Here is a 566,149-nt window from a genome sequence, read left to right on the forward strand (position 1 = left end):
TCTCTAAGGGTACTTGCCCTCCTGCTTAGTCATAAAAGGAAAGTCCACCCCTTCCAGAGCTTAATCAGAAATCCAAACAGAAGCACAAAACCCAGTTCTCCCTCCTCAGCCTGGTGCTGGCCACAACCCTTCCAGCAAGGGTCTGTCCTGTTCCACAGCCACCTGCAGCTGTTCTCCTGGGTTCAGCTTCCCACCTTCCTAGGCTACAGTCAGTCACTTTGTCCCCATCTTGTTGGCAGGAGTAGCTGCACCACCTCATAAAGCGGCAGCATAGGAGGAAAACCCACCTCCACCCTCTACTATGTGTTCCTGACCCTGAGACTCATAACAATTGGGCTACCTACCTCATAAATCAAATGGTGCTGTCTTTCTATCCAGGAGCTCTTCCTATGCATCCAATCTAATCCTCCTCATGGCCCCTTTCCTGGCTGGCCTTCTGCTTTTTAATGAAACACTCACTCCCAAGTCTGCCCTCCTTATAGTCTCCCTCCTGACTGACCACAGGCTGCCTTTTTATCTCTCAGCACACCTGGTTTAATCACATGCTTTCTCCTTGTTATGTGACATGTATACTCATTCCTTCCACCTAGGGAGGTGGTCTAAACATGGCACAGGTGTAGCGGAGTTCCCATCCCTTTGAAGGGCCAGCCAACCCTCTGACAGGTTCATGTGAACATTGTTTTCCAGTTTGCTCACATGGGTTTTGCATTGCGGTTTGAGCAAAACCCCTAACTGCAAAGCAACTAGTTTCACTTCACTCCAAGCCAAACACTCCAGGCTGAGTCAGAACTCATCCCAACAGAACTCCGCTTCCTGAAAAGCATGAAAGCGTTCTGCAAACCTGGAGGAAGTTTTGGATTCGCTTTTGTAGTGTCTATGAAAGGCCCAGTGAATGACACTGTGGGAAAAGCCAGCTGGGAAATTTTCAGCACAACTGGTTTTTGTCAGAAAATGCCAATTTTTGATACCTAAACTCTTTGCAGTAATGTACTGGCTTTGATGAGACTTTTGTTGGGAAGGAGTTCTTAGGTCCACAATAGAATTTCTGGACAAAATCAGAGAGACCAGAATAGCTTGCTTAGGACTCTGACCTGTGATGTGCGTGACTCAGGTTCAAGGCTGACCTGAATCAGGCAGAGCAGGGACTTGAATGTGGCTCTTTCACACCCCACATCAGTGCTCTAACCACCAGGTTATTGGCTGTTCAGGGGTGCTCTCTCCCCTCCCTCAACAGGTCTCAGTTTCATCCCAGTGCAGGACAGGAAAACCATTTCCTACCCAGCTCTAACTGGGGCCTGGTTTTGAAAACTAAATGGTCATGTGGAGGCTTGAAATGAAACCTCTGCGGTCCATAGGCACGATATCTACCAGGTGAGCTGAACATCCCCTCCCCTTAGCTACACCTGTGAGAACTGAGCAAAGCTCATTCAGCCAGACATTGCTGTCACAGTGCATCATGCTGGGAGACATGCAGACCCGTTCTGTTTCATTACTACGCATCTCTACACGTGTCCATAGTGCTTCAGATTACAAATTGATTTCTTCAGGTGGGCTTCTTTCCGGGACAGACATTTTAAAATATTTTAAAAGGAACATATAGGGCGGAAACTAGATTGGATTCAGGCTTCTAGTCTATTGGACCAGCACCTGAGACTAGGGCTGAAATCCTGGCCCCATTGAAGTCAAGGGAAGTTTTGTCATTGACTTTAACAGGGGCAGTATTTTACCCTAGTTGTCACTGTAACCCACTGTTAAGTGTATGTTATGCAGCGCTCCCTGTGGCTGAGCCACATGCGCTATGAATCTACTACAGCTGTGGGTAGGGGATTTAGTCCTGTAGCTTAAGCTGCACAGAGAGCCTGAAAGCAAGTCTATACAGCAGCAAGCTGGGATGTAAATCTACAGCGCAAAGCACACCATCTGTGTGTACTCTGCTGCTGAGCGCCGGGAGTTCCCCAGGGCCAGGGGTAATTCCAGGCGATAAGAGTTATTAATAACATCAGGAATTCGGAGTCATTTCCAGCTGTGGCACGGATATGCTGTGTGACCTCAAGCAAGTCACTGAACCTTTCTGCCTCGGTTTCCTTATCTGTAAAATGAGTCTAGCCACACACATGGGGCTTTGCGGGGTTTAACTGATGTTTGTAAAGTATGTTGAGATCTTTGGGTGAAAAGAACTACATAGTGGAAGATACATATTATCATGCAGTAATTATAATGGCTAATATTCCTCCTGTGCTGGGTGTGCATTGTCCCAGTGACTGTAGCTGCAGGTGGAATGCTCGCTGTGCAGAACTGCTTTTCATCGTCACTGCTGAGGCAAACCGTGTCACTGCAGCGGCCACTCACTCTCCTCTGGCAACTTCTTTCAGGAGAGCAACAAATAAGGAGCGTGGGAAGCATGGAAAGACCAATGCATTGATCCTCCAGGACTCAAAAAATCCTGTTGTGCTTGCTTGTTCTTCTCACTAACCTTGGCCTCTTTGTAGTTGTGACCTCTCGACTACAAAGCTGATGTTTTCCTCAATGGTATTTCAGCATCGACCAGGGGCCTGAACAGAGGAGCCAGAACACAGCTCTCTTTGTTCAAATAATTGTTTTAATATATGTAAATGGGGGGCATAAGGGAAAGGGAATTAAATGTTTATGAGTTGAGCCCTTATGCTACCATCAGCAGGTATCTACCTTTCCTTTGATTGACAGAAGATTGTGTGTGTACTCTGCAATCAGGCACATGTTTTTTCTGGATCAATGGATCATATTCTTTGATCTTCTATAACAGCCTCTCATCAGGGAGAAATTCAACTACCTGAAAATATAGCCGTTAAGTCTGACATTTTGGAGGGCCGTGACTTACTTTCCTCTTTCCAGGAGTCTGAAGATTTTGGGGATATCATGAATCTTTGTAGGGTTTCTGACCAAAACTAATTTCATAGTCATACTACTTTGCACTTTACCTTTTGCTTAGTGCTATGCAGACATAGATCCTTACACTCTAAATAGACTTCAGTAGACACACAAAGTAGGAGGCCAAACGGGGAGAGAGAAAGTCAGTGACTTGTTCAAGGTCACGCAGCAAGTAGGAAGAGCTCCGATTAGAACTCAAGTGATTTGAAATCCAGTCCAGTGTCCTATCTACTGGAGAACGCTGCCTCCCCTTGCTGTTGTGTCTTGGGGTACCTGGAATGGTGCTGACATCAGAAGGGCAGAGTTAGAAAAGAGTCCAGATAGCGTAAAGGAAGGCAGGTGGCTAGTGAACACCATGTGGGTACTCAGGCCTATCGAGAGTGTGTGTGTGTGGTAAAGGGTGAGAAGGCCTCCTTTACCTCCTTCTTCCCTTGTAGTGGTGCAACACCTGCTTCTGACACTGAGAGCCGGCATTACAAGCTACGATGTTCTTCAGGGGACTGGATTCTGCAAGGTGCTCAGCATTCGGACCCTGATCCATGTAAGCACGTCCTTAACTTTAAGCACATGCGTAGCCCCATTGATTTGGTCAACAAACAGCAAACTCAAGGTCTGACTGACGGACATGAAGAAGTTTACACACCCGTGAGAAAGGCGCCTCTGAGAAAAGCTGTGGGCTTTCCCTGTCATTGCATTTGAGACCGAGGTTCAAAGTCTATTGTGATACACCCCCATGACAAAAAACAGATGAGTGGGACCATGGAAAGAAAAAGCATGCAAGGCCAGGTGCAACTCAGATGCACTTTACCCGTGAGTGCCACATGCCCCACTTTATTTGGTGAGCTTTGCATGTGGTAGCAAAGAATTACAGGGCTAGAGGATTAGTAAAAAGGAAGCAAAACACGTTCTTAGAAAGGAGAGGAGTATGATCAAAAAGCTGAGCACACGGAGCATTGTACAAAGCATTTCTCTTGGATTTTTGATCTTGTTCCTTTTGATCACATTCTCTGTCTCCTCCCCTAACTTCTTTGTTCAGTTATTGGGCATGTAATAACTTTCCCTCTTCTCTCCCCACAACGCAAAGAAAGAAATGTGAGTGGATGTGAGGCTAGAAATTTTCAAAGGAGCTCAGTTCCATGTAGGCACCTAACCATGGGCCAAACTTTAAAAAGGTCTCAGCACCAACTGTGAAGACTCAGCTCCCAATGGCACCCAAGAGATCTGGGTCCTTTTCTTGGCTCTGCCATACACTTCCTGGGTCAACTTGGGCAAGTCACTTGATGTCAGTTTCCTTGTATGTAAAATAGAGCTAATTATATTTTCCTGCCTCATAGAAAAACAGGTGGCAGTGTCTGTAAGTATAGAAGTGTTCATTAGTGTTTGTAAAGTGCTTTGAGATCTGCAGATGGAAGGTGTTATGAGTGCAACTACAATGATCATTTAACAGTAACAGAATAGTCGTGTAGTGGTTAGAGCAGAATCCTGGGAAGCAGACTTTCTTGTTTCTACTGCTGATTCTATAACTGACCTGCTGGGTGACAGTGCGCAAGTACTTCACCTCTCTGGGCCTATTTCTTCTCCCACCCTTGGTCTTTCTGTTTAGATTTTTAAGCTCTTTGGGACTGTCCATTATTACTTGTTTGTACAGTATAGCACGATGGGGCCCTGATCTCTTTTGGGGGCTTCCAGGTGCCACTGTAACATGAATAAACAATGATGCCTTTTCTCTTCTTGACAAGATATAGGAATTGGAAGGCTAGTTGTAAAAAACCTACAAAGCTGAGATGAGTAGACCTTCACCGAGCAGAGACCCAGGACATAAGACTAATTATTAGGCTTGTCTAGTAATGTAAGTTGCAATGCTTATAAGCAAAAATAGTTAGAGGTGGCTTGTCAAACAAAGAAATTGCTCAACTCCTGCATAGTTTGTGTCTCTTGTTCAAATTTCAGGGGAGAGGGGTTAATAGGCTGGGTGGAGTACAGAATAAAATCTGTCCTTGATTATTTTTTTTTTAAGTATTGCTTCAAAGTAAGCTGTAATGAATGAGAAAATACAGGGCAAACCCTGCTTCATAGCAGCTGCAGAAAATATTTTGCTTACATTAAAACAGCCACCCACTTCAGGCAGTGATCTCAATCTCTACATTTATCTGAGTGCCTGGGAAAGTAGCTCACAAAGAAAATGTAATATCCATATTTTTAACCTCAATGTAGAGTCATATGGAAAGGGCGATTTACTCTGCTGGGGAGGATGATGACTGACATAACCTAGAGCTCTTCCAATGTGATGACAACCCTCTTGAAATACAGCTTTCTGATTGGCCCTCAGGGAGGAGTCACCCATGAGCAGATTAAATAGGTAGCTGCAGTATGATATATGCAAATCGCCACCCCCACTATCTTTTACTTCCCATGTTGCACAGTTGTGTGATACAGCCAATTTAAGGTTCCAGAACTGTAGGCAAGACCCAAAGACATAATAATTTTCAAGGGGCAGATATAACTTTTAGGTGCTGGTATTAGAGATGAGCAAGAGTTGCAAAACTGAGATTATGATCCAACATTTCCTGCAGTTTAGAGGTGTTTGGGGATGCAGAGTTTTATTGTAGCTAGCTTACAGGCCCTTATCCAATCCTCACTGAATTCAATGCAAAGTCTCCATGTGCTTCACCAAGTGTTAGATCAGGCCCCTAATCCTTAAAATGCAGATATGGTTTAAAAAAAATTGTCAGTGAAAGGGGCACCTTCTTATTTCACAGATCTGACCCCTGTTTCTGCTTGTACTATTCTGACCAAGACAAGTCCTAACACCTCTTATTTCTGATATTACTGCAGAAAGAAAGCAGCTTTGAAAGTGTGAGATCGACCATTTTCTGCTGATGCATTATTAACAGAGTTGTTAATGAAGTCCCAGTTGCAGAATCTTTCTTGATGTTGATGATGGATGAGCATGAAATAACCCATCTTGGCTCTCAGATCCCAGGCTGAGTTTTCAGAGGCTAGCAGTTAGAAAAACCATCTTTTTACCTGTAAAGTGAGCTTGTTTGAAAGGGAGGCTTTGAGAAGCAAACAGAACTTCATGATTCCCCCAGTGTTATCCAAACATTTCTGAATTTTTAGGCTCTCCTTATATTTCATCCCTTAATACCTTAATTAAACTCTCCAGAATGCACTGTAGAAAACAATAAGGACTGGGAAGGCTGATGTTCTAGATGATCTAATAGGTCTTTCTGTTATTTTTCCATCACTGTATTTCTGTTGTCCTTTCCTTAGAGGTTCACAGAGTGACAATATTGTTCTATCAACACTTATCTAATAACAAAAGAGTCTAGATCATTTTAAGTTTCTTTTTACATATTCTGGCTGGATTATGGCAATCCTCTCCATGCCGATCGTCTCTTAATTATGAAGTTATACCATGAGAAAGCTGCTGCCACTCCACATTTCCTTTCTCTTGCACTTATTGCTAGGTCTTACCTTACTCTACAAGAGTTGCAATTCAGACTGTCTCATTCAATTATCTTCCTGACTTGGCTCCCCTTAAAGATGGAACTGATAGAACCTTCCTTTTTGGCAGCCCAGCAATGGGTTCAGAGACTCCAGAAAGGTGTGTCAGTATCTATTTGCTAACTGGGGTGCAGCGCTGGCTGCCGCCTATTTTTTGACCTTTATGGAAGTATTTTTCTTTTTCCTCTTCCTCCACTGTTTCCTCCTTCATCTTTGAGTGCTCAGATTTAGGACATGACAATGGGCCTTCTTGCTGCTATGCACGTTCTTTGGATTTTGGTATGTAGGGGTTGGTTCTGCTTTTCTCCAAGGTTTTTTTATTATTATTACTGTATGGTGCTTGAGTTACACTGTCGAGAGTTGGAGGAACAGCAGCAGAAGTTAGAGCAGCCTGCTGCTTCAGCACTGCACTAGAACCACACAGACTTGCAAAGCTTGCCTGAGAGCATGGGTGTAAGGGCAGTCAATGTAACCATTAACTTTCTTTTTCTTTCTTTTCCTTGATGTTTTACCCCACAGCTGTTGCTGAACATTTCAATTACTTTATGTCGAGAAAAACCTACCTGCTGAGTATCCAAGGAGCCAGTTAGTCCTAAAATTCCATTGATGACCGTGGAATATCAGTGAATAATTCAGCACATCAGATGCAGGCCAAAAATAGCCAGCAACAAAAAGATTAATGGTGTTACCAAATCCCATGCTTTAACTGCAAGTCTTCTTGTGTTTGGGGTGGGGTTTTTCTTTTTTCCTTACAACCCCAATACACCTCTACCCCAATATAACGCGACCCGATATAACACGAATTTGGATATAACGCCGTAAAGCAGTGCTCCGGGGGGGCGGGGCTTCGCGCTCCGGCGGATCAATGCAAGTTCGATATAAGGCGGTTTCACCTATAACGCAATAAGATTTTTTGGCTCCCGAGGACAGCGCTATATCGGGGTAGAGGTGTACCTCCATTCATGAGAATAGGAGAATCTCAGCTTTCATTAAAAAAAATGGTTTTTGCCCTTATGGTTGCACAGAAAAGCTTGAGAATGAAGACCAAATGTAACTTGAAAGCTCAGAAAACAAAAGACAAATAAAATGAACCCAAAATGTACTTTTAAATGATTTTAAAGCCAATCGTACGTTTTTTTTCTGGGGCCTGACATGATTTTTAAACATTTATCTAATTTACTCCTGTAATTACTGTCCCTAAATTCCAGCCCTTTGGATGAAAAGATGGAAAAGAAGCCAATCAAGCATCCAGCTCTTTTTATAGCTTCTTGATTAGTTTGGAAGGAGCACTGGGCCACATAATACTGAGCCCCTTACCCACTTTGAAACTCAACACATCACCTCTTGGCCTAGCCTCATTGTGAAGTGCCATCTGGCTGCTCTGTGACCCAGATCATTTATTTTAATGGGTACTGACACCACACCACCTCAGCACTTGGCACACTTGCAATATATGAGGCGTAACTTTTGCTGTCAAAAACTTTGTAGTGTAGACAAGGCCATAATCTGAACATAGAAAGCAAATTTTAGGCACTCAATTTTGAAAATCTTGTGTGCTGTAAATGAATCCCAACACACCACACCCACACAGGTTTGCTGTGTGATCACACTCCAGATATTTGAAGGGATCCCACGTTAGCTCAGAAACACATTACAAAGTTAAAAATAATATCCTGGGGAGCTGCTGAGTGCTTTCGAAAAAACAGGATACTTATTTAGGTGCTTAAATAGGGATACAGAAACCCAAATGTAAACACTTATTTATGAACATCTTGGCCTGTGTCTTTTGGGTAAACCTGCTAAAAAGGCTATTGAGCTGTTTCTAAGCAGAAGAGCTCAGAGCTTGAACAAACCTTTCATTTTTGTTAAGCGACGAAGAAAAGAATTATACAATGGTAAACCTGTGAAACCAACTTCACAGTACAATACTTGATGCACTTCACAGCAGCAATTGATTTTTAAAGGTGGCAGAATTGTGTATATTTTAGATCTTTACTCTCTTTCCCCCGCTCCTTTCTTACTGCAAAATATATTTCCAGGAATCCTCCTCTGAAGAACCTGTGGCAAAGTGGCTTTCATTTCCTCTTGAAGTTACAGAATAAAACAATTGTAACTAACACATGCTCGTTCTTTGTAAACCATTCATGGTTCCATTTCAAGGAAAACAGCATGTCATGTAGTCTGCCAGTTGGGGGGGGGCTTTTTTCTGTATAAAACTTACTCAGATATAAACAATCACTTTCTCCCTTGAGCAAACCCTGTGGCCAATTAGGACGTCACAGTTCAGAAAGAAGTCACAGCTGCTGCTGGAATTTGAGACTGGAGCCCAGCTGCCATATTTACCTCTGATTTAACTTTGTTAACTTCTGTGGAGTTATATCAGGGATGTATTTAGCCCCAGACTTCCAATTTCCCAGGTGAGTCATAAAAAAGAATGATGGCTTATGAGTATAACCTAAACCGATCTATGTTGTGTCTTCCAAGAAGTTCTACAGACAGGTACTTGATTTAATGCAAGGGCATTGTCTAGCAGCAACTTTCTGTTGTGCAGAAGCTAGGGGACACAGAGGAGTCCTGCAATGAGAGCTAAGGAAGGATACATGAAGGCAAGTTGCAAAAATCAGGTGTGGCTAACACTGAGAAATACCTGTGTAACACAGAACACCCACTCCAACTTAAATGTGCTAACACGTGTGTACCTCTATCCAGGGCCTGTGCTACCATTAAGGCAAGCTAGGCGGTTGCCTAGGGTGCCAAGATTTGGAGGCGCCAAAAAGCGGTGCCCCCAATTTTTTTTTTACAGCATTCCTACGCCCCCTCCCTGAGCGCGCAGTCGCCACTCCACTTCTCCCGCCTCCCAGGCTTGCAGCGCCAATCAGCTGTTTGGCGCCGCAAGCCTGGGAGGGGAGGAGAATTAGAGTGGGAGCGGCATGCTCAGGGAGGAGGAGGAGCAGAGGTGAGCTGGGGTAGGGAGCTGCCGCAGGGGTGCCTCAGGGCGGGGGGGGGGGAGCTGCCGCAGGGCTCCCTACCCCAGCTTACCTCTGCTACGCCCCCTCCCCGAGCACGCCGTCGCTGCTCCACTTCTCCTGCCTCCCAGGCTTGCAGCACCAATCAGCTGTTTGGCGCCGCAAGCCTGGGAGGGGAGGAGAATTAGAGCGGGGGTGGCGTGCTCAGGGAGGAGGCAGAGCAGAGGTGAGCTGGGGTGGGGAGCTGCCACACGGCTCCCCAGTGGGGGAGCTGCCGCGGAGGGGGCACCTCAGGGCGGGGGGGGGGGGAGGGGAGCTGCCTCAGGGCTGGGGGGGGGGGGGGGCGCAAGGTGGAAGTTTCGCCTGGGGCGCGAAACTTCCTTGTACCGGCCCTGCCTCTATCACTGCCTTCTATTAGATCAGATGTCAGACCTGCTCAAGCAGTCAACAGTTTCCTGCAGTCCTGCTCTGTAATTGCTGGCCTGGGAAAGGGAAGTTATGGTACAATAGTGATACTATAGTTATTGTTGAAAAGGCTGCAATCTGTCAGAATTTTTTTTTCCCCATTATACAAACCAAGGATATTAAATGGAAGAAGCTATATAATTGCAATGTTAGGATTGAGATGTATGTACAAATGTCAGGAAAGAAAGTAAGAGGTCCCAGTAACTTGACCATAGTAGTGCACTACCTTTACAGAGAGAGTGAGATGGAAATAAGAGACATCAAGATTGCACCATATACAGGAAATAGAGTTAAGGTAGCTGCTAGAACCTTCACTGTAAATTTGCAGAATTTCATGTCTTCAAAAGACCAGTCATAATTTTATATCAATGACTTAAAATAATTTAAGCCCAGTGATTGCTAATGGAGAATCTAGTGTAGTTCAAGATAGAGACCTACATTTTTGGATCTTGAATTCTATTCTCTATTGTGAAGGACTGTGACTAGCTAATGCCCATAGTGTTTATAGCACAAATTGTTACACTATGAGTTCTACCAGGAATATTCTTTCTTTCTGACATCTGACTTTGAGGATGTGCTACCTTCTTAGGAATAAGAGACAAAGAAAACCACAGTAAAATGGAAATGAAGCTTTTTACCTGATACTGTAGCAGTACGTTCACTCTGCAGCAGGGAATGGAAAATGTCTGCTTTAAAAGTGCAGCTTCCTCCCTCTCCCAGATTTAAAGGGCTGACTACCAGAACAGCATGCTGGGAAGCGATTCTATAAAAGAATGAAACCATAATGAAGGCTAGCTAATCATGAAGAAGAGGTGAAATTCCTACCTTTTGGGGGGGGTTAGATGGGCTGGGAGGAAAAAGACGACAAGAGGTTATCAGTGCTGTCACCTGCTGTATTTGAGATACTTGAGTCCTTTTGTTTTCTTATTATTAGGGCTGTCAAGCAATTAAAAAAATTAATCACACGATTAATCACGCTGTTAAACAATAATAGAATATCATTTAAATATTTTTGCACATTTTCTACATTTTCAGATATATTGATTTCAATTACAACACAGAATACAAAGTGTTCAGTGCTCACTTTATTTTTGATTACAAATATTTGCACTGTAAAAAACAAAATACAGAACTGTCACATCTTATGCGGGGGTTAGGTTCTAAAGCCAGAGCGTAAGGCGAAAATCGCATATAGTCAAAACCCCAGACCAGCAGTGAGCTGAGCTGGGCCGGCGGCCGGAACCCCAGACCAGCTCAGCCTGCCGCTGGTCTGGGGTTCTGTCCGCCGGCTCCTGCCAGCTGGGGACACGGCCCCGCTCAGCCCGCTGCCAGCCCGGGGTTCCGTCCATCGGGCTGAGCAGGACCGGCAGCCGGGACCCCGGCTTGCAAGGGGCCGGCGACCGGAACCCCAGACCGGCGGCAGGCTAAGCGGCTCAGCCACATGACGGTCTGGAGTTCCGGCCGCCGGCTCCTGCCACCTGGGGTCCCAGCTTGCAAGGGGCCAGCGGCCGGAATCCCAGACCGGCGACGGACTAAGCGGCTCAGCCAGCTGATGGTCTGGAGCTCCTTGCAAGCCGGGGTCCCGGCCGCTGGCCCCGCTCAGCCTGATGGATGGAACCCCGGGCCGGCAGCGGACTGAGCAGGGCCACATCCCCTGGCTGGCAGGAGCCGGCAGACGGAACCCCAACCACGCATAGTTGAATTTGCGTAAGTTAAATGCGCGTATGATGCGACTCCACTGTAAATAGTATTTTTCAATTCACCAAATACAAGTACTGTAGTACAATCTCTTTATCATGAAAGTTGAACTTACAAATGTATAATTATGTACAAAAAACCTGCATTCAAAAATAAACAATGTAAAACTTTAGAGCCTACAAGTCTAATCAGTCCTACTTCTTCAGCCAATTGCTCAGATAAACAAGTTTGTTAACATTTGCAGAAGATAATGCTGCCCACTTTTTGTTTACAATGTCATTTGAAAGTGAGAACAGGCATTTGCATGGCACTGCTCAGGGCCGGCTCCAGGCACCAGCCTGGCAAGCAGGTGCTTGGGGTGGCCGCTCCGGAGAGGGGCGGCATGTCCAGCTATTCGGTGGCAATTCGGCGGACGGTCCCTCACTCCCGCTCGGAGCGAAGGACCTCCCACCGAATTGCCGGCGCAGATCGCGATCGTGATCGCGGCTTTTCTTTTTTTTTTTGGCTGCTTGGGGTGGCCAAAACCCTGGAGCTGGCCCTGGCACTGCTGTAGCTATGTCGCAAGATATTTATGTGCCAGATGCACTAAAGATTCGTATGTCCCTTCATGCTTCAACTGCCATTCCAGGGGACATGCGTCCATGCTGATAACGGGTTCTGCTTGATAACCATCCAAAGCAGTGTAGAGCGACGCATGTTCATTTTCTTCATCATGAGTCAGATGCCACCAGCAGAAGGTTGATTTTCTTTTTTGGTGGTTTGGGTTCTGTAGTTTCCGCATCAGAGTGTTGCTCTTTTAAGACTTCTGAAAGCATGCTCCACACCTCATCCCTCTCAGATTTTGGAAGGCACTTCAGATTCTTAAATCTTGGGTCGATTGCTGTAGCTATCTTTAGAAATTTCACATTGGTATCTTCTTTGCATTTTGTCAAATTTGCAGTGAAAGTGTTCTAAAACAAACAAAATGTGCTGGGTCATCATCCGAGACTGCTATAACGTGAAATATATGGCAGAATGCTGGTAAAACAGACCAGGAGACATACAATTAGCCCCCGAGGAGTTCAGTCACAAATTTAATTAAAGCATTAATTTTTAACAAGCGTCATCAGCATGGAAGCATGTCCTCTGGAATGATGGCCAAAGCATGCAGAGGCTTATGAATCTTTAGTGCATCTGGCACATAAATATCTTGCGACGCCAGCTGCAACAGTGCCATGTGAATGCCTGTTCTCACTTTCAGGTGACATTGTAATTGAGAAGTGGGCAGCATTATCTCCTGTAAATGTAAACAAATTTATTTCTCTTAGCGATTGGCTGAACAAGAAGTAGGACTGAGTGGACTTGTAGGCGCTAAAGTTGTACATTGTTTTTGTTTTTGAGTGCAGTTATGTAATAAAAAGCCTATATTTGTAAGTTGCACTTTCATGATAAAAAGATTGCACTACAGTACTTGTATGTGGTAAATTGAAAAATACTATTTCTTTTGTTTATCATTTTTACAGCACAAATATTTGTAATAAAAATAATATAAAGTGAGCACTGTACACTTTGTATTCTGTGTTGTAACTGAAATAGATATATTTGAAAATGTAGAAAAACATCTAAAATATTTAATAAATTTCAGTTGGCATTCTAATGTTTAACAGTGCAATTAATCGCGATTAATTTTTTTAATCGTGATTCATTTTTTTGAGTTAATCGTGTGAGTTAACTGCGATTAATCGACAACCCTACTTACTATATCAAGTTTCTATAGTAAACGTAGAGGTTTCTGTGGGCATCAGCTGTTTCTTATGCTTATAGTTTACGACCACTGTATCCCATTGACATGTAGGCACTTAATTGTTGAAAACCAGAGCTGAGCATACTAGGATCAAAACTTATGTTCTTACAATGTCTGTTGTACTATTAATAATGTTCATTAGCCTGACTCCTAACACAGTTATTTTAAAATCCATGATGCATAGGTATCAGATACGTTATCTCCACTTTACACCTGGGTAAACAATGAGGTGACTCAGCCAGATCAGTAGGAGATGGAATAATAAGTGCTGCATTCAGAGAATCCAAATTAAAACCATTGCACCAAGAAAGATAGATTTTAGACCTTAATTTACTGAGGGAGGGAATGCTGGCCAGGATAGTAGGATTATCTCCCTAGAGCTTTTTAAAAAGTTCCATAAAGAGGGGGTCTGATGGCACTTACACTGTTCTATTGGGATACAGGCTTTTCCATGAGCATTGCCAGCACAGACCAAATGAGCACATTATGTGCGTCATTAACCCCCGTCTTCCCAAGGATCCTGTGTAAGAGGAGTGCTTGAACAAAAAGTGAAATGCTGCTTCTGATGGAAAGAGCAAAGAGCCAAGTTTGCTATTAGTGACTGTTACTATTCATCCGGCTAAACAGCATCTGACATTTGGTCTTGGTGGGTCTCAAGTTTCCATCTAGGAAGATGTGGGCTGACTCCTCAGCAGCCAATCTTGGTTGGAGTTTGCAGATTATGTTGCACGCGGAGAGCCGAGGCATGCAGGCATTGCAAATGACATGGCAAGCCACTACATTGTGGGAATGTAACGAAAGCCTCAACGGGGATGACCTCAGCTGCACCAGCTGTGTGGCACCACTTCTCATTCCTCCTGCACCTTTCTAGTATGTTGCTTTATTGTACAGCTGTGAATTGTCCTTCTGTGTTCACTTTGCTTCTTTTTGGTTTCATTATGTAAGTGGGGGAACGGTCCTGCTATTATGGGGATCTTTCCTGGCTTATACACTACCCCAGTGGAATTGGCTAGTGAAAGGATCTGAGTCCTCACTCCCACTCCCTTCACCCAGAGACCTGCCTGACCTCAAGGACTCCCCTTCCACTCTCCTGTGCGGCAGAGTCATTGTCACCCCGACAAGGCTGGGCCCAGGATTCCTGGGGGGCTCGACCCTCAATCTTGTCATGGTCACTTAAGGCAGGGGTTAGGGTGTCCCCACTCCAGGGTGCTCTCTCTGCACTGGACACTTCCCTGACCCACTGATCATTATACAGTTCAAAGCAAATACAATTTATCAAACAGCAACTAATTAAAAAAATGACGAAATGGGAAAGGTTAAAGGAAAACACAGAACGCAGCTCTGTGGGCACAGGGAAACCACAAACAGCGTCCCTGGAATGTAAGGGAAGTTCACAGTCTGCTCCTCACATGTCCCAGGCCTCCCTCTCAGGCGCTGGATGTGCTGCAGGGGGTGGGACACTTGCTCTGGCGGTGACCACATGCCCATAGGCTCTAGGTGGCAGGACCCTTCTTCTCAGCCTCGCCCCCCTTCTCCTCATCGGGATTACGATCCCCCTCCAAGTCCAGCCTGCAAGGCCTCGTGGCTGGTGGCGTCTCCCTGCGCTGGGCCCTCTGCCCAGGTTCCCCCCTTGCCTTCCCCACCTGCTCATCGCACCCGGCTCCAGACTGCTCCGGCCCCAACTCCACTCTGCCTCATCAATGCTGCAGCTCTGCCTCCAGCTCAGCTCCCTGGGCTCCTTCTGTGGTTCGCTCGGACTGGTGCGGCTCTGCTCCCAGCTCAACTTGGGCTCCTGCTCTCTCCTTAGCGTGGCCTGCTCTGGCCCAGGCAGCTCCAGCTCACCCAGAGGACAGGACCCCTGGGGTCCTGACTCCCTCCTTGGCCTGCCTGTCCTGTCAATCAGGCTGACCTGGAGTGTTGGCCTCTCCCCATTGGCCCTAAGTCAGTCTCAGGGTCTTGATTTCTCATCAGCCCTTCCGCTTTCTTTTGGTACTGGGAGAAGGCCAACCAAAAGACTCCACTGAGTTTCAGTAAGAGGGCAATAGTCCCCTTACACTTGTTTTATCTAGCTTTGAGAACTGCTTTTTCCCTGTTGCAACAAAGAGAACAGGAAGATGTTTTATGAGAGAACAGTGTCAGATTTCCCCTCCCCAAACCTCTAAAATGGAGCTTGGTGCAATGCACCCAACATTCTAATTCGCAGTCCTGTTTGTAAACAATCATCTAAACAGATTCTAGATGGATGGGAATTAAAAGCCATACTAAAAGCAGCTGGTTTGCTGAGCTAGCAAAGAAACATTGCAGGGAGTCTGAGTTCAAATCTTCAACATGGACACTTATTCCCTGAGCTGATCAAGGCCTCACTTACTTGGGTGACCAGATGTCCTTATTTTATAGAGACAGCCCTGATTTTGGGGTCTTTTTCTTATATAGGCTCCTATTACCCCCCACCCCTTATCCTGATTTTTCACATTTGCTGTCTGGTCACCCTATTTTACTCAGAATGTCACAGTTAAATACAAGATCATAGAATATCAGGGTTGGAAGAGACCTCAGGAGGTCATCTAGTCCAACCCCCTGCTCAAAGCAGAACTAATCCCCAGACAGATTTTTACCCCAGTTCCCTAAATGGCCCCCTCAAGGATTGAACTCACAACCCTGGGTTTAGCAGGCCAATGCTCAAACCACTGAGCTACCCCCCCCAAGATGTTTAGCATAAGTAGTTAACACATATTTCAAGGGACCATTAAAGGGTGAAGTGGCCCATTAACACCTCTCCAGTCACAGGGCACAAAGGAGCAGGGAGGGAGCAGTTGGGCAGGGGAGTTATTAGTGGGCTATAGATTGTTGTAATTAGGGTGACCAGATGTCCTGATTTTATAGGGACAGTCCCGATTTTTGGGTCTTTTTCTTATATAGGGTCCTATTACCCTCCAACCCTTGTCCCGATTTTTCACACTTGCTGTCTGGTCACCCTAGTTGTAATAGGCCTTATTACAACAAGTAAATTGAGTAAGGGCTCGTCTTCACGTACAGCGCTATAGCAGTGCAGCTGCACCACTTTAACGCTTTATTGAGGACGCTCCTACACCGACAGAAGAGCTTCTCCTGTCAGCGCAGTTAATTCACCTCCCCAAGAGGTGGTAGCTATGTCAGCGAGAGAAGCTCTCCCATCGACATAGCACTGTCTACACAGGGGGTTAGGTCGGTATAACTATGTTGTTCAGGTGTGTGGATTTTTCACACCCCTGAGCAATGCCGTTATACTGATATAGGTCTGTAGTGTACACCTGGTCTAATCTGCCCAGACCTGAAGAAGAGCTCCGTGTAAACTTGAAAGCTTGACTCTCTCACCAAGAGACGTGGGTCCAATAAAAGATATTACCTCATCCACCTTGTCTCTCTAATATCCTGGGACCCACAGAGCTACAACCCTGCAGCCAGTCAAAATAAGTCAGGTTCATTCTTTGTTACTAAAATAAGTTGCTTAAATACCACTATTTATATTGAGAACAGAGAACTAAAATACTCCCTGCCATGAGAATGATCAGGAGCAGCATAACATAGCAGGAATTTTGACAAATTAAAAGTTCACCTGTTTAGTTTGCAGCCAAGTATTTGTGAACCTTGCCTGTAATCTTAATGATCAGTCTCTTTTAATTCATTACACTGCTGCCTCAAAAGTACCTGTTGTAGTTGCTAGAAACAGCGTACATTTCCTGGGACTATTACTGAGTGGAATTTGAATATGTGGAATTGACTGTGCAGCTTATTTGAAAACTGATCCTAGAGCCTCAAGCCCACTCAATAAAATGACTCATTGAATCACCCTCCAGCAGTGACCGACTCCTTCAGAAATCTATACTTGGGGCACAATCCAGAGCCCACTGAAACTCCCTTTGACTTCAGTAAGATTTTGATAAGGCCTTCAGACTGTTTTTACAGATAAAGGGCAGTCTATGTTCTAATGATTCCATGGCCCCATCTACAGACCATTTTCCAAACAGCACAATATGGGCACTCAGAACATCTCAATCCTAACTGGGGAGAGAACTCAGGTCTCTTCACCAAATCTTACTGAAGAAGAATCTTGTACTTTTTTACATCTTTCCCGCACCAGTGTCTTCTTAAAGTTTCTCTTGGGTGCCCTCATTTGCTCATACCAGTTGGTTTCCAAATGACAGCTTCATGTGGGCATTTGTATGTTAGCATACAGAGTATGTACCCCAAATATGTCCAGCGCTTCCTTCTGATTCTGGTGGAAATGAGCTGTTGGTTGGTAGTCTCTTGGCTCTCTTGTTGGTGATGATGTCTTTCCAGCCAATTCCCAGAACCTTTCATAGGGTCTTATTTTTGAAGGCGTCTAGTTTTCTGCCTAGCGTTTTGGTAGATCTCCAGCTCCCACAGTCATAAATTAGCACCAAGATTACATTTGAATTGAAAAATCTGTTTTGTTCTGGTGCTGATTTCCATATGTTGCTGAGTTCAGTAAATGCTGTGGATACCTTTCCTATCCTTGATGTCGCTTCCTTCTTGAGGCCTCCATTGGCTAATATGCTGCAGCCCAGGTAGAGGAACTGCTCTACTTTCTTGATATGTTTGCCTTCTAATGTGATGTTACTGCTTGATGTCTAAGTTTCAAGGATGTTTGTTTTCACACAACTGATTTTGAGCCATGGCTGGCCTGCTTTTTTTTGCCAAGGTGTCTGTCTTTGTAACTTTTCGGGGGGGGGGGGGGGGTCATTCAGTAACACAATATCATCAGCAAAGTTTAGGCTTTGTAGGCATTTGCCATCTACCCATGCTATACTGGTCTTTGTGTTGCTAATACGTTTCTTCATTATACAGTCTATGGCTATGCCAAACAACAGTGGCGATAAAATGCAGCTCTGTTTGACACCAGTGTCCACATTGAACTGCTCTGTGTTCTGATTGTTCACCCTTATACAGCATTTTGCATCTCTGTACATGACCCGGATGATGTTGATGACTTTAGCTGGAATTTCATAGGACTGAAGACTATTCCACAATGTATGTCTGTGCAGGCTGTTAAGTGCCTTTTGAAAAAAATCAATGAAACTGATGATTGGGGAGCTTGCCATTCTATGCACTCTCCTATGATGGTCCGTACTGTGAATATCTCAACTACATACGATCTCTTGGCCCTGAATCCAGCCTGTTCATCCCTAAGCTTTGCAGGAACCGCTTCTGTCGCTCTGTGTAGTATCACTCCGCAGAAGGCTTCCCTGAAACAGAGAATAATGTAACTCCTCTCCAGTTGTTACAGTCGGTAAGGTCACCCCTTTTTGGGTATTCTGACAATGAATCCATGGTTCCATTGGTCAGGAGGGATCTCTTTTTCCCAAACTTCATTGAACAGCTCCGTCAATTTTATTAGGATGGTGGTATGTATCAAGTACTTTTAGCATTTCTGCTGTAATTTGATCACCTCCCACCACTTTGTTATTTTTCAGCTTACTGACTGACATTCTGTACTGCTGACATCTCTTTTGGATGAAGATTAATGTCCGGTTGATCAGGTTCACGTTTCATCAAAATCTGGTGCTCAGGTAGGACTTATTTGAAATGCTCTACCCAGCTGCTTTTCTGTTCTACCTCAGTTGTGAACATTTTTCTATCTCTGTGTTTTGTTGGCCCATGCCCTGTTTTGAAATTTCCACATAGGGTTTTAGTCACTTTGTAAACGGCTCTGTGGTCTTCTATCATAGCAGCAGCTTCAGCTGCTGGGTCTTCAACATATGTTTGCTTATTTTTCCTTGAGTTGCTTTTCATTGCTTTGTCTGCTTTCTTATACTCACAGACTCTGAGGCCAGAAAGGACCATCATGATCATCTAGTCCAGGTTGTTTCAGGCACCGCCCCCAACAGCTCCCATTGGCCGGGAATGGGGAACTGCGGCCAATGGGAGCTGCTGGGGGCGGTGCATGAAGCAACAGCCACACACACCTCTCCTTCCCCAGGTTCCGTCGGCTTCCCGGAGCAGCGCGGGGGCAGGGCAGGCAGGCAGGCAGGGAGCCTGCCCTGCCCCCGGTGCGCTTCGGGCCGGAGCCGCTCTAGGTAAATGCTGGGGGAGGGCGGGGGGGGGGGGGGCGCGTGTTTGAGACCCCTGATCTAGTCTGCCTTTCTGCACATTGCAGGCCACAGAACCTTGCCCACCTATTCCTGCAATAGGCCCACAACCTCTGGCTGTATTACTGAAGTCCTCAATCCTTGATTTGAAGACTTCAAACTACTGACAATCCTCTGTGACACAGAGGTCCATTTGTGGTTCATTACGCCAAAGTGCTTTACAATAGTTAGCTAATGGTACAAACAATATTTGGAAAGATCATTAAGTGGTCCGCCGAGACCCTCAGCGATTTTCAAGTGGTCTGTGGAAAAATAAATTAGACCACAAAAACAATCAAGGTACCACACTTTATTTTCATTTACTTCCTATTACTTATAGGAGGAGGAGGAAGGAAAAAAAAGAATGAAAAACGGGGGTGGGGGAGGAGATAAGAGAGAATGTTCTTTTTCTTGGCTGGGTCCCAAGGACGGGCTCCAAAAATGAAGCTGAGCACAGGGCGCCCCTAACCCTAAATCCGCCACTGCTATTTACATACAAATCAGCAGGGGGGTGGGAAGTGCACAGGAAGGGAAGAACAGCTTGAGGTCATCCTGAGTCTTGGGAAAAAAACAGTGCATCTGGGAAGATATAGGGAAAGAGAAGATGCCATCTTGGCTTCCCTCACTGGATAGACATAAGGGGCCAGAGCTTTTGCAAGCTGAGAAAAGCTGAGTCTTTTAACCCAGGGGGTTGGGAGTCTCTTGGAATGGAAGATTGGTAAGGACTTTGAACAAAGACTATAGCACTGGGTTGTAGTCATTAGAAAGCATATTTTTGCTTTTGTTTGTTTATAACCCTTTCTAACTTTAATCTTTGTACTTGACATCACTTAACCTATGTCCTTTTGTTAATAAACTTGTTTTATATTTATAATAAACCAACTCAGTGCTGTGCTTGAAGGGAAGGTGTATTTACCACAGTTAAGTTAATAAGCTGTGATGTGCTTTTGTCTCTTTAAAGAAGCAAATGAACCTTATTATTTCTCTGAATGTTCCAGGAGAGGGCTGGACACTTCAGGGCACATGTTTTTTGGGTAAATTCAGGGCTGGGAAGTGTTTGGAGTCACCTTACCAGTTGTTAACCAAGGCTGGTGGAGACCAGTGAAAATCTGTGGTATTGCAGGTAGGCTCCTCGACCCACAGCGTTGGACCAGAGCTGCTCAATACATAGACATAGAATGCATGCTTGTTGCTGACTTTGAGCATCACAGGCAGAGAGCTACAGTATCAAAAGCTTCTAAAGCCCTTAAGGGTTACAGCGTAAGAGGTGACAATTCTTCACTGATCTGGATTGCACCCCAGAACGTGACATCCTCCTTTGCCTTTTCCAAGAGTTTGTTGGTCTGCATTCAGGAGTTTTCCTTTGAGTATGTTTTTTTCCTCAATGACTTTCTTGGACTACCCAGTTCTTGCTCTGTCTATGCTGATGTCCAACTGTGACTGCTGCATCTTGAATCCCGTTGTCTCTGAGCACTACCCGGAGTCCTTCAGGTCCAGTCTGTGTCTCACATTCATGTGCCTCTGACAGTGCCTCAAATGCATTCCTGAAATCAGGTTGGAATTTCTCACATTACTCTATTGTTTTCAGTTTCATACTGTTGATTTTCTTTATTGCTTTTGGTTTAAAATTGAGCTTTCTCAAGTTTAATTTAATCGATCCATAGATTCTAAGGACAGAAGGGATGATTGTGGTCACCTAGTTTGACCTCCTGTATTGTACAAGCCATAGACCTTCCCCAAAATAATTCCTAGACCATATCTTTTTTTAAAAAAAAATCCAATCTTGATTTTAAAATGGTCAGTGAAGGAGAATCCACCACAACCCTTGGTAAATTGTTCCAATGCTTAATACGCTCACTGTTAAAAATGTATGCCTTATTTCCAGTTTGAATTTGTCTAGCTTTAACTCCCAAACATTAGATGGTGCTATACCTTTGTCTGCTAAACTGAAGAGCCCATTATTAAATATTTGTTCCCCAGGTAAGCATTTATGGATTGTAATCAATTCACTCCTTAATCTTCTCTTTGTTAAACTAAACAGATTAAGCTTTATGAGCTAATCACTACAAGACATGTATCAAAGGGGTAGCCGTGTTAGTCTGGATCTATAAAAGCAGCAAAGAGTCCTGTGGCACCTTATAGACTAACAGACGTATTGGAGCACGAGCTTTCGTGGGTGAATAAGAAGAAGTGGGTATTCACCCACGAAAGCTCATGCTCCAATACGTCTGTTAGTCTATAAGGTGCCCCAGGACTCTTTGCTACTACAAGACATGTTTTCTAATCCTTTAATCATTCCCTGAACACACTTCAATTTATCAGCATCCGTCTTGAATTGTGAGCACCTGTACTAGACACGGTATTCCAACAGCGGTCTCATCAGTGCCAAATACAGAGGTAAAATAACACTTCTACTCCTACTCAAGATTCCCCTGTTTACGCATCCCAGGATCACATTAGCTCTTTTGGCCACAGAGTCACTCTAGGAGCTCATGTTCAGAGGATTATCCACTACAACCCCCAAATCTTATTCAGAGTCACTGCTCCCCATGATAGAGTCCCCTATCCTATAAGTATGGCCTACATTTTTGTTCCCAAATATATACATTTATATTTAAACTTATTAAAATGCATATTGTATGCTTGTGTTCAATTTATCAAGCGATCCAGATAGCTCTGAATCAGTACTTGTCTTCTTTATTTAGCTCTACCCCAATTTTTGTGTCATCTGCAAACTTTATCAGTGATGATTTTATGTCTTCTTCCAGGTCATTGATAAAGATGTTAAATAGAGTAGAGACAAGAACCAATCCCTGAGGGACCTCACTGAAAACACCTGCTCAATGACGATTCCCCATTTGAGATCTATCAGTTAGCCAGTTTTTAATCCATTTAGTGTGTTCCATGTTAATTTTATATCATTCTAATTTTTTTAATTAAATGTTGTGCAGCACAGTATCAAGTTAGCTTGACAGGATGTATTTTCCATAAACCCATGTTGATTTGCATTAATTACATTACCCTACTTTAACTCTTTCCTAATCAAGTCCCATCTCAGCTGCTACATTATCTTGCTCAGGATTGATATCAGGCTGACACGCCTATAATTACCTGGACATCCTGTTTACCCTTTTAAAAAATTGGCATAACATTAGCTTTCTTCCAGTCCTCTGGAACTTCCCCAGTGCTCCCTTACTGAAAATCAACATTAACACTCCAGAGAGCTCTTCAGCCAGCTCTTTTAAAACTCTTGGATGCAAGTAATTTGCATCTGCTGATTTTAAAAAAGTCTAACTTTAGTAACTTCTGTTTAACATCCGCCAGAGATACTAGTGAAATGAAAAGAGTGTTACCATAACTATATGATGAGACTGCATAATCGTTTTTTTCCCCAAATACAGAGCAGAAATATTTATTGAACACTTCTGCCTTTTCTGCATTATTACTGATAATTCTATCATTTCAGTTTAGCTATACAAAGATTGTGGTTGCTGCTAACATCTACTGCTTGATGTTAATGCAGATTTGGCCAGTCTGATTTTTCGTTTTCCCATCTGATGAATTCCATGCTTCTCTGTGTATGTTTTTGTGAGGCAACAGGGTACTTGCAAGAAATAGGTCAGACACCACACACAATTCAATGAGTCTCTTCCTCACTGGCTTGTTCCATTCCTTGTTTAATGCTAAAGTAGGGATGTGACAAAGTTGCTTGTTACACAGAATGAATCTTGTGTAAGTATTCTGTCAATCGCATTTTGGAGACAACTGTAGAACTTTATCCTCATCATTATGTTCCTCTGTCAGAGTGTAGCACTGTACGCTTGACATCTTTAGGAATCTGGCTTGGATTCTGGCCTATATGATGCATTGGTTAATAGGCTCCCAGTTGATGAGTGGTTTTTCTGCACAAGCTTTCATAATGAGAACTACTCCTAAGTATTTGTTGGCACTACAACCTGAGTAAATGAGATTTTCCCTCCCTCTTGCTTGAAGCACTTATCTGCACCTATTGATCTGATCTCACTTATGCCCAAGATTTCAAATCTATAATAGTCCTCCTGGCATGTTAGATCTTTGAAGTCGGAAACATTGTTCTCATGTTCCAATAACCAACTCTGAAGTGTATTCTCACCAAAATAATGGGGCAATATGCCCATGTCTGTGCATCCCAGAGCAGGAACAATGGCTAAAACCAGATGGGAGGAGGGTGTAGAGAAAAATACATATTGGGCCTAATTCGGCATCCATTTCTCATCCAAAATTCTCTGACTTCACTGAACTAGGCAACTTTTGTTATCTTCAGTGAGTGTTTCGGTACACAGAAAAGGGAAACAAAGTTTTGAATCTAACTCAGAATGTGCTACTTTGTGTCTTTCAGAGGAGAGAGAATTCCACCGTTGAGGGGAACGCTCTGACATCTGTCTTCTAAGATGGTTAGCATAGGATGGTTAGCAGTTCTAACCCTACCAATCTCAATGATCACAATGGGATGTAAGGCAAAGGGTGGCCCCCTTCCATATGTATGTAAACAAACAAACAAAAAACCTCTTCAGTCTAAAATTACGAGGAGTGTCACATGCAGCATGACCCTTAGAAGAGCTAGGAGGAAGACACATTGCTGAAGCACTGACTGATTGCCATTTTAACTTTCAGTTAAACCTTGCATACTGTATTAACTTGGCAATAAATTCCACTGATGATGTGGGACTCATTTCCTTAGAGCTGAGATGCGGTGCATCAGCTTGTGTTTAGAAATCTCTCTCTCTCTCTCTCTCTCTCTCTCTCTCTCTCTCTCTCACACACACACACACACACACACACACACACACGCACACAACAGCAAACTGCAGCCACTGGGAGCTGCAGGCAGCCGTGCGAATGTAAACAAACTGTCTGGTGGCCCACCAGTGGATTACCCTGATGGGCCACGTGCGGCCTGCGGGCCGCAGGTTGCCCACCACTGGGTTAGAAAGAACAGTCTTTCAGTCTTTAGAGCAGTCAATCAGACACTTTCCACCTCCACTGCCCCTTTTGGGCCATTTCAGCTGGAGGTCAAATAGATCAGCACCTTTAGCAGCCCAAAATTCACTTAGAAAATGTAAAACTAGTAAAGAAAACAGCAAGTAGATAACACAGCATTATTTAGGAAGAGCTGGTAGTCTGCAAATAACAACATTCAGTTATTATCACTAACACATCATTTGACCTCTGAGGAATCCAGTCCAGATTTTCCATTCCAAAACAACAGTGAAGAGAAGAGGGGAAGGCTCAGTTGCAAATTCTCCAGGTTGTTTCCAGCTGGTAGTTTAGGCAAGATTAATTTCAGGTGCAGGATCCTAGCAGGGGCTATTAAAATCCAGACTTTAATTAACACTAAATCAATATTATATAGAGCCAGTGATGGCTTAAAAAGCAGTTACTGCCAGACTAATTGAGTCTCACGCTGACCTGAATTGAGCTGGCTGCTCATGTGGTCTAGACTTAAGAGAAGGAATAAAAATTCCCTATTGGCGAAACAATGGGCTGCCCAAATACATTTGTCAGAGACCACTGAAGAGGCTTACTGCCTTGTTGGCAAATGCAAGTGGGGCACAGGCATCGTGCCAACATAACCTCCTGTTACCTCATACTGGATTCAGATTGCAAGTTTCTGCAGCAATTTTGTTGCGTGGAAGAGTCTTGTGGGTCTCAGCTGTCTGCTGTTGTCAAGGTGAATGAAACAGCTGTGCCAAACACACAGTAAGAGTCTGGAATAATAAATGCGCACAGAGCCCTTTCCATCAGCACATACTGTATCCCAGCCCAGGGCATCTGCTACGATTCTCTTTGATCAATGAGCTACATGGCCATTAAATGCCTGCGCTAGCTTTGCTGAAGCTTGACCTTGTTGCAGAGGTGCTGGCAGCGTTTCCATGTGACACTGTACATGACAGGTTTGAAAGTCAGGTGCTGGGTCATGCCACAGAGTCTCCTGACTGCCTGTCTATTATTGGCCCCTGCTAACAATAGACTCCCATCTACTAGCATTCCTTGAAATCTAATTGCTTAAGACTAACATGGGGAGTGGACATTGTACGTGTCCTGACCGATTGCCTGACAAATCTGATGCTTTGAATTGATGATATCCAGATCATGCAAATGAAAGACAGGATTGGGAGAGGGTGGGAAATACCGTTTAGATCTAGATTACGAACAGTTATTTTGTGGGTGAGGACACTGACAAGATTTCAGATTTTGGGCAAATTTGAATTCAGGTCCAAGTGTCTCAATTGTAGATTATGAGCCAGCAGGCTGGATTGTTCTGGGACGACTACTGGCTTTATTGTGGCCAAAAATGCAAAAGTCACATTTTAGTTTTAAAAAGCAGCATGTGCTACTTGAATGTGTTATTTTCATGGGAAGTATTTAAAATATCTAATATTTACTTTACAACAAAATTGTTTCATATCATTAAGCAATATTTAACTAATTGTTTAAAACCATTTAAAAACTCATGTTCCACTCCTGTTCTGTTCATGAGTCTGGGCCTGAGCCAAAGGCCATTGAACTAATTGGCTGTATACTAATTTCAATGGGGTTTGGATGAGGGCCCAGGAAAAGATATTTGGTCTAGGCATTCGAGCAGAGGATTGGGACTCCAGCCTCTGGAATTCTGTGACTGGCTCTGCACTGTCTTGCTCTGTGAACTTGGACAAACCACTTAACACAGGTTCTGCCTCAGTTTTTTGGGAGTGTAGGGGTGTGGGGTTAAGCAGAGATTCATTTCTGTGGAGCTGAAGCTCAAGATCTATTAACCAAGATCAATATTTTCCTCTCAGGCCAATACACCTTAACAGTCAGGTCAACACAATTCAATAGCTGCGTATTATACCCATTTACAGCATAAGTGCAAAGTAGCATTACAGGGAGAAGGTTTTTCTTTTTTCATGAGTGAAACTGAGCACCATGCTGTAGCAGGAATTCATCTGCCCTCCATCCAGTTACCAAAGGAGTCCAGAGTGGCAGCGAACAAAAAAAATATCACTTCTGAGTCATCTGCAGACGCTGTCCCTTTCTAATGCATCTTGCTTTCCACATTGTCCTTAATCTAGCTACAAGCATGCAGTGTCTTCTACAGCTGGCTCTAGAACTTGTGACTGAAAGTCAGCCTGGATCCCATCAAACCACATCGCAGCCTCCACAGGATTGTGGACTCTACACCCCCTTGAAGCTTTGCTTCCACTGAGTGTCCCTGAGAATTGGGGATGGGAGGGACTGTTCTCACAGGGTCTGCAGCTAGCACTGATGGATCATTCCAGCAGTGACTCAGAGAGAGTTATGACCTACCAGCAGGGCCGATGCTACCATTTAGGCAAACTAGGCAGTTGCCTAGGGCGCCAAGATTTGGTGGCACCAAAAAGCAGTGCCCCCAATTTTTTTTACATCGTTCCTACACCCCCTCCCTGAGTGCGCGGTCGCAGCTCCACTTCTCCCGCCTCCCAGGCTTGCAGCGCCAATCAGCTGTTTGGCGCCGCAAGCCTGGGAGGGGAGGGGAGGAGAATTAGAGCAGGGGCGGTGTGCTCGGGGAAGAGGCGGAGCAGAGGTGAGCTGGGGTGGGGAGCTGCCACACGGCTCCCAGGGGAGGGGAGCTGCCGTGGGGGGGGGGGGGGCGCCTCAGGGCGGAGGGGGGGCGCAAGGTGGAAGTTTCGCCTAGGGTTATGGATGTCTGAGGAGCAGTTTGCTCACAAGCCAGGAGGGCAGAGGGAGGGGGAACATTCCTAGTAGTTTCACAGAAAGATCCCTCATGGGTACAAGCCCTAATGCTAATCCCCATCTATCTCATGTGCCATGCTGGAATCAGTGACATTCCCTCTCACTCCTCCAGGGCACTGAGTCACTATCACATTCCCCACAATTAAATAGCAGGTTATTTACACTGGAATGACACAGGTGGTAGCACATGCTGCTAGTCCTTTGCGTTTGATTAGCACTAAAATCACTGTGAAGCTTCTAGTTTTAGGACTGTGATTATTTCTTCCTATTGCACCCAGCCTCCCACAGCACTGCTTGTTATTGCAGCAGAATGGGCAGGACAGCGGAAGCAATCTCATTGATTGAGGCACAGACCAACCCCTGCAATTATGAGACAATAACAACAACAACTGAAGGGCTGGATATAGCACTAACATGGTTCTTTAACTGAAATGGTGATGGGTGCTAGTTCAGGAGTGGAGTTTCACACCCTGCACCTGAGCCCGCCCAGTGTAAATGAAAATGCAAAGCAAAAAGGGACAAGCAGGACAGGTGACAAAGGGGAACCTGATTAGGGTAGTGGTAGTTGGTGACTCTCTTCTGAGGGGGACGGAGGCACCAATCTGCCGCCCTGACATGGCATCCCGGGAGATATGCTGCCTGCCAGGGGCCTGTATCCAAGATGTTACTGAAGGATTGCTGAGGATCATCCAGCCCGCTGACTACTACCCCATGCTTCTCATCCATGTGGACAGTAATGATACTGCAAGGTATGACCCGCACCAGATCAGAAGTGACTACAGGGCTCTGGGAGTAAGGGCAAAGGAGTGGGGAGCGCAGGTGATATTCTCTTCGATCCTTCCAGTCAAGGGTAGGGGCCCAAGCAGAGACAGATGCATCCTGGAGGTGAATGCCTGGCTGCGAGGATGGAGTCACCAGGAGGGCTTCAGCTTCCGTGACCATGGGATGCTGTTCCAGGAAGAAGGGCTGCTAAGCCGAGATGGGGTCCACCTATTGAGGGAAGGGAAAGAGCATATTTGGATACAGACTGGCTAACCTAGTGATCATGTCACCTGAACTGGAATCCATCTTAAACCTGGTGCTTGTCCATTTAGAAGGAGGGGTGGGGATCCAGAGAGACAAAAGATTCCTGCCTTGTGCCAAAGCTATAAAAAGGGGTGGAACAGAACAAAGGGGGCTGTCAGTCATGAGAAATCTCCTAGTTACCACCTGAGCTGGAGCTAACAAGGACTGTACCAGGGGAAAGGATTGGGCCCAGACTAAGAAGGAGTCTGGTCTGTGGAAGAAGCTTACTGAAACATCTCTGAGGGTGATATTTACCTGTATTCAGTTTCTTAAATGTATTAGGCTTAGATTTGTGTGTTTTGTTTTATTTTGCTTGCTAACTTACTTTGTTCTGTCTGTTATTACTTGAAACCACTTAAATCCTACTTTTATACTTAATAAAATCCCTTTTGTTTATTAATTAACCCAGAGTAAGTGATTAATACCCGGGGGAGCAAACAGCTGTGCATATCTCTCTATCAGTGTTATAGAGGGCGGACAATTTATGAGTTTACCCTGTATAAGCTTTATACAGAATAAAACAGATTTATTTGGGGTTTGGATCCCATTGGGAGCTGGGTGTGTGGGTGCTGGAGACAGGAGTACTTGCTGAGCTATTTTCAGTTAAGTCTGCAGCTTTGGGGGCGTGGTTCAGACCCTGGGTCTGTGTTGCAGCAGGCTAGTGTGTCTGGTTCAACAAGGCAGGGTTCTGGAGTCCCAAGCCATCAGAGAAAACGGGCTCAGAGGTAGTTTCAGCACATCAGGTGACAGTCCCAAGGTGGTCTCTGTGACCGAACCCGTCACAAATACATGTGACTGGAATATTGGTATAGAAGGGTACAGCTTGCTCAGGAACGACAGGCAGGGGGCAAAGGGAGGAGGTGTTGCCTTATGTATTAAAAATGTATACACTTGGACTGAGGTTGAGATGGAAATAGGAGACAGACTTGTTGAAAGTCTCTGGGTAAAGATAAAGGAATAAAGGTGATGTCATGGTAGGGGTCTATTACAGACCACCTAACCAGGAAGAAGAGGTGTCTGAGGCTTTTTAAAAAAAACTAACAAAATCATCCAAAGCACAGGACTTGGTAGTGATGGGGGACTTCAACTACTCAGACATCTGTTGGGAAAATAACACACCGGGCACAGATTATCCAACAAGTTCTTGGATAAATTCCCTCTAAGCTGCGTGGCCGTGCAGCTGCCTATTAAGCCCCGCACAGGGGCTCAGGGACGTGGCGGGGAGAGGCGCCCCTCCCCGCCAGCCCCAGCGTAGACCTGCCCCGGACTTGCCACAGCTGGGGGAGAGGAGCCCTCCCTCAGCCCGGCCCAGGCCCACCAGAGCTTCCGGGGAGAGGAACCCCTCCCTTGGCCCAGCCCAGCCCCGCTGGAGCTGCCGCGGCTGGGGAGAAGCGCCTCTCCTCCCAAGCTGCTGCAGCGAGAGGGGCTGGGGCGAGTCCTCTCTCCCCACTGCAGCCCCGGGGCAGCCTGCACCCCGCAACCCAAACCCCTCATCCCCGGCCCCACCCCAGAGCCCAACCCCCTACAGCCCAACCCTCTGCCCCAGCCCTGAGCCTCCTCACACACCCCAAACTCCTCATCCCTGGCCCTACCCCAGAGCCCGCACCCCAACCCTCTGCCCCAGCCCCAGGCTTCCTGCTTATGATGTACTTAAAAAAAACTTTTGCTATTACATTTTGAGTCTTTGTTCTTTAAATTCTTTTTTGGCCTTCCTAATTATATTTTTACACTTCATTTGCCAGAGTTTATACTCCTTTCTATTTTCCTCATTAGGATTTAACTTCCACTTTTTAAAAGGTGCCTTTTTGCCTCTCTCTGCTTCTTTTACTTTGTTGTTTAGCCACAGTGGCTCTTTTATGGTTCTCTTACGATGTTTTTTTAATTTGGGGGATACTTTTAAGTCGAGCCTCTATTATGGGTGCTTTAAAAAGTTTCTATGCAGCTTGCAGGGATTTTACTTTTGGTGCTGTACTTTTTAATTTCTGTTTAACTAACCCCCTCATTTTTGTGTAGCTCCCCTTTCTGAAATTAAATGCTACAGTGTTTGGCCACTGTGGTGTTTTCCCCACCACAAGGATGTTAAAATTAATTATATTATGGTCACTATTACCAAGCGGTCCAGCTATATTCACCTCTTGGACCTAATCCTGTGCTCCATTTAGGATTAAATCAAGAATTGCCTCTCCTCTTGTGGGTTCCAGGACTAGCTGCTCCAAGAAGCAGTCATATAAGGTGTCAAGAAACTTTATCTCTGCATCCCGTCCTGAGGTGATATGTACCTAGTCAATATGGGGATAGCTGAAATCCCCCATTATTATTTTTTATTTTAATAGCCTCTCTAATCTCCCTGAGCATTTCACAGTCACTATCACCATCCTGGTCAGGTGGTCTGTAATATATCCCTACTGCTATATTCTTATTATCCAAGCATGGAATTACTATCCATAGAAATTCTATGGTACAGTTTGGTTCATTTAAGATTTTTATTTCATTTGATTCTTCGCTTTCTTTCACATATAGTGCCACTCCCCTACCAACACAACCTGTTTCTGTGATTCCAATTATATCAATATCCTCATTTAATACAAGGCACTCTAGTTCACCCATCTTATTATTTAGACTTCTAACGTTTGTATATAAGCATTTTAAAAACTTTTCACTTTTTAAGCTGTCTGCCATTACATGATGTAATTGAATGAGACTTTTTTTCTTTTGACTGTTTCTCATCAGATCCTACCTGTATTTTACCATCTTCCATCCTCTCCTGCTTATTAGGACATAGGGAATCTCCACTTATAGATCCTCCCCTAAGGGATGTCCGAACCATGTGCTCCTCCACACCTGTTGGCTTTTCCCCTGCCCTTAGTTTAAAAACTGCTCTATGACCTTTTTAATTTTAAGTGCCAGCAATCTGGTTCCATTTTGGTTTAGATGGAGCCCATCCTTCCTGTATAGGCTCCCCCTTTCCCAAAAGTTTCCCCAGTTCCTAATAAATCTAAACCCCTCCTACCTACACCATCATCTCATCCATGCATTGACACCTTGCAGTTCTGCCTGTCTAACTGGCCCTGTGCATGGAACTGGAAGCATTTCAGAGAATGCTACCATGGAGGTCCTGGACTTCAATCTCTTCAATCTAATAGGGAAAGAACAAGTTAAAAATTACTTAGACAAGTTAGATGTCTTCAAGTCACCAGGGCCTGATGAAATGCATCCTTGAATACTCAAGGAACTGACTAAGGAGATATCTGAGCCATTAGCAATTAGCTTTGAAAAGTCATGGAAGATAGGAGAGATTCCAGAAGACTGCAAAAGCGCAAATATAGTGCCAATCTATAAAAAGGGTAATAAGGACAACCCGGGGAATTACAGACCAGTCTGCTTAACTTTTGTAACCGGAAAGATAATGGAGCAAATAATTAAGCAATCAATTTTCAAACATTTAGAAGATAATAGGGTGATAAGTAGCAGTCATCATGGATTTGTCAAGAACAAATCATGTCAAACCAACCTGATAGCTTTCTTTGACAGAGTAACAAGCCTTGTGGATGGGGGGGAAAGTGGTAGATGTGGTATATCTTGACTTTAGTAAAGTTTTTGATACTGTCTCATATGACCGTCTCATAAACAAATTAGGGAAATGCAACCTAGATGGAGCTACTATAAGGTGGGTGCATAACTGGTTGGAAAACCATTCCCAGAGAGTCATTATCAGTAGTTCACAGTCATGCAGGAAGGGCATAATGAGTGGGGTCCTGCAGTGATCAGTTCTGGGTCCGATTCTGTTCAATATCTTCATCAACGATTTAGATAATGGCATAGAGAGTACACTTATAAAGTTTGCGGATGATACCAAGCTGGGGGGGGTGGGGGTGGGAGGGTTGCAAGTGATTAAAATTCAAAATTATCTGGACAAACTGGAAAATTGTCTGAAGTAAATAGGATGAAATTCAATAAGGACAAATGCAAAGTACTCCACTTAGGAAGGAACAATCAGTTGCAAACATACAAAATGGCAAATGTCTGCCTAGGAAGGAATACTGAGGAAAGGGATCTGGGGGTCATAGTGGACCATGAGCTAAATATTAGTCAACAGTGTAACACTGTTGCAAAAAAAGCTAACATAATTCTAGGATGTATTAGCAGGAGTGTTGTAAGCAAGACATGAGAAGAAATTCTTCTGCTCTACTCCACTCTGATTAGGCCTCAACTGGAGTATTGTGTCCAGTTCTGGTCGCCACATTTCAGGAAAGATGTGGACAAATTGGAGAAAGTCCAGAGAAGAGCAACAGAAATGATTAAAGGTCTAGAAAACATGACCTATGAGGGAAGATTGAAAAAACTGGGTTTGTTTAGTGTGTGGAAGAGACGACAGAGGGGACATGATAGCAGTTTTCAGGTATCTAAAAGGGTGTCATAAGGAGGAGGGAGAAAACTTGTTCACCTTAGCCTCTGAGGATAGAACAAGAAGCAATGGGCTTAAACTGCAGCAAGGGAGGTCTAGGTTGGACATTAGGAAAAACTTCTTAATTGTTAGGGTGGTTAAGCACTGGAATAAATTGCCTAGGGAATTTGCAGACTCTCCATCCTTGAAGATTTTTAAGAGCAGGTTAGACAAGCACCTGTCAGGGATGGTCTAGAATAGATAATATTTAGTCCTGCCTTGAGTGCAGGGGACTGGACTAGATGGCCTCTCGAGGTCCTTTTCCAGTCCTATGATTCTAACAAGAGCCCTGTTGTGTCACTACCATGTTATGGCAGCCTTGTAGCAGGAGTAGGTTCCAAGAATGGATAGCACAGCTAAGCACTTCTTCTGCACTCACGGCCCACCACCTTTCCTCTGAACCTGCATATAGCATTGAATAACTGGCCATGTACATTACGGAGAGGGGATTGACATGACGCTGAAGAATCAGGTAATGGCTATTTGCTGGAAGTAGAGTACCGGACTTAATCACTGTGACAGGCACAGTTTTGACATTTCCTATTGCTTGTCATCTTTAAACCCTAAGCTCTGATATGATTTTCAGCTGATTTCCCTTCTTCTGCAACAGGATCCACAAGTCAAACAAAAGGTTGTGTGGCATGGCGATTTAACTAAGAAAGAGGGAAATAGACTATTAGGCACAATTTACCTGCTGAACCTGTAGTGCTAGATGAACTCACTCCTGCAGAGCTGGGACCAATGGCACATGTACGGGGAGGATAACAAGGAACACCAGTTGGATGGTCATCTGCCAAAATGATCATCTCAATCAACCCCAGCTAAGAAATTTTTAGGAGCAGGAAAAGACGGTGTTGCCCTTTTCTTCAGCTTTAACCTATCCCATAATCCCGCTCCTCTCTAAACAACACTGAATCTCTTGAACGTTTAGGCAATGCCATCTAATACCGTTAGAGCAGGGGACTGGAAAACAGGGTTCCTGCATCCTATTCATACTTCTACCATTGACTCACTATGAATCTTTGGCCCCGTCATTTCAATCATCTGCACCGGCAGTTTATTCTAGATACTCATGATTTTATCATGAGTTGGCAACTGTGTCTTATGATATTTGTATTTTTCTTGATGCTCCACATCCCTGAGTCATGTGATTGTGGGACTCTGAGCTTTCATTACAAACACAAACACCCCCTCCACGCCCCAATTTCTAGCACTGGTTGTGCAGAGAAGCGTGAAGACATGACAGGCGTGCACCCTGAAGGCTCAGCAACCAGAAGCAAATAGTCTAATATTTGTTAATGATCTTATGGTGTTTGGGGTCCAACTCATGATTTTTGAATGCTTAGTGTTGACAATATTGTATACATTTACCACCCCCCTGCTATCAGTTCTATCTTTGTTGTTTAGATTATGGCACTTAGTTTTTGAAGCTTTTTCTGGACTTCATCAATACGCCTTCAAGATCTGGAAAGTGTCTATAATGAAACCACTGTTAGGAGAGAAGAACTATAGAGTGTAAAAATATTCTTATACAGAAACCATCCCAAGATCTTATGCAGCTCTCTTCTGAAGTTACTTGTACCAGGGCCAAACATTCATAGAGAGTGATTGAGAGCTTTTCCTGGCCTCATAAGTACAGTTGTACTAGACAAAATGGGTGGAATGATAACACACGTACGCCTGACACAGGAAAAATACTTGTTTGGACTTGGTACCTTGGTGCTAAAGAACATTTTATCCTTGTAACGTTATGAGCCTGGAAATGCTGCCAAGGTCAGGATCATACAAGGTAAAGCTGCCTTGGTGGGCTTTACTGTATACATATATATTTTTTTCCACAATCCATTTACAGATTAATTTGGGACAGAAATCAGTAACATCTTTAAAAAGCCTGTTTTGTGTGACATAAATGAACAAATATTTATTTGATGGTAAGCAGCAAAGAAACAAAGAATCTAGGAGGGTTTTTTTTTTTTAAACGTAGATTTACCGGGTGAAATTTTCAAAAGGGCCTAGATGACTTAGGAGCCTAAGCCCCATTTTCAAAAGAGACTGAGACTTGGTCTTCTAAGTGCCTAAGTCACTTCTGAAAATGGGACTTAAGCTCCTAAGTCATTTTTCAAAAATGTACCCCCATCTTATTACTTCACCTCTCACTAAGAAATACATATGACATTCCATATTTCGTGTTATCTATTACACAGTGTAAGGGGTCGGACTCACCCCTGCGGCGCATCCTGCTGGTCGTCTGGGGAATCAGCTCAATCCAGCCTCCGGAGCGCCCTCTGCAGGCTGGTGATCCGCCTTGTCCTCTGCTGGCTCCTGTGTCCCTCCCAGGACCCCAGTGCCCCTTACTTTGGGTGCTGCCCCCTGGCAGTACCCACACACGCTGGGTCTCCCCTCCCAGGGGAACCCCCACCCACTAACCCCACCTCGCCTCAGGATAAGGCCACTGCCAGTCACCAACTAGCCCCCGCTCCCTGGGGCAGACTGCAGTATAGGCCACTCATCATCAGCAAGATTGGGTTTGGACCTGCTGTCTTGGCCTAACCTGGGCTGCCCTCTGCAACCCCTAGTACCCCTAAGCCTTCTCCTAGGCTGCAGCCTGGGGCTTTCCAGGCTGGAGCTCCCCAGCTCCTCAGCCTTTCCCCAGCCCTGCTCCACTCACGTACCCTGTGTCTAGCTCCCTGCAGCCAGGCCCTTCTCTCTCTAAGTGCAGAGAGAGAATCTGTCTGAGTTCCTGGCTCCCTGCCTTTATAGGGCCAGCTGAGTCTGTTTGGGGCATGGCCCCAGCTGCAGCCACTTCCCCCAAATCAGCTCAGCCTTCCCTGCCCCAGCCTTCTCCCAGGGCTGTTTCAGGCCCTTTCAGGCAGGAGCAGGTGTCCACCCCGCTACACACAGGTAGCAAGAAAAATAACCAGGTATGCAATTCAAACCTGCATGTGTTCCAGTGTGTTCGTTGATCTCAGGTCAGTTGCTACTGAACATGTCACCAAATCAGTAAAAGCATCATCACAACTGACACCCTTGTAAGCAACAGCAGCAGAGGGAAACTGCACCTCCATCATTAGACCTCCCTGCCCCCATTGGTGTAGTCCCACAAGGATCAAGTCTCTCTCCGATCCTAATCAACATCTACATGCAGCCACTATGTGGATTGGTCAGCACAGCTGCCAACTTTCACGTGGTAAATAAGCACCCTGACTTTCACAATAAGCAGGGCCGGCTCCAGGGTTTTGGCCGCCCCAAGCAGCCAAACAAAACAAAAAACAAAAAACAAAAAAGCCGCGATCGCGATCTGCAGCGGCAATTCGGCGGGAGGTCCTTCGCTCCGAGCAGGAGTGAGGGACCGTCCGCCGAATTGCCACCGAACAGCTGGACGTGCCGCCCCTCTCTGAAGTGGCCGCCCCAAGCACCTGCTTGGTAAGCTGGTGCCTGGAACCGGCCCTGACAATAAGCCAAAAATCAAGCTAATCCCATTTCAAAACAAGGCCAACACAAGCCAATCCCTAAGAACCCCAACACTCTATGTGACTAGATCCCCCGGCGTGCAGTCTGGGACTGTGGTGGGCCCACTGTGCACCCCTGACTCTCTCCCCCCCTTGTCCCTGCTTGCTGGCAGCAGATCAAAAAAAAGAAGCTACAAGCCAAACAAGCAACAAGCTACAAGCCAAAAACTAGCCAACAAGCAATTCACAAGCCAATTAAGCCAAAAACAAGCCCAATTTCTGAGTTTTTTTCACGGGTTTGGCATGTCTGCTGGATTCAAGTGCCATGAAGTCAAGTGTCAGTATGGTGATGACACATGGCTCTACTTAGCCAACACCACATACAGTCGTACCACTTGGATGAGAGCATCTCATGGACAAACATCAACTGGTTGAAGCTGAACCTGAGCAAGACAGAGGTGATGCCGATGGCCAGAGCATTTTGAAGAATTTGCAGCCACAGTGCAGTCACCTTTTGTTGAAGTCATGCACCCAGAATTGGTCAAGTCAGTCTATAGTTTAGGAATATGCCTGTAGTCTTCACTGACGCAAAACTTTCACATATAAAGCATTACTCCCAGATGCTTCTATTATCTCCAATTGACTAGGAGACTCCAGTCCATACTGGAAGACGATGACCTGACCTTGGTTATTTGTTATATCACCTCTTAGCTGGCCTACACCAGTGCAATCCACCTTCGGAAAATCTAACTACTGCAGAACACAGCAGCACGTTTCACATTCTGGGGTGCAATCCAGACCAGGGAGCGGGTATGTCACCACCTGCCCTGCAACCTGGGTGCCTCACAATGCTTTGCTCTTGTAGTGCCCAACCTGAGATGCTCACAAATAGCCGACTAGCATGCAGGCCACACCTTGAGTGTCTGTGGATAGCCACAGCCCCGGTCCAGCAGCTCTGACCCAACAGCCTGTCAGCAACACTCCAGTCACACACTGGCTTCCACCAGCCTTGCAGGGTGACCTCACCACACTCCCAGTCCCAAATTTCCCCCAAAACATGTGTTCTGCACTGCCCAGCCATCTCCTGACAGTTCAGATATTAAAGGTCTGTTGCCGCTGTAAAGGATCAATAGTCAACAGTGTGCTACTTTAACTCAAGTTACCAAACAGTTCAGTTTAAACACAGCCCTGGATTGGTTTAGATTAAAGGATAAAACAAGTTTATCAGCAAAAGAAGATAGGGTTTTAAGTAAATTGAAGTAGCAAGTCAAAGTCAGAAATGGTTCTAATAGAAATAAAGACAAAACACTTTCTAGTAGCTAAAGTTTAACAGGCTAGACGTGGTTCAAGACATGGTTCCTTACCACATGTTCCCAGTAATATGGCTGACCAAAATTTGCAGATCAGGATCTCCCCCAAAGTCAAAGGGCTGGTTCCTTTGTCTTTGCAGGTGAAAGAGAGATAGACAGCTTGGGGATTTCAGACCCTTTCTTTTATAGTCCAGTTAACCTTTGAAGTGGATTCTTCTGAGCAAAGCAAAGATTATTCTAACAGTAAAAAAGGTGACATGGAGTCTGGTGGTGAAGGAGGCTCCTTGCTTCTCCTGCCAGCTCTTTTCCCTGCTGTCTTGAGGATCCTGTTTACTGCTTAGATGTAAATTGAGGTAAACACATATTTCTTCAAAACCACACAGGCAGAAGTATCCTGAATGAATATGTGCTAAGAACATCATACAGGGGGATTTCATAACTTTAGATATAATAGTGTTATATACATTTCACCATGATATTATTGACCAGCAAGTTATTCATTTTCAAATGATACCTCACAAGGCATATTTTGTACAAAGATTATTACAATAGTGGATAGGACATCTCTTCAGCAACATCGCCTATTGAAAACACATCAACACTGTCCTCCTCTCCCTACACTGGCTTCCCATAGGTGTCCCTCAAGACTTGAAAACCAGAAATCAAATAAAAATAACCCAACAATTATAGTTTTTAAATCTCGTTAATGTGGGGTGGGGGCGAGGGACGGGACTGATTCTTGACTTTCTAATGTCTGCAGTTGGCAAACACTGCAATTTTGTCAAAAAAAAAAAAAAAAAAAAAAAAAAAAAAAAAAAAAAAAAACCACAGACCCCCTTCGTCACCCTCTTGCTTCACACTCCCCTTCAGTCAGCACTCTCTCCCCTTCAGTCAACCACCCAATCCCTTCACTCTCCCTAAATACTCAGTTTCCTGTCTCATTTCCACCTTCCCCCCCCCACTTCCTTCCTTCACCTTTTCATTTTCCTGGCCTCCTCATGATAACTAAAGGCCTACCACTGTTCCTGAGGGAAGCCTGGCTTCAGTCCCCTTGGAAACATGGGACACGGTGGCCAGCTTTCCTAGGGTAACCTCCCTTTTATCTACAAAGGTGAAAGGGACATAGCAGTTATTTCACTGAGTGGAGTCTCTGGCTTCAGTCCCGGTGGCAGCAGTGGGACATTACTGCCATTTTGGATAAGAGCATATACTTCCTGAGACTCAAGGCAGAAATCCAAGAGGACCCTTTTAAAGCCTTGTGCAAGACACATGATGAAATTGAGAGTGCTGGCAACACCGCAGAGGTATTGTGAGATTTGCCTAAACTTGTGTGTTTAGTGAGCTTTGAGATCCTCTGTTCAGGATGCTATACACATGCAAAGCTTAATTACTAGGCCTTTAATCAGATTGTGTAACACAGAGCTCCTAGTAGATATTCCAGAAATAGGTGCCCTCACCTCTACAGACGTTGCTGCTCCACAGGCAGTGTTTCTCCACAATGTGTCTATGTATTGATGAAGGCAAGTGTTTAATTAACAGTTTACTTTTTGGACTTGAGGATACTAGCTTTTCATGCTCTGTAGGAACAAACATATGATCTGTCCTCTCCTCCTTCTGCTCTCAACCCCCACCTACTGGACAAGTTTTTTAGAGAAGACTACAACAGACTGTAGGAGGAGCAATATTACTAACTTGAGCCCAATCCTGTAAAGTGCTGACTACCGTCAAATGCACTTGAAGTCAATGAGAGTTGAGGCTCTGGCTCCTTGGCCCATGAAAAAGAGGTGTCGGCATAATGCTGCATTTTCATTGAAAAAGCAGTAAGAATGAGAGATGGGCCCAAATAACCCAAATCCTGAGGAAATTCAGCACAGAACCTGGCTCTATCTTAGGCTACGTCTTCACTACAGGGGGGGGGGGGTCGATTTAAGATAAGCAAATTCAGCTACGCGAATAGCGTAGCTGAATTCGACGTATCGCAGCCGACTTACCCCACTGTAGGGACGGTGGCAAAATCGACCTCTGCGGCTTCCCGTCGACGGCGCTTACTCCCACCTCCGCTGGTGGAGTAAGAGCGTCGATTCGGGGATCGATTGTCGCGTCCCGACGGGACGCGATAAATCGATCCCCGAGAGGTCGATTTCTACCCGCCGATTCAGGCGGGTAGCGTAGACCCAGCCTCAAATGAAAAGCAAAGCTACTATATGCAGGGCAGACACAACATCAGAACAGTAAGCTCTGTAACAGGTTTAAAATAGGCCACCTTGTGGCAGCAAGCGTTATCATGTCTTTACATTATTCAGTAGAGCCAGCACATCTGTCCTGCTGAGCTGGGAAGCAGAACTTAAGCATGCTCCAGCTGCTGTGTAGACATACCCCAGAGCTCCCAGCCCATCCCAGGACTGTACACTCTCCTCGGCAGATGCTCCTGGCCGGGCTTGGGATGGCTCTGGAGTGCAGCTTTGGGGGAAGATGCCGAGAAAGAGCAGGAAAGAGAATCTAGGCAACTCCAGGGACCTGGATGGATCCTAAGACCATGGGTGCAGCATCCACTTAGCCGCCACGCAAGGGGTGCAGCCTGGCCAGCGCTTCAGTCGCCAACACTCCAGAGACACGGTAGAGATTCACTACAGGACACACAGCAACCCAGCCCAGGACACTTCCCCTCCCCATCTCCTTTCTGTCCCCAATTCCCCTCCATCCCCCTCTGCCTTCCCTGGCCCACCCATGGCCACATCCCTGGGACAAAACACAGACACCCCCCACACATGCGGGTGTAGGGAAGTTCAGTCTGGACTTGTCCCAGGGACAGGTCATTGCTCATCTACCCTACGCTGGGGCCCACCCAAATTTCCACTCTAGCTACGCCCCTGAAATATAGTATAAAGACCATACACTTCAAACATCATCCACCAAAACCAACAATCCTTAATGTCAGCTATGTCCTATGTAATCCGAATTTCCCTGGAAGCAAGACAACCTGGGTTCAAAAGTGACTTCCAGTTTCCTACATATGTTAATTGAGTCGTACAGACAAGCTGTGGAGCTGATGTGCTCTGGCAGGGAGAAAGAGTACAGTAAAGGCTATGGTGTTGGCTATTTTAGTACTTCCTGCTGATCTAGCTGGAGCAGCATTTGCTACAGAGGCAGTCAGTTGCCTCACCTGCTCTCCCTAAATGACTCGTGACATAGGGACAGTCTTACAGGACAAAGGTAAACAGTGGGCCATTGTAACGCATATAACACCTGAGTTGTGTGCAGCAGACTCCTATTGAAAGAGTTATAGACGTATGTCAATTGCCATTGAAGGTTCAGATTGATACAACAGTCACCAGTTAGATCCTCATCCGAAATACAGGGATGGGAAACAACATCTCAAATAACAGTTCGACTTTTTAAATGTTGAGCACTGAATGATATTGGCAAGGTTATGACCCAAATAAGTCATCTAAACTTATTACACTGATGCACCTTTCTTGGACGAAAAACAAAAATCAATAGGACAAATTCAGTATCATTTTTATTGTTTTATTATGAGGCACAGTGGAGATTTCACATTTTTTCCCTAGTTCTTTCAATATGGCAAGTACAAAATGCACACAGTATTCTCCAATACTTGCTTTACATAGAAACAATCTTCAAACAGACAAAAAGACAGCCACATTTTCTGGCAATGCAGCAGGAACACAGATTTTCAAAGATGTTTATCTTAGACAACAGAACTGATTGAAAAAATAATCAAAGCCCATATTGGCATGACTTTGGCACTCTCACCGTAAAGCAGGTTTGGCGGATATTTGACAGTCAGACCTAATTTCCTGAAGAGTTAAGGGGGAATGAGACACACATTTTATTCAACTGGAAAGAGTGTGAAGAAATATTTCAGAAGAGAGAGGTTATAGTGGCTTTACATTTAGTTTAATTACAAAGACATAATCAAAAAAAAAAAATCAATCAAGTTATTTTGTTCAGAAATTGGACTTCGCGGCCTTTCCTTCATCTTGCAGGATGGTCACCAGATGAAGCTAGACAGCGGTGCTCTGTATTTGTACTAGGTATTATCTTTTTATTATTCCTTTATTTGGTGAGCATGTAACAGTCGGAAATAGTTGTGAGACATGCACTGAAGTCTCCAATTTCTCTTAGGCTGTATTCTCAATAACGAGAGCAATACCTTGTCCACCTCCAATACACGCTGACCCAACTGCGTATTTGCCACCACGACGCCTATACAGAAACAGGAACAGTGAAAACAGAAATTGTCTCCCTGATTTACTACAAAAAGAAGTTAGTCAAAATGCGTTGGGAAACAACTATCAAGAGTTTTCAGATGCACAATTAAAGAGAGGGTGTTTTGGAACATTACAAATATATATAAAATTTTAAGCAAAAGCATAAAGAGTGAAATGTTTCTTCAATGGAATTCAGACCTATTGATCTGGGGCATTCTAAAGGATAGTATGATGGAGTTGTTCTTTGGAGTTCAGGATACGAAAGAGAAAAGTAATTGGAAATCTCGGGTTTCAATGTAGTTTAAGTGGCATGGATGGAACATCATTTTATAGTTAAGTAAATTTCTAAAAGCACAGCAGCATTGCACTGCAAGTTGCACATTAGCGGAGGTTTGCTTTATTACCGAATATTGATAAAGTACTGCAGAAGTATGAATACAAATAGAAAGACATGGTCTCTGCCCTCAAGACATTCAAAACCATGAGGAAACTGTTCACGTTAAGAGTGCAGAAAGATCACTCTTGAGGAGACCAATGCAGGAAGAATTTGTGGAAGCAGGTTTGAAGGAGAGGGAAAGCAGTGGAGGAACAAGACGTGAGAGTTTTCAAGGTAGGTGTGTGTGTGTGTGTGTGTGTGTGTGTGTGTGTGTGTGTGTGTGTGTGTGTGTGTGTGTGTGTGTGTGTGTGTGTGTGTGTGTGTGTGTGTGTGTGTGTGTGTGTGTGTGTGTGTGTGTGTGTGTGTGACTATAAGACAACAGGGAGCAAACAGTGACAAATAAAAGGCCTAGTTCAATGCCCACTGAAGTGTAGGGAGTCTTTGTATTGACTTCAGTGGGTTTAGGATCAGACCTAAAGGGAGCAGAGACGATTGGAATGAGAGTAGGAGGAAACAAGAGTGGAGTTGCGGAACCCTGAAGTTAAGGACAACGATGTGAAGTGATGCAGTGAGAGACGGGAAGCCAGTGAAGGGATTCTAGAAGGGTGTTGAATGGCAGGAGACGAAGAGGCTTTTACAGCTATACAGTGTCCAGCCACAACCCCTTGTACTTGCATCAGCTTTGCAAACAGTGTTGCGTGTTTTATCAAGAGCTTCAGCTACATACACACCTTAATTCATGAACCAGATGAGCAGTGATCCTTGACCCTGATGCTCCCAGGGGATGACCTAGAGCAATGGCACCTCCGTTGACATTGGTTTTTTCAGGGTCTAGGCCCAAAACTTTTTCAACTGCCAAATACTGAGGAGCAAAAGCCTCATTGACCTGAAAACAGCAGAGACACAATCAAAATGTAGATGCTTGACTTTCCATCAGAATTCACATTTTTAAGGATCTCTTTGCAATTGTAAGTTGAAGATTTTAATTTTTTTAAATAGAACATGGAGCACAGGTCTATGACAAAGCAACAGTGTAAGATTCCCCTTCTCATTCCACCAAGAGACCTCAAACCAGACCTGCAGTAACTATCTCCAGTGAGTAAGTGGACAGTTCAGTCTTCAAAGCCAATCAATCCACAGCTTCTTTTAAACACAAAAAATAAAAAAGCCAGCGGCAATATGGATATCTGCCTTTTAGGATTGGACCAGGGCCACTAACGTGTTTCCCATATAGCAGTAGACAGCTATCAGAAGGTAACCACTTTTAGTCACTACTGACCAAGGGCTGCATTTAAAAATCAGTACCTTAGCATCTCTGTTGCCTAAGAGAGCATGTCACTCCTAGACAAGTTATAGACTACAGGATGTTTTTTAATAAAGGAATTTTAAGCTCCTGAAAACAGGAGTTTAGAGGAAGCACTGAAAGAAACTTAGTTAAATGGCCAATAGCAGTCATTGCAACAGCCACATTCTAGGCTTTCCTTTCAGTCCATCATACAGCGAAGGAGAACCTTCTAGATTAAACGCATCTCATTAGATTATTAATCTTAGGGTTACCATCCGTCCGTATTTCCCCGGACATGTCCGGCTTTTGCATCTCTAAATAGCCGTCCGGGAGGAACTGGTAACAAGGTTAAAATGTCCGGGGTTTTTTCTCCCTCGCCTCCCTCCCTCCCATGCAGAGTGCAGCTGCTGATTCGGTGGCTGGGCCGATTGAGCTGCTCCCATTGGCCTCCAGCAGCCAGAGCCCTCCCCTGCTCCCCCCTCCCTCTGTCCGCAGCCCTGTGTAACACACAAACCGACACACCGGGCAGCGTGTTTTGCAAACACATGGAGCCAGAATGGTAAGGGGAGTCCGGGGGGGGGGCAGTCAGGGAGCAGGGGAGTGTTGGATGGGTCCCCGGCCTCCACCTGCCACCCCCCCCATGCATTTCCCCCTGTGGGCCCCCCCAGGGCCGGCTCTAGGCACCAGCAAAGCAAGCAGGTGCTTGGGGCAGCAAATTTGCAGGGGGACAAGAATCCAGCATGGGAGCTGAGAAACAACAGGGAGCCCTGGGAGCTGTAGTTCCTTGGTTAGCTCCCTGCCTATAGAGCCAGCCCTGGAGCAGGGAAAGAACTACATTTCCCAGCATTCCCTCGGCCGCAATTAACAGGAAAGGGAAGGAGTGTGGAACTGAAACCTCATGCTGCAGCTTGCTGTAAATGGTAGGGACAGAGCCAGCTCTAGGTTTTTTGCCGCCCCCCCACCCCAGCCCTGGCTCCCCCTGCACCCCCGTGTTGGCCCAGCCCTGGACTCTCCCCTGCCCACACCCCCTGCTGTCCCAGCTCTGGCCCCCACCTGCACCCCCCTGCTGCCCCAGCCCTGGGCTCTCCCCCCACCCGCATCTCCTGCCGCCCCAGCCCTGGGCTCTTCTCCCCCCCCTGCATCCGCACTCCCTGCTGCCCCAGCTCTGGCCCCCACCCCCCCCTCCTGCCGCCCCAGCCTGGGCTCTTTCCCCCCCTCCCCCCCGCACCTTCTGCCGCCCCAGCCCTGGTCTCTCCCCCAAAGAAAGAATTGGGTGGACTAAATGGACAGTGCACCTCTCTATCTGAAGCCTAGCAAGGCAGGTACGTGGATCCCACTAGAATTTAAAATGAAAAGTAAGGGAGGGGAGGCTCTACTAGACTGGGCAGCTTTAGATACAGTACCAGGCACATAGGAGGATTTACACTTCTGAGCCATGGAAGCAGAAATTGACTTTTCTTTTCCAGATTTAGCTAATATTCAGAAAGGGAATCCAGCACCTGCCTTCCAGATTTGAACACCCTCAAAATTCAGGAGTGCTCAAGCTCAATTTGGGCAGCTGTTACTTCATTTCTCCCAAATCAAATATACTGATCCACTGTAACTTGCTGTCGAAAAAGTAGAATAAATTGAGCAAGAAATGCTTCCCAGTGGTTATTAGGACTGGAATTGCTATTTTCAACAGCCATTGCTTTTTTTTATTATTATTATTATTATTATTTTAAGTTTTAGTTTTATTTGTTTAAAAGGAAGACAGTGATATTGCATTGGCAAATTCCCCATAGAAACAAAGAATGGAACAAAAGAATAATACAGGCACCTCAACTTTTCCTCATTTATGTAGGACAGTCTTATAATATGCATCCAGATAGCCTTCAATCACACAAGCTGAAAATTGTTCCACTTTAGTGCAGTTCTGTAACCATATGGGAACCAATCCGGTCTGTGTTCTGTGCACATCCAAAATTCCTGCTGAATGACCCGCCCTGGGAGCGAGTTACCAGTGACCCAGGGCTGGGGCGGCAGGAGGGTGCAGTGGGGGGGGGGAGGGGTCAACCAAAAATGTTTTTTGCTTGGGGCAGCAAAAAACCTAGAGCCGGCCCTGCCCCCTCCCCCGCCTCTTCCTTGCCTGCTTGTACTGCCAGAGCCAGAGGCAACTGCTGTCTGCTGCCCCCGGGTCCTAGCGTCCCCCATCCACTAATGGGAAGACAGGCTGCCCTTACCCTGCCCTTCCAATGCCCCAAACCCCTCAGCCCCAGCCCTCATCCCCCTGCACCCTAATCCTCTGCCCCAGCCCTGAGCCCCCTCCTGCATCATGAACCCCTCATCCTCAGCCCCAACCCTCACCCCCCCGCATCCTAATCCTCTGCCCCAGCCCTGAGCCCCCTCCTGCATCATGAACCCCTCATCCTCAGACCCACAGCCCTCACCTCTGCATCCCCTCCTATCTCCAAACTCCCTCCCAAACCCCCTCCCCCCTTCCCACACACCCCCTCCTGCCCTCAAACTCCCTCCCAAAGCCTGCACCCCCTCCCTTTGCACTGCCTCCCACCCCCAAACTCTATCCAAGAGCCTGCACCCCTCACCCCCTCCTGCACACCCACCCCCTGCCCCAGCCCGGAGCCTGCACCCAGCACCCCTCCTGCACCCTAATCCCCAGCCCAGGACCTGCACCCCAGACCTCCTCCCCCCACCCATCCCCCTTCCCAGAGCCTTAGGCAGGTGGGGGGGGGGTTTCTGGGCACCACCAAAAGTTCTACAACCCTGCCACCCATGCGAGTGGATAAGGGTCGGGACAGTCAGGGGACAAGAAGCAGGGGGGGTTGGGGTTCTGAGGGGGGCAGTCAGGGAGTGGGAAGTGGGAGGGAGTGGATGGGGGCGGGGCTCCCCCCCGTGTCCTCTTTTTTGAATGTGGAAATATGGTAACCCTAATTAACCTACTGCTCCTAATTAGATATAACCTTTCTGTCCACACTGCTCTCCTTACCTCTACCAGATCCATGTCTTTCAGGGAGAGTCCTGATTTCTTCAGGGCCTCAGTAATGGCAGGCACAGGGCCTATTTCAAAATTATACAGACATGAGTAGCTGAAGAATTTTACAATAAGCATTTAAACTATATTGTACATGGGATAGGCTCATCAAGCCCCACCCTGTGAGCCTGAGGGTGCTCATCGGGTTTCCCAACCTACTGTGGGCCCCTAGTAAGCATTTGGTGGTTTGTGACACCCTAACCAAGCGTCTTATTAAGCAATTTGAGGGCTCCAAAGCACAAGAACCCTTAGGAGTGGCTAGTTGGGAACTTCTTCAACCCACTATCCCACAAGCTTAAGAAGCCTCATTACTGCCTTCCTCTACATCCACCCACTCCTTCAGGCTCTTACTCAACACACCATACAGCTCTCTAGCCAAAATGGGGCCTGCCAGCTTCTTGCCAATCCAAATGAGGCCTAACACTACCTGCAGTCTTCAGGAGCTCCACGAGGCAGCTGCAAATGCCCCTGATCTTCTCCCCCAAACCAGTTCTTCTCTCCAGATGTACAAAGTACATTAATAAAGACAGACTTTTTGAACTGTGGTGAACATGTGTCTAGTTGTGTGTGTCACAAACTGGGGGTCCCCTCACTGCATTTGTGGTAGAAAAATTGTTGCTCAGGAGATGCAGGTCTAAGCTATAAAGTTTGAGGTCAGGGAGAGCGACTTTCTGGTGGATATTACAGGGGGCGATGGTTTAAAAAAAAAAAAAAAAAAATCACCCTTCTAATGAAACTCAGCTACAACCTAATCTAACTGAATACACTGGGGGAAATTAATCCAAAACACAGAGGGACACAATCCAGAGAGATACTTGAAAAACATAAATGTTAAGGGAGAATTTGGACTACTAGTGAAAAGCAAATTAGATAGGAGTTTGCAATGTGAAGAGGAGAGGAGACAAATTATTTTGTATACAACACTGGGATGACCTCCCTTAGAATAGTTTGAGGATTTCAATACTAGAAAGATGTTGGCAACTCAAAGATAAAAGAATATTATTAAAAGCAACAAAAATGAGTAAGGGACTGGAGAGAGAGGTAAGTAAAGAATAACTAAGGCCCTTTCTTTTTGGCTTTTACCAGTTTTTAACAAAAATATTCCCTGATTTTACAAAAGCTATTATGCAGTATTTACCAACTTTCACCTGAATTTTGGACCATCCAACTGCATGAAAATACTGGTTATGTTAAGAAAGTCTAACACACTACATTAGGTAGACTCATTTATTAACATAAACACTTCTTAGTGTAAATGCAAGGCTGTTAAGTAAGACAATGTAGTGGAAAACATACACACACGAATGTGTGTGTATATGTGTACACCTTGTTGATGTACAGTTCATGAAATAAATGACAGCATAAAACTTCTCTTATTTTCAATACTCACAGTCTCTATTTGTTGCTTTTTTAGGTCTACCCGTCCCCCAGTATTAACCCAATTATTTACCAAAAAAACAAAGTTAATTTTTGTACCTATTTTCATTTGTTTAATTTTTGTAATAAAACCCACTGATACATTTCCACAAAATATTAAATAAAGTAAAAACCAAAGCCAGGCCTGGACAATAAACCGAATAAAGGGCCTGATTCAAAGCCCACTGAAGTCAATGGAAAGATTTGGACTTTGGACCAGGGCCTATGCGAGGATTTTGCTCGTGCATATGTGTGTAGGAGTGTTGGACATATCACCACACACCTGATAATATACACAGTGAGTGCCAAGGAAGGAAATATTTGTTAGTCCTCTAATGGGAAAAATGGGATGAAACCAAGCATGGGAAATTACGTTAAATATCTCGAGCAATATCCTAGCTAGCTGCCAAACAGGCTCCCAGGAGAATTGGGAGAAGCTCTATTTACTTGAGTCACTGAACACTAGCCTGGGAAAAGCAGGGCAGAGAGTACTGTAGGGAACAACAGAATGTGCGGGGGTATTCACCTCCCATATTGAAATACTTTATGTTGTGTCGTTTTCTGAGATGGGGCTCCAACGAGCGAATCCCTTTTCTGACAGAGCTCCTCCTACCCCTAATGGTCAAGGCCCAGCACTGCAGATGTCATTCTTTAAGCCAGAGATCAGTGCCACTCTGCAGTCAGATATAGGAGAGACTTGACAGCAGTCTACCCTATAATAAACAACTCACATAAACTGTTCCTCCATTGCCATCAGGCTCAGTACAAAGCCCCCACAGAACTCCCAACACAAGAATACTTTCATATTTTTTCATGCTACCAAAAGTTTTGCTTCACTGCAACTTACCAATGCCCATGATGTTGGGGTCACATCCAGATGCATGATAGGCTACTATTCTAGCCAGTGGAGTGAGGCTGTGCTTTTTAAGTGCCGCTTCACTGGCTATGACAAGTGCCCCAGCTCCATCACATACTCCCTTGTAATACAAAAGGAAAACATTCTCAATGCACTAATTGCACAATCATTTTATGCCAGAGATATTCATGTAAGAGGAACTTGATGGCAATTGTTTATTACACACATTAAATACACAATTCTATTCTTAAAGGTCAGTTTGTTCTAAATAATCAAATTCTTTTCTTATTTTGTGGCATTTGAAAATTAATACTAGACATTGAGATTTTATATATTTCAGTGTTTTAAAGAAAGTAAAATAGATTCTCTGCCCTGTAAATCTATTTCAGATACTTTAAAAGTCAATATGTGGACTGGGGTCATCATTAACATTTAATAATTTTTCAGGGCTGTTAAGGGTGCATGACACTTTACAAACACTTGTACCATGTTTTCCCATCTGTGCTGTGTGTTATGCAGGAGGTCAGACTACCTGATTGCAGTTGTCCTTCCAGCCTTAACAAATCTACTAGTCTAGAAGATTTATGCCAAAAGATAGGGTACCTAATGTCACGCTGCTAAGCCCATAGGCTGCTCTAAGTTACATCAGCACTTGGTTTGGCCTACAGATGACCCAATGATCAGGGTCCTCCACAAAGCACAGCTCAGCTGAAGCCAGAGATCTAGCCCATGACTCCTAAATAATTTAAAATGCTCATTGTCCATAAAGGAAAGAACAGCAGCTAGTCCCAGCAGGGTTCCACACAATCAGTGCAAAGTCAAATCTGCAGCAATACTGATTCAAGGCAGATGAGAAAGTGTGGCTGTCTTGTTAAGTGTGATGGTACCAGCATAATGCTGGCAGCAGTGGCTACTCTACTGCATTGCGTTTCTAGAAGAGAGAAGGCAACTGAAGACTCATTCATTGTAGGGGTGTTGACAAAGCCACCCAGGCCCAAGCTTTGTACTGCAATTTGAGTTGCAGAATCAGAATTATTTTTTGCAGAAGCCACCCTTGGCAGCCCAGTAACATCTCTGCAAGCGAGAAGTACGGTGAAGAAAGACTATGAGAATCCTTGGCATCTACCGACATATAACCCTTCTCAGATCAAAATTCTAACTCCTTATAGTCCACGAGCTCACCGAAGCATTCCCAGCAGTGACGGTCCCATCTTTCTTGAAGATGGGAGGGAGCTTTCCCAGCTGTTCTATGGTGGTTTGGGGTCTAGGATGCTCATCCTGTTCCATAGCCTGTTTCCCTTTCTTTGTTTTTACTTCAATTGGCGCCATCTCAGCATTGAAGTAACCAGCATCCTGAGCTGGAATAGCAGAAAGAAATGACAAGAATTATAATTAAACAGCAGCAGGTGACTGATCAGTGCCGGCAAACATGTATTTTCATTTGTAATCAACTTTACACTTGTCTATGTAGGTATTTAGAGACTTTTTTTCAGACTTTATTTATTCTATTTAAATTGATTTTTTTTAAAATTGGGCAAAAGAATGCAAACAAACAGTTTTAATTTTTTACAGTGAAGAGTCACCCAGTTTTAAATTTGAGTGTTTCAGGCTTAAATAGTGATTCTGAAGTTTACAGTTAAATTTGAACAGTACTGAGTGGATATGCACTAGCATTTACATCTCCAATGTACATTCTGTCCTGCTGTTGGTTCTACATCTGTATGGCTTGTCAGAGAGTTCAAAAGTTGCACAGTTCACTGAGACAAGAAGGGAGAAACACGTTGGGCCAGATCTTCAGCTGGTGTATACCAGTGTAGCTTCTTTAAAACTAACGCCAGTTTACACCATCTGAGGACCTAGCCCCTTAACGTCAGCAGTATCAGCGTGGTGCAGAATGTACGTTAAACAATACCCCAGACAATAAAAAGACAACCCTTCAGATTCAACTCCAAGACATTTACATTTGAGGAAGGTCTGAAATAGTCTTATCTGATTTAATCCTAAAGCTACTGTCCCTGTTACTCCTGGGGGAATTCTGTGCCACTGCACAATGCAGAATTAATGTTCTGCGCAGAATTTCATTTTTCCCTGCAGAATTGGTGCCGCCACTAGGGGCCGCTGGACCCAACAGAGCCCAAGCTCTCCAGCTTGCAAATACAGGACACTTGCTGCCCCCCGGGGGGGAGGGGGGAGAAGAGGGGGAGAGAAAAGAGAGAAGAAGGAGGGAGAAAAAGGACTGGAGGGTTCTGGGCAGCTGCGGTTCGTCCTGAAGAAAGGAGGCAGCATTCAGGAAACTCCATACAAGCCTGGGACCCAGCATCAGGCTGTTTCTCTTTCTCTCTCTCTCTGGATTCCTGGGCTTTAGGGGATGTGGGTGTCTGGGCTGGGGGGTGCCCCATGGCTGGGCTCTGGGGGTAAGGGATGCGGATGTCTATACAGTCCCTAACACCTCATTCAGTAAATTAAAAATAAAATCACCTTATAGAGGACTAGTTTGACTACTATGCAAAGAAGATTGGTGTGGATTATGGTATTATAGCTAGAAAAAAACAAAACTTGACTGATCAGGCAAAGTAAGTTATCCTTGAGAATTGGTAGAAATTTTTCCCAAGAAAAGTACATGACCTGGTCACGTACTTATGTCCTATACTGAAAGGCTTCAAAATGAGCCATTTCAGTCTGCTAGGTATACAAATTCTTTTATAAACAAATTTAGAAATACCAATATACCCAGTAGACGGGATATAGAACTGCCTGAGACAGATTTGCCCTCAATATCCTGACAAATCCAGAGGATCCTTTTCATATTTCAGATACATGATACTTGAGTTACACATTTTTTGGATTTTTTGTTTTTAAATTTCTGTACTCTATTGATCCTGCAAAAAGTTATTCATCTGATAAACTTTACTGTCTTAAGTGGCACTTCTCAAATGAGTACAGTTACTTACGTGCATGAGTCCTTACAGATCAGGTCCTAAAATTATTATTATCATCATCATTAGGGCTGTCAAGCGATTAAAACAATTAACTGTGATTAATTGCACGATAAAAAAAATTAATCATGATTAATCATGTGATTAATCGCACTGTTAAACTATAACACAATACCATTTAATTAAATATTTTGGGATATTTTCTACATTTTCAAATATATTGATTTTAATTACACAGAATACAAAGTGTATATAGTGCTCACTTTATTTTTATTACAAATATTTGCACTGTAAAAAACAAAAGAAATAGTATTTTTCAATTTACCTAACACAAGTACTGTAGTGCAATCTCTATCATGAAAGTTGAACTTACAAATGTAGAATTATGTACAAAGAATAACTGCATTCAAAAATAAAACAAAGTCCACTCAGTCCTACTTCTTGTTCAGCCAATCTCTCAAACAAGTTTGTTTACATTTGCAGGAGATAATGCTGTCTGCTTCTTGTTTACAATGTCACCTGAAAGCGAGAACAGGCATTAGCATGGCACTGCTGTAGCCGGCGTCGCAAGGTTAGCGCATCTGGCATGTAAATAAGATTCATATGTCCCTTCATGCTTGAACCAGCATTCCAGAGGACATGCATCCATGCTGATGACGGTTTCTGCTCAATAACGATCCAAAGCAGTGCAGACCGACGTATGTTCGTTTTCATCATCTGAGTCAGATGCCACCAGCAGAAGGTTGATTTTCTTTTTTGGTGGTACAGGTTCTGTAGTTTCCGCATCAGAGTGTTGCTCTTTTAAGACTTCTGAAAGCATGCTCCCTACCTCGTCCCTCTCAGATTTTGGAAGGCACTTCAGATTCTTAAACCTTGGGTTGAGTGCTTTAGCTACGTTTAGAAATCTCACATTAGTACTTTGCGTTTTGTCAAATCTGCAGTGAAAGTGTTCTTAAAAAGAACATGTGCTGGGTCATCATCTGAGACTGCTATAACATGAAATATATAGCAGAATGCAGGTAAAACAGAGCAGGAGATGTACAATTCTCTCCCAAGTAGTTCAGTCACAAATTTAACTAACACATTTTTTTAAATGAGCGTCATCAGTATGGAAGCATGTCCTCTGGAATGGTGGCTGAAGCATGAAGGGGCATATGAATGTTTAGCATATCTAGCATGTAAATACCTTGCAATATGGGCTATAACAGCGCCATGCAAACACCGGTTCTCACTTTCCGGTGACGTTGTAAATAAAAAGCGGGCAGCATTAGCTCCTGTAAATGTAAACAAACTTGTCTGTCTGAGTGATTGGCTGAACAAGGACTGAGTGGACCTGTAGGCTCTAAAGTTTTACACTGTTACATAACTGCACTCAAAAAACAAACAAAAATCTACATTTGTAAGTTGCACTTTCATGATAAAGAGACTGCACTACAGTACTTGTATGAGGTGAATGGAAAAATATTATTTCTTTTGTTTATAATTTTTACAGTGCAAATATTTGTAATAAAAAATAATATAAAAAGTGAGCACTGTACACTTTGTATCCCATCTTGTAATTGAAAACAATATATTTGAAAACGTAGAAAAACATCCAAAAATATTTAATACATTTCAATTGGTAGTCTATTGTTTAACAGTGCGATTAATCGTGATTAATTTTTTTTAATCACCATTAATTTTTTTTTTAGTCAATTGGGTGAGTTTACGGAGATTAATTGACAGCCCTAATTACTATTTTAGAATAGACACATTCCTTGTACAGTCATAACTTCTTCCCCTGGCATTCTTATGGCCTCTGGGAGACAAACTCACTATTTGCAGTACATGTGTGGGCTTTAATAATTTTCCCAAAGACAAACCTCTTTGCACCGAGTGTTTTCAAACCGCTCTCTTTCTCTCATTTATATTCAAAGTAAAATAAGTTTTGTTTGGATGAATAATGGCAATTAATTTTTTAAACTACGGAATCATTTCCAGAAAGTAGTTGCTTTATTGTCTTGTTTTCCTTTTTAAAAAAAAATATGCTGGCCCAGTGGAACAGGAGCACGTGCAGAACGTAACTGAGCTCTTGGGCTTTGTGGGTTCAATCACTGGGAAGAATATTGGCTTCCTTCCTTACAGCAAAGCATTGGTACAGTTACCAGCAATATATCTGTACCACCACCAGCAAATAGGCTATCTTTTCATCAGGCAACACTAAGGGAGCTATTTGGTAACATGGGAGAGATAATAGTACTTTAGGGAAAGATAACGATGCTTTGTATTTCTAAAAGCACTTTCTAACCAAGGATCTAACAGCACTTTATAAATCACTGAGTTATGCCTCACAACACCCCCTGCAAAGTGGGCAATTCTGATTTTACAGATTGAGAAACCGAGGCAAAGGGGATGTTAAGTGCCTTGGCCAAGGTCACAGAGCAGGTCAGTGGCACAGCCAGGACTAGAGATCAGAATTATTTCCTGACTGCCAGTCCTGTGCTTTAACCTCTATGCTCCATGAAAGCACTAATTAAAAACAGGTAATGGGTTTATAGCAGCAGACGGAGGATCATTTGTAACGATGCAAAATCTGCTGAAAAACGAATGTTAACAGGACAGAGTCAACTTAAGATAAATGAAAACAATATAATGTCTACCTGGAAATCTTTGACCTATTGGTGTTACAAGTAGCTACTAAAACAACTAATTGAAAGAGATTACAGGATTAAAAAAGTTTTTCTTCTGTGGACATTTGATAGCATTTTGTGTACACCATCAGTGCAGTCCCAATCATGCAATGGGATCTGCTAGAATAGGCTTGAGAACTTGACTCTAGCAACTTCCATTGGTGTTTCAGAATCATAGTTACTCTCGTTTGTGCAGGTTTTTCCACTCAGGGCTGGTACACACTAGCTCTTACTTCGGTGTAACTTAAATTGCTCAGGCGTATGGAAAAGTCACTCCCCCAGCGACGCAAGTTACACCGACCTAAGTGCAGGCGTGGACAGCGCTATGTCAACGAGAGAAGCTGTCCTGCCGACAAAGCTACCGCCATTCATGGTAGTAGAGTAATTATGCCGACGGGAGAGCATCTGCACTAGCAGCGCTATAGCGATGTAGCTACATCGGTACAGCTGCGCCGCTGTAGTAATTCTAGTGTAGACTAGCCCTCAGCAACAGAGGAATAAGGCACTTTTTAAAAAAAAAAAAAAAAAAAAAGGAAAAAAATGTTAAATTAAACACACAAAAATTGCCAGAGGAACTTGGGGGCAGGTGTACAACCTGAAACTACTTTAAATTGGTGCTTTACAGTTTGACTGGATTTGAAGTTGATGATGTCCATTAAACTTTTAATTCTCAAAGTTTACTGACCAGCTTTCCATCTCTGCTGTGTTTTCATTGCATATCGGTCACAGTCCTCTCTCGAGATGTTATATTTTGCAGCCAGATTTTCAGCTGTAATTGCCATTGGGGTATTAATGTGCTGGTCCGTTAGGCTTGCCCACAAAGAGTCTTCCATCTGACAGAAACATTATTAAAGGGAAAGTCTGATGCAGAATCAATATTACAGTATTAGTACTTCAACAAGATATTCACCAGTGCTTTAGAAGTTATCCTTTAAAAAAAAAAATATCTTGGTCACTAAGTATGTTTTAAAACTTTATCCAAAACAGGTGCATGTGAAAAGTACTGTGTAATTGGCTACAAGAACTATAGCAGAACTGAAGTGACAATGTACACAAAGAAAACTGGTGAGATCAACAATGCCACAGAGCAAAAAGCTTCATGTGCAGTTCTACCATCAAAAGGGATTTGGGAATAATAGCTGTGTGTGTCTTTCAACAATTTCCAATCAAATATTCTCAAGTAAACTGCCAACCCTTCAAATACTCAGCCGGGGCTCGGCTGATATGTCTTCACTGCAGAGTTATCTTGAGTTATCTACACACCAGTTTCATCTCTGGAGTGAGAGTAGCCACACTACAAAACAATACTTCAGTTGCTGTATTCACTTAAGTGTGATTCTCACTCATGTGTGCCATTAAGACTTCTGGGAACACATCTCATAGTTCTTAGGGCTGCACTAATCTGCACTCTATGAATTCTTTATCAGAGAAGTGTGTGAGAACTCATCTGTCCTTTCTGGATCCAAGGAGGGAATCGCGGGAATGCAATGGAAGACTATCAGAAAAGGTTTTCAATTGTGTTCACTATTTTGAAGCAATAGATCAACTAAACTTAATTCTGAAAGTTTAGGAGTTAATGGATGATGTTTAATTCAGTATAGGTATTAAAAAATAGTTCTGGAATAGTTAGAAAGCTGGCAGTCTTAACAAAAGCTTAGCTGGATCAGACTGACTGTTTTGAGAAAACTGTTGTACATTAGATAAAACGCCTCAACATCTGAGTCTGAACCTAATCCACATTAGTTTTGGTTACAAAATTATGGGTCCAGTATTTTCTACTGCTCTGTGAATGAGACTTAATTAAAAAAAAAAAAAAAAAAAAAAAAAAAAATCATCACATTATCAGACCTTGAGATCTGTTCCGAATTTGGTTCCAAATCGAATGTTTCGGACGATGTATGGAGCCTGGCTCATGCTTTCTGATCCACCACAAAGAACCACTTCTGACTCGTTAAGGCAAATTTCCTATTAAAATAATACAGATGCATCATGTGTAGGTTTTATGGTATTTTATTTTCACAGACAACAGCAATTGCTTCAGTAACATACCTTGCCAATTAGAAAACTAGGTGCATAACTTAAGAAATAATTCATGCTTATGCTGTACTAATTTTCTGACAAGAATCTTCAAAAAGGTGACGCCTTACCAGGTGTCACCCACCTTCTGCATGGAGACCTGCTAGGTTTCAAAGTCCTTCAAAGCCTTTCAGCAGGGTCTGTCCCTCTTGTTTAGTCTCATGTCAGTTCCATTACGATCCTCTACAGTACGCTGCCCACTTAATACAATTCTTAAGACTAATGAAACAGCACAATTCTCCGGTCAGTGAGGTACTATTACACCAATTTTATAGAAAGGAGGGTGTGGTGGAGAAAGAGCAAGTGTGAGAGAGAGATCAAAGCCAAAGTTTTCAGAAGTGGCCTCTCAGTTTGGGTGCTTAGCCTGAAACATACTGGACTTAATTTTTCAGAGATGCTGAGCATCGGAAGGTGCCACTGACTTCAGAGTTGTGGGCACGCAGTACTTCTACAAAAATAAAACAAATAAAGTCAGGCCTTATGATTCTTTTGTGGGGTCCCAAAAACACTGGCAGCTGTTGAAAACATGCCCAAGTGACATGCCTAAAAATCACACAGCAAGTGAATGGCACAGCCAGAAACAGAACCAAGGTGTCCTGATTCCTAGTCCCTTGCTCTGACCATCAGGACACACACTGGCTCCTCAAACATTTTGCTACACTGATTTTTAATTGAAGAGGAATATTTTTAAATCTACAGTGGAATCTCAGAGTTACGAACACCAGAGTTACGAACTGACCAGTCAACCACACCTCATTTGGACCTGGAAGTTTGCAATCAGACAGCAGCAGAGACAAGAAAAGAAAATACAGTAAAGTACTGTGTTAAATGTAAACTAGTAAAAAAAAATAATAAAAAAAGATATAACAAGGCAAGGACTTTCTGTGCTTGTTTCATTTAAATCAAGATGGTTAAAAGCAGCATTTTTCTTCTGCATAATAAAATTTCAAAGCTGTATTAAGTCAATGTTCAGTTGTAAACTTTTGGAAGAACCATCATAACGTTTTGTTCAAGTTACAAACAACTTCCGTTCCCAAGGTGTTCGTAACTCTGAGGTTCTACTGTATTACATAGTGAGCAGAGTTGAAACTATTTTTATATTAATTCAGTATAGACTATTATTAGCCAAACATCAAAAAAGTGTATTACCGGGATTGTATTTTAAATTGTGCAGCACCTTTCTGGCAGGGAAGGGAAGCACCTTGTAAAACAATGTTTGTGCAAGTCTTGTAAAAGTAATTGTGGTAGAGGTTTTTTTGTGGTAAATAATGGACACCTTCGTAAAAAACTCCATGAAAGTAAGAAAGTTTGGACGTCACCTTATAATTATAACCTTACTCTCTGCATTCAAACTAATAAATACTCTTGGGTGTGTCTATACTAGAAAGATACATCATGGACCTCAATCAGAATAGATAACCTCAATGTATCTTTCTAGTACAAAGCCAAAAGAGTGTGTTATGACCTGTTTCAAGAATTATAACCTCAACTTTAAAATTTTCTTAATCTTGAGGAATTTGTTTTTGTGGCAGAATTTTTTCAAACTGACATTTATTTTTTAGCTGTATGATTACTCAAGCTTGCATAAAACACTGTTTAATTTTATAAGGTGCCTCTCTTCCTTAAACATCACTCTGCACAAACAAAATAAAATCATGATATGAAATGTTTCATCCTTGGATAAAGGAAGGATAAACTGTCTTGTGTGACCAGTAAAACATAATTTCACTGCTAAAATAGTGGAAGCCAAGGTAGACCGTACCAGCTTCTTGAACTGAGAGGTGTACATCAAGGTAGCTCACCTCAATGTATTTTTCTAGTGCAGAGAAAACCACAGTGGGTACAGTGAAAGGTCCGCTTCTTGACTGTGACAACATGCAAACTGTTACAAAAACAGCTGTTTTTGTTATAGGAATGGAAAGGAGGTGGACTGCTGTTGTTAAAAAAAAAGCGTTACATATATGGTGAACTTCATATGTGAATCCCTATCAGAGCACGCACTGAACAACTGTCTGTCTAATTAGAAACTTTTGGAGAAGAGGCAGATTGTCTAGTGGTTATAAAAAGAGGAAGAGAAGTCAGGAGATCTGAGTGCTATTCACCAGTGCTGTTCCATTAAACATATTGTGACTTGCAAAGTCATTAACTTCTATTTCCATTAGGCTCCCTTGCTTTAAAATGAGGATACTATTATTAAATTGTTTTTGTGAAGTGCTTCGAGATCCTTGGAGGACAGACATTTTAGAAATACAAGTCACTGCTGTCACAGTTCCAGGGTAACTGCACCTTTGACCCCTTTGTAGTATCCCCACTCGGGTATCACGCCTCTAGCCATCACCTCTTTCGTGTTAAAGAACATGTGTTCTTCTCCCTCTTGCCTGGGAATTTAAGCTGCAGTTTCCTCCTTCAATTCACTGTGATCACCTTAAGAAGCTTGAGTTCCGTATTTGCTGTCCTGCTCTATCCCAAGGGCTACGACTGAATTTACCAGTGACCAACCAACCTTCATACAGCAAAGTAGTCATTTGAAACAAAAGCATTACAGAGAAAATGTATCTTGAAAGCAACAAACAGCTTATATGCATGCCTTACCAGGTGTCACCCACCTTCCGCATGGAGACCTGCTAGGTTTCAAACTCCTTCAAAGCCTTTCAGCAGGGTCTGTCCCTCTTGTTTAGTCTCATGTCAGTTCCATTATGATCCTCTACAGTAGGCTGCCCACTTAATACAATTCTTAGTTCTTTGTTTGCTGGGCCTCTTGAACCCAATATTCCTCAGGAGGTGGTACTTTTACCCAATTGTTTACCAGTCTAGGGATTTACATTAGTTACCCCTCAGTGATTTTAGTTCCCGCTAGTTCACTCATGTTAGGTGGACTTCCCCATAGTCATTGCATTGCTTGTCTTGTTTCAAGAAAAAAGTTAACTGTGTCACACCCAACGGGTAACAATACAAGGTGAAAGGGGAAATCGAGTCATTCTCGTTCATAAAAACATATCAGAAGTTTCTCAGTTCTCCACGCTGCTAGCTATTTCAGCTATCCAAGTGGGTACATCAGCAGAAAGTGTGAGAGCTAAAAAATACTCAAACTTCTGAAGCCCAACCTGCTTCTATTGACTCAAGTGGGTGCAGGATCAGGCTCCATGACGAAGAGAACAGAGTGCATCTGCAACACAGCTGAGCTTTATTGAGGTCAGCTGACTTGGGCTCGTGAGGCTAAAAATTGCAGTGTAGACATTTGGGCTTGGGCTGGAGCCTAGACTCTGGGACCCTCCTGCCCCTCGTGAGGTCCTAGAGCTTGGGCTTCACCCCAAGCCTGAACGTCTATACAGCAACTTTACAGCACTGCAGCCTGAGCCCCGTAAGCCTGAGTCAGCTGACCGGGGCCAGCCACAGGTCTTTAAGAGCTGTTTAAGTACCCTTAATTTTGTAAAAGTTGCTGCTTTCTCGTCCCCCATCCCCTTCTCAACTACCCCTAATGAATTTTTTTTTTTTTTTTTTTTACACTAATTACATGAATGTCTTTAGAAGGTTGAACTCTTGTATGCAACACCAGAGCTCCATGGGAAATCCCTATAAATATGGAAAGTTAAGCAAACACATTTGATTTTCAGTTCCAAGGCACTCCAACATTTATTGCAAATGCACCTTTAAATTCCTCCTTAAGAAACATGTTTATTGAGATGCTCACAAGAGATCACTTACTGATAACAGCCGAACACCATCACGGTATTCAGCAGAGAGCCATTCTTCAGCTAATTCAAACCCCCAGCACTTGTTTCAGAACACATCCCCTCTCTCACTACAGCAGTTTGTTAAAAGCTATGAATAATATATCATTGTAGCTCATATACAGAGAACAAGTATTGTACCTGACATCCATTGGCGATGGACTGGAAACCAGAACCACAGAGTCTGTTGACAGTAAGGGCAGGAACCGGGATAGGAACTCCCACACGCAAACCAACATGCCTTGCAATATAAATAGCATCTGAGGAGCTCTGTAAAGTGAAAAAAACAGCAGCATTTGTAAACCGCTAATTTACTTGGACAACAACTGTTTCAATCAGCTCAGAATAGGATACCTAATACCTCAGGTAAATGTTAGTTCTGGAGGACCCGATTCCTTGACAATTATAAGCCACAGGAAGCATTTATATGGTTTCAAGAAATCTCTTCCCAAAGTATCTCCTGAAGGCAGGTTTCTGAACGTATTTCAAAGAGAGATCCTTTCCCACCAGAGCTACACATCAGCCTGAAAATGGTACTGCAGCTGAAAAGTTTCAAGTGAGGTATCGGGGGTAATAGTAACTAATTCCCTCCACTAACTGATGATAACCACACACTCAGTAGGGTGCCTGCTGACAAAAGCACCAAATCCTGATTAGTGACCATCAATAACTTTAACTGGAGTTGCAGGTACTAAGAATGCATCAGAAACAGGCCCAGAAAAAGTGAGTAATGAGAAAAAAAGAGCATCTATGTTCAGCAAGAAGGTAAATGTATTGATTTATATTTGCTTTGTGTGAGAGTAAAGACAACTGATAGGATTTTTTAAAAAGCCCTAACCCATTTGTATAGTAAAATCTCATTTCCTAAGGAGGTTTTTAAATATGAGTGAGTTACCAGCCATTGCCCCACTGCTGTTTGATGATCAAAACACCTGTACATAGACTAGTAACATTTAGGGCCAAACCCACAATAACTTCCATCAGAACAAAGAGATCTATTAGTGCAGGGGTCGGCAACCTTTGGCACCCAGCCCGTCAGGGTAAAGCTGCTGGCGGGCTGGGCCGGTTTGTTTATGTGGAGCGTCCGCAGGCATGGAGCCCCTCAGCTCCCACTGGCTACGGTTTGCCGTTCCCAGCCAATGGGAGCTGTGGGAAGCAGTGGCTAGCATGGCCACATTTTGATTCAAGACAGACATTTGTCTCTTGTGGGGAAAAAAGAAAGCTTGATTTTGGCAAGACTACCATTACCACTGTGATTTTATTAGCATGGCACTGTTCTTTGTATAAAAAACAGCCTGAAATTTGGATGCACTGATTTATCTATGATTCTATCTAGACCATGCTTATAAAATGGGATGAAACCAAACAAAACTGTTCAGCTGCTAACTGTAGAGGACAAAACACGAGTATCAAAGGGTAAAATGTATATATGGTTGGCAGTTATTAATGGGAGAAGAACAAAGCAAAGTTTATTTATACTTCATGACCATTCTCTGGTCTCGGCACTCTTGGAAAAAACAGTCACTGGCCAGGCACAATATTTTTAACACTGAGGGTAATTAACTACTGGAACAAATTACCCACGGTTGTGATGCATTCTCCATCACTGGCAATTTTACAATCAAGATTGGACGTTTTTCCTAAAAGACATGCTCTAAGAATTTTTTCAAAGAACTTCTATGTTATAAAGGAGGTTAGAGACTTATACAGGAGACTAGACAGTTGTTCCTTCTGTCCCTGGAATCTATAGGTTGAAGATGAAAAAGATCCTAATAATGCTTAGTCAGCCTGTCCAAAACAAAGCTAGTGACCTAGCATGTGGGTAAGTACAGACTACTGCATTGTAAGCAATTGTGCCTTGAGACGGTAAGCTCTTTGGGGCAAGGGCTTGTTTGTTGTTTCATCGACCCATCCAGGCCACTAACTTGCCTGGTGCAATCTATAAGATATTACATTTATTTTGCATTTCTTTAGAGAATTTCTAGGGTTCTCAGGTATTATAAGCCCCAATCAGTTACATGGTCTCCAGCAAAACAGCAATGAACTAAAACCCAAAGAAAACAATGTTTGTTCAGTTCTAACTCTGAAGTCATGGACTACTAAGAAGAGCAGTATACCTAGGGGCTTGAAATTCAATGAGAATACAAACTGTTTTTTTAATCAGATTGTATTTCACAGAAAGACGGGTTTACCCAGTTTAAATTATCCTGGTCCCAACAAGGTCAATGGAAGCATGGTCAGCCCCTTAAACATAAAAGAGAATCACTTTATTATTAATACTTTGGATTTCCAGCCCCTTGATTTATTTTTTGGCTCATTCAACAACAACCAATTGAACAACAGATGCAGTTATATGTAGAAATGCATTAGGGAAAGGTGTTCAGCAAGTAACTAGGTAGCAGCAATTATTCCCTCCTACCAACCTGCATGACATTACCGACAATGACACTGTCAATGATCTCAGGGGAGACTTTGCCAGCAGACAGTGCAGCGCGTGTAGCACATTCAGTCAGATCAGTGGCTGTGAAGTCCTTGAGCAGACCTCCATAAGTCCCAAAAGGTGTTCGCTTGGCTGAAACAATGAACACACCTAGAACACAAACAAGAAAAATCCATAGGTTTAAATTAGGAAGAGGATGGACAAGATTCATTTGATTTTCTTGAGTGAGATATGGATCAAATCTGTGAGGAAGAGAATGGACATTGAATAAAGAGATGTTTCAGGTAAATAGCAGAGGTGGATTACATCAGTGGTTCTCAACTTTTTTCCATTTGTGGACGCCTAAAAATTTCAAATGGAGATGCAGATGCCATGGGTCCGAGGACCTCACCCAGAGGGTCAGTAAGATTATCAGTAACGGTATAGTGCTGTAAATTTACATTGGGCTTTATAAACAAAGAAAATATGGTCCCTCCCTAACCTGAGCACCTTACAATCCAAGATACACCAGACACAGCCTGGAAAAATATTTTAGAGAAGGAGGCATGTGTGAAATGAATAGTCAGGAGGAGAAGCTAAGAAGGATTCCATGAATAAGTGTTTTTTAAAGAGGAATTTAGAGGAAAATAAGGGAGCTTGAATGTGCAATAGACAGAAATTGTCATATCAGATCAGTCCAGTGCTCCATCTAGTTTAACGTCCTATTTCTGACAATGGTCAGTACCAGATACTTCAGAATGTACAAGAAAGCCCAAAATGGACAACTATAGAATAATCTGCCTATTGGGGAAATTTCTTTTTAGTTGCCATCAGTAAATTGTTGGCTTAGACCAGGAAGCAGAGAAGGCAGCCTCTAAGATGAAGCAAATTATTTTAAATCACCTCATTTTTTTAAATTTAGAGGCTTTTACTTTAAAAAAAAAAAAAAAAAAAGCAATTCCCTCATCTAAACATGGTTTCCGAGGAAAAAAAATTCACATTAAACCTCAGCTGATTGCATGTGCATGCATCTCATACAAACCCACACACAGTGAAGAGAAATAGCCTAACTTTAATTTTCTATATCACAAATGGAACATACATTGATAAGATGTAAAAACTCTCTGCATCTAGGTGAAAAGTGACTAGGAGCAAGCCACGAACTTTTACCCATAGCTACTTCCTCAATTTCTCGTCTGGTGAAGGGTGCCTAAGGTATCTAAACATATTGCCACACTTGCCATAAAGTATCTAAACTTATTGTAAGAAACTTTAAGAGGATGTATAAAGATGTCGTAGCGTGGAAAAATGACAGTGATTGTTCCTTAGGCCAGTATTTATCCTCATGAATATGTCAAAGCCTTCTTCCAGAGACGTGCGTCATCTGTTACCCTGAAATGGAAAACTACCTTCTGTTTCTCCCACTCTTTTTATATTTTTGGAGCCTACAATGCTTGTGATTGTAATGATGGCTATTGTAAAAGAACTGCCACTTTAAGGGAACTTTCTGAACTGACCAAAGTTCAAGCTTGCCCACTTCGATGAGGATTGGATGTATTGTTGGAAACGGAGACATCTGATATCCCTGATTTGCTTGGAAGAACTTCTGGGAGGTGCCATAAGGCAGAGCATGCTAGAATTTCAACAGTCAAGACAGACATTAGTTGGGATTCCAAAAGGTGAAATCAAAGGAGCTAGAGACCTAAGTATCTTGGCAGAATTGACAAAGATTTTTAGGCACCTAACTTCCATTGATTTCAGTGGGGAAATAGACACCTAAATGCCTATGTGAATCCCACCCATTGTGTTCTTTTGGGCCCCCATGACACTTCTGCTTTTCAGGACCAGCCTTATGGAAGGAGATAACACAGACTATGACAGGCCACGTCAGCCTGTCCAGCCTAAATGCTTGGAAGACCCTACCAGTTTGTGGTACTGACCAGCGATGCCATATGAGCATCAGTAAAAGTTCATGTTGGCAAAGGTTCCAACAATAATTCTCTAAACAAGTCCTGCTTAAAAAATTACAGTATTTAACTGTTTCCTTGGTTTAGTGAGAAGTGTCAGCAAAACCAAGAACTGAGAGCTGTTGTTTACTATTGAATTACAAATAATGTATTCTGCCCTGAGCACTGGGGGGAAGCAAATCGGATAGACATTTAAAATTCAGGAACTTCAGGAAGGAGACTCAGTTTACTTTAAGGCCCGAGAGGTAAACTAGCTTGGTTTTGATTTTAAAATTTCAACCAATTCAGTTGATTTCTTTACCACAGGCAAGGTCCTATAAGGGGGGTTTGGAATTAAAGGACAACTGCACTCTTAGGGTCCTGGGGTTAGGATTTATAAGAATTGACTATGTGCTGTACTGACCTCATGATTTGATTACTGGCAGTAATAATTTGACATAACTAATTGGCAATTTAATTCAGCATCATTATTAACTCACTGATTGGATTCCAGTTGTGCCCTTGATTTGATAACTGTACGTTTACATTTTAGTTAGTTTAGTAAGAGCTTATAGTAGTTGGCCTTAGTGATATGTTTATTTGAACTTAATTTTGCTAGTTTATTAATTTTAATAAAACTGTACAAAAAAAGTACACAGCCATTTTTTCTATCAAATTAGCAACTTGGGCCAGAATCCTTGAGAACTAATGTAAATTAGTCAAATTACTCAAGAGCCTACTTGACTCTCTAAATTAAACCTTGTCTCTCACGCATACCCTCCCTCCACACCAAACACAATCCACTTTCTACAGCTGGTAGAATGTGGCTGATACAATCTGAACTTTCAGAATTTTGTGATGAGCAAAGTGAGGTCAATCATCATCAAAACAGGACAGACTGATTGGCCTCAGTCATCTTTCACTGCTCAGGACTTCTTTATGCATTTTGTTGAGAGGTAAAAGAAACACCCTCTGATTTATTGCTTTCCCTCATGGACATTACGAAACATCTGAAGTCATTACTATTTTCTGGGAGAGGAAACTAGAAAACAGCAGACTGACCTAAAATGTATAGAATAACCGTGGATTACTGACATCCCCACCGAGCAGTCTCAAACACAAAAGCCCCATACATATCTTTGCACAGAAGGACTCCTTATCCAAACCCCATGTTATGAATAGAAATGATGGAAAGTTAAGGAACCATAAGAACACTTGGAAAAATCTTGTGCCAACACAGGAGAATGAGGATGCTGAATTAATAGGGTGACTATACATCCTGTCTTGGCCGGGACAGTCCCTTTATTAAGCCCTGTCCTGGCCGTCCTGATTTTTTTGGCAAAAGCGGGCATTTGCCCCATTTGCTCTTGCCAAGTGATCAACTAGCATCAACTATGTTCTGATTCAGCAGAGCCCACTACAGACTGATCCCACTCAGTAGGAATAACATATTGAGGAGGATAGCATTTCACAACTGAAATCCTGCGCTACAGTTACGCTGTTAGCCAGGCTGTAGTGAGCCCATATTGGTTGACCGGGAGGTGGGCGGGTTCACCCGCCCACTGCTAAAGGCCCCTCCCCCAACTTAGCGGGAGGGACCACTGGACCCAGAACCAAGTAATTCCGTGGGACAACTAATAAAAAAACAGGAAGTGAGGTGACAATCAAAGGTTCAAAATCAGTAAACCAAATGGGGACACCGAGCAAAGAACCCCGGACAGCGCCCACTGCTCCTCAAAGGAGGCAAGGGAGCCAGCGGACGCTGCCCAGTGGAACTCCGCTCGGAGACGTGAAACCAAAAAGGTACGAAAGTAGGCCTCACAGTCGCAGAGCACCCCCTCGGCCAACATCTTCTCCCTGGTATTATAGATGGTAAGCTTGGCTAGAGCCAGGAAGAGGTTGACGAGGAGGTCCCGCGACTTCGTGGGGCCACGAATAGGGTGAGCATAAATAAACAAGTGAGGGGAAAAATGCAGCCAGAACCTCAACAAGAGGTTCTGGAGGAGCCGGAACAGGGGCTGCAGCCTGGCGCACTCAAGGTAGGCATGCGCCAGGGTCTCCCGTATGCCACAAAATGGGCAGGCTTCGGGAATGGGGGTGAACCTCGCTAAGTACACGCCCGTGCCCACGGCTCCGTGAAGGAGCCGCCAACCAACATCCCCGGCGGGTCGTGGAACCAAGGTGGAATAAAGACTGGCCCACCGGGGTTTCTCACTCTCCACAGGTATCAAATAGTCCCGCCACTTGGTGTCGGGGCGGGACACGAGGGTGAGAAAATGCAACGTGTGGAGCACGAGCGTGTACAGGTGGTCTCTGGGCGCGGTTCGAAACCGGACCGGCTGCAGAGCATGCAGCTGGCTCGGATTATGGGATCGTGGGAGCTGGGGGGGCTCACGGAGCAGGGGCCCAATAAAAAGATCCGGAGGGCCCGGGGTGAGGGGTGGGCGGGGAACGCCCTCCCGCAGGGCCCGCCACAAAAAGCTGATAGCGGGAGGTGACAGTGCAGCGCCTACCTCCTGGAGCACACGCAGAGGGGTCGTGAGGGTGGAGAGCCCCATGCGCCGACCAAGCGCACGGGGATCCACCCAGTCCCCTCCGGCATAGTCCAGGAGGTCTCCGACCCTAGTGATTCCCGCCAGGATCAACCTCCGGCTCACCGAGGGTGACTCCGCCACCTGCACACGGAGAGCAGGATTGTGTAGCAGGGGCTCCGCGAGGAGATCTGCGCCCTCGGTGGCCACAGTGGACCTGGTCGCCGAAAAAAGCTTCCATGTCCGGAGAATGTCCTGGTAGAAGACCGGCAGCTCCGAGAGGTCACGCGGAAGACCTCTCGGGTGAAGAAAAAGGAGCTGCCGGTCGTAGCGGAGCCCTCGAAGGCGGCGGAGGAAGGCGTGCGCCAACGTGCTCCATGCCGGACTACCCGCACCATAAAGGAGCCTCTGCAGGGCCTGGAGGCGGAAGACATGGACCTGGCTACGAAGGCAGATCAGGCCCTGTCCCCCCTCCTCCAGGGGAAGACTCAAAACCCCCGCAGAGACCCAGTGCAGTCCCGGCCAGAAAAACTCCAGGGCTAACCTCTGGAGTCTGGCCAGGATCCCCGGGGCCGGGCTCAGGGTGTTGAGCCGGTGCCAGAGCATGGACAGGACGAGCTGGTTCAGCACCAGCGCCCTCCCTCGCAGGGAGAGACACCGGAGCAGTCCTGTCCATCTCCGCAGCCGCTCACCCACCCTGGCCTCCAAATCCTGCCAGTTCTCCGGCGGAGAAGGATGCGTGGCGGAAAGGTAAACGCCAAGATAAAGCAGCGGACCCGCGCTCCACCGGATGGCTTGAAGCGCGGGTGGGAGGGAGCTCGCCCGCCACCCGTCCCCGACCACCAGGCCAGAGCTCTTGACCCAGTTGACCCTGGCGGAGGAGGCCGCCGAATAAACGCCCTGGCAGGCCTCCACCCGCTCCAGATCCTCCGGGTCCTGGACCACGAGGAGCACGTCGTCGGCGTACGCCGACAGGACCAGCCGCATCTCCGGCTCCCGGAGCACCAACCCCGCCAACCTCCGACGGAGGAGGCAGAGGAAGGGCTCGATCGCCAGAGCGTACAGCTGGCCCGAGAGGGGGCACCCCTGCCGCACTCCTCGCCCGAAGCTGACCGGCTCGGTCAGGGTCCAGTTGAGCCTGACCAGACACTCCGCCTCGGCGTACAGCACCTGGAGAAAAGTCACAAACAGGGGCCCGAAGCCGAACGCCCGCAGGGTGCCCAGGAGATACCCGTGGTCCATCCTGTCGAACGCCTTCTCCTGGTCCAGGGACAGGAGGGCGAACGACAGACCATCCCTACGCCCCAGCTCTAACAGGTCCCGGACCAAGTACAAGTTATTAAAGATACTACGGCCCGGGACGGTGTAGGTCTGGTCAGGATGGACCACGTCCGCCAGCACGGACCCCAGCCGCAGCGAGATGGCTTTCGCTACGACCTTATAGTCCGTGCTGAGGAGCGAGAGGGGACGCCAATTCCGTAAATCGCGAAGGTCCCCCTTCTTCGGCAACAGGGCGAGCACAGCTCGCCGGCACGAGAGAGGGAGGACCCCGCCCTGCAAGGACTCGGCCCAGACGGTAACGAGGTCCGGGCCGAGGACATCCCAGAACACGCGGTAGAATTCCACGGTCAGCCCATCCATGCCCGGCGACTTATTAGTGGGCATGAGCTGGAGGGCTGCCGAGAACTCGGCTAGGGAGAGAGGCAACTCCAGCCGGTCTCGGTCGCCCGCGCTGACCGTCGGGAGTTCGGTCCAGAGCACCTTGCGGGCCTCAGCGTCGGTCGGATCCGGGGAGAAAAAGAGCGGCGTAGAAGGCCCTGGCCCTGCCACGCATCTCCTCCGGATCCGTGAGGGGGGAGCCGTCCTCCGCCAGGAGGCAGGTGACATGCTTTTTGGCCCCCCTCCTTTTCTCCAGGGCGTAGAAGAAGCGGGAGCCACGATCCATCTCCCGAAGGAGACGGATGCGGGATCGAACAAACGCGCCCCGGGCTCGGTGATCTTCCAGGGCCCGGAGCTCCTCCCGCTTCTCCCGGTACGCCGCGCAGAGGGATGGATCCTCGGGGCCGGAGGCCAGACACCTCTCTAACTCCAAGACCTCCCGCTCCAACTGCCCTATCAGCGCACCCCTTCGCCGGCTGGCGCCCCGGGTGTAGTTCCGGCAGAAGAGCCGCGCACGGACCTTCCCCACGTCCCACCACCGCCGCGCCGAGGGAAAGGCGCGCCGCTGCTCCCGCCAAGCTATCCAGAACACCCGGAAGGAAGCCACGAAGCCCACGTCCTCCAGCAAACTATTATTAAAATGCCAATAGGCCGGCCCCGGCCGCTCAGAACTGAGAGAGGCCGTCACGGTCACCAAATGGTGATCCGAGAACGGGGCCGGCCGGACGCTGGAGGCGTGGGCCTGGGCCAGATGAAAGCGGGACAGATAGATTCGGTCCAACCGGGAGTGACGCGACCGGTCGTCCTCCACCCGGACATAGGTGAAGGTGGTATCATCGTCCGGGTGGTGTTCGCGCCAGACGTCCACCAGGGAGTGATGGTCTACAATCTCCCTGAGGACGCCCGCGGCCGCCTGGGAAGTCTCAATCCCGGAGCGATCTTGGTCCTCGAGGGTGGTATTAAAGTCCCCTCCCAGGACCAGGCACTCGCTAGAATCCAGAGTGCCGAGGAAGGCCGCCGCCTGCTTAAAAAAAGGCACGCGCTCCGGGCCCTTGTTCGGGGCATAAACGTTGACCAAATTCAAAACCAGCCCCTCCACGCGGGCCCGGACGTGCAGCAGGCGGCCCGGCACGACCTCGGTGACCCCCAGCACCTCAGGCCGCAGCCCCGGGGAGAACAGGGTGGCCACCCCAGCCGAGTGGGCGCTAAGGTGGCTAAAATAAACCCCGTCACCCCACTCCAGCCGCCAGCTAGCCTCGACAGCTGGGGCCGCGTGGGTCTCCTGCAGGAAAATCACAGAGTACCCCCCCTCACGAAGGAAGGAGAGCACCTGGCTCCTGCGAAAACCCACCCTACAGCCCCGGGCGTTCAACGAAGCAAACGTGGTGACCGTCATGCTGAGGGCTGGGGCAGATCCTCACTGGCAGAGGGATCGACAGCCTCCAGCGGGCCTCGCAAGATTCCATGCTCGACCCCGAAGGCCAACAAGGAGTCGCGGAATCTGCGGGCCCGCCGGTAGGCCGCGAAGTCCCGCCGATCGGACCCTCGCCCCTCCCCCAAAAGCGCCCTCACGGCCTGAAGAACGAGATGGAAGTCCCCCCAGCGCCGAAGGGCCATCGGCACCTTACCCTGGGAACCACGGAAATCTGATAAAAAGAGGCGCAGCTCATCCCGCAGCGCGGAGGGGGAGGCAGCGGCCGAGCCGCCGCCGACCTCCGGCAGGGCCCCGGAAGGGTCCTCGCGGACGGACAAACAAGGGGCCGAGCCCCGGCGCTGCTGTGCCGGGCTGCTCGTCCCCAGTCCCGGCAGAGGAGAGGGCGGTTGAGAAAACAACACAGCCCCCACAGTGGCGGGAAGGGGAAAAACAAAAGCTGCTCCCCGAGGGTCGTCCGTAGGCAACGGAAACGCGACAACCCCGGGGGTAGCAGGGGGACCCGAGGTGGCAGGAGAAGACACCTCGGGAACAAAAACAGGGCTAGGGACCGAAACGGGCTCCCCCTCTCCCGCTGCCAAACCAACGGGGGCAGCAGGGACAGGGGAAGCTTCAGGGGCAGGTAAGGTGGAAGGGGCGGGATTGGAGGCAGAAACCGGCCGCTCAGCAACAGCCGTCGCCCCAAGGGGCACGGCGGCTGTGCACAAAACGGTAGGCGTGGCCGGGCCGGCAGGTAGGGCAGGTAAGTTGGAAAGGGCGGGATCGGGGGCAAGAACCGGCTGCGTAGCAACAGCCGTCGCCCCTAGGGGCTCGGCGGCTGTGCACGAGACGGTACTCACGGCCGGGCTGGCAGGTAGGGCCAAGGGTTCCCCCAAAACCAATCCGGGGGTGGCAGAACCGGGAGTAGGAGGGGGAGGCGGGATTAATTCAGCACCCGGATCGGGGCCCGCCGATGGAAAAGTGTCCTCCCCCTGGGTAACCGGGGTCAGACCTAGGGCCTCGATCTCATCAAAAAAGGAGGCGAAAGCTGTCCCCCCGGCCCCGGCGACCTCCTCGCCAGTCACAGGGACGAAAGCCGCCCCGGCATCGGCGGTGGCGGCGGGAGGCACGGACGAAGCAAGGACCGGGGGAACCGCTACCGAAGCCACCTCAGGTGGAGGCTCGACGATAGGGACAGGAGGTTCCCCAGCCACTGCCACGGCATCTACGGTCTCCATGGCCAGCGCCTCCTGCTGTGCACCGTCCGGGGGCGCGGTAACAGAACCAGCAACCTCGGCCCCCCGCAACATCTTTCGGGGGGTCAGCTCTCCCTCCTCATCGGAGGGGAGGGAGAGAGTCCGCAATCTGCGGGCGCTGCGCTTCCCCCGGACGGTCACCCAGCTCCCTGAGGTGGAAGAGGAGGTGGAGGGCTGGTCAGCAGGGGCGGGGTCGGAGAGCAAGGGTAACAATTCGGCTCGGGGTGGCAGGGGCAAAGGGCCACCAGGGAGAGGGGAAACCTCCCCCTGGGGCGGGCCCCGCCCCGCGGCTGGCAAAAGCCGTCCCGCTCGCTCCTCCACAAGCCTCGCCGATCCAGGGTCAGCGACGGCAAGGCCCGCCCGCTCGGTCGACTCCGCGGCCAGAGCGGGAGTCACGGCAAAAGGAGGAGGAGCGGCGGTAGCAGCAGTGGCCGAACCGCTAGGATCGTCGGCGACGATAGGGCCGGCACCCGCTCGGGCCCCGGGGGTTTCGGACGCCCTACCAGAGCGGGCCAGGGGACAGTCTCTCCGGACATGCCCCGGCGCTCGGCAGAGGAAGCACCGGGCCTCCCCCGTCGAATAGTGCACCCGATAGTGGGCCCCGCGGTAGGGCACCAGGAAGGACCCTTCGAGCACCGCTCCGGCACCCGCCGCCGGCGGCAGCTGGAGCTGGACCTGCCGGCGGAAAGACAGGATGTGACGGAGGGTGGGGTCTTTACAGCCCAACGAGAGAGGGTTTAAAATAGAAATGGGCTTCCCCATGGCGGAGAGGGCAGGCAACAGGGCGGCGTTGGGGAGGTAGGGCGGAACGGAGGTCAAGACCACCCGTACGCCCAGGTCCTCCAAGGGTTCCAAAGGAACAAACACACCTCCCACCGCCAGGCCTCTTTCCACCGCCTCCTGCGCGGCGGCCTCCGATGCCAGGAAGAACACGGCCTTCCCATACATTTTGGAAGCCGCCACGATGGCCGTGGGCCCCACCACCCTCGCCAACGCCCGCACGTAGGTCTCGATATGGGGCGAGGCAGGCACAAGGTGGCAGCGGATGCCATGCCTCCTAGTTAGCGAGGGGAAGGGGCCCAGGTCGCCAGAGATGGGTCCGGAGGCAGCGGTCGGGGCGGAAGGTGCAGCGGTACGCGGAGGGGCGGCGGCCACCTGGGCGTACGCTCTGTGGGCTCGAGAGGCAGCGCTCTCAGAGCCGGTGAAAGGGACGGCAGGAGAGGGAGGGGCCGCGGCCGATGTCGAGGCCGTGGCGGGGATCGCAGCCCCGCCCGCAGGAGGCTTGGTCCCACGGGCGGGGCCCTTGCCCTTCTTCCTCCCCTGGCCCTTCCTGCCGGTGGAAGAGGCAGCCGTGGCAGCGGCGTTGTCTAGGGCAGGGCCGGCCAAGGGGCCGGTCACCGGGGCGGGCGGGGGCAACAGGGCAGAGGAAGAGAGCGGGGCAGGGGCAAGAACACGGGCAGGGGCAGGGGTGGTGGCGGGGGGAGGGGCAGGAGCAGAGTCCCCCGCCATAACAACCTTCAGCTGCAAACGGGGCGGGGAAAAAGGGGAAGAGGAGGGGGGAGGGGCCTAACCACACCCTCCTAGAAAGCTACAGAGAGGGGAGGAGGGCGCCTCTGGGAGAATGCCGGCTCCTCCGGCTACACTGTTGGGGGGGGGGGGAAAACTATAACAACAACATAAGGGGGCAAAAACAATGCAAAAGGGGGGGGGCGCAACAAAACAGGGACACGAGCGCGCGCGGGGGGAAAGGGGGGGGGGAAAAACAGAGCAGCGGCCCAGGAATATAAACAAATTCCCAGCCAACTGCAAAAACTTCAGCCAGCTGCAATTCAAGGACAAGGCCGAGAACACAGCCAGCAGGCTAGAAACCGTGGGGGGGGGGAATGGGGGAAGGGGAGGGGGGGAAGGAGCACCAAAAGAACAAACCGAAGGGGCCGAAAAAAGGGGGGGGGCGGGATAAACGGGGGGCTACAGGGAGGGGATCCCCCCAACTAAACGCAGCGGGGGGGGGGGAAAGGTGCACCCACAGCGCTCGTGAAGCGGAGGTCCTGCCGCTCACTGCTGTAAACAAACAGTCCCGGACGGTGGAAGAGGGCGGGGGGGGCAAACAGCCCCGCCGAGGGACGAAGAGCAGGTCCAGGCGACACGCGGGACGGTGGAGGGGTTGTCGGCGGTGGGGGTGGTGGCAGAGGGGGAGCAGATGGACGAAGGGGGGGGGGCACCGCGCCCCTCCCCGCGCTCCCTGCAATACAGGGGACGGGACAGAAGGATCCCAAGTCGACCTCAGAGTTTCTTGGCACGCAATGGCTCCCACTCCGAGGAATTACGAGCGGGAGGCTCAGTACCGTCCACACTCCACAGTCCGCTCCAGGGGACAGGACAAAAGGATCTCGAGCCGACCTCAGAGCGTCCTAGCACACGATGGCTTCCACTCCGAGGAATTACGAGCGAGAGGCTCAGTTCCGTCCACCCTCCGAACGCGACTGGAGGCAGCACCACCCCAGGAGCAAAGATGGCAAAGTCACTCAACAAAACACAGTTCTTAAGCAATCCCCTCCACAATCTCCCGAATCAGGAACCTAGTCTCCTCCGACTCCGCGACGGAGGCAGCGGCTCCCACACAGGAACAGCAGTGAGCGTCAGGCGTCCGGCCAGGCAAACAGGCAGGCAGGCAGGCAAACAAGCAAGCCAGCAAGCAGGTGGGCCCCCAGATGGTGTCGGTGTTGGTGTTGGGGGGGCCGGTGCTTCTCCCTCCGGAGGCGAGGGGGGGGGCAGGCCGGCAAGGCCCCCCCCTCCGCACTCACTCACTCACGCAGCAGCAGCAGCAGCAGCAGCAACAGCAGGAGAGGGCCAGGGAGGGAAGGAGGGAGAAGAGAGAGGAGCTCTAGCACCAGGCGACCGATCCCTCCCTGTAGTGAGCCGGTGCGGCTCCCCGCCGCCCCGGAGGGGGAAGAGACCATCCGAAGGCCGGAGTGGGCGGAGCTAGGGAGCTCAGAGCCCGCCCCCCCAGAGGGTCAGGCAGCGATCCGGAAGTATAAAGGCTCGCCCTCAGAGCTCAGGAAGGCCCCAGCCGCTGGAGAGACCAGACGTCTCCAGCCTAGCTTGTGGGAAAACTCCACGGCCCAGGGCAGCCACCAGGAGCGGCCGGGCCTGCCCTGCGCCCACTATCCGGAAGAGCCGCCGGGCCTGCCCTGCGCCCGCTATCCGGAGGAGCCGCCGGGCCTGTCGATCAATTCCTGCCCTGACGAACCCATGGTCCTGGATCCCCCCAGAGGCCGACACCAGGACCCAGGTAGGCCCCGAGGGGGAGTGTGGAAGTAGCCCGGGGGCAGCCGACACCAGTCTGGCTGCAGCACTGCCAGAGCCTATGTCAGTGTGTTGTGGCCAGGATCCCCACTGACTAAGCAACGGGTCTTCTGCTGCTGCTAGGGCCCCGGGCTGGGACGCAGTGGAGTGGGAGGGCCTGCGTCCCCCCTGCCACCCAACCCGTGGGTGGCAGTCTCCCCCTCTCCCAGGCCTTTTGAGGCTTGGGGCCTACTGTTGTTGCTCAGCCCTGACTGAGGGCTTGAGCTCCTGACTCAGCGTTTGTTGCCCCACCCTGACCTAGGGCCCGGGCTTAATACTTGGTACTTGTTTGTTGCTCAGCCCTGACTGAGGGCCTGAGCTCCTGACTTTGCATTATTGCCCGCCCTGAGCAGGGCCGGGCTTACCGTGTTCTTCCAGTCGCAGCAAGAGCTGCCGAGGGAGACCCCACGGCCGGACGAATTTCTCTAGCTCACCGGTGTGTAGTGAGCTGGTGTGGCTCCCCGCCGCCCCGGAGAGGGTCGAGCCCCGGCAAACTCTTGTACGCAGGCATAAAGCTAAACCATAATAATAATACTTATTTGTACTCTGGCTGAACCTAGGGGCCTACTCATGGAACAGAGCGGAGCACCAATACTAAACACTACACCAGGGTTTCTCAAACAGGGGTCGCCGCTTGTGTAGGGAAAGCCCCTGGCGGGCCGGTGTGAGCCCCGTCCGCAGGTCCGGCCGATCCCGGCTCCCACTGGCCGCGGATCGCTGCTCCGGGCCAATGGGAGCTGCTGGAAGCGGCGCGGGCCGAGGGACTTACTGATCGCCGCTTCCAGCAGCTCCCATTGGCCCGGAGCTGCGATCCGCGGCCAGTGGGAGCCGGGATCGGCCGGACCTGCGGACGGGGCTCACACCGGCCCGCCAGGGGCTTTCCCTACACAAGTGGCGACCCCTGTTTGGGAAATCCTGCACTACACAAACACATTTAAAAAAACAAAACAAAAAACAAAAAAAAAAACACATTTCCTATCCCGAAGAGCTTATAATGTAAGTAAATAAGCAATGAGTTTTTTTATCTCAAGCTCATATACAATCTACCCTTAGCTGAGAACATCCATTGCTATTAACAGATGTGTTAAAACAGGGGTTCTCAATCTTTTTTGCTGGGACCTCCTTTAAAAGTATTTCAGGCCGTGATGACCTTTCCAAAAAAAAAAAAAAGTGACAACCCCTCCATACCATGCCATGTTTACTTCAGTGCTGCTGCTGGCAGTGGCACTGCCTTCAGAGCTGGGTGCCTGGCCAGCAGCCGCCGCTCTCGTGACCCCCAATAGTCTTGCAAACCCTCTTTTGGGTTGCGACCCCCACCCCCCCGTTTGAGAAATGCTAAAGTGTTACGCTTTTACCTTAAACAATTACACAGGTTCAGTCAGGAAGTGAGATTCAGAAGATAGGGTGTACCATCAAATTCTTGGGGCAACACCCTGATGAGCAGCAGGGCCCTTCAACTCAGCTGTTGGCAAGCGGAAGAATGCTGGGATTTTTACTACAGTGCTGGCCCTGGATCATGATATAGGGCTTTAATGACAGCTTTGGTCAGTGGGCTTTTCCAAGTCCTGGATTTATCAGTACCAAAGAGACTGATCAAAGAGTTAGTGAATGTAGAGGTCTTAACATTACCAAAATATCTTGTTCAAAGACAAGCAATGCTTTAACCCTTCCCCCAGTTTTCTTCTCTGGACGGCAAAGTGGTAACAAATAAGGCCAGCACAATTCACCTTTGCCTTATATGAATCTACTTCCAAAGGTTAATTAACATAGAAAGCAAGAGTACTTGTGGCACACAAGTACTCCTGTTCTTTTTGCGGATACAGACTAACACGGCTGCTACTCTGAAACCTACCATAGAAAGATGTTTAATGATACAGCTGTGAACGTGATAAATTCAAGCTCTGGAGCTAATATGGCACACTGTATTTCCTCTCCATCCCTTTAAAAAAACAAAACAAAAACAAAAAACCCAGTCGTAATGTAAAAATATACCCAAATCCATGGAGAGCCAAAATGTTATTGCTTCCCATGGTTTTCAGAGTTGACTGGCTAGCTGGGATGGGGTGTCAGAGCACTTGAAACTGGTGACCCAGAGCACACTCTTTAAAAAGTTTCCAGTATATTTTCAACATGCTCCAAGACTATGGACTTAAAGCACTGCCTTTTTGGGCTAGCCGGGCAAAGCCCTCTTGTTCATCTTCAACTGTTTTCTAACCAAAGGTTTATTCTCCCTGAACCTTTAAACAAACAAAGGTGTAATGAAAACAAGGCATTTTAGATCAGAGTGTCTAGGAATCACTTAGTGAATTAAATCAGCCAGCTATATATTGATTTCAGACAGACTGAAGTTTTAAATTTTGTCTGAGATTTCTACATTCCAGGACACTGGAGGCTAAGTGTATTAGTGAAATGATGGCCCAGTTTTCTGAGATGCCAATGCATATAGTATTTAATAGACCCCCATGCTAGTTAATTAGACAGAACAACGCAGGCTTTGAAGAAGGCACTTTTTGAGCCAGAGATATGAGATTAGGGCAAGGCGCGGTGGGGGAAGAGATAGCAAATAAAAATCCATTACTATATGTCAGTGAAAAGAAAATTGCGTATCCCTTTTTGCTGGCAGGGGAATCGAGAGACTGTTAGAAGAACATACATACATGATTGTAAATATATAAAAGTATGCAAACACACACCCTTTCAACTTTTTGAATCTCAACATCCCTCCTTATTGTCTGACTCCCATAATTTCCTGCAACAGTGAACATGTAAATTGATAAAAACCTAAAAACAAGCTTAAAAATAAACATGAATCTTAACCGCTGAAATGATAAACAAAATAAAAAACGAGTGCTATGAAACTTAGGTACAGTTGTGCTGGCAGCGATTTGCACCACAGATCAAACGCCGCCCGCAGCGAAGAGCCCCTGAACACAGAGACCTCGCCCTGCAGGGATCAGACACGCGACCCTTTATGTCGTGGCAACCAGGGGGAGGGGGAGCGCCCTATAGCGCGGCGCAGACGGGAGGCTGGGACGTGACAGCCAGACACGCGGCGTGAGCGGGCTGCTGCCAGGGGCGCACGGGAGAGCAGGGCCTGGCTGAAGCGGAACAGTTTTGGGGCGAGCACCTTACCTCTGAGCAGAGCCATGGCCGCGCTGCTGCTGAGGCCGGAGGTCCCCTGCTGTCTGCTCCGCAGCCCAACCAGCGGGCGTGGGGTGGGAAGCTACTACCCAGGGGCCCGCCCCTTATCCGGCCGCCTCGCACGTCGCCGCCCATCGGGAAAAGCACATTCGGCGCAAGCCGCGTTATGGCCCCGGCGTTGTGAGGGCGGGGATCGTCGTTGTTAACGCGAAGGCCTCGCGCCAGAGGCGGGTTCCCGTAGGGCAGCAGCCCCTCCCCCACTTTCCCTATGGCGCTGGGGGCCGGTGGAATCGGCGCCCGCGGAAGTAAAGCGGAGCGGGCTGGAGGGGGGAAGCCGGGGAAGAGGTGGGCGGGGAGCCTGGCCTGGCCTGGCGGTGACTTCAATGCGGCCCCGAGTGGGGAGCGTGCGGAGGGACCGGCCTGGTCCCGGGCAGTCCAGCGGGAGAGATGGACGCTGCGTCCGTAGCAGGCGGCCAGAGCCAGGCCTGGGCCGAAGCAGAGCCAAGGGGGAGCGCAGCGCCGCGCCCCTGGGGCAGCTCCAGACTCTTCCTGTCCCTCATTGCTGCTGTCTCGTGTTATGGACCCCCGTGCCCAGGGCCCCCGTGCTCACTGCCGCCTGCCCAGTGTCTTCTCTTCCTGCCCCTCTACACCCCTCCTTCTCCTTTCCCCCCTTTCCTTTGGGTGCAACATACACAGTCCAGTCCCCTGCCTGGGCGGCCCTCAAACCCAACCCAATCCTAGTATTCTCCCCTCTCCTCCCCCCCCACACACCCCTCCCGCGTGCGCGCACACACCATCCCTTGCACATTGGGGATGCTCCTGTAATGGCAGCCCCCCACTCCCTAGGGAGGAGACCAGCTGCAGGCGTCCTGGGAGCGCTGGGGAAACGGAGCTGGTCAGGCCCGCTGATCTCCTGGGGTCTGCGAGTTTGTCAATCGATCCCACTGCCTTTTCTATCAGGGGTACCCCTGACCCCAACATGGAAACTCCATGAAAACTTGTGATTTCGTCCCCCGTTGCTCCTATTACTCAGCACACCACCCCCTTGGGAAGAGGCTTTTGTTCTTCAAAGCTAGAAATAGACAGGTAAATGTTTTAAAATACACATAGGTATGACATCATATTGTGGTGGTTTTAAAATGAAGTTTTTATTGTGTAGAAGTCCCTGTTAGAAGATTTCAGTGGTGTGAGAGATAATTAGGCTTGTCGGAATTAGATTCTTATTTTTTCATAATTTTGATGGATAATATCAGTGTTTGTTTATTGTTAAGCGTTCTTTATTTTTATTGCTTTAAATTTTCTCAATAGATCAAAATTACAGGTTTTAAGAATTTCTCCAACCCCCTTATTTACACAATTTAAATTTTCACAGTTGCAGGAAGTTATGGGGGGGAATCAGACAATAATTATTTAATTACGTAGACTACATTTTAAAAAGTTAAAGCTTTATATCTGTTAAAACACAAATTGTCAACATCACATATCCGAATATGCAAAGTAAATATCCTTAAATCAAATTGAGTTCTCAAGCAGCATTTTTTACTTTGTCTATCTGTAAATTTAGATGATCATAGATGGAAATATTTTAATTGTTTTGTGCTCATACAGTGAAATTGACATTCACCAACATTTACTGATAAAAATCTAATCCTAGTTCTAATGTGACTGGGAGAATGACCGGTGGGAACATCTTGCATGAAGATGGCAGGAAAGAAAAAGTGTGGAGCTCACTAAGCCCTGGTCTGTGATGATTAGCCCACTGCGCAATCTGAGTTCTGCAGAACTACATGATGAGATTTGTGCTGAGAAAGGCAGCTGAGACCAGAACAACAACATATGTCCTGATTCTGAAGCTGGAGCCACATGGGTGGCCCCTGCACAGAACCTCATTGGTGTCTTTTGCAGGATCAAGATTTATACAGATGATTTCTAATACACATTACAATAATATTTTAGGACACCTCTGTAATGAATCTGTGCTTAGAGAATAAAGTAAGGGATCGGGAATCAGCAGTTCTTGGGTTCTGTTTCTGGCTCTACCATTGACTTTCTCTGTGACCTTGATCACATCACAAGATCTATGTCTCAGTTTCCCTATCTGTAAAATGGGACTTATGATACTTACAGTAGAAGTTCAGAGTTACAAACACCAGAGGTGGATGAATTGACCAGTCAACCACACACTTCAATTGGAACTGGAAGTACACAATCAGGTAACAACAGAGACAACTAAATACATAAATAAGCAAGTACAGTATGACGTTAAACAAACTACTAAAAAAAAGGGAAAATAAAAAAAAAGATTTGACAAAGTAAAGAAACTGTTTCTGTGCTTGTTACATTTAAATTAGGATGGTTAAAATAAGCGTTTTTCTTCTGCATAGTAAAGTTTCAAAGCTGTGTTAAGTCAAGGTTCAGTTCTAAACTTTTGAAAGAAGAGTAACGTTTTGTTCATAGTTATGAACAACCTCCATTCCCAAGGTGTTCGTAACTCTTGAGTCTACTGTACCCACTCTGTGGCATATAGAGAGGTCTGTAAAATGCTTTGAGATGATTGGGTGAAAGGTGCAAATGATGAGGCTATTTACAAACAATTTAAACTGCATCCCTTTTGAGATAGTTATAATATGATGGGCAGTAATTTCCGGATTCTCCATTCTATACAATTTTGTTGCTGAGATAGAGAGTGGATTAAAAGTTTGTGTGTGTGGATCAAGGCTCTGCATCAGTAGTGTGACATTTTGGGGATTCCCCAGACCAGTAAGGGATTTTGTCACTGCCTGTCTTATAACTTTGGGTGCCTAAATGCTGTGCTGCTATGGCTCAGAGCGCTTGACACCAGTAGCCAGCCTACAAGCATGAAGGTATCAACCCTGGCTTCCATCCACCTAGTTACTCCTTGCAGCGTGACCCCACTAGCCCTTCTGGTCCCAAGTCCCCCCCAAATTCACCTCCCTGAATTTTTAACTACCAGTTAGACTTTTCCCCTCTGGTTCGTCACCTCCAAAAAGGAGTGAAACCTGCCCTCAATTATCAGTTCACTTTGACACACACAGTTTGCACAACCCTGTCTGGGATAAAAGTAAACAAAAAGTTTATTTAATAGAAAAATCATAAATTCAAAGATGAAATAGTAAAGAAAAACAAACACACACACAGGTTACACAGAAGATAAATAAAGATGCAATCTCAGACTTTGCACTTTAATATTAGCTAAGTTCCCTTTTCTAAAACAAGTTATCTGTTGCCTCTGAACAGTTTTCCAGCATGCCCTCTGTCCTAGAGGGGATCCAGTGTTCCACATACAACAGCAGCCTGCTTAGATGTTGTTCCTTGTAGCTCTTCCAGATAACCTTCACTTCAAACCCCTTCCCTTTAAACAGCCTACAGGGTTTGCAGGGCTTTTCCCCCCCCCTCTCAGGCTACATCTACAATGCAGCACTTATGGCTGCGCCACTGTAACACTTGTGGAGATGCTCTAAGCCAACCGTCAGTTTAATAACTCCTGCCTCTGCAAGAGATGGTAGCTATGTCGGGGAGAAGCTCTCCCCCTGACATAGCGCTGTCTATACCAGCACTTAGGTCGGTATAATTTATGTTGCTCAGCGGTGTGGATTATTTATATCCCTGAGCAACATAAATTATACTGAAGTAATCTGTAGTGTGGACAGGGTCTTAGACTATGGTAATTCATGGTTATGCAGAGCGGCAGCAACACTCTCCTTCTTTAGGGTATGTATCCACTTAAAATGCTACAGTGTGATGCTACATATGCTGATGGGAGGGGTTCTCCTGTCAGCATAGTTAATTCACCTCCCTGCGAGGTGGTAGCTAGGTTGATGAAAGAATTCTTCCATGGACCTAGTGTGGTCTACATAGGGAGATAGGGCAGTATAGCTAAATCTCTCTGGGGTATAGATTTTTCACACCCCTGAGAGAGGGAGCTATACCAATATAAATTCCTAGTTTAGACCAGCCCTTAATTTTCCAAGACTTGGGTTTTCTTTTCATTTTCCCTCTTTCCATTAACTAATGGCCCACCATTGTCTTTCCCTAAGTTGTACAATGCTAGGTGCTTACAGTTAGTTTTATGTAAACAACTAGCCTGAAAGGTGACACTCTCTGCCTGTTTACTTCACCCTCCTGTTGTGAAGTGATGCTGTAATTGCATCCTAGTTACATTTACAGTGTTCTACACATATATACATACATGCATGCATTCATAACCAGCCTGTATGTACATATCTCCTAATGATCATCAAGTTTAGAACATTACAAGCTTTCATAAAAGACCTTACTTCATATATTTCCATTGTATGTATCTAAGGTATCCAAGGGTGCTGAGGGAGTTGGCTGATGTGATTGCAGAGCCATTTTGAAGCACTTGGAGGAGAGGAAGGTGATCAGGAACAGTCAATATGGATTCACCAAGGGCAAGTCATGCCTGACCAACCTGATTGCCTTCTATAATGAGATAACTGGCACTGTGGATATGGGGGAAAAGGTGGATGTCCTGCACTTAGGAAGGAAGAATCCCATGCACCACTACAGGCTGGGGACCAACTGGCTAAGCAGCAGTTCTGCAGAAAATGACCTGGAGATTACAGTGGACAAGAAGGTGGATATGAGTCAGCAGTGTGCCCTTGTTGCCAAGAAGGTCAATAGCATATTAGGCTGTATTAGTAGAAGCATTGCCAGCAGATCGAGGGAAGTGATTATTCCCCTCTACTCTGCACTGGTGAGGCCACACCTGGATTATTGCATCCAGTTTTGGTCCCCCCACTACAGAAGGGATGTGGACAAATTGGAGAGTCCAGCGGAGGACAATGAAAATGATTAGGGGGCTGGGGCACATGACTTACGAGGAGAGGCTGAGGGAACTGGGGTTATTTAGTCTACAGAAGAGAAGAGTGAGGGGAGATTTGATAACCGCCTTCAACTACCTGAAGGGGGGTTCCAAAGAGGATGGAGCTCGGCTGTTCTCAGTGGTTGCAGATGACCGAACAAGGAGCAATGGTCTCAAATTGCAGTTGCGGACGTCTAGGTTGGATATTAGGAAACACTGTTTCACTAGGGGGGTGGTGAAGCACTGGAATGGGTTAGCTAGGGAGGTGGTGGAATCTCCATCCTTAGAAGTTTTTAAGGCCCGGCTTGACAAAGTCCTGGATGGGATGATTTAGTGGGTGTTGGTCCTGTTTTGAGCAGGGGGTTGGACTAGATGACCTCCTGAGGTCCCTTCCAACCCTAATATTCTATGGAACCAGTTAATTCAATTGCTTATTCTTTGGGGTTCAGACCCTCTGTTCTCCTCTTGGTATGTCTTGACCCTGATATTCATACATATAAGCTTCACCTCTGTCCCCTCTTTTCTGGACAGAGTGTCGGCTATCTCCAGCCCATCAATATGTTTAATCTCCATATCATACTGCAAAGCTATGCTCCAGCATAGCAATCTGGAGTTCCTTTCGTTCTATGTAGCTATACCAGTAGTGTGTGGTCTGTTAATACCCTGAACCACCTATTGAACAGGTAGGTTCTGAGGGCTCTGAGGGCTTGTCTACACCTGAAATGCTACAGCAGCACTACAGCTGTGCTGCTGCAGCGCTTCAGTGCAGATACTACCTACGCTGTTGGCGTAGGTAATCCACCTCCCTGAGTGGCTGTGGCTAGGTCAATGGAAGAATTATTTGGTCAATCTAATCATGTCTAGGTGGGGACTTCAATCGGCTTCACTATGCCACTCAGGGCTGTGGATTTTTCACACCCGGGAGTGATAGTTATGCCAATCTAATTTTCTAGCATAGACCAGAACTGAGTTATTTCACAGCCCATAACACTCCTTATCTATTATGGTGGTTCAGTGGGAGACAGTTTTTTTGCTCAGCAATGCAATGGGGTGTTTCTTGTTGTCCTCCCCAGTCTGCATTAGTATAGCTGTGAGACCTTTGTTGAATGCATCAATGCACATTTTAAACATTTTCTTAAAATCTGGACTGGCCAAAATGAGTGTCTTTGATAAAATTTGTTTAACTGTATCAAAACCCTTTTGACAGGAGTCTGACCAAACCACTTTTTCTGGTTTTGTTTCTGGCAAAGGCTCATGATAGGAGCAACAGTGTCACTGAAACCTCCTACAGCTTTTCGATAATAGTTAACCAGACCTATAAAAGATTGAATCTGTTTCCTAGTTTTGAGGACAAGGCAATTCACAATAGCTTTCTGCTTTCAGGGGATATGGGTCGACTTGGCCTCTGCCCATCTAATGATGCAGGTAAGGGATCTTTGCTGCCTCTACTGTATATTTTGACACCTTGACTATGCGGCCTGCCTCCCTCCCTGAAGCTTTTCAATATCTTCCCCACATATGTTTTGTATTCCTCCTAGGTATTGCTCAATATACCAATATTGTCTCTGTAGCTGAGAGCAGTGTCCTGGAATCCATATAGTACCTGATTAACCACCCTCTGGAATGTGGCTCCTGCTTTAATTCATCCGGAGGATAGTACCTTAAACTCAAATAGTCCAAGATTAGTAATGAATGGAGACTTTTTTTGTGCCTCTCTTTCCAAGAGAATTTGCCAGTTGTCCCTTGGTTAAATCTAAAATAGTTAAATGTTTAGTTCTGCTACATTTATCTAACATATTATCCACATGAGGCATAGGGCAAGAATCTGGGACTGTAACCACATTCAGGGCTTGTGTACGCTTAAAATGCTGCAGTGGTGCAGCTCCCCTGCTGTAGTGCTTCAGTGAAGACACTCCCTCCTACGCTGACCTAGTGCACCTCCCTGAGAGTCAGTAGCTAGGTTGATGGGAAAATTCTCCCGTTGACCTAGCGCTGTCTACACCAGAGTTAGATTGGTTTAACTGTGTCACTCGGCTATGGATTTTTCACACTGCTGCGCAATGTAGTTATACCAACCTAATGTCCTGGTGTAGACCAGGCCTAAATTTTCTGTAATCCACATAAAACCATACTGTATGGTTGTTCTTTGAGACTAGAACAACTGGGGAAGCCCAGGGGCTGTCTGAAGTCAGATCTACACTAGGATATTACACCAGCATAGCTATGTCCCTCCGGGGTGTGAAAAATCCACACCCGAGAGAGAGGTAGCTATGCCAACCTAACTCCTGGAGTAGACAGCGCTCGGTGGATAGAAGAATTCTTCTGTCGACCTATACGCTGCCTCTCAGGGAGGTGGATTACCTACACGGACAGGAGAAACCCTACTGCGGAAGTAGGTAGTGTCTACAGTGAAGCACTACAGGGGTGCAGCTGTTCCACTGCAACGTTTCAAGTGCAGACAAGCCCTAAGTCCAGGAGAGGTGATACTTTGTGGTCCTCATCTGCATAGCATGCATACTATAGCCACTGTTACTGTAAACTTTCAATCTGTTAATCTATACAATCTGGAGAAAGCCCTGGCCATAGGCTTTCTGTACCTGGAAAGTGACTTCATTTAGTCTCTCTATCATCTCAAAGGGGCCTTTCCATGAGTTCTGCATTGTATGCATTTTTACAGGGGCTAATACCAGAATGAAATCACCTATAGCAAAGGCTCTTTCACATGCCTTTTTGTCATACCATACTTTTTGTGCAGCTCATCTCTTATCAAGATTATGCTGTACCATCTCCATGATGGATTTCAGTTCTGCCCTGAATTGAGATACAAATTCAGTTGCTGGTTCCCCTTCTGAGTCAAAGTTACCTTCCCATGAATCTCTGACCAGGTCTAGGTGGCCTCTGTCCTTCCTTTCATACAGGAGGTCAAATGGAGAGAATCCTATTGATTCCTGGAGTACTCCTCTGTAAGCAAACAACAGTAGGCAAGGCAGTAGCATGTCCCAGTCCCTTGCCTTCTTATCTACATACATTGTCAGCATGGATTTAAGTGTCCCATTAAATCTTTCAACTAATCCATTTATTTCTGGGTGATCTAGGACAGACTTTAGTAGTTTTAACCCACACCTTTTTCATAACTCAGAGAATAAGTGGGACATGAAATTTGGCCCATAATCTGACTATTTCTTTTAGGAAACCCACCCTACTAAATATTGAAAGGAGTGCAGTTGCTACTGTTTCTGCCTCTGTGTTAGCCAGGTCTACTGCCTCTGTGTAGCTGGTAGCAAACTACAATATACTTTTTTTTACCATTTTTGGATGGCTTAGGAAGTGGACCAGTAATGTCTATGGCAAGTGGAATGCTTCTCCAATTACAGGCATTGGTTGCAATGGGGCTTTGCGGAGACTATGTATAGTCTTTTTCTGCTTTTGGCACAAGTCACAGGACTTTCAATAGTCCTTTTTGTGCAGGTTTACACCAGGCCAGTAAAAGTGTCCTTTTTACTCCTAGATGTCCAGCAAATGGACAGTGGACAGTCATGGGCTAAAAGTAGTAATGCTGCCCTGTGCTTTTTGGGCACTAGGAGTTGTTTGTAGGGCTCCCAGGGCCTCTTGTTCTTTCCCACTGGGGTTTCTGTAAATATTCTACCTTTTTCCATAAAAGCCTCCGTCATTATCCTTTACAGGGGTATTGCTATGAACATCCACTTTTCACGTGGGTGGACCCCACCCCTTTCCCTTCCACTTCCCCCTGAGGCCCCACCCCCTGGCCAGGCCAGCGTGGAACCCAGCCAGGAAGCCTGGGCAGTTGTGGGGGGGAAGCTGCGGCAGACCCTCCACCTGCCCAGGGTGTGTGTGGAGGGCTGAGAGCAGCCCCTGGCCTGTGTCCCTGCCCCTCGGGCTCCCCGGCTGGCTGAGGGCAGGTGGAGGATCTGCGACTCCACAGCTGCCCGCATGGCTCTCCCCAACCTGGCTCCGGCCAGCTGCAGTCTGGCCACGGTAAGAGCCGTGTGGGCAGCTGTGAGGAGCCATGGAGTCACGGACCCTCCACCTGCCCTCGGCCAGGCGGAGAGCCCGGGGGGGGGGCAGGCAGGGGTGAGGACAGGCTTCCCAACCCCGCTCCAGCTTCCAGCTTGGCCGAGGGCGGGACCTCGGGAGGTCGGGCGCCCTTGGTTAGAGATTGTTGTAAAAAGCCATAAATTGAATGTCTTTATTTTAGTGTTTAGCAAAGTTATAAATTTAAGCTGCTCGGCTTGTCTTTTGAAGGTGTTGTGCAGATTTCCTTTGAGAATAAGGACTGAGAGGTCATATACTGAATGATCATTTTGTGAAAAGTGTTTGTCTACAGTGATATGCTGTTTTTGTCTTTTATCATTTTTCTGAGCGTTCATTGGAGAGCATAATGATTGTTTGGTTTCACCCACATAGTTGATATTTGGGCATTTAGTACAGTGGGGTGAGGTACATCGCATGCTGTGATAGGATCCAGGGGGGTTTCTTTTCAGTTTCTATGGTCCACCATTGTCTTTCCCTAGGTAGTGCAATGCTAGATCCTTACAGTTAGTTGTATGCAAACAACTAGCGTGGGAGTTGACCCTCCTTGCCTGATTACTTGACCACTTATTGCGAGGTGATGCTGTAGTTGCAGCCTAGTTACACTTACAATGTTCTATACATATATACATCTATACCCATAACCTGTCTACAATATCTCCTCATGACCATCAAGTTCAGAACATTACAAACTTTCATAAAAGACCTTGCTTCAAATATATTTATACACAATATCATTGTATATAGCCAGTTGATTCAATTGCTTATTATTTGGGGTTCAGACCCCCTGTTCTCCCCTGTGGGTATCTGGATCCTGATTATCAAAGGTAGTCAAAGGCTGGAAGCAATAGAGGGCTTCAGCAGGTGTGATTATAGGTGGTGGCAAGCACTCAGGCTCCAGGTGGCTTCAGACCCACAGCCATAATTACTAGTGATGGTAGCAGGTGCCACAGGGACAAGATGTACCCCCAGTCCCAGGATATGGCATGATCTGAGGGAAGAGGGATACAGTGGCTTATGTAATTCCAACATTTAATGGTCCTGTTGCTGCCTGTTAAACATAAGGGCTGGAGCATGAGGTGAGGATGAGGAGTGAATGAAGTAGTCACAATATTGCCAACTTCAGGAGATCAAAAATCATGAGATTGGCCCCAAAATCATGACATTAAAAAAAAAAGATTATATTGTGTTTTTTAGATCAGTCTCTTGATTTTTGAACTCCCCCTGCCCATCCCCAGCGTGTGTGCATGTGACAGTTAGTGTTGCCCATTCTCCCACATGTACTGGATAAGGTGATTTTTTGCCCCGCGGCAGAAACTCTCACTCCCATAACTGTCCGTCTCCTGCCTAGCGATTAATCCTGTCTCCCAGTCCCTGCGTCAGATTTCTCCCCACCCAACCCCCCTCAACTCAGCCCCCCCTTAGTTCAGTCCCCAGCCCCCTTCCCCCCCCCGTCAGTTCACCCCCCATACCTCATCGACCTCCACTGCCCTCAGTTCACCCTCCCAGCGCTCACTCCACCTGCATCAATATAGCCCCCTCACCCTCCTCACTTCAGCCCCCAGCCTTATCTCTACTCCTTAGGGTTCCTCACCCTCCCCAGGCCTTGAGGGGTGCAGTGGGGTTCCATCTCCCACTTCCCAGGCTAGCAGAGAAGCAGCCACCTGGGAATGACAGCTGGAGCGCTGGCCGCACCTGGGGTGGCTGACAGGGTTTTCTAAATAAAATTAAGCCTCACTTTTAGAACTCTCAAATGTCAGGGTTTTTCCCCCAGTTGATTCAATTGCTTATTTGCGGGTTGGCCTCCCCACTTCTATGAAGTTTCTCTGCCCTGCTGGGATGTAGCTATGAGGTCTCTTGTTAGCTTAATAGCTTTGTTTATCTGGTATGTAACTGAATTCACATCGTCTTTCAAAGTACTTTGGAATAAATTGCCTAGGGAGGTTGTGGAATCTCCATCTCTGGATAAGAGTAGGTTAGATAAATGTCTATCAGGGATGGTCTAGACAGTATTTGGTCCTGCCATGCGGGCAGGGGACTGGACTCGATGACCTCTCGAGGTCCCTTCCAGTCCTAGAATCTATGAATCTATAACTGCTAGTGGAGAAACCTCATTGCTTTGTTTGAGGGTGGGGGGGTAACTCCTGTTTGACTGGAAACACATTTGTGTGGTGGCTGAAAAAAAATCCTGACATTTGAGATTTCTATTGTGTGATCACGAGAGAGGCTTAATTTTAATGAGAAATCACAACTCTCACGATCAGTTCGTGAGAGCTGGCATATCTGGAGTCAGAGCAGGGAGAAATCTGATATACAGACCACTAAAGGCTGAGGTACAGACATGAGCTAATGATTGGACTGGGTGGGAAGGTTAGCTTGGGGTGTGTGTGGAAAAGCTGGACTGTAAGGCTGTGAAGAGAAACACAATCCATGGGAGTAGTCATCTGACCTGTGGGGAGAGAGCAAGCTTGTCTGGGGATCCACAAAATTCAAGTGTTCTGATAAGACCTGGTGTGAGCAGGCTCAGATGCTTTGGTGCTTTAAATGATGGGGGCAACTGGTGGCTCATTTAGGGTGGGGCTCTTTATGTTGCCAATACAGTGGGACTTTTAACAGGTACGCAATGGTGGAAAAGCTTTGGAGACTCTCACAAGAGGGGGCTTTTTTGCATAGAGCTTCTCCCCAAAGGACAAGTATGAAACGTGCTCATAGGGGAAGTTTTCTTTGTAATGCTATGAGATTGGTTTATGCCCTGAAACAAGGTTTATTTTCCTTCCAAATGTTTATACTACCTACCCTAACTCTGGATGTTTTAGTAACCATATAATCCCCATGCATGCAGATTGCTTTTTCCAGGAACTAGAGCTGGGCATGAACCTACATCTCAGCTCCATATATTTCTGAACTTCTGGGTAAATTCAGATCAGTAGCCTAACTTAGCAGCTGACCTGAGTCTCTATTCTGGACAAAGCCCCAAATTCTGGGAGAGCTTGGATTTAAAGTTCAGATTCATGATCTATCTTGATGAGGAACAATAATCCGAGCTGGGCAGTGTGCATAGGAAATGAATGTGGAACATGCTAAAAAATGACATTGCGTCTTTGGCCTTTGAAGATGCAGATAGGCACCTACTGGGATTTTTAAGAACACTTAAGCAAATTAGTGGCCTAACTTCCGTTCATTTCAATGGAATGTAGGCACATATCTACATCTTTAGGCACCTTTGAAAATCTGGTCCTAAATTCATACACACTGTAGTTGGGTACATAGAATCATAGAATCATAGAATATCAGGGTTGGAAGGGACCTCAAGAGGTCATCTAGTCCAACCCCCTGCTCAAAGCAGGACCAATTCCCAACTAAATCATCCCAGCCAGGGCTTTGTCAAGCCGGGCCTTAAAAACCTCCAAGGAAGGAGACTCCACCACCTCCCTAGGTAACGCATTCCAGTGCTTCACCACCCTCCTAGTGAAATAGTGTTTCCTAATATCCAACCTGGACCTCCCCCACTGCAACTTGAGACCATTGCTCCTTGTTCTGTCATCTGCCACCACTGAGAACAGCCGAGCTCCATCCTCTTTGGAACCCCCCTTCAGGTAGTTGAAGGCTGCTATCAAATCCCCCCTCATTCTTCTCTTCTGGAGACTAAACAATCCCAGTTCCCTCAGCCTCTCCTCATAAGTCATGTGCGCCAGACCCCTAATCATTTTTGTTGCCCTCCGCTGGACTCTTTCCAATTTTTCCACATCCTTCTTGTAGTGTGGGGCCCAAAATTGGACACAGTATTCCAGATGAGGCCTCACCAATGTCGAATAAAGGGGAACGATCACGTTCCTCGATCTGCTGGCAATGCCCCTACTTATACAGCCCAAAATGCCGTTAGCCTTCTTGGCAACAAGAGCACACTGTTGACTCATATCCAGCTTCTCGTCCACTGTGACCCCTAGGTCCTTTTCTGCAGAACTGCTACCTAGCCATTCGGTCCCTAGTCTGTAGCAGTGCATGGGATTCTTCCGTCCTAAGTGCAGGACTCTGCACTTATCCTTGTTGAACCTCATCAGGTTTTTTTTGGCCCAATCCTCTAATTTGTCTAGGTCCCTCTGTATCCGATCCCTACCCTCTAGTGTATCTACCACGCCTCCTAGTTTAGTGTCATCTGCAAACTTGCTGAGAGTGCAGTCCACACCATCCTCCAGATCATTAATAAAGATATTAAACAAAACCGGCCCCAGGACCGACCCTTGGGGCACTCCGCTTGAAACCGGCTGCCAACTAGACATGGAGCCATTGATCACTACCCGTTGAGCCCGACGATCTAGCCAGCTTTCTATCCACCTTACAGTCCATTCATCCAGCCCATATTTCTTTAACTTGGCGGCAAGAATACTGTGGGAGACTGTATCAAAAGCTTTGCTAAAGTCAAGGAATAACACATCCACTGCTTTCCCCTCATCCACAGAGCCAGTTATCTCATCATAGAAGGCAATTAGGTTAGTCAGGCACGACTTCCCTTTGGTGAATCCATGCTGACTGTTCCTGATCACTTTCCTCTCCTCTAAGTGTTTTATAATTGATTCCTTGAGGACCTGTTCCATGATTTTTCCAGGGACTGAGGTGAGGCTGACTGGCCTGTAGTTCCCCGGATCCTCCTTCTTCCCTTTTTTAAAGATGGGCACTACATTAGCCTTTTTCCAGTCATCCGGGACCTCCCCCGATCGCCATGAGTTTTCAAAAATAATGGCTAATGGCTCTGCAATCTCATCCGCCAACTCCTTTAGCACCCTCGGATGCAGCGCATCCGGCCCCATGGACTTGTGCACGTCCAGTTTTTCTAAATAGTCCCGAACCACTTCTTTCTCCACATAGGGCTGGTCACCTTCTCCCCATATTGTGCTGCCCAGTGCAGCAGTCTGGGAGCTGACCTTGTTCGTGAAGACAGAGGCAAAAAAAGCATTGAGTACATTAGCTTTTTCCACATCCTTGGTCACTAGGTTGCCTCCCTCATTCAGTAAGGGGCCCACACTTTCCTTGACTTTCTTCTTGTTGCTAACATACCTGAAGAAACCTTTCTTGTTACTCTTAACATCTCTTGCTAGCTGCAACTCCAAGTGTGATTTGGCCTTCCTGATTTCATTCCTGCATGCCTGAGCAATAGTTTTATACTCCTCCCTGGTCATTTGTCCAATCTTCCACTTCTTGTAAGCTTCTTTTTTGCGTTTAAGATCAGCAAGGATTTCACTGTTTAGCCAAGCTGGTCGCCTGCCATATTTACTATTCTTTCTACACATTGGGATGGTTTGTTCCTGCAACCGCAATAAGGATTCTTTAAAATACAGCCAGCTCTCCTGGACCCCTTTGCCCTTCATGTTATTCTCCCAGGGGATCCTGCCCATCTGTTCCCTGAGGGAGTCAAAGTCTGCTTTTCTGAAGTCCAGGGTCCGTATTCTGCTGCTCTCCTTTCTTCCTTGTGTCAGGATCCTGAACTCGACCATCTCATGGTCACTGCCTCCCAGGTTCCCATCCACTTTTGCTTCCCCTACTAATTCTTCCCTGTTTGTGAGCAGCAGGTCAAGAAAAGCTCTGCCCCTAGTTGGTTCCTCCAGCACTTGCACCAGGAAATTGTCCCCTACACTTTCCAAAAACTTCCTGGATTGTCTGTGCACCGCTGTATTGCTCTCCCAGCAGATATCAGGGTGATTAAAGTCTCCCATGAGAACCAGGGCCTGCGATCTAGCAACTTCTGCTAGTTGCCAGAAGAAAGCCTCATCCACCTCATCCCCCTGGTCTGGTGGTCTATAGCAGACTCCAACCACGACATCACCCTTGTTGCTCACACTTCTCAACTTTATCCAGAGACTCTCAGGTTTTTCTGCAGTTTCATACCGGAGCTCTGAGCAGTCATACTCCTCTCTTACATACAACGCAACTCCCCCACCTTTTCTGCCCTGCCTGTCCTTCCTGAACAGTTTATATCCATCCATGACAGTACTCCAGTCATGTGAGTTATCCCACCAAGTCTCTGTTATTCCAATCGCATCATAGTTCCCTGATTGTGCCAGGACTTCCAGTTCTCCCTGCTTGTTTCCCAGGCTTCTTGCATTTGTGTATAGGCACTTAAGATAACTCATCGATCGTCCCTCTTTCTCAGCATGAGACAGGAGTCCTCCCCTCTTGCGCTCTCCTGCTTGTGCTTCCTCCCAGGATCCCATTTCCCCACTTACCTCAGGGCTTTGGTCTCCTTCCCCCGGTGAACCTAGTTTAAAGCCCTCCTCACTAGGTTAGCCAGCCTGCTGGCGAAGATGCTCTTCCCTCTCTTCGTTAGGTGGAGCCCGTCTCTGCCTAGCACTCCTCCTTCTTGGAACACCATCCCATGGTCGAAGAATCCAAAGCCTTCTCTCCGACACCACCTGCGTAGCCATTCATTGACTTCCACGATTCGACGGTCTCTACCCAGGCCTTACATCTTACATCACTACAGAAGAGAAAAAAAGTATTTACTCTCTTTGAGCCAGATCCTATCCATATTCTCCTTTAGTGTAAAAGGTCCTACATGAAGAACCACCACTGTGATTCCATGGCTCATGGGTTTTAGGTCTTGGACAAGAGAGAGATCATGGCTTGTGACTTCATAGAACACTGGCCATGTCCCAGTGCCTATGAATGGGAAGTGTAGGGCAACAGCTGCTATTATAGCCTATTGCTACCAAGACAACTATGCAGCATCTGTTTGCAGATTGGACAGGGTGTTTTCCTCTCAACTCTTGCAAAAGAGCCCCCGTGTAAAGCAGGTTTCTTTAGGCTTTCTGCAGCAATTTGGAGGCTAGATCAAACTAGGACTTGGGCCCAGTGGCAAATCATTGCTCCAAATTTGTATAGAGGATGACAGTTATAGCAGGAATGATTCTGAACACAGGGGCAAATGAGAATTTTGTTTAACTCCTTATATACCTCTACCCCGATATAACACGAATTTGGATATAACGCGGTAAAGCAGTGCTCCGGGGGTGGGGTGGGGCTGCGCACTCCGGTGGATCAAAGCAAGTTCGATATAACGTGGTTTCACCTATAATGCAGTAAGATTTTTTGGCTCCCGAGGACAGCGTTATATTGAGGTAGAGGTGTACCTCAAATGGCCTGAATAATTTTTTAAGAATAAGGGATCCTCAGAGTTTAATTAAAAATAATAATATTTTAGCTGATCAAGTACTTTGCCAATATGGTTCAGAGTGCCATTCTTGTCATGTGCAAATGGGAAAGAGCTCCTTTTTCTTGCACTCCTTTCAAGAAGGATTTTGTCTGATAAACTGAGTAATTCGCTGTTTGAAAAGCAAATACAATAATCTGGCGGGTACAAAGATTAGGTAAACAGCACCACTTGTAATGGCTATATCCCTCCCAAGGGGTTCCTGCTTTAAAGGTCCAAAGTCGATGATTATAGTGTCTGCTCTCTGTGTTATCCATAAGCCTAATAAGACTGCTAGTTTGCGGTACTAATGCCTATTTTTTCTAAGGAATATTTGTAGAATTTCAGTAAGGAGTGTGGTGGGTTTAATACTTATTGCAGTTTAACAGACATTTTCAAGAGCGGACATAGTAAGATCTGCTTTCCAGAGATCAAAGTTAGTAGTGGAATGGCTCTTGAAAACTGTCAGGGGCTTCCCAAGTGAGAATACTGTTGCAAAATATGCAGGTATGTATTTCCATGTGTTCTAGTCAAGACTGGAAATCATTTTCAGTTGTCATGGCCCGGTGTTCCCGAAGTTCTAATAATAGAGTATTATTTATTATACACATTGTCTCAGACACTCTCCCATTCATGATCTCTATGGCAGCCACATCAATTGGTTATATAAGAGTCATATCAGGAAAGTACTGATGCATTTTTCAGCTGTCTTTAGAGCAACATGTGTTTTGTCCCTTTTGGGGAAAAAACATTTCTTTGCTCATCATTTCATCTCCCTCTCTCATTGGTATAGTTTCTGTCAGATCAACACAGGGAGATGTGACAGCACTATTTGATCAGGCACTCTCTTTAGACCATCTGCAAAGCTCCACAGACCATAGTTTAGGAACCTCTGATCTAGTCCCTCCCCCTTTCACTTCATCTAGTCCAGTGGTTCTCAAACTTTTGTGCTGGTGACCTCTTTCACATAGCAAGCCTCCAAGTGTGACACCCCCCCCCCAATATATAAAAAGTGTTTTTAATTTATAACACCATTATAGATGCTGGAGGCAAAGCAGGGTTTGGGGTGGAGGCTGACAGCTCGTGACCCCCCATGTAATAACCTTGCGACCCCCTGTGGGATCCCGACCCCCAGTTTGAGAACCCCGGATCGAGTCTGTCCAGTACCTGTATTGTTAAATTTGCTCTTATGCATGCACACAGAGTAATTCCACCTGGGAATGTATTTTCCTTCGAGTAGTGTCCCTAGTGGTGCTCCACTATAGGTGTGCGCACGCCCCTGTGCTGTCGATCAGAGAATTTCAATAGCAGTCCATCCTGCCAGCACACACGCGGCTCCTCTGCTGCCACGAGTCTAGCCAGCATGCGCAGGCATATCTCCCTCAGTTCCTTCTCAGCCACCCTAGGCTAGAGACCAAGCGTTCACAGAACGTTAACTCCTGATAGTTTTGCAATCTTTTTTCTTCTTTGAAGCCCCTTTCTTTTAGTACTCATTTGTTTTTAGTTGGCTATGCCGAAAAAAAGAATAAAGAAAAGAAAACAACAATAAGGTCTCGCTACCACCCCCACACTGGATAAGTCACAAGGATATGCTTGGCTCCCCAGGCTTCAAAAAGTGTCTTAGCTGCAAAGATTCCATCCCAGTAACGGACGGACACTAGCAGTGTATTCACTGCCTTAGGGAGAAGCACACTGTACAAAAGTGTGGTTGGTGCCAGCAGCTAAAACCCACGTCGAGGAAGGACAGAGTTAATGCCAAAAGTCCTGCTCATGGAGTCAGCCCTTCAACCTCCAGAGTCCTGGAGTGAGATATCCGTGCAAACGTATACGTCGAGGCAGGTGATTCTAAGGAAACAAGCCAGTCACTAAAGACCGGTAACAAGAGGTCTGTGAATCCCCGTAGCAAGGTCTTGTTAAAGATAAAAATGGAAAAAGTAAATACCATTCTCATTGCCCCCACCTGGCCCAATCAGACATGGTACCCTTACCTGTCTCAGCTGGCCTTGTGTTCACCAGTGACCCTACCAATCGGTCCCTACCTCCTGTCACAAAACAAGGGTTGCACCCTTCACTACAATCCATGGGTCCTGCATCGCAAAGTGTGGCTTCTTCATGGTTCCAGCACATAGAGGCATCCTGCTTGGAGGTGGTACAGGAGGTACTATTGCACAGTAGGAAGGGTGCTACTTGTCACACCTACCTACAGAAAATGAAAGATTCCAGATATGGTGCCAACCCAAGGATATCACCCCTAATTCAGCCACCTTACTGGTGATCCTCGACTATCTGTTATCCCTAAAGAAATCGGGTCTATCTATTAGCTCGCTGAAGGTTAACTTGACAGCAATTGTAGCCAGAAGGTAGAAGGCTACTCAGTCTTCTCTCACCCAGCTATGAAGAGGTTTCTAAAACGTATAGCAAACCTTTTCCCACAACCCCGGGCCCCACTCTGCAGTGGGACCTCAACCTAATGTTAAAGGGCCTGACTAGACCACCATTTGAACCCATGGCCACTTGCTTGTTAACTCACCTTTCCAGGAAGACAGCGTTCCTCATTGCCATCACTTCTGCCAGAAGGATAGGGGAGATAGCAGCTTTGAGGTACATCCCCCTTTTACGGCCTTCTTCCTGGAGAAGGTCACACTCAGACTGCACCCGAAGTTCACTCTGAAAATAACTTCTGCATTTCACATGAATCAACTCATTCAACTCCCAACATCCTATCCAAAACCTCATACAGATAACAGAGAGGCCATCCTCCATACGCTTGATGTGAGGAGAGCTTTGGCCTTCTACTCAGGACAAAAGCCTTCCAAAAATCTCTGAGGCTCTTCCTTTCAGTTGTGTAAAGGTCAAAAGATGCAGTGATCTCAGCTCAGAGGCTCTTCAAGGGGGTCTTTGACTGTATTAAACTCTGCTACCAATTATGGGGGGGTAGTACCCCCATCTTCAGTACTCACGCATTCCACAAAGTTGGTCTTCTCATCAAATGTCTTCACTAAGGGTATCCCCATATCAGAGGTATGCAGAGCAACTACATGGGCATCCGCAAATACCTTCCCAGAATACTATGCCATTCTGAGTGATTTGGCTTCAGACGCCCAATTCGGGGCCTCTGTACTATCATTTGTATCAGACTCGACTCTGAAGTCCCAGCCTCCAGCAGTGGGCACTGCTCAGGAGTCACCTACATTGGAGCTCCAATAGGGACACTACTACTCGAAGAAGAAGTTACTCACCTTGTGTAGTAACCATGTTCTTCGAGATGTGTCCCCCTGTGGGTGCTCCACAACCCTCCCTCCTGCCCTCTACTTCGGAGTTCCACTTGTTGACTCTACAGTAGAGAAGGTACTGAGGGAGAAATGCCCGCACATGCTGGCTAGCCTCATGGCAGGTGGGGAGTGGTGCATGTGCAGGCAGGACGGACTGCACAAGGTGAGTAACTTCTTGCTTCTTAATTATACTAGGCCAAATTCTGCTCTCACTTACACCTGTGCTATCTAATTGGGCCTATCACCACAAAGGATAGAAATGACTGAGTACACAAATGGCTCATGTTACCTGTCCAGCCAAATTTCTGATAGGAACAATGTTCTGAAGAGAAGAAGGAGGTTGAGTTTTGTGGTTAAAAGTGCAGGGCTGAGAGTCATGAGCCTGGATTCTATTCCCAGCACTGACTTGAGTTTCTTGGGCAAGTCTCAATCTCTCTGTGCTTCATTTGCTCCCTCGGTTAAAGATGATGATGATACTTTACAGGGAAGTACTGAGGCTCAGTGCCAGGCAGTTCTTAACATGTTTGTTAGTAGTGTACAGTACTCAAACCCTATTGAAGTCACTTCCATTAATTTCATTGGGCTTTGGAGCAGACCCTTAGATGCCCATAATCCTAAGTAAAAGCTTTCAGGATTGATCATTTTAATGTTTGTAAAGTGCTTTGCGATTAAGATGGAAGCTATTGTTGAAATGCAAAATAATATTACATTTTCAGTTTTGTCCAAAAGGTCACAATTTAATTTATTCAAAAGTATTTATTTCACAAATTTTTATCCACAGCTGAATATTACAGTAACTATTACAAGCATTTTCCTATAAACAAAGGTGTAGTTTACAGATTTGTTCAAAATGGAAAAATATTTTATCAGCAGTAGTATTTCATCTACATTCAGGGTTCACCCCCTGAATAGCATTCAAACTCCTTCAGAACAGCTGCACCTTCTGCTTGTTAAGGTAATGAGACTTCACACACAAAAAATAGGACTTGGACTGTAGCACATTTTTGGACAGAGTTTGATTGTTTAAATTTCAGTTTCGTTTCAAGATCTATTTTCTGACATTTGCAGTTTTTAAAAAATAAATTCTATAATTTTGAAGGGAAAAATATTTTCCAAATTGTTTCACTTTAACATTTACTCTTCTATAATTTCAGAAAGAAAATAATTTTCAGTTATGGTTGTACTTTATGTAATTCAGTAAGGTTGGAAGAGAAGGTTTATGGTGGTTCATGCAATATACTTTAATTATATTGGCACATTTAAGTGCAGTTAGGAAATGTTAATTCTGCAACACTGTCCGCAACGATTTTAATCTGACAAGAATAAATTTACATAGTCAGATAATAGGCTGAGTGGGAAAGAAATATGACCTATTATTACAAGTGTTTTATCATTAATGTCACTTAAACCTTTTGCAATTCACTTGGGCTGTACAAATTGAGGGTGAAATCTTGTGAACTCTTACACATGTGAGTAATTTTACTCATGTGATCAGTCAGATTGGGTTTGATTCTCCACTATTATTATTGGTCTTACAGCTAATAGAGTGGAGAATCAGGTCTATTGACTACAATGGGACTACTCACAAAGTTATTTATGTGTATGGTTGCAGGATCTAGGTATACAATCTTGCTATCCTTGCTCACGTGAGAAATTCTCACTTATGATTACTTCCAGTGGATTCCATGATGTAATTGAATGAGGATTTTTTTTGCACAGGCAAGGGTTGCACAATTCAGTTTTGAGCTTTGATGGCTGATGTTCCTTTCCCCAAGCTCTTAGTGTAAGTTTACAGTAGCTGTGAAAGATCAACAGGAGCGGCTACAAAAATACAATTGAAAAGAAACTGAAGCCAGTTTCAAACTAAAATAAAACTTTTGGAAGTTATGTCCTGGATGTTGTGGAAGTGTCTTGAACATGGACTACACAGCACAGAATGCATGCATGAAGTCAAGTTTATGGTTATAGTCAGTGTTGATTATTTTTATATTACATATAGTATATATTTCCTTGGAGATTAGGGGGCTAGTCCCAATCATACCCATAGAAATACAATGCATGGAAAAAAATGCGATGAGATTAAAAACATTTTTGCAAACCTTCTCAGTGTAATGTAATGCTTTATAAGAGAACTTCTGAATCTACGGACTTTATGATATGACATTAAAATTTTCCCACAGTTTAACACTTTTTTCAGAGAAACATTGAGAAGTCAGTTATCTTAGTAACAGCTAAAGGCACACAGTGGGAAAGTGCTCGTCTTAGTCATCAATATTAAAAACAAATCTGAAAAGCAAAGTTTTCCAAAAGCTGTGCTTTTACATTTAACATTTTTGTATTTTTTTAATGTAAAGACATTGCAGATTTTTGAGGGAAAAAGGCCTATTTGAGCATGATAATACAACTGAATTAAACCAGATATTTTAAAAATTGCTAACAGAAAAGATCATGTACATTAAAGATATTTTCTGCAGAATCCTTTTCCAAATGCAGCTTAGTGGATAAGTTTAATTATTACACATCAAAACATTAAATACCCAGTTCCTATCTATTTCAATACTAATGGTTTGTAAGAGATTCTTTTTATAATACATATAAATTAAGTTCCTTACAGCTCCCAGTGAAATACCATTATCCCTTTGAAGAACATTAACCACATTTTACACCTGTGATTAGTAACAAGACCATTGTGGAAGAGGATTCTGCAGCTCTCTTTAATTTAGTCTGATTAATAAGCATTAAGTTTGGTGAATCCTGTTGGAATCGTACAGTGAATAATTCACAACATTAGAGAGAGGTAGAGACCCGAAGAGCCTGAGAGGAAACTGCCGGCATAAGATGAGTTGTGAGGATAGCATCTGTGTAACCATCTCACCGGACTAAGTTTTGCTTTAGATTATTTTTCTTTAGTGTGAAGATGGGTTCACAGCAGGAGAAACATAGGATTTAATTGAAAAATAAAATGCAGTGAAAAATTTAACATATGCTTTGAAGAAATATTGTAGAGGAAGAGGTAGCTATAATAAAAAATACTACTTTAGACAGGCATTTGACACTGAGAAGAGCAAGAAAGCGGGTTTTCTGAGCTGCAGCCAACATGTAGTGTGATTGAGACTGTAAATGGGAGGAAAATGAAGGCATTACTGAATACATACAATGGATGCAAATGATCAAGGAGTGTAGTTTGGAGGTAGTGCTGGTATTGTGCAGGCAATAAATGTTCTGCTATTCTCTATTATGGGCACTGGTTCTAGGAAAAGATTCCTCCTTCATTGTGAATTGGCTTAATTATATCCTTCACTGGTAATAGCTATGCTAAACCAGAGTCTTTTGTTTGAGCGCATGTACTTTTACTGTAGACATAGTCCAATATAACTCTTACTAGCACTCATTTCTTTAACATTTGCTTTTTATAGCAATATACATATACAGGACTATTATAGTATGTGTATATACATAGATTATATACATAATGTCTAAATCAAGACACACTCCTTGTCTAAAAGGTGACCATGGTATGTTGTGTTTGGGGCGTAGTGTATGTTTAAGAGATTCTCATGTTCTGGGATAATTGGATACCTAATCATAAATTTGCTATTTGGAGATTTACAGCAACTAAAAATAGTCTGAAAAATGCAGATAGGTTTTTCTAAAAAGCACTTTGTCATCATGGAACTGCCGAGAAATCAAGATTTTCTTAGGCAGGACCATTATGGAGGTGAAAAGGCCTACATGTTCATGATTTGCAAAAGATTGGGCCTTTGCAAGTGACAAATATCCCCATTGCATTTTGCAGCCTGGAAAGTTAGAACTGCAAAAGTGTTGTGACCTTAAAACTGCAAAGGTCATAATTTGCAAACATGCCCCATCACAAATTAATACAATCACTGCTGTTATATGGCACTGTCTACCTTTAGATGCCATTTTCTTCTAGCGAGGATAGCATTTCCTATGACTACTGGGAATTAAATAGATTCTGGCAAGTACTGAGAATGATCAATAAATGCTTTGGGAATAGCAGACCCATTTTAATTCCTGAATAGTGAGGAAGAGGGAACTTTTTATATTAATAAGGATTTCAAAAAATCCTATTGGATTACAATTCAAGTGATTTTATCTGATAACTTCTTGTATTTGACAGGTTTTAATTCATTATTCTGATAGGAATTTAAGATTATTGTTGACATCTGGGTTCTGTTAAAAAGTGCTTTGGGTTATCAAAATACTAGTTGTAGGATTTTTGAGTAGGGCCATGTCTACACTTACAAGCTTACAGCGGCACAGCTGTATCAATACAGCTATGCCGCTGTAAGAGCACTTATTTAGCTGTGTTATGCCAACAGGAGAGAGTTCTCCTGTCAATATAATAAAACCAGCTCAGTGAGCGGCGGTAGCTATGTCAGCGGGAGAGCGTCTCCTGCCAACATAGCGCCGTGCACACGAGTGCTTGTGCCGGCAAAATTTATGTCGCTCAGGGAGGTCTTTTTTTCACACCCTTCAGCGACAAAAGTTTTGCCGACATAAGTGCTAGTATAGACATGGACATAGTCATTCAATTACTTACCCATTCTCTTTTGCTTTAAAACACTGTGAATTAAATTATTGCTAGTATTCCTTTTGTTAGCTTAGGCCCTGAAGCTGCACCACTGATCAATAGAAGTATTGCTATTGAATTCAATGGGTAAAATTCTGACCCTGTCTAAGTCAATTGGAGTTTTTCCACTGACTTAAGTAGGGCTAGGATTTCACACACTGTGAGCAGGATCAGGAACTTCATTTAACTAGATTGGATTTACATGTGTTATCCATACATATGAAAAATGCCATAAGTTATAGAATGGTGTAGGCAGAGCCATCCCTTGGGTATGGCTAATCGGGGCGACCGCCCCTGCCCCGCGCTTCCATAAAATCGTGAGGAGGCGGGTAGGGAGGTGAGGCAGGAGGGTAAGCAGGGTGAGAGGGCAAATGGGGAGGTGAGCGGCAGGCAGGAAGGGGATGAGGAAGCAGGCGCGCGGGCAGACAGCGAGGAGGAGAGCAGCGGGCGGGCGTGGGGGGGGGGGTAATGAGGCGAGCAGCAGCCACTGGCAGCCCCCCTACCAGAACCTCCCCCTCCCCCCAGCACCTGCCCCTGCTTCTCAGCGCCTACCATGGATCAGTTATTTCACTGCATCAGGAAGTGCTGGGGGGGAGGGGAGAGGAGCGAAACTGGGCGGGGAAGAGGCAGGGCAGGAATAGGCGGTACCTTGGGGGAAGGAGTGGAGTGGGGGCGGAGCCAGAGGGAGCACCCCTTGACAGATTAGAAACTCGGCGCCTATGTCCTGGGCCCGAAACCCCCCTAGGGACGTCCATGGGTGTAGGTATAATTTTGTTACATGGATTCTGGTACTGGCTAGATCAGCCCATGGAAACAGCTACTGCCCTCCATAATTATGTAAGGTATTAAAAACCTGTAGAGCAGTGGTGACTTTCAGGAAGTCAGAATTCCTGACAAATGAAATCCACCTTGGTGAAAACAAGCATAGTTTTCAGTCTGTCACCTTAACCTGTGTGATGAACACTTATTTGCACATTTTGCAACTTACATTCCTGAACTGACTATTGTGATACAGTGACTAGCAACAGGAACAAATGTGAAATTGTATCTCTGCATAGAAATGCATTAATATGTACAAACCACCTTATCAATGCCATCGTTTTTCTGAAGACAGTGTTTTGACTTTGATTTTTATCTGGAGTTTCTTCATAGCCCCTTATGAAGACCAAATTAACCATCTCCCACTTGCCCAGTGTTTGCTGTTCATATCTGTTGGAGACTCTGCTATGGGCTTTGCGCTATTTCAACATGAAATCAAGCAGTAAAAAAATTCTGTATTTCAAGAATTCTTATTTTGAGCTGCAAGTTACCAAAAAAAAAAAAAAATCACATACAAGATCAGTTTCTTACTATAGTATAAAGTTTAACACTAACTGATTACTGTGTATTGGTTCTTCCATAATCTTGTTTGGTCCACATTAAAAATATCTTTCTTTTTTTTTTTTGCTTGAATTCTCTGGCGAAGGGGGACCAGTTTGAAGACATTTTCTTCAGACTTCATTGAGAAATTCCAAGTTGAGAGAAGCAGGGATGTGAATAGAGTCCATGGTTATGGAGGATGGGCTGAACGGAAACAAAACTGGGAACATATATTTGTAGTCTAACAGCAGCTGTGGAGGGTCATTTCGCTCTTGCAGATTTGCCTATGAGGTTTGTGTGGAAAAAATAAAAGGTTAGTGTGTTTTTCATCTCCATCATTGCTTTATTTATTTGCATTTGCAACGCTTAACACAATAAAAGGTCTGAAGAGAGAGAGTTTGTATAGGATCTAAGGATACAGGAAAAATGTGCTCCAGTTTCATCCCAAGAGGAAAAACTTATTTCTTGAGCACAGCATGCTGGACAAATATAAAAGATGGAGTGATCCCTGCCCCAATCAGCATACAGTATGAAATTAGGAATATCAAATATAAAGTTTCAAACACGTCTCTATGAATATTGATTGTGTGTAACTGGAGCCTGACCAAATGGAATTTCTGAATGATGTAGGATACAGGATTTAGAGAGATGACAAACCAACACTTTTTATGATTAGAGGAGTGGAAATAAAGATACACCAAGTAATTGAAATGTTATCAACATAAACTTAAATCCTGGCAGGTGCTAGGCATAGCACTGTGGCCAATCAAAAGAGCATGGGCAGAAATATGTTCCCTATCCTGGTTTGTCTAGACCCGCTCTGGCAGGCACCAGAGAGGAACATTCCAGAGTTGGGAGTTATGGGGGTGGGGTATTGAATGTATGATCCTGTACGCAGTCCCTACAAAAATTTTTGCTGCTGCTTTTCCAGTATGTTTTTGTGCTTCCTTGGGGACAGTTATGCCACTTCCCCTACACTGGCCAGATTTTGCCCCATTCTCTTTTCTGTCATCAGAAGTCAGCACTGGCTATACAGAATTTTGTTATCCACCCAGTATTTCTTTTCCAATAATTCCTCCCATTTTCTCCTCCATTGTGTTTTGCAGTGATCTTCCTTCAAAGCAGTGAACAGACCTTCCCCCCGGAGATGCATCCATGATGCTGCATAAGTAGCCAGGAAGTTTGCAGCAGAGCAACACAAGTTGTAACTTGTCACAAAGTGATGGAAAGTGCTGCCCATTCAACTTCAGTAGTGAGTGTGTGGACCTGGACACTGAATATGACTCTCTTATGTAACAGCACACACTACCAGCAACATGCTTGTCCTTTTATCTAGTACATCAGCAGGACTGAGAAAAATGTTAAACACTAGCTATTATTTTCCTGCTTTCTCTTTTTGACATTCAGGATGCCATGGCACTCTTCAGAAGAGCAGGACATTTTCCTAGTCACCTGGTAAAAATTTCCCCGCTCTCCACTAATGTACAGCGTGCTGGGTGGGAGTTGATTGCTGTCTTCCATCTCACAAGTGGCTGCATTTCAGTGATGTCCTAGATTCCTGTATCCTACTAGCCTTACTTGCAATTTTTATTTTTATGTTTTGTGTGTGTGTGTGTGTGTGTGTGTGTGTGTGTGTGTGTGTGTGTGGTGAATAGTAAACCAAACGTTGCAAATTTGACATGAAATTGCTGAATAGTTTCAGCCAAAATCTTTGTTTTCAGGATTGAGATGCCATTCACAAAATGGCTGGAGGATGAGACAGTGGTAGTGCATGCCTTGTAAAGGTTAGCTCAGTGCACTCACCTAAGATATGAAATAGGAGTCAGGTTCAATTGCCCCCTCTATCTGATCTGAAGAAGGGATTTAAACTTGGATCTCACATACAGCAGAAAAAGTTCCCTTACTCCTGGGGCTATTGGACAGTCTGTAGTGGGTCTTTCTCAGTCTCTCCTGTTGAAGTGGTTCCACTTTGTATAAATAATTAGTCATTGGAGGTTGGGACAAAGATAGAGAGTGAGAATGACTATGCAGCCAAGTGGTTAGGGCACTCTTCTGCAATGTGGGGCACCCAAGTTCAAATCACTTCTCCATATCAGGATTAGGAGGGAACTGAATGTCTCTCCCCCACATCCCAGGAGAGTGCCCTAACTATTAGGTTAATGCTTCTAAGGAAGGTGGCACCATCACCCCTACTTCCTCCTTTTAAAGACATCTAGAAACAAAATGTTTCCTTTGACCCAAAACAGACTTTTTCAATTCACCAAAGTCTTTTGGAGTTTCCAAATTCAAGCAGACCCAAATTTATTTTGTTTGTTTTTTGGAACTGCCGGTGAACTGATAAATAATTATTCGCCCAGCTCTACTGATAAGGGCCATGTAAGTACCTACATAGAAGTGAACAGAGCTCAGGTTATAATTTATTAAATGAATTGGGATCCTTTATAATGAAGGGTTCTACGTGCATGTAAAGAATTATTACTAATTTTTCAGTACACCTCTACCCCGATATAACACGAATTTGGATATAACGCGGTAAAGCAGTGCTCCGGGGGCGCGGGGCTGCGCACTCCGGTGGATCAAAGCAAGTTCGATATAATGCGGTTTCACCTATAACGTGGTAAGATTTTTTGGCTCCTGAGGACACCATTATATCGGGGTAGAGGTGTATATTAAAGCAGAATAAAAATGCTTTCTGGCTTTGATGGAGGTTCCTGGTATCTTTTCAAGATCATAAAATATGTAAATTCAAAGAAAGCAAAGTTGAGAGCATCTTGTATCATACACTGATTTAAGCATCATTTCCTTCTGTTCTTTTGCTACTGTACACTGTGGAACATTTGATTTATTAGAAATGAATTGTGAGGTAAACTGAACTCAAAATTGGATAATACAATTTTTATAGCATATCTGACTAGAAAATGGAAATCTTATCAGAGAAAGCAGCATGAGGAGGCAAAAGCAGCTATTTTGCGTAAATGTGTTTTTACCCAGAACATTAAGACACCCCCCCCTCCCCCCCCAAAAGGTCCATATTGCAGATGTCACTTACAATACAATATTTTTCTTGTTTCCTGTTGGGTAATTTTAGAGATACCCTCAATCTTGTTTTGTCTTTGTTTTACAATAAAAAAGTAAGTGTGAGTGAATTTGAATAACTTGATGTTATGCCCTGTTATGTGCATGTACAACTAATATGAAACCTATTAAAGTAATATACTAAAATTAAACAAAAACCCGATGAGTAATTCTAAGGATTAGATACCAGTAATCCCCATTCTAGCTATCTGTTAAATGTAAAGTTACTTTGTGTATTGAATCTAAATTAATTTAACTTCACATTTGTATACTGCCTAGCCTTTTGTGGTCAGGAACAATCCCATGACGCAAAGGTAGAAGTGCTGACCATTACATTCTGGCCAGTTCTGATTAGGCAGCATATATTTATCACTCATGACCTGCCTCTTGTTATTTCAGTTGGATATAGTATGCGTCTTTCCCTTTTAAACTGTTATGTGATGTTCTGGTGTTAAACAGTGTTGAAGGACTGACACATCCCTCCCCAGAGAAGGCTGCGTTTCAGTGGTGGGTAGTGAGAGTAGTTGTTAATGTGCTGTGAGGCATTCTTCAGGAAGAGAAGTTTTGTAGAACAGTAGATATTACTATTTAAGGACGTATACGTGAAGGCTTCAATAGGCTGACAGTGTCCCTTTAACAATCAGAGAACCTTTGATTACAAGCACTGAACCTTCATAATCATGTGTTAAAAGCAGAGAGGGAAGTGAGATGGAACATTAATGCTAAATCGATACCATTTTCTCTTTGGATTTTCACAGTTGCTGATCTTTCACTGTTGGTGTTTGTCTCCATTTTATGGCCATTTAACTTACCTGAATGTTTCGTATGAAGGCTACTGTCACACGTTCTTCAAACTCATTAACAGGAGTATAGAGATTTAATATTTTTACAATCTGTTGGAAACAAAACAACAGGGTTTTAGATGGCCAGCAGCAGCTGAACTTCTCAATGGCATGAAGCGCTGCTACCCAGTTTCTTGATGTTGTCACTTTTGAGAATTTTGCATCAGTCTCCATATAGGAGACAGCTAAGGCATGTAAATTGAGGAACGCTGGGGGTGCTTCTTCATGCCATTAGAGAAGGCTGTGAACTAACCATCTTAACTTAGTGTAAATACTTAGAATCTCAAGGAAGCTGAACAGAACTGAATGAAGAGTAATAGGAAAACTTGTACGTAGAAAATAGATGAGTGTCTACAACATTAATCTTTGAATGTCATTAAACCACCTGTGGGCGAGCAACCTGAGTAATGGCGCAAGCATATTTCGAATTTCTTGTGCTCCCTTGTTCTCTTCCTGGTGCATGTTATGTCCTCAGGTATCTGTCAAGTCCATCTTTTAGAACAGTACTTGCCAACTGGTGGGTTTGTGATGGGGACACCTGAAAGGTTGCACCACATGGGCATTAGGATCCAGGAAGACTCTGGATAGGCAACTTGCTCCCTCCTTCATGCTCCTGCTGCCACTTCGGCCACACCCTTTCTGGTTTTAGCCCAATCCTGCTGCAGCTCCTCATCCATGGCCCTCAACCCCCTCTACCCACCCACCCATTCCACTCAGCTGCTGTGGAGGACAAGTGTTAATTCCAAAGGCTGCACAGACGGTGGTGGAGGGAGAATTAGAACACCCAGCACCCCACACTACTCCTCGCTTCCACTGTTTGTCAGATAAAAGGGTGTACAATTGAATATTGAAGATTAATGACCTGCTCCACTGAAGTCTACAGGAGTTTTGCCATTGATTTAAATGGAAGCCTGATCAGACCCAATGAGCAACTGGTACACTGAAGTAGCAGTTCTCAACCTTTTGTCACCTCAAAATCTACTCATGAATTCTTCCTCTGAGCACAATTTTTTAGGATAGAGTGGGCCTTGATAAGAAGCTGCTTGTGGATGCTGGGTCACAAAGACAGAACCACTGATTTATACTTTAAGCTCCTCAGGGTAGGACTCTGGCTTTCATGGTCTACGGACGTCCCTAGCAAAAACAGTGGCACGTTCTATATAATATGATTCTAGTATTGTCATTCTGAATGTCTGAGTCAGTGTGAAGCAATGCAAACAGTTGCAAGCATGGTTGAGAACTCTTGTTGTTCAGAATATTACCAGGCTAAATCATCACTGGGATTTACAGTCTGATTTTTACGTTCTCAGCCATTTTGACTTAACTAATTACACCCATGTGACAGCAAGGCATGCATCTATACCGTGCCACGAGTCCTAGACCATTGTGATATCAGAGGTTACTCAACCAATTGCCATCCTTATTCTACAGCTAGTTTGCATACAAGTGTTTCATTGTATGAGGGAGACTGCACAGATGATGGATTACGGCCCAATTGCCACACCTATATGACAGCACAAGCTTTCAGCTACTAGGACTGAAAAACAATGACATCATCTGAAAGCTCAGCTATAGATGTCAGTCCCTAAAAGAATATTCCATGTTGTAGCATGTGTCTTGACATCTACACGCTGCAGTGAAAGAGACTGGCCTGTACACAGAAGGGATGACATGGGAGATCTCACCTTTTCTCTCTCCCGTTCTGTAATGAGGGGTCCCAGAGGCATAGATTTCTGCTCTACTCCTCTTTCCTTCCCTTCCCATTAAATACACTTCTTTGTAACGTTCTTGTGAAGTCTGGTCCAAAAGAAACTCAGAGCTTTTATTCTGGAGGCCTGTAACACTTACTGGCAAATGGTTTGTTCATTATCTGCCAAAGGCAAAGCTGGAAGGCAGCCCACAGGCCAACAGTAAATCAATTTTGAGGCACCACTGCTACAGATTTGTAGAGGATTCTTGTTATTACGTGAGACATCCCCAACTGCTCAAAATAGCAGGATGGTTTTCTTACAGTTTTACAGAATACCTGTTGCATTTAAAAGAAGTATCACTCACTATTCAGCAGAACTGTTAGTTATGAGGACCGCCCCACAAGTGTTTTCTCCCATTGTAGCTGCCTGAGTTGTGTATGTTTCTGAAGCAGGTGGGATGGTCCGATCTAAAGCTGGAAGCGGTGGAGGTGGCATCACCATCCAGGGAAGTCACAGCTGGGCCCTGAAGCCACTACTAAAGGAGGAAGAGGAATTTGAAGTGGGGGCGGCTGACAGAGATGTGTGTCTCATGGATCCTGATCCTACCCTGCACAGCAAATGTAGAGATTACCTGTCAGGAGAGTTAGAGAGCTTGGCAGCTAGTTTCTTGGCAGCAGTAGCAGCTGGGAGGGCAGGATGTGACCAGAAAATTACTCAAAAAGGGTATGTCCTACCCAGCATGTGACACTTGAGGAGTACCATGTCCTAAAGCATCCTTACTGCTGTAATGCATGGGAAAGAATTCGCACCTGTTTCATAGCAAACATGTCCTCCAGTCCCTTACCTGCTGTGTAGAGAGGGATGTACATAAGGAACAGATAGCCTCAGCATCTTCTGAAGTTTTCTTTTTGAGCTGAAGCAGTTGTGCTGCCTGGATCAGGGGTTCCACTGTCTCTGCTGCTCCACTCTGTTGCAAATTCTTCCCACGCAACCATTCCTCCAGCTGGCTTATGTTATACCTGGCCCCACACAAGTAAGATGTCAGTTGAAAGTTTCCTTCTGAGGGCTCATTTACTAGTTTAAGAAACATTGCATTGCTGGAATGAGTGGAGTTTTTGATGCAGATGTGTGATACGTACCGATTAAGTGGTCTCGAGAACCAGTACAAACTCCTGGACTCCACAAAACCACAGGAGAATATTAATAAAGTTACAGGCTAGATTTTATTTAGCTGTGTAAAGGTAGAAGGGCACAAGCAGCTAGATTTTCAAAGGTATTTAGGTGGCTGGTGTGGTTTTGAAAAGTACCTAAAAGCAAGTTAGGCACCTAACTTCCATTGATCTCAATGTGAGTTAGTTACTTAACCTGCTTAAGTGCTTTTGAAAAATCCCACTAGGAGTCTAAATACCGTTGAAACTCTGACCCGAGGTGCCTCCCCCAAACTCCTGTGCCCAAGCACAGTCCTAGTCTTTCTGATCTCAGCATGCAAGCAAAATATCATTAGGAGTTTGTTTTTAAATCATCATTAATGTTTATCACAAAAAGCAGTTGAAGGTTTGTGCCATGGCAGGTAAATTTTCATTGCTATTTTGTACGGTTGCACTAAATGGAATTCCCATAATCACAGCAAATTAAATACCTATTAAGATAGATACTAGGCACCTGGATCTGATTCTGTAATCAGATCCACGTGGACAGACCCTTGTGCCTGCATGGAGCCCATCTGAAGTCAACAGGGATATACGCACAGGCTCACAGGTCTGTCTGCATGAACCTAATAGCCTCAGATATTACTATGGTGGGCACGTTAGAAATGTCTGTGATACTGCAGTACAGATGGGTACTGCAATGAGCATTTAAATCAGAAACACAAAGCAAACAATCTGTTGCAGTTATTATGCAATTGGAATTCACTTTATATTCTGCTCCTTCCTTCCTGCTTTTATTCCTGGACTTTTGTGGTTTCTGATGCATTCCCTGTTTTATTTCACACAGCTTTGCTGATCCCATAAAATTCCCTCCTTATTTCTGCTGGAATATTTAGTCTACTACCTTCCCCACTGTACAAATTAACAAGTTGCCTGTACATAAGCAGGTGCCTTCCCATCACTGTCTCAGCCAGTGTCCTACCTGAGCTGCATACCAGTGCTCCACGAACAGACATCTTTTCTCAGCAGGAGGTTGTTCAGTGTTACTGCATTGATCATGTAGAAGAGCTGCTTGAAGACTTGCTGAATAATCTCCGGGTCCAAGCCCTGGTCACACATGATGCTGTGAAACGTATTCAGTTGGCGAATGACTGCGTCTAAGCTGTAAGAGTTGTCACCATCTACCATGCTGGATGATCGGTTCCTGTAGCCCATTGGCTTCACGCCTGACAGACCCTGGATGCTCTCACTTTCCAACATTGCAGACACTGGGGGGAAAATTTCAGAAAGGAATGGGGACAAGGCCTACATTTCCCTATAAGTCACCAGGAATGATTTGTTAGATTACCTGTAATCTGTGGTTAATTTTATATAATTGCTAATATGCTACATTCTACAAAACAAGACAATATTATGGCCTAACGGTATGACAAAACGACTGGGATCCAGGAACTCTCAGGTTCTAATCCCAGCTCTGCCACAGATTCCTTCTGTGGCTTGGGGAGAGTCATTAACTTCTGTAAATGGGGATAACTTTAACTTACTGTACTTACTTCGGTGGCATACTTCAGTTGGGAAGATTAATTAGTTAATAGCTATAAAGTAATTTGAAGATGAAAAGTCCTAGGAATTAATGTTAAGGAGAAGAACTCACTTAACATACTGTGAAAATTCAAATACCTCTGCCCAGAGCGATAATAAACTCTCCTTTTAGTCCCAACCTGTAGCCTTAATCAAGTCTACATTTAAAGTGATTAAGTGGCTGGGAAAGAAGATTAAAAGAAATAAATCTGTATCCATTGGCTAAGTAACGATTAATGGAGGGATATGACACGTCTCTCCAAGGAGCAGAAGGCTGCACACGCTGAGATGGTACAGCCCGGTACAAGCAGGTATAGGTATGAGGGGTGTGGTAACAGTTTTAGAGGAACATAGTGTAAACATTTCCTAACAGTCTCCCAAGGGAAGTGGTGGAAATCTAGCTAGAGAATATATATTGTTGAAGGGAGCAGTCCGTCGCTGGCAGGAAGATGGACAAAGTGACTGAGATTTTTGGTCCTACAGTTGCACACAAACTTCATATCCATGTCAGTGCCTGGAATGGAGGACTGTGGGATTAGAAACAATGTTATAGTGCCACTTCTTGGCACTACCAGCTCCCCAAAAGGAGGAGGAAGACAGACGATTCCATCACTGGGAAAAATCCCATTGACTTTCCCTTCAGTTCAAGCACTGTCTCATTCATGAACTTTATAAATAAAGCCACCAACCATAGTGGCCTTCTCCAGAGCACTAGGGATATATTTCTTAAACTGTTATCTGTTTTATGCCACCACATGCTTTCGTTTGGGTGAGGAGAAGTGTTGCTAACACAGAGCAAAGGTCTCCTATACACCTTCACATAATATAAATACCCCAAACATACCTATCATTGGTTGCAACATGCCTTCTGCTATCTTAAAGAGCTGCTGATAGATCTGAATGGAGAGGTCACTTAAAACCTGCCGGTACTCCGTGAGGTCAAAGTTCTTAAGACAGTGCTCATTCTGCTTAGCGGTATTTTGTGTCATAAAACCCTAAAAACAAAACAAAAAAAGAGAGAGACCAACCCCCCCCGTTCTGTTATTCCGCCTAATAACAGTCCACTGACATCACTGCAAAAAGGCCTGTAAAAGTAAATGAAAGTGTAATGTTTCTAGAATGCTACCTACTGTAGATTTTGGTCTTAACAGTTGAAAAAAAGATCAAGATTCAAAAATCACCTACGATTATTCAACAGCTTATTCATAAGTTATTAGAATTTTTTAAAATGAAATATCATTAAGTAATCAGCTTCATTTTAATTTCAGCAAGGGGAAAGGAATTCCAGTTAATTAAAAGATAAAACATGTTTCCCATTGAATTGAAAATGACTGTTTCAGTTCCCTATTAAACACTAGGCTACCCATTTGTTATATCATGAGCACATACTTATTCAGAGCCACCAGGAGCCACATATTTTAATCTTCAAGTTAAAACTTCTTTGTAAGAACGGAAATATTTGCATGATAATAAAATATTTTGACCTCTTGGTTAACTTATGAATTATACACTAAAAAACCTTATTTTTTGCAGGTGTCTCCCAAAGTTTTCAGCTCTGCTTTTAATAAACAACTTGAGAATTCCCCTGCAGAACTGGAATTAATTTGCAAACTGGACACCATCAAATTAGGCCTGAATAAAGACTGGGAGTAGATGGGTCATTACAAAACCTAATTTCCCCCATACTAATTTCCCCTACTGTTACTCACACCTTCTTGTCAACTGTTTGAAATGGGCCACTCTCATTACCACTACAAAAGTGATGTTTCCTCCCTTGGTATCCTACTGTTAATTGAGTTATCTCGTTAGACTGACCTCCCTCTTGGTAAGGCAACTCCCATCTTTTCATGTGCTGTGTATTTATACCTGCTACTGTATTTTCCACTCCATGCATCTGATGAAGTGGGTTCTAGCCCACGAAAGCTTATGCCCAAATAAATGTGTTAGTCTCTAAGGTGCCACAAGGACTCCTCGTTGTTTTTGTTAAATGCAGTACTGCTACAGAGACAGCAGAGGGCATACAGAAGCACAAACCACTGTTACTGACCAAGCCTTACCCATACAATTCCTTTCATACTATATACAAATTATTGGCTATGCAGTGTCTCCCACATTAGAATCTACAGAAACTTGACAGATAATTTGATTCCAAGGAAATGTTGGGCCTAAACAAATATTCTTGCCTGTATCCTTTGAAGCGTGACGGCTGGCTATGTTTAACACAAATCGAGAGTGAATTAGAAGGAAACTACACAAGCATCTCTATGTTCCAAATTTTGGTACCATAGTATATGGCTGTACCTAAAGTAGTGTCAACATCCCAGTGGACAGGTACCACATAAATATTTTTTATATTACCAGAACTGCGATAATCTGATTTGACCACAGATTATCAAAGTTGATTGACACTAAACTGAACAGGTGTGAAAACTGTGAAACTGTATCAAGAAGACTGGTATAAGAGATTACCTCCTCCCTGAAGAAACTTTATGTTATGATTAGTAGTTTTTGATCTTGTGCACCTCAGAAGTTCAGAACTAATTGAGCACAATTTAAGAAAAAGCAATAACTTTCAGAAAAAAAGATTTAAACCCATTTTTTTCTGTTTAAAAATCATCTTAATGAAGGGTTCAATCCTGCAAACTGACTGCATTGAAGTCAAGGGGAGGGCTCTCAGTATTGGACCCAAGAGAAGATTTTTTCAATCACAGAACAGCTAATTGTGAGTTTGACCTTTGAACATTGCTAGAACGAGAGGGAAAAGTTTTAAACTAAGGATCTGATATTCCACTGAAACATGTTTTACACCAGTATTCCTCTACAAACTTCACAGGAGCCACTCCTGAGTGACACCAGAGTCAGTGAGCAGAGACTCGGGCGCTTGTTGTAAGAATCTCTCAAAGCTTTTTACCATTTCAGCATGATTATTGATAGTTTAACATCCTAGTTTGACCCCAGGTATGGGGTGCCTGGAGATGAGCACTTAAGTGGAATGAACAAGAGATTTCAAAACTGGGTGAACGTTTTTCTGCAGCTCTGTTCTTTACATAAATGTCTCACCGTATCCCCGCTGTACTGCTTTAGACAATGTAAGAGGCGACAGGTGTTAGCCAACCAAAATGACGTCATCTGAAAATCATCATTGTGTTTCTGTGAAGAGCAAAATTAACATGTGAGATTACTCTTTGGCATTTGAAGCTGGTCTATTCGGACAAGGTGGTTGTCCTAATAGCAGAACTATAACCCTGTGTACAACACATGCAATGAATGGCATGCTATTTTCATTCCTGCATGAAATCTCTCTGTTACCATGGCTGCTACTAAATTCTGCTCTTAATTAGAACAGTGTAACTCCAGAGTAATTCCATTTGAGTCACTGAAGTTGCTCTGAATTTGCAACAGTGCAGCACAAAGCAGAACGTGGCCCATATAGTAAGATTAGCTAATCAAATCACATGCTTCAAGGCATAAACAAATCACCTGCATGGATTAGGAAGGATTCTCCACCAACACGTATGACACTGTTCATTTGGTTAGATGCATTGTGTTAGTTTGTTTTGCCATTCTCTGAAGCATGAGATATAGGCCACTGACAGAAACAGGACACTGGATGTGATGGTCTAATAGCTATGTGAGACATCAAAAGATGTGGCATTTAGCATAAGTTTAACCTGTATCGCTACTGTATTATATCTGACATGCCCTAGGGCCTCACTCTGAGTGCGGAGCATTCTGTTTAACCAAGAACTTCCTTAACCTACAAAAGCCGAGAGGCACCACTGTGTGGCCTAGTGGACTGAACACGTGCACAGTCACCAATAATTTTAAATTCCAATCCTACTTTGACAATGATGCACTCGCTGCCATCAGGCAAATCACAACCTCTCTGTGCCTCTGTTTTCCCATGTACAAAATGGAATAAAACCACCTCCCTTACGAGGCAGGCGAAATAGCAATTCATGTTAGTACAGCAATTTGGAAATGAAAAGCATGACAGAAGTACTCAGTATAATTCAGAATTCCATTTTTGTAGTTCTTTACTGTAGTGCAGCTAAACCCTGGAAGATTCTTTGGCTAAGAACTGAACGTTAATTAGGATGAGATGGCCCTGCTTGTGCTGGATCTTTAATGATTCATCCCACTGCAGAAATTTCATTCTTTGTCTTTGCTTGAAATGAAGCAGGGACTAGTTGAAAGAGATTGGGAGAAACGGTTATAAATCAGAGTCTATTTTGGGCGGGAGTGTCGTGGACATTAAAGCGATATGTGACCAGCACATTAGGTTATAGCACAGGTACATAAAAGAGCCAGCCTCCCCTATTCTCAATTCAGGTGATTTAAGAAGCAAAAGCCAGAAGGGAAGTAAAACAATGAGTTAGCAGGTCAGGAAGCCAAAAAAGAGACTAGTAGCAGAATTAGTTGTGTTCTATGGATGGTTCACTCACTGAGCATCTCTCCTATGTGTAGAAAAGTAATTTACATCTAAGGGCTGGTCTACACTGGGGTGGGGGGTGGGGGTGGGGGAGGGGTCGAGGTAAGGTACGCAACTTCAGCTACGGGAATAGCGTAGCTGAAGTCGACGTATCTTATTTCGACTTACCTCCTGTCCTCACAGCGCGGGATCGACGGCCGCGGCTCCCTCGTTGACTCCGCTACTGCTGCTTGCCCTGGTGGAGTTCCAGAGTCGACAGGAGCGCATTCGGGGATCGATATATCGCGTCTAGATGCGCCGTGATATATCGATCCCCGATAGATCGATCGCTGGATGTACCCTAACTCTTCGATGATTTTTAAAACCCACATGTACCGGGACAGTTTTATTATCTATATTTAGTTGACTTTAAAAGAAAATCCCAGAGTAAAACAAACAGCAATAATCAATGGTAATATCATCATGTCAATATTATACTCGGGGCATGAGTTTGTTGAATATTTGCATGATTGCCATCTGAATCTATAAAATGAGACATCTTTAGGTACCTATTTCAACCTCAGAACTAGAGTGTTACATCACATGCAGCCTCAGAGCTCATTTTAATACAAAGAAGACATACCTTTAATACTTTCTTAATGCCGTTTATGGTGGAGGTGAGTAAGGAGTGCACTTTCTGGTCGTCATTGATGTAATCTGCATGCCTGATGCACATGTAGAGGATGTAAGCAGGAAGACATGGAACTGTGGCAGAAACTGTCTGCGGTTTGAGATCTAGAAGTGGAACAAAACAAAAGGGAGTCTTCTTACAACCTAACTTTTGTTAGCTGAGCAGGAGAATCAGAAACAGTAGAGATGTGTGGAAACCAACATCTCACACATCTGGGAAAGATCAGTTCTGAACGTTGCAACTTAAGCTCATCTCTGAGAAATTCCTGAACTTCTTGAAAATGCTTCATACGAGCTGCCCCGCTATCGTGTACCGAAACCACTCCAGAAATACCATCTACTAAATCTACTCTTCATCAACATGCTGAATCAGGATAGCGCGTGGTAGAATTTACTAAATATTTAATGTGAAAGCAGGGATTGCCCGAAGAGGAGGAACTTTAAAAGTTACTGCTGTGATCTGGTACCATTCTTCATTTACTTTTTGTAGAGTTTCATTATACGCGGGTGTGATAACAGAAATCATAAACACTAATGCGTAGTGTGGCAAGTGTGACAAAAACCTGAGTATTGGATGGTGGTGCATGTGCCAGCAGTGGCTCCAACCAAAGCCTTCAGCATAAGTAGCGCTCAAGAAGCTGCATATTGCAGAGACTTCAGAATGGCTTAGATGACAAAATGTTTCTGTTCCATAGGCCTACAAGAGGCTGAAGGTCTGTATTGTAATATCCCTTTTCCATGTGTCAACCCATCATGGTGTAAGGTTGACAATTATTGCCCACTTAAGGAATTACAGCTTCATTTTAGCATTTTCAATGCATTGTCATCCTTGAGTAAGAATTATATCTAAGGACAACAAAAGAATGAGACAAATTGGAGGTGAATTTGTCACTGGTGTAACTCCATTGAAGTCAATGAATTTCCTATGAAGGCATGAATTCTGTCCATACCGTTTTAGAACACTAAACAGCACTGAATTGAAAGCACACTACTAAGTGGGAAGGGGAAACACGAGGACGGCTGCTTATATGAGAGAGTTGGATAAAGGAGGTTCTTGATCTGACCAAAGCACTGACTACTCTTGTTTTTCATTCTCTCTTTCGGGGCTCAATGCTGCAAGGTTCTGAGCATCTCGCGCAGGGGCCTCTGGACACTCACAGTTCTAAGCAAACACACATGGTGCTGGGCTTCACCTAGAAATAGTTCCAGATTTCTGGGCCAGGGGAATCTCAAGTCATGTGTCACAGATGCTGGTTACTATTTGTTGGAAGACGATCAGAAGTGTGGCTAATTACCAGTCCCTCAGGGGTTTGCTGGGCAGTTTGAAGGGATTATTCCCAACACTGAAATCAACATGATTTAAAAAAACAAAAACAAAAACCCTCCAAAACCCTTTGTTTTTATAAAATTCTTGAAACAGTTTGAGAGATTTCCCCTGGCACTGTCCGTGCCGCCCGTTCTCAAACATAATGGAACTCTTCACAAGTGAGGAGCAGCATTTATGTGCCGCCAAACCCATTTCTAATATGCTACTATTTACATGGTACCAAAAGTGTGCTAGATGTGTGAAGATATGGGGCACAGCACTGAAGAGGTTCAAACAGGGGCTACCAACTCCAGGACACCAGATTTACTTCACTGATTTGGAGAAAAAAATCCTCTCTTCTGAAACAATCACTTTTCCTTGAGTCTGTATTATCCTCTAATTTTTGGATTCATAAAATGAAAGTCACAGGTTCCCTTTACAAATTATATTGAGAAGCTTCAAATTTGTAAATTCAAAGTGGGAGGAACCTCCATCCTTATCCTTACCCTCCCCCTGCTTACAAGGACATGCACACATAAGATACCAACATAAAACAGAAGCTATTAATATAGAATATAAACCCAAGCGAGGACTCAAGGTTGGTTTATTTACTGCTTACCCTGTGCTATATCTGTGCACATCAGAAATAACTGTGCTCATTTACTCTAACAAAATACTAAATGAATGAAACATTCCAGCACTTGCTTTCCAGGAATGATTGGAGAATCAGGTACAGAACCCCATTGCTATTAACCTGAAAACAAATTTTTAAGTCTGAAAAAAGAAAGTTATAATCAGTAAAACACACATTCCATTATTTTCTTTGTAATTATGGACTTCAGACAATTTAATCTAAGGGGAAAAAAAGTCAAAGCTAGCTGAGAATTTATGCCCTATTCAATAAAGCACTTAAACACGAGTTTAAATCCATTCTTATTCTGCAAAGCACTTAAGCACATTTTTAAATAGTTTGCTGAATCAAGGTCTTAGCTAGGTAGCTGAGTACCACATGCCTTTAATATGCTCAATTTAGAGAGGTTTTACAAATATCAAACTATGTTATACCTTGAAATAAAGCAAACAAACTCATTTGAATGGTTAAATACACACACACACACACACACACACACACACACACACATTATATATATATCTATATCTCCTGGAGTGATACAAAAATAAATTGGGTTAGTATTTCATATTTTAATGGTTTAGAGGGAAATGGAAAGAGCGGCAAATAAGGTCCTAACCTGTAATGAGGTTTCGGATGAGAAGTGGCTCATCTTCCTTGTAATATTCCAACATTCCCTGGAAATCTTTTTCCTTCCGTTGGACAGTGACCTGCCTGGTAAGCTCATGTCGCCTCCTCTCTGTCTGTGCTGTAGCTTGGATCGCTGTGACGAGAAAGAGACAACTTTGAAGACGGCTGAATGAATCACCGAGCGCGGTACTTCCATGATAACTATGCATTACAGGTCTGATCCAAAGTCTGTTGAAGTCCTTTGTGTCTTTCTTTTGACTTTAACGGCCTTTGGATCACCCCTGTGTGAATGTGTGACATGAGTTTGTTATAATATTAGCTGCTTTAGATAGACAGATAAAGGACCAGAACCATAACTTGAACTCCTCATTCGGGCAGAACTCTCACTGACAAAGTAAAGGGTGCAAGATAAGGCCTAAAAAACCTACAAACATTAGTTCCTTTAATAAATGTAAGATTCACTGGACAATATTCAGAAGATGGTGACCTTACTGGAATCTTATGAACGTATTACTAACACTAACAAAAGCCAGGCTTTGGGAAAATATGCGTAAGCAACATATCTTGTCGCAGAATGCACAGCAAAATTAAAAACTACCGTGTCACGCTGCTGAGTATTGTACCTACATACAATTTTAATCAAATGGAAAATTATGAAGGCCTAATGCAAGTAATGGTAAATGTCAGTCGGATGCATGTAAATTACAGTGACAAAAGCCACCTGCACCAGCTGTGGTGCTGTGAAATTCCCTGTTTATTCAGCTTAATTTCACTTAATGTCTAGTTTTCTGAAATCAGTTCATAAAATCAGAGCACCATAGTTTATCACTATATCCAGTGAGGAAGAGAAATAGTTTCTATGCCATATAGATATCTTGTCCCCATATTATTTTCTCATCAAACTTGGGGCATTTTTCAACAACCTTTCTAAATATCTTTAATCCCCGTATCAGCCACAGAACAGAATTACTTAAGAGTAGGTGGAGTTTCCTTTTGAAACACTATGTCGGCCACAATATACACTGCATTAAAAGAGCAAGGGCCACTTAGAGTCATTAAAAGGACCGTTTCAAATCCCACAGCATGTACCAAATATGTCAGGTAAATGCCTTCTAGTAAGAGCTGAACATCCATTCTCGCCTCAATTCTGTGGATGATTTATCAAGTTTAAGATGATCCACATCAACAAATTAAGGGAGATGGCAAGATCCAGGATCTTTGGAAGAGGTTGACCATACAGGGACTGACATAATTTGGGAAATAATTTCCCAGTTATCTCCTCCCTTTGGTTTAGGACCATACATTGAGGATAGATGAGGTGACTGACTGAAGTTTTTTTTTATCATAACGGTAACTGAGACTAAGGTTCAAAAGTGCCCTAAGCATAGCTTGGGGTGGGGTGGGGGAGGTTAAAAACGTGGGACCCAATTCTGTTCTTTCACACCAGGCCAGATCTCAGTCCATTGAACTCAATGACTTCACCCATACAGTAAGGTGGAATGACAGAGAATTTGGCCATTGGAGCTGAAGCAGAAGTTCTTGTGCACATCCATCTGAAGAGCAATGCATACATTTCACCTGTGTCCAGCTGTTCCACTATAGAAAGCTGCTGGGCTCATCCCCTGCCCAGAGTATCGTACCAAAATAGAATACAGAAGAATTACAATTGGAGAGGTCACAGAGACTCACTGGGCAACAGAGAGCTTTGTGGCAGCTGCAGAACAGAGACTCCATTTGTTATGCCTATTATACGCACGCCAAGAAGTTTGACTCCTCCCTCTTGCTCTGAAGCCAGGCCTCCTCCATGAGGAATGAAGCTTTGAGAAAGAAAACTTACACGATGACCTGCATTGAACTCCTAAATTACTTGGAGAAGAAACTAGTGACTAGTTTGTAGGATGACAAAGAAAAAAGATGAGGAGTATCTGACAAAAGTGTTAACTTTTAATTACATTTAGTAAAGAGAGACATAATTCTGAACGAGAACAAAGAAGAAAGAGCCTAAAAAAAGTCTATGACGATGGCTCTAGGCAAATACTTTTGTGACGGTCATAGCACTAACTCCAAATCCCAAATGTTGCTATGGAATATGGGGGCTGGTATCTGGTCCTGAATGCCTGCATGCCTTTTGAGGCTAGGCCTGCATACATAGGAAAGAATGTCATTGAAACACGTAGCTGAACGGGCAGTGTAATAGTAATGAAGAAAGTGCCTTAAGAATACTGAACAAAGGTCCCAAAGAAGGGGCTGGGGGACGAATAGGAAGCAAACTCATTGTTAGACATCTGAAATATGGAAGATGAACTACAGAAGAGGATGGTGCTATTTCCTAGTTATGCTTCAATACTATAGAAAACCTGCATACCAATAAGAGGATAATCCAAGGAATCCCATCCTGAGAGGTGAAAGAAGGATGGCCAAGGAAATCTAAGCTACATGTAATGGCTTGTCTAGATGAACACCTAGTGTGTGGAGTATAAATCTACCGTGCACCAGCAAGCTGCGCACTAACTGTCCATGTGGACCCTCCTACTGCACACTATAAATTCCCTAGTGTTCTTTGACATACTCCCGCTTCAAAGTAGAGTATGTCACAGCACACTAGGGAACTTCTAGTGGGCAGCAGCAAGGTCCACATGGACAGTTAGTGTACAGCACACTGTAGATTTACACCACAGTTTGCTGCACACTCACTGTTCATCTAGACAAGCCCCTAGAGTGCTATAGGGGAAGAATAAGGATTAAATGGATAGACCACCCTAGGGGATTCTTGAGGCCTAAAGAAATGCACCTCCAGGTGCATGTTTAAAAAGTCCAGTATAACAGCAGCAATGTGATGGGTTGTGATCTTTAAACTCCTTGTTCCATAGTCTCTAGGGCTGCAAGTTCAATGGGTCAGGAATCCTCAGGAGAAAAAAAGAATAAGGGCATCAGGATGAAGGGATTCAACCTGCTAGACGCATTTAGAAGCTTGTGGAGGCCTGGAGAGCTCTTCTCTCTCTCAGTTGAGGCAAGGGGTCTAACTGTTATACAACCAATAGGCCTAAATTGACATTTCTTCGGACATGAGCATTCAGGGCATTACTGTGACCTGGCATACACTGGAGAAGAGAAAAGGACCCAAATCAAGGCCAGGTCCTAAGATTTCCTTATTTCCAACAAAGTCACTTGTTTTGCCTGGCTCTGTTGAAGTCACTAGAGTTACACCAGGGATGAATCTGTCCCCAAGACAATTTAAAAAAAGGAGACATACCAAATGCTCAAGCGACAAATGTTCAGAACTTGGAATCTGAGATATGTCCAAAAACGCTTAGGTGCAAGACAAGTAAGTGCTCACTTAAAATGGGTACTGGTGAAAACAAACTTTGATTGCCTCAAGCAGCTATCCATTTTGCAGGTGCATGTTTTACATTCAAGCACAACTAAGGTGCCAAGTTATGATTATATGACCATGAGGGTAACACCTCCAAGAAAACAGACCACAAACACACTGAATGCAGGAACGTCAAGGCCCAGATACCGTTAGGAACAGTGAAGTGAGAGTCATGCACATTGTTTCTATAGGAGAGAACTAACAGGCATGTATTGGAAGTGGGAGGAAAAGCTTCTGAGAATGACATGCAGTGATCCTTAGGGGTGTCCATGGGACACCTACAGGGTCAGCGCTTCCATTTAGGCGACCTAGGCGGATTTGGGGGGGGCGGCAATTCGGCGGCGGGGGGAGGGGTCCTTCCGCGCTCCGGGTCTTCGGCGGCAATTCTGCGGCGGGTCCTTCACTCGCTCCGGGACCCGCCGACGAAGTGCCCTGAAGACCGGGAGCGCGGAAGGACCCCCCCACCTCGCCCCGCCACAGAATTGCCGACGACGACCGGGAGCGCGGAAGGACCCCCTAGGGCGCCAAAAACCCTGGCGCCGCTCCTGGACACCTACATGCTTCTCTGTGGTGTTGGAGGTGGAAACATAAAGCCACAGAACAAAACCCAGAGACCTAGACTGAGCCTAGAGTAACAGAATTCCATTTCCCCAAAGAAGGTAACAAAACCAGAATTACCTTCAAAATCCTGGACCTTCTTCATGTAAATCTTTAGCTGTTTCTTCAGCTTCTTCTCATTCTTTTCTAGTTTTTCTAGTAACTCTTTGAGATCCTGAAAATTAGGAAAAAGGGTATTTAAAAAATTGCCCCACTGGCTGATCAGGACCCAGCCCTCTTGGATACAAAGACACTGAGAAGTACATATATGCTGTATTGAAGCATGTTAAAAGGTGTGTGCAAATGCAACACTCTGCAAAGCTTCCCGGAGGATAGCGGTTTACTTCTCTCCATTGATAGATATTTGTACTATGATCTGGATCCCTGAAAACGTGCAGCACTTCAGGGTCAATTTCTGCAGCACAGATAAGAAAACATCTGCCTTTCAGACTTGTCATGTCCACTGCCACCTGCAGAATTCCTGTGGCCAGGAATCAGCCAGTCACCAGGGAGCTTGGAAGAACAGGGTCAGAATGGCACCTGTACACCCCTACCTGCAGAAAGCTTGTTTATTCCGAGGTACTGAAAGGTTAAAAAAATTAGCCCATCTATGCACATCCAGTGTTTAAAAAAAACGTATTGATTTGTCTTTGCAGAGGCCATTTCAGTCAGTGTCAGACCAATCAATCATGTAACCTGAGCTGCTTCTTTTCATGGAAAAGTAGAGAAAGCCTGCTGTCAAGTTTCTCCTGCACACCGGTGAGAGAGAGGGAGAAAATGGCAGCTTTCAAACAGTTTCCCGCATGATGTTATTTTAAAGAACATCTTTCTTCTCTCCCTAGCAGCGACCTTCTGATCCAGAATTTATGGCGTGAGGCCCTGATGCTGTGAACTTCTGAGCTCCCTCAATTCCCAATGAATCTAGTGGGACTGAGAATGCTCAGCCTCTTGCATGTTCAGGCCCTCAATGACTGCTTTTGAAAAAGTCTTTTAAAATAATGTTGCCATGGTATTTAAAGCATGACTCTGCTCCAAACAGTGATTCCAAAAAAACGGCAGGAGGGAGTCCCCTGTTCATGGCCTTTCAGTGACTCCCATAAAAAACCTACTCAGTTTACAAGTAGACAGATTATTTTTCCTAAGGCCTGGGCTACATACATTTTTTGTGCTGGTTTAATTATCTCAGGGTGTATGCAATTATTTTGGTTAAAAAAAGTCATAATGGTACAATCCCTAGTCTGGATGCAGTTTTATATCAGTAGAAAGGTGCTTTACAGCTGATTCTCCTTCCCATACAGGATTAGCTATAATGACATGCGGCACCTTTATACCGACATAATTGCATCTATACTAGTGAGGATGTAGTTTCAGCTGTACCAGTATAGTTAGAGCAGTACATCTTGTGTGTGTAGACAAGCCTGTAAACTCACCCTAGAACCTGAGAATCCCACCTCATGTACCACTGCCAGAAACAAAGCGTTTGCAGGCCAAATTAGGCCTTCAGTTATACATGTGCTGCCTCTCACACATATAATAGGTCAGAATTTCACCCTGCAACTAGAACTTTATCATAATTTTTTTTTCTTTTTTGATGATTGGTGAGCGAGGCGAGAATCCAGTTCCCTCTCCTACAGTTGTGCTGACTCTGGTGGTAGCAGGAGTAAACAGTAGTAAAACTTATATTTGTCATTAAAATCAGCATATGTGATTGTGAACACCCAAAGGGCACAGAAGTATTGAGTAAGGAGGTGCCTAGTCTCACTTCAGAGTAGGTCTGCACTTCACGTGCTTTTTGGAAAAGAAACTCGTCTACATCTGATTCTTCTTCCTAACCTCCGTATAGGGAGTCAACACTACAAAATGAAGTCGACCTAAGTTATGTTGACGTACAGCCACTGCAGTAATTACATTGCTTTTTTCATGTCCACACTATGCTCCTTGTGTTGGCGGTGCACGTCCTCCCCAGGAGCACTTGCACCGATTTAATTGTCAGGGTGGGGAATTGTGGGATGGCTTCTGAAAGGCAGCAACATAGAATCATAGAATATCAGGGTTGGAAGGGACCTCAGGAGGTCATTTAGTCCAACCTCCTGCTCAAAGCAGGACCAATCCCCCAACAGATTTTTACCCCAGTTCCCTAAATGGCCCCCTCAAGGATTGAACTCACAACCCTGGGTTTAGCAGGCCAATGCTCAAACCACTGAGCTATCCCTCCCCCACAATGCAATGATATAAGCAATGCAGTGCCTACACTGACACTGCATCGACCTAGCTACATCAGCCTAAGCGCTTCACTTCTGACAGTGGTGGAGTTATTAAGTTGGTGTAGCGGGCAAATTACATCGTCAGGAGCGACATTTTAGTATAGACACTTACAGAACTAAGTCCATGAAAGCTGCCTTACGTCAACCTAACTCTGTAGTGTAGACTGGGCCTTGGGCTTTGTTATTCTACATCCTATATCCCCATGATATACTGCTGGTCATCCCCTCCCTTTGATGGCTATGTAAAGAGTTAATCACCCACTAAATGACTGATAGGCTCATGGTGCTGGGTTAGGATGGGCTGTTTTGTTTTCAAAGCATAAGCATAAATGCTATATATTAATCATTTGGCTGGATCCTGCTCCCATTCAAGTCAATGGCATCAGTGCCACTGACTTCAATGGAACAGGATAAGGGCTAAGCTTTTCTCCTTTATCTCTAGGGTTTGCTGCTGCTACCGTCATTGCAGGCAAGAGATGCACCTCTGCCAAGGGATTAAAGTTGAACGCCTCACACAGCGAGCAAGAGATTTTTGTTTTGCTGTATGACATACTTTTCCCTAACACAGAGGATTAAGAATGAGTTAACAGTTGCCCCCCAAATTGGTCTCATGGGGTCTCCTCTCTGAATGACTGTTTAACATCAGCTGAAGAGGAAATCATTCTTTCATCTGTCTACATGTTCACATAAATAAGCCCACATCTCCTGTTCCTGACTCCTCCTGGAAGTATTATGCAGTAGGTAATGATTTATAGTTTATCACCTCAGGGCTTTATTTCCTGGCTGCCATTCATATGTAAATGATTCTGACTCGTCTGTTTGAACATGATAAAGTTCTCCAAACAGACTGTCTTGAGTGAGGCAGCAGCATCTACCCACCCACACGGGCTCAGGAAATGCCAATGCTTATAAATAAGGCTACGCTTTTGGCACACAAATTTTTAATAAATTTCACAGCACAGGTGTGCAAAAGAATGAAAAGTCACAGAAAGGTCACCAAATAATGTAGTTTTTGCTACATTACCATATAGAAGACTATTGGGGGTGCTAAAGGTGAGGCACTGTGGGGAAGAGAAGATTTGGCAAGCAAGCCCACCCTGCATTCACCCTGCAGCAGCAGGTCCTAACACATGGGACGGGACCCGATTCCCTGCTCTGGGTGTTGCACATGGAGATGCAGTGCCTCTCAGGTATGACCCATCCACCCTTCCATAGATGGAGATGGTGGGGCGGATGGGCCAAACCCAAATGGTGCTGTGACCCAGTGCACCAGGTCACCATGCCACTCAGTTTGGGGGCCTAATCAAATGTGTTTTTACAGCCATTTCCAAGATGTTACAGACTTTATTCAAATTCATGATTTCTGTGAAAAAACCGTAGCACTACTTATAAATAACGTTAATAGATTCAGAGGTTTAAGGCCAGAATGGACAACTATGATCATCTAGTCTGATTTCCTGCATAAGACGGACCATAACATTTCAGCCATTATTCCTGCTAGTGGAGGGAGTTATTCTTCCCTACTATGTATATTAAAGCGCACAGGGCCAGACTGTGGCCTTAAGCCATTTTGCTTATGTCTAGAGAATGGCACGTCACTGGGTATATCACGAAATATGATCTTTTACACCATGCAGCATGAGTTCTCCTACTCACCATCCAACCCTTATAAACCAGTGGTTCAGTGTTCTACAGCAATTGCCCACTATGTTGTTGGAGCACCACTGGGAGTGCTTGGGACCACTAGTGCATATAGCTTATGTGAAGGCAGCTCTGCTGGCTGGCTGGTTGTGTTCATATATAAGGGTGGGTGTGTTGGGAGTACTTCCCATCTCACCTCTATCAACCACTGATCTGTTTTAACAACATAGGTCATGAAGGACAGTGGTTTTACACGGTCTCTTACCAGATTTTCATTTGTGAGACGTGTGATTTCTTGCTGGATGCCAAATTCCACCTGGGCCTCTGGTGGTAGCTGTAGGGTCTGGAAAAATGCCTGCTGCTGTTTCTCCATCTCTTCTCTCAGGGTTTCCATCTGGGTTTTCAGCGTTTCCACCTCCTCTTCATGCTCTCTCCTCTGATCCTGAAGCTGGGCTTCCAGGAGCCTGATAAGAGGAGGAGTGAAGGGACCGTTATGATAATCTATTCTGATCTTCTGTATTACACCGGCCAAAGTACCCCAGTAACTTCTGCATCAAGCCCATGACTTTTGTTTGAGCTCTAGCATATCTTTCAGAAAGACACCCAGTCGTGGTTTAGATTCAAGTGATGGGAAAATGCTACGAAGATTCGTGTAGTTTTGTGGGAAGGGAGACAATTTGGTGCTATGGCCCTGGTCCACCACTCACTGAAGTTAACTGAAGGACTCCCATTCACTTGAGTGGGAACTGGATCAAGCTCTCAGTGTGCTACATGAAAGTTACCGCTGCTTTGTAGGAGAAGTGTAAGGTGTTTAGTTACTGTACTGTACATCCTTTGCTGAGAAACCCAAATATCTAAAAATACTTTAAAATAACTAGATAAAAAACAGCCAAGTATGAATTAGTTAAGACTTAAGCCTAGATTTAAACAAACACCAGTGATTTCAGGTGTTTCCATTTTTAGATGCCCAATCTGAAACATCTTAAAGCAGCTTGATTTTCAGACAGTGGATGCGAAGCAGTTTCAGGAAATCAAGCCGCTTTAAGTTGGCTTCAGCTTTGCACCCAAACACTGAGATGCCCCAAACCACTAGTCACGTCTGAAGATGTAGGCGTAGCTTTATAACCTTTGCAGTGGAAAATATCACACTGACTCAGATACGGCAGAAAGACTGCAAGACGTTTCCATTTTCCATTTATTTTTTATTCTTTTCTAAGTCATCTTGAAGAATAACAAGTTAAATAAACCCCTTAGAAAGTGCATCAAAGGAAAATTGAAACTGTGGCTTGGGGGGGGGGGGGAGGGGGTCCTTTAATCACAAAAGGAGAAGAATTCCATGTGGATGCACAGCATGTAGTTCTGTGCCGCAATAAATTAAAGCACAAGCCGTACTTTCGGTAAAATGGACCATATGAGCCATTTTTGCGCATTTCTCTCTCCTTTTCCTCCCACACACCTTCCTAATTCAAATGGAAGAACAATTCATCATGTAAAGGTTACTGCCCTCCTGAATGCGGCTGCACTGCTGGGTGTACTGATAAACAATGTTTGGCAAGTTAATTTATTTTTAAGGGTACCAATTATAGTATGCCAAATGGAAATCTCTCCCTTAGTGCTTTTAAGTATTCCAATAGGATCTAAACAAGATTACAAATGCTAGCAAAGTGGTTGCAGCAAGACTGAATGGTTTGAACAAGAGACTGAAAGTTACAAAGTCCAAAGATTTAGCTCTGTCTCTGCCACTGATTTCCTGTGTGGTCTTCAGCAAGGTACTTAAGCACATGCATGAAGTCTGGCACATGAGTCATCCCACTAAAGTCAAGAGAACTATGCTTGTGCTTAAATGTAGGCACGTGCTTATGTACTTTGCTGAATCAGGGCCTTAATTAGGGCAGGTCAAAAAGGTTTTCTATCTAAATTGTGCTTCAACAGAAAACTTGGTTTTCAACAAGCCAAAGTTTTTTTGTTTTTTTGTGTGTGTGCAAAATGTCTGCTTTCCATGGAAAATGTTGTCTTTTTGATTTTCAGCTGAAAACTTTTCAGTTGTTCTGTTCAGCGGAGTCCAACCTCCTCCCCATTTTCTGCATTTGTAGGCGCGCACACACACTTTATATCTGTCAGATGGAGATAATAATGAACCTGACCTCAATGACATATTGTCAGATGTTAATATTGTGTTGGGCTTGGAAGGTGCAAAACCTTCCACTATGCAGAAAAGTACAAGTATTTTCATGATGCAGTTTCATATGGGATCAGGTCAGTTCTGAACCAAACACACAGACAAATATGGTCCTCTTGTAATTGCTGTTCTGAGGAATGTAGGCAGCCAATCATCCCTGTCATATTTTTCATATTATTCTCGAAAGAGCTGCTGCCCACCCTCTGATTGCTTTAAAATTGACACTACATTTTAATAAATATTACTACTACTTTCCCCCTGATAGTGCTTTTCATCAGATGATTGCACTTTACAAACACTGATGGAGAGGCTCACAGCACCTCTCTGTAAGGCAGTTAAGTATTATCATCCTTGTATTACAAAAGGATAAAGTGAGATGGTAGAAAGATTAGCATGTAATTATCAGAAGTTCTGAGCACTCCAAATAGTATCAGAATTGGGAATAGGCTACTGGGAATTGGGACTCCTAGATTCTACTTTAACCATTATTCATCCTCCTAAAAGGTGATTAGTTTGGAGAGGTTATTACAGATACACTGTCCTTGCACGGTGGACACTGAAATTGCAGGAATCACCTACAATGCTTCCCTCTGATATATTCATCCACAAAACAGGAGTGCATTGGAATGAGTGTCGGAGGTAGTAATAATTCTCCTTCTGGCACACTTCTAGACATTGGATTAAGTGGAAAAGGAGTAATCCAGGTGAATTTGAGAATGCAAAGAGGACAAAGAAAACTACATTTAAAAGGGACTTAGCATCCTTTCTTATACGTTCATGAACAGAGCACTTTAATACACTTTTACATAAGGAGAAGTGCAGTCAGAGCTAAAGGGACTATAATTATGACACTTGGGGCGAAACCCTGACTCCACTGAATTCAGTGGAAGTTATGCCATTGACTTCAGCGGAGCCAGGAGTTCATTCATAAAATACCATTGTTCCTCCCCACCAAATATAAATATCTCTAAAGCACATTCAGCCTAATCCAAAAAGGGGCTGAGCACTTGCAGTACCCACGGATAGGGTAAGGTTTCCCAGCACCTCTGGGAATCAGGTTCATGGATACAGTTTTAGTGTGGGACACAGTGATACATGCTTGCAGTAATGCTGCTGAACTGCATCCCAACCCAAACTTGAGTTGGTTGCTGTATTCCTAGAGACGGGCGTGAGTGCCAAGGTTTGGCTCCGGACCACAATTTCCCGAAACCTTAGAAAGGTTCCATCTCCCCCTCAAAGTTATGGTGGTTCAGCTTGGGTTAGCCCCATCTCCAATTCCTATTGTAAAGGACAGCAAGGCAGAGAGAGTACATATAAGCATATGGAAGAGGTGGGGGAAAGGAAAGAGGAAGAAGAAAAAAGCATTTGACCTGGCAACTTGCTTTAGACCCTGATAGGCCAAGCCGAGCTCTCCATCTTCATTGAGATAGCCCCAGTCCTCAGTCTTGCTAGAAATAAAGGGCAGAGAAAAGGGAAACAAGAGGACAGGAAAGAAAGGCAAAAGGTCAATTGCAAGAGAATGGGGGAAAGTAAGGAGTCCCCATTACACTCAGGCAAACTCTTTTAAAAAAAGAACAAGACTGTCATTAAGCTCTCTCTCTCCTTTGGCATCACTACTAAACTGTACATTAAGAGCCCGTCTGTATTCCGTGGTCAGAATCCTCTTCCTACCCCTGTACTATCACAGTCAAGTGGTTGTGCCCCCTTCCATGGTAATACAATAGTCACCGTCAGACTCTGCACTCCTCCGCCCCCGGCACGGGTGGAGCCACTGTTGCCAGCTCACATAATTTTATGATGTCTTGTGTGATATTTGCTGTTTTACTTCCAGACCCAGCTTCTGGAGAATCTTAGCTTTCATGTTTATAAGTGGTTAGCCTACATGGAGAAAAGCTGGGAAGTTTGAGCCAAATGAACTCAAAAGGCTCAAAAACCAGAAGGCAAATTAAAAGAAGCCAACATTTACTATCTATTAAAATCTCATGATGTGGGGGGTGGGCATAACGCATCATTTTTAATGTTTGGGGTTGGCAACACTGGACTCTCAAGGTGATTGACTGAGGTAAGTAAGCAATATCATCCCTTTTCATGCAGAAAAGTGAAGCGACTTGCCCAAGATCACAAATGGAGTCAGAGGCAGAACCAGGAGTAAAACCAAAGTCTTCTGACTCCCAAACCTGCACTCAAGCCACTAAACAGTGTTGCCTGTCATGGTAGCAAACTGTGACATTGCCAACACTGGCTTGTGACAGTCAATGTACAACTCAGACAGGTGGGAGCTGTAAAAAAGGATAATCTATTGTCACACAAGCATCATAGTAATGGAGAAGAAGAGTGTGGTAGTTTGCCAAATCCTACTGTGGCAAACCCAGGACAAACAGCTACAAAGGGGGGTAGTAATCAGTCCCAGGGGGTTAAAAAGGCCTCTCCCAAGCCACTGAAGAGAGAGAACCATGGGGAAATAAGGTTCAGCTGGGCAAGGGGTTACTAGGGAACTAATTAGGTTCAGCTGGCTCCAACTGCTTGGGACCTTTTTAAACCCTCCCCGGCGTGGAAGGGGGGGGAGAGAGAGTGAGAGAACCAGGGAAGCTGCCAGTAAGTTAGGAGCAGCAAGGCTCTGAACCCTTCCAGCAAAGAAGGCCGCACTCTGTCCCCAGAGGAGAAGACAAACAAACACAGGGAGCTGACTGAGGGAAGGAATAGCCAGCCCCTGTGCTATCTACAGGGTTTTGCTTTGCCCAAGCCTGGGTCTCCAAGGCTAAAAAGGACTGAGCCTGCCGAGGAGAAGGAGGTACTTTGCCACACTACATATTTCTAATTTGGTTGAGTGGGGCCGTCACTCTCTATGGCAAAGATTTTATGGATTCCTTTTCCTGGTGGACATGGATATTATCGATCTGGAGGCAAAAGGGGAGGATAAACAGCGGAATTAAAGAGTTAGGAAAGACGGAAGGAGGACAGAGAGAAAGAGCACAAGTATTGCTGTCCAGCTGAGCCACTGCACGCTGCTCCTTCAGTCAGTGGCCATGCCCCATACACGGAAGCCTAAAGGGATAATACTATGCCCAGCAGTCCTGACTGAGGATGCAGGGAAGGAAGGTCATTTGTGTTCATAGCAAAAGTCCCGGGAAGAAAAGGGAAAAAACAATGGAAGGTAAAAACAATCCAAAGAAAGTAATCAGCGGTGGTCTATTGCTAGCCCTCATTATAGCTTGGATTTTAGTAAGGCTTTTGACACTGTTTCACATGACATGCTCATAAGTGAAGTGTGGCTTAGGAGAAGGGCAAGCATAGTACCTATCTTTAAAAAGAGTACCCTGGGAATTACAGACCAGTCAGCCTAACTTCGATACCTGGAAACATACCGGAACAAATGATTAAACAATCAATTCATAAGCACGTAGAGGATTATAAGGAATTTTCTTCGTTGAGAGGGTTACTGGCCTAGTGGATAGTGGGGAAGCAGTAGACATGATATATCTTGATTTTAATAAGCCTTTTGACATAGTTCCGCATGACACTCTAATAAGCAAAGAGGGAAATATGGTCTAGATGAAATTACTATAAGGTGGGTCCACAACTGGGTGAAAAGCTGTACTCAGTAGTTATCAATAGTTTGCTGTCCAACTGGGAAGGCATATCTAGTGAGGTCCCACAAGGGTCAGTCATGGGTCTGATACTAGTCAATATTTTCCTTAAAATCTTGGATAATGGAGTGGAGAGTATGCTTATACAATTTGCAGATGGCTCCAAGATGGGAGGGGTTGCAAGCACTTTGGAGGACAGGATTAGCATTAAAAAGGACCTTGACAAATGGGAGAATTGCTCTGAATTCCACATGATGAAATTCAATGAAGACAAGTGCAAAGTATTTCTCTCAGGAAGGAAATATCAAATGCACAACTAAATTTGTACTGCTGAAAAGGATCCAGGGGTTACAGTGGATGATAAATTGAATATAAGTCAACAGTGTGATGCAGCTGCGAAAAAGGCTAATATCTTCCTAGGGTGTATTAACAGGAGTGTCATATGTAAAATATGGGAGGTAACTGCCCCACTCAAGTTTGCACTGGTGAGCCTCAGCTGGAGTATTGTATCCAGTTTTGGGCACCACACAGTTTAGAAAAGATGTGGATAAATGGGACAGTCCAAAGGAGAGCCACAAAAATGAAAAAAAGGTTTAGAAAACCTGTCCTATCAGGAAAAGTTAAAAAAACCTGGGGATGTATAGTCTTGAAAAAAAGAAGACTGAGAAAGAACCTGCTAACAGTCTTTAAATATGTCAAGGGTTGTCACAAAGAGGCTGGTGATCAATTGTTCTGCACGTCCACTGAAGGTAGGACAAGAAATAATGGGCTTATTGGCAGAAATGGAGAATTTAGGGTAGGTATTAGGAAAAATTTTCTAACTATAAGGGTAGTTAAGATCTGCAACAGGCTTCCAAGGGAGGTTATGGAATCCCCATCGTTGGAGGTTTTTAAGAAGAGGTTGGACAAACACCTGTCAAGGATGGCCTAGGTTTATTTGGGCCTGCCTCAGTGTAGGGGGCTGGACTTGATGACTTCTCAAGCTCCCTTCCAGGCCTACATTTCTATGATTCACTAGCGTGGCATGGGGGTATGCATTCATACATACTCACTCACTGTCTTCTGGTACAGGCATATTAGTTACAGTTTTCTTAGGCCCTGTGGTCTTGATTTTTCCTCTAACTTAGGCCTGTTTTACAGTGGTGTAACTATTAACTTTTGATGTACACCACTATAAGATTTTGATCCTCTTCCCACTGGAGTCTGGCCAATTACTTCAATGGAGGGTTGGGCCTTTTGAGGGGTAAGAATCAGGTTTGTGTTTCAGCAAAGCATCAGGTTTGCGTATCCGTTGGTTCATGCTGGCAAACAACAGCAATGGGAAATGCTCAAGACACTGGTTGTTCACTTTTCTCTGTACATTCTGGCTCAGCTGCGTTTTAGTTACTTTACGAATATTGGTCTAAACCCCATTGCAATGCAAGAGGCTCAGCTGACAGGGGAACAACAATCATGATGGATCAGAGCATTGAAAAAACATCTAGCCTCTTTGGTGCAGCCAGAATCAAAGAAACTTACTACTACTGCACTATCTTATGCTTTTGAGCCGTATACTCAGCGGGAGTAAATCAACATAGCTGCATTGAGATGAATGGAGCTCTGCTGACTTACTTTAAGCAGGTGATCTGGCCCTCTGAATTTGAGAACCTAGTCAGTTTCACTTTACTCCTCTTCCCCCCTCCTGGCAGTGAAGCTGAAGGGGATCTCCAAATCTAACCCAATATTTCCCACAACTTGAAATCTTTAATCTAGTCAGTTTCATTTTGCTGTCAGCCAGACATAGACAAAAGTGAAGAGAGAGGACCCCAAGAAAAGGAAGAGAAGCCAAAAAAGCAAGAGGAACAACCATCATAATGAGAAAACGCAATAGAGATCAAGGGGTAGGCAAGCAGAGAAAGTGGAGAGGAAATGGCTTTGAAAGCACAGTGCAGATATGACCCGGCTCTCAGGTTTGTTGCACATCCACATCCATTCCTCTATTGGCAAAGCAGCATGAATGGTTTCAGATACATCATTCCCACTGGCTCTAGTGGGCAGAGCACTGGGACGAGATTCTAGTCCAAGTACTTGACCTGGGTTGTAGCTGCAGCTTTTGCTACTAGCTCACTGTGTGACCTTGGACGGTCCAACCCGCTGTGCCTCAATGTCTCCATCTCTAATATGGGGGAACATAATTACCCATCCCTGCATACCTCTGAGATCTTCAGATGAAAAGTGCAATATAAAAGGAAAAGGTCTTGTCACCACTAGAAAAGGTTTGCCCATATAGCTATGCCAGTAAACTCTCCTGGTGGAAATACAGTTTATACTGGCAAAAGAGTTCTTCTAATTAAACCAGTTTCCCCGAACAGAATTCACCATACTGGTAAAAGACTGTTTTGCTGTATAACTGTCTACACTAGGGCTTTTGTTGACGTACATATGACAGTTACAGGTGCAATTTTTCACTCTCCTGATGCTGCTATGCTGCCAAAACCTGTAAGTCTAGCCTAGGTCTCAATTCTTTCCCCATTCTCCAGTAAGTTGGAAATTACTGGTTTTCGACATGAGATTTCTCCCCTTCTTTAAGTGAGGAAAGCAAGAAGTGGGATTGTGATTAACCAAGCCTGGGCAGGTAAGGGCTCGATGGTCCTTTTATGGTGTTTTCCATTCTTACTTCAAAGGAGGAGTGTCTTTTCAAATCTGCTGAGAGAGAATCAAAGACACTGAAGACATGAAAGGATTATTTAGTCTTTTCCTCTCTCCCTCTGCTTATACAGGATTGCCCTGTACAATATATTCTTCACTTCTTTGTCCAGTCCAATTTTAAAACGACTTAGTTACTAGCACTTCCACCGCTTCCTTTGGGAGACCATCCTACAGTGTGATAGATCTCACTATTAGGAACACTCTCTTGATAGCCTCATTTTCCTTTGCTCAATCTCATCCCTTCTATGCTTACTTATACCACTCAAAACGATTTATCTCCCATCTTTGCATTTACATCCTACCAATTCCTCTACTCTATTAGAACAGCCCTTCTTAGTCACTAAGGCAAGCTGTACATGCCAAGTTCTTTCAATCTTTCCTCAAAACCATCCCTTTTTACTTTTCTCTGCATTCCCTCTAATTCACCCATATCATTCTGGATAAAAAGGTGCCCAGAAAAATCTTGTCTCACCAGTGTTGTAGAAGTGAAATTTAATGTGGATAAATGTAAAGTAATGCACATTGGAAAAAATAACCCCAACTATACATACAATATGATGGGGGCTAATTTAGCTACAACAAATCAGGAAAAAGATCTTGGAGTCATCGTGGATAGTTCTCTGAAGAGGTCCACGCAGTGTGCAGAGGCGGTCAAAAAAGCAAACAGGATGTTAGGAATCATTAAAAAAGGGATAGAGAATAAGACGGAGAATATATTATTGCCCTTAAATAAATCAATGGTATGCCCACATCTTGAATACTGCGTACAGATGTGGTCTCCTCATCTCAAAAAAGATATACTGGCACTAGAAAAGGTTCAGAGAAGGGCAACTAAAATGATTAGGGGTTTGGAGAGGGTCCCATATGAGGAGAGATTAAAGAGGCTAGGACTTTTCAGCTTGGAAAAGAGGAGACTAAGGGGGGATATGATAGAGGTATATAAAATTATGAGTGATGTGGAGAAAGTAGATAAGGAAAAGTTATTTACTTATTCCCATAATACAAGAACTAGAGGTCACCAAATGAAACTAATAGGCAGCAGGTTTAAAACAAATAAAAGGACGTTCTTCACACAGCGCACAGTCAACTTGTGGAACTCCTTACCTGAGGAGGGTGTGAAGGCTAGGACTATAACAGCGTTTAAAAGAGAACTGGATAAATGCATGGAGGTTAAGTACATTAATGGCTATTAACCACGATGGGTAAGGAATGGTGTCCCTAGCCTCTGTTTGTCAGAGGGTGGAGATGGATGGCAGGAGAGAGATCACCTGTTAGGTTCACTCCTTCTGGGGCACCTGGCATTGGCCACTGTCGGTAGACAGGATACTGGGCTAGATGGACCTTTGGTCTGACCCAGTACTGCCGTTCTTATGTAAGTTGCGCATTAGCAGTCTTTTTTTAATTATTGAAAAAAGCAATCAGTTTTAATGACAAAATGAAGAGCGCTCGTATAACTTTAAATGAGGTGTCTGGACATTTTACAAATGAATAAAATGAGATTTGTAATCTGGCCAAGAAACATTTGTTATAACATGATTCATGTCACTTCAGTTCCAAAGTGAGTTTGAAGGTCTTTAAAAAAGGAAAATAAAATTCACTTGACGGTTTGAGTTTCAAAGAAAAGTGAGCCACTAAAGAGATACATTCTGTGCTATATAAAACGCTGTAGCAGGAGCCACCCAGCTACAAGGAAAAACCCTATTTTTTAACTGAAAGTGATTTCCTTTTTGTAGGTAACTCTCAAAAGGGGTGGGAGGGATGGGAGTCAGATGTGCCACTCTCAAATGGAAACCACACACAAAGTGTGAGTCTACTCTGCAAAGTGACACTGGACAAATGGCATCATGGAGCCCATGGTTATCCTCTCTCAATGATTTCCAGATCAATTTTGCTCAGTTTACAAGAAAAATTATTTTTCCCCCGACAGCTCTCTATATTCAGCCTTGGATATGACAGTCAAGCACCTGAATTGCACATCATCTAATACATCTGAGCTGAGTCAGGTTTCTTGCAGATGAAGCAAGCATATATCAGTAAATAACCCAGCCTGACTTTCAGCACCAGCTTGAGTTTGGAAAGCTGGCTGAAAAAAAATCCAAGCCTTTTTTTTTTTTTTTTTAAACTTGTAAGTTGAATAATTCGAGTTGGAGTCATTGAAAGAACATCCAACCCCAAGATGTCGTTTCTACAGATTCACTCTTCAAAGGAGTTAATTTTCTAGGTGCACAGAGATTTTACACCTAAAATTGGTGGAAGCATTAAAAGCTATTTATTTCCTTTTAGCCAAGTTGATAAGCCTTAACACAATTACGTGAGTCTATCATCCACCGGCCACCCCAGGTTACGAGGTATTTCTTGTTGTTGCAGAAGGAGTATAGAAGGGTACTAGTGTGAGAAAGGGAATGTCTACGTATGCATATTACCATGAATGCTCTTCCATCTCACAGCTAATTCACAGCAATGCTAATGTCTGAGCTCTGGAAATGAAGCACAGATTAGATACACTAGCCAGTGTTCAGAGTTGTTTTCTATGTGCTCTGCTTTCAAGCCATATATAAAGTCAACCTATGGAAGAATATCCGGAGTTCTTCAGGCCTATGGCAAATATTTTCTAAACTTTGGTGCCTAAAGTTAGTTTTCTCAATCCATATTTAGGTGCCTAGATAAGAGTGGCCTTTATTCTCAGCTCGATCATCGTCCCTGCGAGCTTAGGTCCTCATTTCCGCTAGGCACAGACTGCCTTTATTTAGGTGCTTACATATGCATTTAAAACCGTAACTCTGGACATCTATCAATTTGAAAATTTTGGTCTATATTGTCTTACTCTGATTTCTTCCAGAGGTGGAATAGCTAGCTGAGTTATAAAGTTTATTTGATTGACTCGGGTCAATTTGTTGTTTTAAATACTGTTTTGTTACCATGCTTGTGGTTAGAGACTCAGCACTGGGACATTTAAACACTGACAAACAAATAAATGATTGCCTTCACTGTTTATTAATTATTATTATTTGCACACTACTAACAGGAGAATTCTGACTGGATGGTGATTTTTCCCAGTTGATGTTCTTGCAAGACAAAAATCCTTCCCTCCTCCTGTTTTTATTTTTTATCCATATTAAAATGTGGTCAGTTATGAAATCAACTCAAAGGGGTGCCATTATCTTAAGAGAAAACCGCTTTGGGAATAATAGGCAATAAGCATTTAGCCTGGATTCATCAGTACGGTATTGACTCAAAACCACTGAGGGTTCTTTCACCCAGAAGTTCAGATTGACTGATTCGTTAAAAAGTCAATAGGACCACTCTTCTTTAATTAAGCAGATTAGTTAGTTAATGTTTACACCACACTCATTTGTCAAAGTGCAATGTAAGCACTGCCATCTTCTCTGAATAAAATCTGAAAGGAATTTTGAAACATCAAACTCACAAACTTCACTTAGTTCAGCTCCAACTAGGACCATTTTCAGCGGTGCCAGCTGATGAAAGGTGCCAGCTCTGCTCCACTGAACAGAGAAGATCTCTTCTTGCCCATGTGGTGTATTTAGATAGTATTGTTACCATTTGTTTTGTGTGTACTGCACCTTTAAATGGAGAGAAATTCCCCTCTCAGATTTTATGAATTTCTTTTCCTGGTGGAAAAGGAAAGAGCTTTCATCTGCCAGAGTTTACAAACTGGCTAGGTACACTATTTTATTAGAAACCATTAGTCAAACTCTGCAACAGTTAGGTCTCATTAATATACTGGGTAAATGAAAATTTGCAATGGGAAAAAAACCCTATTCCTGTCAGATAACCAGGTAGAGACAAGCAAATATTCAATTTTCTTGCAGTAAAATAAACATTTAATTCACTTATTAACTTGTCTCGTCACAAGATATTATCTATATATTTTATGTACTCCTGGATAGTTGCACAAAGTGAATTTCTCAATAACAGTATAAACTCTATTATTGTTATTATTATTATCATCATTATTATTATTATGAAGGAAGGCAAATTCAGGGTATGAACTATCACTATAGGAAATCTGTAATCAAAGAGGATTCTTGGCTCAGAGTTTAGATACAAAAATAGCAGATAATGTGGGTGATGCCTGAGACTGCATAGATGTGTACATTAGCTCATTTCACTGGAACAGACTTTTTGTCTCTAGGGAAATGGGATAGGCATTCTCCTAACAACTGACTTCCCAGCATGACATTAAGAGTGTTCTGAAACGACTAACTCATAATTCTTCTCTAAAATATAAGCCATATTCTACTCTTGCTGCTATATCAGGGTTGGATTTAAGATTTTTATATTTAAAATCTCTCAGTCCTTCAACTCCATTGGCTGCCACACTGCAGGAGTGCACTGCTCAGTTTCTGGACTCTACTGTAGTGCACTGCCCAGCTTCTGCAGTATGGAAGCCCATGTAGTGGGGGCAACTCAGCTTAGATGGGCATTTATTTTTCTCTCTACAACCTTTGGTTGTTCCACCTGCCCAGTGCTTCCCCTCCTTCAGTGAGCGGCGGACCCAATCCTCTGAGCTTTGGATCCTACTCCCAACTTCACAGCTCTTTCTCTCTCTAACAGGCCCAAATCAGACACCGAAAGCCAACAGTGCCCCACCATCCAGATCTTACTTCAGATCTGAATCTATGCTTCGTGGCCGAGGCCCACCTTTGCTGTAAAGATCAATGAAGACGCACTTACCGATTTGTCTGACACACCCCATGGTAGGCCTCAATTGCATCCTCAGCATCGACATGCTTGTCGCTGTTTGGCCAGCTGGTATACGTGTTGATGTTTGAGTCCTAAATTTCACATGCAGAACATCATCATCATCATCATCATGAAATCCCTTGGGTCTCATTCAAGTCTTTCAAACTCTGCATGCTAAGAGGGTGTTTAATGGCCTTTCCTGGAGGGTCTATTCTGGGCCTATTGCCTTATGTGGACAAGGGAGGAGTCTGTGGGGTTCATGCAGGTGAGAGTGGGCCTCAGTAACGATGACAGATCGAGGGCGCACACCGTCGGTTTGCGGATGAGAGTGTTTGGGATCATGGTCTGAAGCATGGAAGGTGCTAAAACCTTGAGAAAATGAAGTGGAAATTTAAAACTCCAAATGCTGGAGAGGGGGGATTTTTATACATAACAGACTTGCTTTAAACAGAAGCAGGAAAAAAAACCTCACATAAATTCCAGGGGACAAGTTTGGCTCTCGATTACCCGGGTGTAAATGGAGTTATTTTTGCTTTACACCCACGTGCACAAGAGCAAAACCTGGCCTAAAACCTGTTTTCCTATCATCGTCCCCCTTCCAAATGTTACACAAGATCACTGGAGAAGTTTCAGATAACCATCTACTGTCACCTACAATTTACCAAAGCAAAAGCATCATCTTTCATGAAATCAGGACAGGTAATGAATAGTCAGTGATAGGAGCGGAAAGGAAAGGAACAAGATTTCCACTTTTAATTACCATATTTTTGCCAGTGTCTTTTTGCTGGGCTGCCTTTATAATCTGTGTCCTTAGGATAAGCACCTCCTCTTTCCGCACTTCCAGTTCCTCATTGGCTGATTTAAGCTGGTTTAATAAGAGGGTATAACTGTCCTGGATATCACTGGATGAGTTGTTTTGGGTCACCCGGTCTACAATAGTCTTCCTCAGCTCATTCAGTTCATTTTTCAGTTTCTTGTTCTCCGATTCCAATTCTTGCCTCTGTAAAATACCAAACCATTATCTAGTTCATCCAAAGCGTCCAGCGCATTTGTACAACTGCCTCACTTATTTCTGTTATGCCTTTAAGGTAATTCAATTACAGATGAACACAACTAAAAAAAAAAAAAAAACTAGTGCTGATATCAGGGTTGCTACCAGTCCAGCCATGTGCATTTCAAAAACGATTTTTGCTGCCTCCCTTACTTCAAGTTGTACCAGGCTGTAATCAGAGACCCTTTGTGATTTACCAGTAGCCGCTACAGTGTAATTGATATCCATGAGAGCCAGTTAGAACGCTCCCATTTTGCTTAAGAGAGTTAAACAAAGGAAGAGCAGATCCCACAAAGTGTCATTTTCAACCTGCATGAACATGAAGAAGTTCCTCTAGTAGACATCTGAACCCAACATTCAGATATTTCTCCCTTCCCTTCTCTTTTTAATTAAGAAATCAGCACCTGAATGGTGGTGGTCGAAGTGCCAAGGATAAATTTGAATATTTTGAAAAGCCAGCCGCTAGGGACACATTTACTACCCAAAGTTAAGAGCTACAGTTTGGGGTAGTCCTTTAGTAAATTTTGTCTCTCTTTTAAAAATTAACTGCAATCTCCCTCACCCCCCCAACAGTACCCCTCCACCCCCACCACCAAACCAACCAGAAACCCACCCAAGAGTTCAATGTGTTTGCTACAGGCAGTTGTAAGATTCCACCTAAGGTGGAGACACACACTGTTTACACTGCTGCTTCACCATTTTAAATCTCCAGCTGGGTGAGTTACGGCTGTTTGAAAGCACAGTAGGATTTATTAATCTAATTTGTAGGAGTTGCCTCGACTGTGCTGTTTGCAGTTAGAGCATTTTCCTTCTCTGACTGCTGTCAGCCAACAGCATTTGACAGACAGGGTCAGAAATTCACAGGTTTTACACCAGGTGTTTCTCTTGAATAATGATGCGTGAGACTTTGTTGTACCTATTTTTGCTGAGATGGTTGCAACATTTATTATTTTATTTTTGCTAGGCAGGAAGGGGATGAGGGACAGGGGATTAAAGTTCGAAGGCTAAAGCAACCACCACCCTGCATATGAGAATTCAGCAGTAACAACTGCTGGCAGGTAGCAAGTAAACTGCAGTTTAACCCATTTACTGATATCTAGAAAGCACCTGAAACATCTGTTTGCAAAGTTAAGAACCCCCTGAATTAGAAATCCACTAGAGGCAGCATTGTCCGTTGGTTACAGCAGCAGGCTTGTGAGTCAGGACTAGGGCTGTCAAGCGATTAAAAAAATTAATTGTGATTAATCGCGCTGTTAAACAAGATTAGAATAGCATTTCTTTAAATATTTTTTGATGTTTTCTACATTTTCAAATATATTGATTTCAAGTACAACACAGAATACAAAGTGTACAGTGCTCACTTTATTTTTGATTATGAATATTTGCACTGTAAAAAACAAAAGAAATAGTATTTTTCAATTCACTTAATACAAGTACGGTAGCGCAATCTCTTTATCATGGAAGAGATTGGGAAGAAGGATAAAGGAGTTTGAGGCGCAAGTGGTGTTCTCGTCCATCCTCCCTGTGCAAGGAAAAGGCCTGGGTAGAGACCGTCGAATCGTGGAAGTCAATGAATGGCTACGCAGGTGGTGTCGGAGAGAAGGCTTTGGATTCTTCGACCATGGGATGGTGTTCCAAGAAGGAGGAGTGCTAGGCAGAGACGGGCTCCACCTAACGAAGAGAGGGAAGAGCATCTTCGCCAGCAGGCTGGCTAACCTAGTGAGGAGGGCTTTAAACTAGGTTCACCGGGGGAAGGAGACCAAAGCCCTGAGGTAAGTGGGGAAATGGGATCCTGGGAGGAAGCACAAGCAGGAGAGCGCAAGAGGGGAGGATTCCTGTCTCATGCTGAGAAAGAGGGACGATCGATGAGTTATCTTAAGTGCCTATACACAAATGCAAGAAGCCTGGGAAACAAGCAGGGAGAACTGGAAGTCCTGGCACAATCAGGGAACTATGATGCGATTGGAATAACAGAGACTTGGTGGGATAACTCACATGACTGGAGTACTGTCATGGATGGATATAAACTGTTCAGGAAGGACAGGCAGGGCAGAAAAGGTGGGGGAGTTGCGTTGTATGTAAGAGAGGAGTATGACTGCTCAGAGCTCCGGTATGAAACTGCAGAAAAACCTGAGAGTCTCTGGATAAAGTTGAGAAGTGTGAGCAACAAGGGTGATGTCGTGGTTGGAGTCTGCTATAGACCACCAGACCAGGGGGATGAGGTGGATGAGGCTTTCTTCTGGCAACTAGCAGAAGTTGCTAGATCGCAGGCCCTGGTTCTCATGGGAGACTTTAATCACCCTGATATCTGCTGGGAGAGCAATACAGCGGTGCACAGACAATCCAGGAAGTTTTTGGAAAGTGTAGGGGACAATTTCCTGGTGCAAGTGCTGGAGGAACCAACTAGGGGCAGAGCTTTTCTTGACCTGCTGCTCACAAACAGGGAAGAATTAGTAGGGGAAGCAAAAGTGGATGGGAACCTGGGAGGCAGTGACCATGAGATGGTCGAGTTCAGGATCCTGACACAAGGAAGAAAGGAGAGCAGCAGAATACGGACCCTGGACTTCAGAAAAGCAGACTTTGACTCCCTCAGGGAACAGATGGGCAGGATCCCCTGGGAGAATAACATGAAGGGCAAAGGGGTCCAGGAGAGCTGGCTGTATTTTAAAGAATCCTTATTGCGGTTGCAGGAACAAACCATCCCGATGTGTAGAAAGAATAGTAAATATGGCAGGCGACCAGCTTGGCTAAACAGTGAAATCCTTGCTGAACTTAAACGCAAAAAAGAAGCTTACAAGAAGTGGAAGATTGGACAAATGACCAGGGAGGAGTATAAAACTATTGCTCAGGCATGCAGGAATGAAATCAGGAAGGCCAAATCACACTTGGAGTTGCAGCTAGCAAGAGATGTTAAGAGTAACAAGAAAGGTTTCTTCAGGTATGTTAGCAACAAGAAGAAAGTCAAGGAAAGTGTGGGCCCCTTACTGAATGTGGGAGGCAACCTAGTGACCGAGGATGTGGAAAAAGCTAATGTACTCAATGCTTTTTTTGCCTCTGTCTTCACGAACAAGGTCAGCTCCCAGACTGCTGCACTGGGCAGCACAATATGGGGAGAAGGTGACCAGCCCTATGTGGAGAAAGAAGTGGTTCGGGACTATTTAGAAAAACTGGATGTGCACAAGTCCATGGGGCCGGATGCGCTGCATCCGAGGGTGCTAAAGGAGTTGGCGGATGAGATTGCAGAGCCATTAGCCATTATTTTTGAAAACTCATGGCGATCGGGGGAGGTCCCGGATGACTGGAAAAAGGCTAATGTAGTGCCCATCTTTAAAAAAGGGAAGAAGGAGGATCCGGGGAACTACAGGCCAGTCAGCCTCACCTCAGTCCCTGGAAAAATCATGGAACAGGTCCTCAAGGAATCAATTATGAAACACTTAGAGGAGAGGAAAGTGATCAGGAACAGTCAGCATGGATTCACCAAAGGGAAGTCGTGCCTGACTAACCTAATTGCCTTCTATGATGAGATAACTGGCTCTGTGGATGAGGGGAAAGCAGTGGATGTGTTATTCCTTGACTTTAGCAAAGCTTTTGATACAGTCTCCCACAGTATTCTTGCCGCCAAGTTAAAGAAATATGGGCTGGATGAATGGACTGTAAGGTGGATAGAAAGCTGGCTAGATCGTCGGGCTCAACGGGTAGTGATCAATGGCTCCATGTCTAGTTGGCAGCCGGTTTCAAGCGGAGTGCCCCAAGGGTCGGTCCTGGGGCCAGTTTTGTTTAATATCTTTATTAATGATCTGGAGGATGGTGTGGACTGCACTCTCAGCAAGTTTGCAGATGACACTAAACTAGGAGGCGTGGTAGATACACTAGAGGGTAAGGATCGGATACAGAGGGACCTAGACAAATTAGAGGATTGGGCCAAAAAAAACCTGATGAGGTTCAACAAGGATAAGTGCAGAGTCCTGCACTTAGGACGGAAGAATCCCATGCACTGCTACAGACTAGGGACCGAATGGCTAGGTAGCAGTTCTGCAGAAAAGGACCTAGGGGTCACAGTGGACGAGAAGCTGGATATGAGTCAACAGTGTGCTCTTGTTGCCAAGAAGGCTAACGGCATTTTGGGCTGTATAAGTAGGGGCATTGCCAGCAGATCGAGGAACGTGATCGTTCCCCTTTATTCGACATTGGTGAGGCCTCATCTGGAATACTGTGTCCAATTTTGGGCCCCACACTACAAGAAGGATGTGGAAAAATTGGAAAGAGTCCAGCGGAGGGCAACAAAAATGATTAGGGGTCTGGAGCACATGACTTATGAGGAGAGGCTGAGGGAACTGGGATTGTTTAGTCTCCAGAAGAGAAGAATGAGGGGGGATTTGATAGCAGCCTTCAACTACCTGAAGGGGGGTTCCAAAGAGGATGGAGCTCGGCTGTTCTCAGTGGTGGCAGATGACAGAACAAGGAGCAATGGTCTCAAGTTGCAGTGGGGGAGGTCCAGGTTGGATATTAGGAAACACTATTTCACTAGGAGGGTGGTGAAGCACTGGAATGCGTTACCTAGGGAGGTGGTGGAGTCTCCTTCCTTGGAGGTTTTTAAGGCCCGGCTTGACAAAGCCCTGGCTGGGATGATTTAGTTGGGAATTGGTCCTGCTTTGAGCAGGGGGTTGGACTAGATGACCTCTTGAGGTCCCTTCCAACCCTGATATTCTATGATTCTATGATTCTAAGTTGAACTTACAAATGTAGAATTACGTACAAAAAAACTACATTCAAAAATAAAACAATGTAAAACTTTAGAGCCTATAAGTCCAATCAGTCCTACTTCTTGTTCAGCCAATTGCTCAGACAAACAAGCAACAAAGAGTCCTGTGGCACCTTATAGACTAACAGATGTAGTCTATAAGGTGCCACAGGATTCTTTGTTGCTTTTTACAGATCCAGACTAACACGGCTACCCCTCTGATATCAGACAAACAAGTTTGTTTACGTTTGCAGGAGATAATGCTGCCTGCTTCTTGTTTACAATGTCACCTGAAAGTGAGAATAGGCATTTGCATGGCACTGTTGTAGCTGGCATCACAAGATATTTACGTGCCAGATGTGCTAAAGATTCATATGTCCCTTCATGCTTCAACCACTATTCCAGAGGACATTCTTCCATGCTGATGACAGGTTCTGCTCGATAATGATCGAAAGCAGTGCAGACCGATGCAGATCACTTTAATCACCTGAGTCAGATTCCACCAGCAGAAGGTTGATGTTCTTTTTTGGTAGTTTGGGTTCTGTAGTTTCTGTGTCGGAGTGTTGCTCTTTTAAGACTTCTGAAAGCATGCTCCACACCTCGTCCCTCTTATTCTTGAAGGCACTTCAGATTCTTGAAGGCACTTTAGATTCTTAAACCTTGGGTCAAGTGCTGTAGCTATCTTTAGAAATCTCACATTGGTACCTTTGCGTTTTGCCAAATCTGCAGTGAAAGTGTTCTTAAAACGAACAACATGTGCTGGGTCACCATCGGAGACGGCTATAACATGAAATATATGGCAGAATGAAGGTAAAACAGAGCAGGAGACATACAATTTTCCCCCAAGGAGTTCAGTCACAAATTTAATTAATACATTTTTTTTTTAAATGAGCGTCATCCGCATGGAAGCATGTCCTCTGGAATGGTGGCCGAAGCATGAAGAGGCATACGAATGTTTAGCATATCTGCCAAGTAAATACCTGGCAACACCAGCTACAAAAGTACCATGCGAATGCCTGTTCTCACTTTCAGGTGACACTGTAAATAAGAAACGGGCAGCATTTTCTTCCGTAAATGTAAACAAACTTGTTTTTCTTAGCAATTGGCTGAGTGGACTTGTAGACTCCAAAGTTTTAAATTGTTTTGTTTTTGAGTACAGTTATGTAACAAAAAAAAAAAAAAATCTACATCTGTAAATTGCACTTTCACGATAAAGAGATTGCACTTCAGTACTTGTATGAGGTGAACTGAAAAATACTATTTCTTTTGTTTATCATTTTTACAGTGCAAATATTTGTAATAAAAATAATATAAAGTGAGTACTGTACACTTTGTATTCTGTATTCTAATTGAAATCAATATATTTGAAAATGCAGAAAAACAAAAAAATATTTAATAAATTTCAATGGGCATTCTATTGTTTAACAGTGCAATTAAAACTGCGATTAATCATGATTTTTTTTGAGTTAATCATGTGAGTTAATTGTGATGAAATCAACAGCCTTAGTCAGGACTCTTGGGTTCTAATCTCTACTTTGAGCTTCACTCGGTGAATGCGGGCAAGTATCTTAACTTCTCTGTGCCTCAGTTTCCTCAGCTGTAAAATTATGTGTATCACCTAGTGACCCCCGAAACTTCAGTCATAACCGGGTTCCTATCATGCTTGGTACAAATGCATAGTAGGAGACAAGAGAGCTCACAATCGAATTTAAGACAAGATGCAACAACTGAGTGAACTGTTGGAGGGGGACAGGGTGAAAGGAACATCTCACTATGTAAACTAGCCTATGTGCCCGATTAGCATCAAGTGAGAGAAATATCTAGCTAGCTACTTCACACCTACCCACCTCCTTTGCTAAGGACCATTCCATTAACATCACTGCTCAGGGACAGTGCACCCTGTTTTCAATATTTCTAACGGTTTGGAACTTGAAAGAAAATTAATCATCTTGATCTTGCTTTGTAATAGTATGAGCCTCAGTTTCTGTTCCTTTCTGGTCCTATCATAGTGTGCTCATATTCAGTGTCTGGGGTTCACCTTGAAGACCTTTTTTTCCCTCTCTCGCTCATGTAAGCATGCACACACTGCCAGCGATGGCTACTGTAGCGGGGTTAAAAGCCAGCCCTTGGAGAGGGCTGGGGCTGGGAGCCTTAGGCTTGGCTGATTGGGAGGCAGCCACAGCTGTGGCCACGCCCTAAACAGACTCAGCTGAGGAGCCAGGAGCAGAAACACAGTCTCTCTAGGGTTACCATTCGTCCGGATTCCCCCGGACATGTCCGGCTTTTTGAGCTAAAAATAGCGTCCGGGGGGAATTTGTAAATGTCCGGATTTCCCACCCCCCCCCCCCATGCAGAGCACGCGCGGCTAACAGGGCAGCCGGCCAGATGGTGTCACTTACATGGGGCTCCGACAGCCAGAGAGAGCCCCTCCTCCGCTTCCCCTGCAGCAGAGATCACTCCCTCCCTCCCTGCATTCGCCTCCGGCAATCTGGAACTCCTCCCAGGCTCCTCCTCCCCTGCTGCCCAGCGTGCCGGGACGAGCGGCAGGGTAAGGGGGTCAGGGGGTCGGAGAAGGGGCAGGGAGGTTCTGGAGGGGGCAGTCAAGAGACGGGGGGGTCGGGAGTTCGGGGGGGGGCTTTCTGGGGGGGGGTGGATAAGGTTTTGGGCAGTCAGGGTATAGGTAGGGGGTAGCGTCCTGGGGGGCAGTTACGGTGGGAGGGGTCTTAGGAGGGGGCAGTTAGGGGACAAGGAACAGGGAGGCTTAGGTAGGGGGTGGGGTTCTGGAGGGCAGTTAGGAGCAGGGGTCCCAGGAGGGGGCAGTCAGGGGACAAGGAGCGGGGGGGGGGGTTAGGAGTTCGGGGGCGGGGCTGTCAGGGGCAGGGGTGGGGAGAGGGATCGGAGCAGTCAGGGGACAGGGAGCAGAGGGGTTTAGATGGGTCGGGAGTTCTGGGGGGGCCTGTCAGGGGGTGGGGAGTGGTTGGATGTGGCGTGGGAGTCCCAGGGGTCTGTCTGGGGGTGGGGGTATGGATAAGGGTTGGGGCAGTCAGGGTACAGGGAGGGGGTAGGGTCCTAGGGGGCCAGTTAGGATGGGGGGAGGATCTCAGGAGGGGGCAGTCAGGGGACAAGAGGCAGGGAGGCTTAGGTAGGGGGTGGAGTCCTGGGGGGCAGTTAGGGGCAGGGGTCCCGGGAGGGGGCAGTCAGGGGACAAGGAGCGGGGGGAGTGTTGGGGGTTCTGAGGGGGGCGGGAAGTGGGAGGGAGTGGAAGGGGCAGGGGCGGCGCTAGGGCAGGACGGGGGCGAGGCTAGGGCAGGACGGGGGCGGGGCTCCACCCATCCTCTTTTTTGCTTGTTGAAATATGGTAACCCTAGTCTCTCTCTAGCTGTAGAGGGAGACGGACCTGGCTGCAGAGTACCTGAATGGAGCAGGGCTGGGGAAAGGCAGAGGAGCTGGGGAGGCTCCAGCCTGGAAAGCCCCAGGCTGCGGCCTAGCAGAAGGCCAATTAGGTACTGGGGTTGCAGGGGGCAGCCCACGGGTAGGCAGAGGCAGCAGGTCCAAACCCTCCTTGCCAGTGATGAGTGGCTTTTACACTGCAGTCTGCCCCAGTGAGCGGGGGCTAGATGGTGACTGGCAGTAGCCCATGACTGAGGCAAGATGGAGATAGAGGATTGGGGGTTTCCTTCAGTGGGGAGACCCTGAGACTGGGGGCATTGCCAGGGGGCAGCACCCGAGATAACAGGGCACCGGGTCCTGGGAGAGACATGGGGGCCCGCGGTAGCGGGACACCGGCCTGCAGAGGGTGCTCCGGAGGCTGGACAAGAGCTAACGACCAGCAGGAGGCGCCGCATCGGTGAGTCCCACACCGCTACACTAACAGCAGATGAGCCAGCTGCTGTGACAATGTTGCATATTGGGCCTGATCCTGAGCCCATTGAAGCTGATGGAGAGACTCCTGCAGACAGCTCTTTAAGCTAGCAAAATAAAAGGCATAAGGAGATCTGATGGTGGGAAGCTGAAGCTAGACACATTCAGATTAGAAATAAGGTGCACATTTTTAAACAGTGAAGATAATTAACCAACAGAACAATTTACCCAGTTATGTGCTTTCTTCATCACTCCAAGTCTAAGTCAAGACTGGGTATCTTTCTACCAGATATGCTTTAGCTCAAAGAGAAGGTCTGAGCTTGATGCAGGAATTATTGGGTGAGGTTCTTTGGCTGTGTTATGCAGGAGGTCAGACCAAGTGATCCAAATAGTCCCATCTGTCCTTAAAATCTATGAAACTCTGAATCTCTGACTTCAGTGGGCTGTAGATCAGTCTCTCATAGAACCATTTTCTATTGCATGTTGGTACGTGCTTGTTTTAGGAGTATATATATATATATATATATATGAAAAAGCTTAATTATGTGATTTTTCTCAGATGTCTTACAAACATTAAGTAACTAACCCATTTGGTGTCTGAACAGACTGCGTGCTCTTAGCTGGACCGATACTATTGTTAGCGGAGCACCATCAGGTGCTTCACACCGTGAGTTGATCAAAATAGAGTTGGATCCTGCAATCCGTCCATGTGAGTCCCACTGACTTCGGTGGGAGCTCAGTGCATGAAGGCTTTGCAGGAAAAAAGGGTTCTTGATGTGTGCGTGAAATGTACTTTTGTTCAATAAATCCTGTTTGCAATAGGTCCTTTAAAAGTTACAAGGAAAAAAATCTGTACAGGAAGCGAAGGGGTTAACGGATTTGAATTAAATTGGATAAGAAGAGGTGGTTTGGAAACTTTTCACACTGCTTTTCATTTTGCAGAGGGGTTGAATCGGTTTGGGGATATTTATATGAATGCTAATTGCATAGACTGCTGAGCAAAGCCTAGAGAAACTGCTTGTTGAGTAGGAGGGCCGCTGCGGTGCGCCTTGAAGCCTAGGGCGCGGGCCCGGGTGAAGCCGCCACAGGTGCAGATCTTGGTGGTAGTAGCAAATATTCAAACGAGAACTTTGAAGAATGCTAATTGCATAGACTGCTGAGCAAAGCCCAGAGAAACTGCTTGTTGATATTAAAACATACGAAGAATTCCTCTAGCAGCACCCGGTTAGAGCTGGGAATGTCGAAGGCTGGCCAGGGTCAGAACTCCGTTGAGTCCTTCACTATAACAAGTTGATACAATTATTAACTGGCTCTATTTGCCTATTTCTGCTCATGCTCAGAGGTGACTTGTGGACAGAAGACAGGGTTTGCATAAACACTCCTCAAAACAGCAATCCACTTGGAAAAGTAGGGTTATTTGCCATAGAGGGTTCCGGTTTTCTTTTCATTCTCATCAGTCTCTCCCCTTGCATCTCCAAGGGTTACATTGCCGAAGGTGCTTTGGTCAAGAACAAAAACTGGGATTCCACACCCACATCCACTCTACAAGTAATCAAACTCTGAACACTGAGGGTAAGAGCAAGTTTCAGATTTGTTGGAAAGATGCATAGCTACATTCGAGTTGACTCATTCATGTGTAAAACTTCTATATTTTCTCTCCTAAACGTTCGCTTCTGAACTGTAAATATTTGCTTGTAAGAGACTTTTTTGATTTATAAAATGTAACATTAATTTTACTGTAAATAACAACATTACTTCCAGAGCTACATTACTACCAGTACTTAAAATGAGGCAGCAGTAAGCCTAAGAGAGAGTAAGGGTGCGTGAGAGTCAGAAATGTCCTCTAAATTACACATGTGTAATAACCAGCAGTATGGGAAGAAAGAACAGACAGGGAAATGTCTCTCTCGTTATCTTTCCATTTCCTTCTTGGTTGAACATAACTCGCTACACATCCAGCTTAGCCATAGTGTTCCTTCTGAGTGGTTTCAGGCACAGTACGATCTTCAAGCTGACATGAAAATCTCTTTCGATACAAGCAGTATGTGTGATTTGACAAGCATCTCTCCTGCATTCCGTAAGTCTCCTGCCTTTGCTTTCCCTTCTCTACTAATGCCATTGTTAGCGGAACAGTTAGCAGCATCTAAGACAATTTGGAATTACAATTTCTACCAACAGGTTCAAAGAGGTTTATTAAATTACTTTCAACATGACTGAAACAGCTACTGTCCTCATCCAGGAAACGTAGGCACCGAGTGGCAAAGTGACTTGCCCACAGTAGTAGAGAGAGTTAGTATCAGAATTTGGGATTAAAATTCAGAGGGATCAGGCTCCTCATAGTGCACTTAGGCAATGTCTTCACTAGCACTTTTGTTGGTAAAACTTTTGTCAGCCAGGGGTGTGAAAAAACACACCCTGGACCAACGTACGTTTCACTGACAAGTGTGCCGGTGTGGACAGCGCTATGTTGGTGGGAGGCGCTCTCCTGCTGACATAGCTAATGCCGCTCTTTGGGGGTGGTTTAATTATGCTGACGGGAACCCTTTCTCCAACTACATATTCTGATAAGACCATGGATCCATTCAAAGGATTACACTCAGAGAGAGAAAATTTCCTTTGAATGAATCAGTCCTTGTATCAGAATGTGCAATGGGAGCAGGGATTTCTGACTTGTTTGTATGTATTGCAGATGCAAATCTGGTTCCCACACCTAATCAGAATAACCCCCAGCCTCTAGAAAGGCATTTCAATAGCAAAGTTGGGTAAGGTCCGACCTTCTAAAAGTCCTGGAACTGAAGGAGAATTTAGCATTGGTTGTGGTCAGTAATCTGTCCTCTCCTCTATTTCTTATATTTGATAGAAAAATCTCTACAATGCTCTGTTAATATTTCAAGTTCAAGGTAGAAAATAAACACCCCAGCTAATTAAACCAATGGAAATTATGCACTGTGTTCTGCTAGGAGCAAAAAATCACCCCAAGGACTTCTCAGTGCTTCCACTCCTACCCCCCTTTCCCGGACAGAAGAAGAAATCCAGAAGATTGATAAGCGCCTTTTTGTTTGCCCAGTCATGGTTAAGTGGCATTCTGCACATCTGAATCTCTACAGGAAATTACACGACCAACCCTATGTCTGCTTCATTTTATTTCACCCTGCTGTCCTGCCATTACAATGCCTTGCAGCACAAGTTCTGTCAGTGTCTGTACCAAACCCCTTATAAATCTGTTTAATATTACACATACATGCATGCCCATGATAAATACATGTTATTCCCATTTACATTGTGAATTTATCAAATTTCTCTAGGAGTAAGTGCAACAAAACAAAATAATAATTATCTAAATTCATGTGTTCAAAAAACCCTCTGTGATGGATACACTAGGACAGGGGTGGGCAAACTTTTTGGCCCGAGGGCCACATCGGGGTTCTGAAACTGTATGGAGGGTTGGGTAGGGAAGGCTGTGCCTCTCCAAATAGCCTGGCCCCTGCTCCCTATCCACCCCCTCCCACTTCCTACCCCCAGACTGCCCCCATCAGAACCTCTGACCCATCCAACCCCCCCTCCGCTCCTTGTCCCCTGACCGCCCCCTCCCGGGACCCCCCGCCCCTAATTGCCCCCCCCCAGAACTCCACCGCCTATCCAATCCCCCCTGTTCCCTGTCACCTGACTGCCCTGACCTTTATCCACACCCCCGCCCCCTGACAAGCTCCCTGAGACTTCCACGCCTATCCAACCCCCCCATTCCCCGTCCCCTGACCGCCCCGCCCAGAACCTCTGCCCTATCCAGCTGCCCCCTGCTCACTGTCCCCTGACTGCCCCACGGGACTCCCTGACCCTTATCCAACCCCCCCCCCCCCGCTCCCCACCCTCTTATCATACCGCTCAGAGCACCAGGACCGGGAGCTGCACCGCCCGGCTGGAGCCAGCCACGCCATGGCGCAGTCTAGAGCACTGGGGCAAGCTGGCGGCTCTCGCAGCCACGCTGCCCGGCAGGAGCTCACAGCCCCACCGCCCAGAGCACTGGCGGCATAGCGAGCTCAGACTGAACCTTCCGCCAGCTAGCTGTCTCCATGTCCCGATTTCAGCTAGACGTTGGGAAAACTGAGTGAATGAGTTGTCAGTCTGACAACACAGATGCAGAGTGGAGCGTCAACAGCATACTGATGACTCTCCAACCCAAACTTCTCACTGTCTTCCCGAGCTGTTTCACATTCACCGAACAGAGGGGAGAGCGAAGCCCACAAGATGGATGAACAGTGGTCCTGGCTCTCCAAGAGAGAGAAAAGAATGAAGACACTCATGTACAATTCCTACCTATCTCTGCCCAGGTTTGCAAGTGGGTCAACAAAAGCTCAAGATCAAGATTATCGAAGGCTGCTGTCAGATCAAAAAAGAATCAGCACAGACACCTGATCTATGTCCATCACTGGAGGCAGATGGTCAACTAATGAAACCAGCACAGCCTGTGCATCCTACCCAAGGGCAAAGCTCAGGGTGTAAAGGATCGGGGAATACACTCGACTCTAAAAGGTGCCAGAGCTGCCTTGCTGTAACCTTCTGAATAATCTTTCCAGCGCAAAGCAACTGGGCAATAACTGGAAAGAAGCATGTGATTTATGAACTAGGTACTACAGGACCTGGGGGTGTAGGGTTTAGTAGGACAGTAAAACCAAAAGCGCTCTGGTTCTTCCTTGCTGTAGTTTGGCCGAACAAGTCTACTTGCAAGAAAATGTTACGGTTCTTCCCCACGTTAGTTTAGCTGTCTGGGAGTGTTTGCAAGAGAAAACATTCCCCTCCCCCTTACTTTAAATGAGGAGGAATGAGAAAGAGACATGGCCTCAGAGGAGGTGGGTACTAAAAATATAGTCCAGATATTGATTCTGAATGAAAACAGTTTGCCAGTGATGTAATAATGCTAATCCAGGGGTAGGCAACCTATGGCACGCGTGCCGAAGGCGGCACACAAGCTGATTTTCAGTGGCACTCACACTGCCCAGGTCCTGGCCACTGGTCTGGGGGGCTCTGCGTTTTAATTTAATTTTAAATGAAGCTTCTTAAACATTTTATAAACCTTATTTACTTTACATACAACAATAGTTTAGTTATATATTATAGACTTATAGAAAGAGACCTTCTAAAAACGTTAAAATGTATGACTGGCACGCGAAACCTTAAATTAGAGTGAATAAATGAAGACTCGGCACACCACTTCTGAAAGGTTGCCAACCCCTGTGCTAATCTTTTTTCCATGCTGTGTTGTAGCCGTGTTGGTCCCAAGACATTAGAGAGACAAGGTGAATGAGGTAATATCTTTTATTGGACCCAACTTCTCATGGTGAAAGAGACCAGCTTTCAACTTACACTGAAGAGCTCTGTGTAAGCTCAAAAGCTTGTCCCTCTCACCAACACAAGTTGGTCCAATAAAAGATATTACCTCACCCACTTTGTGTCTCTAATATTTTTTCCACTCTTTCTGATATCTGAAAGAGAAATTCCTCCAACAGATGCACATTAACAATTTATGCACAAGTTTTAGACACCTCAGGCATTAATCATAAGCCTAGGAAGGCAGGAAAAAAAATCTCCATAAAACGAAGACTTTTTAAACCTCTTAAACTGGCATAAAGGAAAAGTAAATCAAATTATGCAATTCTCATGAAGGAAAGAGAAACTATAAATATTTGAGCAATAAATTAATGGGGGAAAACCACTAGAGAAGAGAGAGAGAGAGCATAGCTCTGTTACAACATGGCACCAGCTGCCAAGGGGATGCGACGGGAAAGTAGCACTCAGAACCAGCTACAAGTAATGCTTTCTTTGCAAACGGAGCCCTTTTTAGCAGAAAAGATGTGTGCTACATGCAAAGTTGGGTAAAATGCTAGTGACCTATATTTTTGTTTCTCCAGCTCTTTCAATTTGGAGCTGGTTGCTCCCAGGTCAGCCCACCTATGGGAATAAGAAGTACTTTTGCTGCAGGAGTTTATGCTTCCTGTCACAATTTTGTATAAAACTGTTGCTTCTTGCTTTTAGCAGGAACTGTAGCCCTTTTTAGACAGAAATGTCACCAATGTGTTAACTGACTGAGATGTTACAAAGCTTGACAGCACAGGGTAGAAGTGTTAGACATAAATTATGACTTTGTAAAATGGGGCGAATGTTTGCTAGACTTAGGTCAATTCTCAAACTATGGCTCAGAGAATCAGTGGTCCATGGACTCCTTCCTTATTGGTCTGCACATATAAAGAAGCAAGTAGAGGATTAGGATGTTGGGAGAGTAGGTGGGTCCAGGAGAGGATTTCTTTTTAAATTAACAGATCCACAGATTTGAAAAGTTAGAGAATGATTTTCATAGGTAAAAGCTGCTCCATACAGTTGCCAGCTCACATTTCCATGTTGCTAACCAGGGGTGGCTCTATGTATTTTGCCGCCCCAAGCACGGCAGTGAGGCAGCCTTCGACGGCATGCCTTCGGCGTACCCACCGCTGAAATGCCGCCGAAGCCGCGGGACCGGCGGACCTCCTGCAGGCATGCCGCCGAAGGCAGCCTGACTGCTGCCCTCACTGCGACCGGCAGGCCTCCTCCCACAGCTTGCCGCCCCAGGCATGCGCTTGCTGCACTGGTGCCGCCCCTGTTGCTAACCACACAGTGTTTTCCTTTATGCAAACAGAAAAGCAGCAATTGCATAACATCAATACCAAAACAAGGTTCTAAGGAGCTGCATTTTATTCAGAAGTATGTTGGTTTTAGACTAAACCTTAAAAAAATACACCTCTACCCCATATAACGCTGTCCTCGGGAGCCAAAAAAGCTTACCGCGTTATAGGTGAAACCGTGTTATATTGAACTTGCTTTGATCCGCCGGAGTGCGCAGCCCCGCCCCCCTGGAGCACTGCTTTACTGCGTTATATCCGAATTTGTGTTATATCGGGTCGCGTTATATTGGTGTAGAGGTGTATTTTGAAACTCGCGTTACTATCCATACAAACAAAACTGCATTAAAAGACAGTTATTAAGGTTACAGAGGGAAGAAACTCTAAAGTTAGAAATTTACAAAATTAAGGTTGCCCTCTTGCAACTTGTGCTTGAGTTAAAGTGACAGGAGTTTGCAACCTCATGTTAGTTTTGTGACCCCCAAAACAATGGGAGAGATTGACACAGCTTGAACCTGCAAAGTTTGTCCACCCCTAGTTGCAATTTTATTTTGTGATAATAGCTCAAGTGACTTAAAACTGTTGTAGGTGTATTTAACCAACAACAGTTGGAAGAACTCTGGGGCAGGGATTTGAGGTGCCGGTCATACTTCCATCTTGAGCTTTGCAGAGATACTAATAAAGCACAGTAGGTATCTACTGACAACACACTATGTCCAGTGAGTGTAAATGCAGCCCCATTGCTTTAGTCACTGATAATTGGGTTGGACAAAGCACCAGAGAATGGTACTGTAGGCAGTTGTGTTTATAGAGGGGATAGACAATAGATCTTTTCCATCTCTAATTTCTGTTTCTCTGCTTGAACCTGGGGAGATAATGCGAATGGTACAAATGGGTACTATGTGGTTTCTGTAGCTTAGTGTGTGACCTTATATACTTGGTTAATAAACACTTTCTCAGATCTCCTGAGAGTCTTTCCATGTTTGTCCAGGAACTAGGGAGAGGAGAAGGATCCAAAATTGAATTTCTGCACTAAAAGAATTTGTTTTGGACACAACATCTCCAAGGATGAACTAGCTTAGCAGGGTAAGCCAAGGAAGAGTTGTACTGAAAACGAGTTTGCACGACAGTCAATACATGCATAAGCACTCCAACACAAACATAGTCACACAAGAACAAGAAGATACAAATCTTCTCTAAAGGAAATACTATGAAAATGCCCATGCAAAGGGGAATGTAGCTGGTATACTGTCAGTGAAGAGAAACACATGTTTTGCCTGAAAGAGGAGAGCAGACCACTTGTACAATAGACTCCGAGCAACAATCCACCCTGCAAAACATTTTCACTCACATATTATACAGCAAGGCCAAAAAGCACTGGTGTCACCTTCCAGTGTAAAGAAGTGCTCTCATTTCCTGCCAGGTTTACTTAATGCATCCTTAGAGCTAAACAAATAAAAATGTCATCACCATTACAGTAAACCTCTGTGATTCATATGAAAACAGTCGCTTAGATGTCAACACAAATGTTGACTAAACTGCACTCTCCTGCACAACATCCAGGTGCAAGTGGTAAGCAGAGCCTGATAACCTTATCTCAGCCTGTATCTGCTAGGCAGAGAGCTGGGGCAGGAGGATTGTGGGTGGATAGCTCAGGATTCTGTTGTGGGGGACAGGAGAGGATGACTCTGTAGCTGAGAGGTCACAGGGAGACTGGGTTGGACCAAAGCTTCTGATGAAGAGCTGACTTTGCAGCTGGGTTCAATGCTACCAATGTGATAGGTGCCTTAGCTATATGAGAGCGATTGATTCAGAGTTGGGGAGAATGGGTGTTTGGAGTTAAAAACCACATCAGTGCAGCTAGGGAAGGAGACACGCATGTGGATTCACAATTGCTGCTGATCAAGTTACCCCAAATGCAGTATATGGATGGACCAATGCGCACCTGAAGATCTTTTGATGTGCAAGAGGAGAGTCAAGCTGGGAGGCTTGTAGTGACAAGAAGCTCCCCCCCGCATCTTAACCATGCCTGCATTTGCCACTCGGCTCACACATAGATAAAATCAGTGGCACAGCAGCTGGCATATGCCAGTGAGGCGGCATTCCCTAGGAACATCTGCCATCACTCTGACTGCTGGAAGCTACAACTAGTCCAGAGAGTAGAGAGTAAGCTGCAGAGTGCCTTCAAACTGCCACACAATATCAGTCTTTAATGGCCAGAATGAGTTAAGAGAGACTTTGGTTTATTACCCATGTCAGATGGATTTACTTAGGCTGTTTGAGCCATTCAAAAGGTTATTAGCACCAAACGCATGAAAATAATCTCTCATTCTAAAATTCTTTACCTTCAGACTGTTGTAGGCTAGATCTGTATCACGGTCTGAATCCATTTCATTCTTCGTTTCAATTACCTGGATGGATTAAAAGACAAACAGATATTTGACAGCTGCCTAGAGAAGCTGGTAAATAGGCCGGTTTTCCAACTCAGGCAATCTGACTTTGACTGCAGTTCTGGGTCACCTCCAGTATTTGTTGTTGGCTGGTGTTAAAGTGCAACCAAAGAAAGCAACTACCCTAAATTGTGTATGGTAAACAGACATTAGGTGAAATGCAAAGGCCAAGTAGGAATATAATAGGGGAAAATGTACAGGGAAAAAGATAAGAAGTGTAACCATCCTTCCTTTCCCCCATACCAAGACTGTATTCAGACTAAAACCTTGTCTACACTAGAACTTACATCGCTCAGGGGCATGAACAATCCACACCCCTGAGTGATGTAAGTTATACTGACCTAAGCACTGGTGTAGACAGCGCTATGTCAGCAGGAGAGCCTCTTATAGGAGGCGAAGTAGTTAAGCCGATAGGAGAGCTCTCTACGACAGCAGCACAGCTGCATCGGTGCAGCACTTCTAGTGTAGATGCAGCCTCTGTGCCTAAGGGCTGGGATCTAATTTATGTCTGAAGGTTCGTCACTTTTTTGGGTGCTATATAAATAAGATCAAAATATGTTTTAAAGAAAGGAAATGATGGAATTTAGATTGGATACTGGCATCTTCCCCAACTTCTTTTGGAGTTTTCCCAAAAAACGTACTACTAGCAAATGAGATCGTACTTAAATCCATTGCATTATGCAAGTCTTGCTGTAAGTAAAGTACAGTTCTTGTAGCTCAGAGACTCATAAAACCAAAACCACATTTTACAGCAAAAATTATGGTTTCGGCTCATTTCCCCACATGGCTCTGCCAGATGGCCCAACACATCAGGGTCAAGAACATAACAAGTGGCTTGAAGCACACAAATGTAATGTTTAAACTTACATTACATTAGAAAATGCCATGCACATGGGGCCTAATGTTATTTCCTTAAATTCATCTCAAGGTCAATTGAAGGTGGCAGAACAGAAGAGTTCTCAACTCCGTCGTGCTCAGACTATCAACTTCCACTCTCCTGCCTTTCCACTAAGGGAAGAGATAGCACTGAAATGCAATTCCTTACAGGCACACTCGTCCACTGTTCTAGGATTAACAAGTAACTAGAGGTATGTCTACATTGCAAAGAAAAACCCACGGTGCCAAGTCTCAGAGACCAGGTCAACAGGCTCGGCCTCGCGCTGTGGGGCTAAAAATAGCAGTGTAGACATTCAGGCTCGGGGTGCTGCTTTGGCTCTGAGTCCCTCCTCCCTCATAAGGTTTCAGAGCCTGGGCCCTAGTCTGAACCCGAACGTCTACACTGCTGTTTTTAGCCCTTAGCCCAAGCCCCGAGAGTCAACTGACCCAGGCTCTGAGATGCAGCACCACAGGTTTTTCTTTGCAGTGTAGACATTCCTAAGTCTTTATTTTACAAAGACTCAGGTGACAATGAATTTATTTTTAAATTACTCATCCTCCTCCCACTCCAGAGCAGCCAGAGTCACTCATACAGAGGAGTAGGCCCAATAACCCTTAACTCTGTGAAATGCACAGGGAGTACCGGCCCTGGAGGTCCCAGTGCAACAAGCAGATGTAGAGTGAAGCTGCTACCAACCACAATGCACTTGGACACTATAACTTTCTTTCAAAGCCAGCAGAGCCTAATAAAGAAGCAGGAGCTAAGGCTTATCAGGCGGTTTGGCTTCTTTAGGTTCTTTGAGGGATCTCAACTGCAGAAAATGTCAACTGCTGAAAGGACAGGATTTAAAACTGCTGTGAGGCTCCCTATAACCACTACCTAGCTAACTCTTACTCGGTCCTGACCCAAGTGCAAGCAGGTCAGTAGTGCCAGACATTCTTGATTTTTACTTTTCTCCTCCCTCCCTATTTCTGTTCCCATGCAAGGTCAAACTGCTCTTTCATCAACAGAAGCAACTACCAACAAAAACTGATCAACTCCCAGAAATGAAACCATCAGTTAATTCCTTGCACCAAAACTCATCATTGAATCACTAAATGTTTTTGTGCACTGAGCCTGTTTGATGGAGAAATCCCCATATCCAGTTGGGATCACTAAGATTTGCAGTTCTTGGACGTTTTATTCCATGAATGGATGGGGCAGGCTTCATCTGGGTCAAAACATGGGCTGAGAGGAAGATATAAGAGAAGCTCATTTTCCTATGCCTATCACCCTCTGCATACATTATAGATATCTGAAAGGCGACACAAGGTTCTGGAGACTGGGACAAAAGAGGTAACAACACTGATATCCAGAAATGTCATATTCTGCTGGTTGTTTTCCAGAGAGGATGAGGGACTTTGAAAATATTTCAAAACCAAACATTTCCATCAAGGAGCACGTACAGCGGGGGCTGAGTTTGCTACCTCTGTAGTGCTACCATAGAATTAAAATTTAAATGCAAAAAGAAGCACCAAAGAACTGGCAGCACTGACAGAAATGCTATTTTTGACTTTCCCTCTTCTTCTCTTGGGCAGTGAGGAACAGTGACAGCTTGACTCAAATCACATCAAGTCCAAACTGAAAACTGATCTGGAATTAGTCATGCCCCAGAGCAGGAGTGGGCCTGCTGAGGGGTGAACCTTGACAAGGACCCTAATCTTGGAAATATAGTTAGAAATGGACAAAACTATGAACGCTTCAGAACCTTGACCAGTTGGAATGAACCCTACTAAAAATGTATGGGGAGATTTTAGGGGGGTAAAACATTCAGGGTTTTGGCTCATTTGAAGTTAACTCCTTAAGAGACACAGGTCAGCTTCAGAAAGATTTAAAAATATGAGGGGAGCAAGTTATGGCATATTGGCAGGAACCTTGTTTTTTAAATCGCTATCAATGAATGGAGATTATTTGTTAAAAACAGTTGTGCATCTCCTATGTTGCGTTCCTGCCGTCACCAGATGGAATAATTTTATTGACCTTCAATAGGAGTATCTGGCTACAGTGAATTAGAGATGATTGATATCACTTTAGTTGACTTTGCTACTGCTTTTATAAATGGACACATGGATCTCCTGCTTAAGAGAAATAACTGGAATAGATACCTGAAAAACATGCATTAAAACAGATAAAAAAATAACTTTTTTTATGAAACCAAGAACTGTAATAACTAGGCATTTTTATATTCAGCTGCTGTTGCCGAATACTGTGTACTGTACTATGCAGCTGTATAATGTATTATATATATATATATCTTCTCATAGAAAGAACCACTATAATTCAAACAAAAATTCCACCTATCATAATGGGCTCTGAAATATCTAATTCGCAGAGGTTACTTCTCCCGAAGAAAGGGAAAATACACAGGTTGCCATGAAAAGTTGACCTATATTAACAGTTATCACAGTGGTATTTGTGAAAGCACAGCTATTCTCTGTCAGAAGGACAAACTGCTGTCTCAGATACCACTGTGTGGGTTAGTACTTGTGGGTAAATATTGACCTTTTAGATGACTGTACTAATAAGGCCCAAAATATAGGAAGCTATTTTTTTTTTTGTAAAGCAACTCAGACATTCTGCACAGTGATGTTGGAGGAATAAACTCTGCTAGTCACTATACCTCTATTGCTGTTTTGCAGTTTATTATCTGAGGACTGGCCTACACTTAAAAATGAGATCAACCTAGCTAAGTTGCTCAGGGCTGTAAAAATTTCTAGCCTCAAGCTCTGTAGTTAGGTTGACAGAAGAATTCTTCTGGCTGCCCCTGGTGTAGATGCGGCTAGGTTGACAGAAGAATTCTTCTATGTGCCACGCCTCTTGGAGAGAGGGATTAACTACATCAATGGAAAATCCCCTTCTGTCAATGTAGGAAGCGTCTATACTATATCACTACAGTGGCACAGCTGCAGCTGCCCTTAGAGCTGGCAAGGGCTGTAATACTATATAACTATTACTGGACTCAGTCTTGAAAATATGGAGCTATAAAATACCCAGTTTGGGGCACAGACCTACCTTGTGTCTGTAGAATGCCTACCACACTTGAGAGTACTATGGTCAACATTTCCCCTTTTTCATTCCTAAACTTGAACTCCTAAATTCACATATTGGCACATAAATAAATAGTCTGGTTTTCAAAGGTGTTAAGTATTGAAACCAACAAGAATGAAGGGCACTTAGCACTTTGAAAATCAAGTCACTTACTTATGTGACTTCATATACGTTTAGATGCATGGCTTCAGATATCCACATTTGAAAGAACTGGCCCATGTTAGTAACAAGAACAGTGTGTTATGGTCTCATGTTTGTAAGACTCATACGTGTATGAATAGACAGTGCCTTGATTTGCCTTCTATTATTCAGGCTGCCTTTTCACTTGCTGGTCTCAGATATTAAAACTGAGTTCACAGCTAAAATTTCCCATAGGGATAGTAAACAGGATCAATGGTATATTGAATTCATTACACTAGAGGCCAACAGCCATTGCAGGGTCAATTGTCTCTGGGGTGGGATAAATCATTCCAACATTGATTTTACATTTCATTGATTTCAAAGCCATTGCTCATGTGGAGGAAGGTGGCAATAAAATAAAATGACATTGTTACTCATGGATGAATACAGTGATGTATATATTTAGAGAGAATGAATTACTTTGCTGGGTAGACTTTATATTCTGTAAGGAAATGGATGTATCTGATAGTACAGGCACCCACCTGTTCTAGGACATCAAATGACTCAGGCAGGCTAAGCTAGCAGAGATGTGCGAGACTCTTCTCTCTGGATATTTGTCCCTTTGAACCTCTAAATTAGTCTCTGATTAGGTTAAACTTTGAGGAAAGAACTTTCCTCCTTTTTGCTCAGGGTGGCATCGAGGCAGGATATGAGCTCTTTTGTAGTTAGAGTGTGGAGATTACATTTAAGGAAGCTCATGAATAAGCAGTAAAACTTCTGTTTATCTATTCAGATACATTCCAATTCCTCCAAGATTGATCATATTTTTGAACCTCTTAGCTCTTACATAGTATCTTGGGGAAATGCAAATCCAAGATGGATCATGAGCTGCGGATGTGTGTCTGAGTGGCCTAAACATCATGTTCTAGAGAGGAAGGATGGTCCATTGGTTCAGGTGTTAGCCTGGGGAGCCGGGTTCATTTACCTGCTCCACCAAAGACTTCCTGTTTGATCTTGAGCAAGTCATTTAGTCTCTCCATGCCTCAGCTCTTCATCTGTAAAATGGGGATACTACTTCACTTTTTCACTGAGGTGTTGTATGGATGAATACATTAAAGATTGTGAGGCTCTCAGATACTATGATAATACGGGTTTCAGAGTAGCAGCCGTGTTAATCTGTATCCGCAAAAAGAACAGGAGTACTTGTGGCACCTTAGAGACTAACACATTTATTTGAGCATAAGCTTTCGTGCATCCGAAGAAGTGGGCTGTAGCCCACGGAAGCTTATGCTCAAATAAATGTGTTAGTCTCTAAAGTGCCACAAGTACTCCTGTTCTTTTTATGATAATACGGCCATATAAGTACCTATGATGTCTACAAGACAGATACGTGTTCTAAATTCTTTGAATCTTTAGAACCACTGGTTTCAATGCTGACAAAGTTAATTCATCTCTTTACCTGCTGAGACAGATAAACAGAATACATGCTTCACTGTGTAAGGTTGTATCTGTTGGATGATATCTTAAACTGGGCATGGACAATAAAAGTATTTTCATAAGACTAGGGATTGCTCAGGTGCTGTTAGCTAAAAATTTCACCTTGCTCACTACTGTAAATAGTATTGTGCAACTGTAAACTACAGGGATGCTGCCCTCCATTCTGGAAGTGGCTGCCTGGCCTCCATCCTCTACCTCAGAAGATGCTGCATTTCAGTGCTTCTGTATGCGTCTACAAATCTGTAGATCCCTTTGGGGTCCTTTATGATGAAAGCTGCTATATAACATCCAATATCGTGATTGGGAATTATACATGTTAGGGTTGGAAAGTATAATTTGGTCATCCAGTACAGCTTCTTGTAAGAGGATTATTCATATATATCTTCCCATCTATGCAGCCACTCTCAACTCAAATGCTTCTAATGAGTTTGTCATAAACCATCTCATCAGGCAAAACCGTTCTGCTGGCTGATTGTCCTTAACTGCCAGAAAGGTTTTTCTCCTCATTTCCAAGATCAATTTGACCTTTCTTAACTGAAGGCCATTGCACCCAAATCTTAAATCACACACTGCATGCCCTAAGGCACTCAAGGAAAGCCAACCAGGATATGAAATTTAATATTAAAATTTAAAAAAGGGCATCTTTTACCTGGGATTTCTTTTTCTCCAGCTGGGTTTGCAGTTTCTTTCTCTCCTGTTCAAGCTCCCTCACTCGCTTTTGTAGCTTCAGGAAGAGAGTCATATCCATGGCTGCTTTATCCAAACCAACATCCTACATGGGCGGGAGAGAGAGAGAGTAATTTTATCAGCCCCAAAACATTAGTGAATAGAGCTGGGGGAATAACAGATTTTTTGGTTCACGGACAACTTCAAAAAATTTAAAAAAACAACAACTGTTTTGGGTCTGACCAAAACTAAAACTTTCAAAAGAAGAAGTCAAAACAAAAATTTAGTTTGGGGCCAAACAAAAATCTTAAATGAAAACATTTTGTTTCAATTTTGAGCTTTTAAAAATATTTATTTTTTTAAAACAAGAAAACGTCTAAATGAAAATTCATTTCAAACCGAAAAAATAACAGTGTTAAATTTTTTTTTCAAAGACTTGGATACCCACTGCCCCCAAAACAATTTGGCAAAACTGACACGTATTTGCAAAACACTTTGTTGTCACTGAATCTGTATTTTTCTCTGAAAAAAGTTTTGGTTAAAAAATTTCTCCCAGCTGATGTGGTGAATGCTCCGCTCAGTAACAGTATGTGGACTACACACTGCTCTGTACGTTCATGTCACCTTCCAATACTTAACACAAGACAAGTTTCCACATTTTGAAAGACCAATATTAATACTTAATATTAAAGGCACACATTATATTAAGTTTCCGATCATAAATAGGTTATAAAGGGTCAATGAATGGTTAATGGGCATTTTAATAAATTAATCAATTGTTATATAGTTCACGGAGTCAATATTTGCTTATAGCCATGGCTTATATCCATCTATAAAACTCTCTACTGATTGGCTTAAAATCATCTAGGAGACATACTAATGTATGTAACAGGCTTAAAACATACATTAATCTTTTATTAACACTTCATACGTTACTTGTAGATGGAGCTTTAATACTGAGGTGTGACCAACACTGAGGTTTTGATATTGTCTAGAGGCCCCAATCCATTGTACTTACATAGTGGAGGCTTTCATCAGTGGTTCTCAGAAGGCTTGATAGATATTAAAAAGCCTCATGACAGCCAGGTGAGGTAGGTAAGGGATTATACAGATGGGGAAGCTGCAGCATGTAGTGATGACGTGACTTGCTCAAAGTCACAGACTAGAAAATGGAACCCAAAGCATCCCAGGACTTTATTCTAGCAAAGACTGTATTTTATACTCCAACTTAAATATGAAGTGTACAGTTTATATAACTGATCTATGCCACTGTTAGCAGGGAGTAAGTAAAATATACTTCCCCTTCCTCCAATAATTCTTCACTTCCTCGCTCAAGTCAGATATTTAACTAGGACATTTCCTTCTATATTGAGATATTTGAAATTGTTCTTATAGAGAGGATGTATTGGCTGGCAAGGATTTGTAAAAAAACAAAGAAAGAAAACTGTTCTTTAGGAGGTTTATAATGTAATTTGGTATCCTTTGGAATGAAAGATGCTATAGAAATGTAACCTTACAATCAGTATTGATAGTCAGTCATAATAATGTTTAATGTTTTGTGGGTGTTTCCATATTTACCAGGATGCACCCTATACACCAATTCATTATGTTTAAACGGTGTTTAAGGGCCTGATCCTGCACTGAGTTCTTAGTAGTGCTCTATGCAGGATCAGGGTCTTAAGATTTCCCTCTCATACAATTAACAAGAATCATTCATAGCATGAAAAAAGAAGCAATTCTCACTAGTCACATTTCATACTCAAAGCCATACTCTTTCTCTATGGGCTCCATTTAGAGTGAGCCACATATCGATTATTCCCTCTTGACTAGCCAGAATCAGACAGAGCCCCTTAGCCAGTCTGACTTATAGTACCTCCACTTGTTGTATTGCATCCTCTGTGTCTCCTATCTCAGATGTAGAGACTGATGGACAATTGGAATCAGACTCTAGACTGCTCTGGTTAGATGGGTTCCTTCTGTGTCCTGGGGTCTGCTGTTCAAAAAAAAAAAAGAGATAATAGAGTGATTTAGTAGAAAAGACACTGTACTAAGGATTATGTAAACTAAGTTTTTGGGAAAGGGACCTTATCTATTAGGTGTTTTATAAATAATCATGTACACTTATGGCACTTTCTACTTAAAATAACGGGTCCATATTATTCATCAAGTCAAATCACTGTGTTCAGGACATTACAAAACACAGAGGGAGAGACAGCTCCTTATCCAAAGCTCTTACATTTTAAGTAGCTGGACAAGACAATGCAGACACATAATATATCTGCTGGTCAAGAGGAGGATTCCTCATAAAGCGGTTTAGTTTTAAAAAATATTTTTCGATATTAAGATGACTGTCATAAGAGGGTCGACCATTTGCTTGCTTTTGGGCTTAGTTTTCTGGTTCTTGTGCACTGGTGCACATTACGACAGGGGGACATTTAATCAAAATGTAGTTTAAAACAACAAAACACAAACACACCCAACTCCATTCACATATATATAAATAAAAAACCACAACCAACAACTTAAAAAGTGTCTATGCACCAGACACCAATTTTCTCATGTATGCTTGGAAGCTACTTTAACACATCAAAGCCTGGCTACCCGCGATTTGTGAAGTTTGGACACACACATCTGAGTTTGGAGCCTAATATTTATCACAATATCCTTATGGTTTTCTTTTAAATGTTCAGCCTTTGAACTGGATGACAGCATCCCTTAATAACTTATCAATGAGGCTATTGCTAAAACTCTAGCAAGTCTGAATCTAAAACTTAGACTTTTATATTTATGACGCCACAATGATTTTCTTAGAATTGAATAACAGAGTATATCTGTGATACTGAAATAGAGAAAAGATAAACAGATTTTTGCCTTGCTGCTCATAAGGAATCTGTAAATGCGTGACCAAGTGGCTACAGAAAACCATGTATTTCCAGAAGAAGTTGCTCTTGGTCTAATATCAATGCATAACTTCCCCCTCAGAAATATCAACACAAATGAGTTCTAGAATAGCATTGTTGTCATCAAATGAAATCAGTTGCATTATCCAGTTACCAATAATACACACAGGACATCAGAGGACAAGGGTAATGTAAAAAGCCTCTTCCATTACCTTTATAATAGTCATCTCATCCCTCAAATTGTCATATCTCTGCTCCAGCCTTGAATACTCCTTTACCAGGTTCTGATAACGAGATCGCTCCTCTTCCAGCTCCTTCTTCGTCAGGAGATTTTCCTTGACAGTGGTTTGGGCAAATTCATCTTTAAAAGATACATATTGAACTGTGATGTTCAGTTCTGAATTGATTTCTTACAGGCAACTGCAATATGATTTATAGTTCAACAAAATGCTCTCTGCTAAGAGGCTTTTTTGTAATCTTGCACTCTTATTTAGTGAATGCACTGTAACAAATCTGTGGCCAGCTAGGAATTTCATGGTTGTCACCACACTGCACAGAACAGCTATTTGGAACTTCATGGATGCAGGTAGAATAGATCTCCAATACTCCTGCTCCAAAACCAGTTGAGTAAAGGATAATCTCCTTTAGCTATTAGACATACGTCTCTGATGCACAAACGAGCAGTCTGATTCTATCCAATAGAGGGCAGTGGTGCACACATATTAGCCATATTACTCTATGGAAATACCTGATTTACCTATGTTGGATGTCAAGTGGGAAATCTATGCAATCATAGTATTGCATACTGTTGATGACTACAAAGAGGTAACCAAACTAGAGGTGATGGGGGAAGAGAGAAAGAATCCCTAATACAGAGCTCTGGTAGTGCAGGATTACTCTGTACAACACAGTCTTTGCTATCTGTACTTCCCAAAAACGTTAATCCTTTCCTACTGCACAGAATACCATGGGCATTTTAAAATAGTTTATTTTTGCATGTGAATTTATTAATTTACAAGAACTCTATTCTGAAACAAAATTTGTTTCCCCCTGTTATTTGAAGAAGAAAAAAAAATTAAAACTGGTAAGTCACATTACCATTTATTTTTTATTGAGCCAAACATTAAATTAACATTTAAATTAAAACAACAACAACTAAACTAACTTTTCTCAAGCTTTTACATAGTGGAAACATTCACTCACAGATACGGAACATTCGTGGCAAGTTTCACTTTGCAAGGGATTATGGGCCTGCTCCTGAAATCAATGGTTTGAATGGTGTAGGATAGAGCCTCATAACAATCCTACATTGGAAAGGAGATGGACTGGGTGACCTAATAGAACTTTCCATTTCTACAATAATCTTCAGAAAATAAGGGTGGGATGTGTAAAAGTGCTCAGGGTCAGCCTAGCTCTTCTCCTGTTCAATGGACGTGTTCTCATTTACTGCAATGGGAGCTGAGCTGAGACTCTCGGCAATTCTTTTTTAAAAAATTTTGAAATTTCATCCAAATTTCAAAATTTGAAAAATTCCAAGCAGCTCTAATGTTTCTAATATTAATGCTATTTCAACACTAGTTATAGCTGTGCTTAAAGATACCACTATAAAGAGGCTAAATGGTCAGTGTGCTGGGTTCAAATCTCAGTCTGCTCTAAATAGAGGTCAACATTTCCAAATATGGATGTGTCTAAAGTTAAATATTGACCAAGTAGTTCAGGTGCCTAAATAAGTGGATTGATTTTCAAGAGTGCTGAGCACTCAGCAATTCCTGTCTACTTCAACAGGAGATTCTGGGTGCTCAGCACTTGAAAAAAAATCAAGTGTCTTGTTTAGGTTTTAGGAGTTTAATTTTTGAAAATCTAAGTCCTGGGATAGCTGGCAGTCAGTCAGGACTGAAGTGCCTGGACAGGGGTCCACTGGGAAGCTTCCACAGAGCCCGGCATGCATTATGCCTAATGCTAGCTAGTGCCTGCTGAAAGGCACTCAAAAATTCACCTCTAATTGAAGCCAATATATTTTGCTATGTTAAGCTGAATAGAGTCTGATAATAAGCACAATACATGCAAGGGTGGAATGTATTCCTTTCACGTCCTGGGACTTTCCAGATTGTTTCCCTCTGTAGTTCTCTCACAATCTAAATCTCTGCTTTAAAATTTCACTTCATTCTGTCACATTCAAGACGCCATTCATCATTGTCCAAATATTACTGTTTGAACATCTCTGCTTCTAGGCTCCCATCTGTCAGCATTAAAGGGTTGTCCCCCCATCACAGTCATCCTGATGAAATTCTAAGATGCAATTGAATGGAAAACCCCTTTAGGTACTATATTCCGTGTTTAATCCCTCCCTGATTAAATCAGGTTCATGTCTTGTCTTATCCCCTGGCAGTACAGAGAGAATAGAACTGATGAATAACAACAAACATTGTCAAAGAAATAAAGGATGCTGGAAGATTAGCACATTTCAGTTTATGAGCCATTGCTGGGGCATACGGGAGAAACTAATTTTATGAAAAACAGCTTAATCCTCGGTTTATTACAAGTGTTATGAAGCTATAAACCATTCTTCTTACCTTCAGACTGACATAGGATTCTGTTGTTAAGCTCCTCTTTTTCCTGTTTCAAAAGAGCATTCTCCTCTTCTAGGTCTGATACGCGCTAAGGAAGAAACAAGGCAAAGTAATACCTCTTGTAGTGTAGGCCAGCTCAAGGTCAGGCTCTCTTCAGGGGAATAAGTTTCACACACACACACAGGTTTTTTGGTTGGTTAGTTTCTTGTTTGTTTGTTTTTTTAAACCAAACAGGGTTTTTTTTCTCCTTGCCATTTTGGAGCTATTCTCACTGCATCAGGAGCATGAGTGGTAAAAAAGATATTAACTGCAACTGAACGGTGTTTATTTTCGAAGTAAATTGTCCCATAGACACTTGTGTTTACTGCAAAACCTCAATGCAAAAAAGGTCAAGTTGGCAAATTATATCTATTTCTTTGAATAGGAACACAATACATACTAGTCACAGGGCTCCAATAGTTGATTATGTCATCCAAATACTGAGAAGCCCATGCTCAGAATTAAGTACTGAAGATCTATACCTCTCTTAAAAATTACAACATTGACTTTGTTACAATATTCTGCAATTGATCCTTCTACTACACAGTATCACAAAACAGGCATTTGCTAGGTATAGATTTCTATGGCAGCGCAAATGCCATTTGCAGGTGTTACAATTACAGGACTTGGAATGTGAAAGAAAACAACACCATGACATGTGTTAGAGACAAAGTATCAATGGTGCAGCTGTGAAAGGGTTCAGAAAGGTGAAAAGGAACAGAGAAAAGGTACAAACAGAGGAGAAAAAGTACACCATTGTTCTGAATATTCTAAAAAGAATGAAAAAAAAAAAGTGATGTACAATATAAATGAAACCAGAATGCTATACAGGACTGGATAGCCAACTGTCCAAGCAGATGTGTTACCAGCTATAACAGCATTTCAGCACACCTGCCAATTAAAAGGGGATTTAGAGGCAAAATAAAGAGAAAGAAAATGTTCTCACACAAAAAAGACTATGCAGAAGATTTAAATTTTCCAGGTGATGTGTCTGTCTAGGTCGTTATACTGTGCTTATCACCATGGATGTAAGTGCCTGACAAACAAAATACTACATATTTCAAACCTTTTTAAACTCTGAAATTTTATGTTTATACCCACTCATTGAATTTTATACTCAGATTATATGCACTCTGGGATAAGAACTGTTTTACTCTGTTTTTACAGGACCTAGCAAATTGGTTCCAATCCTGATCAGGGCCTCTAGATGTTACCGTAGTACAAAGAGATAATAAATCATAATAATTCCTCCTCCTCCTCCAACAGTAACTGACAGATAGTTGATGACTGCACTGACTGAGCACTAACAACCCCTATTAAACATGGAAGTTATAAGAAATGCTATTTAAAACATGAGACAAAGTAAAACTAAATATCATGCAAGACACCTCAACTCCTGGAGTGAAACTAGTAGCATTACTCTACCTACTAAATCTATTTATCCTTGGTACTGTTAATTTATTCAATAGTATTATTTTAGACAAGTCAAAACATTAAAACATTATATTAAGAAGTGTGACGTATTGCTCTGTTTAAGTTGAACACTTCTACTGTTGCCAGGAAGGAGAGAACAAAACAACACAGTATTCCAATATAATGTTATTCGCTAGGTCTCTGCAGTTGCAGTTCATAGCACGACCATCATAATTTAGAAAATAGCTGCACAGAACATATGGGGATCTTGAGCTGCCTGAAGAAAACCAGCTCCATACTACAGCATAATAAAGGTTTTTCCACTGTCCAAGCAAGAATAATGACACAATCCTGCTAAAACCCATGTATCTTTAGTGGCAGCCTAAATGATTTGTTCATATTGAATTCCTCAGTTTTCTGGGAAGGCAGAATAAATAGAGATATTTTATTTTAAAAATGGTTACCAAAATTGTTAGTGGAAGTAAAAGCAGAGAGAACATTCTAATGCAGTCAGAAATTCAACCTGCTTTGCACTATGGTGTTCAAGCACAGTCACTTACAAATCTTTTATAATGATCTATTCACAAGCTATCACTATCCACATCCAGCTCTCTGCTATGTCTGCATACATAACAGGTTTGCATCATAGAATTGTAGGACTGGAAGGGATCTCGAGATGTCATCTAGTCCAGTTCCCTGCACTCACAGCAGGACTAAGTATTATCTAGACCATCCCTGACAGGTGTTTGTCTAACCTGCTCTTAAAAATCTCCAGAAATGATGGAAATTACACAACCTCCCTCGGCAATTTAGTCCAGTGCTTAACTACCCTGACAGGAAGTTTTTCCTAATGTCCAACTTAAACCGCCCTTGCTGCAATTTAAGCCCTTGCTTCTTGTCCTATCCTCAGAGGTTAAAGAAAACAATTTTTCTCCCTCCTTCTTGTAACAACCTTTCATGTACTTGAAAACTGTTACCATGTCCCCTCTCAGTCTTCTCTTCTCCAGACTGAACAAACTCAATTTTTTCAATCTTTCCTCAGAGGTCAAATTTTCTAGACCTTCAATCATTTTTGTTGCTCCTCTCTGGACTTTCTCCAATTTGTTCACATTTTTCCTGAAATGTGGCACCCAGCACTGGACACAATACTCCAGTTGAGACCTAATCAGTGTGGAGAAGGGCGGAAGAATTACTTCTCGTGTCTTGCTTACAACACTCCTGCTAATACATCACAGAATGAGGTTTTCTTTTTTGCCAGTGGTACACTGTTGATCATATTTAGCTTGTGATTCACTATAACCCCCCAAGATCCTTTTCCACAGTACTCCTTCCTAGGCAGTCATTTCCCATTTTGTATGTGTGCAACTGATTGTTCCTTTCTAAGTGGAGTACTTTGCATTTGTCCTTATCGAATTTCATCCTATTTACTTCAAACTATTTCTCAAGTTTTTCCAGCTCATTTTGAATTTTAATCCAATCCTCCAAAGCACTTGCAACCCCTCCCACCTTGGTATCATCTGCAAACTTTAAAAGTATATGCCCTATGCCATTATCTAAATCATTGATGAAGTTATTGAACAGAACAGGACCCAGAACTGATCACTGAGGAACCCCACTTGATATGCCCTTCCAGTTTCACTGTGAACCACTGATAACTACTCTGAGAATGGTTTTCCAACTAGTTATGCACCCACCTACAAGTAGCTCCATCTAGGTTGTATTTCCCTAGTTTGTTTATGAGAAGGCCATGCAAGGCATTATCAAAAGCCTTACTAAAATCAAGATATACCAGATCTACCGCTTCCCCCCATCCACAAGGCTTGTTACCCTGTCAAAGGAAGCTATCAGATTGGTTTGACACAATTTGTTCTTGAGAAATCCATGCTGACTGTTACCTATCTCCTTATTATCTTCTAGATGTTTGCAAACCGATTTCCTAATTATGTGCTCTATTATCTTTCTGTGTACTGACGTTAATGGATACTGCTGCAGACTAGAGAGAGAGAGACAGAGATAAAATAAAGAAAAGCCTTTTTCTAAACCATGCAGAATTACTAATGACTGTCTGAGCTGGATGAATATATGATTATGCTGTACCAGAATATGAACTTGAGTTTCATGTATTTAAAATATTTTATTTCAAATCTTTGGATGTATAAATGGGAATATCAGCTAGGCGTAGAGAGGTTATTTTACCTCTGTATTTAGCAACGGTGTGACCTCTGCTGGAATAATGTGTCCAGTTCTGATGTTCACACTTCAAGAAAGATGTTGATAAACTGGAGAGGGTTCAGAGAAGAGCCATGAGAATGATTAAAGGATTGGATAATATACCTTATAAGTGCTAGATTGGAGGAGCTCAGGCTACTTAGTTTAACAAAGAGAAGGTTAAGGGGTGATTTGATCAGTCTATAAATACCTTGATGGGGAACTGAAATTTGTTAAGAGGGCTATTCAGTCTAGCAGACAAAGGGTAAAAAGATCCAACAACTGGAAGCTGAAACATGAATTAGTTCAGGGAAGATCTATGGTCTGTGTTATGCAGGAGGTCAGAGTAGATTATCACAAATGCTATTATTCTATGAATTTATGAAAAACGAAGTATTTCTACTTTGAGAACTGGAGCATGTTTTAGTTTTAACTACACATTTTTACAGGACACTAGTATCCAGTGCCATACCTGACAAAAAACAAATGGAGAAAGAACTCCAATTTCTGCTACAGAGCAGATTGTATGGTAGAGCCTTACATTAAATACCTTTAAAGCTAACTGAGTGAAAAATATTTCCCAAAGGCTAAAGTACTATGTATGTGCCCTTTATGAAAGTAACCCACAAACACTGGGAATGGAAAAATAGAGATTTCGCAGCCTCGGGCCCAACTTCGATTGGAGAAAGAAAAGAATAGTATAGACTAGAAACAAAAAGAAATATCCTTAGCTAGAAGCTATCCTTTATCCTTGATAAACCCTAAATTAAAGCTCTTTTATATCAGACCGAATGGGTTTTGTTTATTGCTTTCTTGTTTCCATATGAAAGAGAAATGGGAACTTATCAACATTCACGTTTCAGAGAAACGTGGTGAGAACAGAAAGGTCCATTTAATGCAGGTGTAGATAAGTAGAGCATGTTATTCAGCAGCAATGCTGCAGAAATTCCTTCTCCAGTTGGAAGTCTCTATCTTCAACACATTTCCTTTTGGGCCAGATTTCAAGAGAGCTCAGCTCACATTTGCCTACATGAAGTGGCTGGATTTTCTGAAGCACTCAGCATTCAGCAGCTCCCATTGAGAACTGTCTGTTTTACCTATTTGCATGGTGGGGGCTGTTGGGTGCTGAGCAGTTTTGAAGATTTGGTCCTTATTTGGGAGCTGTTTTGAAATCTAGCCCCAATTGTGGGTGCTGAGCACTTCTGAAAGACTGATCCTTTAGACTGGCAAAAGATGTTAGGATTGTCCTAAAAAAAAAAAAAATCTTTGCTAGCTTGTGAGAATCCTCACAACTCACCGAAGAACTCTGTTACGAATCTCTTGAAATCCATAAAGAACTGTTTCTAAGTATTCACACCAGAAAAGGAAAAGGAGATGCTCATCCTATAAATGAGAAGAATTATCCTAAAAGTAGGAAGATGGCAGAGAAAAGCGGAAAGCGTAAGACTTAAGAACAGATTTTGCAGTTACATTGGAACCAAAATGGACTTGATCATGTCAGCAGCTGTCACAAGTTCAAGAAAGCAAAGGACACAATCAACTTGATCTAACTGAAAAAAAAATGTTCTCAGGTGATTTTTGTGCTAAAATCTAAAGAGAATGCATTTCTGCCTTTCTCACCATGTTTCCATAATATAGCTATGGGGAAAGCTTAGGGCTTGATGACCTAAGGAAATGGACTGGAATAGCAATTTGGAATATTCCAGAATAGCTTCCTTTGCGGACACTCTATTCCGAAACGAAAGTCACTTTATTCCACACGATAGCTTTTCTGCAATAACTATTCCTGTTAATTTCCCTGTACCTACGAGCCGTTAGTCGTAGAGTTTTGATGATTTACTATGAGAGCCACATTATCAAATCACTCAAACAGCCAAAGCTTTACAATTAAACCCAGAGGATGCTTAGTACAAGCACGCTTTCTTCACATCCAATCCCAACAGGGAAACCAGCCTGAATGTCTACATAGCAATTTGACAGCCCCGAGCCCACTTCAGCTGACCTGGGTCAACCACAGGTGTTTGCTGTGTAGACGTACCCTTAAGGCTAGTGTCTGCTCACACTAGTGCTTTTCTTGTACAAAGGCTCGATATTGCCAACATTTTATATAACTTCAATTTCAAGAAAGATGGATTGCTCAGGTGTATTGACATACCGGGGCAGAAAGCAACTTCTGCCTCTAGTGCAATATACTGATTCAAATCCAGCTAAGCTGGTAGTACTGAGAGTTGTTAGAAATGGCAGGCTGATTGCTTATGGGAAGTGATTTAGCAATCTCAATCCAGTTCCTAGTGCACAGGTACCCACAACACAAAACCACCATGATCAGCATCATTAGCAGTCTCACGGCCACAGATTGAATGGTCCTGTGCAACGAACAAGCCCTCACTCCCGACACTGTGTCAGAACAGGATGATAGTATCCTTTAAACGGTTTTGTGTGCCCACTAATGGTGCTCTCTGTGCCCTATGTTTTAGAAGCCACCAGAAACCAGTCAAAGCAGCCGTACATGTGTGGCTAGGCCTTGCATGTTTGTGTAGTTAGCGAACACAGTTATTTGGGACCCAACTGTGCCCACATGGTTTCTTCATAGTTATTGTTGTGCAAAGTTGACCAGATACAAACACCATCCTAACACCGTATGCCCAGGCCATGGTTAAGGCACAGAGGCAGGGAAGCTTGAACTGCCACTTGCTCTCCGCATTGTGTGGATAAGCAGTGGACTTCATGTAGTGAAAGGATGAAAAAGCAGGACTTTCAAAAGCCCCTGAAGGAGTCTGATGCCTCACTCCCACTGAAAGTCCCATAGGTGCTTTTGAAAATCTCACCCTTAGATTCTTAACAAAAACATCTGCCTCTGATTGCCTGAAAAAAAAGGCCTACCCTCCATGGTGCCTACACACCACATGGAGGGCACGCGATAAACACAACACATACCTTTCGGAGTAGATCTTTCTCCTTATCATAGGTGTCTTCAATAATCTTCCTTTCACTGTGGGATTTCTCGAGCTCCAGCCTGAGGCTCTCAATCTCTTTTTTCAAGTTTACAAGCTGGTTGGTATCCCCCCGATTCTGCCGATATTGCTCCAGCTCCTTCTTCATCTTTTCCACATCAGTGGAATAGGCAGAGGTAAGTGCAGAGAGCTGCTCATTCAGGTGCCTGTATTCTTTGTTCTGCAAGCCACAACCCAGCAAAAAGGAAAGGATTACGTGAGCAGGACCAATTGCAAAAGCAACAGATAGAAAAATCCTGAATGTGGTAGGTAATACATTTTAAATAGTAGATGGCAGTGCGCATATATGGTCCCCTTTCCTAATTAATAAAGCAGACATAAGCCAAACCCAATTTAAAATGACAACAGGAAATCTTAATAGTAATATTTCTGTAACAATTATACAAGCATTTATTTACTTTGTTAAACTAGAAATAAATGCAAATAATGTTTGTTAATTCTTGTAACAGAAACAGTAAACTATATTTTTATTACACCTTCAAAATAAGCAGCGTTGCTTAATGCAATTGGTTTGCAGTATTTTATGATGCAGTTTATCTTTTTCTTCTCAGCACTTATGCCTTCAGGATCCTGCTGTGACAATGAACTGTAACGTAATTGCAGGCTTGAGCACAAAGCTCTATGCCTCATCTATGGGATGCAGTGGTTCAATAGGCCTTTTCACTAGCTCTGATTTTTTTTTTTAACCTGTCACCAATTGCTCACTTAAGTAGCTTCCTCTAAAGAGTTTGAGATCTGAAAATTCACCGCCCCTTGGTTGATGCTTGTGGCTCAAATCAAAGTTAATGGGAATCACATATCGTACAATTCCCTTGATTATTATTACAGTCAACCGCACAAAAGAATTTCTCTTTCTTCCCCTGAAAATTCACAAATCACAGCAGCATGTCCTCTTAGGTGAAAAGTCTATCAAATATCATTACTAGTATTACAAAGCCATCTCCCTGGGTACAGTTGCTTATGAAAAATAAGGTTATTTTAAAACTCTTCCTCTTTTCTTTTGCTTTTTTTAAAGTGACCTGCAAAGGATTTTTAAAAACTGGGTTTATGCCCTTTTTTGCTTCTTTTGCTGTATTAACAAAACCTGAAAGATTTTTTGTTTTTTAAACAGTTTTTCTCTGGTTGAGTTTTACTTGGTCTTCCCTGGCTTTGCTGGAGGATGTGTTGATGGGTAGGGGGCATCTCAAGATGTATAGTATGAGCTCACACACCTTGACAAAAGTGCTTCAGTTAACTCTCATAATTTGGTGCTTTTGTCAAAGCTTCAGCTCCTGGAGTCAGGTGAGTACAGGAGAATCCCAGCTTTCATTTTGATCAATTAAAGTTTCTAGCCCATGTGACTGCAGAGAAAAGCTTGAAAATGTGAAGCCTAAAGGCTCAAAAGCCAGAAGGCAAAAACAAAGAAGCCACAAATGTATTATTTTTAAAGTCTCATGATTTTGGGAGGCCCAGATTCATAAATTTTGAATGCTTGGGGTTGGCAATGCTGTGAAAGGATCAGGGTATTAAATCTTTAACAATTATCTCTTTTGCCAAAAAATGGTCATTAGTCACTGAAGTTAAATAGGTGTTAACAAAAAACAAACACGAAGGCTGCAGCCCTGGCCACAATGAAGTCAATGGCCATTTCCAAAGAGGTCCATTTAGAAGTAAAAGTTATGCTTTGGCGGTGAAGAACTGCAACACATTCTCGCCAGCTCATGAAACTCTGACTCTTCCTCCTCTGTAAAGGCACTTGTGACCACTGTTTGCTCTCTTAATGCTAAGTAAAGTTTTCTGCATGAGTTCCAAAGATAAGATTTTGGATCTGTCAGGTGACAGATATCGTTTCAATACCCATTAAGAATCAGGGCACTTTTTAGTCACAGAGACAAAAGAACATTCACCTTCCCAAAGGCAGCAAAGCCACATGCATCTAGCATTGGTTGTCTGAAGCATAATAAGTCACCTGCACAGTACCAAAGCAAACCCCTCTGAAAACCAATGAGGTGTGTGCATGCATGTAAAGCTATGCAGATTCACAGTGCGCTTCTTTGGTAACAGTCTCACAGGGGAGAGTCACAGGCAGCTACTTTATATGTATGTTTCATCACCTTTTTAGGACACACAACATGGAAGCATAAATGGCTAAAATAATAGGCCTGATGTGATGAAATGAGGTACCTGGGGGTAAAGTACGTTGTAGGAGGCCACCATCACAATGAACAAGAGTCACGATAACTAGATAGGCACTAAATTAAAATTTGGGTAAAAGGCCGCTTGAGAGGCTCATGTGCACCTCCCAAAACAGTAATAAATGGTGATCCTTCGTCTTTCCTGAATGGAGAGCTCGGAATGACTTGCTGGAGAGAAAGCAGTGAGGGTTAGAGGGTACTAATTCTTCCCTCTGAAAGGTGCATAAGGTACAAAATCTAACTTCATCAAAAAGAGAAACGTCAACAAGAGATTTGGAGGAGCGCTGGACGAATAACTGATTTTTTAGTTCATCGGCAGTTCTAAAAAATAATAATAAAAACAATTGGTTTGACCTGAACTGAATCTGGAAAATTTCAGAATTTTTCAGCAAATTGACAAAGTGCGTTTTGGGTCAAAGAGAACATTTCCTCTTGAAGCGCTAGATTCACCAGGGGATTTTGGCACTAGTCCCAAAACAGACAGAGGAAGAAGAGCCATACCTTATAACTTTTAGCCCAGTGGTCAGGGGAATCAACCAAGCATGTGGGGAGCTCAGGTTCAATTCCCCACTCAGCTTGATGTAGAGCAAGGACTTGAACTTGGGTCTCCCACCTCCCAGGTGAATGCCCTAACCACCAGGCTATAGGCTATTCTGGGGTGGGTTATTCTTAATCTCTCCTGATGAAGCTGTTCCGCTTTGTATGAAATACTTGAATAGTCATTGGGTGAGAAAGAGAATGATGATAGCCTAGTGGTTAGTGAACTCTCTTACAAGGTAGAAGGCCCAAGTCCCAGACCCTGCTCTACTAAATATTTAAATTATTTATACTAAGTGGAAGAGCTTTAACAGAAGAGATTGAGAGAGACCTGTCCCAAAATACCACATTGCCCAGTGGTTAGGGTGCTCTCTGGGGAGATAGAAGACCCCAGTTCAAATCCCTGCTCTATATCGGGGCGGGGGGCGGAAATGAACCCAGGAGAGTACCGTAACTACTGAGCAGAACGTTTAAAGGGGCACTCTCAGCAGCACCACCACCTCCTCCCCATTTTGTAAATAGTGCAGAAGTCCCCTTGTGAATCAAGCACACACGCACACACAAAATTGGCCAAAACTATTCAGCGAATTTGCAAATAGTTTTCAACCAACCCAAACTGCATTTTTCAAATAAACTATTTGACTGGGGGGGAAAAAAAAAAAAAAGGCCCAGCTCTAACCCAGCACTAAGCCAACTATTTCTATCTACCTATAAGCTGCCCAAGTCCTGCTTCCCAGCTGAATGATAATTCTGCATGACGCTTTGCCATTCAGGATCAGAAAAGCCAACAATATCTGAAGATCATATCTCCTCTATTTTTATCTTTGCACCCTTTTCCTTGCAGCAAATAATGACAAGTGGTTGAGGAACAATACAATGGATATCAGCAGAAAGTTTGGTTTGGCAGGAGCTTTCTTCTATAACACAGCAAATCCCCACCCAGGGGATCTGTCTCAATGAGTTAACATTTATCTTACTTAATTCAGTGTGAGCTAAGGTTAAATGAGGACAGGCCCATGCTTTTACAGATGAAAACAGGCTGGCGATTTTTTCCTCCTAGCATGCTGTAACCTTCACAACAGTGTTCTTGATGCAGTCTGCAGGACTATACAACTACAAACAGCTGTAAATGGGCTCACTGTAGGCTAGCTTTTGTGGAGTTTAGATTCTAGTTTTGATTTGCATGCTGCTATGTAAGGTGCCCGTTCAGTAATCAAACTTGGGTGGCTAAGATATGGCAACTAAGTCTGCATTTGGGTACTTGGGTCTCTAAATATCAATTTTAGGTACCTAGATGTGGATGCAAGTGGCCCAAATTGGGCATTCTAAACCAGGCACCCAAGATTGAAAATTGGACTCACAGGCTTCATTCACCACTGCCATACGTGAGTGCCACTCATTTGAAGCTAAAAGTGGTGACATTGGCTCATAGTATTAATTACTGATGGCTTGATTGTCTGGACTAACGTATTTAAGCCGGCACATACAAATTTCCTATCCTCTTCAATACTGCAGGCAGCCAACAGGAACTCTTGTGTAGTACAGAGGCATGCAAGCTTTAAGGCCAAGAGAGACTGCACGTGGTACAGAACGTTTCCTGACTTGCCCCCAACAGAATGACAAAAGGTACTTGCTAATGAATGGGTACCACATAACCCAGCACCTTTTATCGTCTGTGTATATGGTAACCAGAATGAGAACTTATCTGAAAACATCACCATCACCAAGTGAATTGTAGTGAAGGAGTCAATTAAGGAGACTGTTTATCTGGAAAGGGACAATTGAAGAGCCCACATAAATAGGAATTTTTCCATCGCACAACTGAGCCATTTGGATGATCTCCAACATTTGCCTTTGCAATGCTCATGTTATGTTGTGAAGCTAAATGGATAATGCAAAACACATCTAATTAGAATAGCTCACTTACTTCCTCAATAGCGAACAGGGAAAATCCCTTAAACTGAATTCTTCTTGCTAAAAGACCCGTAACCAAGAAGCTATTCTGTAGCCTTCTTATGACAAACAGCACTTGATTAACGACTTCATCTTTTCCAAAAGCCTCCATACTAAAACTGTCTCTCAAACTGTCAGGCATCTGTCACCTAAAATCTACCATTTCAAAATGCAATGTATTTGTATTACAAAGATGGCCGGTCAGGTTTAAAACAAGCCTATTCAAAAGGCTTTGCAAACTGTGTATTTATTCAATTTATTCATTACCTTCTAGTTGGTTGTCAAATGAACTGACTCCCAGAATATATAGATTCATAGATTCTAGGACTGGAAGGGACCTCGAGAGGCCATCAAGTCCAGTCCCCTGCCCTCATGGCAGGACCAAATACTGACTAGACCATCCCTGATAGACATTTATCTAACCTACTCTTAAATATCTCCAGAGATGGAGATTCCACAACCTCCCTAGGCAATTTATTCCAGTGTTTAACCATCCTGACAGTTAGGAACTTTTTCCTAATGTCCAACCTAAACCTTCCTTGCTGCAGTTTAAGCCCATTGCTTCTTGTTCTATCCTTAGAGGTTAAGGTGAACAAGTTTTCTCCCTCCTCCTTATGACACCCTTTTAGATACCTGAAAACTGCTATCATGTCCCCTCTCAGTCTTCTCTTTTCCAAACTAAACAAACCCAATTATTTCAGTCTTCCTTCATAGGTCATGTTCTCAAGACCTTTAATCATTCTTGTTGGTCTTCTCTGGACCCTCTCCAATTTCTCCACATCTTTCTTGAAATGCAGTGCCCAGAATTGGACACAATACTCCAGTTGAGGCCTAACCAGCGCAGAGTAGAGCGGAAGAATGACTTCTCGTGTCTTGCTCACAACACACCTGTTAATACATCCCAGAATCACGTTTGCTTTTTTTGCAACAGCATCACACTGTTGACTCATATTTAGCTTGTGGTCCACTATAACCCCTAGATCCCTTTCTGCCATACTCCTTCCTAGACAGTCTCTTCCCATTCTGTATGTGTGAAACTGATTGTTCCTTCCTAAGTGGAGCACTTTGCATTTGTCTTTGTTAAACTTCATCCTGTTTACCTCAGACCATTTCTCCAATTTGTCCAGATCATTTTGAATTATGACCCTGTCCTCCAAAGCAGTTGCAATCCCTCCCAGTTTGGTATCATCTGCAAACTTAATAAGCGTACTTTCTATGCCAATATCTAAGTCGTTAATGAAGATATTGAACAGAGCCGGTCCCAAAACAGACCCCTGCGGAACCCCACTTGTTATGCCTTTCCAGCAGGATTGGGAACCATTAATAACAACTCTCTGAGTACGGTTATCCAGCCAGTTATGCACCCACCTTATAGTAGCCCCATCTAAATTGTATTTGCCTAGTTTATCGATAAGAATATCATGCGAGACCGTATCAAATGCCTTACTAAAGTCTTGGTATACCACAACCACAGCTTCTCCCTTATCCACAAGACTCGTTATCCTATCGAAGAAAGCTATCAGATTGGTTTGACACGATTTGTTCTTTACAAATCCATGCTGGCTATTCCCTATCACCTTACCACCTTCCAAGTGTTTGCAGATGATTTCCTTAATTACTTGCTCCATTATCTTCCCTGGCACAGAAGTTAAACTAATTGGTCTGTAGTTTCCTGGGTTGTTTTTATTTCCCTTTTTATAGATGGGCACTATATTTGCCCTTTTCCAGTCTTCTGGAATCTCTCCTGTCTCCCATGATTTTCCAAAGATAATAGCTAGAGGCTCAGATACCTCCTCTATTAGCTCCTTGAGTATTCTAGGATGCATTTCATCAGGCCCTGGTGACTTGCAGGCATCTAACTTTTCTAAGTGATTTTTAACTTGTTCTTTTTTTATTTTATCTGCTAAACCTACCCCCTTCCCATTAGCATTCACTAGGTTAGGCATTCCTTCAGACTTCTCGGTGAAGACCGAAACAAAGAAGTCATTAAGCATCTCTGCCATTTCCAAGTTTCCTGTTACTGTTTCTCCCTCTTCACTGAGCAGTGGGCCTACCCTGTCTTTGGTCTTCCTCTTGCTTCTAATGTATTGATAAAAAGTCTTCTTGTTTAGCTACAGGAATAAAGGGAGTTTGAGCTCATTTTGTGCCTTTGCCTTTCTAATCTTGCCCCTGCATTCCTGTGTTGTTTGCCTATATTCATCCTTTGTAATCTGTCCTAGTTTCCATTTTTTATATGACTCCTTTTTATTTTTTTAGATCATGCAAGATCTCATGGTTAAGCCAAGGTGGTCTTTTGCCACATTTTCTATCTTTCCTAACCAGAGGAATAGCTTGCTTTTGGGCCCTTAATAGTTTCCCTTTGAAAAACTGCCAACTCTCCTCAGTTGTTTTTCCCCTCAGTCTTGATTTCCATGGGACCTTACCTATCAGCTCTCTGAGCTTACCAAAATCCGCCTTCCTGAAATCCATTGTCTCTATTTTGCTGTACTCCCTTCTACCCTTCCTTAGAATTGCAAACTCTATGATTTCATGATCACTTTCACCCAAGCTGCCTTCTACTTTCAAATTCTCAATGAGTTCCTCCCTATTTGTTAAAATCAAGTCTAAAATATGGTACGGTCCAATGGAATGTAGCAGTTATTCTGCATTCCAGATATTTGTTAAAGCAGGAAGCTTAAGAAAAACACTTTTCCCAAATTTATGTCTGAAGTATGTGTTTCAATTCTAGCTATTCTGGATTTTCAAGCATGTGGTTTGAAATTGCCTGGTTTTACTTTTCACCTCAATCAACACGGCGTGTTTTTCAGAAGAGAGGGTTACAGCCTGTGGGTGCTCCACTTCAGATGAATGTGTGTCCCTACGCTTTTGTTCAGAGAATTTCAGCAGCGGTGCTCATCTGGGTCGCACATGCACTCTCCCAGTCTCGTGCCGTTGTCGGTGCCTATCTAGCGCACATGACCAGACCCCCTCTCAGTTCCTTCTCTACTGTAGAGTCAGTATATTGAACTCCGAAGTAGAGGGGAGGAGGGCAGGTAGTGGAGTACCCACATAGACATCCATCTCGAAGAACCTGTTACTGCACAGGGGGAGTAACCCTCTCCTTCTTTGAGGAATGTCCCTGTGGGTGCTCCATTCCAGGTGATTGTTGAGCAGTGCCCTTCAGTGGATGGAAGGAGCTTCAGAGTTGCATGGGTAATTGATGACAATACAGTAAGTCCTAACAGGGTGTCCGATCTTGAGCCTGGTCTATTGCATAGTGCTCTGTGAACATGTGCAGATACCCAGGTAGCTGCTTTGCATAGGTCTATGATCGGTGCTTGTTTAAAAAGGCTACTGAGGTTGATAAGGATCTGGTGGAGTGGGTTTGGATCCCTGCTGGGGGTTGTAACTCCTTCTGTTGGTAACAAAGCTGAATGCACCCAATAAATTGAATGCACCCAGAGTCTGTTTTGGAGCTAATGGAACCTTTAGATCAGTCCAAAGTTGAAATGAAAAGCCTCAGTGACTTTCTGAAGGGTGTAGTTCTTTCAAGGTAGAACACTAGTGTGCGTCTGACATCCAGAGCGTGTAATATTGAGTCCCATTTGCTCCCATGGAGTTTAGGGAAGAACGAGGGAAGATGGATTGGTTGGTTCAAGTGAAAAGAAGAAGGTACTTTGAGTAAAAATTTAGGATGAGGTCTTAGCATGACCTTGACCCTTGAAAAAGATGGGTGTATGGGGTGTGCCAGAAGAGCCCCTATCTCTCCCACTTGTCAAGCAGACATGATCGCGACAAAGGCAGCCACCTTCTTTGATAGGTGTGTCAGAGAGCATGTTGCTAATGGTTCCAATAGGGCTCTGGTGAGGCAGCAGAGAACCAAGTTCAAGTCCCGAGGTGGGTAAGTACTCAAATTTCAGGTTAGACGTTTCTGATATTCTTGAGAAAGCATTTAGTTATAGTATGGGCAAATAGAGATATCCCATCCACCTTGCGGTGAAAAGAGGCAATAGACATGAGATATACTCTAATGAAGATAAGAGATAAGCCAGATTTTTTAAGTTCCAATATGTATTTTAATATCATTGGTAAGGGAGCGGTAACAGCCCGGGCTTGTTTGTTTTGGCACCAGATGTTGAATCTCTTCCATTTATGCAGGTAAGTATTACATGTGGTTGTCCTATGGCTGTTTAATAATATGTCCTTCACCTGTTCCGAGCAGGTCAGTTCGTCGTGATGGAACCATGTAGGTGCCATGCTCTTAGGTGAAGCCTCTCCAGGTTCGGGTGGTAAACCTGTCCGGCATCCTGCGATAGAAGGTTAGGTAGAAGGAGAAGAGTATGTGGCATACATACTGCCATCCTCAATAGATACAAGTACCAAGTTTGTCTGGGCCATGTGGGGGATATCAAGATGACTTTGGCCTTGCTGGTCCTTATTTTGTGAAGCACCCTCGATAGGAGGGGGATAGCGGGAAACGCGTATCGTAGTGGCACGTCCCATTTGATGAAAAAGACATCCCCCATGGATCAGGAGCCCAATCCTGCTCTCAAGCAGAATTGCAGGCATTTGTAATTCTGAGATGTCGTGAAGAGGTCTATAGATGGGACCTCAATGTCTGAATATGCTCTGCATGTTTAGTTCCCACTCATTCCCTGGGAGAATTCTCTGCTTAATATTTCTGTTGTGGTGTTTTAACGTCTTGGGAGATACGAGGCTCCCAATATTGACATTGTGCTGGACACACCAATTCCACAGTTTGATGGCTTCAGTGCATAGGGAGTGTGATCTTGCCCCTTCCTGTCGGTTTATATAAAACACTCAGGCAATGTTGTCCATCATTACCCTTATGGTCTCAATTCTGATCAAGGGTAGGAAGCGCAAGCATGCGCTGCAAACTGTGTGCAGTTCCAGGTGGTTTATGTGCAACAGTGTCTCAGAAGACGACCATCTGCCCTGAATTGTGTGGTGCTGTAGGTGAGCCCCCCCAGCCTATCAAGGAGGCGTCTGTTGTGAGAATCATTTAAGGTGGAGTCTGTGTAAAAGGGACTCCCACACACATGTTGAGTCTTTGACTTTGAGTGGCATGGTGAGGCGCTTGTTCAGACTGTGTCTTTATGGAACGCAGATGGTTCTTAGCCAGTCCTGAATGCAGTGCATGAGAAGTCCTGCGTGTCATACCACAAATGTAGTTGCCACCCTATGACCTAATAGTTGGAGGCAGGTCTGTGCTGATATCTGTGGGCTGCTCAGTACTGTGGAGATCAGATTGACTATAGTGACAAGTCTGTTTGTTGGCTGTGACACTTTGGCCTCCAGAGCACTGAGATGGGCCCCAATGAAGTCCAGTTTCTGCACGGGTGTCAGTGTTGATTTTGGAATGTTTAGTTGTAATCCCAGATGTGAAAAGAAGGCGACACTCCTGTGAGTAACGTCCAGGGCATGTGCCCAGGTAAGTGCCTTTAGTAGGCAAACATCCAGATAGGGAAATATTATTACCCGTTGCTTGCAGAGGTGTGCTGCCACTACCACAAGAATTTTGGAAAATACCCATGGTGCTGTTGAGATGCTGAAAGGTAGAACTTTGTACTGACAACGTTCTGTCCTCAGAGTAAATCTGAGAAACCTCCTGTGAGCGGGATGTATGGTTACATGAAAACAGGTGCCTTGGAGGTCGAGGGCTGAGAACCAGTTCCACTGTTTCAGTGCTGGTATTATTGTTGTTAGCGTGACCATCCTGAACCGCCGGACCTTTACAAATTTGTTGAGTTTTCTGAGGTCTAAAATAGATCTCTATCCCCTGTTCTTTTTCTGGGTTAAATAGTAGTGGGAATAAAAACCCTTCCCTCTGTGTTGTGATGGCACCTGTTCCAGAGAGCACAGATGTAGGAGGTGGTTTACCTCTTGCTGTAGAAGATGTTTGTGAGAGGGGTCTCTGAAGAGGGATGGGGAGGAAGGGTGAGAAGAAGGGATGGAGATGAAAGGTATTGAACAGCCTGTGTGCATTATTTCTAGAACCCAGGGTGATGGATTTCCATGCTGAGCAGAAAGGGGTCAAACAGTGTCTGAAATGGGGGATGGTCAATGATGGTGTCAGCACTGAGGAAGTGGGAGGTCACTTGGGCCCTCGACCAAACCCTCAAAATTGCTGTTTTGCAGAAGGTTGCTGGGACGCCAATGACTGAGGCGCAGGTGGTCAATGCCTTGGAGGTCTCGATCTGTGCCTTTGTGTGTCGTATTCCTTCTGTTGTTGGGCATACGGGGCAGACCTTGTCTGCTGGGAGGGATAGTATTTACCCTGTTTTTTTCTTGTTGCAGGTGTGTATATCCCCTGGGTACAAAGGGTTCCCCAAGAGTCCTTCAGGGTGTGGAGGGACTCGTCAGTCTTTGTTGCAAAGAGCTTCTGGCCATCAAAAGGGAGGTCCTCCATAGTGGATTGTACCTCTCTTGGGAAGCCAGACAGGTGGAGCCAGGAAGCTCAATGCAAACTATGGTGGTGTGCCATGGAGTGTGCCACCATGTCTGCTGCATCTAGAGATGCCTATAAGGCATTTTTGGCTAGGAGATGGCCCTTGGAGATGATGGCTTTACATTGGTCTCTTTTGTCTTCTGGTATGTAATCAATAAAGTCTGTGAGTTTGGAATAGTTTGTGTGGCTGTATTTCGGCATCAGTGCACCGTAATTTGCAATCTGAAATTGAAGAGCGGCTGATGAGTAGGCCTTGAGGCCAAAAAGATCTAATTGTTTCCACGCTTTGTCATATGGGGTGGATTGGTCTCGTCTGCCTTGTTGATTGACAATGTCAACAACTAAAGAGTTCAGTGCGAGGTGAGAAAATAAAAGGTCCATCCTTTGAGGGAATGTAATACTTTTTATCCACTCTCTTTGCAAGTGGGCGGTATTGTTGTCTGCCATGTTTTTTGCCAGCTCCATAAGTGTTCGTTTATCAGAAACACTATTTTTGACGAAGATGAAGTTTGGAGAATGTCCAGTAATTTGTGTTGGGACTCTGGGACCTCCTCTACAGGGATCTACAGGGAATCGGCAATTCTTTTGAAGAGCTCCTGGAAATGTTTGAAATCATCAGAAGTTGTGGATGGTCATAGCATTTTTGCCTCATCTGGAGAAGAGGAGGAAATGTTGGCCAATGGTGTCATTTCCTGCTCCAGGGCTGCCTCCTGTTCCTCAAAGCTTTACTCCAGAGGTTCTGATGGTGTAGCCAGTGAAGGTGGTGGGGGAAATTTAATCCTCTCCCTGTAGAAGTTTGGGGGCCAGGCATATTGTCTCCTGTATGCCCTCTAGGGGTCCCAGTAGGTCCACTGCATGGGGAATGGCATAGGTGGTGGCATCTATGGGTGGCCATTACCCGGTCTGGGTGTCAACCCTGTGGTAAGACTTAGGCTGTACAGGTGAGCCTATGCTGAAATAGTGTGGATGGGAGAGGAGTGGTGAAGGTGTGGTGGGTTGACACGGGACCATGCGTACCAGAGATACATTGGTATCAAAGAGTGGTGATTCTGGCGTCGCTGAGATCAGTAAGTCTTTCTGGTGCAGGAAATGGAGCGGTGCCGGTGGTTTCAGTGCCGAGGTGGTTGGTGTCAACAATGTTATTGTGCATGCAGGCGTCAGTGCTGACACACGAGCTCTCTGTGCTATGGGAGTGGAAGGTGGCGCCATAGCCTGTGGAGACTGCATCGGTGCCGCATCTTTAGGCAGCTCTGTCGGTACTGTGGCAGAGGAGGTAGGCTTCTGTTTGCCTCTCAACTCTGAGCCTGCCAGCTTCGGGAATACTAAAAGACTGTTATAATCCTAAACTAGCTATTGATTTTAATCATTGCTGGGATCTCTGTCTCAGGCCAAGGATGGCTGAGAAGGAACTGAGGGGGGGTCTGGTCACATGCACTAGATAGGCGCCGATAACGGCGTGCGACAGGGAGATACATGCGTGACACAGACGAGCACTGCTGCTGAAATTCTCCAGTCAAAGGCGCAGGGAAGTGGAGAACCCACAGGGACGCTCCTCAAAGGAGAAATATTAGCTACTATCTATGTGACATCTGGTCAAACTGTGTTCCAGAATGTGCTTTCATCATCTTTCCATTTTTTCAGCTAGCAAAGCTATGACACATGATGACAGCTAGATTAGTCTTGGTAAACGAATGCAGTGAAACAAGCTTTTCCTGTTCTTGTGCTTTTGATTGATCAGTGAAATATGTTTCACATTAATCATGTGCGTGCAGGAAATCTCTACATAGGGTGACCAGATGAGAGGAAGAAAATATCGGGACGCATGGGGGGGGGGGTGTCACTGGCGGAGCAAAAAAAAAAAAGCGGAGTGCTGCTGGCGGAGCACAAAAAAATAAAAGGAGTACTGCGAAATATCGGGACAAATTGCATCCCGACCAAGCATCAGTCCAGAGGCGGGACAAACACCTAGATATTGGGACGGTCCTGATTTTATCGGGACGTCTGGTCACCCTATCTCTAGAACTTAAGCAAGAACATTAACTCCCATGGTTCTTACGCATTTACCAAGTATTCTGCTGTATTTATTTAGATTTCTTAAAAGCATAATCAGTAATCTCTTGGCATGTGTAAAAATATTAACAACAGAATTAAACAAGGAAGTTTAAGAGGCACAATGCCAATAAAACACTTCCTCAGCCACTGAATTCAAAATCCCATAGCCACTGTACCTCAGTACCTTCCCTCCAGATCAGAGAGGGATGGGGAAACAAACAAACAAACAAAAAACTCCACCAAACAGACTTGGCAGCATGTCCTGGCTTTGGCAGACCGAGGGCAGGAAGTCAGTTCATGGAGGATAGGTCCATCAATAGCTATTAGCCAAGATGGTGAGGGATGCAACCCCATGTCCCTAGTCACTTGATTGCCAGAAACTGGGAGTGAACATCAGGGGATGGATCACTCACTGATTGCTTGTTTTGTTCATTCCCTCTGATGCATCTGGCACTGGCCACTGTCGGAAGACAGGATATTGGGCTAGATGGACCATTGGTCTGACCCAATATGGCCGTTCTTATGTTCCAGAGGTGAGGACCTTTCATTGAGAATGCCCTGGCAGCAGCTAGCTCAAGTGCTGGCAGCCAGCTCAAGTGCTGGCAGCCACCCTGAAATCATTCAGAGAGTGGCAGTCTCTAAGGTAGGCAGGGCCCACGCAGAAGACAACACAGTATTTAAAAAATCAACACCTTAAACTTCACCTATACATCAACTGGCAGCCAGTGCAAGGCATAACACGCGACTTACGGGAAGTCGCATTGAACAAATGGTAGCCACATTCTGCAGTAGCTGCAATTCTCGGGTGTGCTGAAAGTATAGCCCCACGTAAACCACTCTGGAACAATACTTGTTACATCAAGTCTAGTCAGCCACTCGTTTATCCACTTCCCAAATTCTGCCTGCGTGATGCATGCAAGTCAGAAACAGAACCAAAGTTGTTCCAATAGACCGTACTCTGGGGCTCACCTGATCATCTATCTTCCTCTGAAGCTGAACCACCTTGTTCTCCATGCCGATATTGAGTTTCTTCAAGTGCTGTGCAGACCGTGCTTCAATCTTCAGTTTCTTCAGCTCTTGCCTGGCCTTCATGCGCCTGAAGTAGCATTGGATGACCACAGCCGCACACTTGAAGCGGAGGAATTGCTTACGCGCCAGCCAGGCCCGGGCATGTTTCTGGATGATGGTAGCTTTGTGCTCCAAAAGGATCTAGAAAACATGCAGAAACAAAAGAATCAGGAGAAACATGCAGAAACAAGACAATCTGGAGCATAAAACAAAGCTGCTATTGGTTAGTAACAATGGCCCAATTGAATTTACTGCACAGCACTGCCCTGTTTGTTCCCCTCACATTTCTCCTCTGCCCCAAAAGGAATTGAAGTAACATCCCCGCATCTTTACATTATTCTAGTAAAACAGTTGCAGGAATAGATGACTGATCATCTAATTGCTATTATTTTAGGGGGGGCTTCCCCCCTTTTTTATATTTTCCATCTATCTTCAGTACCTGTATGGCCACTATCACTATACTATCAGAGCACCTCACAAATATTGATGTATTTACCCTCACAACACCCTGTGAGGTAGGAAGATGCTGTTACCACCATTTTACAGATGAGGAACTGAGAGGCTAAGCGACTTTCCCAAAGTCACACAGGAGTCCATGGAACGACAAGGAACTAAGGAGGTGCTATGCAAGTATCTCCACACAGCTCTTCCGATGCGTCTTAGTCTTCACTTACAGCACTCTATAATTTTTGGTCTTGGCACTTTCATGAATACAGGCTGCTGTAGAGATGTGGATGGCTGTTCAAGGAATAAACAGGAGACCTACTAAATTCACTTAGCGAGCTAATGAAATTTTACGCTAAGATCTTCTGAGGGCAATAGGGGAGTACACTAACCCACTGTGCCAGATGTGGCAATACATGGAGCCACACATCAGCTGTAAAGTTTGCATTTGGACCCAGCTCTCTATCTAAACTTCCCTAAAGCTTGAGGGTGTTTGGATCCAGAGGCTTGGTTTCCACCCAACTCTAATACTTGATTGTTAAGGCGTTTCTGAACAGTGGTAGAATAGCAGCCCTATCTACAAAACAGGTATTGCGTGAGCAATGACAGTGTGAGTCCCCCCCACTCCCCAATCCAATGGGAATCAGCTGGGGCCTGCAGGGATCTTCCAAGTGGCTAGTTCAGTCTACATGCCCATTCATTCTTGACCTCTTTTCTAGACCGAGGGTACAAGTGACCTTACTTATTATCAATTGTAGTGATGCTTTTTTGTCACATGGGTGTCTGCCCTTTGGAAACTGGACTGAAACCACTGAACAGCCATCTGATAATAATCATTTTTGGTGACTACCAAGTGGAGCTGGATCTCAGCTGATGACTTTGATGTGGAGGGTACCCTATGCCATTACCCGTCTCCTGAGTCTGGCAGTCCTTTCCTGTGTCATTTATTATGGTCATCAGCATCACTTATTTCCTTTCACTTGGCATCTGTTACTGCATTAAAATTAATGGAGATCATTAATTAAATAGGCAATTGCAGTACATGTGAAAGCAACTAGCCACCTTTCATTTATGCTTGACTTTAACAGACAGTAGCATGGCTCAGACGTGTACATTTTTCCTCAGGTAAGATTTTCACTGGATGTATTACATCAGATGACATTTCCTGATTTCCACTATGCCCATACGCATCTGTTTGTGTGAATAACTTCATTAAGCTAGTCCTTTGAGGCGCTGCTGCCTAATCATTTCTGCTCGCACAGCTTTAGTGCTGCAATATTTGCAGTTAATACTTGGGAACTCCAGAAATACAAAACCTCACAATTTGGGGAAAAGATCAAAGCGTCTTCAATAAATACACGACTGGACTGAACTCTTGGTAGATAAATTTAAAGGCATCTCTCCCTAATGCAGTGACATTTTGTGAAGTAGTAGTACCTTGTGGTAAATTTTCCTCACAAACATGCCCCGAGTAAAGGCCTGAATAGTGATAGTGGCGTTGCGGATCTTCTGGAAAGCATGAAGGATCCTCAACATTCGGTATTGTTTCTGGAAAATGATGGCAGCTCTTGTTTTCCTTAGGTGGTCTGCCAGTCTGTGAAGTGCAAGGAAGAAGAGGTTAATGGTAATAAGTATCAGAGGGGTAGCCATGTTAGTCTGTATCCACAAAAACAACGAGAAGTCTGGTGCATCTGAAGAAGTGGGGTTTTTTACCCACGAAAGCTTATGCCCAAATAAATCTGTTAGTCTTTAAGGTGCCACCGGACTCCTCATTGTTTTAATGGTAATACTAATTCAGTTCCACCATGTCACCCATATCTATACACAACATTTTTGCCATAGCTGGTATTAAGCTGCATTAGCAAACAATCCTTTGTTGATGAGTTGTTTGACACTATTTGAGAGAGAAAAACAGCAGTAAACTCAGGAAAAGAAGCTGATGCCATCTCTCCTGTTAAATTATGGTGATGTGCATCCATCCATTAAAGGCTCGCTGTATCTGGGGATATTTGAAACACTAACAGCAAATGTAACGTTTGGAACTGCTTTTAGTACTTCTCTTTAAAAAAAGTTTATTTTTTCCATCTCACTCTCTCTCTTGGTTTCTTTTTTCCCTGTCTTAAATCCTCAAAACTCTAAACCGTCATCATCATCAAGGTTCGTTATTCCAGTCCTCTACTACCAAAAACAAGAGTAGTACAGCGTGTTCACTGGTTACAAGTACATTGAGCAAAACAACAGCAAATTGATTTGACATTTAAAGCAATGCGCACTGGTTTGGCAACATTCATGAGCAGGACTCCAAGCGATTCATACACAGTGGATAATTTGGGAAGTGATTAGTACCCTTGTGTGCCGCTGCCATTCTGAGACTATATGGGGAAAATGTATGACCAATTTATTGTTAAATCTCTTAATAAATATCCATAAAACCACAGTTTAGTTTGATGGTTAGCTTGTTTCACTGATTTTATGATGTATTCATTGCCCTCAGCATGAAACATCACACTTGTATTTGCTTTGGTTTTACAAGTTGTGTTAAACTTTTTATTAACATTAAATTTAAAAAAAGCTCTTTGTATGGGCCCTTGCATTCCTGCTTACAGACACACAATGCCTCACTGCATCCCACAGAACTGGAACCTCTTAACAACCAGGGAGGGGAGGCAAGAGCAAACAGGGGTGCCCGGGGGAGGGGGGGACGGGGGCAATTTGCCCCAAGCCCTGCAGGGGCCCCCACGAGAATATAGTATTCTATAGTATTGCAACTTTTTTTTATGGAAGGGGCCCCCGAAATTGCTTTGCCCCAGACTCCCTGAATCCTCTGGGCGGCCCTGAGAGCAAAAAGGCTGTTTATCCAGCAACACCATTCTCTATGCACCCAGCACGAAGAGATGGATGTCACAGCAAGGTCATCTCAAAGGAAGCAGAGGGTTGAGGTAAGGTCAATCAGGATAGTTCCATATTCATGTTCACCAAGTATAAGATTCCTCTCTCCCTCTTCCCGCTCTCCCGCCACCCCAGCTCTAGAGGTCATGACTGCTTGATACACAGGGTCTCAATGAGATCTCAAAGAATCTTCACTTTCGTGTGGAATTGTCAGGAGAAATACCATACAACCTCCTACTTGGGTTGTGCTTGGCTGCGCTAGGTCTATAATCCTCTTCCACTGAGCACTGTTTGTGCAAAGCTTGCCTTATGAAGGCACATTCCTAAGATATGCCATTCACCTGGAAGTCTGTGTTTCCTCATCAGCTGATATGAAGGAAATGCAGCCCCAACACTGTAGGTGCCCCTTTATTTCAACTCCTAACAATGCCAGGCAGTTTGCATTATGGCAGCACACTCCTGGGCATTAAGGGTTTTCAGGCTGTGTCTTCCCAGCAAGTTCCAGCCACTGCTGAGGGAAAGGGCTAGCCAGTCTTCCCTGATTCCCCATCACAGGCCAAGGGCTTAGAAACAACATGTCCCCAGCAGCCCCTATATAGGTAGGCAGAGGGATGGGGTTGAACTGATCTATGCAAAAAGGAGCGAGAGGGTGGGAGGCAAATAAATAATATTTTAAAATGTGTGTAAGCGTCAAATGTTGCACAACGTGAATTGACGTCATTGGGTGAGATTAATTACTGCTACCCGTGTTCTCTTCCTTCCCTCCCCTCCTATTTGTCATCCTCACTTGTTATGCCTCAGCTTTAAGTAGACTGTAAGGTCCTCGGGGCAGGGACCACGTCTATGTGTTTGTACAATACCTGGCACCGTCGAGCCCTGATTAGGTCGTGTGTGCACTACTGTAATAATAATGAAGTACTGACTGGACAGGAGTTGCGGCCACTACGTGAGACGTCTGTGACTGTTATAAATAAAATCACCCCACTCCCTGGCTCTGCTCATCACCGCATTTTCCATGAGGTTGTTACATTTCATAACTGCAAACAGAATGAAGCGAATTCAGTTATGACAACTCTAAATATACATCCGCAATATAGCGTGATTTATAGGAAATCAGTGTGTCACCTCTGAAGGGACAGAGATTCCTCAACCTCAGCCATCCAAATTAACTGATAAAAATCAACATTCACTCAGTAAATCAGGAGAAAAGGACAGGCCGTGTTTAAAAGATGGGTTGCCTGAAGAGGACGCTTAGCTCAATAGACAGCATCTTGTGTCACCCAAGTACAAACAGGGTTAATTGGGCTGCAGCTTATTTTGCAGTACCTCTGAATGGAAAACATTAACTCAGAGCCAAGGAATAGATTACTACTCAGCAACCTTTCAGCTAACAGACTGAATTCCATCAAGAGAAATCGTAAATGGGGTTGAAGGCAGACAACATAAAGGATCAAAAACCCACTCTGGCACATGAGATTGCTAGTCCCATAGCAAGGATTTTTAATAAATCTATTCACGGGTAGGACAATACGACTGGAGAAGAGCTAACATCGTACCTATAGTTAAGAAAGGGGGGGTGGGTGGGAAAGGTGATCCAGGCAATTACAAACCTGTTATTCTGACCTCAGCAGTATGCAAGGTTTTAGAACAAATTGCTTACTCCTAATAACCTTTTCAAGGTGGTTATTCATCCAGCTGGGTTGGGAGCCTTTCCCTACAAGTTTCTTCCCCTTACTTAGGATGCAAATTTCAAATCATTTTTGTATAGCTCATTTGAAGAAATTCCAAGTTTTTATTCCTCTCTCTCCTCTAAACAGACAAACTCTTCAATACCTGTATTCCAGTCACGAGGGCTACTCCATCTTGTTTCTGTAATCCCTGTAATACCTGATTTGACTTCCTGTACCTGTAGTTACAGTTCCTCCATTTTATTGCCCAGGCTCCTTGCATTCGTGTGCAAGCAACTCAGTTGTTTCCCTTGGACCTCACCAGGTTTTCTAGCTTGCGTGTTCCATTATCCCTTACTATATCTTCATTTAGGGGATTTTCCTGCTCCTGAATCCTGAAGCCAGGTGTGATGATTTCACAAGTCTCTCAACCTTCTCCTCTCATCTCCCAGTTTAAAGCCCTTCTTATCAATCAGGCCAGGCTTGATCTCAGAAGGTTAATATCCTAGGTAGTCAAGTGGAGCCCATCAGTTGATAAGAGTCTTCTTTCTGTAAATGCCTCCCAATGGTCGATCATCCCAAAGCCTTCCACAGAGCACCAATCCTTGAGCCATCTGTTGGTCTTCATTATCTTGCCATGCCTTCACCATCATTCTCTAGGGACCGGAATTACTCCTCTGAAAATCACTTGAGCGCCCATTTCTTTAAGTGCCTTACCCAGCTGAGCATTCCAATCCATTCCAGTGGGAATCCAGCAGTGTCATTCATCCTGACATGCAGCACCATCAGTGGATTTTTCCTCCCTCCCATCATAATCCTCTTTAGCCTCACAGCCAAATCTCATGCCCTTGCTCCTGGCACAGAGCACACACTTCTGTTTTCTGAATCTGGTCTGGTGACATGCCTGTCAATTCTTTGGAGTGTTTAGTCCTCACTCACATGAGCCTGTCTCTCCCTGGTGCTTGTATGACTCTGTTTTATGTTCTCCGTCACAGCCCCCTCATATCATATTCCCATTCTTCCTTAGGCTTCAGTCCCTGGCTATCTCCATCTCTTCTGCAGGGATTGGCGTCGCTTCTTTTCTTCCTCACCTTCTGCCTGTTTCTCCTTCCAGTGCAGCAAATCTGTTACTCAACTCAATTTTACCACCAATAGCTGGTGTCCTTCTCTGACCTGTCCCCATAGTCACATTCTTCCATGGATTATCCTTCTCTTTTGGCAGTCCACCCTCCAGGTCCTTTTGTTTGGCAGGTGTCCGGAAAACTTGGGTTGTCTATCACCTCCTCTCCTGCATTACACCTTCAAATTCCTGCCTGAATTCCACCATTGTCTCCAGCCGCATCTCTAATCCTTGAATCTTCTCTACCATGAGCTCTACCAGGTGACATTTCAAGTCATGTTTTCACTATATATATATATATATATATATATATATATATACACACACACATACACACACACACACACACACACACACACACACACATACACACACGTTTTCACTATACACACACACACACACACACACACACAGGTGCAACACCAATAAATAGTGCATTAACATATGAGAGAGAGCAGACAGGGCTGTTAGGATACAGATATTCAGGCCTGTCTGCAAAGGCCTATACTTTAAGAATTTAGGTGTATTCTTATCACTTAGCTAGTTATAGAGGTACAAAACAAGAATCAAAATCAGTCTGCCAGTTTATAGGCCTTCTCTCACTATGATAGTCTAAGGCCTTGTTCTTAGGCCTTTGGCTAAACAGCAGAGGCAGCCATAAGCTGGGAAGTGTATGGTCACATCCTCACATTCCAAACTAGTCACATTGAAATAAGGTAATCTGGGGCTGTTAGAAAGGTGATCCGATCTATCACTTCCAGAGAAAGGGAAGAGCCTAGAAGATTTAAAGAAAACTTAGTTTGATAGCATCCTGTCTGGCAAGAACTCACTTATCAATAGCTGGGGTGTGAAATCCTCATTTCTTGTTGTTCTTGCAGTCCCCACTTCCCTATTGTTTGTCTGTATAATCTTTGTCTGGTTCCGTGATTGGTTCTGTCTGATGTATAATTAATTTTGCTGGGTGTAAACCAATTAAGGTGGTGGGATATAATTGGTTAGATAATCGTGTTACAATATGTTAGGATTGGTTACTTAAATTTCAGTAAAATGATTGGTTAAGGTATAGTTAAGCAAAACTCGAGTTTTACTATATAGTCTGCAGTCAATCAAGAAGTAAGGGGGTGGGGAATTGGAATCATGTTTTGTTAAGGCGGGGAATGGGAACAGGGACACAGGCAAGGCTCTGTGACACCAGAGCTGGGAAGGGGACACTGAGGAAGGAAATTGGAATCATTGCTTGCTGGAAGTTCATCCCAATAAACATCGAATTGTTTGCACCTTCGGACTTCGGGTATTGTTGCTCTCTGTTCACGTGAGAAGGACCAGGGAAGTAAGAGCGTGAAGGAATAAACCCTCTAACAAGGGCTAAAAGAATTTAGGCGACCTTCCCAAAAATCACAGATAGAGTGGGGGACAGAACCAAGGAATTCTGACTCCCATGCCCTTATTCTTACAGCTACACCACATTGTCCATGATCTACATACACATAGAATGGGCTTTATTTTCAGAGGTGCAGGACACCTGCAACTCCCTATAAAGTCAATGGCAACTGCAGGTGCTTAGTGCTTCTGAAGATAAGGCAGGTCATGTACTTGTGATATCAAGATCTGCTCTAGGAATTATTTTGGGGAAGTTCTATGGCTTGTGTTATGCAGGAGGTCAGACTAGATGATCACAATGGTCTCTTCTGACCTTGGAATCTATGAATGTACCCAGGTTTCATAACATAAGGGTATCAGATGACTGAGTAGTTCTAATAAGAGAGCTGGAACTATTCTCCACTCTATAGTTCCCAGCTAGTCATTCTCTAGAGATGACGCTTACCTGCGAGCCAGGTGTCCTCGTGTATACCTCTGGATTGTTATTGCAGCATTTCTCATCCTTCTGTACTTCACCCTTTGCAGCCAGCCCCGCACTGTCTTCTGTATCATGATAGTAGCAGCTCTGAATTTATCTGCCCGCAGTTTCTCCAGATATGCCACCTGGCCTGCACGGAAAAAGATCTTGGTACGTCCAAACTGGAACTTGTCAGGATCCTTTTCAAAAGCATAAGGGAAAAGGAGTTAAGACAAACATTTTCCTGAGGAGTCTATGCATTTGCTCAGCATTATAAGGATGGCAAGAGTGAATAAAATTTACCAATTCAATTCCCATATCCGTTCAACTGGCTTAAACAAACTTTATCCCACAGCACCAGTTTCAGCATATAAAGCCAAGACTCACTCTTTTAACCCAACAATCCCGATTTTCACATATTTCCACTAACAGCTGACAAGAGTTAAGGACCAAATCCCAGTCCCATTGAAGTCAATGGGAGTTTTGCAATTTACCGGGATTTGTCCTAACGAGGCATTAGCGGGGACCATGAAGGCTTGTCACCTTGCTCTGGAACACAGATGGTGTTTTCAGATCAAGGGGCATTCGTCATGTCATATCACAACCGCACGAGATAGGGCATTGGCATTGCTGGACCTTGGTCCTTTCTGTTTCCAGTTTCTGTATTTCCATTCTAGTCAATGAATATGCAAACTGGATGTAAACACTTTCTTGGCATGTTATCCTCTCTGATAGGGTGAAAAACAAAAGCTTGTTCTCCTCCATTGTGACAAAACTTAAGAGATGAGCTAGAACCAAAATTTCTGAGCCAAAGACTCCCAAACTGTGCGTGGGAAATGAGAGGAGTGTCAAAATCTGAACCCAGATCTGTGCCAACACTCTAAAAGTGGCCCCACTCCTTACAAACAGGCTAAGCCAAACCCACAGACTGAGCGCATGTTCAAAATCTGGATGCAAAAGCTGCATTTTGCAACTTTAGATCATCTCTTTAGGAAAAAACAATCAAGGCTGCGATCCTGCAAAGGTGTGCATGTGCTTTAACTTTACCCACTGACGTCAACAGGACATGTCAGTGAATAAAGCTGAGTCTTTGCAGGACCGGGGCCCCAAGAAAACAACGAGCCAACCTGTCAGAGGCCTCAGCAACAAAAAAGAAATAAAAATTTAATCACGGAGAAAAAAAATCATTGGAAAATATCCTTAAATTTAAAAATGAACTCAAATAGTTCCCAAGGAGCCTGAGTAATGACAAACTGAACCTCCTTCAGCTACAGCTTGTTAATTTTTTTTTTTAAAAAGGACAGAACAAATTAATAATTGGAAAAGAAATCTCAGTGCCTAGACTGTTCTCACAGTATGTGACCATTAAGAATTTCCCATGCAGCAGACATATCATGTTTGTTGCATTTTCTCTTCATCATTTATATGAAAAGGTGATTGGTGACTGGCTTTGGGGGTCTCTGTGCAGTGAGAGATAGGCCCTTCGGCCACTCCATCTCTTGACCGGGATTCCTCATGCTGTACGCCGTGTGTGAAGCTGGGACTCTAGGATTTTATTCCAATTGTCAAAAAGAAGGAAAAGGAATGGGTTTTGTGGGGATAGTAACTCACTATCATTTACTGTCCACGAACGAGCTGTGGAATTCAATTGCAGAAAAAAGGCTTTTTCAGCTTGAATGCAATCAACAGATCTCATGCCATGTCTCATTTAGTCTCATTATTCGTTCTGAGATGGTTTGACTTTGGAAGACGCTCCTGAGTGCCAGGGACACATCAGCATTTTCAGCTACAGCAGGCAAATGGGGAGGAAGGGAAGGTGAGCTGAGATATTATCAGTGTCAACAGCTTCTGCGCTTTAATGATTGTTTCCAAAGCTTCAGTCCCAGCTCACCTTAATGAGGTTTTCCAGAAGCGTTTTACAGATCAACTTCTTGTCATTTTTAGAGATCTCCCTCTTTTTCATAAGAACTCGATACCTATTGAAAAAGTCATGGTAGGACCACCTGAAAGCAAAGCACAGATAAAATTAAACAGGGCACTGGGTTTCATTTATTTAGCTAATGTTTAGAATTAGAGCTTAAATAAACCAAACCTCGAATCCAAACCTTTTCACATTTGGAGGAGAGAGAGGGAGAGTGGGGTTTAAAATCAGGTCTGAACCCAACCCCCGCTGGTTCTGGACTGGGTTGGAAGGTGCTTCCCCTCCCTCCTTCCCCCCTCCACCAGCTTGTACTGGATCAGGTATATTTAAAATCACAAAGGAGGATGGGTGATCTGGAAAGATTTACATCAGTTGGGACCCAAGTATCACAAGAACGGCTAGCCAGATTTCTGCACCATTCATGTGAACCTCAACCTCGGCCCTGATTTGGTGTTGAATGCAATCGCCAGCCTAACTCTAATTTGGGTCTAAATGTTAAGGCTCCTCTCTAATTTTAAGTGTTCCAGAAAGTTTCCCGCTTGATTATGACACAGCCACACTCAATTTGGTGCCGACGACGCCCAAACAACCACAAGAACCTTTCCTCCTTCTAACCGGAAAGCATTGCCATAGCAGGATTGCAGAACTACAATCTACAGTATCTGCATTAGAGGGATTTATGGAAATACCATTCAGCCAAAAAAGTACCCCACATTGAGAGACAGATGTAAAATAAGACAAATCAGGTCGCACCGAACATCATGACACATGCCGGTCAACCACCTGAGGTAACCACTGTCCGAAAATGCCAAAGGATTGTGTTATATAAAAATTGGGCCTACAACCTCTTCTAATCACACTTGCCACTATCTCACCATTGGACTTCCACATGTTTTTTTTCAAATATTTTTCTGCAAGTAATATTTTGTTGCCTGATCCTGCATGTCCTTAGGCTGGGAACTGATTCAGATTGATGGGTGTTTGGCCTGAGTTAGGATGGCCAGGTTGAGCCCTACAGAAATTGGTCATTATTTGTTCACACTGTATGCTTTGTGTCTATCATCAATCCAGATTTGCTATAGAACCTCTTCTTTTATCTGCACTCCCATAAGCTCCTTTGCTAAGACCTTGGTTTGGAGTGGAACCACTGCGGAACACTTCAGTTCTATTCCCCTGACCACCAGTCTACTGCATTCCAATGAAATCACTTAAGAGCAAGAACAGTTTTGGCCCTGGACACATGTGGGTATCTTCTATAGCTGTTGACATGCGTTATGTGCATATTTTGAGGAGAAATTAAAAAGCAAACACAGTATATGGCATGGAACACATTGAACATAGTTCTTGCCTGGCTTTTGTTTCCATACTCTGATGCATATACATTAGAACACTTCTCATGTTGAGAGTTCAGGCCTTTAAGGCACATGCTCGAACTTGGCTGCTCTCATGGCTGTTATTAGATGTTTGGCTTGGGATAGGTAAAGCAGGTTGTTTGGAAGGCTCTGCACCACAAACAATGAAGTCTCTAAACGTGGCAGAGCTGTAGTTCAAGAAATCAGGGCACTATATTATACTGCTAGGAAGAGGCATCTCCTGCCATCTCTATGAGATTTAGAGTCTGCATATTAGATGTGAAATTGATTCACAGTCCACTAAGTTTCAGCCCTCTGCGAACTAAAACAGCTGAGTTATGGACCCATCAAAACCAGGGTTTTTGGTGAAAACACCAGGCATTTCCAGTGCTGCTACAATTATTTTAAACATATGCAAATGAACGTCCAGGGAAAGAAGTGAATGAACTCCAAAATGCCAGACTTCTGCCTAAACTTGAGCAATCATGCTATGGGCCTGATTCTCATTTACACTACGACCACTTTCTACTGCTCTGGCACCACAAAGGAGTCTTAAAATGGGAATACATTAAATGAGAATTGAGTGTTTAGAAGTCTGTCCATGGTGCAACCAGAAGTTGATCTATGCTTTTGTATATACATGCAAAATCCAAGCAATTCTTTTTGCTTTTTCCACCCCACCAAAATGAAACATTCCAGGGCTCAATTTTGAACAAAAAAATGCCAGTAGCACAACGCTCCTGAGCGACCCTCCCACCCGATAAAAAAACTGCACATACGCAACAGAAAAAAATATCCCCCCCCAGTGAAATACATTTCAGTATCAAGCTGCCATGGGTGTTTGTAAACCAAAGTAAAAAATAAAATGGAAAATGCCTTTAAAGAAAAGTGTTCCTCAATATTTTCTATAATTCTCTGCAATAAAATCCATCTATAATAGTGAAAATGTCTACTGCCCACCATAGTTAAGCACTGAACTTTCCATTCTAGCCCGCCTTTATTGTTAGCCTATTTCTCAAAGAAATTTTGGGATGGAAATTGTCAATGCTCTGTCTCAGGTGACTTGTTATGGAAAGTTTGCACAAAACAGGCTTAAAGTTTTGAGTTTATGTTAGTGATCTTCACCCTACTTCCACCCACATGGGTGTACACATTTACCCAGATGTTCAGATCAGGATGTTGCAATTGCATATCTAAAAATTGCTTTCCCTGTCCCAGCTGAAATACCTGAACAACCGCAGGGGATTTAACTGAGGAAGGCAACCTTAAGGCTGAGTTAATGCCAAGCTCTTATATAATGGTTTGCATTCGTAGATTCCAACGTGCTTTGCAAAGGAGCTCAGTATCATAGTTCTGCTTAGATCCATGGAGCTTGTATCTCTGCACGTCGAATATTAATACAAACATCTATATTGCAGTAGAGTCAAGAAGTCCTATACGAAGATCATGGCCCTAATGGGCTGGGTATTGTATAAACACATACAAAGATGCATGTCCTCCCTCCTGAAGGATTTACAGTCTAAGGCTACAACCTGAACACACTTATACACATACTTAAAAGCACATGAGTAGTCCTATCGAACTCATGTGTTCACAGGCCGAGGGCCTAAGATGACAAGTGACCTACAAATCGTAGGGATACAGTTAAATACATTCCGTTTCAATATACAAACATACATTTCTTTTTTATTGATATAAAGCGAGCGATAACTATCTCCATCTCCCCCTCAACTTGCCGGTATTCAGTGGCTTTTTCCTTATCAGAATTGCAGCAGTGGGTCTTGGGGAGGGAGTGGAAGGAGAAAGGGTCAGTCTGAAGTAGGAGAGGGTGTTTTCTGCAAAAGGGGCAGGATGTCAGAAGGGATGGAGACATTAACGTGAGGCACTGACAGATGGGGTGCACAAGGCTGGTTTCATTGGTGGGCAATCCTCCATTGTCAAGCCTTTTACACGCTCGGTTAAGGACAGCTGCAATAAGATACAGCAGTTTCACAGTTGCTTTTACAAGACTCTCAGAGGGAGGAGCAGTTAAAGAAGTTAGCTGAAATTTAAGACCTCTTGTTAAACTACCTGCGGCATGCCTACACTGCATCTGGAGAGAAGCCTCCCAGCCTGGGTCTACAGACTTGATGCTAGTGTGACTTGCTCTAGTGCAGGGGTTCTCAAACTTTATTGCACCGCGACCCCCTTCTGACAACAAAAATTACTACATAGCCCCAGCAGGGGGACCTAAGCCTGAGCCCTGCTGCCCTAGGTGGGTGGGCCAAAGCCGAAGCCTGAGTCCCACCGCCCCGGGCAAGGGGGCCAAAGCCAAAGCCCAAGGGCTTCAGCCCCAGGCAGGAGGCCTGTAACCTGAGCCTGGCCACCCAGGGCTGAAGCCCTCAAAGCCTTCAGCCTGGGAAATGGGTCCCAGCAAGTCTAACGCCAGCCCTGGCGACCCCATTAAAACAGGGTCCCGACCTACTTTGGGATCCTGACCCACAGTTTGAGAGCCGCTGCTCTAGTGCTCTAAAAACAGCTGTGTAGATGTTGAGGCTTGCGCTGGAGTTCAGGTTCTGAAGCCCTGGAGGGGAGCCCAAGCTGGATTTCAAAGCACCATCTACACAGCTATTTTTAGAGCACTCGTGCAAACCCTTGTCTATACTAGTGTCTTGTCTTCACTAGGATTTTACTTCAAGTTAATTACCATGTCAGCTAACTCAAAGTAACAACACACCTTTTTTCCCTAGAGAAGACAAGGACAGTGAATGTCAGCACACAAACTCAGTTTGAAGTCCTTAGCTTCCCACTATGGTTATGTAATGGCAACAATTCTGATTGGAACTACTGGTGAAAGTGTGTTTTTCCTTCCTGCTGGTACAGTTGAAAAAATAAATAGACAAACTGATTTTTCTCAAACTTTCCTAAGAAATTCATCTCTGGGCTGAGACCAAGCATGAGCAACCTCAGACCCAACAGATTTATGTTGTTTGTTTTTTAGAAAGTTAGCAGCAGCTAGAAAAGAGGATATGGGGGGTGGGAAGAGATGGCGAGAATGGGTGTTAAGGACATCTGAGGATAAATGTATTAATGATTTTGAGGCTGGCTGACAAACATGAGTTAAGACAGCTCCCAAATGGACAGAATGTCTGTCAGCTAAACAAACAGGGAAGTGAGAATCACTGATCCTGTTAAAATAACATAGTGCAGACCAACCCCAACTACCTCTGATTCAAAAAACTTAAGCACTCCAATAAAAGGGTGGCAGAATTTACAAGGGTCCCAATCCTGCAACTTGTGTGTGGGCAAACTGCTGGGCGTGCCTGAAGCCCCTTCTCAATGCTCAGCACAGCAGTCTGCCCACGCCCTACAAGCTGGAAGACTGTGGCCTAACTCAAGATTTCTTTAATCTTCCTCCTTTCCCAGTTAAGTATCTAGCACCCTAGGAATTAAAGAATAGCTAAGTTAAGGCACCTGGGGCAAAATCCTGAACCCAGTGAAGTCATTGGAGCCCAGTTCCTCAAAGGCATTTAGGTTCCTAACTTCCACTGATTTCAGTGGGAATTAGGTGCCTAAGTACCTCTGAAGATCTTGGCCTGGGAGTTTTACCTCCAGTCAACAACTGCCAAGAAATTCTCCACCTGGGCATTATACTGTGATTACATTATCGGCAATGTGACTTGGGTGGAACTGTGTTCGTCCCTGCAGTCTGGGAGTTGAATAATGGAAAATCCCCACGTCTTATAATTTACCACAATATTTTAGGTCTCTGCAGACTGAAATTGGTATTAAAAATATCTGTCTAGCACATTAAAAAAAAAAAAGAGAGAAAAGAAAAAAGACAATGCATGTGGCTGTTTTTGTTTGTTTGCATCTCGAATGGGTGATTTGTTATAAACTGAACTGTAGAAGTAACTATAATAGGACGTGTGCTATTCTGAAAAAACCCTCTGAACAACTGTTGTGTTATTGCAATGTACAAACAGTTGACTGGGTATAGGCTGAACGTTTTCTTCTCCTAAGGGTTCTTGGCATGGGGAGAGATTGTATATGTGCACCGCCCACAGCAACTTGATACACCATAACTACCCCACAGAAACAAGGATAAGCTGCAAACTGCACTATGGAGACCTTGACATTACAGACCATAATGGTTTCTGCCATCTGCTAAGCACACAGTTTTGTTTTAAGTGGAGGACCTAGAGTAAGTGACAAATGGAGACACTCCAGTGCCATACGATATAATCCATTTAAGAGATCCACATTGCTTAACACTATAGAACACAAAAAAGACCAAACAGTAAACTTTGTTCAGGAACTAGGACACTTTGGGACATGCGGGATGCATATTTGAGATAATTTTTGCCCTGGGTTACTTTAGAAACAACAGGTGAGGGTATAGCTCCTCTTGTTTCGTGTTACCATGCCATAGCAGAACAGATTTGCCTTTCGATTAATTATTAAACCTTCAGATTAGTGCTGCCTGAAATTATCCATGGATCTAATGCCCAGACCTATTCCCTAGAATATGAGAGTGAAAATGTTCACCCTAACAAAGCAAGCAAAAAAAGAAAGAATGTTAAAAAAGTCCCATAGAAAAGAACAGCAAACAAATCAGGTACTATCTGTAGCCAAATTAATGTACAGATCATGTTTCTCTAAAGACATTTCCAGGCAGATAAAGGCACATTATGAAAAATTATTTCGTACATAGGGATGCCCTTGAAACATTTCAATTATGAATGTTTAATGTCTGTAAGGTTTAGCAGCTGTGATATTACACAAAACTGGTACAAAATTGCAGTATGTAATAGACAGCTCAGATGAACAAAAAAGTGGAAGTGAAATGTCAGGAATATTTAAGTGATAACCAAAACAGCTTCTGGCTAGATGAGGTAATATATATATGGCTAAACTGATCTCAGAAATTCTAAAGGACCAGTTCATGTGTGTCAGAACTCAGATTCCAAATTTTTGTTTTATATGATATACACATACACACAGAGACATCCTTCCTTAAAGGTACAGATTATATATACTGGTAATTATTGTAAAGGAAGGATGGCTCTATGTATTTCATAAGCCACAAAAGGTGAACATTTAAAATAACCAGTTAGCATTGGCAACACTAATCGCTATTCTTGAGAATATTTTACTATTTTCCCTGAAGGTAATAAGTCCGAGAGGATGAATTTGAAAACATCTCAATGTTTGCAGACACCGGCCATAGCTCATGGATGCATCACAGACTGTCCTAGATGAGGAATTCAATTGCTCAAGTGAATCCTGCTATTCAGTCAGCGCTGACAGAATTGTGTTAATCCCCAATTTCTGGGTTTAGTCTAAAATGCCAGACTCAAATCAAACTGGACAATCACTTGTTTTGGTCCACGATTGTTCAAAATTAATTCACTTGTTCTTGCGTTACATTTCATAGAAAAATTTCAGCGTAATTTTCCCCAGATTAGATACGAGTTAAACTAATTGAAATCCTTGCCATCAAAACCCATACATCTCTGACTTTGTTTATTGAAGGAGAAACCTCAAGACAAATTCCTGGTGATTAAGGAGAAAAAATCAAATCCTCTTTGACATATCTGTCACTGGCAATGTAGGGCTTCCACCTAGGTTGGAATGGCTGAGTTGAGGCATGCTATTTAGTAGATCTTTAAAAGTTGAAAACGAATTCTTCCAAGAAATTGAACTTGAAGACCAGAAGTAGGGAGACAAATGAAGGCAGAGGAGAGCTTTCATGCCGTATTTTTGTTGTTGCTGTAAAGCTATCTAGGCATGTTAATACAAACAAAAGTGTCCGGTCCAGACTAGGAGGCGACATTAAGGATATACGTACACTGCAATTAAAAACCTGTAGCAGGCCCCATGGCAGCTGACTCAGGCTCAGGTGCGGGTTAAGTGACTGTTTAATTGCAGTGTAGATGTTCAGGCTTGGGCTGGAGTCTGGGCTCCAGGAGCTTGCGAAGTGGGAGGGTCCCAGAACTTGGGCTGCAGTCTGAGTCCAAATGCCTACACCACAATTAAGCAGCCCATTCAGCCCAAGCCCACAAGCCCGAGTCAGCTGGCATGGGCCAGCCACACATGTCTAATGTAGACATACCCTATAACAAAAAAAAAAAAAAAAAAAGAGGAGATGGGGTTTAGAGTTTGTGGTGAAGGACAAGTCAGGAGTGGGTGTTCAGATTTGATGGTGCCAGAAATAAAATAGTTCTTGCAAGATTTTGGTCCAAAGTAGCAGAAATACCACAAGATTTCTCTCATATCCTCAGCCAGAAAACTGGGCAATTCCAGTTTTGGAACTGGGACAGGTTTGGAGAGTCAAATACAAACGCCCCATTACCAAAATTTGCAGCAGGCTGGATATGAGAGCTTCAGCTCATCTCTGAACAAAGGAAATTCTACCTGGTAAAGAATAAGGAACAAACATTGGAAGTTAACTGTTGCTAATATGTGGCATTTATAGTGCTTGATATGTTCCAAGCACTTTCTAAATAATAAATAGTAAGTATTTAATCCTCAAAACACCCTCTGCATGGCAGGCAAGTATCATGAGCAATGTTGCACAGGGAAAGAATATTCTAGTGGTTCGGACACTGGCCTGTGACTCAGGAGACCCAGGTCCAATTCCCTGCTCTGACACAGACTCTCCATATGACGTTGGGCAAGTCACTTGGTCCATCTGTGCCAGGGCCAGCTCCAGGCACCAGTGAAGAAAGCAGGTGCTTGGGGCGGCCAATACAAAGGGGTGACCCTCCGTCCGCTATTGGGGCAGCACGTCCGGGTCTTCGGCAGGAATTCGGCAGTGGGTCCCTCAGTCCCTCTCTTCCTCTTTGAGCTGCTGCCGAAGAGGAAGAGAGGGAGTGGAGGACCCGCTGCCGAACTGCCGCCAAAGAATGGAGCGGCATGATTGAGCTGCCGCCAAAGTGCCGCTGATTGGCTTTTTTTTTTTCTTCGCCGCTTGGGGCGGCAGAAAACCTGGAGCCGGCCCTGGTCTGTGCTGCAGTTTTGTATGCATCTCACAGGGGTGTTGTAAAGACTGTGAGGCACTCAGATACTATGAAAAAGGATAAAGTACCTTCAATAGATTGTACAGCATGGAAACTGAACCAGATGGTTCTGAGATGTGCTCCAGAGTCAGGGCTGTTTTCTAGATCCATGCTTAAATCACTAGACCACGCCTTGCATTCACAAATTGACCACGTACAGAATTCTTACAGATATACTACAACTGAGCATTCTGGATCGGCCGGGCCCATGACTTCATTCAAGCCATCGGTATTAACCATGGATTCAGCTGTACTCTTAATAACTGGGTGTCATTAATAGTTAAACACTGAGAGGATAAGAGAACAACTATGACAGATAAAGTCTTGTCTTATAAAGTTCTCAAGTTCAAACATTCCTAAAAGAGTATTTTGTTAGTGTTGATGGAGCAACACATTGCTTCAATTCTTATTTTCTCTAGATTAATCTTCATTGTCACCAGCTTCTAAAAAGAAGACAAATGGTTTTATAGTAGAGAGACATGTTCCATACTTTAAACATAAAAGCTGATGATGGATACACTCTTCATTTCTCTAGGACAGCGCATTCATCACAGTGGTTTATGTACATAATAATGAACATATTTCTTAACTACTGCGTAGCATTTCAAATTGGATGATACATTTTCATTTTACATCAAATACTTGCAGAACACAGTGTTTCATGAAAATGATAAATACGGCAAAGCATATCCTATATCAAAGATGGGGGAACTGCCAAGCTCTTTCTTGTAGTGGAGTTTATTATTTTCTTTATATGGTCTGCAGAACACTGAAAAACTGTATTCAACTTTTTAAGAACTGGGTGAAAAGTCACCGTACAAATAAAACCTATTCAGAGTAGTGACTATGGGAGTGCCACAGTGACAAAAGCAAAAAATTTAATGTCAAAATATTGGCTATTTCTTTCCAAGACATTTCACTCCCAGAAATACCCCCTGTAATGAAATGTTGCCTTGTATAACAAAAATGTATACACTTGGACTGAGGTTGAGATGGAAATAGGAGACAGACTTGTTGAAAGTGTATGGGTAAGGATAAAAAACAAGTCATAGTAGGGGTCTACTATGGGTAAGGATAAAAAACAAGTCATAGTAGGGGTCTACTACAGACCACCTAACCAGGAAGAAGAGAAGGAGGTGGATTTTTAAACAACTAACAAAATCATCCAAAGCACAGGACTTCGTGGTGATGGAAAACAGGTCACAGATTATCCAGCAAGTTCTTGGAATGTATTGGAGACAATTTTTTAGTTCAGAAGGTGGAGAAAACTACTAGGGGAGACGCTGTTCTCGATTTGATTTTGACAAATAGTGAGGAACTGGTTGAGAATTTGAAAGTGGAAGGCAGCTTAGGTGAAAGTGATCATGAAATGGTAGAGTTTGTGATCCTAAGGAATGGGAGGAGGGAAAACAGCACAATAAAGACAATGGATTTGAAGAAGTCAGACGTTAGCAAACTCAGGGAGTTGGTAGATAAGATCCTATGGGAAGCAAGTCTAAGGGGAAAAACAGTTCAAGAGAGTTAGCAGTTTTTCAAAGAGACATTATTAACGGCACAAAAGCAAACTATCCCACTGCATAGGAAAGATAGGAAATATGGCAAGAGACCACCCTGGCTTAACCAGCAGATCTTCAATGATCTGAAACTCAAAAAAAGAGTCCTACATAAAGTAGAAACTAGGTGAAATGACAAAGGGTGACTATAAACAAGTAACACAAGTATATAGGGACAAAATTAGAAAGCACAAAACGAGATTAAACTAGGTAGAGACATAAAGGGCAACAAGAAAACATTCTACAAATAGAAGCAAGAAGACAACCAAAGACAGGGTATGCCCGTTACTCAATGAGGCGGGAAAAATAATAACACAAAATGTGGAAATGGCAGAAGTGCTAAATGACTTTTTTTGTTTCAGTTTTCACCAAAAAGGTTAGTAGCAATTGGACATCTAACATAGTGAATGCTAGTGAAAACGAGGTAGGATCAGAGACTAAAATAGGGAAAGAACAAGTTAAAAATTCCTTAGACAAATTAGATGTCTTTAAGTCATCAGAGCCTGACGAAATACAGCCTAGAATACTCAATGAACTGACTGAGGAAATATCTTAGCCACTAGTGATTATCTTCCAAAAGTCATGGAAGATGGGAGAGATTCCAGAGGACTGGAAAAGGCCAAATATAGTGCCAATCTATAAAAAGGGAAATAAGGATAACCCAGGTAATTACAGATCCGTCTGCTTAACTTGAGTACCAGGAAAGATAATGGAGCAAATAATTAAGCAATCAATTTGTGAACACCAAGAAAATAATAAGGTGATAAGTAACTGCCAGCACATATTTCTCAAGAACAAATCATGTCAAACCAACATAATAGCCGTCTTTGACAGGGTAACAAGCCTTGTGGATGGGGGGGGAAGTGGTATATCTTGACTTTAGTGAGGCTTCTGATAATGTCTCGCATGACCTTCTCGTAAACAAATTAGGGAAATATAATCTAGATGGAGGTACTATAAGGTGGGTGCATAACTGGTTGGAAAACCCTTCCCAGAGAGTAGTTATCAGTGGTTCACAATCAAACTGGAAAGGCATAACGAGTGGGGTCCCGCAGGGATTAGTTCTGGGTCCTGTTCTGTTCAATATGTTCATCAATGATTTAGATAATGGCATATAGAGAGGACACTTATAAAGTTTGTGGATGATACCAAGCTGGGGGCGGAGGGGTTTGAGAGCGCTTTGGAGGATAGGATTAAAATTCAAAATGATCTGGAAAACTGGAGAAATGGTCTGAAGTAAATGGGATGAAATTCAACAAGGACAAATGCAAAGTACTCCACTTAGGAAGGAACAATCAGTTGCACACATACAAAATGGGAAATTGCCTAGAAAGGCATACTGCAGAAAAGGATCTGGGGGTCATAGTGTATCACAAGCTAAATATGAGTCAATCGTGTAACACTGTTGCAAAAAAGCGAACATCATTCTGGGATGTATTAGCAGGAGTGTGTTTTAAGCAAGACACAAGAAGTAATTCTTCCGCTCTACTCCGTACTGATTAGACTTCAACTGGAGTATTGTGTCCAGTTCTGGTCGCCACATTTCAGAAAGATGTGAATAAATTGGAGAAAGTCCAGAGAAGAGCAACAAAAATGATTAAAAGGCTAGAAAACATGACCTCTGAGGAAAGACTGAAAAAATCGGGTTTGTTTAGTCTGGAGAAGAGAAGACTGAGAGGGGACATGGTAACAGTTTTCAAGTACATAAAAGGTTGTTACAAGGAGGAGGGAGAAAAAAATATTCCCATTAGCCTCTGAGGATAGGACAAGAAGCAATGGGTTTAAATTGCAGCAGGGGAGGTTTAGGTTGGACATTAGGAAAAACTTCCTGTCAGGGTAGTTAAGCCCTGGAATAAATTGCCTAGGGAGGTGGTGGAATCTCCATCATTGGAGATTTTTAAGAGCAGGTTAGACAAACACCTGTCAGGGATGGTCTAGATAATACTCAGTCTTGCCTTGAGTGCAGGGGACTAGACTAGATGACCTCTCAAGATCCTTCCAGTCCTATGATTCTATGACTCTAAAGTGTTCAGTTATACATGGAAATGTAAACATTAGCATTTTTTCCTATTATTTTGAGAAAAATTCTAAAAGACATTTTTGCAAATCCTAAATGAAATGCAAACATCTTGCAGTTCAAGGATTTAAAATTTTGCACGGCTATTTTGAATGGAGTTTAGTCATGTAGGATTGGAACTAAAGGGTTGCAAGATCAAGCTTCTAGCAATGACCTCTTCCCTATCATTTATTTAGCAGAAAATGTCTTCAATTTGAAATCATGCACTCTAGATATTACACTTATAAAACTCATTGTGATTTTATGCTGTGCTTAAAGTCATGAAAGTGACCATGTGAAGCTGAAACCAAAAGGAAGAATAAAAAATTATTACATTTCCAGTGGTATCAGATTTAGATTTTATGTAACATTTGCCTAATTAATTCATAATAATTCAGTCAGTTCAAATGTACAGATTACTCACTACCTGGGGATTTTCATTAGGATATAGAATCTATTGGTCTTGTCAGTTAATGTGAATCTCTATAATCAAGGATGATAAAAAAAAAAAACTTGCACAACTTGAAACTACTATCCTGTATATAGCAAAGAGATACTACTGTACATATTCACCTTCCAGAAATGTTAAGACAGCAGCAAGGAAAAACATTCTCACATTGTCCCTTAAGGGTATGTCTACATAGCATTTTGGAGCAAGTAGGAGTGAGCCTGCCAGAGCCCAGGTCGACAGAACAGCTGTATAGACAGTGCTTTCAAGTTGCAACTTGGGCTGGAGCTCAGGCTCAGAACCTAAGGAGGGGGCTCACTCCAAATTGCAGTGTAGACATATCATAAGTGTCCTGAACCCTAAAGTGGAGAGGATTGAAAACTGAAGAGCTGCTCAGTCTTGCACCTCTTTAGAGTAGACCAATAACGTCAGACAAGAGGAAGATTTGGATGCTCCATGTATTAAAAAATTATCCACCTCGACTGTGTGGGAAAAGTGCTCATAACCAAAATTGCAACTGTCCAGCCATATGGTTGTGATGCTGGCAGACCAGGTGCCAGCTCAGTGGAATGCTGACAAATACACCTACCTCGATATAACGCTGTCCTCGGGAGCAAAAAAATCTTACCGCGTTATAGGTGAAACCGCGTTATATCGAACTTGCTTTGATCCGCTGGAGTGCGCAGACCCACCCCCACCCCCCCGGAGCACTGCTTTACCGCGTTATTTCCGAATTCATGTTATATCGGGTCGCGTTATATCGGGGTAGAGGTGTACATAGCCGGAACCAGTCTGGCTCACCTGTGTATTAGCATTGTTAAAATAGGCATTAGCATTATAAGAATGTGTTTAGACTTTATTGAATGCTTGTGAGTTGCTGCATATATTAATCTCAGTTATAGTATCTGTATCCCATACTGTAGGGTAGTATGTCAGTGTTTACATTGTAAGCCTCTGTAACTGTGTAAATCAGCAGACAGGAGGGAGACATTAACTCGTGTGAAATGCTGGTCTCCAACAAAAGGCGTTATGTCCTGTTCGACAAGGAAGGCCCATCGACACCAGAGGGACTAGAGTGGAACGTTAAAGAGGACAAAAGACTTTGTTGTTTACTCCCTCCACTCCATTAAGATGAGTCTTGTAAGTGAATTCCTCCCTGAGTTTAAGCTGAGTTTGCAGTTTAAAGCAGAAGGGGGGGGGGGGGGAGAAAGGGAATAAAAACCCCTAACAAGGAGGAACTGTATACCATTGCTTCTTGGACTCTGTGGGGCAAGGTTTCTAGGCATAAGCAAGGGATCCCCAGCTGCTTAGCTAGAGTTAGCCCTAAAGGACATACAAAGCTTGCTTATTACAGAAGCTTCTATTACCTTTTGATACTTGAGAGTAACTCATTTGCACATATATGTTTACTTGCTTTAACCTTGTAAATAACTCTCGTTTCTTTTTCCTATATAATAAATCTTTAGATAGTTCATTACAGGATTGGCTAAAAGCATTGTCTTTGGTGTAAGAGCTAAAGTGCAACTGACCTGGGGTAAATAGCTGGTCCTTTGGGACTGGGAGTAACCTGAATATTGCTGTGATTTTTGGTGTAAAGGAGCACCTGTCACAAAGGTAAGCTTACCTGGGTGGCAAGACAGACGGAGTACCCAAGGGACTGCCTGTGACTCCTTGGTAAGGCTGGCACAGTGCTTGAAGAGTTTAAACTTGACATTTGGTTGGTGAAATCTACGTACAGAACTCACCACCAATCTGAGGGCTTGTGCATCGCTTCCTTACAGTCTGCCCTGAGTTTGGTACTCATGCTCTTGAGTCACTGCAGGACCGTTTGATATGAGGCTAAAGCTTTCTTTGCCTTGTGAGTTTTTCAGTGTAAGAGCTGCTGTGTGTGTACAGTGCCTCTCACAAGGGACCCCTGATCTCTGTCTGGGCCTTTAGGAACTACTGAAGTTCAGATACAAATACATATTTTTTATATCTTTTTCAAATAGATAAACGCATATAAATACTCTTATAGACTAGACTGCATGGGCCTAATGCTGGACACCTAGTGCAAAAATGAAGAAATCAGGCCTTATACAAGGGATTTCTGTGGGGAGGGGAGAGGGGGGGAAATCAATTCTCTCCTTCAATCACTGGGAACAGAGAACCACTGAAGCTGCTCTGAAGCCACTACGAGAACCCATGTGCAACCATAAATTCAGAGATCCACCTGCTCCGGGTGAGTATTTATGCCAGCTGATCAGGGTAGTCACAGAACTAAGATCCCTCTGCTGTGCTGCAGAACACTACCACGTGGCTTGCTGGCGGCATGTACTCCCCTTGGTGTCCCCGTTCATAAAGAAACCCTGGCTGTTCCACTACGTCTTAGGGCCTTCCACACATAGGAGGGCAGAAGAAGGATTTGGCCCTACTTATGCCTTCATAAACAAGATTTTAAAGGTGCTTGGCTCATTTTGAGTTATTTCTCCCATTGTTTAATCTTAGAGATCACAGAAATTTAGGCATCCTCGCCTTACCAGTAGCTGATATAGATCCCTTTATGGAAAAGTCTTAGAGAATTTAATAGGGTGGAGCCAATAGTTAGGGTTACACCACCTATAATTCTAGAGAAGGGATGTAAATTTCTATTACATTCTACAGCATGCTTCTAAAGTTTCATAGAAAAGATACAATTTTTTCCTCAATTTCTACAGGATTTTTCCATAAAGATCCATCTGAGTGAACTAGAGCAGACAGCAGGCCTTCCTGTTTTAAGTATTTGTTTGTCCAAAGGTGTGGCGGGAATTCCTTCTGGATGTCAGAAAGCACCAGGAAAATTAAATAATTGGCAGTGCTGCTACTATAAGAGCTGGCATAAATTCTCAGTATCTATTTCTTGCTGCTTATAAGCATGCAAGGGTTGAGAGTGAATTTTCAGGCAGCACATTTCTCCAAAAGGACAGTGACAGGGCGTTGGACATCCCAGTTAATTGACTATTTTGGAAGCATATTTATAACTCCTTTGTTCCATATAAAAAGGCGGATCGCTACGCTGACATTAACACAAAACTGCTCAGCAATAAAGCAGACCTGAGGCATTTTCAAAATTATTTGCCCTTGTCATCTTCAGGCCTGATTTAGAGTTTCAGCTTTTGAATTTACTGGGCTCTAAAATATCATTTGAAGCTCAAATCTTATCAATGAAGCTCAAATTACCTCCCACCTTTCTTCCTTTATTTTTATGCAAAACGTTTGATGCCTGATATTCTTATGATATGTGGACTATAACAATGGTTTAAAAGATTCATTCCCTCCATGTGCATACACTGAAACAAACATCTACATTTTTTGGCTGCAATTGCTATTATAGCAGGTGTCTGAAGCCTGAAAACAAAACAATACATGTAGGCCCTGTGGGGACCTTTTCTAGAGTGAGCTTTGGTGGCTGTGGGGGGAATCCTTCCTTATAGGCAACATTTACTTCTGAACAAGAATAACACGTTTAGAACTATAACCAGCCTGGGAAAAACACCATTATTGTTTCTTGTTGTCCATCTCCATATGGGATCAAATCCAGATTCCTATCAATTTCTTACTATCCACACACAGCATTGTTGGAGATTTTATTGTTCATGGTTCCTTGCTAATTAACATCACCATGTGAAATTATTTCTCAGTGGCAGGTTGAAAGCACCAAGTGTAACTCTGAGCTAAATAAACAGAACATACTCTATGGCTGGTTTATATTTCAGCTTGTGGCTTGACAATGAACTTCTCAGAATTGACGATTTCAGGAGCTGGTGGGATTTTTGTAAAACAAACATCTTTTTGAAAGAAAACACTGCTTTTTCCCCCTCCAGGTGCCAAATTCACTGAATAAAGCATGTGACATAGTATAACACAAGGTGTCTTTGGCAGTACCGTACCTGGATGGGTAGCCAGCTGCACTGATACGGATGGTCTCCAACACACCACAGGCTCTTAACTGCTGGACTGCTCTCTTTGGATCAAATCTGCAATTACATGTTATGATGATACAGATGAGCAGAGTTTCCCACTCCATGCACAAAATGAAAAGAAACCTAGCAGCAGAGTATCCGGAGGCAATGACAAGAATATTTACATTGGCAACCTTTCCAATACAGCTGGGTTTCATTTCTGCTTATATACACAGCACGTACAGAAAGAAACTCAGCCATTTACGTTCTCCTGCATGTTGGGAGAGCTCAATTTGCTGTAGCCTGGAACTCCTTGATTGGAATTCTTTGAGCAGGTGGATTAACCTGTGACTTATGCAGCACTGTTAAAGGTTTTCAGGAGAAAGAGCTGAGTTGCTGGCTAACAGAAAGATAGACATCACTGGGCAGAAAGAAGGATGTGACGACTGCACCACAGCATAACCTATGATAAACAGTACAAGGTGCTTTTCTGCATAGCCAGAAAACCCATTCATCTAAGGTCTATAAGATGCTACATTTTGTAACAACCGTGTAATAAGGCTCTGCTGTAAAGGACAATGAAATTCTTAGGGAAGACAACACCAACTTCAATATGAAAAAACTTTCTATATGATCAATACTATTACAATTAATACCAAACAAAGTAATGATCAGATCCCACTTAACTGGCTTTGGAAACCATATGAATTTAATGTGGTTTAGGAGCTTTAATCTTCGTTCCAATGGAACTTTGCTATCTTAGACGGCACAGAGCCATATTCTATTCTGGTTCTGGGCACTGAACCCACATTGAGATCAGCCGGTGTTCATACAGAACAAGCATAGTAGACAGAGTCCATTTTTCACACCATGTGCACACGGAGGTCCTGATTCTCCACTCTTTGGCACCAGACACTGCATTTCAATGGGACTTCCCTGGGGTAAAACAGGTGCAATAGAGCAGAGATTCATAGATTCCAAGGTCAGAATGCACAATTGTGATCATCTAGTCTGACCTCCTGTATATCACAGGCCATAGAACTTCCCCAAAATAATTCCTAGCGCACATCTAGAAAAACATCTCATCTTGATTAAAAATGGTCAGTGATGAATAATGCACCACATCCCCGGTAAGTTGTTCCAGTAGTTAATTACCCTCACTGTTAAAAACATTTCACCTTATTTCAAATCTGAATTTGTCTAGCTTCAACTCCCAGACATTGGATCATATTGTATAGATTTGTCTGCTAGACTAATGCGCCCATTATTAAATATTTGTTCCCCATATAGGTATTTACAGACTGTCAAGTCACTCCTTACCCTTCTCTTTGTTAAACTAAATAGATGGAGCTCCTCAAGTCTATCGCTATGAGGCATGTTTTCTAATCATGTAAGCATTCTTGGGGCTTTTCTCCAAATCCTCTCCAATTTGTCAACATCTTTCTGGACTTGTGCGACCAAACTGCACACAGTATTCCTCGAGATTCCCATTTATGCATCCAAGGATTGCATTACTCCTTTTGGCCAGAGTGTCACCCTGGGAGTTTGTGTTCAGCTGATTATCTATCACAATCCCCAAACCGTTTTCAGAGTGTCTGCTTCCCAGGATAGAGTCCCTCATCCTATATGTATGACCCACGTTCTTTGCTCATAGATGTATACATTTAGCCACATTAAAAACGCATATTGTTTGCTTGTGCCCAGATTACCAAGTGATTCATATCATTCTGTATCAGTGACCTGTCCTCTATTATTTACTAGTCCCCCAATGTGTGTGTCGTCTGCAAACTTCATCAGTGATGATTTTTTGTTTTCTTCAAGTTAATTGATAAAAAAAATATTAAATAAAGTAGGGCCAAGAACTGATCCCTGCGAGACCTAGAAACAAACCCGCTCAGTGATGATCCCTCATTTACAATTACATTTTGACACCTATCAGTTAGCCATCTTTTAATCTGTTTAATGTGTGCCATGTTAATTTTAAGTATCAGAGGGGTAGCCGTGTTAATCTGAATCTGTAAAAAGCAACAGAGGGTCCTGTGGCACCTTTAAGACTAACAGAAGTATTGGGAGCATAAGCTTTCGTGGGTAAGAACCTCACTTCTTCAGATGCAAGAACAACACTTCTTGCATCTGAAGAAGTGAGGTTCTTACCCACGAAAGCTTATGCTCCCAATACTTCTGTTAGTCTTAAAGGTGCCACAGGACCCTCTGTTGCTTTTTATGTTAATTTTAGATCATTTTTCTCTTTTAATCAAAATATTGTGTGGTACCAAGTCAAATGCCTTACAGATGTCTATGTCTATTACATCAACATTGTTAACTTTATCAACCAAACTTGTAATCTCATCAACAAAAGATATCAAGTTTGTTGACAGGACCTATTTTCAATAAACCTATGTTGGTTGGCATTAATTATATTATCCTCCTTTAACTCTATATTGATTAAGTCTTGTATCTGCAGCTCCATTATTTGCCTGGGCTCAATGTCAGACTGACAGACCTGTAATTATCCAGGTCATCCCGTTTACCCTTTTTAAATATTGGCACATCAGCAGCTTTCTTCCAGTCTTCTAGAACTTCCCCAGTTCTCCAAGACTTATTGAAGATCAACATTAAATGGTCCAGTGAGGCCCTAAGCCATCTCTTTTAAAACTCTTGGATGCAAGTTATCTCGACCTGCTGATGTAAAAGGGTCTAATTTTAATAGCTGCTGTTTAACATCCTCCTGAGATACCAGTGGAATGGAAAGAGTGTTTTCATCATCATACGTTATGACTACATCATCCGCTTTTTCCCCAAATACAAATTTTTCCAAATTCAGAAACAGCCCCATAATTCTCAGCACCATTAGTACCACGAATTGCCACATTCTGGCCCTGTAAGGTACTTGGATTGGAAACAATCCATACACTATTTTGATGGTCAACCTTACAGAGACATACAGATGCCTCTGGGTAGCATCTGTTTATTTCAGGCACTACCCTAACTGCATGTGGTAAGGTGACACTGCTCATCAAGGGGAGAGCAGGTCCCTATATGTATGTTGGGATTCTGAATGTCCCTAATGTTTCAATCTGGAGATCAAGAATTAATGAACAATTTTTAAATTGCTCAACTGTGCTAGAGCAGTGTAAGAAATATACCTCTGCTATTTTCCGCATTTTTAAACTCAGGAGTGCTGTCAAGTCCACACCGAGTTATCCATTATAATACCAACAAGAAAAAGAGCAGAAGTTTAACCTGTCACTCACTCCAGACAGGAATCCAAGGGGGTACAATTTTAATAATAATAAATAATAGCAATGTTAGCAACTTTCATCCTGGAGGATCCCAAAGCAATTTATACTGTATATAAAGAGATCTCTCTAAAATGCAGCCACCTGCTCTAAACCATAGTCACCTTGCAGGTGGAACATAGCAATCAGTCTTCACCCGTAACACTATTCAGCATAAGAAGAGTCAAATAACCTCTCCAACTAAACTATACAGGGAACTTTGTGTCAGTAGATTATATTGTTTAGTCTGCAGAAGAGAAGCTTGAGGAGGGATTTGATAGCTGCTTTCAACTACCTGAAAGGGGGTTCCAAAGAGGATTGATCTAGACTGTTCTCAGTGATACCAGATGACAGAACAAGAAGCAATGTTCTCAAGTTGCAGTGGGGGAGGTTTAGATTGGATATTAGGAAAAACTTTTTCACTAGGAGAGTGGTGAAGCACTGGAATGGGTTACCTAGGGAGGTGGTGGAATCTCCTTCCTTAGAGGTTTTTAAGGTCAGGCTTGACAAAGCCCTGGCTGGGATGATTTAGTTGGGGATTGGTCTTGCTTTGAGCAGGGGGTTGGACTAGATGACCTCCTGAGCTCCCTTCCAACCCTGATATTCTATGATTCTATGATATTCACTCAAAATAACATTTGGCCAAGTTACTTGAGTTAACTCTCTCTTCTCTAGCAAAAAAATGCTCTGGGATCTATGACGTCAAGAACTTGGCATTCCAATCTCAACGTTAAGCAACTTTCAGTATGATGTAAGGTAGGAGTTACGAACACAACTCCTGGGTGTAGCTACTTGGAATTGTAGTTGTAACCACTCTTTACATTTCACTACACTAAAAATAAATACCTACATAAATAAAAATACTCTAGAATAAAAGATCACACAGATGAGGCTGTTACCACTTCTCACTTTAGCTGGATCAATGAATAACTAAAAATTAAGGAAATAATAATAATAAATTTACCACTCACTTCTTTTTTTCTTGACTTGGGAGGCAGAAAGGTCTAGTGGATTGAACATGGCCTGGGACCAGGAGCTATAATTCATGAGTTCTCCCATGGACTCAATGTATGCTCTTAAGCAAGTCAATTAGGCCAAAATTTTCAGAAGAGCTTAAACTAGCCATCTAAGTCCATATTTAGGCACCTAAACAAGTGGCCTGAGCACCCAGCAATTTCCACTGAAATCAAAAGTGTTCCATGGAGGAAGTCATTGGGAGCTTGAAAATGAGGCTACCTATTTAAGTACCTAAATGTGGATTTAGGAACTTAACTTTAGGCTCATACTTTTGAAAATCATTGCCTTAACCTTCCTTTGCCTCAATTTCTTCATTTATAAATCACACATACAATTACTTGCTTATCTAACCCGAATGTTGGGAAAAACTGAGTTAACATTTGTATAGCACTTTGAAAATAGAAAGGATACGATTTTCAGACTTGAAGCCAATGGGTCTATGGCTGCTCAGCAATGCTGAAATTCAGTCTACGGTTGTTTAGGTGCTTAAATAAGAATTTAGAAGGGAAACATTCAAAGGCACAAATAAGAGCTAGATGCCCAACTTCCATTTGTGCCTTTGAAAATTTCCTCCTAGTTGACTAACGTTAAACACAATGGTTTGAAAATTTTGGCTGAAGTGCTTTGCAAGTAGTAAGCATTATTCTTATGGTGAGGCAGCTTCTTTCGTGCTGGAAATCTGACACTCAAGTGTTTGATTCCTGAGCTAATGTTCAATAAACTAGATTTGTAGGGGAAAAACCGTTAAATACTGAATTCTGAATGTCTCATTTTAGGAAAAAGTCAAAAAATGTATCTATTGATATAAGGAGGTTTAAGAAAATGTTCCTCTTTGAATAAAAGGTTCATGTTCTTATGCTGAATTATGAAAATAATCACAGTACTATAAATATCACATTTTAATGGCACTGCCCTACCCCAGCACTAGCATTTTTTTTTTTTTAATGGAGATATCCCATCTCCTAGAACTGGAAGGGACCTTGAAAGGTCATTGAGTCCAGCCCCCTGCTTTCACTAGCAGGACCAAGTACTGATTTTGCCCCAGATCCCCAAGTGGCCCCCTCAAGGATTGAACTCACAACCCTGGGTTTAGCAGGCCAATGCTCAAACCACTGAGCTATCCCTCCCCCCAAATTCCACTGAATTGTTTCCTCTAGCATGGCACAGCTGAAATGTGAACTGCAGTATCTTTATCATTTTGTCTGATATGAGCAGGATTTTTTAGAGAGCAAATGGGTTTAATTTAAGTGATGCCGAAGACTAAAGTTGTTTAAGCTGGTGGCAATAAGGCTTAATACTAGTTAGGATTCCTGGATCACCAGTACCAGACAAGTAGACTCCTCTGAGGAAGGATGGAGATTCTGATCTCTAGCAAGGGGATAGTGATGTGAATAAGCCTGAACCAGTGTTTTCCAGTTGACAAACAGGGAGTGCAACGTCAACCATCCCACCCTAGAGTATTTTCTTGTGGTGCCTGCTGTTTTCAGGATATGATGTACACAATGGACATACGGACACCTGCACTGCAAACGAGATTCATGTGCACTTCAGGCTGGAAGAGTAATTCTTGGATCTACTTTGGTTTGCCCTTTGTTTTGAAAACTTCAGTTTGGCAACTCCGCTGTTGCCTGTTAGGAAGCATTACATCAAACCATGCCTAGGGACATGCCTAGAGAGACTATAACAGCCAGTCACACTTGCATGCCTGCAACTTGTTTCAGTTTTGCACCTGTGATGTGTAGGTACAACTGATGTCATTTAGAATTTGATGATTAGTTACTTGACCACACCTTAACACTATTTATAAATGGGCATCAGTTGTACCCTGAATACTGGGGGGAAATTGGAATGCAAAATTGAAGGAGAAAAATTGAATACTCAGCTGAAAATTGAGCCATGTGGACAGATGAGTCTCACAGCTCCCTGATTGGAAAGACCAGATCATTTCAGCTTGGAGGCTACTTTGCTTCCGCTCTCCGGGGTTAGAAAATACTTCCATGACATAATCATACAGGTAACATAATCTGTTTGGCATTTGCCGGTGTAGGTGTAGGTATGGTATGCCATTTTGTAGATACAAATTAACTACAAGATTTTAAAATTGGCTCTGAGTGGCAGTTGTGTTAGAATAAAACCGGACTTGTGGAATTATATATCACATCAGCAAACAAATGTTCGTTCCTTATCGCTCTGATACTATAGAAGACCTTGAAGTTATTAATAGGATTGTATAAGCACATAGAACTACTACATCATGGTTTTCTACTGTCTCCAACACCAGCCTATAGCAGGCCCTTTAAAAGGACCCAATGTTGCTCCCTTTTAGGTGTCTTCTAATCAATGGCAAAATTCCACTGACTTAAATAGAACAGAATTGGGCCTAAATACATTCTTCCAAATGGTAATACAGAAAAGTTGCATCCACTCACTATAATTATTTGTCCATCTTATTTAAAATACGTGTGTACTCCTCGTAACTAGTGTGGGAGGTCAGGTCATCGCCTCAATCAAAATTCTATCACTCACACAATTGGAACACTGTATCAGCTGATATGAATCACGTTTTTGGACTTCTATTAAAAGAAATATGTAAAAGGAACAAAAAATACCCAACGCACAAACGAAGTGCTTTCAATGGAAATTTAAGGAAGTAAGCCACAATAGTTGCTTATCCCTGTCTTTTCATTTCTCTCCGTCTGCTATTATTCATTGTCTATCACTGTATCTGTGCAATTTAACTCTAATGTGTTGTGAGCTTCTAAGATATAATTTGATCAGACACTATTGCAAAAGCAATAGTACTGCATCGTATTGTACTGTGATATTGTATGTGGTTAGTCTGGGTCAGTGTAGCAGTAGCAGAGTATATTTGCTAGCGTGCGCTGCATTTTTCTCCCATTCTATAGCACTTGGAGAATACCACACTTCTAATATGTTCGACCATTAAAACAAAATAAACCATGAAGCATATTTTCAATCATAATGGCTTCAATCAACAGGGGACACTGATTATGGGACAACAGTTCTTAGAATGATATGAGTTACAGAGTTTGAAATTCTTAACTTTAACTAGCCATGCAACAAATTCCAAGCGCTTATACTACGTGCTGTAGTATAAACCCCTATGATAGTAATCCCAGTAAACTAGTAATAGTCTTTCAGGACCCACCAGTAACTGTACACCCTCAAAACTCCTGTTGAAATCAGCGGGGCTTGAGGGAGATCAAATGCTTAGAGCACATTTTAGAAGAACCATTTTGTAAAAGGACTTGTCACTTTTAAGAGGAATGGAACTCCAAATATTTTAATGTAGAGAGACTTTTCAGCCCCTTTTACTATGAAGTGCTAGAGCAGCTAGATATGTTGGCTTATCTTAAAGTGGAACTTACTTGAATGGGAGTTTCTCATCATTTGGCTTGATGCAGCGCACGTAGTGTGGAGTGGTAGCATTCAGCGTCTCCATCAATAAATGCAAGGAGTTTCGGAACTGAAAGAGACCAGAACAACAACAAAAAAATAATCCATTAATCTTTAAGTGGCGGGGAGGGAAGGGGTGAATTTGGAGTGTTGAAACTCTAAATTAGGCCTGAAGATGATAAGGGTAAATTTGGAGTATATTTTAAATCAAAGACAAAAGACTACTTTACAAGCAGACATCAGTGATAAGCGGAAGCCTGAACCAGCCTATGGGTATGAAAATAATATGAATTTTCATATAAACCCAGATTGTACTCTAGAACTCTTGGTTCTACAAAAACAAACACAAGAGCTACATCAAAGCAATGTTGTAGGACAATACCAAGGGACAATTTTGTGGTTTGAGGCATCATCACTTCAACTGAGATGTTAAAGGATCCTATCTATCTATCTTTGGTAGTTCTACAGAGAGAAGCAAAAAGTATCACTGGCTCTTTAATACAGAGCAAGGTACACAAGGTTTAACACCAGTATTTTCAATAAAACATGTTCCAATGAGTCCTGCACCAGCCTTTGTGCTCCTTATTCCATGTCTCAATCATAGCCTATCAAGACTACTGAAGTCAACTCTTTTATGGTCTTCCTAAATCCCTCCTCTCTAAACTTCAGGGGGAAAGCCAGATTATTCAGTCCACTCCAATAAGCAGGCCTATCTTAAACTCTCCCTCATCATCTTTCACTCTCAGTGGCTTCTTCGTAATCTCTGCATCAAATTCAATATGTCCTCCTGCCTTCAGGATTCTATTTATGACCTTGACTTCACCTTCCCTCTCTAATCTCACACTCATCTATTCCTCTGACTGCTCATTCTGCTCATCTCTTTTTGCTTTCTCTCTGTCCAGTTCCCTTTACTCTGCACAACTGGAGGTTGCTTGTCTATTTGTGTCGCTCCATCTTTGAAACGCTCCTCCTATCACTGGCATGTTGAGCCAGTTTCTCTTTTTCTACCACTTTTTTTCTCCTCTGTATCTTATGGCTGACCCACATGGTAAAAAGTTTTGTGACCCAACATCCGAAAGACACCACAGTGCATCATAACTTTAAATTATTGCTGTAATATCCAAGGCTGAGCGTCTACTATCGTTGACTATTACAAATAACTGCCCCACGTACTATGGTCACTACACTACTTTTTACTTCATTACTTTGCAAAGGGCTTGGGAAGAACTAGAGAAGGAAAGTTGCTATGTAAAGGACTAGGCTTTAAATCCAGTGAAGACTTTACCTGGTGCCCCACGGTTTTCTTGTGCTCTTTGTTGGCAGCTTTCACAGCTGGTCTGGCAGAACGGACGCTGATTTTGGGGGCAGCTCCCTTTATGTTAGGAGTAGCAGGCACAGAATCCTTTTCATCTTGAAATAAGTCAGCTACCATTTGATACTAAGAGGGAGACAGGAAGACCGTAAGCATCTATACCATCTATTATGTTTACCAGAGGAATTGCACCCCGAGTCACATTGTAGCGAAGACAACTTGCAGGTGTTCTCAACCTAAACTTCTAAAACTGGGCCTGAGTTACAGGTGAGCAAAGGGCAACCAAACAACATGTCCAGGATTAAAAAATCTTGAATGTGCATAAACAGTGCCAGATAGGGCCATCGGGTATTTTGTTATGTAGGTTATCTGATGAGGACTTTCATTTTTGTTAAAAGACCTATCTGAACGGCTGTGGCATTTAAAGCAGAAATGCTGTTCAAAGCACAGGGATCAGTGAGAGAAAGGACAATGTTCAGTTCATACCACAAACCTCAATTGCATTGTTACTGTACAGTCTGCTAGGAAACAAGTCCAGCTGCTGGTATCTTAAGGGATTCATCTAGCTCTACCTGATATAAAACTTGCTCAACATTCTGTTCTCAGAAGGGAATGGGAGAGTTCTGCTACTGTTTAAAATGTCTCCTCAACAACAGTGACTATTCCTCCCTTTCAAGAAAGTCGTTCAGTTCTTCATGCAGCAAGAAACGCTGTCAGAATAATGTTCCAGTGCTGTCAGTGACTCACGGCATATTGCTTGCCATTTCACTCACTAAAATAGAGCCTGATTTGTAAGACAGACGGAAGCTTGCTGGTTCTGGGATTTCAAAGCCAGTCTTGTTTGTCAACCCAATCAGATCAAATTGGCACCCACCACCCCAATTTCTTGAATTTCACCATTTACAAACAGTAACAACAAAAGACAAGGACAGACCGAGACCCATTCTGCTGCTACTGAACCTCCTCTTTCAACTCTTTGGAACTAAACCAGATGCTCTAAAAGCCTTGTGCCTCTGGCCATATAGCAGCACCATCCGTGTCTAACACAAAAAAGGAGCAAACGTGAAAGTTTTACAAAGCCAGGTAAAATGGGCCAGCATCTTCAAATTTCGATTAGGTTAAACACCTCCAGTACATACGGGCACGTAAATAAGCCTGGCCAGTTTTTTAGATGTGCTGAGGTCCCGCCTGTCTCATTCAAATCCAGTTACATATCTATTTATTCAGCTTTCCCCTTCAAACTAGATCTACATTTAAGTTATGGGTGTCTGAACGGAAAAAATATATATACAGTATCTTTTATTCTTTGCTGTTCTTTACTATGGCCTGATGTGGAGACTACTAAAGTAAACTGCAGTATGTTTCAACTGTTCAACCAGACATTAGTTAGCAAGGAAATGGAATTCCACCTCGACTCAAGCGCCCCAGGGCGTGGGAGGGGGTCAACGCACACAGTATGCTGACTAAGCGTGGTATAAGAACCTATGTAGACTAAAACAGAACAGACCGCAGCCTTGTGGTGCTTATGATGTGGCATGCACAGCAGATGAGTGTTTAGAGAGAAAGCATGGTAAACAGGAAAGCCCTGCACAAACCCACGTACTTACTTGTTATGCAGCCCCAGAAAGGTCTTGTGGCAAGGGGTGAGGGCACTACCTGGTCCCCCTACAAACAAGGGGTTAACCTGGGCTCCGTTTTTCCTTTCACCTTGCACAGGTGCTCAGGGGAAGGATTATAAATTGGCTGTTTGAGAGAGAGTGGGAAACTGCCTTAGGACCCACACCAGGGTTATAGAACTGGGTTAATCCTAGGTTGGGGGAGTTTAATGTTACTGATCCTCTCCCCACACTTTAGGCTAACTTGGTTGGATTTCTGATTATCCTTTGGAGGAATCCCTTGCTGACTCCTTGGGAGGGTTTGTTTCTGCTGTGTCTGTCCTCCACGGGACATGCCTGCAGTGGTGAAAGATTATCAGATTCATTTGTACCGGCAGTCCTTGGCCAGGAACTACAACTCTTTAAAGGGGAAGACATTCCAATCCTCAGTTCCTGTACCTATAGTAAAAGATAGGGTCATTTCCGGCTTCACTAGATACCTGGATATTTATTTGCCCAGCCTGGTAGCATAGCAGTCTAAATCCCACAAAGGAAATCAATCGGTTTACATTACATTATCATTTTGCTTAAGACAGCACACCCTGGGGGTTTGGCTTTATGCTTATGGGTTTTTATTTTAATCTCAGCAGCCCATAGCCCACTCGTCTCCTACCTCCAGTAACATGCCAAATGAAGGCTAGCAACTTCTTTAGCTAAGTGTCTCCTCCTGCTTCACACAGGCACCCTGACAGCTGTTTTATTTTCACAGAACTGTAATATCCCGTGCGCTTTGACTATTACAAAAATGGGATGTTTGGGTGGTAGGCGCTTGCAGCTGGAGGCCAACCAACAGATTTCAGTTTGGTAGCTTACCCGACAATGCAATGCAATGCCATACATTCATGTCAAGTTCTAAAATAGCTTCGTAGCACGCAGTTGTCAGTGTTTTTTTCATTGAATCATCTACCTGATTGACATTAACATCAAAGTAGGCACTCTAATGTTGAGGATGGTTAGTAAGTGCATGCCCCAATCTAGGCAGCAGATCCTCAGTTGGTGTAAATATTCAGAGCTCCTCTGAAATCAATGGAGCTACAGAAGTTGGCATCCCTAGATGTTTTAAGTTTGTAAGTTCCTTTCTTTGAGTCTTACAGTGCTGAACATGCTCTTGGCACTTAATAACGATAGTGAATTGTTATATTCTGTCTTAACAGCATATGCTCCTGCTTTTGATCTATGATAAAATCAGTTCTCTCTGCTTTGAGTCATCTCTTTACTTTGTTTTGCTACTATAGGGCTGCTTAAAACTAATTAACTGCTTCATAAGTCTTTTACTGTCTGATTGGCCACAATAATTGCCTTCCAATGACTGTAATGCAATTTCGCCTTGGCGGGAGTTCTTCAACAAGGATCTGTTTTCTGAAGTGGAGGTGCGTAAGCACTCGTGGTGCTCATTTCTGGGGTTCCCCCCCATTCCTAATACCATATTATGTATACTGGCCTGATCCTGCCCCACTGAAGTTTGGCTACTGACTTCAGAAAGAGTCAGATCAGCACAGAACTTTTTTCTGCACATGTCAGTTTTGCTCATGTCTGTGTCCCCCTTTCCCGGCTCACAGAGGATGCTAGGTATAACATTACTACCACTAATGGAGATTTTCCTTTGTTTCACAGGGAAAGGGGCCTGCATTTTTGAAGCAGGAGGCCCAGATTGATATTTCCATTTATGACTGAAGTCCACATCGTGATTGTGTGAGAAACAGCTGATAAAAATAAGATCTATGTTGCCACTGAATCAATATCACATGATACTGAAAATGCAGCATTTTGGAGGCTTAGCTAAGGGCATGACTTCACTAGCAACGTTAAAGCCACGTTTAACGTGGCTGTGTAGTTGCGGCACCAGCGCTGGGAGAGCTCTTCCAGCGCTATAAAAAAACACCTCCACGAGGGGAGCAGCTATGAGCTGAAACTTGCAGCGCTGTAAAGTGGCAGTGTAGACAAGACCTAAAACAAAGCAACCTCTGTACTGTACACAGATGCATACAAATGCATATAAACTAGTTATATACCTCCACATAAGTGTAAAGATATTTAAAGAAGAACACCCAGCTACAGCAGGTAGTGCGGCTAACAAGAATGCGAAGTGAAAATAAAATCTCTTTGCCTCTCCCCCACAGAATAAGATGCAGGGTCACTTTAGCTGCAGAACACAGACAGCCAATGCAAAGTGCTGATAAAGGGTGTCTTTAGACAGCCAGTTCAAAGAAAGGAGTTACACCACCTTGCACATCACATCTACATTTGGCCCTGTGAAATTAAATTATGAAGAAAGAATCAGGGAGAGGGAAAATATCTTGGTAATAAACCCAGAACAGGGTAATAAACCCACAACTCAGGTTGTGCAATACTAAATGAGTAAACTGTAGGTGACAGATATGTATCCATGGTTCAGGGCTGCTCTAATAAACTATCCCAAATTAACTGCAGTTCCCCTCCTCAACTGCAGCGTGAATGTAAGGGTTACAGGAAAATCCAACAGAAACCTTCCAGACACTGTCACCGCTGCAGGATTGCTCATGACAGCATGCAGGGAACTGGCTGAAGAATTCATGCAGCGTCAATTTCCTACCGATTACCTGGAGTTTTTAATAAGCTCTAATCATAGAGGTTTTTCAAGGTAAATTGTGCAGGCTTCCTGAGGACATGGAGCTTTTAATTTTGAACATTATTAAAGCCCACTTCCACAGTCATTAGACCAGAAATTGCCCACCTCGGCATTTTCATATGAATCTATCATTGCTCACCACAGCAAACTGCTGACAATGCTCAATTAGTTTCCCGTTCTGAATCTAGCTATATTTATATTTATATTAAAACTCCTGCTTAAAGTCCCCCCAAGAAGTGCTTTCACTCGTCTCCCCTCTTGTCATGTTCTTGCTCATTTGTTGTGGTTTTGGAGGTCAATGGTATCCCTGCTAGTTCTTAAACCAAAGGAGAAAGGCATGACAAGGCTCCTGGGAAATAAACCAGACTTGAATGGCCTCGCTCCATAGCTAATGGGACATTGAACAGACTGCAGGAAACAGATAACACTGTGTAAATGGCAGGTTAATTTCACTTCATTGAGAGGCTTCAGATGAATGGAAAGAAAAAGCCAACAGAGACAAAAGCGGCCTACAGCTGAACAGGCAACACAGATGTCTGTTTGCAAGGTTCGGAGGGGATTCAACAGTTAGCCATTTTAGGAATGACAGACAGGTTAACAAATGCTTGCTCTGATCTGGGCTTTACTGGTACATTCTGCAGCATGGCTGCTCTTAGGACACCAAAGTGCACCTTCTTGTCGAATGAATATTGTACCGGCCCTGTGCATACACAGCACTAGTGCTCTGACTGATGTCAAGATTTTGTTCTCCGAGACTACAATCTACACCCTGATTTTAGGACTTTCCAAGTCTCAGTTCAATAGCTGGACTTTGTAGAACTAGAGGACTGAGTTGGTAAAATGAAAAACAAAACAACAATAGGGTATTTTTAAGTTGTAGGATGAGAATAAATAGGATTGTGTACTGTAGGATTGGACTAGTTCACAAGAATTTTCCAATACCCTTATGGTTACCTCATTTTCTTAAAATCAGGGAGTCAAAGAAAAGACTGCCTTATTTGAATTCTTAATCAAAACTATTTGCGGAGGGATTTGCATTCATTTAAAGATCCTAAGAGTGTGATACAAAATGAATAGATGAAATCCTATCAGGAGATAAGAGCAAGTTACTGAGATCCACGACTGGGTTCTATTCCGGGCATTGCCACTGACTATCTGACTTAGGTCAAGTCATTTAGCCATTTGGTGACTCAGTTTACCTATCTGTAATTAAATATCAATTAAATTAGAAGGGACTGAGCTGCAAAGTTTGAATCTGGTTCTGCCAAAATGTGGGTGTTTGGATCTGGGGTTCTGGTTCAGGTCCATCTCTTTTAATAAATATTTGTACAGTGCTTTGAGATTCTCAGATAAGCAACCTGTAAATGCTAAATCCTATTATTGTCAAACTTGACTTTTTCAGCCAATCTCATTGAGACCTTAAAAAATTAAGTTACATTTGCTTCAAATGTAAAATTAATGAGGAGCTCTCAAATTTGGTAATTTCACTGATGCACATTAGAGCTTTCCTATCTATTTTTAACACATTTGCTAAAGATGTGGACACTCCACTCTGTTGGCAAAGCTTGCATGCTCCAGAAGCCAATTTTTTCTGGTTCAAGAAACCTACCAAGTTTACAGCTTGCAAAGCTGATGGAGCCTGTAATCTTAAGAGGCCAAAGAGCCCTTTATCAAGGAACTTATTATTCAAAGTCAGATACTCCATTAGAATTGCTGGAACTGGGAGCCAGTGAGTTTACAGGATACACAGCAGAGAAAGCTACAGGGGCAGATACCCTGTAACATTGGTGTGAGATTATAACATACTGCAGCTTTCCTGCCTCCTTTTCCTTGACTCTCGGGTCAGTTTCTTTGGTCCATTGGTCCGCTTCCCATTTTTGATGGTCACAGTCCTTCTCTAGATTATCCATTTCCACCCTTTTGGTCCACTCTGCAACTTCCAACTTCTATAACTATCTCAGCTCGTTTGAATTGTGTGGCTGCCTCATTGAGGGCTATGTCTTGGCCCTCATTTCCTTTAGCAAGTCTACTTATTTTTTACACTTCCTTTTGTTCTATCCTCACCCGAATAAACAAATAGAAAACAATAAAACTGTGACCTCTGACACTTTTCTCAGTTTCTTCACTTGAGAATCACTTAAAACTAATCTTCCAGTGCTTAAAGTGTAAACTTCAGTTAAAATAGCAGGCTGGGTGTACATCCTGTCTGACAACACCATCGTAACACACTGCTGGGGATACCGAGAGCTGGGAGCCACAGCATTACCCCCATGACGCAGCAAGGGTGAGCTTTGCTGGAGATTACATTGTGTGTCAGCCCCCTGCCACACCAGTCTGTCTTCCTCATCAGTAAGCTCCTCCAGCCCAAACCTTGCCTAGCAGGTAACAATCAGTGAACTCCAGCCCCTAAGCTCCACAGAGAGGTTTCGCTGCAATGCATAGGCCCTATCACTGTTCACAGAAGATATTAACTTTGCTGCACTTTTAAAGATTCAGTACATTACAGCTTATTAACTTAACTGCAGTATACATACTCTTCAAGCACAGCATGGATTGATTTATAGTAAAAATAAAACAAGTTTATTAACAAAAGGATATTGGTTAAGTGACATCAAGTAGCAGAGATAAAAGTAGAAATGGTTACAAACATCTAAAATAGGGATGTAAAAGGTTAACCGGAAAGCATAGTGTTACTGGTTAACCACCTTAACCGTTAACCCCCACGGCGCCTAGCCAGAGCGGGCACCGCCCGGGCAGATCAGGCCCAGCTGTGATGCGTGGCCAGAGCAGGTGCCATCCCCAGCTGCATCGCCCGGCCGGAGTGGCAGCGCCCAGCCGGAGCGGCCCCAGCCGCAGTGCCCGACCGGAGCAACCCCAGCCCCAGCCGTACCGGACAGATGGGCCCGAGCCACTTAAATGGTTTACCATTTAAATGACATATTTTTTAACCATTTAAACGGTTAACTTTTTAAATGGTATTTACATCCCTAATCTAAAAGTGAAGACGCATCTAAAACTTAAATCTAGCAAGATACAGTCTTTGTTCAAGATGGTTTCTCTCACCCCAATCTCTTTTCCAGCTTTTGCTGGCCAGGACCCATCACAGTGATCAAATTGTTTGGTTTCTTTGTCTCCAAAGGTCAAGGAGAAAGATGAAGTCTCTCTCTCTCTCTCTCTCTCTCTCTCTCTCTCTCTCCCTTATTTCCTCAAAGGGATTGTCTTTGTCTTACAGGTCAGGAAGCCCACCTAGGGCTCAGCTCAGCTCTGCTTGCTGTGTCCCCCAGGGAGTCAACCCCATGTCAATGTTCTCCTGTGATTTTACAATGCAAATGCTCTTCCTACAACCTCTGATGGAAATGAACAGTCCATTGTCCACGTCTCTGTTCACATCTGGCTTGGTTTGCTACTGGTTTGCCTTCTCCTTTATCTGGAAAAAACCTGTTTTGCCTCCTTTGTCTTTTTACAGTCTCTAGAACATAGTATCAGGGAGTATCCATAATTCCTAGTGTTACTACAAACATTTCAGTGATATTAATAACCAGCATGTTGTTAGTCTTTTTTCCAATGACACATTACATGACACCTTTCAGATACAGATTATAACAGTAGTGAGTTGGGATACACTGAGCTGGTCTGACCAGCCGAACTCACTGCTAGATACCAGGGAGCCCCTTGCCTTCTAGCATTGGTATGCTCTTAGTGTCACAGAGATCAAAGAACTTTTTTGTTGTTCGCTGTAAACCTTAATGTATTATTTGTTAATGTTGCACATCGCAGCATAAATGGGCTGTAAGGTTATGGGAGCTGTGACAATGTTTGGAATTTCTTGTACACTGATTCCTTGATATTTCTACGTTAATGCTATATTAACTCTAATTTTTTTTGAATTTTTATTAAATAGAGTTATGAACATATAGCTTACATGGAAGCAACAACAGTAACTGTGGCATACTGCAGTGAAGTAAAAAGTAAATTCTTTTTCATCTACAAGCATTGCATTTATGGCCCAGGATAACAGGTTAAAAGAAGTGCTCTGCAATGCCACCTGCAACATATGGGTTTAATTCCTGATCATGGTCTTTTAATCTCTGGATCAGCCAAGGCTGGAGGTGCTTCAAAGACCGTGCACATAGTCCCAGTGTGGGAGAAGGGCAGGAAGGGAGAGAGAAAGAAAAGAAAGCTTCATTGTCACTGAGCAGTGACACTTCTTTGGAAGTGAAATCACTCCCATGTAGACATCCAGCACAAAACCCATGCATCACTTAAATCCTCAAAATAAGGATTAAGTGGGATTTAAGTGGTGCATATACCTTGGGCTGGCCCTCTGTACTGGGGTGATCTTCACCCTGACTGACTAAGGAGTAGGGTCAGCAGGTTGCAAAGAGGGTTCCCATCAAGTCAAGTTGATTGAAAGATGGTGGTCATGATTTAGGACCTCAAGCATGGCAGGGGATATACAGCAGGGAGGAGATTGCGGGTTACATGAATGAAGAGAACACCTGGGTAAAATGACAGTTTAAGTTCACTTTTTACATTTACTTTTTATGTTTGCTCCTGACCGTGTAGACTGTACGAGCTTTTGCACACACTCCTGGGTGTTTTAAAATGAGCAGAGATATTGAAACAGTTTAGCAATGCCAACTTTGGTTTAATGTGGACTATTTTCCAACCCTTCTGCTCTTACCTTGCTGGCTTTCAGTATGTTGATCTGTTCTTCATATACAGTGTCCCTATTTTTCTCCAGAAATCCATCAGACTGATACTCCACCTACCACACAGAGCAATGGAGAAACGGAATGGTGGTTAAACCCCTTAGAATGCGTCTACACTGCAATTAAACACCCCTGGCTGGCAACCATTAACTGAGTTGGGCTCCCACGGCTTGGGCTGTAATATGGTAGTGTAGACATTAAGGCTCATGCAGGAGCCTGGGTTCTGGGACTCTCCCAACTCTGGGGTCCCAGCGCTCAGGCTCCAGCATTGCAATTGTATAGTCCTGCAGCCCAACTCCAATGGGCCCAAGTCAGCTGACTCGGGCCAGCTGCAGGTGTTTAATTTCAGTATAGCCATATCCTCAGACTAGTCCGCATATTGCAAGTCTCTTGCTGTAATTACGATGTGTAATCTCTCATGGTTTTAGCCATCATATATATATTGCCATAAACTCATTTGAAAGGTGGTGCGTATGGCTGAATGAATGGGGGTAAAGTATGAGGAAGGTCACACCAGTTTATCTTATTAATGTAAAATATTTGAGTGTAAGATACAAGGCATTACACAAGACTTAATTCAAACACTGTATATTACCCAGTTAGTACCCCCTTCAGGATCCAATCCTGTTCCCACTGAAGTCAATGCAAAACTTCCAGGACTCTACCATTCATATGACACTCTTTGGAAGGCCCACGCTAGCATTCCTGGTAAGCCAGTGAATAACCACCCACACCTCAGTCTCAAAAGATCTTGTGCTAGGTCTCACCCAATCTCTCTTGCAAGTAAACTTTTTTGGAATTTAGAATCAGTTGTTTTTCAAGTAAGACCTGGCCAAAAAGCACTGGATGAGTCTTCAAAAGTTTGAGTAAAACCTATTTTTTTCTAATTAAAAATTCAAGCAAATTTCTAACTGTCACAGATCACACATGCAGAATTTGAAATGGGAATATCTTCTTTTGGAAGATTTCGTGAGAATGTGCTTAAAATAAGGTGTATAATGGAACTCGAGCCCCAGGCTTAACTGTGAATAGTGCAATTCACTCTCAAGTTAGTATAAAGAGACTCAGACTTTATTAAGGACAATAGACAGTACTTGGCTGTAGCATGAGTGTCACATGACTCCTTTATGCTTACTCAGACCTGCTTTTGATTTCCATTTTAAACACAGAGACAGATACATGGGTAACTACAACCTCTTCACAGATTCTTCCCTGCTCTGAGCAATATCTGTCAAATCATGTTTTAAATAAAGCTTGAGACCATTACTGGATGTTACAAGCATCAGCCTCTAAGCTTTGGAAAATCAAAAGTTAGAGTTTTCTCCCTCACAGAGGAGGGAAAATGGTCCCAGTTCCACTCATATCTTACACCTGTGAAACATGAGATTTTTTTGGCACGCAAGAAAATGTCCTTGTTTCAATCTTTCCTGGATGTAGCAACCTCTACTAATGTTAATCTGCGCAGCTCTCTGAAGGAGGTTTGTTTTGTTAAACCAGAAGACTCAACTATCCTGGATTAAAACTCAGTACAAAGTCTAAAGCTGAGATTTTAAGTGCTTACTGAGAGATTTGGATGCCCAATTAAAATAAAATGGCAATTTGGCATTCAGATACCTTAGGCAACTTGGAAAGTCATCGCCTAAATAGCTAAATGTGGTTTTAAAAAAAGCTAACTCCTAATGCAAACCCCTTCCATCCTGGGTATTCATCACAAACTCTTGTGTTTAATGTGCTGAGTGTTTAGTATACGCCCTGATACCTTATCTGCAAAGTGAACAACAATGAAGGAGGTATTGGACATTCGAGGTTTTTGGAAGTGCTGGCTGCTGGAATGTCGGTCATATAATTTCTGTGCCCAGTTCTGGTCAGTTCCTTTAGGAACCTACAAAAAACAAAAGGAGAGGAAGAAAAAGGTTTACAATTATATCACATGAACTCTCAAAGGCATAGATACTACACACCTTAATAGTTTCATTACATTATTATTTAAATTTTTTTTTTAGCTCATGTCTTATAGGTGATGGCAGAAATGAGCCTTTAGAAGGAACTGGACTCAGCAGAGGAAGATGGCTTGGTACCAGGTTTAGGGAAGTCAGCCCACACATAGCGGGCAGCATGGAAGATGCAGAATTCAAGGCTGGCATCACCAAAAGACACTGCATAAGGGAGCACAAGGATGAGTTTATAGTAATAGGTATTAATTAAGAAACCAAAACCCTAAGTTATTCCTCCATCTGGATTTCTCAGTGTGTCCACTGAGATCTTCAGCTGGTAAAAGTCACCATACCTCCATAGAAGTCAATGGCACTCCACTGATCTACACCAACTGCAGATCTATATATAGGTCTCAGACTGAGCTCTTTGGGGCAGGGACTAAGTCTGGATTCTGCACAGCTCCAAGACCATTGCTAAACAATGAATAATGTGAATTACATCAAGAGTGTTGCCATTTGTTGCATTTGTTAATATCTGAGAAACAAAACACGCCATCATCCCAATCTCTCTTTCAGTAACCCAGCTCTTGTTGGCCTGATTGCTGCACTGTCATAGAATATCAGGGTTGGAAGGGACCCCCCACCAGTGTTTTCATTCAATATTGATGCAAACATTCAAATGATTTACTCAGGGTAAGACATTTTGCTATCCCTACCAGCAAAAAAGCAGTAATATTCCTGCGCTTGGGCAAAGTTTATTAATTGCTCAGGACAGAAATTTAATCATTTTCAAAACAAAGGCAGCCTTTTGCAGCAAAATGACAGGTTTTCACAAACAAAAAACTTAAGACAAGATTCTAGATTTTCTTAATATGCTTACAAAACAGAGTGATTTGGTGAGAAGCTTTTCAAACTTTTAACTGTGTCATCAAAATACCTCAAATTTGATGAACTGTGGGACTAGGTGTCTATCTATCTATATTTGAATTTAAGAAAGACCTAACTGCTTCTTCACAGAATTTATTATAATATGTGAACTCAAAGAACTGCAAGCCCCCTTGTGATGTGATCTCATCACGTTTAATGGCTAAGCAAGGTCAGTCCAGGAAAGTACTTCCATCCAGGGCCGGCTCCAGGGTTTTGGCCGCCCCACGCAGCCAAAAAAAAAAAAAAAAAAAAAAGCCACGATCGCGATCTGCGGCGGCAATTCGGCGGAAGGTCCTTCGCTCCGAGGCGGAGTGAGGGACCATCCGCTGAATTGCCGCCGAATAGCTGGACGTGCCGCCCCTCTCCAGAGTGGCCGCTCCAAGCACCTGCTTGACAAGCTGGTGCCTGGAGCCGGCCCTGCTTCCATCTATCCTACATACTTATATGGGGGTACTAGGATACAGGGGGTGCTTCCCTCCCCCCCCCCCCATGTGACTGTGGGGAAAAACTGCAGAGAGCAGCCAGCCAGAGACTCCAGCCAATAGGAACAAAGGAGCCAAAGCAGGGATCTCTGGACATTCCTCAGAACTGAAGAAAACTCTCTGACTTCCCCTGCCCTGTCCTAATTGGCTCCAACCTTCCTCCCCCCCCCCCTCAATCTTTTTCAGAGTCACTGTTTCCCTGGAGAGAGTCCCCCATGCCTACATTCTTTGTTCCTAGATGTATATATTTACATTTAGCCATATTACAATGAATATTGTTTGCTTGCGCCCAGCACACCAAGAGATCCAGGTCGCTCTGTATCAGTGACCGGTCCTCTTCATTTACCACTCCCCCAATTTGTGTGTCATCGGCCAACATTATCAGAGATGATTATGTGTTTTTTTTCCAGGTGATAGACAAAAAAATATTAAATAGCATAGGCTCAAGAATCAATCCTTGCAGGACCCCATTAGAAACAGACCCACTCAATGATAATTCCCCATTTACAATTACATTTTGAGACCTATGATTTATCCATTTTTAATTCGTTGAATGTGTGCCAGGGTCTTCATGTGGAAGATGGGTAACTGCCCGGCAAATTAGACCTGCAAACAAGCTGTTTATTGTTTTAAAGAGGTTTTCTCTGAAATGTTTTTGTTCTGAATAAACAGTACTTAGTTTTTATGAGAGCTGGCGCCTCACTGGTTAACCTGTCATTGCCCCTGACAATTACAGTAAACTGCAGAATTCTGCAGCCTAAGGCCCAGGTCTACAGGGGGAGAGTGTGTCATGGGTTACTGCCTCAAGAGAGATCAAAGTGGGGTGCCCTCAAGGAGGCCACAAAAGGATCAGAGTTGCAGTTAGCTCAGGAAATGTGACACTGGACGCCTCACAATCTTTAGTCTACTTTTTCTCACAATGCCCCGCAAGGGAGGGAACTTTTCTTAGCTCAATTTACACAAATTTTACTCTTTTTTTTCTTTGACACAAAGATTAAGTGACTTCACCAGGGTCACACAGGAAGTCTATGGCGGAACAAAGACTTGAACCCAAGTCACCTAAGTTCCAGGCTAATGCCCAGGCACTGGGCCATCCTTCCTCTTGGCTCTGAGACTTAGGTGTGGCAGAAAATGTTGATGGTGACACTTTACTTTGAGCCATTACAGCATCAACATGCCATCAGGCTGTTAAAGGGCACTGAGCAGCTGTGGGTGAATGAGTCATAGAATGAAAAATCACTAACCATTTGTCATTATTAAAGATCCCATAGCACTTTTCACACAGTGGGGGTGTTAGCCCCCATTTTCAGGCCAAATAGCAATTTATCTGATTTCAGTCTGCCTACCTAAATTGCTCTCATAGTTTTAACTTCACAGGGTATTGTCCATGTCCTCTCCTACACTGGTGTGAAGTGTTGTTGTAAGATCTTCAAACCAAGAAAATATATAGTTTGCACAGCATCCTACATTAGTTTATTAAATTTGTAAAGTGCTTTAGGATCCTTCCGGGCGAAAAGTTCCTATATAAATATAGACTGTTATAATATTTTAAATATATATTAAATAAATATACCCTATTTGAATAAACGACTGACCACTTGCTTTGTTACAGTAGGTGCTGCTCACAGCATTCTCAGCAGTCACCCACGGGAGGCGTTTCCATTTCTGTCTGTTCATTTAAATCTATGCAGCACGTGAACCTGTCAAGCCACCTCTACTAGGCCAAAACCTAGGGGAATGAGTTATGTCTCCTCCTCCAAAACCTTGCGATCCCATTGCTCAGCATGATGCACTGAGTGCCACCAGGCCCACCACCCACGGCATTTTAAACGTGGCATATTCCCTGTCGCTATTAGAGCGCCTCTCCCTTACCTCTCTCTGCACAAACTAGCCAAAAAAAACCAAACAAACATAAAAAATAAAGAGAGAGAGAGAGAGAGGAAAGCCTTAAGGAGAGCAGTCAACTGTGATCAAGGTCACTTTTGTTGCTGTCTCATGGCTGAGATGTTCAGCCTAAAGGAAGCTGACGAATTCCCAAGGCTGTCAGTGGAGACTGTTGAATGAAGGGGATATTTGATAAAAAAACTATATTCTTAGCTGCGTGTATGTGCCACACTTTCATACTGGTATGGGAAAGCAATCTCTGAGAGCCACAAACCCAGTCGCATGCATGTGCGTTCTATGGTGATTATGCAGCAGAGGCCCATGCGTCTACCACTAAATTTAAGGAAGTTTGTTCTACTAAAATCAAGATCCTGAGGAACAGATTGGTTGCTTAATCCGCTAAAAAAGGTCAATGAAGCGCCACTATTCTCTGCTAGTCATCTCCTATAAAGGATTTTTTAACAGAAAATAGTGTCATCTATTCAAACGCTGGATCAAAGGATCAGGAATTCTAGGAAATGCAGCTAAATACAAGTGGTTTATATTTTCAGACAGCTGTTGGTTAGACTTCACCATGCTGTCAGTGCCTTCAATTGTAGTCAGGATCACGCCTACATTCTGTGGGACTAAAATCCGAGTCATGCTGACATTTCTCACTCCTTGATTTTTATCCCCGATTACAGCTTTGCCAGCAGCGTAAATTTACAACGCTGTGATGAGGCCTTTTCATTATTCCTACCTCACTTCACCTGACCACAACACTGGTGTCAAATGAGATATATGGAACTAAAGTCCACTATTTCACTGACTGAGGCAACTGGACCCTTTAGATTATTTACACTGCATTTATATCAAGCACCAACAAAAATGCATCTCAGATTTCTCCTAGTGGGTAAAATTTGTCTTTGTCAGCAGTGAGAGATTGAAAAATTTAACTGCTGTGAGAGAAAGATGAAGGGTTCTTTCAGTCTGCATAGACATATATTCTTTACTGTCTGCTTCTGATTTTGAATCTATCGTGTTTTCCAAGTTGACCTTATATAGCACCTTTCGATATCAAAGCACTTCACAAATCAGGCATATAAAACACAGACACCTAAGGGATGGAGGGCAACAATTAACCAATGCACAGCACAAGCATGACACTCAAGGGAAGAGGAATTTTGGCCATGGACAACAGACCAAAACTGCAATGCAACCTTTTATATCAGGGGTCCCCAAATATTTCACGGTACCGCCTCCCCTTACTTCTGTCTATGCCCCCTCCCACAGGAGCCGGGGCTGGGAACGGGGCCACGTGGACAAGGCCGAGACGGGGGTGGGGCCAGGAACGGAGCTGTGGCCAGGGGTCGAGGCTGGGGCTGGGAGCAGAAGCCATGGCAGGGCCTCGGTCAGGGGCCGAGGCTGGAGCCGGGGCCACGGCTGGGGGCGGGGCTGGAGCAGGGCTGGGTGGCGCTCCTTCCCTGCCCCTCCATGGGAGCTGGCTCAGGCCCCACTGTGTGTGCCCCCCCAATGTTCCTCCATGGCCCCTTAGCCCCACACTTTGGGGACCTCTGCTTTATATCGTCGCAGAAAACCTTGGTTATAAAGTGACACCACCACCGCCAAAAGCCCCCCATACAGAATAAATTGAAAATAACTCAGTTTATACAAGGGCTTATCGACACTTTAAAAGCAACCACATTTGGGAACCTAGGTAAATATTCATCACACAAAAGGGCAAAAGGAAAAACATTAAAAGAATTGGTAAATTTTAAACTAATAATAATTCTATCACAACTTCCTGCTGGGAAGAGGAAGGGAGAAAAAGAGCCACATGAGACAGATGCTAATCACGTTGCTTAATGCCGTTTTGGGACGCACTCGGATTCCATGGTGATGAGCACCGTGTAAGAAGCTGAACTGAACAGAACACTACACTGTAAGCCATCTCTTTAACTTCGATGGTGATCTATGATAAGTATTTCCCCTACAGTATATTCTGCCTACTAGCAATCCTGATACTAGCAACTGCCAGTTAATGGCAACGTATTGCCGGGAACCAATCCCATCCCATTAACAGAATTCAATACTGACAACGGTATGCCACTTAACAGCACCCCCCCCCCTTTTTTTTTAAAGAAAGAAAGTCCCTACCTTCTGCAGGGAGGTTTCGGAGGGTGCAGCCAGGGAAGGAAGCACTGAGATATGCCTTCCCTGGCTGTACTCAGCCCATCCTGCAGCACAAGATGTAAGGAGCTGCGGGCCAGGAGGGCAGGCTGTGGGAAGGGCAGTAGTGGGAATGGGGGCTGCAGCTTGGATGTCAGAGCGGCACGATACCTCTCCCTGTACTCTCCAGGCTACGCCCTGCTGGGGGACTGCACGCAGGGAAGGAAGCACTGGGATGTGCGGAGCCCTGACCCACAAAGAGTGAAAGAAGAGGTATGGTGCAGCCCCACATGTCCCCAGCCCCCGGCGTCTTCTAGAAAGCGCCAGCATGCAGGCTGCGGCACCCTGACCCCGCTGCTGCCCCATCCATGGGCAGGTTTGCAGGGCTGCAGTCAGGGAAGGCATGGCCCAGAGCTTCCTCCCCTGACTGTAGCATCATCAACCTGCCACTGGATAATAGCACCTATTTGCTGGCAACTGAGGAGCTGCTATTCTAATAAGCGGAGTGTAATGTATTTATAAAAATATTTGTCATTACTAATGAAAAACAACAAGATTGTGAGATCTTTGTAGCATCTGTTTGTTCTGTGTTCACGCAGTGCCTAGCACACTGGGTCTTCAGCCATGACTAGGGTTCCTAGGCAGTACTGTAATAAATAAATAATGACGACTCCCGTCTCTGGTGCAAGGAAATGGTAAGGTCATAGGCGATCTAGTCTTAAATTATTTGTTTCCAAAGCATCGGATCAATCGTGAGGCTTTCAAACAAGGAGTGATTTTTAAAATGCTGAAATGATTATTTAGTTTAGAAAAATATCAAAAGGTGATACATTATAAACAGTATATACAATGAAATTTGACAGACTCTAGAAAACATACAGAAGGGAAAAATCCACTAGTGCTTGGAGAGGGACTAGATCATCTAATGGGTCTTTTAAATAGAGGGAGATCCTCGGCTGAAGATATACGCTCTTATATAGCACTTCATGAGTGGATTTCAAAGTGCTTTACAAAGAAGGTCAGCATCATTATCCCCATTTTAAGATGGGGAATTGAGGCACAGAGAGGTGAAGTGACTTGCCCAAGGCCCATCCAGCAAGCCAGTGGCAGAACCGGGAACAAAAACCAGGTCTCCTGAGTCTCAGTCCAGCATGCTATCCACCAGGCCACACAGAGAATGCTGATTGGGTGTTCCTATTTACCTTGTCCCAGTATACAAGTACAAGTAGGAAACAATGACATTTAAAGGTAAACATTTAAAACAATAACTAAAATCTTTCTTTATGCAATGTAGAATTAAGCCATGGAACTCACTGCAACTGGGTAGTTAGAAAAATATCATGTTAAGATTAAAAATTGGTTTAGACTCTTATGGGCCAGAACGTTAGTTGGTGTAAATCAGCATAGCTACAACCTAAATAAAGTTACACCCATTTACATCCTCTAAAGGCTGTCCATGCTATTTTTAGCTTTTCTCCACCCTCTTATCGCTCTGACTCAGCAATAGGAAATGGGGGCATTTAGTCCCGCTAACATACAACATTAACACCTACCAGATACATATAGGGTGTAAGTCATGCACTTCACAGTGGAACCCATTTATTAGAGAATTGGACTTTAGCATAAGTAGACTGAAAATCCACAGGCTTCATTCCTCTTCCCTCAAAACAGAGTTTCACGATATTCAAGTTCACTCTAAATAGCTTTCATTGTGTTACTCCACAATGGAACGGGTGCATTGGGCAGTATTTTTAAACTTCCCAAGTAGTACCTGACATAGGCCACTATTGGACATGGATTGTCATCTGTACTAGAACAGGAGTTTGTGTGTCCTTATGGCATTTTAAAGCCTTTAGAGACGATGATTTGTTTACACAGTACCTAGTCTAATGATAATGACTAGGGGCTACTGCACTAGAAATAGCTGCTCCATCTACTCAGGATTTTTCAGGATTGGGCCATTTCCTTCATGTTGGAAGGGGTGTCAAATAAATACAATTCTCCCAGGGCTCCAAGGAATCAGCCAGCAAAGATCAGGGAGCTATTCAGAGTAAAGGAAACATTAAATCCAACCTTAAATCAATCAGGGGGGAAAAAAGGAATGGGATAACTAAGGAGGCTTCTTCAAAGCCACTGGTCCAGCAATTAGCATTATAAAAACTAATACGGAGAATTTTAATGGTTTCTTTCTTCCCTGCCCCTCCAACATATGCTAAAAACCAATCACGGCCCTGGATATGTCAAAGTTCTGTAGCACTTCATACGGGTAGGGGCTGCACATTCTGTTGCTTCCTCACCACACTCTGGATGACAACTGGACGTGCAAGTCGTTATTCTGCCATTTGATTAGAACTAATGAGGTCCAAACCATAAACCCCCCAGAGGTTCTCCCCCTCTTCTTAACCTACATGCAGCGGTTCATAAAACAGAAATCAGAGGAAGTAGCTGCCCAGCATTGAAAGATGCCACTTTGTTTTCCAATGATTTTCTACAGACCAAGCAACCATCAAATCAAGGAAAACATATTTTTTTTAATAGTGAACTTTACACTGACATGTGCAGAGATATCAGTGGGATTCAAAACCAGCCTGCTAAAAAATTACCAGTAACCTGATTTCATTGTTTTTGGCACAGGGATGAATAGTGAGTAACTATACTCTGGCTCAACATCCACATTTATAATTGGGACATTTAAGGGATACATAAAATAACTACAACCTGTCCTAAGATACATAGAGAAAAAGTATCCATTATAGAGTTTGGGGATTGTGAAAGTTTCCATGTATGGTCAGAAAAACTCCTTCAAAACATGAGGAACTGAGCTTCTCTCTTCAAGCCCCTGCCTGAACTCAAAACCCATTTGTTTCACTGGTGACTCCCATCTCTCATTTGGTTTTTAACCCTGTAGCTATATTCTTGCTATGCTCTATAGCTATTTGTATTATTTAGTTCACTCCAGTCCATTGGCATACAAAAGTCATATGGAAGAGGCTAAATAAAGAACTTGTATACATTTAAAAAAAATACAGGAAAAACATTCCGTGAGGCAAGAACTTTGGTGACAAATACCCCACTTCTGCTCTAGCATTTCATTATGGTGCCAGGCCCCTTGATGGAGTTTCAGTCCCAGAGTACATTTATCCACTGTATTAGTGGGTATTGCTTGCCAACTGGCTTATTGTACTTTTATACCAACTACGGCCAATAGCAAAGCAATTCTCTCTCCATGGTGCCGCATAACAGAAGAGGTTTTGCTATTTTATAACAGCAAGGAGGAGTGGTGAGATTCTAAAAATACAAGCTCAGCAACTGGGATGTGGGTGTGAGTAGGTTTTATCGATAAAATGGTGCTTTCACTCACCACGCTCACTGAAAACTCTAAGGCTGTGGAGTGTTTGCAGATTATTATAAAAGGGTCCATTATAAAGCTGTGACTAATTACACCACTCCCAAGCTACAGAGAATTACCACAGAAACTGCGGGAATTGATGTATGCGGGGTTTGTTCCTCTGTTTCAGGTTCCATGTCAAAGAGGTGTGGACTAAAAGTAGTACTGGGTTGGAACTGGACAGAGTTCTGTGTTCAGGCTGTCCCCATTAGGCAGCAGGGCTCTGTACAACACCAAAGCTGGGTACCATTTATTTTTTATATATAGGAATTACCATAATGAATCAGAGCAATGGTACATCTAGTCTAGTAGCCTGTCACCTACAGCAGCCAGTACCAGATGCTGTTTTGAGTTACAGGGCAATCTGTCATCTGGGAAACTTTCCTCCTAGCTCCTAATAGTTAGAGGTCTTCTCAAGGCCTGAAGAAAGAGAGGCTTGACAGTGCAGTGGATGAAACAAAATGGCACTAAACAGCTGAGCTTAGATTCATGACCTACTTCTGAGCCAGTACCCAGTGTGATACTATGCAAGTTTTAATTTGTTCTCATTTGTTAATTAATTATAATCAGAAGCCATAATTGACAAGACAAGACCAAAAATATGCTAAACATGGGAAAGTCCTCATTTAATTGTTGTTTTGCACATCCTCAGAGCAGTTTCCATTGGCTGGGCCTGGCTTGTGCTTCAGCCATATAAAGTTTCTCTCCCAGTGGAAACCCTTAGGGATGGCAGACAAGAAGCAACTACAGGGAACATTTTCAGCAGGAAGGATGCAATTAAATTGGAATTTGGCCAGTACATCTACCTCTATCTTCCCTTACAAGAAGGGAGGTGGGATCTTTAATGACCACAAGTGCTTAAGTCATTGTGTCTCACCCAAAACAGAGCGCCTCCAGGAACAGAATGTCATCTACTACTGTGCTTGGGCATTGGTTCAGCACTGAATCAGAAGGAAGAGTAATACCACAAACATGTGCCATACTCCACCATGCCTTCTACTTTGTGTTATTCACAACATAACATTTTACCTTATGATTTCATTAGAATGCACAAGCCAAGCAGATTTATGCAACCAGTAGACATTTCATAGACTAATGCTCAGTTTAAATAAAAAAAAAAAGGGGTCAAGGATACTTAAATAATTAAATAAGATCAGATTCACTTAACCAAGTGAAAAATCTCAGCTCTGACTCACTGTAAATACACAAATAGAAATCCCCGCTGTGAATGTCTTCATCACAAATTATTACAGCCAACCATCAATAGTATAACACCCAGCCACTAGCCATGGAAGACAACGCAATATTAAATGGGAAGGAAAGTCGATGTGCCACATAAGAAATGGAAGGAAGCGAGTGCTCACCTAAGAAGTCACCTTTGTCTCATAAAGGAGGACAGGTCACACTCCTCATTAAATCCCAGCAGGAACAAAGGAATTTAAATAACAAATCTGAAAAGCTTCCCTTTGATGTAAATGACACTTCTGCCTCCTTCTCACCTTGGGCCTGTGTTATGCTCATGAATCTCAATGGAGCTAACAAGAGTGATTAGTGTCCTTTACATGCCTTGCTACAGGAGAGGCAAGGTCCACTACACTGACTGAACATGAAGGCTAACAGTTTACCCTACTGTATATATGCACACAGACCCACAAGGCCATTTCAATGCATGCATAACATTTCTCGTGACAGGCAGACCTGAGTCTTAATGCAAACTTTCTTGCCTAATAACAGATGGTTAAAACACTGACCTGCAATCACACTAGATGGAAACTGGTATGAAGAACCACTTCCAGGAAGTTACTCCCTTGTGTTAAAGGGAGATTATGAGCAGAGAAGTGATTGCAAAAATGGCACCTTCTTATTCAACAGATCCTCCCCCTTGTGTTTAGGCAAAGGTATTTCGGCTGTTTGCGCTCTACCAGCTCCTTACCCTACCAGCCCCCTGCCGATCTAACAATCTCTGGATTCTGCTGGCTCAAGCATCATGTTAACTAAGTTCCAGCTGCAGAATTGTTATTGCTGGTGACAGATGAGCAAGGAAGAGTCCAACTTGACTTTGGGATTCTAAGGTGAGTTTGCAGTTCTGGCTGTTACTGACTTAATTTGTAAGCTGAACACATCTGATCAGGAGTTGCTGAGCAGCAATAAACATGGAAATCTGTTGAGAACTCTTTAAAATGTGCCCAAGCTTCCCAATGCCATTTGTCTGACCTTTAGTTAAAAGCCACTTCAGCCAGGTGAACTGATTTTTGCTAGTCCCTGAGATGGACATTTAAGACAAAATCTCACTGTATGAAATCTCACTGCTGCAACCATTATGACATGGAAAAAGTGTACAAATGACCGACTGTACCAGCACCCGGATGTCTCGGTGGCTTCTGCTCGTTTGGTATAGAATCAGGGTGGCAAGTGCATCTGATTTCAGCAATCTGGACAACTTGGATGAAATCCTGGCTACACTACAGTCAATGGGAGCTTTGCCATTGACTTAAATAAATCTAGAATTTCACCCCTTGTATAAATGTGATCTGTTATTATCATTATTTATTATTTGTACTATTGTCGTGTCTAGGATCTCTAGTCATGGACTGGGACCCCATTGTGCTATGCATTGTACAAACAGAATAAAAAAAGAGGATACCTGCTCCAAAGAGCTTACAATCTATCCCTTCAGGATTGCAACCTGTCATTGCATCATCAACTTTATTAATAAACTCCTTCAAATCTAACAAATTAAAAGGCTTTTGATTGGGCTCAGAAATCTACCATATTCTGGATCCAGTATCTGACCCACCAAGAGGAGTGAATTCCAAAAGGTGGAGATTCAGACTGAGAAAGCCCTCCCACCCAAAAAGACTTTTATCCTAGGAACCACAAGGAAAAGCAGCCAATTTCAACTGCTGTGAAAGGATATAGGCTTGGAGAGGGGAACTCAAAAAAAAAAAAAAAAACACCCCAGGTCCCATTTAGGGAACTAAATATCAGCACGAACATCTGTAACTACACCCAATGTAGAAATGAGAGCACTGGTGTGGTGTGTCAGTGGTCTGCCCAACTTAGGAAGTGGGCAGCAACCTTCTGCATCAAATGATGTTTACCTGTGGTCTTCAACTGTAGCCAGAAGTAAAGCACATTGCAATAGCCTTACCTAGTGTAGAGGTCACAAAGAAGGGGATGACTACTGCAAATTCTGCATCTGAGAGGAGTGGTCATAGCCTCCTAGTCAGATGCATTAGATAAAAGATACTATAGGCTACTGCCACTACCTGAGAACCCAGGAGCAGTGATGAATTAAACAAGATCGCCAGATTGCAGTTCGTTTTGGACAAGGACTGTTTTATTGGCCCCCTCCTGCTTCTGGAGAGTGCTGGTTTGGGGACCCATCACACTGAATGCAGCATGACTAGCCTGCTAAAGTTACTCTGAGAATGATAAAAATGGCAGTGATGACATCAGTGTTTTTCTTTACCTTACACTCTTCATCCAATAGGTCCAAGATACCAAGTTTGGCTTCTATAAGGTCTATGCAGGGCTGATTGTCATAAAAATCTATAAGAGTCCAAGGGATTTGTTCCTTCATATACTCTTCTTGCTCCAGCTTAAATACATGCTGTGATCAGAAAAGACAGAAAAATTTTACTGAACTGTTACCTTTTTAATAATTAAACTTCCCTCGTCCCACTTACCTATTGCAATTATTAGAAGTGTAGAGTTTTCCTGTACATGGCCGAGAAGTGCTAGAATTTTCAGCTGCAGATAGTGTGCAGTGTAACTAAAAACTCTGCTATTTGTTGGTCCCATGTACAGACTAAGGATCTCAAAGTCTACCATTGTAAAGCACTTGGGTGGGGATATTTTCTTTATATATAGCACTGGAAAATTATTCAAATGGTCCCTGCAGATAAGTCAGAGTGGTATCCTATCAGAGGACCATAATGTAGCTTATACATTACTCAAGATCTCTGCCTCCTCCCCTAATGATTCCTCATTTTCATATGCCATGACAGGTAAATTATACAGTGAACTAGAATACCCTAGATGTTTACCTATCTAGGTTCTTATATTGGTGCACACCATCAAAGTATCTGAGCACACTTCCACACAAGTGGGAGACTGTGAGTTGATTTTCCTAAAAGAGTTATCGACATCACAGCTGTGATTCAGAAGACATTTTCAATATGGATTCCTGTTTTCATACACACAACTTTCTGGAAAAAAAGTTCCCCCACAGGCTGAAGTTTCTCAGACTGATTTCCAAGAGGTTAAAATTCCTGTGATCATTTCTAAGATATTCTAAACACGAGAGGAAAAAAAAGGTCTGGCTCAGATGCATTGTTTTCCTTCAAAGGTGGCTTTTAAAACCTCTTCAAACATGCCATCACTGAATTTGAATGTATTTGCTTTAGAAGCAACAGTTATACGTATTAAAACAGTTGTGTACTGTGCAAATTAAACCCATCACTTTCCTCTTCATTTCTTAAAGAAGCATTGATATATAGTATGATGCTTTACATATATTGCAACTGTGCATCACTATATGTACAGAACAGTTTTAAAGTACCAGGACTGCCCCACAGAATTTAGTTCCTCAAATTTAACAAATTCTCTTGTAGATCCACTTTATCCAAAATTAGGATCAAATCTTGCTCCTACTGAAGTCAATGGCAAAATTCCCATGGACTTCAATGAAATTGGAATCAGACCCTTAATTGTGTAAAGTTTGACATTTTTGTGTCTACGCAATGTAGATATTGAATTCCATCTGTCTATTCACATCCCAAGACAAACACTACAAATTGTGTTAGAATGTGTATAATACAAGCATACAACATGAAGTAGTTTCAGTTCGCAGCAGGTTAGGTCAGCCTCCTAGAGGTTTCCACTCCTGAGTTCTCTTTAAATCCTGAAACAGATTCAGAACAGCCAGGTTTAGCTTGGCTTGGGGTTGAAATTATGCAAAAACCAGTTTTCTCAATGGTTTCACATACAAACCATTCAGAAACATCAGTGGATCCAGGTTGGAATAAATTGTTTACAAACCTGCTAAGAGATTTATAACAAAACCAAAACCAAGCAAAACTCACCTCTAGCAATGAATACATAGTACAGTTCTACTGCAAGATTGCTGCCCAGTGTGGATTATGTTATAACTGCCGAATTCATGTTAATAGTGAGAGTTGGCCAGAGTGGAGACAAGTTTGTCTAAGTGGAAGCCTGGCACAGGGAAATGTGGCCAGGCTTTTATCCAAAGTTTTCTATTAATCTTATGAAACATTTTCAAGCTGACCTTACCGAGTTGAACTGCTGTTGGAGTTTTTCGTTGGCATAGTTGATACAAAACTGTTCAAAGCTATTCACTTCAAAAGTTTCAAACCTGCAGAGCAATGAATAAATCAGTGTAAGTGTTGCTTCCTCTGAAATCTACTTAACTCTGTAATGATGTTATCATCCACATGCTACGCTAGAGAACATCAGTTACCCATCAGAGTCCCCAGATTCCCTCTTTCCCAACTCCACAAGTATGTTAGTCCACAAGACGTGCATCTCCGCATACCAGAATTTAAGGGACTGGAACGGATTCACTCATTAGGCACTACTCAGATGTTCAATACCAGTACAGCTTGTAACACTTTGTATAGTGCTATTATATCCCCATCGGAGATAGGAAGGCTAACAATCACTTGGGGCACAAAAGTATTAAATAATAAGGCTACACAACTTCATTGTGAAGAAGACTGCTCAGCTATCAGCTACTGAAGAATTATGATAAAATATATATTTGTGAATGGAATTTGGAAGGGATTATTATAATCTTCGTTCTAATATTCATTGTAGGATGGGCTCTAAGGCCTTGCAGGTCCTCTCCTTCCCTGGCATTATGATCTCGAAACAGACTTTGGGGTTAGATTCAGAGGGAAAAATGCTGCCCCGGTCAGTCAAACAATACTCAAGACGCAGGACTATGCCCTCTACGTAAGAAGATCCCTGGGCCAAGGGGGAAAAACATTCAACTGCATAGCTATGGATCCTGAATCTCTGCCCTTCCGCAAACCCATCAGTGCCCCAGGTTCTGCAGGGGGAGCTCATTCACAGTGAGAATCCACACAGGAGGTGCGTGCCCTTTGCACCGCCTCCCCATACCCAGCTCTGCTTCCTTTGCCGGAGAGCCCTCTGCAGGGGAGGGGTCTGAAAGAGCTCCATACTGAAGAACGGCATCGGAGTCTGATCCTTCCTACTCCTCTTGAAGCCAATGGAAATTTTGCCACGGACTTCAGGGGGAGCAGGACTGAACCCACTGCGATGGCAACACTGGGTTAAATTCTGCTGGCATAACTCCACTGACTTCAATGGAGCGATGCAAGCAGAGAGTTTGGTCCTTTCACTATAACTTAAATTGCAATCAGGCCGTTACAAACCACTGAAACAAGCCAGAAGTTAAATACTACTTGTAATGAAACTGGATAACTGTACTTTTACACCAGTTGCTGTATACTGTAAGCATTTTTCTAGATTCCACAGGGTATCACCGGGTGTTAATGGTGTGAATAAGTATTTCTAAAGCAAAGTCTACGAAAAAAAGACTGACATCCGCAGATAACTTAAATTATTCTTTGAGGGAAGAAGCAAGTGGCAGTGCCTACTTCTTAAATTTAATTAATATAAGCCTACTGTAAAGAAAAAGGCACAGCAAGGCAATTGGTCAGATAATGGGAACGGTGTTCACTGACAGAATGTTCTTACTGCACCATAAAGAAAAAGGGTTTAAATATCTTCTTTGTCATTTTTAAGGCTTACTGTAATACTCCACTCTCTAGAGTCTCATTATTTGATACAGCCCAAAATTAGTTCATAATTTCCCAATTTCTTGAATATTATCAGGTAACAATTCCCAGACCATCAAATGTAATGACTTAACTCCAGTCATCTGAAAATGAATGAGGTTAGATAGGCTGTAGCTTTTACATTTTGTAACAGAATTGCCTTTAAGGAAATCCAACATTCTCAGGCTGATTAACAAAACTCTGTCGTTAGGAGCCAGTTTAATACATTTGCCAGCATTCTTCTCATCAAATAGAGTTACCAGGGTTATAAGGTTTCCTCCCCCACCTCCTAAACAACGGATCAACGATGTTATTATTCATGACAGAAGTCAGCACAACAGTTTCTAAACTGAGGAATTCAATTCCTCATGCTATATCAGTGAAATCAATCTCTGAAATATTTAGTACAGCAAATTCCCTTGGCACTTGGAACTGAAAGCCGTTTACATGTCACCATTAAAATATTGCTGACTATTTGACATAATTTGCCCTTGAAGAACATATGATGTGTTTCTGTTTGATTTCGATCCCACTTCTTTGACCACTGCATTCACTTGAGTTCCCAGGTGTAATGAGCTCTGTGAAAAATATCCTACTGCAGTACTTTTAATAGGAGTCTTTGGAACTCCTCTTTTAAGCATGATAACCTAAATCCTCTAGATACTAATGGACACTAGTCTTTTGGAACTCCATAAAAATACAAATTCCAGCAACTTGGCGATCACGTTGAGCAATGAGCCGAAGAGAGATTTAATTAAAACAGATTTAACGAGGGAGGGAAGGCACATGGAAGAGTGGTAGATAGAAAAGTATATTGCAAATGAATGAGAGAGGAAGAGAATGATATCAGAGTGGACACTGTTTTTGTACTTCAGAAACCTAGGATATGATCTGTGAATCCCCTCTGAAAGACTGCCAGGACTAGGAGAGCAGCTGTATACCTAGTCACAACAAGCTGTCTATCAAAAGAACCTGTGAATGCAGCAGTGGTATCATGCCTCCAATCCTCAGCATGCATTTTCAGCACTGAAGCCAGACACATAAATGTGTGCTTTTACCAAGCTGAATTCATTTATTTTCCCAAGATCCAGGAGACAAATTAAAAAATGGGAAGGGAGTTTGTGATTTATCAAATATTCCTGGTGGCGAAGGCTCAGTCACATGAAAAGGAAAACCCTACCTTAAAGCATTTTTCTTTGCTATCCATCAAGCTGAGAATCAACTCAAAGGCAATTTATGTGAACTTGCTAATTAAGGAAACAGTTTCACTGATATTTGCTAATTGATGGAGCGGTTTGTTTTGTCTGCTCTGTAAGTGTTCTGACTAGGAGGTCTTGCTCTTGAAAGATACCTTGTGCTAGGATGATCTCCTAATGGGAAAAGCAAACAAATGGCTCTTTTGTTTCAATTAATTTCATTGCATTCACTAAACCTTGGTGCAAAAAATAAAAATAGGAAACCTTCCCCCATACCTTCCTATCTGCTACAGGGGACTGACAATTCAACCAATAAATAAAAAGCAGACAGGATGATAAATTGAATGGATTGGGCAGGGTAGCAAGGAGGGGGAGCCAGAGTAATACCTAGGCAGCTTTTAACTAGTTCACTGGACACAGTAACTCTCACAACTGTAAATAATGGCAATTGTTACAGGGGAGTCGCAACCTTCCTCCTGTTGCTCTCAGCCTACAGACAGAAAACAGCAGCTTAGTGTGTAATGTCGCTTATAGAATAATACATATTGCTTGGATGGACTCAGCATAGCAGAATTAATCCAGATTTGGCCGACTGATGGTTGTGACCTGGGATATGAGACTCTCTTTCCCTGATTTCTCACCCTCCTCCTCCTCAGTCTGTCTCTATGTTTAAATTAGTACAACTGTGTTACACATTTGTTTTATGTGGTATTTCTGCCTCCCTTTCCCTCTGTTTTGTAACTTACACATTCCTTGCCTGTTGCATATATATATATATATATATATATATATATATATATATATATATATATATATATATATATATATATATATATATATATATATATATATCTGTGCTACCATTGTGCTTCCCCATTTTTCCTAATTGTTACATGCTTGTCTCTTGTTTACTGAGTTTTTGGAGACATCTCTGGAACATTTCAGTGTCCAAAGGCCAAGTTCTCACGCTGCATCAGTTTACACCAGCTGAGAATTTGGCCCCAAGAATGGGGATCTCTTTTGATACTTACCAAAACAAAATTAAGGTTTAATTCTACAACTTTCTCATGACAAAACCCACCCAGAAGTTCACATCTTAATAGGGTGACCAGACAGCAAGTGTGAAAAATCAGGACAGGGGTGGTGGGTAATAGGAGCCTATATAAGAAAAAGACCCAAAAATCAGGACTGTCCCTATAAAATCGGGACATATGGTCACCCTATATCTTAAGTATGGAGTGTTGGACCAGTCTCATGCTCATCTGTACATTTTTGTATCTTTTCATATTGCAAATAGTAAAGAAATAAAACAAACTATCCCCACGTCTGCCAGTGAATCAGGATCTGGCATCATTAACTCCCTTATAAGAAGGAGAATTACGCTCCTAGGATGCTCAAGAACAATTTTGGGTCTCAGACTTGAGCAGATATAGGCAGCTCTGACTCACTGTCTTGACTCCCATCTAGGGTTACCTTTGCTGACTCAGGAGTCTGAATTACAGAAAGGTTTAGGGAATTTTTTTTTTCAGTTTAGCAAGGAGATGATCACAACCCCACTCCCCATCATCACTGCCCTTATTGCTGACAGACAGACTCAGGCATGAGGGACTGAGTAGGCCATGAAGACCAAACTTTTGGCTCATCCCTAGAGGTGGCATCACTTGGTCAGGGCTGAGGCAGGCGAAGCCTAAGTTGTCTCTGTGCATGCTGTACTTGTTCTGAGTAGAAACAGAGGTCCTCAGCAAGGCTGTAAATATACCAGACCTTTCACCAGCACTGGAAACCAAAAACAAACAGGCAACTGGTTCTGTGAGTGGGAGAAAGCAGCACAAAAGCAGGAGTTAACAACAAAGTGTCAGGCCTTACTTTGAGTTTCAAGACTTCTGGTAGTAAGTGTCCCACTATTTACATATGAATCAAATGTTGTGTCCTCACTGCTTTTAAAAGCCAAAACAAAGAACAACAGACCACGGTAATTTCATGGAGGATTACAAAATACATTATGGAAAGGTACTGCACACCAGTTACCTGCCTGGCCAAAACAATAAATGCTGTATTTAGATAATCCTTCTTTTACAATGCCTCTTTCTGTCCCCTCCCCACTCCTGCCTCTCCCTCCCAGCACCTCCTGGGAGGGGGAGAAGTTGATTAGCGGGGCTGCCAGTGGAGGAGAGGCACTGGGAGAATGGGGGAGCTGGCTGCCGGTGGGTGCTGAGCACCTGCTAGTTTTTTTCCATGGATACTCCAGCCCTGGAGCACCCCCAGAGTTGGCACCTATGACTTGATCACATACTATTTTTTCCACAAGACCTAGGGTGACCAGACAGCAACTGTGAAAAATCGGGACGGGGGTGGGCGGTAATAGGCTTCTATATAAGAAAAAGCCTCAAATATCGGGACTGTCCCTATAAAATCGGGACATCTGGTCACCCTAACAAGACCCCTACCATATTTAGGGCACAGAATGGATGGTGTTTAATTAATGAGCAGCTATTCAATATTTTGTTTTATCCTCACTGTTCAATGTGTGGCCCCAGGCCTTATTTACTGCACACTACTCAAGCTCTGCTCTGAAGACAGAACTGTTAATTTCCTCATGGGATTTTCTACAGTGCTCACCACTACAGTATTGGAGTACTGGACAAATATTAATGAATTATTTTCACACCTCTGAGATGAGGGGGTATTACCCTCACTTTAAATATGGGGAGCTGAGGAACAGTATATGTTGGATATTTTTGGTAATTTGTTCCAATGTTTAACTACCCTGACAGTTTTTCCCCTCATGTCTAACCTAAATTTCCCTTGTTGCAATTTAAGCCCATTACTTCTTGTCCTGTCCTCAGTGGATAAAGAGAACAATTTATCACCCTCCTCTTTATATACATGCTTGAAGACTTATGTCTCCCCTCAGTCTTCTCTTTTCCAGACTACACAAACCCAGCTTTTTCAATCTTGCCTTGTAGGTCATGTTTTCTAGATATTTCTTCTTGCCATCCACTCTCAACTCCTACGGTTTCTCAGTCCAAACCCAGTCTTCTTGCTCAGCAAGTCAGTTTCACCCCTCCAGTCTCCATCCCTACTCCCAGTCCCCTTGCCCAGCAATTCACAGTTCTCCCTCTGCCCCAGCTCCTCCTCTTATCTGTCTCTCTACCCCAGCCTGCCCTCCAGTTGCCCCACTCCTCTCCCACCCCCATTCCCTGGCCCCAATCTCCCTCCCCAGGCTTCTTGTCCAACCTCAGGTTCTTCCTCCAAGTCCCAGAATCCTTGCCTCGCCAGCCCAATCTCCCTCTCTCCTCCCCCATACCATCCAGCCCTATTCTCCCTTCCCACCCACTCCCAGACCCTCTCTGTTACCCATCCTGCAGCTCTTATCCCCACTGTATTCAAATCACGCAGTTTCCTCCTCCACACTGCCTGGGTGCCAGCAGGGGAGACATTGAGAGCACAGGAGAGGCTCCCTGGTCTTGCAGTTCAGGTGCCCAGACCTAGCCCACACTGCTGCAGACCAGAGATGCAATTACAGGGAAATCTGTTCAGTCAAGGCTGGAGCATGCCCAGCATGGGCAGAATTTTTTAACATGGGCAAAACAACAAATTTCTCGTCAGTTTTGTTCTCAGAAACAGCTGAATTGTTTTGGCTGAAATTTGAATAAATAAATAAATAAATAAATAAATAAATCGCCCTGAGGCAGACTCTGGCACAGAAAAGTTTAGCCCAGGTGGTTAAAGGACTGAAAACCAGGGCCTTATAATGAGCAATATTAGGCAACCTTAGTAATAGGCAGTGCTATCAGCCTCAGCTATAACATTGGATAATAAGTAAATCCTTCAAGGACACATTTTTGTTCCTTTACAAACAACATTTCAGTATCAAAAAATCATGGGTTCGTGATAAAGGTACAAAGAGCAAACACCCATCTCCCATAGGGATAACGTCCAGGATTTGGCTGGACATCTTAAATATATTCCAAGATACAATGTAGTCTATAACTATATATACCTTTTAGTACAATGTAACCTTAAGCAAGATTCAAGGTGATAAGAACCATATACGCTGTGTTATAATAATAAAGTTGTGAATTCTTACCTTTTATATAGTACATTTATCTTCAAAGACTTATGACCATTAGCTAAATAATCATCAACTCCCTATGAGATAGGTCAGTATTATCTCTCATTTTACAGGTAGGGAAACTGATAGAGTTTAAGTTACTTGTTCAAGGCTCCATCAGGAGTCAGTGCTGGGAGCTCCAAGTCCAGTCCTTAGCGCACCAGGCAATTCTGAGGATAACACTGTTTTCGCAGGAGAGGAACTGCCATTTACTCTCTGGTGGGGTGCACAGCCTTATGCTGGTTTTCCCTGTGAACATTTAAGGGCAGAACCCTATGCAATCATTTCTTAATGGAATCAGTAAAATAATCTCTTTCCTCTGCTGCTTTGGTTTCCACAGACATCCATTCAGAACCTTTCACTAGCACTGAATTCATACACCAATTCACTTTAAAAATGTTAATAAGTGCTAAGGCTAGCCTTGTCAAAGGGGTCTAAAAATCCCAGCCTAAAAGGTCCCAGGCCTGATTATGTGTGAGGGAGAATAAGGAAGCTGATTGCTAAGCTAACACACAGACAAGTCCTTTACCTTGCAACATCACTCTTTCAGAAGGAAGAGGTTATACAGAACTTATTAATGCCACAATCCCCACATTAAGCTAGATGAAATACTCACAAAAGCAAAGAAGGAGTAATGGAATGCCCATCTGGTAGAGGGGCATCGGAACTGGGGACAATTTTACTTTGTCTCAGCTCACACCATTGTACCCAGCGAATAACTCTTACGCCAGCAGCATCTGCGCAATCTTGCAATCTTGTGCAAGACTGTGCCATCTTGGTTCAGTGTTTTAGGGGAAACACATTTTTGTGATCTTCAGCAGAAAGGTCTTGTGGTTGTGTCACGGTAATGGAGGTTTTCTTGTCTAACTTAATATTTCATGGGCATTACCCTCTAATCAACTTTTATTTACATTTCTGCAAGTGCTTGTCTGTTTCTTACTTTGATGTCAACTGACTGGTCTACGCTTTCCTGGTACAGTCCATATGGCTCCTTCTTCAATAACAACATTTTTCTGACACATTACAGTCCACAGGGAATCTCTCTGGAATCAAGGCAACTTGGACAGGAAACAATATTTTGTTAAAAGCTCCTCTGACTTACACTCCTTTAGAACCACTCCTCAGCGTATGCTGTCTGCAGCTGGCAACTTCTTGGCCTCAAGGATTCTCTGGATCTTGTAGTATCCATGTGGGTCACCCTCAGTGCTAACAAATCCCTATGCCAACAGCCACACCACTTCAAACTGCTCTGTTGTCAGATCCCAAAGTAGGCAGGATCACACTGGCTCAGAATTTTGATGGGAGCCTTCCAGGATCATGAAGGTGTTGCAGGACGTGCTGATAGTGAATGTGTAGGCAGCGTCTCTTCCAGCACAGTCAGTACTTCACTGATGCTTGAGCATTGTGTTTTTGTGGGCTGGGGGGATGGGAGGGCTTGGTGGCTGAGGGTAGGGGCTTTCTCTCAGATGGGATATTTAACGGACGTCCCAGCCATGAGAAAACAATGTTAAAAATCCCATGGTGCTTTATGCAGAAGTGAGAATCCTGCCCCAATTCCATTAACTGAGTAGTGACTAGGATTGTGAGAGCTTTCTGTAAAGAACTCAAAATACGCTTAGATGGGGGTATCATTTTTGAGTTCTAAACTCATTAGAATTTGACAAGCCAAGTTTGTGACTGCGCCTGCCATCAGGTGGGTTTTATGCCTGGTGTTGGGCTTCTTTCTCTGTTGCTTGGCATCTTGCCCTGCCCTTCCACTAATCACTTCTTCACAAGAGACCCTGAGCTCTCTGTTATGTCTAACAGTTGTATGCAGGTGGGCCAGTGGCCGTCTACCTGGTCCATTCTTCCTGACGTCTTCAGGGTGGGGATGGCTGATTAGCTAGCTGTCGCCACTTCCAGCTCTTACGGGGGTTGCTGGCAGTCCCATTGTTCCACCTCTTTTCCTTTAGCTGTAAGGATAGGGATGGAACAAGCTCCCACTCTCCACTGGTCTGGATCTTCTGGGGACCTGGCAGGCTGCCCAGCTCTTGTTCTGCAGCAGTGATGTGGAAATAATCAAGCTCCTGCTATAGCCACTCTGCTGCTGGCCCTTGAACGCAGGTGATGAAAGGTGACACAGGCTGCACTGGGTTTAAAGGGAATCCCCATCCTCGTACATGAGCTTCTGGGCAAACCTGGCCTAAGTTCTAAGGCCAGATTACCCAACCCGTTGGTCAGGATCCAAAATTGGGTTACCAGAATGTTTCAAAGGGTCATGTGGCAGCTCCTGTCCCAGGGGGCTGGCTGGACTTGGCTCCCTGTTCCAGGCACTGCAACATCTGGGGTCCCAGCACCACTCAAGTTTGGCCCAGCCATCATGATGACAGTAGTCTGGGTAGGCCAAATTTGAGTGAATAGCACTGCAACCCAATGAGACAGGTCACAACTCCACTCACACAAATTTGGTCCAGTCAGGGGGGCGGGGCCAAACCCGAGGGACACTGCAACCCCATCTTGCTTCACCTCACCCTTGTGACACAGGTATTACATTTCAGAGCTAAGCAAGCTGAGGCACAGAGCAATTTAATTGAAGGTCACCCAGCAAGTCAACAGCAGAGCTAGGAAGAGAATCCAGCTCTTTGACCTCCCGTCTTGTACCTTAGTCACAAGATCATCCTTTAGTCTAAGTCAGAGATCCTCAAACTGTGTGGCCCACCCCCATAGGTGGGTGCAGAGGAACGTTTGGGGGGGCACAGCGGGGCCCAGGCCAGCCCTCATGGACGGAGAGGAGAAAGCGCAACCCAAGCCCCACCCAACCCCCAGCTCTGCTCCGTCCCCGCTGCCAGCCATGGCCCCGGCTCCCAGCCCCAGCATGGCTCCACACCAAGACAGGGGCCTGGCTTCTGTCCCCCACCACAGCCCGGCGGTGGCTCCATTCCTAGGGTTACCAACTCTGACTGAAGCTATTCCAGGAGATTTTTTCCCCCCCAACAAGATGTAATGTCATTTTCTTAAAATATCCTATTAAAGCCTCCCAGATTGCTTTCAATAGTCACCAGCAGATCGATGCCATTTTCAGGAGACTCCAGGCCAATCCTGGATGGTTGGCAACCCTATCCATTCCCTGTCCCACCCCTGCCCCCAGCCTCTGGTTGTGGCTCTGTTCCTGGCCCACAGCCAAGGTTGAGGCTGTGGGAGGGAGTGGAGCCACACCTGGCTGCTGCCCCCCTCCATGCCTGGCTGCAGCTCTGCTCTCGCCCTCGCCCTGCTCCCGGCTCCAGACCCACCCCCAGCTGTGGCCCCAGACTCAGCCCCCTTACTCCTGTGTGTCCCCTTCCCCCGGCCCCCTGTGCCATGTTCATGCTCCCGGCCCTGGGAGGGGGGCATGGACAGGGGTGCAACCCTCAAAAGTTTGGGGACCACTGGTCTAAATGGAGGGCTGCTCTAATAGATAGTATATGCACATTGGAATTCAATGAAAGCAGTCAGGACTTTAATATACACAAAGCCCCTTCTCCCTCCTCCTTCACAAAAACCTACTGGATACCCACATGTAATAGAGATGGGCCCGGACCAAAGTCCAACATCCAAACAGACCCAAGTGTGCAAGAGAGTGGGGGGAGGGGCTTTGAAATCTGAAGCAGGGTTCCAATTTTGTAATACAGACAACACATAATGCTCTGTACTTGTTCTCTTTCCACTGTACCAGCTTGTACCCTCATACTGTAAGCTCTCAGGGGCAAGGACTTTGTTACTTGTTTAGCACAGGTCACCAATTGTAGCACACCATGTCATCCTCCTAGGCGGGAGCCCACAGAAAGGAGAACTCATGGTGTCTGTGCAGTAACAGCCCCAATACACTGACAGGGTAGTCTAAACAAGTCGTCATAATTCTACTTCACTATAAAGAGAGTTGCACTACGTCTGAGTTCCCTACAAGCCTGATCCATTGTCTTTATTGTTTTAGAGGGGGAAAGTAATAACGGCATGATCCTGCAAGGGGCTGGGCACTTTAGGGAAGGCAGAGGATGACACCAGTGCTCCTGGAGCTCAGCACTTTGCAGGATCAGGCTACAAGTAATCCTGCTCAATGCAACTTCTACCATTCAATGTATTGCAAATACAGTCACCCCTAGCAATCCATTCTGGAACAGATTTTGCATGGATCAGATTTCTAAAAACTCATGTTTAACTGAAGTGGAACATGGTAAGCTAAAGAAAGCGGAAGAAACAGAGGCCTTTCCTACCCATAGATATCCAGAACTCCAATGAATGAGTGCTGCTTGACAGTGGTATGCAGGGCTTTGTTGATATGCTCCACAATCCAGTTAAACAGCTGGGCATATATATGCTTGGCCAGCGCATTCCTGGCATTCACGACTTGCTGCACAGACATGGGCTTGATGTACGTCTCAGCTGTTGTGACAAGCTTCCGATGGCACAGCCAGTGCTCCATCTGGCTGTGCTCCACTCCAAGCAATCTGCAAAAATTATTCAGGTGTTCATCCTGTTTCTAGGATATAAAGAGAAATATAAATTCAGCAGGAGCTCAACGAGCTGAGGCTGGGAGACAAGAAAACACCCACATGTCTAAGCTACAGGGCTGCCTACTATTCTGATTGGAAAGTGTGGGGAGGAAAAAAACAAAACAGCTTTAGTCCTCAGGAATCAGGTCCATTTCTGAAACTGCTGCCTCACAAATACCATTTAGAACAGAAGCTGTCTCACTGAGATTGGCAATACTAGAGTTATTGTGCAATTTAGGATTTTAACCAACCTCAGATTGGCTTCATGATGTTAATTTCCTACTTGGTCATTAACTGTGGATAACTAATTTGTAGGGACTATCTATTTATCATAGATTCAGAATGAGATAATCTCTTGAAATAATGTTAACCACTGAAGAGATGAATGACCTGGTGGTAGATTCCTAGAGAGAAGTTTGATTCAGAATGAAATTTTAATTCTAGATTTCCAGGATCAGGATCAAAATACTGTAATGAAATCAGCAGTTGGTTTCTATCTGAGATTCTATCTTGTTTAACTGTGGTTGACAGAGATGACATAAAAATGAGAACATTTAACTGAAGCTCTCTAGACTTTGGGAAGATACATTAAATGGAGCCCAGCTCCACACAACGCTGTTCGTTTTGCAACCACAGAACCACACACTGTATGGCTTCTCTATGCCCTGGGCATCTTAATAAATAATAAATTAATGGAGATATCCCATCTCCTAGAACTGGAAGGGACCTTGCAAGGTCATCAAGTCCAGCCCCCTGCCTTCACTAGCAGGACCAAGTACTGATTTTGCCCCAGATCCCTAAGTGGCCCCCTCAAGGATTGAACTCACAACCCTGGGTTTAGCAGGCCAATGCTCAAACCACTGAGCTACCCCGCCCCCCTTAAGTGACACAACCTTAATAAAAAGGAGTAGAGTATCTACAATGGTTCAGTTTTGTTCCTTCTACAAAGCTCAAACTATGCAACACCTAACAGATAACCAGCTCTCTAAGGACACTATCCTGCGAGTTGCTGAGCAACCTCAACTCCCATTAAGTGATTGAGAACCAAAACCAGGATGGCTGGCTCTGTTACTCTAGATGCACTTCCTTGTGTTATTACAAGCCCCTAAATATACCACCACTGCCAGATAGTACTTCAACCATTTGGCATTTTGAGGGGGGGAGGGGACTTGGGGGCAGAACTCCCTGTCTGGAGATGCTGCTGCTGTTTCCTTCTACATCAAAGTAAAAACTTGGATTCCTTTTACCGTTAAGGGCTTGATCCAGAACCCATTGAAGTGAATGCAAAGACTCCAACATTTACTTCAACGGGCTTTGGATCAGGCTCTAAATGATTAGCTTGGCACTGCCAACTGTATTATTAAATTACATCATGCCTTTTGCAAAGCACTCTTGGTATTTCTTGGTATAATTAGGCCCCCAAAGTATATGAGATTAAGTGGTTGTTGTTGACCTATTTTCCAGTCGTTATTTTTAAAAAATGTAGTTAGTTAAGAGTCTTAAGTTCACATTTGTTTTTAGTGGCAGAAACCAACAAAGTCCTGGCCCATTCCTGGGTTTCATACAGTACATGTGAGTGAGCCTGCAGGCACCTTCTTGTAAGAGTGGGAAATTGTTCAGTCTTTTGTTAACATTACATCATACTTCAAAATAAAGTAAAACAAAAATACCCAGCTAGATAATTTTTGGGGGGGGGTGTAAAAATGCTTTTTTAAATCCTCTAGGATGCTTTTTGGCTCTCCCACATTTTTCTGATTGCTGATTAAAAGTAATAACCAGGACGGAGTTTATTTCATGCAGTCACATTTAAACTTAATTAAATAATGCTAAATCCATTACAGAATTCAGCATTGTGGGAGCAGATTAGTTTTATGCGCCCAGATTGCCAAATATCTAAAACAAATTGCCCCCCCGTGTCCAACTAACTGCACACTGAGCATCTCCAGGGTAACACTAGCAATATGTGCAGAGCACATCCTAATATTTTAATTAAGGATAAACTACCCAGTATGGGACATGGTGATAACTGGTAGGACAACAAGTATTTTTAGTATTTTAGTATTCTTTTAATAAATATATGTGGTACATAGCCGCCCTGTGTTGCTATCTATGTTGTACTCCTTTACGTACTGGATGGCTACATTTCAATGACAAATATATGGCAGCATCATTTCTCACAGCTCTGAACTCCAGCAACCAAAACCAGATAATTTAATTAGTTGCACAATAGGACCATTTCTTTATTCCAGCATTTATACTTGTGCTGACAGGCCAACATTTCCAAAAGTGATGAATTCTGGATCCAGTTGGAAATACCTTAAAGGGGCCTGAATTTAAGAGAGCAAATTCAGCCCTTTTAAAAGATATTTCAAGTTGGGCACCCAAAAAATAAATATATAAACAATGGCACCCATAATCACTACCATTTCTGAAAGCCTGTGCTGCAATATGCATCCCAAATCTAACCCAGAAACCAAAAAAAAAAAAAAAAAAAAAAAAAAACCCCATAAGAACATGGGGAAATGGTTTAGGCCAGAGTTCTGACACATACTGAAAATTATTACAGTCTGAAAAGGTATCAAAAGTTGCTCCCATTCCATTCTTCTTTAAATCCCCTCAGTATTTGAGAGACACCAGGACTGACCAAATTCTGCGCCTGGGGAAAATCCAAAACCAGTCAACTGAAGTCAGTGGAGTTACATTTACAGAGGAGGCACTAGCCCATTGTTTCGGATTCTTATTCACCAGCAGCTACTGATTCAGCACTAGCATTGCTCATAGGGTGCGTGTATTCCCAAACACTATTCTGCAGACAGCACTATTGAGTCTGATACACTGGTTGCCTTTAAAGACTTGTCAATTTTTACCTTGCATAGGGGGTAAGGATCACAGTATTTGTACCTCTGTATTGTTACCTCAGTATTTGCAATACTCTCTCTGTTTCCCTAATATTTACTCCAGGGAATACTGCAAACACTGAGGTAACATTAGATTTGTTAGCTAGGGCAATTGGTCAGTTTTTAAGGGTGACAACCATTGTACTTTAAAAAACCAGGAAGTAAGCAAACACAGTCATGTTGCTTTACAAGTGAAAACAAGTCAGGTTGCATTATTTCCCAGATGGAAAGAGACAAACACATCAGGGAAATAAGATTTATTGATAAGTTGCCTACAAAAGCAATAAAACAAGAGAAAATAAATAGAAATTAAGTTATTAACTAAACATATTTGATGGCATCCTTTGTAGCAAGAGACAGGCAACTTGGCTGGATTTATTAATACACAAAATTGCACACACAATATCTTCTGTGCCTGCTAAAAACTTACCGATATACTACAAGAGTCTCCATCTCGTTCTGCTTGAATTTCCAAGTTTCCTAGGTGCAGGATGGAAGCTATTATCTTAAAAATGCTCATCTGATGGGACTCTTTCACTCCTGAAAGAAACAATTGACATCCAATTTTCACAACATAAAAAGTGTTTTATTCTCTTTTAAAATATTTATATGGTTCGATTTCCTTTCCGGATGGATGATTTCAAAAACAGTCAGAATGCCCTCAATAAACAATCATCATTCAAGGTGACAGCTGAGATTGCAAGAGGAACGTCTCATATGAACTGTTAAATCTTCACACCCTAAACAGTCATATCAAGGTGATTTTATTACAGATGGATCGGATACTATTTTAAACTTGCATGAAAGCTAAGAAACTACTCTATGATGATCATTTAAACTCATTTGGGATTTCAATTCAACCAACTGCAGAGGAGACTGTATAGGGGCTTGCTTTGTTTTTTATAACACAAAAGGGAAAAACTGCTTACCTGTAATAATTGTAAGATCGTACAAACAATTGTGGCGCACAAATTGCAGGCCAATACCAGTGAAACCAGGTTAAGCTATGCTACTGCTGTAAGCCAGTATTTAAAATTGTTACTGGGTATTAACAGTGCCAAGGAAGAGCACTTACTCAAATAGTCCCCATTGGAGTCACTGGGATCACTTGTACCAACGTGAGAGAGTTGTACAATAAAGCCCTTAACATCCGAGCTACACGGCTGACTGCCCAGTTTGCCCACTCCCACTTGCACCTGCAGTTTAACGTTTTTGGATGTGCAAAAAAATTCACATCCAAAACCGCATGCCAAAAAAACTTGCAAGTGTGTGACAGACGTACTTGTTAATGGCTTTCCATTGCTGGTGCAAGACTTTCCCTTCTCCAGTGTTTTCTGACAGATACTGGTTAGCTTCCCCAGCAGGAACATCACTCCCAGAAATCTGAATATTGTTACCCTGCAAAATCTCACTTTAAATCTCAGCAGATTTCTGTTCCTCTTTAAATGTTCACTGCCTGCTCCGCACATCATGTTCTACAGGTTTATGACTTGCTCTGGATGTTCTCGGTCTGTCGAGCCTGCTTTTATATCTCCAGAGATTTGTTTTTTATCATCAACAGTGACGGAAAAATAATTTAGGGTTAACAAAAAGCAATACTACTTGGCTGCTCTATGGCACTGTTTATCAGAGGTAAATGTGGACAGGCTAAGGGATTTGCAGATGAGCGCTGGGAGTTTGCATCATGCATGGACGGCTGAGTGGAAGAAGGCATGGTGGTGATTTTATGAAAAGCTGACACATGCACATAGGCTTGGAGCACTAGTGGAGGGGCGGGGCTTGAGGAGACACAAAGCCAGTGAAGGGATTCGAAGAGCATGGATGACATGATCAAACTGACAGATAAGAAAGGTGATTTTAGTCCACACAAAATGCAGACACTAAAGCAGGGGCAGTGTCTGTGGGCGGTCAGAGGAGGACATTGCAGTAGTCAAGGCGGCATGTTAGGAGGACTTGAACAAGAGATCTGGCTCTGGGGTGAAAGGAAAGAAGCATTCAGACCTTGACAGGGCCGGCTCTACTGTTTTTGCCGCCCCAAGCAGCACGCCGAATTGCCGCCGCGGACAGCGGGGGCAGTCCGTGTGCCATTAGGGCGGCACGCGCGTTTCCGTGGCGGCGGCAATTCGGCGGCAGCTTCAGCCGGAAGACAGAAGCTGCCGCCAAATTGCCGCCACAGGCAGCTGAACATAGAAGCTGCTGCCGAATTGCCGCCGCGGAAACGCGCGTGCCGCCTTAACGGCACTTGGACTGCCCCTGCCGTCCGCGGCGGCAATTCGGCGCGCTGTTTGGAGCGGCAAAAACACACGGACTGCCGCCCCTTGCAGATTGCCGCCCCAAGCACCTGCTTGGAAGGCTGGTGCCTGGAGCCAGCCCTGGACCGTGAACATGTTAAGAAGGGAGAAACACCAGGATTTGGATGCAGCCGGGCCGGGGCGGGGGGATGAGCCAGAAAGGGAGGAGACAAAAAGAAATCAGATTACTAGCCTAAAAGATGGGGAGGATGGTGATGGAGTTATAGCGGTAAAGGAGGGTGGAAAGCAGAGAAACCTTGCAAGTGAAAAATGAGAAGCTCAGGTTTAGTCATGTTCAGTTTAAGATCCTGACAAGACATCCAAGAGTGGGATATCACAGAGACAGGAAAAGACATGGGATTGGACAGGAGACAGATCAGTGGTGGAGAGAACTTTATGAGTCATCAGCATAGAGATGATCATTGAAACTATGTAAGCAGTTGCAGCTGTCCAGAGACAGACGTGAAAAGACTGGGGGGGGGGGGGGCACAGAGATGGAACCTGGGGACACCCTCAGAGTGCAACAGAGAAGAGGAGGAGGAGCCAGCAAAAACAGACACACAAAAGAGTTGGAGGGACAGGAGAACCACGAGAGGACAGTATCTCAAAAGCCTAGCCTGAGCAAGATGTGAAGAAGGAGAGGATAACTGACAGGCTCACAAGCAGCAGAGGCCAAAGAGGATGAGGATGGCGCAGAGCCCCTGAGATTGGACCAGGAGAAATGAAAGAGAAAAATATGTACATCTGAAATTTGAGTGTAATTCAGAGACTCTCAGCCTGGAAGGGTAAGTGAAGGACGCACCTGTAACAGTGCATATGGTAATCCCCTGTGATCGGTGCAGCCACAAGGTCAGCGACCCCTTGTCCCCCCAAGAGGCAGCACACACAGTGCTAAAAACGCCTCTTCCAAAATAGGAAGAAATAAAATGAAGTGCAGCGAGGAACTAAAAATTACATTTAAAAGATTAACTACAGTTAAAGAACAGGAATAAACCCCTGCAAATGTATAAGATTCTGAAAGCGCCAATTATTTCCTCTATTACAAATTATTTTCCTTATAAGTAGTCAGTTCTGCAGTCAGGTCACCGAGGTGACAGATTGCTGTACTGTACTCTAGAGGAACGCTGCATATGGTTATTAATACTGGGACATTCCACCGTTGGCTACATCTGCATGGCTTCCACTGACTACAAGGTGAACTGTGTATACACTGTGAAGAGTCCAATTTGGCCCATTATTTCTATTGCTCTGATACTTGGCAATGATAGTATGACGGTGTATGCAATGACACACATCACCCTGTGTTTAGCCAGGCTGAATAGGAACTAAGTTAGAAAGTAAAGATATTTTTGCACCTCCTGGAAACAGACTAACCGGAACAAAACTGAGACTAAATGAAAATGGCCATGTCGCTTTAAACCTAAAATGTTCCATTTGGGGTAATCTCTAGTCAGTCATTCTCCCAATTCCCCCCTCTGTTTCACTAGCTATTGATGTGAGTGTAAGAAACTTGGTGTAATCCTCCCACATTCCCTACCCAGAGAGCAAGGTAAAACCAAGTAGGTCAAAAAGAAAATGGATTTATGCCTCCGAGGGTTACATTATTACATTAGGGCTTATGCAAAGTATTGAAAGCCTTTGCAAGACACAGACATCCAAGTGTTCTACTAGGAAGCTTTCCAACTGGACCCTTTCAAATAATCCCTTACCAAGCAGGGTGAAAGCATGTCTGGTTTTGTCAAAATCATCAGCATCATCAACTCCATCAATAGTTGTGTCGCCTCCCATAGAAGTGTAGAAAAAGTCTTCAGCACATGCTAGAAGAAGAGCAAACACAGAATAAATGGAGGCACATCACCTGCTGCTTACATTTAGTTGTACTTACTTTAGAACACTCCCCATGTAGCCGCCCCAGCCACCCACCTTAGAAGGCAGATGGTCTCCTTAAAACAAAGTTCTGCTCTAAAAAGTGACTATGTAAAAATAGTCTGTGCACACAATCAGATCTGCTTGTTTTAGCAATAAAAACATTGTGCTTTCTATTCCAGATATTTCTGTAGTGCCAACTCGACAGAGAGGAGGAGCTGGATTCTGTTCTTTCTTGTATATCAACAAAATTGTTCTCAAAGTTCCAAGTAGTTACACCTGTACAAACCCACAGTGGAAGTTACACATGTGTCACAGAGGGCTGAATTTTGGTCAGTAGAACATTTCTGCCAGAGATGGTCATGGAAGGAAAGACCAACTTTGACTCAGACCCCAAAGTTTATATGAGTTTGAGTATGTATGTCTGGCAGTTAGGAGGAAAAAAGTTTTTGCTTGTAAGCAAATTGCGTTTGATACAGAAATCAATGGGATCCAAACCTGGAACTCCATGTTGCCCGTTTTGAAGAGTTATTTTTCAGCATAAAACTAATTCCACTTTTACTGAAGTGTGAACAGTTTGGCACAATGTAGCATGGATTTACTGTCTGTTCATGGGAGACAATATCAATTACATTGCACAGAATTTATAGTCTCTGCCTGAACCTACATAATGTGTATATTTAAAGCTTCCCATCTCTACGATTAGTTCAGCTCTTCTGCTTGATTAACTAGTCATTTGACAAGCTGATCTTTGGGACAACGAGCAGGAACTCGGGGTTTTTAAGTGAGATAGCTGTATTTTAAACATGAGTGAGCATTTTAATACTTATCCTACACTGTGCTTCTTGATATATTATTGGCTGCGTACTGAAATGCAGGGACACCCAAGCAAATGTTGGCAAACACAGTCACACTATTCAGTACAGTGAACGTTGTGGAACTGTCTATATTTTAATGCAACTTTGCCAGGCCCTCCATGTGCAGGATCCCTATTGAAGTCTATAGGAGTTCAGCACATGGATGGATAAAATGACTGGAACAGAGGTAACTAGATCTGTGTAAAATTGAACAGAATGCCAAACAAAGTGTAACTTCCCTGAATTGGTGGTTTTATTACAGGAATAAAACTCAAGCTAGGCGTACCAAGTAGTTTGCTGAGGTTTTCCCCAATTTTTTCCCAGCCTAAGTGGACTTTTGAGCAAACTCGGGACTGAATTTTGGGTGGAAACCATGTGAGAAATAAGAACAGGAGAACTTGTGGCACCTTAGAGACTAACAAATTTATTTGAGCACAAGCTTTCGTGGGCTACAGCCCACGCTCAAATAAATGTGTTAGTCTCTAAGGCAGGGGTCGGCAACCTTTCAGAAGTGGTGTGCCGAGTCTTCATTTATTCACGCTAATTTAAGGTTTCGTGTGCCAGTAATACATTTTAACGTTTTTAGAAGGTCTTTCTATATGTCTATAATATATGACTAAACTATTGTTGTATGTAAAGTAAATAAGGTTTTTAAAATGTTTAAGAAGCTTCATTTAAAATTAAATTAAAATGCAGAGCCCCCTGGACCGGTGGCCAGGACCCGGGCAGTGTGAGTGCCACTGAAAATCAGCTCACGTGCCGCCTTTGCCATGCGTGCCATAGGTTGCCTACCCCTGCTCTAAGGTGCCACAAGTACTCCTGTTCTTTTTGCGGATACAGACCAACACGGCTGCTACTCTGAAACATGTGAGAAATGTGCTAGTTTCACATCATTTTGACTTGAGACCAGACAAGTCTTGGTTAGTTTCATAAGGAGGGTTTGAATTGTTTCAGATACAAAGTCAATGTAAACCCACATGAGCAGAAAGCAAAAAATGGTTCTCATGAACCCTGGCAATCTGAAGCTGTGGAATTTCAAGCTGTTCCAATGGAAGCACTATCACTAGAAGGTACAGATCCCACAAAGAGTTAAAGCTTGTGGGAAATGGCAAATCTCTTGCAGATTTCAGTGGCAACAGAAAAGACTCCTGTATTATTGCTCAATATAGACATTTACAACAAACTAGAAGAATTCAAGGCACAGGCAAAGAGCCATAAATGCACTTTATTAATTTCTCTGAGTGAGCCAAGCCTTGCTAGAAAATTAAAGCTAAAAGGGAAACTCTTGTGCAGCCACATCTTTCGAGACTCTTAAAGGCTGCTGGGTAACAGTATGGAAAGAACTGCCTGGCTGCTTAGCTGGCATTCCAATTTTAAATGTGATAAGAGGGGCTTGCCAAGCAGAGCTTGGAAAGATATTAGACATGTAAATACATTACTATAGTATTACGAAACAATGGGGAAGACAGCCTACTGTGCAGATGGGTACAATTCCATTTTGGGCTGCCAGTGACTTAAAAACTCCTCAATAACGCCACCTGAATGTCTCCACTCATTCATAACCTTCCCATGTGCATTTGGTCAGGTGTATGTTCAGGTTGGGAGTATAGACAACATTAACACTTCTTAAACATATACTCCAGTGGGTCCCACAGGTATCACTAACCAAACTCGCAGTTCTGTGGTCTAACACTGGAAACATCTATTTGGAGTTAGTCAGTCAAGCCCCCTGCCAGGTCAGGATTGTTTCCTACATTATTGATCATTTGTCCAGCCTAGTTTTAAATATCCCAAATAACGGGGTGTCCAAGAACTTCCTTTGGGAGGGACTCCACAGTTTAACAGATCTCATTTATGTTAATAGGTTATTTTTATTTTAACCAAATGTTCCCTTTCCTAAATTTCATCCCATTGCTCAGATATAGAACCATGTAAAGAATAAGGGACAGAGACATCGTTTGTTTTCTGGAATCCTGATGGGCAGGAGGAGAGGGGGGCGAAAACGTCACTGGAAATAAACAAGATCAGTTCTTTGATCCCCATTATAAGCCTTTATTCTACAGGTGTTACAGCAGGAATCAATGTTTCCCTTCAGTGTAATCCCAGTAGCCTCAATGAAATTACACCAGAGTTTAATCTGGACCATTATGCTAAACTAATGATTTGGTTGAGTATCTGTTTCATTTGGTCACTTGGCCAAATGACCAGAACTGCCAGGTATTTGGCCAGGTAACTGAAATTATGAACCTTGAAAATTATTTATTGCGTACAATACACCACACAAGGTGCACTGTGCTCACAGATAATACAAATAACGGCTCTGTGCTCCAATGATCTTAACGATCTAACTTTGATAGAGCACAGCGAAGGGTGTGTAAGAGGCAGGCAACCTCTAGGAACCTGAATGCAGAGGCACAGTAAATGTGCTGAGTCATTTTGTATGTATGAAATGCAGCGTAATAACTGCTTAGTCACATAGCAGATGGATTCATTTAGGCTTGTTGCTTAGATTGAAAATAAGAGCAAATCTCAGGCAGGTAGCAAGTCTGAAAACCTACCATTGCAATAAAGGACACAGAGATCAGCATGGGGATCTCACGTGGTTATGTGCCCTAACCAAGTTTACTCAGTATCAAAACTATAGCTTGATTAAAATAAGGTGACTATATATACTTGTAACTAATTTGATACAGAACTATGTATACAGTGCCTTAACCACGCTGTGGCACAACAATCTGCTGGGTAGACAGAGGAGCTATCCATTTGCCTTTTAATTTAGGATGTAAGCACCACAGAGCAGGGACTGTATCTACCTCTGTAGGCTGTTTAGCACAAGAGATATTGTAATATGGGGTGCTTCCTCTTTTTCCCCATTCTGGAGAAAGCTGGCCAGGTTAAGATTTGTAGACCAAAAAAACTCCTGAAACGCTGGCTGTTTTTCATCTTCATCTTCCTTTTAAGATCGTGTGTATCAGGCTGACATTTGCATTTTTAAAAATAAACCTCTTGAGGAAGCCACTTTGATACTCATTTAAAACATGCACAACGATTTTAACAATTGCAAACCCCTCTGATTCACTACTATGTTACTGCCTTGTGCTTGTGTGTTAGCACCGTTAATTATTTTGATTAATTATTTTCAGGAAGCGCATTGCGTAGCACTTGGAAACAGTCCAGTTTAGATATAAACTGAAGCAATTCTAGACTTAATCGATGCGTTTCTTTTCCCAGATAAAATGAAACATTTAAACCGAGATCCTGCACTTGCCCCACATGCAGAATTATCTCAGATTTCAATGGGAATTTAACAGACAGTGTGGGTGAGGAATGGGACCCTTACTTGATCACCCTCTACAGATCTACAATTGGCTCAAAGCTGGTTAAGTCAGAGATAGAAATAAGTTAACTGTCTTATCCCATGAACATCATGCCTGTTGGCACAACTGGCAGTGGGTACTGGAGAAAGGCACAGGAATAAAATTGCAAGGGTGCTGCAAATCAGCCCTGAGACTCATTAACAGGGCTGTGTGTGGGAAGGATTGCACAGCACTTAAGCAAACAGTGCCTGGCAATACCTATAATTAGAACTAGGAAAAAAATTAAAAATTTAGACAACATTTGTGAACAATGATTGGTGATTTTCAGCCAGCTAAGACAGTGGTTGAAATATTCTGAAAATTCAAAATTTTGAGACAAAATAAAATAAAATAACCCATGTGGTTAGTGCCATGTCATTCTCTCAGAAGCACCGGCTCCTCTCTCCCCTCAAACTAAAGACTAATATGAAAACGTGTAACATACACATTTTCTTTACTTCTTTTCTGGGGTTAAATAAAGTTTCAAGTTCCTTTTGTTTTTAATATTTGTCACGAAATACAGTAGATTCCATTTAATAGCAACCCTGATAATAGCAACTTCTGGTTAATCGAAACATATTGCCAGGAACCAATCCTGACCCGTCAAGACCAGTGTTAATGGGATTCAGATAGTAGCAACAGGCATGCCGCTAATGGAAACTTTTTTGATTTAAGAGAGAAGGTCCTCTGAGCATGTGCAGCTGACCACTTCCACTGTGTGCCATGGCTTCCAATCAGTGGACCTATCTCTTGCTGTTAAAGTTCAGGTCCTAGAGGTCCTATGTGAGCCTGGTGCTAAGCAAGTGAGAGGACCCAAGAGGTTTGGTGTCTCAAAGTTTTGCGCATTCAGAAGAACAGCCATAACTTTTTACAGGAGCAGAGGAACGGCACACACTGAGGCTACAAGCGCCAATGTGAGGGAAACGAGGCAGATGTTGGTAAAACCCTGGGGCTCTGGTTTCAGCATAAGCTTGGCCAAGGTGCTCAACTCTCAAGACCAATGTTGTAACAGAAAGTGAATCAGCGGGGGGCCTAGCAGGGGAAGGACTTTAACCCTTCAGATGGAAAGCCCAGCACAACACGGTTCAGTGTAAGGAGAATGGCGAGAACTTCTGTCTGCTACTGAATACAGTAGAATTGTGTTCTGCTTTACAGTATTTCTTGTGACACATACCAAGCTGAAATTTCCTAAGCGTGCTCTAAGCCAGCGGTTCTCAAACTGTGGGTCGGGACCCCAAAGTGGGTCGGGATCCCATTTTAATGGGGTCACCAGTGCTGGCTTAGACTTGCTGGGGCCTGGGGCCGAAGCCCGAGCCCCACTACCCAGGGCCGAAGCTGAAGCCTGAGGGCTTCAGCCCTGGGGCTCAGATTACAGGCCCCCTGCCTGGGACTGAAGCCCTAGGGCTTAGACTTTGGTCCCATTCCCCCACCTGGGGCAATGGGGCTCAGGCTTCGGTCCCCCCTCCTGGGGTCGTGTAGTAATTTTTGTTGTCAGAAGGGGGTCACGGTGCAATGCAATTTGAGAACCCCTGCTCCAAGCATTATGGTACACTATACAACATTACTGTGCATCATGTTTGGTTTTCTTTAATACTGAAAGTTAATAAACAGTTTCACAACTACTGTTCTGTACCATCTATCATTGTTCCATGCTCCCCTTTCTATGTATCCCCCTGAAAACAGTTCCTTCTGCTTACTGGCAGCTTCCGGATAATAGCATCTTTTAGTGTGAAAAATTGCAAAGCTACTTTTGGTCAAAAATTTCCACTGGTGAATTATGAAAAAGCTTAGATGAGGTGTGCTGGTGTCATCTGTAAGATAGAGACCTTAATCTTCACATACCTCCTACAAATGAATGTGGACATGTATCTGTATTTTCATATTTTGCTTATGTATTTTACAGATTGGCAGAAATAGACCCAGACAGGTAAGTGAAGTGATGTATACTTCAATGGAAGGGCATGAATAAGAACATAAGAACGGCCATATTGGGTCAGACCAAAGGTCCATCTAGCCCAGTATCCTGTCTTCCAACAGTGGCCAATGCCAGGTGCCCCAGAGGGAATGAATAGAACAGGTAATCATCAAGTTGTGACGTTGCACTCTATATGATTTTATGAAAATATGCTGATGAGTGTGAATATAATGTAACTAAAATATGCTTCATGCAAAAGGTCTCTTGTAAAGTACTGAGTGTGGTCATCCTATTTGTATAAATGTATCACTCTTGTATCTGAAACTAGAAATATGAAATGTAACTCTGAGGGCTTATTGTAATTATGTAAAGTGTGGGCCATTAATGGTGGTTTGGAATCTTGATGGCTCCCATCAACCAGGACAATTGACTGTGGGTGGCTCTGTTTGCACGCAGGCCTTCCTGTGAGTCAGGCTGGGAGGAATGAAGGCTTGGGGTCTTACAGTGACATGTGATCCTGTCACCTGAACTGGAATCCATCTTTAACCTGGTGTTTTTCCATTGAGAAGGAGGGGTGGGAACCCAGAGGGACAAAGGATTCCCGCCTTATGCAAAAGATATATAAGTGGGTAGAACAGAACAAAGGGGGCTGCAATCATGAGAAATCCCCTAGCTACCACCTGAGCTGGAACAAGGGCTGTACCAGGGAAAAGGATTGTACCCACACTAGGAAGGCATCCAGTCTGTGAAAGAAACTTATTGAAACATCTGAGGGTGAGATTTTATCTGTATTCAGTTGTATTACTGTATTAGGCGTAGACTTGCGTGTTTTGTTTTATTTTACTTGGTAATTCACTTTGTTCTGTCTGTTTCTACTTAGAACGACTTAAATCTTACTTTCTGTATTTAATAAAAATTACTTTTTACTTATTAATTAACCCAGAGTATGTATTAATATCTGGGGGGGAGGGGCAAACAGCTGTGCATCTCTCTCTATCAGTGTTATAGAGGACGAACAATTTATGATTTTATCCTGTAGAAGTTTTATACAGGGTAAAACGGATTTATTTGGGGTTTGGACCCCATTGGGAGTTGGGTATCTGAGTGTTAAAGACAGGAACACTTCTTAAGCTGCTTTCAATTAAGCCTATAGCTGTTAGGGGATGTGGTTCAGACCTGGGTCTGGGTTTGCAGCAGGCTAGCGGGTCTGGCTCAAATCAGGCAGGGTACTGAAGTCCCAAGTTGCCAGGGCAAGAAAGCAGAGGCAGAAGTAGTCTTGGCACATCAGTTGGCAGTCCCCGGGGGGGGTTCTGTGATCCAACCCATCACACAAGTGATCCATCCTCTGTTGCCCATTCCCAGCTTCTGGCAAACAGAGGCTAGGGATGCCATCCCTGCCTATCCTAGACCTCCTCCATGAACTTATCTAGTTCTTTTTTGAGCCCTGTAATAATCTTGGCTTTCACAACATCCTCTGGCAAAGAGTTCCACAGGTTGACTGTGTGTTGTGTGAAGAAATACTTCCTTTTGTTTGTTTTAAACCTGCTGCCTATTCATTTCATTTGGTGACCCCTAGTTCTTGTGTTATGAGAAGGAGTAAATAACACTTTATTCATTTTCTCCGCACCAGTCATGATTTTATAGACTTCTATCAGATCACCTCTTAGTCATCTCTTTTCCAAGCTGAAAAGTCCCAATCTTATTAATCTCTCCACGTACAGAAGCTGTTCCATACCCCTAATCATTTTTGTTGCCCTTTTTTTAATCTTTTCCAATTCCAATATTATGTACCAGATAGGTCAGTATCAAAATCCAAGTCATCAGCTGTGTGATCTTGGGCAAGCTGTTTAACTTCTCTGAGCCTCAGATTCTTTATCTGTGAAACGGTGGCCTTTCTGTAGGGTTTGAGCAGAATTCTTCTCTTCAGTCGATTTGGCAGATCTAGACTTCATTGTTTTGCTCTTCCCTACCAACGTGAAACAGTCACCGAGACTGGTGCATGTTTACTGTATGGAAAGCAGGCTATAGCATCGATCCGCCATAGAGATCACAGTAGTGAATTTTGGCCTTTATCTGGAACATGGTCTCATATGTTATTGCCATTAACAATACCCACTACACCCTGCATTTAACTAACTTTCCTTCATGTTCTGCCAAACAAGGCTAAAATTTAAAGGAGGAAGACTCCTTGAGCTCATCCATTGATGATAATATAATAATAATAATAATAATAATTAATGGAGATATCCCATCTCCTAGAACTGGAAGGGACCTTGAAAGGTCATCGAGTCCAGCCCCCTGCCTTCACTAGCAGGACCAAGTACTGATTTTGCCCCAGATCCCCAAGTGGCCCCCTCAAGGATTGAACTCACAACCCTGGGTTTAGCAGGCCAATGCTCAACCCAGTGCTTTCACTGGGTTTAGCAGGCCAATGCCAACTACAGTGCTTTCACTTGGGAAGAGAGGTGGTCTCTGAGGTCAGCAAATCATAAAACATTTAGAGCTTTAGATGTCAAAATGAGCACCTCAGAGACAACCCAGAAAATTAACTGGCATCTAAGAGAGGCTACAGAGCAGCTGTGTAATGAGCTCTCTGCGTGTTGCACCACATAATCAGTGTGTAGAAGTGTTTTGCACTAGGCTCTGCATGTTGCACTTCTGTCTAGGTTCTTATATGGCCCTAGTATCTCAGCACCTCTGTAGCATCTGAACTTCTCAAGATGTTCAAGCACATTACTAGTCTTGTCTGGGGAGGACAAAAGTGTGGTTCAGTATGCCCAGGTCCACACTGGAGAGGAAAAGTGGCATTCTTCTTGCCATGTGCCAGCCAGTGCACATGTTCTGTTTTTATATTGTATCGTGCTAAATAATGCCCGCTATTAATTTTTAATGGAAAATTAAAACTAAGTAATGAATGAGCCCAGTCCTAACTGGGTGACAGAGAAGTTATGCAAGGCTCCTGGATACCATCCTAGACTGCTGGCATTCCTTTCGTGTGGAATATGCAGAGATCAATGGAATTAACAAGTCTTTTTAAACAATGCTCCTAAAAATGCAATGTCTGTTCATATCATCTGGCAGCACTGAAGGGTGAAAGAGTGTTTTTCCCCTGGCAAATCAAAGAGGGCTTCTTTACACTGTTATGACTCTGGCTTTCAACTTCAGTGTCTGGAGGGAGAACCTGTAATGGAAACAGCCAGCACAATATAGCGCTACTGGCTAGTGTGTGACTGGGAGGTTAGCCCACAAGGTATTTCATTGTTTTTTGGTTTCTGTTTAAAGCTTTATGAAGAGTGCGTGTGTGTGGTCACCAGCTGTGTTTCTGCCTTGCTACTGTTCCAGTGTTAATTACATCAAGGCATGTTTTAAGATCCATAGGGACTGCTCCTAGCCCGACCGTGAATTCTAGGGCTTTGACTAAAATGTAATTTTAAAAAAGGAGAGAGTCTCTCTCTGAAGTGAAACTTGTCTCTCTCTTTTTAGTTTTTCTTCTGTTGCAGCCTTGTCATAGCTCAGATTTTGAAAACCTTCCTCTGAAAATCTTTATAGCTTGTGAAATGTATGGTCTGTGTCCCAGTGATACCTCCATACATACACTTTGGGTGTTAGCATGTGAAGTTGAACAGTTAGGGTATGTTTACATGATAGCAGCACAGCTAGAGTGCTGCAGCTGCGCTGCTGTAGTGTAGCCGCTTCCTGTATAGACAGAAGGGGTTTTTCCACCAATGTAGGTCCATCCACCTCAACAAGAAGCGACGGCTAGTTCGATGGAAGAATTCTTCCGTTGACCTAGCTGCATCTATGGTGGAGATTAGGTCAATCTAACTACATCACACAGGGAATGACATTTTTCACAGCTCAGAGTATTGTAGTAAGGTCGAACTAAGTTTCAGGCGTAGTCCAGGCCTTAGTGCCTGGCAAGCCCAATGCCTGAGGGAATTGGGGAGCAGGGCTGCCTGAATGGGAGACAGGGCCTCCGGAGTGCTAATCTACTCTATTCCAGGTCGAATCCAGTTTTGCCACTGGCTTGCCATGTCTAGCAATTCTCTAAACCTCTCTGGCTTTGACTTCTCTTCCCGCCCAATGAAAAGTATGTCATTTACATGGAGACAGCTATCTTGATGTAAAGTCCTAATGGAGACAAAGCACAGGTAACTTTTACCTCTGCGTAGCTAGTTGAGGTAAATTTCATATGGGGGAGCAGGATTAGCTACACTGAAGTAAAAATTACCTGTACCTTGTCTGCACTAAGATTTTACATCGAAATAGCTATCTCAATGAAAAAGAAAAAAAAAAAACATCTTTGTGCAGTGAGGCCATAGCTTCTCTGTTTCCCCATTGTGAAGTGGGAATTAGCGCCTCTCTCATAGGGGTGCTGAGAATTGACTGCGTGAAGTTAGTGCTGTTCTTTGCCAGGGCTGAGCATTATTATCCTGCAATGGATTCAATACCAATTCAGTGCATTTTACGGTTATGTTATGCTCATTCACATGATGGTAACATGATGCAATACACACATGCACACCCTCTTTTGGGTTTGTCTCGACTAGACCTAAGAGAAGGATTTTTTTTTTTTTTTAAGAACACGTTAGCTAGCATACTCAAAATCTAGTGCAGACAAGGCAAGCTGCACTTTAGCAGGGGCTAAATGGATAAGTTGAAGCCTAAGCTTCCCTCTTAGCTTCAAATCAACCAGCTAGCAGGTGTGGAAGTACAATTAGCCTTGTCTATCCCAGAGTTTTAGAAAGTGTGCATTAGAACGTGCTAGCTAGCGTATTCTGAAACACCTTTCACCTTAGTCTACATAAACCCTTATGGGTCAGGGGTGATCAGAGCTTGGCTAGTGACTGGTGAGTCAAGCAGTGAAGTTATAAACAGTTCTGTGTTACCCAGAGGTAAGATTTGGGTATTCAGGTATGTAAGCTCATCGCATCTCTAATAATTTGTACACAATGATACACACCAAGACTTTACTGCCGCCATGCATTAAGGATTAATTGCTTGCAGGCATCATGGAAATTCAATTATTATAAGACAATTTCATAACTGGGACATAAGAGTCGATTAAGGACGTTTCCATGAGCTCCGAGATCAAAGCCAGTGTCCTTTCAGACTCACATGGCTGATCTCTACTCCAATAGTCTTCCACCCCATCTGCGAGGAACTCATAGTGAGAACAGACTATATGAATAGAGATCTGCCAGACAGAGCTCTGAAAAGGCTTCTAACCTTAGACTTTCACTCAGATGACTGGCAGATAGACTGAGGTATCTAGTCAACAATATTCTGACTTCTAATATGCTACAGTTCTTGCAGGTAGTGCCACATTCCCAGCGACTCCTGCAAAGTGGAAACACTTTTTTTTTTTTTTTTAGATCTTTACCTTGGCTTCTGCAATCTGTCCCTATTGAACAGCACAGAAACAAAATGAGAGAAGATGGTGCCAAGAAGTGCATTTATATTTGCTGTCAGTCTTTCATCCAAGTGACTCATTCTTCCTTCTGGAGTAAAGAACACTTTTTTGTTCATCTCTCTGCTTCTTTGTATGCCTGAATGTGGGCGTCAAACAACAACATGTATGCTCAGGCTGGCTCAGATATCAATGTTGGCCCTGCTTACGCTGAACAAAATGCAGTTTCACAGCTCTATATACCTTTTCCATCTCTAGGGCTCATTGTTTGCATTTTGCCAACAATATTTGTATATTGCTCTGAGCTCTTGGGGAGGAAAAAAAAAAGGCAGAGCTTTGGAAGAAATAGTACCCATTGTTTAGCATAGCAAGCTGCAAGAGCTCATGGTAAGAAGCAATTCTCAACATATCTGAAGTGTGAAATAAATCGGAAACTATGTTCCTAGTTACAATAGAAATTTCTGAGCTTGAAGCTGGTGGCTACCATTTTGTTGGGAAGTGACATTTCTGACACTAAATAAGAACCATAATTAATAATAAGCAACTGATAATATTTCGCATTTGTACAGAACCTTTCATCCAAGGCTCACCGTACACTTTGCACACCTTAATTAGTCACCACAACAGACTTGCGAGCCAAAGTAGTATTATGTCTAGAGGGTTAAACTGAAGCGCAGAGATATTCAATGGACTTGCCCAAGGCCAAGGGAATCTCTACCAAAGCGAAAAGTTGAACCCAGGAGTTTTAACTTCCAGTCATCGCTCTATCCTCTAGGAAACACTAACTCCAGCAGTCTGAGAGCCCTGCCTAAGAATGACAAGTTTCCATGCTGCCTTGTTCATCACACCTGATAAATTTTAGGAACACGAGTATCTGGGGACATATTTGCAATACTAGCTTCCCTTTTTTAGTGTGAGCACAAGTCCTATTATTTAAATGCCTAAGACACTGATTTTTCCTCCCAGTGCTGTTCTTAAATATCTGAATAGTAGGATTTATGCCAGCAGTTAACTGTGGACACAAGTTTGATGGCACAATTAATTATAAGCACAAACATTTTCCTGCAAAAAGGGAGACCAAATCAGAGCCCCTTAAAAAAATCAGACCCGTAATATTTTAAATAAAACAAATGATGCTAAACAAGGATATGCGCTCATTTACAAAGATCATTCGGGCTCCACAATCTTGGTGTCACAACGAAGTGTCACTTTTTAACAAGCAGCTTCTATAAGATGTATTTCACTCAGATTCATCATGAGTGACCTCTAATAATGGTTTGTCATTTGTTCCCATTTTAAACTTTGAGTAACGGAGTTCACAAAAGTGAACCTGATGACATCAGGTAGAGCACCGCATAAGATTCCTTACACGCCTTCGCAAGGAGCCTCAGTCTTAGCCTCCAGCCGCTCAGCTATTGCAACCTTGAGATTTAATCTGACTGATATGCACCACACTGTCGGATGATGGGCTGTGGACAAACATGCACTCTATCGACAAGAACAAGCCTTCCAAATTTATTTCCGTTTTAACCTTTTTGGTAAGATGTCTAGTTCTGTAGCTGGCACACAGAATCTAACCAATGAGACTCTGTAGGGCTGCATTTATAGTAATAGTGTATATTCTTATTGCTATTGCAAAGAACAGGCTGCAGGTAGCAAGTGCCTCAGAGATCCCAATGGGTTGCGGGAGTAGCGTACTTACTTAGTGCTAAGTCTTTAAATTCTGGAAGACTGGCAGAGGCACACAGCTGATAGAAGATATGATAGTTTCGTTCATCATCTGCCTACAAAACAAAAACATGGAATTACTTTACAGCTAATGACTTAAGGACAGTCAACAGTCTTCATTTTTCTGCCACTCACAGCAGGGTCTTCCATACCCCAAGGTTCATCCCAACCATCGCAACTTCACATTACTATGTGGTCAGCATGGCTTCCTAAAGGCAACTCAAGGGTCAGTTTTAAGCAATACAAGCTTCTTTCTTTTCAAGGGCACGTTGCCTTCATGGCATTCTTAGGGACAGATTTACCAAGCCATTTAGGTGCCCAAAGATGCAGGTAGGTGCCTAAATCAGGTTCTTTTGTAACTCCTTCTAAGCACCTCTCTGCATCTTTGGGCACCTAAATAACCTTGTAAATGACAGAGAAAAAACATGAACACTTTTACTTTCACCTTACTATTAAACCAACACTTTTAGATTTAGAGAGAAAGTGTTTGACAAGATTTAGCCAGCTCTCCTTTACGCACTAGGCAGCCATCTTTACTTTGGATCACACCCACAGTACAAGAGCACTGCTACCCTGCTTATGATTATGCCTCTTTACCACAGCCAGTGTCACAGAACCTGCCAATTACTGGAATTTCTAGGTAAAGATATATTGTTATGGGGGCGGGGGGGGGGGGGGGTGAAATGCTGTAAGGATATTGACTAATCTGCAGTTCATGAAGTCAATTGTCAAAGCCTCTCAGAAGAGCTGCATGTCCAGGTGAGTTACAGCACACATCAAAAGCCTTGAAACTTTAAGGCTCAGCCAAGACTCCCCTCTATAGCAGAAACCTTGATGTTTAAGAATGAAGAGTGCCTGAACTAAGCGAAGGTTTCGTTAACTACAGGTAAACATATTGATGCTTGGGGATGCTTCAAGATCAAAGCTGATATTTAAATGCAAAACCTTCTTATTATTTGTGAATCATGCTTTGAGCCGTGAAAGCATGCTTGGCAATGTACAAACGATAGATGACAGCAAATTCCCTGCCCTGGGCTCCAATTCAACAAAGCACAGAAGCACATGCTTAAGTGCTTTGCTGCACCAGATCCAGTCAACTAGCTAAGATATAGAAAGCACAGACTGAACCTAATGATGCACATACTTATACATAAAACAAATGTGTATCTCATATGATCCTGACTATCCTCACCACACACACACACACACACACACACACACACACACAGTCTATGGCCTGATTTGGAAAAATACTTAAGCATGTGCCCAAATTTAAGCTGATGAGTAGTTCCATTAAAAAGACTGCTCACATGTAGGAAGTTAGGGATATGTGTGTGACACACACACACACACACACACACACATTTATATAGTGAGATTTGAATTTGAAAAGTGAGGTTGCAGATAAGGAAAGAAGAGAGTTACAACAATACTATGGAGTGAATTGTTTGAAGAAAATTGCTCCCCAAACAAACTATTAAAAAAAAACAACCCACCACAAATGAACAAAGTCTTACCAATATGCAACTTTTACTTCAGTACCCGCCTTTCATTAAATCTCTGCTGAGACATGGGGGCCAGGACTGCTTTTTTTGGTGTGCTAATCAGAACATTTGCAGATTAGCAAGGTTCTACTATACACTCAACACAAGTGTTATGACTTTCCGAGGGGCTTTTTTTTTTTATTTTTTTTTTTTATTTTAACCTTAACTTAGAGTTCTATGGCTTTTACTTTTTAATATAACTACAAAATTCTAATACATTTATTTCCTAGATTAATATATTTACAGCCATAATTCTACTTTACCTTTGTTTAGCAACATGTAACAGGAGCCTTAATGCATTGTATTTATCCTGTGATCTCTTTTTCTGCATTCCAATTCAGTTAATTTATTTTATTTAAAAAAATAATACGAAGAATGATAAATGAACTCTAGGTACCCTGACAGCTATTACATTTACAATCAAAGTACAAAACAATCATGGTATGTTTCACGAGCATATCTACAGTGTAGCTGGGCAACGAGTAAGGCAAGAACGCAACCCCGTGCTCTGGGTTTCCCTAAACTTCTGACTGTCAGAATCTGGAACTGGATGACAGAGGATGGATCACTCGATAATTGCCTTGTTCCGTTCATTCCCTCTGAAGCATCGGACACTGCTAGAAGACAGGATACTGGGCTAGGTGGACCAGCGATCTGAACCAGTATGGCCATTCTTATGTTCTTAACGTTTCAAAAAGCTTTTTAAAAACCGAGCATTGATACAAAGCCAGCTCTGACAATCAAAACCATCATCATATGTTCTCAGCCTCTAAACCTGAAGAACTGTCAAAATTTGTTAGACTAGTCTCCAAAGCCAGGGTCTGCCAAAAGTTTGACTTACAAAAGGGAAGGTTTTAATGTATCTACATCTATCTTTAAGAAAAAAAAAATGCAAGTTCACTAAAAAAAATAAAAATAAAATTAAGGAGTCCAACGGAAAATGTTGCATAACTCACCTGGAACACAACTCTTGATTTTTCCAACAGATACGTCCTCATGTTGGCACCAATGATATGGTATCTTTTATCAAAGCCAATCTGAATGTATTTCCCAAAGCGACTGCTATTGTCGTTCCTGGTTGTTTTAGCATTTCCAATTGCCTGTATGAAACAGAACACAACATAAAGAACAAGGATCCCCTTTGTAAGTTTGCATATTATCTCAGGAAGACAATTTTTACTCTCCAGAGCCTAGAAATAAACAAACCTAGCACACAAATAGTCAAGTGAGGATTGGAGAGAGAGAGTTCCCAAACGGAGGTAGACAGAGAATTCGAAGTGCAGTAAATTGATGAAGGCAGAGGACCTAGATGATCTTTGATATGGCCCAGTTCACTGTATCAACATTAGTTGATTTAGTTTCAAGGACTTTTATTGTGAAAGAGTACTGGAAACCGAATGGACAATGTTATAACATTCTCAATAATTAGAGAGAGTATGTCACTGACATTCCATGGCCACAACAGTCCTCTGACTTGCCTTTTAAACCCCCCGTAGCCTTCATGAACCTATATCTAAGGGTATGTCTATACTGGAGCTGTTTGTGTAATTTCCAGCATGGGTAGACATCCCACACTAGGTCTAACTGAGCTAGTGCACCAAAAATAGACCTGTAGCTGCTGTGGTGTGAGTGGCAGGAGATGCTAGCCAGCCCAAATATAGTCCCATCTGAGACCCTAGGTACATATTTGGGTGGCTAGCCCCTCACACTGCTTTCACCGCCATAGCTACACTTTTATTTTCAGTGTACTAGTTTGACTGCACTAGCATGGGTATGTCTACCTGAGCTGGAAATTATACCTCCAGCACCAGTGTAGACTACCCTTAGTCTATTGGTTTTACACAACCACTTCAGTATTCTCAAGGAGCTTAGGCTAGGATTTTGAAAGTAGCCTAAGAGAGTTAGGTACCTAACTCCCATTGATTTTCATGGATCAAAGAGTCAGCATTAGGAACACAGGAAGAGAGGCTAGTTCAAATAAAGCATAAACCTGGTTATATGCTAAACATTTGTATGCCCATTCATGCTTCAGCCACCATTCCAGAGGACATGCTTCCATGCTGATGATGCTTGTTAAAAAAATAATGCATTAATTAAATTTGTGACTGAACTACTTGGGGGAGAATTGTATGTCTCCTGCTCGGTTTTACCCACATTCTGCCACATATTTCATATTATAGCAGTCTCGGACGATGACCCAGCATATGTTGTTCATTTTAAGAACGCTTTCACAGCAGATTTGACAAAACACAGAGGTACCGATGTGAGAAATCTAAAGATGGCTACAGCACTCGACCCAAGGTTTAAGAATCTGAAGTGCCTTCCAAAATCTGAGAGGTACGAGGTATGGAGCATGCTTTCAGAAGTCTTAAAAGAGCAACACTCCGATGCAGAAACTACAGAACCCAAACCACCAAAAAAGAAAATCAACCTTCTGCAGGTGGCATCTGACTCAGATGATGAAAATAAACATGCATCAGTCTGCACTGCTTTGGATCATTATCGAGCAGAACCCATAATCAGCATGGACGCATGTCCTCTGGAATGGCAGTTGAAGCATGAAGGGACATATGAATCTTTGGTGCATCTAGCACAGGGGTCGGCAACATTTGGCACGCGGCTCGCCAGGGTAAGCACCCTAGCGGGCCGGGCCAGTTTATTTACCTGCTGACGCGGCAGGTTCGGCTGATCGTGGCCCCCACTCGCCGCGGTTCGCCGTCCCGGGCCAATGGGGGCGGCGAGAAGCGGCGTGGGAGAGGGATGTGCTGGCCGTGGCTTCCCGCCGCCCCCATTGGCCCGGGACGGCGAACCGCGGCCAGTGGGGGCCGCGATCGGCTGAACCTGCCGCATCAGCAGGTAAATAAACTGGTCCGGCCCGCCAGGGTGCTTACCCTGGCGAGCCGTGTGCCAAACGTTGCTGACCCCTAATCTAGCAGGTAAATATCTTGCGATGCCGGCTTCAACAGTGCCATGTGAATGCCTGTTCTCACTTTCAGGTGATATTGTAAATAAGAAGTGGGCAGCATTATCTCCCGCAAATGTAAACAAACTTGTTTGAGTGACTGGCTGAACAAGAAGTAGGACTGGGTTGTAACTTCAACTTTCATGATAAAGAGATTGCACTACAGTAGTTGTATTAGGTAAATTGAAAAATACTATTTATTTTGTTTTTTACAGTGCAAATATTTGTAATAAAAATAAATATAGTGAGCACTATACACTCTCTATTCTGTGTTGTAATTAAAGTCACTGTTTGAAAATGTAGAAAACATCAAAAAATATTTAAATAAATGGTACTCTATTACTGTTTAACAGTGCGATTAATCACAATTATTTTTTTTAAATCGCTTGACAGCCCTAATCTGCAGTCCGAATCTAGCTCACAGACGAGAGTGAAAATTTATAGCATCTGACAAAAAGAAATGCAGACTGCACAAGCACAAGGGTGAATTGTGTTTACAAGTCAGATAAGACGCCTGCACCATCTCCTAGAGAAAGAGACACTAAGGCTTTATTTGTCCGTGCATGCCAGAAAACTCAAGGAATCAGCGTGCTGAACACATCCTGGGCTGTCAATTCACCTACACATTTGAACCACTGGGAACAGGATTTGGGACATTCAGCTCCAAAACAGCAGGTGAACCACCATCAGCTATATTAATATTAAGGCTTCTACGCTTATATCCCTCTTTGGTTCAGCCACTGGGGGTCAACCGGTTTATATATATTTGAGTCTGATATTCCATGCAATAGAGTGTATGTGGCATCATGCAGGTCTTCACACCAATTAACAACAGTTTGTCTTCATGCATAAGGAATCCAACAGTCTGGTGTAAATTTCTGACTGCACACATGCCAGCATCATGGCTGTCAGCTAGATCTTGCTGGAAAGAATTCAAAGGCAGCCCGTACTGTTCATATTAGTTTGCTATAACTGCAATACCTTTCCCCTCATACTTCAGTTAATGTTAGAGATACTATCATATTACACAAAGGTTGCAGAGGGAAAACACAATACTACTTAGTACATCTTTAAAGCACTTTACAATCAATAACCCAGATCAACACATCTGTCAGACAGACAAATATTATTAATCTTTTTTTATAGGGGAGGAAATAGAGGCATTGAGAAAATAAATGAATTGCTCAAAGCAACACATTGCATCAGTCAGTGTCAATGACTGGAACCTGGGATTTCCACTTCTTGCTCCTGTACTCAAACCACAGGTCTCCTCCCCCTAAAGTAAAAATAGCACATTTTTACTAGGGTTTGGCCACTCGCTCATGTGCTCAACTTCACTTTGACTTAAAAAGGACTAAGCGGATGAAGAATCAGGCCTCTATCAAATTTAGTGCTTCTTTTCTTGGGAAGCTGTTTGCTGAGACTGAAAACTTCTATTGAAGGTTGCATCGTTTGAGCTAATACGAAGGGGAGAGCCTCGCATTCTGAAAGTCCTTGTGAATTATCAGATGATATGAAATTTATGCAATGATTTCTATCTGCTCATATTCCACATTACAGGAATACCTTAACATTGAACATTGACTGAAGAAACTGCTGTTTTGATGCGCAAAAAAAAAAAAAAAAAAAAGGGTGGTACATATGTTCCACAGTCCGAGCGAGCTTGGTGGGCTAGCAGCAGCCCCAGCACCCAACGATACACAGGATCTGTGCTGGACGCTCGCTTCATCACAAAGTCAAGGAAATTAGAGATTCAGAAGACTCACCACACTGGACATGTATTCCATTGGGGGCCAATGAAAAACAGTGCAAGCGTGTGTACACACACCCCTCTCAAACTTCTGCATTATCCCTAGCAACACACACACACACCCACACACACACCCACACACACCCCTCAAACTTCTGTATTATCCCTAGCAACTGGCCATTCTGGTGCGACACCACCTTGGCGGGACGTGGATGCTGCAGACCATGAGCTTCTTGCATCAAGACCACAGGAGCTGGGTTGCTGGGGTGTTTTTCCATGATAAACAACTTGGGGCAGCTTCTAAAGTAACTTCACAATAACACCTGACTGTACAGGAGGTGTGGGTGCTACTTCTGTACCTTAGGGTTCCCGAGTGACCAGAGGGGGCTCTGCAGCTGCTGCTCGGCTTGGGGAGGGGGTTGGAAAAAGAATTATTCTCCCCTTCTCCCTTCCCCGGCACATCTCCACGGCACCATCTAAGCTCCTTGTGCTGGGTGCTCAGCTGAGGATTTGCCTCTTCACCTCTGAGCTATGATAAAGGGTTTACTAATTCCATCCTCTCATCAAAACCTTTCTAAATTAAAAATCTGTCATTAAAACTTAATCCCCCAGGGATCCCAGCTTCAGACAATGTCGTGTAAGTCTCCATTACAGGCATTTGGATTTGATCGACTAAGCAGGAACAGAGAAATGATTACATGGTCGATATTGATGGCTCTGCAGGGGATAACTCCATCACAGAGCACAGTGAAAAAACAAAAAAAAAATCAACTACAATTAATCTGTCCCTTGAGTATCACACCTTTAATTCAACTAGCTTTAATACGACCCTCCCAGAAGGTTCTAATCCAAGTTGGATGCTCAGAGATACCAGACAGGCTTGAACTTTACTATGTTTTACTAAAATTTATTATTGGTATCATGGTAACTCCACAATTAAAGGCCCCTAAAAGCAGGGCTTTGGAGCGGAGCCCGGAGCTGGAGCGCGGAGCAGCTCCGGAGCAGTGGAGCTGCAGGTTTTTGCCTGGAGCTGGAGCACAGCTCCAAAGCCCTGTCTAAAAGGACCAGGCTGCCTCTGAGTGAGGCACTGTACAAACAACACAGGATGATATGATCCCTGCCCTGAAGAGATTACGATCTAAAACAGATAAAAACAAACAATAGCATTGCTAATGGCAGGGCTTTGGATTTTGTTTTAATCAATGAACACCCATAAAACACCTGACACAACAAAAATAATTAAAATTGGTGTTTATCCAAGAAACACCAAAAAGCTCTCCAAAATGGCTACTTGTCTGTAAGGGCTTGTGTACCTGGAGCAGCAATGTGGGCTATGGGGGGGGGGGAGGGGTGATTTCTAAAGCACATTAAACTGGCTGTGCATTAATTGGTCCATGTAGACCCTGCTGGTGCTCACTAAAGGTACCCTAGTGAGCTGTAACAGCGCTGTTTGAAACAGCACTACGTTAAAGCACACTAGGGAACAGTACAAGAGACTGCTCATTGCTATAGTACATTGATTTACTTCTTTGGGGTATATTTTTAGCAAATGTTTCTGCTTTTTTGTATAGATGTCCAAAAAAATCAGATTTTGGGGGACACACTCTTTGCATATATTGTAATGAGTAGTGCATATTATACACACATTACTCATTACAGATACTGTACTTTACTCATTACAGTATATACAAAGAGAGAGCCCATCAAACCCAGATTTTTGGACATCTATATAAAATGCAAAAATTGCTAAAAATAAACCCAAATAAAATCAATACCCCCCCAAAACACAGGCCTATAATGTGTATACACACACACACACACACACACACACACACACACACACACACACACACTTTAATGAATTTATTTTCACAAAAACTCTGAGATGAGTGGGTATTATCATCATCCTCATTTTAGAGGTGGGGAACGGAGGCACAGAAAGCATTAAGGTCAAAACATCCACTATATTTTCGGTACTCGATTTGAGATAACAAGGGCCTGATTTTTCAGAGTACTAAACATTATATAGCACTTTATATGTTCAAAGCACAGCTCCCAATTGACTTCAGCTGCAGGTGAGAGTGCTTAGCACTTCTGCAAATCAGACCCTCAGGTCTACCCAGGCACCCAGAAAGTGGGCACTGAATGAGACAGGGGCCCTGTGGGAAAAAAATAGTATGTGATCCTGTAAGTAAAGATGGTATCATAATGAATACTCACAGGTTGCACAGGCAACCTGAATTCTGCCATTTACTAACTTTTGAGGGCTTGACTTTGAAACCTTAATGTTCTTTTAAATAGTTTGGGTGTGTGTGATTACTTATACTACCCATAACTATTCTCAGCCCTTTACACTAGAGTTAAAGACTGATTCTCTGCCCCCAAAGTGCTCAAGTACTTACAATCTAAACCGAGAGGAGAACATGGGATGGAGAAGAACAAGAGTACAATAAAATGATGGGGTCACTCAGGAGGGGCATGCATGTGTTTTGAACGTAATGAAGTATTCTACAGTGGTTTTATGCTTGTGTGTGAGATGCTATCATTTACACAAACCTTCTCGAAGAGGAGGTTGAGAAGGAATTTCAAAGAGGTGAGAAAGAAGACACAGCAGATGGGGTCAGGGAGGGAGTTCCAGACATAGGAGCCGCATGAATGAAGACATGGAGGACAACGACATATCTGGACACATGCGTTTTACTAATTTTCTGTGATCATTTGGGAATCAGATTGAGCTGTAGAGCTGTTATATCAAGTAACATCACACCAGAGCATAAACACACTATCTCTGTATATTTGCTATGCTGGTATATCTTGTTAAATCAAATTTTAAAAATCCCAATTATTGTACGCAGTGTTGTTGTAGCCGTGTTGATCCCAGGGTGTTAGAGAGACATGGTGGGTGAGGTAATGTCTTTTATTGGACCAACTTCTGTTGGTGAGATAAAAGATATTACCTCACCCACCTTGTCTCTCTAAAAATTCTCACTGGCAATCCCTGTGAAAATGTGGTTGGTAACATATCCAAGTATCCAAGTAGTGGTTAGATACTACTGTGATAGGCATCCTAAACATAGATTAGATTCAATATCCAAGACATGAAACTCTAAATAATGGAGCTTACAAGAAAAAAATCCTTAAACTTAATTACAGCAGCACTCGTAGAGCCAGGGACCTCTCTTGAGGTTTAATTTTGTTTTATTTAAGGAGTGCCCTACTGTGGTATCTAGGTGCCATGAACACTAGTACCTGAACTATAAGGCACAGAAGTTGTAAATACGAATGCATGTGCTTTACGCATATAAACAGTCCCGTTGACTGGCTTAACTTTGTTCAGATAAGCAGTCTCATTCAAGTCAAAAGGACTACTTATTCTGAGCCCTGATCTTTGCAGGATCAGGACCTAAAATTGCTCATCTTCTGGAGAATCTTAGATTCTGTGTCTAGCAGCCACACACTGCCTTTCCCTACATCATTAACTTGCTTTTGTGAAATTATTTTTTTTAAAATGGATTGAACCCGGCACATTTCCCAGAATGAGGGAAATTAAACCCCTGAGGTAGCTGAAATTAGAGATTTAGAGTAAAAATTTTAAAAGTGCTTAAGTCCCACTTTCAAATGAGATGTAGGCACTTTAAAAGTCAATGGGACTTGGGCTTCGAAGTGACTTCTGAAAATGGGACGTAGGGGCTTTTGAAAATTTTACCCTTAATCATTATATCTGCAGCACACAAGCACAACCTCTTTTTCTCTTCTCTTAAATTGGCAGAGGGATGACAAAGGGAATCTTTCTATTTTATTTCACTTGCTGTCAATTGTCTACAGGACGTTTGTGCATATGGCTTAGGGTCAGAACTCAATATGTGGGTCAGGTCAAAGAAGTCAGGCCAGCGTTCTGCTGGCAGGCTTTCAGCTGCAGCTCAGAATTGAGAAAGTGCATTCCTTTTTAATGGAACAAGAGACCACTTGCTGGCAGAACAGCAGAATCCTAACACATTTTGTCATATACACCACAATTAATTCTCTTAGCCACACAAATTGAAATTAGAGTTGGCAGAGAGTACAGATTTATTTTCAGCACATGTGGCGGAAGGAGCCTTCAGAGAAGAATATTGAAAAATGGATGCCAATAATAAAGACAGCGCTCTCAGCAATCGAGAAAAAAGAACCCTTATTGAAGAAGGCACATTGGACTGCCCCAGGGAAACACTAGGACTGGAATGGCCCCAGGATTGGAAGAACAGAAAGGTGGCTTAGAGCCATTATCCCACCCCCCCATTTCCCAACGACTTCAGCATCAAATGTATCTTGACCACCTCTAGGGTCGGCGCAACCCATTAGGCGACCTAGGCAGTTGCCTAGGGCGCTAACATTTGGGGGGCGGCGACCACGGCGGCCGGATCTTTGGCCGCCTCGGTTGGGGGCGGCATTTCGGGGGTGGGACCTTCCACCGCCTCTGTTGGGGGCAGCATTTCGGGGATGGGACCTTCCGCCGCCTAGGGCGGCAAAAAAGTTGGCGGCACTCCTGACCACCTCTGATGATCTCCTTCAGTGTCTATATTTTACCAATGGGAGATAGATAGGGTCCTAGTAACAGGGAGCAAAGCTGTTCTGTTCTCTGTAGAATTGTGAGGAGGTGCAGTATTCGAGTCACCTACAATTTTATGAAGATCCAAGTTACAATCCGGCATTAGCAAGGAGATGGACTAGAGGACCTAACAAGTCCTCCCCCTCTCTAAGGGCTATGACGGCCGCAGCGGAACTGCACAGTAAAACAGAACTAAAGACAATTTGCCATAACTAAAAACTGCTCGAGTTGCACAGGATTAGCTGGAATGGATTATCTGTCTTCCCTTCACGTGTGGAGGTTGCTAAACACTCAGAACACTGCTGAGAGTAAAAGGAAAGGAAGCCACGACACGCTGAAAATAGATGGGTGAGACACAGGGTGCCATTGCCTAGAAAAGGGGAATGCGCAAGGGTTGACAAGTTCAAACCAGGGGTATTTACAGGGCAAAGAGCTTCTTTGGAAAGGGTATTGATTCCATGCCAGAACAGCACTGGTACCAACCATTAGCGTAACAGCTGAGACTTCATTTAAAATGGAACGGGGCTGATGATAAACACACACTTACGGAAGACCCACTGTGATCAATTATCATTCAGATTTAGGAAACCTTGGTTCAAGTCAGTTACTTCAGGTTTTTAAGACAAGTGAATTTCATGCTGGTGATAGCTGCCACACTGACATTCCTGGTATTTCGTGCCCTCTCTTTATACGTGGGACAAGTACAGCACGGGAGGGCAGCAGTGCCAATTTCCCCCTTACTGCCAGCGTGTGCCTCAACCTTTACTCCTTCAGGGGTTAGAGGATTTTTTGGCACCATACCAATAGCTGCTGACTCTGTGGGTGCTCCGGGGCTGGAGCACCCACAGAAAAAAAAAATAGTGGGTGCTCAGCACCCACCAGCCACAGCTGTTTGGCGAGGCCCCACCAAAATAGGTGATCCACGGGGCACCGCTGATCAGCTGTTTGGCAGCTGCGGGAGAGGCTTGGGTAAGGGCAGAGAGTAGCGGGGGGGGGGGGGGTTGGGGACAGGGCGGAGTAAGGGAGGGCCTCAGGGGAAGAGGTGCCGTGAGAGCAGGGCTTCAGGGCGGAGCAAGAGTGGAGCACCCCCGTGGAAAAATAAAAGTCAGTGCCTCTGACCCATGCCCACTCAATCATCATTCAATTTCATTTAGTACTTGGATAGCACCCATAGTGTGTTGGAACTTTACAGACATGTAGAAGGACATGGCCCCTACCACAAGGAGCATACGATCAAGGTCAACAACTTACCAGTGTAATGAAGTATCTCTCAGGTGAGACTGCCAAACAAGAATGCTGATTAATAACAGTTTGTGATGGTGGTTTTCTGAGGTGGACTTATCTACACTTAGTCCAGTAGAAATTGGACACATCACTTAATATACTGTCGGGCTGTGGATCCTCATGTGCCATCCACTTTGCAGAAAAAGCTTAGAAAGGTAATGGTAACCTTGTTGATAGTCTGAGCAAAGAGGCTGACTGAATGAGCTGGAGACTGCACGCCCTTCTCATCTCTAATAACGGTCTCTTCTCACCCGTGCTGAAGCACGTTGTCGGGGCACTGTGAGGGAAGCATGCTCTTTTGACACGGATATCCCTAGAAAGTGAAGTCCTCCATCACATAACGGGGGCAATCTGGCACTTTTTAAAATTCACAACAATGAAAATACATCCATTTGATTGTTACAGATGTACAGGTGGGTCCACTGGGGCATCGCGGGGGTATCCGCCACCCAAAATGGGAAAGGCCCGTCATTGCAGCTACGTTATTGTACAACGGTGGCAGCTCTCCAGACGCAGCATAGGCACTATGCGCTGTGCCTACAATATCTGCAATAAATGCAGCCATTATTATATATTTATTCAGTCGCTTTGGAAAGGATAAAAATAGAGCTGCAGTCTAGATGCATCCAACAATTGTATGTATGAATCCCTGCAGCCAGTATGTCAATGATTAGGACAGGGCCCGGCTCAATAATCCCACAAGTAAATCTGCCTCTCCAAAACACAAATCCACTGCCAATGCCTCAGTGTGCCAGGGTAAGAGTTCAGCCTTGATTTCAGGTTATAAACAACGAAGTCCCAAATACCCCAGTCTCAAGTTATGTAAGGGTACGTCTACACAGCAAAATAAGACCCGCAGCAGTGGGTATGTCTACACAGCAATTTAAGCCCAGGTTCAAGCCAAACTCCCCTAACATCCACACTTCAAATGTGCTAACCTAGGGCTCAGACCCATGGGCCCAGGACCCTGCAGGGCCGGAGAGTCTGAGCTCTGTTGGTTCCCTGTATGCCCACGGCCCCAGCAGCCCTCTGGATGTATCCCAGAGTTCCTGGTGGCAGAGGAGCAGCACTGAAGGTAGCCAGTGCAGCAGCCAGAAGCGCCATAACTGTCTGGACAAACGTAATCCCCCTTCCCGCTCCTCTCACGCCGGTAGCTCTGGCTCCAGCTCCTCCTCATTGTTGTGCAGAGCGTGTCCAGAGCAGGGAGCCAAGCTGAAAGGCAGGAGGCGGCTCCTGGACATCGGGATGTTGGGATCATTCCTCCCCTGGCCATGCTAAACTGGGAGCCCTGCCGCTCCCTCGCCCTGCAGGGCAGCCACTTGGTCCTGCTCCGCTCTCCGGCCTTTGCTCCCAAGTCCCAGAGCCCTCCCTGGGACTGCGTGTGCAGGGGCGACTGGGCTGCATGCACTTTCAAGGCAGCAAATGGGAACCAGCCCCCAAACTTCCCCACAGCCTCCCAGGGAGCTCATATCCCTGCTTCCTGGGGCGCAGGAGCACACAAGCCCTGGGGATGCACTTCACCGTTCTGCAGCCGGCAGCAGCCAGGCTGGGGCGTGGGTGCTTTTCCTCTGAAACCTACATTTTATGCCAAACTTCAAGACAAACAGACAAAAATAAATAAAACAACAAGCAAACCATCTTCGTGGAACGTCTCATTTTAAAAATCAAGAATTGCAAAGTTTCATTTTAATTCTTTGACAGCCCTGGAGACTGACGTCCTCATTACCCTCAGAACCAGTGCACATGGGCATTTCCTGCCAACGTGACTCAGCCTGGAGCTGGAGAGCTCAATTCTCAGACTACAGCCTTCCCACACTGCACTTATTCTACTGACAGCTACCAAAGGAGTTCATTATGCAGCTTATGTACTCAGGTGCTTCTGATGGGTCAGAAAATTCTTAACTTAGGGTTAAAATGCAATGTCGATGCTCAAGCCCAGGGGTTCCCGACACAGGACAGCTGACTCGAGTCCCATTAACCGCAGGCTTACATTGCTGTGTAGACGTAGCCAGTGAGTCTCAAAGCCCAGGTCAACTGACTGCGGCTCACACTGCAGGGCTAAAAATAGCACTGTAGACATGCTTGGGTGCTAAACCCAGTGACGGGAGTCTCAGAACCCAGGCTCCAGCCTGAGCCCGAACATCTACACTGATATTTTTAACCCCACAGCACAAACTCAAAGTCGGCTGATCCAGGCTCCGAGACTTGCTGCTGCGGGTTGTTTCTTTCCCCCACTGCACAGATGTACCCTAACACAGCAACTAGACACCTGCGGTTGGCCTGTGCTGGCCAACTTGGGCTCAAGGGCTTGGGCTGAGGGGCTGTTTCATTGCTGTGTAGACTTCTGGGTTCAGGCTGGAGCCTGGGCTCTAGGACCCTGTGAGGTGGGTGTCTAGTTGCTGTGTAGACATACCCTAAGAGACATTTATCCCTGTCTGTTCCACCACACCACCTGCATTTGTCAGAACTCTTAAATGATGTGCCCTCAGTATGAAGCTGGAAGGAGCTAGACCGCAGGGTGTGCTATGGAACTGTTATCAGAAATACGTTTAATGCTAAACCTGACCACTGATAGGGTTATTGTGAATTACCGATATTTCTTAAGCCCCACCAATATCCTTGCCAGTGTATGGTTAGATGCACCCGTTTGTCCAGGCTTTTCACTGAGTTTTAAACTCACGGGTTAGGCATCCCTCTCTCAAAATCATTTAAAGTTATGCTGATGCTGGGGGTTGCAGAATATTTACTTTTAACATCAATAAACAAGACTAAGTTCTTTGGGACAGGGATTATATTTTTAACCACGTCAATTCAAGCCATGTACATTCCACAGTGATGGATGCACTATAAATGCCTTCATTAGTAAGGCGAGAAAAAATAAATAAATTAGTTCAGGGCAAAAGAGATCTTCACGTGCCTAGTCAGCAGGTACTACCATCACCAATAAGTGCTAATAAGAGAATATGAAAAAAGTAGATCTATGTTGATTCAATCTATAGATTCAACAGAAACCTCTCTCCATATATATATGTAATTAATGAAAACGTTAGGGATGCTACAAGAAGAAAAGAGAGGATAATGAAGGTGAAGATGATAGATTATTAATGATGTAGATAAGGCCACACAAACATCATGTCTGCAGTGTTATCTGAACTCTGCTACCTACAACCTTTTTTATACCCGGCTGTTATCAGCACAGTTCTAGCAACACTGAGATAGTTCGAACGGTCTCCATGAAGCCTTCAATCCTTGGCCTCGCTCCTGAGACCGGCAACAAGTGGGCCAGTTGTGGTGGGCTTCCCCCTACCCCCATCTTCATGATAAAGAACTAGACAGAGACCCAAAAGCATATTTCACATACAGTGGGTCACTGAACGGACATTTTAACAGCTTATAGTCACTATCAGCCTGCGACAGATTTTAAACCGGTGACCTACACATAAAAAGTTGCCTGAACTAGTCAATCCCAATTATTTTTTTAAAAAAACCTGACTATATTTAATAATTATATACAAATCTAGTTAAAATAGCTATATTTTCCTATTCCCGGATCTCACTTCTGAGACTGAGACAGGTCCTGTACATAAACAGGATGACAGAAACCCCCATCTACAAGATAGAGGGAGGATCCCAACCCTGAAGCAACCCCACCCTAAGTTGGTGCAATTTGCGAATGCTAGAAACAACTGCACACAGATTGCTCAAAGTAGAATAAAAATCTATGTAACTTCTTTTGGGCCAGCTTTACCTCCATGATTGGACTGGATGCAAGGACCTTCTCTTCAATGTTGGTCTCACTGGCAGAGCCACCAACAGATGCGAAGAAGCGCATGGCATATTTGGCAGAGACTGTCTTTCCGGCACCGGATTCTCCGCTTACGATAATGGACTGGTTCTTCTCATCCCTGTGTGTCAGAGGAGAAAGGCTTTTTATAAACTCATCTCCTTGTAAAGCTCTGGGTTCTCTCTCCCACCTTCAACGGCTCTTGCGTTGTGTTTTTGCATCTTCATATGCATCTTAATTTTGTTTTAAATTTTCCTTATGTGTGTAGATTCTAGGATGAATGAAATATTCACGCTACTGAAAAAAGCATGACCGACACAGTATCAGTACCATACATTTCCCAGTTGGAAACTTTAAAAAGTTAATACTTCTGAGCATCTTAAAACAGAATTCCTTTAATCTTACCACCCACTGCTACAACTACAAAGCACCACTGCCTCTTACTGCAGGGAACTAGCATCCTGGCATTTACCCCCTGGCGCTACAGCACTCCAATGACAATAATCCTGCTGTTTGAGATTCCTCCTATCATCACTCAACAGGATTTTGCTGGATATCAGCCATTGACTACTGTGCTCTTGGTCTCTCCCACCTTTCATTCCTTTCAACAACAGAAACTGATGTTTCATCTAAGCATTCCAACAAACAGAGAACCGGACCCACAACAAGGGTGTCCCTAGCCTCTGTTTGTCAGAGAGTTGAGATGAATGGCAGGAGAGAGATCACTTGATCATCGCCTGTTGGGTTCACTCCCTCTGGGGCACCTGGCATTGGCCACTGTCGGTAGACAGGATACTGGGCTAGATGGACCTTTGGTCTGACCCAGTACGGCCATTCTTATGTAAGTATGTTAATATGCCCTTTAGTTGTGGAACTCCTTGCTGTAGGATACTACTGAGATACAACTTAGTACATTAATAAAAAGAGATTAAACATATGTTGTATACTCCTGCTGATTCAAAACGCTACTATCCGAGCCTCTGCATTATCTGAATCACCCTCCTTATCCCCCAGCATGAGATATGTGCTGCAGAGGGACAAGGAAGGGATTCGGATAATGAACAGGCGTTCGGATAAGAGAGCAGAGATCCCTGGCCAGCACTGCGAAGAGGAGGAGGAGGAGGAGGAGGAGCCTTCAGAGGCAGAGGAGGCCACCCTGTTGCTGAATGGCTGCTGCAGCCGTGCAGGGAGCGCCCGGCAGCCCCACTGTCATTGGAGGAAGTGAGAACACCTGTGACAGCAGAGCTGTAGAGGGCAGACAGGGGGCTGGTGAAACCTGATCCCTGCAGGAACAAGCTGCAGGCAGAAGAGTCCTGGCTGGGGGTCTCAGCCAGGACTGAGTGTCAGCGGCTCCAGAGCAGCAGAAGGAAATTTTAGCACCAGTACAGAAGGTGTATAAATAACAACAGAAAATATAAATGGAAGAGACCTGTTCGAAGATCTAGTCCATTCCACTGCCAGTGCGAGATATAGTGCCCGGGGAAAGGACATATTCGGATATCAAACTGGTAACAGTCACTACTATTTAAACCAAAAGGCAGAGAGAAGACATCACATGACGCTGCAACCCCAGCTTCAGAAGGATTCCTTCAGGCCCTCTGCTTGAAATGATCCTGCCACCCTTACTCTGATCTCAAAAACTAACACGATCATGGAATGAAGTGCTACTCATAGGGTTCCCAGGCATCTGGTTTTTTTACTGTAATGTCGGGTCGAAAAGGAACCCTGGAGGCTCTGGTCAGCACCACTGACTGGGCCGTTAAGCGGCCGTTGGCGGTGCAGCGGGGCTAAGGCAGGCTCCCTGCCTGCCCTGATTCCACACAGCTCCCGGAAGTGGCCAGCATGTCCCTGCGGCCCCTAGGCGCAGGGGCAATCAGGGAGGCTCCGCACGCTGCCCACGCCCACAGGCACCGGCTCTGCAGCTCCCATTGGCCGGGAACCACAGCCAATGGGAGCTGTAGGGGCGGCGCCTGTGGGCACGGCCGTGCACACTGTGCAGAGCCACCTGGCTACCCCTGCAACTAGGAGCCGGACATGCCGGCCGCTTCTGGGAGCTGCGCAGAGCCAGGGCAGGCAGGGAGCCTGCCTTAGCCCCGCTGTACTACCAACTGGGAGCCGACGGAAGTGGGAGCTGACGAAGGTAAGAGTCGCTTTGCTGGAGCCCAAACCCCCACCTGCATCTTCCCCAGGTTGGAACCCCTTCTGGAGCATGCACCCCATCCCTCCTCCTGCACCCCAACCCCCTGTCCCAGCCCTGAGCCCCCTCCCACATCCAAACTCCCTCCTGGAGCCCACACCCAGCCCTGAGCCCCCCCCCCCCACCCAAACTTCTTCCCAGAGCCCACACCCCATGCAACCCCTCCTGCAACCTAATCCCCTGCCCCAGCCCTGAGCCCCCTCCTGCACCCCAAACCCATCATCGCTGGCCCCACCCCAGAGCCCACACCCCCAGCTGGAGCCCGCACTCCCTCCCACACTCCACCACCTGCCCCAGCTTTAATCCCGCTCCTGCGCCCAAACTCCTTCCCAGAGCCCGCACCGCGCGCATCCCCTCCCCTCAGCTCCAGCCTGGAGTTCCCTCCTGCACCCCAAACCCCTCATCCCTGGCCCCACCCCAGAGCTCGCACCCCGAGCCAGTGCACTCACACCCTCCTGCACCCCTGCCCCAGCTTGGAGTCCCCTCCCGCACCCCAACCCCTACCCCATCCCAGTGAAAGTGAGTGAGCGTGGGGGAGTGCGAGCGACAGAGGGAGAGGGGATGGAGGGCGGGGCCTCAGAGAAGGGGCAGGGCCTTGGGGAAGAGGCGGGGCAGGGAGGGTGTTCAGTTTTGTGCCATTAGAGAGTTGGCAACCCTAGCTACTCAGCTTGCATAAGAGTGATGGAATCAGGACCGTCACGTGAAATCTTGGCCCCACTGGGAGTTTTGCCACTGGATGTCACCAACGGGGCCAGGATTTCAGCATCACAAGCCTAGGAACATCCAAGCTTTTTCGGGAAGCCACGGGCACATTACATGCCAAAGGTTTTGTAGAACATTAAATTTACTACATAGTACACAGCAAATACCCTCATCTGACTTTCAGGCTGAATTTCCATTCAATGTAAAATACAAAAACCAACCAAACAACCCACCCTACGTTAATGCAACGTTCAGGTACCTCAGTCAAGCACTCAGCCATCAGGCAATGCCTAAGTAATATTTACATACATGGCTTTAACTTCATCCCCTTTGTGTGTATGCATTTCCCTTTGGGAGAAGAGTCTTACTCCAAATTTACACCAGTGTAACTGGGATCAGGATCTGGGACACAATCCTTTCATCCATGATTACGTAACATTACAGCAATATTACTACACGCTAGTAGGTCTCACCACTTTCCTGGTAAAGTGCATATTCTTTACTTTTTCCAAACTCAGAGAAGCTGGATGGAATTTGATTAAAAAAATCTTTGAACAGAGATCAAGCATAGAAAATTTCAGCACAAAAAGCAACTTTTAGAAAGAGTGAGCCGCTGAAAACAGAGGGGCTCTAATGGAAACTATTTTGCAACTAACTCTAGCAGCTACCACCAGACACCACGAGACTTTAGAGAGAGGAATCCCAAGATACTCTTTATCCAGCTACCTGGGCAGTTTGATCAGATTGCTTGAAGAACATTAGCCAGTGTGGATTCCAGGTCACATCTACATGGTCTCCGTGTATGGGACAGTTAATTAAGTAGAGTGAAGTACAGTGCCTGGAAACTGTGTGATCTCACCCAAGCAGCAAACAGTTCAGAGCGAATCAGTGTTCCAATGCGTTCCCAAGGACGGAACAGGTCACATCTAGATTATGAATTGCTAGTGCATAGCTACCTGCTCTCCGGACTTCTTGCTGAGTCAACACCAAGCCCTTCCTGTAAATATGAATGGCTCACAAGGACAGGGTGAGGTGCTATTAGACAACATATTGATCTCTCACTTCTGGACTCCCTAGTATGATGCACTGTGAAATGAGCTATAGGAAGCACTGACTTGAGAGGAGGCCACCAAGTAACAGCAGTACCACATTAAACACCTAATAAAAGGAACTGGTAACTATTGCTAGCTCCAGGCACAGAGAGGAGGTACCCAATAAATATGACAAGCAGCACTGTTTAGTTGAAGGCCATAATAGTGGCATCCCCGGAGCAAATTGAGGAAGTGATTTAAAGCCGCTAAGGAGGGAAGCACTGCAGTTAAACTGGTGAAAAGATCCGTGAGGGTTGTTATGCTAAGCTTGCTAAAGAACTATTTGCTGGGTTTCCTGTGGAGAGTAATTTGCCACATATAGCATGAAATCAACAGGATCAACACCTATATGTGGAAAGAAAGAAGTGTATTCTCATATGCAAAAGAGAAAGACAGAAAGCAAAAGGCTCTGGAATTTGCCCCAAAGTGCAGATGAACAGATTATCCCTTGCTGGGTGAGGGAGAAGAAATGGAAAAAAAGAGGTCACATACATAATACATCGATCTGCACTGCTTCTCCTGGATTTTTCCCCTCCTAATGGAAAAGTGTCTCCCTCTGCCAATAAATTCACAAGTAAAGACAGACAAGAATGATTCAGACTAAGGCCAGAAGGGGACCATCATGATCTAGCCGGACCTCTGCACATTGCAGGCCACTAAACCTCACCCACCTACTCCTGTAATAGACCCCTAACCTCTGGCTGAGTTACTGAAGTGCTCAAATCATGATTTAAAGACTTCAAGTTACAGAGAATCCACCATTAACTCTAGTTTAAACCTGCAAGTGACCCGTGGCCCCACACTGCAGAGGAAGGCGAAAAAACCCCAGGGTCTCTGCCAATCTGACCCAGGAGAAAATTCCTTCCCAACTCCAAATATGGTGAGTATGTGAACAAGACCCACCAGCCAACTGGGAAAGAATTCTCTGTAGTAATTCAGAGCCTTCCCCATCTAGTGTTCCATCGCCAATCGTTGGAGATATTTACTACTAGCAGTCGCAGATCAGTCCTGATACTGCGTCAGGAAAATCAGACCTCATGAGCTCAGTGGCGTGTATATAGATGACATAAAAATCATGTTCAAGCAGCCTGATCAAGGATAAATAATAATTTAACATAAGAGGATGACTGCAGCTGACAAATCCCCACGCCATTCTAAATATCTTGTTGCACCCACAAGGACTGTCACGTAAGACATGGCTCACCTTTTCTTCCACTGCATATTTTACTGTACTCATTTTGCAAACACATACGTTTGCAAGGACAGGATAAAAGCAGCCCAGTACATTATTTCCGACGGCAAAGCCTACTACTACATCTCATCCTGCTGTCTTAATTCACCGAAATGAAACATAAGATAGTCATTAAACAAGTTACAAATCGCTACTGTTCTTCAAAGAAGCAATGTTACTAGCTGAAAGCGTGCTTTTATTGTGTAGTGTGCAATCAGTTACTGCAGTCTACATTTTTCTGTTTTAAGACTAGCCCTATTCAGAGGCATTTACAACCACTGAGTGAAATCCTGGCAATATCAATTTCCATGGGACCAAGATGTCACCCATTCTTTCTAATTGGTTAAACAAAAGGGATTGTGGCAGAGACTCTGTGAAAGAAAACCATGGAGGTCTCTACAGTGTTGAATCTTTTCGGTGTTACCTTAGGTGCCCCCAAAATGTGTTTATCGGTTGATTCTAGTTGACAAATTAACTGTATGTTATCCTTTTCAATAGGCTTATGTAAAATAAGTTTTAGAAAGTGGTGTAGTCTTATTTTCAGAACCAGTTAAAGGTTCTTAAAATCTAAAGCTGGCTTACTTGTGGTCTCTTACATGTTGCTAGAGGACTATTGTTTCCTATCAACTACCTACTCCTAGAGTGCCCCTCATATAGTATCTATCGCATCACAGAAAAAATTGTTTTGTTTATTTTAGCCATGGAGATGAAACTTAACTGATCTGAGCTTGCTGTCTTTTGTCCCCTAATGAAGCCAATAAAGCATTACTGAATGGAGGAATTATAACTGATTTAAAGTCCCCAATCATGATCTATCACAACTTGAAATGAATGGCATACAGCACTGGGGAGACGAAGCCATGATTTTTCCAATAGTATCCAGCAATAAAGTTTAAATTTCTAGTCCTGACAAAGCCCAGTTGCAAGACACCAGATCTTAGAAGCACATATTTCCAGAGAACACACAGGATCTCCCACCACTACCACCCCCTCAATTTTGACATGGGGTTTAGCAGCTGCTCTCCCAGAGATAGCTGGGCATACAGGTGAATGATTTGAGGATACATTTGAAGGCAGAACACAGGGCTATCTAGCTGATATACAGCATAAGTTTCTCGCTCTTGTTCTCAGGACAGAATATAATTGGCCACTATCTGAAGTACACAGGGTGGGTGGAAAGGATTTTATGTCCTACTGTCCTGTGATCTGCCAGCATTAGAAATGCTTCTGTGGACCAGTAGCAAGACTTTCCATAAATGTTTCCAACCACTCAAACTGGACGGACATCCAAGACACTCTCACAGCTACTTATCTAAATACTTTTATGGTGTCCTTCATCAAGGTACCCATTCACCTCCCCTATAGTGTGAAGTACAATACAGAAAGTTCACCTTCTCCACTGCAATGTGATGAAGAAGTGAGATCCCCATTTAGGCAGCTTATATCGCATTCCTTGCGCACAAGAAATGCCCACTTATGTCAAGGGGAATTGTAGGTGTGTAAGGAAAGCAGAACCAGTCCAAAGCTTTCAAACAGACAGCATGCTAGAGGAGGCCTGGCAGTGGTGGAGCGTTTTTAGAAGTGCTGAGGATTCTGCCTGGGAGAATCGGATTACAGTGTATGAGGAACATAACTCTGGTGTCAGTCCCCATTACATACCATCTCTGTTTCACTACGAAGAGATTAAAAAGATTGGGTCTGTTCAGCTTGGAAAAGAGACCACTAAGGAGGTCTATAAAATCATGAATGGTGTGGAGAAAGTGAATAAGGAAGCATTATTTACCCCTGCCCATAACATGAGAACCAGGGGTCACATTAAGAAGCAGCAGGTTTAAAACAAACATAAGGAAGTACTTTTTCACACAGTGCAGTAAACCTGTGGAACTGGTTGCCATGGAATGTTGTGAAGACCAAAAGTATAACTGGGTTCAAAAAAGACTTAGATAAGTTCATCAATGGCTATTAGCCAGGATGGTCACAGACGCAACTTCACGCTCTGGGTGTCCCGAAGCCTCTGACTATTAGCAGCTGGGAGTGAACAACAGGGGTTGGATCACTGAACAATTGCCTTGTTCTGTTCATTCCCTCTAAAGCATCTGGCACTGGCCACTGTCAAAAGACAGGATTCTGGGCTTGGTGGACCCAGTATCCTGGGCTTGGTGGACCCATTCTTGTGGTTTTATTTATACTATTTTGAGTGAAATCACGTGACTGTTTTTCTGTGGAGCACTGCAGTGTGCTATAAGTGTCCTCTCTGCTCTGGGATCAGATTTCCTAACTTTCGCCTTTACAAGTAATGCAAAGGCCATCTCTAATATGATACTAGCCCATACGTTTTATTATGCTAAGTGGTTAGTTATTAATGGGTGTACCTTCTGTTCTGGGCACAAACCTCATCAAGGACAGGAGACAGTCAAGTACTTCACAACCAGAAGCAGGTGGGAGGGAGAACCCAACAGATTTCCTTTCCCTACGAGAAAAGCGCCTGCTACTACGGACTTAAGTTCATGAGGATTATAGCAATAGTTGGGGCATCTATTGAACCGTGGAAAATAAAACAATCATTGGTCAATAAAGTGTGCTAGCTAAATTCTTTAGCTGCTCTTTGGCAGCATGTAGGCTACGCTGTCTAGCTCACAGACTGCTTCCCCACTGCCATGCAGCTTGCGTAGTTATCTGTACCAATGCAAAGTGGAGATGAAATGCCACCATTCAGATCTGGCTGCATTCTACACTTGCTTTGTACAGGTGTCAATGACTTCACAAGGCAGCAGAGAATCACGTTCAATCACTTTAAACCCTTCTCTTTTCCTTGTTCTTGCTTCTAATCCAGCAGTGGCCTCTTCTGTCCTGCCACTGATGGGGCAAGAGCCTTCTCCTCTTGCCATGTGCCAACGTCTCTGTATTTCTCTGCCTCAGGGACTCTTCATCCCCTCTCAAATCACAGCTGGATGCTTCTTCTCTCTTACCTATTCCTCTTAATCTTTCCTTGTTATTTTTACAATGCTTCCATCATATTATAAGGCATTCAGGGTACAGTTTGCAGGAAAGATGGTACACAAAAGCTGTATTATCTCCCACAAAGATTTGATTTTCTGATACAGATACAATTCCCCCCCCCCCCAAAATTAAAAAGGTGCCTTATGCAGAGTGAAGCTTTGACCAAAAGTCTAAAGCCAGAGAAAAGGAAATTACCACCAGCAGAGTCTTTGAGAGCCAATTAAGCACGACTTGTAAAATCCAAGTTATAAGGCTACGACCACCAGCAAGACGTATCAGAATCTCAGGGCAGGGACTATTTCTGTATTTGTATCCTGTGCAATCCTGAGCACATCCTTGCCACTTAAATATTTTTTAGCGGGCCACATCTGTCACTACTCTCCTTTCCCTGCAATGTTCCAGGCTGAACTGAGCATTTTTCTACTGTATATAGTTGGGCCACTGCTGCTGCTACCTTCTGAGAATTGTGTAATTGCAAAATAGCAGGTTAATGACAGTACATTTAAAAAGACAAAGAAATAAACAACTAAATGTGTGTATGTATATATGTATTTTATAGCAATAAAAATATTTTGAGGATAAAAAGTTCACACACACACACACACACACACATTACTGTACTACGCTGACACTTTAAATCAGATGTTAGAGATGGAAGTATTTTTTCTAACGTTTTGTCTAGTCTAGTTTTAAATGTCCCACCTAATGGGGGATTCCATCAATAATTCTTTCAGGAGTCTGTTCCACAAGCTCCGGATCCAGGCCATATCAATGGGATTCAGATTAGATTATGAATTGGCCATTTCTGTAATATTTTGAGTGCTGTTTGCTATTTCTCCTGTCTTTTCTGTTTAAACGTACTGTTGTTCACCCACACATACTGATCCCAGTGGATTACAGTGTGATAAAAGACAGAGCAAACACCATTTGCTGCTAATACAATCAGCTTGTCAGGTCACATTTTTCTGAAGTTTCACAAAGATTTGCCTTAACTACTGACCCATTCCTGTTCAGAATGAGTCAGCTAGGTTCTCCAGGCCTGTTGACGTTTTCTGCCCTTTTTTAATTTGAAATACTAGCTACTGTACTAAAAACAATTGTGAGATCACCTGGATCAAATGGTTCTTATCTTTCTAGTTAAACTCTGATTACAAAAGAACGATCAAAGTGACAGTTTCTACAAAAGATAATGCCTTCTCTCTAAAATTCAGTCAATATTTTCCAATGAACTGATTTTTGTTTTCCTCTGTGGCAGCAATCACTTGTCTCACACATCAGACAGTACAGACAGTACATCCCCCTTCCCCAAAGACTGATTCTTGATTAAAGATGCTACTTTAAAATGCAGACAATTCTTTGCACCTAAACCAGGAAAAGAATACCCATGCCACAGGGTATAAGGGAATCAACAGCTGGGGTCCAGAGGAAATTAATCTAGGGATCACTGTGGACAGTTTGATGGGGAAAATACCTGCTCAAGGATTAGAAGAGGGAGAGGGGGAGGGACGGGGGGAAAAGCAAACAATGTGTGGTTGTATTCAGACCATAATAGGCAAAGATTCTGAAAATATATATGCCTGACTTGAAGCTGGGGTTATAATTCCTAGCTTGAGGAGACATACATGCCTAGCTCTGATCAAGCGAATGTGCTCAAAATAGAGCATAGCCAGGGTGGCAAGTCACTCTGAGTATACACCTAATCTCTCAGACTGGTACATGCTTGGGGTGGCTAGCCCCTCCCACCACCACAGCCACACTCTATTGGGTGCCTGAGCTAGCACAGACATGTCTCCTCAAACTGGGAATTATACCTCCAGCTCCAAGTGCAGACGTGCCCACAGTGACTTGCCCAAAGCTAGAGATGAAGTTTGTGCCAGAGTAGGGAATTGAACCCATGTCCTAGGTTAGTGCCCTAACCACTGGACCATCAACCTAGGGCAGGCACTGGCAGAGCAAGCTTTCCCCGCTGCACCCCCCCATTGATACCTCTCAATATTCTTCTTCTGCAGAAAAGGACCTGGGATTACAGTGGATGAGAAGCTGGATATGAGTCAGCAGTGTGCCCTTGTTGCCAAGAAGGGCAATGGCATATTGGGCTGCATTAGTAGAAGCATTGCCAGCAGATTGAGGGAAGTGATTATTCCCTTCTATTCGGCACTGGTGAGGCCACACCTGGAGTATTGCGTCCAGTTTTGGACCCTCCCCCCCTCCACTACATAAGGGATGTGGACAAATTGGAGAGAGTTCAGTGGAGGGCAACAAAAATGATTAGGGGCTGGGGCACATGACTTACAAGGAGAGGCTTAGGGAACTGGGCTTATTTAGTCTGCAGAAGAGAAGAGTGAAGGGGGATTTGATAGCAGCCTTCAACTATCTGAAGGGTGGTTCCAAAGAGGATGGAGCTCGGCTGTTCTCAGTGGTGGCAGATGACAGAACAAGGAGCAATGATCTCAAGCTGCAGTGGGGGAGGTCTAGGTTGGATATTAGGAAAAACTATTTCACTAGGAGGGTGGTGAGGCACTGGAATGGGTTACCTGGGGGGGGGGGGGGGAATTTCCATCCTTAGAGGTTTTTAAGGCCCGGCTTGACAAAGCCCTGGCTGGGATGATTTAGTTGGGGTTGGTCCTGCTTTGAGCAGGGCGTTGGACTAGATGACCTCCTGAGGTCGCTTCCAACCCTAATCTTCTATGATTTATGATTCTATTTCAGATGGATTGCCTCTACTGGGGAGAGGCAAGCTCAATCTTTCTATCTGCTTAAACTACTAGTCAGAAGAGCTGGGTTCAAGCCACACACCCCAAATACGGGGGTTTAGGATCTCAAGTTTTGGCTCAGCTCATTATAAACACAGGGATCATTTGAAAAATGGTCAAACCAAACCAACCCCTCAGATATGATCTCTACTAGCAAGGTTGCTAGCTGTGATGGTCTTTTAATTTTTGTTTCCAGTAGGAACTCGACCAGGTAATGACCTCCTCACAGGTAGATAACCAAACAGCCATTGGATAGTAATGGTTTTTTACTTGCTACTGACTGGGGTGGAACTAGAATCACTGACCTAGAGGTGAAAAGTTCCCTACCCCAATGCCAGTTCTTTTACATGTTAGTGTTTAATTCATCACTACAGTGCACGGAAAGGTTAATGACAAAGGTTAACGGAACTTCTTTGTATTCCTCTTCTATCAGTATGATTATTTCAGTAAAGCATGGGGCAATAGCCATTAGTTCTGCAGCCTTTAATGCAGAGGTTTTTTTAATCTATGTTTAAGCTGTAAACATGGTACATTTGCAAATTATGCAGAGCTGTAAACATGGTACATTATGCAAAGAGGACTGTAAATCCAAATCCACTTTATCCTGTTTAATAAATGCCCTCAGAGTTTTAACTTCTTTTTATAAAGTGCTTAAGTGGGGCACAATACAGATAACAAATTCTGAACTCCCAACTTCCTACCAGCCCCGTTTCTGCATCACATAAACAATGACATCCTCTCCAGGGTTAAAAATTTATTCGGTCTCCCACGCTGCTCTCTCTTCCTTGGATAAACATTGACATCTGATGACCTGTGTATGATTGAGAAATGGATCAGAACAATTGTCTGAGGGATACAGAAGAGCTCAAGTGGAAGGTAAACCTCTTGCAGCCCCAGGCTCACAGAACTTAGGAGAAGTCACAAGAATAAAAAAAAATCTGTGCGTTTGCCTAAATGTTCTAAAAGTTATGAAACACCTAGAAGTCTGCAAAGTTATGTTTCTTCTTCTGAAAGGTTGGCCAAAAGCCAGAAATTCTGGGATCTGTATTGACATCTCGAATGGGCGATTCTCAGCGATAAGGCACAACAGCCACAACTTGAACCCATAGAATTTAATGTTGTTACTTTTCTTTCAACTAAGTGGAAATTGAATCCTTTATTTTTCCCAAAAGTTTTATAATTAAACAGTCACATTTATAGCTCTTCGCACACACCCCGCCCACTGGCACACACCCTGCTGAACAACACGGAATACAAATACGTACTCTGAGAAAATACCATGGTATTTTTGAAATCCATCCATCCAGAGCAAATAGGACCTTGGTTTCAAAGGAAAACTATCAACTTCCAAATCAAAGCCAGAATTCTTTTTGTTTGTTTGTTATTGGTTGTGGGGTATTTTGTTTGGTTGTCTTTGTCGAAGTTGCTAATAATTGTGGGTGCCTCAACTTTTAGGTGCCAAAGCTTAACGGGGCTCAGTTTTCAGAAAATTCAGAGCACCCACCCACTATTCCTTTAAAGTACTTGGCCCATATATGGTAAATAAAGTCTATCTTCATTACACTAATGGCTATTTTGTTTATTAAAAGTGAGAATTCTAAAAATCCATTTTATTTTTCAGTGTTTTATGCCATTTGTTTATTTTTCTGCATTTTCAAGGACAATGAGAATTGGTGAAGTCACTTCTCATTTCTGCAAATTTACACTCAAACACTTCAATAGCATATGTATTTCTTCAACACATGGCTTCATTGGGTTGCCTTGTTTAAAAAAAAAACCTCATAAAAACACATCTATTGGCCTTCAGTCTTGTAGAAGCATTTGCTGGAAGCTTCAGCACTTCTGAAAAGTCAGGCCGCTTCTTCTTAGAAAATATCTAAATTTTTTGCTAAGATTTGATCTGGTAGTGTCTGTTTAAGGTGTCCTCTCAGAGACAGACAGACAGAGACAGACAGACACAATCTCAATGTATCTACCTCAGAAGGGTGAACAGCTGAGTCTGCCTTGGAAAGAGGAGTGTAGAGACTTGAAGACGGACAATTAAATCCACTAAGCCATTCCCCTCCAGTTCTAAGCTGATGTTGGGGGGCGGGGGGAGGGAGGAAGTCTTTTTAGCTAATACTAATGCACAATTGCTATAACATATTTCAGTGTAATTTCCCTTCTCTCACACACACAAAAGCCTACACACCAAAGTAACACAAATAAAATTTCCTATAACTATGCAAGCCCTCATTTCTCCAATGCAGAGTCAAAATTAGCAAGAATTCCATTTCTGAAGTAGTGTAAACAAATTGGGAACACAACTTCCCTGATTATTACCATGAGTCATACTTCAGTTCATTCTTGTTGCTGAAGATACACCACATATACTGTAGTCTAAAATCCATTCTTCCCCACCTGGACAGTGTACTTTGGTGACCAGAAGGAGGTAGATCTGGTTTAGTAGTTATAGCACTTGACTGGGAAATAGGACTACTGGTTTCTATTTACTGTTCTGACAGCGCTATGGGCAAGTCAATCTCTATGCCTCCGTTTCCCCATCTGTATTATGGAGAAAAGAATATTTACGGGTACACATGTCAGGTGGGTGGGAAGGCTTAGTGTTTGTACCATCACCCAAATCAAAGCACTCTGATATCCTCATATGAAAAGTAGAGCGTACTATAATTATTTAGACAACAGGCCAAAGGAAGAATGAAAGTAACAGATTTTCTCCATTCATTTTTAAAACCACCTGTCCAGTGATCTGAATTTCTATAGACATAATGGCATAAAAATGCTAAAAGATTCCAGTATCCAAATGTTGTAGTGAAGAAAGTACAGCAGAACCTCAGAGCTACGAACACATCGGGAATTACTGTTCGTAACTCTGAAACTGAACAAAAGGTTAGGGTTGTTTTTTCAAAAGTTTAATACTGAACATTGACTTAATACAGCTTTGAAACTTTAGTATGCAGAAGAAAAATGCTGCTTTCCCCTTTTTTTTAGTAGTGTACGTTTAATACAGTGCTATACGGCATTTGCTTTTGGGGGGGAGGGGTCTCTGCTTCTGCCTGGGTATGTGGTTGACTGGTTCATAAATCTGATGTTTGTAACTCTGAGGTTCTACGGTAAAATCCAGGGTTTAAGGAAGTCTAACAAGTGAGAAAAGGATCCCTCACTCTCAGCTGCAGGTTCTAAATGGATAGCTGCTGATTACTCTACTCTGCATTAAAGAAATATGTTCCCCATTAGTTTAACAATCTTTAATCTGCTGCAATACAGAGAAAATACAGCTCATCAATTCTAATGCACCTCCAGGGTTTCTCTAAAAAGGACACTGAGTCCAAGCTATAAACCTACATAATTTCCTCTGATGGCAACTCCATTACGCATTGGATATGCCTTCTGAGGAAACCCTAGTATTGAGAAAACTAGAGAGAGTTTTGATGCTTCCTGAATATTTCTTTTACATACAACGTTAAAAGTGTCAAGTTCTAACTAAAGCTTTCCTCCATTTTCACTCTGGGACCAGTCCTGGCAGTAGAGTGTAAAAACTCTGGCCTCAAGGACCTCCCCCTGCTGCGATAAACTGACTCAATGGCAGCTCAGCTCTAAAACCAGCCTTTTGATTTTAATCAGAGAACAAGGAAAGCATTGATGACAATTTTCAGCTCCGGAACATTTTCTTTAATAAAATATATGAAGCCAGAACTTTCTGGCCTCTGTAATCTAATACAAACTAGCCGTGCTCCCCCAAGATCTCCACAGCTGGCAGGGATGGAGACAATCACTCTAAACAAGTTAAATGTTTAAAGCCATGTTGTCCAACCAGGGAGCCTTCACCCCCACCCTTCTAAGCCACATCTGTAGACCTAGTATTCCCTGACCGCAAGAACCAGGAGAGTCTAGAACCTCGAGGGGAAGGGAGAGGTAAATTCAAGCCCATAATTCTTTCCCTTCCCACCACCAGCAGTAGAGAAAGGCTGGCATAGTGGGGGAATGCACACGTCTCCCTTTTCCAGCCCCTACTCTGGCACAGGACTCGAAGTGTACGTCTACACTTCGAGCTTTTGGAAGTTTTGGAGTTTTTGGAAAGTGTAGGGGACAATTTCCTGGTGCAAGGCTGGAGGAACCAACTAGGGCAGAGCTCTTCTTGACCTGCTGCTCACAAACCGAGAAGAATTACTAGGGGAAGCAAAAGTGGATGGGAACCTGGGAAGCAGTGACCATGAGATGGTCAAGTTCAGGATCCTGACACAAGGAAGAAAGGAGAACAGCAGAATACGGACCCCGGACTTCAGAAAAGCAGACTTTGACTCCCTCGGGGAACTGATGGGCAGGATCCCCTGGCAGGATAACATGAGGGGGAAAGGAGTCCAGGAGAGCTGGCTGTATTTTAAAGAATCCTTATTGAGGTTGCAGGAACAAACCATCCCGATGTGTAGAAAGAACAGTAAATATGGCAGGCGACCAGTTTGGCTAACAATGAAATCCTTGCTTATCTTAAACGCAAAAAAGAAGCTTACAAGAAGTGGAAGCTTGGACAAATGACCAGGGAGGAGTATAAAAATATTGCTCAGGCATGCAGGGGTGAAATCAGGGAGGCCAAATCACACTTGGAGTTGCAGCTAGCAAGGGATGTTAAGAGTAACAAGAAGGGTTTCTACAGGTATGTGAGCAACAAGAAGGTGGTCAGGGAAAGTGTGGGCCCCTTACTGAATGCGGGAGGCAACCTAGTGACAGGATGTGGAAAAAGCTAATGTACTCAATGCTTTTTTTGCCTCTGTCTTCACGAACAAGGTCAGCTCCCAGACTACTGCACTGGGCAGCACAGTATGGGGAGGAGGTGACCAGCCCTCTGTGAAGAAAGAAGTGGTTCAGGACTATTTAGAAAAACTGGATGAGCACAAGACCATGGGGCCGGATGCACTGCATCCGAGGGTGCTAAAGGAGTTGGCGGATGTGATTGCAGCACCATTGGCCATTATCTTTGAAAACTCATGGCGATCGGGGGAGGTCCCGGATGACTGGAAAAAGGCTAATGTAGTGCCCATCTTTAAAAAAGGGAAGGAGGAGGATCTAGAGAACTACAGGCCAGTCAGCCTCACCTCAGTCCCTGGAAAAATCATGGAGCAGGTCCTTAAGGAATCAATTTTGAAGCACTTCGAGGAGAGGAAAGTGATCAGTAACAGTCAGCATGGCTTCACCAAGGGCAAGTCATGCCTGACTCACTTAATTGCCTTCTATGATGAGATAACTGGCTCTGTGGATGAGGGGAAAGCAGTGGATGTGTTATTCCTTGATTTTAGCAAAGCTTTTGATATGGTCTCCCACAGTATTCTTGCCACCAAGTTAAAGAAGTATGGGCTGGATGAATGGACTAGAACGTGGATAGAAAGCTGGCTAGATCATCGGGCTCAACGGGTAGTGATAAATGGTTCCATGTCTAGTTGGCAGCCAGTATCAAGAGGAGTGCCCCAAGGGTCGGTTTTGTTCAATATCTTCATTAATGATCTGGAGGATGGCGTGGATTGCACCCTCAGCAAGTTTGCAGATGACACTAAACTGGGAGGAGTGGTTGATACACTGGAGTGTAGGGATAGGATAGAGGGACCTATACAAATTAGAGGATTGGGCCAAAAGAAACCTGATGAGGTTCAACAAGGACAAGCGCAGAGTCCTGCACTTAGGACGGAAGAATCCCATGCACTGCTATAAACTAGGGACCGAGTGGCTAGGCAGCAGTTCTGCAGAAAAGGACAGAGGGGTTACAGTGGACGAGAAGCTAGATATGAGTCAACAGTGTGCCCTTGTTGCCAAGAAGGCTAACAGCATTTTGGGCTGTATAAGTAGGAGCATTGCCAGCAGATCGAGGGACGTGATCATTCCCCTCTATTCGGCATTGGTGAGGCCTCATCTGGAGTACTGTGTCCAGTTTGGGGCCCCACACTACAAGAAGGATGTGGAAAAATTGGAAAGAGTCCAGCAGAGGGCAACAAAAATGATTAGGGGGCTGGAGTACATGATTTATGAGGAGAGGCTGAGGGAACTGGGATTATTTTGTCTGCAGAAGAGAAGAATGAGGCGGGACTTGACAGCTGTTTTCAACTACCTGAAAGGGGGTTCCAAAGAGGATGGATCTAGACCAGTGGTTCTTAACCTTTACTGCAGCCTGCACCCCTTTGGTTCTCAAAATATGTTCTCACACCCCTTATCAAAAATCGTTGAAGTAGGTCAGTTCTTTAAACCTAGATATATTTTTGTTTGTATATTACAGTAATCGTTAAAAAAATGTATAATGTTAATAAATACATAGGTTTGATGAAACAAAGTAGTTGTACTTACGTGCCTGAGCTTAATTTGTGTTTTCGATGATTTACCTTCTAAAAAAATCTGGCATGTCTTGCACCCCCAGAAAGGGCTTCTCGCACCTCCAGGGGGTGCACGCACCCCAGGTTAAGAACCATTGATCTAGACTGTTCTCAGTGGTAGCAGATGATAGAACAAGGAATAATGGTCTCAAGTTGCAGTGTAGGAGGTTTAGGTTGGATATTAGGAAACACTTTTTCACTATGAGGGTGGTGAAGCACTGGAATGGGTTACCTAGGGAAGTGGTGGAATCTCCTTCCTTAGAGGTTTTTAAGGCCCGGCTTGACAAAGCCCTGGCTGGGATGATTTAGTTGGGGATTGGTCCTGCTTTGAGCAGGGGGTTGGACTAAATGACCTCCTAAGGTCCCTTCCAACCCTGATATTCTATGACTCTATGATACACTGCAATGTAAGATCAGGGTTAGTGGGACTTGAGACAGCCGACCTCTGTAAGGGAACCGTGAGCTTGAGCATCTATATTGTATTTTATCCTTATGTTAAGGCTTTTCTTACCAGTGCTCGAACCTAGGGCTCTGCTCACCCTGTTTGTTACCAGGAACAGCTCGCTTTGCAAAAGGCTTGATTGGTTCCTTCTCTATTGCAAACCCAGGAGGTTCTCTGACAGTGTGCGTGCAGATCAGTTCTCAGAACAGAATGGGTTAACGCTGACCTGATCTGCTGCTGTTTGCAAAGGAGGGATGGCTTTTGTTTCCAATAGAGTGGATTGCAGATTGCTTGTACAGACAGGACTAAGGAAGTTGTCCTGTGGAACTGTGGGATACTTCCAGCCAACACTGGGCCCCAAGTCAAGCAGGGCTGTGTCTACACTGCAAAGCAATAGGGCTCAGACCCTCCAGCATTTCAGGGCCCTGGGACCCGGGGTCCGACACCTGGGCTAGTGCAATTGCAGTGTAGACACAAGGGGGAGGGGGTACGCTTGAGGCTGGGCTCAAGCATGGGCTTACGCTGCAGTGTAGACTTTCCCTCAGAGAAGTTATGGCTGAGTCCGTCGCTGTGCCCCTGGGAATTCCCACTATAGCGTGGTCCATTCTTATATTCTCCCAGCTCTTCTAACAGGAGCTGGTTTAGGAAAGCCCAGAATACAGGCTTTATACATCAATGTGTGCCACTAAATGCATTTATCCTTGTGAGTAAAATCCCAGCAAAACTAATACAAAGCTATGCCAGCAAACTTATGCTAGTGTAGCCCTAACTAGCCAATTTGATCTTGCTTCATAACAAACCAACAATATCAATAAGGTTTTGTTATTACAAAAACAGATGAAACCTGCTCTTTAGGGGACAGCCTTTGAAAAGTCCCCTTTTGGCAGCAGGAACAAGCATCAGCATATTTTTGGGGGGAAATAGGGACATGTCCTTTGGCCCCCGTTAAAATTCATTGGAGTAAATAGAGAGAGTATGAAAGAGCAAAATGCTGTTTAAAATATACATTAAAATATCACTTGCAACTTCCTATCATGACACTATAGATCAGCTGGGAGGCTGCATGGCACACACTTTTCCCAGGCACATCTCAGAAGTTTCAAGACTTCCAGGTAGCAGGTGTGAATGATACAGGTGTGAACAATACAGATATTGTCACAGGTGGCACAACTGTGACAGTGATGTGGAGTAGATGAGATAGGAGGAGGGGCAGGGCGCAAGTCCTGTTCATGCAGCATGCAAAGAAAAACAGCTCTTGAATTCAAGCCTTAAATTGCTTTATTTTCCTAATCTTTACCCCCCCAAAAAAAGATCTATTTTTTTCTGCACACATCACAAAACCTGGGGGGAGACAGACATTGCAGAGTTCAGCTGAGATGAAAATCTCAATCATTTCAATTTATCTTTTTTAGACAAATACATTCCTGGGGTTAAACCTCCAGGACTAGCATCCTCTGAAAATTGACAGTTGCTTTTCAAGCTACCCACAGGCAAGCACTTGTGTGTAATTTACTGTTATTTACATTTGTACTGTGAGCAAGCGTCTCAGTACTGCAGTGAGGAGCACTCTGTTTATTGATTTTTTTAAATTGTCATAATGTATGTGTATGAATGCGATGTCTAAGTGGGGCCAAGCAAGCGCAAGGTTGTAACAACACCCCAGGTGCAGTAGCTGTCCCAACCCTTGCAAATGAAGTATTTGATACACCATGTTCATCAGTACAGAACATGTAGAGTCTTTTTGTCTACCTGGTAAGGAAGACCAAGTTGCTCTTGCAAACTCATCTCAACATGGCATATTCAGTTAGATACTACTGTTACAACCATGTGCCGTATCTGCTGTGCTAACCGTGAGCCATATGAGCCCTTTTGAATGTAAATCTGCAGAACACCCTGTGGCATTCCGCACCTCAAAGCAGCACCCTGGAACCCCCATATTCACCCCATCATATAATTGTGATATATTTCATACAAAGAATGGCATGTAAGAGATCATATGAAACCCATTGTTCTGTCCAAATATGTATATTGTTAGTTCCAGGTTGTAACCCTGGTTAGTTCCAGGTTGCCCAGCCCCAGGCCTCACCCCCACTCAACCCCTTCCCCCAAGGCCCCACCCCCTCCCCGCCTCTTTCCACCCCTGCTCTGCCTTTTTCCCCATCTCTTTCTGCCCCCTCCCCCAAGCGCGCCCCATCCCCGCTCCTCTCCCTCCCTCCCAGCACCTCCTACACGCCGCGGAACAGCTGAGGCACGGTGGGTGGGAGGCGCTGGAGGGAGAGAGAGCGCGTGGCTGCTGGTGGGTGCTAAACACCTGCTCATTTTTTTTCTGTGGGTGCTCCAGCCCTGGAGCACCCATGGAGTCGGCGCCTCTGACCCAGGGAATCCCGTCACACACCTAAGGTAGTTGGTGGACTCAACAGTCACACAGTTACTCAATTTTGGAGTCAAAAAGGGTGTTCCTATTTCAAAAAGCAGAAGCAGGGCAAGCAGGGAGAGGAAGGGTAAAGACAGTTCGGCAGGCACCCTATGAGGGGCTATTGTTTGCAACAAATGCAAGTGGGAGAGTTTTACAAGCTCATCAGAAGCAAGGAAAGTGTAACCTCTGCTACAAGGAGAAAAGCTGTAAGAGGCAGCAAGTAAATAAGGCCAAAATGATGAATAGTTGCTGGGGTTTGGTCTTTTCTAAAAGGGAGATCACTAACAGGAGGTTAACACACAAGTGAACAAGCTGAGCCAGAGGTCATGAGGCCATATTACCAGAAGAGAGACAAGTTAAAGAATACCTTCAATGTACTGAAATCACCACTGCCCAATAGAAGTCATACTGAATTGCAGAAAGCACTGGCAGAAGTAGTATGAGAACCACTGAGAACTCATGGAGGCCAAGAAAGGTCTGGAAACCTAGTGCCTTTTTTAAAAAAAAAGGAGAGGAAAAAGGAGATGCAGGGAGTCCCAGACCAATAAATGAATGCACAGTACATTTCTAGACAAATAAAGCTGATTACTAGTGAGATTTTAGAGGAAAAGGTAGCAATAAACAGTAACTCATATGCAACTAGTTTATCAAAGACAAGTTATGGCAAAGAATAGTGACAAATTTATTGGATAAAGGAAATTCAGTGCGTATCAAGTTCATCTTAACTTTACCAACACATTTGACGTAGCTGTACATGCAAACTTACAGGCAAACTAGAGAACTGTGGCTTAACACGAAGGTGGCTATAGAATGGACTGAAGACATTCAGTTTTGGAATAAGCAAGTGCAATGCCATTGAAATCAATGGGGTTATCATCAAGGATGAATTGGGACCAGAGAATATTTAACATGAAAGAGAGGGGAGGAGGAAGAGATTCACTGGGAGGGATCTCAAAAAACTCCGGTGAATATTAATAAAATAGAACAAGATCCTGAAAAACGGGCTGATAGCAATAAAACAAGATTAAATGTGGGTGCACTGAAAATGGTAATAATCAAAATGCATAAAAATACTGCTGAGTAAGGGACTACTGAATAGGCAGTAGTACCACAGGATAGGTTCTGGGAGAAATAGCAGAAGATAAATTGAGTGAGTCAACAATGAAGTCACAAAAATAGGCAGACGAGAGAACTGTATTAATAGGAGTATGACATATAAAACAAAGAAAATTATTCTCATCTACTCAGTGCTGGTTAGGCCTTCCCAGGAAATGCTGTATTATATTTGGAGGCAAATGACAAATTTTAAAGAGAGACAGAAAAGAAGGAAAGACACAAAAGACAAATGGAGAGACTTCAGAAGGGGTTTGGCAAATGAGCCAAGCAAAGAGATATGTAGAGATCTGGATGAATTCACTCTGGGGAAAAGATGACTGAGAAAACCAAGAAAAGAGTGTGCAAAACCCCACAGGATATTACAAGAAGACAGGAACCATTATTTATTGAGGACAGAAAAAGTATCATTAAGGCTTCAGCTGTAACAAGGAAGATTTCAGACAAGAGTTAAGAAACACTGTTAGAGCAGATAAGCAGCGGAACAACCTGACTAAGGAGGCTGGAGACAAGTCAGGACACATCTATCTGGGTTGGTTTAGTGACGAACAAAAAAGCAATCACATCACAATAGTGTGAAGAAAGGTCAAGGTGAATCAGTAGAGATCCCTTCCAACCTGTAGCCTTTGGCAACATACAGGCATTTCACCAACAGGTGGAGACACAAAGGAGTCCCAGCATCATTGGCCACTTCCAATTTAGTCCTGCTTACAAGCAGCATTAAATACACCATGTGGCGGAACAATCCTTGAAAGAAAAGTCAAATGGTCCCAGCCAAGTTTTCCTACTCAAAATCAGCATGTGAAAGGCTTATGTGGAAGGGAAAGAAAATTTTGCCTCCATCTCCCTATCCTTCCCCTCATAGGCCTGCAGGGTCCCTCTGCAGTGTAAGGCTCCCACCTCTCCCTTGCTCCCAAGCTCTGTAGGCTGCCTGGGGCCAAGTCAGACAGCCTCACTTTGGCACAGTACATGCCTTCCGTGAACTTTTAAACTCCCAAAACACGATCTGGGGAGTGGATTTTGTTGAGAGGTAGCATGGGGAATATACACCCAAATTAGTCAATACAAAAACAGCCTAACTGTACCATGATTGCATTAATTTCTTATGCTATGAATAATACTGTAAAGGAGGGAGGAGTTCTCCTAATTGAAAAGAAAAAAGGCTAGTACACTATTGATTAGAAGATGGACTTTGAACTGCAGAATTACCATTCATGTCAGTATTAAACAGCTAAATCGAGTACGGGTATGTTTAAACACTTTGATTCACTGGTGTATTGGGATAGGAGGAGGAGGTTCAGCATATCATTTGTGGCTTGGCTTTGACCTGCCAACTCAAATTCTATAACGAAAATCAAAGAATTCTGAAAGAACACAACAATATTCACACTTTTATATGCCATGCTCTTTTGTTAACTGCTATGAGTTAAATAACTCAACTTGGCTAGTTAGAGAAGAGAAACATTTTCCAGTGCGGTTTCCATCTCAATTAAGTCCAGCGTCTACAAACACGATCATGAGTTTAACATGGTGGAAAAAAACACAAAGGGGGGGGGGGAAAAGGATCAGGTTACATTTAGTAAAAAAACCCAACTAGGGAAAAGTTTGAGTACTGAAAAGATCTGCCTGAGACAAAGATTAGAGCTCTTATTCCATCCCCTCCCATGTCATGATTCATCAACAGGACACTGTTCTGCTCCACTCACTGTCTTCCTGGTAATTTTCAGCTTACCTACTATCTCATTAGCATAGCTTCATAGTTTGCATTCCTAGGCTAGCTCAAACCTACCAATCATGTCTTGATAAGACAGACTACTAGGCTGGGAAGTCAAGCAAGCAGGCCATCATTCCATCTGTTATGAATGGCTGGATGGCTAACTTTAGATAGAGAAAAAGCAGCAGTTTAATATACCCCCACTAGATCAGTTCTGTCAACTCCTCCAGTAACAGACACAGGCCCGAACAAACCCACTGCTTTGCCACTAACACTAAGAAGTGCTATTTATGATAGCCAGAATGAGATTACAAATACAGGGCACCCTCTTTGCTGTGCTATCATTATAGGGTTACCAACAATATGATATTATCCTCTTGGCCTCCAACTTGAAGAAAGCCCTTCTCCAAGGTATATCTTAGCTATAATGAGAAAAAGTCTCAGCCTTTGGGAACACCCATTAATGGGGGGGGGGGGGGAGGAAATCAGTATGGATAAAAGCAAAAACAAAAGAACGCACAAATATCCTGAACCCAAGTTCTCCTGAACCTAATCATCTCAGTATGATTTTTCTCCTTCAACTTTAAAGTTACTGAGGTAAAAAATAAATAAATAAAGACACTGAAGAATCTTAGGATTCATTAAAAACAGATTAAGTTAACATTATTCAGGGGGCCACCCGAGGTCACCTATACAACCTTCACTGAAACCATCAGCTTTAAGCATAGCTGCTCAACACCTGCAATGCAGTCTTGCCGATGATGTCCACGCAGACATCTGAGGGAGCTTAAAAAGACCGAATTCCTCCACCTTTTAGGCCCATTTTAGTCACTATGGCCCTGATTCTGCCCCATCACCACTTAGTCTCTGCTGATGAAATTCACCCATGCCAACTCTCAGCACAGGAATAAATTTCACCCCATGTACATAACAATACATATCCAAGGCACAGAGAGGCTTAATTGAGAAGGCTGAGCTCGGATTAATGAATTCCAGTGTCAGCACCGACACAGCCTCTCCTGTGTAGCCTTGAGCAAGTCACTCACCTCTCTTTCTCAGTCAGACAGCATTAAAGAGATAATACCTCCCCTGTCACACAAGGTTGTTGCAGGGATAAAGTAGCTCTAATACTGGCATTTGTAAAGAAGCATTAGGAGTAGATGAAGTGTTTTGAAGATGAGAAGTGCTTAGTACCATTATCTGTACTTAAACTGAAGCCACAAAGCCAGGGCTGGAGCTGCCACACAGCTAAAACTGGCCATCAGGTAGATGGAAAGACTTAATTGCAGGAGGGTATGGAAGAAACGGTAGCAGGGACACAAGTGATATGCTTTCCTACATTACTTTAAGAAGATAAGAACGGCCATACTGGGTCAGACCAATGGTCCATCTAGCCCAGCATCCCATCCTCCAACAGCGGCCAATGCTGGCTACTTCAGAGGGAAGGCACAGAACAGGTATTCATCAAATGATCCATCCCTTGTCACCCATTCCCAGTTTCTCGCAAACAGAGGCTAGGGTTGTTGCAATGGCACATGGGAAATCCACAAAGCAATGCTTTTTCCGACAGTACCATTTAATCAAGTCCATGCTTATTGCACTTTGCACCATGGTTGTACCAGTGTGCTCTGTAGGACTCTGGAAGCAACTATATGATAGGACCCAGGACTTTTGGATACAGTCCACATTCAAAGAACTACATTGTGGCATGGAGCTTTGAGGTCTGTCTAGATGAACGCAGCTGCAATGGTTTTGGTTTTTCATCTACAGGGAAAAATCTAGATGTGAGCTGAAGGCCTCAGTCCAATGTTTGTAAGACTCTGGGACTGCTGTTCTGTATGCACACAAGGCACTGTGAACGACAGACAGCCAAAACAACTGACTCTTGCAACATTATTTTTTAAAAGGACAGACAGCAGGTCAAAGAACACCTTTAATGGGTGAAATTAACCCCCATGCAGAGGCAACACAAGACGTATGAACCAATTATCCTCCACTCAAGTTCTATTTTCAGGGTTTTAATGGGGAACAGATCTCGTACCGACCCTCTGCACGGGAGTGAATATTCACTCAAAGGTATTATCTAATATCTTTCAATTAATTTGTATTTTTAACATCTATTTACTAATCACTGGTTTGAAAAGTATGTATACATTATATACACCATATATACATTTGCACTCAGACACAGCTTGTCCCCATCGGAGGTCACTAAGACGAGCTTTGTTACAGTACAGAGTTATATCACACTCAGCAAGTCTTCTCCCAACATTAGTATTATTTGTATTCATTGCCTGCACTTTCATCAGTTTCAAAGGTTAGCTCTCTCCGGGCCTTTTCACACATCATCATCATCATCAGGGGTTTGTTCTGAAACTTATTTTGCATCATTTTGATAATCAGACCAGGAAATGGGGGTGCACAGAAAGCTTCGCTGGACTAATATCTTGCAAGGAAAGTTTCTCAAAACAGTGACATGCCAGGTAAACTCAGGTGCTTACAGCTTTGAACCCTTCTGGATGCAGAAGGCAGACAAAACTAAGGGTACGTCTACACTACCCGCCGGATGATAAATCGATCCCCGATCGCTCTGCCGTCGACTCCGGAACTCCACCATGGCAAGAGGCGGAAGCGGAGTCGACGGGGGAGCGGTGGCCATCGATCCCGCGCCGCGAGGATGCGAAGTAAATGATTCTAAGTCGATCTAAGATACGTCGACTTCAGCTACACTATTCTCGTAGCTGAAGTTGCGCATCTTAGATCGATCCCCCCCAGTGTAGACCAGGCTTAATACATTTTAGGTGTGGATATTCCTGGCACAGTGGTCAAAATCCGAAGTTATTCCTCAAGGATGAGGAGCAGGCGGTGTTGAGAATGTTCCCTCATTAGCACTGAGCCAGCACTAGTTATTGGATTCCTAGATGGCACTGAAGCCTGGAAGCTTACATTAGCAACGCAGTCATTCATAACCATTGGCTATAATAAGTGGCCGTGATAAGGGAAGAGAAATTGTTAAGTACAACAAAATGTTTAAAGAGAACATAGTCCAAGCGGAAGATATACACATACCTGTATACTGCTGTATGTTTATTTATACACATTCCCATTTTAAGCTAACAGCCCCTTTGCATCAATAAAACGTTTCCCACATTTGTTAAGATGAATAAAAACAATGCTTCATTATGGAGCAAATGTCTTTGTTTAATGATGATTAGTGACGTCTCTTCTTGAAGAGACTCTGAAGCCATGAATCATTTACACGCATTTGAGCGGAATAATTAGAACCTAGAGCAATCATGCTGCGAGAGGTTTTTTAAATGTGCGTTTTGCTTTTAAACCTCCCTCTGTACACTTTTTAAAATCCATACTTGTTTTAGCATTTGACCAATTATATCAAAACACACTTTTGGCAAATGAACAAAATGCTAAGAAAGGCACCAAATGCAATAATGCCATCCCACCTTCAAAAAATTAAGTTAATCATAAAATGTAAGCGTTCCAAAATCATGATAATTCTGATCAAACTATGAAACAGGTCTTGTCAATTCACAAGTTAATACTTTGTGATGCAATTGTCAAAACGCAGAAATATTTACCAATGTGATCACAAGAATGACAAATACTACGCATTTACCTAGATCCTCCTGCCCAAACAGCTTGATAACATTCACGTATTAACCCACACAACACCTGTATTGTAGGTAAGTATTATTAGTCCCTTTGCTTTTTACAAAAAGAGACAGACATACAGACACTTATCCACAGGAAGTCCATGGCAGAGTGGGCAATAGAAGACGTATTTTTGATTTCCAGCTGTGTTTTAGCAACAAGAACATTACTTCTTACCCCGAGATTCATTCTCTAGTATAAACATTTTTTTTTCACTCCATGCACCTGAAGAAGTGAGTTTTTTACCCACAAAAGTTTATGCCCAAGTAAATCTGTTAGTCTTTAAGGTGCCACCGGACTCCTCGTTGTTTTTGTGGATACAGATTAACACGGCTACCACTCTGATACTTACTCTCTAGTATGATCACCTAGTTTACAATCACTGGCATCCTCCAATCTGAAGAAAACTGAGCACGAAACAGTGTTATGCTATATAGACAACTCATTCCCTTCTGAGTGAGTGTAGGGACAGCAAATCTGACAAACAGAGTAAGAGAAAAGTCACCACCTCTGTATTATACAGGAAACACAAGCTGCAATTCCGAGAGTGAATGCTTTTTTCAGAGGCATGTTGATCTCGCCTACCCTCCTGAGGGCGTTGTGGGGATTAGTGTTTATAAAGTGCTTTGAAGACTAAAATTGCTACGTAAGTATAAAATAGAATGCTGCTTAGCACATCCTCCGTGGGGGCAGAAGGTTTGATGGAATCTCTCCCACTTTCTTCACTCCCTATCTCAAAAAGTTTCCATATTGCAATAATACAGGTGCAGCTCTCTCCACAGCACACATCCCTGCTACTGCTTCAGTCAGCCAAGGGAGCTATGCTACAGTAAGCACTCCCTTCCCTAAAGAGCTGGGCACGCTGCCTTCTCTCCCAAAGACCTCAAGGCAGAGGTCAGAAGCCAAACTCTGATCCACTGTGTGGCAGTAGTGCACTGCCACCAGGCTACTGACACTTGCTTGGTTGATCACGCCCATTGTCACTGAAATGACCAGCCCAGCTGTGGGTTGTAGGACAACTTTTTACAGCACAGTAAATGCTGGTCTCCAACAGCTAATAAATAATGGTTTTAGCAGGTCCCTTGATGCAAGAGGAGGGACCAGTCCCCACTCTATTACACATGAAATACTTAAAGCTTAACATTTTCTAAGACTGAAATTTAATAGTATCTGCACTGGAGGATGTTACTTTCTTATCTTTCACATGAAAGTATCCCAAAATGATTCATAGCCAAATGCAGCGGATTAGACTGACTGATATTTCAAGACTGACCAATCATTGGTTTGTGTGGGCAGCAGGGGTGAAAGTAACTTAAAAGTCTTATCGATACAAGGGCCCAGCTCCAGGGCCTCGGGCAGAAGGGGCGGGGCCTCGGGCAGAAGGGGCAGGGCTGGGGGCCGGGGGCCAGCCTCCCCCAGCCAGCCCTTCCGCACTGCCCAGCTCGCACCGCCCAGGGCTCCGGCAGTGATTTAATGGGCCCAGGGCTCCAGCCACTGCAGCAGTGGCCGGGAGCCCCGGCCCTTTTAAATCGCTGGGCCCCGGGGCAGCTGCCCCCTTTTGCCTCCCCCCCCTTTGGCGGCCAGGGGCGCGGGGCAAAATGGGCAGAGCTTTAAGCTCGGCTGTGTATGGGCCCATACCGGTGACCACTTCTTACCAGTATGCTGTACCGGCCCACTTTCACCTCTGGTGGGCAGAGAAAAGTGATCATGTAGGAAACACATGAATTCTTAGCATTGCTCCACTCTAATCCATGCAGTGTCTCAGAAAACCTTATAAATCTCAATGAAAACTGCTAAAATTAACATGTAAGGAGGCTTGCTACCTGCTGCATCCTTTTATGGGCTTGAAATGAACTAGCAATTGTAAAGGCTAGATTTTCTGAAAGTATCAAAGTTTAGCCTACAATTGATGAGCTCAGCATGGAAGAGTCAGAATTAGAACCACCTAGTGCACCATGTTAAGAGCACGTTCACTTTCACATACCTGGCTTCCAAAGGACTTGTCCACGTTAAAAAGTCTGCAGCGGCACAGAGAAGATGCTACCTACACCAACTGGAGGGCTTCTGCCATTGGCACAGGTAATCTACCTCCCAGAGACTGGGGAAGCCCTCCCATCAACATAGTGCTGTCAACACCAGGAGTTAGGTCTGTATAACTGCATCACTCAGGGGTATGGACCTTCGATACTCCGGAGTGACACAGGCATACCGTTGGTAGTGTAGACCAAGCCTACGTGCTCTGGACCAAATTGTGATCTCAGTTAGGTTGGTGTAAACCTGGACTAACGCCAATGAATCTACATCTTAGTTTTTCTATAGCATCCATAACTATAATAGGCCCCAATTCATTGAAACACTTAAGGATGAGCCTATTTACCCTTCTTAGTTGGGACCCAAGTGCTGCAAACAATGGAATTAATCTCGTGTAACTGAGATCAGAATCCTGGGACCCCTTTCCAGCTAAATGCTCTAAGTGCAAATCTGACCATAAGTGTAGGCATCAAATGCAGGAACTCTGTACAGCTGCTCTATCTTGAAAATAGCATTGGGATTACACCTAATATCGGAGCATTAACACAATTTGACAGTTTCCTGGAACACCCATAACCTGCTTTATGCAACTGTGGCTGGGTACAGACTTAGTCATGGCTCAGAACCAGCAGCTGAGCATTCTGTGCCTGTGTATGTTCTTATGAGCCCTCCAGCAACTAGTACACACAACGGGAGTCCAAATGCGGTAAGTTTACACCCCATGGAAAGCCGAACTCCAAATGCTGTACTTGAGATGTTTTCAGGATCCCTCACATTCAGATGCATTGTCAACTGGAAGAGAACAAAACAGCCTCTTCCTCTGATAAAGCAGAATTGTATTTCTCTTGACTAATGAAGTTTTATGCTGCTTGTTCTCAGAGCTATATGAGGATAAGTCAATTTAGCCAAATCTCCTCTCCTGGAAAAATTATAAGGGCACATTTAGACAGCCCTGTGCTTGGTGAGTCTAGCAGAGCTGGACCTTGCAAAGGAAATTAAAACCAACAGTAAAAGGTTCCATAGCCATATAAATAAAATGAAAACAAAGAAAGAAGAAGTGGGACCACTAAGCATTGAGGATTGGGTGGAGATTAAAGATAATCTAGGCATGGCCCAGCACCCAGACTAATACTTCCTCCCCACCCTGTTTTTAATAATGGTAATGAGAAGGTTTGGGGTAATGGCAGGTGGCTAATGCAAATGAGAATATGGAAGTGGAAATTACTACATCTAAGGTGGAAGTGAAACTCAAAAAGGGACCAAATCAGGGGGCGCCCAGCTAATCTCCATCCAAGAATATTTAAGGAACTGGCACATAAAATTGCAAGCCCAATAGCAAGGATTTTTAATGAATCTCTAAACTCTGGGGTTATACCCTATGACTGGAGAATTGCTAGTATAGTACCTATTTTTAAGAAATGGGGGGAAAGGGATACAGGAAACTGCAGGCACATTAGTTTGACCTCAATTGTACACAAGGTCTGAAAAAGAATTTTGAACGAGAAAGTAGTTAAGGACCTGGAGGTAAAAGGTAATTGGGATAATATACAGCATGATTTTACAAAAGTTAGACCATGCCAGACCAACCTGATCTCTTTCTTTGCGAAGACAGCTGATTTTCTAGACAAAGGAAATACAGTAGATCTAATCTACCTAGATATCAGTAAGGCACCTGAAACAGTTCGACATGGGAAATTATTAGCTAAATCGGAGAAGATGGAGATTAATATAAGAATTGAAAGGTGGATAAGGAACTGGATAAAGGGGAGGTTATGTGGGTCAAAAAGAAAAGGTGAACTGTCAGGCTTGAGGGAGGTTACTCGTGGAGTTCCTCGTGACCTTAGCACAAAAAGTGGGAGTGTGCTTATAAAATTTGCGGATGACACAAAGTTGGGAGGTATTGCCAATACGGAGGAGGACCAGAATACCATATAAGAAGATTTGGATGACCTTGAAAACTGGAGTAATAGAAAATGGATGAAATTTAATAGTGCAAAGTCATGCACTTAGGGACTAACAAGAAGAATTTTTTGCTATAAGCTGAGGATGTATCAGTTGGAAGTGACAGAGGATGAGAAAGACCTGGGTGTATTGGTCAATCACAGGATGACAGTGAGCCACCAATGTGATGCAGTAGTGAAAAAGACTAATGGAGTCCTAGGATGGATCAGACAAGGTATTTCCAGTAGAGATAGGGAAGTGTTACCATTATACACGGCACTGGTGAGACCTTATCTGGAATACTGTGTGCAGTTCTGGTCTCTCGTGTTTAAGAAAGATGAATTCAAACTGGAACAGGTGCAGAGAAGGGCTACGAAACTGATCAGAGGAATTGAAAACCTACCTTATGAGAGGACATTCAAGGAGCATAGCTTGTTAAGCCTAACCAAGGCAGAAGGGACATATGATTGCTCTGTATAAATACATCAGAGGGATAAATACCAGAGAGGGAGAGGAGTTATTTAAGTTAAGCACCAACGTGGACACAAGAACAAATGCATATAAACTGGCCATCAACAAGTTTAGGCTTGAAATTAGGCAAAAGTTTCTAACCATCAGAGGAGTGAAGTTCTGGAACAGCCTTCCAAGGGGAGCAGTGGGGGAAAAAATCCTAACTGGCTCCAAGAATGAGCTTCATACGTTTTTGGACGGGATGGTATGATAAGACTGGCTACAATGGCATGTCGCCCACTGGCAACTGCCTGTAGCGAATATCCCCATTGGCCAGAGATGGGACACTAGATGAGTAGGGCTCTGAGTTACTACAGAGAAATCTTTCCCAGGTGTCTGGCTGGTGGTCTTGTTGACATGCTTGGGGTCTAACTGATCGCCATGTTTGGAGTCTGGAAGGAATTTTCCCCCAGGTCAGATTGGCAGAGACCCTGGCGGTTTTTCACCTTCCTCTGCAACATGGGGCATGGGTCACTTGCAGGTTTAAACTAGAATAAATGGTGGATTCTCTGTAACTTGAAGTGTTTAAATCATGATTTGAGGACTTCAGTAACTCAGCCAGAGATGATGGGTTTATTAGAGGTTCTGTGGCCTGCAATGTGCAGGAGGTCTGACTAGGATGATCATGTTGGTCACTTCTGGCCTTAAAGTTTAAGTCAGCTGTATGTCACCCATAAACCAGAAGGGAAGTTTATTATCAGTAAAGATTGCTGCAAAAACAAGCCCCATTATCAAAGTATTTAAAATCATTCACTTCTCCTTGTTTGAAGCTGCTAATTTAGCAACAGGCTTTAAAATGTATTCACCTTTTTAACCATTCAAGCCTTTTACAATTAAATGTAATCTTTTCCATTCAACAATGGGGTGGGCAGACAGCCCCTTCCCTCTACATTTTTTCTTGACAAAATATAAATGAAGGTGCGTTGCTGGCAGACCAGCTCAGGGTAAAGTAACAGGCAATTCACCTATGTATGAATCTCAGAGGAATATCAAGAGGCATTGTAATGTGTTTTAATCAATCCAAGGATAAAATGTAACTGTATTGTTAAGATTGTCTATATCCTGTTTATTTGCTATTACACATGCCCTGTGATAGATAATCCTAAGATCAAAAGGAAATACTAATGTTATTGTACCCACTTGTCTGTTTCCTGTGATTGCTATCCTTGTACTTCATTAACCTCTCAATATAGAGATGAGAATTTTAGTGTGCCAAACTTCATGAATACTAATGAATGATACTTGTGATGGGTCCACTTATCCATCCCTATTGTAACGAATGGCAATTGCATTATGTAAAACATTGTAACTGGATTACTTGGGTATGCATAGGAAGTAAAATGTTAAACTTCAAAGCACGGGTCTGTACATTCAACAATGGAAACCCACAACTTTGTCTGTAAAGCGGGAGCCCATGCTGTGCTGAAAAGACTTGTCAGATTGTTTTCAACTATAAGCAGCAGCCTTGGGAGCAAGCCTTTTTATCTCTGGACTGATGAATTCTGAATGGGAGAATTCTGAACAAAAAGGACCTAGATTGCCACCAATTTTGGGACACCCTGAAGAACTTATGGAGAACTAGCAGACATTACATCTTTGCATCATTTGGACTACAAACTGTAATTCACCTATAATGTATTTTACATGCTTTAACCTCTCAATACTCTTTCTCTCTCTCTATTTCTCCCCTTATATAATACATCCTTACTTCAGTTTACTAAAGGATTGGCTGCAGCATTTTCTTTGGTGAGATCTGAAGTATACCTTGACCTGGGGGTAAGTGACTGGCTCTTTGGGGTTGGAAGAACCTGATATAGTGTGATTTTTGTTTTTTAATAACTTTTTATCATTAAGTCCAGTTTGTCTGAGTGGTAAGATTGGCTGGAGAGCTTAAGGTGACTGCCTGTGGTTCAATGGTAAGGCTAATATAGTGATCCAGGAGTCCACATTTGTTACTGGTTTGGTGAAATCTAATTGTAGAATATACCACCCCCAGTTTGGGAGTGTCTGCCCAGTTTTCTGACAGTCTGACCTAATATCGGCACGTACAGCTGTGAGCCACACCAGACAGCATGACAAAGGGATTTCTTTTTACCCACTGGCAAAGCAAGGGGCAATGTAAATATAATGGTGAGCATGAATCCAAAGGGGCCAAGTTCATGCAGTCTAGCTAGTGTTTTGCTCTCACCCGATAAGATGTACCATCTTTGTCTCAGTGGGTGATTTGCCGTACATGCAGAGGGCCAGCACAAGGCCTATGGAACATTTAGTTTGAGGACTCACATGGGACTGGAGTGATGCACAGACCTTTTTTTGACCCTCTACACAAGGATTAGTTCAATTATACATCAGTGGAGCTGTGTGGTCAACTCCACAGACATTAATGGAGAAATAGACCCTCAGAGCTAGAGAAAATAAACTGCTGTCCTTGAAAAGCATTTGGACTGTCCTGCTTGACTTAGAGTGTTTTTCTATAGATCTCTTATGATGTCTGGGGTACTGCACGCAAGTCACATGGGCTGTAATAACCTGTCCTTCCATCCTTATCCAGTAGTATTGATAGGCGCATAGTGGTCCCCCAATTGAAGCATCGTCTGGAACCCAATTTCAAAATATGGTGCCTGATGTTCCTGTGGTCAATGGGAGTAAGCCCCACATTCACACAGTGCATGTGTAATGAATGACAAAGGACAAGTTCAGAATTCGTTACACTCACGGCAGTAGTACCACATAAGAGTTCAGCTTGCAGAATGGTAACTTACCCTTCTCAAATCACAAGACAAAAATTACAAACAGCACATTTCTTTTTATCCAGTGCTACACCTTGAACACGTGCACAGTTCCATGCAAAAATGATGCATGTCTTTTCTTAGCCTTCTTACTCCTTTGACAGCATATACGCCAAAATAATAATCCACCCTGGTGCACTTAAAATGTCACCGCAAAGATCAAAGCATTTCCATATGAAGCTCTGGCAGATCAGTTACCCTTCCAGCCAAAGCCATGGAAATCCTACTAGATGGGGCTAATTAATTAATTAAGGTGCCTTTCTTTGTGCAGTCGTTTGGAACTTTTAATCATGGGAAAATCCTGCTTATGCCACGTTATTACACAATGGGTTTATGTGAACTACTGATCTGTGTCCATGCTTTTCAGGAGTCCCTTTGGCATCAAAGAAATGACCTCATAGCCCTGGATTTATGACATACCTAATACATTAAGATGTACAACACAGCTCTTTAGCTACAACAAAACATCAGCAATTCCTGAGTGCTGTCTCAAGTGGAAGCAAAGTATACATCACACTGATTCTACCTGCTCACGGCCGCCCAGATGTCCATTTCCACATCAGAATCACAGTACAAGCAGCACCAGCTCTGTTCCAACCCTCTAATCAACAAACAGACTGCTGAGTGTTACAATAATACTTTCATGTACTGAGAATCATAGAATATCAGGGTTGGAAGGGACCTCAGGAGGTCATCTAGTCCAACCCCCTGCTCAAAGCAGGACCAATCCCCAGACAGATTTTTACCCCAGTTCCCTAAATGGACCCCTCAAGGACTGAACTCACAACGCTGGGTTTAGCAGGCCAATGCTCAAACCACTGAGCTATCCCTCCCCCCATGAGCTTCCATGAGAGCTCCCACTCCACACCACAGAATAGGACTGCAAAGGGGCTAGTGTTAATACCTGGCTCTTGTTCTGTGTGCCTGTCTGATGCTGTAGCAGCTCAGTTTCTAATTCTAATTTGAATTACGGTAGCATCCAGGAGCCCTAGTCATGGACCAGGACCCCGTTAAGCTAGGCTTTATACAAACACAGAACAAAAAGATGGTTCCTGCCCACGGAGCTTACAATCTACGAGAAAACAGACAGATACAGACAGATGGCGGAGCACAAGGAAACAGGGAGATGATATTGTTCTGGATGATAGGCAATGTTATCAGCACACCAGCTGCCTATCAGTCTGATGTACATACTACAAAATAACAACATACTACAGCACAATATTTAGCCTTTCAACTACTTCTAAAGGTTTTGTTTGCATATTCTAATGGGATTGTTTGTTACTAGTCTGCTCCTTGTACTTGAAAAAGAAGTTTATTATGTTTATTGTATTTATTTGGGACATATTTGGCACCCCCGCACCCCTTTTCATTTTGCATAGATTGTAAGCATAGCATATTGAGAACCTTTTAGCTATGTGCACTATATTATTGCATTTCCTACAAGATTCAGCTATTCCAATCTGGAAATGCATGAGTGGATATGCACATCTAGGTGAGATTTTGCTTATACTACATTTTATTACCCTTTGAGTTTACTGCTCTGGAGGAACAACCGTACTGTCCATCTTTTATGAGCCAGGTGCATAAGTTCTGCTGGTCCTTATTCTACCCCTCTAATGAGTAGACACAAACCTGTGTGGAAGCAAGAGCTCTGTTCTAAGAGAGAAGAGTAAGCTGCTCCAGAGAGTGTTGCCCACGTCACTCCATTACATCTGGTAGTTGAGCATTCAGTACTATAGGCATCTATTTAATTTTGCATTTTATTAAGCATAACACATGGAAATCACATAATTTTTTTAAAAGGCATGGAGAAATCTTGCATCCTTACTTGTGAATTCCTAGTTACAAACCGTTAAGCGCATTCTCTTTGAGGGTCACTCATTCACTGGAGCAAAATGGGATTAATCCCAAACACGGTCTTCACCTTGTGCTGTATAAAAGCTGCCATATGCAGATTCTGTACACAGTTTGTGCTGCTTTATAGCAGAAGGGGAACTTATTTCAATATTTCCCCCAGTATGTGGCAGTTATGGTTTATATATATATACACACACACACACACACACATATATACACACACACACACACATATATACACACACACACACACACATATACACACACACACACACACACTCACTCTATTTAGAATCAGGATACTGAGATAAGCACCTATTTTCTATGCAAAGCATCACTTATTTTGGGAGGCAATATGGCCTTGAAACTAGAGCACTAGACCAGGACTCAGGATCAATAACCATACCCCACACACAATAACCCTACCCTGCACCTCCCATAGGGCAAAGCAAATTTCAAGACAATTCAACTAAGCATATGGATTTTAGATCCCTAAAAATCAGCAATCCCAGGGGTACTGGAACCATTTTTATAGTGAGGGTGCTGATGATGGAAACCATGTTTTTGGTGCATGTTATTACTACTTCAAGCCAGGGGGTGCAGTAGTACCCCTAGTTCCAGCACCACTGGCTAGGGTGACCAGATGTCCCGATTTTATAGGGACAGTCCCAATTTTTGGGTCTTTTTCTTATATAGGCTCCTATGACCCCCCACCCCCAACCCGATTTTTCACATTTGCTGTCTGGTCATCCTACCACTGGCCAATCCTTAAAAAGAAAGTGACATTCAGCCTTATACTAGAGCAGGGCTGCCTCTCTGCTACAATATACGATCAAGGAGGATGTCCCATACAGTATGAGAAAAGGTGAAGAACGGTTTGTGGGAGGAGACAACCAATTAAGGTGAATTGAACCAGCAGAGCATAGGGTACAAGAAGGCATGTAAGAATGAGGGGTGAAATCTTGGCCCGTTGAAGTCAATGGGAAGGATTTCACCCCGGGAGACTGAGTGTGATACAGAAGGTGATCAAGATCGATGACAATCTTCAAATACATTAATGGCTTGTTATAAAGAAGACAGTGATCAATTATTCTCCATGTTCACTGAAGGTAGGACAGGATGTAATGGGCTTAATCTGTAGCAAAGAGATTTAGTTTATATGTGAGACAAACTTTCTAACTATAAGGGTAGTTAAAAGCTCAGGAATAGGCTTCCAGGGGAGGTTGTAGAATCCCCATAATTGGAGATTTTTAAGAACAGGTTAGAGACACACTTCTCAGGGGTGTTCTAGGTTTACTTGGTCTTGCCTCATGGTAGGGGGTTGGAGTTGACGACTTCTTGAGGTCCCTGCAGCCCTATATTTCTATATGATAAGAGCCAATACAGGGACTCAAGAGGTGGGGAGGAGTGACAGTCAAACCAGTGGATGTCTTATCAGCAACGTGTTGGGATACAGCCCTAAGAAATAGAGTATCACCCCTGTGTACAATTCATACAAGTCCTATTAACATTAATGGGAGCTCTGTGCATGCATCAATTGAACAAGCTTGAGAGTATAATGCGAGTAGCTTTCTTAATTTAAGAAATTCCACCCCTTTTCACATTTCCTGAACCAGACAGGAAACAGCAAATTTTCCCTGTAATGTGAATGAACAGCTGAAACACTGGAATTTTCTACATATATTTATTCTCCCAAGGGAAAAAAATGCAATTCAAACACTTTTCTTGTGGGTATGCAGCATATACAAAGCAGTTTTGGTTTGCCCAGTGACTTTGATGCTTAGGGAACAAAGGATGTGTCACACTGAATTAGATTGCTGGGTTATCTAACCTTGTATCGTGTTTCCAACAGGGGCAAATGTCTGATGCTTCAGCGAAAGGCAAAGAGACCAAGCCCTAATTTATCTAGCCAAGTTAGCAATGCTCCATATTAGAAGAGGGTGGAGATAGAAGATGGGATTAGAGAATCTTCTTCACCTGCAGACAATTAATGCTTCAGGACATAAACTAAACGGTTATGGCAATATCTTAGGACAGCAGAACAACAATTATTAGTAATGACCATAAAATCACCCAGGCCTCTCATACAACCAGCCACAGCACTTGACTCCATGCCTTCCATTAGCAACAAATCCCACAAGTTAACTATGTGCTATGTATGTGTCTTAAATTAGCACACTTTTTACCAGTTGAGTATTCCCTTATTCTCACACTGCATCCATAAACATTTCTAAAGAATCCATCACCGTTATATTATGGGACCGTTACATGTCTGAGTTTTCTCCAAAGGAGGATTCAAATCCTCTGCCCTTCTCTTGTTCTAGGTGTTAAATGGTTTTTCATGTGAACACTGTCGGACCCTTCTGCTCCATCATCTGGGGAAACCATTCCCGTAGTGATGAGTTTTGTAACATGTCCTGAAGATGGCAAGATTTAGGTGCCTTCTCATCTATTTTGTCCTGACTCCTGGCTACTTACAAGACCACTCCCTTTTCTGTGCATGCTCCCGACAACGGACCATTGCACCACTCTTCTTGACAGGTCCTAGATTTTAAACTCAGTTTGTAAAGGCAGGACATTCTCCAGGGAAGGCCCTAGACTTCAGAACTCCCTTCACTCTGCTTACTGTTCCAACAGAGCCCAGTTTGGGGGCCTTCAGGGTACAGTGCAGGGCCTCGCTGCTCATCCATGAATTTGCTAGCGAATGGGGCAGATGCAAATGGACCTCTTCCCCTCCGCTGTGGAGGATGCTTGCTGATGCTGTGTTCTATTACTAGTATTAGCTGTAGTAGTGTGAGGGGTGTAGGCAGAAGGTAGGTCAATGTTACCTCTTCTTGTACATTAATGGATGTTGTAAATTCTGTCTGCATGCCTAGACTTTGTGCAATGGTTGTGTATTATAAAATACTGGCACAAATAAGGTAAAATATCAAATTGCCTCCAATTCTTCTCACCCTAATACCATCTTTTGCAGTCTCTCAATGTCCTGTAATCCATTAAGCTACCTTCAATGATCTTCACTAGACTTCTCAATCTCCATTGTATTTCCTAAAGTGAGGCAACCCAAAGAAGATGGGAGCCTGTCTTCAGCATGAAGGTATAGCGCTATTTGATAGGTCATTATACATTCTGTATTGTATTCCATCCCTTTCTCCTACAACCCAAGCATCCCTATTTGCCTTTAAAAAACTGCTGCATGCTCAGCAGGCTTCTTTATCGGTCTCTCTATAAAAGACTCCTAAGTGTTTGCTCTCAGAGGATCCTCAAAGTTTAGAGTCCACCGGCATGAGATCAGTTTGCACAGTTTTTGCCTACGTGCTTTATGTTACATTTATCCAGGTTGAATTTAATCTTCTGCCCTGCAGGTGAATTGCCTCAATACATTTAAATCCTTCAAAAGTCTCTCATCATCCAGCATAGCTTTTACTAAGCAAAGTAACTAGTGTTAACAGCAAACTTCTCCAACTCACTCTCCATTTCCTTCTCAATATGGTTAGCATCCATCAGTCTCACTGCTTGAAGGAGCAGATGACAGGACTTTAACCGTCAGCATCTGATTGGAGAATAAATCAATGACAGTGGATTATATTCTTGTTCTATTTGCACATGTAAACCAGTCCTCAAACAGAAGTGGTTACGAGTGGCACTCAAGAAATACCCTCTTTCAAGGATCTTTGCCCGAAACCAATGCCTGTTTTCCAGGAAGCATCAAGAATTGACTTTAGTTAGAAAGTTTAAGGCAAAAAGTATACTTCCTTGCTGCTTGCCACAGCTCCCCCACGGAAACTACAATAGAGAAAAACAAACAGTACATTTCTCCGAAGATTAAAAACTTGCTCACACACCAAGTCGTAAGCCTATAACACAGCACCATATGGTGGCCCCTGCAAGAATATAAATTCATAACATTGGTCCCAATATTTATCCACTGTTAACACCTTTGCACTCAAAGGGCCATTTGATCACTGCAACTGTTTCCTATCACTTCACCAGTTTTTAACCTAGAATAAAACTTTGCCTTAAACTCTCCATGCCCCCCCACGCCCACCCACCATCATTTTTGTTTCTCTTACCCTCCAGTGAGAAACCCTATCAAAAAGTATTTTGGAAATCCAAGTGCATGTCCTTTACTTTCTAACGTACTAACTAGAGCTGGTCAAAAAAAAAAAAAAAAAAAAAAAAATTATGTTGAGACCCTTTCTTGGAAAAAAATATTGAAAGTTTCCATAGAGATTTTGAATTTTTGAAAAATTTCAACCATCTCTATTTATAAAAATCCAATATGTTAGAGAGACAGTGTCATAGTCACTGACTCTCAAGCACCCCTCCTGGCTGCTAGCCTGCTCCTTCCCAGCCAAGGTGTGATCCAGGCCTCTCTCTTCCAGACTTTGCCTTTTTATCTTCTCCCTCAGAGCGATTAGATACAGAATATACTCTAGCCCACCTGGGCTTCATACAGCTTTATGCCATGCCCTCACAACACACAAACTCTTTCACCCTACTTGGACTAGGTGCAGTGTTATCTAGGATTCCCAGCCTTTCACCCCAGTTTTTGCCTCTTTTCTGGGGAACCTTTGTGGGATCCTTCTCTCTCTCACTCTCTCTCTCTCTAATTCCTTGTCCCCCAGCCCATCCTGGGCTCGTGCCAGAGTCCTTCTGGCCTCTAGCGGCTTTTTCTCATTACTTCTCCAGGGAGCTTCCCCATTGACCTTTATAGAGGCCAGCTATCCCTCATTAGGCCTGACAAGGTGGTGACTAATTAGTCACAGGTGGGCTTTGGACCACTCTCTCGCAAAGGAGCCAGGCCCATCTATGGCACAGCACTTCCCCTGTCAGATGTTGTGCAGGTTTGATCACCTCAGGTTAGCGACTCTGTCCGAGGCTACATCTACACTCCAAGCTTGCGGTGTGATTCCCAGGTCACATACATGTACTCGCACTAGCTCAACGACAGTGGCACAAGCAGCTGAACCTTGCCAGTACGAACTTGGAACAGCTACGCCATGCCACTGCTGTCGCTACTTGTGCTATGGTGGCTATCCCGCTATTTATGCTCGTGCTAGCCATCAGGCACCAGTACGTGTACATGAGCAGAGAATCACACCCAAGCTCGTAGCGTAGACATAGTGTAAGTGTTGTACTCTTCTAGTCTTAATTTGAATCTCTTTCCATTGCAGACTTTTGACAAGTTAAGCGTTTTATACCCATGACATCAAAAGAATAGCAGCTTATTAATAAATAGACCAGATTATAAAAAGATGTTCAGGCCACCATCCTGCAAGCTGATCCGCATGGGTAGACCCCTGCATTCACGCAAGTCCCACTAGACTTGAGGAGGGCTCCACATTGGCATGGCATATGCCCGAGTGGTTCATCTGACTGCTGCAGGCCCCAACACATTAGAGGCCCTATCCCATCAAATGTGCAACCATAACGAGTACACTCGTTATATAACTTCATCACGGTCCTCATGCTGCTAGAGGGAGGAAAAAAGAAACTTCCAAGGTTCACACTTTTGAGAACATCAAGCACCTCCGAAAGCTTTTTAGATTAAAGTATAATTAGTTACATTTTAAAAGACCCACAGTGCACTTACTCCCAGACATGTTTCAATCAAATAACCTCTCGCCTCCAAAAAACACACTTTAAAATTGCACCACAGCACCATTTAGAGTCCCTCTCTTTTGTTTCTAAGTCTGCAATTAGTATAATGTCAGCCCAAGATACAGAACATAAAAAGTAGTTCCAAACAGAGGGTATCATTTTTAGTTTTCTGAAGGTTGTTATTCTGATGTCCCTTTGCAAAGAGAAAATTTCATAGCTTACAGAGTTTAGGCAGCACAAAATTATAGGGGCAGCAGTCAAAGCCAATATACTTAAACTGGGAAGGCAGGTTTCTAGTGGTTAGAGTCAGGCCTCCTGGCTTCTCTGTCGATCACACCTAGTGCAGTCAATCATTGGCTGGTACAGTGCCATATTAGAGGTATACTGAGAAATAACATCATGAAACCATTTAGTTTCTCAGCTGAAACATGCTGTAGAATTAAGGGACAACATTTTCAGTGATCTTAGCTGTCTCAGTTGTTGGTGCCCAAAATGAAATAACTTAAATAGTGGCCTGATTTTCAAAGATGCTGAGTCTTCACCCTCTGCTCTCTTTAACTGACCAAACTAAGTTTTTACTACTTTTTACACTACTGTTTGGACTACAGAACAACACAGCTATGGGGGACTGAGCTAGATTCTATTTTCACTTTGACATCAATCAACAGTATTGCTAGCCAGGTTCCAACTGTTGAAACTTTGCTCTTGATAATAGGTGATCCAAGTACCACCCAGCCAGAAAAAAAAACTAGTCCTCTTGCTCTGTTTGCAAAACTGAGCAAAATCTGGAATAATCACCTTTTATTTCTTCACTGAGCCGATTTGAAGTGATTCAGATACAAAACAGTGAAACACATGCTGCCATTTTTACATAGTAGCTTTTCCAGTTTAGAATCTTTCTTTTTAAAAAACAAACAAAACAAAATCAAGCCTAGCATCCCAACACACATGAACAAAAGCAGAACAGCAGAGCATCATTGTAGGCATGACAGCATAAAAATAAAACTCTGCCTCAGGGTGGATTATATGCAGAACCTGGGCAAAATTTCACACATTTTAAAAATGCTCTCTTGGGTAAACCCACAGACCCTGTCTATAATGGCCAGGAAAGCTGTTTGCAGCTGTCGAGTAAACTATGTTTAAGCACAGTTCTCCAGAATGATGCTAACTAGGGCTGGCTGGAAAACAACAATTCCTTTTCGTGAAAAATGTCACGGTTTTGAAGTTTGGTTTTGTTCCAATGCAGAAGTGTGAAAGAATAAGAAACACCAATACCCCAGTGGTCAAGGGATTCGCTTGGGATGTGGGAGACCCAGGTTCAAGTCCCAAATCAGACAGAGCACGGACTTGAACTTGGGTCTCACATTCCGCGTGAATGCCCTAGCCACCAAGCTATTGGCTATTTCGGAATCCCTCCATTTTCCCCCCAACCAGAAATTCCATCCTGGACCCGGGGAACCTTTATCAACAAGATTTTAATTGAAACACGTACATTTCTGCAAAAAACATTACAATTTCGACAAAACATTTTTCTATGGAAAACGCCAACAAGGTTTCCAGGCCGCCGTACAATTCCCAATACTCTGCATCGGTATGCAAGGATGCTTATATTCACTTACACGGATGCTTGCACTGAAGCTGTAATGCCTGTATAATCCAGTGTTCAGCATGAGTGCAGGATGTTCACTAGAGCAGTCCTCACTGCATTGTTATGACTGGCTCAGCAGTTTGTGGCTGAAGCAACAAGTCAGCCTGGATTTGTTTAATGAGTAGAAATATAGACATACACCTGTTTGTTTTTATTTCCCAAAAGTTTTCAAACCTTTCCCAAATAGTTCTGCAGGACATGAGCTAATAGTGTCAATATTTTTCATACAAATCATTAGGACCTGGGCATTGCAACAGCAAAGATGCACAAAATGAGCACTCGCATTGTTGTCATTCAGTGCTCTTTAGCTTGCCAAAACACTGCAGTGTTTTATCCTAACAGCTGGTCATTTAAAAAAGAATCACTAAACTTTGTGCCCAATTCCAATATCAGGTGTGGTGCTTCTACCTAATTGGAACAATCTTTGTTTGGGACTGGTCAGGGTTCAAGCAACAGTGGCTATTTGCTTATATATGGCAATGAATACTTGAATATCTGGGCTTGGATTCAGCTTGTTTAGACTACATGCTTTGCAGAATTGGGGTCCAAACACATGCTTCATTTTAAGTACATGTGTCAGTCCAGCCTTGGTCCACTCAGTAGGGATGCACTTAAATGCAGGCTTACCATTCAGCATATATTTAAGTGCTCTGCTGAACTGAGGTGCTCTATAGTACCCAATGTGTGCCGGACTCTGAGGGCTTATCTCCATTTCCTCCAAACTTCTCTCTTCTTTCTAGAGTCAAGACCAACCACAGAGTGCCACCCCTGAAAACTCCAAACCCTGTAGGTTTCCAGAAGTCCACAGCAGAGAAAACTACACTTCCTTCTCTGCCAAGGACTAGAGGGTCAGATCTGGTTTAAATTAATGGAGATATCCTATCTCCTAGAACTGGAAGGGACCTTGAAAGGTCATCGAGTCCAGCCCCCTGCCTTCACTAGCAGGACCAAGTACTGATTTTGCCCCAGATCCCTAAGTGGCCCCCTCAAGGATTGAACTCACAACCCTGGGTTTAGCAGGCCAATGCTCAAACCACTGAGCTATTGTTTAAAAAAATAACAAAACAAAAACACTACAACCACCTGCTGTCAATTTCATACAATGACTTGTTTATACTGCTCTCTACACTGAAATGTAAGTACAATATTTATATTCCAGTTGATTTTATTATTATATAGTAAAAATGAGAAAGTAAGCAATTTTTCAGTAATAGTCTGCTGTGACACTTTTTTGTGTGCGTCTTTTTGTGTCTGATTTTGTAAGCAAGCAGTTTATAAGTGAGGTGAAACTTGGGGGTCCACAAGACAAATCCTGAACGGGGTACAGTAGTCTGGAAAGGTGGAGGTGCCACTGCCACAAGGGACTATCCTGATTTTGAATAACTGCCATTAAGCACATCTGTGAACCCTGCCAGAAGAACTCCTGGCATTCACAAGATCAGGTCAGCGTGCTACGGCTGCTGCTTAGCATTTCTATAGGGCTCTTCATGTCCGCTGCACTTCAGAAGCATTAAACCTCTCCGCTCCGTGGAGAGTCAGTGATGTGCTTGGCAGAACTCAGAACATTTGGAGAAATGGTGCCTGTGCTTTAAATAGGAACGGATTGAGGCCTGGAGCACGTGGGTATTAACAAGCACCAAAAACACTCTTGTAGATCACAGCTGCACCACAGTGCACAGGAAGGTTGGCTCTGAGCACACACAGAAAGGTTGGGAATTGCTTCTGCAGCACAAACAGAGGGTTCTCAGCTGAGAGTGTATGTAACCCACAGGTGAGTGTGCATGTTACAGCCCCCTCATTGTGGTGATCCACAGAGGACAGACGTTGCTACAGAGTCTTGGCTCCTTTCAGCTCCAGCCGTAGCAGCTCATACTTTTAGCTCTGGAGGTCCACAGTTAAAAAACCGAACAAGGCTTTCCTACTGTTTTAAGCTAAGTACAGTACATATCTTTCTCTCCTTGGTCACTGCAACATTATGGCTTAACATACAGATGCCCACTGAAGCCAACAGAATGGTAAAGGCAGTGAAGTAGCAAATAAGCCTGGGATGGCTTTTCCCCTCTGTACTTTCAGTATCTTTTCACTTATAGACTGTTATTGTGCTGAATTCATAACAGGCATCCGGCCTTGACAGGGAAACAACAGTTTCTTTGCACACTGACACCAGCAACACTTATCTTCCAGAGTAGCAAATAAAAAGTCCAAAAAAGCCATTACTATATAATGGTAGCAACAGGGTCACTCAGTCTAGGCCATGGGGAGCACAGAAGCTCCATATTCCATCATGACCACAAATAAGAGCTGCTGTTAACTTCAGTAGCTTCGTACAGCCGAGCTCACCCGTGTCATAAATAGAGCATCTTTAGGTTCGACATAATATTTTATTTTTCACACATGGGTCCCATAACTTTCCCTTAAAGTGTCTCAGGATAAAAACTTGACTGCCTCAGCTAGTGAGAAAAAAACATGACCAGATCTGGTTTAAATCTTTCAGAATTACGACCAGCAGACAAAACACCTGCAATATCAGATGCTTTCTGGGAAGTCTTAAAATGGCATCAAGTTAATACAAGATCACTCACTGGTGAACTCACTCACTAAAAGAATGGCAATGGGATATGGAAACATTCCATCTCTAGTCCCACCCAGTCAACTAGCAACAAATATAAACTGTCCAATGGAAATTATTTGGTGGCTCTTAGAAATGGTGCTTGAAGATCTCATGTCTGTTCTAAATGCCACAACCGGCACATTACCTCTGTTAAAAGTCACAGCAGAGGCAGCCAGAATTCTATGGATGTGGAGACTGAACCATTTCTCACCTCCGGGAATGGTGCACTCAAAGCAAGTTTGAAACACATTGGCAGGGTGGTACAAGGAAGCTCGCATTGCTGCCACCCATGCTGCGCATAAAGAGAAAAATTCATTTTCTTTTGTAGCATCTTCCATTAGTACAGATTCCTCCCCATGTGAAGGAATGTCATGTAGTTAATTCTAAATATTAAATACTTCTCACTGTCATAAGACAGTTTTGTGTGGTCACCTCAATACATACTTGCTGCAAAAATGAAAACTGCCATACGGATTACATGGCACGCTATTGTCTTAAATACATCAACTCCCAATGTCAAGATCAAAGCTGCCAGCTTTCATATCTTGAGGTCAATAATTTGTTGACGTAATGTAAATTAAATCCATATTGAAACAATAATCAGTACCCAAAGGGGGAAAATTGAGTGTATTTTATCAGTAATCCATGCAAAGGGTCCGTAGGGCTCCTTAGGGAAGTTGCTATTATATCAATAGGAGGTATTAAAAAACTCTTCTACACTACATTATGTCAATAAATACTTTCTTTCACACTGCCACTGAGGGACTCAAGAGAACAATTATACATGGATAAAGTCTTATACTCTGTTTCAGTGACACATTATTTCCTTCTTTATTTAAAGAAATAAAACTAATAAAAGTGTATCAAACACAGAAAACACTAATGAGATAATGAGTATACTCAGGAAATTCCACAGGGAAAACTATCAAAATATTGCAAGTCATCTTTCACCGTCTCAGCAACACCGAGAAACAATAAGCATCATCAGCCCTGGGTCTGATCCTGCAGCATCCTGAGAGCTACCCTCAACACATCAGCTTCAATAGCACCCAAGGGCACTCAGAACCTATAAAGATTGGGCTCCATGTTTTAGCTCATTTTCTTGTTTGTATGGGTTTATGTCAGACTTTTAATGATTTAAGTTTAACAGAGTATTTTGCATTAGTGCTCCACTAGGAATCAAAGGCTGAAAACTATAGAATACTCGAAACACAGAAATGCTGGGCTGGAAGGGACCTTGAAAAGTCATCGAGTCCAGCCCCCTGCACCAATGCAGGACCAAGTAAACCTAGAAAAACCCTGCCAGGTGTTTGTCCAACCTGTTCTTAAAAACCTTCAATGATGGAGATTCCACAGCCTCCCTTGGAAGCCTGTTCCAAAGCGTAACTACCCTTATACAGTCATTAGAAAGGTTTTCTAAATATCTAACCTAAATCTCTCTTGCTGCAGATTAAGCCCATTACTTCTTGTCCTACAGCCAGTGGACATAGAAAACATTTGATAGCAGCCCTTCACATGCTTGAAAACTTATCAAGTCCCCCCTCAGGCTTCTTTTCTCAAGTCTAAAGATGCCCAGTTTGTGTTTTTTACAATCTTTCCCCATAGGTCAGGATTGCTAAATCTTTTATCATTTTTGTTGCTCTCCTCTGGACTCTCTCCAATTTATTCACATCTTTCCTGAAGTCTGACACCCAGAATTGGACACAGTACTCCAGCTATTGCCTTACTAGTACCGAGTAGAGTGGGACAATTACCTCATGTATCTTACATACAACACTCCTATTAATAAACTTCAGAACATTTAGCCTTTTTAGCAATAGCATCACATTTATCATGTTATTATTTCCCAGTTATTTCCCATTTTGTAGCTGTACATTCGATTTTTCCTTCTTAAGTGTAGTATTTTCCACTTGTCTTTATTGAATTTCATCTTGTTGCTTTCAGACCAATTCTCCAATTTCTCAAGATCATTTTGAATTCTAATCCTATCCCCTTCCAGCTTGGTGTCACCTGCAATTTTTATAGGCACAGTCTCCACTCCATTACCCAAGTACCAGGACTGACCCCTGCAGGACCCCACTAAATACCCCTGCCCCCAGTTTGATAGCAAATCATTGATAATTACGCTGAATATGTTTTTTTCAACCAGTTGCGCACCCACCTTGTCATAATTTCATTTAGACCACATTTCCTTGTTTGCTTAGAAGAAAATCATGTGGGACAGTGCAGAAGCCTTACTAAAATCAAGATATATCATGTCTAAGGCTATGTTTTAGTCACGGGTATTTTTAGTAAAAGTCATGGACAGGTCAAGGGCAATAAAAAAAAAAAAAGTCATGGCCCCGTGACCTGTCCATGACTTTTACTAAAAATACCTGTGACTAAATCTTACCTGCTGGGAGGAGCGCGCTCCTGAAGATGACTGCTGCTGGGCGGGGGACCTGCTGCCTGGTCTGGGGCTGCCAGAGCAGCAGCCGATGTGGCTGGCCCCTGGGCTTCCCCAGCTGCTGGGGTGGTCCTGGGGTCAGCTGCAGCAGTGCTGCAAAATTCACGGAGGTAACGGAAAGTCACAGAAGTCACGGCCTTAATCATGTCTACTGCTTCCCCCCATCCACTAGGTCTGACAGAGAAGGAAATTCCTTATAATCCTATTATCCACTGGGTGCTTACAAACTGATCGTTTAATAAATTTGTCCCAGTATCTTTCCAGGTATTGAAGTTAGGCTGACTGGTCTATAATTCCCCGGGTCCTCTTTGTTCCCCTTTTTAAAGAGAGTTACTATGTTTGCCCTTCTCCGATCTTCTGGGACCTTACCAGTCCTTCATGAGTTCTCAAAGATAATTGCTAGCAGTTTTGAGATTGCTTGAGCTAGTTCCTTAGGTACCCTAGGATGGATTTCATCAGGTCCTGCCAACTCAAATACTTGCAATTTACCTAAATATTCTTTATCCTATTTTGGCTTGTGTTCCCTTCCTCCCTTGTTGCTAATATTAATTGTGTTGAATATCTGGTCACCATTAACCTTTTTTAGTGAAGACTGAAGCAAATAGGCATTAAACACTTATGCAGGCTCTTACCTCAATGTCTTATATGACATTGGCCACTGTTGGAAGACAGGATACTGGGCTAGATGGACCTTTGGTCTCATCCAGTATGGACGTTCTTATGTTCACTTATTAGAGATCAAACAGTTGCATAGACTCCTGTCTCTCAAAAAATGCAATACTCAAAGATTCTGCTGAGTTTGAATATAACAGGCCAAGTTCAGACCTGGAATGGGTGGGTAAAACTCCATTTAAGCCAGTGGAGCTGCACAGGCTTGCAGGGGTCTGAATTTGGCTCATGGACTGCGATCCTTGTTTTGTAGCAGTGATGATAGAGCTGCCATATAAAGAATACCAATGGTAAAAACATAATAAACCACTGATATGCACTGTTAGGTCACTGCTGAAGAAGGGCTAGGCAAGACATTTCATAAATATATGAAAGCACTCGTGTGGATTTTTTAAACTCTACCAGGCATACAGGTTCCAACATGTATGGTTAAAATTGTTTTTGGCCCCAGCCAGATTATTTAACCCAAGAATTCCAGTACAAGTCTGATTGCTCCAAGTCATTTATTGAGATTTGTGTGTCCTTGGGTGAACACACTCCTAGGGTGACCAGGTAGCAAGTGTGAAGAATCGGGACACTTTTTTTGGAGGTATAGTTGCGTATGCAAGACAAAGCCCCTATTATCGGGATGTCTGGTCACCCTACTCACTTGAGATGTGCTTACATAGTGGCATCATGACCTGAGATTCTAGGGTTAACCACAGCTGTAAAAAATGTATGGGTTCCCAATGACCTCTTGATCTAGTGGCCCTACAGTGTCTCATCACTACCCAATTGTCTACATGGGATGGAGCTGCAGTCTGACATACAACTCCACTCAGCACATATTGAGGTCATTTACAGACTCAGCAAAGTTGATTTAAAAGGTATTCTGAAATGCTTGTTTATTGAAGCTGCCACGACCACTAGGGGGACCAGTGAAAGTTGTTGTACCACAATGTGTACTGGTGTCAGGCAGACAACCAAACAGGATGCTGCCACAGGAACCAGGATATTCTAAACTTCTAAAGAGTTGGAATCCTCACAGATCAGAGGACTGCTGAAAGACTGCTGGGGTGAGTTTGGGAGCAGAAAAAGTGTGGTACACCCCACTTTGGGGAGGCATAAGACCCTCAAGGTAAGTTTTCCTTTTTTGTTGGGTTTATGTAGATAAAAGGCCCAGATATTGCATAGGGTTCTCTTCCTAGCTGAGATGCAAAATTTTGCCTTGTCCTCCATAAAATTACACTAATTTTCACTGAAATTATATAATCTTCACCACCACCAAGGAAGAACAGCCCTGGTTCTGGGTGTAAGCCTCATAACCAACATATCACCTACCTAGCCATTTGCTTGTAGGCTTCTTCTGCCACTGCAAAGATGTGAGGATCCATGTCCCCCATGTTTTGGCCACTGTATGCATAGATGACATCTTGTTCATAGATTGGCAGTTGTTCGTATGGGTTAATGGCAACAAGCACAATACCTAAATAAAAACAGACAAACATGCAGACATTAGAATTAAAACCAAGTCAAAATAGTTTACAACCTTTTTGTAAATATAAGGAGATTCAAAAAATGCACAGAAAAAAGGGTCCAGGTTCTTTACATCAGCTTTTCTTTGAATCTTGTAGAAATGGCTAATGCACTGGTGGAAAGAACAGCTCACATTAAGCTATGGAAGAGAAGCATAAAATATATGACCTGAATATAAGTCCATCATATGAAGTAGGCCCTTTGGGCATTTCCCGCCCCCAAAAAGTTGAAAGATGCTGCTGTGGATAAGCCATAGCCACATAATTGAACATCCACTGGACTCAAAATATTTTGGTTACTGGACTTCAGATGAAAATGCAAAACCATAAGATTAACAGAAATTAAATGCACAAATCATGTTGAAGGAACATGAAAGATCTGAATTAAAAATCTTTAAAAACTTCCTCTTTTCCTTCCTGTAGAAAATCCAGACTGCTCACTTCATCATAAAGTCACACCATTGGGCTTAGGAACCGCAGCCATCCAAAAACATGGCACCCCGCCCCATCCTGTCATCTTCTCCATATTGGGAGCGTGGGGGGAAGATATCAATCAATCCATGGGATCCCCATGGATTCGGGAGGGTTGTCTGCATGGTTCAGAGAGTATGTGTGCTGCACCAGCTATTGACAACAGCATGAGAGGAGGATAGCATCAGAAGCCTTCCTCTAAATATGTTCTGGGTTTGTGGGCTTAAATCAGACACTAATGTTATTTTAACCTGCTGTAGGAGGAGTGTGGTCTGGTGGCTACAGGTAGAGACAGGAGGACAGCTTAACCTTGAATTTTAAATGTTCCCAATTGATGTTAAGTTGTTAAAGCTAAGAATGCAATAAACCAAACTCAGTTTTCAAGTTCAAGCCTGTAGGTCCATTACAGACAGACAATTTAATTAAATAGAAGACCCTGGATGGCACTTTGAATGATAGAACCAAACTTCCAGAGAAAAATTATTAATTAAGCAAACAGGCATACAATTATCATTTACACAGGTACTACAATTATACTCCCTTTCAAAGACGGAAGAGCGTATCAATGGGTGATCAGCCCACTGACAACAGAATGAAGTATAGTTTATAATCCTGTAACCTAACGGTATCCTTTTGGTGTTAATTGGAGATCTCTTGCAATTTAGCAAGGCTACTCTTTTTATAATCCATTATAATACTAATTAACATTAAACATACCCATTACCATATTCACATTTCCTCCATCTCTTTATTGGCTCTTTACAACACACATTATTTAAATTAACATCTGAATCAATGTCCTTCTCCTGCTATCAATATAGATAGCGTTTTAATAACACATTCCAAATTCTCAAAAAAACACTCATAAAAAACCCTGCTGAAACCAGATATAACCAAAACGTAACCCAGGGTTACGTCCTTGCTAACTTCAATTTTCCCATCTTACTATCTCCGACTTCTCTCTCTAACTTTTGCTCATACTAACGAGCTCAATTTCTCACTCCTCTATACTTCAGCCAAAGTCTAATTTCTATTTATTTCTTAACCTAACACCTTTTGTAGGCTGCAACAGGACACCTGGGTTCTAACTCCTACTTCTGCTACTGACCGCTCTGCACCTCAGTCACTCTAATCGTTAAGACAGGTATTACATTATCAGCTCCACAGAGGCGTTGTGTGGCTTAATTAATTAATACAATAAAAGCTTTGTTATCTGGCATGTTGGTAGAATGGGTGGGGGGGTGCCAGTAAGTCAAAAATTCCGGTTAACTAAGAGGGAGGGAGTTTGGGTGCAGGAGGGCGCTTGGGGTAGGAGGTTGGGGTGCAAGAGGGGTTTTGGGGTGCTGGATCAAGGAAGCACCCACCTTGGGTGGCTCCCCGGAAACGGTGACATGTCTCTGCTGCTCCTAGGTGGAGGCGCGGCCAGGCAGGCTCTACGCACTGCCTCCACCCACAGGCGCTGCCCCCGCAGCTGCCATTGGCCGCGGTTCCCAGCCAATGGGAGCTGCAGAGCCAGCGCTCAGGGTGGGGGTAATGCATGAAGCCCCTGTAGCCGTTCCTCTGCCTAGGAGCAGTAGGGACATGTTGCCGCTTCCAGGGAGTCATGCAGAGCCAGGTAGGGAGCCTGCCGGCCCTGCACCAACTGGACTTTTAATGGCTATCAGAAATGCCGGTTCCTAGAGCTTTCCAGTTGGTACAGTGCTGGCTAACACAGCTTTTACTGTATATGGTAAAATCCTCAGATCAGAGGAGCTATGTAAATATTACATTGTTATAAAAAGATTAATATTAATTTCTTATATGCTAATACTGAACAGTGCAAAAAAATCCCCTGATGCAGATGTATTGTAATACTCACCACAGTAGGTATAGATGTGATTCGATTCCAAGAATCTGACTTTTAAATTATGTAGGACAGCAGGCTCATGGAGATAACTTAGAGCTGTCAGGTCATTTTCGCCCACCAAAATATCTGGATTACGCAAGAAGGGCAGTTGGTTGGTTTTGAGATCAACTGGATAGTCGCAGATCTGAAGTAATACAAATTGCACACAAAAAACGGTTAAAAAATAAGAACCATCTTGTTTCTTTCTTTCTTTTTTTTTTTTTTAAACTCATGTAGGGATAATTCTGCCCTCAAAAGATTATTTGTATTACATTAGCACCTAGAGGCCCCAACCAGAATCCAAGCCCCATTGATAGATAGAATCCAAGCCCAGATAGAATGTGCACATATTGCCTACTGAAGTGAATAGGAGTTCTATGCATCCACAGCGGTCACCCCTTTAAAAAATATTTTCAATTATTTGTGGATAACTAAACAATATTGCTTTCGTATTTCCTGTATTCCCTGGGGATTTCCCAGTGCTGAATAAGGGCAAATACTTTGGACATTGCACAAAAGACAACATTCACTGCTGAGGGGTGAATTTCACCCTTGTTGACTAAGTGTATCTACTCTCACTGTCTAAAGCAAACCCAGGAAGTGTTTCGGGGTGACCAAGGAAGGAGATGACACAAGCTACCTCAAAGTGTTAGTAACACACAGCACCATATACCAAAAAGAAGTAAAAGCATAACTGAATCCGACATGTGCATCTTTATTTATTCTCCTTTAAGGTCAGCCAGAATCACAGAATCCAGAGTCCTTCCCTTTGACAAAGTTATTTGTTGACTTTTTTTTTTTTTTTTTTTAATTAAAGTCAAACACATTATGGTCTATACTCCCTTCAATCTCTTCTGACAATGGGGAAAGGATACAAAGGAGCAAACACAGGAGCACTGTAGACTTACGTGAGGAACATGGTGATGGCATTAAAATATACGGCTCACTATATGCTAAAGAGTTTTGGCTCTCCCCCAACTGAACAGCAGAGCCACTGATTAGAATCAACATGACTTTTTCCCCTTTATCTGTAAATACCTTTGTCAACTCCCCTGTGGGCACCTCCACTGTCAGACACTTAGAGACAGGAGATGGTTTGGGAAGTTTCCAGTTTGGTATTTACTGGATACATTTAACATTTGTTTACACTTCGGATGAGTTATGTTCCTGCCCCCTGAACACACTGATGGTAAGTTCCTCCAGCAATAGTGAAACCCTGCTTGTGAAAGCAGAAAGAGGCAGATGAGAATTCCCATGCCATTCATTTTATCCAACAAGTTGTTTGGTTTAGTTAGAGAGGCACGTACTGGAAAGAGTGAATATATCAGCAATGGCACAACAGATAGTGCCTAGAGCAGAGGAGACGTAGGCAGGTGATATGTGGGTGATATATGCATGAATACTAGGTGGGGAAAAGCATACCACGGCCATTCATTGCCAACTGTGTCAAGTATGTTCTGCTCATTTGCCTCTTGGACAATCTAACAAACAGCGCCAATTAATATTTTGGCAGCTAATGGATGCTTATGGAGGAGGAGTTCATTTTTCACTCCTCAAAAGACATGCTGGCACTGCCATGTTTCAGGCCTTCAGTTCCTCAGCCAATAGCATGGAATATTTAGCAGAGATTCTCTTGAAGTGATGTGACAAACTGAAGCCTTCATGTTGCCACTGCCTTGACTCCTCATCCGCTGAAGACTTTACCCTCCCTTTCACCCCTCTCTCACCTTGATGGCTGCAGAGAGCCTCCTCTATGGACTCCCTAATTCCTCCCTGCCCAGATCTCCGCATGTGTAGATACCACCATCAGATTTAACACATGGCCATTATTCCCACATTCAAAACTATCATCAAAGATCAGGGCCCTCAATGTGCTAAGCATTGTCCAGACATGTAACAAAGAGGACAGTCCTTGCTGTCAAGGATCACAATCTAAACGGGAGACAGGTCTGAAGAGGAGGACAAAACAGTCAAATAGGACAGTAGAATGAAGAAACCAAAAAACAAAAACAAAAAAAACCCAAACCCAACTTCATCACTCATTTTAGGTTCCAATTAAAAATTGTCCTCTCAAACCAGGGCTTTGGAGCGGAGCCCGGAGCTGGAGCGCGGAGCAGCTCCGGAGCAGTGGAGCTGCAGGTTTTTGCCTGGAGCTGGAGCAGAGCCGGAGCACAGCTCCAAAGCCCTGTCTCAAACTCAAAGGAACGGTGCCATCCTGCTTCAGACGTTGCTCCTCTTCCTTGCCCATCGATTAATGCTGCTTCCTCTATCCCTTCCAACCATCTTGCCATTGCTGGTGCAAAACCCTTCTCCTCAAACATCTTCCTCCTAGCTCTCCTCACTTTCCTAACTGATCCTCCACAGCTTCTTCCTCTGTGACAGCTTGCTATTGTTCTTTTAGTTCTGTACTGATGCCACTTAAGCTTTACACACTAAAACCCTTTTTGTATAAAACGTACTGCGGAAATGAAGCTGTGTTGCACATTCAGAGTTACTATTCCAACTGCCATCAGAAACAAAGCTTCAACACAGATGAGAAAACACTCAGCTTTTGGCCAGGCTGGTGCCATAAGCAAAGTAAATCACCACACAAGAGTTTGAAGTCTTGACTCCCCCAACCCCCAAGAGGTCCCAGCCAAGATTGGAATCCCATTATGCTCAACTAAAAGACAATCCCTGCCTCGAAGAGTTTACTAGCTAAATAGACAAGACAGACAAAAGGTGGGAAGAAAACCAGAAGCACAGAGAGATGAAGTAATTTGCCCAGCATCACACAGCAGGTCAGTGGTAGAGATGGGAACGGAGCCTGGTCTCCCAAGCCCCAACCCATTATCCTATCCAGTAGGCCATGCTGTCTCTTTCGGATATGTAGGAGTGGCATCACCCATGCAGCATACAGACTGAGTTCTTTCACTCCTGAGAGAATCTCAATGAAGCTTGACCTTTACAAAAATCTTTACTGCTGCAACTGAGTTCCGTGCGATAATCCCCAGAGTCCTGCATTAGGATTTTTGGGAGCCTAGGATTCCCATGGAGTATGTAACACTGAGTTCATCACTCCAGAAAGAGATTTGTGATATACACAAAGCAGCCAGGAACAGGCCTGCTGGAACCATAAATCCATGAAAATTCACTTAGATGAAAAGGATAAGAAAAAGGAGCTAGTAACAACAACAGCGGAGACATTTCAACTGTCAGGAACCAAAAGCTTTCAATTCCCTGAAAGAGATCCTGATGTTCATGTTACCTTCATTTGATGCATGTGTGTGTCACTCCATGCTAATCTAAAGTTTATCAGACCAACATGCACTCATCACACTCAGTAGGGACTTCATAAGAATGGCCTAAACAATAAAAACAAACTGCACAGGAGAAATATTAAAAGGGGGAAAAATATTAAAAGGGGAAAAAATCCAGCCATGTAAATCTGTCTTTTAAAAAAATGAATGGAGCCTTTATTCACTTTAGAAGCCGACTTGGCTGTGTAGCTATGGCTCTGAAGGATATGACAGACATGTCGCTAACTGAAAACCTACAGTAAATTGAACGATCACAAAATCGCCTAAAGGACAGATTTCCATTTAACAACATAAAATAACTGTGGAATAAAAACCCCAAGACTTAGTCCAGCTCTAACAAATTACTTCATTTTGGCACAGGTGGCCCTGAACGTTATCTATCAGAATGACAGGAGCGGAGTTGAACTTTTATCATGCCATATTTCAGGTATGGACTATTCATTCTACTCCATTTAGGAGACCTGTACCAGTAGGAAACAGCTATCAATACCTGCTAAGAGCAGAAAACAGACCTTTAGAACGTAACCAGTCTTCTCTAAAGGAAGATGAGTTAATTGCAAAGCAGCATCACAGGGGATACACACTAAATCTGACAGCGTGAATCCAAAGATGAATGTGTCCATCTAACAAACACTTAAGGTATCTTAATGGTTTTATATCAAATAAACTCTGTCATAATATTGAAATGACTCATTCCTTTATGTCCTGGCAACAGCATCTACGCAGTTTCCACAACATACAACAGCAAGCAGTCTTCTGACCTTCCCTTCTTTACCACCACTACCGCCAGCCAGAGATACATCACCCAGAATTGACAGGACTCACCCTGGCTGTTTCTATCAGGTTCACCTGATCACTGAAGGTTTTGAAGTGTTAAGCTGCTGGAATTCCCACAAAACCCAACAGGGGGAAAGAACTACATAGAATTTGAAATAGTGATGAATGTTACCGGACTGTCAGCACTGGAGCCTTCACATACAGCAGAGGCTTTGGCAGTGCAAGCTTCACCCACACAGCCCCATTGCCTGATCTAGATGGAGAACTCCAGGAGGTAAAAGGATAGCCAGCCAATCAAGCCAGTTAGTGCCAGTTGTAAGATGGGCAACAAGAACTGAGCCAAGACCACATGCTCATTTCACATCTGTCACCTAATTCCTTGCTAGGATACGAGCACTATCCTGAATTATTGGGCTCGCTGTTCTTCACGGAAGCCTTGTTCGATTGTCTCAGAAGCAGAAGAGAGGTAACTGATTATGGAAATAAAGGAATCCACAGTTGGCAGTAAAGCAGAAAAAGTTTCCTGCTCATTCTCTCTGGTAGTATGCTGTAAGGGCAGGCAGCTCTGTGGGATGATCAGGGAGAGGAATGTGTGTGTATTATTGGGAAAGAGCACAGGCACTGGACTATTATTCTAAGGACATCGCATTTGCAGAGAGGAGAAAGATGAGTTCCAATGGGGGCCTCAGATAAAGGAGTAGGCTGGCAAACCTGGAACACATTTATACTAAAGAGACACCTCAGTGTTGCACATGAATGTTAATCACATCACTGGATTTCATTACTTGTTAGCAGTGGGAGAGAAGAGTGAGAGTGTCTAACAGCTGGTCAGGCTGGCAGCTCCACGGCTGGCTCTATATTCTGGAGTTTTGCTGAGAGTCAGACACCAGGGAGTAGGGGCAGGCTCCAGCAGATGTCCAGAACTAGGGCTCTACCAAATTCATGGCTGTGAAAAAAACATCACGGAGCATGAAATCAGACCTCCCCGCTGAAATCTACCTATTGGAGAGGAGGGGGAGGGGGACAAAGAATGCGAGGAGGTCCTGTGGAGTGGCACATGTGTCACATATTTATGGATGGCCCTTGGAAGATTAACAACCACGGGAGAAGACTATCAATCTGCGCAAACGAATGTGTCCCCAGTCTCATCACTCAGTTCCAAGGTGCGTTATGTTGCTTTCCCAGTGACATTGGCACTCTGACATACTGCTACTGGCCACCCTGCTTATACTGAACCAAAAAGAAGAATTGTTTTCATAACAGTCTAATCAAGCATCTCTCATTCCTGCTCCCCAGCTGCCTGTTCAGTAAGAGGGTAACACACTATGTGCCAGTGTGAAACCGGTTCATTGGCAGGAGCTGTGAATTATTCACACAGCCCTTGGGGCATTTTCAGTTTGGGGAAGCCGTGTCTGTTGTTAACTGTTCTAGTAACACAGCAGATCGTCCCCTGGACAATTTAAAAAAATTGCCTGCTCAATGGAAAAACCAATTTAGATGAAGCAGTTCATGAAAAATATATTTCCTGGCATGATTATACCAGTCACGCCGATTGTAGGCTGTGCAGCTCTGCTAAAACATGGTGCTGAAAGCAGTAAGGTCAAGCTGGCTTATTAGGGAATTTAGTTCCTTTAATGTTCCTCAACAGAACATCAATCTAACTGGAGTGCGCTTGGTAGTTTCAATAGCACTTGGTCTTTGTAACAAACGAGTGTCAGTAGAGCTGACTCTTGGCGTTCAGAGATGACAAGTGGGTAAAACTCCTCTTTGTGCATAGAGCCATAGAAGCCTGGTGCACCACTTAAATGTTCAAGTTAGGGCATAAGCAGTGCATGGGCGTATGATGACCGTCTACACCCGATAAGATTAAGTCCTTCTTTAAGAAATTACCCACCTATCAAAGCAACAGACCGTAGCAGTGCTGGGAATTTCCTGAGCAAAGCTGTCCAGTTTTCTCAGACTATAAATTTGTGGGGAGCTGGGAGCTCCCTGCACTTCAGGAGCTGAGACAGTCAGAGATTTGGCTGCCCTCTACCACTGTTTTCCATGATCCTCCAAATTTTGATGCAGTGAAATCATAAAGGCGGCCCTGAAGTAAATTCCATAGCCAACTCTGCACCACCATGACATGGTAGAGTTTCATCATGATGTTGGTTTTGCCACATGCTAATGTAATGTGATTGTCTCAGCGTGACACTGTCCTGCAGAACAAGTTCATACTCAGCTGAAAAAGGCGACATCATAACAGACCATCCTTCTTCCTCCATTCTTCCCTAAGTATGAATCCTCAGCTCAACACTACGAAGATGGTCAAGGTACTCAATCATTCATCAGTCTTTGCAAATGACCTAGCTCCAGATCATTGGTCTATAGAGCTCATTTACCTAGGCTCTTCTAACATTCCCATCAACATGACATTTATAAGAACTGGATTTTAAAAAGGTTTCTCCTAAATTGGTCCAGCAAGGACTCTACTCAGTTATTACTCATTTTGGTTTTTAAATGTTAGCAGCAGCAGTTGCCCACAGCTTAAGATACCAGGTTGATTTCAGCCTGTGTTAGCAAGGGAAGCCTTTTGAAAAGTACTCTGAAAACAGACAGGCCTGAGTTCTTTTCAAAAACTCTCTCTGGAGTTTCCTGTTTGTCACCCTCCTTTAGCACCATTTTTTATTTAAAAAAAAAAAAGACAAGCACTAAAATGAAATCAGGGTTTTATACTGGAGTAAACCTGAAAAGGCTGAGCATACATAGAAAAAAAAAAAGTGTCACCTGGCCAGTTATTTTCTGTATTCTGCTGTCTTTTACTTCTGATACTTATTGCTTATTCAAACCCATATGAAATATTTACTGCTTCCAATTCATCTGCCAGCAAAGTCATAATCTGGTGTTTGTGACAGTCTGCTGTTTTAAAAATTACTTGGATGTCATACACAGACTATAACTTCGCAGCAGAATCAAGTCAAAGAAGATTGGCTGTGAGGCAGGAAACCTTTGATTTGAATACGAATACCTTTGAGAACCTGAGACTGTGGCAAAGTGATGTATGACGGACTTTTTTTAAAAATACACCAAGAACTTGTAATGATTCAGGCTTGTTCAGAGGATCATTTGAAGCTTAGATCTACCACTGAAAAGGGCAATATATATCATTTTAATTAACTTACAGTGTCATCTTCAAATTTCAGGTGTAGGCTTTTATCCCCTTCTTTGTAATCCTTGATAATTTCTCCTGATCTCCACACTTCATCAGGGTCAGGAATCCAAACTTTTGTGTACTGAAAAGAAAAATGCATGAAAATCAGTTAGGTCAGAAATATACTTATTCACTAGGGATACAATCCTACTTTGACTGCAGAGTCAATGGAAGTTTCTGTCATTGGCTTCAATAGAAGCAACATCAAGACCCACCTCAACATATAGCACAACATTACAGTCATGAATCAGACTGCTTCTTGACTAGACTGGTTTACTTGCTTGTTACTAACTGTAAGATCAAGTATGATACACAACTATGTTCTACCTTGTGAAGTGATCTCTGAGTTTGATTTCACTGACAATTTACCTGTCATTGTAGCTCGTAAAAATAATAGCATAATTCTTAAGACAATTTTAAGAAAGCAAATGCTTCTTTTTATGGAATGACAGAAAGGTGGCTTATGAAATACAAAATATGCTTTCTGAGGAACAGAAACGTACTACAAAAAGCATAAGTAGGCGAAGCATAAACATTTACAATGTTATCACAAAAGAGCATCTTCTCATTAATTCATTAATAGCTTCATTATTAAAGCAGATACAACAGCTCTAAAGATGTCAGATAAAAAGTGATGCCTACAAAGGTTTACAGGAATTAAAAATCTAATTCAAATAGCTGCAATGAATATTCACACGCATGCCCCTCAAAGGTAAGTGGATATACTTTTGATTTCTCCAAACGTCTCAAACATACAATTATACCTCTAAACCTGCAAAGGCCCCAGTGTGGGGGACACTGTCAGAGACCAAACGAAGGAGGGACACCAAAAAATTCATACATGTTTTTTACACACACACACACACACACACACACACACACACACACACACACACACACACACACTTTATGTTTAAAGAACATTCAGGTTGCATAGTCAAGAAATGCCAGGTTATCTGTGCAACCTTAATTTGGCCCCCCATGTGTGTATGCATTATGATAATCTTTAATTACATGACCCTCCCTCCCCCATACTATTTTTTCACCACAGGAAACCTGTTTCATCAGTACACAGTTAATTAGCAGCCACTCAATATTTTGTTTTATACTGTTCAGTGCAAGTCCCCAGGCTTCCCCCCCCCCCACTGCATACTATTCAAACCCTGCTCCGAAGACAATTATTAATTTCCTCATGGGTTTGTCTATGTAGCTCATCAGTATAGTACAAGAATGCTTCACAAATACTATATTCCCAAAAACCTTGTGAGGTGAGAGGATGGTATTAGCCCCATTTAACAGATGGAAAACTGCAGCACAGAGAGATTAAGGTCAAAAGTATCCACTAATCTTGGATGCACAATCTGAGGTGTCGAGGACTTGACTTTATGAAGTAAGTAGCATTATACAGCACTTCGTGTGTTCAAAGCACAGCTTCACCTAACTTCAGCTGCAGTTATGAGTGCTCAGCACGTCTTCAAATCAGATCTTAGGGGTTCCAGCTGAGCATCCAGAAAATGAGGAACACAGTTAATATCCTGTGAAAAGTTTGGTTGAAGTGACTTGTCCAGCATCACACAGGCGCTCTGTGGTAGACGCAAAGACAGAATCCAGTTCTTCAGGGCAGCATTCAACTGACTAGACTGAGACCATCCTTTCTCTTCCTGCAATCCCCTGCCTCATTCCTTACACACTTTCCAGCTTCTGCAACAAACGAAGAACAGCCTCCTTTTTTACACAACCCTCATTTATTCCCAGGGCAGGATGTGCACTGTGTGAGACAAGGGTCCTGTTGTGGGGGGAAAAAGTATGTGATCACCTAACTAAAGACTGTACATGTGCACAAGCAGGCCCAATTAAAATTGCACAGGCAACCTTAATTCTGTCATTTCCTAACTTTTGAGCTCGACTTTGTAACCTTTCAACATAGGGTTTTTAATGTGTAATTTCCTAGGTTTTCCTGGGGGCGGAGGCGGATGGCAACAAATTCCATCGTACTGATCCCTAGATGGGCCAGCAGCAGGGTTGCAACTTTTAGATGTACCACACAGACCTCTGCCATTTGCACTAAACACAGTAAATGATAGTGTGACAACCTAGTATTGCTTTCTGTAGACCAGCACTAGAAGAGGACGAGACACTTTGCCTGTGGGTTTCCACAGATATTTGCTGACAGCAAAGGAATGCAGAGACTCAGGAATTTTGGGTTCTGTTCCAGGCTCTGAAGGGGCATGAGCTCTAGGCAGCTCAGACACCCCCAAGCTTGACTTATTCTGCCTCACCCCTTCCAGTCCCATCTCTTCCCCTCCCCTAGCTCCTAAGTCCCGGTCCCATTCACCTCCCCTAGCTAGTCCCAATTTCCACTCCCCAGGCTTCTCACCCCAGTCCCACACTCCTTTTCTCAGCCAGTCCCAGTTCCCCTTCTCCCACACTGGCTCCTCAGCCAATCTGTCACTTCCCCAACCCTGGCTTCCAGTGGACCCCCATCACTCCTCCATCTCCCACGTTCCCTGCACCCACTGAATCCCAAAGCCAATGTCCTCATCAAGTCTGTGTTTCACCTCCACACCACCTTGCCCATACAGTGCCAGGTATCCCCCTGGGCCCAGCTCCTCATCACATCTGTCTCCTCTCCACCCCACCTCCTTCTCGCAGGCACACTGAGTCTCAGTCCCCATGTCCTTGCACACCCAATTCTCTCTGACTCCTCAACCAATCTCTCCCCACAGCACTATCTACTGGTTTCCAAGGTTCCCACTCCTCTGTTGCCCCCAGCTTCCTTGCCCTGCCAGTCCCAGTCTGCCCCCTAACTCCTAGTCTCAGTTTCCCTCTCAGTCTCCCATCCCAGTTTCTCCCCCTACTCCAAATGTCCCCCTGGCTCCTCCTCCCAATCTATTCCCTCCTCAGGTTTGGATCTTGCCCCCTCCACATCTGAATCAGGCAGCTTCTTTCTCCTCTCTGCCTGGGCCCCGCCAGGGTGGGGAGTGCATTGAGACCGCAAGAGAGATTGGCTCGCTGCTCTGAATTCAGGTCATTTAAAACTTGGCCAAATTTAGGCAGATTTTCATAGATCTGGCAAAAGGCACACCACTGCCACAAAGGTCACACCTCTGCCAAATTTCAAGTCCCAGCTCCATAGCATTTGAAAAGATCTTGAGATATTAAAAAAAAAAAAAAAAAAAAAAAAAACACATGGGCAAAACATTGCATTTTTCCCCTGGCCTCATTCTCAGAAGCAGCTGAACCACTGACTGAAATTTAAAAAATAAAATTTAACCTGAGGCTGACCTCTCGTATGGAAAATTTCCTCCCAGAGTGTTAAAATCTGGCAAAGTTATAAGCAACTGAAAACAGGGTCTTCTGGGAAGTGTCAGCACCACCTACTACTTTGCCCAGCAGTCCTGCTCCCCACCCCCACAAAACTTAAAATGCTGTGCGATTTGTTCATGTAGTGTAAATAATTCTATAACCTCGGTTTCATGATTCCTTGTTACGGATGCAAATAGTTTTGTACAATGAGAGAGGGACACCAAATGTGTGTGGAACGTGGGCAGCTTCTGGAGTAAAGTGAGTGGCCTACCTTGAAACAGGGGCGTTGGAGGGGTAGGAATACAATATGCATTTTGTTCATATTACTGGACCTATCCCTGGAGCAGCTAGACACTTATTTACAAAACGTTTGGTTAAAATAATATTAAACCTACCTGGTAAGGCCAGCTGAACCTAGCTGCCATGAAACTGCAGATAGCATGTGGCTTTTTCTTAACTGACTGCTTCATAGACCAGTCAGGGCAAAATCTGACTACTTGATTTTAAAACGTTCTTTGATAGTTTGCATGAATGGAGATCTATTCCTGTATTCCTTCAAAACCACAATTCCCATCCATTTCAATGGGAATTTGGGTGCTCCGGGGCTGCTGGACTGGGCCCTGGAAGCTCTTGACAAAATTACTTCAGTGTATATACTGAGGTTGGGGGGGGGGGGGGGGAAACGACGACACAAGACCTACAAATCTGAGTGTTTTATGCTCCATCAAGGTGAGGACAGTATTAGTATGGTCATACCTTCCCATACAGGAACAAGCTACACGTGTGTAATGCACCTTTATACCAATATAACTGCATCCACAGTTGCAGCAAGATACAGCACTAACTATACCATTGTAGTAAGTGGTAAAAGTTCTGCGTGTAGTCAAGCCCTATGCGAGTCTGCAGAAAGCCCGTAACAACAGCTCTTACATGTGGGAACTGCACCCATTTATTTCAGGGAGGTGTTAGCCTAGAGGCCCACTCCTTGAGATGTCAACATCACGTATTTCATTCCTCTTGCGAAAAAGGAGAAGAGAGATCACAGAGCTGCACAACTTACTGAGTGACGGCTCATTTTAGTGCCACAAGTAGGTGGTGTTTTGGACAAGCTACCATTGCTCCCTCCCCACACAACCAAGAAAGAGCAAGTCCAAGGAGTCTAAAAGAGCCCATGTGCACAATCAAGCTTCAAGGAAGGGGAGCCAGTAGGTGTCTGGGTTTTTCACTTCAAATCCAGTCACCCAAGGAATGGTAAACACACACACTGCGGTATCACAGAGGGGGCTGGGCTTCACTAGGGGGTTGCTTTCAAAAAAAGTTGGTACCTACCAAGCATGATCAGCAGGGATCCTAGAAATCCGTTTCCCACAGAAAAACCACAGAATTTGCATTTTTACAGGGAATCTTTCGTTTTTAGATTTTGTGAAAAAAATAAAGGCATATTAAATTTTACCGAAAGTACCAATGTCACTTACTCAAGATGTGCAAACAAACTCTCTTGCCGTTGATTTTGGAATGTGCTTTAATTTTACAGTGGAACCCTATTTATCTGATCTAATTGGGACCAGGGACAGATCAGATCATCAAAAATTGGGCTACTCAGAAGAATTGGCAAAGGGCTTTCTATCCCTTATTTTAAGATGGAGGGGTGACTCATGCGATCAGCCCCACGCAGCGCTTATAGCCGAAGCCCCAGCCACTCGGGGCTGACCGCCCAAGTCCCACCGCTGTCAGCACCGGGCAGTTGGTGGTTTGCTTAATACAGAGATAATACAGAGATTTGGAGGGTCAGATAAACAAGGTTCTACTGTGTATCAGTAAAACATTGTGTTCAACTGATTTTTATATATATATATATATATATATATATATATATATATATATTTGAGAGAGAGAGAGAGAGAGAGAGAGAGAGAGAGAGAGAGAGAGAGAGAGAGAGAGAGAGGGGAAACTAAAGTCCAGCGTTTCATTTTAATTGCTGAAAAACACAGATTTTTATGTTTGTTTTTAAATCAGAGAATTTTGTCGTCCCCCCCCCACAGAAAACTAGGATTCCTGATGAGGCTTGGTTTACTTACGGAACTTATGTAGTTATAACAACCTTGCTCAAGGGTGTGGAAAATCCACACCCCTGAGAGATGCAGTTATATTGACCTAATCCCTGGTGCAGACAGAGCTATGTCAATGCTTCTCCCATTGACATAGCTACTGCCTCTTGGGGCAGTAGTACCTGTGCCAACGGGAAAAGCTTTCCCGTTAGCATAGGTAGCATGTTCACTAAGCACTACAGTGGCACCTGCAGCGCTGTGCATGTAGACATGCCCTCGGGAATTCGTCAAGTGCTTGTAGTTTTACCATCATCCAGCTAACCTTCCTCAAACATGGTGACGAACATTCCTCAGTGGGCACTACTTACACACCTAATTTCAAAGTTCAGCTGTTGTTGAGTTACCTATGATTTTTAAACCCTGTCATTTCCTATTTTAAAAAAAACTCATTTGGAGAGAGAGCAAGCATGAAAAGAGGGGGTTATAATATTATAATAGAAATGGTTTTGCAACATTAAACTACTGCAGAGTGTTTGTTACTGGGCAACCTCTATAATAATGTTACAGGAAGCAACAAGGGGTAAATTGCCAATCATCCTCCACTAATCATATTTTCAGGTAACTTTAAAAAATTTCTTTGGAGCAAGCAGCGTGGTCTAGGAGAGAGGGTACTGGACTGGGAGTCAGGGGACCTGAAATCTATTGTCAGCTCTACCACTAACCTGCTATGTGATCTTGGGTAAATTGCTCCCCTTTTCTGCACTTCAGTTCTCCACCTGTAAGATGGGGGACAAGGGAACTTACTACTTGCCTATATAAAGTTCTCAGAGATAAAAAATTCGACTGTGGACGGATGGAAAACAAAAATTCCATATGCAGAAATGAATTAGATCAGATTATCAGGGATTTGAAAAGAAAGTGTTACAGTTACAACTACAGCACCTGACAAAAGCAGTGTTACCCCTTTTTTTGCACAAAGTGAGCCGGTAGCAGTCGGAAACAAGACCTGGGTCTGAGATCACCTTCACTCTGGCTCCTTTATGAGGCATATAAAAGCTGCAGATACATAAAGGGGCCCTACAAGCCCTGTAACCAGCGCAAACACGACAGACATACCTGTAAAGTTGCCTCTGGGACCTGCTCAGAAGCCCCCGTGTGGGGGCATGACTGGGACAAGGCTGTGTTGGAAGGGTATATGGGGGGGAGGGGCACATGACTGCACAGATTCTAGGCAGCACAACAGCCCTGGGGAAGGCGTGTTAACTTATACAGGTTCCCAGTGCTGTCGAGAATTATGTTGTGGGCCTCTATTCAGTCCTGTCCAAGTTCTCATATTGCCCTCACCACCGCAGTATCTGAGCACCAGAAATGCACTGAGTGATATGACTAATGTTAGTCAGGTGTATGGCTCATTCTCTCTCTCATCCTCTCCTGAGGAGAGCTGTGCATGCAGTGGAGTATTGGGTTTCAATAGGGTTTTGCTTTGGATAATTTTTTTTTTAAATGTGCACGCTACTCTGTGTTTATATTAGAGAAGGCAGGTCGAAGAAGTGCTCCTTGCATTTAGAGTGGAAGGTGGTGAGGTTTGTGATGGTGCTTTGTTCTTGTGGGAGTCTGGGATCAGAGCTGAGAAAGCTGTCTCCTGCACACATGAGCTCTACCCTTCCGGTAGAAAGTTCCACACTGCATGAGGGCGCAGAGTTGTCAACACGGTGCTTTCGATGATCTTTCAAATATGCTGGGCCCAAACTATTAAAGGACTTGAGGGCAAGGACCAAGACCTTGAACTTGACTCGCTACTTTATGGGGAGTGAGGGTAGAGATCAGAGAACAGTTGTGATGTGCTCACAGTAGCCCATGCGGCTGAGAAGACCAGCTGCCATGTTCTGTATAACTGCAGGTTCCTGTGTGCTGATGGCTTCGCGCCCAGGTACACACTATTGCTGTAGTCGAAACAGGAGGTGATAAAGATATGTATAATTGACTCAAGGTCGTCGTTCAGCAGGATGGGATAGTTTCCTAGCCAACAAAGAGAGGACAGAAAGCACTTCTCACAAATGCTCTCCAGGCCCCAGAGCACCACAGGTTGAGTTAAAGCCACTTTAACCCCTTCCCCCTCCCCTAACCAGCCTGCTTCTATGAGGCACAGCACAGAATCTCAGTCGAGACCTCCTGACTCTCAGTCCAGTTCACTGCATCACCTGTATATTTGTTTATAAATAAAACCTCATGAGATTATCAGCAAGCAGCACCAAGTCAAAACCAAGAGGCATAGCTTCAGGGCAGGGAAGGGAGAGAAATGACCCTGGGTACAGAACAGTCATACAGTACAACAACAGAAAGGCGGGTTTCAATGAGGGTGAAATTCCAAAAGGAAACAAACAGATTTAAAAAAAAAAAAAAAAAAAAGAGAGAGAGAGACAGGCCCAAAAATGGTATAATTTCCAGCCCCAGGAGAAACCCATTATGGAATCAAGGCTAACTCTGTTGCAGGGGAAGAATCTGCAGGCAGAGATACCTGGAAACTTCGGGAACATTTTAGAAATATTTTAGATTTTTATAGCACATTTCATCCCGAAGGACTTTACAAGTTCTGCACAAAGATCCACTGGAATGCAGCTTCCTCTGGAGTGGAGACTCCAATAACAGGTAGGAGGAGAATAAGAAGCTAATGTGCAGATTGCTCACAGCAAGCTGAGAAGGAATGAGAAGGGCCCCCAACACACATCTATCTCAACACTTTTGTAGGTCCCCTTCCCACATTACCTGAACATCCACTGGTTGCTAATAAGAAATCCCAAAGGCAGGCCTGTCAGGAAGATTTAAATATACAAGTCTAACCTGAGCACCCCCTGTATCCCTAATAGGGAATAAATCTGAATAGAAGAGCAGAATTGTTCATGAATAACAAGATTACATTACTTAGCATCGTAACATCATGTTCTAATGAGGTTTGATTCAATTATATGGCAGTGTATTATCTTAGATGATATCATGCAATGAAAAATACCCACATTAGCCTATTTAAAAGCATCCTACTGTGCTAAGTGAAGTAGGTAGGAGGGCAGTACGGTGCATTTGCTGCACTAGCACTTGGTTCTGCAAATATTTATCAAGCACTGTACATAGCAGTGTGAGCAATTCCAATAGATCGGTGGGACTCAACAAACAACATCGCATTTCCAGACACACAAGGCATCTTCATTGGAAGAGAAGTGTCCATTTCCCACAACAAGGAAACACCACACAAGAGTTGAATGAATACTGAAAATCCAATGCAGTGGGTCTCACTTCTGCTGACCTCAGGCAGAAGCTATGTTTACAATGCAATAGTACGTATATCCCTGATTGCACGTTCCATGCACTGTGAAACAGCCACAGTACGAACTATAGGTTATCTTCCACTTAGCATAGACCAGCTTTTCAGAGTATGAAACCAGGACACCTGCCATGGCAGGCACACCGAGGACGGGCTTGGGAACATCGGCTGGGACAGTACTAGTCACTGGGATGAGTAGCTGGTGCCCTATCTCATGCCTCCCCTGTTTCTGACTCCTCCCTTTCTTCCCACTTACTCTGTAGATTTGGCTCCATGCATGAGGTGTGCTGTTGTGAGGACTCATACAGAGGGAGGGGCTGGACTAGGAGTTCTCACAAGCTTTGGGGCGGGACTGTTGGAGGGGATGGGTCCTGAGTCCAATATGTTTTCAATCAATATGCTACCAGTTTCACCAGCTGGCCACTTCTCCCTGTCACAAAAAAGTTATTTTGTTGTTGTCAGGGACATATGATCACCCTGATTCTGACTAAAAACCCTTCACTGTAAACACTGGTGCCTAAAACCTTTAGCCTGCCTGACAGGATAAATAGTGTAAATTATACAGTAGGAAACAGAAATGGCAAAGGAATTCTATGCCAAAAAAGTTCTGCATTTGCTTTTGTTAGTAAAACACAAAGAAGTCCTACATATTTAAATAAGCCTTATATAACCCCTCTCTCTCTCTCTCACACACACACACACACACACACACACACACCAAATGTATCCTGATAGCAATACAGTTACATCCCTTTGAAAGCAAAACCTACTGTGCACTACTTTTAAGCGCCACTCAAGAGTTAAAGAAACAGCATTTGTAAAAATAATCTGCTCTGCAGCTGAACAGCAATGGATTTTTTATATGTATAATGCGTAATTATTGTTAAGATTGCTCAATAGCTGCAGCAACAGGATCCTTTATGTGAATGGAGCTATACAAACACATCAGCAGAACAAAAGAAAAAACAAACATATCTTTTGCCATACACTGCACCTTATTTTGTGCCTCCCAACACCACCTCAGTGCACGCTAAGTTTTTACCCTTAATAGTAACTCGCATTTAGATAGAGGTGGTGCCATTAAAAATCGTGGCATTTACAGCTTGCAGTGTATTAAAGCTACCATGGAATTACCGCAAATACAGTGCGGCAGTAAAGAAAAGGATTCTGATAGTGCCTAGTGTAACACCTTTCACCCCAAAGCATTCTAAAGCGCCTCACATAGTATTGTAGACTCACTTCAACCACTACTGAAATGCAGCCACCTCTGGGGTGAAGGATAGCAGCCAGATAGATTACTAGCACACAGCACACTAAAACAGTGGACCAAGTTCTCCCTCTGCCAAAAGACACAGAGGTAAGCCTTGCTCCTATAAGTAGTATCATGGAACCTTTAACATCCACATACAGCATATAGGACCTTTGTTTTGGAGGTCTTGTCCAACACCCCTCCCACACACACACTCAAATTGAGTTGTGTGCCCTATGTTTCTACCTCAGGAATATGAAGGGCCATATCAGCCAGATGAGATCCAGACAGCAGAGGTATTTAAAAACTTCTACCAGCAAGATGCAACCGCCACACACAAGGAATTGCAAATGTTCTTATTCTTTATCCAAACCATCAAAACGTTTGAAAAATAATATGGGTTTTAGTTCAGATAAATTGTAGCGACAGATTAAAACAAGACTGACACTGTATGTCAGTCGCTCAGTATAAAAAGAAACGGTACTGCCATATCCCCATCATAAAGTTTCAAAACAGATACTGCATGTAAGTGTTTAACACAGATGTAGAAATGCCAGAGTTCAGAAGCGTAGTGGGAAGGAAAAATGTATTGCACTGGAAAGAAATTACTATGTCCCAATAGCCAACTCTGCAATCTCTTTTTACATAACATGGCACAGGAACATCCATGGAGGAGAGATATAGTTAAGAGAAGTGCTTGCATTTGTACAAATCCCATTTTCATGGGTTTATTACTGCAGTCTTGAAACTTCATTCCAGGCTGTAAAAAAATAAAACCTGGCCTATGACTAGGGCCCTACCAAATTCATGGTCCATTTTGGTCAATTTCATGGTCATAGGGTTTTAAAAATAGTAAATGTCATGATTTCAGCTATTTAAATCTGAAATTTCATGGTGCTGTAATTGTAGGGGTTATTGTAATTGTAATCCTGACCTAAGTTCCCTCTAAGCTGCATGGCTGCCTATTAAGCACCGCACAGGCGCTCAGGTCAGCGGCAGGGAGAGATCCCTCTTCCCAAGCCCCGTACCTGCCGCAGCACCCCTCTCTCAGCCCCAACCAAGTCCAGTGCCGAACCTGCGGCGGCCGAGGGACAGGTGCCCCTCCCCCCAGCCCTGATCCAGCCTGGCCCAGAGCTGCCGTGGCCAGGGGACAGGTCCCCCTCCCTCAGCCCAAACCTAGCAGGACAAGCGCCTCTCTCCTGGCCCGAACCAAACCCAGCCCAGGACCTGCCATGGCCGGGGGGACAAGAGTCCCTCCCCCGGCCCAGCCCAGCCTGGACCTGCCGCGCAGGAGAGGTGCCTTCTCCCCACACCCCTTCCAGCCCAGGTGCTGCTGCGGGGAAAGAGCTGGGGGGGGGGAAGGGAGTCCTCTCTTCCCACCATAGCCAAGAGGAGCCCCACTGCACCCCAAACCCCTCATCCCCAGCCCCACCCCAGAGCCCACACTCCAATCCTCTGCCCCAGACCTGAGCCCCTCATCCCTGGCCCCAACCCAGAGCCTGCACCCCCAACCAGAGCCCCCACACCCCAACCCTCTTCCCCAGTCCTGAGCCCCCTCCCACACTCCGAACCCCTCAGCCCCACCCCACCACATGAATTTTGTTATGTGCACCAATATGGAGGTGAGGTGTGACACATCACCTCCATATTGGTGCACATAACAAAATTCATTCCGCCAGGGGTGGGAAAAATTAGAGGAAACACCGGTCCTGACCCAAAAAGGAGTTGCAAGGTTATTGTACGGAGGGTTGCGGTACTGCTACCCTTACTTCTGTGCTGCTGCTGGCGGGGCACCGCCTTCAGAACCGGGCAGCTGGAGAGCAGCAGCTGCTGGCCGAGAGTCCAGGATATTGGAGACACAAGGTGGGTGAGGTAATATCTTTTATTGGACCAATTTCTGTTGGTGAGAAAGACAAGCTTTCGAGATTACACAGAGCTCTTCTTCAGGTCTGGGAAACTTACTCAGAGCGTCACAGTTAAATACAAGGCGGAACAGATTGTTTAGCATAAGCCGTTAACACATATTTCAAGGGACCATTCAAGGTGAAGTGGAGACCACAGACCAGGACATCACCTCAAATCAGCACCAGACCCTGCTATAACAGATGCAAAACCTGCAGACATATCTCCACTGCTACAATGATTAACACCCTCCACAACACATCTTTCAACGTCCCTGGATCCTACACATGTGGTGTACCTCATCTAGTGCACTAAATACCCCAATAGCAACTATGTGGGTGAAACCAGACAATCGCTATAGTCTCGTATGAACGCACACAAGAAAATAAGACAAAAACACCTTATCACCTGTGGGTGAACCCTTTTCACAAAGCAATCACTCTGTATTTGACCTTCTCATCCTCAAGGGAAACCTCCACAACACTTTCAAAAGATGGGCCCGGGAGCTTAAATTTGTAACTTTGCTAGACACTAAAAATCATGGATTGAATAGAGATGCTGGATTTATGGCTTATTACAACCATCTGTAACCCACTAACAAACTCCCTCCCAGCTACTTGCCCCCCTTTCTTTGCTCTCCTCCCTATAACTGGAAGGGTGCGAACAGGCCACTTCACCTTGAATGGTCCCTTGAAATATGTATTTATGCCAAACAGTCTGTTCCATCTTGTATTTAACTGTGACACGCTGAGGGCAGGTCCACACTTAAAATGCTGCACCAATGCAGCTGTAGCGCTTTAGTGAAGATACTCTGAGTCTAAGCCGACAGGAGAGAGCTCTCCCATCAGCGTAGTTAATCCACCTCCACGAGAGGTGGTAGCTATGTCGGCGGGAGGAGAAGCTCTCCTGCTGGCATAGTGCTGTCTACACCGACGCTTGGGTCGGTATAACTACATTGCTCAGAGAGGTGGATTTTTCACACCCCTGAGCAACGTAGTTATACCAAAGTAATTCTGTTGCGTAGACCTGGCCTAAGTAAGTTTCCAAGTCCTGAAGAAGAACTCTATGTAAGCTCAAAAAGCTTGTCTCTCTCACCAACAGAAGCTGGTCCACTAAAAGATATTACCTCACCCATCTTGACCTGGTTCTAGTGACAGACACGCTGTAAGTGGTCAAATACGCACTAGACCTGCCTCTCCTCGGCAGATCTGGTCACTATTCTAGTCTCCTTGTTGCACTGGCTCACATTTCTCTATGAATAGTCATGTAATCACTCCATTATACCTTCTGTACAATATCCCATCATAAACCAAAGGTGAAGCAGCACTGAGCAATGATACACAGATACTTTTACCCAATCTGGAAGGCTGTCTCCACAGTGAATGTCAGGATATACGACAATACAGCTCAGACAGTTCATTTCAGCGGTCTGTGTGATCCCTTTCAGAAACCCATGTTTAAGAAAGCAGAGGGTGACTTCTGCTGTCAAGGTTGTTTGCTTGACCTGGAGTGAGTTAGGGATATGGAATCCGTCTCACTTCATGGAGCAGAATGGGAGTGACGCAACATCCAGATTCCCCCGCACTGTCGTGCTGCTGGGAAAGCCAGCATATCAGGTTAGCTGTGCATCAGCCAGCCTCTGTTCCAAGCCCCCAAGTGCTATGAATGCAGAGAGTCCTGGTGAAGCAGCTCCAGCTTGCAAACCCTCTACATAGGGCTTTTCAACCCTTCCCCTCACAGCGTTGCTCCATCTGGGGCCTCCACAGCTGCAGGGGCTGGGTATTTTCTCTATAGCTCAAGTCCTTGAACAAAAGGTCTGGCTAAGAACTCTCTGATGTCTAATTTTCCCTATTTCTCCAAACATTTTAGAAATGTCTGAAATAGCGTTTCTGTACTCCATGTCACAACTTTAAGATCCAGCTTGTATCCCACTGGGAAAAAGGGCAGAGACCCAGCTCCCCAAAAGGTCTAGAGCTCACAGTTCTAGTCCCGATTGCTTGCAAGGTTTCCAACCTTAAACATGAGACTAGTCTGGAACTGAGCACTTCCCTTCCTGCACCACAGGCCACATAGATTTTTCCTCCAAATTACCAATTTTGGGTGGAAGGAAGAAAGGAGAAGGAAACATTTATATTCTTCTTGTCTATAGAACAGTGTAAACACACTAACATCTCAGATGGCTTGTGAAGTTAGAACAGTTTGTTTAGCAGAAGTTAATTGTCACCTAAGTAACACTAAACAAAAGCAACAAAAAATTGACAACTTGGAAATTAGTAGGGGGCCTTCAGCACAGATGACTGACGCAAACTGGCCAACTTATTGGATGGACAGCTGCAGAAATACGGTTATTTATCCACAGAGAACCTACAAAAGCAGCAGCAGTTGTACAAGTTTCCCCAAATGAGAAACCGAATATGTTGCAGCTTGGACCTGATGGATCAGCTTTAGGGGTAAGAGTTTAGTTCAGTCTCCATTACCAGTTCAGTCCTCAGCCTCTCCGCCCAGGCTGCTATTTAGTGACAAATGTGGTGACTGGGTTTTATGCTATTTAACTCCTATCAGATGGTAGAAGCTTTCAACCTCCATCAATCAGGGATGAATTTGAACTAGCAACCTAAGGGTTAAAAAGGCTTCATATCCCATTAACAGTCCCCTGAGCCATCCAGTACTTAGAACTATAGTTTTAATAATAAAACTAATTTTCCAATTCACCAAGGTTAAATAAAAGACTCTATAAACACGAGAATTCAACGGTTTGAAGGAAAATGGGATTTTTACAAAATATTTTGTAGCATAAGAAGAAGAGATGAACTATAATACTACAGTTATAATCAAAATTTAATGCAGTGAAAACTATGAGCATGACATCCTTTACTTCAAACAAGTTTCAATACTGAGCCTTCTAAAGAAAGAAATTGGCAAAAGCCCACTTACAGCTCTTGTAAGTGTGGTAGATTACAAAAATAAATGAAAATAAAAGATGCTAAATCAATTATAAAGTTCAAAGTAAAAAACTTCCCAGTGTGACCTCTCAGAAGCTGGTTCTGCCCAGCAGCAAGTATTCTCAGCTTCCATGGATGTCAACGGGAGATGAAGGTGCACAGCGTCACAAAGGAGGTGCTCAGTACATTGCAGGATTAAGCCTTCAGATCCCAGCTTTTCCTACTGCTGCTGGAATTAGTGTTACTGTTTTCATGAAGTAAAGATGTTCAAGGAAGATTTACTTATGGAGTCATAGAAACGTTGGGTGTGTTCAAGCGTGCAGAAGGAAATTCCCATTCTTCGGTCAAGTGACTGTCAGACTTCCTGAGAGAATCTGAATGTTACCACAGCTCCAAGACATGGAACCATATAATTCAGCAGTCATTTTGGGAATAGTGCTTACATCTCAGCCTTAATGTCCATATAGACATAAGAACATAAGAACTGCCATACTGGGTCAGACCAAAGGTCCATCTAGCCCAGTATCCTGTCTTCCGACAGTGGCCAATGCCAGGTGCCTCAGAAGGAATGAACAGGTAATCATCAAGTGATCCATCCCCTGTTGCCTATTCCCAGCTTCTGGCAAACCATCCTTGCCCATCCTGGCTAATAAGCCATTGATAGACCTATCTCCATGAATTTATCTAGTTCTTTTTTGAACCCTGTTATAGTCTTGGCCTTCACAACATCCTCTGGCAAGGAGTTCCACAGGTTGACTGTGCGTTGTGTGAAAAAATACTTCCTTTTGTTTATTTTAAACCTGCTGCATATTCATTTCATTTGGTGACCTCTAGTTCTTGTGTTATGAGAAGGAGTAAATAACACTTCTTTATTTACTTTCTCCACACCAGTCATGATTTTATAGACCTCTATCATATCCCCCCTTAATCGTCTCTTTTCCAACCTGAAAAGTCCAAGTCTTATCCATCTCTCCTCATACGACAGCCATTCCATACCCCTAATAATTTTTGTTGCCCTTTTCTGAACCTTTTCCAATTCCAATATATCTCTTTTGAGATGGGGCGACCACATCTGGACACAGTATTCAAGATGTGGGCGTACCGTGAACTTATACAGAGGCAATATGATATTTTCTGTCTTATTATCTATCCCTTTCTTAATGATTCCCAACATTCTGTTTGCTTTTTTTTGACTGCTGCTGCACATTGAGTGGATGTTTTCAGAGAACTATCCATAATGACTCCAAGATCTCTTGAGTGGTAACAGCTAATTCAGACCCCATCATTTTATACATATAGCTGGGATTATTTTTTCCAATGTGCATTACTTTGCATTTATCAACATTGAGACTTTTTCTTTCCCCTCACCTTTTTTTTTTTTTTCCAAATGTGTTTATAATTCTAGGCAGAAGTTTTCAAAAGTGAGTAGCAATACAGGATGCTCCATCTGACACACCGTAAACAAAGTGATGAGTACTCCTTTTAAAAAGGTGTCAGCTTGGGATCCCAAAAGTTGAAGCATCCAAAATCACTAGCCATTTTGGCAAAGAAGGCCCTAGCTTTTTAATTCACTTGAGACTTTAAACTTGGTATTCGGCTTCCTCTCAGCATACTTCTTAGAGGGAACCACAAAGGCTGATTGATCTGAAGTAAAACCTATCAGCTGTGGATACCTCTATTCTGCTTGTATGATCCATTCCTGTGATCAGGTAGGACTGTCAAAATACATAGGGCTTGTGAGACAATCATTCCGTACTTGAGAGAGTGTTATACCCTGACTTGTGCACAGGAAGGGAACAAAGTGTGGAGCAGTAAAGTGTGTTACCTAGGACACAGGGTAATACCTAGAAATTCAGCTCCTTGATATTGTATGATGGGTCACCCTTAGTAATTCCTCTCCATTCTGAGTGCTTTGTGCACTTTAGATATTAGCCTGTTATGATCCCATCCTTTCATCAAGCTACAGATACTTGGCTCTTCTAATCCTTCCCCATAGGGCATGTAGTCCTTTAAACCAGAGACTGATCGCTGCTTATGTTTCACCCCCTTATCCCATCCTGTTTCTCTTTTTCACCTATTTTAGAGACTGTAGGGTCTTCAGGTCAAGGACAATCCCTTATTTGATGGTTTTACATCACCTACAATAATGGAGCCCTGTCAGGTAAAACACAAAACCCAGAGTGTACTATGTCAATTGTATGGCAGTAAGGTAAAATACTTAGTCCATAGATATGAATGTTTTGGAAGTGTGCTCTGGCCTTGTTATACCCATTTTATCCATGGCAAAACTAAGGCTCACAGTGGAGAAGTGACTCGCCCAGCTCACATGCAAGAAATAGAACCCAAGAGCATGTCTACACTGCAATTAGCAGCCTGGGTCTACGCACTTCTACTGGCAGGAGTCTAGCTAGTACTCTAGATATGCAGACACTGTGGCTTGGGCTGGAGCTTGGACTTTGAAGCCTGGGAGGTCCGAGCTCCAGACTAAGCCGCAACATCAAAGCAACGTCTCCCCAGCTATTTTAGAGTGCTAGCACAAGCCCCGCTAGCACCAGCCTGTGAACCCAGGCTGAGAGGCTCACTCCCAGATGCAGTGTAAACATGTCCCAAGTCTTCAGACTCCCAGTCTGGGCACCATTAAACCATGCTGCTTCCCTGCCATAGAGTTTGTGCTACCTCTCTGCAGGCTGAGGTGTTGCAATCTATTTCACAGGGGGACACGATGCTGAATAAATTGACACATGCAAATTCAGAATGAAAAAACACCAAGCAGCTGCCCTTTTGCTTGTACTAACCAATGTGATTGTGAATGATTTTCACACGTACTACCTACTGCAACCCTGTCTGTTTCTGAAGTATCTGTGGCTAACTCAAAGTGCCTCCGCAGGCAGGGAATAGTGGGCTGGTTTGAACACAACCACTGAGAAGGGAAAGGGAAAGAACTCCTATATGAAGTGGAGCTCACACTGACTAAGGCCTAACATGCCATAGAGATTCTTAGTTAAGTAGTGGCTGGACTGATGGATTGCAATTGGTCTGGTGAGTATTGTAACAACAGTTCTAAAGCAGTGGATGTGTTTTTATTGAAAGAGAGATTAGTTGGGCATCTAAATCTAAGAGAAGAATTATTGGGCTCTGATTTACTCCCTTATAGTCTCTCTCCCCCTCACTAGCTTCTGTTCTTCTGAGCCAGCCCTTGGACAGTGTACTCTCCTCACACAGAGCTACTTTTCCTAGAAGTAAACCCTTGATAATTTCAAGGCTGCATTCTGCCCTTTCACTAAATGGACACTTACCTTCTATGGCAGGCTGGCTGTCTCCTTTGGTTTCACTCTCTCCATTTTTGACATCAAATTTGCATGTCACTGTCAACCATACACCCGTGTTGAAGGCTTGGCAGGGTGCACAGAGCTTTAGTATGCCTTGCTCTCCTTGTGTCCATTTAACTGCTTCGTTTATCATGACTGGCCGTAGAATGGCATCTTCTACCTCAATACCTTTTCATTAGGGTGGGTGCTGGGTTCCATCCAAGCCATCTTAGCAGCTTTGGCCCTTCTGAACTTGTCCTTAGGTTTCACCCTCTATCCGGACAATACTCAAATCTATAGCCTCACTTCACTTTTTCAGCCCTTTCTTCACTTTCTCCCTAACCCCACCACTTTTACTCCAATATATCTTTCTCGAAGTATCAAAAGCTCCTCAGTATACATCCAGTAAAGAGGACACCTTGATCAAGGCTTGGCCCATTACACCCCCTCACTATCTGGAGGCAAGTGGGTTGATAGTTAAAGAACTAATCCCAGCTCTGCCACAGACTTGGCAGATAGAACACTGGGCAAACCACAGTCTCCCGGCACATCAGTTTCACCATCTAGAGAACAGGCTTCTCCACTTTTGTAGAATACTTTGACATCTGGTATTATTATTGTTAATCTGAAACAGCTTTTCTATACCCATTTGACCGCTTGACTCTGCACATCCCATCTCAAGGCTTCATTGACCCTAACAAAACACCCCAATCCTACTCGAGTATCCCAAATCATCCCTTATGTTCAGACCATTTCCCCAAGCTTAGCATGATTAGAATCCATGCCTGTCCTACACAAACTCCTGAATTATACATTGTAACTAGCCTAGGTGACTGACTTCCATAGCTCAACAATTGTTTGCAAAGTGTTGGAGGCACTGTTATATCAATTAGGCTTTAAGAAATTGCTGTATTGTACAAAGATGACCTACCCGGCATTTTGAAGAACTCCCACATGTATATTACTAGACGACTTCTGGGAATTAAATAGACTACTTGTACTAGGACTTGGTTCACTTTCAAGTGTTCTGTTTTTAAAAATAGTCTAAGGCTACGTCTTCACTACGGGGGGGGGGGTCGATTTAAGATACGCAAATTCAGCTACGCGAATAGCGTAGCTGAATTCGATGCATCGCAGCCGACTTACCCCGCTGTAAGGACGGTGGCAAAAATCGACCTCCGCGGCTTCCCGTCGACAGTGCTTACTCCCACCTCCGCTGGTGGAGTAAGAGCGTCGATTCGGGGATCGATTGTCGTGTCCCGATGAGACGCGATAATTCGATCCCCGAGAGATCGATTTCTACCCGCCGATTCAGGTGGGTAGTGTAGACCTAGCCTAACTCTCATGTTAAAAATTTGTCACCCTATTGAAAATCATTATTACCTTAAGACCTTTAAATGTGAGCGTCTGACTCCAATCACAGATCAAGAAAAATTCAAGAGAACGGGTAGTATCAATGACACACAGATTGAGTCATCCTCTAGAGAGAATTTTAATCTACTCTATTTGTTAGTAAGGGTTCACTGACTGCTAGAATAGATCCTGAGACTATTGTGTTAGGCTATCCAACCTCTGCTTCTCAGTTCTAAAGCTTTAATGGATGGTTAAGGCAGAGCCTTTTTCTTCACACTGGGAACAGCATGGGTGTCTTTTTCAATAGACCTGTCTGACTGTGCTGCCAAGAAAGCTGCAGTCAGGAACATAGGAATTATCATTCCAGGTAAGACAACTGATCCATCTAGTCCAGTATCTTGTCTCTGACAGTGGCCAGTACCAGCTGCTTCAGAAGAAGGTGCAAGAAACCCTGCAGTAACAGCTATATAACAATGATCACAATGGGTCAGACCAATGCTCTGTTATCCCCATATCATCTCTTCTAACATTGGCGAGTGCCACATGCTTCAGAGGGAATGAACCAAATAGGGCAATTATCAAATAATCTATCCCGTTGTCCGGTCCCAGCTTCTAGCAGTCAGAGGTTTAGGGACACCAGGAGCATGACATCGCTGACCATCTTGGCTAATAGCTATTGATGGACCTATCCTACATGAACTTTTCTAATTCTTTTTTTAACCCAGTTATACTTTTGGCCTTCATAACATCCTATGGAAATGAGTTCCACAGGTTGTCTGTGTGTTACATGAAGAAATACAATTCCTTTTGTTTGTTTTAAATCTGCTACTTATTAATTTCATTGAGCAACCGCTGGTTCTGATGTTATGTGAAGGGGAAAACACCACTTCCCTAGTTACTTTCTCCACACATTCATGATTTTATAGACCTCTATCATAGCCCCCCTTAGTCATCTCTTTTCCAAGCTGAACAGTCCCAGTGTTTTTAATCTCTCTTCATATGGATACTGCTCCAGACCCCTAACCATTTTTGTTGCCTCTCTCTCTAACTTTTCCAATTCTACTATATCATTTTTGAGATGGGGTGACCAGAACTGTACATGGTATTCAAAGTTTGGGTGCACCATGGATTTATATAGTGGCATTTTATTATCTATCCCTTTCCTAATGATTCCTAACATTGTTAGCTTTTTTGATTGCCGCTGCACATTGAGTGGATATCTTCAGAGAACTGTCTACAATGACTCCAGGATCTCTTTCCTGAGTGGTAACAGCTGATTTAGACTTCCTTTTATATGTATATATGGGATTACTTTTTCCAACTTGCATTACTTTGCACTTAATGTTGAATTTCATCTGCCATTTTGTTGCCCAGTTTAGTGAGATCCCTTTGTAACTCTTAGCTGTCAGTTTTGGACTTATTCTGGAGTAATTTTGTATTTTTGCAAACTTTCCACCTCACTGTTTACCCTCTTTTCCAGATCATTTATGAATATGTTCAACAACACAGGTCCTTGTACAGCTCCTTGGTGGACCCCACAATCCATTGTGAAAATGGATCATTTATTCCTACCTTTTGTTTCCTTTTAACCAGTTACTGATCCATACACTGGTCCTTCCCTCTTATCCCACGGCTGCGTTGTTTACTTAAGAGCCCAAAGGCTTTCTGAAAGTCCAAGTACACCCTAGGGCCCTTCGTTTTCAGTTTTTATTTTATTTAATTTTTCCCGGGAATTTATCAGTGTTTATTACCACAACAACAAAAATAGGTGAAAGATCAGTGTAAAAAACTATTATTAATTTTCCTGGGTAAATATTGGGGTTTACTTTGCTGGAGAGAAAGACGGGGGGAAATATTCAGCAGATTAATGCTTTGAATTCCATTCATCAGTGTGGTTTGCTGCAGAACTAAAACAGAACTCAAAACACAGTGCCACCTCTGAGTTTAAGAAAACAATACATCTCTAATCCCCAAATAAAACTTTTCATTTGAATAAACAGTTTACTGTTGTAGACTTGGAACTATTAGCCTATAAATATTTACATTTAATAATTTAAATAATTAAATGGGCCACACCATTTGCAGCGCATACACTCAACTTCACCCTTTTCTCTTGTTTTTGTTTTTTTTTAAACTTTTGAATACTTCCTTGTGCTCTGAAACGTATTCTGATACAGATTTTCGTTTTCTTCCCACTTTAGTGTGTCAAATCTTTAAACCGTTATCTGCTAAGAGCTTGAAATGTGTACGTGGTGGGCGTGAGATCCATCAGTACGTTCAGATGCACACGCTCTTCAGAGCTTGCGTGCGGGCCTGTTTGTTTATTGTGTGCATCTTCTAGACTAATACATAGCCTTACTTCAACAGGCAGCTTTGCATATACCCACAGACTAATGTATTATCGTAATACATATATCTCATGCCATGTATTGTATTTTCCTAATAAAACAAGTTATTTTATATATATTTGAATGATACAAAAGTGGGGTGAAAACACTGAATAATACTTTTTGTAAAACTCAGGAAGTTTTTGGTAAAAATCGGTTTAAACTGATGAAGGGGCTTAACTAGATCCACTGAATCATGCTTGTCCACATGCTCACTGACCTCCCACCAAAGCATTCCAATAGATTGGAGAGGCAGGACTTCCCTTAACAAAAGCCATGTTGACTCTTCTCCAACAAATCGTGTTCATCTAGGTGTCTGATAATTCTGTGCTTTACTGTAGTTTCAACCTATTTGCCTGCCACTGAAGTTAGGCACACCAGCCTATAATTGTCAGCATTGCCTCTGGACCCCATCTTAAAAATCAGCATTACTTTAGCTACTCTCCAATCATCTGGTACAGAAGCTGATTTAAGTGACAGGTTATATATCACCGTTAGTAGGTCTGCAATTTCATATCGGAGTTGCTTCAGAACTCTTGCATAAATGTCATCTGGTCCTGGTGACTTATTACTGTTTAATGTATCAATTTGTTCCAAAACCTCCTCTATTGACACCTCAATTTGAGACAGTTCCTCACATCTATCGCCTAAAAAGAAAGGCTCGGGTTTGGGAATCCCTTCCACATCCTCTTCAATGAAGATCTATGCAAAGAATTCATTTAGCTTCTCTGCAATGGCCTTGTCTTCCTTGAGTGCTCCCTTATCACCTTGATTGTCCAGTGGCCCCACTGATTTTTTGGCAAGCTTTAGCTAATTGCTCTTCAAATTCTTTTTTTGGCCTGGCCTTTTATTATGTTTTTACACTTGAGTTGCCAGAGTTTAATGTTCCTTTCTTTATTCCTCAGTAGGATTTGACTTCCAATTTTTAAAGGATACCTTTTTGCCTCTAACTGCCTCTTTTACTCTGCTGATTAGCCAGGGTGGCATTTTTTGGTCTTTTTTTTTTATTTGGGGGTACACATTTAATTTGAGCCTCTATTATCGTGTTTTTAAAAAGTTTCCATGCAGCTTGCAAGCATTTCACTCTTGTAACTGTTCCTTTTAATTTTCATTTAACTAGCGTCTTCATTTTTGCATAGTTCCCATTTTTGAAGTTAAATGCTACCATGGAGGGTTTCTTTGGTATTTCCCCCACTACAAGGATGTTAAGTTTAAATTACATTATGGTTGCTATTACTGAACAGTTCAGCTATATTCATCTCTTGGACCAGATCCTATATTCACTAAGAACTAAATCAAAGAATTGCCTCCCCCCTTGTAGATTCCAGGACTAGCTGCTCCAAGAAGCAGTCATTAATTGTGTACAGAAATTTTATCTCTGCTTCCCATCCTGAGGTGACATGTATCCATCAATATGGGGGTAACTGAAACCCCCCATTATTATGGACTTTTCTATTTTTGTAGCCTCTCCTATCTCCCATGGCATTTCACCATCAGTTACCATTCTGGTCAGGTGGTCAGTATATATTCCCACTGCTATACTCTTTATTCAAGTATGAAATTACTATCCATAGGGATTTATGGTATGGTTTGATTCATTTAAGATTTTCACTATACTTGACTGTGCTTTCCTTCACATATAGCGCCACTTCCCCACCAGCACAACCTACTCTGTAATTCCTATGTATTTTGTATTCTGTGTAGAGATCTTTTTGGAAAATTATAATTTAGAGATGCTCCCTCATAAGGGACAGTATTATGAACATAGGATTTTAGAGATGTGCCCTGGTAGCAGGAGTTGAACACAGTTTAGCTGTGCACAGCAGTTCACCAAGAAGCTCTCTAGTTTGTTTTATTAAAAGTTTTATTCCTTTCTCCTTCACTGGTTTGCTGTTTAACGAACCCCAAGATCGTTACATGGTCAAAAGTGCTGAATAAGAAGGAAACTGCAGTCATTTTGAAGTGAATTCCTGTGTTTGCAACTGAAAGCAAAGCTCATGGAATAGCAAACACGGAAGAACTAAGACTTTTGTATGTATTTTATGAGCACAATAGTAGTTTGACTAGCTTAAGAAAGGGGGGGGAAAAACAAAAATGGATGTGGTGCAACCTCCATCCAGTCTGCAATTGTCAGGCAAGGTTGCAGAGAACTGGAGAAAGAAAAATCAGAGATTTATATTGTATTTAGCAGGCATGGGGCAGAGAAGAAAAATGATAAAGCAAAACCATCTATCTTTTTTCACGTTGTTGGGGAGGAAGCATTGGATATTTATACAACTTTAAGTTTGAAGAAGGTGGATGCATGAAGTTAAGTAAAATACTGACTAAATTTGAGGAGCATTGCATGACAAAAAGGAATGAGACCTTTGAGAGAGAAATTTTTTACCTGCATGCAAAAAAACTTAGGACACCAGAAAGAAATATGTCACAGAATTAAGGAAATTCAGTAAAACGTGCGACTTCGGTGAGTGGACAGAGTCTCTGGTCAGAGAGAGAGAATCGTTTGTGGTATTCAAGACAACGTGTTAAGAGAGAGACTGCTCTGTGAAGGGCAGCAGAAGCTGTGAAAGCACAAACCAAAGAGCTGAATTCACCAGAAGGGGTTAATATCCATGTACTAGGTACAAAGGAGCATAGCCAGAATAGGTCATATCAAAAAGTGGCACCACTCCTATGAAAACCACTGCTGGGGGGAGACTGGGTGGGTACAGACTCATGTGGAAGGTTTTGATTACAGCATGGCCCCAAACTGTGTGTTGCCTTTCAGAAATTCTGACATAAATGTGGGTAAAATAATCTTTTTTGCAAAATGCTGCAGATCCCAAATGCAGAAAAGTCAAGTGCATTCAGTTGAAGACAATCTGGTTGAGGAGTTTTCCATAGACACACTGGGATCGAGCATGAACTTACTGTGATAGATGAGGTGATTTTCAAGGGCAATAAGGTTGTAATTCCAATGAGCCTCCGAAAAGAAACGCTACTGAAGATCTATGAGAGTCATTTAGGAATTGAGAAATCCAAACAACCAGCACAAGAGCTGCCGTATTGGCTGCGGATCAATCACATCATCACTAATGTGGTAGAAAACTGCTGTTCCTGCTTGAAACACAAGCCATGCCAACAGGCAAAGTCACTGAGATCTCATCCAGTTCCACAAAGGCCTGATGAGAAGGTAGGCACTGACTTATTTGCCTGGCAATCAAAGGATTATTTAATAGTCACAGATTATTATTCTCTATATCCAGAAATTTGCACACAGCACAGTATTAACAGTAAGTCAATGACAGCCAGCATGAGGGGAATTCTCTTTGGGCATGGAATTCCAGACGCAATCTTTAGCGATAATGGGCTGCAATTTTCCAGTGCTGATTTACAATAAACCATAATTTGGGATTTTCATCAAAAACCATCAAATCCAAATTATCCCCAATCAAATGGACTGTCCGTCTGCATAGGCACCGACTTCCCCTCTGCCCAGTGGGTGCTCAACCTCCCCCCCCCCGCCCCACCTCTTCCCGCCCCTGCACCGCCCTCGCCCCACCCCCATTCCACCCCTTTCCCAAAGTCCCCACCCCAGCCCCGCCCCCATTCCATCCCTTCCCCCAAGTCCCCGCCCCTGCCCTGCCTCTTCTCCACCTCCTCTCCTGAGCGCACCACGTCCCCACTCCTCCCCCCTTCCTCCTGGAAAGTCCTAAGCGCAGCCAAACAGCTGTTAGGCGGTGGGTGGGAAGCGCTGGGAGGGGGAGGAGCGGGGACGTGGCAAGGCGGCAAGGAGGGGGTGGAGGTAGCTTGGCTGCCAGTGGGTGCGGCGCACCCACCAATTTTTCCCCATGGTGCTCCAGCCCCGCAGCACCCACGGAGTCAGCGCCTATATCAGTCTGTACGGACAGTAAAGAACCGTATGAAAAAGACTTGACAGTGGGGGTGATTTGTATAAAGCGTTACTGGTTTACTGAAGTACATCTCTGGAGAATGGCTTTTCTTCGGCTCAGCTGTTAATGGGAAGGAGGATCAGGTCTAATTTACCAATTACTGATAACTTGCTGAAATGTCATAATAATGAAACCATATGGAAGATGAAAGAAATTCAGAAGTGGAAGCAGAAATATTATTTTGACAAAAGGGCCCATGATCTCCCATCTCTTAACCCAGGTGCTAGAGTGTGCCTGAGGAATCACACCTCTAATACTTGGGGCCAAAGGGGTACCATTAAAGAACAGCTGCATCCAAGGTCTTCTGTAGTCCAGACAGACAGGTGGACACATTTTGACGTAATCGAAAGGATCTAAGCGTAATCCCAGAAAGTTCCAACACATTAACAGTCAGTGTGGACCCTAGCATTTCCCAACTGACTGATGATTTATCAGCATCAACAGACAAAGGAGAAACTGTCAAGGGACAAGAGAACAACTCAGACTCTAATGAAAGGCTGATACTAAGAAGATCAGAGCAGGAGATTAAATGTGCTGAAAGACCATCAGATTTGCTAACCTTTCTGGAGAACAGGTATTTGAGGAAAGTGAATGGTAAAGACTCACTACAGAGCAATGAGCCGGTAACCTCTCCTCTTAAGGTAGCTGACACATTAGGTTTATGGTCTCCCTGGGCAGCTCTTACTACTGCCCAGCTCCAGCTTCTGGTCAGGGGCAGGGCCTTGGGGGGAAGAAGAGAAGCAGGGGGCAGGACCTCATGGTGAGGGGGGCCTAAGGACCTCAGCGCCCCCCCTCCCCCACCAAGAAAAAACTGGTGCTGAGCGGTGCCACAAGGAATCCAGGATAAATGCTGTCCCAGAGTCATTCAGCCCAGGACCAGGACTTGAAACACATTTCAGGACTGTCCCACCCACTTAGGGACGGATGGTCACCCTAATCTGGAATAAGCTCCACCAACAACCTCCTGGGAGGGGGTCTTTTTGGCTAGCACATTAGTCAGTGAACCCTCTCTGCTTGAGCAATGTTTCATATATGCACCACAAGCAGGAACGACTCTGGGTGTTATAAGCAGGGTAGGGTGGGAAGTGGTTTCCTCATCCTGCAAAACTTCAACGTTTCAGAATTTTTTCTTGTTGGGAGCAAACGAGGCATTTTGAAATTTCTTGCAAAAAAACAAGTGGGGTGGGAGGGACACCCCCAGCCCAGAACAGCCAATAGTCCAGTGGTTAGAGCACTTGTGGGAGATTCCATTTCAAGCCACTGGTCTGAGTCAGTGCGGTACCACCATCTTATTGACTACTGATGGCTAGATCTCTCTCCTTGACCAGAAATTCCATCCTGGACCTGAGAAACCCTTGCTGATGAAAGTTTTGTTCAATCTGGTAAATTCCTGTGAAAAAAGTTTTAGCTTGAACCAATCAGCATGTTCTGGCAACAGTGTTTCATTGAAAAATTTCTGTCCAGTTCTAGATACAAGGCACTTCTGTAGCCCCATAAGAAGATCTCAAAGCACAATAACGAATTAATTCTCACTGTCCTATTTAGGCTTTATTAACCTGTGTGATAGGGATTTATTGTTTATTCCCATTTTGCAGATGGGGACAAAGTACAGAAAGGCTAAATTATTTTCCCAGGTTCACTTAGTGAACGAGAGCCAGAAATGTAACCAAAAATTCCTAATCACGTTTCCAACAACTAGACCATACCCTTCTCAGTGCCAGTGGCTAATTCAAGTACAGTTATACAGCCCTAATGATACAAGTTAATACAAGTGGATGGGGAGCATCACACATGTGCAGAGGTTAGCCTGCATGGATCAGTTTGGAGGAGTGGGCTTAAATCAGTATACTTTATTATTGGGTTTGTTTACTAATTATCTGGTATGTATTTTAAAACAAACAATATGGCTGAAGACGTGGATAAATAGGACTAGTTAGCCATACAGCTATTCATTTGAGCCTTCAACCATATTTTTTGTCTTGTTTTCCTTTAATAGGGAAAACATACATGAAAACATGTGAAAAATCAATGTATCAAAAGGACACAAAGTATTTCAAATAGAGTTTTCAGGTGCCTAAACAGCCCCTGGAATCACGGCTAAAGATATGCCCTCCCCTGCCCTCTCCCCCAAGTCTGAAATGGTGCCCCTGCATTTCACCCTAAATAACCATCATTACAATAAACAAACTCCACCTCCTAAATTTGACAATGATCCTGGTTGCTACTCAGGGACACACAACAATTATTTTGTAGTCCAGCCACGTTTGTAATTCTCTTTGTACAAACCCAGGAGACTAAGAAGGGCTGCTACTGAGCAAGTCACCAGATGTCAGTAAATATGACCCCAATAAAACAACGTGTTCACCGCTACCTGACAAGCGCTGACCCTCTTATCATGTGGAGAGGTCTGCTGTTGCGATGGATCGTAGTTTAGAGTCTTCCAAAGACCAAGAGCCTTATTCATTGAGCAAATTAATCATGAGAGAAATTCCATGCAACCACATTGCTGTGCTACCATCACTCCTGCGTAGAACTTCCCCGAATTCAGCATTAGTCACAATGAATTCTCTTTAACAGAGAAGGAGCTGCTGTCAGAATGTCTTTATGCCAGGCCCCAAGATCCTAAAATTTTGTTCTTTTTTCCCTTTTACTTGGTCCAAAATAGCCAGAATTGGTTGCTCCACAGACCATAATCTCTTTTCCCAGTCTTTAGGGAAGGGAGTTGGTGCTGAAGGCTAGGGTTGGTAGGTGGCTTTTCTGGCTCCAGGAAAACTGCTGTGTGTTTGTGTTGCTTACTGCTGGTTTATATGTTTAAATGGATGTTATTTGTATTATAGAAGCACCCCGTGGTCACAATCAGGGCTGAGAAGTTTTGTTGCTTTGGGTACTGTACAAACAAAGTGGAAACAAAATAATCAAAGGCTCTAAGCACTTAGGAGCATGGAAGAGTCACCTGTTCAGGTTTCTTTAAGAAACAACTAAAACAATTAGTGGCATAACCAGAAAAAAAAAGTTTACACCAGATTCACAAAAGCAAACCGTTCGGTGCTTTCACAGCTGTATTGTGTATTGTTCTACCCAGGTGAAGAGCAGTTTTCCCAAGAGGGAATACTACTTTGTTTCTCTCTTGCACATTATGTTTCAGTTAGTGACTTATATAGATTTTATATTAAAAGTCTAATTATCGAAGGTGATTTACACAGATTAAAACCATGTTATTCAACTAAAATAATAAAGAGAACAGTTTATTCTAAAATTAACACAACCTGCCAAGTGATTATAAAATTATTGTGGGATTTTCAAAAGAACACAGCATTGGCCTAACACAATTCCAGCCTAAACAACCCCTTATTTTCCAGCTAAGTAGCGCAGCCAGTTGCCCCCACTCTCCAAAATGCCCACAATCAAACGTGGCTTTTACAGCATGCCTGGAAGGTTAATAAACCCAAATTGTAGAAGAGCAGAGGTGGAGAATGGCAGATAAGATGTGAGGGAGCAACTTCCAAAGTGAGAGGTTTTCACAGAACCCCCCTCCCCCCCCCAACAGCCCTTCCATCCGATTTAAACCAAGAGTGAACCAGTTCAAGCACTTCTGTTGATCCTGACTGGGACAGTATAGCATGCAGCCTTTCTTCTCAGGTAACCAGGTCCCACTCCACTTCAGGAAGCCTGTCACAGCTAATACTATCAAAATGTGTTACGGGAAGAGCGATATTCTTAACTTTGAATCGCCTAGATTTTACGGGGGGGTCACAGCCCGAGCCATCTATGGAAAACCCAGAAGATATAGGTTACAGGACCTTTGCCAATCCATGGTGTTACTTTGAGAAGAGTCTGGAAATACAGCCAGTTTGCTGGAGCTAATATTTTCCTAAAATATAAGAGAGAGAGAAACTTAACTTAAAAAAAAAAAAAAAAAAAAATAAGCTTTTTTTTCCTGTGCAGAATGCAATCAGGCTGAGCTACAAAGCTTTAGCAGCCTAGAAGCCAATGCTCTAGGATAAAGGTAATCTCTCCAGTGTCTCATTGCAGCTGGACTATTGTTGAAGGACTGTATTGAAGAAAGCCTTGGTTACAAGTGACAGAAAGGAGTACAACACAGCAAACCAGAAACTAGCAATGAATGTTTATAAGCTTTAATGTCTCCTGACAAAACATCAGTTTGACATCAGTTATTAGTTATTATGAACCACAACACAGAGCACCACCCTGAGTGGGTATATGGGTTACATATTGAAAACCTGAACCCATTACATCCTGTATTGGGGACCCAATGGGAGTTGGAGTGGGCTCTGTGTAAAGCAAGAGGCAAGTAGTTTTCCTTGAGAGAGGATTTGTTTAGGTTGTCTGTTTAGCTTCTACAGTGGATGGCAGCGTAAGAAATAGAACTCCCATTTTCAGCCTCACTACCCATTCCGTTAGTTCTGAAGAAAACCATTTGTCTGCTCCTACAAACACAGGGCTATTGGGTATTGTCAAGGCATCAGAAAGGATAGCTGTAGCTCCCACAGATTGGGGACGTGTTTAAATGGCATGGAATGTAGGAGTCAGGAATTAGCTGAACGTCACTGCCACCAGTCCAGGTCAGGACATTATGAAAATGAAAACCTGGACTGTGGGTAGCCAAATCACAATACTGAGGTACACTAAGCACAATGAAAGACCAGGTGATTGTTTTTACTTCTGCAAATGTGAGTCATGCAAAGCAGAATTTCAATAGCTGTTGGAAATCAGAAATACCAATAATTTGCATCATCATCCATCTTTTGACTTAATTCACACACTGCTTATCAGTTTGCAAAAAACAAACAGAAAAACCCACCTACCTTGCTGAAAACAAATACCACAGTCCAGTAGCAATCTAAGTTAGCTGGTTTCTTGCAAATGCGTCACGTCAGTGACACAGGCACATTCATATAGAAAGTTCGTGAAGTCCGAAGTGAGTGTGAAATATAAAAAAAGCTTCAAGATATTGCTTCGACAAACTCAGTTCAAAGCCCCCTGTGAGGGCAGGGCCAACATGGTGTAAGTAGTTTTTGGTATGTCTACACTGCAGCAGGGAGCATGCCTCCCAGCACAGGTAGACAGACATTCTAGCTTAGCTCTAACTAATGTGCTAAAAATAGCAGCAACTAGCCACCTGTGTATGAACCCACCCATACCCCTGGGTCGTATTCAGGTTGCTAGCCCATGCCACCGGCTATGCTGCAACACCCACACTGCTATGGGTAGTGCTCTAGCTCAAGCAGATCTAGCGCATCTGTCAGGAAACATGCTCTTAGCTGCAGCGCGTAGACATACCTGTAAGTGTTTCCAGACAGCTGCCTCTAGTTTGTGTATGTAGATAGTGAGGATTTCACATTTCTTTTATGTTTTCACATGCTCACTAAATCTCTGCTTCATGCTTCTGGACTGTTCTTATCCACCCTGCCCCATTCTCAAGGAAATTAACCTCTGAGTTTCACTGCTGCAGGAAGATTTATGTGCCTCAGTGCTGGGAAAAAGAACAAGAACACTTTCCATGGACTAGGCTGACCTATGAAAAATAACCATTGTGGGAAAAACTGAGGAATCTGTGATACACCATCATCAGCCTCCTGATTCTTACCTAAGTAATTCTTAGATACCCTGGCAAGGTGTCCCCTAGAAAAGCCTCAGGAAAGGAAAGCAGATGAAATAGCAATGGAAATGTTTTTAATTCCAAAACAAAGGGACAAGAAACCAGTTTACTCCTCTTCCGAAACCAAATGCATTTGCACTTTTTCCATTCTGACAGTAAATGTCAACTCCCTGTGTTACTCATGAAGGGTATGTGAGAGCCAGTGCTCAGAGCACTTTAAACCAGGACCAAAATATACAACATCAGATAGAAAATAATATATGAGCTTCTTTATTTCTGGTTTTCTTGAAAATTTCTATATAACCATCAACATACCATATACAAAAATCCTACCTTTAAAACTATCACATCAAAATCAAAACAAATAGCCTTCAACGGTCACATTTCATCTATTATTAAAATGAAAGTTATCAAAATCCAACTTGAATGCACGTGCTTAATATTAATGGCATCTGAGCACCCCGTGACAAAGCAGAAGCCAAATCAAGAAGCCATAAGAAAAAAAAAAAAAAAAGCAATTACAGCATACAGCTCAATTTGGTTTATGAAAAAATTACAGAAATAAATGAAACCAGGTCCCTATAGCAGTCCAAGTATTACTAAAATAAGAAAACAGTCAAAAATTACATCTTTACAGGTTTTCTGAGAACACTGCCACCACTACCTTCTTCCCATCTACAGTTCCTCCATTCCTGGCTTCATATGAACTTTCCCCAGCTACTGTCTCTGAATTCAAAGCCCTGCTTGTTAGCAAACAGAGCAGTCTAGCACACTGCCCTAGTTCTTCTGTCTATTTCCTCTACTTTAATCTCTTGTATGCCAGATGTATCGGTAACCTCTAGATCCATACTGACCCGGAATAATCCCTTCCCCACACATCACATCTGTTGATTTAAGAAAATGGATATTAGAATACTTGGAAATACACAACAAAATCATAATGTGCAGATACCCAACAAAATCCTATTTTGCAGGCTATCATTCACATTGCAGAAGCAAAAACAGGCTGCAACCAGGATGGGGCCCTGTTGTTCTAGGAACATAAGAGACAGCCACTGCCTCAAGGAGTTTACAGTCTGGGGAAATGAATAAGATGAAGAATTTGCTCCACCACAGACAATTGTCTGTTAATAATATTCCTGGTACGTGCCATCCAGTGAGATGCAAAACTCAGGCCACAGTGAAGTAATAGAAAAAAATTAAGAACATTAAGAAAAATGTCTCTAAGCACCTCAAGAATAATGGAACTATAAGGAATATATATATATATATATATATATATATATATATATATATATATATATATATATATATATATATATATATATATATATATATATCAAAACATCTGACAGTGCCTCACTAAATCTTACATGGAGATTTGAGTTTGGCTTGGATTGTGGCGTTGTGACATGGATTTAAAATGGAAGCACATCAGGATGAGAGGAGATGCATATTGATCGTCATTTGAAGCAACACCAATACAAAGTACCATAAGTATTTTCAAGGCTTTAACTCAATTTAGGCCACAGGAAGGCAGCCCTTTGTGACACTCAGATAAGCGGTTCTATGTAAGTACTTTAAAGTATTCAGTATATTCATAGGCTATACTTCACACACACACTGCACCATTTGAGGCTATGATTTTCGCAGCTCTCACAAGTTAAGACAGATGAACCTTTCATTTACCTCATTGTACAGTGCCTAGCACACTGGAGTCCTGGCCTATAAGTTGGGCCCCAGGTGGTACTGCAGTACAAATAAATAATAATGGTTAAGGATACCATTTAGTCATGGAAGTAACTGATTCCGTGACTCTACCAGACCTCCATGACCTCTTCGGCCTCGGGCCATCGTTTCCCCCCCATTCATGGGGCTCCAGCTGTCATATCTCCCTCCCATCCCAGCCCTACCCCCTTTTTAGTAAAAAAGTCACAGACAGGTCACAGGCTCCCATTTATTGTTTTTATATATATATATATATATATATATATATATATATATATATATATATATAGCCACTTGTGGCTCCTTAGAGACTAACAAATTTATTTGAGCATAAGTTTTGTGGGCTAACACCCACTTCATCGGATCCATGCAGTGGAAAATACTCTGTGTGTGTGTGTGTGTGTGTGTGTGTGTGTGTGTGTGTATAATATATATATATATATATATATTATACACACACACACACACACACACACACACACACACACACACACACACACAGAGTATTTTCCACTGCATGGATCCGATGAAGTGGGTGTTAGCCCACAAAACTTATGCTCAAATAAATTTGTTAGTCTCTAAGGAGCCACAAGTACTCCTAGTCCTTGTACAGAATGACACTGGTGGTTCAATGGAGAGAAGAGAGCCACTTAAGTCAACAGGGAATCAATCCCCAGACTTGGTGTAAATTGGTCACTTGCTTCTGGAATTGCAAGGAGTGAGGTAAAACTAAGGTCCTGAACACTTCAAGTCATTGAAGATCCCATTGCACTTTTAGGAAGAGCTTTACTGGATGGAGAATACTATGCCTTCTTTCAACCTTTGAAAATATGATAAACAGAGGCTCTGATTATTCCACAGGTAACCATCAATTTGTCCCTTGCATGGACTTCAATGAACTCTGAACATAGCTCAGAGTCCACCAGCCACAAAACTGAAGTGTGAGATCATGTGAGAGGCCATGTGGCCTAATGGAAAGTGCACTGGTCTGGGACTCCACAGATCCGGATTCTATTCCGAGCTCTGCTACTAGCCCGCTAAGTGACCCTGGGCAAAGTCACTTCTCTCTGGGCCTGTCATAACTATAAAGGGAAGGGTAACAGCTCTCCTGTGTACAGTACTAAAATCCCTCCTGGTCAGAGACTCCAAAATCCTTTTACCTGTAAAGGGTTAAGAAGCTCGGGTAACCTGGCTGACACCTGACCCAAAAGAACCAATAAGGGGACAAGATACTTTCAAATCTTGGGGGGGGGGAAAGGCTTTTGTGTGTGCTCTTTGTTTTAAGGGGTTGTTCGCTCTTGGGACTGAGAGGGACCAGACATCAATCCAGGTTCTCCCCATCTTTCTAAACAAGTCTCTCTTATTTCAAAATTGTAAGTAAAAGCCAGGCAAGGCGTCTTAGCTTTACTTTGTTTTCTCAACTTGTAAATCATAGAATCATAGAATCATAGAATATCAGGGTTGGAAGGGACCTCAAGAGGTCATCTAGTCCAACCCCCTGCTCAAAGCAGGACCAATTCCCAACTAAATCATCCCAGCCAGGGCTTTGTCAAGCCGGGCCTTAAAAACCTCCAAGGAAGGAGACTCCACCACCTCCCTAGGTAACGCATTCCAGTGCTTCACCACCCTCCTAGTGAAATAGTGTTTCCTAATATCCAACCTGGACCTCCCCCACTGCAACTTGAGACCATTGCTCCTTGTTCTGTCATCTGCCACCACTGAGAACAGCCGAGCTCCATCCTCTTTGGAACCCCCCTTCAGGTAGTTGAAGGCTGCTATCAAATCCCCCCTCATTCTTCTCTTCTGGAGACTAAACAATCCCAGTTCCCTCAGCCTCTCCTCATAAGTCATGTGCTCCAGACCCCTAATCATTTTTGTTGCCCTCCGCTGGACTCTTTCCAATTTTTCCACATCCTTCTTGTAGTGTGGGGCCCAAAATTGGACACAGTATTCCAGATGAGGCCTCACCAATGTCGAATAAAGGGGAACGATCACGTTCCTCGATCTGCTGGCAATGCCCCTACTTATACAGCCCAAAATGCCGTTAGCCTTCTTGGCAACAAGAGCACACTGTTGACTCATATCCAGCTTCTCGTCCACTGTGACCCCTAGGTCCTTTTCTGCAGAACTGCTACCTAGCCATTCGGTCCCTAGTCTGTAGCAGTGCATGGGATTCTTCCGTCCTAAGTGCAGGACTCTGCACTTATCCTTGTTGAACCTCATCAGGTTTTTTTTGGCCCAATCCTCTAATTTGTCTAGGTCCCTCTGTATCCGATCCCTACCCTCTAGTGTATCTACCACGCCTCCTAGTTTAGTGTCATCTGCAAACTTGCTGAGAGTGCAGTCCACACCATCCTCCAGATCATTAATAAAGATATTAAACAAAACCGGCCCCAGGACCGACCCTTGGGGCACTCCGCTTGAAACCGGCTGCCAACTAGACATGGAGCCATTGATCACTACCCGTTGAGCCCGACGATCTAGCCAGCTTTCTATCCACCTTACAGTCCATTCATCCAGCCCATATTTCTTTAACTTGGCGGCAAGAATACTGTGGGAGACTGTATCAAAAGCTTTGCTAAAGTCAAGGAATAACACATCCACTGCTTTCCCCTCATCCACAGAGCCAGTTATCTCATCATAGAAGGCAATTAGGTTAGTCAGGCACGACTTCCCTTTGGTGAATCCATGCTGACTGTTCCTGATCACTTTCCTCTCCTCGAAGTGTTTCATAATTGATTCCTTGAGGACCTGTTCCATGATTTTTCCAGGGACTGAGGTGAGGCTGACTGGCCTGTAGTTCCCCGGATCCTCCTTCTTCCCTTTTTTAAAGATGGGCACTACATTAGCCTTTTTCCAGTCATCCGGGACCTCCCCCGATCGCCATGAGTTTTCAAAAATAATGGCTAATGGCTCTGCAATCTCATCTAAAAAATGTACCTTTTACTAGAGTGTTTATCTTTGTTTGCTATACTTTGAACCTAAGACAGAGGGGGGTCCTCTGAGCTCTTTAAGTTTGATTACCCTGTAAAGTTATTTTCCATACTGATTTTACAGAGATGATTTTTACCTTTTTCTTTAATTAAAAGCCTTCTTTTTAAGAACCTGATTGATTTCTCCTTGTTTTAAGATCCAAGGGGGTTTGGATCTGTATTCACCAGGAGTTGGTGAAAGGAAGGAGGGGGGAAGGGTCAATTTCTCCTTGTTTAAGATCCAAGGAGTTTGGATCTGTATTCACCAGGGAATTGGTGAGAGGTTTTTCTAAAAGCTTCCCAGGGTAGGGAATGGTGGCAGCGGACCAAAACTAAGCTGGTAGTTAAGCTTAGAAGTCCTCATGCAGGCCCCTACATTTGTACCCTAAAGTTCAAAGTGGGGATACAGCCTTGACAGGGCCTCAACTTCTCCATCTGTTGAATGGGAATGATGATACTGACCTCCCTTTATAAAGCACTTTGAAAGATACTGATGAAAAGAATTATGTAATAGCTAGCTATTATTATATTCCACATGTACCAGTAGAGTTCCTGGGTGAACTCATTGGCAAAACTCCTATTGCTTTCAGTGGAGCCAGGATTTCACGCCATGTGCGTGTCAGCCTACAGACAGGAGAGGGGGGAAATTCAAAAGCTCCACGTCCTGCTATTGAATTACGGTGATTCAGATCAAAACTGGCCAATATTTTAACTGGCTAGAGCTTAGAGGCACTCTACCAGAATTATCATCTTTTATCACATTTAAGCAGAACCACAGTTTTACAAGGATAGGTGCTTTCATTTTATTCATTAATTAAACTACTCACTGGACAAAATGTGAGCAAAGCTCATGTTAAAACACCAGTATTTGACCGTGCCAGGGACAGGCACCAGAATTCACACCATAAGCAGTAAGGTAGGGGGAAACAGGCACCTGCTGCTAGGCTCTTGCAGGGACCTGCTGCTTTAAAAATCTCCTCTGCTCCACTTAACAGTGACTCACTAGAAAGCTGCATCACAACTGGTAAAAGAAAATAGTGAAGATACATCAGGAGTGTGATGGCAACAAATTTCCAGAGAGACTTGTATCTAGTTTTAATAGATTTTATTTTTGTTTTTTGATGCTAGATTGCAATCCTTTCTCTCCCCTCCTAACAGCCCTGCCCGGCATTCCTGGATTTTCATTCCAAGAGCGATTTTTCCCCTCGTTTGAGGGATTAACAAAGCTTGTATTTAGGTCAATCCCCTCACCAGCTGCAATGCGACTCCAAGACTGGCTGACCTGTCGTCTCATCTCTGGCTAAATGATCTCTTCATTTGCTTTCAGATATTACCATAGTAGTGACTGACAGGCCCCTGCAACTACTGCAGTAACATGAATGAGTGGCATCTTGCTAGCCATTACATTATGGCTAAGTTGATAGAAATAGAAAAGCCTGCCTAGATATTATCAAAAGGCAACACATTTAAAAACAGACTTTCTTCAGGCAGATGGAGGGAATGATTTGGGCTTTCGCGAGCTGCCTGGGCTGAAGCGTCAGAGCTGGTCATAAAGGCCAACATTTTCTGACAGGAGCACCTACATTTAAGCACCAAAATAAGTGGCTTGATTTTCAGAGGTATTGAGCATGGACTTCAACAGGAGCTGCCCATTGTGTGTCCTTTAGGTGACTTGAAATGGGAGCTGGTGCTCAGCTCCTGTGAAAATGTAGGTGCCTAAATATGGATTTAGCTGTTTAACATTAGTCCTTGGATATGCATAATAAGTTGTGGCTTTTACTATAGCAGGATAGTTAAAGCAGCAAAAACCCCTAGTATACATGCAGGTATACAGTATAAAAGCACTTATATCTGTATAACTTACTTTGATTCAGTCAAGCACCTTATAAAACTGTCTACTGTACATTATATAACTCAGGCCAAAAAAAAAAAAAAAGAAGTTACACCCCTTATCAACACAGTTATGCTAGTAAAATTTTAAGTGGCGGCTAGGCCCTAGACATGCAAGTCTGAACATCTGGGCTGGAAATTACATAGTCCTCTCTCTTTTGCCAGCCTCTGTTGACAAATGGTGGAAATAAAGTTCACCAGGCAACTCCCTCTGATCTGTTCAATAAAATACATATTTATCAATAATCAAAAAGGAAGCTGGAGAGAGATTAGGTTGGTTGTAAGGATCATCAGGCAGAGTCTGACAGTCCTTTTGTACATCAGACCTTCCCCTCCAGCAACCACGGCCAATGTAATTAGAAGTGAGTCAAATGCAATTTAAATCAAAACTCTCCTCTCAACTAAGAGGACTGCATCTGTAAAGTGCAAGTAGCACTACAGAGCTGGGTGGCTGCAAAGCAGCTCTCATCGCCGGCAGTGGCACCATCATTCAAGTCTACTTGTGTGTTGAGTAAAACGGATTTATCGAACTCAGCTGAATTCACCAAGAAATTTTTCTACAGCAGTCTGAGTAACTGACATTTGGAAGCTTCTGGGCTAAACGGAATGCATGTGCGCGCGCGCACACACACACACACACACAATTTTGTCTTCCATCACCATTCAAGGTCACCAGATGAGTTGAATGAAACAACATTTTAGAGCTGCCCGCACAACACCAAGCCTAAAGATCAACGGAGCTTCAGTGACTGCACCACTGATCCCTTAACCTTCGGCATTGTAGCAATCTGAAAGGGTTAAACTCCACAACAGCAGGATGCAGCAACAGCACCACACACACAGATTTTTAACTTCCACAGAAAAGAAACCAGTCCTGGAGCCCATAGCAGATCCCACTGGGCAGTCCACACAGAGCTGGGACTAGAGCATGCTGCAAAGCAGGCATTAGCTGCATGGGGTTTATATTTTTCAAATGAGGTGTGAAGGTTGGGTCCTGACTACTTGATGTCATTTAAAATCCAGTGGCAATTTTTGCAAGCGTAGGGCCATTAACCACAGTGTAGGTTTGATCTATAGGATGTTATCGTTAAGTACCTTAATAAATATTTAACATTGATATGTTAAGAATGCTCCTTTTAGGATTTTACAATGATTTGTTTAGATAGTGCCCCGAACACTTTGGGCTGGGTGGAGGCGACATCGGGTGTTTTATAGTATACATTTATTATCTTATCCATCCTGTTTCCCTGGGGGGGGCCATCGGTGCAAAGCAGGCAGCAGAAAATGTTATGCACTGTAAACTTACTGCACAAAATCTAATGTAATGCAGTCACAGTTGTCATGGTGTCTGGCCATCATTCACAAGCAAGGCCCCCTCAAGCTTAGTAAAACCTTCTGCTGATAATCACAAGAAGAAAAATCCAAGCCAGAATGCTGACCGGCAACCTGGGGTGTGGAGTCACAAGACAAGGGACACACACTATGCAGAGATGGTACAGAACATTTAGCAAAGTAACAAATTCTTGGTTTTCCTGAAGGAAAAAGGAAAGCACTTAAATCACATTTGAATGTTTGATTTAAAGAGGGCATTGACTATTGAAAAGAAAGAGGAAAAGAATCAGTTGATAGGACAAGTTCCTTTTATTGGTGATATTAATAGTGCATATCTCTGCTCAGCCACTGAAAATAGACTAATCTGTATCCCTTTTGTTTACAGGGAGTTTCATTATTGACTCCCTTTTGCTACCACAGTAAAATCTCATGGATAGAAATCCCCTCTCTCCATTGAATACCCTTAGCCTACAGGAAGGTGACCAGGCAGAAACAAGGAAACTAAGTTCAAGTCTCTTCTTCTGCTGACTGGTGTTAAATTTCTGTGCAGTTCACAACCCTTATTACAGACCAGGACCTCATAACCTTACCAATAGCGGAACCAACTTTCAATCCCCCTGCTGTACTAGTAAGTAAAACTGGTCAAATAATCTTTCAACAGAACAGTTTTTTCACCAGAAAACGCTGACTCAGTGGAATCAAAGTTTTCCACACAAAACCATCTATGGAAATCAGACAGGCAAGCCAGTTATCCAACCCAGCCCGCCGGGATCCCCAACTGTCTTACTGGTTAGCTGCTAGGGTACCAGCTTCACAGCTGGCCAGCTCCCCGGACTGCACGTCCAGCAGGCAGGCAGGCTGGGTGGTTACTCGTGTGGAAATGCAAAGTTTTCCATGCTATGGAAATTCCTGTTCCCACACAGCTCTACTAATAAGATAATAGAAGTTGCTGAAGGTCACTTCAGGTAAAGCTACCAATAGAACTGCTATCTTCTAAGCCAGTGGCTCTCAAATTTTTTTTTACTGGTGACCCCTTTAACATAGCAAGCCTCTGAGTGTGACCCCCCTTATAAATTAAAAACACTTTTTTATATATTTAACACCATTATAAATGCTGGAGGCAAAGCGGGGTTGGGACTGAGGTTGACAGCTCGCGACCCGCCATGTAATAACCTCACAACCCCCTGGGGGGTCCCGACCCCCAGTTTGAGAACCCCTGCCCAAGACCCCCCAAAACTCATCGACTTTGCCATACTCCATTTCAGAATAAATGCACCAAATCTTTGCATTTGGCTATGCTACCTAACTACAGCCCCACACTCCACTCTCAAAGCCAGGAACTCTGCTCTCCGAGCCAGGAATAGAACCCTGGAATACTTCCCACTGCTGTCTCAGTTATTTAAACCCAGTGGTTTTCAACCTGAGTGTCCACAGACTAGGTCTAAGTTTTCCCAAAGGAGCCCGCACCCATTTGAAATTTTTAGGGGTCCACAAATGAAAAAGAAAAGGTTGAAAACCACTGATTTAAACCAACGGCAACATGTGTACCATGATGCCCTCTAGGGGCAGTCCACAAAGAGGACAACAGCCTACCTCTGCTAACAGTAACGCCTTTAATTCAAGGGGTCCATGCTGTAGACCTGAAGGTGCAGAGTTCGAACACACTGATAAGCCATGCAGAGGGGGGGGGGAAGAAGGGGGGAGTATGTGTTCATATGCTTATAGAGCATATTGTAATTCATATGCATAGCAGTAGAGTTAAGGTTGCAGAAGAATCTTTAGTTCTGGTATTTCCTAACTTTTGAGTGCTTGACTTTATAACCTTCACATAACATTTTTGTTTATTACAAACATATCGGACTCCTCTCAAAATCAGCATTTTTGCAGCACTGAATCGCTCAGGACACTGTTAATGAGCTACAGAGCCTTTCACCTGCAGGTCACCAGTTTGAATCGAGTTCGGCTCAATAGGGATTAAAAGATTTTTCCAACTAATGAATGCATTGTGACTCCAACACCAGAGGACTTTGTGGAGTCTCAGGTCCAGCTCCCACATCACTGGCTCAAAGAAACATTTCTATCAAACTTAGCTTTAAAGGATACATTTTTCAAAAGCACACAGTGTTGGCCTAACCCTAACTGAAGTCTACGGTAAAACTCCCATTGATTTAAACGGGAGTGGAGTTAGGGCAAAAAGGGGGTGGATTGAGAATTCTACCCTAAAATTCTCTGCCTTTAAACCTCACTTTTGGGCCTAAATCAATGTAAGAGTATGCCTTTAATTTTATTTCTGTAAAAGTTGTGTTACTTGTTTCTATCTTTAAAGCTTTATGAAGAATTACAACACTCACATGGATTTTCTTTACCAACTGAACTGAAAACAGACAAATTTCTATTAAGTTAGTGCTCCGTACAGCAGTCTGGTTAGATTTCTCCTTAGCAACTCTCCAGCTGCTCCTTCTACACTGTCTTCGCAATGTTTTCTACCGCAGGTTAGGAGACAAGTCTGAACAAGATGTACAAGATTCATTTCTTGATCCGAGGTACATACCCACACTACAGAACACAATTACTGCAATGAAAAGTTTCTTTCCCTCTCTCTACAGTGGCAATCAAGAATAAGTGATTAAGTAACTCAATTACAAAAACTAATCCATCAGCCATAGCAAGGAATTCTAGCACTACAATAAACTGCCAAGGTGAAGGTTGAATGCTTAATTAAGCGACCCAAACCCTGAGACGTACTTTCAGACTGGTTCACTGCTTTAGTCTATTTAAATTTAACGTAAATGCTATGGACGGTAACTTGCCTGTCCGATATGACCTGTATTAATTATAGGGAGTTTAATGATATGTAAATTATACTTGGAGTCTCTAAGGGCAGGTTTACGCTACCGCTTGAGTCGATGCAACTTACATCATTGAGGGGTATGAAAAAAAAAAAGAGAGAGAGAGACCCCCGTGAGCGACGCAAGTTACAGCAAACTAAGCGCTGTTCACACCAGCGCTATGTCGGCGGGAGACGCTCCCCCGTCGGCACAGAGCATCTTCCTCAGAGGCGCTGCAGCTGCGCTGATGTAGCACTTCCAGTGTAGACCTGCCCTAAGGCTTCTGAGCACTGGATTTTAGCCACTGTATGTTGCTGCGTCAGTGCAAGCCCACTGCATAGATACACAACGGTAATGAGACTCCACTGGGGCCTGCACTGTTGCAGAGGCACTATTGGCTAAAATCCCATTGTATAAAGACCTTAGATTTTGAATTATACTGTGCAACTCTAACATAGGTAGTGTTGTAAACGCTCTTGCTTTTATTGCAAATCTTATGGTATTTGGTGTTTTTCTTGAAGCCCCAACTCCTAGAATCAGGTAATTATGTAAGATTCTCAGCTTTCATTTAGAGAAGTTGCAAGTTTGTAGTCCTCACTTTTGCAGAGAAAAGCTTAAAAAACATGACCCAAGTGCGCCCTAAAAACTCAGGAACCAGCAAAAACAACAACCACCCACCATTTAAAAAAAAGTCATGATTTTTAAGCCAATCTCATGTATGTTGTGGCCTGAACAAGTGGCATTGGCAATACTTGTAACTGGATCAATTTTAAAAATCAGTGTAGGTATACCAGTGCAAACCCCTAGGTGTATGCACACTTACACCAATTTAAACTTCTCTTAGGCCAGGTCTACACTACCGCGGTAGTTCGATAGCTGGCAATCGAACTTCCGTGTTCGATTTACCGCGTCTGGTCTGGACGCGCTAAATCGATCTCGGAAGCGCTCGCCGTCGACTGCGGTACTCCAGCTCGGCGAGAGGAGTACCGCGGAGTCGACGGGGAGCCTGCCTGCCGCGTGTGGACCGCGTCTGAACCGCGGTAAGTTCGAACTAAGGTATGTCGACTTCAGCTACGTTATTCACGTAGCTGAAGTTGCGTACCTTAGTTCGAATTTGGGGGTTAGTGTAGACCAGGCCTCAGATCTTGCCTACACGGGGACACTTGGGAAAATTAACCTGAATGAACTAAAGGGATGAATTTAAAGTGGATTAATTAAATTGCATTAAATCCCTATGTGAACACTCATTTGGAATTAAAGTGGCCTTAATTCAGTTTATCTTAATTCTTTTCCAAAGTGAATAGAATTTAAATTCATTTTCAATTCAGTTTTTGTCAGTTCAGATTAACTTCCCTGGGGGCTTGTCTATACTGCCCTGTAGTTTGAATTGTGGGGGTGCGAATACCACAAAGAACCGAAGTGCTGTGCTCTAACTCCCCCATGTGGACTCTGCCTAGGTGAATTAAAAGGTTCCTAGTTAATGTCAACTAGGAACCTTTTATTCCAGGGGTAGGCAACCTATGGCACGCGTGCCGAAGGCGGCACGTGAGCTAATTTTCAGTGGCACTCACACTGCCCTGGTCCTGGCCACTGGTCCGGGGGGCTCTGCATTTTAATTTAGTTTTAAATGAAGCTTCTTAAAACATTTTTAAAACCTTATTTACTTTACATACAACAATAGTTTAGTTATATATTATAGACTTATAGAAAGAGACCTTATAAAAATTTTAAAATGTATGACTGGCACGCAAAACCTTAAATTAGAGTGAATAAATGAAGACTTGGCACCCCACTTCTGAAAGGTTGCCGACCCCTGTTTTATTCTATTGCATGGCATCATATTGATACCCACATGGTCCAAACCTGCTGATAGATCATAGAATATCAGGGTTGGAAGGGACCTCAGGAGATCATCTAGTCCAACCCCCTGCTCAAAGCAGGACTAATCTGCAGACAGATTTTTTGCCCCAGATCCCTAAATGGCCCCCACAAGGATTGAACTCACAACCCTGGATTTAGCAGGCCAATGCTCAAACCACTGAGCTATCCCCCCCCCCGATGAACCATTAGATCCACCATACAGACCTCTGTCAGTTGAGCGAACAGAGTAATAATACAAGTGATAGCAATAATAGCTTGTCATCGTCTACGTGGACCAACGCTAAAGGAAGATAAGATACTTTTGTTACTGGGTTTTACAGATATTTGCTGATTGCAAAGGAATTGTGAGAAATGGGAGGGGAATATAGTCAAATGGGCACAGACTTCTCTGCCTTTTCTCCCCTCACCCACAACAATGACGCTTTCTCCCCCATCCCTTCCAACCCTGCTGCTGGAATACTGCGTCCAGTTCTGGTGTCCTATTTTCAAGATAGGGGGTCAGAGATGAGCCACACGGATAATTAAAGAACTGAAAAACATGCCTTGTAGTGAAAGACCTGAGGTGCTCAATTTTTTAAGTTTAACAAAAAGAAGGCTAAGAGGTGACTTGATTACAAGCTATATGTACCTATATGGGGAACAAAAACATGAAACAGAAGGCTCTTCAATCTAGCAGACAAAGGTATAACAAGATCCAGTGGCTGGAACTGGAAGCTAAACACTTTCAGACTAGATAGCAAATGTTTAACAGCCAGTGGTTACTTACCCTTTCACCATGTAATAAGGGTTGTGGTGGATTCTACTTCATTAAAAACTTGAAAATAAAAACCTGAATATTTTCTAAAAGATCTGCTCTAGCTCAAACAGGACTTGAGAGAAGTTCTATGGTTTGTGCTATCCAGGAGATCAGACTGAACGATCGCAGTCATCCTTTCGGGTCTTGTCTATGAATCCACTGGTTGTTCCATTGTTTTCTAAGGATTCTGATTTCTTTCTTTCCCCCTTTATGCTCTTAAGTTCCAAGCCTTCAAAACAGTAGCAAGGGGTCAGGAAGCTTTGAGAATAAGGGGCGGAGGGGATCAGCCTACACAGGCAACAAGAGAGGAGTGGGTATACTACCCATGGCATTTATTCTGGCCAGACCAGGCAAGGGATTCTAGTCCATTTTATAATGTTCCAATCTTTAAATATCACCGTGTGTCCAAATACAGTGGTAGGTTTCCTGTTCAGGAGCCAAGTGCTTAAGGAGTTGTTAAATTTCTGAAAGACTTTTTCCTCAAGGCAATCAGAAATGTTAAAACCCAGTTAATGCTTAAGAAGATCATTTGAAGTGTTGTATAACTAGAATGGGCTTGGCGTGTGACTACTTGTAAGCGGAAAGATACCTTGCATTTCAGGAAAAATAAGGCTGTGTTGCCTTTTAAAACTAGAATGTTGAGTAAAATGTTCGGTGTAGCAGTGTGGCTTTTTTCCAGGCAGATAAATAACCTCTACTAATACTTGCAATTCCAAATAGAATATTCTGAATGGAAACATGCAAGGCCTTTTAGAATTTGTGATCGTGCTCTCAGAAAAGCGTGGTCAGTTATGGATGAGATCTTTGCAGCCATGTGTTATCTGGTTTACAGGAGAGGCTAACAACTCATCTTCCCAACAACATCAGTGGTGGTTAGTGCTTCAGCTTGACTGCCCCATTGCTAACTTTCACTGTTCATTAAAACAGCTACAGAAATTGATCACAAGCAGGAGTGGTAATGCCCGGTGAGTTTGTTTTGTTTCAATAAAATGCTGCGATTATTGCAGTGCTGCGGATCCTACTTGATTAGCCACTGAGGAAGGACTCTTCTATCTCTATGATGACCTGTAAGGATGAGCATTAAAAATTCTTCCTGTCTCGCAGAGTAAATTCACCGTGCAAAACACTGAGTTGGGGGTGGGGAGGAGACCCATGACAGGTGGGATTTCAAAGCTCTGGGACAGTCGAGAGAAGTGCTGAGCACTGAAAGGAGCATGAGCTAGCCCTGCTGGACTGGAAGAAATGTTGCCAAAAATGGAGTAGACATTGAAGGCTCAGTTGTACCATTAAGGCGATGTCTACACTGGCAATTGAACGACAAAACTTTTGTCGTTCAGAGGTGTTAACCCCCCCTCCCTCCGAAAGACAAAAAAGTTTTGCCGCGGCAAGTGCCAGTGTGAACAGCACGTTGTCAGCAGGAGCTCTCTCCTGCCGACAACGCGAACGCCGCTCGTTAGGGGTAGAAGTATTTTGTCGGCAAAACAGCAGCTACCCTGCCCGACTTATAGCGACATGACTGTGTCGACACGGCTGTGTCGCTAAAAGCTGCATAGTATAGACATGGCCTAAGTCATCACCACGTGTCGGATGGACCTGCGGGGGATGAATCAGACATGTATGGTGAAAAAGGCTGTTGTGTGTAGGACGCCTGCCTCATTTGTTGCAGAAGCTGGAAGGTGTGTAGTGAATGAGGCAGGGGATTGCAGGAAAAGAAAAGATGGTCTTTTGGCTAAGGAAATTCAATGCTATCCTGGAGAACTGGATTCTGCCACAGAGTTTTCTTTGTGGTGCTGGCCAAGTCACTTAACCTTTTCACAGATGGGCACTAACTGTGTTCCTCATTTTCTAGGTGCCCAATTTGAGACTCTGGGGTCTGATTTGCAGAAGTGCTGACCACTCAGGTGCAACTGAAGTCAATGGAAGCTGTGTTTTGAACATAGTAAGTGCTCCATAATGCTGAATACTCCACCCCAAAAAATCAGATCCTAGGCATCTGAAATTGGGCACCCAAAATTAGCGAATACTTTTAAACCTTAATTTCTCTGTGCCCCAGTTTCCCCATTTGTAAAATTGGAATAATACCACTTCCTCATCTCATCAGGATGTTGTGAAGAATAATTAATTAAATGTTTGCAAAGCATTCAGATACTATAGTGAAAAGGCCCATAGAAAATCCCATGAGGTAATTAAAAATTCTGTCTTCGGAGCAAGGACTGAATAGCATGCAGTAAAAAGGGCATAGGGCCACACATTGAACAAACAGCTAAAACAAAATATTGAATAGCAACTTCTCAGTAATTGAGCACCCTCCATTCTGCTTAGTGAATGAGGCAGGGAAAATATAGCATGTGATCACATAATTAAAGACAGTATCATAATGCATTCGCCCAAAGGGGTCAAATTAAAATTGCACGTTTTAACTTGATAAAGCTGGAACTCCACTGTTAATTCCCATCAACTTCAATGGGGCCAAGATCTTACAGTGCTCGTGTATGGTAGCATACAGTGAACAGTATGCAAGATTCTGCTTCTAGATTCCAATTCGTTGCCACAATACGTTCCGTGAACAACAGAATAACTAATTTCCTGACTTTCTAAGTTTAAATCAGATCCAATTCTCCACATGCTCCTCAATTCTTTAGTCAATCTATTTGTTTTGCTGAAACACAGTTTTTTGACGGGGGGAGCGGGAGACAAAAAGCCATACCCCCAAGTACAATGTCAATTTATGACATTTAAATTATTATTTCCCTCATGTTGAACTTGAATATTATTTGAGTGAGAGTCAGAAATAGGACGCTCTAAAACTGACATTGTGGAGGTTTGTACAGATTCTTGCCATAATTCTAGAGCAAAATTGCTCAACTTACAAGTAAGAGGCTTACTTTCCAACTCTGAGCAGTGGAACATCATCCAGCATTGCAAAAAAGATCAAGCGGTTTGCGCTTTTTGGTTTGCACATCACTAGATTCTGCAATCTGGATTTAGCTAGCAATTCTGTATGATCCATAATGGCTGCAGGCGCACTCTACCAAGGCTGTAATGTATATGCACTAATAAGGGCAAAACAAACAAACAAATAAATACATTTAAAAAAAATTGGTTGGGTCAGTAAAGCAGGAACGTTTCCTAGAAGCTGGAAGAAGTTAAGAGCAGAATCTGCTCTGATGCCCTATTTGGGGAATGCTATCTGAATCTAAGCTTTTTGTTGCTTAAGGAATACCTACACTGCCATAAAAGACCGTGGTACACCCGCGACTGGCCCAGGTCATCTGGTTCAGGCTCGCAGGACTATACACTGTACACATTGGGGCTCAGGCTGGAGCCCGACCTTCCCCCCATGGGGTATCAGAGCCTGGGCTCCAGCCCAAATGTCTATACTGCAATTCTCTAACCCTGCAGCCCAAGCCCTGCAAGCCCAAGTGAGCTCACCCAGGCTAAGACTAGTGCTGCAGGATTTTTAATCACAGTGTAGACACCCTCAGCTACTACAGTTATGAGCACCCTAGAAATGTGACAGATTGAAGCAGGTATAAACTAGTAACAGGGAGCAAGTGAACTGAACAATAAGGTGTCAATTATTATGCAGTTACTTTCTGACAACTAAAAAAGTCTTCTTGTAAAAACATAAGAGTTCCTTCTTTCAGTAGTCTAGTCTACACTACAAGTTAGCCAGTCGCTGACAACATAGCAATGACAGATGCAGTTGAACCAATGCAGGAACAGTTTAACTGAAAGTGTTGAAAAGGACCAAACTGAGTTCAACTGCAGCTGCTGGTGACACCAATTGTCAGCCACTGGTTAGGAGCCATGTCCTAGGAAAGGCATATTACATACGTTAATTCATTCGCCCACAATCCACCCCCACTCCTCCCATGCTCCGCCCCCACTCTGCCCCAGGTCATAAGAACATAAGAACATAAGAACATAAGAAAGGCCGTACTGGGTCAGACCAAAGGTCCATCTAGCCCAGTATCTGTCTACCGACAGTGGCCAATGCCAGGTGCCCCAGAGGGAGTGAACCTAACAGGCAATGATCAAGTGATCTCTCTCCTGCCATCCATCTCCATCCTCTGACGAACAGAGGCTAGGGACACCATTCTTACCCATCCTGGCTAATAGCCATTTATGGACTTAGCCACCATGAATTTATCCAGTCCCCTTTTAAACATTGTTATAGTCCTAGCCTTCACAACCTCCTCAGGTAAGGAGTTCCACAAGTTGACTGTGCGCTGCGTGAAGAAGAACTTCCTTTTATTTGTTTTAAACCTGCTGCCTATTAATTTCTTTTGGTGACCCCTAGTTCTTGTATTATGGGAATAAGTAAATAACTTTTCCTTATCCACTTTCTCAACATCACTCATGATTTTATATACCTCTATCATGTCCCCCCTTAGTCTTCTCTTTTCCAAACTGAAGAGTCCTAGCCTCTTTAATCTTTCCTCATATGGGACCCTCTCTAAACCCTTAATCATTTTAGTTGCTCTTTTCTGAACCTTTTCTAGTGCTAGAATATCTTTTTTGAGGTGAGGAGACCACATCTGTACACAGTATTCGAGATGTGGGCGAACCATGGATTTATATAAGGGCAATAATATACTCTCAGTCTTATTCTCTATCCCCTTTTTAATGATTCCTAACATCCTGTTTGCTTTTTTGACCGCCTCTGCACACTGCGTGGACATCTTTAGAGAACTATCCACGATGACGCCAAGATCATTTTCCTGACTCGTTGTAGCTAAATTAGCCCCCATCATGTTGTATGTATAGTTGGGGTTATTTTTTCCAATGTGCATTACTTTACATTTATCCACATTAAATTTCATTTGCCATTTTGTTGCCCAATCACTTAGTTTTGTGAGATCTTTTTGAAGTTCTTCACAATCTGCTTTGGTCTTAACTATCTTGAGTAGTTTAGTATCATCTGCAAACTTTGCCACCTCACTGTTTACCCCTTTCTCCAGATCATTTATGAATAAATTGAATAGGATAGGTCCTAGGACTGACCCTTGGGGAACACCACTAGTTACCCCTCTCCATTCTGAGAATTTACCATTAATTCCTACCCTTTGTTCCCTGTCCTTTAACCAGTTCTCAATCCATGAAAGGACCTTCCCTTTTATCCCATGACAGCTTAATTTACGTAAGAGCCTTTGGTGAGGGACCTTGTCAAAGGCTTTCTGGAAATCTAAGTACACTATGTCCACCGGATCCCCCTTGTCCACATGTTTGTTGACCCCTTCAAAGAACTCTAATAGATTAGTAAGACACGATTTCCCTTTACAGAAACCATGTTGATTATTGCTCAAGAGTTTATGTTTTTCTATGTGTCTGACAATTTTGTTCTTTACTATTGTTTCAACTAATTTGCCCGGTACCGACGTTAGACTTACCGGTCTGTAATTGCCGGGATCACCCCTAGAGCCCTTTTTAAATATTGGCGTTACATTAGCTAACTTCCAGTCATTGGGTACCGAAGCCGATTTAAAGGACAGGTTACAAACCTTAGTTAATAGTTCCGCAACTTCACATTTGAGTTCTTTCAGAACTCTTGGGTGAATGCCATCTGGTCCCGGTGACTTGTTAATGTTGAGTTTATCAATTAATTCCAAAACCTCCTCTAGTGATACTTCAATCTGTGACAGTTCCTCAGATTTGTCACCTACAAAAGCCAGCTCAGGTTTGGGAATCTCCCTAACATCCTCGGCCGTGAAGACTGAAGCAAAGAATCCATTTAGTTTCTCCGCAATGACTTTATCATCTTTAAGCGCTCCTTTTGTATTTTCATCGTCAAGGGGCCCCACTGGTTGTTTAGCAGGCTTCCTGCTTCTGATGTACTTAAAAAACATTTTGTTATTACCTTTGGAGTTTTTGGCTAGCCGTTCTTCAAACTCCTCTTTGGCTTTTCTTATTACACTCTTGCACTTAAGTTGGCAGTGTTTGTGCTCCTTTCTATTTGCCTCACTAGGATTTGACTTCCACTTTTTAAAGGAAGTCTTTTTATCTCTCACTGCTTCTTTTACATGGTTGTTAAGCCACGGTGGCTCTTTTTTAGTTCTTTTACTGTTTTTCTTAATTTGGGGTATACATTGAAGTTGAGCCTCTATTATGGTGTCTTTAAAAAGGGCCCACGCAACTTGCAGGGATTTCACTTTAGTCACTGAACCTTTTAACTTTTGTCTAACTAACCCCCTCATTTTTGTATAGTTCCCCCTTTTGAAATTAAAGGCCACAGTGTTGGGCAGTTGAGGTGTTCTTCCCACCACAGGGATGTTGAATGCTATTGTATTATGGTCACTATTTCCAAGCGGTCCCGCTATAGTTACCTCTTGGACCAGCTCCTGCGCTCCACTCAGGATTAAATCTAGAGTCACCTCTCCCCTTGTGGGTTCCCGTACCAGCTGCTCCATGAAGCAGTCATTTAAAGTATCGAGAAATTTTATCTCTGCATTTCGTCCTGAAGTGAAATGTTCCCAGTCAATATGGGGATAATTGAAATCCCCCACTATTATTGGGTTCTTAATTTTGATAGCCTCTCTAATTTCCCTTAGCATTTCATCATCACTATTACTGTCCTGGTCAGGTGGTCGATAATAGATCCCTAATGTTATATTTTTACTAGAGCATGAAATTTCTATCCATAGAGACTCTATGGAACCTGTGGATTCGCTTAAGATTTTTACTTCATTTGAATCTACACTTTCTTTAACATATAGTGCCACTCCTCCCCCTGCACGGCCTGTTCTGTCCTTCCGATATATTTTGTACCCCGGAATGATTGTGTCCCATTGATTGCTCTCAGTCCACCAGGTTTCTGTGATGCCTATTATATCTATATCCTCCTTTATCACAAGGCACTCTAGTTCACCCATCTTATTATTTAGACTTCTGGTATTTGTGTACAAGCACTTTAAAAACTTGTCCCTGTTTATTAGCCTGTCTTTTTCTGATGTGCCAGATTCTTTTTTATGTGGCTGTTTATCATCTGATCCGGCCCTTACATTATACTTTTCAGTCCTCTGCTCCTGACTATAACCTGGAGATTCTCTATCATCAGACTCTCCCCTAAGGGAAGTCTGTGTCCGATCCACACACTCCTCTGCAGCAGTCGGCTTTCCCCCATCTCCTAGTTTAAAAACTGCTCTACAACCTTTTTAATGTTTAGGTCCCGCCCCCTCCCCACTTGGCCCTGCCTCCTCACCCCCTGGCCCGCCACTGGCTTGCTGCATCCCTCCTCAGTCCCCCCCACCCACCGCTCGCTCCTCCCACCTGCCACTCACCTCCTCACTCCCCTGCCAGAAACCCCCATGCCCGCCCACCCACCCACCGGCGGCTCCCTCACCGCTCACCTCTTCAACCCCTGCAGCCCACTGGCCTTTTCACTGCCCCCGCCGGCTCGCCGCCCAAACAAAAGACAGTTTATTTAAGAATGAGAATTTAACTAGAAACAAAAGTGATGGAAACAAATCACAATATAAAACAAAATCATAAAATGCGAACCTGGGCCTACACTTCTCAAGAGTTATCTTTCTTATCTCAAAGTAGGTTCCTCCTCTCCCCACAAAGTTCAGTCTGTTTGCAGAGTTGGCTGGTTTCCCAAACACCAGGATCCAAACATTCATGAAAGCAGCCCTGTTTCACAAGGGGCTTCCTCAGTGAAAGGATACAGAGTGCTACTCCCTCCTCTGTGTTATACTGAAAACAGCCTTTGATTCTATTTGCACACAAGGCGAACCCCAGTCCTGTTGTAATGTTTCTTTTTTACCTTTAAGGCATTTCAATTTTTTGCCATTGCCTCTGATGGTGTCCCATTCAAAGTCTTACTATTGTGCAAAGCTAAACAATTGAGCCTTGCATTGCATCACCAGCCAGGTTAGGCAGGGTGACAAATTCCCCTTGCCCCAAAGGGCCATTATCCCCCGGTGACTAATTTCTACTCCAAGTCTACAAAGCAGACTTTTAAGGCAAATTCATTATTCCTTCAATATTACACATCTCACAAAGATTCTCACTCTTGACAAGTTACCAGCCTTGTGCAGATCCCTTCCACGTTCCTCTTTGTGGGTAAGTGCCCTGTAAGGCACATGTGGGGTGCAGTGAGTTTGTCAGGCCTGTGGTGACAGCTGTTTGTGAAGATCAGGGGGCCCTTTACCAAGGGGTGCTGGTGTCACAGTGACATTGGGGTGGCTGACAGTATGGGGCAGGGCGTTGAGCCTGGTGGGGAAGGTAACACTCACTGGGCTGGGGGGTAGGCGGTGCCGGGATGGGGCAGGGGCAGGTACCTGTCAGTCTCCAGTGCTCGGGCCGTGCCAGGGCCAGCAGCCTCTTCACCTCGGAGTCTCCCCAGCTTGCCCAGGGGCCGCTCCTCCTCTCAGGCTCCCTGGCCGCTGCCACCGCGGCCGCCTGGGAGGACGCGGAGTGGGGGGCTGTGACGCAGTAGGGAGTGGGGTGGATTGACCTGGGAATGTCGTTTAGTTTTGCTGGAACTGTCTGCATGCGGGATGGGAGAGCAGGGGATGACTTTAGGTGAGGGACAGTACCTGAGCCTGTAACCTGAGCCAGGATGGGGGTGGGGCGAGGCAACACCTTTGCCCAGGAAACTGGACAAAGGGAGAGCGCCTGCTGGCGGGGTTTTTTGGTTTCAGTTTTGGGCTGGCTAGGAAGAGGCAGGGAACCCAAGTCTGGGGTCTAAGATCCTTGCCCCCCAGAGGGACCTGGCTGAGGGGTCCTGGTTGTACCTACAAGCCCTGCTTGGGACTGTGTTCCTGTCAACTAATAAACCTTCTGTTTTACTGGGTGGCTGAGAGTCACGGTGAATCGCAGGAAGTGGGGGGTGAAGAGCTGACTCCCCACACTCCATGACAGGGGCACCGCCGTGGAGGAGACACAAGAGGCTGGGCTCGGCTGGGGTCCCACACCTGCCGGCCGAGAGCAGCAGGAACCGGGCGCTGCTCGTGGGGAGCCGGGCGGCCCGAGCCCAGGGCAGCAGCAGCAGGCGGGGAGCGTAGCCCGCCATGGGGCAGGAGAGGCCACACTGCTGCTGCTGTTTCCCGGCCCTGCTGCGCGGCGCAGGAGAAGGAAGTGCCTACAGCTGCCGCCCGCTGCTGCCCATGGAGCCGGAGCGCAGGGCCCGGGACCCAGCCCCGCCTGCCACCCACTGATAAGGGTCGGGCTGCGGCTTCCTGCTCATCACCTCAACGCCAGGCCAGGAGCGAACCCAGCCCCCAGTCAGCGCCCCCTGCTGCCCCTGCCCGGCTCACCCCGGCGGCCTCCGCTCCCCCCGCTCAGTCCCGCATCACTTTCACAGTAGGGTTACCGTACGTCTGTATTTTCCCAGATGTTTTTAGATATTTAAAAATTCATCCCAGATGGCGATTTAACAGCTAAAAAGCCAGACATGTCTGGGAAAATACGGGCATATGGTAACCCTACCCAAACTCATTTATCCCTTCAGTTTTCTTCCCATAGAACCTCACCTACCAGTACTCTGGATTCATTAAAGTCTGCTTATTCAAAGTCCATTGTCCTCATTCTGCTGCTCTCACTCCTTCCTTTCCTCCCTGGTGGTTTGGGTCAAGGTCTATACTAGTCTTTAAAACACTAGTAACATATAAACACAGGGTGGGATCCCCAGTGATGGCAGAGACAAGAACTCATAACACGCTTTGGATGATGGCATGATTTCCTCCATGGATGCCTTTTCTCCCTTTACAGCCCAGATTCAGAAAAGCATTGAAGCCCATCTGTATTCAGTAAAACACATGAAAATACACAGATGTTTTGCTGAAAAAGCGCCACAGTTAGCAGCTTGGATAGAGCATATACTGAACTCTAGTACTTGCTTATGAACAGGTTTCATCTTTCACAGTTGGTTTGCAAGGCTCCCTGCATGTAACAGAGAACGATCCAATTGATACACATACTATATATTCATAACTACATATATCCCAAATAAATCAGAAAAATAAGACTTTAATAAAAGCAATTTATGTCAGTCCACCGTTTTTCTAAGCTGCTTCAGAGTTTATCAGAAGCAATCCTGGAAATGATGGCTTCATTCTCCCCTCATCCGGAATGTTATTACAATAAAAATGTCTCATCATGCACCCACTTTCCATACACCATTGTGATCTGCTTTGAGGCAGAGTTATCAGAGTCACACAAGAATGAAGGACATGTCTCACTCTTCCCCATTAGAAAGTGAGGAATTTTCAACTTGCAGCAAGATCAATTCAAAACATTTCTAATATAGATGAAGTAACTAACTTAGATCCATCTAAGTCTCATAGATTCATAGATTCTAGGACTGGAAGGGACCTCGAGAGGTCATCAAGTCCAGTCCCCTGCCCTCATGGCAGGACCAAATACTGTCTAGACCATCCCTGATAGACATTTATCTAACCTGCTCTTAAATATCTCCAGAGATGGAGATTCCACAACCCCCCTAGGCAATTTATTCCAGTGTTTAACCACCCTGACAGTTAGGAACTTTTTCCTAATGTCCAACCTAAACCTCCCTTGCTGCAGTTTAAGCCCATTGCTTCTTGTTCTATCCTTAGAGGCTAAGGTGAACAAGTATTCTCCCTCCTCCTTATGACACCCTTTTAGATACCTGAAAACTGCTATCATGTCCCCTCTCAGTCTTCTCTTTTCCTAACTAAACAAACCCAATTCTTTCAGCCTTCCTTCATAGGTCATGTTCTCAAGACCTTTAATCATTCTTGTTGCTCTTCTCTGGACCCTCTCCAATTTCTCCACATCTTTCTTGAAATGCGGTGCCCAGAACTGGACACAATACTCCAGTTGAGGCCTAACCAGCGCAGAGTAGAGCGGAAGAATAACTTCTCGTGTCTTGCTCACAACACACCTGTTAATGCATCCCAGAATCATGTTTGCTTTTTTTGCAACAGCATCACACTGTTGACTCATATTTAGCTTGTGGTCCACTATAACCCCTAGATCCCTTTCTGCCATACTCCTTCCTAGACAGTCTCTTCCCATTCTGTATGTATGAAATTGATTCTTCCTTCCTAAGTGGAGCACTTGCATTTGTCTTTGTTAAACTTCATCCTGCTTACCTCAGACCATTTCTCCAGTTTGTCCAGATCATTTTGAATTATGACCCTGTCCTCCAAAGCAGTTGCAATCCCTCCCAGTTTGGTATCATCTGCAAACTTAATAAGAGTACTTTCTATGCCAATATTTAAGTCGTTAATGAAGATATCGAACAGAGCCGGTCCCAAAACAGACCCCTGCGGAACCCCACTCGTTATATCTTTCCAGCAGGATTGGGAACCATTAATAACAACTCTCTGAGTACGGTTATCCAGCCAGTTATGCACCCACCTTATAGTAGCCCCATCTAAATTGTATTTGCCTAGTTTATCGATAAGAATATCATGCGAGACCGTATCAAATGCCTTACTAAAGTCTAGGTATACCACATCCACCGCTTCTCCCTTCTCCACAAGACTCGCTATCTTATCAAAGAAAGCTATCAGATTGGTTTGACACGATTTGTTCTTTACAAATCCATGCTGGCTATTCCCTATCACCTTACCACCTTCCAAGTGTTTGCAGATGATTTCCTTAATTACTTGCTCCATTATCTTCCCTGGCACAGAAGTTAAACTAACTGGTCTGTAGTTTCCTGGGTTGTTTTTATTTCCCTTTTTATAGATGGGCACTATATTTGCCCTTTTCCAGTCTTCTGGAATCTCTCCTGTCTCCCATGATTTTCCAAAGATAATAGCTAGAGGCTCAGATACCTCCTCTATTAGCTCCTTGAGTATTCTAGGATGCATTTCATCAGGCCCTGGTGACTTGCAGGCATCTAACTTTTCTAAGTGATTTTTAACATGTAATCATACTTGTAAATAGAAATTGTGCACCATGAATTAGCCCACAAACAGCAGCATGGGCTACTTTTAATTAACAGTTTCAGAGAAAAATATAAGAGTTCTACAGAAAGTTTCTTAATCTGGTGGGCATTTACCTAATCCAATAGATGAAGTGGCTAGGAGAAGACATAAACGGGAGAGATCGGCAGGATTACCCTCTACTCACTTGGGACTAGGTTCTGTTCTCCATTACACTGGTGTACATCCCTTGGGAATTAGAAAGAACAAGGAGACCGCATGCCCTGTTCCTGTTTTTTCTCAGAAAGTCCATTGTGCTGTCGGACTATGGGACAGCTACTGTATGAACCTGACTTTTAGTCATTCGGATACTCCCTCCTCCTTCAGTGGACAGACGTATTGTTTTATCGCCACCACCAGCTCGGGAATGAGAGAATGGGTCCAGGAACAGACCCTGGATACTCAGCTGTAACACAGTGCTGGTCCGTAGGGCACAGGTATTCTGCACTCTGCTCCAAGGGTCAGCTCTTTAAGACTGATGGGCGGGAGCTCAAGAAGCATGATAGGCATCATGTGACTCCACATTATAAACAGTGCCTGCTACAAACAGAGGCCCTTAGTAGAGAGAGAGACCTAGCATCAGGGAAGGACCTGAGCAGGGATTGCAATAGTAGCCAGAAAGGGCTACCAAGTAGGGGAAGGATGGGTCCTCTCGCCATCCCAGATGGCAGAAAGGAACAGTCATTTTCCCACTAAGTGCTGTGTGTCATTTTCAGCCTTTGCATCTTGCATTGTTTAATAAACCAGCACTGAGGAGAGAAACATGGACATGGACCTGAACTTGAGTGTGCAGGCTTTATTTGGAGTGCACTGGTCACCCAACAGCTGACAATTCACCTGTGCAGAGACTGACAACTATGTTGTGGTCAGCCAGAACTTTTACGTTTTATGGAGAAAGGTTCTCTACGCTGCTGTGGGCCAGAGTAATATCGAAACTATTCCTTTTGCTCATACAGTAGGACAGCTCTCTGGAAAGCCAACATCTCAGCCCCACATGTGGTAGCCTTTATGGATGTAGGGGCGCATAAAACATCATAGGAGCCAGCGGACTTCAACAGGGTAAGACTTAAGGTAAAAATTTCACTCTTAATCTGCTCTCTGAACTTGAATTATTGGTTATAGAGTTTACAGCTAGTGCAAACAGCATTATGAGTGTTACATACTGAAAAATTACAGTACAAATCACCCACTCTAAGGAAATCCACCTTTAACTTTTACTGAATAGAAAAAAGAATTTTGAAGAGTGACAGATTAAGCATCCATCCAACAAGCCTACACTCTTCTCACTGGTCGTTCTAGTTCCTATACTGAACAAGCAACACAACTTGCTCATTTCCGTAACACTCTCTCTAAACCATCTAAACAGGTAGGTGCTAAATACTAGCAGCAACAAATGTCACATCTGTTGCCTGCTGCCAGGCACTTCTACACCAGTGCTTCTCAATGAGGGGCACGTGTACCCTGAGGGATACACAGAGGTCTTCCGGGAGTACATCAACTTATCTAGATATTTGCCTAGTTTTACAACAGGCTACATAAAAAGCACTAGCGAAGTCAGTACAAACTAAAATTTCATACAGACAAGGACTTGTTTATACTGCTCTAAATACTATACACTGAAATGTAGGTACAATATTTATATTCCAATTGATTTATTTTATAATTATATAGTAAAAATGAAAAAAGCGATTTTCCAGTAATAGTGTGCTGTGACACTTTTGTATTTTTAGGTCTGATTTTGTAAGCAAGTAATTTTTAAGTGAGGTGAAACCTGGGATATGCATGACAAATCAGACTCCTGAAAATGGCAGAGTAGTCTGAAAAGGTGGACTGCCACTGTTCTATACAACAGAAAGTCAGCACATCAAAAAAGACTCAAATTTTGCCCATGAATACAAACTAACCCTCTACTTACTGGTTTAAAACTACATGGATGCAATATACATATCTATCAAGAAGCCGAAATTATGTAGAAAGAGGATTATAGTATCCAGACAATATAAAGCAGATATAGTCAAAGGAAGAAGCTTTAAAACTAGTACCGTTTCTAGCCATCATCATTTAGCTTATATTTAATCTCTCTCTATGGAACTAGCATCTTTTAATTTCTGTTATATAAATCTAACTTTTTTTTTCCTTTTTAAAGACAACCATATTTAGCAAACACACAGAGAATGCTGCATGACAGCATTTCCCTATGTTCTGATGGCTGTGTGTGTTTAAAAGCTCCAAACCAAACACATGCTATCCCATGCAAATTAAACCATTCAGAAAATAAAACACAGAAAAGCAACAAATAGAAAAGGAGAAAAAAGTGCCAGCCCAACAACCAGCTGCTGCTTACCTCTTCAAGCTCACCATCACAAAAGTAACAGGCAAGCCACATGGTGCTGTGTGCATGAAGGTAGAATTCAAAGGTGAGTACACACATTTCATTGCAAAAGATAATGTATTCCATGCAAATAACAGACTTCTTAAAAAAATTTAATTAAACACACGCACAGCATGCATGCACCAACAACCCTTGCAACAGATGTTAAAGCAGAGGAGAACAAAGACATACAAGCAGTTAATTTATATGGAGACATTTCAGAGTCTGCTACTGCCTTCAAGCTAATGGTCTTTTAACTTCAGCAGTGGACAATCATATTTTCAGATCCAGGTTCTGTCCCTTCAGGGCACCATTTCATCCAGTATAAACACACTAACTCCACCTCTTATGGAACACTTTTCATCAGTAGAGCTCAAATTACTTTACAAAGCAGGTTGGTATAATTAACCCCATTTCACAGATGGAGAAAACTGTGGTACAGGAACATGTAATGACTTGCCCATGGTCACCCAGCCAGTCAGTGGCTGAGTTGGGAATATAACCCAGATCTTGATTCCCAGCCAGTGCTCTATCCAATAGACCACATGGCCTCTCTCTATAGATAAGCACCTTCATTATTTGCTATGGCTCCTATTCACACTATATTTTCAGAATCAAGGGGCTGTTTATACCATTTATTGTGAGCACTCAAATGCCAGTCGTATTGGGTCAGACCAATGGTCCATCTAGCCCAGTATCCTGTCTTCCGACAGTGGCCAACGCCAGATGCTTCAAAGGGAACAAACAGAGCAGGACAATCATCAAGAGATCCATCCCCATCATAGAATCCCAGCAGCTGGCAGTCAGAGACTTAGGTACACCCAGAACACGCAGTTGCATCCCTGACCATCTTGACCAATAGCCATTGATGGACCTATCCTCCATCAACTTATCTAATTCTTTTCTGAAACCAGCAACAGAGGGTCCTGTGGCACCTTTAAGACTAACAGAAGTATTGGGAGCATAAGCTTTCGTGGGTAAGAACCTCACTTCTTCAGATGCAAGAAAGCATAAGCTTTCGTGGGTAAGAACCTCACTTCTTGCATCTGAAGAAGTGAGGTTCTTACCCACGAAAGCTTATGCTCCCAATACTTCTGTTAGTCTTAAAGGTGCCACAGGACCCTCTGTTGCTTTTTACAGATTCAGACTAACACGGCTACCCCTCTGATACTTTCTGAAACCAGTTATACTTTCGGCCTTCATAACATCCCCTGGAAATGAGTTCCACAAGTTGACTGTGCGTTGTGTGAAGCAGCAATGGACTCAAGCAAATCAATTTTATTTTTAATCATCTCAACCTGCACCATTTGCCTTATCAAATATTGTACCCTTCCTAGAGTTCAGCTAGAAGCACATAAAAGGAAATAACTTTTGTTTCTGTCTCAATCTACATCCCATGTATACCTTGCCAGCTATAAATCACAGCCCAAGAAATCAGATAAAGCCAACTTTATTTCTCAAAGTAATAAAAACACCAGAAGATTCCCACAGAAGCGGACACTCTGAATGAGCTCTGCTAAACGGATTCCTCACTTGTCCTGAAAAGCCTACTTTGACATTTGATTTTGATCAACAGGATTTTGTTCAGTAAGTGATGTTACTGGGTTTTGATATTGTGATTGCTGAGTGTCCCTTTTGTCTTTCTCAGACACCATATGCCGTTATCATTCTCTGTGCATCTATCTACACTATATTGTAGCTCTAAGGCATCATTAAAATTTTCCTCTTTTATATACAGTATTAAAATAGGAACATGTAATAGTTGCAGCAATAACCACACTCCACATGGGCATACAGTAATGTTTTGCCATTCTATAGCACCCGCTCTTAAATAGAGAGACTGCATTTTAAAAATGTTAAATGAATTAAGCATCAACACGCACATAGACAAGTCTTATTCTCTCATCTTACAGATAGGGAAACTAAGACTTTATCCAGTCAAATTTGCACTGTTTCATTAAACTGTTTAGTTAAACCAGTGCAAGTCTCTGTGTAGACACGCTTATTTTAGTTTAGAAGTGGCGTATTTTGGTTTAGTTTAAACCTGCTCTTGGATCAAGTTAGGCCAGGTTTACACTACAAAGTTTTGTCAGCATAGCTATGTCAGTCAGGGTGTGAAAAAGCCACACTTCTTAGCCAACATAGGTATACTGGCAAAACCCCCAGTGCAGACACAGCTATACTGACAGAAGAGCGCTTCTATTGGCATAGCTAGCATTGTTCAAAGAGGTGGTGTTGCTATGCTGACAGAAACATTTCTCCTGTTAGCATATGCAGTGTCTCCATTCAGGAGCTCTGCTGATCTAGATACATAGGCAAAGCATTTGTAGTGACTAAACCAAAATCAGCCTGATTTAAACAGAAGTAAATGTGTTCACACCGGCTTTTACACTGGCTTAACTAAATCAGTTTCTAAGGGCACGTCTTCACTACCCGCCGGATCGGCGGGTAGCAATCAGTCTATCGGGGATCGACTTATCGCGTCTAGTGAAGACGCGGTAAAATCGATCCCCGATGGCTCTGCCGTCGACTCCGGAAATCCACCGCGGCAAGAGGCGGTAGCGGAGTCGACGGCGGCGCGGCAGCGGTCGACTTGCCGCCGTCCTCACAGCCAGGTAAGTCGACCTAAAATACGCCACTTCAGCTACGCTATTCACGTAGCTGAAGTGGCGTATCTTAGGTCGACCCCCCGCTGTAGTGTAGACCTAGCCACACTGGTGCAACACTGCATTTAGACAAGCCGTGAGGCACAGAGATGTTAAATGATTCCAAAGATGGAGTGGCCGAGCTAGGAGAAAAAAAAAGATTTACTTTGCTTTGGCCACAGTACCACCCTTCCCTCTAATGAAAGATTCATTATATAGTAACTATAGGAACAAGCAGGAGAAGATGACACCCTGTCATAGGGGAATTCCTTATAGAAATATTTTTTAAATTTATATTAGAGTAGCACCCGCCACTGTACAAACACATAACCAGACGTGTCCCTGCTCTGAAGAGTTAAAGCTATGTGGACAAAAACAAACAGAAAATGTGAAGACTGTGGGAAAGGTTTGTGCCAGTGTGTTTGCTTTTTGCGGACCCAATGTGCCCCTCTTCCAGCCTGCCCACCCCATACGAATTCTGATATTTTGTATTTAACTGTTTCAATCCCTAATCAACGTTCAACCCTTCCCCCATTTCTTCCCCCGCCCAGAGCACCTTCTCAGGTTAGTCAAGTTAGTAGGTCTGTTTCAATCATGGGATTCTGCTGACCTGCGAAGGTGGCGCCTGTGGGCAAGGGTGGCGTCTGCAGCCGCCTGGCCGCACATCTGCCTAGAGGCTGCAAGGACATACCAGCCACTTCTGGGAGCTGCCTGAGGTAAGCACCGCCCACAGCCCACACCCCGAACACCCTCCTGTGCCCCAAGACCCTGCCCAAGTCCTGAGCCCCCTCCTGCACCCCAAGCCCCTCATCCCCAGCCCCACCCCATAGCCCACACTCCAGCCAGAGCCCACATCCCCTCCCGCAATCCACCCCCCTGCCCCAGTTCTGAGCCCCCCCCAGCACTCCGTACCCATTGGCCCCAGCCCAGAGCCCCCTCCTGCACCCCAAACCCTTCATCCCCAGCCCCACCCCAGAGCCTGCACCCCCAGCCGGAACCCTCATCCTCTCCTGCACCCCAACCCTCTGCCCCAGTCCAGAGTCCCCTCCCGCACCTTGAACCCCTCATTTCTGGCCCCACACCCCGGAGCCTGCACCCCCAACCAAAGCCCTGACCCCAACCCCCGCCCGAGCCTGGTGAAAGTGAGTGAGGGTGGAGGAGAGCGAGCAATGGAGAGAGCGGGGGTGGGGCCTTGGAGAAGGGGCAAGGCAGGGGCAGGGCACGGGTGTTCAATTTTGTGCGATTAGAAAGTTGACAACCCTAGCCTTCACCCGTCTGGCTTCCGTGCAGTCATATTTACACTGGCCGCCCCATGGGGTTAAGTTTTAATATGGTAGCATTAGGGAAACTGACCTGCTTAGTGTGCATAGGGATTTTCCCTTGTGAATCATGCTAGCAAGACGGTTCTATAGACTACCTAAGGGGCAATCTAGTGCAAGGTTAGAAAACATTTCTAGCAGTATTCAAGCAAAAAAAATGTCCTGCCCCTTAGATCAGGGAAGCAGAAGTCAGACTAGGTAATCATATTGGTCTTCTCTTGCTTTCAGAGCTATGCATTCATTATTAACAGCTGGACCTGTATGCATTCCTTTAATTGGAAAGAAATTCTGTGGTGTATTTCACACTCCAGGAATTGGAGGTAAGCGAGACCAGTGCTGCGCAGGCTCCTTCACACAGCCACATCAAATGCATTTCAGTCAATCCTGACCTAAAAAACCCCTGCTTTACGATTCCCAGGGCTTTCAAGCACTGACTGGCAAACCAACAGTGATTTTTGTGCACAGACTTGGAATAGGAAGAGACCAAACTTGTGTTTTCATAAGAGTCGCACCCTAGTCTCTCGAGTTAAGACTGCATCATCTAGCCCTGAAGGTATTAGTCTTCTGAACTAGGACTTAAGAAATGTTTCTAGTTCCGTGGTAATTCATCTTTGAAGTACTAGTTAATTTTAAAGGGCAAAAGTGTGTAAATGTTGATGCCGGGATCTTGTAGCAAGACATGTTACTACAAGCCAGCAACAGCTGCCAAGTTAACGGGTTGTGGGAAAGAAGAACAGCACCACAATCAGTCAGTCAAACAGCAACGCAATTAACATGTAGTTTTCATCTAACTGCAATGCTGAATTATCTATTTAGATGTTGTTTGCTGCAGAAGTACACAGTTATGGTGCACTTGTATGTACCTTGGCCAACATTTTCAAAACGTGGATTTTCAGAGATGAGCATGCCCAGATTCCATCTAAATCAATGAGGGCTGTGGGTGTTTTGGCCCTCTAAAATAGAGGCCCTTCATTAAGGTACCTAAATTTCACTTCAGGCACCCATGCTTTTAAGGGGCGGCCCTTGTAAGTTAAAGACTGAATGGACTTGTAGGCTCTGAAGTTTTACATTGTTTTGTTTTTGAATGCAGTTATGTAACAAAACAAAACAAACCTACATTTGTAAATTCCACTTTCACATCATTAGTGTTCAGAGAAGTTCAGTAAGGAAGGCCTCTTGCAAGTGTGACAGCGGCATCTTTCCTGAACCTGCAAACTTATGAATATTACAGACCCTTTTCTTATAGACCAGTAGATGAGCTCTTTATACGTACTAACTACGCACTCATTTTCCCAGACAAATGAACTTTTTAGAGAGAGAGAGAGAGAGAGAGAGAGAGAGAGAGAGAGAGAGAGATCTTCCTGAACATTAGTTATGTTAAAATGGAGTGGAGATTGAGAGTACCTATCAGTGTTTTAGAGTAAAAACATTAGAGATGCTGTAATTATCCCCAAACAGTGCATTATAAACCCAGGAAATTCAGAGTTACAGTTAAACTTGAAAGAAATGCAGAGTTAGGGCACCTAAACAATTTTAACACCTGCATTGACACCATGCAAAACCATTTAATAAAAGCAATTTAGTGTTTAAAGTTCCAGATTAAATTAAACTCATTTTTAAAGTCCCATTACACCACCCCTTGTGCTATCACTAGAGGACAGAATTAAGAGCGTCTGAGTGCTCTAACTACACATTGTGTTATGTGGTAAATGGGTAGCAGTTGTATAGTCATTAACCCTTCAAATGAATATCACTGTGTATACACGTATCCACTCTGAATAAAGTGGGGATTAATACAACTGATGCAGATTGTTTATTTTAGCAAGAGACACATTGGAGAAACAAATGCAAACCCATACACACCAAAACATATAGCCAACATTAAACCTTCAGTTTCATTTAATTAAGGCTGCATTGATTCAGAATCACTGCTTATGAATAATGCAGGGTTAGAGTACTCTTCCACTTCAGGCAATAAGGATTAATAGCCACTTACATGGCTAGTTTCAAATGATAAAGAAAACAAAATTACAGTAGAACCTCACAGTTTCGAACACCTCGGGAATAGAGGATATTCGTTACTCTGAAACATTTGTAACTTGAACAAAACATGATTCTTTCAAAAGTTTACAACTGAACATTGACTTAATACAACTTTGAAACTTTACTCTACAGAAGAAAAATGCTGCTTTTAACCATGTTAATTTAAATGAAACAAGCACAGAAACAAATTGGCCTGCTAAACCCAGGGTTGTGAGTTCAATCCTTGTGGGGGCCATGTAGGGAACTGGGGTAAAAATCTGTCTGGGGATTGGTCCTGCTTTGAGCAGGGGGTTGGACTAGATGAGCTCCTGAGGTCCCTTCCAACCCTAATATTCTATGATTCTATGACTTTCCCTTTATTTTTTAGTAGTTTAATGTTTAACACAGTACTGTGCTGTATTTGCCTTAAGTCTCTGCTATTGCCTGATTGCAGACTTCTGGTTCCAAATGAAGTATGTGGTTGACCGGTCAGTTCATAACTCTGAAGTTCTACTGTAACTGGAATATCCTGAAACTATCTCCCTCTTCTCAACAGCCTTACACTCCAAACCACCAAGAATATGCATCACCTTTTGAAGAATGCCCTCTAGTGCTAGGAGAAACAAGAGAGTCTTTTTGCTCTTTGTCTCTTTTTGGATCTCTAAAAAACACTGCAAGTGGCAGTTAAGAGTTCCTCAAACTTCCTTTCAATGTTTATGCAACCCACTTAGCCACAGAGATTGATGAGCTAGCCACAACCTTGGCAAACAGACCTGGAACTTCTAGCTCAAGCAGTAAATACTTATGCTTGAAAAGCTAGAGGTCCCAGGTTCAATCCCTGCTAACAACAACCTATGCTGGGGTTTGGCATTCCACAAACATGCTAATTTGACAAGTTACACTATGTAGAACATGGTGTTTGGAAATGTGCATTGCACTAAAGATCCAGGATAACCGCAAGCATAAGAAAACCACTCATCTCTTGCCAATAGAATGACCGGCTATTATGATTCAATTATTCAAGTCTGTGCAAACCAAACATCAAGCATGACAAATTTAATCATCAAATTTAGATCATGAATTCCAGTCATTTTCCATACATGAACAAGAAGAGATTGGGGGAAAATGTAAAATTAGTGTCAACATGCCCCAAATGGAAAAAACAGTATTTAATATATAGTCTCTCATGTCGCGCAAAGAGATGCCTTTTAAAAGCACCACCACCAAACAATTTAAGTGTCACTGTATGACCAGCCTGACTTGGTCTAATTTATATCCTTCTGCAGTTGGTGGGGAATTTTAAATGGAATTTCATATTGAAGAGCTCATATAAAACTTATTTTATAAAATCCAAAAAGCTTACTCTATAAAATGAAGTGATGAGAGCAGGGTACAAGATTAGAAGTAAACATCTGACTCGGTTCACTGATCTGCAGTTGAACTTGGAGGAAAACCTCCTTATTATCTCTCTTGATATTTTTCAAAGAAGCCATATATTTTTGTATCCCTGTCCTACTTACAGGAGTATTTATAGAAGTGCAACTGAAATGTATAGCTAACACAAGTGCCTCAGTTGTACCTTACTACCACCTATAATGCACCTCAGCCAGGTCATGGGGGGAAATAAAACAGCCCAGATTGAGGTTAGCAACCCAGGGCAAGTTTGCAGTTAGAGCATCTTTCGCCTTGTGAGCAAAACATGACTGATGCAGTGCCACAGAGAGAAACACTGAAACCCAGAAGCTAGGAATGGGCGATGGGATGGATCACTTGATGATTACCTGTTCTGTTCATTCCCTCTGGGGCACGTGGCATTGACCACTATCAGAAGACAGGATACTGGGCTAGATGGACTTTTGGTCTGACTCAATATGGCCAGGCTTATGTTAACCCAGGACACCAGTTCGAGAGAGTCACTTTTTAGAACAGAACCACACACGTATACCACTAATTAATAATCTTGCTAACAAATCCAGTTACTATTTGGACAGGCAAGACTCTGATCAACACACACTCTTATCCTATTATTGTTCTTCTATTTAAATAAAGAGTTTAACCATTTAGCCTTTAGCATCCCTTCTGAAGCATCTGGCACAGGCCACTGCTGGAAGACAGGATACTGGGATAGATGGACCATTGGTCGGACCCAGTATGGCCGTTCTTATGTTCTTTATTTATTTACTAGTTAAATAAATAGTCAGCTATTTCAGGTTTAGGGGTGTTTTTAAGGTTTTTTTGTTTAAGTAAAACACTCATTACTTTTATATTTTCCAGTAAAGAATTGTAATGGGCTCTAGGAGGTTAACAGGGCACCCAAACTTTTCATTTTATTCACTTAGTCATTAATATACATACCTTTGGTCACATGGGGACCTCTATGCTACCCCCACCATCATGAATGCACCCTTAAAATTATTCCAGCTCCGCATTTTATGGGAATGGTGATTGGAGACCTTTGGCATGACTCCCTCAGCATGCCCTTTCCCTCACTTTCTAGTTTCAGCCAGAGTTGTTATAACCGAATGAGAAAACAGAAAACACCACTTACACTTCAAGTAGGGAGTTTCAGAAGCTGCAGTGCAAACATTTGATTCCTCCCTCCCCAAATACGTCTGAATTGCAAAAGGAGATAAAATACTAAACAGGCCTGATCCTGCAAGATGCAAGCATCTTCAACTTCTCCCAAAGTTAATGGGAGTTGAGCGTGTACAGTACGTTCCAATATTGGGCCCCAATTCTGTTTCTTATAAACATGACCGCACAGTTTCTACCCCACTGAAACTAGATTTTTATCTGCAGTACGGCAAGGCTGAACTGGACACTTAACCTTTGTCTTTACTTCTTGTAAACCTGCCTGGAGTTTTTGTATTCAATGTTTAACCAGCCAAACAAAAATTCCTTCTTGCCACTCGGGCTGGGCAGTTAAGCTCAAGAACAAATTCAAGCATATTCAAAGCATATGTCTGTCCCAGCCTGTGGGTAAGGGCTCTCAGCAAATTTGAGGAAGCAACAGGAAGATCTGTTCTGGAACTTGAAATAAGTGAGGGGTCTCCAGACTACACAGATGGGCTAAAACGGCCTCCTCCAGGGTAAAGCCAGAGGGCGATTATAAAAAATGATTGTACATGTGAGTGTAATAAAATATCCCAGACAAAACCTATAGACAGTAATATTTAAGAACAATTGTAAAAGGTGCAGTGTCTTTCATTCTCTCCAAGATCCGTTACAGACAGCACATTTTAGAGACATTTATATGCATAATACATATTTATGTGCTTGTAAAATATATACACTATCAAGCAACTACTCTGCATCCATTCTTTTCAAACAAACAAATATACATTAAAAAAAAAAATCTATGAATCAGTCCTAGGAGATTGACAGACTGAGGGAGGAGTAAATTCATGTGCAGGGTCATTAATGGAACTGTACGAAACGTTCACAAGGAATCCAGGGCATGAGCCACATCCTGTGTATCTAGCCATTTTTCCATCCAGGAATTCACAAGGCCCTCATCATCATAATGTCCATGTGGCTCCTGAAAACCTTTACTCACAAGTAGCCCTCACTGATCCATGTAGGGCCAAATTCAGAAATGGACTCTCTCCATAACACATGTATTTAAAAATAAACAAACATGCCTACAGCTATAGTAGCTAGGCGCGCGCGCACACACAAACACTCTCGGAGACAGTTTGGGTTTGTGTTATCAACTTTAGATAGACTATGTTATTTTGAAATTTCACAACAGCTCACAAGCGAGTCCGTGCCCACCTTCAAATGATCCTGGTCCAATTTGCACCTGGTAGCAAAATCACACATGTGATTCGTGGGTTTGTCTTGGCACAAAACCAGGTAAAGCTTATTTTTGATTGAGTTTTGCTCTGAGATTAGAGTTTCATTCAAACCCTTAAACTAACGAACGTACAGGGGTGAAAATCCACACACTGAACCCAACAGACGTGTTTGCACAAACCCCTGCTAAGCAAAGCAACCAAATTCTCAACTGTTCTAATCATTCCTTCTTCTGATACTGCCCCCAAACCAAACCAAAACCAATGGCCTGAAAACCTGGCTGATTTGTCAGGGAGTTTCAATCATTCCCTGAAAAAGTGGCTCCAAACAGACAGATGTTTTTACAAACCACTTTTAATAAAAAAAAAAAATTGACACTCAAGAATAGTTTTCTTGGGATAATTCATCTTATTTGCACAAATATCCTAAGGGACAGCAGCCTATTCAGCACATGAGTACAGAGCCATTTGTATATTATAAAATTCAGAGCTAAACTGGGTTTTTTTGTATGAGGCACACACACACACACACACACACACACACACACACACACACACACAGGGTTTCCCTGGGCCAGGTCTATGCAGATTCATCAGAATGTCTCTGCAACGTGAAAAGGCAAGCGGGGTTAAAAGATATTCTTCACAACAGCCCATTAGCAGAAGCAGGGAGAGAGTGCTTCATAAACGGTAGCCATCAGTTATCATAAGCAAATTATTTTATACAAACACTGGTGTCCCGCAGCTAAAGGGGAATCCTTATGTAATCAGTTCATATTTAAAATGCACTGTGTTGCTATCTATCTATAATACTTATATGGCCCCTTTTACTGTAGCAGAAGACACTATGCTGGGACAGGTTGCAAGCACTTTGGAGGGCAGGATTACAATTCAAAACCATTTTAACTAATTGCAGAATTGGTCTGAATTCAACAAAATGAAATTCAATGACGACACATGCGAAGTACTACACGTAGGAAGGAAAGACATCAAATGCACAAGTACAAGATGGCTAGGTGGCAGTACTGCTGAAAAGGATCTGGAGGTTATAGCAGATCCCCAAATGAATGAGTCTCCACAATGTGATGCAGTTGCTAAGAGGCTAATCACTCTGGGGTGTATTTACAGGAGTATCATAGGTACAACACAGGAGGTGGTTGTCCCACACTGCTTGGCACAGGTGAGGCCTCAGATGGAGTACTGTCTCCAATTCTGGGCACCACACTTTAGGAAAGATGTGGAGAAACTGGAGAGAGTCCAGAAGAGAGCAACAAAAATGATAAAAGGTCTAGAAATCCTGACCTATGAGGAAAGGTTATAAAAACTGGGCATGTTTAGTCTTGAGAAAAGACAACTGAGGGGGGACCCAATAATCTCCAAATATATTAAAGTGCTGTTATAACGAGGACAATGATCAATTGTTCTCCATGCCTACTGAAGATAGGCAATGGGCTTAATCTACAGTGAAGAAGTTTTTGGTTAGATATTAGGGAAAACGTTTTACCTAATCTCGTAGTTAGACTCTAGAATAGGCTTTGAAGGGAGGTTGTGGAATCTCCATCACTGGAGGTTTTTAAGAACAGGTTGGCCCCACACCTGTCAGGGATGGCCTAGGTTTACTTACTTGGTCCGGCCTCAATGCAAGGGGCTGGACTTGATGACCTCTCAAGCTCCCTTCCAGCCCTACATGGCTCTGATTTTAATAATCTGATCTGGGCCAGCGTTATTTTTAAATGCAGTACAAGGAATCAAATAAAAACATCTTAACTTTTATGAAACTAACATTATTAATATCAAGATGTGAGTTCTAACCCTGAAAGTACTACCAAGACTCCTGTTCACTACTCTCAGTGATCCTCTTGAAGCTGAAGTAGTACACGATCAGTTTGCAGGATCAAACTTGAATCTAATAAGACAGTACGGAGTAGACTCAAATGGACTGTATAGAGGTAAAAGGAGCTACACAAATGTTCAGTCTTGTTGGGTTCTGGCAAATGTCATCTCCCTTTCAGATATTTCATACTGTAGGAAGGAGAAAGAGAGAGGATTTCTTGGCTTGCGTATATACTTCACAAAAGGTGTGAAAAGAATTATATTCACTATACTGGTCTTAAATAAATAAATAAAATAAATTGGAGATATCCCATCTCCTAGAACTGGAAGGGACCTTGAAAGGTCATTGAGTCCAGCCCCCTGCCTTCACTAGCAGGACCAAGTACTGATTTTGCCCCAGATCCCAAAGTGGCCCCCTCAAGGATTGAACTCACAACCCTGGGTTTAGTAAGCCAATGCTCAAACCACTGAGCTATCCCTCCCCCAAAGTCTTCAGCAGCTGTATTAAAGCCTGCCATGTTTAATATTAGACAGAAGAAATAAAAAAAGGTAATAGATCCAGCTGATGAGAGCGATAGGTTTACTTAATGAAAATTGCCTTTTTATTATGTGCTTTGGCGTACTACACTCAGTGCAATCAAGGAAATGTTTATCAAATGGATTAGGCCCAGTGGGACACTACAACCTTCTGCATCTACAGCTTTACTACCTGAGCCCAAGAAACTACACACAGTACATACCTCTTACCTTTTACAATCTCTATTGTGACCCGCACACAGAGTCTGAGGGTACGTCTACAATGCTGCTGGGGGAGACATGCGCTAGCTCTGCTCAAGCAGTGTAAATGGGGGCCTGAGTACATACCCGGGGTCCAGGTGGGTTTGTATTTGGGAAGCTAGCCTGAGCCTCTGCCCATGCGAACCCCAGCTACACCGCTGTTTTTACATGCTAGCTTGAACCGAGCTAGCGCGTGTCTGTCTGCCTGAGCTGGGAAGCACTAAAGATGTACCCTAAGTAAGAGTGAAAATGGCTATTGCTCCATTTGCCTGCTTCCTTAATAGAGAGATCTTATCAAACATTAGAATTATTACTTGGATTTTCATTTACTTTTCCCATCAACTCTGCTGTTTTTCCCTTAAACTGATTTTCAGGTTCAACATTATACCATGCACCTTTTACAAAAGGCAGAGTTCCCTTGTGTGGCTAGCAGCTTAGATTATTAAAAACTGAAGGTTTTTAAAATCCAGTTTACTTCTCATTCTGCTACTTGTTGCTTTTGGTATTTCTCAAATTGGACAGCGAAGCTTCCTAGTGATCTTCACTTTGGTTTCTTGGCCATATCGGTTTCTGGTACCCTTGCACATGGCAATGATATTTGGGTTGCAAACTTTGCAGGGTAACGTGTAACCAGTTCAAAACACTTATTTTTGCATCATATTTTTTGACATCATGTAGACGTTTCTATTCAGCATACTGCAGCTTTTCTAAAAACTACATTTTTACAATACTTATAATTAGAGGACAAATTTGAACTGAACTGTCCCTTTCAACTTACTTCACTGGAAGATACTACCAAGCACTGAGTGTTACTGAGACAGTAAGGTGTGCTCAAATTTCTGGACTAAAAGGATTCTGGTTGCTTCTGTCATTTTTATACCAGCGCTGATGCAGCAAAGCACATCATTTTAAGCAGGTGAATAGACCCACTGACTTCAATAGACTCATGTGCTTAATATTAGGCTTAGGCAATTTCCTGAATCAGGGTGACAGATGGTAGACATTTGGCTGAACTGCTCCTTTGGAGTTAGTTGCACCTTTTTCTTTATCAAAAATATTAGCAATGTACACAAGCTGCCCAAGGGAAAAAACACTGACTGATTCCTAGAATACTCAATCTGTTAGTTCTACCCATCTGGTTACTGGAGTTTACTGCTCTTCTCTAGGGGTAAAATCCTGGCCCCATTGCAGTCAGTAGCAAAACTGACTTCAGTGGAGCCAGGATTTCACCCCAGGTGATATTACACATTTAGTGGACTCTCTCCTCAGGCCCTTCGCTACCAGCACTCCCAGCTATCTTCGAGACACCACTGACTTCCTGAGGAAACTACAATCCATCGGTGATCTTCCAGAAAACACCATCCTGGCCACTATGGACGTAGAAGCCCTCTACACCAATATTCCACACAAAGATGGACTACAAGCTATCAGGAACAGTATCCCCGATAATGTCACAGCTAACCTGGTGGCTGAACTTTGTGACTTTGTCCTCACCAACAACTATTTCACATTTGGGGACAATATATACCTTCAAGTCAGTGGCACTGCTATGGGTACCCGCATGGCCCCACAGTATGCCAACATTTTTATGGCTGACTTAGAACAACGCTTCCTTAGCTCTCGTCCCCTAAAGCCCCTACTCTACTTGCGCTACATTGATGACATCTTCATCATCTGGACCCATGGAAAAGAAGCCCTTGAGGAATTCCACCGTGATTTCAATAATTTCCATCCCACCATCAACCTCAGCCTAGATCAATCCACACAAGCGGTCCATTTCCTGGACACTACTGTGCTAATAAGCGATGGTCACATAAATACCACCCTATACCGGAAACCTACTGACCGCTACACTTACCTACATGCCTCCAGCTTCCATCCAGGACACACCACACAATCCATTGTCTACAGCCAAGCTCTAAGATATAACCGCATTTGCTCCAATCCCTCAGACAGAGACAAGCATCTACAAGATCTCTATCAAGCATTCTTAAAACTACAATACCCACCTGCTGAAGTGAAAAAACAGATTGACAGAGCCAGACGAGTACCCAGAAGTCACCTCCTACAAGACAGGCCCAACAAAGAAAATAACAGAACACCACTAGCTGTTACCTTCAGCCCCCAACTAAAACCTCTCCAGCGCATCATCAAAGATCTACAACCTATCCTGAAAGATGATCCCTCACTCTCACAGATCTTGGGAGACAGACCTGTCCTCGCTTACAGACAACCCCCCAACCTAAAGCAAATACTCACCAGCAACCACACATCACTGAACAAAAACACTGACCCAGGAACCTATCCTTGTAACAAAGCCCGATGCCAACTCTGTCCACATATCTATTCAAGTGACATCATCATAGGACCTAATCACATCAGCCATACCATCAGGGGCTCGTTCACCTGCACATCTACCAATGTGATATATGCCATCATGTGCCAGCAATGCCCCTCTGCCACGTACATTGGCCAAACCGGACAGTCTCTACGCAAAAGAATTAATGGACACAAATCTGACATCAGGAATCATAATACTCAAAAACCAGTGGGAGAACACTTTAACCTGTCTGGTCATTCAATGACAGACCTGCGGGTGGCTATCTTACAACAGAAAAACTTCAAAAACAGACTCCAACGAGAGACTGCTGAGCTGGAATTGATATGCAAATTAGATACAATCAATTTAGGATTGAATAAGGACTGGGAATGGCTGAGCCATTACAAACATTGAATCTATCTCCCCTTGTAAGTATTCTCACACTTCTTATCAAACTGTCTGTACTGGGCTATCTTGATTATCACTTCAAAAGTTTTTTTCCCACTTACTTAATTGGCCTCTCAGAGTTGGTAAGACAACTCCCACCTGTTCATGCTCTCTGTATGTGTGTATATATATCTCCTCAATATATGTTCCATTCTATATGCATCCGAAGAAGTGGGCTGTAGCCCACGAAAGCTTATGCTCTAATAAATTTGTTAGTCTCTAAGGTGCCACAAGTACTCCTGTTCTCTTTGCGGATACAGACTAACACGGCTGCTACTCTGAAACCTGTTAAATGAAACTGTCATTTGTATTTCGAAGTAATGCACAAGAGAAAACATTTACCAACCAACCATTATTTAGGGATAATTCTGTTTGCGCTAATGAACTTTAAAACATATACACGATTGCTGCTGATCAGCATACCTAGCAGTGGCCAAAACACATGTGCAGCCATACCAAGTGAGTCTAACAATACTGGAAAGAAGGAGGCAATTCTTGATATCCTTCTCTGGTGGCCTCCCTCCACCACCAAGTAAGTGATCATGCTCCGCTCTAGTCTACTGTACTGACCGGGAGACTGGCTTTAACATAGACTATGTTATCTTTTGAGTATTTGCCTTCAAAGCAGGTATCAGCAGAGGTCAGTGTGGTCAGCCAGATTCTAGGCGGTTGGGATTTGGTCTCATTTTATCTAAATCCCCCGAGTTCAGAGACTGAGTCAGATGAATGCTAGGCAAATAACTTACTCGTAGATTAAGGCCAGAGACCATTAGTATCACCTGGCCTGACCTGCATCAGACAAGCTGTAAAACCTCACCTACTAATTTCTGCATCAAGTCCATAATTTCTGTTTGAGCTGCAGCATAACCTTTAGAAAAATATCCAGCCTTAAATTAAAGGCATCAAGTGAGGGAGAATCCACCACATGTCTACATCAATAACTACCCTCACTTAAAATTTGTGCCTTATTACTAGTCTGACTACAACTACCATCAGCTTCCAATCACTGGATCTTGTTATTCCTTTGTCTGCTAGATTAAAGCACAGTCTACTATCAAACCTATTCCCCATGCAAGTACTTTTAGATGCCCAATTCACCTTATAGCCATCTCTTGGATGACCTACATATGCTGATGTTCTTAAATCCCACTACAAAGGCAGATTTATCAGACCACCGTAGCATTCTTTTAGCTCTTTTCTAAACCTTTTTCAACATCCTTTAATGGGGTCACCAGGACTGGGGCCCGGGGCCAAAGCCAGAGCGCCACCTCCTGGGGCCAAAGCCGAAGTCTGAGGACTTCAGCCCTGGGCAGCTGGGTTCAGGTTACAGGCCCCCTGCCTGGGGCTGAAGCCCTTGGCTTCAGCTTTGGTCCCCCCACCCGGGGTGACAGGGCTCGGGCAGGCTCAGGCTTTGGTCCCCCCTTCCGGGGTCATGTAGTAATTTTTGTTGTCAGAAGGGGGGTCGCAATGCAATGAAGTTTGAGAACCCCTGGTCTAGAACACACTGACATTTTGGAATCGACCAGATGCGGTGTTTAGAAGTTATTGCATTATATCCAGACAAACAAACGCCATCAAGTTAAGTGCAGGACCTCACTTCACTTGGCCAATGCATACAGTTGTAGGATAGGATTTTCCAAAGTGCTCAGGACTGGCCTAACCCAGGGCTAAGGATATCAAGAGCATTTTTGAAAAGCCCTCTCGTAGCACCCTACACACCTCCAGGTTGTGCCAGGATTGTTTGCTGTTGAATCAAAGGAAAGGAAAGGAAAGGAAACTCATGCAACAAGGTGAAAGTTAGGAAGAAGAACTCACAGCACAACCAAGAAAATCCTGTGTAAGTTAAAAAAAAAAAAAAAAAAAAGAAGTCAGTTACACACAGAGAAATAGAAACGGAAGGCTGAGTTCTCTCACTACTTTGGCCAGAGTCATGGCTACCCCATCTAAGCAAGAAAAGGTGTTTCCATTAGCATAGCCTAAAGGAAGCCCATTAATGTTCCTAAGAACTAAACAAAGGCTTTAAGAGGAAAAACCTCAAGGAGATGAATGCTGCTAGCAACATTCACAAAACCAGTTTAGGGGACACGTTCCAAGCGACTACCATATATTTTACCATTAAACAATTGAGTGAAGAGGCAACATTACCTACTGGACTAGGAGTCGAGATCTGGGCTCTATTTCCAGCTCTGCCATTGACCAGCTGCATGGCCTTGGGCAAGTCACTTCACCTATCTGTGCCTTTGTTTCCTTTCCCACCTTTTCTCGGTCTTGTTTCTTTGGACTGTAAACTTGTGGGGGCTAGGATTGTGTCATATACGCCCCATTGTACTATGCACGTACAGTGTACGATGCTGCCCCAATTTCATATGAGGCCTTTAAGGTGCTACTGTAATCTGAACAATAGGTCTGTTCCCTCTGCAGTAACACAGAACAGACCCCTCCTTCCAATTACAGCCCCTAGAATGGGGAGATCTACTGGGCTAATAGTCAGCCCTGCTGTGGGAATTATTCAAGGCCTTGTTCACAAGGTTGATCTCACAGCTGCCAGCTTTCCCCATTAGCAGAGAACTCATCAGGATCATCGGTATATTATGCATGACCCTCAAGCTGGCACTGAGATTTTACTCCACACTCCATCTGTATATGTGGGCAGAGATGATGATGAGGATGCTCAAGACATACGGGATGGCTTTGCCACACGATCCAAATGCCGCATATGCTGTTCTAAACAAGTCAGGCAAAAAGCCTCTGCAATGGCTGGCTGCAAGACAACTGTACCTTTGTACCTTCTTTTTGGTACCCTTCAGCAGATACACATTCATCTTCACTGTCTCTCGCTGGGCCATGTACTACAACCGCAGTTCCACCTGGTTTACTATTAACATGGTGCTTTTACACAACGATTAAATAGAAAAAACAGGGTGGAGCTGCTATTACAGAAAACTCTGCAAGAGACTAAGTGAAGATGAAAGCTCGACACCTGTGAACATTTGAAAGTAGCATTCAGGAAAGAGAAAAAAAGAGAAAAAGATTGTAATGCCATTAAAATACATGGACTCAGGAGAACTGTTTGGAGGGACAGTATAAATGCTTTACACACATGCTAAATCAAGGTCCCACTGAAGTTAACTACTCCCTTAGAGCCGGGACAAATGGGATTTTAACAGACAATATTCGGTCAATCAAAGCATACTGGGTAAAGATCGGTAATCTTGAGAAATAAATAGCTATAGAAAAACAGTCACTTTATTGTTAAGAGTGGGATTGAAAATGGTATAGCTTTCTGGCTGACACTCCAAGGAAAGAGACGACTACTCCATTTGGAGAGAGACCTTTAGCATGCAAACTGTTTTCCCCCCAAGCTGTATGCAAAGAAGAGGTAACTAAAAATGCAATAGGTTCAAAGGAGCTTATAAAATATTAGTGGACATGAAAAGAAGTTGGAAAAATAGCTCAAGGCCTAGAAAGATTATTCCTCCCCCAACAAAAATAAATATTGAATTGGCTATTGTACAAATACCTTCACTTTTAAGTACAGTTCACCTACACAAACCTTATTCCCAAGGCACAAATACCTTCTTGGCTGGTATGGTAATAAGTAGGTTGACACCTGAACTCAAAGTAGCTATGGGACGCAACTGAGGGACTGTAAAGTGAAATAAATCTTACACCAGGAGTTGGTGTGTGACAGGAAAGGAAAAGTGAAACTAGCAGTTGTGGCAGAAGCAAAACCCTAGAAATACGAGATCTGAGACTGTGATGCTCTTCTGTAATATCAGGTCAGATATATAATGTCTTCTACTGGTACCACGTAACCCAGTACAATCTACCACAGGTTGATTGCTCGACAACTAAACTGGGACCCCCACCACTCACTGAGATACCCAGTGGAATGAAAAACAACATCCATAAAGGAGTAACTCCCTCTGGTGCTGCTGTCTTCCACCTCGTTTTTGACTAAACAATGACTATGGAAGAAAACCCTAAACCAACCCGCTGTGGAGAAGATATCAGGCAGTTGACACTGCATCTCAGCTCTGCCCTCTGGCATCCAGAGCTGTGCTGGTTTCCAAATGTCTTGGTCACCAAACCTTTCAGCCTAGTCAGTCCCACCGAGAGGGGCACCTTTGGTCCCGGGACAGCCTCTGCCTCCTTATTTTTCTGGCTCACCATAGGAGCCAAAGTTTCGGGCACAATGATGAGCCTCTTCCAAACTTGCTTGTAGGAATGAGGACAACGTGCACTGTATGTCAAATGATCTAAGAGAGGTCAATAACCCTAGGAAGACGGCCATCCTTGACAGACAGCTGGAGAAGCTCAATATCAATATAGCCGCTCTCCCGGAAACCAGACTGCTGGCTGACCCAGGCACGCTATAGGAGATGCATTGCACCTTTTTCTGGAGTAGAAAAAGCAAACGAGACCACTGCAAACAGGGTGGATTTTGCAGTCAAAAACTGAAGGTCCTGCTGCAACATCAGAATGTATCACATCATTTAGAATATTGGCAAAGACACCTGTGGAAAATAGCAATGCATATGCCCCAACATTTTTTTCCATCTCTGAAGAGAAGGACTTATTCTATCAACAACCCAACAGCGTTATCAGGAAGCTACAACCAGGTAAGTGACTATCTACTGGGAAATGTCAATGCTAGAGAGTCAGCTCAGATTACAAGATGTGGCCATTATGGAGTGGGAAAAAATGACAATTGGCAAAGACTATGGGAGCTCTACACCCACCAAGGACTGTGTATTACGAATATCTGCTTCCAAGGAAGTCACTGCTGGACGGTCTCATGGAGACACCGCAGATCTGGAGACTGGCACCAAATGGATTTAATTGTCACCCACAGAAAACACCTAGAAGATAAAAAGCAACAACCAAAACCAACAAAAAGCAACAAAGAGTCCTGTGGCACCTTATAGACTAACAGATGTATTGGAGCATAAGCTTTCGTGGGTGAATACCCACTTTGTCAGACCTAGAAGATGTTCTCCATAGTCTTAGTCTTCACAGTGCACGTCACCTTGAAGCATTCATAGTCTCTATAGGATACCTTTTTAAATAAAGGCCATACACAAATTATTTCCCCTCCCTCTTGGCCCAAGTATAATTATTCTTCCCTCTCTATAACAGGTCTGTACTTTACTTAATATTCTGCAGGAAGTGGTCACAGTTTGGAGTTCAGAATTCACTCAGATCCCACAAGTATATATCCATCCCTTACATCTCCAGTGATACATGCAAACGGAACTAATTTCTCTCAGCGGATGTATTGGCTAAATTCCTTGCAGCGATCACTTCAGAGAGCATTTAGATGAAGCATTTGTCTCTGGAATTGTGTGTCTTCAGCTATATGATGTTGATTTGAAGGTTTAAAGATGAAAGCAGCAGCCCTCTGGGGAAGATAGAATGTATATTCCAGAGATTGTGTTATAAATACAATTCTGAGCATCTTTATTTTCTGTTTAACAAGCTAGCTCCCTGGTAAGGCATCATCTTAAATTTAGCTAACAGTATATTATCTTGACACTGTCTAAGAACAGTACTTGGACAACTCCTGTTTCCTAGGTTCTGTTCTTAGGCCCCACAGGAAAATTCATGTGAGCAAAGTCTGACTGACCTCCCCCGTCCCTCAAAAAAGTGACATTTTATAAAAGACTTCTTCAATTTAATATATACCCCCATCCAGTCCCAGAGGGGAACCAGCTGCATCTCTCCAAAAAAGCATGGCGAAGGTAACACTCTTTTCAAGTGATGCACATGAGTTTTTTCTTAATAGGTGAGTACTAAAATGAAGAATGCTGCACAAAAATCTAGAGAGGAGACTGACAGCAGCATTTTGTTTTTTGGTTACATGAGAATCCTGGTTTCACTGACATCATTGGCAAAACTTCCATTGGCCCCACCGATCAGGTACAATGCACAAGTGTGGCTATAATGTAGCAAGAACTCATAATAATGAATGGATGTGAGGTCACCTGCGCGCCAAGCACGGAATGATTAAATTCTTTGCAAGGAAGTAAAAGATCCTATTCAACCAGATGCTTTAAAATAGTCAGGTTACTGAAACCCCACTGAGGTACTGGGCAACACATTGTCCTCAAAGGAAGGGATGTGATCACACTGTGCCTAACTACCAGCACTGAGTGAAGCACGCTTTAACCATGCCCCTAGAAAAAGCTGGAGGAAAAAATGCAAGACAACCAACAAGTCTTTCCAGTTGGACCAAGTTTTCTACAACGGTAAATGTAAACAGCTTCCATTGTTGTGTCCACTGAATACTTACACTACGTGGCTGCCTGTCCCTTCCAGAATCCAGCTCAAACTCAACTTTATTTTAAGCTCTGAGTTATCAGGCCCTGCAGGTGCTTTAAGGATCAGGTCTTTCTCCATTCCCTTATGCTCTGAGACATATTCTCACCCCTGCACTTTTTGCAGCTCCTGTCCTAGGCTTCCTATCTCTCTCTGCATCATAGCCTCCATCTTTATTCACATCCCAGCTGAAGAGACAAGGTAACTCGTTCACAGGACTTAGTGGTAGTACTAGTGCGGAGAGAACCAGCATCTCAGTTTAGTACAGCTTTTAACACTGACATTATGCGCCTAGATTGTGTACTGTTACTATAGGAATCTTGCTGTTCATATGAACTTTTGGGGTGAAACCCTGGCCCCACTGAAGTCAACAGCAAAACCCCCTTTGACTTCAGTGAGGCCAAGGTTTCAACCTTGATCATCTTATCCTAAGGGTATTTAACTTTGCGCACATAAGTAAAATCAAGGCAATAATTCCACCCAATTGTCACATAGCTGAAAACGGAAGTCTTTAGGAAGTTCACATTTTGATAATCGCTCAGTTCCCTGTGCTTTTCAACATAAAAGTGAAGGGCATTCACCAATGAACCCCTAATTCTAATTCAGCTCAAGGATTTTTCTACTGAGAATCCATTTTTCTACTGAGCGTCCAGATGTTTAGCTCCTAGAAGAAACTCTAAAGCAGCAGTTCTGCTGCCTCACCCCCAGGGCAGGCCACAAAGCCATTTTCTGAAAGAGTTGTGACGTTTTCTACAGAATTCAAGTTTATAATTAAAAGAAAGTTTCCAGCCCATATGGCTAGGGAGATAACCATGCACATGTGAACATAAACAACTGCAGTTAGCTTTATTGACTATACAGCACTGGAAATTGTGTAGTTAATGTATAAATGGTACTTTGAAATGGTCACGTTTATACACAGTGGATATAAACGTTGATTTTGGCTCTACATGGCACAATGATCTTTAAACAAAAATAAATGTTGGTTGTCTGGTGCTTTTTGGGGGGGAGGGGGTTGGCTTAACTAGCACAAAAGATTCCAGCCTGGGGCGCACAGAAATTACAGAATAGATTTTAGGGATTTGCAATACGGGTGTGACGGCACCCCCATAAGGCTTAATGGAAATATGCTTATGAGTATATGACATAACTGGAATATGTTCTGTGCTACATATGCCATGTAACATATCTATGTAAAGGTTATGATCTACTGAATCTATTAATCCTATTTGTATGCATGTATCATTTTTGTATTCAAAGTTACGAATATTGGCCATGTACTGGCTTGATTTCTAAATAACCTTAGTAGAGCATTTGGTCAGTTCCTGGAGAAAGGAATTTGCAAAGTTAAGTGCCCAATCAAGAGGCACTTAAGGAACAATGCATCTTGAAATGCTCCAATCCACATAAGAAGTCTTCCTGGAGACATTCAAGATACCATGTGGGCAATGGCTTCTGCCTGTAAAAACTGTGAGTCATGCATGGACATGTGACTTGCCCAGGTGACTCCAGAACTCCATCTTGGAGCTGGATTTTGCATAGGAGAGAGGAGGGGGTCTCCACCCATAAGAGAAAGTCTATTTAAGCCCATAGGAGACCCCTCCATTTTGTCTTCAGCTGGCTAAAGAGAGCCTCTCCACCCCAAGGATACCTGAAAGAAACTGGAACAAAGGACAATAGCCACAGGGGGTGTGAGTGATTGCTGGACCTAGACTAGAAGGAGACTAGTCTGTAAAAGGAAGCTTACTGGTGAGGTTTTTATCTGTACTCAGTTGTATTACTGTATTAGACTTAGATTTGCGTGTTTTATTTTATTTTACTTGGTAATTCACTTTGTTCTGTCTGTTCCTACTTTGAACCACTTAAATCCTTCTTTCTGTATTTAATAAAATCACTTTTTACTTATTAATTAACTCAGAATATGTATTAATACCTGGGGGGCAAACAGCTGTGCATATCTATCAGTGTTATAGAGGGCGAACAATTTATGAGTTTACCCTGTATAAATGTTATAAAAGGTAAAACGGATTTATTTGGGTTTAGACCCCACTGGGAGTTGGGCATCTGAGTGTTAAAGACAAGAACACCTCTGTTAGCTGCTTTCAGTCAAGCCTACAGCTGTTAGGTGATGTGGTTCAGACCTGGGTCTGGGTTTGCAGCAGGCTAGCGAGTCTGGCTCAAACCAGGCAGGGCACTGAAGTCCTAAGCTGACAGGGCAGGAAAGCAAGGGCAGAAGTAGTCTTGGCACATCAGTTGGCAGCTCCCAAGGGGGTTACTGTGATCTAACCCGTCACAACGGGGAACAAAATTTTAGAACTGTCTTTAAAGAGTTAACGTTTATCTGTTCAGCCATCTCTTTAACGGGTTATTTAAGGGGGGAGAATTCACTGTCTATTCCAGAGAAAATCACAAATCCAGCCACCAATAAATTGCCCACAAACAGCAAGAGTCCAGTTAAATGGCTAGAACAAGGAAGTTCCAACGGAGCTCTCAGGGTTCCTACTTCTTATGACATAACGGACATGCTCTCTGTTCTTTCAAATGATGGGACAGTTTCATCTTCTCCCAATCCCAGGACTACAGGTTACTAGGGGGGAAAAAAGCATTCATTACCATTATTCACACAGAATCACCCTTCCTAGGTCTTGTTTTAAGGACTGCATTTCCCATTGTCTCAGCACTTTAAGGTGTGCAGCCTTTTATTCTTGGTCACTAGCTCAGGTCAACCCAGATAGGTGTTAGCCAAAAGTCTCTGCCATCGGATGACTGTTAGATCGCCTAGTGATACAAGTTGGTTCTCAGTCCAGCTCCTTACAGACAGGTATCAGAGAGACCATCATAGAATCATAGAATAGAATAGCAGGGTTGGAAGGGACCTCAGGAGGTCATCTAGTCCAACCCCCTCCTCAAAGCAGGACCAATCCCCAGACAGATTTTTGCCCCAGATCCCTAAATGGCCCCCTCAAGGATTGAACTCACAACCCTGGGTTTAGCAGGCCAATGCTCAAACCACTGAGCTATCCATCCCCCCACCCGACTCATCATAACTGGCATCTCCTTGATAGTCTACGCAGAAAGACCAGTTATTAAGTGAGCATGGAGAATTAGCTACTCACTCTCATACCTTCAGCTGGTCCTTTCAGAAGAGAGATGAGGCACACCTGAGGGGTAGGGCGGGCAACCTCACACTGCAGATGCTGGTTATTTGTTGAATAAAAGGTGGAATTTATATCCAGAAATTCTATCAAAGGACTCTGAACCAAGAGGAGCCTGTATTCAAGCTCTCTTCCTCAGCCACTTATCATAGTTCATCTTAGGTAAGTCTATCTCCTCAGTTAACCCAGATGGAAGGAAGGAGGAGGAGAGGGCGTGTGTCATTTATGGGTACAAGACCTTACTGAAAAACAGCAGTTATTGCAACCAATTTCTCTTAATAAACTACCATCAGACAAGGATTTCACAGTCATGGTACTAGAGAATGGATAATTCAGATCTCAAACCCCACACAGGAAAGCTGAAAGTATGTTCTTTGGCAAGTGTAATCCCAAACAACTGCCTTGCTTCAAGAAATTGTTACCATCATGATATTATCAAAACCAACTACTGTCTTGGGATGAAAGAAGTTCATGGAACAGGGATTCTAAAATATAGTATTTGCCCATGGGATTGGGTGAGGGGTTGAAACCAAAACCATTCATTAAAGATTCTCTGGCACAGATATCAAATGGTTCTCTGCAGATCCACTGCTGAAAATTTCAAACAGCAGCTTCCAGCTTAAGTTTCTTCATGTATTAAAAGCATATTTATTTCTGAGTTGTCAGTCGTCTGCTAGCATGTCAGACTCCATGAAGATTCTCATTGGGATGCAAGTTTAGTCCTCCTGGTTTATTGAAAATATATTTTTCATACCAAAAATGTACATTAAAAAGAATGCTAAAGTTGCAAAGTAAAGCACTCAGAAATCACAATGTGAAGGTTGTTTGTGCAACTTTAATGCCTCGTATCCTTGTGAAACTGTAGGATGACATACATTACATGATCACGTACTGTTTTCCACAGAATCACTCTCTGTCGGTACACACTGTAGCTGTTCAGAATTTCTTTCTATTCTCATCAATTAGCGTGTAGACTTTTGCCTTATTTATTGTACACCCTACATCAGGGGTAGGCAACCTATGGCACGCATGCCAAAGGCGGCACACAAGCTGATTTTCAGAGGCACTCACACTGCCCGGGTCCTGGCCACCGGTCCAGGGCGCTCTGCATTTTAAATGAAGCTTCTTAAACATTTTAAAAACCTTATTTACTTTACATACAACAATAGTTTAGTTATATATTATAGACTTATAGAGAGAGAGAGAGAGACCTTCTAAAAACGTTAAAATGTATTACTGGCATGCGAAACCTTAAATTAGAGTGAATAAATGAAGATTCGGCACACCACTTCTGAAAGGTTGCCGACCCCTGCCCTACACCAAATAAACTGTGGCCCCCTCCTAATCATCATTGTAACATCCGAGCATCTCAAACCACTAAGGCACTACAGCTATTTAAATAAAAGTAGCACTTTTCTGTAGAAGAGGAAAATATATTCTTAGAAACAGCAAACCCATTTGTCAAATTTTCCAAAAAGTTCAACCCTAAACTGCCGAATTTCAGTCCAAAGAGGGAAAGAAAGATGTAAGCAGCTGAAAATTGAGAGACAAAAATTGAATAGAATTAAGACACTTAGTGCCTTTGACATCCAAGGCCTTGTCCACACACATGTTGTACCACTCACTGTACAAATATAGTTACAACAGCCCAAGTGGGGACACAGTTATATCAGTATTAAGGTTCTTTATATTTAGGGCCCTACCAAATTCACAGTTCATTTTGGTCAATTTCATGGCCAGAGGGTTTTAAAATTGGTCAATTTCATGTTTTCAGCTGTTTACATCTAAAATTTCACAGTGTTGTAACCATGGAGGTCCTGACCCAAAACAGGCTCATGTGGGGGAGAGGGGGTTGCAAAGGGGGGGGGATAGCTCAGTGGTTTGAGCATTGGCCTGCTAAACCCAGGGTTGTGAGTTCAATCCTTGAGGGGGCCACTTAGGGATCTGGGGCAAAAATCAGTACTTGGTCCTGCTAGTGAAGGCAGGGGGCTGGACTCGATGACCTTTCAAGGTCCCTTCTAGTTCTAGGAGATGGGATATCTCCATTAATTATTAATTAAAGTTGAAGTAGAGGAGTTTCAGAATTGCCACCCTCACTTCTGTGCTGCCTTCAGAGCTGGGCTCCGAAGGCAGCAGCCACAGTGCTTCCTGCAGCCGAGGGAGGTACCCAAAGGCAGGTCTGATCTCCCTCCCAGAGGCTGTGCAGGAAAGAGAAAGTCCTGTCCCTCCCCAGCCTGGTGGACTAGCAGCTAGAGCCTAGTGAATGGTAGGAGCCCCTAGCTGGGTGCCCCCAGCCCTGCCCCTTTCCCTCCCTTTCAATAGCTAGATTTTACAAGAGAGGTCTGATTTCACAGTCCCTGATGTGTTTTTCACAGCCGTGAATTTGGTAGGGCCCTATTTATATGGGTATTCCTGTACACGAAGACAAATAAGCTAGACTGGTATAAAGCACCATTATACCACTACAACTGCACCCCCATTATGGGCTGTACCAGTATAGCTATTTTGGATTAAAATAAATTGATATATATCAATACCCCACTCCCCAACAAGAGTACAAAACTCTTCTAGATTGGGATCCATAATGCATAAAGGATTATGTGCTGCATGGACAAATATGCCAGGGGATATGCAAGGATTCTGGGCTGCTTGGACAAATATGCCAGAGGATATGGTTACAGCACTGGCTTGTTCAAGTCTTCAGCTACGTTCATGGACTCAGCTGAGATCCCATCCACACTACAAAATGCAGTCATGCTCCAAATCTGTCAGGGAAAAGCCAAGTCACAACCTGACCCCCCCCCCCCCCGTCTCCTTTTGTAATGAAGGTGTGATGCACAGAAGTGCTGCTATGCAGCTGAACTTCAGTAACTGTATAGTAAGAAATACTAAAATTTAATCTTTTTTGGAAGAAGGGAAACCCACTGATCATAGCAGAAATATTGGTGAAGCGCCTGAAAAGGCAGCAGTGAACAGTCTCAGGTAAAACATTCTAACAGCATCTACAGCAGTTTTATACCCGTTCCATAGAACTGATGAGTGCAGCAACTGCGATGTTAATTAGGCTTCATTCATGCCTCCCTAATGCTGTAGTTATGCAATTTCCCTTGCTGCAGTCCTGCTGAACAATCATGACCACATTAGTCATGGTAGTAGGAATTTAAGAAATACCTGCTCCAACAGACGGAAGAGATTTGTGCAGTGTACTCGGAGAGATCACTCTCATTTTTGTGAAGCCCAGTTTTCAGTCATTTGGTTAGAAAAATCTTTGCCCCAGAGAGTTTTATTACTGCATTTAGTGAATGAGAATTTGAGGAAGGAGATTTAACATGACAGAGATCACCAAAAAATGATGAAATATTTGTCCTCTGAATGTTTTTCTTCCACAGTGCAACCTTCATGATCCAAACCTCATTTATCTGAAATTGGGTCACGTCTCCTGATGTCTATGGATTCTGTTTAAAAATTTCCCTTGATTAGCCAAACATAATATCCTCTGTGACATTTGAATGATCGAGGTTGCTGCAATTCCTTTTTTGCAAAGTAATTCAGATAAGAATAATTGTGTGTATCTAAAAGATGACATTCCAGATGAAAAGACAGTTACCAACGGATAGTTTAGAAATGTCACAGATCAAAAGAAAGCAGGGGGAGGGAAGCCTTCCACTGAATACTCAGCGATTAGGGTTAAAACCAGTATATTGTGCTGTTTCTATATTTTAATTATGGTAGCATTAACTCATGCATGCACAGCGGCTTCAGACTGTCAATTCACAAACCTGTATGCAGTATTGTAGCTGTGTCGGGCCCAAGATACTACAGAGACAAGCTGGGTGACCTGAAGACAAGCTCTGTGTAAACTCAAAAGCTTGTGTCTCTCACCAACAGAAGTTAACCCAATAAAAGTTATTACCTCGCCCACCTTGTCTCTCGAATTCACAGAATTATGAGGAGGTATTTTAAAATGAAAGTATCTAATTACAATTTAGAAAGTTAGGAAATCCGTATTAACATCAGATGTGTAATTTAGAGTCCATTCTTTAGGCACAGAGAGAGGGAGGGAGAAAGGTCAACATAAATTCACTGACGTTTACATGCCTCAATTATTCCTACTTAGTTCATAGGTTACACCTAATCTGACACTAGAGCAGGAGGTCACTTGAGAAGTTAGTCCCATGCTCTATGCATTAAATCAGGGGTAGGCAACCTATGGCACACGTGCCGAAGGCGGCACGCGAGCTGATTTTCAGTGGCACTCACACTGCCCGGGTCCTGGCCACTGGTCCGGGGGGCTCTGCATTTTAACTTAATTTTAAATGAAGCTTCTTAAACATTTTGAAAACCTTATTTACTTTACATACAACAATAGTTTAGTTATATATTATAGACTTATAGAAAGAGACCTTCTAAAAACGTTAAAATGTATTACTGGCACACAAAACCTTAAATTAGAGTGAATAGATGAAGACTCGGCACAGCACCTCTGAAAGGTTGCCGAGCCCTGCATTAAATGAATAGCACTACCTATATCTGTGACTCCCTGTCAAGTTTAAAAATAATGGGCCCGTTCCTCAGCTGGCATAATTCAATGGAACTGTGCCCACAGACAACAGTGAGGATCCGGCTAAGTCATAAAATAAATAATAATGGCAAGTATTCATATAAGTAAGAGACATACAGCTTTTGCTCAAGTCTGAAGGCCTCATCTAATTCGCATTGAACAAAGCGTATTGGAATTATCCTAACCTTTAATAATGAGAGGGGCAGCATGAACAAAGTAGAGGTCCCCACATGCAACGCTGCATCTTGATCTCAGTGCCATTCGGCTTGAATTAAGAGAAACCATCACATCCTGGGACTTGGCAAATCGCCAAGGGTCGCTCCTCTCTAAAATTACACTGCTTACAGACCAAATTGTAAAACCCCACTCTTTGGCAACATCTGAAATGAATTCTCCAGTTTAGTACTACAGCAATGGGCATGTATTATTTTCTTCTCAGAGATGGGGTTGGCTTAGTTGGTAACACAACGTCAGCAAAAGAAATCACAGTGCACAGGTATGCTTGTGGTACTACTGCCCACGTGACGCAAAGTGGTTCTCTTTATAACAATTAAGAGTGTAAGAAGAAGAGAGGACTTCAAGTTTCCCACCTCTCAGCTGAGCAAAGTGTGAGTGTGAGAGACACAGAGAGAGCGCGCGCGCGCCAGAAAATGCATCTTTTTTTCCCCAGTTCAGAAAAATAAAAAACACCTCAAGTTCCTACAACCCAACCTGAAGAAGGATGGTTTCGCATAGAAGATTTAGTGTTTCCTGCAGGAATACAGGATGGTTTAAGAGTCTGGTAACAAAATATAGAGGCTTTCACTGCTAGGGCACTTGTCCATATCCAGCCTTTGGTCCAGGGTGACTGTAAACTGTTCCCACCAAACAGCTGTTCAATAGACTACATTAAATGCATTGGGGAAACAGAAATGAATCCCCATTCTATTAGGCGGGTATCCCATATTCAAAGCCTACCCCCGTAGTTAGCACAAATTGGCAGTCTCAGCAAAGACCAGTGAGTGAATGTGATATGGAGGCTACCTTTATCCAGGCTGGGAAACACACAGAATGTAGCCTGCTGGGAAGGTGAGAGAGACAGACTCTCTCGGACAACAAGGGAGATGGGAAGAACCTAAAGTAGCCAACTTCACTTTGTAAGATGATTAATGGTTATAAACGTTTCATTTTACACAGCGATACCCCAGAAATCTTACAAATAGTTCAATAGTTCATGCTGAGCAAATAGGGCACAACGTTCATTTTTATTATACTAATCCTCCCACCATATCGGGAGATGGTGCGGTTTCCATCTGCCTACACTGGCCCGAATTCTACTATTTCCTGCATATCAGCAGTTAACCCTATTCCTAAATATTTCATCATCTCTTTGTGCCAAGAGAAAGTTCAGCTGGCGAGGTAAAGCTTGCAGAAAAAATCAAGTTACTAGGTATTTCTTCCAGTCCCTCCCATTTGATTCAGGAGGAGGAGATGCCAGAAAATAAAATCTCTCTCAATGCCATGAAGTGTCAGAACAGAGGCATCTGGGCTAGAAAGGGCAAGCAGCACGTCATCGGCATAAAGCCAGAGCTTTTGATGAATCCTATTAACATCCACTCTTTGAACATTTGCATCTCAAGTCTTCGCCTTTAGAAGGGGAAAATCTGTAGTTTGTCTATAATATTGTTGGGAAAACGAGCACAGAACAAACTGGAGAGAATCTGCAGATTGTTTAAAAAAAGAAAATATTGCAAAGTAGGGACTGGCTGGTTGTCGCTCATATTATATTCGTATATTTGTGTGTGGGTGTGGGTGTGCGCGCGCTTGTTTGTTTGTTTATACAGCGTCCAGCACAATAGGGCTTTGATCTAGACTGGGGCTTCCAACCACTACCATAACACCAGTAAATAGGAAGTGACTGTCTCTGAAAGTAGCAGCTCAAGAAACAACCTTCAATTGTATTTATTACATTTTACGTTACCAGTGTCTCATTATGAAGATGATGCCAATTTTGTAAATTGCTCTTCTGTCCCTATTCACACCCTAAGGCCCCAATTCTGCTCCCTCACATACATTTTAAGACCAGAAGCAATCACTGCATGTCGAGTCTGTATCTTCTGGCCACAGAACACTTCACCCAGTAATTCCTGCATGAAGCCCAGTGACTTGAGGATGAACTAGGCTCTCTCTTTTAGAAAGACAAGCAGTCTTAATTTAAAAATTTCAAATGAAGGAGAACCCACTTCTCGGTAATTTTTTTCAAAAGGTTAGTGACCCTCACTCTTAAAAGATTGCACCTTACTTCCAGTTTGTCCAGCTTCACCTTTCAGCCAGATCGAAGAGCCCTCTACCATCATCTACCATAAGGCCCGGCTTGACAAAGCCCTGGCTGGGATGATTTAGTTGGGAATTGGTCCTGCTTTGAGCAGGGGGTTGGACTAGATGACCTCCTTAGGTCCCTTCCAACCCTGATATTCTATGATTCTATGATCAGATCTGTTCTTCCTGTGTGGGTGCTTACACACTATGTTCAAGCCCATTAGAACCTTCCCTTTGATAAGCTCTTAAGTTTCTCATTGAAAAACAGGTTTTTTCAAGTCCTGAAATTCTTTTAGCTCTTCCTCCAACTGCTCCAATTTTTCAGTATTCTCTTTTTTGAAGTGTTGACACCAGACCTGGATGCAGTATTCCACTCATAGGCTCACCAATGCTGTGTACAGAGGTTTTTAGCATCTCTGCTCCTATTTGACATACTTCATACGTTCAAAGATTGCATTAGCCCTCTTAGCCACGCATGGAACTGGGAGTTCAGGTTCAGTTGTTTAACCACCATCATCCCAAAGTATTTTTCAGAGTCACTGCTTTCCAGGACACAGTCCCCCGTCCTGTACGTGGGACTGACATGCTTTGTTCCTAGATGCATCACTTGATGTATTAAAACTCAAGTGGTTTGTTTGTGCCCAGATTCCCAAGTGATCCAAATTGCTCTACCAGTGACCGGTCATCTTTACTTACCACTCCAATCTTTGTCATCTGCAAACTTTTTAATTCAAGATTGTAAAAATATTTTTGTCAGTGATCTAGAAGAAAACAAAGTGTTGGGCCAAGAACCAACCCCACAGGACCCCAATAGAAAAACACCCATTTCAAGTCAATGGGAGCAGAAGTAGGCCCTAAACCATATCATAGGAAGATTGTGCTCACATAGGAATATCCCATCATCTCCAGAACACCATTAACCCCTAACTGTAGTAAATAATATAGTAGCACCACAATCAGGATTATGGCTGCATTGGGCTGGGCACTGTTCAAACATAGGAAAGAGACACACTCTCCTCTAAGGGGCTTAATACTGGTTAAGTAGGTTGGTTTTGTTTTTAATCAGATGCCACTGAACTGAAGGAGATGGGGTGGAGAGAAGATAGGTCTGGTAACATCTGCAGTATAGAGAACTGGTTACGGAGAAATAATATAAGGTTTCTGGGTTTCCCACAGGGAGCTGAGGAAGCCAACAAAATGGACTTTTTGCAAAAGGCCGACCCATCAATTAACTACACTAGCAGCTACCACAGCACCAAGATGAGCCAGCTAATGAAACAGACCTGACAAAGGGAGCCTGACTGGGGAAGGTTGTAGGGAGGAAATCACTTCCCACCTGGTAGGCTCCTGCACTCATCTCACCATTTGTCACGGCAACAGGAGGCAGCGATTTGACATTTCACAAGATGGGAAAAGCAGGACGAAGGCTGTTCCTGGCCCGTTTACTGCCTATTCCCCGACTGTAATCCATGAATCACAGCAGAATTATTCCACAAACAAAATACCGAACTGGTAAACACAGCTCAAAAGAAAAAAAATACCACGTTTGTGAGGGGGAAGTGATTCTCTCCCACTCCATCCCGCTCCCGACCTGAATTTTTTTTAGCACTGAGAAACAGCTTTGACTCAACCCCAATCCTGCACTCCAACCCTTGCCTGAATTCAGAAGGGGCTCAATATTAAACTGGATTGAACCTGCAGGATGCACAGACTGGGGATGCCTAGCTTTCTCTACTGGGCGTGTACAGAGTGCTTCTGCTTTTAAATGGTCCCACTTGAAATGCAGATTTTCATATTGTAGTTCAAAAAGACAAGTTTCCCTAGAGTGGCTCTCAGGAAATTGAAATGTTCTGTTCTCATCACAACATTGCTGGAGTTTAGGCTTTTAAATCCCTGTGCAGTGAGATGAGAAGAAAGCTCTTGAGGAAGAAAAACGAAAGCCTGCTTTACATTTCTATGCCAAGCCCCAAAAGAGAGAAAGGCAGTAAGAATATAGGGTTATTCACTTCATCCTTCTCTTACGAAGCCCTAGAAGGCAAGTTTAATGAATCCCGTATCTAATGACAGAATCTCAAAGACCAAAACTCTGTAGTGGGGCTATAGCTAATATTTGGGTTTATTTCCCACCCACAACTGATAAGAATTATTGAGATTTTCCCAAGCAGTGTTAGGGATTTAGACATACACCTTCCATTGGTTTTAATGGAATTTGTGTGACTAAGTCCCAGAACGACTTTGAAAGTCTCAAGCCCCGTCATTATTTATATTGTAAGGTCTCTGGGGCAGGCACCATCTTTTTGCTATGTCTGTACAACGCCTAGCACACCGAGGTCCTGGGGCACGACGAGGGCTCCTAGACACTGCCGGGATACAACCAATTGTAACAACATATATCCCTGGGACATTAGCCCCATGGATCTTTTATTGCTTCCGAAGCCCATGGCAAATTGTAAGACTACCAATTGAAACTACAACAGCAAGCGATGTACCGGGGGCCTCTCAGAGCTAGAACGAAGAATGTTTTGCACTTCCATAGCATGTTTGCTCTGAGGTTCTCCAAGCACTTAAATGTGAATTCATTAACCCGCAGAACAATCCCGTGAGGCAAAGTAGTACTATGCCTACTTCATAGATGGGGAAGGTGAGGCAGAAAGATTGTCTTGCCCATTGTCAACCAGCAGATCGGTCTACAAGCCAAGAATCACTGTTGAGTCTAGGCTCCCAGTCGCATATCCCTAACTCAGATACCATGTTGTTCACATCACGGTCTATAATCCTTTAGAAAGCTGTTCATTCAAATCAAAGAGTGTTTTTAATAAAAGCTGAAATGGCAGTTTGCTCAGTGTTTATATTTCCCAAGTCTTTCTTAGGAAGAGTTGTTACATTTTGCACAGTTCCCTTAAAAGCCAGTGAGTTTGCTTTGTGTGCATCTAGACAGCAGTCTTAAAATACAGGTCAGGCCCAATGCTGCAACAAGGCTACCATTTAAAAAGAGTGTGTTTGCCACAAAGTAAGGGTTGTCCCATATGCTGCCTTGAAAGGTGAAGAGAACAAAGGAAGAGCTTCTGGTATGATAAATACTGTGCAAGAGCACCACTCAGCCACCACTACAACAACAAAAGAACTCCACTGGGGAAGGAAAAAAACCAGCTAGGGAAAGATTATTTCTATGGCAGCAGCACTACGGAGATTGTTGGCACTGTATGAAAATGCAAGGTGCTTCACTAGCAGGAATTAATGATGTCTCACCCCAACCGGGAGAAGGTCTGCAGGCAGGTATTTACTCATTTTACACACTGGTAAAGTGAGGTATGGGGAGGACTAAGTTTATCCTTTTCCTATGGGAGGGAAAGACTGCCAGAGGGGCTAGGGGAGGCATGGAAGTACAGGTAAAAATACCACTCAGAATTCCTGTCAAATTATCCCTAGTGTGTGGAGTGGGGCAGGTGGAAAGGAGAGATGTGTTTGCAGCCATGTGGCGGTGACAGGGAGCATGAATCATAGATTAGGGCTGGAAGAGACCTCAGGAGGTCATCTAGTTCAACCCCCTGCTCAAAGCAGGACCAACACCAACTAAATCATCCCAGCCAGGGCTTTGTCAAGCCGGGCCTTAAAAACCTCTAAGGATGGAGATTCCACCTCCTCCCTAGTAACCCATTCCAGTGCTTCACCACCCTCCTAGTGAAATAGTTTTTTCCTAATATCCAACCTAGAGCTCCCCCACTGCAACTTGAGACCATTGCTCCTTGTTCTGTCATCTGCCACCACTGAGAACAGCAGAGCTCCATCCTCTTTGGAACCCCCCTTCAGGTAGTTGAAGGCTGCTATCAAATCCCCCCTCACTCTTCTCTTCTGCAGACTAAATAACCCCAGTTCCCTCAGCCTCTCCTCGTAAGCCATGTGCCCCAGCCCCCTAATCATTTTCGTTTCCCTCCGCTGGACTCTCTCCAGTTTGTCCACATCCTTTCTATAGTGGGGGGCCCAAAACTGCACACAATACTCCAGATGCGGCCTCACCAATGCCAAATAGAGGGGAATGATCACGTCCCTCGATCTGCTGGCAATGCTCCTACTTATACAGCCCAAAATGCTGTTAGCCTTCTTGGCAACAAGGGCACACTGTTGACTCCAGCTTCTCATCCACTGTAATCCCCAGGTCCTTTTCTGCAGAACTGCCGCTTAGCCAGTCGGTCCCCAGCCTGTAGCAGTGCATGGGATTCTTCAGTCCTAAGTGCAGGACTCTGAACTTGTCCTTGTTGAACCTCATCAGATTTCTTTTGGCCCAATCCTCCAATTTGTCTAGGTCACTCTGGACCCGATCCCTACTCTCCAACTTAGTGTCATTCACGAACTTGCTGAGGGTGAAATCCAGCCCATCAACCAGATCATTAATGAAGGTGTTGAACAAAACCAGACCCAGGACTGACCCCTGTGGCACTCTGCTTGATACCAGCTGCCAACTAGACATCAAGTCGTTGAGCCCAATGATCTAGCCAGCTTTCTATCCACCTGATAGTCCATTCATCCAATCCATACTTCTTTAACTTGCTGGCAAGACTACTGTGGGAGACAGTACTGTATCAAAAGCTTTGCTAAAGTCAAGATATATCACGTCCACTGCTTTCACCATATCCACAGAGCCAGTTATTTCATCATAGAAGGCAATCAGGTTGGTCAGGCATGACTTGCCCTTTGTGAATCCATGCTGACTGTTCCTGATCACCTTCCTCTCCTCCAAGTGCTTCAAAAGTGCATGGTTTTACTAGTCACAGCATGCAGGGCAGGGAGGATATCAGGTTCCAATCCTGCCAATTCAAGGGGGAGCCATGTGGCCAGCCAGCTCCTCTTCACTGACCACCCACAAACATTGTCTGCCTGCGCCAGCTCTGTGGCTTCTTTACGAGATGAGCAGTCATAGGCTCCCCTCACTGCACATCCACGCTAGCCCCTCTGTGAAGGTTAGGGACAACAAAAGGTCTGAGCAGCATTAATTCTGGCACAGCTTTCCTCACAGCAGGACCGACCCAGCTGCTCCCAAAACCCACGAAGTCCCCATGTGGTGTTAGCACAAAGGGGCTTCAGCAGCCTCAGGGAGAGAGATGCCTGCAGGTATCTGCCTCTTTCACCTATACTATGTTTCCCCATTGCTGGAGTCCCTCTGGTCTTTTCCATGTCACGAGGGGTGAATCTGGTCTGCATAACTTTGACTAGATGTTCTCAAGACCGTGCGAATTTGGATGGTCAGCTGGAGGCACACAAGGTCTGAATTTCCCAGAGAGGCGGAGCACTCACCAATCCCACTGAAATCAGAAGGAGCTGCAGGTCCTCAACACTTCTGGAGAAACAATCAAGCTATTTATTTAGGTTAGATACAGATTTTAGGCACACACATTTAGGCACCCAATTTCTAAAATCTTAGCGCAGGAATCCTGACTCCCAGGTCCCAACTTCCCCACAAGGAAGGGCCAGCACAGCTTATGAAACAGCAGATGGTTAGTTTGCTGTGCTTTTCAGAGTTAGCATAGCTCAGAACATGCAAAGTGTAAGCATTAAATCTTGCCAATATGCATCGAAAGGAACAGGTTATGCCCTCAATCTCTTCTCTGATGTGAAAAAATATTTAGCCCAGATAGAAAAGGTGAGTGGAAAGAAAGTTCTGGCTGTTCAAATGCAGATCTGGAGATTAAACCAAAGATTGCCAACCTCCAGTATTTCTGGGATTCCCAGTGATTTTGGTTTCGATTTTGTTGTTGTTAGTGTGTTTTCCATTCCAAAAGGAATTCCCCTACAAATATAAACAGCATTTTATTGTTTTAAATACAGAAAAGCGGAAATAGGCTGCAGTAGTCTATAACAATAATACTCTCCTGTGGCAAGTACAAAGGGAGGGCAGAAAAGCAGTCTGCAATTATGCCTCTGAACTTAGTCACTAAAGACAGACTTGGAGCGCAAGACTCCCTGATTCACTCACTACTCAGTGGCATCTGCCAGGCAGCTAGGGAACCATGACAGCCATATAAGAGGCAAATCACTGAGTAAATTATCACCAGTCACAAGCAATCTGTAAAATAACTTGGACTCTGCCACACTTGTAACTAGCCTGGCTGTTCTTAAATTGAAGACAGACTCCCTTAGTCCACAGTACGGGGAGGTTTTATTTTAACTTAACTGCTAAACACCTTGGCCGATGCACTAGCTTAGGTTAGAATAAATTTCAGAAGTGGGGCAATTTATTCTGCATCCCAAGCATGCCAGGCACTGTACAAACCACCTACACAAACCAGTGCCTGCCCTATAAAGCGTACAATGCCAATAGAGGAAAGAAACAAATGAAGGAGAGTAGAAAGGGATGCAGCACACAGAATAACGGAGGTGATGTCGCCGAGCATTTTGTTAGCACTATTTTTGAGGAAGAGAGAGGGGGGCAGGGACTTTGGGCTATTGGACCTCACCTGCTCTGCAAAGTGTTCTGTTTGGACAGTACAGAAGCACAAGAGTATCACTGTAGAGAGGAAGGATGGTCCAGTAGTCAAGATGCTAGCCAGGGACCTAGGAAGCCTGTGGCTGAACAGCAAATTGAACTGGGGTCTCCGATGTGACCTTGGGCAAGTCACTTAGTCTCTTCGTGCCCCAGGTCCCGATCTGTAAAATGGGGATGACAGCACTGCCCTACCTCCCAGGGGTGTTGGGAGGATAAAGATTGTGAGGTGCGCCAGAGATGAGGGCCCCTTAGATTCTCCAGTGTCACTTGTACACGCATGTTCATTTCCCATTCCTTGAAATGTGATATTTTCACTGAAGTGTCCAAACTAAAAAAAGATTAAGAACAAAACTCCTAGAAGCCAAGCAGCCTCTTGATTTAGCTTGAGCTGGACCTATATATATTTACTGTACATCAAGTTTCCTGCATGAACTGCTTACAATCACATTATGCCAGAGGATCATGGCATGCTACTGGGTTTCCTCCTGTTTGCCTAGGGGCAGGTGTGTGTGTGTGTGTGTGTGTGTGTGTGTGTGTGTGTGTGTGTGTGTGTGTGTGTGTGTGTGTGGCTATCTTTAAAAAACAAAAACATCTACAGGGGTGGGTCAGAGGATCTCAGTATTTTATAAACAATAAACACTCGCATGAGGGAGGTATGAGGTCTACGTATTTCTATATATATTTTCATCATCACACTGTTACTTTGCACTCCCCTGTCAGAATGACATATGCACCTGTTCTCTTGTCACACACTTAGACGGTAAGGTCTTTGGGTCAGAAGCGGTCTTTGTGTGTGTGTGTGTGTGTGTGTGTGTGTGTGTGTGTGTGTGTGTGTGTGTATATACGTACACACATACACACAGCATGTGGCACAAAAGAGCCCCTGTTCTTTTTGGGGCTTCTCAATTGCAATACAACCTCTACATAATTTATACTGAGGATGGGCAAGTTCAAGTATGGAGAGGTGGAATGACTTGCCCAAGGTCATATAGTAAATCAGTAGCAGAGTACAGAAGACGACCTAGGAGTCCTGACTAGAGCCACACAAGGCTTTTATAATGGACAAGAACTATAATAAAATCTCACCCTGACCCTGCCTGCCGTGCTCTCCAAATCCTTCTATGAGGATAGGATCAATGGTAGCACAGTAAATCATCATTACGCAAACCTCAAAGGGACCCAGCCTCCTCGCAGATCTAGCGCTACCCATATAGATTTCTAGCTAGGTTCTGAAAACAGTCTGGCCCGATGTTCAGCTAGTGCAGCATAAGTGGTTATTAAAGAAATACAATAACTTTAACATGGTGATGAAAGAGAGTTACATTTTTGACTCAGGCTTGCTAACAACATACCTAAGGAAACAAAGGGATGCACTAGGAGGAGAGGCCATCTAAACAGTAACACTTCTTAGACAGTAATTGGCGTTTGTTCTCTCACAGGGAAAATGGAAAGACACCAGACAACACCTAGACATAGTTTAAATGGATCATATCAGAAAACACTGAGCGAACAAACAAGTCAACTGGGATCTAACCATTGCTAATGGGAAGGAGCCTCCTTCAATTCAGGAACTGGGAAACTTAAGTTACCGATGTGACCAGGGGAAATGATCATCATCTGGGTAGCAGGCTGACATCACACCTCAGTAGTAATGAGAATAGGAGCAATGGTCTCAAGTTGCAGTGGGGGAGATCTAGGCTGGATATTAGGAAACACTATTTCACTAGGAGGGTGGTGAAGCACTGGAATGGGTTACCTAGGGAGGTGGTGGAATCTCTATCCTTAGAGATTTTTAAGGCCTGGCTTGATAAAGCCCTGGCTGGGATGATTTAGTGGGGGTTGAACTAGACGACCTCCTGAGGTCTCTTCCAACCCTGATCTTCTATGATATCATCTAAACATTGAGGGCCCTGGTCCAACTTCTCAAATTCAATGGGGGTCTTTCAGATGCTTTTTGCAGGAGTTGGATCATCCCCAAAAGATTATTTAGAGGACAAACAAGGGGGCTCCAGTCAGAGGAAGATGAACAGTAGGGGAAAGCCTTTGCTGACACAGGGGCATGCCGAACTAAAGCAGGTATCCCATAAAAACCAACAAAAAGTTCATCAGATTGAACATTGGCCAAGCAATGCCAAAGATGCAAGTCGCATTCCTGCTTAAAACCAAAAGACTAAGGGTATGTCTACACTACAGAACTACACTGGCACAACCCATAGCATAGATACAGCCACATCGGTGTAGGAACACTGCCTTCCCAAGCAACAATAGCTAGGTCGATAGAAGCATTCCTCCATCTACCTAGGTGCATCGACACCTGGGGTAGTGTAAGCAGGATCTGAATGAGTCCTCCCCTGGCAGCTAGCTGGGAGGGGCAGAGACTTCAGAAGGAAACTGTATTTACATGAACACACCTACTCTGCCAAGATATCCAGCAGACAGAGCTGTGTTTCTCAAAGTGATCAACTTTGGCTGGTGTTGGGTTACAAATCACTTTAGTACTGAACACAGTGAAATGTTATCAATGTTGTTGTCTTTATTGTATGAATACAGGGGAGCAGAACTGTGCTTAACCTGTCCCAAATAAGGAGGTCACCCTCAGCTGAAAGGACCTCGTTAAGCCAGGGGCTCAAATGCCAGACCCCTGTGAAAGTAAGAGGCATGGGGACAGGTATCCCAGTCAGAAGGTGTGGACTCTCCCTAAGGGTCCCCAGTTTAGTTTAACCTGTTCCTCCCCACTGTTTAAGGAAGAGCTAAATAGGCTCCATTAGGAGCCTTTGTTATTTTAAGTGCTTAAATGAGAGCTGAAGTCACTTGTGGTGGGACAGCGTTTCTGCCCAGCCTACTAAAAGCTGAAAATCACTAAGAGACTGACCTGCAGCGGTGACAGCAGAGAGGCAGGTGGCAGCAGAAAGTAAATGACGGTTTGGCTGGTGTTGGTGGCCAGCGGAGAGGAACCGCGGCCGGCCAGAGCAAGTGCTCAGATGGTGGAGCAAGCAAACTGCCTTCTCCCCCCAGGTGGGAGGTGAACTAACACAGATGCACCTCTGAACCCTGGGTCCTCACTGATCAAGGACAACCACTGTGAGTGGGGTATGGTGAGGGAGCAGAGACGGGCACAGAAAAGGAACTTTTGGTTGTAGGACTCAAGAACTCGAGGCAGAAGACAGTTCTGTGTTGTACTGTTGAAAAGGAACCCCTAGATATTGAACCTGGCCCTGGTTGCTGTGGGATCCACCTGGCAGAAGGATTACATTTTAGGCACACTCCTGATCAACGTAGCTATGTCAACCTTAATTTTAAGTGGAGGCTAGACCTAATAATGAGACAACCCACTTACAAGAGGTGGTGCATAGCCTTGCCCCAGGCCTGTTGTCACTTCCATCACTTGTAGCTCTCCCTTTAAGTTTCTATATTCAAAAAGCCTTGTTTTATTTAAGACAATGGGATTATTGACTTACTTGGGGGGTAAGTTCTACAAGCCATTCCCAAAGAAAAGGGAATAAAACCCCTCAAGAATAGCATCAGAGGGGCCAAGAAAGGAAGCACATAGCCCCTTAAGACTCTCATTGGCTTACTACACTGAGTGGAGAAGCGCGTCCAACGAGGGGCCCAAGCCACCCCTCAGATGCAGAGAGTCAGAACCACACAGTAACAGTGGCAAATTCGTATTCCAAGCAATGCTACAAGGGGCGAGCCTGCAGGCATCTCAGCAGCACCGCTACCATAGGCAGGCAGCTACGGATGCCTGCGTATCTCAGCCCTCCTGCACCAGTGCAGAGTACTGGATTCTGACAGGCACATGGATAAAAGGAGGACAGAATGAATGAGTGAAGGGGAGAACTAGGGATGGATATAAAGGAACAAACGGGGGATAGAGAGAATCACAAAAAAGGAGCACACTGAAGAATTGACAATTTAAGGACAAAACCCTCAAAGGAGGAAGAGACAGCGTAGAGACAACGAAAATAAAAGGCAGAACTCGGAGCAGAGATCCAAAGAGAGAGCTGGGCCCACTCACCCAGGGCAGCAGAGGAAGGAGGGAGAATCTGGTTCTCTCCCACGACCCCCTTTAGCATTACACACTCCAGGGTTCATTCTGAAGGAGAGGATGGTGGTGGAAGGAGAACAGAGGGGTACCCATTCCTCCATCCCAGTCAACTGCTCAAAACCCACCACCAAGATGGCCCCCTTTCCATCCCCACCCTGCAGCAAATGACCTGTCTTACACAGACACACCCTAATGCATGGGAGGGAGGGGATGCAGTGGTCTGATCTCCTACAGTTGTTTCCATAGGGGATAAGAAACCTGTTCCTCCTTTCTCCCCCCTGAAACAGCAGATCAGTCAGGCCAGTAGCTCTTTCCCACACCACTGAAGCCAGGAGAAGGCAGAGATAAAGGAAGAGGCACAGATTTTCAAAAGTGATTTTGGGAGCCTCAGCGTCTGGATGTCCAACTTTGAGGAACATTGTAGGGGTCTAGTTGTCAGAGAGCAACTGCTCAGCATGTTCTGAAAAGTCAGGCCCCTCTCTCAGAAGTCTCAAATTGGACACCCCGACTCACCCAGAATCACCAGTCACTTTCGAAAATCTTGGCCACAGAGCCTGGCTCTTTTGGGGAGAACAGTGGAACCCTGGCTTGGGGCTCCATGTGAAAACTCTCAGGAAGTCCAGCATTGCACCAGAGATTCAGCTTGAGATGTTTGAGGAGATTTTTTTTTTTTTTTTAACCCAATGGGCTCAAAGCAAAAATCCAAAACGTCAATGAGGGGTTAAACTGTAATGAGCCAGAGTGTTTGCGTGAACAAACCCAGCAAGCTTTCACACCACATTACATTAGTGCCGACTCCCAGACCCTACTCTGACCCCCAAATAGCACTACTCAGAGCTCCATTTTGCTAGAATCTCATTGCCAGCAGTGCTGGTCATTAAAAACATTTCTGTAACCCCCAAAAGATCTTATAGCCAGCTTTCTCCACATATTTGATTTATCAGCGATGTTTACAACAATATTTGTGACCTCATTATTTGTCCTGTTTATGCTGGGCATTGCATGATATCACATATACGTAACACTACACCAGGAAGTCCACATACCTAACCTGAGAATAATCATGTAATAGGACTGCAGTCACGTCTGTCATTTCTAAATCCACCCCCTCCCTACTGTTTGTCACCTTGGATCATGTCTAGAATGTCAACTGTAAACTCCTTGGGGCAGGGACCATGGATAAAATCCTGGCCCCACTGAAGTCAGTGTCAGGATTTCACCCAATGTTTTTCTATTTGCCCTGTGAAGTGACTAGAACCCCATCGGGACTGCACATATAAATGCAGAACTACTAACAAAACACCAGTTTATTTAAAACATTTTTTAAGTCTGTGGCCTGCATTGACTGAAATGTTTGATCTTATTGTTAAGTCACAGAGCAGAGATTAACATCTGTAAAGGATCAGGTTTTGCCTTAGTGGGATAGCAGGAACTGTTTTTGGTTGGTTGGTTTTGTTTTTAAAGAGCTTTCCTTGCTTTTAGGGGGTTAGTCCCCATCTGTACAGTAAGACCAGACACTCCAAACAATACAGCCTGTGGTTTTTAAAAGAGGTCTTTAAATTTATTGCCAATCTCTCTTTCTAAAAAATGCCGCTCACCGGGACAGATTCATTCAACATTTTGATAAGCAACAGCGAGGGATTCATATATATCAGGGGGTAGCCGTGTTAGTCTGTATCTACAAAAACAACAAGGAGTCTGGTGGCACCTTAAAGACTAACAGATTTATTTGGGCATAAGCTTTCGTGGATAAAAACCTCACTTCTTCAGATGCATAGAGTGAAAGTTACAGATGCAAGTATCAGAGGAGTAGCCGTGTTAGTCTGAATCTGTAAAAAGCAACAGAGGGTCCTGTGGCACCTTTAAGACTAACAGAAGTATTGGGAGCATAAGCTTTCGTGGGTAAGAACCTCACTTCTTCAGATGGCCAAACCGGACAGTCCCGCCGCAAAAGAATAAATGGACACAAATCGGACATCAAAAATGGTAACATACATAAGCCAGTAAGTGAACACTTCAATCTCCCTGGTCATTCTATTACAGATTTAAAAGTCACTATCATTGAACAAAAAAACTTCAGAAACAGACTTCAAAGAGAAACAGCAGAACTAAAATTCATTTGCAAATTTAACACTATTAATCTGGGCTTGAATAGGGACTGGGAGTGGCTGGCTCATTACAGAAGCAGCTTTTCCTCTCCTGGAATTGACACCTCCTCATCTATTATTGGGAGTGGACCACATCCACCCTGATTGAATTGGCCCTGTCAACACTGGTTCTCCACTTGCGAAGTAACTCCCTGCTCTCCATGTGTCAGTATATAATGCCTGCATCTGTAACTTTCACTCTATGCATCTGAAGAAGTGAGGTTTTTACCCACAAAAGCTTATGCCCAAATAAATCTGTTAGTCTTTAAGGTGCCACCAGACTCCTTGTTGTTTTTGTAGATACAGACTAACACGGCTACCCCTGATATATAATACATATCGCTTCCAGCCAGCTCGCACATCAACATCCCAGCAACTCAATACTATTTACATCTTAAATACCAAAAAACAAAAAAACAAAAAAAGTTTCATGAGATTGTTCTTAGCTAATCATTGGGAGAGTAAAACTTTGCTTACTTTCATTTTTAAATGCCTCATCTCCCCTAAAGGCATGCCATCTTCCCACCTTTGTACTAGAGTTAAGGAAAGCATTTTGTTGACTAGACAGTACTAAAGGATGGGACCGATCAGCCTAATCGGAGTTTGATTTTTCTCCTCACTTGAGTTACTTTCAGTCTTTCCTAATTATGACTGTTTGATGACCTATTGTAACACAACAATCATCCACCACAACTTAAATTAAAAGAGAGAGAGAGAGAGAGAGAAAAGAAGTTTCAGGATATTTCTAGCAGTTGAGTTTTTCTTTTGGTTATCTTTTATAAAAGAAATATGAAAAGCAGCACTGATGCCTACTTAAGACAAACGATAGATAGGAACAGGAAGAGACTACAGAAGTTAGTCACATGTTAAGATGAGTGAGTTTGGCCTAACAAACAAGGGTCTGATTGTCTGCCACTTAGCTAAGAAGCTAAGGGAAAGACACCAGGGCAATGCGGGGGAAAAGAGAGGAGATATATAAAAAGGGAGGAATTTCCCAAGACTTTTTATAAACATTATAGTGCCTCAGCCAATGTACAGACCACACCACGTGTCTTATGAAGGAGAATCCTGCAGTCCTAGGGATCTGAGGTGCATGCCACGCTATTCCTTTTGGACACTCAAGAGCAACAAAGCTAGAACACTTGGCGCTTCTACACAGTGTCTTTTCCGAAGATCTCCAAACACTTTACAAACGTTAACTGAGCTTCACGCTCCTGTGTGACATAAGGAATATATGTGTCACTTCATCTGCCACTGAAGCACGGCCAACTTCAGGGTGGAAGGTTGCAGTTATTCACCAACACCAAGCAATACTATGCAACAACAAGTGAAGGAGCCTGTATCTACTTAATGCTCACATTCTTCCTGCAGTAAGCAGAATGCAGTTACCCAAGCTGGAATTGATCCTCCAGGACACCAGCGCTATCACCTTTTCTCTTGCAGAGAGCCATAGGATTCTTAATGGCCAAACTGGTCAGGACCTCAGCACCATCCAGCCACACAACACCCCCTATTATTTTCCTGGGCTATTGACTCAGAGAGAAGTTCCGTCTACTGAATTGCCAAACAAAACTTCCTTCCAACAGCACCTCATTGTTCCATTTGCATCTCCCGTTCAAGTACACCACCCTTATAAAGTCTGGTGGTATCACAACACTTTAGGACATAACGCAGACTACAAGAAGTTTAAAAGCATGTACCTGGGGTTACATAGAAATGTGGCATGAAAAGAGTTAAATAAGTTTTAACTAAAACCATACAACATATTTAGGACTATATCACTAGCTAAAAAGCGAGTAAAAAAAGTGTTTGAACGTTTTCTGGAACAAGAAAAAAGGAAGAACAGACAACAGAGCAAGTCTTGTCTTCCAGGACTTCATCTCTTCACCAAAAAGGCGCATTTCTAATCTGGAAATCAGATTTCTCTATAGCAAACCTAGAAATACCTTGACAGATGTAAGCAGCAGAAACACCATGTCTTTGTGCCCACTAACTCGCAAGACAGCACAAGAAAGGTGAAGAGTGGAAATACCTAAAACCCTTAATGCCCTCATTAATTTTCTAGGATAGATGCCCAGAATAGAAGGTCTGGGCTAAGTTCCCTCTAAGCTGCACAGTCGTGCAGCAGCCTATTAAGCACGCAGGCACTCAGGGCTGCAGCAGGGAGAGATGCTCTCCCACAGCCCCAGACCTGCCGCAGCCAGGGGAGAGGCACCTCTTCCCCGGCCCCAACAACCCAGCCCCGGCCCGGACCTGCTGCAGCCAGGGGGAGAGGCACCCCTCCCCCAGCCCCAACCTGCCACAGCTGGGGAGAGAGGCGCCCAGAGCTTCTGCAGCGGGGAGAGGCGCCTCTCCCCACAAGCTCAGATGCTGCTGCGGGGAGAGAGAGCTGGGGGAGGGGGGAGAGAGTCCTCTCTCCCCACCATAGCCCCAGGGCAGCCTGCACCCCAAACCCCTCATCTTTGGCCCCACCCCAGAGCCCACACCCCCAGCCCTCACTCCCCCCCGCACCCCAACCCTCTGCCCCAGCCCTGAGGCCCCTTCTACACTCTGAACCCCTCGCCCCCACCCCCACCACATGAATTTTGTTATGTGCACCAATATGGAAGTGAGGTGTGACACATCACCTCCATATTGGTGCACATAACAAAATTCATTCCGCAGATGCGTGGGAAAAATTAGAGGGAACACTGGCAAGTTAAACAAAAAGTATTCAAACTGAAAAAAAAAAAAAAAGTTATGGCAGAAATTACTCATCAGCAGCCCCTCTAGTAAAGGCAGGCTGGAAAAGACATGGTATTCCAGTCAACAAGGTATAGATCAAGTCCAATTACCACAGCAAAAAAAAAAAAAAAGTCTTCGGAGATGATTGATGTGCAATAGTCATCATGCTGTAAAATCCTAGTGGAGAAGAGGCACCTATAATTTTTACTGTGAGGTTACTAGATGAGGTCAACATTATGTCTCCCAGCTGGTTGACTTCACCTAGTTTACCTTGCAGCAAAGACTACTGTACTTGTCACCACTAGGATTTTACAGCAGGATAGCTGACCTGTGTTAGCTCTATTACGGTAAAATATACCTTTTATAACAATAAAGGCAAAGCCTTTACTACAGATAAGCTACGAGTTTTCTAAACGAGCAGGCAGGCTTTAAGCTGCTGAACTGGGTTCTGTATCTCCTCAGAGGTCACTTCCTTCTCTGCCCTACTCTCTAAGGGAATGTCTACACTACACTTGGGGCTGGTCTACACTAACCCCCCCACTTCGGACTAAGGTACGCAAATTCAGCTACGTTAATAACGTAGCTGAATTCGAAGTACCTTAGTCCGAAGTGGGGGGGTCCAGACGCGGCAGGAAGGCTCCCCCGTCGATGCTGCGTACTCCGCTCGCCGAGCTGGAGTACCAGCGTCGAAGGCGAGCACTTCCGGGATCGATCCGGGGCACTTCCGGGATCGATCCGGGATCGATTTATCGCGTCTTAACCAGACGCGATAAATCGAACTCAGAAAACCGATTGCTTACATCCGGACCCGGATGTAAGTGAAGACGTACCCTAAGAGACCTCTGGCCCGGGTCAGCTGACACAGGCGCATAGGACTCTAAAATTTCAGCATAGAGCTTCAGGCTCTGAGACTCCGCAAGGGAGGAAAGGTGTCCGAGCCCGAGATCCAGCCTGAGCCCAAACGTTTACACTGCAATTTTATACCCCACAGCCCAAGTCAGCCGACCCAGGCTCTGAGACTCAGTGTCGCAGGCTTTTTAATCGTAGTGGAGATGCACCCGAATAGCCCTGGAATGGGAGCTGTGTTCATAGAGAATCCCCTCCAGTTTACGTACGACTCCCCAGTACAGAAGCCATCTCTAAACATGTTTTATTTCATTGTAAGTGAACAAAAGATGGAAACAGTCTACATTTAAAAAAAAAAAAAACCCACAGGGAAGTCCCTTGCCGCAATTCTGATCAGGCTCCAGAATTGAGGCAAACAATGGATTATTCTCACTACTGGACCAGGGAATCCCCTTCCATCGAAGGGTTTCAAAACTCTTCAGACACACCCCAGCAACACAGACAAGGTGAAACGGGAAAGCACTCTCTGTTTTTTCTGACCCTGAATTCCCAGCATCTGCTAATATTCCTTTCTAGTCCCCAAGAAGCGTTTATATTCCCTGAAAGGGTCAAAGAGTAGATGGAGCATGCAAGTAAACAGTTTAGAGTTTTGCACCAGCTACGCTAACATGTATTGCAAACGCTAATTTAATGCCAGAGGTTCAAAGTCTGTCTTTGTACTGAAGAGTCATCTCCTGCTGATTGCTGTGATATCCTTCTTCCTAGATAACTGTTACAACTCTGTACTGCAGTACAGTTAGTGTTTTGTTCTCATCTGTCAAAGCTGCAGACTCTCATAATAATATCACTCGAGTAGCGTGCAAGTGAGGCCAAGTCCACCATGCATTATACTGCACTAAGCTATAGTGACAGAGCCAGATTTAAAAAACACGAGGATGTAACCCTTTTAAATTCATTTCTGCCTTGATGGTCAGTGGTGACTACAAGTGTATGTGCTAAGGAAGGAAGTTCAGGCTTATTCTGTTACTCCGTTATTATCTGCAGCATTTCTTCATGAAGTTTAAGCTTCTGCTCTTTTTCAAAGCTCCCTGCATTACAACCCGGCCTGTATTTCAATCTACACACACTCTCACCTGCCTAAAGTTCTCCTCTGTCTGGCCCTTTGCCTCCTTCACCTGCTCTCACACCTCGTACCGTCCTTCACACTCACCCTTGTGCTTGGAATGACCTCCATACTCACGTACATCAAGCTCATCTCTTCAAGAAGCTTCCAATCTCCCTCTCTCCCGTCATCTACAGACCCAATCATTCCACGAAGTGTCACAATATTCTGAGAACCCCATACCTCTGTGGGTTTGTCCTTTAATTTACTTCTGCCTACAGGGCTTGAAACTGAACACTCTGACCCTGGTCCAGCAAAGCTCGTAAGCATGTGAGTAGTCCCTTTGATTTCAATGGAGCTACTCACCTATTTGAAGTTAAGCATATGCTTAAGTGCTCTGCTGGATCAGGGTCAGAGTACTAAGCATCCTGCAAGACAGAGCCCTCACAGAGAAAAGCCCAGATCCTCACAAGGTATTTAAGCACCTACGTCCGGCTGATTTCAATGGGAGTCAGGAGCCTAAATATCTTTGAAGATCGGTGTCTATGCTCTTTTGAGCAAGGACTCCCTTGTCAGTTTACTCACAGTGGCGTGTCTCAGTATTAATGAGTATTGGCCAGCGCCCAGCGAGAGAGTAAAGAACTCTATACCTTTGATCCCCTCCCCTTTTTGTTATTATTTTGCTGGACCTGTGTGTCACTTTAAGTAGGTTTTCTTCCTCATATACAAAGCCTCCTGGTTCTCCTCGGAAGTCACCGGGGCAGAGAAAAGTTGACTCCAGAGTGCCTCTCAACCATTAATTTAAAAGGCAGGGTCTCAAAACACCTCACCCCACTGGATTTTTATAGCAATATGTGCTGGTCTTACCCCTCCACTCCCTAAGCTCTGTGGATCATGGATGTATGCAAGATCAGCTCAGACTAACTGAACCAAGAGCGAACAATGGAAGTAAAGGGCGCCTCCTACTGCAGTAGTCTGTCAGTGTTCGGATCAGTGCCTCCAATATAATCCTAACAGAAATGTTGTTAAAGCTGTAATTGAGATGAAGAATTGTGTCAACAGAAAGAAATCTGCAAAGTAATAATAAATATACAGTCCCCTCCAGCTCATGATTCACTCACTAAGGACCAATTCATTACAGCCTAGTTGGATTTATGAGCTCAAGCACAGGACACGGCCTGCAGAATACAAGTCATGTTTATTTAACACACAACAACAAAAAAGGCCATGCCTCGCTGCAGGGTGTGATAGATGGATAGATACAAACTACACTGCATGCTGATACGGCATGTACATTTATTAAACACATGCCCAATATCTTTTTCTATTGGCCAAGCATGCCAAAGATTCCCCAAGCTTGTACTGTTTTGTAATAGCGGTCAGACACAGAGTTCGTTCTAAGAAAAAGGAGGGGTTGTGTGTCCCTATCCTGTAAACAACTGCAAAGACAAATCAGTTACATAAATTGCATTTTAGGAAGGAAGTCTGAATATAGCAACACACCCCATTTTCATCACTTCACGATCATGTAACTTTGCCCAGAGAATCTACATAGTTTTGCTTATTTGCTATCATGCCAATACCGCCTATAGAGACTTGTTCCATCAAAACAAGCCATGGAGAAATTGGGGAGGGGCAAAAAGATAAGAATTGTAAACTTGAGCTGCTTATTTGCTCTATACACTATGCCCCCCTTTAAATCAGCACCACAATCTATATACGTAGCACATACAAATTGACATACCAGTTCAGTATTCCATTTAGCCAGGTGCAACATGTACTTCAGAGGAAGGTGCAAGAAACCCATATTGGACAGCTATGGAATAACCTGCCCATAGAGAAAGTTCTTCCTAACCTCAGGCACTTAATGGTTAGCTTATGAGCTGAAACATTAAAGTCCCTCTAAATTTTATCTTAACTGTGGATATTATCCACAGACTTTTTCGGATCCAACTAAGCTACTGCACTGATCACCTGTGGAACACATTGCCACAAGGTAATTGTGTATTGTACTGCATACAGTAACTCTTTTAATCAGTTTTAAATGTGTTGCCTGTCAGTTTCACTGATTATTCCCTTTCTTTTGTATTATGAGAGAAGATAAATAGGAGTGCCTGGTTTACATTCTCTATCCCATTTATTATTTTCCACACCTCTATTATGTTCCCTCTTATTTGTCTCGTCTCTATGCTGACAGCCTCAATCTTTTAAGAAGCCTTTCCATGTCTAATCTTTTTCATTCCCCATCTCTGCACCCCTTTTTAAAAAAAGAGAAAAAAAAAGAAAAGAAAAAAGATAGGCCTAGTGGAGATAAACACAGTATTCCAGGTGAGGGCAAGCTATTTACTAGCATAATGTTTTCAGTTTTATTTTCTATTCCATTCTTTATGCACTCCAACATTTTAGCTCTGTGTTATGTTAAAACCAAAAACAACTCATTCTTGGCTGAAAATTGCTACATTTGCAGCTAACTGTGGTCATCTACACTGAAGGGCAAAACATGGTCTGCAATGGTATTTAAAACCCATTTGTTACCATTCAGCTCTGTAGCATTTTGCACCCATTTTGTTCAGGTATAAGTGACTAACAAACCAAGACAGCGGACTGGGAGAGCCCAGCATTATGCCATGGCATTCTTGGGTTGCATTCTTTGTTGAGTCCCATCCCTTCCTCTTTCCCCAGCCTCATGCTACCCTCTAGGTGAAATGCAGTTGCTGCACAAGAGTAAAAAATTCACTTTGCCCTAGCTTTTGGGCAAAAAACCCCAAACAACTCTGCTTTGGATTCCAAAGGAGCAAGGGACATATTACTATAGGGCCAGGGCAGAGTGGCATAATTGTGGGTGTTGAAAGATATGACTCAGGGAATTGGCAGATAGCAGCCAGAGAGGGTGAGTGGCCACAAATAGATTGTTAAACTGGTTTTACAATTCGTTTTGTGAAAACAGGTGGGTTGAAAGCATCCATGCTTGAATGGAAATGCAGCTACGCCTACTGCTGTACATGTCGTGGAGTATAAAGGACTCAGCCAGAGCGTTTTCCATGTATAGAACCAGGGCCGGCTCCAGGTTTTCTGCCGCCCCAAGCAAAAAAATAATAATAATAATAAAAGCTGCGGCAGCGCGATCGCGCCGCTCCACTCTTCGGCGGCAGGTCCTTCGCTCCGAGAGGGACTGAGGGACCCGCCGCCGAACTGCCGCCGAAGACCCGGACATGCCGCCCGAATAGCAGCCAGAGTGCCGCCCCTTGGTATTGGCCACCCCAAGCACCTGCTTCTTTAGCTAGTGCCGCCCCTGTATAGAATTAAAAGCCAAACAGATACGAGCTTCACAGGTAGTCCTCCTGCCTCTTCTGTGTGTGTCAAGGCATTTGTAATGCAGCAGCATTTAATATGGGATACAGATAGGGTTGCCAACCCTCCAGGATTGGCCTAGAGTCTCCCAAATCAGCACTGATGTCCCAGTGACTACTGAAAGCAATCCAGGACATTTTAATAGGATATTTTAAGAAAATGACATTACATCATGTTGGGGGGGGGGGAGAATCTCCCGGAATAGCTTTCGTCAGAGTTGGCAACCCTAGATACAGAGGAAATTCATTACTAATCACTGGTCACATTCTGCCCTTAGTTATACCTGTGCAAGCCCATGAAAACCTACTTTAACTTCTCTATGCCATTTTTAGGGAGGGCTCCAGCTTTATCAGCACCATCTACTGCAGCAGGGAAGGAAGTGCCCTTGGCACAGACCTGGTTTATGATGAGCTAGTTAAAGCAAGGATATTTTATGATTCAGTGATTTTCACTTCAGTGCTCACACAACTGCAGCTAATAACAAAAGATGATTTGGTGGAGCCAATCATAATCAGCATTTCTCTGGAGCAAGTAGCTACAATGGCCCTCAGCCTCCAAAGACGCAGATGAATACAGACATCATGTAACCAGCTCTTTCAATGAGAAGCGTTAATCTTTGTACAACAAGAAGCTGAGAAACAGCTTAAGAGCGTTTCCTGCTCTTTGCTTTTACAAAGCAGCTGAGCTGTTTACAGCTGTCACTTTCCTGACAAGGAAATCCTGAGCAGTAATTCAAGTCAGAAACAGTGCATCTAACCCCCTGAGTGCTGAACACCCGCACTGCCTGTTTCTCATGTCATAGCATATATCATTAATGTGCTACAAGCTGGTAATGTATTCGCCTTGGGTACTGGGGAAACTTTTGATATAGCAGTTCTGGCCCCCTCATGACTATTCTCTATAGTCTCATCAAAACAGTAATAAAATGGAATGGGTTACCTAGGGAGGTGGTAGAATCTCCATCCTTAGAGGTTTTTAAGGCCCAGCTTGACAAAGCCCTGGCTGGGATGATTTAGTGGGTGTTGGTCCTGCTTTGAGCAGAGGGTTGGACTAGATGACCTCCTGAGGTCTCTTCCAACCCTAATCTTCTATGAAAAGAACAGCATACTAAAACCAGTGATTGAAAACCGAAAAAGGGAACTAAAATACAGGCTGCCCTGTACAAGAGAGCTCTTGGAAAAATGGAAACAAATAATAGTTCTTTAAAGAGCCCTATGCTGCTCTCACTGAACTCTGTGGCAAAACTCCCATTGACTTCAATTGCGCACAGTGAACCTAACCAAGTTTTTATATTTTATAAAAACAAGTGAGAATAAACGTGTTTAATGATGCACAACCGCAAGAGAGGAAAAGTTTAAAAAAAAAAAAATGTGAGGCTTCCAGCACCATTACTATCTCAGCAGTGTTGCATGTGCTCTGAGTTTCCCAGCATACATTCAATGGCAATATTATAGGCATTACAGAAAACAGGAACTGGAGACAGACTGTAAACTCTGACACAGGGACCATCTCTTTGTTGTCTGTTTGCACAGCGCCTAGCACAGGTGGCGGGGAGCAGACTCTAGATGCTACCCAATATAAAAGAATAAAGAAATAATATGTTGGAAGGCCAACTCTTAAAGTATGTGCACATGCACTTCTGCATACACTTGATTTGCATACTCAAGTAGGTCCTAGAGGGATTGTTTTTATTAGTTGTAAAAGAGAACACCTCCAGAAGCATTGCTACCAGAGCTTGCAAATTTCCTAGACAAAAATGCCTGAAAGACATTCACCATCCAACATAGACCAAATATGGGGATTTTCACACTGAAACAGGGACGTTTTCAGAAAGTTATAAAATTGTTAAAACAATAAGATATAAAAGCAGCAGGTTTTTTTAAAAGGGAATTTACAAAAGGAAAAAGTAGGCTTGTGCACATTGTTGCTTGTTTTTGATGTATAGAGAAGGCCTGAAAACCATCCTGTCCACCCTGCTGTATCAGTAACAAGTTTTTGTTATTTTTCTTGCAGGACTCTTTAGAGCAGGGGTAATTGGTGGACTTCAGGCCCAAACCGGACTGCCAGATGCTTTTGAATAGATTCTGAAATCTATTTACTTATTATAATAATAAAAAACACAAATAACTTTCCCTGAAGTCTGGACCTTGACAAACAATAATGGACTCCCCTGCTTTAGAGGACTGGACATCAGGAGTCAGAACTCTCTGGACTTGGCTGAAGGAGGAATGGTAGTGACTCTTTCCTGAGAGCTGTTCTTGCAAGCCTTTGTCGGGGGGTTGAATTAAATAGGTGTTAGCAATCCCACTTCTCCAGTGTCTTAATCTGACTAAAAACACTTTCTGTGAAGAGAGGCTTAAATTTAGAGATTTTGGCCAGAGTGAACCAGGATAGGTTGTACAAGGAATTTAATAAAAAGAGATGGATTTATGGATTGGCAGTCACTTCTAGATCTCTAAGTCTAAGCATGTGGACTCTGGGGTCTCTGCTCATACTGCAATTTCCCTCTCAACTGCTAATTGTTCAGTCTCTTGTGATGTCATGAGGCCACTAATCTGCCAGCTCTCTAGCAAGTATATAAGGATGTAAAGATCAGGGGCCAGAATCTGATCTCAGTTACACCCATGGAAATCCAGAATAACTCCACTGGGAACACTCCAGATTGGCATTGGTGAGATCAGAATCTTGTGCCTGATGTTCATAATGTAAACACATGAGGGAAGTGGAGGAAGAAACAAAACAGTGATTTGGCCTTTTTATATATCAGAGAATCACCCCTCCTTCCCCCCCCCCACACACCCCAAAAAATGACCAGGAAGATCTCTCTTACCCTTACTGATGATTTCAGGAATTAAAGGTGAGGAGAGTGAATCTGCTTAATCATGTTTGCTATTGCCTGTCTGCTTACTTCAAAGTACATCTCATCCTTGACTGAATACACCTTTTTGCCATGTTCTCTCACACGTTTTTCCACTTTTTTTTTTTTTTAAAGCAGAAATCATGTATACTGTATTCAGCACAGCTAACTGTGCTTGGGAAAAGGTCCCCTTTACAGTGGAGTTTAGCAAACCCACATTTTGTCAACTAGGATGACCAGATGTCCCGATTTTATAGGGACAGTCCCAATATTTGGGGCTTTGCCTTATATAGGCTCCTATTACCACACCTCCACCCCATCCCGATTTTTCACACTTGCCGTGTGGTCACTCTATTGTCAACACACAACAGTATCTATTCTGGGAACAGTGGCTCGTAGAGCCACGTTAAGTCAGTGTTTGCACCAGCAAAGAAGCAGCCTTCCCTTCAGACAGTAGAACTGTGTTGGCTGATATGCCAGCTTTGATAGTATATATTATTAGCAGAGCTGCCAAGATCAGCCAGAGGCTGGGAGATTTGTATGGTGCTGGAGAACAGATTGTTGGTGCCATCAATTCTTTAGGGTGAAAGAACAGGGCATAAGCCATCCATGTTTAATGTGAGCAAAACGCTACATCTTATACAATATACAAAATTATTTACCATTTAACTGACAGTCATTCAGAGACTTCAGGAAGTATAAAAAATAGCTCCGTAGTTATTGCCCCAATAGGGGCAAAGATTAAATTCGTCTCCTTATCGTATCTCATAGAACTGGAAGGGACCTTGAAAGGTCATCGAGTCCAGCCCCCTGCCTTCACTAGCAGGACCAAGTACTGATTTTGCCCCAGCTCCCTAAATGGCCCCCCCTCAAGGATTGAACTCACAACCCTGGGTTTAGCAGGCCAATGCTCAAACCACTGAGCTATCTCCTTCCCCAACCCTACAGAAGGCTTCCACATAACAGCATCCTCCAAAGTGGTCAGCAAGGATGTTTAAAAATAAAGCGCACCAAATAATCCTGGCCCTCAGTCTCATACAGCCAGAGCTTTCAACCCCTCTTCCCACCCACACCTCACAACCCTCATCTATGCTAATTTTGGCAATTAATTGATCTTTGATTATTAGCAGGTAAATATGCCCAATGGTCTGTGATGGGATGTTAGATGGGGTGGGATCTGAGTTACTACAGAGAATTCTTTCCTGGGTGCTGGCTGGTGAGTCTTGCCCACATGCTCAGGGTTTAACTGATCGCCATATTTGGGGTCGGGAAGGAATTTTCCTCCAGGGCAGATTGGCAGAGGCCCTGGAGCTTTTTCCCCTTCCTCTGCAGCGTGGGGCACGGGTCACTTGCTGGAGGATTCTCTGCACCTTGAGGTCTTTAAACCACGATTTGAGGACTTGAATAACTCAGGCATAGGTTAGGGGTTTGTTACAGGAGTGGGTGGGTGAGATTCTGTGGCCTGCATTGTGCAGGAGGTCAGACTAGATGATCATAATGGTCCCTTCTGACCTTAAAGTCTATGAATCTATGCTAGCTTTTTCTCCTAGAAGTGTCTGTAATCGCAGTATAATTGGTGCAGATCCACTGGGGGTGTTGCAACGGCCTAAGCATTAGTACAGACCTGCTCCCAGGCTACCCTACTGAACTTTATAATTTCGATAGTGGAAAGGAAATCACAACATTCTACAGAAAAATAAATAAACCCCCACCCTCCAACACACACCCCATTTTTCCTCTCAGTTTAACCATGGAGTCAGGTAAAGATCACAGCACTTCAGACCTGATTCAGGACAGCACTTAAGCACGTGATCAACTTTAAGTGCACGTAAGTGTTGCCTTGAATCGAAGTCCAAAAGTCTCAAATATAATGAAAGCTGTGGCCGCAGCTATCTGCTCTCACAGAGCACGTGCAGAACATTGTCTGCACGTAGAGGTCACATAAGGCGCTACACCAGTTGGTTGTTCTTGAGTCTGTTTTTTTTTTTTTTTTTTCTTTTGCAAGGGGAAAGTTCTTGGTTTTTATTTTTCAATAGATTAATTATTTCAAGCAGTGGGAGCCTGGTTCAGGTCTATTTAGAACTATGGTAGAACCTTAGCGAGGGTTGTACTGCTGTTATTTCTGTTTCTGAACAGCAAAGTAATGCAGCATAAAATCTGTGCAGAGATAAGAGTAGGGGCTTAAGTTTTCCATGTGGTACACTGGGGAGAGGGAACAGACCTTGAATGATTCCTGTAAACCTTGGCTCCGGTTTTAAGCATTGTGCCTAACTTTAAGCACCCAAACAGTCCCACTGAAGTTAAACATTATGCCCAAGTACCTTGCTAAACTGGGGTCCTTAACAGGAGTTGTGTTCTTTGGCCTAATTTACCACCCCCTCCAGCACTGGGTTGAAGTTCTTATTCTCATATTTCCTACAAGTGTACAGTTAGGAAAATAAGAGGCAATACCAACCTGATTTTGAATTGCTGAGACAGGAGGGAGAAGTCTTTGTGGTCTTTTTTTAAAACATTGTTTAATGCCTGCTATTTTGTATGTGACATTTCTTGTGATTGCCAGTGTCCCTGTGTTCATTTTGCAGCTATTAACGAGATTATAGTATTTTCTTATCCGCCTACACTGGGGGAAAGGGAGAAGTAGTTGACTTTGAATTGTCACCAAACAACAGGGATGAGGAGAAAGTTCTGGCACAACAACAAAACACTAGAATAAAGAATGAACGGCGGGGTACTCAATCTTTCCCACCTGCCTCCAATTTCCTGCTATCAGCAAAAGTAAAGAGACAACCAATGAAAAATAAGCACAGTGGAAACTTCTTATAATGAAGTCATTTCTCACACTATGAGCCAAATACAGGACTGATCTAAGGTCCTGGCTACAGAGTCCAGCATTCTATGGTGACTGTATAGGTGCAAGGCAGGGAATTTAGGGGCAGGCAGGTATTTGGTGAGCCAGTGCACCAACTATGCAGCCAAAACTCCACACACAGGGCTGATATCCAGTGTTGCCAAGGTGCTATAGTAGTGACTGTGTGGGTGTTTGATACCCTGATTGAAGGGTGAAGGGAGGGCTGTTCCATCCCCCACAAACCTCTGAGAGGGCCTTGTGAGAGATTCCATCACATCTGTCCCCATAAACAAAGTTTCAGGGCATCAGAGTTCACCCTAACATTCTTCCACTCTAGTCCAACTGGAAACTTGCAGCCTGAGAGGCACCAAACAACAAGGGTAGCTGCCTCCCACCATTTTAACTCTGCTCACAAGCCAACTCTGTACTTCAATGGAGAATGGATTGCCATTCTATCTCCCCACCAAACCCCTCAATTGTTTTAAATAAATAAATGAGCATGCCCACAACAACAGAATACAGCTAGCTAGAATCAACATTCCATTTGCAGTGCATGGTATGTGTGTGTTGCATATGCTCACGATCCTGGCTGAACTAGCATTACAACTCCATCAGAGGCAGACACCCAACTCAAAAGGCATCAGTCAGAGCACAGCCAGAAACACAGGAGTTCACATTTGTTACACACTTAAATTTTCAAGTTGAAGGCAGATAGATTCTGGCATTTCTGGGAGCTGTAAAGGCTCCTTTCCACTTTCAAAAGCTATTCGGAGAAGTGCTGAGATCCAGGCTGAACATTTTATCACCCCAGAATTTAACCAAGACACCAACTGAATACATTAGTATTGAACCAATGCTGTTGTTATTGCAGGCAAGTTAGGGATGCACGTTTAACTACAACACTTCCACTAGTCACTAGAATATTACTTTTTGCTAATATTTCTTCTACCAAGGCCATCATCAAAACAAGCTTCTTAAAAAGGCAAATTATAAATCTCTCCAATAGCAAAGTGTGAGCTAAGCAAGGTTTAGAGACCCCAACACTGTGCAAGAGCAACTAAATTTCTAAAAATTAGGTAATCCCATTCTAACAGTGCAGTAATACCAAGTATTTCTATCATCATCAACACACCTCAAAGCAACAGCCCCGTAGAATAAATATAAAATTAGAGAATAAAAGTTAGCATAAAATATCAAATAAAAGACCTTGAAAGTAATGAGTTGTAAGGTCAGAATGAATAAAGTAGGGAGAATGTATCTGGTTCTAAAAGTAATGAAATAAAGAGGAGTGTCTAAAAAAGCAGGCCTCTGACCAATAGGGGTGCAGATGGTTTTAATAAGATAGAGATTCGGTCTTAAAAGGAGCCAACATGAACCTTCCCACCCCACATACAAGTAAAGCCTATGTGAATCCAGGTGCAACAGGCGCTGCTTGTTCGTCAGCAAAAAGGAGGGGAAGAAAGGCCTTGGAGAAAGGTGGTTGTAAGTCTTACTGGATTAAGACCAGAAATAAGAATGAACTGTCTCAAACTGGTTTTTAGCTGAAGTCAGTACTTGGCAATGACATCACTGTTTGTTAAATGGTATAAATGTTAACTCTTAAAGGGCTCATTGCTAATATTTGCCTGACCACATTGGAGCTGACCAATATAGGACTACGCACCTCTCGATTTAGCCCATTTGCAAATATCTTGATCAAAGGTTTATAAACATTTTCTTACTTTTTGGATGTAGAAATTGCTTATTATTTAGGCTTTTTAGGCATGTTTAGAGCAATTGTATAAATACCATTTGGCCTTTGGATTTAACAAAGGAATTTATGGTTAAATTAGTGAAGTGATAATAGCCTGCATAAATAATCATTCCAAAAGCATCACAAACAGTGCTAGAGAATAAAGGATAGAGTTGTTCTCATAGTTGCTTAGGTTGAAGCATGCCAGCCACTGGATGCCTTAACAAATTGGAAAGATTATTTTAATCAAGTAGAGCCGACCAGAGGCGTGAATCAAAAAGAAATCACCTGAATGTTATTTGCATTATAGCCAACACTGGTATTTATTGTCCATTTAAGGGGAACTCAGAAAAGTCCCCTTCTATCATTCTGAGCTTGCATGTTGACTAATTCACACACTGAACCCTCTCCTGCTCCCACTCCCATTGAAACCAGGGAAACTTTTGCCATTGACTTCAACTGGAGTAGGGAAAGGCCCATCACTTGGCAGCCAAACAAGTGCACTTTCACTACCCTTTGTTTTGTGCAATAGCTTGCCCTGGATTGAGGAGCTGGTTCTGCGGATTACCAGGTGAGACTCTGGTTCTTATCCCCTGAATTCATGGGCTTCAGGCATCTAAGAGGCTGTACTTGGGTACCAGAGTCAGCTGCCATTGGTTCTGCAAGGACCTTGAATTGACCATTGAGGAATCACTAGATCCTCCATGCCCCAGGAAAGGCAGAATGACAGCAGCCATGGAGGGAGGAGTTAGAGCAGAGGGTATAAACCACAGTAATTAACAGGGGCTTCCTTCAGCCTTTACATTGAATAACGAGGTAAGGATGAGGCACCACTGAGCAACACAGCAAACAAGACTGGCTTTGTATTTTCTGCATCATGTCTGTCTTTTTAATTCCAGCTTCATTTTCCTTTCATCTGCCATTGTTTCTCCAGTGCCATCTTATGGACCTAGTTCAGCAGATGTGCTATGAAGCCCTGCCACCTCAGCAGCCTGTGCTACTCTTGAACAGACGTCTTATTTCTTTCTCTGGTCTTTAAAACAGCTCATTATGGGCCTGTTCCTACAGAGATACTGAACATCCCACAAACCCCTAGTTAAGGACACGAAGGGGTTTTTCCTTTGCTATAGTAAATCCGCCCCCTTGAAAGATGATAACTAGGTCAATGGAAGAATTCTTCCACTGACCTATGTCTACAGTGGGGGTCAGGTCAACTTAACTACGTCACACAGGGCATGACATTTTTCACAGCCCTGAGCGATGTAGCTAGGTCGACCTAAGTGTTAGGTGAAGACCAGATCTTAGAGTTGAAGATGTTCTGCACCAAGTGTACGCAAATGGAAGGTGAGGCCGCTCAGCACCTCCTTAGGGTGAGAGTGTTTAACTGACCAAAATAGTAGGGCAACAGGAAAGAAACTAACTCCTATCAGAAATTTTGGAAGTCTCACTCTCGCAAGATTCCTTTGTCCTGGGCAAAGAACGGCTCCAGGGGAGATAATGCTGTGATTGTGTTAGTGCAATAGAGCACATCAGATCAATAGAGCTTTTAGCAAGACACTATATTGATTGTAGCAACTAGTGCTGTCCAACTTTCTTATACCCAGAGACAGTACTTTCTTTCCAGCAGGAGAGGTTACCGGTATGGCCATACTGATACTGTATTTTGCCATTTGGACTTTAAGAAAGAGTCACCTCTTCAGCTATAGTAGCCTGTTGAAGTGCATTGCTTTGCCCATAGGTATAGTTTGACTTCTATATTTGGGAGCGACGAGGGCTTAATACTATTAATAATAGGTATAAGTCTAACTTCCAGATTTACCAATTGTTAGGCTCGGAGTTTAAATGGCTGCTGTTATTGCTAGGGGATGCACCGCGACACGACACGAGGGGAGGGATAGGGTTGGAATCTAGCGGGTGGAAACTTTATCGCAAAGCCAGGGGCTGAACTCATCTTGCCAGCTGCCATTGCAGAGCCAGGGGTGCCCTGGTAACAGTCCAGACTCCGGGCTCGGGGCTGCATGTTCCACTTGGCAGAAAGCCCCATTTCAGCAGCTCGCAGCAGCCCCCGAAAGGAGGCTGGACAGGGTGAGGGGCTCCCAGCAAGTGCTCCTGCCTTCCCAGGCCCCGTGAAACACCAGGTGTGCTTTCACTGAGCTGAGAGACAGCGAGGGGTGGGGCCAAATGGGACAAACCTGACCAGGTGGCCAGAGCCCCAATGCACCCTCCACACCAGGCCCTGCCCCAGAGACTGCAACTCCCCTAACCTCTCCAGATCCTGGGGGGTAGGGGGTAATTTCCTATTGCCATCAGTTCTGCTAGCACAATCCAGCCCATTTCCCCACCACTTTGTTGCTGCCACCATCCCAATGCCAAAGGGCCACTTGACAGGATGGGGGGACGGAGAGGGTTGTCCAGCAAAGGGCCCCTCCTCCAGTCCCCTCCTATTGCCCAGGTTTATAATGCGGCAGCCCCTAGCCAGGCAGCAGCACCTCCCTCCTGGCTAGGACCCATCCTGTCCTCTGTCCCAGTGCTGCAGTGAGCTTGTGTGGGGCTCTTGTCCTGGGCTTGGTGATGCCCCCCCCCCCCATGTCCCTGAGGCAGGCTGCTGGCAGGGAGCGGGCTGGAGCCATGCGTCACTGATCACTGCAGCTGGAAGGGGAGGTAAGAGCCCGGCTGAGCGGGCCGGCCAGGGGCTATACAGGACACAGACCAGTCCCAGGACCCAGCTGGTGGGGAACCCCAACTCTGCCTTAGCTTTATGGGAGATGGTCCATGGCCAGTTTCTTCTTTGCTCCCAAGGATGGTTTTAGTTGTTTTCCCATTATCAACAAATACAGGTTGGGGGGGGGGGGCAATGCACCCCCATCACCCTCTCTCTCTTCCCATGGCTGTGTTCCATCATTTGCTGCAGAGGCAATACCAACAGTTACATAGTTTTTAGAAGCCAATGTTCAATAGTCCATCAAATGCAGATTTGTCTCCCCCACCGCTCTGCTGAACAAAACTGAGGACTGTCTTCACGCAAGTACTAGTCATCCCTTTGGCTGTTAAAGCCAGAGGTACTCGTACACCGGTAACTCATATGGATCGATTATGGCCAAGTATCATGGACATGCTTGTCTGAGCTTAACAAGCCACTGGCTGCCTTAATACTATTAGGCCCTTTAATTAGGATGCTACAGAGATCTCTCCTGCCTAGTATGGTTCCTAAGGGTATGTCTGCACAGCAACTGGGGGATGCAATTCCCAGCTTAGGTAAATGTGCATGTGTTAGCTCAAGCAGAGGGCTAAAAATTACACCTCCCCACTTCTGTGGGGGCATAACTTAAGACGAAGGCAAACTTAGCAAGAATTGCCTGAGAAAGAGCAGTGGTAATACATGTTCCCAAAAATCTCCTTATTGTACATCATTTAACTGCAGTACAAATAGCTGTACATATTTATAGCAGTTGACTGGACATCAGCAGAGCTACATTCTCTTTCCAGCTGTTAGTGGTTCCATATATTGCCATAGGAAAGTCATTTAACTTCTGTGTCTCGGTTCACCCATTTGCACTTACTAACCCTCACAAGACTGTTTGCGGAATTTAATGAGATCTTCATGTGCTGTAAGTGATAGACGTGCAAAACATAACTACAGGCCATGTGACTGCTGACATGCCATCAGACAATTACCTCCACTAACTGTTCTGAGATGTTTAAATTCAAAGGAGAACAGAGTTTGGGACAACAATGCATCCATTTCAAGCCTATTAACATGGCATCAGACTTTTTAAACATTCTTGGCATGTTAATATAAGTAAAAATCTTCTTGGCTTAAAAAAAACCCAAAACAATCTAATAACTACTAGTAAGTTATGTGAAGCATTTTCCTGCTGGTTCTTTGCAAAGAACCAGCAGGAATGACCTGCTGAGTAGATCTTTGTTTTGCTCTGCATGGGTCAAACCTGAACTCCTTAATCCAGCCAAATCATAGGCCAAGATTTCCCCAGTAAGTAGCACAGGACAGAGCCTCATGGGGGGCTTTCACGGACTGACATTATGATCCATAACGCCAACACCTACTGTAACGCTTGGATCAAGATGTCTGTGCGAGTGTGGAATCAGTAGCTGACCTCAGGCCTTTTGTGGATTAAGGGAAGGCATCAGATAGGAGACTTTTCAATAGTGAGTCATGCAAACAACTTCCTGTTAAAAATAGTGTAGGATGAGTCCTCCAATAAAACAGGTTTGGTCTCCATTACTTGGGCTATTACCCACTGAATTTGAATTACTGGATTTTCTACTTTGATGTTAAAGATAGACCTAAGCTGCAACTTCAGAGTCAGAACAGAACTTCCCCAACAACATTTTGCATCTAGGGCCCTCTCTATCTGATACACAGGTTGTCTTGCACAGTTCCTCAAGAACCTTGACGTGTATATTTGCGGCCCAATTTACCCCAGTATCAATCAGTGCAGCTACAGTGGTGACTGCGACAACGGAATCAGGCCCTTGGTGTTTCGATTGGTGAATCTTTATAAACTCAGAGATGTATATTAAAAACATTTGTGCTTGGAGATTTGTTTGCTGGGTGTACAAACAGGGCACTAGAACTAAATCAATAGAGTAGCTGCCAGTTCTGAACTGCTAATTGTCATTAAGATTGTGCTGCTGTTTAACAGTAAACAGCACACTGACTTTTACTACAAACCCAAATCACTTCAGAAGGGCCTCAACAAAACAGAAAAGAGTTCCCCATGTCAGTGCTATCTATCATCAGCATCTTCACAGGACGACTAATTTATTAGCAACATTATAAAAGACCTTATAAACCATTTTACATTAGTTCAGAAGCCTAAACTTGATTGCTATTTGGGATTTCAACTCCAATCATCAAAACCCAATTAGAGATATAAGCACCAAATGCCACTTTTAAAGGAAATATGTTAGTTTCCTAGAAAGTCAATGGATGACATTATCTCACAGCCAGGTCTTTTACATGTGACAAAGCTGATGCCATTTATGGATTAGGCTTTTGTCCTCTACTAACAGGGAATTTGCTATTATTCTTCCTTTTTGTTCTGATCATGCTGTCAAGTCATGCTGTCAAGTTCTGATAAGTGCACTTTTTTGTGCACTTCTTACAATAGTCAAAACATTTAAGGAAAAATAAATTGCTTTTTTAGTTGGGCTTGTCACCCCTGGTGTGTGGAATAAGCAACCCAACAGGTCTTTCACTGTTCTAGGGACTCGATTCTGAAAATCCTTACTTCCACAAGTTAGACGTTATCACACAAACAATCCCACTGAGTCCTGGGAATGCATAAAAATTCACAGGATCAGCTCTTATGATTCCTCCTGGATCCACTTAGCATTGACAGCCAAAAAAAGAAGGGCCTCTCAAAATTATGGTCCAGCATGCCTCCCTAAGCTTGAAACAATGTAGCAATACTGCACAGAATTAGACTGCACAACTGATACTTGAAAATCCACTGCTCAAGAGCCTGCAAGACGTTCAGAGCCATGTACAAGCAAGACAACTGGAACAGATTCCTTGAAAGAACTGGTTCCACTCCGGTGACTGCTGAGCTACCACGCTGACAATTATCAAAGCAAAATCTTAAAAATCAAATAGTTTAAAATGTCAGCACCTTTATACCCTTCCAGCAAACATTATTTGTAGGCCAGCTACATACAGCTTTTCATGTGTCCATGTCCAGCAATATTTATAGCTTTTAATAAGAATGATCCCCAGATCCTCACCCACTGAAATATTGTTTATGAAGCACCAGGGACATCACAACACCGGGACAGGATTCTCTGCCTGAAAGCAGTAATTGATATTCATTACGCACAATCAGCACCTTTCCTCATTTAAAAAAAAAAAAAAAAAAAAAAAAGACAAAGTTTATGTTCCCCTGTTAAAGAGGACAGAAATACCTATCGCCCGGAGAGGTGCACAGCACATACAACATTCAAACACATCACAGCTCATCTCACCATCAGGCCCTTTGAAAGCACCTGGTGAGGAGCAGGAATTACTGGCACATCCCTTCAAACATGGAAGAGGATGTGTCTCAAATCTCTCCTTCAGGACTTTGAGTTCTCCAAAGCAAAGGCTGTAGCTTCATATGTGTTTGTACAACACCTAGCTCAGTGGGACCCAGATCCTGACTGGAGACTTTGGGCACTACCCACACTGCAAATATTAACAAGCATTTCCTATTTAAAATGGGAAACAATTTGATACAAGCCGTATAAAACATCCAGGAGAAATAAAGATCTAGATTGTTGCCAATTATGTCTTTCTTTATCAGCAATATCCCTCCCCGAACGCCAGACACTGGTCCTTTTACCCATCAAGCTTGTTCCACTGATGAAACATGAGCTGGAAAAAGTCCTAGTTATTTTCCCTGCATCCCTTTTGCTGCAGTATGCTCTGTCATGACAATTAGCTGACAAACATACAAGCTGATGTTGTTCCTACACTAAAATACACAACTTTTTTTCAAAAGTAAAGAATTGTATAAAAACGTGCACATTACAGATAAGCACATATCACAGCTATAGTTAATGGTCAGTGTTTCTATCCTGACTATAAACACAGTTTAACAGACCTAACTAGGAAGAAAATGCAACAAAGAGACCTGTGGCACCTTAAAGACTAACAGATGTATTGGAGCATAAGCTTTCGCGGGTGAATACCCACTAGGAAGAAAATGTTATTGATCTTCATCCAGCGAAAAGTAGCTCACTTCTCTCCTCTCCTATCAGGCATAGGATAATGAAGTTTATTTACAGCCAGATTCTGCCACCGATACTAATGCTGAAAAGCACCTTACCCCTCCAGTAGACTCACTGAAATCAACAGGACCAAGGCATAAAGACTAAATCAAAGAATAAAGTACGAAGTGGCAGAATCTGTCCCTTAACTATTACAGTGTTTATTACATCTTGTTTAGTTAGCTACTCCCCACAGTAGTTATAATAGTTGGAGCAGCAGACGTTATTTCCCCATCAAGTTATTGCATGTGAGGAAATAATGCTCCAAAAGATGAAACAATTAATTTTTTTATGTACCAATTTTCTTTTTGCACAATGGGTCATTAGTATACAGAGCGATCAGCAATAAGCTTTCTGTATCACCAGGTGCTTTTATCCAACTGTAAAGCATATGTTAGACATCTGTCAGTATCTAGGCAAGGTAGCCTCAACACCACATACAAGAATATCACTTCGTTATTTTCTTTTCATTGCAATGTAAGAATCAGGGGTGAGTTTTGATAATACTGCTACTGAATTTTTCTTGCATAGGCCCTAAGTATCAGAAAACAAAATTCTTATTACAAATATTTATGTTACCTGTAATAGATCATTATAAGGATAGATTTTAGGAATAGCAGGAACCAGAAAATAATAATTTTTTGCTCATATTTTTAAACAATTACAGTACCTTTAGCGTACTGGTATGTTTGATGCCAAATTTTCAGAATTCCCTTTTTTTTTTTTTTTTTTTTAAATAGTTGCAATCTCGGCAGTTCATACCACATATTTATCCACTGATAAAAAAAAATAAAAAAATCTTGTGTATAAATTTCAGTTAATCCAACAAAAACCATATTTGGCTAACAAATCAGATAAAGGCTTTCACAGGTGATCACTCAGTCTAAGACTACAGTACAATGCATCAAACCCAGGTCCAATGTTACATGTACAGGAAGGGTGGAATTCATCCCAATACAGAAAGCCCATGAAAGTCCCTCTATATCACATCATGCCCCCACGTATTCCTTTAGGCTGCGATATATGCCAGAGTGCAAGGCTAGCAAAAGGATTACAGACCACTTATAATCAGAAGGTTTCAGTAATTCTTGTACCCACCCTGTGCTCAGCCATAGTGAGCATGTTGGTATAACAAGCAACTGGTAGACTGTGGGATCACAATACTTGGCTTAAAACAACTTTGCTAACCCTTGCAGTTCAAATGATTTAGTTAAATGTAAATGGATGGCTCTCCTAAAGAAAGACATTTGTTACATGGTGAAGAACCTTAAACAGCTGAAATGGGAAGGAGGAGAATGAAAAACAAAACCAAACAACTGTCGTATAACACCATATTTACAGTTTTCCAGTCTTTCCCTACAAAAAAATCTCCCCTAGACCAATGTAAACCAAGAGTGTTAAAATGGGAACATATGTCCCTCTCCAAATGTTTCCCATTGCTAGTATTCTAATATTGACAGGTCTGCTTCAAGAACATAAAAGAGGTCTCATGCAGGGCAAACTTTTTTTTATGGTGTAGTTTATCATCATCCTCATGGGGAAAATTTCACAGGGGACAAGAAACTCCATTAGAGCCCAGTCACAAAGTTTTCAGCCAATCATCCCATCTTGGACATCCATCAAAGGTCAGGATCATCCATACAGATGCTGAGGGCCCCATACTTTTTCCTGATCCCCAGACATATTTCAGTCCCTGTAACACTCCCTGCTGGCTGCAACCCTCACCCCATTCCCTTCTGGGATAAAAGAATGGGCGGGAAAAGTTTAAACATAGTGGAGGAACAAAACAAGTCAGCATGACTTTCCTTGGGTAATTCCGGTGTGGTTCTGGGAAAGGACAGCATGGTCCATGGACTCTCCCTAGTCCTGTTCCTCCTGACTCGCAGAGTCCAACCCCTGTAGCACATCCATAGAGGTACAGGAACTTCATAGGGCTTAGGAAGGGACAAGGTCAGACCGCCAGCACTTTCCTGCCCCCCCCCCCGTCAGAAGTGAAAGAGTATCTAGTCAGATGTGTGGGGGATAAGCCCACTCAAACACCACCTCCTGTTTACATCTTTCCTTGAACATCGAGCACATAAACTTTAAGTAAACCAAAAACCAAACAGCAATGTCTGCAAAGACACCCTCCCCCCAACACAGACACACACTATGTGCACCTATTTACAGTGTTGGCTTCCACACAAAGTTTATATAGGATAGAATACGTATCAATAATGTGACTGGCTGTGAAACCGAGAGAGGACAACCCCACTCCAAACTGATTTATTTAAAAAAAGAATGTGTTAAATTTCTCTCTTTTAATAGAATACCCACCATATATTATGGGGTTAAAACAGCAGCATTTCATGGATTTTAATAATTTTACTTTATGTTGCTTTGCCTAGTTTTACCATTTCTGGAATTTATAAGTTGTTTTATTTTGTTTTGCTTAGAGATTGTTAATGAAACCTGTTGGGTATACAGGTCATAATTCTTATGTTACTACTTATGCTGATATATACCAAAGCTAAAGTGTTTTGCTCGTCTGGTCTCATGAGAAACATCTTATTTCTGAGAAAATCCCATGGAGGGGATACAACATTCATTCACTCCAGCAGACAGCACAGACAATATAAGGCAAGAGACTCAATCTAAACTAGACAGCATCATTAAGCTGTCCCCATTTCAGTTCATTTTATATTGACAAGTCTTCTTTTTTAAAAAAAATGTGTTTTTTTTTTAAGAAACCCTATGTAGGTGCCTGATGCAATAAAAACAAAAGTAGGAACCATGAGCCTCTGTCCCCTCCCCTTCTGTGCTACAGAAAAGGAGGGTATCAGGATTTTGTTTTGTTTTTTTAAACTATAATAGGAGGATTGTTAAAAGTTGCTGAGTTGGTTCCTCCCTCCCCCCCAAAAAAATGCTGCCTAAATCTCTTTCTGGCGGTTATTTCAGTGAGACTCTGTCCTTCCCCAGTGCAAACAGTAGCTAGCCTGCTGCGGATTTCCCAGGTAGACTCAATGACTCTCACACACCCCACCTGTATGGTAAGGAACAAACACCCTCAGTGCCAGGCAAGGGACCGTCCACATTTCCTACATGATCCAACAATCCGAGGACAGAGCTGTGGCCCAGCCTGCTTCACCAGGTCAGCACGGAGGAAGGTGCAGGGGCATTTTGCTTTAGAGCCAACAAAGCAAATAGCCAGAATACTAAATGTAAAGGCTGTCAACAACACATACCACTTGGTTGCAACTGTTTGGGAAGTGTCACCAGTCCCCTAACCTTTCATGTGACAACTGCAGCAACAACTCTGACATTCCCCTTCCTCTGCACACCTGTTCCGGGCTGTTCCCCGCCTATGGCTCAGCCCAACCTTTGCATAGTTACCTGATCCTGCCAAGTTCGGTGGAAACCGACAAGCCTTTTCCTTCTAAACTTATCCTGCCCTCTTCCCCCATATTAATTAAATCAGGTCTGTAGCACCATAAATTTACACACCACTTTATAGGAAAATGTGACTGATTCATGGTAACCTGGCTTTTATACCATTATACTCCCGGAGCCCCCACACTCAATTACTTGCAGCCGCTTCTCCCACATCAGCCTTTTAGAGGTTTGCTTTTAGAGATAATAAACTGTCACCCATAAACAGTGTCACCACGATGGTCCTGCAGAAACGGCCGGGGGGGGGGGGCAGCAGAGAAGAGGAAGGGGCTGCTGGGACGGGGTGGGGGAGCCATGGAGTGCACTGGGAGATGGCCCTGCAGAATGGGGTGGGTGGAGAGATGTAGGGGCGAAGGGGCAATAAACTGGGCGAGCGGGGGAGGGAACGGCATGGAGGGTATTACAGGCGGGGGGCATGGTCCAGCTAACAGCAGCGAGCCTGCAGCTGGCGTGGAAGAAGGAACTGGCCCTGGAGAACAGGGGGACAGCGCACGGGGGGCAGAGGCAGGAAGTTTCTCTAGGAGCAGGTGCCGCACGTGGGGGACAGCGCGGGGTCACACTACAGGCCCCGGGGCGCCCCGGGCCTCAGGGAACAGGCAGCGAGCGGCACCCCGGGGAGCCCGAGAGGGCCCGTGCGGGTGCCCAGCTCACAGCAGCGGAGAGAGGCCGCCAGGTGCGGGGCTCCAGGTAATATGCTGCCGCCGCCCTCTTGTCTCACGGCAACAGAAGTTCCGATCGGCTTTAAAACCCGCAGCGCTGCGCACCCCCAGCGGGCAGCCTCCCGGCCAGGCTGGGGAGGGGCGCCCTAGGCACCCAGCAGGAGCCCGGCTCGGGTGCCCAGGAAGGGCAGAAAACTAACGCAGCCGGTAACAAGGTGACAGCTCCCGAACCCCCCGGCTCCCAGGGGCTTTGGAGCGCGGCCAGCAGCGAGCCCCGGAGACTCCCCGAGGCGCGCACGGGTGGCGGGCAGGGGGTTCCCCGGGGGGGGGGGGGTGTTATAGTCTCCGATTTAAAGGCCGCCGCGGGTCAGCCCGGGACTCCCCGCCCTGCTCACCTTGGTGTAGAGCTCGGAGACCGACATGTCCTGGCCGGGACCCGGCGCGGGGCGCAGCCGGGGATGGAGGACGCGGTAAGCCGGGGGTTCAGCCCCTGAGCATCCAGCCCAGCCGCGAGGCTACTAGCGCCGAGGGTCCCGGCTCACACGGGGCCGGGCGACATGGCTCCGGGCCACGGGGCTGCAGGGAGCGTCCTCAAATCTCCGCCCCGGGGCTTCTCCCGCTGCGCAGCCGGACGCGACCTTCGCACCCGCCGCCGCGGCTGAAGTTATTTATCAATCCGAGGAGGAGGCGGGTGGAAGCGGCAGGTCCAGCTCCGCCTCGCACGCCGCTCCCAGCGCAGGTATGGGGAGGTGCGGGGGAGCCCGGAGCCTGCTGGCCCAGGGCGGCAAGCTGCGAAGGGGGGCGAGCCGCGCGCCCAGCCCGGCTCCGCTCCGCTTCTGCTCCCAGGTGCCGCGGGGGGGACTGGGACCGGGACCAGCTGCGTCCACAGCTCCCGAGCGCGCTCTCTCCGCACAGAGCGGGCACCTAGGCGAGGGCCGCCACCTGCTGGCCAGAGCACAGCCCCCTCCTTCCTCCCGAGAGGGCAGGGAGCCCCAGCCAGGCCCTGCGGTGTGTGGCGGTCCCTGCCGCCCCCACAGAGGGAGCCAGCAAAATGGAACGAGTGGGGGAAGTTGCTTGAAATAATGGGGGGAGGTTCAGTTCTTTGCCACGTGAAAAGTTTTGCAGCATAAACCCGTTTGCCGTTTCACATGTCGAGGTAGGGTGACCAGACAGCAAGTGTGAAAAATCGGGACAGGGGGTGGGGGGTAACAGGCACCCATAGAAGACAAAGCCTCAAATATCGGGACTGTCCCTATAAAATCGGGACATCTGGTCACCCTATGTCGAGGTCACGTTTGGATCGCTGAGGTTCAAATGGAAGTGTAAGGATTGTCCCTGCCCATAGGTGCTGGAACTAGGGGTGTTGGGGGTGCTGCTGCACTCCCTGGCTTGAAGGGGTTCCCATCATATACAGGGTTTACAGTTTGGTTCAATGGCTCTCAGCACCCCCACTGTACAAATTGTTCCAGCATCCCCTGCCTGTCCCTGCCTCTAGCAGAGACTGTTCCACCCAAACTCTGCCCACTGCTAAGCCTGTCCTGTGAAGTTCTAACCTCCCCAGCAGGGCCGGCTCCAGGGTTTTTGCCACCCCAAGCGGGGGGGGGGGGAAAGCCTCGATCGGCAGCAGCTCCAGCGCTGCTTTCTTCTTCGGTGGCACTTCAGCAGCAGGTCCTTCCCTCCGAGAGGAACCGAGGGACCCACTGCCGAATTGCCGCTGAAGAACCCGGTGTGCCGCCCCTTCCCCTTGGCCGCCCCAAGCACCTACAGCTGCTGCCGATCGAGGCTTTTTTTTTTTTCCACTTGGGGTGGCAAAAACCCTGGAGCCGGCCCTGCACAGCCCACACAAATTATTCAGTTGAATGTTGCTGATGTGTCAATTTTTTATACTAATAAACAAGGTAGTAATGTAGTAACTAGCCATCTATTTATATTACAGCCTTTATCATGGTAAATTTGTATCTAAAATGAGCAGGGTTCCTCTGCTGGGTCTAATAAGGTGCATTTGAGGGCTCTAGTATCATTCGCCAGAATGCTCTCTCTCTTTCATTTTCTCCTTCCATCTCATTTTGAATTTTGTTTATTTTCCCCTGATAACCAACCATTCTAAAAGCAGTATAGGCCCACTGAAAACTGCCTCTTGGCTGCTTGATTCTATATTGAGCCAGTACTTTTAAGGAAAATTACTTTCCTATCACTCTTTCTTAAAATTACTAAAAAGCAACAAAGAGTCCTGTGGCACCTTATAGACTAACAGGCGTTTTGATGTCTGTTAGTCTACAAGGTACCACGGGACTCTGTCGCTTTTTACAGATCCAGACTAACACGGCTACCCCTCTGATAGTTAAAATTACTAGTAAGTGATAAGTCTTTGCCTTTCAATCTCCTTATCTGAAGATATCCTCTCACAGTTCTCAGTCTTGAGTCTCATGCTCCCAGCACCAGACATGGCTGAACTCCCCTAACTCTGCCTCAAAGGCTTAAAAGTCTTGTGTTAGTGGTAGGGTGACCAGACAGCAAATGTGAAAAATCGGGACAGGGAGTGGGGGTAATAGGAGCCTATATAAGAAAAAGATCCAAAAATCAGGACTGTCCCTATAAAATCGGGACATCTGGTCACTCTAGAGTGGAGTTCTGCCCTTTCTCATACTGGGAGCATGAGATCAGAGACTGAGAACCCTGTGACGGCAATCTCTTTAAAGAAATATTGTAATTCCTCCACTGAAATAGTTCAGCAGGAACAGTGTGGGGCTTCTGCCCACTCTGGTGTTGCTGGGCAGTGGTGGCACTGCTCCAGGGTTGATCTCAAGAGGTTGAAGGATGGGCCTGTTTCTGACTCACAACGGGAGGTGAGACTAAAACCGGGCCTTCCTTGTTCTGGGAGGCGAATGTCAACAGCAGTACTGGGTGTCAGCCTTGAGCTGCCAAGTAAAATATGTTTTATGGCCCCATACAGGCGTGGCCTGAACTGACTCCACGTGCTTTCATCAGAAGAGCTGAAGTTTTGGTAACAGCATACAGATCTGGGCTCATGGGACCACTGATTCCAACTAATCCTCTTCAGAAACAAAACTAAGCCACCTAGCTTGAGAATTATAATATTCAAGGTGCCACATTCATCCCTGGTATAAGCAAGTGCTACCAGTGGCTCCAATGGAGTTATGCCCACTTATTTTAAGATCGTGTGTGGCCAAAAGGGCTGCTAGGTGTGTCACCATTTTGTCCTGCTGACAGTCAGAGTGCAGCAGTAGCATCCAGAGTTAAAGTTTACTTCCTCTATTAATCCTAAAGGGAATGGCAGCTACTGTAAAATAGGGGAGAGGCTCTCAATGACAATGGAAAGATCTTCCAACTGCCTCCCTGATAAGAGGCCTGTGTAGCATTTCCTTATGGAGGGAGCATGGTCTAGTGGTTAAAGCAGCAGACTGGGAAGGAGAAGATTGGGGTTTCCAAGCCAGCTCTGCTATTGACTCACTATGGGACCTTAATAATAATGATACCTAGCTCTTTTCTAGCACTTCTCTTCAGTAGATCTCAAAGCACTTTACAAAAGAAGTCAGTATAATTACTGTTGTTTTACAATATGGGGAAACTGAGGCACAGATAGAGGAAGTGATTGCCCTAGGTCATCCAACAGGCCAGTGGCAGTGCCAAGAAGAGAACCCATCTCTCCCAAGTCCCAGTCCAGTATTCTATCAATGAGGCTACAGACAAGTGACTTAGTCTTTCTGTGCCTCAGTTCTCCCACCTGTAAAATACAGGCACCTTTGTAAAGTGCTTTGAGCTTCTCAGATGACAGGCACTAGTTAAATGAAACTATTAGAACGTACTATTATTTCCTCAGGAAAGGAGCATAGACTACTGGGCGAACAACAATACTGTGAGTCTGCGGTGCTGCTACCAGCTCTTCCACTGACTTGCTGGGTGACCTGGGGCAAGCCACTGAGCTTTTCCATACTTCAATTCCCTTCCCTGTAGAATGGGGATAATAAAATGCATCTTGCAGGAGTGTTGTAAGGCTTAATTAATGGGTGGAAAATGCTTTGAGATCCTGGGAAGGAAGATGCTATGGAAGTGTAAAGTATTATTAATTTTCATTGCAAAGACTTTGCATAACTAACTCACATGACTGGAGTACTATCATGGATGGATATAAACTGTTCAGGAAGGACAGGCAGGGCAGAAAAGGTGGGGGAGTTGCGTTGTATGTAAGAGAGGAGTATGACTGCTCAGAGCTCCGGTATGAAACTGCAGAAAAGCCTGAGTGTCTCTGGATAAAGTTGAGAAGTGTGAGCAACAAGGGTGATGTCGTGGTCGGAGTCTGCTGTAGACCACCACACCAGGGGGATGAGGTGGACGAGGCTTTCTTCTGGCAACTAGCAGAAGTTGCTAGATCGCAGGCCCTGGTTCTCATGGGAGACTTTAATCACCCTGATATCTGCTGGGAGAGCAATACAGCAGTGCACAGACAATCCAGGAAGTTTTTGGAAAGTGTAGGGGACAATTTCCTGGTGCAAGTGCTGGAGGAACCAACTAGGGGCAGAGCTTTTCTTGACCTGCTGCTCACAAACAGGGAAGAATTAGTAGGGGAAGCAAAAGTGGATGGGAACCTGGGAGGCAGTGACTATAAGATGGTCGAGTTCAGGATCCTGACACAAGGAAGAAAGGAGAGCAGCAGAATACGGACCCGGGACTTCAGAAAAGCAGACTTTGACTCCCTCAGGGAACAGATGGGCAGGATCCCCTGGGAGAATAACATGAAGGGCAAAGGGGTCCAGGAGAGCTGGCTGTATTTTAAAGAATCCTTATTGCGGTTGCAGGAACAAACCATCCCGAAGTGTAGAAAGAATAGTAAATATGGCAGGCGACCAGCTTGGCTAAACAGTGAAATCCTTGCTGATCTTAAACGCAAAAAAGAAGCTTACAAGAAGTGGAAGATTGGACAAATGACCAGGGAGGAGTATAAAAATATTGCTCAGGTATGCAGGAGTGAAATCAGGAAGGCCAAATCACACTTGGAGTTGCAGCGAGCAAGAGATGTTAAGAGTAACAAGAAGGGTTTCTTCAGGTACGTTAGCAACAAGAAGAAAGTCAAGGAAAGTGTGGGCCCCTTACTGAATGAGGGAGGCAACCTAGTGACCGAGGATTTGGAAAAAGCTAATGTACTCAATGATTTTTTTGCCTCTGTCTTCACAAACAAGGTCAGCTCCCAGACTGCTGCACTGGGCAGCACAATATGGGGAGAAGGTGACCAGCCCTCTGTGGAGAAAGAAGTGGTTCGGGACTATTTAGAAAAACTGGACGTGCACAAGTCCATGGGGCCGGATGCGCTGCATCCGAGGGTGCTAAAGGAGTTGGCGGATGAGATTGCAGAGCCATTAGCCATTATTTTTGAAAACTCATGGCGATCGGGGGAGGTCCCGGATGACTGGAAAAAGGCTAATGTAGTGCCCATCTTTAAAAAAGGGAAGAAGGAGGATCCAGGGAACTACAGGCCAGTCAGCCTCACCTCAGTCCCTGGAAAAATCATGGAGCAGGTCCTCAAGGAATCAATTATGAAACACTTAGAGGAGAGGAAAGTGATCAGGAACAGTCAGCATGGATTCACCAAGGGGAAGTCGTGCCTGACTAACCTAATTGCCTTCTATGATGAGATAACTGGCTCTGTGGATGAGGGGAAAGCAGTGGATGTGTTATTCCTTGACTTTAGCAAAGCTTTTGATACGGTCTCCCACAGTATTCTTGCTGCCAAGTTAAAGAAGTATGGGCTGGATGAATGGACTGTAAGGTGGATAGAAAGCTGGCTAGATCGTCGGGCTCAACGGGTAGTGATCAATGGCTCCATGTCTAGTTGGCAGCCAGTTTCAAGCGGAGTGCCCCAAGGGTCGGTCCTGGGGCCGGTTTTGTTTAATATCTTTATTAATGATCTGGAGGATGGTGTGGACTGCATTCTCAGCAAGTTTGCCGATGACACTAAACTAGGAGGCGTGGTAGATACACTAGAGGGTAGGGATCGGATACAGAGGGACCTAGACAAATTAGAGGATTGGGCCAAAAGAAACCTGATGAGGTTCAACAAGGACAAGTGCAGAGTCCTGCACTTAGGACGGAAGAATCCCATGCACAGCTACAGACTAGGGACCGAATGGCTAGGTAACAGTTCTGCAGAAAAGGACCTAGGAGTCACAGTGGACGAGAAGCTGGATATGAGTCAACAGTGTGCTCTTGTTGCCAAGAAGGCTAACGGCATTTTGGGCTGTATAAGTAGGGGCATTGCCAGCAGATCGAGGGACGTGATCGTTTCCCTTTATTCGACATTGGTGAGGCCTCATCTGGAGTACTGTGTCCAGTTTTGGGCCCCACACTACAAGAAGGATGTGGAAAAATTGGAAAGAGTCCAGCGGCAGGCAACAAAAATGATTAGGGGTCTGGAGCGCATGACTTATGAGAAGAGGCTGAGGGAACTGGGATTGTTTAGTCTCCAGAAGAGAAGAATGAGGGGGGATTTGATAGCAGCCTTCAACTACCTGAAGGGGGGTTCCAAAGAGGATGGAACTCGGCTGTTCTCAATGGTGGCAGATGACAGAACAAGGAGTAATGGTCTCAAGTTGCAGTGGGGGAGGTCTAGGTTGGATATTAGGAAACACTATTTCACCAGGAAATGGTGAAGCACTGGAATGCGTTACCTAGGGAGGTGGTGGAGTCTCCTTCCTTGGAGGTTTTTAAGGCCCGGCTTGACAAAGCCCTGGCTGGGATGATTTAGTTGGGAATTGGTCCTGCTTTGAGCAGGGGGTTGGACTAGATGACCTCCGGAGGTCCCTTCCAACCCTGATATTCTATGATTCTATGATTCATATGGGGACAAATAATGTGCTTATTAGGACTTGTGCTCTGCCACGGTTGTTTACTCCTTCACTAACTGCATGGAATTTTCTTTAAACCACTATAGATGGTGTGGTTTGCTGCATTGCCTCAGTATATTGCCTTAATTTAATATATTGACAGTGTCTCACCAGTTTACTGTCTTCTCCCTTAACTCCTCATCCCTTGAGGCAATGTAAATTCCTTTCTTTTCCTTAGCAGCAACACCTCATCCTGTTCTTTAATCCTGCCCTTCGCACAATTGCTGCATCTGAGTAGTATGCAGAGAGCCTTCACAGCATATCCTGATGTTTCAGCAAGGCTGGCAGCTGGGAAAAGTGAGCACAGTAATGCTGCTGTGAATAAAGTAATGCAGGAGCTTCCCATCTCAAACGTGTTCTATCTGGAGCTTTTGCCTGCCCTCTTCTGGGCCAATTCAGTGTCTGCAGGGCTCTTTATTTTGTCCCACACTTTGAAAGGGATGTGTCAGTGGATGGCACTCTTTGTCCTTCAGCCTTTTGTATTATCCGGCAGGCCCCAGCTGCAAGGAGAAGTGGCCACATACGGAGGCGAAACATGTTTTGAGAACTATGAATTTACATTCCAAAGAAGGGATCACAACACCACACCTCTGGCCAGCCCCTCTCCGAGGTCCAGAGAACCCGGGCCACTTCCAACTTGAGGCCCTTAGCCATAATAAAAATAAGAAATGACGACACATGAAATTAAACAAAATAAGGCACCAAAAAAAAAAAGAGAGAGAGAGACATAATTTGAATATTTCTCTTATTTGCTTAAATTTGCAGCTCTAAGCTGAGAGAGTGTGTCACATTTTGGTCCGATAGGGGCGCGCATAAAAACAAGTTGCAAAACTAATCAAATGCCAAAAAATTAACAAGTGTCTAAATTTGAGGTCCCTTTTGAGCTTGAGGCCCAGGCCAAATGGCCCTCCTGCCCCCCCCCCCGCCTCCCCCCTCCCCGATTGGCCCTGGCTCACAAGGTAGGATTTTAAGACTGAAGGGACCAAATCCAACAATCCATGCTCCTGATGGCGGTAGCTAGGGGGACTAAACAGCAAGTGTGAAAAATCAGGACGGGGGTGGAGGGGTAATAGGAGCCTATATAAGAAAAAGACCCAAAAATCGGGACTGTCCCTATAAAATCGGGACATCTGGTCACCCTAGCGACAGCAGTAGCTGTGGTCCTTTATGATAGCCTGAGCAGAGAGCTGGCTGTCAGCATGGCTGAGTTCTAGACTTATCTATGCCACTCAAGGCACATCTACATTGGTTTTTTTTAACTACTATGCTAATGTGGCTGCAGCAGTGTAAACCCCTACTGTAAATATGCTGCAGGAGTGTAGGTAGACTGGAATTGCACCAACATGGCTTACTCCACTGTGGGAATTAAATGGGGGCAGTATATTTGATTCATGCCCTGTATTTTTTTATTTTTTTTTTGGTAATGCATTTTGTGATTCCCATGGAAATCCAGATTAATATCCATCCTCCTATTTGAAACTCTGCCTTAGATGAATTTGAATAAATTGCAAGTGTACTACCAAATGCCCTCTCTAATGTAAACTCCACTTACTCTTGCTCCTCCATTAAATCAAATATGGAAAAGAAATATGAAATACAAGCATATTTAAGAACAAGAATTAAGATGAAGAGGGGGCAGAGAATGTCCCAGATGCAAAGCACAGCTAGTCCCAGGAAATATAGATTAGTGCAATACATAATTTTAAATCGAGTTTATTATTCTTTAAAACTTTAAGTAAAAAAAAAATCAGAAATTTGTCATAAAGTGCTGACTTACAGGAAATTGTCTTTTCCATCTGGTGTAGGAAGATAAAAAATTCTTACCACTCTGGAATCAAACATTTACACTAGTTTTGAGGATGTCTGATGTGAACGTCAAGCTTAACCCTTAAACAGCATCTTGAGAAACCATCTCTTGAACACTCGGGAAGGATAGGGTGACCAGATGTCCCATTTTTAAAGGGAGAGTCCTGCATTTAAGCCCTTCTGCAGGTGTCTCAATTTTTTATTAAAAACAGGCAAATTGTCCTGTATTTTCTGTCTCCTCCCTCATCAGAACTGGCAGGTCCACCCGCCCGCCAGCGGCAACAAGGGGGGTGGATGTGCAAAGCTGGTGGCAGGGCAAAGCTGCAGCACGCAGGGCCAGCTGCTCCCCCTGCTGGTCCATCAGCGCAACCCCCACTGCATGCTGGCTCTCTCCCAGCAGGACCCTGCTCTGTTCTGCTTCCAGCCAGCACAGGCTGCGCGCTGTGAGCTGCTGCAGACGGTGAGTGCGGGCAGGTGTCAGGCAGCGGGCGGTTACGTGTCGCCTTTGCTGCCCACCCATCGTCCCTTTATGTGCTCCCCCTCTCGCTGTCCTCCCCCTGCTTTGCCTCTTCAGCCCCGCTGTTCCTCCATATCCTCCACCCACCCCCGGCAGGGTGCATCCCGCTCCCAGCGTTGTGCGGAGAACCAGCCCCTGGTCGGAGCGCTTAGCTCACCAACAGCCTGGATGGCAGGCTCCTTCCTTCCCCCACCGCCTCTGGCTGGGTCCATGCCCTGGGAAAACCCAAGACCCTCCAGCCTGGGGCACTGGTGAGGAGGAGCTGAGCCCTGTGTGGTCCAAAGCACTGCACAGCACTGGCACAAGACAGCCTCTCCATCCCTCAGCTAAGCTCTGGAGTGGCGGCGGGGGAGAAGCAATTTTCAGCCTGTTCACGTCCCGACCCTGCAGACTCCATAGCACCCTCTTCACACACCCCTCCGGGGTCCTGCCCCCAGGAGCGCGGGGCTGCTCCATCCCCTAGGCACCCTACCCTGCTGAGCTACCTCTCTCGCCAGGTTCGCTGAAGCTCCTGCAGTCAGGTTCCCTGGGCCCCGGTGCACAATGCATCCATAGGGCTTCACCCCTTCCTGCCCACATTGTAGCCAGAGGACAGGAGGCAGCTGGGTTATGTCGGTGGCCAGCAGCAGCCTGGAGATGTTAGCTGCCTTGCAACACTGTGCGGACAGGAAGGGTGGGGGAGAGAAGAGATGAGCTCTGCAAAGACACGGGCCAGGTCATCCCTTCCCCATCTCTTCTTCCCCTGCTGCTGGAAGCAGCTCCAGTCCTTCCCTCCCCCAGAGTGCCAAAAGGCTGCTGTTGGCCACATTATGGTGTGAACCCTGGAAGAAATCTGGGGATGGATTGCCTCAGGAAGACATGGCACCAGGTAGCAGGAGAGGCGGGGCCATCCTGAGGCTCAGCCATGCATGGAGGGCAGAGAGCACCAGGCAGGGAGGGTCAGGTCAGTTGGTCACCCCCTCCCACCCGTGAGAGAGGTGTATTGGAGAGAGAGAGAGAGAGAGAGAGAGAGAGAGAGAGAGAGAGAGAGTGTGTGTGTGTGTGTGTGTGTGTGTGTGTGTGTGTGTGTGTGTGTGTGTGTGTGTGTGTGTACCTCTCGCCGTGTGAACCCTAAAGCCTTAAAGATAAGAAGGTAAATAAAAAGAATCTAACTATGGATTATTTCTTTTTAACAGGGCATCAGATTTGTACTGCACAGTTCTGATTGATTGCGGTTGAACTTGCTTGAATACGAGTTATTTTACCAGGTGTCCCATATTCAGCATAGGGAAATACGGTCACCCTAGGGAAGGAAAAAGCTGAGTCATTTTGGGACCATGCCTGTGAGGTGATAAGCACCCTCAACTTCCAGTGGAGCCAAGTTAGAGGGTGATCAGCAGCTCAGAACATCAGGCCTTTGGTTTGCTGGTGATAGGTATTGGGGCTCAGCTCTTCCCCCTTAGCTCTGTGGAGTCTAAGGGGGGGGGGGGCATGCACACATCTATCTCCCCTGCCTGTGCAAACGGAGGCTCAGCTGCCTGCATGACAGCATCCCCTGTCCTTTAAGCACTGCAGGAGCCATATGGTGTGAGCTCCACCTAGGGGTTGGGAATGGAAACCAGGCAAGCAAGGAGGAAGGTAGGCCAAGGGAGCAGCTAGAATAGATGTGGTTTTTCCCCTGCAGCTCCCACACAAGATAAGACAGCCCATTGTTATGTTATCTGTTCCACAGAGCCCTTTCCTGTTCCACAGAGCCCTGTACCAGAGGCAGCCATGCGGGGGGGCAGAGGGGGGGGGAGGGAAAGGGGCATGCATGATGGAGCCCAACAGGTGGGGATTCACTTCTTTGCTTGCATTTCATTTTAGTGGCCCATCTCTCTTTTCCTGCAGACCAGAAGGTTCTATTGAGACCCAGAGTTACAGCAACTGGTCAACAAAACACAAATACTAGCAGGAGGCCCATGTAGCAAAGGGATGTAGCAAGCTTCACTGTCCCAGAGTACCTCCTCACAACCTCCTCACTTTCCCCTTGGTCTTCCGTAATTCCACCCAGCCACCAATCAAAACCAATACACAAAATTCAAATACAATTCAAACCAGATGGAAAACACACAGCTAGGTCTTCAGCGATCCGTCAATGCTGTTGGGGAAAACAGAAAAAATAATTACCCAACCCAGCTGCACCCTGTTAATGTAGACTCCTGCTGTTTCTCATTCTGAAAATTCTGGTGTTCTACAGGGAGGGCCCCAACAGATGTCAATTGTTACTGCCTTGTGTGTGGTCAACAGTGTTGAATGCTGCAGAGAGGTCCAGGACTAAGTTTCCGCTAAGCTGCGCGGCTGCGCAGCAGGATATCAAGGGCCACACAGGCAGAGAGAGGTGCCTCTCCCACAGGCCCGGAGCTGCTCCGGCCCGGAAGAGGCGCCTCTCCCCTGGCCCCGGGCTGCTGTGGCGAGAGAGGACTGGGGGGAGTTCTCTCTCCCTGCTGCAGCCCCGGGGCACCCTGCATCCCAAACCCCTTATTCCCAGTCCCACCCCAGCCAGAGCACTCACCCCCCCACACACACCCCAACCCTCTGCCCCAGCGCTGATCCCCCTCCTGCACCCCAAACCCCTCATCCTCAGTCCCACCCAGAGCCCTCACCCCCAGCCAAAATAATCCACACCACTAAGCAACGTAAATTATACTGACCTAAGTACTGGTGTAAGACAGCGCTAAGTTGGCGGGAGAGCTTCTCCTACTGACAATGCTACTCCCTCTCATGGGAGGTGGAGTAATCGAACCAACGAGAGAACTCTCTCCCATCAACGTACAGCGTCTCCACCAGAAGTGCTACAGCTGCACCACTGTAGCATTTCTTGTGTAGATGTAGCTAGAGAGAGCTCATTAAGAGCATTATGGTCTTGTGATTCAGACACAGGTATGAGACTTAGGAAATCTGAATTATGTTCCTGGCTCTGCCACAAACTTCCTGTGTGACCTTGAGCAAGTCATTTACCTTCTTTGTGCCTCACTTGCCCATCTGTAAACAGGATAATAATATTTCCCTACCTCAGAGGAGTGTTGTGATAAGCAATTCATTAACATATGTGAGGTGTCCAGCTATTCTGATAATGAAGGCAATAGTAAAATGTATATTTAAATGCCGCAGTCCTTATGTACACACACAACAGGTAAAGACTGTGCAAACAGGCTTCAAACACCTGCATCCTAAACAGTCGGGCTTCCTCTTGACTATTGACAAGTGTGTTCCAAGGACTGGCTATGCAGTAACATGGCTAGATTACAGGTACACTAATTGGTACCAATACTAAATGCTTAGTTTAAATGAGTCTTCAGTTCAACAATTTCATGAGGAGAATAATACATAGTTGACTAATGGGGGTGATGCGAGGATTAATTAGGTAATGATGTCTTTAAGGGGCTTTGGAGTTGTAAATCACTATAAAAAAGATTAAGTATTAGCCGATATCATGATGATTAGTATAATCCTAGACCCAGCACATCACTTATACTATAATTTTAACATATAATTGTTATTGTTGTTTAGAACATGAGGCGTGAGCAAGCCTTGAACCACATTCACTTGTCCAGTTCACTGCAGGAACTGGGAAGATCAAAGGAACTAGAAAGGAGTGGAAATCAATAGGACTAAGGAATTGAAATTCTTTAATCTTGACATGAAACGTCACTTGCTGCATTGTTCAGCTGGACAGAATTTTTAAGGGGCATTTAAATGATGCTATTACAGCTGTCAGCCTCTACATTCGGATGTTCAGCTGACTTTGGTGGAACATGCCCATCCCAACTGGAATCGCTTTAAGTATGCGATGCAGTGAGCGCACCAGACCCGCTTGTACTGTTCACAAGACACATGCCTTCTCTCAGAAGATTTTGGTTACATTGCGCTCCTTCCAGTTACCAAGTGGGAATTCAAGTCTTCTGCAGCCGAATCCACTACAATCTGATCCTGTAGTCCTTGGGGTAAAATTCATGAGTTTTGCCTGCAAGATTAGGACCTAGTAGATCTCTGGGAGTTTTGACTATCACCTTAGACTCGTTTTAACTACTTTATAGGTTCAGAAGCAAGATTCATAATTTGCACCGAGCCAGTGAACATGGGATTTCTATGTATCCAAGTACTTTGATGCCCCCCCCCCATCACTGTAGCATCTCACAATCTTTAAAGTAGCTTTCCGCACAGCACCTCTGTGAGGTAGGGAAGTTTTATTATCCCCATTTGCCACAGTTGGGGAATTGAGGTACAGAGAGACTTGAGTAACTCACTCAGGGTCCCATATGTAGTCTACAGCAGAGAAGGGAATTGATCACCAATCTCCCAAATCCCAGGCTAACAGCCTAACCACTGAATTATCCTTCCTCTCTCGCTGGTTGCAGAATTCTCAAGTTTATGAATAATCCCTACTCCAGTTACACATGGGAAGCATATTATTATTGTATGTGTCTACTGCAGTCAAAGCACTGACCAAAACCCAGCATCTACTCTACTTTTTAGTTAGTGTTACGGGAGACTACGCTTGGTGTATTGTTCTCTCTTCTGTCTGTAGGTTCACACAGAGCTTTTGTGTGTGGAAATAGGGGAGGGTAAAATTGAAGAGATAAGTACCCAGTGCTATAAATTGCCTCAGCAGGACTAAAATTGCAAGGCCAGATTCTGCTGTCATTTATACTGGTATAAACTGGAGTCACTCCACTAAGGTCAATGAAGTTATTTTAGATTCACACACCTAACTGAGATAAGAATCTGTCCTTTTCCAAGAGTCCATAGAGTTTCCTTGAAAGATAGATACAGATTGTTGGTTCAGTGCCCATTGTAATCTGAGAACACAAAACACATACAGAAGCAGTTTATTCTGAACACATTTAAGGCTAGATTGTGTTTATACAATCAGCCCTGAGTACAGCGCAGCATGGAGCTGTGCTGCCCCAGAAACACCCTGGAATGCTGCAATGGAAAGGATGCAAACACTGAAAGAGAATAATTAAATTCAAACTAAACATTGTTTTCATTTAGCTTTGATGATAGATTTATGAAAACATTTCTGATCAGGGTTTGTTTGGTTTTTGTAAACGAAAATCTCCATTTTAGCTTTGAAAAAGTTATTTCTCTGTATTTGTACACATACACGTATAATTGTAGTAGTGTGGCTGGAACAGCGACCCCTTGTGGTGACCTTCCAGACACCCGAACCTGGCCAAGGGTCTCCTGGGGAAGTGGGGGGCAGGGGGAAGAAGACTATATCTGGAGTCCACTGAGGCAGGCTCTGGTCCACCAGATAGTTGTCCCTTCAGTCTTATCCGTGTTGGAGGCTGGGGATATGGAGGGGGGGGGGGCTCAACCCCAAAATGTACAGTAATAAAAAGCAAATGTAACTCAATATTGGGCCAGCCCCCCCAGCTTCCAGTGCACCCCTACCCTTTCCTTCCAGCTTGGTTCCCAAACAGCTGTTCCTCCCCAGTGGCTGCTCTGGCTAGCAGGACTATCTTTGCAAGTCTGCAAGCAAAGCTCCCTTCAGGCAGAGCTCCGTCCTCCTTCCTGCCCAGTCAGGCCTGAACTGAACCAGGCTCTCCCCTTTTATTCCCCCTCCAGGCTTGGCGTTGGCCACAGATAGAGCAGAGCAGGACTAGCTGGGCTCATAGGCTCTCCTTAACCTCTTCTCTGCTGGTACAGGGCCTCTCTGCCCCATCACGCTAATATTATTTATACTGATTGTTATTTTCTCATCATTGTGAACAGTGACTAAAATATTAATTAATAAGTGAGCTAATTAATTCTTGGCAGCTGGTTTATCCTGCTCTCATTGTAGCTCATTTTATGACTTGATGTATGTTTCCTAGGGTATGTCTACACTGTGGAGACTATATCAGCCTAATCCTGTACTGTAGATACAGCCTACATGGACGGAAGGCGTTTTTCAGTCAGTGTAGGACCACCTCCCTGAGCAACAGTAGCCATGTGGATGGAAGCATTCCTCCATCAACATAGTTGCGTCTACCAGGGCCTAGCTACAGCCGTCAGCCACCCAAGAACAACCCCACTCAACCTGTCGGGTCTGGACTGGGATGGCTAGCCCAAGACGCTGTAACATTCACATTTTCTAGCATGCTCAGTACTGGGTTTACAATGATGCCAATGGCACCGTGGCACTGGGCCCTCACGCAGAAGGGGCCCTGCCCCCCCGCACTCTGCCCCTGAGGCCCTGCCCACCGCTCACTCCTCTGCCCCCTACCCTCTATGTGAGTGGCAGGCGGGGCCTTGGGGGCAGAGAGGAGCAAGCAGTGAGCAGGGCCTCAGGGACAGAGTGCAGGGGCAGGGCCATGGTCTGGGTGCCAGGGCCCACAAAAGGTTAATCCAGCCCTGAGCATGCTCACTTGAGCAGAGCTAGCATGTGTCTATCAACCTGGGCTGGGAGGCATGCCCCCAGCTGCAGTGTAGACATACTCTAAGAAGTCTGCTATTCATGATGAGAATAAGCCAGTGTGTGGTGATACATTCTATCAGCTCTTCTCTAGTGGGCCAGGGGGTTCTGCACAAGCTAAGCACTTATATTAAAAACAAGAGAGAGAAAGTTTCCAGCCCTTTTGGTTACAAAAAATTCTAAAGCTAACCCAATACTGCAGAAACAACATCTCTCCCCAAATGAATGGAAGACCTGGTCTACACTAGGGGGGAGGATCGATCTAAGATACGCAACTTCAGCTATGAGAATAGTGTAGCTGAAGTCGACGTATCTTAGATCGACTTAGAATCACTTACTTCACGTCTCACAGTGCGGGATCGACGGCCGCTGCTCCCCCGTCGACTGCTTCCGCTTCTCGCCGAGCTGGAGTTCAGCAGTCGATGGGAGAGCGATTGGGGATTGATTTATCGCGTCTACACTACACGAGATAAATCAATCCCCGATAGCGCGATCGCTACCCACCGAACTGCTATGGCTTCTCTACATGGAGGAGTGGAAGGATAGGCTGCAAACGGTAACTTAATATGGACAAAGGGCTTAAGTGGCCACCATATAGATCCACAGGCCTTACCTTCACCAGTAGGGAATGCACAAGAGACCCAGCTGCTCCTACACCTCGTTAACAATGGTAACAGTCATGGCTACAAAGCTATTCCAAACTGGCCTTCCTGGTTGCCAATTTTGGTTGGATGTATTCCTGGAGATTTCACCACATGACAGTCTTTAATTAAAGATTAATCTTTAATTCCTGGAGACTCCGGGACAATCCTGGAGGATTGGCAACCTATTGTTGTGGTAGACTTCTCTCTCAGCCTGTGTGTGAAGGGAGGAAGGCAGCATTTCATTCTAAACCCGGTGCTACCTGCACCAGTCATCTCAATGGGGTTTTAGCAGTGAAGACTGTAATAGTTAACTAGTTCACTGTGCCACTTGTTTTAGTAGAAATATCCAGAAACTCGTGGACTCTGGATAGATCTAGAGCAGAGCACTACTACTTTCTTATCCGCCCCACAATCTCACCACTGGTTAGGAGCCCAACTTTTAATCCACCTCCTTCTGGCCAAATAGGTCTTCATTCTCTGGTTTCAGCCTGCATTTTGGGGGGGCTGAGAAGGGTGTGTGTGTGCAAAGCATATAAAGTGACTCTTTCCTGCCCAAGTTTTGCTCTTCACGTTGATTTCATCCATCATCAGCTATGAGTGGCTCAAAGAGCTCACTGAGCTGAATGGGTCCATATTGGCCTACAATAGGAAATTGAATAGCTTGAGGCTTTACTGTTGGCTGATTACTCCCTCCGTTCCTGGACTTCTCCAGACCATTTGCGGGTTGGAGGACGGATTGTCCAACATCCTGTTTTATGACTTGAGGCAATGTGCTTCTCTGTTTAGGATAAAGGACCATGACTTTGGCCTCCTGTCTTATCCATTCACGAACTGGATTGCTGCCTTATATATGGGAGCTGTGATAAAACATACCCCTGTATTCACATCCTACACACTATTGTAATAATCATTGTACAAGATACAAGGCATACTATTTGAAAACTCATAATTTGCTGATTGGTACCATCCTGATAAAATGTGTGTGGCAACATTGTATGTAAAGTTATAAGATTCCACTGTATGGCAGTGTTAACGTATGTTCCAAACTGTCTCAAACCAAGGAATGTGTGCTCTGCTTAATTTGCATCAAGCAGGAAGGGAACCAAAGGAAGCTCAAACAGATGAAGAAAAAGCAGCAGGAAACATTCTTCCCTAGAGACTTTTTGTCTCCTGGTACCCAGCTGGAAATGTTTTTCAAAATGGAGACTGAAATTATAAATGGAGGGACAAACACCTCAAGGCCCCCCACCCCATCCTCCTGTCCATTGATTCACTGCGCCTGAAGGGACAAAGTAAGAAGCTGTTGGACTAGAGAAGGGCTCCTGATCTAAGAAGTTCAGTCAGTAAGACTGCTGAGAGCATGTGGTGAGAAAACCTTGCTTTGAATTTAACATAGTTTAAGTTAGACACTGGTTGCATTTTATCTTTAGTTTTCTTGTAACCATTTCTGACTTTTATGCCTTATTACTTGTGCTCACTTAAAATCTCTATGTAGTTAATAAACTTGTTTTATCTAATCCAGTGTGTTTAAATTGAAGTGCTTGGGAAACTCCATTTGGGGTGGCAAGATGTGTGCATGTTATTTCTATTACAAAAATAACAGACTTTTATATAAACGGGTATTTTCCAGGAGAGAGCTGGGACATACATTTCTGGGGGGGAAATCTAAGACTGGGAGTGTGTTGGGGTCACCCTGCAGTATAACCCAGGCTGGTGAGAGCCAGAGTGTAACCAGGCTGGCAGGCTGCAGTTACACGCAAACACTCAGGGTGTGGTTTGCATGCTGGAAGGGTGTTTGTGAGCGGCCCATGTGGGAACTCCTTCAGCAAGGCATTGTAAGGCACCCAAGGTTGCAGTGCAAGGGTGGCACAGATGCTCATTAGTCTAGACTGTACCCAGGTATGTCCCTTCCTTTAAGCTAAATACAACAGAAAAACAAAGCATTGTGTGTCTTTCAGTTCATTATTAAAGCATAATCAATCATGAAGTAAAACACTAGAGAAAATCCTATTTCTTGTTGTTTTCTAGTCCCAGACAGAGGAGCAGATGACAAGGCATTAGCAAAAATATAGAGATGATGGTGTAGGATTTCCCCCTAGGAAAGGACATTTATCCCATGCCTACAGCCCTACCAAATTCACGGTCCATTTTGGTCAATTTCACAGTCAAACGATTTTGAAAATCATAAATTTCATGATTTCAGCTATTTAAATCTGAAATTTTACACTGTGGTAATGGTAGGGATCCTGATTCAAAAAGGAGTTGGTGGTGATGGTGGGGGTTACGGTACTGCTCCCCTTACTTCTGCGCTGCTACTGAGGGTGGTGCTGCCTTCAGAGATGGGCAGCTGGAGAGCAGCGGCTGCTGGCTGGGATCCCAGCTCTGAAGGCAGAGCTGCCACGGTATGGTATTGCCACCCTTACTTCTGCACTTCTGCCTGCAAAATTAGGCCCTCAGTCAGCAGCCGCCACTCTTCGGCCACCCCACTCTGAAGGGGAAGCAGGTGCTAATTGGGGAGGACTTGTGGATGGAAGCCACAGATGGGGGAAGAGAAGCTTCCCATCGACCCACTGCCAAAACCCTTCTGCAATGGATATAACCACATACTGACATTTTTCCAGTTTTTTTGCTTTAAGAATCTGACCATCCTGTTAGTGGTATGTTATGGAGTGTGCCGCTGGCCCCTGTGCTGCCTGTAGCTAGGTGTTCCCTGCCTTAGTTTCCCCTAATGTGCCATCAATAAGTTCAATGAGGCTTTACATAAGGAACAGAACCCTTTCTCAGGGGTCTAGTTTATTAATCAGTGTCCCAACGAGAATACAAGCACACCTTCACCTAGTGTCTTAGCTGGGAGTCAGTCAGTTTATCTGTTCCCACCTGAGTCCACCTCTTCCCTCTACCTGGGTTCTTTATCAGCAGAGTTTTCTTGACTCTGCACTCTTCCCTGGAGTCAGGCCTCTTGCTGCTACCTCGGTAGAATCCTTCCCTGGAGCCAGAGTTGGTAGAGATCTGTCAATTGAATCCCTTCTCTGGGACAGCACGTAGTTCTCGATGGGCTGTGCTTCTCACCACTGTTTGGGAGAACCTTTTGCTGGGAATAGGCCTTCTTGGAGGGCTGCCAGCTGTAACTCTGCCCTCAGAAATCTCCCCTCTCTAGAAGCACATCTAGGGTCTTTGCTTACATGAGCCTTCCTGATCAGCTGTCCTGGGAGTTCCCTGTCTCCAGGAGCACACCTTCTAGGTTCCCTACTCTTGTGGGCTCTCCTTATCAGCTCTCTTAGGAGCACATCTCCTCAAGAGCTCCCTGTCTCCAGAAACTCCCACCCCAGCACTGGTACCCCTTTATCAGCCTCATTAGCTGCCTGCCAGCCAGCCAGCCATGTGTGTCTGGGTTGGCTCATTCTCCCTTACAGGAGCCTGTCACAGGTAGCTTGGGCCCTGACTCCCCTTAAAGGGGTCAACCACCCTGAGACACAGCCTGATCCTCTGTATCTTGTGCAAGCAAAATAAAGTATTTGTGACCATCTGAGGTATGCAAGAAATGCAGGACTGAACCCTATACAGGTGGAGAATAACCCTTTTTGGAAGAAAGAGTGATTTTAGTCATCTTATGCAGTAAATTTCTCCCAGCAATAATTTCACAGATCAGTTTTGGAGATCCTGAAGTTCCACAGATCCTTATTAACCACCAGGGTCTATAAAGATTTATATTTACTATCCCTTTGAAAGAGTCTCAGAAATAAAGTGGACACACACTACATATTTTTCAAAGATACTAAAAATGTGTATCAAGTGTTTTTTGTTTAAATACATAATTAAAATGACCCTTTAAAAGCTGAACTATTTGTATGGCCCAATTAAAGTTTCCTGAAATTCTTCTACAAATGTGCCTTTCTGTAGATTTTTGAGGAACACTTACATGCAGTTCATTTCATGGATGCTATTCATACACAATGTTGTTTTATTTAAAATGTAAAAATGTCTAAATCTAAATGGAGGAAAAGTTATTGTCTCAAAGAAAATCCAAAGGGGGAAAAATAGCCCTTTGAAAAGGTGTCTAATTCTTATACGTATATGCGCCTTAAAATGATTTGCATACAAATACAGGGAAAGTGGAACCAGATATATTAATTAGTATGAAAAGTAAAAATTCATATATACTGTTTTAAATACAGTCTAAAGGGAGCTGCAGTTGTATACATCACAATAAGTAAATGCTATACTTGCAGATTAGACATTAGTTTTCTTCGCAAGGGATGGATTTCTGCTAATTTCATGTAGGGTCTTGATAGAATGTCTTTCATCTTTTCTTGGTACACTCTCTCTGCTGCTAGTCCTGATTCATATTCTCGCTGCTTCTCTTCTTCCTCAGCAATGTGGGCCTGCTGCTGATAGGTAATTTGAGCCTGCAGCTGCTCCCGATATTCCTTTGCCTCCTGCATTCGTCTGCAAATGACATGGCAAATGTCTCATTTAGGCTGTCTACACTGCCACGTTCAGCGCTAAACTTTAGTCATTCAGGGGTGTGAAAAAACACCCCCGAGTGACAAAAGTTTTAGTGCTGAAAAGCACCAGTATAGACAGCGCTTTATCGCCGGGAGCTGCATTCCTGGCGATAAAGCTACCACCACTCATTCGGGGTGGTTATTTTTTATCGCCGGGAGAGTTCTTCCCTATCGATAAAGCATGCCATGGCCATGCTGTAACGTGGGCAGTGTAGACCTACTCTTAGAAGCTAAAGATAGAAAATTAACAGCTCAGATTTCTTGAGGTATCATTGATCAATCTTATGTGAAATACTGCTTAAAACTTGTTATCATTAACTACTATTCTAATGAACAACCACCACATTTTAATAAACTGTAAACTCTTTGGGGGCCCAATATGTCTTTACTGTGGCTTATAAATCAGAGTAAAATCTCAGTGCTTAACAAACAATGATCACTGAACAAACAATCATTAATCAAATAAGTTGTATGCTTTCCCCCCCCACAAAATCTGTGTAACTCTTTATCTGTCTGTTATTGTGGTGAGGAGATGACTGAGGATTATGCAGACTATACTTAAAGACCTAGACCTAACATTTATCTGGCTGTTTCATGCCTGTCGCACCCTAATATCCAATTTTCCCTCTCTTGTTTTTAAAATAACTCGCGGGGGGGGAGGGATAGCTCAGTGGTTTGAGCATTGGCCTGCTAAACCCAGGGTTGTGAGTTCAATCCTTGAGGGGGCCATTTAGGGATCGGGGGCAAAAATCTGTCTGGGGATTGGTCCTGCCTTGAGCAGGGGGTGGGACTAGATGACCTCCTGAGGTTCCTTCCAACCCTGATATTCTATGATTCTTTTATTGTACTTCCATCTAAGAAGGCAGGCCAGAGATTCCTGCCATGGCCTTATGCTAACATTACTCTGAGAAATGGCTTGGGAGAAGAAAGTGAGTTCTACCCCAAGACCTGCACTTAATCTTTGCTAGCCTCTGGAGTGCTGTTTGAACAGCCCACCTACCTACCTCAGGTATTTCTAAAGCACCCATCACCATGGTACTTACGTGTCAACAGTTTCCTCAAAACCAGTGCATTAATGAGGTGCTGTGTGAGCCACGTGGCAAGACTCTGCTTCCTGACACAAAAAAGTGCAGCACATCTATTCTAAGTGATATGGCCAGCACCTCTTCTGCCGCAGAGTGTGACTGCCACCAAAGCCTAGAGATGGTCTGAGAACTTTTCTGTTAACCGTGTTGCCAAAACACCATGGAATGAAACAGATATTGGCTCTGGAAGGGGCTCCTCGATTACTTTCTCCAAATAAGCATCAGAGTGGGCAATAGTATGGAAAAGGAATCAAGTGGATAAAACATTATGGATAGTAAAATGAAACTGTAAAGGAAGGCCTGTGTACATGACATCTAGAACCGCTGTATTTCAGATAGTGCTAAGTACTAGTATTCTTTCCTCAGGCGATGATAAGCTAGTGAGAATTTGTTCTGATGGTGTGGTCTTGTGTTTCAATGCCTGAATGCACTGTCAGTCGATATTCTTCAAGGGTGGACAGAGTTTTGCAATAAACCAGAACATTCCAACTCTTATGCTTAAGTAGTTGAATTAATCTCTCTCAAAACTCAGCTAATGTTACAATCCTTAATAACTTTTAACAACAGAATTTAAGGAATACACCTCTTAAGTCACAGAATATGGGTATGTACTTACTAAAAACAACCAGTAAGCTCAAGACAATTACACTTGGTGGAATACAACTGTATATGAACAACTAGGTTTGGGTGGTTGTGTAATACCAATTTCAGTATAACATAGGTACTACTTAATAGTCAATAGTAAATTGGCTACACAGTATAGCACCTGCAGAGAAAATTTGTGCAGAACAAAGCCCATTGCTATTACACTACTACTTCAAAATGAGAATTATTCAATTCTGAAGAGTTTAAGACTCAACTTTATTACAAAACTTACCGACATCAGAAGGAAAACATACCTTAAATATTTTTCTTCTTCTATAGAATTGAGTTCTTTAATGGCTTCAGCTAATAGTTCCTTGTCCTGAGCAAGTTCTTCCTGCTGCTTTGCATTTCTCTCCACTGCAAAAGGAAAAATAAATGCACTGCTAACCTTGGAAGGATGTAAACTTAAACCCAAATAGCTTATTCTAAATGGCAGGCTTGAGTCTTGCTGCTTCTGGAAAGGCACAAAAGCAATAGGAGAGATGTTGTTGGTATTTTTCCACCCACATCTGTCACTTAGAAGAGAGGATTTCACATATACAGTTTCAGAATGTTCTGAAATAAAGCCTCCTACAATCTTTATTTGATTAGTCTTTGTTTCACTCATGTCAATGGGATAACTAGCATGAGTAAAGACTGTTTGTATGAGTAAGGCTGTAGGATTGGGCCCTAATGCAATAGCACTGTCTTATCTGTTGTAATAGTGTCTATGCAGTATGTGTCCCCAATTCTTTGTGTGCCCCCCTCTCTACCCCATACCAGGGTCCCCCATTTGTCCCCTATATGCACTTGGGGCCAAATTCCGCTTTCAGGGAAAGCATGTGCCATCTCCATTGACTATGACAGAACTTGCATTCACTTTACCATGGGCAGTACTTGACCCACAGACTAATTGTGCTGAAATTTCTTACACTTCTCCTCAATCTGCAGTCGTCTTGTATCCAGGACATCTTTCATTAGCCGTTTCCTAGCTTCCTTTTCCAATCTCATTTGCTCAGCCTTCTTGGCCCAAGACTTCTCCATCTCTTCCTCCAGCAGCTTGTCCATTTCTTTCTCTCGACGTGTCTCCTCTTCCAATTGTTGAGCCAGATATTCCCGATACATCTGCTGCTCCTTGAACAGCTCTTGCTACAAAATGTGGACAGTATATAGACTTTCAATAAGCTAGTTCAAAAAGGCATTTCAAAATCATTTTATTCATGGAAAGCAGTGTCTGGTGGTGGACTGGGAAAAAAGACTGGGAGCATGTCTACGCTGCAGCTGAGAGCGAGACTCCCAGCCTGGATCCACAGACTTGTGCGAGTGCACTAAAAACAGCTGTGTAGATGTTGTGGCTCAGGCTGGAGCTTGACTTCTCAAGCCACCCCACGCTTCAGACCCCAAGCTCCCAGCCAAAGCGGCACCATCTACACAGCTGTTTTTAGCGCACTAGCATAAGCTCCACTCGTAGAAGTCAGTTGACCAGGGCTGGGAGGCTTGCTCCCAGATGCAGCACAGACATGCCCTTGGCTTCTTTTCCAAACTCTGCCACATCTTGCTGTCACTTAATCACTTTGTGTTCCAGTTTTACACTGGTCATTCCATTGAGTTCAAAAGGAGTTATACTGGATTTACACTGATGTGAGAAGAGAATCACGCCCATCACTGAAAGTATTATTACCAGAGAGTTGTGCACTTCATAGCATCTGTAGGACGAGCGCATTGTACACAGCAGGGGCTCCTTGCATCCCTCCACAGCCTGCATAAACTCCCTGTGTGCTACCCTCCCTCTATTTCAGGGACTCCCTGCAATCCCCCACTCCTCCATCATGCCAGGGGTTCTGTGTGCTCCACACTCCTTCCTTCCCCTATACCAACATCCCTCATTCTTCTCACGTTAAGGGCTCTGTTTGCTACCCCTTTGCCTGGTGGCAGGGGCCCTGTGTCCCTCCCAAGTTTCCCTTTCCCCCATACCATTGCTCTCCCCACAACATTGGCAGCGGCTGTGTGTATTCCCCTCTGAAGCTGATAGGTCTGCTGATCAGATGCAATGGGCTCGGTGTCTCTCTGGCAGGGTTTTGGTCCTTCAACAGTGCCTCTTGGGGAGGTGATGGAATTGTGTGCTCACTCTGTGTCCAGTCACTCAAGTGGGGTGTTCAGTAGCACCCTGACGGGTATGGCTCAAAGTCCACTGGTTCCCTAGCACAAAGAACAGGATACAGGGCCCTTCACCTCAGGGGCCTTAAGCCTTCTTTTAGCCTCTGCTCTCTTCCAGGCCTCTCCCTGGGAGGCGGGCAGCTCAGCACTCTGCTGTCCTCCCAGAGCTGCCCAGGAGGTAGTGAGCTTCCCCAGTGTCAAACCCCTCCTCCATTCCTGACATGACTTGCAGGTGGGGCAGGGCAGGCCACTCCAGCCAAGAGCAACTCCTTAACTCCTTCCTGCCTGGTGCAGGGTTCGTACACCCTGTCACAATCCCCTATTCCCCCCTGCCAGTTTTCCCATTTTTGCCAAAATTAATAGGATTCTGCCCCTTGACACCCACAACACTTCCTGACATTTTGGAATTGGTTGGATGCGGTGTTCAAAAGTTATTGCATTACATACAAACAGACAGAGAAATGCCATCAAGTTGAATGTAGGAACTCACAAGCTTGGCCAATTACTGTAAAAATAAATTAAACCTGAATTTGAAACAAAACTCAGTTCAAATTATGAAATATTTCCAGCATTATTGCATCTTATCAAGACTGAAAACCTTTCTTTAGCGTCGAAAGCATCATTAGGCTAAAATTTACATTTTTGATGAAATAAAGAAAAAAGTTTCTTAAAGCATAACGTAATATTTTGAACTGATGAATCTAGATAGTAAATTTGAACGCAGAAGAATAATTTGAGCCAGCATGATCCAACTTAGGTCATCTATAGCACTTTCTTCTGTAGATCTCAAAGCTCTTTACCTTTTTTTTGTAATCATGATCCCCATTTTGCAGCTGGGGAAACTGAGGCATTGAGAAATGAAGTAACTTGCCCAAAGTCACACAGCAGCTTTGTGGCAAAGCCAGGAATAGAACCCAGACTAATGACTTTTAGTACAACAACCTATCTTCTAAAGACACTCTAGCCCTATTTTGAAAGTAAACTGCAGTGCTTTTAAATATGAAAAAACTCCTTAAAATCCTATGGTAAATCATTTACAGAATACGTAGACTCATTCATACAAATACATACATTTTCTAACTACATAGTTCAAAATTATTTTTTCTTTCAATTATGTGCCAGAATCTGAGTTTAGGACTCTGACTTTTTCCTGTAACAGCCATTAACTTTACCAGTCTTGTCTATGCCGAAAGCTTTGCAAAAACATCACGCTGTTAATAACACCAGTTCAGCGCTAGCAATGCTGAGTACCACCAGTGTTTTAAGCACCAGGTCATCTAAGGGCTTGGCTACACTTACGCGGTAGTTCGGCGGCTGGCAATCGAACTTCCGTGTTCGATTTATCGCGTCTTGTCTGGACGCGATAAATCGAACCCAGAAGTGCTCGCCGTCGACTCCGGTAATCCTGCTCGGCGAGAGCAGTACGCAGAGTCGACGGGGGAGCCTGCCTGCCGCGTCTGGACCGCGGTAAGTTCGAACTAAGGTACATCGACTTCAGCTACGTTATTCACGTAGCTGAAGTTGCGTACCTTAGTTCGAATTGGGGGGTTAGTGTAGACCAGGCCTAACTTTGCTCTGAACAGGTCTAACTGACATAGTGCTTTAAATGCCAGTGGCAGACCTGTACCCTTTCTATACCAGGGTTCCCACTGTTGCCTAACCCCAGTGGAACTGAACCAATGCTATGAATGCAGGAAATATTTGCAGCATTTCCCTAACATGCATTAGCTTATAAACACCTAAAGCAGAGTAAAGAATGCAGTTCCTTGCTCAGCTTTAATGGTAACTTGCAAAAGATTTTTTGGTTTCCAGGCGGTGGTGAATCTACTTGTTTTTAATTTAAGAAATAGCAGGTTTCTTGAACTCAGATGTTTTCAGGAAACAGAGATGTTTATTACGAGCTCTAATACCTTAACTGAAGGGGACAGGTGTTGAACTTTAACAGAAACATCCTTTCAATACCAGGAAAGGAAGCTGGAGATAAATAGTTGTTTAAAAAAATTGTTGCGAACAGCCTGATTTAAAACAAGACTTCAATTTCTAATGTATAAAGCAAGCAGGATTCCCTTCCCTTTTTTCCTTCAGGCTATCTTTATATAAATCATAAAAAAGCAAAAGCCCAAAAGCACAATGCAAGACTGAACCTTAAGTGCTAGTGAATTTGTAGTAGAGACAGAGAAGTCTGAATTCAAGTCAGCTTGTGCCATTTAAAGCATCTGAATTGCAAACTTAAACTACACATATATCTAGCTAATAATTAAAGATTTTAAACAATTTTGTTAGTATTTAAATACATTTCAGTTCAGTTTAAATAAGATTTATTTTTCTCTGCGGTTACAAATATCCAGTCAACAACATCCATGAAACTGCAGAAAGCTTAGCATTAGACTTTCTAACTTATATTCCCAGCCAGGTTGTGTAAAGCCCCAAAAGAGCCACTGACTTGAACACAGTAGAAGCAGCATGTGGGTCAGACCAGATTAGATTCCATGATCCTCTGGGATTCCAGTCTTTTGCCCCAGACCTCTAATCTGGTCAAGTGCAAACCTAGCTAATGATATTCATTTTAAAAAATATGCAGTCAAAGACCTTAATAAAATATAAAAAGATTTCCAACAAAAAAAATCAATTTATAAACAGAATAGGGCTTGATTCCAATCTCACACCTATGTAACTCCATTGAGGTCAATGGAATTAGTCCAAATCAGGAGATCAGACACAATTTGAAAAAGATCAAATGCCCTTTGCTCTTACCTTTCTTTGATTTTTTCCCTCTGTGTCTTCCTGGGATTCATGGGAAAGTCGTTCTAGGATCTTCATGTCTAGAGCAAGTTCCTCTTGTTTTTCCCGATTAAGACGCTTCATCTTTGCCCGAGCTGAATTGATCAACATGTCCCTGTGTTCCTTCTGTTTCTGTAATTTCTCCATCTGAACTCGCTCATTTTCTAGTTTAAACAGCTTCATTTCCTCTTCCTGCAACAATAAAAGAAGAGTAGCCAACTTGCAAGATCACTGTATAACTTCCAAAAAAAAAAAAAAAAAAAAAAAAGATGGCTGGGATTAGTTTAATTGGAACATATAAGTGGGAAGATAAATATTGAAGATTTTGCTTGCTGATGCTAGGGGATTTCAGATTTACTATTGTCATCTAATACAGTTGTTAAAGCATGAATATTTTAGCATATTATTCATTAGAATTCAGGATTTTCTTTCTAATTATCATGTATGTTTCATTGCCAAATGGAGAGATTGGCACTCTCTAAATACTTACGATGGGCAACGATTCATATAGTGTTGCAAATCAAGAGAAACATCTATTATTTGTATCTGAACACTTTCAAATTTTCACACAAAAGAATCTGTGTACAATAAATATTAACTAGAGCCATTTCTAATAATGGAGCCAACCTCTGCTTCCTGTTACACCAGTGTAAATTCAGAGTAGCTCCACTGCGCTACACGGTTGACTCATATTTAGCTTGTGGTCCACTATGACTCCCAGATCCCTTTCCAGATACTCCTTCCTACGCAGTCATTTCCCATTTTGTATGTGTGCAACTGATTGTTCCCTCCTTTTGCATTTGTCCTTATTGAATTTCGTCCTATTTACTTCAGACCATTTCTCCAGTAGGTCATGATCATTTTGAATGATAATCCTATCCTCCAAAGCACTTGCAATCCCTCCCAGCTTGGTAGCGTCCGCAAACTTTGTAAGTGTACTCTCTGTCATTATCTAAATAATTGATGAAGATATTGAACAGAACCGGACCCAGAACTGATCCCTGTGGGACCCCACTCGTTATGCCCTTCCAGCATGACTGTGAACCACTGATAACTACTCTGTGGGAACGGTTTTCCAACCAGTTTTGCACCCACCTTATAGTATCTCCATCTAGGTTGCATTTCCCTAGTTCGTTTATGAGAAGGTCATGCGAAACAGCATCAATAGCTTTACAGTAACTCCTCACTTAACGTTGTAGTTATGTTCCTGAAAAATGCGACTTTAAGCGAAACAATGTTAAGCGAATCCAATTTCCCCATAAGATTTAATGTAAATGAGGGGGTTAGGTTCCAGGGAAATTTTTTTCACCAGACAAAAGACTAATATACATACACATACACACACACACACACACACACAGTATAAGTTTTAAACAAACAATTTAATACTGGTACACAGCAATGATGATTGTGAAGCTTGGTTGAGGTGGTGAAGTCAGAGGGTGGGAAATTTCGCAGGGAATGCCTTACTGCTAAATGATTAACTGAGCCCTCAAGGGTTAACTCATTGTTAATGTAGCCTCACTGTACAAGGCAGCAGGCATGGAGGGAGGGGAGAGAGCATAGCAGACAGAGACACACACTCTGTGTGTGTGTGTGTGTGTGATGCACATTTCCCCTTTAAGTAGCTGACCCCAGTCTTAAGTACACTGCCTTGTTAATTAGATCAGCTTGCTGAGACCGCAGCTGCTGCCTGGAAGCTCCCTCCGTCCTGAACCCTGTCATGTGTACCCCTTGCTCTATGGAAATGGGGTGTGCAGGAGCAGGGGGGAGGGGGACACCCTGACATTAGCTCCCCCCTCCCCCCCGTACAGCAAGCAGGAGTCTCTGGGAGCAGCTCCAAGGCAGAGGGCAGGAGCAGCACATGGCAGCTGCGGGAGGGACAGCTGAATGCCGGCAATTGCTAGCCTGCTGGGCAGCTGCAGCACAGGGAACTTAGGGGAGCGGGGAGCTGATGGGGGGCTGCCAGTCCACCCTGGTTCCAAGCCCCCACCAGCTAGCTGCAACGGGCTGCTCTTCTTGCAAGCAGTGAACAAAGCAGGCGGCTGCCAAACGACATTAGAAGGGAGCATCAGCAACGTAACAATGTTAACCGGGACGACTTTAAGTGAGGAGTTACTGTACTAAAGTCAAGATATTCCACGTCTACTGCTTACCCCCCATCCACAAGGCTTGTTACCCTGTCAAACAAAGCTATAAGGTTGGTTTCACACAATTTGTTTTTGACAAATCCATGCTGACTGTTACTTATCACCTTATTATCTTCTAGATGTTTGCAAACTGATTGCTTAATTATTTGCTCCATTATCTTTCCGGGTACAGAAGTTAAACTGACTGGTCTGTAATTCCCCAGGTTATCCTTATTTTCCTTTTTATAGATTGGCACTATATTTGCCCTTTTCCAGTCTTCTGGAATCTCTCCCGTCTTCCATGACTTTTCAAAGATAATCGCTAATGGCTCAGATATCTCCTCAGTCAGCTCCTTGAGTATTCTAGGATGCACTTCATCCGGCCCTGGTGACTTGAAGACATCTAATTTGTCTAAGTAATTTTTAACTTGTTCTTTCCCTATTTTAGCCTCTTCTGATTCTACCTCATTTTCACTGGTGTTCACTGTTAGATGTCCAGTCACCACCAACCTTATTGGTGAAAACTGAAACAAATAAGTCATTAAGCACCTCTGCCACTTCCATTTTCTGTTGTTATTCCCCCCCCCCCCAATTGAGTAACAAGACTACCCTGTCCTTGGCCTTCCTCTTGCTTCTAATGCATTTGTAGAATGTTTTCTTGTTACCCTTTATGTCTCTAGCTAGTTTGAGCTTGTTTTGTGCCTTGGCCTTTCTAATTTTGTCCTTATATACTTGTGCCATTTGTTTAGATTTATCCTGTGTAATTTGACCGAGTTTCCACTTTCTGTAGGATTCTTTTTTGATTTTTAGATCATTGAAGATCTCCTGGTTAAGCCAAGGTGGTATCTTGCCATACTTCCTATCGTTCCTACACAGTGGAAAAGCTCCCCTGTTTAAGAAAATAACTGGATACCATGCTGGGACATAAACTGTGCATGGAGCCTGCAATTCTGCTTCAAAGTTACTGATGGCTATGTAAGCTCTCCAGGGCAGAGATGGAGCCTTTTAATCTGAACTGGGAAGAGTCCAGCACACTTTTGAGCACTGTAAAAATAATAAAAATATCAGAAATCACTATATCTGAGTCACCCCACATATGATGAAGAAGATGTTGAACAGTAAAGGAGAGAAGAATGATGCAGAGTAATGGCAAGTTATTGGAGGAGGAGGCAGTTTATACAGGTTTTTGGCCAAATTCTATCTTCAGTGTAATTGCATGAGTATGAGGGTAGAATTTGATCCACAGTGTTTATTCTACATATGTTTATATAGTTGTGGTACTGAAACACTGTATGTTAAAAAATTGACAGTCTTATAGCAAGTGAGGACTGAAGTGCAATGGAAGAGATGTACAGGGACACTTGTGTAGTGCTTGTCCGACTCCCGGCCAGAATAGCATGATCATTGCCACTTTCACGAGCACTATATTTATCACTAAAATGGGGAACTGGGGGAAAAGGAGGCAATGTGGATAAATAATAAAGACTAATTCAAGAGTGACAAGTGATTTCTGGCTACCTCAGTTTTTGGGTGCCTAACCTGAGATACCTTAAAGATGCTTTAGCATGTCTCAAAATCAGGCCCCTTTAAGGTGTCTTAAGTTGGGCACCCAAAAACAATCACTATTCACTTTTGAAAATGGAGGCCTATGTGGGTAAATTCATGTTTACAATACATCTTCAGAGGAGGCTGAAGAAAAAATTAACAGCATCATGTCACCAGTCAGTGGAAAGAGTAGCTGAGCCCTCAGCTTCAGAGAGCAGTAAGTCAAATTCCAAAAAGATTTCACAGGGAACCACTGTCAGACATCAGAAAAATCAAGAATTAATGAGAGATTCATAGCTTATGTATCGTAAGGCCAGAAGGGACCATCGTGATCACCAATGAATGGATATACAGGATAAATGACAACAATGGAATAAAGATCAAGGGTGGGACGGGATGAGGAGTGAATTAGTAAATACATCTCTAGTAACAACTGTAAACTTTGCCAACATATGATAGAGATGCTAATGCCAGAATTATTTACCCCATTCTCCAAGCTTCCTTAACACCAGCAAGCAAATTATCTGTTTAGGCATTTATCCCAAACTCATCATTGTAGCATCTGAGTGCCTGAGTCCAAAACATAAATGTTTGTTACCCTTGTGCAACATCAGCCAAAGCCATACCAATCATCCCACTGACTGATATCCCAGCTGCCAACACCAAGTAAGTGTGCTAATGTACAACACTCTTCGTTTAGGGATACCCTCCTCAAAACAGATGCAGGTTGCAGACAGATTAGTTTGCCAGCTCCACTCTCTCAGCCTCCAAAGAGTAGATTGATAGTCTAGTATTTGATACACAGAATACACAACACTCTACTGCCAAACCAGGCCCATGAGATAAAACAGAGCTGTATAATAGTAATAATGCTGGAGCAGGGTATTTAACCTTCCTGCTCTCAACTGATTTCTCCAGCTAGAAGCAGTCTGATGCCTATGAATGGCCAAAAAATGAGCAGTAGCAGCTGTGACAAAGGACTGATCTGCATCCATGTTGGATAATGTCTGCAGTGCATTGCATCCACTGTATGATGGTGTGGCATCATGTGATGGCAGCACAAAACTCCCACAGTGTTCATCCTCTGGAGGATATGGACATAGTTTTAGCAGGATTGAATGTGGGACATTCCAGAAGGGCTGAAGCATGTTTCTGCAAAACACAACTCTGCACCATGCATGTAAATCATATTAAAACAGAACAGCACTTAGCAACCATTTTCTAAGAGCTACAGCAAGCACAGGTTGGTGCTGTAAGATGGACAGGGTCCAAGACAGCAAAGATAGAATTATTTTTCTCCCTAAATAATTGATTTCCATTGCAATGGCTAGTAGAAATTGGCTATACTGTGCCTATTTATCAATGCCTTCAAAGCATTTCTGAATATTAGAGGAGTTTAGTAGAAGGAGCAAAATTGTCTTCAAAGCAATAAAATACTATGATATTATTGCGTAGAGAGAAAACAGCTTTCAAATAATTTGTGCTAGGCCCTCACATAAACATGTTGATAAAACAAGGATACACAGACATACTTTGCTGTCCATTGCCTGTGCTGAACCTAAATGAAACCTCTCAGTAGTAGTAGAGGCAGACACAGCATTGAAAAAATGATGTTACCAACTTCCACCTCTTCCTTCACGGAAATGACTTTTAGAGCAGGCTGCAAAGCCTATCTGTTTTAATATTTTTTTCCCTAAAGGAGCACATTGAAAGACAAGTGATTTTAGTTTGGCTGGGTGTGCCCTGAAAGTTGCCCTGGAGCAAACAGAAATTTTCTTATGTGTGGTTTGAAATGACTGAAATAGTGCATGGACTGTTTACTGCTACATGGCAGAGATTTTCAAAGAGACCAAAGGGATTTGGATGCTTAATTCCCATTACTTTAAATGAAAGAGAGCTTTAAGTACCATGTGATTTATAATATGCATCTATTATTATCGAGTGCCCAGTATTGCTTGTATTACAGCAGTGCTTTAGGCCACACCCAGGTTCACTGTGCTAGATGCTGTAGCAATATAGGCGATTTTCAAAGCAACCTGACGGAGCTGGATGCCCAATTTCCATTTTCTCTTTGAAAATCACAGCCAAATACTAGTAGACAGTCCCTTCCCCAAAGCTAGCATCTGAGCATTTCAGTCATTGAAAACCACACATAAGAAGATTCTATTCACTCCAGGGTCAATTTTCAACCACTCCCAGCCCAGTCAGACTAAAAACATTTATCCTTCAACCTGTTCCTTCAGAAAAATTTTATTAACACAGGTGAGCTTTGTAGCCTGCTGTGAAAAATCAGCAGAAGATTCAAGTCAGGTGCACACTAATTTAAAAATCCATGGAAGATAAAACTTTAATTACGACCCTGCATTGAAAACCATCAAATTACCACTAATCGAGCCTCTTCTTCTTTCAGTCGCTTTGCCTCCTCTTTTTGAGCACCCAGTGCAGCTACCTGGGCATCAAGCACATTCAGCAATTCTTGATTCTGTTCAGATTTTTTCTGAAAGTCCTCAATCCCTCGTTTTTCCTTGGCCAATCGGTCCTCTTCCCAAAGCTCTGCAAATATCTGTTCCTCCCTCTTCTCTTGCTTCTTCAATTCTTCCTTAAGGGCCAGTTGGGCCAGTCGGTCTGAACACACCTCTCTCTGATGTCTCTGATTCCATTGTAAACGAACCTCTTCGCACTGTTCTCTGAACATGTATATAAAGACAAAAAAAGTCATAAGCTAATAGCAGCTAGTTTGGTGACTTTTGATGGAGACAAAGTCAGGGTCCAATGATCTAAGCACAGGACACAGAGCCAGAAATTGCTGAATTCTAAAACTGATTCTAACACCAACTCTTGCTAAGGCCTGGGAAAGTCACTAAGCACCTCATCTTGCACCAGTAAAGTCAACAGGAATTTTTCCATTGACATTAATGGGAGTAGGAGCAAGTCCTTAAGCTACATGCCTCAGTTTACCCATCTGTAAAATAAAGATAATATATAATTGTACACATTCCAACTTTCTGTCTTAGCATTTGCTAATAACTTTGAAGCTGAATCACACTCAGAAACTGATCACCAGTGCTGGAAACTCTGTTACACTGTTCAGGAAGAACATACCAGATTTTAGTAACATTTGATTAAATAAATTCAGACATTTTGCAGGATCATTTAGGAAAATGGCAGGAACAAACCATGGATAGATATTAAGTATCATTCAACAAACAAGCAACACACCTGTTTAATGATATGACATCAACAACACAATTTTAGCTTTCATTTATTCACTGCACCTGAGTTATATAAAATGAATATTTTACCTTCAATTTAAGAGGGGAAAAAGGATATTTCAAGAGCACTTCTACTTTAATTTTTATAAGTGAACTCCAATTAATATCAACGTATGCTATCAATGTATATTTAGTGTGAACAATATTTAAGCATTTTAATTCACTCTATAAACAAGTTGTGCAGTTTCATTGTTCACCATCAACATAAAGTAAAAACAAAAAGGAAGGTAACAGATAATGGTGAATATTTATCAGCATGAAGAATTACCATCCTGAAGAGCATATATGCATGTTATTAACTAATAAGAAAACCATCTTCAACAGATTATTGCAGTGCTCACTTAGGAATTCATTGTGATCATCAATATAGATAGATCATTTACTGTATTTCAGGAACTACTGTCTGACAACTAACTGGTAGTTATTTGTATAATGTGCAATTATTATTTTATACATTGACTATTTAGTTTGATAATTATATATAATTTTGTATAGCAAAAATTATTAAATATTCATCTAACAACTATCTTCTAGTATTGCAGTTATCAGGATGGGACATATAAGAGTCATAACTGCAATAATGGAACAAATACCAAAGAAATCCCATTATTTAGGATTTTTTCTCACCTAAAAAGATACAATTAAAATTTTGTTTGTCAGCCCTGAAAGTGAAAGTAACAGATTTGGATGTTGCTACTGAGGACCTGTCCATAATGAACATTGCCCCTTCTGGCTCTATTATCATCTGCTAAGCACTGACAGTGAGTACGGTGCTGTACAAGATACAAAGAAAAACACTTCCTCTGCTCCAATGAGATTAGTCTAAATAAATAGAACCGTACAAATCAGACACAAAATGCTCCAGGCGCCTCAGAAGATGGTTATGCCTTAGGTCCCATGCCTACAATGGGATTCACATGCACAGACCCTTACTCTCACACTAATTCTCATTAACTTCAGTAGAACTCTGCATGCATATCCCTCTCTAAGCTCATGCAGTAGAAGCCCATGCATTTAGCTCCAGAGGTCCCAGGGTCAATCCCTCCACCGATGACCTGGGCTTGTGTCAGCATTACAAGTAGGGGCTCTTCTGGGATATCAACTGGGAAGTCTCGGAAGCTCAGGACATGCTTCCTCAGTTATGGGAAGTATGTAACCCATGCCTGCTTGGTGTGGCGCTCTGTCCCCCTCTAGTAGCACCTAGCACAGCTAGAGATTGATGAGTCTGCTACAGCCTTAGCTAAAAACCAACTGGTTTTAGCTCATGCAGTAGAGACTCATACACTGAGGGCAGGTCTACACTAGAAGCACTACATTGGCACAGCTGCGCTGCTGTAGTGCGTCTGAGGAAGACACTCTTTGCTGATGGAAGAGCGCTCTCCTGTTGGCATAATTACTCCACCTCCACGACAGACAGAAGCTATGTCAGCGGGAGAGCGTCTCCTGCTGACATAGCGCCGGTGTTGACAGCACTTAGGTCACTGTCACTTGTGTTGCTTGGGTGGAGGGAGATCTTTTTCTTACGTAAGTTAGATTGATTTAAGCGGTAGCGTAGACCTACCCTAAGCTTCAGAGATCCCAGGTTCAATTCTGCCTGCTGATGACTGGGGTCTGTCAGCATTACACCTGTCCATGTAGGATAGGAGTTCATATAATCGTAGGACTGGAAAGGACTGCGAGAAGTCATCTAGTCCAGTCCCCTGCACTCGTGGCAGAACTAAGTGTTATCCATCCCATCCCAGTTTTTTCAATCTTCCCTCATAGGTCATGTTTTCTAGACCTTTAATCATTTTTGTTGCTTTTCTCTGGACTTTCTCCAATTTGTCCACATCTTTCCTGAAATGTGGCACCCAGAACTGGCCACAATACTCCAGTTGAGACCTAATCAGGGCAGAGTAGAGCAGAAGAATTACTTCTCAGGTCTTGCTTACAATACTCCTGCTAATACATCCCAGAATGATTATTGCTTTTTTTTTTTTTTTTTGGCAACATGTTACACTGTTGACTCATATTTAGCTTGTAATCCACTATGACCCCCAGTACTCCTTCCTAGGCAGTCATTTCCCATTTTGTATGTGTGCAACTGATTGTTCCTTCCTAAGTGAAGTACCTTGCATTTCTCCATATTGAATTTCATCCTTTTTACTTCAGACCATTTCTCCAGTTTGTCCAGATCATTTTGAATTTTAATCCTATCCTCCAAAGCACTTGCAACCCCTCCCAGTTTAGTATAATTTGCAAACTTTGTAAGTGTACTCTCTATGCCATTATCTAAATCATTGATGAAGATATTGAACAGAACTGGACCCAGAACTGATCATTGTGGGACCACACTCATTATGCCCTTCCAGCTTGACTGCGAACCACTGATAATTACTCTTTGGGAAGAGTTTTTCAACCGGTTATGCACCCACCATATAGTAGCTCCATCTAGGTTGTATTTCCCTAGTTTGTTTGTGAGACAGTAACAAAAGCCTTACTAAAGTCAAAATGTACCACATCTACCGCTTCCCCCCATCCACAAGGCTTGTTACCCTGTCAAAAAAAAGCTATTATGTGGGTTTGACACAATTTGTTCTTGACAAATCCATGTTGACTGTTATTTACCACATTATCTTCTAAGTGGTTGCAAATTGATTGCTTAATTATTTGCTCTGTTATTATAGCCGCACAGTACAGAGGTATGGCTCTTTAGCTCAAGTTGTAGTAGCTCATGCTTTTTAGCTCTGGAGGTCCTGGGTTCAATCCCTTGTGTTTCAGCCAAGATGACAGCTGTCACACAAGAAACTAATCATACATGCTTCTGAGGATCACTGCTTTACATTGTAGGGTTTTTCCTTAACTGAACTGGTTGGTGGCAACATTTTTAGTTAGCAGGGTTAGCACGGATGGCCTTGAGGGGAGACGTGAGTTTTAAAGAGGGATCTATGTGAACAGAAGGTGGAACACCTGGTGCACGGGGATAGGGACTGAAGGGAGGCAGCATCGAAGAAGGCATGAAGGGGAGGGTGGGAGAAGAATCTGGAAAGAGTGGTGGGGCATCTAAGCTAGGAGGGAGAACTGATAACCTCTCATCTAAGCCAACAAAATTGGGAAACTTATATATGTACTCTGGGCATTCCAGAAGCTATAGATAACCATGGCCTTGATATCACATATGATAAATGAAAGGCATAGACATTTGAGGCCTTGCAGTAGCATGAATTCAGTTTAAGAGCTTGGACAAATAAAGCTTTTAGACATTGCAAGCCTGGCTGCCCACACTGATGTTGCTTTGTGTTGGCACTTCAAGTTAGCAGCAGTGCTCAGCACCTTTCCAGCTTGTTGGATGCTTTGGTTAACATGCCTTACAACAACATTTTAGTTCCGGTTGCCTTTTCTCACAACAGTCATTTTTTTTGCTTTTCATAGAGCTCAGCATGGCTTGTAGGTCAGGTGAGAGGAGACTGAACAAGATGCAAATTCTGTGATAATACAGAGATTCTGAGTGTTGCATAAAGAAGTACTTGCTGATAGATCATTTTCTAGGAATTACACTTTTGATTGTGGGCAACATTTGAGTAGCTGGTATAATATCCAGTTCCGTGAAATAGAATCACATCTTTTCTAACAAAAATATTGGCCTTTAGACATTTAAATTGTGACTTAAAAAGGAACATACAGAAGAACCAAACTACTTATTTTATAACCTGGCCTTTTAAATTTTTTTATAAAAAGTCCACAGATGCCTTGGATTGTGTCGAGTTATCTCTAGCACTTTAATTGATGCCCTGCCTTAATACAGCTAACATGCCATTATATGCTACTACCACATCTAGGGAGCCAGCATGAGGGTGTGGTTAGGACATTGGACACCTTCTCGGACTTAAGTTTATTTCCTCCTTTGTAACAAAAGGATGGATAATACTTCCCTTTTTCATATGCTGTCCTGAGGATGAGTTCAGTTCTATAAAATGCTCTGAAGGTATGAAATGCAAGGTAAGTGCTAAGAATTATAAATTAGGCTCACTGGGATCTTGCTGCATGTATGAAGTGTTAAACAACTATAAAATGCTGTTTCCAGTTCTTTTGCATTTTAGTTATAGTTAACCTGCATTTTAACTTTTGGGTAGAATTTGGTGACTAGACACTAAAATAATCAGTATTAATGAGAAAATGTACTGTTTTCAGAGTGTTCCAAAGGAAATGTATAGTTCTTGAGATCTGAAAGGTATTACCCTAAGGAAAACTATACTCCCTTAATACAAGGGGTTCAAAGTTCCCTCAGACGTGAAGGGATTAAAATTTTGTTATTTTATTTCACGCAATCTGAATTTAGTAGTTTCAAGTAGTTTAGTAGTTTCACACAACCTGAATTTAGTAGAATTCTCAAGGGGAAAAAAGTTTGCCATGGTTAGAATTTTAATATAAAATAACTATAATTGCTTGATTCCATCAAAATAATTCTTTCAAAGCAATTTTTACAGCAACATATGAACATCTGCTCCCCCAGATGGCTGTTTTACCTCTTCACTTTGCTGTCCTAAGCCTCTTAACATTAAAAATGCAGACTGTATATAGGAATTTCCAGAAGACTGAAGCCAAATTTACTTCCCTCACAGTGATTTATCCATTTAATGGATCTGAGACAAAACTGCTGTGATAACAGCCTTCTCTGTGAGATGCTTGTAGTGTTATCACAAGAAAGGGGGGATATATTTTTATGCAAATTCTGGCATTGTAATTTTCTCTAAAATATATCAATAAGGAAAGTTCTCTTTGGCTGCAACTGATAGGCTGGGGAGGAAGAGAAAATGGAATGACTCAAAAATTAAAGTTGCCAGTGATTTAAAAAAAAAAAAAGTTATAAAACCATATTTCAATAAATAACCAGGCCCAAAGCAGCAGAGATTAGCACCACCCTCTAAATTAGAAGAATCTTCCAAAATGTTTCTACAAAAGTCATCCCCATCTTTCCTAGGTTTAACTTCAGCAAGATGTCCTTCATCCAGGTTCCAATCTCATTTAGGCATCAAGATAGCTAGGATAAAATGCTTCCAGTGATAGATGTGATAGAAATAGAACCTGTTGTTGTCCACATTGTTAATTGCTCACATTTGAGTTCATAACTTCTCACCATCACCCCCTGCGGTTTCATGAACTAGGTGAGAGAGAATATGAAGCTTTGCAGAACTACACCCGGGAGAATGATTATGGCTGAGGTACAACTGGCTATTACAAGCTTCTGAGAGAAGCCCAAGTAAAAGAACAGGTGCCATCTCTACCCTGGCCATTGCACTTGCTCCCCAGAGAATCCAGGATTAAACTCAAGGACTTGTTCTTCCTCTTCAAAGTTTTCAAATATCTGAGCCCAAAATATCTCAAGAATAACCTCTCTCCCATGACCAGGCCATAAACACAACAACCAAGATAATCTGAAGCAATGGAAATATTGCTTGTGAGTACAAGGGACAAAGCTTTAATTCATGGTGATAGAGTACCCTACCACAGATTAGAATGACATCAGCTTTTGGAGACTTTAGGAGGAAGAGACCCTTTTCCCCCATATACCATGACACTAACCATCTCCACTCATTGGGGGGGGGGGAAAGGATTAAAAAATACTAAGCAAATGCATGAAACTGGAAGAAAGAAGGATGATACCTGTCTTAAGAAGGAGATCAAAAGATAATTCAATCTGTTGATAGTTTGTGCTGGCTATATTGCATCTTTTTAAAGGCACTCATATAAAAGTGACAGTTGAACGAGATGGGAATTCACTGCTGAGCTGTACTTCCTTTGTGCCAGCAAAACCAGTGCAAAGGGTTACATGCAGTCAGGGGAGGAGGTTTCCATGTGCAAAAGGTCCCAGGTGCCATCAGAATCCTCTCCATCACATTACATCTTTGTAGGTTGCACTTACCTTTTCATTATCCTATAAATAAGCTTAGTAAATTCTGAGCAACAGTTCAAATATATTAACACAATATGATTACTGCAAACCATGAAGTGACTAATGAAAATGCTCATACAGCACTGCAAGAGCTGTGGTACAAACAAAAAAATGCCCAAATCCCATGTTTCAGCATAACTATTTAGGAATAAATCATTATCTGTGTTAAGAAATGTTTATTATCCAATAAAAAGTCAATTTTTCACCTAAATATTGTCGTCTCTCAAGTGAAAAGGGATAATATGAGGGATGACAACCTTTTCTGATCACACACAGCAAAGACATGCCGTAATTGATACAATCATCACTCATGGACAGAGCCTATTCTTTCACTTTGGTAGCATTTTGCATTCCATTGTTCAAAAACTAGCCCAACTCCAATTGTCTTAGCTTTATGTTACTATCTCCAATGCTCCAATGACAACTTTGTAAACCTAATTTTCAAACGCCTTCCAAAAACTGTGCACCCACTTCTGACACACGCAATTTGAACAGTTCACCATGCAATTGCTTAACTGGGGTGTGAAAATGGTTGCATGTGCAAACTACTGAGGCAGTCAGGAAATGTGACCTTGGAACAACTTTAAGACCAAAGTGAGTTTTAACAGCTTAAATTAGGAGCAGACGGATATAGTGTAAATTGCAAGGGCCACATTTTTGAGTCGGCATCTGAATTTGCACCTGCATATGTTGCATGAGCACCTATCCCAGCACACAAGATCAATATCTGAGAGAGTAAAAGGACATTTGTTTGTTTGAACTGAGTACTTTGGAGTTTAAGGAGAGGGTACGCTCAAGTCTTCCACCCTTGATTTTCCTCTCCAGCTTCTATATGGTGGAGAGCAGGAGCTAAGGATTCCCAAACATTGAGGCTTGAGAGGGACCCTTCAGAAAGAATTATAATTCACCTATATTTGAGTTATTTCCATCTCTTCCCCAGAAAACTAAAGATTCAAAGAACTGAGCTAGTTAGATTTATTGTGCCAACTCCTGTGATGAGCACCTACAACACCCACTGACTTCAAAGGAAGGTGCAGGGCTCAGCACCCATGAAGATTTAGCTCAGAATGTCAGATCGCCCTGCATGAGAAGGAAAAAAAGTTAGATCCTTAGCTCAAAATGGCCAGTTATATCACTTCTAAAGAGTTGTGCAATGAATTTAAACCCTGACTTTTTTTGGATAGTTTCAACTTTTTCTCATTGAAACTCATGAAAGAATATATTCAGCTGAGCTCCACAAGCCTATTTTTAGGCCACATTCACTTCTGGGCATTTACACACTACGTGTACCAAACTAAAATATAACTTTACATCCTATTGAGGAACTACAAAAGTGATTGATTTTGCAGGGTAAAGTGCTGAGACGTTCACATGTGAAATTATTTTTAGTCTTTATGAATGAAAGAAACTTTCATTGTTTCTGAATGTTTGAATCAAGGGATGGTCAAAGTGCAGCTCAATGTGGTCTGCTGCCATGTTCGTTTAGAATAAAATGTGTAGTTTACACACAATAGGGAGTATTGCTTGCTAGGACCTATCTTGATCTGGACCAGCATTGCAAGCTTGAACCCCTTGTCCTCACAGACTGCACCTCTTTATTGAAAATGAGGACTACAATCTGCTCCACTGTATTCAAGTTAGGTGAGGCCCTTCAACTCTTGGCAAGTAGTCAGCATGGCCATCAACTGGACAAAGTTTGGACACCTCTGCCATAAACCGTGTTGAAACTTAAATATGCATCAGTTCAGTTATATTTATCTTTCCCTCCTTAATTTACAGTCTCCATTCCTGTCAGATTATTTACTTACCACTTTCAGTCTGAGAAGATTTTTTCACTGAGTTACCTGAACTGTTGCTCTCGCTTTAGAGCAACCAATTTTTGTCTTTCTTCCTCTCTCTTCTCTCTCAGCACTTTTGCTCGCTCTCTCATTTTTGCTTCTCTTTCCAGCATGGTTTCTTCCATTGACTCCATCTCCGTGAAATAGCTCTTTTCTTCTGCTTCCAGAAGTGCCCGAAGCCTGAAAGGAAGAAAATATTTCAACAAAAGCTAAACAATCCTGTCTGTTGAATGCTGCAGCTTTAGTACATTTACTATGAGATTATCAGATTGAAAGTTTTTAGTTAATCTTGTCCAACAGAATCTATGCTCAGAAGTGTGTGTGTGTGTGTGTGTGTGTAATCTATTATACACAATCCATGAGAGACAAGTAGCTGCCTCAATCATTTTCTTATCTGATGGCATGTCAGTTTAGCACACTGACAAAGCAATAGATAAATCTCTATGGTCATTTAGGGCCCACTCAAGCATTGGTATGAAAGATAGTTACGCCATTGAAATTCTGATAATCACCCGAGAATGGACGGACCCTAGTGCATCTCTGCCGGGTCTGTTTCTCTAAAAGATGAAGCAGTTAAAATACGCTGCCACTTTCAAACCAAAAAAAAAAAAAAAAAAAAAATGTCAGGGCATTGTTCAGAGACCAAATCCTTGGAAACCTGCCTAGGCAATGATTCTTGGAATTTATTTTTAAACATTATACTGTGTGAAAAGCACGTGGTTAAATATGACATTTAGGCCAAAATAGGACATACTTCAGAAGTGTTGTAATTCACTCTGGAATCAATGGATCTTAAAGAGGTGGGGAGCAAGTCTACTGCCATCAGTACAAAAATCAATGCTAAAGTAGACAAAAGACAAAATTGGAGCTCAAGTTCTCATTGTAAAAAGTGAAAAACAAATACAACCCAAACGAGTTGTTCTCCAAGGGAGTCCCTTTCAGAGTTGGCATCACAAACCCTAGCTCTGGGGTCGGCTCAAAGTGCTGCACCTCAATATCGAAGGAAGTTCAGTGGCCAAGAGGGATGTCCTCCTCCAGCTGGCTGTAGAACACAAAGCACTCATCTTGCTTCAGGAAACATCCTCCATCACTGATTCTCAACTTGTGCCATTATGTCTCACCTCCATCATAGGCAGTATGGGATAGCATTCTACATCAGGGAAGGTATTCCAGCAACTCCAGTCTAATCATCAGGTCCAAATGATGTCACTGAATGGTAGGCTATATAAAAGTGAAGGATGTGACTCTTACCAATGTCTACAAATCTCCATCTGCCAACTGGCGAACTCCTATGTTACCCATCTTTTAAGGATCTTCTGTCCATTGTGGTGCTTTTAATTCACGTCATTCCCACTGGGGATACACAGATGAGGATATGTATGGTGTGAGGCTAGAGTGGGAATCAATGGTCGATATGCAGCTTTTATATGATCCTAAGCTGTCACCCACTTTCCATAACAAACAACGAACCTCAGATTCTTCCCTGAGCTCACTTTAAAAAACAAACAAACAAACAACAGCTGGTCAGTACTCTCCGGTGGCCACAGAGCATAAAATGCTTGATATGCTTCCTTGAACCCAGCATCAGCCTAATCACAACAAGCACACAAATTCCCACAAGTGGCATTTGGAAACCTCAGTGGAATTTCCAGAAAGCAGCCTGGGATCTGTTCCAATCTGAGTTCAAGCTCTCTGAGTCTTTACCCACACATCCAATCATTGGAATAACATCAGTGCAGTCTCCCAAGTTTCTATGATAAAATTCTGGCCACTGCAAAGAAATATATACTCCTCCACTCCCCCCTAGGATTTTGTCAACAATTCATTCCTGGATGGTCGTCTGATGCAACCAGACTATATCAGGAACTTAAATCCAGTAAGAATGAACAGGTTTGTGACAAAAAGCAGAGACCTTCTTTACCTTCTAGCTTAAACAAGACAAAAACGATGGAAAGAAACTATCTCCAAATTGAACTTCACACTTTCCAGTTGCAAAGTCTAGCAAACTATTAAGAGATTGAGTGGAGCTTCTAGGCTGGTCAAGAAGGAATACCCAGCCACAGCAAACTCCACCACATCCCAGCTGGTAGCCAATGGCAGAGCTCCTAATCAAGGCAAAGCTTTCAGTCACACAGTTAAAACGATGGTTCCTGAGAAATGGCAGGTTCAGGGAGTGGATATGAACCCGATGACGTCTTTTACTCATCAAGAGCTCAACCTGGCTATACATCAACTGCAGCCTAATAAGGCTCCTAGTCTAGATACCATTCACAATGAGTTTGTTTCTCAATTTTGGTCAATCAGCAAAAACTGGCTGCTTCGAATTCTGAATTGTACTGAGAATTGCAGTATTCCAAAAGCCTGGTGCAGAGCAGAGGTCGTAGCTGTTCCCAAGCCAGGAAAACCATTGACAGACCCAGAGAGCTACTGACCGATTTCTCTGCTGTGCGTTAACTACAAGCCAATGAAGAGATTAATCCTGATGTGGATTAATGAGGTAGTCAATTCTCAGCTGCCTTGCCTTCAGGCTAGATTCAGGAGGGGACGATGCGTCCAAGATCAGGAACTTTGTCTGACTCAAAATATAGAAAATGCATGAGAAAAGAAAGAAAGTTTGTGCAGTCCCTACTGATCTGACAGCAGCCTATGACACTGTGTGGCATGTTAACTTGCAGCATCTTAGCAGTCAGCCTATTTCTTGTAGGCTAATGATGCAGTTCATCTGAGAAATGGTTCCCAGCTGAAACTTCCTCCTGTAAATTGGGGAGAAAAATCGGTCACCTTAAATGTCTCCATAATGGCCTTCCACAAGAGTCAGTTTTGGCTCTCATTTTGTCCAAGATATACACATCCAACCTCTCTGGAACACTGGCCAAGAAGTATATGTATGGTGAGAACATCCGTATTGCTGACACTGGAAATTATTTCCATGGCATCAAAGGGAATCTCAGCCAACGTGGATATTCTGACAATTTACTTCCAGCAATGGAGACTAATCCTAGTGAAAGTAAGACAGTGGCAATTACTTTCCATCTAAACAATCATCTTGCCAATTGACCGATCTCAATCTGTGTCCACGGATGACTGCTGACATTCCATCCAGTTGTCACATATTTGGGCGTAAAACTCGACCATAGCCTGACATACCAGTCCCACTTGGAACACCAGCAAATGAAGATTTCTTCCCATACCGCCTTGATATGAAAACTATCAGGAGCCTCCTGGAGAGGAGACCCTTCAGTCCTTCATTCATCTATATTGGCCTCTGTGCTTGCTCCTACTGAATGCTGCTCTGCAGTTTGGAGGCACAGGTGTCACACTCATATTGTTGACACTGAACTGAATTCAGCCACTCATTATTAGTAGCTGTTTGAATTATAGACCAATTTCCAGTCTGTATGTGCTAGCACACATAGCTCTGCCTGATCTTCGACGAGTTGCCCTTTACGTTAAGTTTACCCACCTGGACATCTGTGACAAATGAAACCAACCCATTACATCTCCAGTTGACTGATGCCCCATTCTCAGACAGAAAAAACACAGCACCAACTCAAAGGTCTGCTTGTATTCTGGGAAGGAATCACACCCCTGTGTGACACCACAGCTGATCACTACCTCCCCTTTGCTATGGCAGCACATGCATTCTTGGATAAGAGTGCTACTGGCCCTTTACCGTGCTTGACTGATCAGCGCTTCCAGAGAGCTGAAAACGACGTCCTTACAGAGTAGAAGCATCAGCAAAAAAGAGAGTCTAAAACAGTAAATAAATTTAGGAGTCCATCGCTGCACCTGCCTCCTTGTCTACTTGATCTTAGATCCTGGACTAGCTCAACAGGGTACTCTGTGGATTGTCCAGAGTTGCTGCAACTATGCTCTGGTTTAGCCTGGTTTCTTCCTCATGTTGTGACTGGGAAAGCATTGCAGTCAATGATTCATGTAGTGAAGGGTACACATTTGTAGGTCTGTGAAAGTATAAGCGGCTCCATACTAGACTATTTTACGTTTTGAGGGGACGTTTTACTAGGAAAAGCAATAATAGGGTATAAGAAGTAAGAGAAGACATTCTGAGACATTCTTACAATCATCTGTTACTTGCTTTTCCTGGCACAATACCTTTTTGCCCCCAGAACACATAAATTATATCAACGACTCGTAATATGCATCACCATTTACCTCTGTATTTGGCCCAGAGAGCAGTGAACTCATAAATTCTAAACCTCGTTCTCACAATGACACTTTTTGTGACCTTGGGCAAGTCACTTTTTCCGCCTGTAAAATGGGGGTGACAACACTTACTTAAATCACAGGACGATTCTGAGGAGACTAGTAAATATAATATTAGTTATTATTTGTAAAGCAAAGTATCTAACAACCAGAATTTTTGCTATAAGGACTCACTGGTGATGGAGACTGAACTTCCTTCTCATGGCCCCTCCAAGTCAGGGTTAAGTCATGCTTGAAAGACAGCGTAGGGAAACTTGCCCTACTAGTCATTGTGCAGTGCCTACTCTCCGAACAGACAGAAGATTAATCTTCAGGGCTATCAAACCAGCATTTTTCACAATACTGAATTCACTTAATGAAAAAGATGTACACTGACTAAGAAATTAAAGCATTTGACTATATTCTAGGATGATTCAAGTTCAGTTCTACTCCATAAAAACATAAAATGGCATCATGAAGTCTCACATGTATTGTTTATCAACAATTTCTGGATTGAATTTACTTATTCACTAGGAACAATATTTTTTTCTAACTGCTTGCCCTGCAAGTGGGCCCTGGGATCTAAAAGTTAAATTAAAGAGGTTGTATTGGCATAACTAAGAACACAATTTGACTGTTGTGACATTGGTAAACCAGGTGCCAGCTCTTGCCATGGCTGTAGGTGTCAGCTGAGCACTGACAAATTCATAGCTGGAAAACAGACCAGCTCACTTGTATGTTAATATTGTTTGAGACAGATGATGAGCTTGTAAGGATGTGTTTAGACTCTATAAAACAGTTGAAAAGTTGCTGCATGCATGAATCTTACTTCTTTTGTCTGTATCCCATGCTATAAGGCAATGTGTAAGTTTTGCTTTATAATTGTAAAAATGTCTGCTCTGAGCTTGTGAACCTAGGCAGGAAAAGTGGTTCCCCCATCCATCCAGAAGAACTATCAAGATTAAATGGGCCATCCAACACAAAGGCTCATTTAATGGCCTTCTTACACCCATGAAGGTGCTACATGCCAGAAAGCACATCCTATCAGCTTGAATTCTGGAACAGATAGCTGACATGAAGATTTTTCATCTCTTTGCTGTTTGGTCTCTTTCAAGGGATGGAGCTAAGAAACAAAACACAGAGACCCCATGGTCAACCTGGGTTAGCCCTAAAAAGACAGTGCTTTTAGAACCCTAGACCGAACTTATTTGCATATATATGCCACCTGCTTTAATCTGTAAATAACTCCCTTGTTTCTTTTTCCTAGTTAATAAATCCTTAATTAGTTTATTATAGGATTAGCTACCAGCTTTGTGTCTGGTGTGAGATCTAAGGTACAAAATGATCTGGGATAAATGACTGGTCTCTTGGGACTGGGAGTAACCTGAATATTTTGTGATTTTCTGTGTAAGTGACCATTTATCACTAAGCCCAGCTTGCCCGAGTGGCAAGATAGACTGGAGTGCCCAAGAGGACTGTCTGTGACTCCATGGTAAGGCTGTTACAGTGATCCAGGAGTTAATATTTGTTACTGGGTTGGTGAAATTTAATTACATAATATGCCACCAGTTTGGGGTCTCTGCCCTGCTTTTGACAGTCTGCCCTGAGGTTGGCACTCATGGTCATGAACCACTCCCAAGAGTATGACAGCCCTGCAGTTGGAAGTTTTAATAACAGTATTGATACATGAGCCAGAATGCAGTTCACTCTCTCTTATTATCAACATAGCATATATGTATGCTATGTTGATAATAAGCCCTAAAGAACCAAAAAAGCTAACTGGAGTGAGGAGTGCTGAAAAATTATTTTTGTCAGTGAATTCAGCAGATATGACCCTAACACACTGATATAATGTGTGTGACCATGTCTGTCTCTAATGTTTGGCCCAGTAACTGTACAGCCCGCTATTTAACTGACAGCTAAATTAGTTCTCTTTTAGCTCAAGCAGTCTATGCTTCTGCCCTGGGGTCACCAATGAAAATAGCATCACTATATACATGGCCCCAGTTCATTACACACACACAGCAGAAATCTGTTGAGTGATTTGTTTTGGCAGTCACTATACTGAACATACGTGCCCTAATAACTTAAACTTTAAAGTTTCTTTTGTTCCCATCGATATTATTCTAAATCAATTTTGCTTGCATGGAAATGAGGATGAGAAGAACCTGAAATCCGTTTATCAATTGGCTCCAGCTTTTTGATTTGTTACCTCTCTCTTCTATCCTCAGTTCCTGCCAGGTACGCCTGCATTGTCTGATCGACCTTCTTCTGTACAATACTGTGAAGCCTTCTGCGTTCATTGTGATTCTCCCACTGACTGACCTGCAGACCTCTGTTGTGAACCTTTGTGAAAGCCAAGTATTCAAGACGTTCTTTTTCTTTACGTCTGCATTCCAAGACGAAACATTCAGACTTATCAGGTTTAGGAAACTTGGCCCTCTGTAAAAGAAAAGTCTTTAACAATGGAAACAAGACCAATGGCTCTCTTTTAATTTATCATCTCAAGCAGGTAATGACCAATAATAGAGCAGGTATTAATAGAAGTTCAAAGTAATGTTAAATGTAAAATTCAAAAACTACACTTTTCAGTAAATACAAGCCACCATTCTAGGAAGGACTAGATAGCTCAGGGGGTAGGCAATGGGATTAGGACCCATTCACCTCTACGTCACAGAGACCACAGTTTACTGTGCTGACTATGACTCACTCCTTGGGCTCTGTCCACATTACAGCCTATGTCGTCATAACTTATGTCACTCAGGGTTGTAAATAACCACCCCATGAGCGACATAAATTACACCAACATAAGCGCTCGTGTGTACAGTACTACAGCTTCTCCCACTGACGTAGCTTCTGCTGCTCACAGACGTGAATTTTTTATGTCGATGGGAGAGCTCTCTCCCATCGGCATAGAACATCTTCACCAGATGTGCTGCAGCAGCGCACCTGTATCGGTTCTGCTGCCCCACTGCAGTGCTGTACATATAAACATGGCCTTATTTATACTCTTCTTCTCTACTTTACTTTTCTGTATGCATCCATTTGTGTCCCTTGCCATATACTCAGACTGTAAGCTCCTTGGAGCAGGGACCTTCCTTTATCCATCTGTGCTGGGGTCCTGGTCCAGGACTAGGGCTCCTAGTCGCTATGGTAATTCAAATGATAACGATAATAAGTTGCTCTCATCTGACAGCATGGTTGTGTCCAGTTACCCACAGCACCATAAACACTGCAAAGCCTTGCAGGCAGCCCTGATATTTCAGGCCAGGGAGAAGAGTCCCGCTGCCCTTCACTGTAACGCAGAGGGGAGGCTGAGTTGTCCCTGCCCCACACCGACCTGGTGGCTGCGCTGCCACGTCCCCGGCTCCGGAGCACCCACCCCGCAGCGGAAACATCACATGCTCTGGGGTCCTGCTGCCCCGGGGGTGCTGAGAGCCATTGAACCAAACTGCAAACCCTGGATATGATGGAAACCACTGCAAGCCCGGGGGTGCAGCAGCCCCAGTACCCCTCGTTCCAGCACCTATGGCACCCAGTCCCGTCCCCCGCGCCCCACACCGTACCTCTGCGCCTGCGCCCACTCCCGCCCCACCTCCCACCGAACCGCAGCACCTGCGTCCACTCCCGTGCCCCGGCCCTTCGTCTGCGCCTCAGCCCAAGCGTCTCACCAGCGCCACTGAGTGCGGGGTGGGGCCCGTCACCTCCCGGGGGCGCTGGCTCCATTGGCCCAGCATCACTCCCCCGGCCGTCGCTGGAACCGCGGGGAGACTGCCCGGTCGCCGCCGACACTTCCGGGACGCGCGACGCGTTGCTATGACAATTGGCGGAGCACAGCGGAAGTGACCTCAGGAGTTAGCGCTCTGTGAGCCGGCCCCTGAGGACGAAGCGACAGCAAGCAAGCGGCGCATGCGCACGAGTGGGCGGCGAGAAGGCTAGGTATGTGAGGGAACACAAATGCAGCAGTAAGCATGCGCACAATGACGTTGTGGTTCGTGGTGGAAGCCCAGGCCTGGCGTGGTTGCTAGGTGCCCGCAGTCAGTGTTAAGGGAAGCAGAGGGCGGGGCTAGTGCGTGGCTACCACTGTCAGAGCAGGGCCTTCTCCAGGGAGGGCAGCCTGAGTCTCCTTCCACACGGAAAAGTCAGGCCAGGCTGCCACCGTATGCCAGGGGGGTCGGCTCCGCACACTGCAGCAGCCTGCTTCACTGCCCCTGTCTATCGGGCCACTGAGCCCTGGCTCCTGTCATACCCAGCATGTTCCCACCTGCCAGGGCCGGCTCCAGGGTTTTTCCCGCCCCAAGTGGCAAAAAAAAAAAAAAAAGCCGCGATCGCGATCTGAGGCGGCAATTCGGCGGGAGGTCCTTCGCTCTGAGCGGGAGTGAGGGACCGTCCGCTGAATTGCCGCCGAATAGCTGGACGTGCCGCTCCTCTCCAGAGTGGCCGCCCCAAGCACCTGCTTGGCAAGCTGGTGCCTGGAGCCGGCCCTGCCACCTGCACACACACAGCACCGCTCCTCAGCACGGGGTCTGCTACCCCCATCAGCACATGCAGCACCACCACAGAGCCCTGCCGCTACCATTCACCCACCAGCCAACACACCACCACGACCATGTATGGGGCTGTCGAGTCCAGGGTGGTGTTACTACCATACTCCCACCAGCACACACTGCCATGAGATACGGGGCCAGAGCATGGGGCTGTGCGCCACCACCATGCTCCCACCAGCACACATGCACATACTGCCACCAAGCCTGGAGCCTCATCACCACCATGCTCCCATCAGCACATATATTGCCACAACATATGGAGCCATTGCTGCTAATACCATGCTCTCACAGACCCATGTGTTACCACTGGGTATGGACTTCTAGGGCACCACCACTGCTACACTCACTATGAAAATGTACATTTATGTGACTTGTCTAGAGTCACATAGTGAGTCAGTAGCAGAGTTGGGAATAGAACCTTTATGTTCGCCTATGGAATATGTTCTACAAGGAATGGAATATTAAAAATACTGTAGCTATGAACATCTACCTTTAATACATACAGACATACATATATTTTTGAGAGCTAACATCTAGGTGCACTTTAGCATTATAAAATGTTTAGAATATTGCTTTTAATTTAGATCCTTTTTCTCTGTAGATAATTCAGAATCTGGGCTCTTGTGTCAGTTCATGCTTAAACCAAGGTCCTAGGTACAGCATAGTGCTTGCTATTTTCATTTCAGTTAAACTCCTTCTGTAATGCGTTCCTGACATCTAGTGGCCATTTGATTCATTGTAGTTGTGTAGTCTGGAAATGCAGCGGATGATACAGTATATGAGGCAGTATCATGGCACAGAAGTGTAGAAATTACAAGATTAACCAAAAAAACCCAAACCCTACTAGCTTTACTATCCTGTTGCAAGGGTAGTATATAGTCTCCCTAATAGAGAATGTCTCAGATATTGAACTGATACACTGCACTTGATCTTAGCTGAAGAGAAGCAAACATCTGCTTCTCTGAAATGCTTCTATATATAAAAGCATTTATACATTTTGTCAATATTCCATTGCTTGTCTTCATGTGTTGTATTTAAATGGGTCTTTTATGTTTGACTATTCCTCACTAGCTCTTACCTGTACTTATCAACTTCTTTCCTATCCTCTTTACTAGTAGATACAATTCCCTCTTTAATAAATTCTTCCTTATGAGATGTCTCGGCCTAAACCCTGTGCTCCTCTGCACCACTCAGCTTTCCCCCAGCCCTTAGCTTAAAAAAAAAAACTCTATAATTTTTTAATTTTACATGCCAGCAATCTGGTTCTGCTTTCATTTCTGTGAAGCCCATCCTTCCTGTATAGGCTCCTCATTTCCCAAAAGGTTCCCTGGTTCCTAATTGTTGATTAATATATGCTAGCTAGCATACATATATGCTATGTTGATAATATTACCTGAAATATATATTCAAAGCATTTAAGTATACTTATTATTAAGCATTATATAGCCCCAATTGGCCTGTACCTTTATTATAATCCTGTTCACTTATGCTATGTATCCCATAACACCTTGCAGTAGCTGAAGTAAGTTTTGGCTTAAGAAGATAGGTAAACTGTCAGTATCAGGACATACAATTGTTTCCTTATACGAACAAGAAGCGAGTTACCCTCACAAACCTATTTATCCTGACACAGGCCTAGGAGGTGTCTTCACACCCCTTAATACCTGGAATGAATGTTCTCAGAACAAAGACAAGGTTTCATCGTGCCTTGGAATTCATGGGTTCAGAACAAAAGATAAAGGGGTACACCATGGTACCAGAAACAAACAAGGTAAAATGCTGATTAATTTAATCCAATTTCGGGTCATATATACAGTACTATTTACTGATAAACAAGTAGAGTATAAAAAGATGGCTTTAGGGATGTAACTTTAGGGGTCACACTTTCCGCGTAAGTAATATATACACTAAGATATATGAACTAGAGTGTCTGGCATTAAATGAGGATATTGATTTAATAAGCATCGTAGAAACTTGGTGGAATGAAGATAATCCATGGGACATGGCAATACCATGGTACAAAATATATAGGAATGACAGAGTAGGTTGAGCTGGAGAGGCACTATATGGGGGGGGGGGGAAGGCATTGAGGCAAATATAGTAAAAATCATAAATGAACCAAACTGTACAATAGAATCTCTATGGACAGAAATTCCACACTTGAATAAGAGTATAGCAGTAGGAATAGGATGGCGACAGTGATTTTGCAATACTCAGGGAGATTAGAGAGGTTACAAAGGAAGAAAATGCAATACTAATGGGGAATTTCAGCTATCCCCATAATGACTGGGTATATGCCACCTCAGGAAGGGATGCAGAAATAAAATTTCTGGACATCATAAATAAGGCTAAGATTTTGTCATGCATATTTTTAGTAAAAGTCACGGACAGCTCACGGGCAATGAAGAAAAATTCACAGATGCCTGTGACCTGTCCGTGACTTTTACTAAAAATATGCGTGACAAAATGGGGAGCTGTGGGGTCCCCACAATGCCCACAGCAGCTGCGGGGGGCCCGGCTCAGAGCTCCAGGGGCCCCCACCACTTGTAGGGGCTCAGAGCTCCAGGGTCCCCTGCTGCCCACAGCTAGGAGCCCCATGGCCCCCCGCTGCCCGTGGTGGCTTGGAGCTCTGGGGCGGCCCCACCGCTTGTGGCAGCCAGGAGCTGTGGGGTACCCTCTGCCAGCGGCAACTTGACAAAAACAGTACAAGGAACAAAAGAATACCACCATGGCTAAACAGCTGAGTAAAAGAGGTGGTTAGAGGCAAAACGGCATCCTTTAAAGATTGCTAGTCAAATCCTACTGTAGAAAAAATAAAAGAGCATTAACTCTAGCAAGTCACATGTAAAAGTAAAATTAGACAGGCCAAAAAAGAATTTGACGAGCAACTAGCAAAAGACACAAAAACTAACTGCATTTTTAAAGTACATCAGAAGCAGAAAGCCTGCCAAACAATCACTGGGGCCACTGGATGACCAAGGTGCTAAAGGAGCCCTCAAGGAAGACCAAGCCATTGCGGAGATGCTAAATCAATTCTTTGCATTGGTCCTCACTGCAGAGGATGACAGATTTCCACACCTGAGCCATTCTTTTTAGGTGACAGATCTAAAGGAACCATTCCAGACTGAGGTGTCAGTAGAGGAGGTTTTGGAACAAACTGATAAAACAAATAGTAATAAGTCACCAGGACGAGATGATATTCACCCAGGAGTTCTGAAGGAACTCAAATATGAAATTGCAGAAATACTACCTGTGGTACGTACCCTATCACTTAAATCAGCTTCTGTACCAGATCACTGGAGGGTAGCTAATGTAATGCCGCTTTTTAAAAAAAGGTTCCAGAGGTGATCCTGGCAATTATAGGCCAGTAAGCCTAACTGCAGTACTAGGCAAATTGGTTAAAACTATAGTAAAAAACAGAATTATCAGACACAAATAAACATGATATTTTGGAAAGAGTCAACATGATTTTTGTAAAGAGAAATTATGCCTCACCAATCTATTCAAATTCTTTGTGGGGGTCAACAAGCACGTGGACAAGGGTGATAGAGTCAATATAGTGAACTTGCACTTTCATAAGCCTTTGACAAGGTCCCTCATCAAAGCCTCTTAAGAAAACTAAGCAGTCATGGGATAAGAGAGAAGGTCCTCTCATGGATCAGTAACTGTTTAAAAACTAGGAAACAAAGGGCAAGACTAAATGCTCAGTTTTCACAGTGGACAGAGGTAAATAGCTGGGTCCATCAAGTATCTATACTGGGATCTGTGCATTCAGCGTATTCATAAATGATCTGGAAAAGGGGGTAAACAGTGAGGTGGGAAAGTTTACAGATGATACAAAATTACTCAAGATAGGTAAGTCCAAAGCAGACTGTGAAAAGTTACAAAGAGATCTCACAAAACTGGGTGATTGGGCAACAAAATGGCAGCTGAAATTAAATGTTGATATACACATTGGAAAAAATAACCCAAGCTATCCATACAAAATTATGGGGTCTAAATTAGCTTTGTTACCACTCAAGAAAGATCTTGGAATCATCATAGATAGTTCTCTTAGAACATCTGCTCAATGTGCAGCAGCAGTCAAAAAAAAAAAAAAAAAAAAGCTAACAGAATGTTAAGAATCATTAGGAAAGGGATAGATAATAAAACAGAAAATACCATAATGCCACTATATAAATCCATGGGGCGCCCACATCTTGAATAATGTGTGCAGTTCTGGTCAGCCTATCTCAAAAAAGATATAGTGGAATTGGGAAAAACGGTACAGAGAAGGGCAGCAACAATGAATAGCTTCCACACAAGGAGAGATTTTAAAAATTGGGACTGTTCATCTTAGAAAAGAGACAACTAAGTTGGGGTATGATAGAGGTCTATAAAATCATGAATGGTGTGGAGAAAGCAAATAAAGTGTTGTTTATACCTTAATGTAACACAACAACTAGAGATCACCCAAAGAAATTAATAGGCAACAAGTTTAAAACCAACAAAAGGAAATACTTCTTCACACAACACAGGCAACCTGTCAAACTCGTTGCCAGGGGATGTTGTAAAGGCCAAAAGTATAACTGGGTTCAAATAACAATTAGATAAGTTCATAGAGGATTGGTCCGTCACTGGCTTTTAGCCAAGATAGTCAGGGATACACCTCCATGCTCTAGGTGCCCTTAAACCTCTAACTGCCAGAAGCCTGGACTGGACAACGGAGGATGGATCACTCAATAATTGTCCTGTTTTATTCATTCCCTCTGAAGCCACTGCTAGAGACAGAATACTGGGCTAGACAGACCATTGGCACACACACTCTCCTGCTACCCTATTCTCAGGTCCTTCCTGTGCCTCTTATTTCTTTTCAGCCTATCCTCATCCATCAACTGGGCACAGCTCTTTTTACTGAGGTCTACTCTAGAGTAATTAATTGGAGTTTCAGTAACCACAGAGCTGGTTCAGCTGCTATTCCCCAGTTCACTGTCACAGGGTGCCTTGTGACTTAGTGGCTAGCTGACTGGGAGATCAGACAGATGATGAGAAAGATTAAGATCTTTGATTTTGTCAAGACGCACTCTATCTTATTTTGAAGGAAGGCTTTGTCCCTCTTCCACGTGCTCAAGCAGGATCTTCCTGTGGTTCTTCCATACCAGAGGAAAAGGGGCTCTCCAGTCCACCCACACACCTTTGAGCTCAAATCTAGGGCCCAGGAACAGAGTAGTAGTTTGATTTTTCCTTTCAAGTGTTCCCGCTCTGCCTTTACCCATCATGTTCCCTAAGAGAGATCCCAGAGTACAGGTAAGCTTTCAACAGATTGGAACAGTCCCAGTTCCTTGGTTCTACCCCCTTATGAAAGCCACTAAAGCTTTCACCAGATGGAAATTAACTGCTCCCTAGATCCTCTCACTTCAAGGAGGAATCAAAGACCTTCACAAGCAACAGATACATGGCTCCTTTTTGCTTCAGAGGCGAATCCAGACACAGGGCCCGATTCCTCACTGCTCTGCACCTTGTATAGTTATTTACAGCTAGTTACAAAATCAAAATAATAGTGTTTTATACTTTTTTTCACAGGTGTAAATAAGTAAACAAAGATCAGAGCAATAGACTTTAGCAGAGCAAATCAGGTTCCTAGTCTTTACCCCCCTCTCTAAAGCCCTTTCTGGCCAGAAAAGAAAAACCAAACAAGGTCTGTAGGTTCTCCTTGCTCCAGGAGGAAGAAGACAAAGCCAGTTCCCTAGTTGGTGTAATCAATGAAGTCAATGGAGTTACACTGATATACACCAGCTGAGGATCTGGCCAACAGTCTTTCTATTCAGTCTATAACTCCTTTCTTGCTGCAGAAAAGAGCTTTCACTTCTTCCTCTGAAAGAGGAAACAACATCTTTTAAATTAGAACTAACCTTCTCCCCTGCCAAAAACACACCTGTTGTTGGCTCTCCATGTCCTTGGAGTGATAGCATGGCTGTTAATCCAATCCCAGCAGCTCTAACATCTGATTTTCTCCTTCCTCATGCGGGTTCCAGGCTGAGTATCTCCACCAAGTGGAGTTTGAGCTCCCCTGTGGCTTTTTCACCCACTCACACTTCTAATGGTCTCAGGTCTCTGACAGATAATATATCCTATCATGTTCTCATAAGCCCTCAATAACAGTGGCTGCAGGCAATATTTACACTTGAGGAAATCATGCCTCCTGGATTCTTATGTCTATCATCAGATTTTTGTGTGTGTGTGATTGGTAGAGTTCCTCCCTACTGTGTGATCAGATCCACATGACTGGCTGAAAGGTCAGAGTGAGTCAGAAATCTTCATAAGTATCTATCTATAGGCATAGACTATGTGTGTAATAGTGATTTCAACTTTTAATATCTCATATGGTTTGGTCATAAGAAGAAAAGGCTTGGCTTCCACTCATTTGGTATAGTTAATGCTTGCAGACCAGGAATATGCCATTTTGGGTCTCAGCTGAAGTGCAAAAGGCCATACACAAAGGCACAAGTCTATCCATGGAAGGGTGTGCTATTTCCAATGATCAAGTCCATGCTCCAGGCTTGATTCTACTCTCATGGAGTTATGTTAAATTTAAACTGGTGTAAGTGAGGTGCTGATATGCATTTGAAGAATTAATGATAATGGAGTGTCACTGCTTCTGGAAGTAGCATCGAGTATCAGGTTATCTTTAATAAAGCAGTTACTTCTGTTGGAATCATCTGTGTCTTTCTGTGCTCAGTTCTCTTGGTGGCCCCACAACAGGACAAGGTGAGAGGAAAATTAAGTCTTGAGTGTTTGGATACCAGCTGGATAGTGTAGTAGAGAATGTGGGGATAACTAGTTCTCCATGTTTAATCAACTCGGTGCTCACAAGAAGCTTAAAGGAGCTGCTGTGAGAAGCAGCAGCCATCCCAAAGCTGGCTGAGCCTCAAATGTTAATTGCAGAAGTAATTTTGGGGATCTGTGAAATTGCTGACTTGGAAGAAATTGTTGATTAGGTGAGATGTGGGGCAGTTAGTGGAAAAGTTCTAAATTTAACAAGGGGTAGTGGGGTCTGCTACAGTCTGAGTGCACTGATTGACAGTCTGGTATTTGTGCCTAGTTTAGGGCAGCACAAGATCAATTTGCTTTGCTGGCATGCTCTGGGAAAAGTCCTGTCAGTCAGGCTTTCTCTCTTACCCTGACCATCACATGGGGATGAGGAAGATCAGCTGCTTTTCTCTCTCCCCCCACTGGCAGATGGAAGATTCTCTCTCAATCATGGAGGGGCAAAGGGTAACTAGAGGAAAGGGAATGAAAAGGAATGAATAATCCTAGCAATTTAAAGCTGATATGTATTAAATCATAAACACAATATGATGTGTCCTAATATACATCAGAGTCAAATGTGTTTGGAAGGTATCGTGACACAGTATGGCTTAGCTCAGAGGTGGGCAAACTATGGCCCGTGGGCCACATGTGGCCCATGGGGCCATCCTGCCCAGCCCCTGAGCTCCCGGCCGGCCCCGGCCCCTCCCCTGCTGTCCCCCCTGCCCCGCAGCCTCAGCTTGCCGTGGCGGCAGTGCAGTGGCGTGGCTGGCTCCGGCCGGGTGGCATGGCTCAGGGGCAGATTTACAAGTGAACACAGGGTGCCCTGGCACGGGCCCCCCAACAACAGAGGGACCCAGGACCGGGCACTCAGGCAGCTCAGCACCAGCGCACCCCCTGCGGGGGGAGGGGCTGCACTGCAGGGGCAGGGGAGCAGGCGGGCGGTGTGGGTGGCAGGAGCGCGGGAAACACGGATGGAGGACTCAGGAGGCACACTGGTCGGCCACGCGGCCCACCGGAGAGAAGTGGCGCTTTGAAGGGGAAACCGCCGCTTCTCTCCAGCTGCGCGGCTACCCCTGCTCCTCCAGAGTCCTCCGCCCATGTTCGCAGGGCCACATTCCGAAAGGGGCTGTGGGGGGTGGATGGGGGGAGGTCCCAGGGGGGTGGTTAGGGTCAGGGGGCCCCTGCAGGGGGTGGTCAGGGGACAGGGAGCAGGGGGGGGTTAGATAGGGGGTGGAGTCCCGGGGGGCGGTTAGGGGCAGGGATCCCAGGAGGGGGCGGTGAGGGGACAGGGAGCAGGAGGGGTTGGATGGGTTGGGGCTTCTGAGGGGGGCAATCGGGGTGGGAAGTGGGAGGGGGCGGATGGGGGTGGGAGGCAGGCTGTTTGGGGGGGCACAGCCTTCCCTACCCAGCCCTCCATACCGTTTTGCAACCACGATGAGGCCCTTGGGCCAAAAAGTTTGCCCACCCCTAGCTTAGCTGGTAGTAATCTCGCCGCTGGGCTAGTGACGTTCAAGTCTCACATTAGGACATGGGCTCCTATCCAATGCTTTTATTTCAGTGCAGTACTATGGGGATGCGGTAAATTAAAAAAGCTGGGTCCTTCTTGCTCATCCTTGGTTGCCATCTCTGTGGAGATTACAGATGTCACTTTTAGGAACAAGTAAGGTTTGTGCCTTGGCCAAAATTCCCTCTCACAATGAATCAGGGTTGAATGGCCAAAGCTGTGTGTGAGCTGTTGCAGAAAGCATCACTATAGTTGCTATTGGGTTTGTCTGCACAGTGTATTAATAGTATCTGGTGGCTCTGTACAAATACTTTAGGACAGTGGTTCTCAAACTTTTGTACTGGTGACCCCTTTCACATAGTAAGCCTCTGAGTGCGACCCCCCTTTATAAATTGAAAACACTTTTTTATTTATTTAACACCATTATAAATGCTGGAGGCAAAGCAGGGTTTGGGGTGGAGGCTGACAACTCGCGACCCCCGATGTAATAACCTCGCGACCTCCTGAGGGGTCCCGACCCCCAGTTTGAGAATCCCTGGTTTAGGATGTTTGGTTGTGAAAGGTGCTACAGGAAACCAAATTCTATTTTTAGTGAGGTGATGACCTTTGAAATGCAAGCGAACATACATGAATGCACTGATGAATGCAAATGCTGTCATGTTACAGTTTAATCTTTTATAAAGACTTCATACTTGTCAGTATGCAGAGTCCTTGGTTTATTACTTAAATCCAGTATTGCAATAATTTGCCTATTTTAGAAATGAGAATAAAGAAAAATTGCTGAGAAAATACTTATATTTTCACTACTGGGACATAAGTTGATGAATCTCTGAAACCAGATGGGAAACTTAAACAGGAACTGAAAGGCATCTGTATTTGAGCTTTTCAGTTGTCATTTACAGAGGAACACGTGCTAAGTCAATGTCCAATAGGCAATCGCCATCACAAGAGATCACTTTAGAGTACTGGCCAATATTTCCAAGTACAGTTTTGTTTGTAGTTAAAATGCCACTTATACATATTGTCCATAACTTTAGGCTGTGAATTACATTATAGTATTTCTGACAATGATGCAATATTTATGGAGCCTTGGCAGCATGCTTAGCCATGTACAAAACACAGGAGACAAATATTCTGGCTGGTTTGCTTACACTTTAATAGACAATACAAAGACACATATGGGCAGATCTTACCTCTTCTTCATTAAGTACAGAGGTCCTTCTAGGAGCAGAAGGGTTTGATATGGAAAGATTTGAATGAACAGAGAGGGTAGTAACTATACGAGACGACTGAAACTATTTTCAAGTTGCTTGCAGTCATTAAAACAGGGGTGGGCAAACATTTTGGCCTGAGGACCACATCTGGGTATGGAAATTGCATGGAGGCCATGAATGCTCACGCAATTGGGTGTTGGGGTGCAGGAGGGTGCTCCAGGCTGGGACCGAGGGGTTTGGAGGGTGGGAGGGGGATCAGGGCTGGGGAAGGGGATTGGGGTACAGGAGGAGGTCAGGGGTGCAGGCTCCAGGCGGCACTTACCTCAAGCAGCTCCTGGAAGCAGCAGCATGTCCCCCCTCTGTCTCCTACGTGGAGGCGTGGCCAGGCAGCTCTGCGCGCTGTCCTGTCCGCAGGCACCGCCCCTGCAGCTCCCATTGGCTGCGGTTCCTGGCCAATGGGAGCTGCAGAGCCAGCACTTGGGGCGGGGGCAGCATGCAGAGCCCCCTGGCTGCCCCTACATATAGGAGCCGGAGGCGGGACATGCTACTGCTTCCAGGAGCTGCGTGGAGCAGGACAAGCCTCCAACCCCACTCCATGGCTGGAGCACCAGAGTGGGGCAAGCCCCCGACCCCAGTCCCCGGTGGGAGCTTGAGGGCCGGATTAAAAGGTCTGATGGGCCGGATGTGGCCCGCGGGCCTTAGTTTGCCCACCCCTGCATTAGAATGATCATGGGTAGATTTTATCTGGGCATTATTTGTAACTGTGTATTTTTTAATATTGTAATACTAGCATCTAGGTTCCAGAAGAGGGACATTATACAAATAATAATAAATGTAATCAATACATAAATAGCTACTTATCTACTTTCTGATTGTAAAGTGAATTTACTTCTAGGGAAAGGTGCTGGCCTGACAGTCCCAGGTACATACTGCAGACCAGAAATAAAGCGCAAGTGACACCGTTCCATCAATCTGCCTTGACCTCAAGACTCATCTACAGGGACCTCATCTACAAGGTTCTTTAGGTCCCATACCTATTCAGTCCTCAGCTTCTTTACTGACACTGCCATCCATGAGCTAATGAGTGCCAGTTGTGGTGATGGGTTTGGGGATGCGTACCCTTGTTCATTGGGAACTGGTCTGAGGCTAAAAGGGACTTTTCAGATGGTGACTCGGTGACTCCCATGTGAGGCCAGATGGCCTATACGAAAGTCTCTATAACCAAGGAGACTAATGAGCAGGTATAAAATGGCATAGCCTTGCAAAGTCAATGGAGCTACACCAGTTTGTATCAGCTGAGGATTTGGCCAAGGGAGTAGAGGAAAAGCACTTTTTAAAAATTGCTTTTCCCCCTTGCTGAGCTGCTCAGTTCCTAATAGGCAGCCCTTACTGAGTCATGTCTTCCCTTCCCTAAACAGGAAAACAATTTATTCCAGTTCCATTTGCTGGACAGCACATAGGTTTTCTGAGTCACCAAACAGTTTTCCTTTTTTGCCTTGAATTTTGAGAAAACCTGACCCTGAAGCTTTCACAGAGCATCCCTGGCTTGATCCTGAGCTCAGATATTCAGACATAAAGTACCAGGAAGCTTGTAAAGTGAATGTATTTTTTTATTTTATTTTATTTCATTTTATTTTATTTACAAACAAAATAGTCCGAAGCATCAATTAATACTAGGAATTGAAGGCAAGATTTTTTTATTTATTTTAAATATAAGACACTTTTTTGAGCTAGCAGAGTATAAAACAATTTGACTTTTATTAATATTAAGATTTCCCCCCTTTATCCTGCATTATGATAGCTGTTACTGTCAGATCAATTAGCCTTTGTCTACTTTTAGCTCCTTCCACGGCACCTCTCTAATGCAAAGATCACAGTTTTCTATATGACAGCAAGTACATGGGCTGTCATTTACAACCATGTTTTCTCCCTTGTTGTAGAACATTGAGATTTTATACATAAAGAACAAAGAGATTTTCAGTCTGAATGACTTTCAGTTTAGGTTAAGATAAAAAAACAAAAGTAAAGTCTCGGAGAGAGCACTGTGTGGGTCTCATTTGTATGATTTGAACATAACATGGCTGACAGTGTCGTAGACAAACCTTTTGGAGAATTAAAGGTGCAGTTAACATAGAACCTTAATAATGACATAGCTATGTCCATCTCCAGAATTTGATCTTCAAATATTTCACAAAAGTAAACTTCAGTCTTAAATGTCATTTACCCTGCTCCCTTCCAAACTGGGCTACTAGATGCCAAAAAGCCATCATCAAGAAAGCTATGCTGGTTAAAAAGAGGAGAAATGAAAGCAGTTGTAAAAAATAAAATATAACCAGTAGAAGAAAGGGGAAGTTGATATTAATGAATATAAATCAACAGTTGAAAATTGATAAGGGAAGCCAAGTGACTCGGGGAGAAATTTATGGCTATCGGAGTTAAGGACAACACAAAGGAGTTTTAAAAATATATTAGGAACAAAAAGAATCCCGACAATCATATTGGTCTGCTACTAGATGGATATGATAGAATTATCATTAATAGTGTAGGAAAGATAGAAGTGTTCAATAAATATTTCTATTCCGTATTTGGGGGAAAAACAGATGGTACAGTCTCATAATATTGTGATAACATGCTTTCCATTCCACTAGTATCTCTGGAGGATGTTAAACAATAGCTACTAAAATTAGACATTTTAAATCCTCAGATCAGATAAGTTTTGTCCAAGAGTTTTAAAAGAGCTGGCTGAGGATCTTGCTGGACCATTAATGTTAATTTTCAATAATACTGGGGAAGTTGCAGAAGACTGGAAGAAAGCTTATGTGCCAGTGTTTAAAAAAGTAAACTGGATCACATGGGTAATTATAGGCCTGTCAGCCTGAGATGGATCCCGGGTAAGATAATAGAGCAACTGGCATGAGACTTGATTGATAAAGAACTAAAGAAGGGTAATGTAATTAATTCAAATCAACCTGTGTTTATGGAAAATAGATCCTGTCAAACTAACTTGATATTTTTTATGAGATTACAAATTTGGTTGATAAAGTTTATACTGTTGATGTAATAGACTTTTTAAAGTGTTTGCCTTGGTACCACACCACATTCTGACTAAAAAACTAGAATTCTATAAAATTAACATGATACATCTTAAATGGATTAAAAGCTGACTAACTAATAGGTCTCTAAATGCGAATGTAGACTGGGAATCATCATTGAGCTGGTCAGTTTCCAGTGGAACCCTGCAGGGATTGGCTCTTGGCTCTATGGTATTTAACATTTTTGTTAATAACCCGGAAGAAAACCTAAAATCATCACTGATAAAATTTGTAGATTACACACAAATCCGGGGAATGGTAAATAATGAAGAGGAAGGTCACTGATTCAGAGCGATCTGCATTGCTTGGTAAACTGGGCGCAAGCAAACAATATACATTTTAATACAGCAAAATGTAAATGTATACATCTGGGAACAAAGAAGGTAGGCCGTACTTACAGGACAGGGGAATCTATCCTGGGAAGCAGTGACTCTGAAAAAGATTTGGGGGTTGTAGTAGCTAATCAGCTGAACATAAGCTCCCAATGTGATGCTGTGCCACAAGAGCTAATGTGATCCTGGGATGCATACAAATCTTGAGTAGAAGTAGAGAGGTTATTTTACCTCTGTCTTTGATATTGGTGTGACTGCTGCTGGAATACTGTGTCTAGTTCTGGTGCCCACAATTCAAGAAGGAGGTTGATAAATTGGAGAGGGTTCAGAGAAGAGCCCCAAGAATGATTAAAGGATCAGAAAACATGCCTTATAGTGAGACTCAAGGAACACAGTTTATTGTGTCTTGCATCTGAAGAAGTCAGGTTCTTACCCACGAAAGCTTATGCTCCCAAGACTTCTGTTAGTCTTAAAGGTGCCACAGGACCCTCTGTTGCTTTTTACAATTTATTTAGTTTAACAAAGAGAAGGTTAAGGGGTGAGTTGATTCCAGTTTAGAGTACCTATGTGGGGAACAAATATTTGGTAATGGGCTCTCCAATCTAGCAGAGAAAGTTATAACATGATCCAATGGCTGGAAGTTGAAGCTAGACAAATTCAGACTGGAAATAAGGCATAATTTTTTAATGCTAAGAGTAATTAACCACTGGAACAATTTGCCAAGGATCGTGGTGGATTTTCCAACGCTGACAGTTTTTAATATCCAGATGAGATGTTTTTCTAAAAGATATAGTCTAGGAATTATTTTGAGGAAGTCCTATGGTCTCTATAGGAGCTCAGACTAGATGATCACAATGGTACCTTCTGGCCTTAAAATCTATGAATCTGTGGAACAATCCTGTTTACATATTTTCAGTTAACTCTTCTTTTGTACGGCTGTACAAATCCATGTAGCACTTTCCTAGCTAAAGTTCCAGTAATGTGCAACTGAAAAGCTCACACTAGATGGGTCATTTGTCCAATGAAGAGTGTGGTTCTTGGTTTAACAAATAGTAGGGTGCACACAGTTAACAATCCTAGGTGCAGCTAATCCAAGTTAGACTTTATTTATAACACACCAATAGCTCAAAGATGGGCTATCCAGTTTACTGCACTGAATGCAGCACAAATGATTACCTGCCATGTGGGCAGGCAGCGTATGTGTGCATTCCATGCAAAGAGGTCATGGTCCTCAGAGACTCAGTATAGGCTCTTGAGACCAGAGTGTCTGAACTGGAAGACAGAGAGGTACATAGATGAGATTTTCCGGGACGCACTAGAGCAGTCCCACCCCCAGTCTGACAGCTTCTGTGCTTTTGGGGACGATGAAAATCTTGGGGAAGGAGAACATCAAACTGGAGTGGAGGGAAACAGTCCTATAGTTGGGACCTTCCTTCCAGATGATCTCATGGTATCCTCTCACACTGAGCATACTTCTCTAGGGGAGGGAATCCCAGTTATTAGGAAGAGACACGTAATAGTAATGGGGAATTTGATCATTAGACATATATATAGCTGGGTTTGTAATGACCAGGAGAACAACATGGTGAATTGCCTGCCAAGTGCAAAGGTTGAAGATCTCTTGAGACCTCTAGACAGACTTATGTGCAGTGCTGGGGAGGAGCTGGTGGTTGTGGTACACTTAGGAACCAGTGACATAGGGAAAGGTAGGAGAGAGGTCCTGGAGGTCAAATTTAGGCTGCTAGGTAAGAGATTAAAGTTCAGGACTTCCATGGCAGCATTTTCTGAAATGGTTCCAGTTCCATGCACAGGGCCAGTTAGGCTGAACTGCAGGGTCCCAATGCATGGATGAGATGATGGTGCAGGGAGGAGGAATTTAGGTTTATTAGGAACTGGGGAACCTTTTGGGAAAGGAGGAGCCTATACAGGAAGTATGGGCTCCACCTAACCCAAAAGGGAACCGGATTGCTGACATGTAAAATTAAAAAGGTCATAGAGGATTTTTTAAATGAAGGACTGGGGGAAATATGACAGGTGCGGAGGAGCACGTGGTTTGGAAAGAGACATTTGTTAGGGGTGGATCTATTAACAGGGATTCTCTATATCCTAGTAAAGATGAGAGAAGCTGACAAAATACAAGTACAAACTGAATAGAAACAATCAAATTAAAAAGAGTTCCATCCAATTACATCAAATGAAAGTAGACAACTAAAAAGTTACAAATTGTATAAGTGCTTCTATACAAATGGTAGAAGTCTAAATACGAAGATGGGTGAACTACAATACCTAGTATTAAATGAGGATATTGATATAATAGGCATCACAGAAACTTGTTGGAATGATGATAATCAATGGGACATAGTAATACCAGGTACAAAATATATAGGAATGACAGAGTAGGTTGTGCTGGTTGGGGAGTGGCACCAAATGTGAAAGAAATCATAGAGTCAAATATACTAAAAATCTGAAATGAATCAAACTGTACCTCAGAATCTCTATACATAGAAATTCCATGCTTGAATAATAAGAGTATAGCAGTAGGAATATACTACTGACCACCTGACCAGGATGGTGATGTTGATTGTGAAGTACTCAGGGAAATTAGAAAGGCTATTAAAACAGAAAACTCAACATTAGTGGGGGACTTCAACTATCTCCACATGGACTGGGTACATGTCACCTTGGGATGGGATGTAGAGATAAAGTTTCTAGACACCATTAATGACTGCTTCTTGGAGCAGCTAGTCCTGGAAACCACAAGGGGAACTGATTGCCAGCGGATGTTGTGAAGGCCAAAAGTATAATTGAGTTAAAAAAAGAATTAAATAAGTTCCTGGACAATAAGTCTATCAATGGCTATTAGTCAGGTCATGTCCCTAAACATTTTGCTGCCAGATGCTGGGACTGGGCGACAAGGAATAGGTCACTTGCTGATAGCCCTGTTCTCTTCATTCCCTCTGAACAAGGCTGGCTCCAGGCACCAGCCTGGCAAGCAGGTGCTTGGGGCGGCCGCTCTGGAGGGGGGCTGCATGTCCAGGTATTCAGCAGCAATTCGGCGGACGGTCCCTCACTCCCGCTCGGAGCGAAGGACCTCCCGCCGAATTGCCGCCGCAGACTGCGATCGCGGCTTTTTTTTTTTTTTTTTTGGCTGCTTGGGGCGGCCAAAACCCTGGAGCCGGCCCTGCCTCCGAAGCATCGGGCATTGACTACTGTCAGAAGACAGGAAACTGGGCTAGATGGACTATTGGACTGGCCCAGTGTGGCCATTCTTATGTTCTAAATTACGGGTTGTTTTTTCAAAGTTTCCACCACAGAAAGGATATAGGGCAGGGGTGGCCAACCTGAGCCTGAGAAGCAGCCAGAATTTACCAATGTACATTGCCAAAGAGCCACAGTAATACGTCAGCAGCCCCCCATGAGCTCCCCCCCCCCGGCTCCCAGCGCCTCCCACCCACTGGCAGCCCCACCGATCAGCGTCTTCCCCTCCCTCCCCACACCTCCTGATCAGCTGTTTTGTGGTGTGCAGGAGGCTCTGAGGGGAAGGGGAGAGGAGTGAGGGCACGGCAGACTCAGGGGAGGGGGCGGGAAGGGGTGGAGTGGGGGCAGGGCCTGTGGCAGAGCCAGTGGTTGAGCAGTGAGCACCCCCCGGCAGATTGGAAAGTTGGCGCCTGTAGCTCCAGCCCCGGAGTCGGTGCCTATACAAGGAGCTGCATATTGACTTCTGAAGAGCCGTATGTGGCTCCGGAGCCACAGGTTGGCCGCCCCGATATAAGGCATTATTTACTTCAGTGAAGTTGCACCAGGAATACATTTGGCCCAGTACATTTGGGCTGTGGCTTGTATGTTAAGTTTTGGCCTGAGAATGAATTATAAATCTCTGTTGTATTAAGCTTCCTCCCAATTTTCAAGTTTGTGTCCAAAACTGCTGACTCACTAGAGCTATTAAAATAAAAGGTTGGAAACATTTTTTTTAAATAATGGCAAAAGTGTATCTCCCCCCCCCCCACACACACACACACTTTCCCTCAAAACAACTGAACTCTTCAAACTTAAAACACAAGCACACTTTAAGGCAGAGAGCAGCCTGAAAAATTTCAGCCCGATAGGTGACTTTTTTTGACTGCCGCTTGCACATTGGGTGGATGATTTCAGACAACTATCTACAATGACTCCAAGATCTCTTTCTTGAGTGGTAACAGCTAATTTAGACCCCATCATTGTATATGTATAGTTAGGATTATGTTTTCCAATGTGCATTACTTTGCATTTATCAACATTAAATTTCATCTGCCATTTTGTTGCTCAGTCACCCAGTTTTGTGAGATCCTTTTGTAGCTCTTTGCATTCTGCCTGGGACTTAACTATCTTGAGTAGTTTTGTATCATCTGCAAATTTTGCCACCTCACTGTTTACCCCTTTTTCCAGATCGTTTATGAATATGTTAAATAGGACTGGGCCCAATACAGATCCCTCGGGTATACCACTATTTACCTTTCTCCATTCTGAAAACTGACCATTTATTCCTACCCTTTGTTTCCTATCTTTTAACCAGTTACCAATCCATGAGAGAACCTTCTCTCTTATCCCATGACTGCTTATTTTGCTTAAGAGCCTTTGGTGAGGGACCTTGTCAAAGGCTTTCTGAAAATCTAAATTCACTATATCCACTGTATCTCCTTTGTCTGCATGCTTGTCGACCCCCTCAAAGAATTCTAGTAGATTGGTGAGGCATGATTTCCCTTTACATAAACCATGTTGACTATTTCCCAACAATTTATGTTCATCTATGTGTCTGACAATTTTGTTCTTTATGATAGTTTCAACCAATTTGCCCGGTACTGAAGTGAGGCTTCAGGGGAAGAATTTTTGTATTTCTGTTCTAGTTGTTAATACCCACACGTCATCTTGAATTCCTAACAACAACAACTGGGAATCCATCTTGGCTGCCCTTCTTCCCCCTCCTTAGGGATAGTTTCCCGCCCTTTTTGCCAAAAGGCAGGAAACCAGGCAACCATGTGACATGCAATCTGCCCAGTAACAGCAGGGCATATAAGGGCTAGCAAGTCTGAGAGAGGGGCTGCCCATCTGAGTGGCAGAGTGCTGTACTCAGGTGTGTATGCCAGAGCATCACACCTTAGGGTTGTGGGAGGGTCTAACATACTTGCACACAAGGGTGAGCTGCTAGCTGCCACCCTCTCAGCTATATCTTACTTGCACCCACGACGACGCAGGGAGGAAGGAAATAAAACCACAGAGTTACCATCTACCTGTCATCTGAGGTCCACTTCTCACCCTGCCGAGTCATCTGGTCAGTTCCGGACCCGATTCACGCCATGAGGTCAGGAGGCTCCAGACAAGCTGCAAGAGATGGTTCACTGAGCTGTTTCAGTCCTTCTGGGGGCAGGGAACCATTCCACAGGAATTTAGAGACGCATCCATCTTGCACCTCTATAAGAGGAAGGGCAATCGCCAGGTATGCGACAATCACCGTGGAATCTCGTTGCTTTCTACAGCGGGGAAAGTTCTTGCACGGGTTCTGTTGAACCGATTGATTACTCACCTGGAGAAGGGCTTACTGCCAGAATCACAGTGTGGCTTCCGCAAAGGTCGTGGGACTATTGACATGATCTTTGCTGTGCGTCAGCTACAGGAGAAATGTCAAGAGCAGAATCGTGAACTCTACACAACTTTTGTGGACCTCACAAAAGCATTTGACTCTGTCAGTCGCCAGGGCCTGTGGAGGATCATGTCGAAATTTGGCTGTCCAGACAGATTTATACGACTGGTATGTCAATTTCATCACGGTATGATGGCTCGTGTCCTGGATGACGGTGAAACATCTGAGGCCTTTCCAGTCACCAACGGCATCAAGCAAGGGTGTGTTTTAGCACCCACTTTGTTCAGCATGATGTTCTCTGCCACTCTGACTGATGCCTTTCAACACTGCACTGAAGGAGTAGGCCTGAAGTATAGAACTGATGGGAAATTATTCAATCTGAGGCGACTGCGTGCCATCACCAAGGTGAAGGAAACTGTACTTCGAGACTTTCTCTTTGCTGATGATTGTGCTCTGAATGCTAGTACTGAGCCAGAAATGCAAGCCAGTATGGACAAGTTTTCAACTGCATGCAATAACTTCAGTCTCACTATTAACATCAAGAAGACTGAGGTCATGCACCAGCCAGCTCCCCACGCTCCGTACTCAGAACCGTCCATCACTGTAAATGGACAGAGACTTCAGACAGTGGACCACTTCACGTACCTGGGCAGTACCCTTTCCCGAGCAGTGTCAATCGATGATGAAGTAAACTGCAGAATTGCTAAAGCCAGCTCTGCATTTGGCCGATTGCGCTTCAATGTTTGGGAACGTCGAGGGATCAGCCTATCAACGAAGCTGAAGGTCTACCGAGCAGTGGTGCTTCCAACTCTGCTGTATGCCTGCGAGACGTGGACTGTCTATCGGAGTCATGCACGAAGGCTCAATCACTTCCACATTTCCTGTCTGCGAAAGCTTCTAAAAATCAGATGGCAGGACAAAGTACCCGATACTGATGTCCTTACCAGAGCCAGTCTGCCGTCAATTCACACATTGCTGATGAGAGCCCAGACCAGGTGGGCCGGACATGTTGTGAGAATGTCAGATGAACGCATTCCTAAACAGCTCTTCTACGGAGAACTCACTCAGGGAAAGCGCTCCCATGGAGGTCAAAAGAAGCGATTCAAGGACACGCTGAAGACCTCTTTGAAGTCCTTCGAGATCAACACCGCCACATGGGAAATCTTCGCACTGAACCATTCAGCATGGCACAGCCTCATTCACACAGGCAGTAATACCTCTGAGGCAAGGCGTATTGCTGAGGCTGAAAAAAAGCGTGAGCTGCGCAAGTCCAGAGCTGCTCATACATCATCGACAGTGCCATTACATGTTTGCCCGACGTGTGACAGGACGTTCCACGCCCGAATCGGACTGATCAGTCATCTTCGGACGCACAAAGCCTGGTCATCGAAAGAATGAGTTGTTGAGGTCTTCATCGATAACGATGGACGAACATCATCACCCCATACCTGGGACCCGTCTTGGGGAGAGAGTAAACCCTTTTGGTCACAGTCAGTGTACTTATAATATCACCTTTACCTGTTTGCTTTACTTACCTGTGTTGGGAGTTCTTTATAGTATACCCAGTTTACTTACCTTGTTGAACTGTTGTTAGTTTAATAATCGTACCTGAGTTTTACTCCAGCATTTCGTTGTTAGTTTTTATTTTGGGCAATCTTAAACCCCGATGATAGAGGTGGGTAGGGAGACGAATCTCTCGACTGGTCTCCGGCCATTCTAAATCCAGTCAACAGTAAAGGAGGGCTGGAAAGAAGGTAGGCCGTGGGATTAGTGTTAAGAATCAGTTCAATAGTCCTAGCACTCCATGTAAACGGTGCAGGGGTGCTGTGGCTAGTTGCTATTTCAGCCATAAACCTTTATATGAATGACTTGAATATCACCTGATCTGATTTAAATATAGGGTTGCCAACTTTCTAATAGCAGAAAACCGAACACCTTTGCCCCGCCCCCTCTCCCACCCCTTCTCTGAGCCCCTGCCCCCCACTCACTCCATCCCCCCTCCCTCCGTCGCTCGCTCCCCCACCTCACTTTCTCATTTTCACCAGGCTGGTGCAGGGGGTTGGGCTGTGGGTGGGGGTGAGGGCTCCGGCTGGGGGGTGCAGACTTGGAGGTGGGGTCAGAAATCAGTGGTTCAGAGTGCAGGAGGGGGCTTGGGCTCTGGCTGGGGGTGCGGGCTCAGGGGTGGGGATGGGGATGAGGGATTTGGGTTGCAGGAAGGGGCCAAGGGGTTTGGGGTGCAGGAGGGGGCTCTGGGCTGGGGACGAGGGGTTTGGAGTGCAGGGTGGGGGGGTGAGGGCTCCGGCTAGGGGTGCGGGCTCTGGGATGGGGCCAGGGTTTGGAGTGCAGGAGGGGGTTTAGGGCTGGGGCAGAGGTACGGGAGGGAGTGAGGGGTGTAGGCTCCAGGTGATGCTTACCTGAGACAGCTACTGGGAAGCGGCAACATGTCCCTCCCCCTCCTAGGTATATGGGCAGCCAAGGGGCTCTGCGCACTGCCACTGCCCCCACTGCAGGCGCTACCCCTGCAGCTCCCATTGGCTGTGATTCCTGGCCAATGGGAGCTGCAGAGCCTGCACTTGGGGTGGGGGCAGCGTGCGGAGCCCCCGTGGACGCCCCTATGCCTAGGACCCAGAGGGAGCTGCTGGCTGCTTCCCAGGAGCTGCACAGAGCCGGGTAGGAAGCCTACCAGCCCCGCACCAACTTAATGGCCCAGTCAGTTGTGCTGACTGGAGCTGCCAGGGTCCCTTTTTGACCATTTTTGAAGTGGACATGTGGCAACCTATTTAAATAGGAGCTTCGCCTTGTAATTGTAACTTGTGTTTTGGCCTGTGTTCATGTGTTGACCTGGTGGAAAATTTTCAACTGGAATGTTTTTCCTTTGGAAAACAGTGATTAATTGAAACTGAAATGTTCCACAGGAACATGTCAATTTTGATTAAATGTCTTTTAGAAATGTATTTTCTCTTTTATTTTATATTTACATATTTTATAAAATAAAATAAAATAAAAATAATGTAAATTAAAATTTTATATAAAATAAAACACAAATAAAACAAAAAAAAATCAAAATTTAAACATTTTAATGGACCTAAAATGAATTTTTTTTTTTCAAAAAAATGTCTCAGGAATTTTCAAAGTCAAAAAATTGACTTTTTTTTTCCTGTTTGGTATACCTTTTTTTTTTCTTTTCAAAATCATGGAATTTCCCATGAAAGAGAAATTCTGGTTCCCGAATAGCTCTATTATTTCCTTTCTTTTCCAATATTTCAACCTGCTGCATTTCAGGGAAAAGTGAAATTGTTGCAATGGTTTTTCTTATTATTAAAGTAATCATGACTATATAAATTATTAATAATAATCACTTCAATAACTATGGCTTCCAGACAGCGACGGCCAGAGCCAAGACTCAGAATCTAAACAACAATGAACTTTGGAAATATTGGTTCCCAGGTCTGAGTTTGGTTGCTTGGGTTTACCCCTATTTGCAGCAAAGAGTTTCTTTTCTGGAATCAGCCTTATTCCTGACCTCCTTTCTAGGGTTATTCATGTCTCTTTAATTCTCCTGCAAAAGCTGATTTGCCTAGCATGAGAAAGCAGTCAAGTGGAGGGATCTGCGTGCCCCAAGGGAGCCTGGGATAGGCGTGCTAGGTACCCAGAGGCACATGTCACATTATTATGGTCAGATTTCGTTATGGACAACATCCAGTTCTAAGTAAAATATCCAGACTTCATTTCTTCAGAAGTTACTTTAAAAGCCAGATAGAGAAGAGGTGCCCAATCCATAGAGTGTGTATTACATCCAATGTCATGATGACTGGTGTCGTGATTGCAGGGCTAGCTGTATCTCTGCCCTTTTCTGGTTTCTCTGAGTGCACCCCCACGGGTGTCAGGCATCATGCCTTTACCTATGTTGGAGTGGAATTCTGCAATCCTCCCACTCTTAGACCAGACTCTAGGCTACAGTACTCTGTGTATCAACCATATTTACCCTAACCCAGCAGATCCATGTGAGTTTGAGCATCTGTGGTTCTTCCTTTCTTGAATCAGTGACCAGTGATGAATAGAGTGACCAGATGGCTTTCTTAAACCCAAGTAATGTTAATTTTAACAGTAGGAACAAAAATTTAGAAAAAAAGGATTTTAAAACAACAAACAGTCTGCACACAATGTCTATCTTACTTAAAGTCTTAGCATCTCTTGATGGTAACCTAGGCAGGCCTAACAGATGTCACAGTAGGTCCCTGTGTCTCAGCCTGGATCTGTCCAGTAACTAGTCTCCTCTCTTGAGAGAGTGCGTGTCATAAACCTGATAGAGTTCTTGTGATCTCCTGTGCTCGCAGGCCTTTTCCTGTCTTGGCATTGTCTCTTAAGTCTCATGTGTTTGCTGAGAAGTGGTTAATCTTGAGCCACTCTTTCCCTTCCTGCTTGTGTTTCCTGACAACCCCCTATTGAACTAAACCAATCTATTTATATAGTAAACATCTCAGTAGCCAGGTCAACATATAGTATTTGTACATTTATTACAGAGCAGTGCCAAATCCGTCACAACTGGATACGACTGATTCTCCATCGCAGTTCACACCATTGAAGTCCAGCTTCCTGACGCCTTGGAGATGTCTGCAACTATACACAAAAAGTTACTGGGTGGACATTGGATAATCAGCATGATGAGGTAATTACACCTAGTTACAGTGAAGATCAGTGATTCATAATTAACGGATTATAAAGCCAGAAGGGACCACTACTCTGACTGCCTGCATAACACAGGCCATTTAAATAATTCCTGTTTGAACTAGACCATATCTTTTAGAAAAAGATCCAATCTTGATTTAAGATGGAGGATCCACCACAATGGAGTGCAGTGAAAATGTCCTAATAGAAGGAGCTGGATATGGTGAAATATATCCTCTCAATCAAAGCAATGCTGAAGTCAACTGATATGACAAGGGGGGCAATCTTAAATTGGAACAGTCCTGGCTGGGGACATCCAAGTCTTTTGTCACGGAAGGGGGCTTCTTAGACTGGCACCCGGTGCTGGCTGCAGAAGAGGGCTTCTTTGCTTGACAGTAGCTACGGCTCTGATTTGTTCACTCTGATCCTGGATAAAATTAATCCTAGGGTAGTTAAGGAACTAGCTGAAGCAATCTCAGAACTGTTAGCAATTATCTTAGAGAACTCATGGAGGATGGGGTGAGGTCCCAGAGGACTAGAATAGGGCAAGCATAGTGCCTATCTTTAAAAAGAACAAAGAGGACCAGGGGAATTATAGACCATTCATACAACTTCAATACCTGGAAATATACTGAAACAAATTATTAAACAATCAGTTTGCAAGCACTTAGAGGATAATAGGGTTATTATGAGGAAGAGCCAACATGGATTTGTCAAGAACAAATCACGCAAAACTAACCTAATTTACTTCTTTGGCAAGGTTACTGGCCTAGAGGATAGGAGGGAGGCAGTAGATGTGCTATATCTTGATTTCAATAAGCCTTTTCACACAGTCCCACATGACATTCTCATAAGCAAACTAGAGAAATGTGGGCTAGATAAAATTACTATAAGGTGGGTGCACAACTGGTTGAAAGACCATACTCAAAGAGTAGTTATCAATGGTTCACTGTCCAACTGGGAGGGTGGGTGTATCTAGTGGGGTCTCGCAGGAGTCAGTCCTGGGTCTGATACCCTTCAATATTTTCATCAATGATTTGGAGAATATGCGTATAACATTTGTGGATGACATCAAGCAGGAAGGGCTTGAAAGCAATTTGGAGGACAGGCTTAGAATTCAAAATGACTTTGACAAATTGGAGAAAAATCAAGACGATGAAATTCAATAACTGTAAAATGAAGTGAATAACTGGCTAGGTGGTAGTACTGCTGAAAAGGATATGGGGGTTACAATGGATCACAAGTTGAATACGAATTCACAATGTGATGCAGTTGTGAAAAAGGCTAATCATAGAATCATAGAACTGGAAGGGACATCGAGAGGTCATCCAGTCCAGTCCCCTGCACTCATGGCAGGACTAAGTATTATCTAGACCATCCCTGACAGGTGTTTGTCTAACCTGCTCTTAAAAATCTCCAGTGATGGAGACTCCACAACCTCCCTAGGCAATTTATTCCAGTGCTTAACCATCCTGACAGTTATGAAGTTTTTCCTAATGTCCAACCTAAACCTCCCTTGTTGCAATTTAAGCCCATTGCTTCTTGACCGATCCTCAGAGGTTAAGAAAAACAATATTTCTTCTTCCTCCTTGTAACAACCTTTTACATACTTGAAAACTGTTATCATGTCCCCTCTCAGTCTTCTCTTTTCCAGACTAAGCAAACCCAATTTTTTCGATTTTCCTTCATGGGTCATGTTTTCTAGGCCTTTAATAATTTTTGTCGCTCTTCTCTGGACTCTCTCCAATTTGTCCACATCTTTCCTGAAATGCAGTGCCCAGAACTGGACAGAATACTCCAGATGAGGCCTAATCAGCATGGAGTAGAGCAGAAGAATTACTTCTCGTGTTTTGCTTACAACACTCCTGCTAATACATTCCAGAATGATATTCGCTTTTTTTGCAGCAGCATTACACTGTTGACTCATATTTAGCTTGTGGTCCACTATGACCCCCAGATCCCTTTCTACAGTACTCCTTCCTAAGCAGTCATTGTCATTCTGGGGTGTATTAACAGGAGTATATCAGACATGGGAGGTGATTGTCCTGCTCTACTTGGCATTGGTGAAGCCTAAGCTGGAGTACTGTGTCCAGTTCTGGGCATCACACTTTAGGAAAGATGTGATTAAATTGGAGAGAGTCCAGGGGACAGCAACAAAAATGATAAAAGGTTTAGAAAATCTGACCTTTTGAAGAAAGGTTAAAAAAACCTGAGCATATTTAGTCTTAAGAAAAGAAGACTGGGGGCAGAGGGGAAATCTTATAACAACCTCCAAATATGTTTAAGGGCCCTTAAAAAGAGGATTGTGCTCAAGTGTCCTCCATGCCCACTGAAGGTAGAACAAGAAGTAATGGGCTTAATCTGCAGCAAGGGAGATTTAGGTTAGGTGTTAGGAAAAACTTTCTAACTTTAAAGGTAGTTAAATTCTGGAGGTTTTTAAGAACCAGGTGGACAAACACCTATCAGATATGATCTAGGTTTACGTGGTCCTGCCTCAGCTCAGAAGGCTGAACTTGATGGTCTCTTGAAGTCTCTTCCAGCCCTATGTTTCTGTGATTCTATATGGAAAGAGGTTTTTGACCCTCTCAAGACTTTGACTGAGGGATCGGAGTGGAAAGGATGGAAAAGAAAGAAGTGCTATAAAATAAGGAGAGAGAGAAGGTGAGGGAAAAAGATGGAAAGAGAAAATGAAGGAGATGGATAAATTAGGCAAGAACTGAGAGAGAGAGAGAGAGAGAGAGTGAAAAACCCCTAACAAAGGTGTGAGAAATAAACACATAGGATGAAGGAGGGATGCACAGAGGGAAAAGGCTAAAAGAGGTAATATTGCTCCCAAATATATCTGGATCCCCAAAGAACTGTGGCTGCTATAAACAAACATGCAAGCCCTACTTCATAGATACTGCTACTCCTACTGGTTTCTGGCAACTTGTAAAACATCTCATGCAGTGCGCATCACTACAGGGATCACAAACTATTTAAGGGGTTATTACCTGTGACAGGGTGACTGGCCCCTTTAGGAGGTAAGAGGTCCAGTTCCACCTGAGCCTCACTCAGGAAGATCACAGACTCAAGAGTGGGTGAAGGACAAGAATCCATATGGCTGGCTGTATGTAAGCGGAGACTTGGCTCAGAGGGCGAAGCT

The 566,149-nt window shown here is 43.6% G+C and overlaps 3 protein-coding genes and 1 non-coding gene across 4 annotated transcripts; 1 reads left to right on the forward strand and 3 right to left on the reverse strand.

Annotated features, from left to right (window-relative positions):
* Positions 1–40,987: 40,987 nt before the first annotated feature.
* On the reverse strand, positions 40,988–77,848 carry ACAA2 (acetyl-CoA acyltransferase 2). The gene is made up of 10 exons (XM_065406279.1): positions 77,782–77,848; positions 62,506–62,672; positions 60,224–60,352; positions 56,124–56,240; positions 54,961–55,108; positions 49,853–50,028; positions 48,662–48,791; positions 46,354–46,424; positions 42,814–42,968; positions 40,988–41,701 (listed from the first exon to the last, which is right to left on the reverse strand). Exons 1-10 carry the CDS (start codon positions 77,795–77,797, stop codon positions 41,617–41,619), a joined length of 1,194 nt encoding a protein of 397 aa, XP_065262351.1. The 5' UTR covers positions 77,798–77,848; the 3' UTR covers positions 40,988–41,616.
* A 1,680-nt stretch (positions 77,849–79,528) lies between these two features.
* Positions 79,529–79,614, forward strand: LOC135880736 (small Cajal body-specific RNA 18). Its single transcript, XR_010561512.1, has one exon. It is a non-coding gene; the product is annotated as a small Cajal body-specific RNA 18 (non-coding RNA).
* A 23,611-nt stretch (positions 79,615–103,225) lies between these two features.
* MYO5B (myosin VB) lies at positions 103,226–359,402 on the reverse strand. Its single transcript, XM_065406951.1, has 39 exons — positions 359,295–359,402; positions 352,028–352,199; positions 349,505–349,649; positions 299,356–299,512; positions 285,980–286,123; positions 283,454–283,535; positions 270,057–270,164; positions 266,487–266,596; positions 262,881–263,146; positions 251,813–251,894; positions 249,990–250,130; positions 237,514–237,636; positions 235,727–235,810; positions 226,753–226,905; positions 225,440–225,537; positions 217,744–217,830; positions 201,357–201,468; positions 199,454–199,665; positions 193,390–193,546; positions 191,410–191,649; positions 177,200–177,436; positions 170,606–170,690; positions 168,245–168,393; positions 167,006–167,125; positions 165,116–165,238; positions 158,781–158,846; positions 140,893–141,132; positions 140,124–140,224; positions 130,524–130,601; positions 127,240–127,438; positions 123,151–123,244; positions 119,089–119,232; positions 116,486–116,637; positions 114,492–114,581; positions 112,276–112,426; positions 110,833–111,118; positions 109,547–109,721; positions 106,982–107,062; positions 103,226–103,378 (listed from the first exon to the last, which is right to left on the reverse strand). The coding sequence occupies exons 3-39, from the start codon at positions 349,564–349,566 to the stop codon at positions 103,226–103,228; spliced, it is 5,142 nt and encodes a 1,713-aa protein (XP_065263023.1). The 5' UTR covers positions 349,567–349,649; positions 352,028–352,199; positions 359,295–359,402.
* Positions 359,403–509,387: 149,985 nt separating this feature from the next.
* On the reverse strand, positions 509,388–538,978 carry CFAP53 (cilia and flagella associated protein 53). The gene is made up of 8 exons (XM_065407056.1): positions 538,913–538,978; positions 537,454–537,683; positions 531,045–531,218; positions 522,380–522,683; positions 516,296–516,514; positions 512,317–512,533; positions 511,660–511,762; positions 509,388–509,616 (listed from the first exon to the last, which is right to left on the reverse strand). The coding sequence occupies exons 1-8, from the start codon at positions 538,976–538,978 to the stop codon at positions 509,388–509,390; spliced, it is 1,542 nt and encodes a 513-aa protein (XP_065263128.1).
* Between the last annotated feature and the right edge of the window lie 27,171 nt (positions 538,979–566,149).

Source organism: Emys orbicularis, chromosome 6 (genome assembly GCF_028017835.1).
Source record: "Emys orbicularis isolate rEmyOrb1 chromosome 6, rEmyOrb1.hap1, whole genome shotgun sequence".
NCBI lineage: Eukaryota > Metazoa > Chordata > Testudines > Emydidae > Emys > Emys orbicularis.

Bases quoted from the DNA above. Each gene is read 5' to 3' on its own strand.
- MYO5B (XM_065406951.1), bottom strand. From the start codon at position 349,566: ATGGGGGACATGGATCCTCACATCTTTGCAGTGGCAGAAGAAGCCTAC. The intron at 112,427-114,491 runs GTGAGACATTTA...TTTTGTTTTTAG, and splicing joins AGCAGTACAGCGGGGATACG to GGTTTTATGACACAAAATAC. The intron at 111,119-112,275 runs GTATGTTTGGGG...TTTTCCCCCCAG, and splicing joins CATGTTGCAACCAATGATAG to TGTCTGCAATGTTGGAAAGT.
- ACAA2 (XM_065406279.1), bottom strand. The intron at 55,109-56,123 runs GTCTGATAATGT...TGTTTCTGTCAG, and splicing joins AATTCGGAACAGATCTCAAG to ATGGAAGACTCTTTGTGGGC. The intron at 42,969-46,353 runs GTAAGGAGAGCA...TGCTGTTTTCAG, and splicing joins AAGACATGGATCTGGTAGAG to GTCAATGAGGCTTTTGCTCC.
- CFAP53 (XM_065407056.1), bottom strand. From the start codon at position 538,978: ATGCTGGGCCAATGGAGCCAGCGCCCCCGGGAGGTGACGGGCCCCACC. The intron at 537,684-538,912 runs GTGAGACGCTTG...TTTCTTTTACAG, and splicing joins CCCCGCACTCAGTGGCGCTG to AGGGCCAAGTTTCCTAAACC. The intron at 509,617-511,659 runs GTATGTTTTCCT...TGTCATTTGCAG, and splicing joins GAAGAAGAAAAATATTTAAG to ACGAATGCAGGAGGCAAAGG.